General features: G+C 40.7%; 1 protein-coding gene and 1 long non-coding RNA gene across 6 annotated transcripts; one reads left to right on the forward strand and one right to left on the reverse strand.

Moving 5' to 3' along the window:
* Positions 1-16,596: 16,596 nt before the first annotated feature.
* On the reverse strand, positions 16,597-477,591 carry FER (FER tyrosine kinase). Of its 4 annotated transcripts, XM_027545474.1 has the most exons (20): positions 477,518-477,579; positions 459,531-459,678; positions 438,480-438,747; positions 396,614-396,787; positions 386,418-386,517; positions 363,289-363,472; positions 361,056-361,193; positions 360,314-360,433; positions 336,284-336,406; positions 325,632-325,821; positions 260,993-261,082; positions 249,184-249,387; positions 235,495-235,617; positions 167,898-167,954; positions 159,664-159,779; positions 157,098-157,192; positions 123,012-123,135; positions 32,324-32,478; positions 26,876-26,998; positions 16,597-25,547 (listed from the first exon to the last, which is right to left on the reverse strand). In XM_027545474.1, the coding sequence occupies exons 3-20, from the start codon at positions 438,684-438,686 to the stop codon at positions 25,405-25,407; spliced, it is 2,466 nt and encodes an 821-aa protein (XP_027401275.1). In that variant the 5' UTR covers positions 438,687-438,747; positions 459,531-459,678; positions 477,518-477,579; the 3' UTR covers positions 16,597-25,404. The 4 variants fall into 4 exon arrangements, with proteins under 4 accessions (XP_027401275.1, XP_027401274.1, XP_027401276.1 ...); XM_027545473.1 differs by lacking the exon at positions 459,531-459,678 and having other exon boundaries at positions 477,518-477,591; XM_027545475.1 differs by lacking the exons at positions 249,184-249,387; positions 459,531-459,678 and having other exon boundaries at positions 477,518-477,591.
* Positions 477,592-504,527: 26,936 nt separating this feature from the next.
* On the forward strand, positions 504,528-506,013 carry LOC113894951. 2 transcript variants are annotated; one of them, XR_003511711.1, is made up of 3 exons: positions 504,528-504,925; positions 505,316-505,379; positions 505,886-506,013. It is a non-coding gene; the product is annotated as an uncharacterized LOC113894951 (long non-coding RNA). The 2 variants fall into 2 exon arrangements; XR_003511710.1 differs by having other exon boundaries at positions 504,529-505,379.
* Positions 506,014-576,716: the final 70,703 nt, after the last annotated feature.

Below are 576,716 nucleotides of genomic sequence, written 5' to 3' on the forward strand. Positions count from 1 at the left end.
CCCCCTGGCTGAAGTCCTCTATTTCTCACCACATTGGTGGTGTAAGGGGTCACCCTCCCTGGGTGGGTCTTTCTCTACTGGCCAGTTGCCCGTGCAGAGAGGCTGCGGTGACGGCTCCACATTCTGGATGCGATTCAGCAGCATCGCTCTGCCTCCATGGCCACCCAGCTTCCCCCCAAAGGCGGATCGCCTCTCTCTTGTTCCCTGGGGCCATCATAGCAGACCTCGCCCTAGGACTGCTCTCCAGTCCCTACACTCCAGCTTCCAGCTGTCGCGTATTCCAGGGGACTTGTGTCCTTGTCCAGAGGACGTCGGGGGGTGGCAAGGATTACCTGTGTGGTTCTCATTCCTTTCAACCTGTCATATATCAGCTACTGTGCCCTCTGACAGCCTCAAATGCTTCCTCTCTGTCCCAAACCACTGCCCCATGTGGGGATCTGACCCCTGCTTCCGTCCCTCCCTCCCGGAGCAGGCCCAGTCCTGCTCACTCTCCTCTTCTTCCCCGCCTTCCTTCATCCTACCGGGTTTCGTGTGGGTCTATATACTCCTTCCCAGTGGTCAGGGACCAGAGCCTGCTCTCAGGTGGTCTTCTGTGAGACCTTCTGCCTCTGAAGATGTATTTCTGGTGCGTCCATGGAGAGATGCACTCCATGCACACCTGCTCCTCCACCATCTAGTCTCCTATTTCTAGTCTTTTATGTTGAATGCTTAGCACATGAAGTTTCAGCTATTTGGGGTTTTTTTGTGTGTTGATAAATTTAGTAAAGCGTGTTGTCTTGTTGTAATTGATGAATTTTAACAGTTTTTATTGGGCTCTAGTTGATTTACAGCGTTGTTAGTGTTAGTGGAAGAGAGCCTGGAGATCCCTCTTGCTGTGGCCTTGGTTCCTGGTAAGGATGCAAAGAAGAGTCTGAGGGCTTACCTGTTGCAAGAGAGCTTATTGAAGATAAAGAAAGAAAAGAGACAACACTTCAAGAGAGTGGTGGGCCAGGCCACGGAGGAAAACAGCCCTGGGGGCCAGGCTGTAGAGTTTTAAGACAAGTTTTTTTGCACACTGATTGATAGTCTTAATTGACAGTTGTAGGTTATATAATAAGAGGCTCTACTGAGCATGGCCTTCCCATAATTCAGTCTGTTATAATTAGATGTATATATTCATAGGATACTTATGAACATTCAATGAGCCCAGAATATTTTTGGGCTCCAAAATCACTGCAGATGGTGATCGTAGCCATGAAATTAAAAGATGCTTGCTCCTTGGAAGAAAAGTTATGACCAACCTAGATAGCATATTCAAAAGCAGAGACATTACTTTGCCAACAAAGGTCCATCTAGTCAAGGCTATGGTTTTTCCAATGGTCATGTATGGATGTGAGAGTTTGACTATAAAGAAAGCTGAGCACCAAAGAATCGATGCTTTTGAACTGTGGTGTTGGAGAAGACTCTTGAGAGTCCCTTGGACTGCAAGGTGATCCAGCCAGTCCATCCTAAAGGAGATCAGTCCTGGGTGCTCATTGGAAGGACTGATGCTGAAGCTGAAACTCCAATACTTTGGCCACCTCATGTGAAGAACCAACTCATTTGAAAAGACCCTGATGCTGGGAAAGATTGAAGGTCGGAGGAGAAGGGGACAACAGAGGATGAGATGGCTGGATGGCATCACTGACTCAATAGACATGAGTTTGGGTGAACTCCGGGAGTTGGTGATGGACAGGGAGGCCTGGTGTGCTGCAGTCCATGGGGTCGCGAAGAGTTGGACACGACTGAGCACCTGAACTGAACTGAACTGAAATGAGCCCAGAGGCCACCAAAGTTTATCTGAGGACATGTAGCCCAAGGTGTGTGCATCTGCCAGAATGGGATAAGTCCCCCCAGTCAGCCAGTGAGGGACTTTTCCAGTCCTTTGACCATTTTGGAGTACTGATGGGGTTGGCAAATAGCTTGGTGGGATTAGGCAGCTATTGATCATTCAGCTGACAGGGCTGCCTCTCATTGCTCATGGCTAACTTCCTGCCTAACATTTCCCCCTCAAGGGCATGGACCCCAGTTTGTGGGGGAGATGGGCCTTTCTTCTGACTGCTTCCTGCTGCCCTGGGGGAAAGAGGGGCCTTGAGTGTCCATTACTTGCTAACTGTCAGCGAGAGTGGCTGGAAGTTGCTGTTGATGTCTAAGGGGGAGCAGTATGAGGAGGCTGTCGCAGAGGCTAAAGGCTGGTATCTTTGTTGCATCAGGAGTTGGGCTTGGATCTTATTAACCTGGAAGGAAACAAACTGGGATAGTAAGTTGAGAAAGCAAAGCGTAAACAATGGAATTAAGAAAATACATATAAGGGGGTAATTATGAGCCAAGAACCGCTGCTGAAAGGTTTCTTTGACTGATTGGAGCCAGGACATCACTGTGGTTACCCTAGTTAAGATTTGATTTGTTTTGAGTATATTACTGGTGATTTTTCTCTGTCGATGTAGAAGCAGCATTCTTTTTCTAAGAAGGAACAGGAGCCACCTTTGACCTTGGTTTAAAGGTCAAATGCCTGCTGACTTTAGAGTGCCACACCTTCCAATGAGTTTATTTGGGTGTGAAGTTCTCACAGGATGGTGGACGCTTTGGACATGGCTGCGGTTAATTCAGTGAATATGCAATGAGGTGGGCCTCCCGGTGGCTGGGTGGTAAAGAATCCACCTGCCAATGCAAGAGATGCAGGTTTGATTTCTGGTTCAGGAAGATCCCCTGGAGAGGAGGAAAGAGCAACCCACTCCACTATTCTCGCCTGAAGAATTCCATGGACAGAGGAGCTTGGAGGGCTACAGTCCACAGGGTCACAAAAAGACAGATATGACTGGGCACGAACACATGAACTGATCCCCTCTGTTGCCATTTCGGTGATGCCTGTTAGGATAGCGGTGAGGGGAATGAGGTTAGGTGCCACTGATGTCCGCCGTGATCTAGTTTGGAGACGGACTCCTTTATGGGGCATTGGGGAGGGTCGTTGGCCCAGGTAACACTTGATATGATGTAACCGAACATTTTCCTTCCCACCTTGAGGGCAGGTGCATGGATGCTGAGGTCCCACGGATGAAAAAGAGGCCTTGAGACCAGGAAAAATTGGTTCCATGTGAGTAGGAGTAGAGTGTAGTTGGGGCATCCATGTTACTGCCATTGTGACTCCCAGCTGACCTCTGCAGGGAAACACAGTTGGAATTTGCTCGCGTGGATGCCGGAAGTGGGACAGAATTTTGAAAAGTGGGTTTGTTGCCTCCAGACCAGTAATTGTGTGTGAAGCGAGGGGTGACCAGAGGGATTTAGTGAGACCCATCCTAAGGAGACGAAAGGACTAACGGTGTCTGTGGTCAAGAGGGGCTTATTTGGCACCTGTACTGTGTCTTTTTTTTAAATTTATTTTCTAACTGGAGGAAAATCGCTTTATACTGTTTTGTTGGTTTCTGCCATACAACAATGCGGATCAGTCATAATCAAATATATATATATATATATATATATATATATATATCTCCCCCGCCCTTCCCCTCGCCCCCCGAGGCGTGACAGGGCGCCGGGCCGAGCCCCGTGCCGCACGGCGCCTTCCCGCTAGTGGTCTGTCTCCCACAGGAGGGTCTTGGGCCAGTGCTCCCCTCTCCATCTGTCCCCACTCCTTCCCCCACCGCGTCCGCAGCTCTGCTCTCTGCATCCCCATCTCCATTCCTTCCCTGCACGGAGGTTCACCAGCACCACTTTTCTGAATTCCATATATATGAGCTTCCCCGAGAGCTCAGTTGGTAAAGGATCCGCCTGCAATGCAGGTGACCCTGGTTTGATTTCTGGGTCTGGAAGATCCTCTGGAGAAGGGATAGGCTACCCACTCCAGTGTTCTTGGGCTTCCCTGGAGAGGGGAAAGGCTACCCACACCAGTATTCTAGTCTGGAGAATTCCATGGACTGTATAGTCTATGGGCTCACAAAGAGTCAAACACGACTGAGCAGCTTTCACTTTCACTTTATATATGTTAATATATAGTATTTGTTTTTCTCTTTCTGACTTCACTCTAAGTTCATTCACCTCATTATCACTGACTCAAATCTCTTCCTTTTCATGGCTGAGTAATATTCCATTGTATATATGTACCATATCTTCTTTATCCATTCATCTGTCGATGGACTTCTAGGCTGCTTCCGTGTCCTGGCTATTGTAAATAGTGCTACAATGAACACTGGGATAACATGTCTTTTAGAACTGTGTTTTTCTCAGGGTATATGCCCAGTAGTGGGATTGCTGGGTTGTATGATAGATTTATTTCTAGTTTTTTTTTTTTTAAGGACTCTCCACACTGTTCTCCATAGTGGCTCTATAAATTTACATTCCCACCAACAGTGCGGGAGGGTTCCCTTTTCTCCACATCCTCTCAAGCATTTATTGTTTGTAGATTTTTGATGATGGCCATTCTGACTGGTTATAAAGTGACACCTTATTGTAATTTTGATTTGCATTTCTCTAATAATGAGCAGGGGAGGCCTAGCATGCTGCAGTCAGTGGGGTCACAAACAGTCTGACTCAGTGACTGAACACCAACAATGAACGATGTTGAGCGTCGCTTCATGTGCTGATTGGCCATCTGTATGGCTTCTTTGGAGAAATGTCTATTTAGGTCTTCTGCCCATTTTTTAATTGGGTTGTTTGTTTTTCTGATATTGAGCTGTATCAGCTGCTTATATATTTTTGGGATTAATCCTTTGTCAATTACTTCATTTGCAATTATCTTCTCCCATTTTGAGGGTTGTCTTTTCATCTTGTTTATAGTTTCCTTTGCTGTGCAAAAGCTTTTAAGTTTAATTAGGTTCCATTTGTTTTTGTTTTTATTTCCATTACTGTAGGAGGTAGGGCTTCCCTGGTGGCTCAGACAGTAAAGAGTCCGCCCGCAAATGCCGGAGACCTGGGTTTGACCCCTGGGTTGGGAAGATCCCCTTGGAGAAGGGAGTGGCAACCCACTCCAGTATTCCGGCCTGGAGAATTCCATGGACAGAAGAGCCTGGCAGTTTACAGTCCATGGGGTCACAAAGAGTCAGACACGACTGAGTGGCTTTCGCACAGGAGGTAGGTGATAGGGAATCTTGCTGTGACTTGTGCCTAAGAATGTTAAGAATGTGCTGTGTATGTCTTCCTCTAAGAGCTTTATCGTTTCTGGCCTTACACTTAGGTCTTTATCACGTTTTGAGTTTATTTTTGTGGCACCTGTATTTTAGAGACCAAAGAGCTGTGGTATTCAGAAAGGCTTGTAGTTTTTATATGTTGTTCATCTGCTCCTCGGGTAGTTTGGTTGTGTTTGATGCTGTTCACTTATCGAGGGAGAGTCAGGATGAAAGTGTGGCTGCACTGTGTGGAGAGGTTACCGACAGGGAACCCCTGTGGGTGCCTCCTTTGAAAGCAGAGAGGGTATATGAGAGCCTCGGTTAGGTGTTAGGACACGTCTGGGTTGTGGTGTTGGTAGATTGATAGGAATAAGGTTTAGGTGTTCTCATAGGACTTGAAGAAAGATATAGTCTATATGATCTGACCTAAAGCTTGTGGTTCTGGGATCGGGTTGAGCATCTGCATAAGCTGAGACATTGGGCCAAGTTTCTATTGGCAAAGGTAACACTGTCTGAAGGCTAGAGCCGGAGATGCACAGCCATCAGGAGGATAGGCCGTGGGCGGTAGCTGGAGTCGTTAAATGGTCCTCTGCGTCTAAGAGATGTTGAGAGAGTGTAGGTTGGATGATGGGCCAGGGGAGGGGTAAGATGAGTGTGTGAGTGAGTTTGGTGACCCGGAGTCGAGACTGATGCCTGGTGTAGGCCTCGGAAGGAAGGACAGCCCAGTTTGGGCACCAGAGCATGCAGTAGGATCACCCACGGGAGGACACAGGTTCAGGAGAGGAAAGGACAACGGGAGAGCAGGGCTATCACGTGGGGAGTTGGCCACGTGTTTAAAGCGTTGTCACTGAGATGGCTGGATGGCATCCCCGCCTCAAGGGACGTGAGTCTGAGCAAACTCCGGGAGACAGTGGAGGACAGAGGATCCTAGCACGCTGAAGTCCATGGGGCCTCAGAGTCGACACGACTTAGCATCTGAACCACAACAGCAACCACACTGTTTCTTAACTTTGGTCATTTTGAAAAGGAAACCAGGGTCTTCAAGTGCCTCATGGGTGTGGGATATTGGGGTGCCTGAGTATTCAGAGGGCAGTTTCCAAGGCTTCACCCTGGAATGGTGAATCCAGCTGGAGAGTCTTGGAACCTTGATGGCTGTCGGTGAGGAAAGGAGGTCTGAAAGAGGCCCCTTCCAAATAGGGTCCAGCTGGGACTTGGAGACCCATCAGTCCAGGTTCTACAAAGGACTTTTCCCCAGGTTGATACAGTATAGGTGACTGAGGGCTAGGAGGGTGAGGTTTTAGGCCAAATTCCCTACAGGTCTGTTGGAATACTGAGTTTGTTTCCATGAGATTGTATCGCTAGCATTTCCCTTCCAGAAGGAGGTCGGTGTTATGAAAGGACATCTGTATAAACCTTCATATGGACTCAGTCCGGGGGGATCCTTTGGAGTTATTCTGCTGTGGAGGATGGCAATGGGTCAGAGGGTTACTCAGAGAAGTTTCCTGAGTTAATTTTCTCAGGATGTTTTTAAGGAATTGATTGGCTCTTTCTGCCTTTTCTGAGGATTGGGCGTCCAGGAGCAATGTAGAGCAAGCCAGCCTTATGCTGAAGGCTTTGGCAATGGGTTGGGTTATCGTGGAAATAATGAGGATCCAATATCACTCTGATGGGAGCAAGGAAGGCCAAGCCAGGCAGTGACTTCTTATAGAAGTTTATTGTTAACTTCCAGGGCTTTTTCTCTAGCCCTATAGGCCTCTAGCCATCCTGTGCATGTGTCTACAAAGACAGTAAATATCTGTAGTCCGGGGAAAGAGGCGCTGGGGTGACCACCTTCCAGTCTTCCCCAGGGTAAGTCCCGTGTCACTGGACGGGCTGGACCAAGGAGGGACATTTATTTCCCTGGGGGTTATTGTAGGAACAGTCGGAAAAGAGCTGGATACCTGCTGGATTACGTAAGTCCTTTGTCTTTTAGGGCTCTAGATACTGAGACAGAGAGGGCACCTCTTCCCAGACGTGTGAATTCATGGTGGGTCTTAGAGAGTTTCCACTGGGGGCTTCAGGGACAAGAAGAGTCCCTCAGAGCTGGACCATCCGGATGAGTCCAGAGGGAAACGCTTCTGGGCTGCCATGCGCTTTCTTCCTCCATAGAAATAGGTAGAGGAAGTGACGTGGGGAGGGGTGAGAGCCCCTGTCTTGGGGCTTTAGAGGCAGCCTGCTTAGCTTGGTCCACCAACTGGCTCCCCTCTGTAATGCCAGGCGAGCCTCACCGATGGCCTTTGCATCAAGCAATGGCTACCTCTGTACGCAGGTGGATGGCCCAGAGGAGGTGGCCAACCTGAGGGCCATATTTAACGGGCTTGTTTTCTGGAGGCTGGATATCCTCTCTTTCCAGACGCCTGCATGGGGATGTAGGGTCAAGGAGCAGATTTAGAACCACTGTAAACCGTGAGCCTTTTTCCTTTAGCCAATTCCAATTCTCGGCGCAGTGAGTTCAGTCAGTCATTTGGATGACCCTGAGGCTGAGCTCAGGTAGCATCAGTGATCCTGTGGGGAACACGATGGTGTATCCATCTGTGTTTTTCCCTCTGCTGTATTTTCCCTCTGCTGTATAACTGCTTTCATTGGCAAACTGACCCTTGTCAGCGTTGGCCAGAGTTTGCTCCCAGAGTTCTGGGGCCAGCAGTTAAGGAAATTGTCAAGACCTCGGAACAACTATGGCTAGCACTTTTCTCCTCTGGTATGGGCAACAGATTTGCTGGATTTAGAGTCTTGCAAACACCCAAGGATTTGATATCTGAGGATCCTGTTGTCTAAAAGCCAGGCCGAGGCCTGGTTGCTAAGTAAATCTGGTCCCTGATGGGCAGTTAGAACCAGAGTGGGTGCTCTCAGGGTGGACTTAAGCCCCTCCTCAGCTGGGAGGAATAGTGTCCCCTGGGCCCTAAGTCAGGGCCAGCCCTTAGCAGTGGAATTGAGCTGTTTGGAAAGATAGGCTACTGGCCGTGGAATTTCTCCTAGCTTTTGGGTGAGGACCCTTACCTCAACAGCCTCTTTTTTGTGGGTATAAATTTGGAATGGCTAGCTCTAAAGCTGGGAGCTCTGCAAAGGAGATTTTTTTAATGTTTCTATGACGCTTACTTCTTGGAAGGAAACTTATGACCAACCTAGATAGCATATTCAAAAGCAGAGACATTACTTTGCCAACAAAGGTCTGTCTAGTCAAGGCTATGGTTTTTCCAGTAGTCATGTATGGATGTGAGAGTTGGACTGTGAAGAAAGCTGAGCGCTGAAGAATTGATGCTTTTGAACTGTGGTGTTGGAGAAGACTCTTGAGAGTCCCTTGGATTGCAAGGAGATCCAACCAGTCCATTCTAAAGGAGATCAGCCCTGGGATTTCTTTGGAAGGAATGATGCTAAAGCTGAAACTCCAATGCTTTGGCCACCTCATGTGAAGAGTTGACTCATTGGAAAAGACTCTGATGCTGGGAGGGATTGGGGGCAGGAGGAGAAGGGAGCGACAGAAGATGAGATGGCTGGATGGCATCACCGACTCGATGGATGTCAGTGTGAGTGAACTCCAGGAGTTGGTGATGGACAGGGAGGCCTGGTGTGCTTCGATCCATGGGGTCACAAAGAGTCGGACACGACTGAGCGACTGAACTGATTGACTGACTGATGACCTTCTGTAGCCCCAACTCAAGGGGTGTTTAATCACCTTGTAGGGCTTCATATAGAAGCTGTGAAATGAGACTGTAGTTGAGTGTCTAAATCCTGCAGTACTGGGTTAGGCCCAGGAGTGCATGTAGCTGGGAGTTTGTGGGTTGGATACAGTCTTTATGTGGTCTGCTGAAAGGCTACTCCTGCCAGGGACCTTATTTTCCTAGTTAGGAAACTTGTTTTATACTAGCTGAGCCTTAGATTTGGACACCCTGTAACCCCATCTGGCCAGGAAATTTGATGACCTGAGTGGCATGTTGAATATGTTGGTGTTGAGTGGAGGAGCAAATCAAGAGGTCATCTGCATACTGTATGAACATTCCCCCTTTAAGTGTTAAATCTTATAAATCTTGGGCTAGCCCCTATCCAAAAAGGTGGGGGGTATCCCTAAATCCCAAGGGTAGAATAGTTCATGTCTGTTGTTAAAGGGCCTGTAGTGCAGATTCCCATTCAAACGTGAACAAGAATTGTGATTCTGGAGCCAGTGGGATGCAGAAGAAAGCATCTTTTAAATCTAGAACTGAGAACCAGCTGCTATCTGGGGGTACTTTTCACAAAAGTATGCACGGATCGGGGACCATCGGGTGTAGGGGAATTATTGCCTCGTTAATGATTTGTAAGTTCTGGCTGAGACAGCAAGCGTCGTCATTTTTCTTGACTGCTAGTACTGGGGCATTGCAAGCTGCATTTGTGGGAATCCGCAGTTGGCAGGACAGAAGAGACAGGTACGATGCAGGCCTGCTGAATGGCTTGTCTGAGGCCCCCACGCTGGTACACGTCTGTTTGGAGAAGGGTTCGGAGAAGGAAGTCAAGATGGAATGTGTAGTGTCACGCAGTAAGAAGACAGACGACTCACCCACCGCGTCCGTTTGTGACGGGTATCCAGCCCAATGATGTCAATCTGTTGGCTGAGGGCCGACTGGATGGGGCCTCAGTCTTCAGTCATCTGTAGTGGCCCTCGGTCCTCGGTCCCTCTGGATTTTGGGGCAAAGGGCCGCCCAGCATCTTGATTGATGGCCTTTGTTGCAAGCAGTCTTAGGAGGTTTATCCTGGTTGGGGCACTTCTGTGCCCAATAGATGTGACATCTGTCTTTTTTGGACTGTGAATCAGGGTACTGGGGGGCACTTGCATTGGACAGCACCCATCATTTGGGCACGGCGGAATTCCTTCCTTCTTCCCTCCTCCAGGGCCTTGGCCTCAGCCTTTTGGTGATAGAAGACCCAGGAGGCTATTCATCTAGGGCGACATTAGGTTCTTGAATTAGTTTTGTAATTTGTGTCCTCACTGGGTCCTCATTTGTGCCAGGGGCTGACTGAGTTAAAGATGTATCTTTAATTTATCACTCGCCCCTCGTAAGCATCCGGATCCAGATTGGTGTATCTAATAATGCTTTCCTCATCCTGCTAAGGAAAGCTCTTGGAATTCCCCAGCCTCCTGGCTGATTGCTGCGACTTGGGAGCCGTTGTTGCTTTATGTTGGGCTGTCTTAAGGCCACTTTTGATACAGATGATGAAATGAGTTCTTTCCCATTGATATTCTTTCTGATTGTAGTCCCACCTAGGATTGGTACTGGGGAATGCCGTTTCCCTGGTGGGGTTATTTAGTATCAGAAAGGTGGAGTCCATCAGCAATTTTATTTTTTGATTGTCTTTTAACTCTGTGTCAGTATCAGAGAGGGTCTGGTTTTGAGCTTTGGTGATATCTCTCTAGGTCATTTCATAAGCCATACAAAAATATTGGAATCCCTTGATATATTTAGTGAGATTATCTGAAAAGCTACCTTTGATCTGTTTTAGTTCTACTAATGAGAAGGGCTTATGGACTTAACTGTGGCCCAAATTCACCTCCTAGCACTTCCACCAAGGGACGACTTGCACCGATGTGGGTAGTGGAGGTCCCATGTAAGGTGGTGGGGCAGAGCTAGATGGTGATGTGGCTGGTGAAATCGAGGGATTTTCCTTAGGTAGCAGGGTGGAAATGGTGGGACGTTGAGAGGTTGTGAGAAAGTCCCAGCTGTCCCACAGGAGGAAGGGAAGTTGTACATGAGATATCAGACCATTTGCCCTGCAGTTTGCAAAAGAGGTCTAACTGCAGACTGGTGTTATAATTAACAGTCCCATTTAGGGGCCAGGATTCTCCATCCACGGGGTCGCAGAGAGTCGGACATGACTAAGCGACTGAACTGAACTGAACTCCCCATCCAAAAGGCGCTATTGGGGCCAGACTGTATTACAAAAGAAGTGAGTCTCCTCCTTGGTGGCTCGGTGGGCTTGAATCTTGACCAGTTTTGGAGGATGTATCTCAAGGGTGTCCCCTCGTTGACAGACGGTTGGTTTCCCATCTGGAGAAGAAGTCAAAGAGCCTGGTGTCTCCGGGGCATAACTGGCATCTGGCCTGTGGGCTGGGACTCCCTGGGACCTGGGGAGGACGTCTCCTGCTTGGACCCAACTAAGAATGTCTGGGACACCTGGTGGCCAGTCTGGGCCTGGGCTGTCCCTCATCCTGGTAGGAGAGAGGGGGCTTGTCTCAGGCTCTGACGCTGGTCCCAAGAGGCAGGCTGCGGTGTGGACAGTGGTCAGATGGGCTGGGGTGTGGGAACAGGAGTCTGTTCTGACCGACAGAGAATTGAAAGAGAAAAGAGGAGTTGAGAACCGAGTAGTCTTTTGCGCCTGCACACTGAGAGAGAATGTCTCTTTCTTACAAAGATCTGAGTCATGGCACCAGAACGTTAGGGGTATAGAGTATGGAGACCCCTCCTGTGGAACTTGGTTCCTGGTGAGGAGGCAAAGAAGAAACTGAGGGCTTACCCATTGCGAGAGAGTTTATCGAAGACAAGGAAAAAGTGAACAGAGAGAAGACCTCAAGAGAGAGGTGGGCCAGACCAAGGAAGGCAATGGCCCCGGAAGGCTGGGGTGTAGAATTTCTAAGGCAAAGTGTTTTGCATAATCCAGGAGGTCTTTGATTGACAGTCTTCATTGACAGCTGTAGGTTATATAAGGAGAGGCTCTACTGTGCATGTCCTTCCCATAATTCAGTGTTATAATTATACATCTGCATTCATAGAATATTTACGAACATTTAATGAGCCAGTGGCCGCCAAAGGTTATCTAAGGACATGGTAGATAGGGGGGCTCATGTGCCAGAGTGGGGAAAATCCTGCCGTTCAGCCAGAGGGGATTTGTCCAGTCCCCTGACCATTCTGGTGGAGAAGGCAGTGGCACCCCACTCCAGTAGTCTTGCTGGAAAATCCCATGGACAGAGGAGCCTGGTGGGCTGCAGTCCATGGGGTTGCTAAGAGTCGGATACAACTGAGTGACTTCACTTTCACTTTTCACTTTCATGCATTGCAGAAGGAAATAGAAACCCACTCCAGTGTTCTTGACTGGAGAATCCCAGGGATGGGGGAGCCTGATGGGCTGCCGTCTATGGGGTTGCACAGAGTCGGACACGACTGAAGTGACTTAGTAGCAGCAGCAGCAGCCAAACTCCCCTCCCATCCAGGCTGCCACGTAACACTGAGCAGAGTTCCCTGTGCTCTACAGGAGGTCCTTGTTGGTTGCCCATTTTAAATGTAGCAGTGTGTACCTGTCTATCCCAAACTCCCCAACTACCCCTTCCCTCCGTCAGCTGTAAGTGCGTTTTCAAAGTCTGTGAGTCTCTGTTTTGTAAGTAAGTTCATCTGTATCATTTCTTTGTAGACTCCACATATAAGGGATGCCGTAAGATATTTCTCCTCCTCTGAGTATGACCATCTCTAGGTCCGTCCACATTGCTGCGAATGGAGTTATTCTTTTTAATGGCTGAGTGATAGTCCATTATATATATATACCTGCATCACACCTTCTTTATCCACTCCTCTATAGATGGATGTTCAGGCTGCTCCCGTGTCTTGGCTATTGTGAACAGTGCTGCAATGAACACTGGGATGCCTGTACCCATTTGGATCACGTTTTTCTCCAGATATACCCAGGAGTGGGATTGCAGTGCCATTTGGTAGCTCTATTTCTGGTTTTCTAAGGAACCTACATACCACATACATATAGTGTGTGTGTGTGTTTACGTGTGTGTATAGTTTTTTAAGGAACCTATGTATAGACTGAAAAAGATATTGCTGAGATTTATGTCAGAGAGTGTTCTGCCTAGGTTTTCCTCTAGTGGAAAGTTTTATAGTGTCTGGTCTCACAGTTAGGTCTTAATCCATTTTGAGCTTATTTTTGTGTACAGTGTTAACAGATGATCTAATTTCATTATTCCACATGTAGCTGTTCTGTTTTCCCAGCACCATTTGTTGAAGAGACTCTCCTTCCAAGACTGTGTGCCCTGGCCCCTTGTCGTGGATCAGTCGGCCGTACGTGCGTGGGTCTGTTTCTGCCCCACTGATCTGCGCTTCTTTCTCTGTGCTGGTGCTGCACTGTTTCGCTCACTGTGCTGACATCAGACTGCCTCACTACAGCTTCGATTCGCATTTCTCTGCGCGACGTTGAGCGTCTTTTCATGTGCTGTGTGGCCGTCTCTTATGTCTGTTTTGGATAAATGTCTATCTAGATTTTCTGCCCATTAAAAAAAAATTATTGGCGTATAGTTGATTTGCAGGGTTGTTAGATTCTCTGCCAGTTTTTGATTGGGCTGTTGCTTGTTTGACAACAGCTGCATGAGCTGTTTGTGTATTTTGGAGATTAAGTCCTTGTCGGTTTCTTCTATTAATGAATCTAGATATTTGCCTTCCTTTCTTTCTCTGCTCTTCATAATTGGACTTTTTAAATTTATAATTTTCCTTTTTTATGTTTAACCTTGTAGAGGACTCTGGTCTTCCCTAGTTAGTACTTGAGGAATATACTTTAATATACACCAATGATTGTTTTCCTGGAATGTCTGCTTTGGGGTAAACCGTGAGGGTATCTGATGCAGGACGGATTTCAAACCAAGCGGAAGGATGGGCAGGAGGGGGGAAAGCAGGAAGTCTGGGAGAGAGGTGAAGTGGAAGAGGGTGGATGCTTTTGTGAATTTGCTGGTCTCGCATTTCTAAGCTTCCATACGCATGAGGGCAATATAGGAGAGAGACTGGGATTTGATATAAAGAGAAATTTAGGAGTGAACCTGGCTGGGCAGATGGCTGCCTATCCCCTGATTTGATCGAGGTTAAGAGGCAGTAATTCAGACACAGCCAGTGAGACGCTCTGGTCTCTGATCGGTGTTCCCTGGAAGACTCGCGTGCAGTTCTGGGAGTGAGAACACCTGGATTCTGGGATGCAGCCGCTGCACCAGGTGCTCCAGTGAGGGGCGTGTGGGCAAACCCTCTGCCCTCTCCCACTCTTGCCCTTTTCCAAGGCACACTCACCCTCGCGGTGTTCCTTCGAGTCCCACTGTGCCATTCACTGTCATACTTTCCCCTGAGGTTTGGCAGGGGACGAGATGGGGACTGCAGACGGGGGAAGGCTTGCAGGGGCTGCCTGGAAAGTTGGGGTTAAAGACCCAACAGGCTTCAATTACTCATTCACTTCCCAGGTCTACAGGGAAGTGTGTGGGGCCTGGATGTGTTTTCAGGAGGGGAAAGACCCTCTGCACCCTGAACAAGACCCAGCCCGAGTGGAAGGTGGGACGAGGCCACGGGAGAATAGCCTCTAAGGTGGTCAGTATCTCAGTTCCTGGTGACATTTATTTTTCTATTAATTCCAGGCATTAATATTGCTGTGATGGATCAATTAGCCTCTCACAACGTTCTAGTCCATTGACCTTATCACTTAACTATCCTATGGTGCCTCTGTCACCGCAGGGAGACTGCAAAAGAAACATTTATAATTTTGAATTACCTATGTCCAGGGCTGGGGAGACGTTAAAAGGCTCAGTTTGCATAATCAGCGCGTTGGATGGCTGAACCTTCAGGGACTCTTCCTTCCTCTCATCACTTCTGGACTCTGACAGCCACTCTATAAAAGCAAGAGAGCAGACTCGGCCTGGGACTCCACAGTGACCCCGTGAGGACTTGGGAGATCACAGGCTCTCAAAGCCAGAAGGGGCGTCCCTGTAGAGGTTCATTCTATCAGCCTGGATCTGGGGCTGCAGGCCACAGAGGTGCCCTCTGGGGAGCTTAGTGAGAGGAATGAGCTAGAAGGCCATCCGGAGGCCCCAAGGTGAACAGGAGGGTAGAGAATGAGCTTGGGAATGGGAGGAAACCGGGGCGCTCTGGGGCGCGTTTCCTAGAAGCAAGGTTTTCCCAGGAGCAGTGCCCTGCGGCAGCGCCTCCTGTCCTTCAAGACGCAGTCTGGGAGAAAGGCTCCAGCTGGGTTAATAGAGAAGGATTACGGATCAGCCCTGGGGATTCCATAGTGGAGCCACCAGAGACTGAAGAGGGAATCAGGATGCCTTCAGAGAAGCCAAATTAAAAAAAACAAAGTTTAATATTAGGTAATAATTTAGTCCTACCTGTTTTATAAGTGAGACTGTCGCCTACACAGTGATGCGGTTTGTTCAAGTTCGCAGACTAGTGAGAGCCCAGCCAGGGATGAGAACAGGCTTCCCAGGCCCCCTGGTGTCCGCTTTGACTCTAGAAGCCTCTGCAGGAGCAGCAGCAGCCTGGCTGATGTGTATTCGAGTTGGGCCTGAGTGTGTTGGTCAGTCCAATCGCAGAAGATATGGGGAATTAAAAAACACACTTTATGGAGACTCAGCTTCTCACGGAAGGAACCATCACCGATACTTTTAATTAACAGAAACGAATTCTTCCATCCATGTTTTTTCACACATTACCACCATCTGAAGAAATCGTTATCCAGAGAGGGAGGTACGGTGAAGGGTAGGGTGTTAAGAAGTGCAGGGAATTTCAGAGACGCTGTCCATCTGAACTGGGAGAGGGGCTCCCGTCCTACAGCCGACATCCCCTGGTGACGGATGCACCTGGTCCTATTCAACTGAAGTCTAACAGCACAGGATTGTTGGGTGTTGCGTCAGAAGTCAAACCTGCCGGAGACGAGAATGCCATCGCAGACAGACGGTCAGGAGCTGCGGTGAAAGGATTCACCAGGGCCACAAACACGCAGAGTGCGGCGGGCGCAGACGGCTCGGAGCGGGCCGCGGGGCCTCTGTCGGCCCAAGAGGCTGCGGCGGCTGCACACCCCCACCTCCCCATCCCTGAGGGAAACATGGGTTTCTGAGAGGGCTGTGCTTGCCCTTCCCAATACAAGAGGAGGGGGCAGGGCCTGGTGTAACGCAGGGGAACCCGTGTAAATACCACAGCCTGCGTTTTAGAAAGATATCGATTTGCTGACTGAAGGGGAAACAGAAGTCCAGAATATTGGCTCCGTGACCCGCTCAGCCCCGAATGCGAGCCGTCAAAGGTGCATCCGGGTAACCGCCATGCAGCAGCGGCGTGCACAGTCTCTTTCCAAACATCGCTCTCAGCCACCTTTCTCCCCTGAATCCTCGTTATGTCTAAACAAATCCTGCTACGACGCAACAGCTGCAGAAACCCTGGCAAACAGCCAGTCCGCACAGAGAAATGGGACCTGAACTTCAGTTTCGACTTCTAAACAGAGGAAGCAGTGATCAGACTGGAAGCAACACACGCCCATTGTCATCGGATCGCATAGTCTTCATTTCAGAGAAACTGAAAGCTAATAATTTCTTGAGCACTATTCGTCCCTAGGAGGCCAGTTACCATGGAAACCTCCCCTCCCTTTTCTTCTGCTTAGAGAATATTTATATGGAATAGGAAGAGGAACATAAACACGATGGAAAGATTAAACAAGACAAGGCACAGTTTGCTACAAATATTTTACATTTATTATAAGGATACAGTTTAAAAAAAGTCCCACCGATCTATGAGCGGTAATTGGTCTATTGGAAAGGAAAAAGGGGCTATTCAAAAATGATCTACGTGTACAAAAACGATGAAATTATGTTTTAAAAAAGTAGAAAACAATTTAAAAACATCTTACAATGTTAGCCAAAGTGTATTTCTTCTGAATGTAAAACTAACAAATAAATAAGTGTTAAATACAGATCCGCATTAAACACGGTAAAAAACAAGACAGCTACCCACCCAGATATCCATCTTTCACTTTCAGACTTGTTTTACAAAGACAGACAAACTCACCAAAGGCCTTGCTTGTGTGTCTTACACTTGAGCTTTTAATGAGAGGCACCCTATTTCCAGTGTTTCTTTAATCTGCTTCACAAATATATTATTTTAAAATAACAACAGAAGATTACAGGTGCTTTAACTTGACAACATTGGCACTGAAAGGAAGCCGTAGCCCAGAGCACCCAGCTCAAAACGAGGCTTCCCGGCGGGAGGCCCATCCCGTGGGGGGCCGAGGGCAGGCCCGTCCCCACCGCACCACCCCACCCTCGTCTTCTAACACAAGGGAGCGGAAGCAACCCAGAAAGGCACGTTTCTGCTGCACTTGCTGCGGCCTGCGCCAGGGGCTGTCCAGCTTGGGCCAGAGTGCCACCGCCCAACGGCCCAGAAAACATCTATACATTTTGTCTTTGCTTCCTGTGTGCTTGTGCTCCCTGAAGAAGTCAGGGCTGTTCCCGGGACTGTGACAACTCGACCTGATTCTCCTGTATTTATATGGCTTTTCCTAAACCTATGTGGTTGTATGGCTATGACTTCAGAGAGGTCCGATCTTCCAGGGCACCCACCAGACCAAACCAAGAGAAAACACCAAGAAACCATACTGTAAAGTCAACAGAACTCACACCACCACCAAGCCCTGCTGGATTCATGTTACTTAAGCAGGCTGTCTGCTTTAGTATATTTAGCATAAAGTAAACATAAAATCTATACGCCTCTGACTAGTGAAGCTGTTTCAGTAGGAAACCTCAATGCAGAAGGAAAACGGCCAGTGGTCCATGGTGAGAGTCTGGTTCTGTCGCAGGACGGCATGGGGTAACTGACACTTCATATGGTGAAATGGTCATCAAGCAAGAGGGAGTTTCATGTTTTCTGGCCACTTTGGTCATGAATCTGAAATAACCAAAACCCCTGTCTAGCAGTTCCCCTTTATCTTTGATTTTGATTTGATGCTCAAAACCTATAGCTGGGATTGGATTTAGAATCACAGGGGATTATAAAACATACTTGTTATGGGGAATCAGGTGAGCCTTCTGGAACCAATCTCTTTGACAGGAAAGTCAAAGACAGTGAATTCCATTAAAACATGTATATTTTCTGTGCATTTCAAGCGTGAAAGGCCTAGGATCAAAGGAGAAATCATGGCAAGTAAGTTCATTTCTGTTGGAATTGGTCTTCCACAAAGCAATCAGACCAGCAGGGAATGGGCCGCCATAGCATCTTGTCATCTAAATATAATACCTACTATGCTTTGGATTAGGGGAAAACATTCACAGTAGTAGTAAGCGTGGCTGTGGGCACCATGCCCTCTGCACTTATTTACAATAGTTGGGCATTTCTTAATAGCAGGCAAGGAAGTTTATTTCTACCAAGTCAAACTATTTGCCGAAGGAAAATTTCTAGGTAATAGTATTTTGCCCCCCACCCCCCACCCCACTGTCTTCATGTTTGAAAAAACAAAAACATGGATTAAACCAGGATGGTCCTCTTGCCTGGGATCTCAGTAATAACATTCCAGATTCCCTCTTAGCCCTTAAGTTTCTGAATCCAGGGCACTTAGAAATTTAAGTTCCTATCAGGGGTTGGAGGGAGGGGATTTAATTTTTTGCTTCACAAATATCTTTCAGGTAACCCAAAAGATAACCCCCACCAAGGTTGTACAATTTGATGTGAAGAAAATTAGTAAGTTTAGAAACAATTTCATTTTTCATCCTCAGATTTTTGCTGTTTTAATGTGGGAATTGGGATTTAGGGTTTTTAACGGCCATCTTATACTCATCCTGTGTTGCTCAGAACACTGCTATTTCCCACTGACATCCGTCCTATTCTTTCAAAATAAGACACTAACTGCTGCTAAGATGAACTGCCTGGATGGTTCCAGTTTTCTCATGGGTGTTTTAACTGAGTACAGAGAGATGAAAATAGTGTTTCTGTTATCACTTTAATTGTTGAAATCTTGTTTCTTAGTGTGTCATTTTAGAATCTGCTTTGGATAGATTCTGGAAGGTGCTCATTCTAAGATGTTGTCGACAGCCAGGACAGTGATGTTTGGCTTTGGAGAAGAGTACTGCTCTGGGAGAACCTGGAAGGCAGAGCTTGGTTGCAACACTATGGCGCTTTGGGGTCTGAGTCTCTAGGTGGATGCCTTATTTTAAACTGGAGTCTTCATACTTGCTACCCTCTTTCCTGAAGTGATGAAAAAACTTTGATATTGTACAACCGAAATACTTTCAGACATTTACTGACAAGAGAGAGTGAAAGAAACAATGAAACTTCCTGGCAGAGAAGAGTGGAGTGGGGAGACTGAAAATCCCAGAGGTTGAAAACAGCCACTAGTGTTTTGACATTTCTCTGGAGGTGTTAGGTCACCTAACGAGCTTCCTCGGCCAAGTCAGCAGGCTGCTTCCCAGGGCGCGTCTGCCTGGGCAAGGTGGTCCTTCTGTCCTGGGACCATCTCCCAAGAGCTGACAGTGGTCACGCACACACCACCCAGTCGTCCTGTGTCCTCCAGAGACCATGACATGGCCTCTCAGTGTTCCCAGCTGCATCTGCCCCAGGGCCTCTCGCAGAGCGTGTGCAGTCGGCCTGGTGGGTGGATGCCTGGGAGCTCCCTGGGAGGCACCCTGAGCACCAGAGCTCTTCGGTCTAAGCCGATGAAGACACTGTCTGATAAAAGCTGATGAGAGAAGGCTCTTCTGTTTCGTTAAAAAGATTAAGAAACTGAGTATGAGAGAAAAAAATCAGTACCAACCAGAAAGAAAAAAAGAAAAGAAAGAAAACAGACAAACTAGCACCCAGCAGGGTTCCTTGAACCTGACGTGGCAGATACTGAGAAAAAGCTCCCGAATGGGTAAGGCTGCTACCTTATTACAAATTACAAATTGCTGCTGCTGGGGTCATTGCCATTACTGAGAACATTTCATTCCCCCGTAGAACACTCATATCTTCTGACTTCAGCGGTGACGTTTGGGAAGGTAATGTCTGAATTCAAGATGTGAATCTTTTTAGTGACTCCTAAACGTTCTTCTTTGGAAGCTCCTACAAGCCTGCTGGCAAGGAGGGAAGTGGAAATCTGTTTACATTGCAAGCAGGAGCCCCTCAGGAGGGATCTTTTCTTGCATAAAATACAACGTGGGCGCTCTTCTCCAGTGCTGACCCCCTCAGCCACACGTGTACCACCTTCAGCTCCTCGCTGCTTAAGAGGTGGGCTGAACCTCTCGTGTCTGCCGTCTTCCAGAAGAACCATGCAGCGGTTGCTTCCTCTTGAGTACAGGGAACGCAGAGAAAATCAGATCAACGGCTGACTCTGTCCTTTAAGAAATGTCACAGGGAGTTGAGACCTACATGAGTTTAGTAACATACAGCGGGAAGCAGCTCAAAACTCCCCTTGAGGGCTGCCCTCCCTCACTGACGCTGCATGTATTTGCTGGCGGGTGAGCCCCTGAGTCACCGCGCTGGTTCTCTGTGATGGCTTTCTGCCCTTCGGTCTTCCTTCCCGGTGTCTCTGCTCTGCCTTCCGTGTCTGACCTTGGCTGGCCAGGCTCTGCAGAGATGGGCTTTAGGACGGTGCCCCAATTGCTTTCCCTCCCATGCCACCAGTGTAAAGACAAGGACCACTGCTATTCAGTGGTCATTTTCCTCCTGCACTGCTGGACCGCACGCTTTCCCAGAGCAGAGCTCATCCCCAGAAGGTGTCTCTGGGGTGCCTCTCGGAGCCCACGAGTTAACATCCGCCACAAGGTGAAGCAGCGTTGATCTCAGCATGCTCTCCCTTCTATGTGACCGGCCCCGCTGCAACCAGATTTCTAGTAAGGTGTTAATAATCAGAGATTGAGTTTACGAAACAAGATAACTAACACACAGAGAGACTTTGATGAGTCTGAACACACGTGGCCAAATCTGCGAGCCGGCCAGACCGTGAGCGTGTGTCAGCCAGCACGGCATAGGCTCGCAGCGAGGGACGGGAGACCGCTCCGGTGGACGGGAGAGGGGCTGGCTCGCCAGCACGAAGGCCCCATGCTGGCGGGTGACCTCTTTGCTTCTGCTAAACTTTGCGTAGGGAAGGCGCTGACCTGCTGGCCCTGCCCTCCTCAGGCCCCCCGGCGACACCGTCAGTCTTGGTTCCGCTTTAACTAACCGACAATCTCCGTAGGGGCTGCATCTTCCTGCTGCGGAAGAATCTTTCTCTTCCTCCTTTGCACACGCTCGCCTTGGCGCCTAATTAGCAGAGGCGCTGAAGCCTATGCTCATCACTTCTCCACAATTTAAAGTGATCAGGAATTTAGTACAGTAGGGTTTTCCTCCCACCTAAGAATCTCAGTCCTTACTAGGCAGCTAAGTGAGTTTTAATGTCTACACTTAACAATTCAGAAGGTAACCTTTGAATCAGCATGAGGCAGTAGGATGGTTTCAAAGGGGTAATAAATATTTCCTTAAATCGAATTATGACTGAGACATATAGTTTACACACCTTCTGTATTATAGCATCACCTTCTAAAGGAGAATTTTATGGGACTCTGCAACTGTACCAGTATCTCCTTCAAGTAGGTAATCATGGTACGTGAAATCCTGACTTTTAAATCAGTGTATTTTCTTTGGCAGAAATTAAGATGTGGTTTTGGATCCTCCCAAATAATACAGTATTCAGACTTGATATGAAACTCAAAAGAGAGAAAATAAATAAAACTAAAATATTTAATAAAAATTTTTCTGGTATTTATAAGCAAATCAGAGTTAGTAATAAAAGAGGTAACACTTTATTTTAATGGTAAACTTTCATGCTAACTTAATAGTATAATGGAAGTGTAATATAAACTCATTTTCATATAAAATCTTTTTCCTTTAATTAACATATGAACACATAAAGAAACCGTGTCTTTTGCAGTTATCTGCCCCTTTGTTGTCTTTTGTATTTTACATTTATTCTGTTTGAGTGAGGGCTGTGACCTTCTAAATACAAAAATTAGTCTCCATGTGACTCAGAACAGTGTTTACAGACAGTCAATTCTGTTGATAAGAAACATCTAAAATACCAATCTTGTGATGGGGGAGTACGCATATGTAAAAGGAAGGTTAAGGCAAATAACTTAACCTTAAGTTAAGGGCACACTCAGGAAGGCTCTCAGGCCGCCCCGACTCACGGGAATAAACTAGGGGGCGGTGTGACCGAGGAGACTGAAGGACGGCCTCGACGGGACCTTCTGCGCTGCCGTTTCTGTTTACCCCACTGTAAGGTCCTCAGTGTGCGGCATGTAACTAAAACACTTCCTTCGTGACACGCGTCACACCGGAGTTGTGAAGCTATAGCTATGTTGGTGGTATCGGCCAAGCTTTATGTGAGACCATATGGCACGACTGAAACACGAGTTACAGATACGCAAGAAAACCGTACTGTGGTTTAAAGGAAATGAAGACTGTTTCAATGACCAAACACTTCCTTTTCTTTGAAAAACGACCCTCAAATGAAAAAAGTTGTGAAATATGAAAACTGGCTGAAACAATCAGACTCATGTTCTACACTGATAATGCTAGTGAGAGGCTTCAATAGAGTATTTGTGATAGAATGGTGGATTATGGATGAAGAACTATATTGACTATTAAATTTGGGAGATAAAAGAGAAATGTTTACATGAGACCTGTCACTGGAGACCCAGTGACAGAATGGACTGAAATGAAACCTCCGGTTTGAGCATCTAAACTAAGCCTATTCACACCCTTTATTATTATTTCCTAGAAGAGAAAGAGAATATCGGCTTTGGGAAGTAACCTTAGGTTACGTGGAACACAAAATAAGTTTAGGTTTCTTGTGTTGATAATAAATGCCTACCCGACAATAAAAGGTTTCTTTCCTTGAAAAATGATGACCTACCTGTCTATTTCTCATACAGGTTCCTTGGTGACTCAAGACAGAAAAATGCAGGGGAGGATCCAGCTGCCCGGGCTCACCTGCCCCCTACTCTGTAGTCATAAATTTAAGGAATGACGACAGAAACGGAACAGGAGAAGAGATGCCACACTTTAAAAACCCATTCACAACACAAAGATTTGTGACCTGGCTGGATTACATTCAGACCAGTGGCAGTTTTGGTTACCACTGTTTTCTTACTAAACAAATCTATTTTGTATATTTCTGAAGCTTCTTTCCCTACATCAACTTGCAAATTCAGAGGAGTATTTGCATGTGAGCTTTCTGGGTATGGATTAGCCTCCTAAAGTACATAATTCCAATAATTATCAGTGACAGAAGGGATGAATAAATTATGCTTCAAGCACAACAAAATTAATGGTAAAAAAAAATGGTTTGCATAAGTTTTTCTTAATGCATGTGCCTATATTAAACTGAATAGTCTATACAACTGATATGACCCTGAAAGAAGTTATTAATCCTGAACTACACCACAGCCTGCTTTGGGACACAGAATAAGATAGAATTTAAATGCTGCAGATGTCATTATGTTAGGAAAAGCTTCTTTAATTTAAGCATAGAGTTATGACGTGAATTGTAAATTCTAACGGCCTGGATGAGTGAAATATCAAAGCCGTGTTCGTTCTTTCCACCAGAATGCAAAGATTAAGCTTCAGGTCTTGTTCACAAAATTAAAGCCCAAACCTTCATTCTCTTTGCTGAGAGCTAAGCTTTGGGGCTGCTAAGTGATGGGAGGCTGTTTTGTTTTGTTTTAATAAAGAATGCTACAGAAGTGCACTTGGAAGCATTGGCAAAGGGCAGAAAGGTCCCTATTTTATTCTTGCTTTTGAAAGCTGGCAAGTGAGTGTAGAGCAGAGCTCTTAATCTTGAGTCTGTGCTGTGATCTACCGCAGTTTATGCCATCAAAAGAAGGTTTCACTTACTCGTCATATTTGACAGAAGGGAAACAAAGCTGCTTTTAAAAGAAGTTGCCTAGTATACTGCATTATTTTTGAGGGCAAGTTTATTATGCTTTCATTTTAGTCCGGATGTGGTAATCATGAAACATGTATGAAACTCGCACACACAGCCCCTTTTCTCTTCACCATTATTCCGTGTGCAGTGATATTCCCAGGCAGCAAGCGGGTGGATGGGGCAGGAGGCATTTCCATCCCATAAGCGCCTGCACTGAACGCAGACCAAATGATTACTGCTGTGCATCTGGACACAGGCTGGAGCACGCACTAAAAGCTCCCAGGCACATTTACCCCTGAGCGTGACTGTCTCTCACACACACGTGTTTCCTGAGGCAACTATATACAGAACATGGGATGGGGTAAGTTCCCTGGATGCGGCTAAGAGTCAGCTGAAGAGAATCCTAGTTTGAACTCGGCAGCGTTTCCCCGTGACGCATCTCCACCGCGCTCACAGCTGTCAGCTAACGGTAAGAGTTCCCAGGTAGCCGTGTGAGAGTAAATGAACAGAGAGCGGACAAAGCAGGGCCGCCTCTACAGCGTCCTCCTTGATAATGCTCATTGGACTTCAGAGCTGTTCGCTCCAAATTCACACCTGCCTGACTTCCTGGTATCATCTGTGTGTGTGTTGGGGGGGTGAGTGTGCACACGTGCCCACGGGTGCACACATAGGAATGTGTTTATGAACTAGGACCATTCAGTTCGGACAGCCCTGGAAAGTGGCGTGGATGAAAGGAACTGCATTCCGAGATGTCTCCTCTCAAATCAAGGCGCTTCAAAGGCGCTGTGACTTTTGTGGACTTGTGCTTTGGAGCTTCCCTAAACAATTTCTGGTTGCCGAGAGGGCTGTATCTAAGAGCTCCTGAAAGCATTTCTCAGAACCTTGCTCATGAATTCAGATCATAACGTGTGCATGTCTGTGTGTGTGTGTGAGTGTCTGTGTGTGTGTGGAGGCACGACTCTGCCACAGGTCACAGCCGTCCAAAACGGCCTCTAAAAGCCGCGGCCTCAACTGCCAGCTCTGTGAGGGGACTCCAGCCACCATCCCCGACAAAACAGGAGGGAAACCACAGCCTTACTCGGAGGAAGAAACGGGAGGGTTCTTATGCTTATTTCTGGCGAGAAAGGAGAGAAGACCCCGGGGAGGTCTGAACAGTTCTGTGTGAAGTGATATTTACCATCATGCTCCTGCCCTGGCGGCGCAGAAAGCTGACTTTGGTCGGGACGTGCCTCGCGGACACGGCGTGCCGGGTGGCGCACGCACGGACGGAGCGGGGTCCGCAGCCGGGGCGGCAGCGGGGAGCCGGGCCTGGAGGAAAGCGGCCCTGCGGAGCACCGTAGCGCCCGGTGAGGGCAGGACGGGCGGGCTCCGGCACGCTGGAGCCCGAGCCTGTCCACTCCCGCGGGGCTGAGCTAGGAGCGCCCATGCAAGGACTGCGCTTCAATGCCTTTGCCTTTTTTTTTTTTTTTCCTTAAACAGTACATATTTAAAAAAACAGTTAATAAAAAAAGTAACCTTAGAAGACGGTTGCACACAACACGGTATACACTCATGGTTAACAAGGAGAACAGTATTACTCTGCGGGAGGAGAGGCCGCGTCCACGCTGCTCCGTCACTACGTGATCTTCTTCTTGATGACCGCGAGCTCTTTCTGAAGTTCACTGAACTTGGGGCGGTTTTCAGGTTTATAATCCCAACACTTCATCATGATTTTAAATATTTCCTCTGGACAGTGCTGAGGGGCTGACATCCGGTATCCTGAAGACACGAGAGAAGGACAGAGAATTTAGGACGGGGATAACCAGACACCACTGTTCACACAGGGCATCGCACAGTTTGCAGTACCGTATGTTGTCGGTTAACAGAAACAAAAATGCCATTTTAGGGCAGGCTGATTTTTTTTCCTGTAAGTAACGCCGGTTTTAATAGCACAGAGCAACATCATTACCTTCTAGTGCCACGAACCCATTTTGTGTTTGTGCCAAATGAACAAAGCCTGATGTGAGAAACTTACATACAAGTGCATGTTTTAGCTGCTCTAAGTGTTAGCTTATAGATGCTGTGGGCGGTTTTTTTTTTTTAATCACCTTTCAGCTCAGGTTTCTGAAGGTGAAGAGAGGATGAGGATTTAGAAACATTACCTCAAAAGTGAAACAAGCATGAATACAAGTCATATTGCTTTACAGCTGAGAAGAATCTTTAATTCAGCGTCACCAGGCAGTGTCCCAGCAGGGTGCTGGGTGGGATGTGTGTGCCTGTGCGCATGTCCTCAGCGTTATGAAGGGCGCTGGCAAATCAGCCTCCTGCCCCCAACCCTACGACCATGCCCCCGCGGGGGGCCTGAAGCTAGGGCGCTGGCATTTGTCGAAAGCCGTGGACACACAGGTCCACGCGAGGGTGTCAGCATCACATGCTCAGGCCTGCCTTTGGTCTGAGAATACCACGGGGTTCCTTTAGAACTGTTACACGACTGTCAACTTCTTCCTGAAATCTAACTACCTTTCAATTAGTAGGGACATTAACAGTGTTTATTTGGCATAGAACAGGTACTGTTTCTGAGCCTCTTAACTGTTTCCCTGGAAGAGAGTGAATGGCACAGCCTTGCAGAGGTTGTGCTAGGCAAAGGCAGTGGAAGAAGAGCCTAGAGCCTTCTATTTCCAAGGCGCTGGATGTTTCAAAGGCTTTGTGGTTGGTTTTTGTTGTGTAAGATCCGCACCATCCTTCAGGTTCAAAAGTAGATGTACCAACACCTTTTCGATTGGGCTTTGCTGATAGCTCATGATAAAGAATCCACCTGCCAAGCAGGAGACCTGGCTTCGATGCCTGGATTGGGAAGATCCCCTGGAGAAGGAAACAGCAACCCAACCAGTATTCTTGCCTTTGAAATCCCATGCACAGAGGAGCCTGGTGGGCTACAGTCCATGGGGTCGCAGAGTCGGACACGTCTGAGTGACTAAACACACACACACACTTGTGTCTATCACGCACCCAAACAGCACCACCTTCCTCTGCCCGGGAAATGCAGACGCAGCCTCAGCCTGCCCCAGTGTCGGCGTGAACACTGCCACCCTGTGTCTTGAGCTCACCTCTTTCCACCTGTTCCCGGGCCTGCTGGTTTGTCATTCCGGGATAGGGGCAGACCCCCAGGCTGAAGGTCTCCCAGAGCAGGATGCCGAAGCTCCACACGTCACTCTCAGAACTGTATCTCCCTGGAGGGTGGACAAATCACAGCCAGCACACTGGGTAAGCAGGTGACAATTTCTGATTGTGTATGTCTGTATCAGTCACAGGTTTAAACTTATCAGGGACTCAACAATTAGTGATATTATTCTGTTGGCTAGTTTTGCTTTCCAGGAGGAGTAATACACCAATTAAATGAACAGTCTTCAGGTTGTTAGTTTAACCAAACCACCTTCCAAATCACACTTCCCCCACCAAGAGCACATTCTCACTCAGTATGCACGTTTACTCTCTCTGTGACCTCTAAATGAGCTGGATGGTTTATCTAAAAAAGATATAAATTTGTATACATCAATGCCTAGGAGATTAAATAAGCTGGGAGTTATGTAATTGTTTTCTGCCTGCATTCAATTTCTTTCTACTGAAATTACAAAGTTAGAGCAACAAGGAAAGTTTCTTAACATCAGTTTTTTTACTCATCACTGTTTACAGATATTCTTACATGCCTAAAGGTCTCATTTTCTCCACTGACAGTTTCATTTATGAAAAATTCATTTTTCTGTGTTTTGAATAGAGTAGAAATTAACATAGCTCGCTGATAAAAACAACTTCTTTAAATTACATGGTACCTTGTTTTGTCAAAATATCTTGGTGCACCTGTTTTACTGCATTACATAAGCTAAGCTCTTGGTTTTGTTTTCTCCCCTTGGTAATATTCTAGACAAACACAGAGATAAAAGCCAAACAAAGATACTTTCTGGAATGAATGTGACATCAAGGAGCGGAAGCAAAAAGGCTATGAATTTCCAAGATTTTCCAAAGTCCTTCTGCCATTCCCGGATTTATAAATGCCTGGCCTCTAAAAAGGTCTTGTTAATTTGAGTAGGATGGCCTTTTCTCTTTCTTGCAAACAGTACAAGGAAATAGCACAATATTGCTATGCTAACTGCTCTGACGTCAGAGACTGGAGTGTTCTGGAGGATCATCGTCTCCAGCTGTGTGAATTAGTTTCCTTCTTACTAGACAGTAATTATGGACATTCACTATGCGAGTCAGTACCAAGATTAGTTGCCTTGTCTGTACATCAACTGTTTTCATGCCTGACATCCAATGAATTAAAGCTTTTTATGAAAATCATTCAATGGCCACAAGTTTAGACTAATTAGCTCTTCAAGGACATGTACAGCCCAGAGAACCCAATGCCCTTTTGTGAGATGATACCTGGGAAGAGGTCAAGAATGGCCACTTGTTCTGTAAACCAAGATCACACTCTGGAAGTGAAAGCTTATAACCTAACTCTGTGACCTGACTTTTGAATCTGGTTTTAACTGGATTATTTTAAGGAATTACTTAGTATTTCTTATTGAGGTATAATTGACATATAACATTATATGAGTTTCAGTTGTGAAGCATGATGATTCACTATTTGTATATATTACAGAATAATCACAGTAAGTCTAGTCAACACTATCATCCACTGTCACAAAAATTCTTTTTCTTGTGATGAGAACTCTAAGGATCTACTCTTCTAGCAACTTTCAGATATACAATATAGTATTAATTATAGCAGCCATGCTTTAAATTACATCTCCATGTAGAACAACAAGTAAGACTTTCGTAAGATATATTTTCTCTTGTTAAAAAATGCTAGGATTTAGAGCCAATTTTCAGTAATTTTATTCTGGGAGAACTAAAATGTTTCTCAGGTTTGCCGAGACATGCGCACACACTCAGGAACTCCCTCACTGGATTGGGTAATAAATACTCCTGACTTCCTTCTCATCCTGTTAGACATCTCTCCCTCACCTAAACTGTTCTGCATTTAAAATTTTTTTATCAATATTTTTATTGAGGTATAGTTGACTTACAGTATTAATTTCTGCTGTACAGCAAGATGATTCAGTTACACATGTACATACATTTTAAAAAAATGTTCTTTTCCCTTATGGTTGATCATTGGACATTGAATATTCTCTGTGTATAAACATATAAAGTGGGGCCCTGCTTCCCCATTCTGTGCATAAAAGCTCACAGCTGCTACCCCAGCCCTCCTGCCTGGCCACTGCCAGCTGCTCCCTACGTCTGCGCTGTTTGACAGACAGGTTCATGTGTGCCACGTTTCAGGTTCCGCATGTGAGGGCATCATACGGTGCCTGCCTGTCTTTCTCTTTCTTACTTCACTTGGCACGACAGTCTCCAGTCGCACCCATGTCATGAAAACAGCGTCATTCCATTCTCTCCCAGCCCACTGTGTGCGTGGGCCGCGTCTTCCGTGTCCACCCGCCTGGGATGGGCTTAGGCGTCTTCCCTGTCCTGGCTGCTGTGATCACTGCTGCTGTGAGTGCAGGGGTGCGTGCGTCTTTCTGAGTTAGAGTGTTGTCTGGGTGTGTGCCCAGGAGTCGGCTGGCTAGATCACGTGGTGATGCTGCGCTTGGTCTTCTGAGCGGCCCCCGTCTTGTTTTCCACGGTGGCTGCACCCAGCCACGTTCCCACCAACAGTGGCCTCCCCTGTCTCCACACCCTCTCCCACATTTACTTGTAGACTTCTTAATGATGGCCATTCTGACTGCTGTGAGGTGGTACCTCACTGCAGTTTTGATTTGCATTTCTCTGATAATTAGTGATGCTGAGCATCTTTTCATGTGCCTGTTGGTCATTTGTTTTTCTTCTTTGGAGAAGAAGGAAAGGGTTCTTTCCTTTGGGGGAAGAAGGAAGGAAGAAAAAGGTCTATTGGGTTGTTCATTTGTTGTTGAGTTGTATGAACCGCTTGCATACTTTGAAATGAAGCCTTTGTTAGTCGCATCACTTCTGAACATCCCCGCCATTCTGTAGGTTGTGTTCTCATGTCGTTTTTAGTTTCCTTCCCTGTGCAAAAGCCTGGAAGTTTGATTAGGTTTGTTTTTATTTCTATTGCTTTGGGAGACTGGCCTTAGAAAACACTGGTATGCCTTATGTCAGAGAATGTTTTTCCTATGATCTTTTCTAGGAGTTGTATGTTGTCTTAAAGACTTAGGTTTATGTCTTTAAGCCATTTCAGTTTGTGATGAGAGGGTGTGCTGTTCAGTATTTTATAAAAGTAACATGAACAAGCAGTCTGTCACTGCCCAGCAAAGACCTTCACGTGTGCTGCGCCTGGTTGCTCGGCCACGTCTGCCTCTCTGTGACCCTGTGGACTGCAGCCCACCAGGCTCCTCTGTCCATGGGGTTCTCCAGGCAAGAACACTCGAGTGGGTTGCCACACCCTCCTCCAGGGGATCTTCCTGACCCAGGCATCAAATCCAGGTCTCCAGCATCACACACAGATCTTTACCATCTGAGCCACCAGGGAAACGTGTCTTTATTCTATGACATGCTAAATTTAGGTTTGGCTCTTACAGATATTGGAATTAGAATTCTGAATTAAAGTATTTGGTAAATACTTTAGTCAGCTTGAAATTCAACTAAAATACGCCCTGATTAAAAGGCTGAATTTTACTGGCATAATTGCTTAGCAGTAAGAGAGATTTTAAAGGCAATGTAATATAGAGAATCCGGCAGACAGGATTAAGAACACATTGTAGAGAGTGGATTTTACTGATAAGTATTTACGGCTCCCTAGTCCAGCACTGGCTCCCTTATAGGGCTGCTGTAAGAATCAACAAGAAGGTGCTTAGCAGTTTTCATTATCTAAGAAAATGTCTCCATTAAAAAAAAGATTACAGTCCTTTCTTTCGTCTTGTGATTGCTGTCATTAGGGATATAGCCTCAGAATAATGACCACCCCAGAGAAGAATCACTGTGGGAAACAGCAGGGCTGCCGTGTTCTGTGGATTCTGAGGAGTGGTGGGATTCCTCAAAGCTCACCAGCACTTCTCTCGCCAGCACACGGGAAGACAGACTAAGGGTGAGGCTTAGTATCCCTGACATGTTAGGTTAAAAAACTGCATTGCTGGAAACTAGAACAGCTTAGTCAACTTCTTACAATGACAGCTGCCTGCACATGTCTGTTCCATAGCATTGCTGACGTGCAAAATGCAAAGCTGGTTGTGGTGTCTGGATCCATCCCAACTGACTTCCAAAACAATCATATTCCAAAGCTTGATCTGGAAAACATTCAGTGGTTCCTCAAACACTTAAGCACAGAATTACCAGATTCCCTAGTGTGTACTCAGAATTAGTTGAAAACAGGTACACAAATAAACCCCAGTACACAGGTGTTTAGAGCAGCACTATTCACAACTGCCAAAAGGCAAACACCGCTCAAATACACATCAGTGGGTGAACGGATAAATAAACTGTGGCAGATACATACAACAGAATATTATTGAGCTACAAAAAGGAGTAAAATAATGATATATGCTATAACATGGTTGAACCTTGAAAACCTTACGCTAGATGAAAGAAGTCACATGCCAATGGTCACATATTATATGATTCCATTTATATGAAATAGGCAGAATAGGCATATACATAGCAACCAAAAGCAGGTCTGAGCCTCCAGCGGTTGGGGGAGTGACTTCTTAATACGGGTGTAAGGCTTTATTCTGGAGTGAGGAAGATGCTTTAGAACCAGAGAGAGGCAGGATTTGTGCAGCGCTGTGAAGGTACTAAACGCCCCTAAACTGGTCACTTTACAACGGTCAGTTTTATGTCACATGAATTTTACCTCAAAGCTTTTTCTAAATTACCTGTCTTTAATTTAGGCATTAAGACTTTTGTAAATACTTTATATTAATTTTTCATGATGAAGTACTTTTCACTTTAACAAAGAATAATTTTATGATATGTTTTAAATTTTATTTTTATTTTACATTGGAGGGTAGTTGAGTCGAAATGTCCTCGCAAAGTGATTTAGATATGTACACACACATATTCCATCTCTCTCTTCCCAAAAGATTTATACAAGTTCCAGAGACTGAGATGCTAAGAAACCATGTCAGTTTTTCAGAGAGAAACTACAGACTCAGTATTTCAGGGACCTAACATCAGATGAGGTTATTGGACCAAATATAAGGCATTCAAAGGAAATGGTCCAGAGCCACACAACACTTTGACTCTGGGTCTAATCTGACTATTAAAATAGAAATAATCTTTTTCTGGGATCACGATAGAAACTTTCAGATGCACACTCACACTTACCAGTGCTTGTAACTCTATCCATCTTTTAAATCTAGCAATCTCACACAGAAATCTGATCAATAAAATCGCTGAATTAAGTCTGTCCTCAAGTGTGCAAAGTCTGAACACACACACCCCGTTTGCTGCCCCTCAGCTGATTCTCGCTTGTACTCTGCTCTGCTCCGGGACTCTGCCCGTGACTGTTTCATGCTGACGGAGTCCGCTTTGACCACCAGAAAGGAAGGGTCCCTTCTTACCATAATTAAGCGCTTCTGGTGCCGTCCACTTAATGGGGATCTGCTTCAGGCCAGAAGATGAATACACACCACCGTCCTCTTGACGAGACATTCCAAAGTCACTGATTTTCAGCACGTTATTCTCACCTACCAGGCAGTTTCTTGCAGCAAGATCCCTAGGTCACAATAAGACACAGAAAACACCGTTCACATGGATGGCTTCCACACTTTGCATTTTCACATCTGCAGTGTGCTCGTAATGAGGTTAAGAATGCATGTGAGTTTCCAGTCTTTCTCTCTGTCACAGGTAAAAATTACCACGATAACACGTGTACATGTGATGGGCCACATGCTAATCCAGGCACCACAGGCATCATTTCCACTGAAACAGAAAGCACTGATTCTAGGGTTAAGAGAGAAGCCACAGGAGAGACTAAGCAGGCTCCGTATTACTCCTCTCTTGACTGGCTATCCCAGAGCTGCACTAACAGAACTTTCTGGGACAAGGGTGTATGCGACCCCGCGGGCCCTGTGTGTGCTGGCTGGTAGGCAGCACAGACCACGTGACTACTCAACACATGCAATGTGACGGGTGCGATGCGGAAACTGAACGTTTAAATTTTCTTTACTTTCAGTTACTTAAATAGCTGCGTGTGCCTTTGGCAGTGTATCCCTGGAATTTCCCAAAGGCTGGAGAATGGCTGAGATGCCAAAGAGGCTGGTGCCTTTCTCTCTCTTTTCCCTTTTTGCATCTGGGATACGCAAAACCCTCCCTGGTGAGCTGCCCTGCCTCTCTCACCTTGTTCTGCGTGTGTACTAAATTGACTAAGTTGTTTCATTCGTGTCTGATTCCTTGCGACCCCATGGACTTTAGCCCGCCAGGCTCCTCTGTCCATGGAATTTCCCAGGCAAGAGTACTGGAGTGGGTTGCCATGCCCTCATCCAGGGGATCTTCCTGACCCAGGGATCGAACCTGAGTCTCTTTTGTCTCCTGCATTGGCAGGGGGTTCTTTACCACCAGCCCCACCTGGGAAGCCTCTATCGTGTTCCGGTATCTCCATAATTGCTTATTCCAGCCACACTCAACTTTGTTTTGTCCCCAAACATAGGACAAACCCTTTCTACATGACAAGCTTATTTCCACAGTAGGGCTTTGCACTTCGCTATTCCCTTTGCCTGGAGTGCTCGCCTTCTAGACTTTTGCATAGCTCACTCCTCTTCATTCATTCTTAGCTCAACTGAGACTTCTGTGAGACTTGCCAACCTCCCCTGCAGCTAGCTCCACACATAATCTAAATACTGGCCAATGAGATATAAGCAGAACTCTTTAGTTTCTTTAAAAGAAAAGGGAAGTACCCATTACATTTCTCTGTCAGAGAACTCTATCTTGACCTCCCTTAACTAATAGAAAGATGGTGGTTAACAAAACAGACCACGTCTGCACTCTAGTTCTAGTGGGAAGATGCTCAATAATCAGATTCATATATGTAATATAGATGTTTATATATAGACATATAAATAAAGCATATGAGCATGCACACACACAGAATAGCAGAAGAAAGGTCAGACAGTGTTGAGTGCTAAGAGGAAAAAGAGCTATATAAAGGGAAAAAGATTTCCAAGAGGGAATCCTATTTTAGATAGGCTGTTAGGAAAGATCTCTTTGATAATGTGATATTTGATCAAAGATCTGAAAGAAGCTAAGGAGCAAGCCATGGGATCTCTAGGTGAAGAGCATTCAGGGTGGAAGGAATAGTATTTATAGATACAAAGGCCCTAAAATTGGCCCATACTTGGTATATTCAAGGAACATCAAGGAAGCCAGCAGAGCTGGAGTGGAATGAGTAAGCGAGAAGACAGATTTAATCAGAGTGAGCCAGGACCAAATGACGCATGGCCCTTTAATACTAAGCCCCTTGGATTTTATCAGCTAGGAGGTAGGCGGGGTTCTGCACACAGGACTGACACAGTGTGACTTAGGTTTTGAAGGATGATATGCTACTGTGTGGAGAGTGGACTGGCAGAACCAGAGAGCCCAGTAAGCAGCTTATCTGCGAAGTCCAGAAGAGGCGATGACAGCCTGCACTAAGATGCAAGTGAGGAGGTGGTCAGAGCTATCAGATTCAGGATCTATTCTGAAAGCACAATCAGGAGGATCTGCTGGTGGATTGGATGTAGACTGGGAGAGAAAAAGAGCCATGGCTGACCCAAGGCATTTGGCCTAAGCAACTGGGAGAATGTGGCTGACAAGGGAACGGGGAACTGGGGGCGAACCAGATTCAGAGCATGGCAGACACAGCTAGCTGCTCCCTACTGTCCATTTAATACTCTTTTTCACCTTCCCCCCTGCCCACCGCCCCCCCCCCCCATTTTTAGCTGAATATATTCTCATTGAGCTAAAAAATGCTATTCATCCCAACCTCCCCTGCAGCGAGATCTGGCCATGATATAAGTTCTGGCCAATGAGCTGCAAGCAGAAGAGTTGTCTAGGATTTCTAGTAAGTTTCTTTTAGAGGGGAAGGACCATTACATTTCTCTCTCCCACCAACGAAAAGAGGAAGCACACTAAAGCTGGAGAAGTAACGAGACAAGGGGCCCAGGTCCCTAATGACAAGTGTGCCTGCCATGCACGATCTGGACTTTGGATGTCTAGATTCTTTCTTTTAAATGTGTGAGAGGAATTCCTATGTCATTTAAGCAATTTTTGTTTCTTAGATTTTTCTTTTTTTTGGATATATGTGTGTTTGTGTTCAGTTCAGTTCAGTCACTCAGTTGTGTCCAACTCTTTGCAATCCCATGAATCGCAGCACGCCAGCCCTCCCTGTCCATCACCAACTCCTGGAGTTCACTCAGACTCACGTCCATGAGTCAGTGATGCCATCCAGCCATCCCATCCTCTGTCGTCCCCTTCTCCTCCTGCCCCCAATCCCTCCCAGCATCAGAGTCTTTTCCAATGAGTCAACTCTTCGCATGAGGTGGCCAAAGTACTGGAGTTTCAGCTTCAGCATCATTCCCTCCAAAGAAATCCCAGGGCTGATCTCCTTCAGAATGGACTGGTTGGATCTCCTTGCAGTCCAAGGGACTCTTAAGGGTCTTCTCCAACACACAGTTCAAAAGCATCAATTCTTCGGCGCTCAGCTTTCTCCACAGTCCAACTCTCACATCCATACATGACCACTGGATAAACCATAGCCTTGACTAGACGGACCCATGCACTCAAAACGCACTCAGTACTGTAGGTGGGGAGTCTGGTTTTGGACATACTGAGTCTGAGACGTTGGGTAGGCAGTTGGGTGTGTGAGTCTGGAGGTCAGAAGAGAGGGGATTCAAGGACTGCGCTCCAGAAACTCTGTGACTTAGAGAAGGACTGAAGAAAGAAGGCTGAGGAGGAGCAAGTGAGGCAGGGAGGGAACCAACAGAGGAGCTGGTGTCCTGGAAGCCAAGTGAGGAAGGCTTTTCGAGGAGCAATGAGACAGTAACTGTCAGCTACTACTAAGAGGACAAGCAAGATGAGGACGATGAGCTGGCCATTAGATTCAGCAATGTGGGATTTAATGAGACTGACAAGTGTAGTCTCAGGAGCGGTGGGTACGATGGTATGACTGGCGCATGTTCAAAGAGAATGAAAGAAAGAAGTGGAGACAGGGAGGTTTAGCCACTCTTGAGTCAGTTTTCTATAAAGGCGTATGGAGAAATGAGGAGGCGACTAGAGAGCCTTTCAGGTCAAAGGGTTTTTCCCTCTAACTTGTGCAGACAGTAATACTAGTGTAGAGAGGGTAAACTAATGCGGGAAGGGGGAGGTGGGCATTGCTGGGGTGAAGCCTTTGTGAAGAGGTGGTGTGCTGTTCTGAGCTATACCCCAGTGCCCAGAATAGCACCGGGCAATAGCAGGTGCTCAGCAGGAGCTTGCTGAATGCACACACACAGTTTTATTCTAGGAGTGATCCCTGCTGAAGGTGGGTTGTCTGTTCTGTGCTTTGCTTTGTAATTCTTTTCTCTTGAGGAACTATCAACAACCTGCTTGTCTTTCAGCTGAGATGGTTTTATATATTTATCTTTGGAATGCACTTCTACATATCCAACATGAGTCAAGACTTCTGAAAAACTGTAGTCTAATTTATACAGTTGGTCTTGTAACACAGGAAGTACCCTGAGCACTGACTTTAGCAATAGCTGACTGGCAATATGGCATTTCCTCGGGGAGCTAAATCAGCCTTGTACATCTTTGTAGTAAACTTGGCCAACAGCAGCTAAAGACATCCAGAAAGGAAAGTGACATCCTCTGCCTCACTAACCTGGTAAGACTAGCTTTATTCGTTAGGTCTAGTTTCACATGGAGAAGCTTAGAAGCCCAAGGTTAGAATTAAACCACCGACTGGCTTCCCAGCTCTGCGGAAGAGTGAGGGAGTCTGGTTTGCTGTTAGAGTGAGTGGTGGTGAAGTACTGGCTCATTCTAATGTGTAGGGAGGAACTTTTCTATAAAGGTGCATTCTGTGTGCTCAGGAATGCCACGTCCTACCTGTGGCCTAGATGGCCGGAATGAGTAACAGCTCTGTGACTTATTTGAGTGTCCTTGGGAAAAGAATCTAAAAAAGAGTAGATACATGTATATGTGTAACTGAACCACTTTGCTGTAAACCTGAAACTCACACAACATTATAAATCAACTATACTACAGTACATTTTTAAAAAAAAACTGGATCTGGAATTGCAAAGTTCTAGAATAATCCAAGCAATTTTAAGAAGCATAAAGTTGAAGGACTCACCTAACCTGATTCTAAATATCACTAGAAAGATATCATCATCAATACAGTTAAGTAGAACAGATATATTACAGATCACTGGAGCAGAATAGCAGGTCCTGAAATGTATCACTGACGTGTGGTCACCTGACTGGACAGAGGTACGGTGGACCGCAGGGCGCACCTCCCAGTCCTGGCCAGGGGGCCGGGTGATGCCCCTCAGGCCAAACGCCACTTCTCTTGGTCAGAGTGAGTGTTATTCAGTGTAGCTGTTTAGGCACTGACAGAATTTTGGTGTCAGACCTTTCCTCAGAGTAAGGCCTGTGCTGTGCAACGACTTACACCATCTTCACTGCAGCACCGGTGGGGTTTGTCCTCTGAAATGAGGATTTCAGTTCTATGAGGGATGAAGCTAAAACTAATTTAGAGATACCTTCAACTCAGTGTTGTGGGTTGCATGAAGTTCAAGTGCATGGAAATGGCATCTTTGGGCATACTCTATGAATTAAAATAAAACCTCAGGCCTTCAGGCAATAAGCATGCACTGCATACTCACCCTTTGCCTAATAGTCTAAAACGTATTAAAGGAGATAGGAACCACAGATGCGGTCTCTGGGCTGAGAAGCTGACAATCTAATTTGGGAGATAAGGCAGACACACACCTCTGTCCCTTCTCCCCTCTCTGTTCATTTATTTAGCTCCCAGCTGCCTCGCCCCAAGTAAGTCACGGCAAGAGACTAATGCTCCCTGCCTCTCCCCACATGAAACTGCCAGAGAACAAGTCAACGTGAGCCAGTGTGCTACCGACTGCAAAGCCTACAGGACTTCAGAGATGGGGAATCTCCTAACAGGCTGGCATGGTGTCACAGAAGGTAACTGTGATGCTGGGAAGACTGAAGGTGGGAGGAGAAGGAGACGACAGAGGATGAGATGGCTGGATGGCATCACTGACTCAATGGACATGAGTCTGAGTGAACTCTGGGAGTTGGTGATGGACAGGGAGGCCTGGCGTGCTGCAGTCCATGGGGTCACAAAGAGTCCGACACGACTGAGTGACTGAACTGAACTGATGGGAGATAACTTGATCTTACCAGGTGCAGAGGAACAGCGCAGTGAATGCTGCTGGCTGCCAAAAGGACATGGAGATGCTCCACTTAGGTCTGCTTCGTAATCTTATTTGAAGATTCAAACTTTTAACTGTATACCAAGGGTCTCTTACAAGTTGTACACAGTATGAGACAGGCTAATTAAGGATGAAACGAGCACAGAGAATATTTACGGGAAATCCAATGCCAGCAGGCACTGGAGACAGCACATTTTCTTTGCTCTCTCTGGAAATTACAACAGCGAGCAGCTTGCTCTGGAGCGATGCTGCCTCTCAGAGCAAATACTGTGATGAACCAGGGACAACCAGGAGGCTGGGCCAGTGTTCTCCTTTGCCGGTTGCTTTATCCCAAATGCCATTCACTGCTTGCAGCCAAGATTAATCCCTCAGTAGGAAAGGAGTTAAGAAATATTTGCTTCTTTTCCCACTGGGTCTGGATAATTGTTACTGTTTAGTCGCTAAGTCGTGTCCAGCTCTTTGCGACCGCAGGGACTACAGCCTGCCAGGCTCCTCTGTCCACAGGATTTCCCAGGCAAGAATATTGGAGTAGGTTGCCATTTCCTTCTCCAGAGGATCTTCCTGACCCAGGGACTGAACCCACGTCTCTTGCATTGGCCGGTAGATTCTTTACCACTGAGCCACCAGGGAAGGCCCCAGTCTGGATAAAACTGAGGCACAAATAACTCTCAGCACTTAGGAGAATACCTGAGAGCTCCTCATTCTAACACATGGAAGAAAGCCAATAACCCAGGGGTTGGGGATAAATGAAGCCGACTTCATTTGCCTTATTATGCTCTGCTAAAGAACAGAATTCTATCTTATTACTGCACAGCATATGTGTCAGTGATGGCTGCAAGCACACTCGGGGAGCATCACAGAGGAGTAGTTGAAAGCAGCAATTCTGAAACACTGCATCGATGATTCACTAGCTCTTGGACCTTTAGAAATTTACTTAGGCTTGGCCTCAGTTTTCTCATCTGTAAAGTAGGAAGTACCTGTTAAAGACTGTTGTGACAATTATGTAAACTGTTTAGCACAGCAATTGGAAAACAGCAGTAAAACTTGAATTTTAGTTACAGAAACTGTGTATTGGAGAATAACTGCCTTCTCCTCCCTTCTAATTGGAATAACTGCTTGACCACCTTTCTATTTATATAAACACAGAAGCCATTCAATTTAGTTCTCCTAACAGCAACAATTTATGTGGCATTTGCTAAATGTCAGGGATTATATTAAGCTCCTTTCATGAAAGCCACTTAATTCTTCTAGTTACGGTACTGATGACCTCCATCTTTATACAGGAGATGAACCTGAAGGCCGGAGGGTGAAGTGACCGGCCTAGAGCTGCATGGTCAGTGGAGGGTACTGAGGTCCGGCCTCAGAGCCTGCCATGCTGGCCCCCTGCCATCATGCCTCTCAACACACCTCGCGCTTCTCTTCCAGAATGCAATCCCATTACACACCCCGTAATCCGCAGCCAGTGGCTACAACTTCCGAATTTTAAACAACCGGAGAGTTAAAAGTTGATTACCTTTAAGAAAGGAAGTGACACTCTACTCTCACCTCTGAAAAGTGGGGGGGACCTGAAAAAACTTTTTTTGGAAGAAGCTGAATGTCAGCAAATGGTTTGAAGTGACACATGCGTGTCCACTGGGAGAGGGAGGCGGGCAGCATGGAGCGGCCCCTCGGGGACCATGTCACGACCGCCACTACTGAGCCAACAGAGATGGGACCAGAGATGAGGCAAAAAAGAAGTGACCGGCCACACCCTCTGCAGACCCCACGGTGCGTCCTTCCACCTCTTAATCACCTTCTCTTCCTTTGAATAAAACCTGTGTGAAGGTGCAGATCTCTCTCCGCCTCACTTTCAGGCGCACCTGTGACTTCACTCCCGGGTCTCCACTCCCCACCTCGTTCCTCAGCCTCCCTTCCCCTCACAGCTTCCTGCACCACACTTCCCACTCTGCCTCGGTGAGCTCTGTGCCCCCACCACTAACCGGGCACTTAGTTCTAAAAGAAGAGGCCCCAAAGGAAGGCCCAGCTGCAGAACTGTGGACATTAGGCCCATTATTAAACTGTGCTTTTTCTGTTCCTTTGAGAAACTGTCGTGTGCCACACGCTTTGGGAGGCGGGCAGGAAGGCGCCGGTCCCGTGCGTGCAGACAGGTGAGAGGGAGAGGGTGTGCTGTGTGTCTCTGCTGAGGCCTGCCCCAGTGCCTGGCGGGCTGGTGCGTTGAGAGCCACGGGGCTCCTGAAACCCCTGGCCTGCTGCCCGTGGGACACTTCGAGGCCTAGGGATCTGAGGCGCTTCATTTGCTTAAAGCTGCTGCAGTAATGCAAACATGCTACCTGAGGGGAGGGAGGCACATGAGACTTTTTAATCACATTTTGGCATAAATTACTCCAGTAGATAATCGAACAGACGTCACACAGAATCTGTGTGGACAGAGGAGACTGGCAGGTGCGGTCCACGGGGGCACAGAGTCGGACAGGCCTGAGCACTTGGTGGCACGGCAAACAGAACCTCACGATGACGGCGCAGACCTGCTCCAACAGTGGCACAGGCTGAGCACCTAGAGCGGGCCATGGGGAGGGCGGGCCACGGGGAGAGCCGGCCACGCGGAGGGCGGGACACGGGGAGAGCGGGCCACGGAGGGAGCCGGCCACGGATAGGGCAGGCCACGGAGAGAGGCGGCCACGGGGAGAGCCGGCCACGCGGAGGGCGGGCCACGGGGAGAGGGCAGGCCACGGGGAGGGCGGGCCACAGAGAGAGCAGGCCACGGAGAGCCGGCCCAGCCCGGGTGCGGTGGGCTCCCGGGGGCGGGCAGGCCTGGTGCTGCTGAGTATGAGTGTGTGGCAAACGTCAGCCTGCTGCTGCTGAGCCGCTCAGTCGTGTCCAACACTGTGCAACCCGTGGACCATAGCCCGCCAGGCTCCTCTGTCCACGGGATTCTCCAGCAGGAGCACTGGAGTGGGTGGCCAGGCCTCCTCCAGGGGACCTTCCCCCCCTGGGGGATGGAGCCCGCGTCTCTTACGTCTCCCGCACTGGCAGGCGGGTTCTTTACATGCACCCCTGGGAGTACAGGCACAGCTTCTAAAAAGCTGTCCAGGGCTTGCCCTAGGGAGTTTCTTCTAAACCAGGTGACCTTCTCTCAACAGCACAGCAGGGTCAGCCCTGAAGGCTGAGTTGCCTCCATCCAAGAGTCTGCGTGTGCTGGAGAAATGCGGCCCTGGGCTGTCTGTGGAGAGACAGAGGCTCTGTTGACTCCCCTAACGAGGCCACTGCGGGTGAGCTGGGCCCTGAAACTGCTCCCTGAGAGCTGGCTGCAGGAGAGCCACTCACGCTCACGGAGGCCCCAGAAGCCACCTGCCGTCACCAAAATGGACGTGGGGGGCGCACATACCCGCGCTTACTCTGGCTCTTTGATCTCCTTTCCGTCAGCAACTTCCCTGTAAGAGAATCCTAGCTGGATATACGCAAGTATGGACTAGGCATATTCTTTCACTTAGCTTATAGATAGTTCCTAGATAATTAGAAAGGGAACTCATACCACAAATATGGATATTGAAAAAAACCCAGAACCACAAACACGCAGTGATAACACCTGCTTTAGTCCTCAATTTACCGGACAAACCCAAAGGGGACTTCCTTTGTCTTTAAGTACTGTGACTAATCTGGATGGTGTATCGTTATGAACCTCTGTCTATACAGTCAGAACTAAGCATCTCTTATTCACAACTTTCTACTATCACTTGAGGGCCACATGATGATGTTAGATATCAAATCTGTAGAGACTACTACAAATTATAAATCAATACTGATCTAAAGGTGAACCTATTAATAAAGAAAGAGTCTGGTCAAGAAGAACTGGGGCATGGTGGGTAGTGGGGAAGACAAATGAAAAAACATTGATGGAAAGTAAATACTGAAATCTCTTTAGTTCACAGAAACATACCAAATCCCAGTGGGGAATTTAATAACAAAACAGAGCAGTCCTAAGCACGAGATACCTGCCCTCCACACTTAGTCTCAGTACTAATGGCAAGAGCCTCTGCTCCTAAGACTTCTGGAAGGGAGATTTTAAAAACACCCACCCACTCCTGTTCTGACAGTGGGAGAAAGAAGCCAGTTGCTTGAGTGACTGATGATAAACCTACAATGCTACACTTGGATGCAGCTAATTCCTCTGAGCAACAGACAGAAGAAAGTGACAGAATCACTCCTTACTGAACAGTCATCAAGACAACAGCAACCATATGTTGACTGTTTTATATTTGTCAGGTACTGTTTTAAATCTTTTTCAAACAATTCATTTCCTGTCAATACTCAGCTTCATGAGTACTGATCTGAACACGAAATACACTTCAGATTTTTCCAGGAGCAACAGTGGAACACCCCCTCTGCCCGGGGTTCTGGACCAGGAGTTGGAGACCTGGGTTATCACCAGGGTTTTCCTTAACAAGCCGAGTAAACGAGTACCCCACGCGTCATTTTCCTGGGCCTCGGGATGAGAGCACCAGTTCTTGACTGTCTTGAGCATAAGGTTTTCCACATAATATGCAACCATGTCATGGCTTGTTTGTACCACATTTACCCTGATGTGAGAGTTGTATTTTTACAATGGCTGACAAAGAAGATACAATATAATGAAAAAGCTCCTAAGGATTCAACAATGTTTTGAAACAAATTTGTATTCCATTAATCACAACAGTAAAATAGTACTGCATATGGACATATACAGATACATTATTCTGTCTCAAAGGAAGCTTGATGCGCCCTTGGACACTTGCAGTAGCTTGGAGGAGCCGGTGGTCCATGGTCCAGCATGCGGTAGCCAGCATATGACCCTTTCCACTCTAACATTCTGTAAGCTCTGGTTAAAGGCATTGTCCTCCTGTAACCGGCTGGATGAACTTGCCACACAGGGATGCTCGATGGTCCTGGTGAAGGGTTTCCTACCTTTCCATCACAAGCGTGAACACCAACATTGATGAATGGAAGTAAAGCTGGGAGGGCTAGTTACAAGTTACATGCTTGAATCAAGAAAACACACTTCCTGACCCAGTAAGAATAATGAGTGACCACTTATTTAATACCTAGTATGTGACAGGCATGATACAAGGAGCTTAACCTATTATCCCTAACTGCTATTTAAATGTAGGTAGTTCAGTCAGTTCCAGAGAGGTCAATGGCACCCCACTCCAGTACTCTTGCCTGGAAAATCCCATGGATGGAGGAGCCTGGTAGGCTGCAGTTCATGGGGTCGCTACGAGTCGGACATGACTGAGCAACTTCACTTTCACTTTTCACTTTCATGCGTTGGAGAAGGAAATGGCAAGCCACTCCAGTGTTCTTGCCCAGAGAGTCCCAGGGACGGGGGAGCCTGGTGGGCTGCCGTCTGTGGGGTTGCACAGAGTCGGACACGACTGAAGTGACTTAGCAGCAGTTCAGTTCAGTTGCTCAGTCATGTCCGACTCTTTGCAATCCCATGAACCGCAGCACGCCAGGCCTCCCTGTCCATCACCAATTCCCAGAGTCCACACAAACCCATGTCCATTGAGTTGGTGATGCCATCCAACCATCTCATCCTCTGTCATCCCCTTTTCCTCTTGCCCTCAATCTTTCCCAGCATCAGGGTCTTATCAAATGAGTCAGCTCTCCGCATCAGGTGGCCAAAGTATTGGAGTTTCAGCTTCTGCATCAGTCCCTCCAATGAACACCCAGGACTGATCTCCTTTAGGATGGGCTGGTGGGATCTCCTTGTAGGTATCTCTGTCTTAAATGTAGGCATCACCAGGACTTCCTGGTGGCTCAGGTGGTAAAGAATCCCCCTGCAATGTGGCAGACCTGAGTTCGATCCCTGAGCTGGGAAGATCCCCTGGAGAAGGGCATGGCAACCCACTCCAGTGTTCTTGCCTGGAGAAGCCCATGGACAGAGGAGCCTTGTGGGCTGCAGTCCATGGGGTCGCACAGAGTCGGACACGACTGACACTATTGTACTGATAAAGAAACCGAGGTACAGAGATTAAATAACTTGCTCAAGGAGATACAGCAGACAAGTAGCTGAGTGTGGAATCTGTCTTGCTCCAAAGCTTGTGCGCTTCCAGTATTCTACAATGCTGAGCATCCTTTTGGTTCCTTTGAACGACTGTTTTTATAAGCTCAGTGGCCCCTGAGTAGACAGACTTCTGCCACCTTGCTCCTGAGACTTGATGAAATCGAGTCCTGCTCAGGGCTTGAGCTGCGGAATACCGACTATGTTGGGAGGACTAAACATGCGCTACCTTGGCTGCTGTATTCTTCTGTCCTGTTTAGAGGCACGTGACGATCATAAAGGCACAGGAGATTCCTCCCAAACCATTTGTCGTCGTTCACACTTTCACTGTGTGACACACGGACTCACACTGGCACCCAAATTCAGACACCAAAGGCATGCAAAGAAGGAGAGCAACTGTCAAGGCCATTTGAATTTTTACAGTCTGCAAAATGTCCAGATACTAATGAACTCGCACACACGAATCACGGTGGAACGCACCTCGATGCAGATACCGAACCATCCGCAGATGGTTAACGCTTTGCAGGACTATCTTCTCCGTGCAGGGAAGGCCACAGGCTTTGCACTTGGCCGAGACAGTCCATATGGACTGTGTCCCCCCAGTGCCCTGTCCCCACTTCTTCCACCAGACACAGCTGTCAGTCAGACCGCACAGCTGCTGAGGTCCGGTGACGTGTGGGAGCCTCTCAGGCCGCACTCTTGGTCGAGCAGGAGGCCGGCCGCACCTGGCATAGGAACACGGAGAGTCGCCCAACCACAGCCTGAGCCCGTGTGCAGAGGGGAAAGATCCCATCCCGTTCGCTGTGGCACCAGCCCCTTTAACGGAGAACACTTTTCAGTATTTATAGGAACTCAACAGAAGTAATGACTTCCTTTCATGTGTCTCAACAATTCTTTCCTTGCCTCCCATTTACATTCCTTTCAAATGCCGTTTTCATTATTCCCATTTCAATTTCTAATGTTGTTTTCTAGGTTTATGAAGTGATATCCCTGGTGACTTTTATTATAAACTTTCCTTCAGTCCTATCATTGCTTTCAGTATATGAAATCCAAATAAGGAGAGCCAAACTTATGAATAAGGTCTACTTTATAATAATTCATTTTTATCTTGAAACAAAGATCTGAAATTCAATTTCTTTTCTGTCTCTCTGTATTTTCTTTTCATAGTCAGGAGAGCTTGCTTTATCTTCACTCATTTTTAATCCTCTATTATGTGTGATAAGACTTCATTTTTATGGTATTATATTAAGACTTGTTTCATATATGTAACTATTTTTCTCGTATACTTCTACAAGGTAAAAGGTTTTTCAAATAGTCACAAAAATGTCCTCCTATGATTAATTATTATTCGTTCCATGATTCTTTGCAGTAATCCACACAAAATCTGCGTTTTGCATTCATGAAGGATTACTTGTCTGAGCAAATATTAGCGTTGCATACACACGCGTGCTTTTGGTCTCTTAATGAAATCTGCATTTACCAACTTGCACACCGCAGTTAAGCAAAAGTGTCTGAAAGACCCAAAGTGGACAAAATAATAATGTATATACGTGTAAAGCCTGTCACGCCTAAAGGAGGCCACATGTTTTTACAAATTACAGTCCTCCCCAGGCTCTGAGAGGGAAATGTGACAGCTGCTTTGACAACATTCAGGACGGTGCGCAGAAAGGGGGCAAGTCAGGGCGGCTCTTGTTGAATCTTGGTGAAATTACGTGGAAAACAGTCACCTATGAGGCAACTGAACTGGGACACAGGACTTATAAATTCCATGAGATACCAAATTGTTCTTTTAGTGCCATCAGTCAAATCTTAGCTGACATTAAGTAATAGTTGAGCCTTTTAGATTATTTAAAGTATTTCTAAAGCAAAGGAATTAGAGGCTGCATTTGCAAACAGACTGCCTTATTAAGATCTTGCTACTTTGGCACAAATGTTCACTAATCTGACACTAAATGCATGCCACAAGACTAATATATATTTTAAGACTATGACGCCCAACCTTTGTGATAACGATGGTACAGAAAAGAGAAGAAATGATCTCTGGTTATTTGATCTGGGAACTGATTAAGGAAACACTACTGAGTCTCTGTTACAGAGATGAGTTTCTAGGTTCTAACAACCCAGGATTCTATAGTTACTGCTTGATACGTACAAAAACTTCTTCTGCTCTATATCAAAAAGACACACTTCTACTTTACTTTGTACTTTTAAAATTACTATTCCACTTATCTTAGAATCTAGCTATAAAATGTACACAAAAGAGAGTATTCACCCATGCACTGTATGTACCTATCAACTAATGAGCTCACCAATGGTTCAGCTTCTCTTTGTTAAGGCATTAATAATTGCCAACATCCACTGGATCATGGAAAAAGCAAGAGAGTTCCAGAAAAACATCTATTTCTGCTTTACAGACTATGCCAAAGCCTTTGACTGTGTGGATCACAATAAACTGTGGAAAATTCTGAAAGACATGGGAATACCGGACCACCTGACCTGCCTCTTGAGAAACCTGTATGCAGGTCAGGAAGCAACAGTTAGAACTGGACATGGAACAACAGACTGGTTCCAAATAGGAAAAGGAGTTTGTTAAGGCTGTATATTGTCACCCTGCTTATTTAACTTATATGCAGAGTACGTCATGAGAAACGCTGGGCTGGAAGAAGCACAAGCTGGAATCAAACAACCTCAGATATGCAGATGACACACCCTTATGGCAGAAGGTGAAGAAGAACTAAAGAGCCTCTTGATGAAAGTGAAAGAGGAGAGTGAAAATGTTGGCTTAAAGCTCAACATTCAGAAAACTAAGATCATGGCATCTGGTCCCATCACTTCATGGAAAATAGATGGGCAAACAGTGGCTGACTTTATTTTTCTGGGCTCCAAAATCACTGCAGATGGTGACTGCAGCTAAGAAATTAAAAGACGCTTACTCCTTGGAAGGAAAGTTATGACCAACCTATACAGCATATTAAAATGCAGAGATATTACTTTGCCAACAAAGGTTCATCTAGTCAAGGCTATGGTTTTTCCAGTGGTCATGTATGGATGTGAGAGTTGGACTATAAAGAAAGCTGAATGCTGAAGAATTGATGCTTTTGAACTGTGGTGTTGGAGAAGACTCTTAAGAGTCCCTTGGACTGCAAGGAGATCCAACCAGTCCACCCTAAAGGAGATCAGTCCTGGGTGTTCATTGGAAGGACTCATGTTGAAGCTGAAACTCCAATACTTTGGCCACCTGATGCGAAGAGCTAACTCACTGGAAAAGACCCTGATGCTGGGAAAGATTGAGGGCAGGAAGAGAAGGGGACGACAGAGGATGAGATGGTTGGATGGCATCATTGACTCGATGGACATGGGTTTGGGTGGACTCTGGGAGTTGGTGATGGACAGGGAGGCCTGGCGTGTTTCGGTTCATGGGGTTGCAAAGAGTCGGACACGACTGAGCGACTGAATTGAACTAAACTGAATAGGTACTGGGTCTTCTGCTGTGTGCTGCAGGTATAGATAGCCCAATCCCTTCTCTCAGGAAACTCAATATTACAAGAAATAGCTATGCAAGTACACACATTACAATATTGGAGGTGACAAGTCTGAAAATTAGGAGTGGGCTCTCAGATGTATGAAATCATGGCCATAATATTTTGTTCTCCTCCATCCCTTGTATCTAGGCTAACTTGTGACTGTGACGAGCAGAACGTGCAGAAGTAGTAGTATGAAGTTCTGGAGTGTAAGCCTTAAGAGGCCTTGCAGCTGCCACTCTAGTTTTCCTGGAACACTCCAGACACTGTGGAAAAAAGCCTGGGCAGACGCCATCTAAAGAGAGAGGGGCACAGCCTCCAGTGGGCAAAGGGGCCCAGGCCGTGTGAGTGGGGCTGTGTTAACCCCCCAGTCCCAAACTGTTAGATGTCTGAGGCCACATGAGTGACCCCAGGGGAGAAACGCAGAAAGTCATTCGGCTGAGCCAGCCCAGACTACTGACCCGAACTGGTGAGACAAAAAAGTAAGAAATGCTGTTTTAAGCCACTGTGTTGGGATGGTATTTGATGAAGCATTAGACAATGGGAACAGCAGATTTATTAAGCATTTATTAGCACTGAGAATGAGGAGAGCTCAACAGCAAGGGAAGAGGGGAGGGCAGGGGACCGGAGAACAAGGCTCGCTGTTGAGGGAAGGCCTGCGGCCGCTCCTGCGGCTCCTCATCCACACCTAAAGGAGCACTGCAGGCATCTTCTTACTGGGGCAGCTGTTTCTCCGGGCTTGGCTCCTGATCCTCTGCTTTCAACTTGTTTTCTCATCTAGCTTTTTATGGGCCACAGAGCTTTTATGGGCTGAATTTTTCCCTTTCAAGCTTTCTCTTTACGCTTATGATCACCAGGCTCTTTGATGAACGTCTCTTCCAGACGCGGCTGCTCTGTGTCCAGAAAATGACACTGCCAGAGGGCTCCACCTGGTCCCATCTCTTTACGACCAGTGACTTCCAACCGGGTATAACAGGAAAAAAATAGAGTATCTGGCAGGTGGAAGCTAGTTCACTTAGAGACACACTTCCCTGAGACACTTTCAGGGAGTTCTGCTCTCAGAATAGAACAAATCACAATGAGTGATATAGGTAATGATGCCCCTGAGTTATCAATAAAGGTGATAACTATGGGGAAAACTTGGTATCAGAAGGTAGGAAAATATGACAGGCACTTTCTAACTATTTCCATGAAAGATTTAAAATTGACAAGGAGAAGGCCAAGTGATAAAATAAATTGACTTGTTTCCCTGAAAAAGTATGTAATTTGCACTTCCTATTTGCTGAGCACTCTTCTAGGCAAAACAGTGACAAGACACACAAATTTATGTTCTTATGACACTTAGGTTCCTTTGGCACAAACTAGATAAATGATGCATTATCAAATAGGATACATCTAAAAGGATTACTCAAGGACATATTTGACATAATGTAAAAAAGGGATCCATAAAAGAGGAAGATGCAGTGTGCAAAAAACAGCAGAAGCAAAGACATGAGTGATACAATTATGTCAATATAACTGTTGATCCATTCTGTTAAAAAAGGGTCCTAGACCTCTTCACCATTCTAAGTGGAAGGGAGGAGGTGGGGGTGGCACTGGCCTGCTCCCACGAGAGAAGGGGACTACGGTGAAAAACGCTCAGGGGTAAGAAGTGCAGGTGAACGTGAACTGAAGCGACAGTTGCTCAGTCGCGTCCGACTCTTTACGACCCCACAGACTATGCAGTCCACGGAATTCTCCAGGCCAGAATCCTGGAGCGGGTAACCTTTCCCCTCTCCAGGGGACCTTCCCAACCCAGGGATCAAACCAGGGTCTCCTGCATTGCAGGCGGATTCTTTACCAGCTGAGCCACAGGCAGTTGTGGCAGCACCGCCACCAGAAAGCAGAAAAAGAGCCTCAATAAGAATAAAAAGAACTGCATTTCTAAAAGAGTAGACTTCACCAAAATGACACATTACTGATCCTACAGGGGAAATGCATCAAAGAGTGAAAACAACAGGAAACCCACACGTGTTACGAGCAAAGGTACAAAACAAAAGCAGCACAATTCCACAGGAACGCAGACCTGGCCTAGAGGGGGCGGCGTCTAAGGCCTGCGGCAGGTGGAATGCCCTCGGAATCAGCAGAGAGGAGGAAGGGAGACGCGATCAGAGGCAGCTACCAGACAGCGAGCGGCGGACCTGCTTCCCAGGCAAACAAACAGCCGCTGAAACACGGGCAGAGGAAATGGAGGCCACCTCTGAGTACTTTAATAATTCTCTCACTAATGGGAGAGGGGGTATTTGGATTCAGTCCATGCGGGAACAATCAGAGTAATTACGGAATCCCACAATGTACCAGCGTGTGGTCTGACTATTAACCGGGAGTGATGTCATTCTGTGGAGAAGCTGGGTCTGGCTCACTCTCAGCCTACTGAAGCCGGCTGATCAGGGCCTCTGGGGGCACCTTATCAGGAACAAGTCTGTCTCTGAGAAAGAACCGGCAAACCTTCATGAGGCTTTTACAGCTGGAATCTCAGAACCAATTATCATGATTATTGTCAAAGCTATAATAAATAGCTTAGGTTTTCTGCAGTTTAGTTCCTTTGGTGACTGCTTCTATTAATATAATAACAGGCAAATCTTAACTATTATGCAGACAGTTTTATTTTCTTAATGTTTCTGTAATCCATTGCATTAGCTGTAAAATAGACACGTAAATTTCATTAAATTGCCATGTGCTAAACAATAAAATGATTATCTAAAATCATACCAGGCAACCAAGCTATTCTATAAAGGTTTTATTACCCATATTCTTGATTATATTTATGTCAGATTATCAAAGAATATACTAAGTGGCAGCTATGTTTTCAAAAGAATATTTTCTTTAAAACTGAATTTTATATACTAAAAATAATTTTGTTCTTTTTTCTCATGGAAGAGTAGATGTTTATTTTTATACCAATATCCCAAAATTTTTTTCTGCAAAATTTGCCATACCAAAGTTCTCTCCAGCAATAACAAAAAGAATTCCTCTCATGCTGAACTTGGAGAAGGCACTGGCAACCCACTGCAGCACTCTTGCCTGGAGAGTCCCATGGATGGAGGACCCTGGTAGGCTGCAGTCCATGGGGTCGCTAAGAGTTGGGCACGACTGAGCGACTTCACTTTCACTTTTCACTTTCATGCATTGGAGAAGGAAATGGCAACCCACTCCAGTGTTCTTGCCTGGAGAATCCCAGGGATGGGGGAGCCTGATGGGCTGCCGTCTATGGGGTTGCACAAAGTCTGACATGACTGAAGTGAGTTGGCAGCAGCAGCAGCAGCAGCATGCTGAACTAATAATGGTTCAGGAAGATGATTCAAAGATAAAGTCTTCCTGGTCCAAAGGATATGTGGCATAAAGATAAAGGCCACACTCAAAGAAAGGACATTATTTACTAAAAACTCAGAAGTATCTATGTGGTTTAATAAAATGCCAATGGTGTACCAGAGAGTGCCAGTCAGTGGGTAAACATTTTAGTTGACTGTGTTATTGAGAAAACTAAGACAAGACTGGAGAAAGTGGGTCCAAATTATTTAACAGATGAAATAGCAGAATTTCTGTGCATAGGGATTTTTAGGATGTTAGCATAAAGGGAGATGATACGATTTGTTATCTTGGAATGTTAAAGGGGCAGATGACTAATGCAGCAAGCATTTCCTGGCACCAAATATGTGGCAAGTTCTGTGCAGCATCAGGAAGAAATAGGTTCTGTCCTCAAGGAGCTTATCAGTAACAAGCCATGCTGTCAGAGAGACAGCAGAGGGCTAGAGGGCAGGGTGGGTGCAGACAAGAAGACGGGGCACCCTGAAACGCTGTAGCCTTGAAGAGAGCCTCGCTAAGGGACTCCAGACTTGCCAGGGCAATTATCCAGACACAAAAACTATGTGTGACGTAAGCTGGGAAAGAACATCTCTCAATCTTATCCTCACACACAGGGTCAACTGAATCAGTCTCTCAGTGCTATCAAATCAGCATAATCGGGTTTTCTGAACTTCGCACTGAGTTCTAGTCAAGTTAAAATATTTGCTCACTGAAAACTTTAAAGGGTTATTTCAAGCCCTATGTACATCTGAACCTTTGCATTTCACCAGGCAAATAAAAATGTTTTGAGATTTTTTCCTAAAAGATGGCTTGAAAGAGCTATGTATAGGACACCTAAGGAAATATTGTTGGTACTGAAAAGTCACAGGAACGGGAAAAGGCAGACAATTAAAAAGGGATTTCTGTTGTATTTTGACCTCCAGGAAGGGATAGGACTGGAACTGGGAGTCCCCAGAAGATGACAGGATATGTTCTGACCAGAAGGTGTGCAGAGCTAGAAACAGGCAGGTAAGCAGGTAAAGAACCCAAGGAGGAGGGTGAGAAAGGGTGAGAAAGCACAGACAAGAGGCAGGAATCGTGTGCGTCTCAGATCTGAAAACAAGAATTAAACCGCAAAATTTTTAAAAAGAAAAACATAGGAGAAAACCTTCACAACTCTGGTTACAAAGGAGTTCTTAGATATGCCACCATAAGCGTGATCCATAAAAGCAGAAATTGATGGACTAGATTTCATTAAAATTAGAAACATCTCTTGAAAAGAAAACCAAGCAAAGAGCAGGCCACACACTGAGAGAAAAAAAATTGTAAAATTTCTATCTGATAAAGGAATTTCTTTCCAAAAAATAACAAACGCTTGTAACTTAAAGACAAAAGCTTGATTAAAGAAAAATGGGCAAAAGATTTGAACAGCCGCTTCATAGAAGACATATGAATGGCAAATAAGCACAAGAAAAGAGACTCAGTATCATTAGTCCTTAGGAAAGTAAAACAAAAATTAAACTCATAATGAGATAGCACTGCATTCCTACCAGAAAAATGATAAAAAGACTAATGGTAACCAGTGCTACTTGCTGTAGGGGTAAAGTGCAGCTGCCTTGCATAGTTGGTGAGCATGCAAAAGTAGAACGGAACTTGGAACAGTTTGACAGTTTCTCAGAATTTTTTCCATGCAACCCAGTCATTTAATTTCTAGATATTTACCCAAGAAAAGCAAAAACGTATTCACACAAAGACGTATATGAATATTCATAGCACCTTTGTTTATAACAGCCCCCAAGTGGAAATAATCCATATATCATCAAACTGGAAACTGGAAAAACAAACTGTAACATAAAATGGAATGCTGCTGCTGCTGCTGCTGCTGAGTCGCTTCAGTCGTGTCCGACTCTGTGTGACCCCATAGACGGCAGCCCACCAGGCTCCCCCGTCCCTGGGATTCTCCAGGCAAGAACACTGGAGTGGGTTGCCATCTCCTTCTCCAATGCATGAAAGTGAAAACTGAAAGTGAAGTCGCTCAGTCGTGTCTGACACTTCGCAACCCCATGGACTGTAGCCTACCAGGCTCCTCCATCCATGGGATTTTCCAGGCAAGAGTAACCAAAAGGTCTTTATAATTTGGCAGCAACTGAAAGCTACTACAGGTTTTAGAGAGTAGTTTTTTAAAAGTTGAGAAAATAGAGGCAGGGGTCTCTTGAATAATCTGGATGCAGAATCACTGGAACTATGAAGGTGTGTAAAGATGTGAGGCCCGATTTCAAAAGCAGTAAATCTTGACAACAGGAGGAGGGTTGAAGGAGCTGGATTAACATAAGTTTAAGGTTATTAGCCTTTGGAGGAGCCATATGAAGACAGCAGCTGTCAAGCAAAGGGGAAATTGAGTCAAACTGAGGAGTTTTTGTGAAAATAATGACTTCTGAGAAACTAATTCGAAAAAATTACAACAGGGCTGGTAAGAAGGAACAGATAAGGGGACCAAAATGAATGTGCATATTTGGAGATGCATTGGTAAAAATATATGCCAGAACTCCTAGGTGGTGTGTACTATGAAGAAGGAACAGGCCATGGGCAACAGGGGAGGAGGCTTCACTGGTGAGAGATGACTCAAGACCATTATCAAGGTTAACACGGATGAGTCCTTAACATGGAAGCCAGAAAGGACGGTATTCCGATGGGCGTCCCCCTGACTGTCAGTCATGGTTCCTCTGAGCTCACCCTGAATCCTCCCAGACTCAAGAGTTACCAAAGGCAGAAAAGATGTGTTCCTCCCATGAGTCCAGCTTTGAACCAATGTCTTCAGAGAGAGGAGAAAAGGTTTCAAAATTCTGACCCTGGGAGCTAGAGTCAGATATGTAAATAGTCTCATTTACCTGAAGCTCTAGGAAAGGATGAGCTACAGAGAGAGACAGGATGAGCAGCTGTCAGGCTGGGGTGGGAGGAGGGGGCTGAGCCCAAGGGGCACAGCAGACCTCAGGGTGATGGGCTTGCTCTGCTGGCAGCCGGTCTGCACACACTGGGGGAGACTCGCCAAACTGTACCCTCAAAACTGGTGCTTTTTCTTGTCTTCACATCACCATAAAGATAATTAAAAATATGTAGGGCATCTTAAGATACTTACAGGCTATTTCATCATTTTAAAGTTAATGGCATTATTTTTAATAAAGAACTTGGGATAGCATGTTACTTTGGGATGTCTTTATATGAGATTTCAAAATAATTAAGGGACCATACAGTCAAATAATTTATTTTTAAGTTAAACCAAGCAAATAAATGTATTAAAACATTGTCTCTCCTTAATCTGTGAAAATGCTTCTGAGGGTTAAGTGTTCTGCTTTCTTGACTATCTTGGTGAGATTTTGTTCAGTCACTTTCACAGGAACAGCATCAGTGTTTGCCCAGTATTTGTTAGTAAGGAGTAAGGCTTGGAGGAGAGTTTTGTGGCTCTTAAATGACTTTTCCTAATGCTGAGCAGCTAACTGGTCTTTATGTCACTTACAGTTTCTTTTATAAGAAGAAGTTTTCTTACAGGTCTTTTTTTTGGTAAAATAGTCAAATGAAAATTCAATAAACTATCTCTGTATTACTTTAAGGATTGTTGTTTAGTCGCTAAGTCATGTCTGACTGTTTTGCAACCCAATGGACTATAGCCTACCAGGCTCCTCTGTCCCTGGGATTTTTCAGGCAAAATCCTGGAGTGCGTTGCCATTTCCTCTTCCAGGGGATCTTTCCAACCCGGGGACCAAACCTGCATCTCCTGTATTGTGTCTCCTTTACTGTTGAGCAACCGGGGTAGCCTGTTTTAAGGATATTATCTCATAAAAATGGTGTCTACATTAATACCCAAATGAAAACCCTTTATTTTCCTTTAAGAGCTTAAAATGCCAAATTCTTACCAAAGAAGCTAAAAACTAGAACTCTTATAGCTTAGATATTGCTATGCTGCTAAGTCACTTCAGTCATGTCCGACTCTGTGCGACCCCATAGATGGCAGCCCACCAGGCTCCCCTGTCCCTGGGATTCTCCAGGCAAGAACACTGGAGTGGGTTGCCATTTCCTTCTCCAATGCATGAAAGTGAAAAGTGAAAGTGACGTCGCTCAGTCGTGTCCGACTCTTAGCAACCCCATGGACTGCAGCTTACTAGGATCCTCCATCCATGGGATTTTCCAGGCAAGAGTACTGGAGTGGGGTGCCATTGCCTTCTCCAGATATTGCTATACTACTAGGTATAACATAACTCATCATTTATATATTTTTTATTACTTCATATTTTTCAAAAGATACTAACAGTACAAAAACAACTTGAGAGCAAGGCATTTCTGAAAAAGTACAGACTTTTTTTAGACCATTGAAAATATTTAATAAATTCTTTTAATATTGTTATGGCCTCAAAATTAAAAAGTTTTAAAAAAGCATCCTAGAGAAAGTATTAGTAAATGATAATTAAACAAATAATGAACATTTTGCAAACACTGAAGCTGAAAGAGGAGTACATTCACCACATCAGTGTCATACTTTACATTAAGCAATTAGTCCTATTTTTAATCTTTTGCATTTACTTTGCTCCTGACTTCTGCACTTGATGTTTATGTATGATAGTCCCCCGAAAGCCTTTAGTGTACGCTGAAGAGAAAGAATTTGAAAAAGGTAATCATGCCAAGAGTGGGGGAAAACAAAATAATACATCAAGGTGTGGTTTCCCCCCAAATTCCCATATGCTGCATCCATCAGCCTATGAGACTCCCAAGAGAGTTAAGGTGCTGAGGTCTACTTTTAGCTTAAATTCAGAATCTAGATAGAAACATTCTCACAGTGTTTTTATCGAGTCACACAACTGGTCTGGTCCCGAAGGTTTGTCTCTCCCTTCATCTGTGAGCCAAAGAGTCGACATCCTGCTTCCAAAAGGAGACACAGAAAAGCGCGTGGGATGCTGTCAAGGGCTGCCAAGCCGAGCCTACTCTTCATTTTAAAATGAGACAAAATAAAGGCGACAGAGATGAAAACAAAATACCAAGACAGGGAAGAGGAGGCGCTGCGAAATAGGATTCTGGTGAATTAATTTGCTTAGGACAGGGAACTGAAGTCTAACAGCTCTCGGTTATGAAGCAAGGAAGAAGATGTATATGATGGACTAGTGTCTTGCACAGCCAGTTATGACTGGAAGCTTCCACAATAGGACTTTCTTTCTCATGCACCATTTACAAAGACTCTTTGCAGTTATGTCTGTAATATTCCTTCTAGGGAAGTTATTAGAACACCAACGCGGAGAGGAGATGAGGGAAGACTGACTGAACCAGCTCTGCATTCGGAAAGCAGCAGGGCTACCGGGAGGCCAGCATTCTCAGCCCTGTCATCTGATTCTTCGCCACCTCCTCCCATGTGGTCTGCAGACAGAACCATCAGGATCTCGGAGTCTGGTTTCTGACTGAATCCCTAAGAGACACCCGTCCAGCTCCACAGGCTAACTTTTAACTGTAGGGGGAGAAAGCTATATGAGATGCCGTATTTCTTACTGTATGATATCTGAAAATAGTAAGCATGAATAGCATTACAACGTATCATCAAATATTTGAGACAGAAAGATGCCTTGAGTTCATTTTCTTTCCTCTTCAGCAGATGCTCTTATAAGATTCAAGTTGGGACCAAAAAAAAAGAAAAAAAGATGCAGTCCTTTCCTTTGTCACTTTAATAACCATTGCTAGCAAAATAGAATTTCAATAGGCAGGTAAATTAAAACTAGTCAATGGCCTGTTATCAGTGCAGATGATCTGCTTTGTAGATTACTGCAGTCACATTCTATTTTTGCTGGGAGCCAGTAGGACAGGCTTGGGGAGGGTGGGCTGGGGCTCTTTACAGACTCCAGTCCGTGACTCTGCATTCATATTTTGACCTTCAAATGTCACCGAAGCATGTTTCCAAATAAAAGTGCTTTCTCCTGGCACCTATCTCAGCTATAATCCCTGAATCTCATTTTGGCAAACAGGATTCTTTTGACACCTTATAAAAATCCCTCCATCACTGACTCCATCCCACATTCCACATTATATGCTTCTTGACAATTATTGCCCTTAGTGTCTTATAAACTAACTTATATTTTTCTTGACTATGTGTATCATCTCCCCAGTAAGATTTCATGTTCTGTATAGAAATTAATGGTCGTTGTTTGAATTCCCACAACCATTCGTTCATTCATTCAGCAAGTAGTCATCTCTGCTCATAATGCCAGTTGGTTACTATGGGACCTGCAGCACATAATTAAAACATAATATAGAATATGGTTTGTTATTATGTAAGAAGGTCAAAATGGTAGTAGAGAGAAAGTAAATATTATTTCTGATTGGTGGACCACAGAAGAATCTAAGATGGAAATAATAAGTTGAAACTCTTGAGGAAAGAGTAGGGTTTAAAAAACACTATTAAAAAAGCTGAAAATACCATCTATCACTTTCTTCCCTACTGTAAAAGCACCACCTATACTCTTATGAAAAAAATGGAAAATACAGACTGGACTGAAAAGGGGGAAAAAGCAGTCATTATCCAACAAGCCAGAGGCAGTGACTGTTCCCATCATGTTGATACACTGAAGTCCCCTGTTTTGCATGTTCATTTCTTAAAACTGTGATGAAACATACTGCAGTGTATCCTGTTTGTTTTATCCATTAATATATTAAATAACCTTTTCATACTATTCGTCCCACAGGATTATTTTTAATGACTTTATACTGCATGGATGTATCATTTTTTGAGATATTTTAACTTTCTAGGATGAAAAGGCTTCTGAAGGGAATGGACAGGGAAGGAAACGAAGGTTATTCTGAGCAGAAGGAACAATCTAAACAAGGACGCAGCCGTGGGAGAGCTCAGTGGCTACAGGGGGCGGCAAGCCGTGGGAGAGCGCAGTGGCTGCAGGGGGCAGCGAGCCGTAGGAGAGCGCAGTGGCTGCAGGGGGCGGCGAGCCGTGGAAGAGCGCAGTGGCCGCAGGGGCGGCGAGCACTGGGGCTTCTGAAGAGGATCAGGGGGCCCAAAGCCCATGAAGACTAGTTCTCAACTGTGAACGTGATCCAAAGGCAGCGTTGAGACGCTAAAGATTTCCTCAAGGTATCATGGGCAGAGCTGGATTTTATGAGAATACTGAAGCAAGACTAGATGGAGGACTGAAGGAGAGAAGAGAGGCCATACCTCTAGGAGGAGATTAATTCTGAAGTGAAGCCTTCTCCCTGCCACCATTTTCCACTTCATTTATTTCGCAGACTCAGATTCTTTCCACAAAATAGAGTACTTTTTAAAACAAGATTTTTTTCTTCCCTACTTGCTTCATCTAGCTAAATCCCACTCATTCTTCAAAACGTAATCAAGGACCGTTACCTTTGAAAAGTCTTTGCTGATTGTGCATCGCAGCCCAGTTCACCGTGTGTCTCACTGAACGCTAACCACAGGTTTACTTGTCTGACTCTGCCGTAACGTCAGCTCTGTGCAGAGCCTCTGATGAGACCCTGGCACCTCCACACCCAGGTACATGCCACAGAGTCATCCTTGATGCGTGTCTGCTGAACTGATGCATGAAGATTCCCAAATCCCCAGGATTCAGATGGTACTTAAATTCGGAAGCTAAATTTAAACTAGTGGTAGGCAAACTAAAATCTACAACTTTACAAATGACGAACTTTCACAAAAATGGGGAATCACTAAAGAAAGTAAGTTGATTATTTTTGGAGCTTATCCTCATAACAGGAAGTCTATCAAAGATAACAGCACTGGAGTGCAGAGGCTGTCTCCCTAGGGAACCGCTTTTAATGCTCAGTATCAGAAAAAAATGTCAGAACTCGTTGCCAGTAATCAAATAAGACCACTAGCAGTGTATACTCCTGCAGAAGAGTCCAACAAGAAGATAAATGGTTTAAAAAATATATAGTCCAGGCTTGAGAGATGGAGGGGAACAGAATTTAGAACAGTGGAGATTTCACAGCCTTCCCCTGTGGCTGATGACAGCAGTAAACTGCATTTTAAAGCGTTTTCACAGAAAAGTCACTCAGAAAATCGGTTATAACACTGAACCGCCGGCAGACTTAAAAACACAACAGTGTCTCTCGGAAGATAATGAAGACTTGATTCAATCTAATTGTGTATATATTTTCAATTCACTGAAAAATATTAAGTCCACAGGCTCCAGTGGCTTGTAGAGGGAGTAAACAGCTACACCTGGCTTCCAAACAATGTAACCAGCATGAAATCCAGGTAACTTAGCAGTTTTCAACAGACAACATGATATTTTGGGTTAAATGGCCTCTGAGAAATAAGTGGCTGGGTCTGTTTAGTACACTGACATATTACTAGTCTGCCCTGCCTCCTCCTGACTCTTTCCATTAGCACCTGGATGGAGAGCCGTGCCCCCGCCCCTCAGCCCACTGCAGTCCCCCTGTCCCCATGACCTCACCCCTCCCTGGGCCCGTGATGACCTGCGTTCGCCCTGTCGCCTTACTGCACACGCGCGAGCCCCGAGCCCTCAGCCCACCGCAGTCACCCCCCACCCCGCCCTGCCCCGTCTCCACCACGTCACCCCTCTCTGGGCCCTCAAACCCTTCCACATCACTGTCCCCAGTGTGGTCCCAGGAGCTTCCCTTCTAGTCCAGAGGCTGCCTCTGGACGGTCTCTACTGTTCCACCTCTGATCACCACCTCCAGACTTGTGACTCCTAAACCTGGGTCTCCACCCCGGAGCCTCCTCTGTTCCAGAGCTTCCCCACAGGCCTGCAGACATCCCCATTTTACTACCCTTCAGAAACCTAAGGTTCATCAGGACGCAAGTGCGTCCCTCCTGTGTCCCTCTGACAAAGAGTAGCGCCCACATCCACGCCACTTCAGTCACACTCGAGACCGCCACGTTCATGTTTCGCTGTGTTTCTGCCCTTACATTCTACTAATGAAAAACCCTGCCCATCCTGCCAACTTAAGGCCTTTAAACTCATCAACTGCTCACTCTCTAATTCCCTTAGTTCAGCCCAGCCCTCTGCCTTCTGCTCCTCTCTAGTATTAGCTCCTTTCAGCCTGTTCTCTACACTGCAGACACTGATACTTATTAGTTCCTTTCAGCCTGTTCTCTACACTGCAGACACTGATACTTATTAGTTCCTTTCAGCCTGTTCTCTACACTGCAGACACTGATACTTCCGTGAGGCAAACCTTACTTCCTGAACCCAAACTGCCCTCAGGAAAGGTCTGAATCCCTTAAAATAGCTTATAAGGATTTTCATGATTTAGCTCTAGTTTATTTCTTTGGATTACTATTATTATTATTTTTACTTTCTCCTGTTACTTACTTGTTACAAATCTTAACTACATGATCAGTGAGAACTCTTCCTTATCTGCTCCACAGGAATATCATGAGGAACTTTGTCAGACATCTTGATGAGATCCACTTACAATCACAGTGCCCTTAGTCTACTGGCATATGGATACTCTCAAAAAATGAACAAAAAGACACGTTCTTGACGAGTTCATGCTGTTCCTCTTACCATCACTCTCCCTTCTGTGGTCTCACAATCTATTTAAGGGTCCATTTGAGGATTTCAAGAGGGCATCATTGAGCTTACTGGTACAAAATTCAATTTAAGTTTTCATTCATGTGAATAATCAAGACAGTCTTTGCAGATTGTATAGTGTTTCAGCTCATTATCTGTTCTCTGTGAGTTTTTATATCACCACCAACAGTTTCAGTTCAGTTCAGTCGCTCAGTTGTGTCCGACTCTTTGTGACCCCATGAACCACAGCACGCCAGGCCTCCCTGTCCATCACCATCTCCCAGAGTTTACTCAAACCCATGTCCATTGAGTCGGTGATGCCATCCAACCATGTCATCCTCTGTTGTTCCCTTTTCCTCCTGCCTTCAACCTTTCCCAGCATCAGGGTCTTTTCAAATGAGTCAGTTCTTCACATCCGGTGGCCAAAGTATTGGAGTTTCAGCTTCACCATCAGTCCTTCCAATTTAGTTATCTTATCGTTGGGTTTTCTTTGTACCCTGGGCTGCGATTCGCCTCAGCCAGAAAACTCATTCTAAGCAGTTATGTTGGTACTTTCTTATCACTGCTGAACTGGGAGGACCTCTTAACAATGTTGGTCCCTTTTCTGTTCTCTCCTAACTTGCCCTGTCACTTGCTAAAACGATCACATCTTACCCAAGAAGAACTGGCTCTATTCTCCCTGGTCTGAGCATTACTCTCCACCAGAAATCCAGGTTTTTATTTTGATTATGTTTCATATTTTCAATAGCTTCATCTCATTTTAATTTTTAACCTGCTGATGCTGTTTTTACAGAGTTTCTCACTAGAAAGTATCTTAGGCAGTAACATATCAGTTACTTAAGATATTAACACATCAGTATCTGGTTCTTTCATTCCGAACATGGGGAAGACTGCCTTCTTCACCACATGACAAAGGAATGTGTGGCACGCGTCACCTTTGGGCTCAGGGGGTAAAAAGCTCCCCTCCAGCCACCCAGCTCTCCTCTCGCCCTGGTGACCACGGCACACCCTGCAATGGCGGAGGCATAAGCTGAAACCGCCCTGATCCCCAGGTCACTGCTGGGAAGGGAGCTGCTCTACAGGTACGGGACTTATGACAGATGTCCCATTAGCAAGAAATACTCTTTTAGGCAGTAAGCCCTTGAGATGTAGTATTTCTGTATTACTGCAGCACAGTTTAACTTTTCCTAGCTAATACAGCATTTTTCATTTTTATTTCCAAATTTTAGTTTTGAAGGGCTCCTGATCCAATTGAGTCATTTTTTTCCCTTTAGGATTTTAAGATGCTAAAATAGGTTGAATAATTTAGTCATCTCTTATTCTCAAAGATATCCTTGTCCTAAACCCTGAAACCTGTGAATATGTTACCTTTCGTGGCAAAGGGATTTGAGATTTTGAGCTGGGGACGTAATCCCAGATTATCTGGTCAGGCTCAGTGTAATCGCAGCCTTATGAGAAGGAGGCAGTAAGGCCATTCAGAAAAAGGGAATATGATAAAACACTACAAGCAGAGTTGGAGTGATGCACTTTGAAGACTGAGAGAGGGGCCCTGAACTATTAATGCAGCGGCCTCAGGAGTCTGGCAAAGGCAAGGAGACAGACTCTCCCCTGGAACACCCCAGCAGGAGTGCAGCCCCGCTAACACCTTGCCTGCAGCCCTGCGAGACCCACTTTGAACTTCTAACCTTCAGAACTCTAAGAGAATACATTTGTGTTGCATTACATCAATAAGTTTGTGGTGATGTTATAACAGCAACCGGAAAGTAATTCAGATGTTGAATAGTACTTTTCCTTTCTCTGAAAATTGTGGAAATGACTTTCTAAAGTCTGACGTAAACATGTCTAAGTAAGAATGACGTCTTAAACTACTCTTCTTCCCTTTCTTTTCCAAATATGAACAGTGTGTGTGTCAGTTGCTCAGTCATGTCCGACTCTTTCGACCCCATGGACTGTAGCCCACCAGGTTCCTCTGTCTGTGGGGATGATACAGGCAAGAATACTGGAGTGGGTTGCCATTTCCTCCTCCAGGGGAATCTTCCTGACCCAGAGATCGAACCTGGATCTCCTGCATTGCAGGCAGATTCTTTACTGTCTGAGCTATCAGGGAACCCCTAAATACGAATAGTAGGTGCTACTGGATATAAGTTTCTACTCCCTGTATTCTTAAACCTACCGATTTTACCATTTTCATCTTATGGACATGGGTTTTGCTTATTTTTTATTTACTATAAAAAGATTTCTCTCCTCCTTTTATTTTTGAATTATTTATTCTATCTTCCCCAGTCATATGGAACACAGAAATCAGTTCACAAGTGCTCACCTTATATACTGTAAAGATCACCTTGCGTGTAATAGTCCCCTCCAGCATGCAAGCATGATGATGCCCTCCAGCAGCAAAACAAATATGGTACAATCTTTGGAGGCTTTTTCCTATTCCTTCAGTTTTCATACCTCTGGTAAACGTTCAGAAATGTTATATAGACATCCCTGACACCTGATGAGAAGATGTATGATGACCAAACATCTGTTACACCTGTTTTCTGATTCCAAGTGGCAGACTTCTAAGAACTAAACTCTTAAGCAGGCTGGACCTACCTAACTTTCCAAGAGTCTGTGATTTTGCCACTTTCCACAAATATAAGTGTCAGTACCCTTGCTAGTTTCTGGAAACCTAGAGACCCTTAAATATAAACCAATGACTAGAGGAAACATCTGTTGACGTCAGCAAGGAAGATCACTGAGAAGAGACTCATTCACTGCTCCTCTGCTAGCTGATGCTTTCTGCTGCTCCCAGTCAAACTGTACACAATACTTTGGGGCTGAGACCTTAATTTTTGAGGTTCTAATAGCTGAAGAGACTTTTCTAAGGTGAAAGATAGCACATTGGAACTAAACTCATGTGTTTAGCCCCTAGGATAAATGATCTTGACCATCTTCAACTATGGTTACTGCAAAATTTCAGAAAAGCTGTACAAACTGACAATCCTTATATTGATTTTCCCTCAGAACAGGAGATATCACAGTAAACCATACATTGGAAGATACTTTATAAGGAGCTAAAATAATGCAATCATTTGCTTTCTGATTTTAGAAATCAACTTGGGATGAGACCTGGAAAATGTTTCTGAATGTCTGTAAAACATGTCCATAGGACTGTCTCTGAAACATCAGAAATATGAACTCTGTTTTGAGATGATGTCAGATTATGCATTGACCACAGTTATTGTAACTTTTCTGACAGAAGATGACAGCTGTTAAAGTAATGACAACATGAATTTATAAAGGTTTCTTTGCTGGAGAAATTTCTTCCGGGGTCAAGTTCACTAATTTTGGCTACTGAAATGCCTTAATCCATCAATGAAGGAAAGTGTCTCCTATTAGTGAAAGCAAAACAGAAATTACACACCCTTGACATGTTTTATAACTTTGCATATTTTTTCATCTTTTACCTGGGTAAGTGTGTGTCTGTAGCTCTGGCATTCTTGCCTCAAGAACCCCATGAACAGTGTGAAAGGCAAAACAACATGACAATAGAAGACGAGGCCCCAGGTCAGTAGGTGTCCAATGTGCTATGGGGAAGAGCAGAGAAATGGGTCTAGAGAGAATGGAGAGGCTGGGACAGAGTGGAAACCATGCCCCGTTGTGGATATGTCTGGTGGTGGAAGTAAAGCCCGATGCTGTGAAGAACAGGATTGCACAGGAACCTAGAATGTCAGGTCCATGAATCAAGGTAAACTGGATGTGGTCAAGCAGGAGATGGCAAGAGTGAACATCAACACCTTAGGAATCGGTGAACTAAAATGAACACGAATGGGTCAATTTAATTCAGATGACCATTACACCTACTACTGTGGGCAAGAATTCCTTAGAAGAAATGGAGTAGCCCTCATAGTCAACAAAAGAGTCCGAAATTCAGTACTTGGGTGCAATCTCAAAAACGACAGAATGATCTCGGTTTGTTTCCAAGGTAAACCGTTCAACATCACAGTGATCCAAGTCTACACCCCCTCACCAGTAATGCTGAAGAAGCTGAAACTGACCGGTTCTGTGAAGACTTACAAGACCTTCTAGAACTAAAACCAAAAAGAGATGTCCTTTTCACCATAGGGAATTGGAATACAATAGACAAGGGACATCCAGAGTAAAAGTAAAGTTTGGCCTTGAAGTACAAAATAAAGCAGGGCAAAGGTTAAGAGAGTTTTGCCAAGAAAACGCACTGGTCATAGCAAACACCCTCTTCCAACAACACAAGAGACGACTCTACACATGGACATCACCTGATGGTCAGTACTAAAATCAGATTGATTATATTATTTGCAGCCAAAGATGGAGAAGCTCTATACAGTCAGCAAAAACAGGACCGGGAGCCAACTGTGGCTCAGATCATGAGCTCCATATGGCAAAATTCAGGCTTAAATTGAAAAAAGTAGGGAAAAGCACTACACCATTCAGGTGTGACCTAAATGAAATCCCTTATGATTAAACAGGTGTGACCTAAATGAAGTCCCTTACGATTAAACAGCGCAGTTGACAGACCAGGTAGACAAAGTGCCTGAAGAGCTGTAGACGGACGTTCGTAACACTGTACAGGTGACCAAAGCCATCCCAAAGGAAAAAAACACAAGAAGGCAAAATGGCTGTCTGAGGAGGCCTTACAAATAGCTGAGAAAGGAAGAGAAGTCAAAGGCAACGGAGAAAGGGAAAAATACCCAACTGAATGCAGAGTTCCAGAGAATAGCAAGGAGAGATAAGAAAGCCTTCTTCAGTGATCAGTGTAAAGAAATAGAGGAAAACAATGGAATGGGAACAACCAGAGATCTCTTCAAGAAAACTGGAGATAACAAGGGAACATTTCATACCATGATGGGCACAATAAAGGACAGAAACAGCAAGGATCTAACAGAAGCAGAACAGATTAAAAAGAGGTGGCAAGGATACACAGAAGAACTATACAAATAAGATCTTCAGGACCCAGATAATCATGATGTTGTAATCGCTCACCTACAGCCAGACATCCTGGAGTGGGAAGTCAAGTGGGCCTTAGGAAGCATTACTATGAACAAAGCTAGTGGAGGTGACGGAATTCCAGCTGAGCTATTTCAAATCCTAAAAGATGATGCTATGAAAGTGCTGCACTCAATATGCCAGCAAATTTGGAAAACTCAGCAGTGACCACAGGACTGGAAAAGGTCATTTTTTTAATCCAATCTCAAAGAAAGGCAGTGTCAGATAATGTTCACACTACCATGCAGTTGCACTTATTTCACATGCTAGCAAGGTAATGTTCCAAATCCTTCAACCTAAGCTTCAACCATACATGAAGCAAGAGATTCCAGATGTACAAGCTGGGTTCAGAAAAGGCAGGGGGACCAGAGATCAGACTGCAAACACTCACTGGATCATGGAGAAAGCAAGGGAACTCCAGAAGAACATCTACTTCTGCTTCATTCACACAAGAAAGCCTTTGACTGTATGGATCACAACAAACTGTGGAAAATTCTTAAAGAGACGGGAATACCAGACCACCTGACCTACCTCCTGAGAAACCTGTATGCAGGTCAAGAAGCAATAGTTAGAACTGGACATGGAACAATGGACTGGTTCAAAATTGAGAAAGGAGTATGTCAAAGCTGTATATTGTCACTCTGTTTGTTTAACTTCTACACAGAGTATATCATGAAACATGCCGGGCTGGATGAATCATGAGCTGGAATCAAGGTTACGGGAGAAGTATCAGCAACCTCAGTCATGCTGATGATACTTCTCTAATGGCAGAAAACAAAGAGGCCCTAAAGAGCCTCTTCATGAAGGTGAAAGAGGAGAGTGCAAAAGCTGGCTTAAAACTGAACATTCAAAAAACTAAGATCATGGCATCCAGTCCCATCACTTCATGGCAAATAGATGGGGAAAAATGAAAACCATGACAGATTTTATCTTCTTGGGCTCCAAAATCACTGTGGATTTGACTGCAGCCATGAAATTAAAAGATGCTTTCCTTAGAAGAAAAGCTATGAGGAACCTAGACAGTGTGTTGAAAAGCAGAGACATCTCTTTGCCAAAAAAGGTCCATATAGTCAAAGCTATGATTTTTCCAATAGTCATGTATGGATGTGAGAGTTGGACCATAAAGAAGGTTGAGTGCCAAAGAATTGATGCTTTCAAACTGTGGTGTTGGAGAAGACTCTTGAGAGTCCACTGGACTGCAAGGAGATCAAACCAATCAATTCTAAAGGAAATAAACCCTGAATATTCATTGAAATATTCATTGGAACTCTCTCTCTCCTGCATGCATAGGTTCTTTCTCTCTCGCTTTCTCTCTCTACCCACCGCCGCCCCCCATCCCCACCACGCACACAAGCTGGCACGTTCCTCCACTCTCTTCTCTTCTTCGGGGATGGATTCTCCCGCTATCTTCTAAATAAAATAGAGCTGTAACACTGATTTGTCTAAGAGCTATGACACGGTTTGTTCAAGACCCAAGAGCTGTGATGCACCGAGGGCTTTAATGTCCGTTGCTCCAAACCGTCGTTGTGACGAGACAAGAACCGAAAACCATACACTCGCCTGACATCTCTGGTGCCCTGACTCGGATTTAACCTGACTGAAACAACCTCCGCACAGCCCCTGCAAGGAGGAAGCCAAGAACAGCAGGAGCCCAACTCAGCGCAGAATGCAAAGAAAACCCAGTGCAAGGGAACTGACAAGAGGCCTATCGTGCTGGACACCAGGACAGCGAAAAATGAGCTCAGCAGAAAGCTCACGCAGCTCTGACCTCCAGTTAAGGTCAACAAGCTACAAGATGTGGTCCCAGTTCAACAAAGATACAGAACTACAGCCTACCATGGAAAATACCACTCACCCTTAAATGGACACCGCTATGAGGACTCTGAGGCCTGAGACTAGCAAAAGGGGGAGGCCCAATACCCCTCGCCATCCCAGTTCAGCAGGAAGTAGTCAGAAAGACCTCAACGCCCCTATTCGCAAAGAATTGGGCCTCCCATCTCTTGAGGGGCGAATGTTAGGTAGTTAGAATAGGGCAACGGAGTTCAAAATGGCAGTGGCTAAAAGATAAGGATGGAGAAGGCAATGGTGCCCCACTCCAGTACTCTTGCCTGGAAAATCCCATGGATGGAGGAGTCTGGTAGGCTGCAGTCCACGGGGTCGCTAAGAGCTGGGCACGACTGAGCGACTTCACTTTCACTTTTCACTTTCATGCATTGGAGAAGGAAATGGCAACCCACTCCAGTGTTCTTGCCTGGAGAATCCCAGGGACAGAGGAGCCTAGTGGGCTGCCGTCTATGGGGTCGCACAGAATCGGACACGACTGAAGTGACTTAGCAGCAGCATTCATTGGAAGGACTGATGCTGAAGCTCCAACACTTTGACCACCTGATGTAGAGAGCCAACTCACTGGAAAAGACCCTGATGATGTGAAAGGCTGAAGGCAGGAGGAGAAGGGGACGACAGAGGATGAGATGGTTATATAGCATCAGTGGCTCAATGGACATGAGTTTGACTCCAGGAAATAGTGGAGGACAGAGGAGCCTGGCGTGCTGCAGCCCATGGGGTTGTAGAGTCAGACACGACTTGGTGACTGAAAACAACAGATAGCTTTTGTACCAGTTTGTAAATTTACCAATCCACATTTTTTTCTTCTGTTAAACAAGAGTCCTTATTATGGTCTTTGAAGTGATAATTCAGTATATTCTATGTAAAACAGACAACCTAATTTTAAAGTTGAACTTAGAAGTCTTACCATATATTCAGTTTGACCGAATTGAAATGTGCAATTCTAGTTCTTATGTCTCAATGTGGTCTTTGAAAAAAATATGACCACTAACGCTGAGATGCTCAGTTGTGTCCCTAAGGACTGCAGCCCACCAGGCTCCTCCCTCTGTCCATGGATCTACTAACATGCAAAAATAGAAAAAACAAATATAGACAATGTTCTTTAAAAATTTTTTGAAACCTCATCAAAAATGTATAGCATAGCAGGAAAGTATCATTCAATGAATTATAACAATTTTCTGTCCAGCAGGGACATTTTAGACTAGTTTTCCATTTTCAAAGGGAAAAAAAAATAGTTGAAGATACAAGCTTTCCAAATACTTGTCTATAATTCATTATTTTATAGAGTCCATCACTTATTTCCAGTATAATAGCCACTTTGTAAAATGTCATTTTGATTATCTTGAACTATTTTAAACACCCTGTTAGATGATTCAGAGATAAGTATGAGAAATTCGCAGTGGGCTCTACTTCAAGGTGTAATGATTACGATGTCACAAATAGATTACAGATTGTTCTAATAATAACAAAAGAGCAAAGACACCCGAAACATCATTTTTACTAGCTTCTAGGTAAATTTATATGCATGGAGAGTACTAATGATAGTGATTAAAACAAGGATCACTTTAAAGATATATATAAGATATATTGCTGAAAGTAACACAACTATACTCCAACATAAAATACATATATTTTTTAAACTGTTAAAAAGTAAGAAGGTTTCTTCTCACTTGCTATCTGCTGCTTTGAGAATATTGATTCCTTCTTGTTCTGTCTTGTCTGTTTTCTCAAAGTACCTGTTTCTTCTCTTCCTGGTCTACACTCTTGCCATGGTCTTTTCTAATTTGCTAATTCAACTTTGTGAGAACTTGAAAAACAAACTTAAGAGGCTTATGTTTGAGGTTAAAAATAAAGATGCTCCAAAGGAAAACTCCCATTTCAAAAGTGTGGGAGTTTCTATGCTGGGGATTTTATGCAATTTATTTAGACTTCAGAGTTCTTTCATGGAGTATTTCCCATTCTTAACTGTGCTGTGGATAGCTGGAGTTGCTGATTAATCGCATGTTAGGTAAATGAGCTATTACAGATTCCGGCACTCAAGTGTATGTAAGAGGTGCCTCTACTCTGCTTAACCATATAAATGTGTATGACATCAAAAAAGTCTAATGTCAGCATTTGTGTTCCACTAATGAGCGCCGAAGAACTGATGCTTTTGAACTGTGGTGTTGGAGAAGACTCTTGAGAGTCCCTTGGACTGCAAGGAGATCCAACCAGTCCATTCTAAAGGAGATCAGCCCTGGGATTTCTTTGGAGGGAATGATGCTGAAGCTGAAACTCCAGTACTTTGGCCACCTCATGCGAAGAGTTGACTCATTGGAAAAGACTCTGATGCTGGGAGGGATTGGGGGCAAGAGGAGAAGGGGATGACGAAGGATGAGATGGCTGGATGGCATCACTGACTTGATGGACGTGAGTCTGAGTGAACTCCGGGAGTTGGTGATGGACAGGGAGGCCTGGCGTGCTGTGATTCATGGGGTTGCAAAGAGTCAGACACGACTGAACGACTGATCTGATCTGATCTGATCTGAATGGGCATAATTTGTAACTAACACTAAATCATTGGGCATTTTGGTTTATTTTCCCAGATCTTTCCATTCCTTGTTGGGCTATCATGAATAAGGCTGCAAGGAACGTGTGGTCACACACATCCTCTTGCTCTTCTGTAGCTGGTTTCACAGAGTATATTAATGGAAGTGGAATATCTGGGATGAAGCAAACAAACCTGCATGACTTCAGGGACATATTCTAAAGTTATGGCCCAAAGAGGCTGTGCAATTGCACTCCCACCAGGGCCGTATGCATGTCTGTACATGGATTCACAGCATGCTTTTCAATTCTTTCCAATGTGCAAGAGAAAAATGATATTAATTTTTAACTTGCATTTTTTATGACTATGGGACTTTAACATTTTTTCAAATATGTTACAACTTTAAATATATTCATGTGTTAAATTCTCCTATTTTGGAGGGGCATTTGCATCATCATTTTTCTGTGAATAACCTTTTCATCATTTTTCAATTGCCTTTTCATTGCTTTACCAATGTTTCCACCGAGTTGTTTACTTTTTATTCATTTATAAATAGTCCTTATGAGTAAAAGATATCATCTGTTTCATATATATTTTCCCAACACTTTGGTCTCAATTATATTCTCACTGTTTAAAACAAAACATCAATTGTCTCTTAATTGCTCCTTTATCACATTACTGAATCCTTTGATACATTTTCAAAGACTTCTCTCTGCTTTTTAAAACAGTCTCCTTTGCACTTCTTCCCAGCCCATCAGTTCTGAGATAATGACGCATGCAACATGGAGAGCTGAGCTGTGCCAATCAATGCCATACTCGCCATATGGAGCATCCTTTAAACGCTGCCGTTCACTCTGTCACTACTTCATCTGTGACATGTGGGTTGGGAAGGACTTTGTGTCTTTTTGAAGCACACATAATTATATATGATGCCTTACAAATCATAGGTACTTTGAACAGGTTGAATGCATGGATGAATGTCACAAAAACATAGTTTAGAAATTCTAACATATAAGTAAATGTTACCGCAGGTAGAAAGGTAAAAAAAAAAAAAAGCCAGGTAAAACAATTATGAAAATGAAAGAAGAGATATAGATAGATATGCTATAAGCATGAACAGATTAGTAGTCAATAATAGTACTCATGTCAGCAGCCTTGGAATACAGATATTTAATCTCTCTACTGACAGGTGGATTACATCAGGAGTCTTCTACTTTTGTTTCTGAGATGGGAAGGGGCTGGACCTAAGTCTCTACTTCATGGCTGAAAAATATTTTAAAACTCCTAGAAAAGTGCTGAAAACTAAAGATATTTTGGCTGAAAATATAAACCAGACTCCCTCTTTTGTTGTTTATTGTCATATAATTATGATGAAAAAGTGTTCTTAATTTTCCTGAGGAACATACCATATAGTTTGTCATTGCTTTCCTGGTATGTTACCTGTACATATATTAAAAAGTAAACACTGAGATGTAAATCACCTAAGTTTCTCTATCTCTCTGTTATTTATACAAAGTTCTGAGAGACTATTATTGTTTTTCTAAACATAATAATATACAGTTTATAAACTGTAAGGTCTGTTTTGCAGGCAGCCAAATAACTTCAGCCCATTTACTCAAGGCCTTAAAAAAAAGCAGGCAGAAACACATTAACATACATTTCCTGAGAAATGCAGTATCAATGCGACAATAATAAAGTTCCAGTAACAACAGTTTCTATGTATACAGCCTCTCTCGTCTACAAATCTCAAAAAAAACCCAAAAACCCAACCTCAGAATAATCTCAGAAAATGTTCTACCTCACTTGAATAAAGGTCCCCTGGAAAGCACTATTTTGCTTCTGAATGTTAGATGTTGCCAGCCCTCAGGATGGCCCCTGGGTCTGCCTCCATGGAAAGATACCAAGCACTGGCTGATGCCATGTATTGCAAAGCATAAATGAGTGATTTAAGGAGGGGTGAGGACCATCCTCATGGAAAAGAAATGCAAAAAAGCAAAATGGCTGTCTGGGAAGCCTTACAAATAGCTGTGAAAAGAAGAGAAGCAAAAAGCAAAGGAGAAAAGCAAAGATATAAACATCTGAATGCAGAGTTACAAAGAATAGTGAGAAGAGATAAGAAAGCCTTCTTCAGCGATCAATGCAAAGAAATAGAGGAAAACAACAGAATGGGAAAGACTAGAGATCTCTTCAAGAAAATCAGAGATACCAAGGGAACATTTCATGCAAAGATGGGCTCGATAAAGGACAGAAATGGTATGAACCTAACAGAAGCAGAAGATATTAAGAAGAGATGGCAAGAATACACAGAAGAACTGTACAAAAAAGATCTTCACGACCCAGATAATCACGATGGTGTGATCACTGACCTAGAGCCTGACATCCTGGAATATGAAGTCAAGTGGGCCTTAGAAAGCATCACTATGAATAAAGCTAGTGTAGGTGATGGAATTCCAGTTGAGCTATTCCAAATCCTGAAAGAGGATGCTGTGAAAGTGCTGCACTCAATATGCCAGCAAATTTGGAAAACTCAGCAGTGGCCACAGGACTGGAAAAGGTCAGTTTTCATTCCAATCCCAAAGAAAGGCAATGTCAAAGAATGCTCAAACTACCGCACAATTGCACTCATCTCACACGCTAGTAAGGCAATGCTCAAAATTCTCCAAGCCAGGCTTCAGCAATATGTGAACCATGAACTTCCAGATGTTCAAGCTGGTTTTAGAAAAGGCAGAGGAACCAGAGATCAAATTGCCAACATCTGCTGGATCATGGAAAAAGCAAGAGAGTTCCAGAAAAGCATCTATTTCTGCTTTATTGACTATGCCAAAGCCTTTGACTGTGTGGATCACAATAAACTGTGGAAAATTCTTCAGGAGATGGGAATACCAGACCACCTGATCTGCCTCTTGAGAAATCTGTATGCAGGTGAGGAAGCAACAGTTAGAACTGGACATGGAACAACAGACTGGTTCCAAATAGGAAAAGCAGTTCATCAAGGCTGTATATTGTCACCCTGTTTATTTAACTTATATGCAGAGTACATCATGAGAAACACTGGACTGGAAGAAACACAAGCTGGAATCAAGATTGCTGGGAGAAATCTCAATAACCCCAGATATGCAGATGACACCACTCTTATGGCAGAAAGTGAAGAGGAACTCAAAAGCCTCTTGATGAAACTCAAAGTGGAGAGTGAAAAAGTTGGCTTAAAGCTCAACATTCAGAAAACGAAGATCATGGCATCTGGTCCCATCACTTCATGGGAAATAGATGGGGAAACAGTGGAAACAGTGTCAGACTTTATTTTTCTGGGCTCCAAAATCACTGCAAATGGTGACTGCAGCCATGAAATTAAAAGACACTTACTCCTTGGAAGGAAAGTTATGACCAACCTAGATAGCAATATTCAAAAGCAGAGACATTACTTTGCCAACAAAGGTCCATCTAGTCAAGGCTACGGTTTTTCCTGTGGTCATGTATGGATGTGAGAGTTGGACTGTGAAGAAGGCTGAGTGCCGAAGAATTGATGCTTTTGAACTGTGGTGTTGGAGAAGGCTCTTGAGAGTCCCCTGGACTGCAAGGAGATCCAACCAGTCAATTCTGAAGGAGATCAGCCCTGGGATTTCTTTGGAAGGAATGATGCTAAAGCTGAAACTCCAGTACTTTGGCCACCTCATGCAAAGAGTTGACTCACTGGAAAAGAGTCTGATGCTGGGAGGGATTGCAGGCAGGAGGAGAAGGGGACGACAGAGGATGAGATGGCTGGATGGGATCACGGACTCGATGGACGTAAGTCTGGGTGAACTCCGGGAGTTGGTGATGGACAGGGAGGCCTGGCGTGCTGCGATTCATGGGGTCGCAAAGAGTCGGACACGACTGAGTGACTGATCTGATCTGATCTGAGGAGAATGCTTAGAACTCAAGCAAGAACATATTTGTAAAGCAAACATAAAGCACTGAAGCACATTATTTGAAGGTAAACTTAGCTTCATAAAATCATATGAAAAATAATTTTACACATCTTGTTTCCTTATCAGGATGTTAAAAAAATTTTTTTTTCATATAGTGACTCAGATAGTAAAAAAATCTTTCCTGCAGTGTGGGAGACATGGGTTCAATCCCTGGGTCGGGAAGATCCCCTGGAGAAGGGAATGGCAACCCACTCCAGTATTCTTGCCTGAAAAATTCCATGGACAGAGGAGTCTGGCGAGCTAAGGTCCATGGGAATGCAGAGCTGGACACGACTGAGCAACACTTTCACTTTTCCTTCTCTATGTCACTGCAGTAAAGCTCTATAAGGAGATGTCTGCTGGAGATTTCAAAGAGAACAATTCCTTTGGGGAGACAGTCCAGTTCCTCTTTTGACTGCGCAGGCTCGTGTGAGGGTCACCTTGTCTCGCTGGGTAGTTAGTGGTATGCGCATGTGCAACCCTGGAGCTATGAGAACGTTTACACTGCAGGGAGAAACCGCCTTTGGCCAGGCAGAGCTTTCTGTAGCTGCTCGCTGCACACTATGAACACAAACGTGCACTCCTGTCTATAAGAAACATGACAACAGAAGTTCAGTTAGCTTTTCAATCAATAAACAATCCTCCTCAGATTATCTGAGCTTCCTGAAAAAATAAACCAGGAAAAGGAGATCTGATGAATAAAAACAACAGACTTGTCTCTCCACAACTTGAAGATTACTCACGGAAGAATTAGAGAGATACTGTTACAAACTCAATATATTTATTCTCCTATTCTCCAGTTTTCTTAATGTGGAATTAGAATGAATACAAAAGGTATTCACATTTGTTTCCGTATTCGTTATACTTCCTCTCTTGATCTCCGGATGCAGTAAGCTCTTGAAACACTGTGTCCTTGTCGGGCCCAAACTACATTTAGCAGCAGCTCTCTGGCCTTTGTGATTCCAGGAATGCAGGGAAATGGACCAGGTCCTTAAAAGGCTTTCCTGGGAAATTCCCTGACAGCCCAGCAGTTAGGACTTGGCACCTACCCTGCTGGGGCCTGGGTTTGAGCCCTGGAAACCAAGATCTTTTAAGCCATGCAGTACCCGTCCCTCCAAAAAAACCCCACCGATAAACAACCTTCCTGTTCTGGCTAGATCAGCAGGAAAAACAAACCAAACTAAAACAAAGCCCCCAAATAATAAACAAATCTCATTTCTCAGATATTCCCACTTTTAGGGATATAACTGAGGTGAGAAAAGATCACCCAGATGGAGGTGATCACATACGATGCTACAGGGCGGAAGGCCCTGAAGAATTCCGTCCGGGTTCCTCACTGCACACAGAAGGCGCGAGTCTCTGACGAGGCCCACGGCTAGTCAGAGGCCCCACCGGCAGAGAAGGAATATTTGCCCATTTTTACAAAGGACCCCCCACAATCTCTGAGACACGGGGAACTATTCTGATGTTTAATTCTAAAATTAGCAATATTTTAATACTACTTACTCTCATAAAAACAATTATCAGTAAAAAATGGTAGAAGGAAAAGTATCGGGGGAAAAAAAAAGGGCAGAGAAGAGACTCAAGGCTTAGACAGCTCTCTACTTCATCTATATGAATCGCCTTCCCCAAGAAAACTATGTTTTCCTGTATCAGGCACTTATGGTGAGTAATGGCTTTGAAAATTCAACAAATATTTATTGAGATACAACAGTAAATAGGATGTATTCCTTTCCTCATGGAGCTTACAGATTAGTTTGACACACGGACAGTAAGCAAGTAATTAAGTAATACAGTTGCTGACAGCTGTGTCTGTTACTAGGGAAAAGGAGCTGGTAGGAATACAGAGTGTAAGGGGAGAGGAGGAGGTGATTTTAACAGGGTTGACAGGAAGGCCTCCAAGGAGGTGATGGCTGAGAAGGCGAGGAGATCTGGGAATTTTGAAGTGTAAGTGGCAGTCAGGCTGGTAGAAGGGTCTGAGATGAGAAATAAGTTAAAGGAAAGGGAAGTTGAAGGAAAGTTAAATAAAATAAGTTAAAGGGAAGTTAAATAAAATATGGTAAAGGAAAATTTATTCACACTGGACCTTAGCTAGGGCTCTGATTTTCCCCAAAGGTTTTTGCTGATTCTTTCTTTCATTCAATACTCGGAAGACTGATGAGGCAATCTGTCTTTCAGGTTGGCAAGAAGACAACTTACAGTCAAGCATGTTATCGCACAGAACAAGCTCTTTGCTCTGCACCCCCCGTGGACGTGGTCCGAGCGGGGCGGTTCTCTGATACAGCCCTTCCCGACGTGCCCAGGAGTGCTGCAAATGCGGACGTGAACCGTCCGAGATACTAACCGGATGACAGAGCTGCTGCTGCTTCTCACCAACCCTGAACTCCTTCCTAATGGAACAGGAGCAGGTCACTCAGCGTAGCTGGGCCCTTGCCTAAATCAGAGAGGCCCGAAGTGATGCCTAGGTGCTGCTCTGTCCTCAAGTAACCACAGCCCACCTTTAGTGACAGAACAGCAACAACAACAAACTCCACTTTGGTTCTGTCTGCCCATCAGTCTCTCTAACACTGAAGAGGCAGAACAGCCTGGCTTCCTTAGTACTCACTGCTGGAACACATTCTGCAATTCTAATACGCTATGCTTCCCACATTTTCATACAAAACTCTAGATTTCACAGAAGAGGCCAAAATGAAGTGCAAAAGGTGCTCAGAGCTAATATATACTGAACAGTCTCTTAGAAGTCTGCTCTTAATTTCTCTGTATTCTCTAGTCCATCTTCAGCTGACAACTTTTATTAGCTGAATTTGCCTTCTGAAGCCTTTGAATAATCTCCCTCCCCAGATCCCCCATTGATACCGTATGCTCGGAAAGGCTTTGAATGCCTTTCATGGGAAGATCATTTCTCACTCTTCTTTGGATCCCCGACACCTTGCACAGTCTGTACTATAGCACTTATTTAATAAATGCTTCACGAAGCCATGCCATTTTTTTTATTTCCCTTAAGTATAGTTCTTGTCATTTAAAAACTCCAAACCACTTTGTAGTCCCTAAAGATCTACCTCTTTTATGAAAACGTCCCGGACTGAAGCCTCCTTGTTTGTCTAATTCCCACACCTGCTCAGTGACTCACCATTAAACAAGATACCCACACTTGCCATGCATATAATCTAAATAATTAAAACGACTGAGAAGGGAGTTGGGGTCAGATTATTACAAGTCGAGCAAACAAAGAAGTGGAACTGAATTTTCAAATGCTCTACTGCGGTTCACTGACAACGCATTTAACGTTTTCAAAAACGCAGGTAAAAAGCTGTTCCTAGTGAGAAAGCCCATTAAGTCCCTAACAGAAAGGAAACAGGTTCCTAGAGTAGCCTCTTGTGCCCTCCTTCTATTTTCAGTCTCCTGTCAGAGATGCTTGTTACTGCTTTTATTCCCTCGGCCTAAAGCTACTATGTGAAATCCATGGTCGAAGAGATACTTTTCATGGAAATTTCACTGGTGCTAACAAATTAGGACCAAAATAACCTTGGAATCCATGCTCTAGTAGCCATACTGGAGCGAGCATTCCATGAAGTCCAAGGCCTCGTCCACTTGATGTGTGTCTAGACGCCTAAGCTGGTGGCTTTTAAAACCACAATAAACCAAGCAAACTTTTCAGGCACCTACACTCCACTGGCACAGCAGGCAGAACCGCCAGTGCGCTTGCTGTGCTACTGTGCACGAATACACAGTGTTCCTCCCAGCAGGAGGGTTATACACGCCCACCACGTGGAGCTCACGCACTGCCCTGTGACTTGATGTAGTCAGTACACGTGAGAAGTGAAGACGGTTACGTCTAGGAACAACTTGAAGAGCCAGTCCACGACTTCGCAAGTTCCCTGCCCCTGCGACGGTAGAACCAGAGGCTCTGTTTCTGGGTGACGACTGTGAGCAGAGCTCCTTTTCTGATCCGTGATGGACTGCATGAGAAATACATTCAGCTGCTTTAAGTTCCTAAGAGTCTCATGCTATTTGTTACTGCAGCATAACCGAGCTTGCCCTAACTGATACAGGAGGTAAAACTTTCCTGTCCTTTGTGATGACTGGAGTATGGCTGATATTTGCAGTCAATCTGCAGGACCTCTGATGGCTTTCCGGCTTAGTGAAGCTTCTATCAAGTCCAATGCAGAGGAAAAAAATGTTATCTTTATCCGCAATTATGTTATGACCTGAAACTTCCGTGAATTTTTCTTATTTCTAATAAATACTTTAGATACTCATGATGAAACAGGATATCATCAACATGGCTTGTGCGAAAATGGAGAAAGGAAGTTTAATTTATACTTTCAAAATATGAGAAGTTCTCTTTTCTTTTTAATACTCATGAAATAGGTCCTCTCCAGTGCCACGGAGAACTCATATGCTGGGAACACAAGACAGGAGAGGCCCCTGTGCCCCCTGGGCTGCTGGCCCAGTGAGGCCTCCGTGCAGTCTTAGACTTCGGTGCAGGCCATTACAGGGACCACAGGGAGGCAGCTGCCAGCTCCTACAGACTTCTCCAAGTCTCTAAACACAACATGCTCAAGAGACGTGGAAGAGGAGGAGCTGTCACGGAGCACAGGGCCAGCGGATTCTGACGTGAGCCGAAGCGCAGAAACGAGCTATGAGAACGCTGTGCTCTCAAGTTCTCCACCTGGATGATAAGAAGGTCTATCTCCACCACGTAACACTCCTTTCCCCCCAGTCCATCCCTAGGATCAGATGACTCAGATGATGAAAGGTGCTTTCTATGTATTCTTAATGTTTCTAGTTATAAGATAGAAGGCTTTAATCTTTTTCTAACATTAACAGGGGTGTTAAAGGAAAATGCATTTGAGGTATGAAACTTTCATAAGGGGCAGCATCAAACACCAAAATAATTTCAGTGGGTTTAGCATTTAGTCATTTTTCTCCCCTGCTCTCTCAAAAAAAAATCATCAATAGCTTTCTGATGATAATTTTTAAAAAGATGTATTTTCTAGTTCATAACAGTTTTTCAATATTTCTGTGCCCCAATACCACTGATGATATGCATCTTACAAATGACAGCCAAACTCTTTCCCATGGGATTTATGTGAAAAATTTGGCCAATATGAGCATGAAATGAACCAACCTTATGATTAATGTGTGGTAAGCTGCCAGTTCAAGAAGCCTTTAATATTGCTTCAGAAAGGATATGTTTTGCACTATTTCTTCATTTGTGTCTGTGTAATTATCCAATATAGTGGAAAGGGAAATATAATTTTCTTATAGGTATAATTCTGCTCTACTTTAACCCATTTGTTTTCTATTTAAGGGTTTATATGAATCACTATTAAAAGCCACTAAAATAATGCCTTCCTTTTTTATGTAACGTGAATACAGTTTTTGTATTCACAGGATAAAAATAGTCTTAATCTGCTAACAGAAAAAAAAAAAAAAAAAGAAAACCTAAGCGCTTTCATTGTCTACAGCAATACTTCACATTACATAAGGCAGCACTGCTTTGCTTACTAGGCACTAAAGGTATTTGCAATTTGAGCTTTTTCGGGGAGTCAGAGAAAAAAGTTTTGTCCTTTATTTCTGCTACGATTCAATAACATACTCGAAAGTCAGCTTGGTAACGGATGGCAGTGTTCTCTCTGTGATTCATGCTTTTACTGCGATCCATCTAGCTCTGTGTAGACCCTGTCAGCTACCTGGCTGCCCATCCTTCTAACTGATACTTACCTCGCCACTGTAAAAGTGAGAAGTTTTCCATCAATTCTTGTTCCCGGGTCCATTTATCAAAATACCAAGCTTCAGAACATGTCAGCAAAATGTGTGTTCCCATATCTACACATCCTAGCCAGAAAAAAATGAAGGGAGGAGGGCTTGCTTTCATACCCAGGGCATATGTTACCAGGGCAATTTTTATATTGATTTAACCAGAAAACCTCTAAATCTTACTGGGAAGAAATGGGGAAAAAAGAAAAAAAAAAAACACTTCTGACATCTGAAGGGATGGTCAAACTTTGTTTCCTTAAAAATGCTCTCTTGGTAAAGCAGCGTTCAATAGGAACGTTCGGTTGTTCAATAGGAACAATTTTCCTGTCCTTTACTAGGTTCCCTAAGTTATGAGAAGACAGCGGCCCTGTCCTTTTGGGTACAGGGTGGGAGAGGGAATCTTTGGCATTGTTGGCAGCAAGACAGAGATTCAAGAAGGTGGCTGTGGGAGATGAGGAAGCTGCTGATTATTACAGAGAAGACCCAAGGCCCATCTATACCTCCCTTGACCCATCCGGGCCCCTTGTACTCTTCTGGAGTCTTTCAATGGCTCCTCTTCCTATGCTCAAACGTGGCTCTGGCCCAGACCTGTCTCTCTTCTCTCCCCCTGGGCTATCATATTCTCCTTCGCGGCTCTGTGTGATTGTATGATTCCTATTCTCTTTCGTGGCCTTAATGATCACATAGCGGCATTAGTGGAGGCTGATGCCAGCATCCCAGTTTCATATTTCCCACTCCACTACTTCAGCAGAACTCTTTGAGATTCCTCTTCCTGGGTGGCTACAGATATTTCAATCTCAAAAAACATCAGTCTTGACCACCCTCCCCCCAATCTTGGTTGATGGATTGCCATGGGCCCCCTACTCACATTAGAAACACATACTTGAAATCTTCTTTGACACTTCCCTTTCCTTCACTCTACACATCAATAATTTATCATTACTCTACATCTGGAAAAAACTCTCGAATTCAACCCGCCCTTGGCAATCACACTACATGTCATAGGACATGCCCTAATCGCTTGCTGAGACAACCAGCATAGTCTCCTAACTGTTCAGAGATGGGAAGTGACTTCACAGCCCCCGGTCTGTGAAACATCAGATGGAAACTCAGGGAGAGCTAAGTGTATCCTAAAAGACTGGGAGGAATCAGAGAAACGAGGAATTTTTGAGGTAGCGGCACTGCTTCAAACAAGAAAAACCGAAGTTCTGGAGACAGTAGCTACGTCTAGTAAGGCTTTTAGTTAACATGGTCTCACAGAATCTCTCTTCCATTTACTGTCTCTACAAGAAATGCCCAACTACAGGAAACATGCAAGAAAATTCATCATGAATAGTATGAGTGATGAAACCTCCTGAGGACCTGCAAGTATCCCGTGGGCAATTTAGGGAGACGAAGTATTTCCCTCTTTCCTTAAACCAAGAGCAGGTGCTCTTTTCCCCACCCTCCTTTTCCTGAATATCCTTTGCCCCAGCTCTACACGTGACATCCTCTCCTACACTCCCAAGGCAGAAGTCCCTCCGGTTTCAGTGTGAAAGGGAACCTCCTGGCCTGAGGTGGACTGCAGGGACCAGGAGAGGACATCGGTGCCTTGGTCCAGGGCTGGGCTGGGCGGAAGGCCTGTGATGTCTTCAGGATGACATTGCAGGAGGGCAGGACGTCCATCCCAAGTTACATAGGTGGGGGCCGAGTTCCCGAGGAGAAGTGGAGGATTGGGCCTGACGGAAACTTTAGGCCCTAAGGACTGGAGTGGAATCGAAAATTGGTTTTGGTGTCCTTATTTGCTTCTTTGCTCACAGGGCTGAAGCCACTAGGGCGCTATAAAGAGCACCTTTCACCAAGCTCAGCCTCTTACCACCTCTGATTTTCCTATCCCTGTCTATGGCTCCTTGCCATCAGGGGTTAGCACTTCTGTTTATAGTACCTCTGGGTGAAAGTCTTGTTAGATCAGTGTGTGACTAACGAGATGGATTTTTGTTGAGATCCATTTAGAGACTAATCAGATGGAACACTGTCTTGGGTTCCCCCACGGCTCTGTTCCCTATCGCTGGAAGCTAGCCTTACCCTCCTCTTCTATTTCCCTGAATTCCTATAGGACAGACCAAGGTTAACGACTTCACAGAGGCTCCAGAGACACTTGAGCAGAGAAACAGAGGCCCGGCATGAGAGCCGGCCAGGTACAAGCATGGCGGAACTACCCAGGCTCGGCTCACCCTCGGGGGTCAGCGACGGTGTGGAGCAGGCAACCCCTGACTGGCCACTGTCAAGGAGAGCTGGGGCCTCTGATGCCACCCCCCACTCTCCTCCCCTGGAAGCCATGAGCAGAGCTCTGAAGCCCTCAGGACTGGCTCTAGGTTGGAGGCTTCCTTCTCTATGCCCCCCTCTCTCACAGAGCCGACTGAACAGACCAGGTAGTTTATAAAAGCTACTGTTTCAGTTCAGTTCAGTCACTCAGTCGTGTCCAACTCTTTGTGACCCCATGGACTGCAGCACGCCAGGCCTCCCTGTCCATTACCAACTCCCGGAGTCCACCCAAACCCATGTCCACTGAGTCGGTGATGCCATCCAACCATCTCATCCTCTGTCGTCCCCTTCTCCTCCTGCCCTCAATCTTTCCCAGCATCAGGGTCTTTTCCAATGAGTCAGCTCTTTGCATCAGGTGGCTAGGAGCTTCACCATCAGTCCTTCCAATGAACACCCAGGACTGATCTACTTTAGGATGGACTGGTTGAATCTCCTTGCAGTCCAAGGGACTCTCAAGAGTCTTCTCCAATACCACAGCTCAAAAGCATCAATTCTTCAGCACTCAGCTTTCTTATAGTCCAACTCTCACATCCATACATGACCACTGGAAAGACCATAGCCTTGACTAGACAGACCTTTGTTGACAAATGTCTCTGCTTTATAATATGCAGTCTAGGTTGGTCATAACTTTTCTTCCAAGGAGTAAGCGTCTTTTAATTTCATGGCTGCAATCACCATCTGCAGTGATTTTGGAGCCCAGAAAAACCATTTCAATTAAGACACAATTCAAAAATGCTTCCTCTCAAGGAAACCAACAGACTTTGGAAATTTTAAGCTACAGCATGAGATTGTACAGATAAATTGCAAAGCCTGTATTACCTGACTGGTATGTAAGGATGAAGCTTCTTCACTTCATATAGACAACATCAAAATTACTTTTATGACCATAAAAATACTACAGGTTGTCTTAGTAATAATCAGAGTTGAGAGGCTGTTTGCTTTATACAAACACAATAAAAGTAAGTTAACGTTCAGACTGGAGACTCAAGAGTTTGAACTATTATTCAGTTTTAATAAAACATTCTTTTGATGTATTAAATTTATCGATGTAAACAGATTTTGCAATGCAGGGATAAAAGGACGGACATGAAGGTTAGGAATCCTAGATGGAAGCTCTGAAAGCATACGAGTCCTCATTAAACCTCTGTTCTTTCACCTATAAAATGGTGATAATTACCTCCCTTGGTTTCTAAGAGGATCAAATGAGACTGTTTATAAGAGTAATTTGGAAGCTATAACAATCTAAATAAATGTAATTGCTATCATTACTCTCAAGATTGTCTTTCAAAAGAGTATGACTTAGAGAATAACTATGAGAAACATTTCAAAATTATTTTGTATGTGGTATGCACGTGCTATTCACACTTGCATGCTCAGTCGCTAAGTCATGTCTGACTCTCTGTGACCCCATGGACTGTGGCCCACCAGGCTCCTCTGTCCATGGGATTCAGGCAAGAATACTGGAGTGGGTTGCCATACACTCCTCCAGGCGATCTTCCTGACCTAGGGATCGAACTCAGGACTCCTCCATCTCCTGAACTGGCAGGCCGATTCTTTACCACTGAGCCACCTCGGAAGCCCATTGATACTTGAGGACACTTCAAAAACACAGAACAGGTCTTCCCTCGTGGGAGAGTGGATAAGAAGCCACCTGCCAATGCAGGGGACATGGGTTCGACCCCTGGCCCAGGAGGATTCCACAGGCTGCGGGGCAGCCACGTCCAGGCTCCACAACTACTGAGCCCGTGTGCTGTGGCTCCTAAAGCCCACATGCCTGCAGCCTGTGCTCCGCAACAAGAGAACCACTGCAGCAAGAAGCCGGTGCGCTGCCGTGAAGAGCAGCACCCGCTCGCTGCAAATGCAGAAAGCCCTCACCAACAGGGAAGACCCAGAGCAATCAAACAAAAATTTACAACAACAGAAAACACAAAGCCAAAAGACAGCCAGTGAAAACACCCTTCTAATATATGTATTCATTTTTCATCCCTATGCTTCTTGAGCTAGCTCATACCCAGTCTTGTATCAACATGCTTCATAAGTAAATGTGGGATGGCCCAGGCCAAAAGAAAGAAAGCACGGCTGTGAAGGAGAGCTTTACTGTAGTCTCTTTGCTTTCTTCTCTACTTTGGAGTGTTGGTTATTAGAACTCCAGCCTGCATGGGCAGAAGTCATCAGAAGCAGCAAGGTGTCAGCAAAAGTCCAGGGGACAGTGAAGGCCCAAAGGGGAGGGATCAGCCCATTTACAAACAGATGGGGGTGAGTCAGGGCTGGAAAGAGCAGGCTGTGGGTAATTCTGGAGAATACTTCTGTTGTGTCCTACCTATAAATGTATGATGAACCAGAGTCTGTAGTTCAGTGTCCCCAATAAATTTCATCTTATTTCCCTGCTAAAAGCCCCTCAAACATTCCATCTATAATTACAATATCCGAATTCTTCTGCATGACAGGTTAGCCATTTGAAATCATGTTTCAATTTCCCAAGAAGACAACTACAGTAAACCTTTATTTTCCAAATGAGAGAAATGAGATACTCACAAGCTAATACACTTCCTTAAAAATAGAAAAGTTATTTATTTACCATAACAACTTAGGAAGGGAAAAATTACTTCTGATGTCTTAGTCTAATCTTTTAGCTATCATTATTAATTAAGGGTTAGCAAACACCCTCTTCTAACAACACAAAAGAAGACTCTACACATGGACATCACCAGATGGTCAATACCGAAATCAGATTGATTATATTCTTTGCAGCCAAATATGGAGAAGCTCTATACAATCAACAAAAATAAGACCAGGAGCTGACTGTGGCTCAGACCATGAACTCCTTATTAACAAATTCAGACTTAAATTGAAGAAAGTAGGGAAAACCACTAGACCATTCAGGTATGACCTAAATCAAACCTCTTATGATTATACAGTGGAAGTGAGAAATAGATTTAAGGGCCTAGATCTGATAGATAGAGCGCCTGATGAACTATGTAATAAGGTTCGTGACATTGTACAGGAGACATGGATCAAGACCATCCCCATGGAAAAGAAATGCAAAAAAGCAAAATGGCTGTCTAGGGAGGCCTTACAAATAGCTGTGAAAAGAAGAGAAGTGAAAAGCAAAGGAGAAAAGGAAAGATATAAGCATCTGAATGCAGAGTTCCAAAGAATAGCAAGAAGAGATAAGAAAGCCTTCTTCAGCGATCAATGCAAAGAAATAGAGGAAAACAACAGAATGGGAAAGACTAGAGATCTTTTCAAGAAAATTAGAGATACCAAGGGAACATTTCATGCAAAGATGGGCTCGATAAAGGACAGAAATGGTCTGGACCTAACAGAAGCAGAAGATATTAAGAAGAGATGGCAAGAATACACAGAAGAAATATATAAAAAAAGATTTTCACGACCCAGATAATCACGATGGTGTGATCACTCACCTAGAGCCAGACATTCTGGAATGTGAAGTCAAGTGGGCCTTAGAAAGCATCACTACGAACAAAGCTAGTGGAGGTGATGGAATTCCAGTTGAGCTGTTTCAAATCCTGAAAGATGATGCTGTGAAAGTGCTGCACTCAATATGCCAGCAAATTTGGAAAAAACTCAGCAGTGGCCACAGGACTGGAAAAGGTCAGTTTTCATTCCAATCCCAAAGAAAGGCAATGCCAAAGAATGCTCAAACCACCGCACAATTGCACTCATCTCACACGCTAGTAAGGTAATGCTCAAAATTCTCCAAGCCAGGCTTCAGCAATATGTGAACTGTGAACTTCCAGATGTTCAAGCTGGTTTTAGAAAAGGCAGAGGAACCAGAGATCAAATTGCCAACACCCACTGGATCATGGAAAAAGCAAGAGAGTTCCAGAAAAACATCTATTTCTGCTTTATTGACTTGCCAAAGCCTTTGACTGTGTGGATCACAATAAACTGTGGAAAATTCTGAAAGAGATGGGAATACCAGACCACCTGACCTGCCTCTTGAGAAATCTGTATGCAGGTGAGGAAGCAACAGTTAGAACTGGACATGGAACAACAGACTGGTTCCAAATAGGAAAAGGAGTTTGGCAAGGCTGTATATTGTCACCCTGCTTCTTTAACTTATATGCAGAGTACATCATGAGAAACACTGGACTGGAAGAAACACAAGCTGGAATCAAGATTGCTGGGAGAAATCTCAATAACCTCAGATATGCAGATGACACCACCCTTATGGCAGAAAGTGAAGAGGAACTCAAAAGCCTCTTGATGAAACTGAAAGTGGAGAGTGAAAAAGTTGGCTTAAAGCTCAACATTCAGAAAACGAAGATCATGGCATCTGGTCCCATCACTTCACGGGAAACAGTGGAAACAGTGTCAGACTTTATTTTTCTGGGCTCCAAAATCACTACAGATGGTGACTGCAGCCATGAAATTAAAAGATGCTTACTCCTTGGAAGGAAAGTTATGACCAACCTAGATAGCAATATTCAAAAGCAGAGACATTACTTTGCCAACAAAGGTTCATCTAGTCTAGGCTACGGTTTTTCCTGTGGTCATGTATGGATGTGAGAGTTGGACTGTGAAGAAGGCTGAGTGCCGAAGAATTGATGCTTTTGAACTGTGGTGTTGGAGAAGACTCTTGAGAGTCCCCTGGACTGCAAGGAGATCCAACCAGTCCATTCTGAAGATCAGCCCTGGGATTTCTTTGGAAGGAATGATGCTGAAGTTGAAACTCCAGGACTTTGGCCACCTCATGCGAAGAGTTGACTCATTGGAAAAGACTCTGATGCTGGGAGGGATTGGGGGCAGGAGGAGAAGGGGACGACAGAGGATGAGATGGCTGGATGGCATCACTGACTCGATGGACTTGAGTCTCAGTGAACTCCGGGAGTTGGTGATGGACAGGGAGGCCTGGCGTGCTGTGATTCATGGGGTCGCAAAGAGTCGGACACGACTGAGCAAGTGATCTGATGTGATCTGGGCAACCCTTCCCCTCAAAACACACTGATCTTTTCTTTTTAATAAAACTTAAATTTCCAGTATGAATGATTTCCAACTCATATCCTGTAAACATCTTCTGCAATGACTCATACATCATTTAGCAACCGCACAGGAGCAAACACGCTCTGGTGGCAGCAGCAAGCTTCTCTGCACACAGGCCTCCACTCTGCTCTCCCGGCCCTTCCGGCAGCTGCCGCAGTCAGGCTCCACCTGCTTGTGTTTTCATTTCCGCTAGCTACTCAGAGGAGCCTGGGGTCGATCTGACTTCTGCCAGCTGCGGCTCGGGCCCCAGCAGTCCACCCCTCACACCAGGAGCTGTCCTCTGGGCTTGCCTCTGAGCCGTGAGCGCTCTTTTCCAGGAAGGACAGCCCAGCCCCTCTCCACCTCCCCACTTGCACTGGATTCTCCACAGCCTGGTGCTCCTCATAGACCCACAGGGCTCTCGGGTACCAATTTCAACCTGAACTGGACTTCAGGGCACTAGGGTCCTCAGACACAGGTTCTGGAGTTTGGCCTGATGCCTTTTGTCTTGGGACACTGTAAGAGGCGACCTCCTTTCCTGGGCCACCCTCTTTCCAGCTTTACTCTTCTCTCAATGTGGCCTTATAGCAGAGTCTGTTAGGGTTAAGATTAAAGTATGAACTTCACTGGAAGCACTGGAAGGTGGGCATGTTTGTTTGGTTCTCTGACACTTCCCAAGCTCCTAGAATGGTGCCTGAGACATAATAAAGCACTCAATAGACTAAATGAATGAACAAATGAATGCCTTCCCGAGGTAGCAGTTTATCTGCATAGTACTTATTTTAGTTCTTTCAGGAATTTCCTTAGCTTGTTGCATCTTTTATATGAGGACAGACTGAGAGGTCAAAGTCCATATTCCAAATGTGCCATCTGGCTTAAAATCAGTTGCATATTTTGGTTTTATCTTCAGGTTATTGGTACTTTTTAAGTTTCTAAAGATAAACAGCATTTGTTTTTGAATATTGACAACAGCATGTTTTGTTGATTTCTTCAAAGAAAACTTAATAACAATATTAGTGATAATTATAATAGCAATTGATTATTTTATGTTGATGCTGACATGGCTCCACAATGATTCCCAGGCTCCTACCTAAAATAAAACAATTAGCTAAGAGCATGTCATAAAAAAAATTTAAATTTTTGTCTTGCACTTAGCAACTAACACGACACTGGCATTTGATGGCTGCTCAGTTATTATTACTGACAAAGTAGAAGTATTCACTAGTGTCACTGTAATGTTAATTATGAGGGGAACGTCTCACAGACCCAATAAATAAACATATTATAATCTCATCTTTTATATTAGAGAAATATGCCTTAAAAATTCTATGATGTAAACTTCTAAAAATCAGTGTTTGATAACTGGGAAAAAGCTGAAGGAAAATACAATAAGTAATATTACTAGCGTGAAAGCTCACTATATGGTTAATCTGAGCAACTGCTGTCCATCTCCACTTAGGATCACAGGAGGAAGTCTTATGTTACTGCAAGAGATTATCAGGATTGACAGGGCAGCACCCTGCAGCTATAAAATTTAGTCAAATACAGGACAGAGCTATATCAAGGAAGGTTACTGAAGCTCTAACCGATAGGGATCTTAAAAAAGAAAATCAGCAATCAGCCGTTTTGGTGGCTTAATCATCTAAAGACCCAACAAATGAACAGTTGAGGTTGTTCAGTTTCTAGTGCTAAGTGCTTGGGTTTCCCTGGTGGCTCAGATGGTAGAGAATCCCCCTGCAATGCAGGAGACCTGGGTTCAATCCCTGGCTCAGGAAGATCCCCTGGAGAAGGGAATGGCAACACACTAGTAACAACACAGTACAACAGCAGCCTGGAGAATTCCATGGACAGAGGAGCCTGGCAGGTTGCAGTCCACGGGGCCACAAAGAGTTGGACGCGACTGAGCGCCCTCCACTTTACTTTCAGTGCTAAGTGCTATGTAATTCTATCTGACCTTGTGAGATTTAACATATATTTCAAGAGAGTGAATTACTAGGTCTGAGCCACCAGGGAAGCCCCACCACAGAGGCAGGAATAGCAAAAAAAAAAAACCAAAAAAATACCCCCAAAAAACTCTGCAGAAGCTAGTTCAAATATTAAAAGTGCTTACTAAGTTCTAGACAGTTATTAGGCACTGGAGATACAATAATAAGAGAGACACTTGGTCCTCGGAGAGCCTGACAGTCTAATGAACAGTCTAATGCTGTGCTGGTCAGTAAGGCGGCTGCTAGCCACACGTGACATCTAAAACAGTCCAAACAGAGATGTGCTTTCACCGTAAAATACACACGGGATTCTGAAACTCTGCACAGCAGAAGAATGCAAAATAACTCAATGACAAGTTTCACATTAATTACATGTTAAAATGAAATGTTTTAATATGAGAAGTTAGTAAGCTATACTACTGAAAGCACCTTTTTCTTTTTAAATTTTTAGTGTTGCTACTAGAATATTTTAAATAACATTTTTTTTTAAGTCGCTCAGTAGTGTCTGACTCTTTGCAACCCCATGGACTGTATAGTCCATGGAATTCTCCAGCCCAGAATACTGGAGTGGGTAGCCTTTTCCTTCTCCAGGGGATCTTCCCTACCCAGGAATTAAACTGGGTTCTCCTGCATTGCAGGCAGATTCTTTACCAACTGAGCTATGAGGGAAGCCCTTTAAATAACACAGTGGTTGATATTATGTATTTATTGGACATGCTTAATAGAAGAAACAGATAAGTTAACAGAGGACTAACCAGTCCATTCTGAAGGAGATCAGCCCTGGGATTTCTTTGGAAGGAATGATGCTGAAGCTGAAACTCCAGTACTTTGGCCACCTCATGCGAAGAGTTGACTCATTGGAAAAGACTCTGATGCTGGGAGGGATTGGGGGCAGGAGGAGAAGGGGACAACAGAGGATGAGATGGCTGGATGGCATCACTGACTCGATGGACGTGAGTCTGAGTGAACTCCGGGAGTTGGTGATGGACAGGGAGGCCTGGCATGCTGCAATTCAAGGGGTCGCAAAGAGTCGGACACAACTGAGTGACTGATCTGATCTGATCTGATAGGTTGTCATCTTTGGTAAGTGCTAGGATAGTTCAGTAAAGAGAGGAAGGAGTATAAGAAAGCCTTCTCAGGAGAAAACTGATCTCTCTTAAGCAACAAAGTGTGAAAAAAACAAAACAAAAACAATTAAAGATCACCAAATATATGTTCATATTAAATATCACATTTTTAAATGAGCAAATATATTTTAACTGTGTTATTTACTAAGGTATAAAGTCTTTAGTCATCTGCTTTATCATCTTTAAAATATGAAGATGGCTTCTTTTCTTTTGCTGTAAAGTATGTCCACTCAGTCACTTTGAAAGCAGAGATAAACCGTAAAAAAGAAAGGCTATCCAGAATCATTAATACATTGCTACACGTCCTAAAGTACTTGTATGTGAATGTGTGTGTGTTGGCATGAGTCCTCAGTCATTTCTGACTCTCTGTGACCCCAAGGATTGTAGCCTGCCAGGCTCCTCTGTCCATGGAATTTTCCAGGCAAGGATATGCAAAAATATGGAAATAAAAATTTATTTTTATAAAATTAAATCATACTTTATTTAGTATTGTGACTGTCTATTAGTAGTAAAAGAAGGGTCCCATTTATGTTGAGATTTAGAATGTTTGCTAAAATTTGCTGTTACATGCAATGACATAATAGCCAACCCAAAACATTATAGTTTTCAAAACTTTTTAAATGTCTTCTTTGATTACTGCTTTGAGGTAAATTCTTAAGAAATAAAAAGCTGTGTCAAAGGGTATGCATTTTTACAGATGTTTACTACATTTTAATAATTTGAATCTAAAAAACTTGCACAAATGTATACCTCTTCCATATGAGGATGTGTTTTTCTCTACTAATTTATAGTAGGAATGAAAGATTTAAAAAATCGTTACTAACTCGATAGCAGAAATGGTATTTCATTGTTTTAAATTTACATTTCATTTTCAAATGTTTATTAGAAATTAATGAACTTGTTCGTATTCTAAATTAACTGCCTGTTCATGCCCTCTCCTCAGTTCTCTATTTGCTTCTTTATTACTTTTTAAGATCTCTTTATACATTATGTAATATTCAGATTTAGTTTACCACACCTATTTCAACCCTTGTCTTCCAGGTTTCCATGTAACAGTGATTGGTTGATTGCTATGTGGAAGTACATAACAGAGGAATGAAGGGCAGAGAGTCTTGAAATTCAAGGAGGTCTTGATAAAATTACTAAATAATACAGGAATTTAATATATCCTTTTTTAGCATTAAACAGAACAAGCAAAAAATAAACAAGTTAGTATATATAGTTATGCACGTATGGATATGCATGTACGGATGTGAGAGTTGGACTGTGAAGAAAGCTGAGCGCTGAAGAATTGATGCTTTGGAACTGTGGTGTTGGAGAGGACTCTTGCGAGTCCCCGCAAGGAGATTCAACCAGTCCATTCTAAAGGAGATCAGTCCTGGGTGTTCTTTGGAAGGAATGATGCTGAAGCTGAAACTCCAATACTTTGGCCACCTGATGTGAAGAGTTGACTCATTGGAAAAGACTCTGATGCTGGGAGGGATTGGGGGCAGGAGGAGAAGGGGACGACAGAGGATGAGATGGCTGGATGGCATCACCGACTCAGTGGACGTGAATTTGAGTGAACTCTGGGAGTTGGTGATGGACAGGGAGGCCTGGCGTGCTGTGATTCATGGAGTCGCAAAGAGTCGGACACAACTGAGAGACTGAACTGAACCGAACTGAATGAGAATGTTAAGGTACATATTTGGAGCATTAAATGTTTAAGTTACAAATTTTCTGTATTTCCAATTATAATTATTTAACCTTAGCAGAGTGTTCAGATTCTCCATCTGGAGCTGATTTTGTAATAAAATAAAGTGTAAGTATTCAACCTTAATCCTCATCCTCCGCTGTCATCATAGCCCTATCACTGATGGTTAGCTAATTGGTCCAGGACCATTGATTCAAATAAATGTTTTTCTACTAATTTACAATATCTCTTTTATTGTACTCTAAATCTCTATAGTTTATATTATAGTCTAATTCTTGACATTATATTCTATTTTCACCAATATTTTATATATACTTATGCCCACACTTACTGTTTTAATTATTATAGGTTTATAAAATATTTTAACATACAACTGGGAAACTTCTTCATCCTTTTTGCTTTTACAATGCTTTCTTCATTAATTTTGCATATTTATCTTTCTATATATACTTTAGAGTCATTTTATATAAAGTTTTCAAACCAAAACACTCAATTTTAATATGAAGTACATTAAATGCAAGTTCCAGCTATGAAGATAAAAATTGCAACCCATTTTACTTGCACAATATGTGAATTTATTATTTTAACAGTTTGTTACCCGCATACTTCAGGCCTGTATGCCTGATCCACCTCGGGCACTGCTAGTGCAGTGTGGGCGTCACGGTCCCTGCGGTCAGCACTCTGCGCTGCTCCACTGTGGACCCCACACAGGATGCAGTGTGCACTGTTCAGCAGCGACACCCAGGTGATGGCCCACCACCCTAAACGCACCTGCCTGCTTTTCATCAAGGAACCCCCAAACATGAACTAGAAACATCATCAAATGATCAACTAGGCCAAAGAGAACAGTCCAAAAGCGCCTGCTGATACTAAACGTGCTTTCTGTGAATGCTTTATTAATATGAAGACCTTTATTTTATGCCCACAAAACTGACCACTCAAAGTGGTCACAGATGTTTACAATGTCATAGACATGCCAAAGTTCATAATTACATGTAAAAAAATGAACCTTGAGGATCTAGGAACTGAAAATATGCTACTTCATAATTAAGAAATAGTTTTTATTTCTCTCATGAAAAAACTTGTATATTTCAAAAAAGGTATGACAAGGATGTGTATGCTCAATAATTGGGTAGAGAAGGAGGGGCTGAGGAAATATATGTCCTGTGTCCATGCTAGAACAAACTTCACCTTCAACACTGCTACCTGCAGCTGGCAAGCCCACTTTTATATTTTAAATATCAATTTAAATGCTAAATCAGAGGCTTATGTAATTTCTGATTTACAGCTTTCAATAAAACTGGCAAAAGCTAAAACCAAACATGGATGAAGCGGTATAGAAAAAAAAGATGAAATGCCTGGTATGCATAAGAACTGTTATTTCTTCCTGCTGGCAATGACCCTTCATAACATAGTGACATATAAGTGATAAAGTGATTAAAAATTTATGACAACAGTCAATGCATGAACAATCTGCTTGTTTTGCAGTTACCTAATGTGAGTATATATATTCAGTGTACTCAAGGAAGTAACCCCAATACATTGGTATCATGCATGAATTATTTCAGTACCCAGCTGTTCCTCTGGCATGTAGCACAGCTCCTTGTACACAGTAGAGACTTATTTATTCAATGAATAATGAACGACTAACATGACATTTAATAGTTTCTGTATACTATAGGTAAAGAGCAAACGTTGAAAATGAGAGGAGGAGAAAAAAATTATCAAGAACTGAAATTAGCATTTTAATACTATTATGAAATAATAATTGTTAGAGAATATATGTATTGATTTCAGGGGCCTACTTCTGAAAGTACTTGCTGATTCTGGGTCCCTAGTGAAATGTAAAAATTAACTTTGAACATAAAAACATGAAGGATATTTTCACTTTTATGACTTCCAATATAGTTAATTAGGAATATCTTTCTTAAAACAGCAATCTTTACAAACAAAAACTTTAGCTTTCATTTTTAACAGCATACTTTGTATGGATTAATATTAATACTTTTTGTATTAATAATTTATTATTATTTTAGGTACAATGAACACACATTATATACACAACTTTTCAAAATGTATTGTAATAAAGTAGTATCAGAGATAATCCCCAAAGGCAGATAATCTTAAAATGAAATTTTGTACTGGTATTCAATACAGATGTATGACAGAGCCTTCCTTATTTCCCCAAAGTGACTATATTGAAAGATAAATCAAGATTAGATGGAACCGCATATAATACATGCCAACAAATATTTAAAACATGGTAAAAAATAATCTTGGGATTTTGCCTGTTAACAGGTTCCTATGTGTTGGAAGTATGTGCAAGGGTTAGAGGCTACTGCAGTCTTTTCTGCGTGCTGGTGGACCCCCTAGTGACCTTCCAAGACAGAGCCTGGGAGCCGGTTCCCTGAGTCTTCACACTGCTAACTCCTTCGGTTTTCACCAGAGTGAAGAATTCTCAGTAGTCTTTCCCGATTTCCCATGTGAGAGGATTTTCCCATCCCACTTCTTACAATTCATTCTCATCATTGCCTCCTGTTTGCTTCCATCACAGCTTCTGTCACAACTAGTGAATACCTAATTAAGTGTTTACCTTTTTACTGCCATCCCTACCTGATTATAAAAAGGAGTTATACAGCTGGTACCTAATACAATGCTTTGCACACAATGAATAGTCCAGTAAGTGTCTGCAAAATGAAAGAAAGTAGAGATTAGGCCCGAGGAGGTTTGCTCTAGTCGCTGTAAGTTCGTAGCTATGAATAGGCAATAAATTCTTATTCATTAATCAATCTTTTTATTGAAAATGAAAATTATCCAATTATGTTGACTTAGAAAATTTTCCTGGACCATGCTTGGGTTTTGATGGGTACACTGTTGAAATTAAGATCTCCACCTCTTTTTTTCAAGCACCTTCTGTGTAGTGGCTCCATATATAAGGAATAGGTAAGTAAGCAGAGGATGAAAGCAAGGGGCACCACTGCTGTCGCCCTTCCGAGAGGAACAGAGGCGAGGCCTCCTCAGGATCCACCCAGTGGGGACCTGCATGGCTCTGACCTCAGAGCGCACATGGAGGGGGCCCAGACGACCAGATAACTGGGTGAAGGCAGGGGGACAGCGAGTCCCCTCTGGACTTAATCAGCTATCCGAGGCCACACAGTGAATGTTTAGAGGCATTTTTCTGTGTTTTAAAGGTAACAACAGCAATTATTTCCAGGCACGTAACTGTAGTTGTCCATAGAGAATTCAATAAAGGTCAGGGAGTCTCTCAGACTGAAAGTATGGTTTCTGGAACTGAGTAAATTACTGGCTGCATCAGGATAAAAACAACAGCTGCAGATATGAGTCTTTGAGCACTAAGCAATGAATGAGCCCCCAGGGAGGTAGCAGTCTGAGCCCTCACTGTCTCGTCCTTTCCGGCAAGCCAGAAGAACAAGGAGTCCTGTAGATGCTGCCTAAAAAGAATTTCCAGTTTAGGAACAAGTATATTAAGGACAATGTGTGGGTGCTGCTCCCTAAAACTCCTACCTCTCAAGTGACAAAGCCTCCTAAGAGACAATTTATAATACAAAACAAATGAGAATATCAGATTTTTAGAAGTAGCACATCAAGAGGTAAAAGCAAAATACAGTTCTTCCGGTCTGCTACTGTAACATTTCAAAACTAATACTGTGACTACTAGCACTAACTCACATTGATGGAGTGATTAGAATATTCTAGGTACTGTGCTAAACATAAGTTTCACCCAAATCTTTTAAGTACTACGATCACCCCAATTTTACAGACTATATACAAGTTAAGTACTACGATCACCCCAATTTTACAGACTATATACAAGTTTGGAGCAGGGTGTGTTATGCTATTTAAAAGATATGTCTGTGGTAGGAGGAGATAATGAACTTAATTGCAGATTTTTTACAATCTTTGAATATAATTCACCTCTAAGAAAAACTTGGTAAAGTGCTTCCATAAAATAATTTATATAACTTATGTTTAAATCCCTATTTTCACAGTGACTATTACTTTATGGTTATATATTTATCCAAACAGTGGTTCACAAATCATTTGAATCCACTGTATTATATATATGCTTCTAATGTTTATAAGGGGAAGCACAGTCAATAATTCTAAATATTTATCTCCTGAATTAGCAGGATCTTGAGGACAGTAAGTTTACTGAAAGAAAAACAAATTGCTTTAAGACCTTCCCTAGTGAGTGGTAGTCAACTTGTCTTAAAAGGAAAACTCACATTTCTTGTCTTATATTTTCTTTCTATTAAGTGCTTTTCTCTCACAAGTCACAGTTTGGAGATGTCAGTTGAAGGCTGCTGTCCATCAAGGAAGGTAGTAAAGAAAAACTACTAACAAAAATGTCTGTAAGAAAGGACAGACCAAATCTTACAGCTGACAGGTGTTATACTTCTCAGGACAAATGAGGCCTTTCTGAATACAGAGGAAAGGGAGAAGAATCCAGCACAGTGATTTCTCGGAACTTACACAGGCTTCTAATGAAAAACGTCTTCCATTTCACCAGAGCACAGAGCGCTCACACTCTGTATGAATTACTGGTCTTTGTACAAGCCACTGGGTGGAAAAATACTGCTAATAATTTCCCCCTGCATTTTGTTTCTCAAAGCTTTCAAACTGGTTATTGTAACAAGGATAAAGGAAACCGCCAAGCACCTAGTTTTCTGTTCCTTTGAAATGTTTCTGGCCAGTATCACTGCTAACATAAGCTCGTAAGAGTATTTCATAGACTTAAAGTGATACTGACTGAGATAGTCTGAGATGACTGGAAAATTAAAATATTCTGCAGCTAAAAGAAGCAATGATAAAAATGTAAATTAACCTTCTTCTGCCTAGCATTCACTGACCCAAGTTTTAAAACTTCAATTTTTACATATGCTACAAAATGATTACTCAGCTTTTAATTTAAAAAGTAAATGTGAATTCAATGTTATTAAGCAAAGAAAATGAGAAAATATTTAAAAGATATTTCTCATGGGTTTAAGAACTATGTCAGGTATACTTGGGTATATATACTACACAAGGAGTACATAATACTTTTTTTTTTTTTCCAACAAAATAGCTTCTAGGTCTGATCCTATGTAATAAAAATAATAATGTTACCTATTTGTATAGTTTACCATCTACAAATAACTTTTATTTACATGATCACATTATCATTCAGTCAGTAAACATTTGGTGACTGCGACTTGATGCAAAGTCCCCTGCTAAATGACTGGGGGGCAGAACCATCATTACATTTCACTACTGAGGAAGGACATCAGAAAAATTCGTAGCTAATTACCACAAGAATTCAGGCGTCCTACGCCCGGGAACCCCATCTTCATATGGTTTACCATCACTGACATTTTAAATTCACAAAATGATCAACGTAAAGTTACCCCTACCTGAGTATGTAATATCCATATGATTTATAAGAGCTTGATATTCACTGCTTGGTGTGAACTTATGGCATTATAAGGTATACATTAAAAGCATGCAGAATTTCATACAGTGATCTCACCTGTGTACAGAGAAACGAGCTTAGCATTTAATGGATGACCTTTACCATTCTAGAAGTTATCCTGGAGCGAAAAACTTCTCTGTACTTGTAACATGATAAGCATAATGGAGTTAACACATTACACCTGAGAAAGAATCAATACTATCAACAAAGTTCCTTAAAATAAAAGTAAAATCCCAGATGGTAGATGAAATGGAAACCTAAACGCTTGGACAAACTGTCTCACAGTAGGTTCTCATCCAAGAGTTCTGACATATACTGGCAAAAGGTAGCTAAATCTTTTATTATAAACCTGAACATTCCATTCATCTTCTGTTATGACATTTTTAAATGCACGACCACATACAGATGTATTTTTTCATTATTTACATCACTAAGCTCTTCCTCTAAACTGCTAGATAATTTTCATTCATAGAAGAGGAAGACGTGGAACATGATATTATGCTTAAAATGCCATTTATCTTCACTCAAACTATGCGTTTGTCTTTCTTACAGAGTGACATCCCAAAGACAAAATGCAATGCAGATGTTCTGTGTCAGTGAAGACCGGCTGCATCAGAAATAACCATCAGGAAACGCGGTGGCAGCCTACAGTCAAGGACACCAGCACAAGGAGAGCGTGGATATCCGTTTGTTTCTCAGAATAAGGCAGAGCTGCAACATTTTAAACAAGTAACTTGGTCCAGATTTTATCTAATTCATCGGATATCCCATAGAACTGGAAGAGTGATTTAATGTCTTCCCATTTTACCCAAACGAACTGTCAAATTGTACCTGCAAACAGAAATAAAGTCATTTGTTGTTGACACTGTTGTTTTGTTTCTGATCATCTGACAGAGCATTCTCCTCGCAAATGGAAAAGAGAAAACCTACAAAGGAATGGGGCTCCCCTGGTGGCTCAGCTGGTAAAGAATCTGCCTGCAGGGAGGGAGACCTGGGTTGGATCCCTGGGTTGGGAGATCTCCTGGAGAAGGGAAAGGCTACTCACTCCAGTATTCTGGCCTGGAGAATTCCATGAACTGTAAAGTCAATGGGGTTGCAAAGGGCTGGACACGACTGAGCAACTTTTACAGCAGTGAGGAAACGGGAGCAGTCAGTGCTTCTACCAAAGCTAAAAGTACAGTTCCACTAGAGCCGATATCTATAGTCGGCAGTATTACACTGTTTGTCAACATCTACCAGCAAAGAAAACTGGGTAAAAACCCGTATTTCATGGGTATCCATCTCTCTAAGTGTAGGTCAAGCATTTTTGGGAGTGTGGTGACCCACTTCGGGACATCAGTACCATCAGTCTGAGACCAGTAACACACAGGGCCCGCACACATTCTCTCCTGCTCAATCATCTGACCTAACGAAAGTCACATTTCTCCAATTCAGAGTCCTTATCTGACTTTTGTAGCTCATCATTTTCCATGTCATTGTCTGGTTGTGTATGTATGTCTTTTGTGTTCTTTAATGTGAAAAACTCCTTCTAAGAGAGTTTCTTCCTCATTTGAGAATCCCCAACAGAACCAGCAGAGTATGATGTGTGCAGAGTACACCAACAGGGCTTGAAAAAGGGAGGAGAAGAAAGAAAAGGAGAAGAATTGATAGTCATATTTTACATGGTATAGTCTTAGCATTTTGAGGTACAAAGAAAAAGCCTCTAACTACAAAACCTAATAAAAATATCACAAAGTGCAAGAAGTCAGCAGAAGCTGAAAATACTAATCGTTCCAAAAGAACAGTGGAGTCTTTCTTGGCAAAAGCCCCTATAAAATCTGTCTGGTGGAGTACTAACAAGCCTTATTTACTGAGGGGTCTAAAAATAACTTGGAGTGTTTTCATAATCTTAGGTGAAAAACCTGAAGATAAGAAAACCATTATTATAAGTGAATCTCACAAAACTCCAAGTTGTAGAGATAGTGAAGTGAAAGTCGCTCAGTTGTGTCCGACTCTTTGCGACCCCATGGACTATAGTCCATGGAATTCTCCAGGCCAGAATATTGGAGTGGGCAGCCTTTCCCTTCTCCAGGGGATCTTCCCAACCCAGGGGTCAAACCCAGGTGTCCCCCACTGCAGGCGGATTCTTTACTGGCTGAGCTACAAGATGTGGAGATGCTGTGCCACTTATTCTCTATGCGTGTGTAAGCCGTTTTCCACTCATGACTGCCCAGGTTAGTTAGTATCATGATAGTATTATTTGGAAAACATATGTATTCAATTTGGGAATGAGATCATTGACTCCTGTCAATAAATCATAAATCGTGTTTAATTTTTCATTTTTTCCGTATCTACTACAGTACAAAAGTGAAAGTGTTACTCGCTCAGTCGTGTCTGACTCTTTGAGACCCCACAGACTATAGCCTGCCTGGTTCCTCTGTCCATGGAATTTTCCAGGCAAGAATACTGGAGTGGGTTGCTATTCCCTTCTGCAGGGGATCTTCCCAACCCAGGGATTGAACCCGGGTCTCCTGCATTGCAGGTGGATTCTTTACCATCTGACCCACCAGGGAGGCCCCAGCAGTTTGGGCCTTTCTAATATTTTGACTAATTAGTCTCCCTAGTCTTATATGTTAAGAGCATAATTTATTGAATCTGTTAGAGAAAAATGTAAGATCTTCATTAGCAACAAACAAGCACCGAGTGGTTATTAGGGCCTGAGACATTAAAATAAAATAATTACTTCTGCAGTGTCTTTTATAATGATAGCTCCGAGTTAAACTCACTTTTCACAACAAATATCTACTGGCTCATCGATTAAGAACTGAAGCGGCAGAAGGAGAAAGGATGGCAAGAAGGGAAGGAGTCAAGAAGGAATGAAGGGAACAACCAAATAGCTAACAATGTAGCTGGAGAGGCAAGACGCTCCTTTTGGAAGACAACAGCATACAGAATAGCCGCCAGGGACACAGAGAAGCAGGAGAAGCTGACGGGGGAGGAGGGTTTGAGCCTGGTCTCCGAGGGAACAAACAGAAAGGCTGGGAAGAGTGACGAAGCCCTTTTTAAATGTTTCATCCACAAGCCAAAGTTTTACTGAAATCGTCACACCGGTTTGTCTATGTATTTTCCGTAGCTGCTTTTGCGCTCTCACAGCAGAGCTGAGCAGCTGGGGTGGAGATGACCCAGAAAGACTAGAGTACGATCCGGCCTAAAGAAACAGTTCCAGAGCGAGGATTCATACAAGCCTGTCTAATGCTTTTATTATTCCCCAAAATTTCAAGTTACAATCCTGTGCACAGTACTACAGACACTTTTATAGGCAATGAGGTCTGGATATCAGCATATATAAAACAAGGAAGGTTAGACCAGTCACAGAAAATCACTTTCACAAAGCTTAGCTTATTTCTGTGGGCTTCCCTGGTGGCTCAGCTGGTAAAGAATCTGCCTGCAATGCAGGAGCCCTGGGTCTCATCCTTGGGTTGGGAACATCCCTTAGTGGAGGGCATGGCCACCCACCCCAGTATTCTTGCCTGGAGAATCCCATGGACACAGGAGCCTGGTGGGCTACAGTCCATGGGGTCGTAAAGAGTAGGACGTGACTAAGCGATGTTAAGCACAGTGTTGTACAACTTGAAAGTGGCAAATGAAAAATTAGTAATTGACTGTTATTGGGAACCTTAAAAGAAATTGGTGATATTGAACTTAGTCCTGGGTGAGCCATGGTCACCATCTGTATTCACGGTAAGTTACGAAAGGCATGGCTTATGGAATCTATCCTATCTCAAGGCCTTGTCCTACGAGGGAGGAACATGAAAGCAGTGAGAGGGAGGTGAGCACTCAGCACCACCTCTAAACGCCTGTGTGCACAGTCTTTCATTTGAAGAGTGTCCTTCAGCACGAAATATCACCACCACAGGCACTGAGCGCACGCAAGGGCAACACTGCCTTAGTCGCGCCATTCTTACGACTCTGACTATATCCTTTTCTAAGCAGATGTCTCGCTTTACCCCTTATTTATTTCCCATGGCTTTTCTCTTGCATATTAAATAATTAGCATAGATAACATTTTGAGTATACTTTGAGGGAAATTTACTTTTTTATCATTATAAAATAGTATTTTAAAAAATTGAATAATTTTGTGGTGCAAAAAATTTAAGATTCTTGGCTAATAAGCTACATTAGATTCTTTAATACACACAGTACTCAGCTGTCCTGCGTGCCCGGCACTGTGCTCCTGTTGGGAGTCAGGCCTTAACATGAATGGAGCCCGGCTTCATCCTCAGGACAGTCACAGTCCGCTGTGCATGTGCCTAAGTTTAAAGCAACCATATTTAAACAACTTTGGATGAAGAACTGAGTAATTCCAAGAGAAGAGCTTCAAAATAAAAAATTTAAGTGAACTTCTGATGCCCAATAAGTAAAAAGAGATTTCCTGCGACAGATACTGTTTGAAAGCAGTGGTTCTCAAACCCTCTCATCTTGTAATAGAAGAAGTTTCCTGGGACTTCCCTGGTGGCTCAGTGGTAAAGAATCCACCTGCCAATGCAGGAGTGAAGTCAAAGTCGCTCAGTCGTGTCTGACTCTTTGCGACCCCATGGACTGTAGCCTGCCAGGCTCCTCTGTCCATAGAACTCTCCAGGCCAGTATACTGGAGTGGGTAGAGCCTTTTGCTTCTCCAGGGGATCGTCCTAACCCAGGGATCAAACCCAGGTCTCCTTTCGTTTATCCTGTTTGGGACTCCCTGGGTTTCTTGGACTTGAGTGATTATTTCCTTCCCCATTTTAGGGAAGTTTTCAACTATTATCTCCTCAAGTATTTTCTCATGGTCTTTCTTTTTGTCTTCTTCTTCTGGGACCCCTATGATTCAAATGTTGTAGCGTTTAATATTGTCCTGGAGGTCTCTGAGATTGTCCTCATTTCTTTTAATTCGTTTTTCTTTTATCCTCTCTGATTCATTTATTTCTACCATTCTATCTTCTAATTCACTAATCCTATCTTCTGCCTCTGTTATTCTATTATTTGTTGCCTCCAGAGTGTTTTTAATTTCATTTATTGCATTATTCATTTTATATTGACTCTCTTTTATTTCTTCTAGGTCCTTGTTAAACCTTTCTTGCATCTTCTCAATCTTTGTCTCCAAGCTATTTATCTGTGATTCCATTTTGATTTCAAGATTTTGGATCAATTTCACTATCATTATTCGGAATTCTTTATCAGGTAGATTCCCTATCTCTTCCTCTTTTGTTTGGTTTGGTGGGCATTTATCCTGTTCCTTTATCTGCTGGGTATTCCTCTGTCTCTTCATCTTGTTTAAATTGCTGAGTTTGGGGTGTCCTTTCTGTATTCTGGCAGTTTGTGGAGTTCTCTTTATTGTGGCGTTTCCTCGCTCTGTGTGGGTTTGTACAGGTGGCTTGTCAAGGTTTCTTGGTTAGGGAAGCTTGTGTCGGTGTTCTAGTGGGTGGAGCTGTATTTCTTCTCTCTGGAGTGCAATAAAATGTCCAGTAATGAGTTATGGGATGTCTATGGTTTTGGGGTGACTTTGGGCTGCCTGTATCTTGGAGCTCAGGGCTAAAACACTCTCCGACATACATCACAGCAGGATCCTCTATGACCCACCTCCCAGAATATTGGAAATAAAAGCAAAAATAAACAAATGGGACCTAATTAAACTTAAAAGCTTCTGCACAACAAAGGAAACTATTAGCAAGGTGAAAAGGCAGCCTTCAGAATGGGAGAAAATAATAGCAAATGAAGCAACTGACAAATAACTAATCTCAAAAATATACAAGCAACTCCTACAGCTCAACTCCAGAAAAATAAATGACCCAACCAAAAAATGGGCCAAAGAACTAAATAGACATTTCTCCAAAGAAGACATACAGATGGCTAACAAACACATGAAAAGATGCTCAACATCACTCATTATCAGAGAAATGCAAATCAAAACCACTATGAGGTACCATTTCACGCCAGTCAGAATGGCTGTGATCCATAAGTCTACAAGCAATAAATGCTGGAGACGGTGTGGAGAAAAGGGAACCCTCTTACACTGTTGGTGGGAATGCAAACTAGTACAGCCACTATGGAGAACAGTGTGGAGATTCCTTAAAAAACTGGAAATAGAACTGACTTATGATCCAGCAATCCCACTGCTGGGCATACACACTGAGGAAACCAGAAGGGAAAGAGACACGTGTACCCCAATGTTCATCACAGCACTGTTTATAATAGCCAGGACATGGAAGCAACCTAGATGCCCATCAGCAGATGAATGGATAAGAAAGCTGTGGTACATATACACAATGGAGTATTACTCAGCCATTAAAAAGAATACATTTGAATCAGTTCTAATGAGATGGATGAAACTGGAACCTATTATACAGAGTGAAGTAAGCCAGAAAGAAAAACACCAATACAGTATACTAACGCATATATATGGAATTTAGAAAGATGGAAACAATAACCCTGTATACGAGACAGCAAAAGAGACACTGATGTATAGAACAGTCTTATGGACTCTGTGGGAGAGGGAGAGGGTGGGAAGATTTGGGAGAATGGCATTGAAACATGTATAATATCATGTATGAAATGAGTCGCCAGTCCAGATTCGATGCACGATACTGGATGCTTGGGGCTGGTGCATTGGAATGACCCAGAGGGATGGTATGGGGAGGGAGGAGGGAGGAGGGTTCAGGATGGGGAACGCGGGTATACCTGTGGCGGATTCATTTCGATATTTGGCAAAACTAATACAATATTGTAAAGTTTAAAAATAAAATAAAATTAAAAAACAAAAAAAACCCAGGTCTCCTGCATTGCAGGCGGATTCTTTACCATCTGATATACCAGGGAAGCCCAAGAATACTGGAATGGGTAGGCTTTCCCTTTTCTAGGGATGCCCAAGAATACTGGAGAGGGTAGCCTATCCCTTCTCCAGCAGATCTTCCAGACTCAGGAATCCAACCAGGATCTCCTGCATTGCAGGCAGATTCTTCACCAGCTGAACTACCAGGGAAGCCCCCTGGGGAAGTCAATGCAGGAGACAGGCGTTCAATCCCTGGTCCAGGAAGATCCCACATGCCTTGAAGCAACTAAACCCCCACACCACACTTACTGAGCCAGTGCTCTAGAGCCTGGGACTGCAGTTACCGAGGGCCTTGCGCCCTAGGGCCTGCGCTCTCCAGCTAGAGAAGGCACTGCAGTGGGAAGCCTACACACCACATCTAGAGCAGCACTCGCTCTCAGCAGCTGGAAAAAGGGTCTGCGCTTTTCCTCTTCAACAATGAAGACCCAGAACGGCTAAAAATAACTAGCTAAATAAAAATTACGTTAGAAGTCTTTAAAAGAAAGCTTCCTGAAATTTCCTGTTTCATGAGAAAAAGATGTAAAATACATTTTTGGGTGGGGCGGGGAGGGGGAGTTCCCTTTCCTCCTGCAGTTGAGGACTTCTGGTACTGGTACGTCTAAGTCAGAGGTACACAGGCAGAAGAAGCTAGATCAGACCGAGCTCCGGCAGCAAGAGTAAACCACTTTTTCGTCCGGCAATGACAATAAAAGGCCCCGCCCCCGCCCCAGGATTAATCCTGCAACTGTGAACAAGGATCCCGGGAGACGCAATGCGCTCCAGTGCTGCCGGGTTGGCTTTCGGTTCAGCAGCAACAGAAATCTGTTCTTATTTCTTTTCAAAATCTAGGGGATTCTAGAGCACGACCACGTTTTCTGGCACTGGAAAAGACAGTTGGACAGGCAGATGGATCGGGAAAGAAAGGCAGATGAATGAAATGGGCACAGATCTCTGCGAAAATGTGCAGGTTTCACGCTGTGGAGGGGAAGCAGCGTATCTGAGACGTCGGATAGGAGAGCTGCCTGTCGCTCCCCCGGCCGGGCACAGACGGTGCGGTGACGGACAGGAGGAGCGCGCGCCGGGCCCTGCTGCAGGGACGGTCCTTTTTAAGCAATACCCATATACTGGATATTAGGATTGGAATGGCTTCAATTCAGCTCTAGAACAGGGAGCTATGAAACGTAACGGGGGAAAAGCTAGTTCCTCTCTTTTGTAATGAAAACTAACAGCTATCACATAAAACCTTTTTTTTCCCCCTGTTTTAGTATTTTTCTTCTAAATAAATAAAGCCTTGAAAAAAGTAAATATGAAAATCTGCAGTCAAACACCTCTGAGCAGTGACCTCGCTCAGCAGTCAGTTTGGAGCGGCCCATGGGAGACCCACCGAGGAGGCCACTGCCAACAGGAAACTTGACCTCTGAGCACCATGGCTGAGGACTGCATCTTGGTCCTTGACTGCGGCTACACGGAGACCACGCTCCAAACGCAGAATAGGGTCACCGTCTGCTTTCACCTCGCTCAAACCTTTCTGCTGACAATTTTAACCCATCTATTTTGTTCACCCATCTTTGTTTTCTTTCATTTTCTAAAGAGACTTTGTGAACAACTCAGTCTTCCTCTGGAACTGGACAGTCATTTTCCACTATGTATCATTTGAATTGTCACTTAGTTTACTCAAAGGCTTTCTTATCTCTTAATTTAACCTTATGGTGCTGACTGTGAAGTAGGTATTAACCCTCCCTTAACAGAGGGAGGAAATCTAGATATAATACACCTTTTTCAGAAGATAATTTCTCTTTAAATTTATTATTATTTTTTTTAGTCATAGAAAAACTAGGGAAATGTCTTTATTTTAGGTAAACCAATATACATGCCTTCAGATGTGAAAATAACAAGAGACAGTTTCTGTGTTGCCATTGTTAAGTCCCAGTCATTTAAGAATAGTACAAAGCTTCCCTGGTGGCTCAGCTGGTAAAGAATCTGCCTGCAATGCGGGAGACCTGGGTTCGATCCCTGAGTTGGGAAGATCCCCTGGAGAAGGGAAAGGCTGCCCACTCCAGTATTCTGGCCTGGAGAATCCCATGGACTGTAGAGTCCATGGGGTCACAAAGAGTCGGACACGACTGACCGACTTTCACTTTCACAAAGCTGTAATCTGTGTTCACATTGCTCACTGTTGCATTATTTCAAACGTTACAGCGAGCTCTACTGGCCAGATAGCTGGACTCCCAAGAAGCAAAGTCAGTTATGCTCCTGGTTTTCTTCCCAGAGGAAAAAACTCTCCAAAGGAAATAGGTTTCTTTCTATGAACGGTGCTTTTATAAAAATCTTTTGACTGATAGTTCGTTTGTATAGCATTAGGGACATTTCTGAACACAATGAAACTATGTTTCCCACTTCACATTTTCCAGTTGTCACTGTTATTTGTGGTACTATGAAGTTATCCAAGATGAAATAAATGCATATTAAGATTTTTAAAGGAAACACTTAACTCTCAAAGTGAATCTTTAAGTAAGCAAATAAGCTAAATAAAGAAACATTATTCTAGAGTTATTTTTATTGTCAAACTAGATTAATAGTACTAGAAATGACAAACATTGGATACTACCATCAAAAGTCAAAAGTAATATTGAAATTGCCTCCTCATTTAATAATAAAAAAGCTAGGGGGACTTTCCTGTCGGTACAATGGATAAGAATCCTCCTGCCAATCCACGTCCCCCCGGGGGACGTGGCTTTGATCCCTGATCGGGGAAGCTTCCACGTGCTGTGGAGCAGCTGAGCACATTCGCCACTGCTAGCGCAGCCCAGAGCCCGCGGCCCACAGTATGAGAGGCCGCCACGGCATCGGAGGGGGGCCCACTCACTGCAACCAGACAGCCCCTGCACAGCAACAAGGACCGCACATGGCCAAAATAAATAAAATTATCACTGAACTTAAAAAACCTACAGGCAAAATGACCTGATAGCTTATATATATATATTACAAATATATAGTTTAAAAAGTCAGATATATTCTTATACGCAAATATTTCTTTCACTCATTCATGAGTAACTCAAAGTTTCACTGATTCTCATATCCATTTAATTCATTCATTTTGCTTTCATCATTTCCGCATTGTTAGCTCCACATCAGACCTTTCTCTTCAGTTCTACTTTTAAACACTCACCTGCCTTTTCAGCGGCTTCACAAATACCTCACAGGCACACACATTCCTCAAAATAAACTCCCTTTGTCATCCACAATCCCGGCCCTTCCCTCCTCCCCCAAACCCCCAACCAAGCAAACCAAAAAACCCTGCTCATCTTCCAGGATTTTGAGAAGAGAGACCTGTCATCCACCCGGACAAGCAAGAAACATGGAAGACACCCTGATGCTGGCTTCCTTGAAAGCGTCCCTTCCCTCCACTGACTCTCCACACCACAGCCAGAGCACCCTGCGTGGAACATGCGTGGGGTCCCTCCCACTGAACACCCCACGGTGGCTTCCCCTGCTCTCAGACTCTGCACAAGCCTCCCTGTGAGGAGCCGCCTCCCAGGGTCAGCCCCTGCCACCGCTCCAGTCTTATCTCAACCTGGAGTTTCACCTACTCACAGTCTGGCTGCCTCTCACTGCCCCGAAAGGCCTTTTTGCTTCCAGCCTCCAAGCCACTCTCCCCCAGTTGCCTATTTCTTCTCTTCTCCCCATCTTCCTTTAGTTATTCACCTTTCAGGCCAAACGTCATTTCTTCCAAGATGCCTTCCTTGGCCCCAGGATAGGATCATATCCCACTTTAAAATGCATTCTTACATGACTATCTGTTAATGCATTCTTACATGACTATCTGCATTGTTACATGACTATCTACTCATTCATTAGATTTTAAGCTCCTGGAGGACAAAGACCCTATCTGATTGGCTCAACTTATGTATTCCAAACACCAACAATGTGCTTACACATAGAAAGTACTTAAGTAAACATGTGATGACTTCAGTTGAACTAACATTGTGGAACACTTGCCCCATGCCTGCTTTTCAATACCCAGATACTTACAAAGTAAGTGGATAAAGTATTCTTCAATTAATTTGGGTAGGGGGGAGTGAAACATTTCTAAGTTCTGCTAAATATGGTCAAAATTCAGTTTGCAAATCTCTTTGGAATTAAGCTAATTTTTAATACACCTGGTCACATAAAAGAAATTCAATAATTTACCCCAATATTTATTGGGTGGCTCTTGCAATTTAGACCTCTATATGCTATTTTCTAAATCCTACTACAAAAGGTCTTTAGAAATCCTATTATTGTGTCTTGTCCACTCCCTTCCCCCAATGCACTTTTTCAAATTATCAACTATCTTTAATTTTCTCATTTTCCTTCAGAGTAGGGAGCATGATTAAACAGAAAACTTATACAAAGAAGGTATTCAATACAGGGTTTTTGATTAATTTAGTGTGTGGATATAGAGAGGCTTTAGAAATTATGAATAAATTGAGGAATTTCACCAGGCATGTTTACATGATATCATAAAGCAAAAATATAGGAACCCCAATAATTGTTTCTACTAGGACACACATTTAAGTATAAATAGGATATGAAAATTATAATTTTCTTTCCTTTAGATAATATATATTTGAAAAAACAGTCTTAAATATTTATAATATGACACAACATAATAAAAAATAAAATTTTAAATTACATACCAATTATGCTTTCATTTGGTTACAAAGAGGTTTACAGATTCTTTGTGTATCATGCCATATGTTTATGTCCTGCCTTGGGTTTTAAAACATCTCAAATAGCAGACATAATTATTTCAATTTATTCCGTCATTACTTTATGTGTAAACAGACTCCTAATTTTAAAGCAGCATAATGGGAATTTTAAGGATGAAGGGAGAAATACTGCTACCTGAGAATTAAAGTTACTCATTATAAACAGGCTTAAACGGCAAGGAACTACCTGCTCAGCACTATTCTGGCTGCCCCGTTCCCATTCTCCAGTGATTTACACAGTGAATGGGCAGAGAGCGCCTAAGGGAGAGAGGCTGAAAGGAACACAGGCCTGACGACCCTCACACATAACAGCACATCTGATGTTTGCTGCCCTATTATTCTGAAGCACATTGTTAAAAATTAATACTTTCCAGCATGTTATAAACTACTGCTGCTTTCTTAAGTCCTGATCATTGTCTGCAACAGGACAGAATCAATATAACAAATAATTACTGTTAAGAGGAAAATGGATTGAAACAGGATAGTAGTCACCTTCTGTGCCTCTTGGAGGATGACAATATCCAGAAAAGAGCACTGACACCGTCTCACTAAATTTCTGAGACAGTCACATTCACACAATTCAAGAAAACGCTCTCAGCATCCTAAAACCTTCATTCTGACTTCACAGCAGAAAAGGAATTTTGGTCTGTTTGCATGACACATACTGGTTCGTATCACAATAATTACTTCTTCATTTATGCCATTTAAAGAAATCAATCAGTGGAAAATAAAAATAGAAGATTAACATTTAAGGGTGAAACAATTCAGGATTATTTTCCCAGAAAATCCTTAGTCATCTAATGGCATTTGATCAGTACTTTGTACAGTTGATTAGAGGCCTATTTCATTTATTCATTAATTTATCCACATATTCATTCATTCATACAGCAGATATTTATCACACTTCTACCATTTGAAAAGCACCCTGTGAAAAATGTGCACAGAAAATTTGCACTATTTCCTTCCCTACAAAAAAAGGAAATCAAACTATGCAATAAAAAATGTCCAGTATTAAAGAGTCAGTTTGAGAACACAGAATAGGCACATGTTTCTTTTCTATAGTAATAAGAATATCTATTCACATAAAGTATAAGTAAGTGTATGAGTGTGTCTGTTAAGTCACTTCAGTTCAGTTCAGTTCAGTTCAGTCACTCAGTCGTGTCCAACTTTGCGACCCCATGAATTGCAGCATGCCAGGCCTCCCTGTCCATCACCAACTCCTGGAGTTCACTCACACTGACATCCATCGAGTCGGTGATGCCATCCAGCCATCTCATCTTCTGTCGTTCCCTTCTCCTCCTGTCCCCAATCCCTCCCAGCATCAGAGTCTTTTCCAATGAGTCAACTCTTCGCATGAGGTGGCCAAAGTACTGGAGTTTCAGCTTTAGCATTATTCCTTCCAAAGAACACCCAGGACTGATCTCCTTTAGAATGGACTGGTTGGATCTCCTTGCAGTCCAAAGGAGTCTCAAGATTGTCTTCTCCAACACCACAGTTCAAAAGCATCTAAGTCACTTCAGTCATGTCCAATTCTTTGTGACCCTATGGACTGTAGCCTGCCGGGCTTCTCTGTCCATAGGCCACAAATAGATACTACTGTCTCTAAGCTATTTCATGAAAACGTAATATTAATTCCAATAGAAGTCACAACCTTGCATTAGAAGGAATGACCTCTGTTTACTAAAGAAATAGCAAGTGAATGACACCTTTGCCCCATGTCACTGCAGTTCTACAGATGACAACAGACCTCCAAGAATCAGACACAAACCACTGTCATCATTAATGAGCAACATTACCTAGTTATTAGGTTCGGTAAATAACAATTATTTTCATTTACAAGTCATAAAATCAGAAACCTGGGTGAAAATGTAACCCTGTATAAAGTTTGCATACATTTAATTTTAATTATCTCCAAATCAGTGGGTCTGTGACATAGGATACTATCTGACGTAGGATACCCTTCTTAAAGATCTGCATCTTATTTGGAAAACATACATCCAATTAAATGGAAAAACTGCAGATGAGCTCTTGAGGCTACATTCCTCTATTTTCTTTCATCAGAAGAAATATAAAGTCAGTGTGGGAAAGTGAGGATGCCAGGAGTGGCGCTCTGCATCCTCGGCTCTGTCACTGGCACAGCTCTCAGTATTTAGGAAGCTCCCAGTAGAGAAAAACTACAAACTGTGTGTTTATTTGGCTCATTATAGTTTGAAAGATTCATATTTGAATTTCTGGAATTACAGGAAATAAAGCATTGGAGAGTGTCTTACAGGCACCTGAATTTATGAGGAAGATAATACAGGTGGATCACCGTTTGATGTCTGTAAAAACATGAAGTCATCTGTCACTCTGTTTCACTTACATGTAATGTCTAATATATGCTGTGTGCTTAGTCGTGTCCGACTCTTTGTGACCCCATGGAGTGTCACATGACAGCTCCTCTGTCCACGGGATTCTCCCGGCAAGAATACTGGAGTGGGTTACCATGCCCTCCTCCAGGGGATCTCCCCCACCCAGGGATCGAACCCAGGTCTCCCACTTTGCAGGCAGACTCTTTACTGTCTGAACCACCAGGAAAGGCCAAGCAAACTGGAGTGGGTAGCCTATCCCCTATTCAGGGGATCTTCCCAACCTAGGAACTGAACTGGGTCTCCTGCATCGCAGACAAGTTCTTTCCCAGCTGAGCTACCAGGGAAGCCGATGTCTAATACAACAAGTAGCAGATCCTGCCGGCTCTGCCTTCACCATTCCCCCAGAAGGGGCCACGCCTCTTGCTCTCCACCACTACCTTCCCCAGTGTCTCTAATTTCCATTACTGCAACAGCTCTCTCATGTGTCTTCTCGTTTCTGCACTTGTTCCCCGAGAGTTTATTTCTGAAACAGAATTCTAACTAATCCTTCCAAAACCTGAGACAGACCAAGTCAGTCCTCAACGGCCCCCATCTCATGCAGACTAAAGGCAAAGCGTTTCAGTGATTTACAAGAGCTGCCTGATGGGGCTGCAGGGCCCTCTCACCTCACTTCCTGTCTCCCTCGTTGGACTTCTTTGGACGCACCTGTGCACGCCTGTCTCAGGGCCGTTTGTACCTGCTTCACCCACAGCTAGGGAAGTTCTCCTCACTGATATTCACAGGGCTCACCCCTCTCTCTCTTCTGGGTCTTCTCTTACAGACTGTGAAACAGTGCCTGCCCCACCTTCCCATTCCCTTTTATCCTATTTTATGACTCCCTATAACATTTATCAGCTTGTGGAATATTGTGTATTCACTTGCTTATTCTTTTTCAAATGCGTTTATTACCTGCTTCCCCTCACTTTTGTGAGCTCCATAAACGGAGCGTTTTGTTTATTCACCACTGAAGGGAGCAAAATTTGCCACCCCAAAATATGCCTTTTACACTGTAAGATTATTTTGAGCTGATTATTTGAGCAGACACAGAAGAAGCTCTGAAAACTACGTAGTTACCATTTTGTAAGAGGCATTTACATTTAGAAGGAAATTTCCATTTGTAAGGGTTCCTCTCAGTTTTCCTGGTGGCTCACCTGACAAAGAATCTGCCTGCAATGTGGGAGACCTGGGTTTGATCCCTGGGTTGGGAAGATCCCCTGCAGAAGGGAACAGCTACCCACTGCAGTATTCTGGCCTGGAGAATTCCATGGACTGTATAGTTCACGGGGTTGCAAAGAGTCGGACACGACCAAGGAAAGTTCACTTCACTTCACTTCTCCCTGTCTGTACCAGGAAGAAAGGAAGAACTAAATCTCTGAAAACTCTTACCAATGGAGAAGACGGATTTTAAAAAGTCTGCATAGCTGCCTTACCCTTGTTGACTGTGCTTTCCCTGGTTACTTTACGTAACTGGTCTCCCTTCATTCCAATATCTTCCTTTTGTCTTTAGCTGGTGATGGTATTTAAGGTGGTGGCTTGGGCTATTTGGGGGAGTTACTCAGTTTTCCTGTGTATCTCCCACACATACAGGAGGTGGACTTGTTATTAAACTTCAGTTATTCTCCTGTTAATGTGTCTTCCATTACAGGGAGCTCTCAGTCAAGAATCTAGGAGGGGAGAGGGAAAATTATCATCCTCGGCTATACTGCACTAGCCATAGCATCTAGACAAGTGTCTGGCACAAACACATCCAGGTTGGAAACACATAGCTAACAGGTAATGAGAGCAAGGCAGCAAATTGTGGAGAAAAGGGCTGGAGACAGAGGCACCTGACTGGAGATACCCAGGCTTTCATTTCGTTTTTTCCTCAGGGTGAGGATGTAGCCTGTTACAAGAAGAAGAACCAATGGAGCCCAATGTTTAAAACATCACATTAAGCAAAATCACACAGATGTATAAGTACTCCGTGAATGGTGTCATAAGCTCCACACCACGGCATTAGCAAGATGAGCTGCTCAGATTCAGTAAGGCCCTATCCTGTGCAGGCTGTGTCATCATTAGAGACTCTGGAAACCACGGTGAGGTGAACTGAGATATTCTGCATTTGCTTTGCTTTACATGGCCACCCTTTTCCAAAGTTTCTGTACCCTTGGCTAAATAGACAACCGAGTCTGATCAGTATGTCCATCCAATGGTATAGATGTGGTGGTCTCTTTCTGCTAAGTTGTGACCTCTGGAAAGTCTGGGGGGATGTTTCTTATTGGAGGTCCTAGAGAGACCCCTTTCCTACTCAAGTAGGCTTGCCCTAACACTACTCAGTATGTCATGTAGAATATTATTGTCTTCATTTTATATCAGAAGAGACAGAAGTACAGTAACTTTAATCGTCATCCATTCAACAAACTTTTACTGAACACCAAAACTAGATGCTGGTAACTATTCTCTGGATCAAGGAATGAACAAGGCAACAGCCTCTATCCTCATGGAGCTTACACTCTAGTTGAGGTAGAAAATAAAAATAAACCCGTATTCACTTGATTCATATATGTCTATGTGGGCTTCCCTGTGGCTCAGTGGTAAAGAATCCACTTGCCAATGCAGGAGACTCAGGAGACATGGGTTGGATCCCTGGGTCCTGAAGATCCCCTGGAGAAGGAAATGGCCACCCACTCCAGTATTCCTGCCTGGGAAATTGCGTGGACAGGGGAGCCTGGCAGGCTACATGGGATCACAAAGAGTTGGACATGACTGAGAGACTGAGCATGCACAGACACATACACCTATAGCACCACTGTGATACTTCCTCATATATTTATATACCTGTAGGTGCATATGTAGACACAGACAAATGTCAGGTCATATAAGAACTGATGAAAAATAAAGCAGGGTAAAGGTTACAGGGAATGCGAGGGTGGGGCAGGATAGAGCTCCAAAGTCGCACAGCTGATGTGCCATAGAGCCAGGATTCAAATTCTGAGCATTCCAGCACCAAACCTGTGGTCTTAACCACTGTGCTGAAGCTTTAAATGGCTCTGAAAGCTTGCAGACTAGTTGGCAATGCAGGAGACAATCAGACTGGCACAGTGACACTTAAAGAGGAAATCTTGGAGTGAAAAGGGCCTCTCATTGTGCTTCTATATTTTACCAAATTAAAAAAATTAAGGATAATAATTGGACAAAGTGAAAGGGAAATGGTTCAGTTGTGTCTGACTCTTTGCCACCCTTTGGACTATAGCCCACCAGGCTTCTCCATCCATGGGATTTTCCAGGCAAGAATACTTGTGAGTGGGTTGCCATTTCCTTCTCCAGGAGATTTTCCCAACCCAGGGATTGAACCCGGGTCTCCCACACTGTAGGCAGACGCTTCACCATCTAAGCCACCAGGGAAGTATACTGGATAAAGTCCCTAGTAATTCTCAGTGAGGTGAGTCATGCCCAGTGAGTGGCTCAGGCTTGAGTTCTCCAGTTCCATATGTTGATTGCTCTGATCCTTTCTTGGAGGCCAGAGAACAGGAAACAAACCCAAAATACCCCCGAAAACAACAAGAACAAAAAAGCGAGCAAGAAGGTTAAGCTTGTTTCTATGTCGTCTGTGTTCTAATGGACTCCTCAAAGGCCAGAATTTCTACTTGACCAGAATAATTTTAGGAAAAGCTAGCTGCTGTAGTGTAAACAAGGTTTTACTTCGGAACATTAATTCGACCAATGGTTACCCAAATTCCTGGGGTAATCATGAACCCAATTGCATAGTTCTGGGCTTAATCTCCTGTCTGTTGTATGGATGTATTGTGAGCTAGGATTCAAGGAGACTGCATGGACCTTCTGCAGGAAGGAGTGAACCCACCAGCCCTGCACCATGGAACGTGTGGGGATGAACCATTCCAGGAAAAGACGGAGCGAAGACTTATAAAGGAGTCTCTCATCCCTATAGCGAGGCTTTCTCTAAATCCCGTTTATTAAATGGTTTCCTTGTGAGAGGTGCCCGCATGGCTGATCATATTCACAACAGGGAAGAAACAGGAAATCACAGCTAGCACGGGGCTGAAGTGTTCTGCTTAGTTTCCCAGGCTTTGTCACCTACTTGATCCAGACTCAGACCTTCCACTCATCAGGTGTACGACATTGGACAACATACTTATTATACTTTGATGCCTCAATTTTTTCTACTCTAAAGTAGAGATAAATGGCCATAGAAGTATGAGGACTAAATAAGATAATGAATGTACTTGCCAAATAGGAAGCACTCAATGAATGCATGGCAGCCATTCTTTTTGGAAGCCTGCTTAGTCCAAGCTCCATCCTCTGAGTATTATACCATCCTAAGTGGCTCAGACGGTAAAGAATCTGCCTGCAATGTGGGAGAACCAGGTTCACTTTCTGGGCTGGGAAGATCCCCAGGAGAAGGAAACAGCTACCCACTCCAGAATTCTTGCCTGGAAAATTCCATGGACAGAGAACAACACAGTAATCAGCTCCTGTAAATCTATGTAAACATCATCCTGCCTACTTTTCTCTGTCTAGCCATGTTATTGATTAAAAACAGGATAAACACTAAATATAGGCTTCCCTGGTGGCTCAGGTGGTAATGAATCCACCTGCAATGTGGGAGACCTGGGTTTGATCCCTGGGTGGGAGAGATCCCCTGGAGGAGGGCATGGCAACCCACTCCAGTGTCCTTGCCTGGAGAATCCCCATGGACATAGGAGCCTGGTGGGCTACAGTCCATGGGGTCGGGAAGAGTCGGACACGACTGAGCGACTAAGCACAGCACAAACACTTAACATAAGCTGGGTCAGTCAATTCTTACTGCCAAGAATCTGAAACCAGACCTCAAAGACTAATTCAGTATCCACAGATGTGGGGCTTGGAAGGTGGTAACCTGGATGTCACCAGAACGACCTCTGAAGATAGGACAGAGGAACATAGTCTTCAGAGCAAGAGGGAAATGAAGCAGCAACACAGCAAGGGCAAACACCGGAAGACCGAGTGAACAGAGAGAGTAGCAGAGAGAGAATGTGCTCCGGCTCCTGACCGCTTCCCAGGTCCTAACTGCAGTGACGCCCAGAGCTGGCTGAATTCCTGTCGTTTCCGTTTCATGGGATAACTATTTTCTTCAAATACACTTCCTATTGTTTAGCTTCAGCAGTTTCTGTTCTTCATAATCAGAAAGGCCATAAGAGAAAATGGTGACCCACCTATTTGCATTTGTTTAAAGTAAAGGACCCTGATGCTGGGAAAGATGAAGGCAGGAGGAGAAGGGGATGACAGAGGACGAGATGGATGGATGGCATCACTGACTCAATGGACACGAGTCTGAGTGAACTCCAGGAGTTGGTGATGGACAGGGAGGCCTGGTGTGCTGCAGTCCATGGGGTCACAAAGAGTCGGACACGACTGAGCGACTGAACTGAAAGTAAAAGATCACTTTAGACATTCTGAACCAGGAATGTACTTAATGCAATTAAGTGAATAAAAATCAGAAATAACAGAGAATGAGGTATAGGCCAATTTCCTTCTACCATTTCTATGTAACACAAGACAAGACTAGCCCTCACTAAACCAGGAAACCACTCACGTACTCCTCTGCTTCCTCTCGAGGACTTTTATTCTGTTTATTGGATTGAGCAGAAATTCCTGAATAGTATCCTACATATGGTACATCTTTCCTACTAGTAACCATAAATCAAAACTCATTTTTCCTGTGACCTGCTATCTCAAATCCCCCATTTCTGTTTTTCCAGAAGGCAGATGGATACTCTTGAGTATCCATGAGTACATTAACTCAAGCCAATTTGTTAATTGATTCCAGTATAATAGAAGGTCTTTTTCATTCCTGGAAACATACATGTGACTTAAGGTAAAAAAATCCCTTAATGAAAATGAATGAAACTAGCAATAGGAAATTCTGACACTGAATAAAGTAGCAGGATAAGTAATTTTTAGAAAGGTGTTCTTGTGAATACCAAGCCACACTAGATTAAAAAAAAAGGTTAAAGTAGAGAGGACTATATATTTTTGAGACATTTAAAATTACTGAGCATTCCTTTTTGTACTGTAGCAAAATGGTTTTAGAAGCTAAAAATAAAAGTACAGCTTAATATATTCAAAATTGTAATCAGATGTTAGAACAAGAAAATCAGTCATAAATGCTTAGTCAACTGAGATGATCACATTTCTATGCTAATCTTGTGTTTTTAATTAACAGATAAAGCAGAAGGGGGTATCTAAACAATAGTGTATAAAAATGAAAAAAACAAATTTTCAAGCTCTAATTAAATGGAGAAGCAATAACAAAATACTGCTGCATTTCAGCAACTGTTCATTAAAAAAACAACAGAAAAATCTTGTTATCTCTTTCTAAAATTACGTTTCACAGGCTTCAGCATCCTCTTCTGTTTTTACTTGTGATCATAAAGAAACCAGATGTTGATCATAAGCTGAGCCATCACACCAAACACCATCTTCTGCCCTGAATTTCCTGATTGGTCAGAAGACGCATGGCTTGTGCAGAGCAGGTGAGTCTAGGGTAGATTCAGAGTTGGGGCTCTCAAACCCGATTCCCAGGGTCCACATCCTGGATCCACCATGTTCTTCTCATATGATCTTAGGCAAGATACTCAACCTTCCCAACCATAATTCTCCTCATGTTACAACGGGCCCAACACAGTACCTACTGTTGCCTTGAGGACTCCCTCATTCTCCTTTAAGTGCCAAGCACTGTTCTAGCCTTTTGGAATCCAAGAGCAAATAATATAACTGAAAATTACTGCCCTCCTGAAGTTTATGTTCTATATATTGCATCTAAAGCACCTGATTAGCATAATACCTAGTATTCAGTAATCAGTAAACGTCAGTTGTTAGGATCGTGAATAGCTGATTGAGCAGAACACTGGAATAGCAATGTGTCAGGATGCGGTCACACATTTGCTTCATCTTTCTGAGCCTCAATTACTTAATCTGAAAAGTGATCTTAAGATTGTTCCTATTAAATATATGGCAGATCATGAGACATAGAAGAGATTAAAGAAAATATGAAGATGAATTATACACAAGAATGCTTTTCCAGTACCTTAAAACCTTAGAAAAAACTCAGATTTTAGGTATTCAGTCGCATTTTTTAAAAATAAAGAAAAACTCTCAAGAAAGGGAAAAACATAAATGATCACTATCATACCAAATCTTCATAAAACATGAAATCACAAAACCCAAAAATAAGTGACATCTTACATTTATCTTAAAAAGTATACATGGCTACCCTATCAGAAATCATTAGATGAAATAATCTCCTTCTAGAACATACAAGAGAAATGTAATATGTTCCTTTCTAGCAATCTTAGCTTTCCTTATTTTGTTTTTCCATTGAAACTTAAAAATAAAATTGGTCTCATACCCACACCTTTTCACAAGATTATATGTTTTTCAAGGTTTTGTAAGTTCTTTTGAAATTACTTTCCTTTTTCAGTTAAAAACCGTAGACTTTTAACCGTCTTAAAATTATCTGAACACAGGGCTAGACATTCCCAGGTTTAGCCAAATTAAATGGCATCACATGGCCCTGGGTAAGAAAGGCCCTGTTTATCTGGCCCAGCACAATGCTCCCTGGACGTCCCATTTTGATAGTATTGAACTCTCTGTACTTCAGGATTAAATCACGCCTTCTCATGAAATACAAAACTTTGTTTTCAACTTTCCTTCAGCGAGAACATTCTTTCCCCTTGTATCCAGTGATAAACCCATCCATCAAGTATCACTCAACAATAACCCCCACAAAACTTTCCACTTGCTCCCCACCACAGCTCCCACAACGACACATCATATTAGACCTTCTTGATATTATTCCTATGGTGCTTTGTACATGTTGTCACTAAACTGAGTACCTCTTTGCACTATTTTCTGTTACATCCATCTGAAGGCAGGGACCATAATTCTCATGTTGTTATCACCCTGGTACAGAATAGGCTACTGTCCATGTTTATGAAGTACCGGAAACATCACTGTTCTCAATGGACAAGCAAAACCTTTACTAAACAATAAAATATTTTTGTCTTATATACTTTAATTTGTAGAGTTGTTAATCTTACTTCATAACAAAAAAGCATCATTGTGGTAGAGTAATCGAAAATGAAGAGGAATAAGTGTTAAGACTTAAAATAGAAAAAGAAATCACATTCTACAGTAGTCTCCCAAAACACCTTTTCTGGCGTTGACAATGACATACAATACAATGACATACAGGAAATTAAGAAATGCTTCCAACACTTCCAACAGAGTATGGTCTTTTACTCAAATACATGGCATTCAAGAGTTTATCCTCCTTTACTTTTCATTGACAAAGAACACAGCTCAAAACCAGTTCTTAAAAATAAACCCAAATAAAAATAAATCTTGCAGTAGAACTCATCAGCAATAAAACCATAAATGCCATTACCATTTAAATCTACTATAAAGTCAACCCTCAACCCACTTAACATTCAGAATACTCAGGTTTAATACTTTTTAGGGTGATACCTAGCAATCTAATGCCATTGTAAGTAACATCCCCTCTCAAAGTTTGTCAGTGTACTTCAAACATTTATATGAAAAAGGAGAAAGAAAAAATTCACATTGGCTTACTGAATAATTATAAAGTAAATGGGGTTGATTTCACATAAACTGAAACACAAAATATCCAACACTCTAAGCAGAAATGGTTTCAATTAGAAACTTAGTGTATCAAGAGAGCGCTTCTGGAAGTGAAATGGAAATTACAAGAACATTTTCCAAAAGCAGGCCATTTCTTTATGCAATTACTTGTTTCCAGTTTATAGGTCACACGTTTTTATCTATAATGAAACACTGCTCTGCTTTTCTCATGGTAATCAAAACAAAACAAAGCTAAAGTAAAGAAATGCATCCCCCACCAAAGTGAAGATACTTTTTTGGGGAAACACAATTAAAAATATTTTGAGGTTCTGAATTCCAGTGACCTCTAATCAGTGAACAGTTATAAATTTATAACTTCATATAAAATTTAAAGCATATTTAATATTTTGCTTTGATTTGTAGGACAAACACTTTAGAATTCATGGACATGTATTATATATTTTTTGGGATGTCAAGATTGGAGCTTGGTGTCTTTCTTCATTTCTTCAAAAACCGAAAGGAAACTTTCAATTACACTTTAGAAATTTTAATTGAATTTTGAAATACCTCACTAAAATTTCTCCAATGAGGAAAAATACTCTTCACTGTAGTATATACTATATATGTTATTTTTATATATTTATGCTATATTTATACTACATAAATATATATATATATTATTTCTTAGAACAAAATGCATGTCTTGAGTATGTCTATTCAATGTAAATCAATTGAAACTCCACTGCAATTACTACCGCTACCACAGAATTAGACATAGAGGAACACAGTTCCATAGCACAAGTCACTTCCATGAAAAATTCAGCAGAAAGAATGAGTTACTTTCTCAATATAGCGTCATGTATTGGTGAGATACTAAAATGAACAAAAAAATACTGAATTCATCCAAAAGATCATTTACGTAAGTGTGAAGAGAAACAAAAGACCACTGGCTAGAGATACCATAAAATTTATCCAGTAATCATGATTAATGAGAAAAAAACAGTAGATAGTTTAGAAGGTTATCAGTGAAAGTGAGTACAGAAAAATACTACATGTTGCTATAATACAGCTAGTAAAATATCATATCCAAAATGTATTTATGAAACTAAAGACAAAGACATTCTATGTGACAGGTGACAAATCTGGGGGTTTTATGTTAATGCTGGTGAGCACCCTCACAGATGTGACCCATCAATCACGGGCTCTGTCACTGGCCCTGGAATCCTTCTCTATGCGCCATGCAGACAGCCGCGACCAGTCGCCGAGGCCTGTCAAACCTGCTCTCAGCACCGCCGCTCAAGACGTGCAGTCAGGAGCCTTCCTCACAGGCAAGTGGCACAGGACTAGGGACAGTCTTCTAAGCTAGGTGTTCAAGCGTGGGCTGACTTTCAAAAATTTGTAAATGCATGAACATTTTTAAGCAAAAGGAGAAAATAAAAATTATAGCACATAATGGTGTGATTTTGTAAGTGGGATACATTTTTAAAAGTTAACTGCCATCAGCAACTTGGAATGGTTTCAATTCTGATGATAGAAGCACTTAAAGAAAATACAGTCATCCATCTGCAAGAAAAGCCATCACTAAAAAGCAGCAAGAAATTGAATCAGCAGTTCCCTCAACCACAACACACCAGCAATTAAAGAGTGTTATTGGTAACTGACAATGCAACAGTTTCAAGAATGGGTATTTATTATGGTTTAAAGTCATTGATAGTCTACCAGTTTTAAAAAAATCTGAGACAGAATAAAAAACTACAGTAGAGCATTTGATACCCAAAGTAACTTTAACACCTGAACAATCAAAATTACAGGTTTTCTCTAAGTAAAGGGCAATCCTTTCCTGTTACTTTTAACATAAAGTAACAAAGTCATTACACAATTCCTGTCCAAAACCAATTTTTTAGAGTCTTTTCAAATATCTATTACATTGTAATTCAATCTACATTTATCGAAAGTAAATACAGTCACTATTGATAGAAAGTAAAACAGGAATATGGTAGTGACTTAGTTTTCATTGTCTTAATTTCCAGAAATATAATATCCCTATGAGATGGTTGGATGGCATCACTGACTCAATAGACATGAATTTGAGTAAACTCCGGGAGTTGGTTGGTGATGGATGAGGTCTGGCGTGCTGCAGTCCATGGGGTCGCAAAGAGTGGGACATGACTGAGTGACTGAACTGAATATCCCTACTGAAATGTATTTTAAAACACATGTGATTGTTGACTCATATTTGAAACATAAGCTATAATTTTAGTTTCAGAATAAAACTGAATATTAAGCAAAACTGGGGGGGGGGCATTAAGCAAAAAATGTTCATTGAGATCAAATAAATGTATATTTCAGGTGAATATAACTTTGTTCTGCTGCAACTCTACATTGTACAACCTCACCAGAATATTAGGTCAAAGGCTACATAGTGAAACACATGAGGAAAAAATGTATCTCAATAACCAACCAGCTTAAAGTACATAATGGTTTCATCTAACAATGAACCCTCCCCACATTAAACAGTATCATGTGCTGCTTCCAGCAGATAAAAACTGTATCAAATCCTAAACCTTATTTCATGTATATACACAGCCATATTTAGGCTCTGACATGAATCCTACAAGAGATCTTAATTTTTATTCACATTTAGCAAAAAAAAAAAAAAAAAAAATACTTTCAGCTATGAGCAACTAAAACCACAGTCTATAAGGCAGTAAGACCAAGTTGCTGGTCTTAATATAATTAGAGCAAGTTTGCTAAAATCTCCTTTGAAATAACTAGTATGCTAAAATCTTTTTACCCTTGGCCACATACACAGTCATGAATTATTTTACTATTAAGATTTCCCATAACTTTATAAGTAATTTCTTTAAAAAGGGGGAAGAACACATGAAACAATATTATTCAGTTATAAGATTATAGCTGCTTATATGATTAGCTTGAGGCACATCTTATCACTATGCTATTCATGATTATAATAAATTTTTAATTAGTAAATAATTGTCTAATAAGGAGTTACCTCAGGAAGACAGACAACAAGTGTTTCTATAAAATGTCAAAGAATGCTTTCACATAAAATATGAAAACCAATAAGAAATACATGTTGTGAAAGAAAATTCATTGCTTTATGATAGCAAATACATCAGTTTTCTAATATCCTATTAACAGAACTGGAAAATGTCTTAAAAATATTCTCCTTACCTGTGTATACAGTTTTTACTCTCGAGATAGGCCATACCAGAAGCAACATCTAATGAAAATTTCACTAATTGTTTGAGTTTTATATCGTCCTTCCTCTTTCTCAGAAACGTGAGGAAATCACCTCCTAGAAGAATCAACAACAAGAGAAGATCACGATGAAAGTCATATTTATCACCTATTAGATACACCTTCAAGAACAAAAAGCATTACACATTTAACCTTACTTTCTGCTCATTTAAGAGGAGGATAAAAGAAAACATGAAAAGAACACATCCTATTAGAAAGCAGACACTATGAATTCTCTTAGATGCAGTGTAAGTACTTCAAGGGCTTCACACTGTATATTACTCAACACATAACAATATTCAGTCATACTTTTTCCTCGGTCATAATTTCTCACCAATCTGCCTGCTAAAATTTTCTATGAAATCCTTTTGTCTCTAATACCAGATAAAAGATTATAATTATTATGAGTTAAATAAAAAAGTAAATTATATTGAATTAGTTACCAGATTCAGTGACTGCTTAAAAAACTGAGATTACTAACACCATGATAAATAGAGTAACACCATGAAAAAAAAAAGGCTATGAGTTTGATAAGATTTAGCTGCTGAGCCAGATTGCATTTTCATACATCAAATGGATTTCAGTGATATCTGAGAGAAACTCCTCAAACCAGCATGTTCCAAAAGAAGTGTAATGCAAGCCACTTAGAAATTTCAAATATACTGGTAGCCACATTTTTAAAAGTAACAACAATGAAAAGGTGAAAGTGACTGAAGTAATACATTTTTCTTTAGTTCCATTATGTATAAAATATTATTAAATCAACATGCACTATTATAAAATTATGGTGCAAATATTTTACATTTCATCATCTTAACTCTTTAAAACATGTTGTGCATTTTACATTTATGGAACATCTCAATTTAGATGCAAATTTCCATCAGAAATATTTGATCTGTATTTAGATTTCATCAAATTCATGGTTAAAAAACATACCTAGGTTGTTCCAAAAATATTATACTTAAATTTTTCCAATAACTGAATCATAGTACTGGAAATGAAATTTTTAAATTTAAATCATATAAAATTGAGTGAAACTCACACTTCATCTTTTAGAAGCACACATGTCAAAACTCAAGAGCTCAGGAGCTACATATGGCCAGTGACTACCAGACTAAACAGGACAGCCTTAGGCCACAGGCACTAACAGCATGGCGTTAACGGTTAAAGCTCGGTCACTTCTCCTTGCTAACGCACATTATAATGCACTGCATTAGTCAACAAAGTAAAACAAAACCTAGTCAAAATATATTGAATGAACGTTCTCTAAAAACAGTCATTCCTACTTTTTCTATTAGAACCTCAGACATTAAGCCAGAGTTTTGCAAGAGGGATTAGCATTTTAATTGTCATTTCCTGATGTTTTTGATACTCTTCACCAGGGATCCAGCCTCCTTAAATAGAACAACTCTAGAGGTGAAGATTAAATGGCTTTTTCTTTAATGAGAGTCTCAAGAAAACAAACACCAGCCTAACTCTCCTTAGAAAGTTCTTTTTCTAATCTCTTTCCCCTATTCATAAATCAAGCATTATACAAATTTAGGTGGACTATTTACGAAATCAATAAGCTATATGCTTCAAAAGTAATCTTAATGGTGTCTGATTATTTACTTTTTTCTGTTCTTCCAAAGAGAATATCAAACTTATTGCTAAGAACATTACTGAAATAGCTTCTATCAAGCTTGACTTAATTTTCTTTAAAAAAAAAAAAAAAACAAACCTAAATGCAACAGTAAACAGCAAAATTAACCACTAATTTTTCAACTTTAATAGGCAAAAAATGTCTATTAAAATGGACTTGAAATCAATATTTAGTTCAAGTTATTTCCTGGGCCAATATTCCCATATACTGTTAGATACATTTATTGATACACTGGCCTAGTTTAGAAGAAGTGCACCCTTCTAATTTTGAAACCATACAGCATTTTGGGAATAACTTTCAAATCAAAGAAATCTTTCCTGGAATTTGACTAAAGCAGCATATGACATAACCTCAGTGTTCTGTGGAATCCTAATATTTCTTCTTTCCAAAATTAGCTCACATTCAGCACTTTTCCTCTGCCTCCTGCTCTGTTTAAATTTAGACTTTCACCTACTCCTCCTCAACCCCCAGCCCAGCCTGTAAACCAGTGAGGAGAACTGCACCTCTAGTCAGTAGGCTAATTTCAGCAACCACCACAGGATGTCTAGAATGTCATAATACTTCAATAAGCATTCTTGGATGAATGAGTAAATAATGTAAAAAACAATCTCTTCCATGTAGCTTATAAGCTACCCATGAAGACATCTACATATGAAATTTTTTATTAATTTTAGTCATTTCTTCCTTAGCTCCTCTCCAATGGTTGGAACTATGCTTTTCAAGTACTTGCTCAAAATTAATGTTTAGAAAAGGATAACACTGCATCACTGGCACCTGACAGAGGCCATAAAAGTCTTTAGATTCCAAAATAAAACTTAGTACACTTAAAACTCTGAGCTCACCTTGATAAGATGCTTCTGTAACACCGCTGCCTTACAAACTGCATCACTTTAAAAACTAATTTGCAAAGGAGCAATTCTTAATAGACAAGACCGTAGGCCAACAGAGGCTTCCCAGGTGGTGCCAGTGGTGAGGAACCGCCTGCCAGTGCAAGAGCATACGAGGTGCAGGTTTGATCCCCGGGTTGGGAAGCTTCCTTGGCGGGGAGCATGGCAACCCGCTCCAGTATTCCTGTCTGGAGAATCTTTTGTCATTTTCACTGTGCCACTTTAAAGAACCTCTTTGAACGTGTGATCTATCTAATAATCATATATGCAGCACATGTGCATACATGTTTGCATATGTATGTATGCATGTAGCCTAGAGTACCCCACCTGACCACTGCAGTAAGATGGTGGTACTCAAAAATGTGTAAAACGAGATAATAACGCCTCGTTTGTAACTCTGTCTCACCAAGGCTTATTTCTGTATGGATATACTGCATACTAAGCCAAGACAGGATGGATTACTTTCTAGATTTCTTCAGTGATGAATTTCTAAGACAATTCTTAGAATGTTTTTATAAACAACTTCTACTTTACTAATGATACAGCATCACATGGTAAAAAGAGTATGGATAGTTAGGCCTCAGCAATCTAGGTCTGATCAGCGGTAAACTGTTCAATCTCTCTAACCTTCCCTACAACATAAGGATTAGTGCCTTTTATTTCTCAAGGCGGTTTTGAAGACCAAAACGTATCTAAACCACAAAGCAAATGTCTACCTAGCATGTGGTGCACCCAATAAACAGTAGTGTAACTTACTATTTCTGTTGAAGTTATTTTGCATATAAAACCAGGAACAGCTGCAGCAAGGACTGGTTGTCACACAACAGTAGTTTTTCCTCACTCACCTCACTGCCTTTTTCCCACTTTGGAGAGTATTTACCTCGTCTCAGCACTAAAGGCAATCCTAGGTTTGCTTAACCCACTTATCAATGGAGTCGCCTTTTCAAGTGATGGATTCAGGGATGTGCGCTCGGTCGCTCAGTCATGTCCGAAGCTGGGACCTCAAGGACTGTAGGCGGCCAGGCTCCTCTGTCCATGGGATTCTCCAGGCAAGAATACCAGAGTGGGTTGCCATGCCCTTCTCCAGGGGATCTTCCCAACCCAGGGATCGAACTCAGGTCTCCCACACTGCAGGCAGATTCTTTACCATCTGAGCCACCAGGGAAGCCAGACTCAGGGGTAGGTACACTGTTTAATTCAGGCCACTGAGATACAGGAGATAACTTTTAAAGGATGAATGAAAGAAACTTTTTAAGACAAGTACCAGGAAAGGAGCTTCTCTGCAAGTGGAAGTATGCAGGGCAGCATGTGCTCCACAAAGACTGGCAGCCTTGGGATGAAGCTGTCGCCATGGAGAGGCTTCACCAGGAAGAGTGAAGGAAAGAATAGTTTTTGGTGGCATCTCTGAGACACTGGATCAAACGCTGCCTCAAGAATGACTTTCTTCTAGATTTTTGAGTTGAATGAACAAATAAAAGCTCTATAATTTTTTTTATATAACTCCCATACTAGCCACTCAAAGATTCTTTATGGATAAAATAAAAACTGTATTAGAAGATACTGAGAATTAAAAAGATACTATATATTGATATATTAAATGTCTAGAACAAGTAGGAAATAATAAATAGAAATGCTTTATTCTGTTTACAGCCAACATTTAGTAAGAGAATAGAAGACTGTTTTATTCTTAACAGCTCTTTCTCAAAGGTTTCTTACTCTGTGCTATGAAAATCTGATCCTATCTGTTCTTTCTGTATTAACGGGACTCCGAGGAACTGATCATATTAAACAAACTCGTAGAGATTATTATGTAAACAAGAACACGAATTTATCAATTTGTCATTAGGGAAAAGGGATCATCAAGGCTATACCACTAATGACTTTCTGTCACTGAATCATGTAGAGATCTTAATTTATCTTCAAATAAATTTAAAGGTTATTAAATTAAGAGATACCAGTCCCTAGTGATATATAAAATGCATAATTCATTACCCTTGTTTTTTAGGATATCAATTTACTCCAGAGAAGTTTGGTTTAGTTGTGTTCATGTACACATTTAAAATAGGCTCATAATCAAAGCAAGTATTAAATTATAGAGAGCTATTATAGAGGACCCATTTATGTCACTGTTCAGAGTTGTTACTAAAAAATAAAACTTTTCATCTTTTCTTCTCTTTTATTAGACTTCTGGCTGTGGACCAGCCCATCAAAACTCAGGCGGGTACACATTTATATGACAATCATAACGAGTGCTGACTTAATTTGTGCTCTGTGAGACACAGAATAGATTTTGTGTAATAGAAGGTAAGTTAAAACACGTTCCAGAAGAAAAGGATCGATGCAGACACTGAGGTACCAACACTGACTGCTACACACAGGGCACACGTAGGAAAGGCAGCTTTCACGGAAAGGGAGATTGGACAGGAGAATGCGCTGGCTGTTAACCAAGGTGATGAGGGCTTCTTCCAAGAACCATCACACACACTCACACACACACACACACACACACACAGACCACAGCACTAGATCTGAAAGACTCGGTAATGAGCTGGACATGGGTCAGTCTGTGAGGAAAGATGAGAAACATGCAACACAGAAAAGCCGAAAATGACTCCAAGGACACACTGGCTTTTCTGATGCCACGCTCTTCTTTCTAAAGCAGTGCGTGCTGAAGAGCTTGCTCCCTGTGCAGTTCAGCTGAGCCAAAGGCAGCGCTGAGAGGATGGTTTTCCCAGTTTAGATTAATGCACGACATTCGTCTTTTCAGATGAGGCTCCTTAATGACCACGCTCTGCCAGCACTGCACGGTACCGGGGCCTTTGGCATTTCTCCTGTGCAGATGATCTCTAACAACGTAACTCTCTAATGGTCGTAAAACCAGTTCTCTGCAATAAAAGAGTGCCTTTCACAGTACTTTTTAACTTGCCGGTTCAAGGGGCAGCAGCTATAATCTTGCTAGACATTATGTGACCTGCCAGGACAGATGCAGAGTCAGGTTTCACAGACCTTCAGAACACTGGCTTCCAGAAAGCACTCTGGAGATAATCCGCTTTATTACACGGTGGAGGAGAGAGCTGAACTCACCTGATTTTTACTTTTAAGGTGGTAATTTTGGTGATACAACTGAAATTCTAAGGCATATGCCTGCAAACTATGGCCTGAAGAGGCCAAAATCAGCCCCATGCCTGCTTTTGTAAATAAAGTTTTACTGGAAACTTTAAACTCATTCCTTTACATGCTGTTTACAGATGCTTTCGAGCTATGATGGTGGAGCTGAGGATGGCCAGAGACTGGACAGCCCTCAGCACCTAACCATCTTACTACCTGGTCCTTTACAGAAAAAGCTCACTGCCTCTTGCTTTGAGGTATTACTCAGTATTTCATACCGCTACAGTCCCTCTATTTAAAGGTTCTCATGATCGCCTTGGTTACTTTCAACCAAGATCTTACTGTTCACTGTGCTTTCTTTTTTGCGTGAGGGCTCAATAGTGCCATTTTTTTAATGTTCAAGGAGGAAGCTAGAAAGGTAAATTCACCAATTAATTTTAAATCCTAAGGCTGACAAACATATTCACACAGAAAAAAACATATGAAGAGTGAGATCATAAACCCCTGGTATCCTCCCCATCCACAACCCACCATCTGCCACCAAGACAAAGAAATTTCACTGTCTCTCCCTGCTCTCATGCCAAACAACCTACTTTTCTATTTTGTGGCCTGTTATGCCCCTGAAAGCTGCCTTTGATATAAAGATAAGAATGGACAGGACGATCAGATGTATAAAGAGGTTCGTTCCTGGAATACCCTTTAAATACTTAGATGCTACAAAGACATTTTTTTCTAAATAAAAAATTCAAAAGAATGCTTATTTTGATGTATCTATCTACTACAGGAAAACCTGCAGAGAAAAAAGAAAGAGGCATCAATTCAAGTTTCCTTAGATTTTTTAAAGAGATGTGGGATCAAAAGACCAACTCAAAAGTACATTTAAATTTCATAAGAGAAAAAATGTTTATAAAAGCTAACAATATTTTTAGAAATTGAATTTATCATAGGCTACATATTTTAGAGACATTAAGTCCCTGAAAGCAATAAAATCAGTGACTACTTTATAAAAACTATTATATAATCTTATTCTCTAAAGTAATTAGAAACATATTTATATCTTCATGTTTACCCATTTCTGTTGGATATGGTCAGAATTTAATTTATGCAAAGGTTTTAATCATAAACACATTTACAAACTATGAAACTTTCTATCAAAATTAATTAAAAAGTATTACTTTATAATTTTAAAGAACACAGTGCAGAAAGAGCTTGGAATGTCAGTATTGAGAAAAAAAAAAAAAAACAGGAGCATGTTTTTTCACTTTTTAAAAAGTTGTGGTAAAAACACTTATAAATTTTTCCTCTTAATTTTAAGTGTAATACTGTTAATTATATTGACAATGTTGTACAAATGATCCAGGTGAGCCACAGAATTGACTTTTTAACTTAGAAACCATTTTCGTTATGGTAAAAAAAAAAGCATAGATTTTAGCATCTTTACTACTTTTAAGTATATAGTTCAATAGTGTCTCCCTCTGAGATAAAGGTTTGATTCCATTTATACAAAGTCCAAAACCAGCCCAAACGAATCTATTTTATAAGTCCAGAAAATGGTAACCACGGGTGTGTATACTTTTTGATAATCCTGGAGAATCCCAGGGACAGGGGAGCCTGGTGGGCTGCCGTCTGTGGGGTCGCACAGAGTCGGTCACGACTGAAGTGGCGCAGCAGCAGCAGCAGCAAACTTATAATTAGTGTACTCTTCTGTATGTGCTATATTTTGTTTGATCTAGTATTTCACCCTATATATAAACTAATAAGTTAAATTATTTTTTCATGGGTCAGAGATAAATAACTTCAGTAGTCACAGCACAGCAGGGGGCTGTCGTGGGTTAAGCATATACGGATCCTTGAACACAAAGTAGGATGTGTTTTGGGAGAGGAATGATGAGTTTCAAAAAGCTGCTGTTTTTTAGCAGGCAGTAAGCAAGCCAACAGAGTGCATCATGGGAAATGCCAGGCTGGATGAATCACCAGCTGGAACCAAGATTGCCTGGAGAAATATCAACCATCTCAGATATGAACATGATGCCACCCTAATGGCAGAAACCAAAGAGGAACTAAGAGCCTCTTGATGAGGGTGAAAGAGGAGAGTGCAAAAGATGGCTTAAAACTCAACATTCAGAAAACTAAGATCATGGCATCTGGTTCCATCACTTCAAGGCAAACAGATGAGGAAACAATGGAAACAGCAACAGATCTTCTTTTCTTGGGCTCCAAAAAATGACTGTGGATGGTGACTGCAGCCATGCAATTAAAAGATGCTTGTTCTTTGGAAGAAAAGCTATGCAAACCTAGATAGCATATTAAAAAGAAGAGACATTACTTTGCCGACAAAGGTCCATCTAGTCAAAGCTATGGTTTTCCCAGTAGTCATGTATGGATGTGAGAGTTGGACTATAAAGAAAGCTGAGCACAGAAGAATTGATGCTCTTGAACTGTGGTGTTGGAGGACTTTCGAGAGTCCTTTGGACAGCAAGGAGATCAAACCAGTCAATTCCAATGGAAATCAACTCTGATTATTCATTGAAAGGACTGATGCTGATGCTGAAGCTCCAGTACTCTGACCACCAGATGCAAACAGTCAACTCATTGGCAAAGACCCTGTGGCTGGGAAAGACCAGGGGCAGGAGGAAAACGGGGCAGTAGAGGTGAGATGGTTGGATGGCATCACCGACTCAATGGACATGAGCTTGAGCAAACTCAGAGATAGTGAAGGACAGGGAAGCCTGGCGTGCTGCAGTTCAAGGGCTCAGAGACAGTCAGACATGACTCAGTGACTGAACAACAACAAATGGTGTTTGGTGGTTCACAGGTGGTCCAAGTGGTAAAGAACCTGCGTGCCAATGCAGGTGACGTAAGAGAGGCAGGTTTGATCCTTGGGTCAGGAGAAACCCCTGAAGTAGGAAATGGCAACTCATTCATCCTTGCCTGGAGAATCCCAAGGACACAGGAGACGGGCAAGCTACAGGCCAAGCGGTCACAGAGTCAGACACAACTGAAATGACTTAGCATGTGCACAGATGGTAAAATGTCAAAGGTGGGAGGAGAAGGGGACAACGGAGGATGAGACAGCTAACAGCATCGCCGATTCAACAGACACGAATTTAAGCAAACTCCGGGAGATAATGAAGGACAGAGGAGCCTGATGTGCTGCAGTCCATGGGGTCATAGAGAGTCGGACATGACTTAGTGATTGAACAGTAACAATAACAAAGCAAGACTGCTCTTTGTCTGAAAGGGAGACATTACCTTGTCCCTAGAAGCTGTTCATTACAAACATACCCCAGAGAAATGGCCCAGATAAAGATCAGTCAGGGCCTTGTATTCTTGGCATACCCAGTAAGGTGAGTAGGAATGCAAGAAATCAATGCAAGAGTATCTTGTAACATACCTTAATAATAAGCTTACTAGATTTCTAATACTATAAAAAAGTAGATCAGAGGAAAGTCATAAACATAATGCAACAATATTTCTGCAAGCCATTTGCATCAAAAAAGTGAAGTGAAAGTCAGTCAGTCGTGTCCGACTCTTTGTGACCCGAGGTGACATCAAAGCTGATTTCAAATATATAAAGAGCTTTTTTTTAAAAAAAAAAAAATGAAATAAGAACTTTATTTCTCATTTAACTTCAGGTTTCAAGTAAGGGTGATATTTTGTGTGCCAGGATATCCTGTCTAAATTATTTCTTCAAAAATAGTAAGAGAAATGCTTGTGTGTGAGCTAACATTGTCTTTTCCACCTTCAAATATCTGCATCAGGAAAATTTATCTCCCTTTTTGCTTAGAACAGAAAAGCTATGTTGCTTACCATTTAGGATTAAAAAAAAATACAAAGTGAGTAACTGTGATGAGTGTGACATACTTCTACAATGATGAGTAGTCAATGATAAAAAAAGATGATTACTCATATTGGACAAGAGATTTTAGAGGTATCAAAATTTCCTAGGATGGATGACTTTCTAGCAGATTAAGTTGGCTTAACTTGATCTGTCTTAGGTAAACATATAGAATAAGACTGTTGACATTCTAACGTTGTTGTTCAGTAGCTAAGTTGTGTCCGACTCTCTGCAACCCTATGGACTGCAGCACACCAGGCTCCTTGGTCCTCCACTATCTCCCAGAGTTTGCTCAAACTCACGTCCACTGAGATGGTGATGCCATCCAACCATCTCATCCTCTGTCACCCCATTTTTCCTCCTGCCTTCAATTTTTCCAGCATCAGGGTCTTTTCCAGTGAGTTGGCTCTTCGAAGTAGGTGGCCAAAGTATTGGAGCTTCAGCATTAGTCCTTCTAATGCATATTCATGGTTGAGCTCCTTTAGGTTGGACTGGTTGGATCTCCTTGCTGTCCGTCTTCCACAGGTGAAGGGGCAGCAGGGGCTTCCTGGTGGGCCGCACAGGGTACCGCCTCTCAGGACACAGACAAAGACTCGTGCAGCTGCCCCACAGAAGGTCTCCTGACACATCAGGAAAGGACACAGGGGACAGCAGGATTCAAAGAACTTTAAGGCCTACTAAAGATTAATGGATACTCCTTCTTACAGCCGTTCTCAATCTAATAAGGAAGACAAAAAAATTAGGGGAAAAAAAACTATATTAAAAGACACAGTTGGGACTTCTCTGGTGGTCCAGTGGCTAAGACTCTGTGTTCTCAATACAGGGGGCCTGCGTTTTCTCCCTGGTCTGGGAGCTAGATTCCACATGCCACCATTACCAACCAAGAGTTATCATTCCACAACCAGATCCTGCAGGCAAGGAAGATTTAAGATCCTGAGTGTGGCAACTAAGACCCGGAGCAGACCAAGAGGGAAAATAAAAGACAAGGTGAAATAGCAGTTAAATACATACACAAGTAATATGTAGTGATGGTTCAGAAATGCACAGTGAGATCTGACTTCTGGGACCAGAGAAAGATTCAGAAAGTGAGTAACACTGTGAAAGATGCAGCGGGGTTCCAAGGAGGGGAAAACACAGAAGAACCAGTTGAACTTATGTTAGAAAGGAAAAACAGAAATTGAAACGCAGGGCTCACGAGAAGTAAACAGCCACAGAACCAAGACTCCCATTTCTGTATGAGTTCATTCTATTTTTGTTGCTGAATATTTTGCACTAAACTGGCACGACTGATGATGAATAATTGAAGCTTTCTCCTGGGTAACTGCTGAGGGGGAAAAACTAAATTGGATTCACTCTAATGTCAAAAATATTGATCATCTTTTTTCTTTAAGTTTGATTTTGGATATAAAAATAAACATTAATTCCTTCTTTGGAGTTTTTCTAGTAGAATGTTACTCTGTGCTAGAAATAATTATCATTTTCTAGAAGCACAAGGATGTTTGGCCATAAACCGATATTCCTCCTAATTCAGATCATCATGAAATGGGTTCTCAATTACACTGAATGTTCTCAAATCTAAGTGGGTAAAAAAAAGATATATTAAGGTTATTTGACTTAAATATTTCTCTTACGATAAGTACTTTCAGGAAGGAGAGAAGAACCATGCATGCAGTAAAATTCTAGTCATCTAACGAAAAAGGAAAACAGTTGTTATACATCTTTAAGATTAACTTTAATAGAGTTTTACTCCATAAGTTTGCAGACTGTCTTCTCATTCCAACTTTGTAATTAGTTGTAGGAACTTAGGCAAGCTGCTTGATTTTTTTTGGTTCCATCTATTACATAAAGGGCTTTGGGTTAGATGGACCTCAAAATTCCAATCTAGACCCCGAAGTTCAGTGGAATAGAAAGCGGGGATATGCAGGCACCACCTCTGGGTTCCCTGTCTTAAGCCGCCCTGCTCTGGACACGCTGCCTGCAGTCCTATCTTCCTTGCACGGCAGCCGTCCACTCTCCCCGCTGGGCCAGGGCTGGGGCCCTGTCATCTGTGTGCGTGGCCTTCCGACGAGGTTGGAGCTCTCCAGACGCCCTCCCACTCCTGACACTCCCCATCCCAGGCATCACTGCCATCACTTCTCCGGAATCTGGTCCAAGCATCCAAGAATAACTGCTTCCTTGCCCGCATACTTCACTCAGCACACCCAGTGTATAATCCACTTCCGCACCTCTATCATTTAACCTCTAGTGTTAGTGCTTTACACAAGCACTTAGCTGTTCACTTTGGAATTAGTGAGAACTTTGGTTTTTTTGATATCGAATTCTGGCAAGGAAATGGAATCATCCTGCCTTATTCTTTCCCAGCTAATTCGCTCACATGATTCAGATGTAAAATCCTTAAGCATCTTCCTTATTCAACAAAAGTTGACCTTTACCAGTGTCACTAGTTTAAAATGAATAACACAGCCTCTATTCCTTCGTAATCCATATAACTTCACTTTTACAAACAGCAAATATTTCATTAATTTTAAATAGATCTTTTGTTAAGTTATTATCTATGTGACCTTTTCGCAACTACTCACATGAAGTTTTCCAGGGCTTTTATCATCAACTCCCAGAAGGCACATCCCAGTAGGTAACTCACTTAGTACAACATGGTGTGCAAATAGGCAATTAAAACTATTTTCATGAAAGTGATAGGTTAAATGTCACAGAGAAACCAACAAAAGATTTAGACACATGAGTATTTTCTTCCAGTTACTGCTCGTCATTTCTTATTGGATATTATTTTCATTTATGACATGAATAAAAGCTCAGTGAGCAACATGGCAGAGGGAAAATGCCATGTACAACTTGGGGGTTCTTTTTCACTTTGGTTTATGCTCTTAAAATGTATTTGGGAATAAAAAACAATGGCTATTTATCAAAAAAGACAGGTTTATTAAACTACCAAATGCATAACCATAAACATGACCACAGTGAGATCATAATCCAAACAATGTAGATACACCAACAAAAGGAAACGAGCTCCTTTAAGTTAATTCCCACATTGCCAGAAACGGCTTCAAGAGCACAGGCTGGCATTGAGTCCAGGAATGGGGTCAAGAGGACAGAGGGGGCTGTCCAGCTGCCACTGGCTGAGCTATTGTACAGGAGGCCATGATCACAGCCATCCCAAGAAAAAGAAATGCAAAAAAAGCAAAATGGTTGTCTGAGGAGGCCTTAAATAGCTGAAAAAAGAAGAGAAGTGAAAAGCAAAGGAGAAAAGGAAAGATATATGCATCTGAATGCAGAGTTCGAAAGAATAGCAAGGAGAGATAAGAAAGCCTCCTTCAGTGATCAGTGCAAAGAAACAGAGGAAAACAATAGAATGGGAAAGACTAGAGATCTCTTCAAAAAAATTAGAGATACCAAGGGAACTTTTCATGCAAAGATGGGCACAATAAAGGACAGATATGGTACGGACCTAACAGAAGCAGAAGATATTAAGAAGAAGTGGCAAGAATACAAAGAAAGGAGATCAGCCCTGGGATTTCTTTGGAAGGAATGATGCTAAAGCTGAAACTCCAGTACTTTGGCCACCTCATGCGAAGAGTTGACTCATTGGAAAAGACTCTGATGCTGGGAGGGACTGGGGGCAGGAGAAGAAGGGGACAACAGAGGATGAAATGGCTGGATGGCATCATTGACTCAATGGACGTGAGTGTGAGTGAACTCTGGGAGTTGGTGATGGACAGGGAGGCCTGGTGTGCTGTGATTCATGGGGTTGCAAAGAGTCGGACATGACTGAGTGACTGAACTGAACTGAAATGATACCAAAAAGATCTTCATGACCCAGATAACCACGATGGTGTGATCACTCACCTAGAGCCAGACATCCTGGAACGCTAAGTCAAGCGGGCTTTACAAAGTATCACTACGAACAAAGCTAGTGGAGGTGATGGAATTCCAGTGGAGCTATTTCAAATCCTAAAAGATGATGTTGTGAAAGTGCTGCACTCAATATGCCAGCAAATTTTTGAAAACTCAGTAGTGGCCACAGGACTGGAAAAAGTCGCTTTTCATTTCAATCCCAAAGAAAGGCAATGCCAAGGCTAATTCATGTCAATGTATGGCAAAAACCACCACATTATTGTAAAGTAATTAGGTTCCAATTAAAATAAATAAAATGATTCAAAAAAGAAAATAAAGGTAATGCCTAAGAACACTCAAACTACTGCACAATTGCACTCATCTCACACACTAGCAAAGTAACACTCAAAATTCTCTAAGCTAGGCTTCAACAGTACATGAACTGAGAATTTTCAGATGTTCAAGTTGGATTTAGAACAGACAGAGGAACCAGAGATCAAATTGCCGTCATATACTGGATCATAGAAAAGGGAAGGGAAAGAATCTGCTTTCAATGTGGGAGACCTGGGTTCAATCCCTGGGTCAGGAAGATCCCCTGGAGAAGGAAAAGGCTACCCACTCCAGTATTAATGCGTGGAAAATTCCATGGAGAGAGGAGCCTGGAAGGCTACAGTCCATGGGATCGCACAGAGTCAGACACGACTGAGCACGCACGCACAGCATTTCATTTAATCTGTCATGTAATAGGTCTGAAAAATAGTTTGTCAATGAGTGCAATTGACACTCAACAGGAAAGCACACAAACCCCAAGGTTTATTAATATTTATTGTCAATTTTACTGTAAAAAGTTTTGGAAGCATATTCTTGGACTTGTTCAATAGTATATACCTGCCTATGGATTATATAAAATAACTTCAATGTTAATTCAACAATGAAAATTTTAGTTGCCTAAAAAATGAAGTAAAATAGGTCAAATATTTAATTCTTCACAGTAAAAACTTTTTATTTCCTTAGCAACCTAGATTGTTATTCAAATAGAAAAACCCATATGGCTTATCTTTATGAGATGGGTATCACGCATATCTCAACACTGCTTTGGAAATCCAAGAACATTTTGAAAGATCCTTGACACCAATATCATCTTTCCTTTTGGCAAAAACCTTGTCATTTTCCCTGGGATACTGCCAGAACATATCCTAACTTGGACTTAAAGAAACTACTCTTCATAGCTTGATCATTTCCCACCTCAACTATTAAAATTACACTCTTCATAAATCTGTCTTCAGTACACTCAGGGGGTGCAGACAGCTCAGCCAAATTGTCTCATCATCTAACCTTGTCTTATATACTCTGGTCTTCTATACATCCAGCACGTCTGAGAAACTGTTATTCTGTTCACTGCTCCCCACCTCTGACAGGTTTTGAGCTCTCCAAAGGTTACTTGTCCTCCAAGCCACCTCCTGCGTCTCCACTAGTCTTCCAACCCGGATGAGTCTATCTCTCGTTATGAATTTCTGAGTTTGTGAACTGTGACTCTGCTTGAACCGCACTTAAAACTCTTTCCTATGACAAATGCTTCATATTTTATCTCAGAATTCATATTTCCTTCTTTATTTATGGGTGACTTTAGACAAAATGTGTGGTCTACTGCTATTTGAAATTCTGTTTGCATGTTTTCCAAAAATCTAAAGGTTTTATGTGTTAAAAATCAAGAGAGAACTTACTGACCTACACACTGAGAGCACTCTTTTCTATTAAACTAGAACTCAGTTGTCACCCCATCCTGTTCCTGTTTCCAGACCGTCCACATCACAACCAGGAGGTGGTGGTGGTTCAGTCGTTCAGTCACGTCCTACTCTGTGTGACCTCAGGGACTGCAGCCCACCAGGCTCCTCCGTCCATGGGGTTTCCCAGGCAAGAGTACTGGAGCGGGTCGCCCTTCCCTTCTCCAGGGGATCTTCCCAACCAAAGGATTGAATCCATGTCTCCTGCACTGCAGGCAGATTCTTTACTGCTAAGCCGCCAGGGAACACTTTAGTAGGAAGACAAAGAAACACATGCCTCAGATTAATTTTTAATTAATTAACATTTTGATTGAACAATCTAGGCCAAAATAGATAACTACTCATGCTTTAAAACTACTGACGGTTTTCTAAGGCTGGATATTTTTATTTTGAGTGGCGGGGCCTGATAGTAATCTGATAGCTCACTGAACTGAAAATCTAATCTACACTTCATGTTGCTCCTCAGCTCAGATTACTTTAGTAGCAACTAATATTTATTAGCTTGGACTCCTTGGACTGCAAGGAGATCAAACCAGTCAATCCTAAAGGAAGTCAGTCCTGAATATTCATTGGAAGGACTGATGCTGAAGCTGAAACTCCAATACTTTGGGCACCTGATGTGAAGAACTGACTTGCTAGAAAAAGACCCTGACACTGGGAAAGACTGAAGGCGGGAGGAGAAGGGGATGAAAGAGGACGAGATGCTTGGATGGTATCACCAACTCAATGAACTTGAGTTTGAGTAAACTCCAGGAGTTGGTGATGGGCAGGGAGGCCTGGTGTGTTGCAGTCCATGGGGTCGCAGAGTTAGACATGACTGAGCAACTGCAGTGAACTGAATATTTATTAAACACTCAGAATGTGTTAAGAACGGTACCATGTTCTTTTTTAAAATTAACTTTTATTATAGTTGCTTTACGATGTTGCATTCGTTTCTTCTGTGCAGCAAAGTGAATCAGTGATACACACACACACACACACACCTCTTGTGTGGATTTCCTTCCCATTTAGCTCATCACAGAGCACTGAGTTGACTCCCCTGAGCCGTGCAACAGGCTCTCATTACTCGTCTATGTCATACACAGCAGTGAAATAGACTCTTCCGATTCACTCCATCCTCCTTCCCCTCCTGCTATACGTATGTTTGTTCTCTACGTCTGTGTCATTCATCTGCATTATTTTTCTAGATTCCACATGTAAGAATTCCAAAGGGAAAGGGGAGTCAGGGACAGAAAAATGGTTTTTTATTGCATTTCCTATGTACTTTTTGAAAGTAAAACTTTTTTTAAAAGTCAGATGCCTGAATCATAATTATGTTGGAAATAAAAGCTGATCCCCCTGACCACGAGACCCTTCGTCACTTCGTCTCTCCTGTCTTTCCAACCTCACCTTAGCCCCTCTCCCGGGCTACATGCCCAGGTCACAGCGTGCTTCTTCCCCTTCCTCAGACACAGAAGCCCCGCCCACACACAGCTCTGCATTGGCAGTTCTCTGTGCTTTTATTTTAGCCCTTGGCTAAAGGGAGATGAGTTTCAATCTTTCATCTAGACACAAAAGCCACCTTCCGGAAATGTTTCCTAAGACTCTAAAATAAGTTAGGTGCTACCTGTGACTCTCTCTCTGAGCAACACTCTTAATAGTAAAGTTTGCAATAATAAATTTATTTGAGATTCCTGTTTAAACATATGTCTCTCCCACTACACTGAATTTCATGACAGAAGAGATCATAGTTATATTTTCCACCAATGTATATGGTATATGGAACGCAACTGATGCTAAGTATTAATCAAATAAAGTAATTAACCCAAATCTCACAACAATAAGTTTAAAAAGAATGCAAAGAAAGAAATATACCTCTTTTAAAAAGGGGTGTATTTCTAAGTTTTGAAGTCACTTAAGAACAGGGTGATATGTGCTTCAAAAAAAATAGTTATTTCTGTATTTATTTTTTATCAAAATTGGTTATAATATTTTTGACAGAAAATAAAACTCCTTCAAATTATAGCTTCATTAGCTTATAAATTCAACTCTAAAAAGAACTGAATAATATAAATATGACTCTTAGAAGTAATATCAATTCTTCAACACTTACAAATTTTTAATATATGATTACCTATCCTTTATTTTTAAAAAGCACTTTTAAAAAAATGTTTAAAAAAAACGCAAAGATAGATATCCAAGACTTTTATTTTATTCAACAAATGACAGATGTTAAACATAGAAAAGAGTTTTTCCTTAATTTTAGTAGCCAAGATGGGAAATAATGAATACCACCTGCTGGTAGCAAGTAATATCTTAGAAGATAAATTCATTTGAAAGTCTTATCAAAGATCTTCAATATACTAATCTGAATACTAATCCACAGACTAACATATAAGAGAAAGAAAAAAAAGACAAAAACATATCTTAAAAAACAGAAAATATGGAATACATGTACTCCTGTAAGAAACAAAATTATTAAAGATGCTATAAAGTCACTTTCTAAATCTCTCCCGGGTTGCTATATAAAGCCTTTCATTTTGAATGCAGATAATGTCAAATGTGATACTGTTTTGTCAAGTTTGACACAGAATTTAGGCAAATTTTTTTTTTCTATTAAGTGCTCAGTCTGAGGCACAGCTGTATCAGGTACTAAATAATATTCTTTCTAGAATTGAAATTCATGCCCATAAACAGGCACCAATGACAATCAACTTCAGTTTTACAGAAAAGGACAAATGAAGCCAAGTGAAGAGCCAAGAAGTCCCATACACACAAAACCTGATTATAATGACAGCTCCTAATATTACTTTCACATTTTAAATGACAAGAAGCTATGCAACACTTAATATAACGTGCAATCCCTCCAGACGTATCTGTGAAAAAGAGTTATGTTATACAGCAACTGAAAATCTAAAAACAGAAAAAAGAGTGTCTAAGTGAAAAGAGAGACATTAAATATGACCAGCAGACTAGTGAAGAAATGAAATAATTTTTAAATGCATAACAGATTTTCATAAGTAATTAACATGGCTGGTCATAAAATCAGCATTTAGCAAGTATAAGATTGATTTAAATCCTCAAAAATTTACTCAAATTTATGAAGGAAATGTGAGGAAAAGGCAAAAAGATAATACATTCCTGTCCACTGGAGACAACATCACCCAGACTCTTGGGTCTTGAGAGCCTAAAAGACACTCAGTGTCTCCCAAGGAACTGGCTGTAAAGACGAAGCTCTCTCTAGGGTATTTACCTTGAAAGCTGGGAAGGACAGCAAGAGCACAGAGCATGTCTAGGTGAGGGCAATCGCTGCCAGGTGGCTCCTTAGGATGAAATAATTCATTCTTCTCATCTACGAGGCCCTGCACATCTTGAACTCCATCCCTTCCCTGACCTCATCTCCTGACACCCCCTCGCCCTGACTTCATCCACCCTGCTCTTTCTGCATCTCCATGAAGCCTGGAGGCTCATCTTCCAGGCGTCGACACAGCGTGTTCCCTCACTTCCACCAGGCACTTCACTCATCTTATTCTACTCCTGTTGAGGCTTTCCCTGGCCAAACACTCAACCTGTGCCCGTACCAACAGTTTTATCCCTCTTCCCTCTATGTTTTGTTTTTATATACCATTTAACACACTATATACACTTTACTCATATAACACATTTCTTCCCCCTCCAGAGCACAGGGTGCAGGAAAGCTGGAGGTTTTGTTTTTTGTGGGGTCTTTTGTATGTGGCACACATGGGAGGCACTCAGTAACTGTTTGAGCAAATGACTGAATAATCTAACAGAATATCTAGCCTTAAATACTTTTTAAGTAATATTCTACTTAAAATATACTGGTATGTCTGAGTAGCATGGCATACCTTCTCAAGTATTAATGGATAAAGTTTTCATTTCATCCACAAATTTAGGAAGAGTCCAGAGTTTGTGCATAATTTCTGAATACACATGTAATTTACAACTAAAGAGTCGGACACGACTGAGCGACTGATCTGATCTGATCTGAGAAAGGGGTAAACTTTATACATAAAAAAAGAAGTGAACATTACAGTATCTTTGGCTGATGTTGACAAGAGAAGTTTAGCTTTTACACAAAATAGCTTGAACATTTATGGCACTGCAATACAAATAGAAAAATTCCCACATGTTAAGTGTTCAACTTCCATCACAAGTAAAATAAGTATTTTTAAAGAACTTTGATTCAACTGATTTTCAGTTGTCTTTTAATCTTGGAAATATCCTGTGTTCCCCATTGTTTTAATATCTATTCTCCTAATAATTCTGATAATATGAAAATTCCAAGCTCATAGGCACTGTCAGAGTCATAAACCTGGGTAGAAAACTGAGGAAAACCTATTTATCAAAATCCAAAACATTATATGTAAAAATTTTTATTTCAGCTAAATTCACTACAGTTTAACTAGCCCTGTTCATACTTCTAAGATTTGCAACAAATACTGTAAGTTTTCAGCAAAAAAGAAAATTTTATCATGTATAATATTACTTTAAACTTTCTTAGCAAGTTTTTTAAGACTTTTCCATGTACAGTAACAAAAACTTAAAAACAATAACAAAACTAAAACTCATCAGTATTTTATACATGTGGAAGAATGCATATATATTCGTAACTCTTGTTTTCCTTTAATTCATTATGGAACTTCAATTATCATAAAGATGTTTTCAAAACAGGATCTAAAAGTGAAAATACGGTTCAGAACATGCTTTGTCCTGCTCACTAAGCTTTTTGCCTCCGTGCAGGAGATACTTTACAGGTATAAGTGCCTTCAGATACTCAGAACATAAAAAAAGTGAGTCATACTGCTCAGATATAGACAATGCATCAGTGGCTCAAATGCACCATGGAAACTTAGTATTTGTTAAAACGCACCAACCTTTGCTCATTGTAGAAAAGACAATCCCTATACACTACTTTACAACCACTCAAGAGGGGCCGCAGTAACAATTGTTATATTTTAGATTTCATTTCTCATAGCTTTCCTTTGGGTTAATGTTTCCAGCGTTCAGCTCAACCTCTGAGAAAGAATATGCACTGTTAGAAGGGCGTGGTCTACCCCCCAAAAAAAGCAAACAGAAAACTGCTAATATCACATATATGGAGTACCACTAGGTTATCCATTTAAGTTCTGCATAAATTAAATAAAGTAACTAACTTAAAAATATATTAGTGTCTTTAGTGTCTGGAGAAATGGCCAGTTTAAACTAGCCCATCTGCATTTGCTTTGGGATATTAGGCAGCAAATGAAACATTAGGGCAACCTAATATATCATTTGGCTGAGAAAGAAATATCAATTTAAAGAGGCTATCTTTTTGAAATGTTGTTTTGGAAATATTTTACATTATACCAAAAATATTATCTGTGATAGAAAATGTCAGTTAAATGCATTTATTTTGCTTTTCATTAATGCAAAGGACTTGAATTATAAAGACCAATATTTCAGTTTAGACATTATAATATTGGTTAACATAGAAAAGTTACCCATTCTTCAAAATGGAGACTTACAACATGCTAAATTATAATAACTCATTTAGAATCATACAAAATCTGTTTTAAAATGGTTTTCTATAAACATCTCCAAAAAACAAAGTGATAAAACCCATAAAGTTAGTAATTTATTGGCAACATAAAAGACAGCCACTGAGTTGACGTATCTTATCATCTTTAGCACAAAATATTAATCTGAGAATTATTGTTTGTCCTTTTCCTTGAACTCAAATTTACTGCTATGAAGTGATATTGTTATATAACCAGCAATGGATTGTATGATGGGGGATAGGTTAAATCTATGTAAGGTTAGGTGCCAGTTCAGATTTTGAGGGCTCTTTTATACTGCGTGGAAACAGTGGCTGACTTTATTTTGGGGGGCTCCAAAATCACTGCAGATGGTGATTGCAGCCATGAAATTAAAAGACGCTTACTCCTTGGAAGGAAAGTTATGACCAACCTAGATAGCATATTCAAAAGCAGAGACATTACTTTGTCAACAAAGGACCATCTAGTCAAGGCTGTGGTTTTTCCAGTGGTCATGTATGGATGTGAGAATTGGACTATAAAGAAAGCTGAGCGCCGAAGAATTGATGCTTTTGAACTGTGGTGTTGGAGAAGACTCTTGAGAGTCCCTTGGACTGCAAGGAGATCCAACCAGTCCATCCTAAAGGAAATCAGTCCTGGGTGTTCATTGGAAGGACTGATGCTGAAGCTGAAACTCCAGTACTTTGGCCACCTCATTCGAAGAGCTGACTCATTGGAAAAGACCTTGATGCTGGGAGGGATTGGGGCCAGGAGGAGAAGGGGACGACCAACGATGAGATGGTTGGATGGCATCACCAACTCAATGGACATGGGTTTGGGTAAACTCTGGGAGTTGGTGATGGACAGGGAGGCCTGGCATGCTGCGGTCCACGGGATCGCAAAGAGTCGGACACGACTGAGCGACTGAACTGAACTGAACTTACTGTGTGCCAGGAGCCATGTTCCTTAATTTTTTGTTGGCAGAATGTACCCGTTCTATATTTATAATGAGGGAAAGAAACAAATGTCAGACAAAGATCTAGAGCCAAAATATTGGGATTTGTTATCAAAGGAACTGTTGTTTCCAGTGACTACCATAATAACCTTCTATAGTCGTGATGTCATGTATCAAACTGATTCTGTTAGAATCACATAAAAATATTTATAAAACTTCAATACGAATTGGAAGGAAAAATAATTATTTTTTAAAAGAAGTTAACCTTCTGGCTAAAATTAGCAAACTTACCCTAGAAATTACAAATGAAATGAGTAATTAATAGAAAAAAATATGATAATGGAAAGATTTCCACTGAAAGGCTTAAAGACATTTATGAGAACAACGTAAATAATGATGTCCAAATTTCTAAGCTAGAATCTCTAGACAATATAAACTACATGAGCTCAATTTTTTTTCAAACTTGTTATAGAGGTGAGATATTTTGATGATGCATAAAACTCAGTAAAAATCCCTCAGTAACTCTAAAAACTCCAAGCCATAAATCATTTTAAAATACAGATAAGTCTGAGGACTACCAAAGGGCATGGATCTGTATGACCTGAGGAATGGACCAGAAAATATAACATTCAATTAGTCCAGGAACTTCTCAACTCAGAATATCCCGAAAGAAGGAGAAGTTAGCAAGGTCTAGTACAAGCCTGGAGACTGATGCTCAGTTCCGTCCAGTCCAGTCGCTAGTCTTGCTGAAATTAACTACCTCCACCTGGGATATGGACCTAACACTGTAATTAGAGGTTAAGGTGTTTGGTTTCTTATTCATCAAGGTATCTTACAGCAGCCCTAATATAACTACAGATGTGAAAAGAAATGACAGCTGCCTAGACCACAAACATTCCTTAAGTTACGCCTTGTCATTAAAAAAAAAAGTCCTCTCATCCTTTTCTTCACTTGGGGCACTAAGTAAAAAACAACTTGTTTGCAAAATAAAGTCGGATCATCTTTTAGCACATTAGTTTGTTTTGTTTTCAGTATTTCCCAGCATCATTTAGAATTGTCTTTTGTTTGATTTTATTTACCCAGCAACCTATAAGCAAGCAAGAAATATTGTGTTTGTAATTCAAGAGATGATTCAAATGAAGACAGGATAATCTTGGAGTATTCACTCTAAACCTGAATTTTCAAATGCTTATAATCTCCTCAAACATTACTTTGGTTGCAATGTATTTCAGATTTATGTTTCCAAAGGGCTCAGTTATCTGACGAGAACAGGAGCATATTAAATCTCTGCATAATACATTTCTGAAATGGCTTGTATCTAAGACACCAAGCAGTTATTAAATCTTGCTTTTAACCCACCAGTCCTCTAAATCTTCTCTCCACAGCTTGATTCCCAGTAGAGAAAAAAGTAACTCAAACAAAAATCTTCCTGTTTACTGTAATAAGCTATTTACTTATCTGTGCACAAGGTTGAGAAATTATGGAATAGGGATTCATGTATTTGCCCAGAGAGTATCTTGCATAGACATTTTGTTTAAATTTTCATTTATATTTTCAATTCATAAAAGGATTATATACTTTGACCCACTTATAAGGAGAGAAAATAGAGCACTATGTTCCCACTTGCTATTTACTGAGGTTGACAAGTCACTCTAAGCCCTCTGAACCTCATTTAGTTTATTTGTAAATGGAGATAACAATACTGCCTGGTAGAGCAAATGATATGATGTTAATTAAAGTGCTTTGACAACTATAAATATTATGTAAATATAAAATACTGTGTATTGTTATACTACTTTAATAAGAATGAAAACTAGTTGGTTATTTCCCCATCATGCCTTTTGTAAAATAAGGACAGGACAGAAAGACACTATTTTGAATAATCTAATTGTTATGAGAAGTCTCAAATAAAAAATTTCTTAATTAAAATATTATAGATCAGAGCTAAAATTTAGAAGCCATTTAACCCAGCAACTTTAGTTTTAGATGTAAGGAAAGAAAGACCCATGAAGGTAAATACTAAAAACATACACACTTACGTTGGGGTGGAAAGTCACGGTGGTGGAAAGGGGAGAATTAAACACAAACGTTACGTTTCCCAATTTGCTGTCATGTCACACTTGACTGAAGAAATCTAGGGTTAGGGTTAGAGGGCAGGGCAGGGCAAGTTCCAAGGCTGTGTTAAAGTTCTGCCAGATTATAGGAGTCATTTTAATTGGTCACTTTATTTTATTGGCCAATTATAAAATAGTAACAATAAAAATTATAACATGATGATGAGAATACACAGAGTAGTTATAATGGTTAAGCAACTCACTCCAATATTCTTGCCAGGAAAATCCCATGGACAGAGGAGCCTGGTGGAGTCCATGGAGTCACAAAGAGTCGGATACGACTGAGCAACTAACACAACCATTCTAAGACTATATAGAGGCAGCGTGAGTTGCTCGGTCGTGTCTGACTCTCTGCAACTCCACAGACTGTAGTCCCCCAGGCTCCCCTGCCCATGGGTTGCCATGGGCTTTTCTAGGGGATCTACCCAATCCAGGGATCAAACCCACATCTCCCACATTGCAGTCAGAGTCTTCGCTGTTTGAGCCGCCAGGGAGCCCTGAACCATGTAGTAATGTCTCAAGATCATATATATAAATATAAATTATGTGTATATATGTATGTATATAAGGGCTTCCTAAGTGGCACAAGTGGTCAAGAATCTGCCTACCAGTGCAGCAGATGCAGCCAGGAGACGCAGGTTTAATCCTTGCGTTGGGAAGATACCCTGGAGGAGGAAACGACTACCCACTCCAGTGTTTTTGCCTGGAGAATCCCACAGACAGAGGAACCTGGTGGGCTACAGTTTGTGGGGTTGCAAAGAGTTGGACACGACTGAGTGACTAAGCAAAGTCACTTAATTTCAGCAAATGTTTCTGGAAAAGGAGTACATCAAGGCTGTATACTGTCACCCTACTTATTTAACTTATAGGTAGAGTACATCATGAGAAATGCTGGGCTGGAGGAAGCACAAGCTGGAATCAAGATTGCCAGGATAAATATCAATAACCTCAGATATGCAGATAACACAACCTTTCCGGCAGTAAGCAAAGAAGAACTAAAGAGCCTCTTAATGAAAGTGAAAGAGGAGAGTGAAAAAGTTGGCTTAAAGCTCAACATTCAGAAAACGAAGATCATGGCATCCGGTCCCACCACTTCATGGCAAATAGATGAGGAAACTGTGGAAACAGTGACAGACTTTATTTTGGGGGGCTTCGAAATCATTGCAGATGGTGATTACAACCATGAAAATAAAAGACGCTTACTCCTTGGAAGAAAATCTATGACCAACCGAGACAGCATATTAAAAAGCAGAGACATTAATTTGCCAAGAAAGATCCACCTAGTCAAAGCTTTGGTTTTTCCAGTGGTCATGTATGGATGTGAGAGTTGGACCATAAAGAAAGCTGAGCACCAAAGAATTGATGCTTTTGAACTGTGGTGTTGGAGAAGACTCTTGAGAGTCCCTTGGACTGCAAGGGGATCCAACCAGTGCCTCCTAAAGGAAATCAGTCCTGGATATTCACTGGAAGGACTGATGTTGAAGCTCAAACTCCAATACTTTGGCCACCTGATGTGAGGAACTGACTCATCTGAAAAGACCCTGATGCTGGGAAAGATTGAAGGCAGGAGGAGAAGGGGACGACAGAGGATGAGATGGTTGGATGGCATCACCAACTCAATGGACGTGAGTTTGAGTAAATTCCGTGAGTTGGTGATGGACAGGAAGGCCTGGTGTGCTGCATTCCGCAGGGTCACAAAGAGTTGGACTGACTGAGTGACTGAACTGAACAAGAGAGCGCCTCCTGTATTATCAAATCCCTTGCTATAATTTGTTACAACTGATGAACCTATACTGACATCATTATCACCCAAAGTCCATAATTTACATCAGGATTCATTCTTGGTAATGTATGTTCTTTCTGTTTGGAGAAATATAAAATGACATGTATCTACTATTATGTCATAGGTGGTAGCGTAAATAGTCTACAAAAATCCTCAGTGCTATGCCTGTTCATACCTCTCTCTTCTGCAATCCTCAGCTGAAATTTGTTTAAACACTCTCCATAGTTTTCCCTTTCCCAAAACACCACAGAGTTGGAATCATAAAGTATATAGCCTTTTCAGACTGGCTTCCTTTATGTAGTAATGTAAGTTCCCTCTAGGAATTTTCATGGCTTGCTATTTCTTTCATGCTCTGATTTATATTCCATTGTTCGGATGTACCCTAGGTTACCCACTCACCTAGTGCAGAGCATCTTGGCTGCTTCCAAGATTTGACATTATGAATGAAACTACTATAAACATCTTTGTGCATGTTTTTGTGTGGATATAAGTTTTAAACTCCTTTATGTAAATTCTAAAGAATGTGATTGATGGACTGCATGGTAAAAGTATGTTTACTTTTATAAGAAACCACCAAACTGTCTTCTGCAAACAAAGTTTTATTTCTTCCTTCCCCATCGGTATAACTTTCGTTTCCTTTTGTCTTTTTTTCTTTTACTGAAGGATAACTGTTTTACAGAAGTTTGCTGTTTTCTGTCAAACCTCAACATGAATCAGCCATAGGTACACATATATCCCCTCCCTTTTGAACCCCCCTCCCATCTCCCCTCCCCATCCCTCCCCTCTAGGTTGATACAGAGCCCGTTGAGTCCTTTTGTCTTATATTAGCCAGGAGTTTGAGTAAGATGTTGGAAAGGAATGGTCAGAGAGGCATCCATGGGAGAGCTTCAAGTCTCTCACCATTAAGTATAATGTTAGCTGTAGGGCTTTTATAGATTAAAAAAAAAAAAAAAACTGAGCAAGATCCTTGAGTTTACTGACTTTTAAAAATCTTTATCATAAATGAGTGTTAAATTTTGTTAAAAGCTTTGTCTGCATCTATCTATATATATGATCACTTGATTTTTCTTCTAGCCTACTGTGATGAATTACTTTAATGAATTCTCAAATGTTGAAACTAGCTTGCATACCTGGGACAAATCTTTCCTAAGCTTTTTATAACCATGTATTTATCAGCTTTTCATCTTATAGTGGAAATATTTTTTACAAGGAATTTTATGGTATTTGCCTTTATATTCTGTATGTAAACGTGTTCACTGATGAGAAAGGAAAAGATGCCTAAAAGACTTAAACAAAATCTATAGAGACAATGCGAAGTTTCTTACCAAGCCTTAACTTGAAGCCTGAAAATGTCAAAATTATGAGCTTATTGTTTTGAACTTGCTATTCTGGCCCAAGTTTCATGACATTATAATGTTAGATTATAACTGGCTCAATACAGAGATTTCAAAGCAGTGTCTAAAGAGAAAAACCACTAAGATGATTTATATTACTTTTAAAATGTTTAAAATAAAAAAAATCATTTATTTTTAAGTGCTGTAGTGGGAGAAGGCAATGGCACCCCACTCCAGTACTCTTGCCTGGAAAATCCCATGGATGGAGGAGCCTGGTAGGCTGCAGTCCATGGGGTCGCTAAGAGTCAGACACGACTGAGTGACTTCACTTTCACTTTCATGCATTGGAGAAGGAAATGGCAACTCACTCCAGTGTTCTTGCCTGGAGAATCCCATGGACAGAGAAGCCTGGTGGGCTGCTGTCTATGGGGTCACAGAGTCGGACACGACTGAAGCGACTTAGCAGTAGCAGCAGTGGTTTTACCATAGAATTCTATAATGTCTTTTATATTAGCATAGTAGGCAGCATTTTAATTTCAAGCACTGACAAAGAAATACTGTGGCAGAGGTGAAAAATACCATAAACATATTAAAAGATGATTTTTACTTTTTTTGCTTTATTTTTTGCTGTATTGTCCTGGAAGCTAGAATACTGAGAATACAATGTTTAAGTGGTAAATGTAGGCAAATCTGTCTTATTTCTGATATAAATGAGCAAAGCATTCAGATATTTGCCATTAAGGACAATGTTATCTGTAGGACTTTCTCAGGAGTCACTCATGGTGAAGACATTCTCTTTTATTCCTCATTTTCAGACAATTCTTATCAGGAATGAACGATGGATTTTCTCAAGTGATTTTTCTTCATTTACTGATTGTATAATTTTAAATGATATTAATCTGAATTATACTGATTGCTATTTGAAGGTTAAATCAGCTGCTAGTCCTAGGATAAACTCCACTTGATCATGATGTATTTGTCTATGGCTTAATTTGCTTCATTAAAATTGTGCTCAGAATATAAAATATGTAATAATGACATATAGTCCGTGGTTTTCTTTTCCTGTAATATTTTTGTCTAGTTATAGAATCAGGTAGCAATGACCTCAATGAGTTGAGAAGTAGTTCTCTCCTTTTCATTTCTAAGAATTTGTGTAGACCTGGTGCTTCTTCTTACAACTTTGGTATAATTCACCAGTGACATGATACAGGCCTGGAGTTTTCTTAGAAGGATGGTTTCTTAGTGACCAATTCTATAAAAGATAAGGGGTTATGAAGGTTGAATAAAATTTGGCAGTTTTTGTCTCTCAGAAAATTTTTCCATTTCATCTAAGCCGTTGAATTTCTTTATACAGTGATTAAGAAATTATTATGGATATCTTTTAAATTATGTAGAACCTGTAATGAGGTCACCTCTCTCATTCTTGATATTGATAATTTGTGTCTTTTTTCTGAAGAGTTTATGTAGAGGTTTTATTAATTTTATTAATCTCAAGGGGTTCTACTGATTCCTTTTCCTGTTATATTTTTCCTTCCTTTTATATAAACATTTTGAGTTAGTTTGAATGTAAGGTAGAGGTCATGATGATAACTCTGAGTTCTCCCTTCTTTTCTAGTCCATGTATTCAGTGCTAGATGTACGTCCCCAAGCACTGTCTAATGGGCACCATATACATCATATACATATTGAGGTATTTTTCTCACTTAGTTCAAAGTACTTTCTAAGCTCCCCTCTGACTCACTGGCCACTCAGCTATGCATTGCTTACTTTCCAGATATTTAGACATTTTTCAGAAATTGTTCTGTCCTTGAGTTCCACTTTATTTCTGTTGTGTTCATAGAACTTGTGTGTGTGTGTGTTAGTTGCTCAGTGGTGTCCGACTCTGCACCCCCAGGGACTGTGGCTCACTAGACTCCTCTGTCCATGGAATTCTCTCCAGGAGATACTGGAGTGGGTTGCCCTTCCCTTCTCCAAGGGATCTTCCCAGCCCAGGCATCAAGCCTGCATCTCTTATGTCTCCCACACTGGCAGGTGGGCAACACTAGCACCACCTGGGAAGCCAACAGAGCTTAAACTCATGTAAATTTACTGAGCTTTGTTTCATGGCCCAGGATACGGTCTATCTTGGTAAACATTCTCTATATAGTTGAAAAGAATGTATATCTTGGTGATGTTGTGTAGAGTGTCCTATAAAGGTCAATACATCAAACTGACAGTGTTATTCACATATATATTATGACTTCCATAGTGGATTTATTTATTTTTTAAAAAATCATTTACAATAGCATCTCAGAAAACCAAATACTCAGAAGTCTGACAAAAGAAGATCTATCTTACTAGAAAGATATACCATGTAGAAGAGTCAGAAGACTCAATATTGTTAAGAGGCCTATTCACCCCAAACTGATCTATAGATTCAATTTAACCCTAAACTAAATCTTAGCAACCCTTTATATAGAAACTGAAAAACTAACCATAAAATTGATAGTGAAATGCAAAGGACCTCTAACAGCCAAAACAATTCTAAAAAAGAACAAAGCTAGACAACTAACATCACCTGTGATATTGGCATTGCAACAAACAGAAGGACTGACAGAAATTAGAGTCCAGAAATATGCGTGCATGTTAGTCGCTCAGTCCTATGTCTGACTCTTTGGGATCCCAGGGACTGTAGCCCGCCCAGCTCCTCTGTCCATGGAATTCTCCAGGCAAGAATACTGAAGTGGGCTTGCATTCCCTTCTCCAAGGGATCTTCCTGCCCCAGGGACTAAACCCGTGCTTCCTGCACTGCAGGCAGCTTCTTCACCATCTGAGCCACCAGGGAAGCCCAGAATCCAGAAATATAATTCCACATAAATGTGTTTTAAAAGGAAGGTAAAAAATCAGGAGAGAAAGAAGAATCACGATGCTGGGACAACTGGATATCTATATGCCAAAAATACGAACTTCAAACCATTCCTCATGACCATATGAAACAAACCATAGACTGAACTATACGTTCTAAATTCTAAAACTATGAAAACTGTATAAGTAAACATAGGAGAAAAAGTTTGTAATCTGGGATTCAAAGATTTCTTAGATTTACCATTAAAAACATGACCTGTAAAGAAAAAAAATAATTTAAACTTTGCAATTAAAAAAAAAATCTGCTTTTTAAAAGACACAGTTAAGAGAATGAAGAGACAAGTCAGACTGAAAGGAAATATTTGATAATTATACATCTGACAAAGGACTTGCATCCAGAAGATATAAAGGACCAAGACTCAACAGCAATGTGCTTGTGTGCTGATGGCGTCCGTGTGCTAAACCTGCCCACTCGTGTCTGACTCTCTGCTGCCACTGTTTAGTCGCTAAGCTGTGCCCCACTCTTTTGTGACCCCACAGACTATAGCTCGCCAGGCTCCTCTGTCCTTGGGGATTCTCCAGGCAGGAATACTGGAGTAGGTTGCCACGCCCTCCTCCAGGGGATCTTCCCCACCCAGGGATTGAACCTGCAGCTCCTGTGATGGCAGACAGGTTCTTTACCACTATCGCCACCTGGGAGGCCCCTGTTACAACAACCCATTTTTTTTAAAGTGGGCAAATTATTTAAATAGATACTTCAAAGAAGATTATAAATGGCAAATTAGCACATGACAAGATGCTCATATCATTAGTCAGTTGGGAAAGCAAATTAAAAACACAGTAAGGCACTTCAACATAAAATTATAATGTCTAAAGATTGAGCGTACAAAGTGTTGATGAAAATGTAGAGAAACTGCAGTTAGGAATGTCAACTAGTATAAAGACTTTAGAAAGCAATTTAACAACTTCTTAAAATTTTAAAGTTGTACACTCTAATTCACTTATTCCATTCCTAGGTAGATTTTCAGCAGAAAAATGAAAAATGAAGGCGCGTGTCAGTACAAAAAAAGACTTGTACGTAAGTGTTCATAGCAGCTTACTTTGCAGTAGCCCTAAACAGGAAACAATCCAAAAGTCTGTCAATAATTGATAACAAATGTGACATATTCATATAATGCAGTTCTACTCAGCAATAAAAAGGTGAACTTCTGAAAACCATTACAACATGGACAGATCTCAAAATTATGCTGAATGAAACAAACTAGACCCAAACAAGAAAAGAGAAGTACAGACTGTGGTTCCATTTATATTAAATTTTATGAAGTGCCAACTAACATACAGTCACAGAAAGTAAATCAGTGCTGGACTGGGACAGGAGGTGAGAGCGGGAGGAGGAAGGGATGAAAAAGGCATGAGAAAGATCTGAGGATGAGAGGTGTGTTCATTACTTTGTGGTAACTGTTTCACAAGTGTATACATATGTCAGTATTTTATATATACATATATATAGTATACGGCAATTACATGTCAATAAATATGTTTTCAAAAAGATTGAAAAATTATGGCTATTAAATATTAGACATTTGACATTCTCTCAAGACTGAGTGAAGTCTGAGACTTCAAGGCAAAAAAACGGACAGTTTTTGCTGCCAGGGACAACATTCCAGTTTTCCAATGCAAATTAAAATTTTGGAAAACACATACTTGCTGTCAAGAGATTGACACTTCCTATTATTTTTCCAGTGAGATTAGGGATGGCATTAATGAATGTGATCTTTTGATAGTGCATAATGAATTATGTCACTGTTTGGTCACTTGATATTTTCCAAATAAGAAATGACAAAGCATGATGCTACAAAAATCACGCATTCATCTTACAAGATCAACCAACTGAATTAATGTGACAGAGTATGAAAAGTTCAGTGTGGTTTCACATCCCACACGGCAATGAACCTTCAAGAAAATTTAGCTAAGTCTACTGTGGTAGGCAGAATGTGAAGATGGCATCCCAGTCATGTCCCACCCTAATCCCTGGAACATGTTTAGATGTGTGAACATGGTTAGAGGCCACTCCCACGATTATATTTTGTCATGTAGCACAGCTGCCCTAAAGGCAGGCAGCTTGGCCAGGTGAGCCTGTTCTAATCACAGAACCTTTCAAAACAGCAGAGTATTCTCTCAGCTTTTTTGAAAAACAAAATAGAATGAACCAAAAACCTAAGAGCAAGTTAGAGAAATTCAGAGCATCTGAAAGATGTGACACACCAGGTCTGAAGATCAAAGAGTGTGGAAACCTGTGAAGAGCTGGGAGATGCCCTTGGCTCACAGCAAGAAAAGAAAGAGAACCTCGGGCCACTTCTCACCTGCAAGAGATGAGATTCTGCCACCACCCAGGAGGAGTTTGGTAGTGATTCTTCCCCAGTGCCTCCAGACAAGAACTCAGATATACTGATTTTTGGCTTTGTGAGACCCTGAGCAGAGAACTCAGTCAAGCCTGCCTGGACTTCTACCCTACACAACTGCGAGGTGATAAACGGATGTTATGGAAAGCTGCTAAGTTATGATCATTTGTTGTGCATAAGCAGAAAGCGAATACACTTTCCATAAATCAAAATGCACATAAACTCAGACCCATGTTGAACATTGTTTAAAAAAGAAAAAAAAAGGAATAAAATTGGAAACAACCAAAGTGTCCATAAACAGAAGGCCAAATTAAATTATATAAAACCAAATAATGGAACATTCTGCAGCCAGTATAAAGAAAAGGTAGAACTATATGGATGAATAGGAAACAATGAAACCATGTTATATTAGAGAAAAAAGAAGGTTTTATGATTTTAAATAATTAAAAGATTTGCATAAAATCATGGTATTCTATATTAAATATTTTCTTGGGAGGGGGGAACCACAAAAAACTAAATAGTTCACTTTGGATTAAGATTAGATTGTTGAGTAGGAGGTTTTTATTTTTAATTTTCCGCCTTCATTACAGTTTGAATTTTCTAATGAAATTTATTATTCTTAATCATTAAAAAAATATCAATAAAGGTTACTATTTAATGTCTAGATAAACACTTCCCTGGCTCTCTTTCAAAGCTATCTTTTGTTTTATTCAATTTGGACCTCCATCAGGAATTTGTTATCATGCTCCTTTAGTCAGTTACAGTAACACCAAATTACTTTTCCTCATCAAGTCTGCCCCACCTCTCAAATCTAACTTTTTCAGTGACATCCCTTATTATCTGGGGGCATCATCTGGATTATGTAAATGTTTTATGTATTCATAATACCTAAACATACTATTTTAGGTAAAATCAGAGGCTATTCAACTGTTTTTAAAATTTTAGACTATAGTCTATTTTTCATAACTGTATGAAAGCTACTTTGAGATTTAATCACAAGTAGTGTAAATCATGCAAATATATATTGCCATCTTGAGAATGAAAATGATTATAATCTAGGAATTTTGCAGTTACATGGTAATAAAGAAATATTCCAATAGCAATCAAACCAGCATGGTAAAATTGGACCAACTGTCCTTAAATTATGAAAGGATTATGTGAAAAGTTTTCAGTGGGCAATCAGCAATACCAGGTTTATGTGATATATATTCAAAGTTAGAAATATTTTTCATATTCCTTTAAGTTTCTTCTTTTAAAATGAGTAAACAGTTAAGGTAACAAAGCAAATGCTTATCAGTTATTAAATATTGTACTTGTAAATCTTATAAAGATCATATTTTGCCTCTGATTACATTTTCTGCAACAGAAAGACACATCAATATAATAAAAATAAAGATATACGCTATCAGTTTGATGTTATCCTTGTTTGTTGGCAAAAGTAGTTAACCAAAATATCTGGCAGTTTTAAAAGTCACCAGAAAAAAATACAAGGATAAATTCCAAGAGAGATTACCTTTTTTTTGTCCATATATTAAAGAAGTTCGAAGCATCTGTGACCCAAAGCATTATGGTCTTATTATGTACAACTAACGAGAGGAGGTGAGGTAATGTACTTGTAAAAGGACATGAATGAACTAAATTCTTAGTACTACCATTACTATAAAGTCCAACTAGGCAGACAACTTTTCTAAATAGTTTTTCTCACAGAAACATTATATATAACTAAATTCCATGTGTAACTGCAATGTAATAATATATTTCCTTTTAAAAAGGTTGGTTGACATTTTCTAGAAAACAGCAAGTATTAGAGACTATAAAAACAATGAGTACATGTACAAGCTCTTCATCATGACGAAAATGTTAAAGAAGTCACTGGAAACTTCACAAGGAGAAATCAAAGAGACAATATATAAAAGCAATAGAAAGACATTAAAATGCCATCGAGGAAACTGCTAAAACGGTATTACCTGGAACCAGTTCCATAATGATGTAGATAGGCTGTCTCTGTGTGCAGACTCCTATAAGTTTGACAATATTGGGGTGATCATACTGCTTGAGAATTCTGGATGAGAGAAATATAAGAATAGTCACCATTTAAGTAGTAAGCATTGATTTATGATCATGTGTAGTGTGCACAAGTAGAATACACAATTTTTAAAACGTAAGTACGAACATAAATTATGATAAATGGGATGCATGTAAGTTTTGATAAATCTTGGAAAAATAAATGAGTCAGCTTTTAATTAAATATTCATATAAAAATTAGTATCCACTCTGAATAACTAACAACCATGCTAAATCTGAATAACTTACTCAGTCCAAAATATGTGGAACTCTTTTCAAAGCATCTGCTTTTCGATGCCCTCACAAAAGCTGAAGAGTATTAGTGGACCAAAAACTGTAAGCTGTTAGGGCAGCATCTTTTTGTTTAGTTTTGTTTTATGTACACAATTCATTTAAAATTTAGAACAATTCATATTGGTAAATGCTATAGAGTAATCACTTCATATTTAGATTTCATAATACCTACTTGACAATCATGGTCAATTTCAAATAGTATAAACTCAAAAGTTTTGAGAAGCCTGGCAGAAAGTTTAAACAATAAGTAATATTAGATTTAAGTCAAAGCAAGGAAGTTTTGGTTTGGATAAAGGCAGAATTTCAGAGGGCTATAAAAGTAGCAAAGACTCATCTAGAGGACTCCAAGCATGAGTTAAAAATAGATTAGATGCCCTCACAGGTCTGTTTGCCCTGATGATTCCTGTTATCAAATGATATTCCACATTATCCTGTTGACACAGTTATAAACTCACTCATATTTGAAAAAACACAGGTTCCTTCCTAGGAGAATGAAAAAAATAACTTCATTTGGAGAAAGATGAAATAGTTTATATATGTGCTGTACATGTACAACTAAAGCAGAGATAGCTCTAAGAAAAATGTCATAAATTGAAAATGTTCAATGTTTATTAACAAATGAAGACAGACTAGGAAGAATTCTAGAGATAAAAAAAAATACTGTTAATAACAGAGTTTGCAGTTTCTATGATTAATTAGAAAGGGAGTTCTAGAATGATTGACTTTAATCCAAAATGTCATTTCTTAGGTTGAAAACTACTTAATAAAGAAATTCTACAAAACAGCCAGGATGAACCCAAATAACATTAAATATTTAAATATATAGATCTATCTTCTAATTAAAAGATACTTGAGAGCTTGCAAGGATATAACTGTAATTTTTAACAGAAAATTTCATAGTTTCACATTAGAAGAAGAAATTAAACTCTTATTTTTCAATAAACATTCACAAATTAGAAAGCAAGATACTTTAAGATATCTATGAATAACTAAAATGATGAGCCCATGAATTTCAGTTCCAATAGGATGCTTTTAAATTCATTATAGAGTATTTTTTCTGATTTGCTGGTGATATATATGAAAAATGCTTGCAATTTTATTCCATAGATATTTAATAAATGTACCCAACTAGCTTAATACATTGCTATAAATATCTATTGTTTACATGGAGAAATGACATCAAGATGCTCCACTCCACAGGATTTAGTTCTCTCATTGCATGTCCTCTGTTATTCCAGGGCACTTTACGGAGCTTTGTTTTCATATACAATGCCGTGAAGGAGGTAACACGCCCCCCACCCCGCTGCCCACACACACACACACATTTTAGGAAAGCTTTGCTTTTATATACAATGCCATGTAGCAGGTAACAGGCCCTCACACACACCTCTTTTCCTTCTTCCCTTTACACCAATCTATGATCTCTACACCCTTCTTCTCTCCCTCCCAACCATCCAACCACTCATCTGTACAGCTCCCATTCATATGTCCATTCTCTATCCAAAGCCCCTTTCCATTTGTTTTGTGTTTTGTTGTATATACTAGATTTTACCACTAACTACGTGCAATATAGAGCTGGGGAGTTGCAACATTAAATTTTAGCTAAAACATATAAGGGAAGACAATCATTCTAGGAGATCAATTAGAAAACAAACAATGCAAATTTTGGAACAATGTCAGACCCTGAGCCGAAGAGGAACTCTGAGATTCTCAGAAAAGAACAGTGACAGCTGGGAACAAACAATCAAGCCATAACATCTAAGGAGAGTAAAGAAAATGTCATTAAATTCTCAAGGTATATTTACAGTAAGTATTTTATTTGGGGAATACAGACTATTTTTATTATAAGGTCAATCACAACACTACATATATACATATGTGTATATGCATGTGATAGAAGCAAGAAATACTACAATGTTTTTTTTAATGACTTGAAGAATATTCACTGTTCTTAGCATCTGGCTCTTTTGACTGTAACTGCTAATTGACCTAGAGTCTCACTTCAAAAGAGAATCTTTCTGTTTTCAGACTGCCTACTTTTGAAGTGTCTACTTTTGAAGACTCTGAAAGTACCTATTTCTAATTCATCAAATCATAATTTAAGATATCTTCAAACTTACATTTTAATGAATCACTTTTAAGTAGTACATATTAACATTATTTTAAAGAACTCACTTGGCTTCTTGTAAGAATTTTATTTTCAGTTCCTGAGGAAGATCTTCTTTACACGTTTTAACAGCAACAGCAGTTTTATCCTTTAATACGCCCTTAAATACTTCACCAAAATTTCCCTGAAAATACAAACATATTTATCATTTGGTGTGTAAGACAGTCACATAAGTCTTTGCAAAATTCCAGGCAAGCATGTAATGATGAGTTTTGAGTTAGAGTACTCTGTTGGCTTTATTCAATTTCAAGTATAGATAAAGACTTGGCATGCTGCTCTTTCCAATTCTCCAACTTTAAATATACTATTCAACACTCCAGCCATTCGGGAGACTGAGGCTTGAGGGGAATGGGAAAGGAAATGGGAAAAAACTGTAGTAGTGTAAAAGGAAAGACTAACACTGTCAGAAGTACCTAAATTTCACTCCGCCTAGTCTTTACCTTCAAGCTCTACATTTTGGTATCAGTGTATTAAAAAAGTCCCCATTAACGCTTACAGGTAAAGCCACGGTGCTGTAAGGTGATTAGGGGCACTGATGCACACGGCCAGTACTGAGTGGAGAAGAGTGAGAGAGGCAGAGCCGTCAGCGGTCTCTGGAAGGCGCCAGGGAAGGGGGGGCTTGCCCAAACGCAAGCACCACGGTGAGTTCATCTCTGCCAGATGTCTGAGCTCCGAGCCTTACTATATGGCTTGAACATACTCTGATTTAAAATGCCTTATTTCTAGTTTGAAGTTGCTTTTATGATAAGTACGAAAAAAATGAGAAGATCTGGAAAGCCAACATGACAGCTGTCTTTAGGTGTTCTAAGTCCTCCGTACGCATGTGCACTCTTAGCTGTAACTGTAATAAGCAACATCATAAATAGCTTTAACGCTACCACTGTTGAGCAAGAAGTAACTCAACGAGGGGTCTGAAAATCCATGAGTATGAGTTCTAAGATCAACATAATTCTTAACAGTCCACGATATATAAATTTTAACTGTTCTTAATAATTGAAAATTACTAAAATGTTGATTTTAATAAACTCATTATTTATTAGCTAATTGCTCTTTGCTTAAAATAACATTGATTTTACTTATATTAAGCATACTTTGGTATTTAAGTAATGAATAGTATTACTATTAAATCTAATATTCAACTCAAATATTTATTGAAAACGATGACTGATTACATGAAAAGTAAACATTCAATAAATTCAACAGAGTACACATTCATCATTAGCTAGAAACAGAAAAAGTTGAGCTTTATATCCTTCCGTGTTATTCAAGGGTTTTTTCCTTCCCACAATCATCACATCATTTATTATATCAGAAATAGACCCAGTAAAGGTGTTAGTATACATGATTACTGCTAGACCGTTATTTACCTGAATGATTCTGAAGCATTGATTCTTCAATAATGATTTAATTATTTTAATTTTTTTTAATTTAATTATTTTAATTTTAATAATGATTCTTAAAATTCATTAACATTTAACTCATTGGAAGACACTTGCTGACTAAATTAGCAGGACCATTGTTCTCTCTGCAAGCGTTCAGATCCCCCTCTAGAAACTGCTGTCTTCCTCTTCACATCTCAGACAGCTGCTCTCATTTTTCTCACCTCAGCTGATCTCACCATCAGTTCTTCAGGCCTTCAACCCACACACCACAGCACTGCCAGATTAACTGCTGCAAGAAACACTCCTGCCTTCTTCAACATCTAGCCTTCCACAGCCATTACTCTCTCAGCCTCTGTCTAGCTCCCTCTTGCTACATGTATCCTAAATTCAGACAGGGATTTCAAAATATGTGCTCTGCCTTCTACATACTTCCCCTCTACTTCCAATCAAAGAACAAGCTGACTACTCCGGAAGTGCATTTCTGCCCCTCCTGTATGAAGAGATTCCTGATCTTCCCCAGATTATTTCTGTCCTTCCTGAACACTTGTCATCCCATTGGCCCCTTGGTTCATTTTTACTGGTCTCTGCCCTATACGGACCTATAGGTCCTGGCTCATAGGAAGCATTTTAAAACTTTAAACATTTATTTAACAGTCTTCACTCAGAAGACGTCAACTCTATTAACAGTGATCAAGGGAGGAATCTGAAACACGGAGAAAAAGACTCTGCTTCACAGACCACCTCTTCTTCATCCAAACAGGTCAGGAAAAAGGATAGGCCACCCACTGCTCCCTACCACCTAGCAGGCACAGCTTCATCTCCACTGCTGGCTCCACATCCATGAGGCTAAGCTTAATGGTGTCTCTTGTCTTGTTTATGTCTGTCCCCACAGAAGGTCCTGGCGGTCCATCCCCACTCTTGGTTCTGATCAGGCAGGGTGGACTCCTGCTGTCTCCAACTATTTCTCTTCTATCCCCAGCCTCCACTGTGTCTTTGGGAACTTCCGGTCTATCATTAAAATTTTATCTTGATCTATTCTTTGGTCATGCTCTTCACCTTCTTGCTCTAATAGAAACCTCACTCTCACTTGAGAACACTCAAATGGTGGGTGAGTTTCTTTTGGCTTCTAAAATTGTGATTTCCTTTCAGTCCCCTATACACATACACCAGGCCTTCTCCCAGTGCCCTGGAGACAGAATAAAGGATTCCACTAGCTGTCTGTCACTGCTTTTAAAATGTTCTCTCTACTGCCTTCCTAAAAACCCCTAGCTTTGAAACTTTATCATTTGATTACATACCCAATACCCTGCCTAGCAGCTACTGCATTTGAAAATATTTTCCCTCATTTGTTGACTATTTGAGCTCCTGAATCACTGCACCAGGTGTTACTCCTGTCTTATACTTGGAAATTTCAAGAGACAATTAAGGATCCTTCCAACACTTCAAACTGTTTTGTGATCATCTCTCCTCCAATGATCTGCATTCCAAGTTATTTTCTAGGTTCAGATCTTAAACTCTGCCATCACCAATAATGCCACTCCTCGATAACATCTATTTCATTTATCTCATCTTCTGGCTGGCTTTCATTTTTCTAGCTTACTTCCTCTAGTACCCAGACTGAAAATTCCTTGACCCTATAAGTTCAGTTCAGTTTAGTCACTCAGTCGTGTCCGACTCTTTGTGACCCCATGAACCACAGCATGCCAGGCCTTTCTGTCCATCACCAACTCCTGGAGTTTATTCAAACTCATGTCCATTGAGTCGATGATGCCATCCAACCATCTCATCCTCTCTCGTCCCCTTCTCCTCCTGCCCTCAATCTTTCCCAGCATCAGGGTCTTTTCGAATGAGTCAGCTCTTCGCATCAGGTGGCCAAAGTATTGGAGTTTGAGCTTTAACATCAGTCCTTCCAGTGAATATTCAGGACTGATTTCCTTTAGGATGGACTGGTTGGATCTCCTTGATGTCCAAGAGACTCTCAAGAGTCTTCTCCAACACCACAGTTCAAAAGCATCAATTCTTTGGTGCCCAGCTTTCTTCAGAGTCCAACTCTCACATCCATACACGACCACTGGAAAAACCATAGCCTTGCCTAGACAGACCTTTGTTGACAAAGTAATGTCTTTGCTTTTTAATATACTGTCTAGGTTGGTCATAACTTTCCTTCCAAGGAGTTCAGTTCAGTTCAGTCGCTCAGTCGTGTCCGACTCTTTGCGACCCCATGAATCGCAGCACGGGGCTGTGATTCATCATCACCAGGCCTCCCTGTCCATCACCAACTCCTGGAGTTCACTCAGATTCACACCCATCGAGTCAGTGATGCCATCCAGCCATCTCATCCTCTGTCGTCCCCTTCTCCTCCTGCCCCCAATCCCTCCCAGCATCAGAGTCTTTTCCAATGAGTCAACTCTTCGCATGAGGTGGCCAAAGTACTGGAGTTTCAGCTTTAGCATCATTCTTTCCAAAGAAATCCCAGGACTGATCTCCTTTAGAATGGGTAAGTGTCTTTTAATTTCATGGCTGCAGTCACCATCTGCAGTGATTCTGGAGCCCAGAAAAATAAAGTCAGCCACTGTTTCCACTGTTTCCCCATCTATTTCCCATGAAGTGATGGGACCAGATGCCATGATGTTAGTTTTCTGAATGTTGAGCTTTAAGCCAACTTTTTTACTCTCCTCTTTCACTTTCATCAAGAGGCTCTTTAGTTCTTCTTCACTTTCTGCCAGAAGGGTGGTGTCATCTGTGTATCTGAGGTTATTGATATTTCTCCCAGCAATCTTGATTCCAGCTTGTGCTTCCTCCAGCCCTGTGCTTCTCATGATATAAACCTCCAAATCTTTAAATCCTATTACTTTTTATTGTCCATTACACCCTTAACAGCCTTGGTTTCTTCCTTATTCAGCTTAAACTCCATGGCTCGTAATTACTGTCTACCAAACACGCCCAGCTTCTTTATTCCTCTTAATTTACAGAACCCCCTTGTCAAATCCACAACCCAGACCAAATGCAGCATGGCCTTCTGGGCTGATACAGTTCAGTGTGGATGGAGAAAGTCCACACCAGTGTTGACTAGTTTCACTTTAAGAACACACACCTCTAGGGGGTCCTTAATACTGTTCAGTAATTATTATACAATTCCCTAGAACATGAACACTCTCATTCTAATTAACTTTTCCTCACCCTTCAGCTCCCTTCTTAAAGATCCCGTACCTCCCCTACAACCTCATTCTCAGCTAATAATCTTGCTTCCTGATTTACTGAGAAAACTGAAGCAATTTCCGACTCTCAGGTCCACACTGACCCTCCTACCAATCTTCCTTGCTGTTACAAGATGAACTGTGCTTCTATTAAAGTCAATCCTCCATTGTAAACTAAATTCCATTCCCTCTTGTCTACTCAATGATATTATTTCAGCAATTCTCATCTCCTTTAAAAATCATGAGTTTTCACGACATCATTCCCAGCTTCAAACCAGCATGCTGTTTTTCTCGGGTTAACCAACAGCACACAAATCATTTCTTCTGAAACCGCCACCGTCTGTGCTTCCTTTCACAGCAAAGCTTCAGAGTTGCATCCTTGCCATGCCTATTTCCTCTCCTCCCATTCTCCCTAATATATATTCCAGCTTGGTTTTCACATAAAACATGCTAAAGAAAGTGCTCAGTCAAGTCACCAGGAGTCTCTCCATTGCTAAATTCAGTGATTCTCCGTCATCGTCTCATTTGACCTCTCATCAGTGGATGCCACCACCGATCACTCCTCCTTCAAATACTTTTTTCTCTTGGCATCTAAGGCATCCTGTCTCCCAGTTTTCTGCCTTTCTGGAGATTTCTCTTTCTCAGCCTCAATCTTCTTGCTTCTCTTCTCTGCAGCCTCTTGATTTTGAAGTGATCAGAGCTCAAGCTCTCTCTCCTCTTACCTAGACTCACTCTATTGTTGAACTCATCGAAGGAAACCATCAAGTAAGCGACAACTACCGAATCTGTAATTTGATCCACGCCTCTTTTCTAAACTTCAGACTTAATACCCAACTGTTTTCTCAGCATCTCCACTGGGAAGTCTAGCAGAGAAACCTTAATATTTACATGCAAAACCCCTAATCTCAGTCCCCAAAACCTGGTATACCTAAGCCGACCTCCTCCATGTCTCACGCCCCAGTTGGGTCAACCATAACAACAAATGCAGAACCCACCACATTCCCCCATCTCCACTGCCACTTCTGTGATCTGACCAGCAACCATCATCATTAGTTAGGTAAAGACAAGAGCTTCCGAACCTTCCCAGCCTATTCTCAACACGGGAGCCCGAGTGAACTCTGTAGAGGGTATGATCATCTCACTCCTCCAGGCAAAGTCACCCCCCAGCTTACCCTTTCACACATATTCAAAGCCAAAGTAACTACATTGACCAGCATGGCTTGACATGATCTGTGCCACCTCAGCCACTTGTTGTCTGAGTGTGTTCCTTCTTGCCTACTCAACTACAACAAACTGCCTCTCCAGCTCATCAAATGTGATTTGCATTGATACTCCCTCTGCCTAAAATCCTTTTCCTCATTTGACCACGTGGCTAAATCCCTTCTTGCCAGGTTTTTATTGGAAAGTAACAATTTTGATAAGGCTTACCTGGATTCCCCTATTAAAAATCACAACTCCAACCAACAGCACTCTAAATTCCTCATGTTTTCACAGGATTAGCACCTTTAACATTATGAAGCTTACCTATTTATTGTTTATTGTTTGTCTGTCTTTCCCTGCTAGATAGAATACGAGCTTTACAAGGGCGAGGACATTTGTCTACTTTGGTCATGGATGTATTCCGAGTTCCTTGGGGAGTGCCTGGCATACAGGAGGCATTCAATAAATATTTGAGGAATTAATATTTTTGATTACCAGCTATCAAGCACAGTATGAAGAAATATGGTGCTCAGTAAAAGTTACAGTTACCACATCAACTTTATGTTACTACTAAATCCCAAAGTATGTAAGTATAGGTTAATCCTCTTTTTTTCTCATGCATTTTCAGGCAGTATATGATAAACACTCAGAACAGGTAATGAAAATATTAAATGACAATTTTCAACTCAGAAATATTTGCTGAAACTAAGCTATGTGCTTAGTCACTCAGTCGTGTCCAACTCTTTGCAACCCCACAAACTGCAGCCCACCAGGCTCCTCTGTCCATGGGGATTCTCCAGGCAATACTGAGGTGGGTTGCCCTATCCTCCTTCAGAGGATCTTCCCAAACCAGGAATCGAACCCAGGTCTCCAGCATTGCTGGCAGATTCTTTGCCGTCTGAGCTACCAGGAAGCCTGAAATTAAGCCATACATGTCTCTAAAGTTGAAGTGTTTGTTTTATTAAAATGATTAAATTTATTAAAACGGGTATATGCTACTGCCTTGTCATTGAAAATAATTATTCTTTCAAATAACCTTACCAAGTAAGGACCTAATGGATAAAATTCCTAATATGTGAAGTATCGTGTATCACATATTAAACTAAACATAAAAATAACTGAAATATCTCTCTTTAACTGAAAACTTTTTTTTCCTTAGTACTGAAAAATCTGCCCTTCTCAACACACTTTTTCAGTAACTGGTTTAATCTTATAACTTTATATTTAATTGTATTTTCATAGAAATTACTTTATTTCTTTGTAATAATTTTTAGCCCAATAACTGATACCGAGTTACTTAAAGTAATGAAAAACTATAATATTTCCTTAAGAATTATGGTTACAATAGAGGAAATAAACATAATAGCTACTGTAGCTTGAAATTCTTTAGAATTTACTTACTAAATAAGTATTAGCAATCAATAGAAACTGTTTTCTAATAGCAATTTAATGCTTCTATTTGGAAAAATATTTTTAAAATAATAAGGATTCTGCAAAATAGATTGTTTTCAACAGGGATTCACTTTCTTAACACATAGCGAGGCTAAAAAATAGGGGAAATCTGTCAATTCATCAAGTTTACATTTGAATCAAGATAAGTAATGGATAATCATTTATTTCTTTACTTGAAATGCTGAGCCTTAAATTCTAGTACTGATCACTCAGAAGTATACGAGTAACAGTTTTCCCTACCTGGATTTTACACTATTTCTTCCCTTGTATTATGAACCCCAACTCAATTCAAACTTCACTAATTAAGCCATCGATAAAGACGTTAATGCTTATCTATTGGAACTCAATTATAAATCAACATGTCCAAATAACCCATTTGATTATAGATATAATATACTTTCATATTGCCTATGAGTTGGAAATTTCCAACCAGTTTGAAGGAAAGTGACTTTACCATATATAGCTACTTCCTGTGGCCACGAGCAGAGCCAGCTACAGAATGGGTGCATTGAGACATGTGTCCTGCCCACATCGCTTTCAGATTGAAATAACACGGCCCATGTTGCCACAGACTGTGATTCTATGCACGTCCTGAGATCCCTGAGAGCAGGCCTGCATGTTTTCTGACCATGTGAACCAGACACACATGGACTAAGCCCACTGGTGTACACATTCTTATTACCTCACAGCTCCTCTCCAAATCTCAGCTCACTAGTTTTGGTTTTACTACAATGTAATAAAAATTTTTGTGGCTTTTAATCCTTTCAGAGGAAAATTTACATTATTTTTTTAAAAGTCAAGGTAATCCTTAAACTTTTAAAAGATTTTCACACTTCTTTTACCACGAACTCCACAGTTTGTAACAGATACGGCACCGTGTTCTTCTAGGTTCACGTGTGAATGTACCCTGCTGTGTGCAGGAATATTAGAAAGGCTTTGAAGAAACAAAGAATCACAGAGTTCAAAATCACTATCAAGACTTCTGGTCATTCAGCTCAGTGGATTACATACCTTGCCCAGTAATTCTCCTAATGTGACATCTTCGTGATTGAGAATCCACTTCTTATCCTATGGCAAAAAGAAAGAATGGTTTTTTAGCTTAGGTGAGAAACGCAATTGCTCTAAGATGCATTTGAGGCCGTGGCAAATAGACCTAAGGGATATTTCATTCACACCATTCAATCAACAGCACACGAAGAAGCTGTAACCTCAAGAGGTTATAAAACAGATTTAAGAAGTGTTACTACACAACAGAACTTTAAGATCTACATTATAGCAAACTTTTATCAGAGTTCTCAGACTTCAAAATGATGGTATCCCTATAACTAGAACACAGCATACACTTTCCTCCCACCATAAAGCTTAGGCTACGCTGTTATTTGTCATTTCAGAATGTTGTGTCATCAGTACATGAGGAAATTTCATTTTGCAATGTTAAATTTCCAGTCCTCATTTCATCATACAGAATTATTTTTCTACCCAAACCACTTTCCTAAGATCTAATTTTTCCACAACTGGTCATGAGTTATGGCTGCCTATTAGAGTGAATATAGACCCACATCTTTCCCAAGTAATTTCCTATAGCATAATAAAGCAACAAACATCAATTACAGTATCATCAAGGCACACACAACCAACGATGCAAACATGCATTATAAAAGAACACTCCATTATCTGACCTCAGGAACTAATCACTACTTAGGGAATATTTTATCATCTAAAAAGTCTCAGCTATGAGAGTACACAATGCTGTAACAGCAGAAAGACATATAAATTAAAGAAGGAAGAAACGAGGTAGGAGACAGACCGGAGAAAGGAGGGGAGGGAAAATGAGGCGAAGAAAGAAAAATCCTGGAGTGGTATGTTTTATTCTTTATGTAAAAGAATTTGCATTAAAGCATAGTATTCCCCCATTACATAGACTGAAATATAACTGTGATCTGTCGGACCAATTGCGACACATAGTCAAACATCTTGAAGTAAAAACTCACCCCAACCACAGCTTTAAAATGTCCTGGACAGCCATTTTGAATTAGTTTACCTTCTGAAACACTCTGTACCCAGCCACCACCCTCTGATAGGTCAACAAAAGGAACAACAATGATTGTTTTGAAAGAACACTTTACATGTATGATCTGCAGGGGTTCCTAACAGGCCTCCTCAAACGTGCTACGTTGGCATTTGGATTACTCGGGACTAAAGGCAATGGAGACCCTGCGGACTCAAGGGAAATTTTTACCTCCCTCTTAAGAATTGAAATATGGTGATCTGCCCACAGTAACAGTCATTACCAGAAATAACTTTTCATGACCTATCTGAATGACAGGGCAAACATCCAATTACTAACACCTGCTCTTCTTTTCTGAGAATTACCCTCCTCTCTGAAGCCTCTGGCTCCTATACATCCCTTAGCTCAGGATGGCATATATATCTTTTAGATTCCTAACTCTAAACTTCTCATGTCTATGTACATGTACAAAATTAGATTTGATTTTTTTCTCCTGTTAATCTGTCTTGTGTCAATTTAAATGTTAGACTAGTCAGAGAATCTAGAAGGACAGAGGAAAGTTTTCTGCCTCCATGACAAGTCTTTCAACCCAAGTATAAAAGAAGAACTATAAAGGTCCTGGAAGAAAACACAGGAGAATATCTTCATGACCAAGCGTGTAAGCAAAAATTTCTTAGGAGACAAAAAGCACACACACACACACACACACACACACACACACACACCTGGAATTCATCAAATTAAAAACATGCGTTTCCCCAAAATCTCATTAAAAAAAAACGAAAAGTCCAACTACTATCTGGAAGAATATTTTTGAAACATATATAAATGACAAATCATTTCTATGTAACACAGAGAACACACACCTCAAAAACAAGATGACAAACAACTCAATTTTAAGAATTAGGTAGAATACTTAACAAAAGAGGATGGACAAATAGACAATAAGCACATCGAAACATGTTTAACATCATCAGTCAGTAACATACAAAAACAAACCACAATAAGATGCCACTTCATATCATCAGAATGAAGCGCCTTCTGTTTACAATAGCCAAGACACAGAGACAACCCACACGCCATGGGCAGGTGAATGGATAGAGGTGATGTGGTATGTGTACACACACACACACACTCATACACACACACAGACTCACACACACAACACACACTCATACACACATTCACACAGACACACACACTCATACTCAATGGGTTATCACTCAGCCATAAGAAAAAATGAAATAAAGCCATTTGCTGCAACACAGATAAGCCTAGAAATTATCATATGAAGTGAAGTCAGAGAAAGACAAATATATGATATCACCTATATGTGGAATCTTAAAAAATGATACAAATGAACTCATTTACAAAACAGAAACAGATTCACAGATATAGAAAACAAACTTATGGTTATCAAAGAGGTAGGGAGGGATGAATTAATTAGGAGTATGGAATCAGTAAATATAAATTATTATACACCCAAAACCAACACAACATTGTAAATTTACTATACATCAATCAGAAAAAAGAAATGCCTTGAAGAGCCTCTGTCTGGGAAAGGGTCCCTAAGTCTGAAATTTAAATAATGGCTATGGTGGCTCAGATGGTAAAGAGAAGGAAATGGCAACCCACTCCAGTAATTTTGCCTGGAAAACCCCATGGATGGAAGAGCCAGGCAGGTACAGGCCATGGAGTCACAGAGTTGGACATGACTGAGTGACTTCACTTTCACTTTCATGGTGTTACCTGGGGTTAAAGATGAGGGTGCTACTGTCGTCTCTAGGGCTGTAACAGCAGAAAGGGGATCTAGAACGCTTATTATCGCCAGAATGGCTGTTATCTAGAGGGTCACTCCTGGTTTGAAGTCATGAAAATCACCTTTCTACTGATGGGCAGAAAAGCACATTAGTTGGGAAGAAGACTAACTGGATAAGCAAATCACTGCAATTGAGGAGGAGTCCGTTAAGAGTAAGATTGCTCTTAATCTGTTTTAGCTAAAAAGGAAGGTCAGAAGGAAGGAGCCTAGAGCCTCAGAATTTAGATTTGTGAGTCTGTCTGTAAGAGGAAGGGACAAAATACCCAAAGGGTATCCAGTGACAATTTGATAGCTGCAATTTAGCAGAAATATGGACAGAGGGGCAAACTCCAATCTGTCAAACTGGAAAAAGGCAGCAGCACTTGACACATCCCTGAAGAGGGGAACGATCCAACTCCTCCCTTACAAAATAAATGAAATACTCCTACCGGGGCTGCTGGTTGAGAAAGGCAAGCAACTTGAGACACACGATGACACTAAAGCTTCACTGAACACTACGCCTCTGACCCAGGTCATGATGAATATGGTAACAAAGGAGGTTTCCTATAACTTTATCCTTGGGGAAAACAGAAAGTAAATAGGCAGAAACTCCTCAGAAGAAAATTCCAAGGTAAGGCAGGGAACAGAGACACTGAGTCACATGGAGTCTGGAGAATGGAGCGCTGCTGAAGGAGACTGGATCCTTGACTTGCCCATCATCTTTACTGACCTCTCTTCTCCCCTTAGCACACAGGAAAGAAAAGCCACACTCAGAAGGACTGCCAGAAACAGCTGCAGCTCACTCATCAACAACTGTCCCAGGCCTGGTATGTTCTACAGAGATTACAGGGCTTCCCTGGTGGTTGAGAGGCAAAGAATCCGCCTGCAATGCGGGGATGTGGGTTTGATCCCTGGGCTGGGATGATTTCCTGGAGAAAGGCATGGCACCCACTCCAGTCTTCTTTCTGGAAAAAGCCATGGACAGAGGAGCCTGGTGGGCTGCAGTCTACGGGATCATAAAGAGCCAGATGCGACTGAGCACACATGGAGATTATACCTAATATTCTTATCTTTATCTTTGCTCTGCTCTCTATAGAGGGGAAGTAGACTTGTGCAACCTTCTTGAATGTGGAGAAGAATCAAGAGGAATGGATGCAGACTGCCTGCAAGAAACATGAGTAGCAGTGTCTTCCCTAGTTTCGCAGATTTACTAGTACTGCATGAAAACGAAAGCTGCACCAACGTATAAGTCAATAGAAATAAAAGACATAAAACTATGAATCAAAATTGTAATGAAGAGAGTTAACAGTTTTGTTTCATCTGCTTGCTAGTGATTTATCACCATTATATCTACAAACGGAGAAGGCAATGGCACATCACTCCAGTACTCTTGCCTGGAAAATCCCACGGACAGAGGAGCCTGGTAGGCTGCAGTCCATGGGGTCGATGGGAGTCGGACATGACTGAGTGACTTCACTTTCACTTTCATGCATTGGAGAAGGAAATGGCAACCCACTCCAGTGTTCTTGCCTGGAGAATCCCAGGGACGGGGGAGCCTGGTGGGCTGCCGTCTATGGGGTCGCACAGAGTCGGACACAACTGAAGTGACTTAGCCGCAGCAGCAGCAGCATATCTACAAACCTACATTCAAAACTAATGATTAAATTTCCCTGATGCAAAAGCTATAAAATACTTGATTTAGACTATTCAAATATTCTTGACCTTAGGGTTTTATGATTTAATTCATAAGTATTAACATTTCATTACTATGATGAAAGAAACTTATACTTTTTCCATTTATCAGTTACCTGTGAAAATGAAAAAAAAATTTTTTGAAACGTCAAATTATTTGGTCTAAATTGGACAACTCATTTTGAAAGGGGGGAATGGAAGGAAACTCTAAGACCTGAATACATTTTCTAAACTATGAATTTCTGGGGAATTCCCTGGTGATCTAGTGGGTAGGACTCGGTGATTTCACTGTCAAGGTCCCAGCTTTGATCCCCTGTCAGAAACTAAGATCCCACAAGCCTTGTGGCACGCCCCCGCCCCCAAAAAAGAATTTCTGGGTTTTGTCAACTGATCAGAATATTCTTTAAAACTGCCTAAGAGCAGACTTAGAGCCAGCCCACAGTACAGGCAAGGGGGCTTCCCAGGTGGCACCAGTGGTGAAGAGCCCACCTACCAAAAAGAGACACAGGATCCCTGGGTCAGGAAGATTCCCCTGGAAGAGGAAATAGCAACTCACTCCAGTGTTTCTGCCTGGAGAACCCCGTGGACAGAGGAGCCTGGCAGGCTACAGTCCACGGGGTTGCATAGAGTCACACACGACTGAGCAACTGAGCACGCAGTCACACACAGTACAAGCAAAGCCAAGTAAGTATTACCGCTTGTCTGAAAACCAAACTTTTATCAAGAAAAGCTAGGGACACATTTTTAACATGTTCCCAGACACGCTTGCTTGCTGAATCTCAGAAGAACCTCCATTAAATTGAATGTATCATCTCCACTTCACATTGAAAACCGAAGCCTTGAGAAGATAAAATTCTGACTGTGTACACAGGTACTAAGTTTGAGAGTTAAGAACTTCAGTCTTCTGTCTTTTGGCCTACTGTTCCAACATATTCTATTTTGATTTCACTAGTCTCTTCAGTGTGGTAAAGAACATTACATTAAAATAAAACTCAGTAGTATAATACTTATCTGACTCTAAATAATACATATATCATATCATGTAATTAAAAAGAGTCAAATGAAGAACATACTATCTATAACACGAATCAGTTCAGCTCAGTCGCTCAGTCGTGTCCGACTCTCTGCGACCCCATGAATCGCAGCACGCCAGGCCTCCCTGTCCATCACCAACTCCCGGAGTTCACTCAAACTCACGTCCATCGAGTCGGTGATACCATCCAGCCATCTCATCCTCTGCCGTCCCCTTTTCCTCCTGCCCCCAATCCCTCCCAGCATCAGAGTCTTTTCCAATGAGTCAACTCTTCGCATGAGGTGGCCAAAGTGTGCCATTAATTTTTAAAATCTTAAATATTTATCTACTGTATATGATAAATGAATGTTATGTTATCAAAGAGCCAATTCATGCCACATTGTGGAACTACCCTAGAGGTAAAAATTTTCAGAAAGTCTCACTGAGACCTTTAACGGTTATATTTAATATAATCAATTCCAAAAAGTTTTTCATTTGATTTGTAGAACAGGAAGGTCAATGAAGCAGTTTTGACAACTGAATCACTGAGGCAACTGAGCTAAGAGATATGAGAATTCTCCCTAAAGCACACCTTGCATAAAATTTACACACCTCCTCTATGGCAATAAGATTGATTCCAGCTCCCAGAATTTCAACCTAATTTCTAGTTCAATTATAAGTTGTTGTCCAAGTGCCAAATTAGAAGTCTACATTGAGAGTGTAACTCATCATTTATTTTCATGGGTAAACTTAAGTACAGTTTTAAAAGATGATTGTCATAGCAACATTTCTCAAAGTTTTAGGATGTGTCAAGATTATTTGTATTCTGTCCCTTAAATCTTGTGGTCCCCAAAACCGTGTTAGCAAATAATGCCAAGTTCCAATTTACAACTATTTCTTAATGATAAAAAAAAAAAAAAAAAACCACGGGTAAACTTCATGAACGCAGTTTATCATTATAAAGAGCTTACTCCAGTGTTCTTGCCTGGAGAATCCCAGGCACGGGGGAGCCTGGTGGGCTGCCGTCTACGGGGGGCGCACAGAGTCGGACACGACTGAAGTGACTTAGCAGCAGCAGGACTATTAATATTAAGCATGCGTTGCATAATTATTACTCTAACGATATATCAGTGCTTTGGTGGCATATTAAAAAAAAATCAGTAAATCATTGCATTACAAGTAGATACAAGACTAGAATGTAAGAAATAAAAGTGTAGAATAATTTTTTCTATCGGTTGCTTATCTTTTAATTATTATTTTCATTTTTGTAGTATCAAATATTTATATCGAAATTCCTCTCTGACACAGGAGAGCAAACATGCTCCTAAACTATACCGGTAAATGAGCCTAGCACTGGATTTTTTTATTGAAATATAGTTATTTACAATACTGTGTTAGTTGCAGGTATACAGCACAGTGCAGATTATACAGAGAAACACTGGGTATACTCCCTAGTGCTACACAGTAAAGCCTTGCTGCTTATCTGTTAATGCATCCCCTTCCGGCCCCCAAACTTTGGTAATGTAAACTCACTGTCTGTCTGGGAGTCAGTTTCCGTTTTGTGTTCACGTTCATTTGTGTACTTTTTCTAGGTTTCACATGTAAGTGATAGCATGTGATATTTATCTTTCTCTGAGCTATTTCACTAAGCATAATATTCTGTGTTCACCAACACTGCAGCAAAGGATAATATTTCTGTCTTTTTATGACTAATATCCTGTTGTGTATATAAACCACTTCTTATGCCAATCATCTGTTGATGAGCACCTGAATTGTCTGCATGTCCTGGCTATTGTAAACAGTGCTGTTATGAACACTGAGGTGCATGTATTTTCTTTGAATTAGAGTTTTTGTTTTTTCAGGATATATGCTTAGGAGTGGAACTTCTGGATCATATGGTAACTCTTAAGTTTTTAAGGTCTTTCATACTGTTGTCCATAATGGCAGCACCAATTTACATTCCAACCAACAATGTACAAGGGTTCCTGTTTTCCACATCGTCTCCAGCATTTGTTATTTGTAGACTTTTTGACAACAGCCATTCTAACTGGGGTGAGATGCCACCTCATTGCTGTTTTGATTTGTATTTTGCTCATAACTGGAGAAGTCAAGGATCTTTTCATGTGCCCATGTCTTCATTGGAAAAAAAAAGTCTATTTAGCTCTTCTGCCCATTTTCTGATTGGCCTGCTTGCATTTTTGATAGTGAGTTTATGAGTGGTCTATATTAACCCTCTGTGGGTGGAATTATTTACAAATAATGTCTCCCATTCCATTGGCTGTCTTTTGGATTTGTTAATGATTTCCTTTGTTGAGCAAAAGCTTTTAAGTTCCATTAGGGTCCATTTATTTGGTTTTGCTTTTATTTCTTTTGCCTTGACAGAATGAACTAAATATTCCTACAATTTGTGTCAAAGAGTATTTGGTCCATGTTCTCTTCTGTGAACAGGAGTTCTGTGGTGCCACGTCTTACCTTTAGGTCTTTACTTTTGTGAGTGAATGGTCTAATTTCATTGTTTTGTACGTAACTGTCCAGCTTTCCCAGCACTACATACTGGGATTTTAATATTTCACGAGCTCCCCAGTTTTCATACCCTTGAACAGAAGGCGCCCAAGAGAAAAAGTCCTGCAGTGGATTTCAAGGCTCCATGAACAAGGTTCGCACGAGACAAGCCCTGCACTTCAGCACCACATCACCACGTGTCCTACTCTTCCCAGAGGCTCCCATCCTAAAGGACGCCTCTCCTCCAGAGCCTCCTGCCCTCCTATCCGCGCCAAATCCAGCTTTAACAGAGTACAGAGCTGTTACTCTGTCTTTAAATCTCCCCCACATATATATTTGTTCACAAAGTCTAAACTACTCACTGAATGTAAAAACACATTTGTTTACATTTCAAAAGGTAACACCAGTTATACCTACTGCCGGGAGCCGGCATATTGCATATTGAGTGCATATTGCATATTGAGTGCAGCACTTTTCAGGATCTGGAATAGCTCAACTGGAATTCTATCACTGCCGGTAGCCAGCGTGAGGAACTCCGCCCATGACAAAGGTCATGAGGAAGGAGGCTCGGCATACGCAAAGGCGGGATCAAGCCTCAGGAGTCTCCCTGGAAATTCTCGAGCAATCTACCCCCAAAACCAGAGTCTGCCTACTTTCTGCTTTGTGCTGTCACCTACACCTCTGACTTTACGGGGGGCTGTCCCCCACTACCTCTCTCTGAAAAAAGAGTTAGCTTACAGCTCCAGTTAATAATTCTTGGGTGTGACAGTGTTTCAACCTACAAACTCCTTTGGAAGTCCTCTAGCCTGCCTGAATAGGTTTTTTCCGGCAACATGTGATTGTTCAGAGCCTCCCAACTGTGAGAGGCAGGAGATGTTCTAAACTGTCTAAACACAGATTCCTTTGAGTAGTTAAAAGATTGATTAGAAATTGTATTGGTGAAGGGTTTTTCACTTGTTGGGCCAATGTTTGCTGCTAAGTCTCCATATCCCTTACCTACTGTGTCCTTGGCGGTGTATTGATTGATATAATGGGTGTATAGAAATGTAAGCAGTCGCCTCAATGTTTGTAATCTTGGACCCTTGAGTTAATTCTTTTCTTGATTGAGCCCACCTCACCTTTGCCCTATAGGAATGCAACTTTCTCCAATGCTTTTTGGAGGCTGGCGCCTGACTTTAAAATAATCACCTTTAGAGAAAAATAAGTTTCTTAAAATGTTAACAGGCTTCCTGGCCAGAAGATGATGTAAATCACCTAAACTTTTGCATATGATAAGTTTGAAAGCCTGACTTCGATAAGGATCAGGAACTGCTGTCTTTGCATGCCTCTACCCCTTCCCCCATTATCCTCTATGCACAACTTAAGGTATAAAACTGCTTTGGAAAATAAAGTATCTCCTTTTGTTCACCGGAATTTGGTGTCCCCATGTCGTTCTTTCTTTCACCTTCTAGCTGAATTTTTCCTCTGAGGCAGGGAAGCTTGTCAAGCCTACTAATTTTGCCTGGGCTTCTAAGATCCGACCGGGGAGGCCTTAGTGTCTCCTCTCCTTCGGGAGAACGGGAGGACGCCTGCGGCCTTCGTAGGTGACATTAATTCCCTGCTTTGGAATTTTATTCAGTCTCTTTTCTTTACTGAATTTTACTGAGCTATCCTCATTCTATTACTTTTTATATCCTTAATTAACATTTAATTAAGCAATTGTTTCCTGATCTTCGCCTACGCCGTCTCTCCTTCGAATACCCTGGATCAGCCGGGGCTGGTCCCCGGCAACCTACTTTATTAAAGACAAAAAAGAAATGGGCAATTCTAAGTTAACAGCTAAGCTAAACAACTAGATGACTGAGGTAAGCTAGACAAATATTCAATATAGTTAACAGGTTATTAACATTGGGGTTTTACCTTAATACTTAGTTATTACATTAATATAATACTCAGTGCCTTTTTAGTGACCTCATTTTGAACCTTTTTGTAACACAGTACACACCTGTGACTCCAAGGTCTCCACTAGGAGACTTCTGACACTAGGAGGTCTTTCCCTGGAGATTTATGACACAACAAGCATCCGGAATTCACCCTCATTACCAAGAGAGGAGGCGTTTCATCACTTGGGAGAAGAAAACATTCCAATGGGCTCTGGCAGTAATACCCGTAGTCTTCATATTGTTTAAGATAGTATAATCAGCATATAATGAATCCCCCCCCCCAAAACCCATTGGAATGCACCTAATACTTCTATATTTCTAAATAGATAATTTAAGTCTATTGCTTCCCTGGTGGCTCAGACAGTAAAGCGTCTGCCTGCAGTGCGGGAGACCTGGGTTCAATCCCTGGGTTGGAAAGATCCCCTGGAGAAGGAAATGGCAACCCACTCCAGTACTCTTGCCTGGAAAATTCCATGGATGGAGGAGCCTGGTGGGCTAGTCCATGGGGTCGCAAAGAGTCAGACACGACTGAGCGACTTCACTTTTTACTTTAAGTCTTATCAAAGAGACATAGTAATTACAATGACAAATATTGCTAGAAAACACTACTGATATCTAAAAAAAATCTTCCAAGAATAATTTTTAACACTGAATTGTTTAAATACTTAGGACACTTAAAGTTGTCTAAAAATAAACTGAAATTTGAAAAACTATATATTCTAATGTCATATTCTTAGGAATGATGTATCTTGAGGCCAAATTTCTTATCTGTGAATGTGATCAATCCTTGTAAATCACATGCTTCTAGGGAAAATGGTAATTCTGTAAGAAAATGTGAATAATTCATATGTAAAAATCAGTTGTAAGAAATGAATTTAACTAACCAGGCTTATTGTCCATGTTTTACACAGTATTTCAAAGTAAATATAAGAATAAAATTTAAGTAAAGCAACAGAGATTAAAAGGTCCATTAAGAGTTAATCCAATTTTAGCACCATATTCTAAAAGCAGAATACCATGACCATTCTATTTGGTAACTCAAACCTTATTTCTTATTTCTCGTAAAACCTTTGGCTTTCAGAAATAAATTAGTCAATACAGATAAAAGTAGAAGCAGATGCTGAAACATAAAATAGCAATATTGATTAAAACGCTTCACAGAGTGAATTAAAGGTAAATGTTTTCTCTGAAACAAGGTTAAAATTCATAGCTAAGCCATCAGGTAATTTCTAAATTTATTCCTTATATTAGAGTGAATTTTTATATGTCAATCTTTCTTACAATGAAACATTTCACAATAAATACCAGAGAAAGCATTTACATCACAGAAATTCGTATAAAAGGAATGTGGAAGTTTATTCAATAGATTCTTTATAGACTAACTTCTACCTTTATCCATTCTAGTCCCAGAATTGCAAAAAGAAAATTAATTGTCTTGAGATTCATTTTTTTTTTTTTTTTTGCTTTCCTTTCCTGAAAGGAATGCAAATAAATGAGGCACAGAAGAGTGAAGAGTAGAACGCACCTGCCACTACCATGGTAAAATAACAACAAAAGGTAATTATACTCTTTTGGAAGAAAGCAGGACTTCTAAATTAGGCAGTCAAAAGGTCTGGTCTATTTCATATAATACATATGAATGGACTCCATACAGTCAAAGAGACTACTAGGAAAGATTTTTCCAGGACTCACTTTGAGATACAATATAATACACAAGAAGATACAGAACAGTCTGGAATACACCAGGCTATGGCAGGTTACTAAAACAAAGCCAAACAGTGAAACAGCATGTTGGGGAAACAATGGAAGCCGAGATACAACTCAGCCTGGCTCTGAATCCATCCTGATTTTATATTTATACACACACACACAAACACACACTGAGTTGCACTAGAAATTCCAAGATACGTGGATTCAAAGGTAAGTTAAACACAGTTCCTGTTCTCAAAGGCTTTAATACAAGCATATGAGAATAGAGAGTCAGAAGAGCTAGAACACTGAGATACATATGGTCTATATAAAGACGCATAAAAAGGCTTCTCAGAAGAGGTAGAAAGGTTTCTCAGATTTCTCAGAGTAACTTTTTGTTAACCTCCCACAAGCTACTAAACTATGAAAACCATAAAGTTCCTGCTTTAGGTGTTCAGAAGTTGCTTACAGTGCTTGCTACTCCCTACGATCCTTAAAAAGATAAAGGTTAAATGGAAGCTATTTGGGGTGAAAAAGAAAAGCACAAGAGGTATGCGTACCTTTGCAGGAGTGAAACACAGGGGTTGGTCAGGGATCCCAAAGTTTCTTTATCTGTAGCTGATGATTGTCATCATTCCACTGATACTAACTTCCTTCTTCTAGAAACTAGATGGTCTGTTTTCTAATTCCATTCCCCAAAAAATTTCTCCTAGTAGACCAGGCAGTAGTCTCTGATATAAGCCATAAAAGTCATCACTTCATGGAACTCAATGTTACAACTACACTGGAGGGGAAAAGATGAAACGCTAGGGAAATACACAGTTCTGGAATTTCAAGACAGACTCAAAACATAAGGGTATATTCTATTAGACACTTATGACAAAGTGGTTACAACCCAAACATTAAATACATGAGCAATAAATTTAAGAATCCAAATGTAATTGCAAGCACTGCCTCTCTAAGAAAGTTCATCTCCAAAGAATAAACTTTTAGAGTGCACTCTGTTCAAAATGTTAAAGCCTAACATGAGTGATAGATGTTAAAAGTCAGAAAAAGTAATCCATATTGTATTTGAGAACTTAGGAAAAAAAATTCATGAAAGAAGTAAAAAAGAAAACTCTTGAACAGGGTTATAATTCTGATACACTAAAAGGAGAAAATAACTTCAGTAAATACACAGGAAAAAGTACAGATTGTCTAAAAAGAGTGAATACACCAATCTTGTGTTGTTTAGTCACTAAGTCATGTCCAACCCTTTTGAGACCCCCTGGACTATAGCCCACCAGGCTCCTCTGTCCACGGTATCTTCCAGGAAAGAGTACTGGAATGGGTTGCCATTTCCTCCTCCAGGGAATCTTCCCAACTCGTGCGTCCTGCATTGGCAGGCTGATTCTTTACCACTGAACCACCAGGGAAGCCCTCACACCAATATTGTAGACCCCTAAGTTTTTAAAGGCAGTAGTATTGGGTATGGCAAATAGATGGGCAAACAGTGGAAACAGTGAGAGACTTTACTTTTTTGAGCTCCAAAATCACTGCAGATGCTGACTGCAGCCATGAAATTAAAAGATGCTTACTCCTTGGAAGGAAAATTATGACTAGCCTAGACAGCATATTACAAAGCAGAGACATTACTTTGCCGACAAAGGTCCATCTAGTCAAGGCTATGGTTTTTCCAGTAGTCATGTATGGATGTGAGAGTTGGACCATAAAGAAAGCTGAGCGCCGAAGAATTGATGCTTTTGAACTGTGGTGTTGGAGAAGACTCTTGAGAGTCCCTTGGACTGCAAGGAGACCAAACCAGTCCATTCTAAAGGAAATCAGTCCTGGGTGTTCACTGGAAGGACTGATGTTGAAGTTGAAACTCCAATACTTTGGCCACCTGATGCAAAGAGCTGACTTACTTGAAAAGACCTTGATGCTGGGAAAGATTGAAGGTGGGAGGAAAAGGGGACAGAGGATGAGATGGTTGGATGGCATCACCAACTCAGTGGGAATGGGTTTGGGTGGACTCTGGAAGTTGGTGATGGACAGGGAGGCCTGGCGTGCTGTAGTTCATGGGGTCACAAAGAGTCGGACATGACTGAGCGTCTGAACTGAACGGATAGAAAAACTAGAGATATACTTTCTGACCAAAACAATGGAGAGCTTTAAGTACCAAGCAATCTAGTATTCACTGAATCTTATACCCAACTGTCTCTAAACTTTTATCACTCATTTTTTTTTAATGTGATGTAGTCCCTGGGCAAATGGTGTAAATACATTTGTCCCTGCTGCTTTTCATTAAGCACAACTATAAACCAGGAAATGATAAAGAGACGATGAAAGAACTCTGAATGGAGATAAGAGGAAGGTGAGCTGCGTGGGACCGCAGGGATGGGGACACGGTTGCAGCAGGATGTCCCCCAAATGACAAAGGAGGCTTAACTCTCAGAGTGGCAACAGAAGACAGCCCGGGGGGCCCATTCCCCTCCAGGATCATACGTCTGTCCTGCCCAGCATCAGATAAACCCAGCACCACCTGCAAGGGGCCAGCGGGGAGCTCGGCAGATACAAGCAGTCAGGGCCAACCTGCTCTTTCCCACCGGGGCTGAGACTCCCTGCCCTGCCAAGAAGTATGGAGGCAGCTCCGAAAACAAGGGCAGGAGGGATCCCAGAACAACAGTGGCCAAGACTGGGAAGTCTTTGGTCCCAGAGACCTGATATTCCTCTTCCAGACCAAGAATTACCAAAGTAGTTAGGCTGCTGGTGAGGGAAATGCTGCCAGACAAAAACAGACTCGCCTGGGAAGCCTCTGTCCCCACAGAGCTAAGACTCCTATCTCCTTCCCAGACAGGGGCAGCTGGCGCTGGAAGGGAACTGACAGAACCCGACCACAGGCAGCCAGCCCGTGAAGGGCTCTCTGTTCTTACGGGCAGCAGAGTTCAGCCAAATAAGCACCAGGCAGCCTACATGCCTGACACATGCCTGACACTGTGGCCCACCACAGGGAGAGGAGCAGGTGGAAACCAGGTAAACCAGCAAAGCAGAGTCACACCACAAAGGCTCCAAAAAGCAAATGGTCGCTTAAACCACAACCTGCAAAAGCAAGCCAGGTCTTACAAGCCAAACCTAAACCAGGTGACCGCCTGTAAAAACAGAAGATTTAAATAGGACCCAGAGTCTCCCAACAAAATAAAATGTTCAGAGTACAGCACAGAATCATCCATCAAACCCACAGCCAAGGAAATCACAACCTGAATGAGAAAAGACAGTCAACTGACATGAAAACTGGGACAGATCAGATGTCGGGATCATCTTGCAAGAATTTCAAAGCAGCTACAAGAATACTTCTACAATCAAACTCTCTCGAAATAAAAACAGATTAACTCAGCAATGGAAACAGAAGTTATAAACCAGAAAAGTGAAAATCATAATACTAAAAAAATTCAGTAACAAAAATAAATTGACGGAATGAGGAATTCAGTAAAATGAAGATGACAGAAGATAGAATCACTGGACTTGGCCACAGACCAATAGAATTTACTCACTTTAAACAAAGAAAAAAGTTTTTAAAAAGGAACAGAGCCTTGGCGACGCATGGGACAATAGAAAAGGCCCAACCTTTGTATAAGTCTCAGGAGGGGAAAGACAGAGTGTGTGTAATGCTGCAAAAGCACTGAAACAAGTAACGGTTGAAAATTTTCCAAATTTGCTCAAAGACACAAATCTACAAATTCAAGAAGCTGAAACAAATTTACATAGGATAAACCCAAAAAAATCAGTTCAACTGAGACATAAAATTACGCTCTGAAAATTAAGGACAAAGAAAAAGTCTGGATTCAAAGGCAGATTTCTCCCTCTGAAGCTATGGAGTTCAGAAGGAGGTAGCACAGTTTTTCAAATGTTGAAAGAAAAGAACTGTCCATTACCACTACAGGTGACAAAACTATCTTTTAAGAGTAAAGAAAAAAAAGACATTCTTGGATGAAGGAAAACTAAAAGGATGTGATCAAGAATAAATATAAACAGAGTTGTAATATTTTCTCTCTACTCCTCGATGAATAGTTTTGTGTACCCCAGATACTACAGACAGCAGAATGTTAGTTAGGATAGGCGAGACATAGAAAAAATAACTCATGGGACAATTCCCCTTCAAATTTCATTTAATTCCATGTGAGGAAAGAGTTAACATGCATGTTAACTTTAGCATGTTAGTTTTAGCATGTCAGTTTCACCTGGCTCCTGCTTATCTAGATAGCATACTCTTAAAGCTGAGAACTTCTGCAATGTTCAGATGTTACTGAGTAATGTTAGTCTACATGCCTGAAACGGCGGGTCAAGACAAACACGCTGTTGGCTTGTTTAAAATAAACCTGGAGTCGCTCTGTGCATCTGGTGTGGCTTGAGGTCCTCACCATGGCTGGTCATGAAGCAGGTATGTGGTCCATTCCCTTGGAGAATTCTGGACTTCAAGACTCAGAGTATATCTCTGAGTATGTCTCTTCCTGAGTATATCTCTGCAGTTTGTAGGTGGAAAGACATGCCCATAAATAGAGCAAGAAATCCTGAGCTTGACCGCTCCTTTGCCATTCCTGCCGTCTCACTTGTACACTCTGCTATAATAAATCTTGGCCTTGAGTATAACTCCCTATTAAGTCATGTAAGACTTTCCAGTGAAAGCGTGAACTCGCGGGTGGTAGCCGAGCTATCAAGACACCCTGGGGGCTTGCAGGTTCTGAGAGCTAGATTCCTCAGGTAGCAAGTGGCAGAAACACTGTTTGAACCCACAACTTTCTGACTCTGCAGGCTATGTCCTTTCTAACAAACCATGCTGCCATCCAAGATAGAGTAATATATTGAAAGCAATGCAAAGACTCTTTAAACTTCAGAGATTGACTATCATGCAATGTAAGTCACTCAGTTGTGTTCGACTCTTTGTGACCCCATGAACTAACTAGTCCATGGAATTCTCCAGGCCAGAATATTGGAATGGGTAGCTGTTCCCTTCTCCAGGGCATCTTCCCAACCCAGGAATCGAAACCAGGTCTCCCTGAAGGCAGATTCTTTACCAGCTGAGCTACCAGGGAAGCCCATCATGCAATTATCAGTTTTAATTAACTGAAACACAATGGGTTGTACGTTCTATTTCAAATTCTAGTTCTAAAAGATTTCTGACTTACGTTTCATATACTTGTTTTCAGCAAACAATGCCTATGTAATCCAATCATAGATTGCTCTTCATTCATTGAACTGACTACATTATATCTAATTTAAAGCCTTACATTTTGCACATTCACAGTTTGGGGATCAAAAAATAAGGCCACTATAAAAATTTTAAGTTGCAATTAAGTAAAACGACACCACATAGCTGACAAAATTATGAATCAATTTTGTAAAATTTTTGTATAACCTATAATAATGACTTCAGTCTTCAGACCACTTATTCCGACTAGATGAGATATGACAAAAGTTCCATTTTCTCATGGTAACTCTATCAATTTTTCTATAACGTTTAAAGAAATAAAAAACAAGAAAAAATTAAGTCATACCAATAATATTTTCCACTTTCAGGAAAACTCTAGGCTTTTGTAATCCTTCATCTTTGCACATGAATAGGTATAATAGAAGGCATAAGCTATAAAAATAGCTGCAAATAAGAAACAATGACAGCTTGAAAACGTTAAAACCCGAATTGGAGAGAATTACTGTGGCTTCACAAAGTAGCTATTTTAAATGACCTGAGCAAGGTAGTGAATAAGCAACTTCCCCTTTGCTCTCCTGTGGAGGATCACCAGCCGCCGCCTGCCTGGGCCACAGGGGCCTAATTGGGCTTCCTGGTGGCCTGCCACAGGCTGCAGATGGTCCTTACTTGCTATGCCAATTAATCCCCGCCAAACTGCTCTGTGATGGCTGTACATCTCTTCCTACAGTTATCCTTTTAAAGAGCTTTACAGGGATACAGGGACCTATCTGAAATTAGATTAAGCAGATAACTCAGTGATTAAGAGCATGCTTTAAATGAATAGTCAGTTCTCCAGGACGAAAACCCACCTAAAATATAACCAAGGATACCACAAACAATCTTAGCTATTACCATATCCTTCCCATATTCAAAATTCAATAAAAGGAGTTCTTCCATAGGGTGGAGAAGAGATAAATTTTAAAGCTATATTTTCACTTTTATTTTTTTTTAGTAATGACTTCTACCTTAACCAATTACAGGACAACTCACTAATACAGTAATACAACCTATTCCCAAGCAAGAGCCAAGTAATACAGGTCCAACTTAAGAAGTTAGTTACCCAAAACAGTGAAAACATAAGCTTTATCCATCCATGGTCAAGTGGATGGAAATAACCATCCAGGATAATGGATTGTTTTTTAAGGCAAAAAACACAGACTTTAAGAAGAAAACTAACTACAATTTAGATTCACAATTTACAATTTACTGAACACCTAAAGCAGATAAATTTCTGAACATATTGACAACATGAGCTTTTATTTTGAAGCCACAAGCCCAACTATGATCTTTAGGAGGAATAATTAACAGAATGCCACAATACAGGACATAAAATGATTGTCAGAGTCTGTAGTTTTTCTGCTGTTCATACTGAGAAGTAATTGTTCTCTCTACTTTTCTCTTCGACACAGCTTTTCAGTCCGTCTGCTTCATTACCTGCTCGGCCTGCTTAGCACATTTGTTCCACTCAAGGTCACAGCCACGGCGTATTTTTAGAGTCCAAGGATTACTCAGAATTTGATCAGCTTTGTCATTAAAGTTATCAGGGTTGCTTTAGAATAAAAATCCTCATTGACAAGTATGCAAAGAAGTCTGCCACTATGGACTCCGCTTGAATAGCTTTTAGTAATTGAATACCTGTTAAATACTCTACAAATTAATGCTAAATAATTCAAAAGTTCTTTGCTCCCAATGGTTATTTGGGAAAGACTTCTATTTGTCACCTTAGCAAATATTTCATTATTATATCTGCAGGTTTCATAAAATACTTTCGTGTATGGTATACTTTTGTCTTTCAAAGGGAAACTTAATTCTTACTTTTAATTCATGTCTACTCAAATCCCCTACTTATAAACTTCTGTTCCTATTAGTATACTATTAATTGAAAAAAGGTTGTATAACTTTCTGTAGACATTAATATCTTCCAATTCATTTTTCATCTGAACCTTAGAACATCTCATTTTTCTTGACGAAAACTCACAGCTAAGTCACCTTCCAAAGGGATACATGCAGCTGGAACAAGTAAAGAAACATGCTGATACAGACCCTTTTCACGTTCTGGAAACTAAACGACCAAAAATAGCCAGCTAGAACAATATGCAGGTTCAACGTGGTCTATCAAATTCCTGCAAGACACACCTTGTTCTTCATCCATTCATACCACCATTATGTCATGGATAATTATCCCTTTTGCTGACGGAACTGAGTTTAGCAAACACACTGTGAAAGGGCAGGGGTGCATTAAAACGACAGCAGAGTATAGATTCTGCTCTTGGAGCTTGTAATCCAGTGAGAACAGGAGAAACAGACTGTGTGGTACCTTTATCCCTAGAGAACGAGAGAGAAAACTTCTAGCTTTTTCTGTCTAGTCTTAGCCCCTACCCGTGCTTCTCCCTACCCCACACCCTGGCCACTGAGCTGAGTCCCTCTCAGGAGAGTTTGGCTCTCTCCCCAGTGCCCCCTGAGCAGGAAGAGGCGTGTCTGAGAGGAGTGGGTTGGAGCCTGCCCTCTGGGCCCCGTGTCCAGTCTGCATGGAGGGCGGCAGCCTCACAGGCAAGACATGCAAGGGGTGCCTCTCGCCCTCTTCTCAGGGTGATGGGGACGGGGGTCAGTGGAGTGACTTCTGATCCAGATACTGGTGAAGGGGGACTCAGTGGGGCTGAGGACAATTCCATGGGATTGATCAGAACGTTCCTCAATGGGTCCAAAGGCTCCAGAAATGCGGTGATCTAAGTCACTGCAGCACGAGCCCCCTGTGCTCTGCAGCGGTGGAGCCAAACTGCGTGGGCTTTACCCAAGGCTGTGCAGTACTACACCAGCGACCTCCCCTCTCGAAGCCCCATCTCCTACCTTACAGTGAAGGCAAGAACAGCAGCTACCGTACAGAGTGGCTCCAAATACTAATGAGATTTTTAAAGAGCTCAGCACAGTGCTTGACACACAGGAAGCGTTTACCGAACACTAAGCATTCTCCTTGCTCAGAATCCCTCAAACATCTGGGAAAAGGGCAGTCTGTCATCTCTCACACTCATCTACCTCCAGCGCCTCGACTCCCCTCTGAAGCAAACCATGATCCTGTTTGGACCTTCCTTCCCTCAACGAGCATTTATCAAGTATCTGTTGAGTGACCATCACTGTGCTGGGCATTGGCTAAAGAAGGTGACAGAAGCCAGCCCCTCTTCTTGAGAGCAGGACGAAGTGAAACACGTTTGCAAATTACTAAGTAAATTAAAAAGCGCCAACAATACTGAGATAATGAATAAAGTGGAGATAGCTATTTAAATAGACTGGCATTTAAACTGAGTCTGGGACCGGGCAGAGACAAGGAAACGATATTCCAGACAGAAGGCACAGCTGGAACAAAGGCTCTAAGTCATGGGGAGAGCGTGGTATGTCCAAGAAACAGAGTCCATGTTGACCCTTTGGGTTCTCCACGTGGACATACAATTATATATTTGACATCTGTATCTGAACGTGTGATCCTATCTCAAACTAACCATGTTCATAGCAGAACTCTACTCTTCTCTCCAAAAACTGTGTTCTCACAGTGTTCCCCATCTCAGTGTTGATGAGCTAACCAGTTCTTCAAACCAAAAATCTTAAGAGTTGTTCTGGACTCTATTCTCTGCCTCGTCTCCCATAGACAACCCACCAGGACATGTTGAGTCTACTTCCAAAAGGTAACACATCTACCTTCTGTCCGTCTCGAGTCCCACCACTGAAGACCAAGTAAACATCATTTCTCCCCGAGAGCACTGTAAGAGTCCTTCAGCCTGATTTCTTGCTTCTATCCTTACCTCATAAATATTCTGAATGCAGGAGAGAGTTGCAAATAATCTTTTAAAAAATGTAATTAAGAACTGCCTTCCCTTTTATTAAAAATCTCCAATAACATTGCACTGGTCTTAGAATGAAATGCAGACTCTGTCCCACAGCACAGCAGGACAAGACCTGGGTCCCACAGTTCTTACACTGATCTTATCCCACTCCCCGTTTTGAGGGCTTTCTTACATTCTTTATACAGACTACGTCTCTGGTTATTGTTGATTTTGAACTCTGTACTGTGAAGTCACTCTACCCAGAACTTACTCATCAATGTAACTTTAACCATAGTTAATGCATTTCATGTTCCAGGTCTTTGAGTCAAACTGTATCTTTTCAAAGAAACTGTATCTGACCATCCAATCTAAAATGGACTCCAAATGACAGTATACTATTTCTCTATTATGTCATTGACATTTTGAGGACCCAGTATCACTTATCCAAACATGTAAAAGTTATTTATTTATTCTATTAACAGACTGTTACATAAAACACGTTCTATTATATTCCACTGACAAATGTGCCTCCCCCAATATGTGGAGCGTGGTAAAAAGATGCCCATTAAAAAGGCTTACTCGAAGAAGAAAACATTCGATGCTGTAAGAATGTTTTACAGTCTTATTCTCTAAGTTTGCTGCGTCTGTTCCCACTAGTGATCCCACTGCACTTCTCAAGGACCTGGCATGTACACACCTGTGGACACCCCCTTCTGAGCATCCAAGCTGCTCCTGCGTGTGCTGTCAACAGGCACCTGTCGGTCACTCTTCAGACGGTCTATCCTTCAGAGCGTGGGCCTGGATGGGCCATGGAGGCTGGTTCAGGGGCAGTGGGGTTGGGTATCTGAAGCCCTCCAGGCCCTGAAAGGGAATCGACCAACTCTGTGTGGTCCCACAGTCCGCATTCCGGGGACTACGAGTGCCTCGACTACAGGCAGAGCACAACTGGCGGAGTGCCAGCGCAGAGCCACAGAAGGAGCTGTGTAAAGTCTTCCTGGGTCTAAGGATCTCACCAGTTCACCTGTTTCCTTTTTAGCAACATTAAGCTATAATTCTTTTAACTCATCTGTTTACTTTTATGTATGCATGTGTGCATGCGTGCTAAGTCATTTCAGTCCCTCTTTGCGACCCCATGGACTGCAGCCCACCAGGCCTCTCTATTCGAGAGATTCTCCAGGCAGGAAGACTGGAGTGGGCTGCCATGACCTTCTCCAGGGGATCATTCCAACCCAGGGATAGCACTCACGACGTCTCCTGTGTCTCCTGCACTGGCGCCACCTTGGGAAGCCTACTTTTCTGTATCTCCTCCCTCTAAAAGGTTAGCTGCCTGCTTATAGGAGCTTTGTCTGGCTGGTAATGTCTGACACATACATCACTGCTATTTCATAACTATTTGCTGGATTATAGTTCTTACAATGATAACAGGAAAATGCAACAACTTTTAGAAAAAATGTTTCAAAAGGTCATGTTTGCAAATAAATACTGACCAAATCTGGACTTCCCTGGTGGCTCAGGGGTAGAGAATCTGCCTGCCAATTCAAGAAATGTGGGTTTGATCCCTGGGCTGGGAAGAAGGAAATAGTAATCCACTCCAGGATTCTTGCTGGGAATCCCATGGACAGAGGAGCCTGTGGGCTACAGTCCATGGGGTTGCAGAGAGTCACACGTAAATTGGTGACTAAACAATGACAAACAACTTACCGAATCTAAGAAAAGCAAGCGCTGCCTTTCAACTAATCTTAACTGTGTAAGATTCACAGTTTAGTAAAAGTTATCTATTACTGTTTTATAAGATGGCATATATGTTATCCTAAAGCCTTAGGAATTTTATAAAAAATTGAGATAAATACCAAGAAATCTCTCATTATAAACTAAAGACTAATGGAAAGGTGGACGACAGAGGATGAGATGGTTGAATGGCATCACCAACTCAACGAACGTAAGTCTGAGCAGACTCTGGGAGATTATGAAGGACAGGGAAGCCTGGCATGTTGCAGTTCATGGGGTCGCAAAGCATCGAACATGCTTTAGCAACTGAACAACATCAATAGGTAGGAAGAAACTGGCCAATAAAAAAGTTTACTTTAATATTCTATTTTACCCTCAGCATATGCAGAATCGTTCTTCCAGTAAATCATTAGAAACTAAAAATGAAAAGCAATTTCTGCTTGTGAGTCAAATTTTCCTTAAATGACTTGTTAACTACTTAAACATACCACTATACTATGCATTTTGTATTAAATTGTATATCTTCACAGAAACTAAGTTACTTGATTTCAAGATGAAATATTCAAGAAAATTCCACAACAGAGAATCCAATATTAAAGCCCCTGATATTACTGTTATTCACATCAAAGAAAACTTTAAAAAGGCAGATGGTTTGCCAAAATTTAATTTTACAGTGCTCCTGCATACCAGCTAAAAACCTAAGTTTGTTAATTATAATGGTAATAAACAGCACTGGGTAGAACAAAAAGTCATTTGTTTCTTTGAATCTAATCATGAGGTGGGTGTGAAATATTTTGGCATGTATGCCACAGACATATTAAAGTAGCTACACTACAATCATTTTACTCAATATGTGAAGCAAAATACTGAAAATAATTCGAATTGAAAAAAACACAACAGATTGAAAGGAAAGAAGCTAATCAATAGAAGCTATCTCTAGGGTTTGAGTAGTAATAATTTTCTTCTTTAAATTTCACTTTGACTATAGACTGCCCATATTATCAGAAAAATCAAATGATTTCTTATGAAAGAAATAGAGTGAATGAAACTGGTAGTTGGAATTAATGCAGTTCAAATTATGTTAATTTCTTTGAGTAAACTGAATAAATTTATGGTAAAGAAAAAAAGGAAAATAAAGGTAGAATATTCCAGGCTACAGGTATACTGAGACCACGACAGTCTGTATGTTATGAAGGTACTAAAAATGCCATTTGACTCAAGAGTATTCCTACACTGTGGCAGAGACCAGAGACACGACCAAATATGCACTCTATTATTTATGACTGTAAAGCAATATCACTGATTCTAAAAACACAGTTTCTAAGTAAACCTACTCCAAAAATACTGCTCTTGGTAAAAACAACTCTGGCAATCCATTTTAAAACTGCCTTCAGAACTTAAGAATGTATCCAATGTTAGCAGATACCAACCTATGGAAATGGAATTTGTAAAGACAGTAATTAAGAGCCAAATCTGGTGGATGTGGTAGGTGGTAGGTAGGCCAAACCTGCTAAAAAACAACTTGACTGCCAAGTAGTGAGACCCATTTTGTATTGGTCGAAACGTTACCTTTAAGTCAAACCCCAAAGAAATAATTTTTTAAAATATTTATTTATTTGGCTGTGCTGAGTCTTAGTTGCAGCATACAGAATCTATTCCCCGACCAGGGATAGAACCCAGGTCCTCTGCGTTGGGAGCACAGAGTCGTAACCACTGGACCACCAGGGAAGTCCCCAAAATAAACAAACTTTAAAGCATTTTTAGGAAAGCAGCACAGCGGTTAGAATTTTTTGTTCTCCAAAATTATCTTGATGAAAAGTGTAAATCATTATCAGAATTCTTTACATTGGTCTTAGAAATTTACAGAAGCAGCTTTATAGCTGTATTTATATGTATAGGTATAAGCTAACAGTGGAAACAGTGTCAGACTTTATTTTTCTGGGCTCCAAAATCACTGCAGATGGTGACTGCAGCCATGAAATTAAGACGCTTACTCCTTGGAAGGAAAGTTATGACCAACCTAGATAGCATATTCAAAAGCAGAGACATTACTTTGCCAACAAAGGTCCGTCTAGTCAAGGCTATGGTTTTTCCTGTGGTCATGTATGGATGTGAGGGTTGGACTGTGAAGAAGGCTGAGCACCGAAGAATTGATGCTTTTGAACTGTGGTGTTGGAGAAGACTCTTGAGAGTCCCTTGGACTGCAAGGAGATCCAACCAGTCCATTCTGAAGGAGATCAGCCCTGGGATTTCTTTGGAAGGAATGATGCTAAAGCTGAAACTCCAGTACTTTGGCCACCTCGTGCGAAGAGTTGACTCATTGGAAAAGACTCTGATGCTGGGAGGGATTGGGGGCAGGAGGAGAAGGGAACAACAGAGGATGAGATGGCTGTACGGCATCACTGACTCGATGGACGTGAGTCTGACTGAACTCCGGGAGTTGGTGATGGACAGGGAGGCCTGGTGTGCTGCAATTCATGGGGTCGCAAAGAGCTGGACACGACTGAGCGACTGATCTGATCTGATCTGAAGCTTGGGAAGGAAAGAGTTATCAGCTTTGTGACTCACATCTTTCCTGGCACTACAGGAAGAATGCCAGGAGGCATGAATGACCTCCACCAGACATCCTGGTAAAGTTATGGACAGATTGGTCTTCAAACCTCAGCCTGCATCAGAATCATGTGGAGGACTTGGTAAGATTGACAGGTCTCACCCCCAGACTCTCTCGTCAGTAGATCTGGTGAAGGACCCAAGAATTTGTATATCTACTAAGTTTCCAGGTAGATTTGATGCTGCTGGTCTATTATATTATTATATAATAATAATATTATTATTAATAATAATACTTTGGTATAAACCCAGGACGACAGAGGATGAGATGGTTGAACGGCGTCACCGACGCAATGGACACGAGTTTGAGTAAACTCCGGGAGTTGGTGATGGACAGGGAGGCCTTGTGTGCTGCGGTCCATGGGGTCACAAAGAGTGGGACACGACTGAGTAAGTGAACTGAACTAAAAGGATAAACCTAGGAGAAAGTTACCAGGGCGGGCTTACCTATAAAGTTAAGGTCTTTACCTGGTCTTCTAGATACATTTATCTACAATAACCAATAATTCTGAGTACATGACTAGAGAATAGGAAAATGGCAATCCACTCCAGGACTATTGCCTGGAAAATCCCATGGACAGAGGAGCCTGGTAGGCTACAGCCCATGGGGTCACAAAGAGTCGGACACAACTGAGTGACTTCAGTTTCATGTAAGAATTTTTGTGTGTGGAATTAATGGACTGAAAGAACAGAATCCCCAAACCATACACTGCTTGAAACTTTTGATTCTGTTAATCAAAAACTTACCCTCCTGTGATGAAAGGGAAGCTTTTGAAAGCTATACATCACGGACACAAGCCCCAAGGGGAGAAAGAACACTACTTTTGTGCCTGATTTTTGCTTTGGGCTTTCGTGGTGGCTCAGATGGTAAAGAACTCACCTGCAATGCAGGAGACCTGGATTTGATCCCTGTGTTGGGAAGATCCTCTGGAGAAGGGAATGGATACCTACTCTAGTATTCTTGCCTGCAACATTTCGTGGACGGAGGAGCCTGACAGGCTACAGTCCATGGGGTTACAAAAGAGTTTGACATGACCGAGTGTCTAACACTTATCTTTTGAATTATTATACTTCGGTGTTGGAAGACAGCTGTGATTTGCATAAACCAGGGATGCCATTTCAGCCTTTTGTGTTAAGACAAGCAGTTTCTCAAAGTCCCATGGTTTAAAGTACGTGCCTGTTAAGTTGCTTCAGTCATGTCCGACCCACTCCGACAGTATATACTGTAGCCCTCCAGGCTCCTCTGTCCATGGGATTCTTCAGGCGAGAACACTGGAGTGGGCTGCCATGCCCTCGTCCAGGGGATCTCCGTACCCAGGGACTGGACCCTCATCTCTTAGTCTCCTGGCACTGGCAGGCAGGTTCTTTGCCACTAGCACCACCTGGGAAGCCCATGATTTAACGGTGGTATTACCCAACTGGTTATCAAACTTTCACATTTTTGTTTTGCATTTTTCCTTACAGTTTATCCAATCAAGGGGTTGGTAAAGATGATCGGAAAACAGTGTGACAGAAACGCAGCTCTGCAACTTGAGCCCTTCGAAGGGCTTGCATTTTGCTAGGAGAACATAGTGAGTCCTTTAAAATGCTGTGGGAATTAGCTGACATTTTAAAAGATTACTTTATGCCAGACACTGTAATTTTTACATGTATATGATTTATATGATAATACACATATGGCATCTATTTAAATCTGTAAAACCTAACAAGCAGTCATAAATTCCGTTTATAGATGAGGAAACTTAAGCTTTCATTGATAAATTGACCCATCCTGCATATCTGAAACATTAGGATTCAGGTATTGGATACTCACGTCTATATTCTTCACTGCTGAACTATACTGAAAATTGTAAAAGGGCAAAAAGATAACGGGGAAAGGGGGTATAAAAACCTTGGTTATCTAGAGTTCTCTGTATGTATAATTCCAATGATATGGTATTATTTTAACTGTATCATCATAAAAAACTGATTATCTGGATATAGGTATATGTATGGCCGAGTCCCTTTTCTCTTTACCTGAAACTAGCACAACATTGTTAATAGGCTCAACCCCAAAACAAAATAAAAAGTTAAAACTGATTATCAGTCCTAAATCTTTAGATGCTCAATGTGAAGACAAGTATGCTTTTAAATGGGCAGGATAAAGCAGAAGTATTACCTTTAATGATTCTTACTGCCGCTTTCTAGTCAGTACAAATAACTCCTGTGGGTCCTCTGAGTTTTTGGATAAGACAACCAAAAGCAAAGGTAGTAAAAGCCAAAACAACAAGTGGGACTACATCAAACTAACATTTTCTCCACAACAAAATAAATTTAAGAAAATAAAAAGGCAACCTGTGAAATGGGGAAAAAAATTGCAGACCATATATTAGATAAGGGGTTTAATATCCAAAATATATAAAGAATTACTAAAACTCAGTCACAAAAAACCCAAAGAATTTCAATTTTAAAAAATGGGCAGAGGAGCTAAGAGGACTTTTTTCCAAAGAAGATATCCATGCAGCCCACAGGTGAAACGGATCCTCTGCATCTCACCAAGGAAATGCAAACAAAACCACAACAGATATCCCTTCACACCCATTAGAATGACCATCATAAAGAAGACAAGACGCAACAAGTGTTGGTAGGATGCGGAGACAAGGAAACCCTTATATATTGTTAGTAGAAATGTAAAATGATTCAGTCACTAAGGAGAACAGAATGGAGGTTCCTTAAATTAAAAACAGAATATGATACAACCCAGCAATCCTACTTCTGGGTATAATATCTGCGTGAAGGAAATAAAATCACTATCTCGAGAAGGTACAAGTGACCCACTATTGACAGCAGCATTGTTTACAATGGACAACTCACTAGAACAACTCAGGTGGCCACTGAGGGTGAGGGGAAGAAGCTGTCCAGTCATAAGAAGGGAGGAGATCTTCCCGTTTCCCAACAAGATAAGTGGACTCTGCGGGCATTATACTGAGACAAGTTAGAGAACGACAAACACTAAACAATGACAAATACTGTTTGTTGTCATTTATATGTGAAATCTGAAAAAGCCAAACTCAAAAAGACAGAGAAGGCCAGTGGGTGCCTTGTTTAAGGGTAAATATTGGAACCAGCAGATCAGTCAGTCCTGGGGGCTATGCACAGAACAGTGACTATAGTCAACAATACTCTTTCATACAAACGCCAAAGCTGCTAAGAAACCAGACCTTAATTGTTCCCCCACAAGAAAAGGGAGTTACAATTACGTGATGTGATAGGCATCCACTGCTACAGTGGTGATCATACTGCAATATATAAACGCATCAAAGCAACACACTGCACACCCAAAACTCACACAATGTTATATGTCACTACATTTCAATTAAAAGATCTATTCACTGCAAAAAGGACATATTTTAACTTAGATAAAATACCCATAGAAAAGTTAAGGTTAGTAACATAATATATTCCTCCAGAATTAGTCAACAGAATAAAAGATAAATGAATTTTTTTTGGACCAAGCTAAAAGAATTAAAATGAATATTGTATGGAGATAAGTTTTGTATTTTCATGTGAATTGCTATTGCAGAGGATCCAGAAATGAGTAATATTATGTGTGAATATATAACATTTATTAATACAGCATGAAAATCTTACTATGTCCTTTGTCTCAGCAGTCACAGGAAACTGATTCAGCCCAGTTTTAAAAGGCTTGAATAGCAAAAACTTTAAATGGAAATGATGATTCCACTGTGATGACTGCAAAAGGGGCCAGCAGATGTTGCTTTGATAAAAACGCTGCCTTGCTCTGTGTTAGAAACAGGGAGCTTATGAAATCACACACACACACACACACACACACGAGTCAAAATTCATGCAACTGTCAAACGCAAGAACAACTTTTTCTGATAACTAGATTGAGTCTGACATTATTTCTGGAAACATAAATATCATACTTTCACGTTAACGCCTACAGAGACATTTAGAACAAAATGTTCTCTAAAAATCAACATTTAGAAAGATTACTTTAAAAACAAGGATAACACTAAAGTCAGAAAATGCACCTAGGACTCCCCGTTTCTAGTAGCAGGTAATCCCACTCTGCACGCCCAGCGACGCGAGCAGTCAGTGAGCTAAGCGCCCAAGGAGCGTCTATCGCTGCTGTCCTTCGCTTTCATCACCTCACACCTGAAACAAGAGTCGGGCGGTTTTCACTTTTCATTATTTATCATATTCTCCTAGACTTTAGAACATTTGCCTTTATTTTTTCCCTCTCCATTCTGACAAAAGCAAGGGAAGAAAATAACCCATAATTTAAAGGAAATTGTTGCATTTATTATTATCCACACATTTACATTTAATGTCCCATGAGACATAAATGTATCTCTTTGAACAAATCTTTCCAATTTCAAGCTCTATACAAACTGATAATATGCCATCATAGTAACATCACACAGAAACACCACACAGGTCTCAAAGAAGGCAAATTTTGGAATCCCTTTCTGGAAATCACACTACATGAAGCAAAGTTATTGCTTTAAAAAAAAAAGCTCTTTGAAAGAAATGGAAAAAAGAAAAAGGGTACAAAACTGGAACTAGCAGATAAATCAGTCCTGGGGAGCTAGAACAGTGACTATAGTCAACAATACTGTTTCATATAAATGCCAAAGTTGCTAAGAAACTAGACCTTAATCGTTCCCAGGAGTTACAATTATGTGATAGGCATCCAGTGCTACAGTGGTAATCATACTGCAATATATAAATGCATCAAATCCACCTGCCAAGGCAGGAGACTCAGGAGACAAGGCTTGATCTCTGGGTTGAGAAGATCTCCTGGAGAAGGAAATAGCAACCTTTTCCGGTATTCTTGCCTGGGAAATCCCATGGACAGGGAAGCCTGGTGGGCTACAGTTCACAGGGTCACAGTCAGGCACGACTTAGCAACTGAACAGCAACATAACGTGACAGGCATATATCAACATACGGTCTCCACGTTCGAGCAGCTCACCATCACAGACATCATCACGATACTAAAGTCAAGAAAGTGTAATATTGACATTACGAACCAAGTGTCAAGGACGTAAGAAAAAGAGAAGTTTCGCATGTCCATCTCTCTCATTTTTCAAAATAAATTCATTTCATTTGTGCCAAAACCCAAATGTTCAAAACTCCAAAACATTGTAAAAATAATAGTCAAGTAAAAGGAATACTTTATATCCTCTTGATACATGAATCTTAATAGCTTGTTGTAAGTAATCAGCTGTTTAAACTTACAGTCAGCAGAACTACATGAGCAGCTCTGTTTGGGAGATAAGGGGAGACAATCCCCAAACCTAGAAAGCTTATCTGCACAGATGGTAACTCTATGGGTCACGGTGACAACATAAAATCAGGAAAAGAGACAAAAGCATAGGATCAAGAGTGAAAATAATGAATTCTCTTTTGTACCGTTTTAATCTGGAACACCCAAATTCAGGTGTTCCTCCTTGGAGACAATTCTAACTACTGGTCAAAAGTTCACGAGACTTGTAAGAGAGTAGAAGCACAGAACATCTCAAGAGGAAAAGAAAAGGACAGTTAAAGAGAAAACAGCAAGTTTCAAAAGTCAAGAACTGTAGAAGACTGCTTCATAACCACACACATGTATATATATGCCATTTTGAAGAGTGAGTACTTTTCTTCCCCTCCAGACATGGAGTTTCTTCCTCACCTTGAATCCTGGCCTGCTTTATTACTTACTTAGAACAACAGATTGTGACAGAAGTGGTTCTGGGCAAATTACAATGTCTAGACCTCAAGAAGCCTTAAAGCTTTTGTGTTTACTATCTTCAAACAGTATGCCAAGATCGTGATGATATTATAGGAAGAAGCCTGGCATTAAAGACCAGTCACTGAAGCTGTCAGCTGGGCCCAGCCCTTACCTTGTCAGCCGAGCGCAAACCAACGAGTGCACCCAGCTTAAACCAGCAAAACTGTCCAGAATCATGAGAAATAACAAAACATGATTTAAGATACTAAGTTTTGGGATAGTGTTTTATATAATTAACTGAAATTGAGAACCAACAGAGAGCTGCATCCAGAAAGAAGCAAAAAGCAAAGGCAGAAGACAGTTTCTACTAAAAGAATTTTCACGAAGTAGCAGAGATTTTTAAACAGGCTGGGGGCTAAGAGGAGGTCACTGAAGCAAGTGAAGAGAACTCATCCCAGATACTTGAGAGTTCAGTGTCAGTCAGGTGGAAGGGGTAGAAGGTTTTCTCAGAAGATTCCAAATGAGCAGCTGAGGAGCAAGACTGACGGAAAATTGGATTACTCTTGTAAGTTACTTTATAAGAAAGACAGGAACTATTTTATAAGACTGAAGAGCAAGACTGGTTGAATGGAAGCTGGTGTTCACAATGGTTTAAGATAAGGATGCAGCTGCAAAAGAAATGAAAAATACTTTGTTTTTTGTTTTCTTTTTTAAATAGAGAAAACCAATGTATCAAAGGCCCAAGGGAGGTGCAAAGACTCGGGACGAAGGTGAGCAGTATCTTAGTTCAGGCTGCTCTAACAATATACCGCAGACTAGGTGGTTTAAACAGCAAACAGCTATTTCTTTCTCACCATTTTTGGAGGCTAAGAAGTTGGAAGATCGAGGCACCAGCAGGTACAGAACACCCCCCCTGGTTTGCAGACAAACCTCTTCTCCCAGCTCCTCTCTTTACCAAGACACTGATCCCATGGCAGAGGCTCCACCCTCGTGACTTCATCTAACCCTGCCTCCTCCACAGACACCCTCACCTCTTAATATCCTCCACATGGGGTGACAGGTTTCAATGTGTGAATTGCGGGAGGGGAGGCACGAACATGCAGTCCAGAACAATTGAGTTAACCAGAGGAAAGTGAAAAGAAAAAAAGCTAGGTGAACTGATAACAGCTGGGATAAGACAGCAAGCCAGGTTAGGATGGCTGAAAATAATCCTTGGTAGAGTGTGCAGGATTTTCTTACCCAGGCTCTTAGGAAAAAAGAAGAAAGCAAGATCACTTGCTAAGACTGAAGGAGCAGAAACTGTTTCAAGAGCATGAGAAAAACAGTCAAGTTTGGAAACAGCCATGGGGAATGGGGAGAAGAAACAATTCAACAGGGGAACTATTATGTCAAGTAACAGCTGACATCCTGACAAGCAAGGCGGCAGCCAGCATCTGTGAGGACAGCTGTGGTTAGGAAGAAGAATTACTATGTTGCTATTTAAATAAATAATAAGATAGTATTTTTACTCAATCCCATGTATGAATAAACACAGTAATACAATGTTAAAGAGGAGCACACTTTATTTCCTCCACGAGTGCAGGATTATCATTTTAATACAAGGGTTTCTGTATTACATGGTTGTCAATTCCCACCAAAGAAGATACATGGATCACAGATAAGCACTTGAAATTACACTTGACATCATTATCATTGTTGTTGTTTAGTTGCTAAGTCACGTCCAACTCTGTGTGACCCCATGGGCTGTATGTAGCCTACCAGGCTCCTCTGTCCCTGAGATTCTCCAGACAAGAATATTGGAATAGGTTGCCATGCCCTCCTCCAGGGGATCTTCCTGATCCAGGGACAGAACCAAAGTCTCCTGCATTGCAGGCAGATTCATTACCACTGAGCCAGTTAAGGAAATGCAAATTAACAACACAATAAGATAACTATATACCTATGAGATTGACCAAAAATAATACTTAATTTTTTTTAAGTGATAAAACCAAGTACTGACAAGAAGGTAGAGTGACCAAAATTCTCCAGGATCATTAGTGGGAATGCAAAATGGCACAGTCACTTTGGAAAACAGTTTGGCAGTTTCTTATAAACATACATTTATCAGAAAAACCACCACTCCCATTCACAGGCATACACTCGAGAAATGAAACCTTACGTTCATACAAAAACCTGAATATGAATGCTTACAGCAATTAGGTTAATAATAGTCAAAATACTGGAAATACCTTTCAACTGAAGAATGGAAAAACAGACTGTGGTATGGCCATAGAACAGACTGCTGCTCACTTACAAACAGGAGAACACGTCTGGTCTGTGTGACAATGTGGAGGAAACGCATTCGCCCTCTGCTCAGTGAAGATCAAACTTAGAGGATATATATTGTATGATTCCTTTCATATGATATTCTTAGTAAATTTTAAAGGGCTAGGTTGACTAGAAAAGAAGACAGGAGAATTCTGGAGGGTGTTGGAATTTGATTGTGGGTGAAGTTATATAACTACACACTTGTCTAAATCATTAGAATGCATACTGCTGCTGCTGCATTGCTTCAGTCGTGTCCGACTCTGTGCGACCCCATAGACGGCAGCCCACCAGGCTCCCCCGTCCCTGGGATTCTCCAGGCATGAACACTGGAGTGGGTTGCCATTTCCTTCTCCAGTGCATGAAAGTGGAAAGTGAAAGTGAAGTCGCTCAGTCGTGTCCAACTCTTAGTGACCCCATGGACTGCAGCCAACCAGGCTCCTCCATCCATGGGATTTTCCAGGCAAGAGTACTGGAGTGGGGTGCCATTGCCTTCTCCGAGAATGCATACTAAAAAGGATTAATTTCTCTGTTTATAAAGTATCTCTCCATAGGAATGATTAAAACAATGTAAAGGGCCTTTGCAAGATGAAATGACACTGCAAAGACTGCCGACTCTTACTATTTTGAATGAAAACACAACAGGATTACTATACTAATATAATGTCAATAACAGCTCAAGCATTTTAGAATGTCAAGTGTTACTTTACAACTCCATTGAACGAATATCAGTAGACCATGTAATTAAAACCACCTTTTAAATGCTAAATAAAGAGAAATTAAATATCATTTCTCAATTTTCCAAATAACCTATTATAGAAAACAAAACTGTTAACTATACCTTTTCCAATAATAATGACATCTGCTAAGCACATCAGAATATACAAAGGATAGATTCCATAGTACTTTAATTTTATGCAGTACCTAAGTTAAGTAAACTTTTAAAACAAATAACTGAAAAAAAATTTTACCAAAGTTTTTTATGTACAAAGTGACTCTCAGAATTAATACACTGCTTTAATAATCTTAATAACTAAGGTGAGGTAGATAAGATTTTGCCACCATATAAAACATAACAATCACTTTCTTTAGGCTATATAATTATTAGAAAATAATATAAAAGTAGATTTATTCAAGAACACAATAGAGTATTACTCAGCCATTAAAAAGAATACATTTGAATCAATTCTAATGAGGTGGATGAAACTGGAGCCTATTACACAGAGTGAAGTAAGCCAGAAAGAAAAACACCAATACAGTATACTAACGCATATATATGGAATTTAGAAAGATGGTAACGATAACCCTGTAAGCAAGACAGCGAAAGAGACACAGATGTATAGAACAGTCTTTTGCACACTGTGGGAGAAGGCGAGGGTGGGATGATTTGGGAGAATGGCATTGAAACATATAATATCATATGTGAAACGAATCGCCAGTTCAGGTTCGATGCATGATACAGGATGCTCAAGGCTGGTGCACTGGGATGACCCAGAGGGATGGTACGGGGAGGGAAGTGGGAGGTGGGTCCAGGATGGGGAACACATGTACACCTGTGGCGATTTCATGTTGATGTATGGCAAAACCAATACAATATTGTAAAGTAATTAGCCTCCAATTAAAATAAATAAATTTATATTTTAAAAAATAGAAAAAAAAGAAGAAACTTAAAATTATAATTTTTTACTCATCTTTACAAAGATGTATCACCTACACATATACAGTGTGATACTTAAACATAAATATACCAACTAACACTAAACTTCACATGAAACTAACCACCTAAAATGACTACAATTACCAACTGCTTCATAAGGCTCAAAACCAGACATATCCCAAACCAACGTACTTTTGATTTTTGAAGTTTTGTAATGATGAAAGTAATACATGAGTGGGCTTGTGTGTCAGATAGAAAATATTACCAAAAATTTGCAACACTACCATGGACTTCCCTGCTGGCTCAGACGGTAAAGTGTCTTGCTTACAATGTGGGAGACCTGGGTTCGACCCCTGGGGTGGGAAGATCATCTGGAGAAGGAAATGGCAACCCACTCCAGTACTCTTGCCTGGAAAATCCCATGGACAGAGGAGCGTGGTGGGCTACAGTCCACGGGGTTGCAAAGAGTCAGACACGACTAAGCGACTTCACTTTCACTTTCACCATGATATTGCTATAAACAATGTCTGTTGCCTATTTGTTCAGTTAACAATATATTACGAGCACATTTCCATGACATTTAACAAATGCAAAAACACAGTTCAACAGGCTTTATAATATCCTCATACATGGATTTATAATCATTTAACTGTTCCTTTTTGCAGACATTTGAATTATTTCCAAAATTTTACTACTGTTTTTCAGTGCTTTGATGATGATCCTTAAACTTCCAATAGTTCTTTAGACTACATCCCTAAAAGTAGGAGTAGGGCTATGGGGGTAAAAGGATGGGAATATTTTGAAAGTTATGGTAAGTGACATCCAATAAAACATCCTGTGATTATGGAGACTCTGTGTCTGCTGTGTGCAGTATGAAGCCACTTGATGTCTGGGCTTCCCTGGTGGCTCACTGGTAAAGAAGCCGCCTGCCAAGGTAGCTGACACCGGTCAATCCTGGTTCAGGAAGATCCTCTGGAGAAGGAAATGGTACCCACTCCAGTATTCTTGTCTGGGAAAGCCTATGGACAGGGAAGTCTGGTGGATGACAGTCCATGGGGTTGCAAGACTTGGACATGACTTATCGACTAAACAACAGTTAAGTTGTAAGTCTATTAAGCACTTGAAATGTGGTGAGTTATACTGAAGAAATAAACATTTGACTTAAACAGCCAACGTGGCTACTGGCTGTGTAGTACTGTGCAGCACAGCATTAGATACAGAATGTCCAAATGTCACCTAGAAAAAGCACAATTTACATTTTCATCAGCAGAGAATGAGTGTTCATTTCCTCATACATTCATTAGCTATGACATCTTTTATTTTCTATTATTTGTCAATTTCCTAGGCAATAGAGGGAATTGTTTCTTAATATATATTTCTTTAAATGCATGGGTTAAACATTTTTTCATGTTTTCTTGTGTGAGTGTCTGTGAACTATTCTTTTCCTTTGTCAATTTTTCTAGTAGAGGGAGTATTTGCTTTTCTTAGAATAAATGGTCTCTATATATTAAATGAATTCTTGCTCATATCTGTTTCAAATAATTTTCCAATTCTATTATGCTTTTGGATACACAGAAGATTATATTTTAATTTACATTTATTGATCTTAGGCTTGTGTTTTCATCTCAAGCCAATTTAGAGAAAATGTCAACTTATACAGTTTATTCACCACTTTTATGAAAATAAAAAGGGTCAAGATGAAACAGTGAATTCATACTTTAAAACATGACCCCTGCCTTAACACACACAAATGACAGGTAAAATGTAAAAACAGTCAAAAAGGCTGTGCTGGACTCAGAAACAAAATAAATACTTTCAACTTACACAGACACAAAGCAGTAAGTGGGGTTAATGCTGCACCTGCTGCACTTCTGTGTTTTGTGTCTGGAATTAGTTATACTAAAGTAACTTTCTTCTCCTTAGTGAAAAGAACTAAGAATAGATCCAGGCTCTCAGCTTGAAACAGCAAATGTACAATTCACAAAAGTGGAAACCAGAACAGACAATACACACAGAAAAAGATTTTCAACCTCTCTAGTGATGGTGGGATATAATTGAGATTATATCTATCAGAATCAGTTCAGTCGCTCAGTCATGTCTGACTCTTTGCAACCCCATGGACTGCAGCAAGCCAGCCTTCCTGGTCCATCACCAACTCCCGGAGAACAGCAAAATATATATATCAGAATATATCTATCAGAATACCAAAAAATAATAAGCGTGGCAGAGATGCGGGGAAATGAAAACACATTTACTCTACTGATAGGAGTATAAATTGGTACAAACACATCAGGAAGCAATTCAGCAACATAAAACAAAATTAGAGACGTGCATACCCTTTCATCTTGCTACTTCACTTTTTAGGTATAAATAATAAGAGAAGAAAAATAGATGCTTTTGAACTGTGGTGTTGGAGAAGACTCTTGAGAGTCCCTTGGACTGCAAGGAGATCCAACCAGTCCATCCTAAAGGAGATCAGTCTTGAATATTCATTGGAAGGACTGATGCTGAAGCTGAAACTCCAATACTTTGGCCACCTCATGCAAAGAACAGACTTATCTGAAAAGATCCTGATGCTGGGAAATATTGAAGGCAGGAGGAGAAGGGGACGACAGAGGATGAGATGGTTGGATGGCATCACTGGCTCAATGGACATGAGTCTGGGTAAACTCCAGGAGTTGGTGATGAACAGGGAGGGAGGCCTGGTGTGCTGCGGTTCATGGGGTCGCAAAGAGTCAGACACGACTGAGCAACTGAACTAAACTGAACTGAATAAGAGAAACTCACACACATACCTCACGTCTACATAAAGGATGTTCTTTATTCATTATTTGTGTCAGTAATAACTAAAAACAAATTTTAAAAAATAGAATATTTATTAACAAGAAAATACATGAATTGCATTATATCCCTAAAATTTTGAACTGATTAAAAAATTAAAACCAGTTAAAATAAATAAACCTGAGCTAAACTATTAATGGGCTTCCCAGGTGGTTTAGAGGTAAAGAACCCACCTGCCAATGCAGGAAACGTGGATTAGATCCCTGGGTTGGGAAAATCACTTGGAGAAGGAAATGGCAACCCACTTCAGTATTCCTGCCTGCAAAATCTCACGAACAGAGAGCCTGGCACACTACAGCGCATGGGGTCACAAAAGAGTTGGACGTGGCTTAGTGACTAAACAATAACAGTATTAATATGGCAAATATAACGTTTTAAAATGTTTAGTATAGAAAGCAAGTTGCAGAATGATACAGCTTTATAAATTTTGAAAAACATGCAACAAATGCAAAACAAAAAAAAATATAAGGAAGGATGGATTAAGTAGGGAGCAAGGAGACTAAAAAGTAGCAGAATTAAGGAGGGCTTCACATTTATCCATGTTGTTTCAATTCTTAAAAATTAAGTATGGTAAAATGTCAGAAAAAATTGTAAATGAGTTTGGATATGGGTACATACTATTTTATTCTCTGTAGTTTTTCATGTTTGAAATAATGCATATTACCAAACTAATAAAAAAAAACCTACAAAGAATTCTCTAGAATCTTTTTCAAAAATAAAATGTATATAAATCAATTAAAAAGCAATCTGAGTAGAGACTTCCAATAACAAATAAGATGACGCAATCTCACTCCCATCTATTTCTTCCACCGCTTACAACAAAAACTCTGGACCAAATACGTAAACCAATTATCTGAGGACTGAAAAGTTACCAATGGCAGGCAGACTGGGAAGAGATGCAAAACATAAAAATTCATAGCGAGGATGCATTTCCTGGTTAATTCTGTGTGTGTGTGCCCTGACTTGGACCCACAAGGGAATTCACAGAGAAAATGTGTTAATAGGAAAAGGTATAAAAAAAAAGAGAAAGAGAGAGAAACCCTGCCTTTATGGCCAGGGGACCTTTCACTAACTCTGTTGCTTTTTATTTACAGAGACCAGATTCTACTTCTTAAGGATTCTGGTATCTGTTGCAGATCTGTAAGCCTCTTTCTGGGTATAGCTTTACCTCAATTCATCTTATTCATCTTATTTGTTATCACTATTGATCAACATTCATCAAGCATCCCCAGCATGCAGGCGGCACAGAATGATGATTAAATGTTAAATACAAGCTCAAAGTTCCTATCCTTTCATTCACCTTCAAAACTGGTCTCAAGTTTGACATTAAGCTTTCAATACAAAGACAGATAAGGATGAACTGGTGGGACAATATATATCATTCAACTATTCAATATCAGAAGAACATCCTCATCTCGAATTTGAGATCTATGGCGGGGAAAAAGAACTAGACGAGCCAAAGGAAGAGAAAACTTTGAGATGATTTAATGTATTTCTGTGGCTGAGCCATATAGCTTGAGGGCTTGAAACTGCTTAAAGAGAGCTTTTCCTCAGTAAAATAGCAAGTGCTAAAAAAAAGAGAAATCAGCACTTAATAAAAATATTGAATAAAAATGAGTAAAGGAGGAGATCTCGAGGTACAAAAAAATTGTTCATCTGTTTGAATGGCAAATTTTGCAAAAATGTGGTATAAATGACAATCCTAAGAACCATATATATCTCTTAAAAAATAAGATATCAAAGTTGGTCCATCTATTTGAAAAGTGTTTTATTTCGATTAAATCTGTATCTTTTCATTAAATTTTATAGTCATATATAGATAACAAAATCAATAATTTTTCAAGTTTTTTGTTTTGTAGGAAACATGATAACTCATTATTTATAATCATTGAGGATTAAAAAATATGCCTATACTTTTTTCATTTAACCTTGCTAGTAACTAGAACAATTAAACTATGTAATAATCCAATCAGCTCTTTCAATGATAAACTAGAATCCAGGTGAAATACAGGTGAGTGTGTATGTGTGTGTACACGGGCATGCAACCTGGGTGCTGAGTGTCAACACTGACATTTTCACCAGTACACTGTATTGCTGATAGCATTCCTTCTGTCTCATTATAAATAAGAGTACCACTGTACAAGATATAGCTTTTTGTATATATGTATATACCTATGCATGTGTGAAAGTAAAGGAAATGGAACCTTCTCCAGTGTTCTTGCCTGGAGAATCCCAGGGACGGGGGAGCCTGGTGGGCTGCCGTCTATGGGGTCGCACAGAGTCGGACACGACTGAAGTGACTTAGCAGCAGCATGCATGTGTGAATACATTTTCAAACAGCTTTATTTCATGCCACATAAGTTCGGTACTTATTTGGTACATATTTTAATGTTAAGTGTAGCGTACTGAGACTATTTCAGTAGTTATCAGTATGACAAATCATGAATGTCTGTCTAAAATGTCTGCAGTATACTTGGTAAAGGGTTTCTGTATTGCCCGGTTTTATTTAAGCTTTATTTCACAGACGCTAAAGAAAATGACTCAGCTCTCGACTTCACTGAGTAATACCTCTCATCATTTCTCCCTTATTTCCAGCCTTATAAAGATGCATTCTCCATGGCTCTGCTGACTCTAGTACCCACGATGCCTCTTTCAAACACCAAAAATATTGACACCTCTAAAACACTCATAAAGTATTGACTTACTTTCTCTTATCCTCGCCTCCATTTCTTTCATTCTCTCTTTATTTGCAATATTTTTTCAAATCTCCATCCTTTTTTGTTTGTTTCTCTAACTGTAAGTGGACAGGCAGGATGCAGGTACCTATATGTACATACACGCGTACCCTAACACTGTAACAAGCATCACCATGATTTTCTAAGTTGAAATACATTACTATGTATAAATCAAGATGCCATTTAGAACACTTTTTACAGAATTTAATTCTGGCATTTTGAAACTTCATCAAAACATTTATCAACCATGCTTTTTACATTGTGATTATAATATTTATCTATACAAGTGGAATATAAATGAGAAGTACCAGGTTAAAGTAGGCTAGTAAAATCATAAGCTTTTCTTCTAATATTGCTTGACGTGACTAACCACAAAAAGAATCTTATAAGTATTAGTGTGGTTTCAGATTCAGCAATGTTTTATTTCATGACTTAGCTAATTTTTTTAAAAAATATATTTTTTGGCATTTACTGACATAGATTACTGTTAAGCAGCAGCTTACTTTGTATGTTTTCAGTAGAAAAAAATTAAGTGGATTGTATCTGTGGTGTGGCCCAAATTACCTAATGAATTCTTAAAAGAAACATGTATTGAGCCCTTAGCAAGTACAAGGCACTTTAAGAATACAAAATCATTCCGATATACATCTTGTCCAAGACTGACTACAAAGACAATATGAGTGTTTGCAAATAACTGAAACAAACACTGGCGAATAGAGTACAAATCTTCTTATTCAAACGAACAGAAACGTATTAAATGTCTACCTGTTGCGTGCATGCTAAGTCGCTTCAGTCGTGTGTGACTCTGCAACCCCAGGGACTGCAGCCCACCAGGCTCCGCCGTCCATGGGATTCTCCAGGCAGGAATACTGGAGTGGGTTGCCATTCCCTTCTCCAGGGGATCTTCCTGACCCAGGGATCAAACCCGCTTCTTTTGTGTCTTCTGCATTGGCAGGCACTGCTAGTGCCACCATAGAAGCCCAAATGTCTCCCTATATCATGTTAAACTCCTTCGTATTAATAGTTTTATATTCCCATTCTTATCCCACATACAATTCAATAATGGAAATACTACTGATATAATAATTATATTTACATAATTTTTTCTTGAACATTCTTCAAAGGCTTATACTATTCATCACAGTGAAAGAAACAGTCTTATACAAGAATGAAAAAAAAATGTAAAAATCCTAATCTGATCAAGTAAAGAAAAATACACACATGCAGCTTAGTTAAGTTTGTGATTTGTTCTTCTATCTGACACTTTTTTTCTTTTAAAATTTAAGATTAGTTTATTGTTAGATAATCAAAATTGGTCACATTATCCTTTTAATTTTCTATACATTTTCTAATCTTTGAAGGTTTCATCTCCATCTCTAGAAGTTTATAAATATTAAATTCTATTTTCTCTTTTATTATGATTTAATTTTTATATGTAATTCTGCCTGCACGTGCATGCTCAGTCTTGTCTGACTCTTTGTGACCCCATGGACAGTAGCCCACCAGGCTCGTCTGTCCACGGAATTTCCCAGGCTAGAATACTGGAGTGGATTGCCAGTTCCTTCTCCGGACGATCTTCCCAAGGCAGGAACTGAACCTGTGTCTCTGTGTCTCCTGTATTGGCAGGCAGGTTCTTTACCACTGGCACTACCTGGGAATGCCTATAGGTAATTCTAACTAATTCTAAATATACAATATTGTAACAAGCAGTGTCTAACTTGTTGCTTTAGTAAACTAACTAGTCTATCACACTACCATTGATTGAGAGAAAATCCCCTTTCCAACTGATTTTAGACACATTCTTTATCATATTTTCCCATATACTTTTATATAAAGAGTAACTGGTTACATCTGTATAAGAAAAGACATGAGCATTATACTCAATGAAATCTAACTATGAAGAATGTAGAGAAATAACTACTGACTGGCATTTATTCACTGCACAGCATAATGTCTTCATTTAAGAACAATTTCAACTTCCAGATTTTTTTTCTATATTTTCAAATATGCTTAGTTAATCCTTCATTTTATACTTTTACACTTTTTTTTATACTTTTTAAGACACTGATGAAAGAAACTGAAGGACTGATGGAAAGATATACCATGTTCTTGGATTGGAACTTTTAATATTGCTATAATGACCAAAGGCAATTTACAGATTCAAATGCAATCCTTATCTCTGGAATCTTTAAGTAGTATTTTTCACAGAACTAGAACAAATAATTTAAAAATGTGTCTGAAAACTCAAAAAACCCAACTGCCAAAACAATCTTGAAAGAAAAGGAACAGAGCTGGAAGGCTCATGCTCCTTGGCTTCAGAATACTACAAACCTTCAGTCTTCAAAACAATACAGGGCCGCCAAAATAATAGAGTGCCGCGAAAACAACAGAGGGCCATCAAAACAATACAGTGCTGTCAAAACAACACAGGACTGGCACAAAACACACCCACAGATCAATGAAACAGAACAGAGAGCCCAGAAATAAACCAATACACTTCAAGTCAATTAATCTATGACAAAGGAGGGAATAATATACAACAGAGAAAATTCAGTTTCTTCAATAAGTGGTGCTGGGAAAACTGGATAGCTACAGGGAGAAGAATGAAATTAGAACATTGTCTAATACCATATATAAAAATTAACTCAAAATAGATTAAATACCTATATGTAATAAGACTGGAAAACATAAAACTCCTAGATGAAAGCATAGGTAGAACACTCTTTGACATAAATCACAGCAATATTTTTTGAACTGTACCCTAGAGCAAAGAAAATAAAAGCAAGACAAACAAACACATTTAATCAAACTTAAAAGCTTTTGCATACAAACAAAAACCATCAGCAAAATGAAAAGACAACCTACTGTCTATGATAGAAAATGTTTGCAAAAGATATGACTGACAACGGGTTAATATCCAAAATATATAAACAGCTCATATAAAAAAAAAACAATAAAAAATTGGGCAGAAAACCTGAGTAGATAATTTTCCCAAGAGGACATTCAGATGGCAAACAGGCACTTGAAAATGTGTTCAACATCACTAATCATCAGGGAAACACAAGTCAAAGCCCTGATGAGATAACACTTCACACCTGTCATCGTGTCTGTTATCAAAAGGAACACAAATAACTATGTTGGCAAGGACGTGGGGAAAAGGAAGCCCTGGAGCACTACTGATGGGAATGTCAGCTGGTGCACCCTTTGTGGAAAAGAAAAAGCAGGTTTCCCCAAAACTGAAAACTAAAGGCAGGGACTCTGCTGGTGGTGCAGTGGCTAAGACTCTGAACTCCCAATGCAGGGGGCCTGGGTTCAGTCGCTGGTCAGGGACTATACCCCACACACCTCAGCTAGAGATCCCACTTGCTGCAACCAAGATCTGGTGCAGACAAACGAACAGAGAGCAGAATGACCACATGACCCCGCAATTCCACTCCTGAGTATACATATATATGAAAGAAAAACAGTAATTCGAAAAGACACATGCACTCTGATGTTCACAGCAGCATGATTTACAGTTCTCAAGATATGGAAGCAACCTAAGTGTCCATTTGCACATAAACAGACAAAGAAGACGTGTGTACACACACAAGGCAACACCACTCAGTCACACACACAAAAAAGAAATTCCACCATTTGCAACAACATGGGTGGGCTTGGAGGGTATTATACTGTGAAATAAATCAAACAGAGAAAAACGATGCTGTAAGATATCACTCCAACGTGGACCCTAAAAGGTACAACAAACTAAAAGAACATAACAAAAAAGAAAGAAACATACAGATATTAAGAACAAACTTGTGGTTATCAGTAAGGAGCAGCAAGGGAGAAGGGGCGATATACAGGAGGGGTACTAAGAGGTACAAACTGTTAGAAAAGTAAGTACCAAGGTACATAGTCCAACAGTGAATACAGCCAATGTTTTATAGTAACTATAAATGGAGTGTAATGTTTTAAAAGTTGAGTCATACTGAATACCTGTAAGTATTGTATTAAGCAAGTATACCTCAATAAAAATTTTATTTTGACTTTTAATTTTTATTGAAGGATAGTTAATATGCAATGTTGCATTAGTGTTCAGCTACAGCAAAATGGATCGGTTATACATACACCTACTCGTTAAGATTCATTTCGCATCCAGGTCATTACTGAGTATTGAGGAGTAGATCCCTGTGTCATACGGCAGGTCCCTCTTACTTCCCTGGTTTACATGTAGCAGTGTACATATGTCAGTCCCAACCTCCCAGTTTGTCCCACCCTCCCTGGTGATCATAAGTTTGTTTTCTACGTTGTGATTCTGTTTCTGCTTCGTAAGTTAGCTCGTTTATACCATTTTCTTCACATACAAGGGGTATCATATGGCATTTGTCTTTCTCTGACTTACTCACTCAGTATGACCGTCTCTAGGTCCATCCACAGTGTTGCAAATGGCATGATAACATTCTTTTACTCTGGAGGATTAATATTCCACTATACATGTGTACACCACATCTTCCTTATCCGTTTCTCTGTCAATGAACACCTAATATTTTTCAGTTTTAAACCCTAAAGATACACCTGTGTATATCATTAGCTGGTTTGGGTGGGACATTTTATTCAATTTTTTTATTTCTACGCGTTTGAGCAAATTCCAGGAAAAGGTGAAGGACAGGGAAGCCTGGCATGCTGCAGCCATGGGGATGCGGAGTCAAGACTCGACTTAGCAAGTGAACAACAACAACCAAGTTATTTTTAACTCGACTAAGTGAGTAGTTTCTGGAAACCTGGTGAGTATATTCCCAATCCCTTTTCTCACATGCCTCTAGATCTTTGCCTTCATTAACTTTAATTCTCCACAAAGAGAAGTTTAAGACATAAGAAAGGTAAGATGCAGAGTTCTAGGAAGTCTTTCAGGAGTTTTTCACTCCTGCAACAGTATTCAGAAAGGAAGGCAAGCAACGGAGAAGACAGAAAAGTGCCAGTAGGATTAGGTGGTTAAGGGGATCTTCTTGAGCAATCATGTAACAGACAGCACACACTTCAAGAGAGCAGGCACCACGTCTCTCGCGTTCTCCACTGCAATGCCAGCACCAGCTGCACAGAGGGTGCTCAGTGAATAATGCTGATCGCGTGAAAGAGACGGAGAGAGCAGAGAGAGGAGGAGAAGAGGCGACAGAGAGAGGGATGAAAGAGACCGAGAGAGCAGAGAGAGGAGGAGAAGAGGCGACAGAGAAAGGGGGAGCACACGTGAGTGTGTGTGTGTGCCTGGCTAGCAAGCCTGAGCAGGATTCTCGAACTGTCTCACAATTCTCTCCTTTCTTGGAAGAAGGACCAGGGTGAGACACTCTACCTGATCTAGGACTTGTAATTTTTTAAAGCACCATTTATCTTCTGACTGTTCTTAAATTCTGCTGATTCTTTTGCTCCTCTGTGACCTCGATGCTACAAATAAAATTCTGAAGTGCCTAAAATCAAATTTTATGGACAGTCTCCTGATGAGTAACACCACTGTTTCCTCTGCTCTGATGGCTTAGAAACACCATTCATCTGCCCCATGTGCCGATAAAACTGCTAACATGACTGCCCTGTCAGAAATTTCACTGTCATGAGAGGCCAAAAGTTAATTTACTACTTTGCATATGTTTCATATTTATGAATAAAGTAGATATGATAAGAATATGATGAAAATATCAAGAATACTATGAATTGGCTGTCCAGATTTCTTCCAAAAACCAACTCAATTTCAAAACATCATTAGATTTCAACTTGGTTTAGACTGAAAGCATCAAGATATTTTAAGCAAGCAGAGAATAAAGTAAGAGAGTAGGGGTTTTGAGGAAGCAGAAAAGCAGTAAGACAGGGAGAATGTGCTATGTCATTGCCTACCTATAAGTCTTGGTTAGAGATGCTATCAGTCTTAAAATTTTGTGCCCATGACTCCTTCACCAGAAATGCTAAGCACGAGGCTCAGCGACCTCTGAAACTGTTACTGGTGATGTACGTCGCCTCACGCTGCCACGGCCTCTCATAGAGTCAGAGTCACTCAGTCCATCAACCCACTCAACGAACACTTGATAATTAAAAAGTGCTACAGGACACAGTGGCACATGCCCTCGTGGGGCTTACTGGGTGGTAGTACTACTATACTAGTAGTATTAAACAAATGACTATGAAACAACTACACGTTTTCCAAGCATGTTATCTCATTTGAGATAATAGAACCAGTAAGGTAAGAATATTACCATTTTATGGGTAAGGGAATGAGGCTTAAACAGGGTCACCCTAGTAAATGCATAATTACAAAAAACGGAAAATGTTGAGGAGGAAATTTAAAATGTGTAGCAGGGTATCTGATTTTCCTAGAGGTCAAAGTACATTGCTCTGAAAAAATAATTGTTACAGTTTAGCTTTATTCACCACATTACAATTAACAAAACACAGGGTTAAAAATTATAATTTAAGTAGATGAACTTTATCATTTTCTGTCTTAGAATCACTTCAGAATTACAGTGAATATATAGCTCATAAAAAGAAGACCAAAAAAATACAGTGTTCATGCAGAATATCATTTTAGATATCTTTCTTGTGAATTCTGATGAGACTGTGAAAACCAATTTTGGAACATCAACTTCTCCAAAAAGTCATAAAATAGGCATTTCTGCTTCACTGACTCTTGATCACTAGGATATTTTAAGATGATTAAAGTTTAAAGAGGTCATTGCTTATACCTCAAATAATTATCAGCCTATTACTTGATTAATGTGATTTCTTCTCTTATTTCCAAAGGCAGAACACACATATCATTATTTCAAATTCCTCCCATATTCTCCCTAAGTTACAGACATAAGGTAATTAAGAGAACTTCCCGGTTCAGGATAGCTCTTTTTTACTCATCTAAATCAACGGTGCTTATACTTTGGGGAGCATCAGAATCACCTAAAGTGAAAGTGAAAGTGTTGGTTGCTCAGTCATGTCTGACTCTTTGCGACCCCACGGACTGTAGCTCCTCTGTCCATGGGATTCTCCAGGCAAGAATACTGGAGTGGGTTGCCATTCTCTTTGCCAGGGGATCTTCCTGACCCAGAGATCAAATCCAAGTCTCCTGCACTGCAGGCAGATTTTTTACCATCTGAGCAACCAAAGCAGAGCCTGGTCCCACTCCAGACTTCTTGAGTCCGTAGGTCTGGGATGACACCAGGAAATTTGCATTTCTAACAAGTTCCCAGGGAATGTTGATGCTACTGACCCAGAGAATGCACTTTCAAAACCACAGGTCTAGGGGGTAAACTTCAGGGAGCTCTACAACTAAGAGTGGAAAGTCCTGACATTTCTTAAAGTAACTCAGTTTCACTGGTCCGTAATTAGCATCACTGACAGCTGTAATGAGAACAATCACACAAGTCAGTATACTCACTACAAAGATGGCATTACAGGTACTGTCCTCTGCATGCTCTTGGAAAGGCAGTACAGCATAGTGTTTAAGAGCAAATGCTGGGAGGGCAAACTGCTTGCGTTGGAATCCAGGATCTATTTTCCTCTTAACACCTAAGCATGCTTGAGAAAATTACCTAACTTCTCAGGGCTTCACTTCCCTCATCTACAGAAGTGGGAAAATAATAATACCGCCTCAGAGGGGTTTTCTGATATTTAAATAAAGAAAGCACTTAGACCAACACCGGAGTTAGAGTATACCTAAGTATTAATACAAAGTATATATCAGTATGAAGAGCTAACTCGTTGGAAGAGACCCCGCTGCTGGGAGAGACTGAGGGCAGGAGAAGGGGGAGGCGGAGGGTGAGATGGTGAGACAGCATCTGACACAATGGACATGAGTGTGAGCAGATTCTGGGAGTTGGTGAAGGACAGAGGAGCCTGGCGTGCTGCAGGCCATGGGGTCACAAAGAGTTGGACACAACCGAGCGACTGGACAACAGCACTTCCTCAGTGAAGACTTTCCAGGGGCTTTTTCTCAGATTTCAGAACTATGGGTTTTTGTTCTTATGAGTAGCTTCCTTTTTTCCTACTTTTATTTATTAACTCACAAAGTCTCATAAACATTGCTATATAACAATTATTTCCTGATTAAACATGTTAATTATGCTTTTTTCTCTTCACTCTAGTGTCATCATCAGCTAATTATTAGTCTGTTGTATTAACCGTATATTTGCAAGAGTCTCCAAATGAAGTATGCTATGCATAAATAAGCCAATAAATATTATAGCTCTTTTTAATGTTTACCATAATTATTAAACAATGAAAGTAAACTAAAACAAATTAAGCTTCATGAACAAAAAAAACTACTTCAGCTACTCTTTAGTGCCTTTGACAAAATGATGAAGTATAACAGGCTATTTTATCCATCTACTTCAAATCATGACCTAAATCCCTTCTAGAAAAACTTCTCTAAAAACCCTACCCAATAGAAACAAATATCCAGTTTTCACTAAAGTGTGAACAAATGGCAAGAGACTTTATTAGGGTACATGTTTCTGCAACAAAATGTGAGGCCAGCATTCACTGGTTTCTTTGCCTCTTCATATCATTCAGGAGGACCCACTGTGGGTATTGAACCTGAGGACTAAGGGAATCTGATGACAATAATAAGTATGCTCAACTTGGGTGTTTGGAAATTCACATTTTCTTATTAGTCCAAACCCTCAGGCACAGCTTTTTCACTGGACTTCTAGGTATATCCTATGTTCTTGCCAAAATGCCTAAATAATCAACCAATTTGAAAACAACTTCAAATACATTAGTTCTTGACACAGGAATCTGGGATGGAGTTGCACACTTTTATATATTTCAGGTGGAAAAGCATCAGAGAAATAGCATTACAAGTATTTCAGCTTGAATGGCTTCTATCAGACAGAGGAACTGGAACACAGATGTTATCAAAACAGGATATAATAGTTTTCAAGGCCACTTAGTTGACATAGCAAAATTAGCCTGTGGTATGAATTATTTTTTAAAAGTAACAGAGGGAAGTAATATTGCATAATATCCAGTATTAAGAGAATTAGGATTTTTACACCACAGTTAGTGATATATTTAGATAAGAAAGGGATATTACAACATAGATTACTTTTAAAAATAATTTTTAAAAATTATGTCCTCTTCACTCAAGGTAATATTATATAACATTTCTTGACTCTTCAATATTTGACAATATATAGTATTTGACTAAATACATATGTGAAATATACCTTAATACATAAATATGAAATATTCCACCTATAAATTAAACACAGTCTTTATAAATTCATTTTCGAATTATTGTTCCACCTTTCCATTTTAATAACTTTGAATTTCATGTGTTTCTTCACTATTGTCTTTTAGGTTATTAAATGAGAGACCTCCCCATTGAAATATACCTAGTTACCTTTCTCTTTTCAGAATGCATTCAGTATAACTCATTACTTCAATCTATTACCCACACAATAATAGTCTTTCCTGTCTTTTGTCCCAGATTGCAAGGATATCTGTTTAGTATCTAGGTCAAACTTACATTGTAATAGGAACCTAATGAATATTAAGGAAGTGTACATTATAATGAAAATGATTACCAGTAGCCAGATATCCTGATTTTTTAAAAGCTCTGAAAGCTTAAAGGATAGTACATTTTCCCAAGTCTATGGATACTAAACCTTCCAACCTAGCTAGCCATAGTTTCATTGCGTACTATATGAAATGTGGCTTTTAAAGAACCTGAGAACTCACAAAGAGCTCTCACCACTGTGTCTTTACAGCGGCACTGCGCAGCAGGCACAGAACACAGACTGGGCCTCAAAGAGATCAAGTGTGCTGTCTCAACCGTTTGAAGAAAAAGAATCAGTGAACATACATTTGATGGAACAGGTGTCAACCTGAATCAGCCTCTGAACAGCCTTTCTTGCCTAATCAGCTCCAGGAAATAATCAGGAAAAATCTTAAAGGGACGAGTACTGCTTTATTGCCTCTAACTCCAAACTAGAATTTTTGAGGGGTTAATAAGAAAATACAACTTGCCATCAATTAAATCAGTGGTGTGGGCTTCTGCAAAATATCTAAGAAAATATTTTGATTCACATGACCTGTGGTAGTTGGGAATAATTTGCACACTCTTTGAACAGCCTAGAAATTTACTCCATTATCCATAAATATGTCCTGAGAGGATGATACACGTAAGAAACCACTGAAACACTTAACAGTAACTCTTTCCTTAATTATTGGTAGTTGTGTAACACTTCCACCATTGTAGTAATGCCTACAATTCTCCCAGTCTGGGCCCTTTCTAGTTTCATTGCCTCTTTCTTGGAGGTGGCTACTAGTATTATAGTCTAAGTCATCTAGGTACTACTACAGACAATGACAAGGGCCAGACTATCACCCGGTTTATTCATTGTAACACTCCTATTAATACCTAGATATTTTTGGACATCTTGTATACAACAGCATCTATAAGTTCATGCTATCCTATATTCTTTATTCTTTCAATTCATATTTATTTAGGGTCTTTTATACGCCACCATTAAACAAGGCTCAAGGAAGACAAAAAGGAATCAGTATAGTCCGTGACTTCATAGATCCACTACTTGAAGTATGTAAAAATTAAAATAATTGAAATACTACAAAATAAGTGTTATTATCATGGCTTGTGCAGAATTCTGTGGAAGCACAAGGAAAGGAGAACCTAATTTGAACTGGTCGGGTGAAGAAAGGCTTCAAAAGAAAATGACACTCAAAATGTGTGCCAGGTACAAAGATGGAAAGGTGGGGAGCAGCAAATCCCATTCTGAGAAGTGACGGGGATTCCAGACCCATGAAGGACTGGCACCCTTCTCTGTCTGTCTCTGACTCACCTGCTCCCTCTCTCCCTTAGAAGAATCTGTGATTACATCAGGCCCACCTGGATAAAACACAATAATTTCTTCATCTCCAGATGCTGGACATCATCATATCTGCAAAGTCCCTTCTGCTACGTGACAGAACACACCCACAGGTTCTGAGGACCAGGACACAGACACACGTGGGAGGCATTACTTTGCCTACCATATTTATTCTGCCCTCCTCCCTGACTGCTGGGACACTCTCCATTCCAGGTGTATAAAGTGGAGTTCTTGTATCTTCAGCTATTGCACAGAATCTCTCACTCCAAGATCAGCTGCTTTGTTTCAAACACTATGATCTGCAGGCTCCTCACAGCACACTCTGTCATCCTGCACAACTCTTGGAAGCATTCCCTGGACTGTCAAGGTAAGAGGCCCTTCTTATGTCCTCTAAAAAGACTGTAAATTTCCTCTAGAATAAGGTTTAGCACCTCAAGCATAATTCTTACTTACTTGTCTGTCTTCCCAACCAGACTCTAATTTCTTTGGGGATAAACCAGTAGCGAATATAATTTCTATTTTAATATAGATATAATACACATTTACTGAATGCTAATTAAAGAGACATGCTTAAAACCTACGAATTCCTAGAAAAGTTTGACCTATTTACTTTAGATGAACATTGATGACCTTCCAGAAACCCTACTTTCAAGATGGCAAGAGGAATAGAGGAGGTTTTTTTTAGAAGTTATTTCTAGAGAAGACTTTTAAAACTCTATTGACTCTCTCACAGTCCAGTGTTATAGACATTAAAAAATTACTCTTTTAGTCACCATCTGAAATTATTCTAGGGGCAAAAAAAGACACACATTTATTATTTAAAAGAGAACATAGCATTACTAGAAAGCATTAGTAAAATCATACCTCTTGAATTCACCATTACAAAATATTTCTAATAATAAAACAATGAGGTCCATGAATTGAACATGATGGTCTTTTATTAAAAAGAGAGATAGATATTATCACTGATCTTTGTTATAACTTATAAAAGTTATAACTGATCTTTGTATTATATTTTGTATATACTTGTAATATTATATGTATTATATGATCTTATAAGTTATAACTTATAAATTATAACTGATCTTTGTTGATCTTAAGTCTATTTCTCATGAAATAGTTATCAGTCAAGATTCAAGGATGTCCACTAGATTATTATTTCCAAGCATGGGTATTTCTTTTATAAGACCTTAATTTTTGGTATAGTTTTAATGTATGCCAGTTGTTAATATAAGTAACAGAAAGAAAACCTTACAGTTTCATTTTCTCTAAGGCTTATATATGAACAATCATTTAAAAAAATCACTTGAAGACATCTTTTTAACGTCCTTGTCTTTCTAATTTAAATCCTATTATTTTGAAGTCATTAAGATTCTTGGCATGCATACTTAGTCACTGCAAAGTAGGGCGTGGGGCAAGTCTTTTGTGGCGCAGTTAAATTGTTCCCCTCAAGGACAACGCAGCAGAAGGGAGCACTAATTTAGCTAATATGGTAAAGAATGATAAGTGGTTCTTTAAAAAAGTGAAAATAAGCAATGTCAATTCTTGTATTTCATCTCCACTTCTGAAATGGGTTAATACAGGACAATAATTTGCAAGCAAGAAATATTAAATATTATACAAGACTGCTTCACTATTTTAAAGTTAATATCAGAGAGAAATCTCATTAAGATGTCAAATGGATTTTATGGAACCAATCATATACAGTTTACAGTAGTATAAAATACATATAAGCTAAATAAGAGAACATTAAAAATACTTCCTATCTGTACTTAAAAGTACTTATGAAATTTACGAGAAAAATAACTACCTAAAAAAGCAACTTCTAATATAAAGCAATATAAGAAGGAAATGAAAAATATAATGAAAAAGCTATTATACAAAAAGAACTGAAATGAAGTGTGTCAATTCCAAAGGAATCTCATTTATAAATCTACTAAACCTATTATACAGAGTGAAGTAAGCCAGAAGGAAAAACATAAATACAGTATACTAACGCATATATATGGAATTTAGAAAGATGGTAACAATAACCCGGTGTACGAGACAGCAAAAGAGACACTGATGTATAGAACAGTCTAATGGACTCTGTGGGAGAGGGAGAGGGTGGGAAGATTTGGGAGAATGACATTGAAACATGTAAAATATCATGTAAGAAACGAGTTGCCAGTCCAGGTTCGATACACGATACTGGATGCTTGGGGCTAGTGCACTGGGACGACCCAGAGGGATGGTATGGGGAGGGAGGAGGGAGGAGGGTTCAGGATGGGGAACACATGTATACCTGTGGCGGATTCATTTTGATATTTGGCAAAACTAATACAGTTATGTAAAGTTTAAAAATAAAATAAAATTAAAAAAAACAAAAAACAAAAAAAATAAATCTAAACCATGCTAACATTTTTATATTTACTATAAAAAGAGAATATTATACATGTTTCAGTGCCGTTCCCCCAAATCACCCTCTCCCACAGAGTCATGTATAATATCATATAAGAAACGAATTGCCAGTCCAGGTTCGATACAGGATGCTTGGGGCTGGTGCACTGGGATGACCCGGAGGGATGGTACGGGGAAGGTGGTGGGAGGGGGGTTCAGGATGGGGAACACACGTATGCCCGTGGCGGATTCATGTTGATGTGTGGCAGAACCAATATTGTAAAGTAAAAATAAATAAATAAAAATTAAAAAAAAATAAAAAGAGTATTAATATCTTTAAGTTATAAGATTTTTTCAAATATTTATCAAGCATTTATTAACTTGATAATAAATTATCAAGTCCAGAATAAATAATAAATAATAATAAATAATAAATGTTTGTTATTTCTCAAAAATAACAACAAATATTTAGTGAATGATGTATCAGGTGGTGTAAGATACATAAAGAACAAGTAAAACCATCCTCCTTGCTCTCATGGAGCTTATTATCGCGTGGGGACATCAGACTACAGATGCGCAGTAACAGCAGAAGGTACGTAAACATCATGACTACTGCACAGCGAGGGGCGAGCCCGGAGGAGGAGGAGGAGGACATGTTCATGGACCCGTGAAGGGAAGGGAGAGTCCCTCAGGCGTGTCCGACTCTTTGCGACCCCATGGCCTATCCAGTGCATAGGATTCTCCAGGCCAGAGGACTGGAGTGGGGAGCCCTTCCCTTCTCCAGGGGGATCTTCCTAACCCAGGGATTGAACCCAGGTCTCCCGCATTGCAGGCGGATTCTTTACCAGCTGAGCCACCAAGGATGCCCTCATTTTACTTATAAAGGAGCAGTTATGGATGGAATAGTAAATACATATATTAACTAAAACTGACTAACAGTAAAATGAAAATGACACACCATCATCAGAGGTTTTCTCTCTCAGAAGTTTCTGTGGGCTACAGGCTCCAGAGGCACAGGGCAGAGAGTGTTTATAGGGAAAAGGGAGTATGTGACTCAAGAGACTAATCCGGCTCAGAGGCAGAGTGGGCCCCGCCTGTTCTCTCTGCCACAGTCTCCTTACCAGCTCACCTCCCTCACTCCTGACCACCTCATCCGTCCCACCTACCCTGCTGACAAGTCCCAACGTTAAGAACAGTCTGCATCGAGACACAGATGTAAAGAACAGACTTTTGGACTCAGTGGGAGAAGGCGAGGGTGGGATGGTTTGAGAGAATAGAGCTGAAACATGTATATTACCATATATGAAAGAGACAGCCAGTGCAAGTCCCATGCAAGAAGCAGGGCACCCAAAGCTGGTGCTGGGACAACCCAGCGGGGTGGGGTGCGGAGGGAGGTGGGAAGGGGACAGTGTACACCGGTGGCCGATTCATGCTGACCCATGGCAAAGACCATCACAATACTGCAGAGTAACTGTCCTCCAATTAAAATAAAACTGCATCAGAATGCCTTTGTCTTCTTCTTGGTACAGACCTACCTTGCTTTCCAGATCTCACTAACTTAAATCCATTGTATTCTGAGATTTCAGAACAGTTAAATATATTCTCAGTGTCTAAGTTCAAGATTTGAAAAGTAAGACAGTAGAAGACATAATAATATCCATTAAATTATCCAGAAAAGATAATTTACAAAAATTTGAATGATCAATTATTGACAACATAATCAGGGCTTTTTTTTTTTTTTTCCCCATTAAGGGCAAAGTATGAATGAAAACAACACTTCAACAATACCTCATTCCATGTTAAGATATTTTGCACTCAGTCTGTGGATCTTCTACCAACTTGGCTAAATTTAAATTGTTCAGGTATATAATTAAGAGATTTATAAATATCATACGTGTGATCTTCTGGTATTCTGGTACTTGTTTAAATTTCTACTGTATTTAATGATAAGGTTATTACTATTTTGACTATAAATCTGGATCCTAGAATTCTATTATTCTATTCAGCAAAAATTGGAAACAGACGAAAAATTTCAACACAGAATGTGTTTCATTACATTGTATTAAAAAAACAACTTAATATTATGCCCTTGGCTATTATGAAAGGACATGAAAAGCAACAATCTATGAAATCTGCCCTTAAACTTTTGCAGAAGCGTTTTTAAGGACACTGCTATATCCAAAATCCCAAGCGAGAAATTTCCTTTAGAACTTACTGGTAGTAAAACTTTGCTTTAAATAAATTAATATCCTTCCTCCTCTCTAACCATGACACTAGTTAACTTTTTCTACAATGACTTACAGCTAAATTTCAAGCTCAACACGGAAATTATTATAGGTCTTTAAGAAACTACATTTTGCTTGTTAGTTAAAAACCATATATTTTATTAAAATACCTAAAATATCCTCTTTTCTTAATTCAAGTTATTTTATCTCAAGCATCAACAACTATAACAATTTAAGATTAAACTTCTAGTCAGACAAAACCACATTCAAATCACCTATTATTTACTAGATATTTGATTTGAGCAAGTAGCATAACACATGTAAATCTTAACTATTTTAAACAAATATAGACAATTAATTGTTGGTATTTTCTAAAATGAAGTTAAAATTTTATTGTACGGTTTAGGTGATATGCTCTGTGTACAATAAAACAGATCAATAAATATGAAGTTAATTCCTTTCATCCTTTCATGTAATAATTTGTGAACAAGTAATTTTCTTCCTCGACTGACCATCCTATTAATAATTTCATTAATCATGTCTGTTTCAAATATTTGTTCTTCCAGAGACTATAACTGTTGTTTTGCTTATGTATTCTAATTTTGAAAATTTAAATTTGTGGTTACATATGCCAGCTTTCTGTGAGCTGGATACAAGCTAAACTATATGTTCTTTCAAATAAAATGTACAATGATGAGACCAACAACATGCAATTTAATAAGAAATATATTTTTACTGAAAGGAACCTGGAAATCTGACTTTAATGTTTAGTTATTCTGTGACTTTGAGCATGAGCCTCTTGCCTTAGAGATTATTACCTCATTTGTAAAGTAACAGGGAATGAACCGTCTAATCTTGAAATTTCACCTAGTTCTTTTATTCTTTGATTTTAGCGAACTACTCTAACAAGAGTCTCTGGGTTTTTATATTTAATAACAAAACAAAACTGCATTTTGTATTTTATTTACTGCTGTTAAATTTCCACTATTTATTTTTTCCTGGTATTGATATTTTTTCTATATATATTTTGACATTATTCACTGAAATATAATTTGGATATGGCTATACAAGTTCTTTGTGAAGCATAGTAAAATCAAAATTGATTTGTTTTATAAATGTGCCAATAAATAATTTAAAAGGCTGGATGAGTGATAGTTACTCAGACATGCCTGACTGTTCACGATCCCATGGACTATAGCCCACCAGGCTCCTCTGTTCATAGAATTCTCCAGGCAAGAATACTGGAGTGGGTTGCCATTTCCTTCTCCAAAAGGGTGGTCAGGCTTCAGTATTTTCGTAAGGTATCACTAGCTACACTTTAGATGTGTTTAGTTCACATCCCACCCTTGCTTATAAACCTGCAATGGAATGGCATTTCCACAGAGAAATCCTAATTGTGGTATTCAAAGCTCTCAAAACTGAACTTTCAGATTACTCATTTTTTAAAATCATCTGCTTCTGTCAAGGCAACTGATCTTGCCTTCCTTAAAACAAGTCTAGGAATTTCCCATGTTTTACAGACTTCCCTTACCGTGAGTGCATGTGTGCGTGCGTGCTCGGTTGCTTCAGTCGTGTCTGACTCTGTGCGACCCCATGGACCATGGCCCACCAGGCTCCTCTTTCCACGGGGTGCTCCAGACAGGAATCCTGGAATGGGCTGCCACATCCTCCTCCAGTCCCTTACCATAACCCCAAACAACTTCCCTAGTCTTTTGGCCTATCCTTGAGACCTACTTCAAGTCCACGTTTCTCTGTGAATTATTCCTAGGCCGTATGTTCTTCTTCTAAATTCACACACTGTTACTTTAAAAATCCTTTATAAAATATTTTTCAAACTGAGATTCATAAAATCAACTTTTTGGATGTCGAGTTTTTGGATGCATTCTTAATAGAACACATCACATTAAGAAATATAAAAAGTTCCATAAAATCTCTCTCAATTATGAAGACATATCCACACCAACATTTCCAATTCGGTATGTCCTGCGACTCGATATAATATGCAATTTCTATGCATTATGGGAAAAAAGAGTTTTAGAAACACTGCTTCTGTATCTTGGAACTCTCTCCAACCAGAACATAGATGCTTTCTCATTCACGGTATTACACTGGATGGGGTACAATAATTTAACCAGACTCCTATTAAAGAACATTTGAGTTATTTCAATTTCCTGATATTATAAATGCTGCAGTGAATAACCTTATACTGAGATCATTTCATACATACACATATAATTAAAGGATAAGTTGCAGAAGTCATATTGCTAAGTCACAGTAAACGTATCTACATTTTGTCATTTTTATAGATGGTGCCACATTGCCTTCTACAATGTGTGCGCTGAGTCGTGTCCAACTCTTTGGGACCCCGTGGACTGTAGCCCACCAGGCTCCTCTGTCCAAGAGGGTTCTCCAGGCCAGAGTACTGGAGTGGGGAGCCTTTCCCTTCTCCAGGGGATCTTCCCGACCCAGGGATCAAACCCAGGTCTCCCGCATTGCAGGCAGATTCTTTACCAGCTGAGCCACTAGGGAAGCCCAACAGAGGTTTTTCTAATTTATATCCCCAGCACCAAATTGTCCAAGGGTTTTTATCTGTACATCTTTGCCAAGAAAGTAAATTATCAAACTGAGTTTATGGCAATCTGCTAGGTAAAAACATGATATCTCATCCTAGTTTTAATACTCCTTTATTCTGAGTGATATAATCATCTGACATATTTTAAAAGCCATTTGTATTTTCATTTTTTGTACTATCCATTCATCCCCATTGCTAATTTTCCTTTATGATTGTCTTTATCTGACAGACTGCAGCCCACCAGGCTTCTCTGTCCATGGAATTCTCCAGACAAGAATACTAGAGTGGGTTGCCATTTCCTTTTCCAGGGGATCTTCCCAATCCAGGAATCAAACCCAGGTCTCCTGCACTGCAGGCAGATTCTTTTCCGTCTGAGCAACCAGGGCAGCATTAATTTCTAGAGATTCTTTATATATTAGATATTAGCCCCGTGTGGTATGTGTTTTCTTGAATAAATTAGCGAGTATTTTAATTTTCTTTTGATCTTATAAAAAGCAGTTATTATATATATATTTTGTTTTTTATTTTTTATATTTTAAGTTATTCCTTTTACTTTTTTTGAAAGGATTAAAATATTTTATTAAATTTTCATACAAGTTAAATTTGATTTTAAGGAAATAAAACATAAAAGCTAATTGCTGTTTTATAGTATATTGATTAAATGTATGCTGGTGTTTAGCAAGCTTCATAGCTCATTTTCAAAATTCAAATCATAGAAATTTCAAGAAACCTTAGACTAGTTTTTTCTTCTTCAGTCACGATGTGCACCTGAATCACTTGGGGATCTTATTAAAAAGTAGATGTCATATCCTTCAATTGAAAATAAACACATTTTTTAAAAAGTAGGATAGCTAATTTAGTGAGTCTGAGGCAGGTCCATGACTGCATTTCAACAACCTCCCAGAAAATATCTTTCTAACAGGCTGCCAAGCACTGCATTTTTAAAGAAGCATTGCTGCTGCTGCTGCTAAGTCACTTCTGTCGTGCCTGACTCTTGGCGACCCCATGGACTGCAGCCTACCAGGCTCCTCCACCCATGGGATTTTCCAGGCAAGAGTACTGGAGTGGGATGCCATTGCCTTCTCCAGTCCTTTTATCTTTCTTAATTTCTTTCTTTTGCTTTCCTTTTAATTGTGGTGTTTTTTCCTCTTAATTTTTTGAATTAGATGTTTAACGCATTCATTTCATTCTTTTTGTTTAATCAATGTTAAGTTTTTAAGGTACTGAATTTTCCTCCAAGTGCAGTTTTGTCTGTATCACTTAGCTATATGAAAATTTTTATTTTCCCCACACATGTCTTGCATTCTTTGATGCAAGCAAAGAATACAGAAATTTAGAGTTCTTTCCTTTCAACATGTATTTTTGCTAGAGGTTAATAAGACCTAGAGCAACTTGGTTCTTTGATCACCTCTTCTCTTTGTGCTACACAACTTTTGCCAAAGCAAAGGAGCTTTTGGCTACCTAAACATGTACTTTTTAAGTCTGTGGATAATATATAGCTCCTAGTTTCGTGAAAAATGAAGTTTATACTTTTTTATTTTGTTGTTATTATTCTATGGTTTCCACAGGTAACAGGGACAAACTGTTGTTACGTAACCATGTTCATACTAGAAATCCTTTTATACATTTTCTGTGTACATTTCTATGTGCTTCTTGGGCTTCTCTAGTGGTTCAGACAATCAAGAATCCATCTGCAATGCAGGAGCCCTGGGGTTGATCTCTGGATCAGGAAGAACCCCTGGAGAAAGGAATGGCTACCCATTCCAGTACTCTTGCCTGGACAATTCCATGGATAAAGGAGTCTGGCGTGCTACAGTCCACAGGGTCACACAGTCAGACATGACTGAGCAACTAACACTTTCCCTTTCCCAGGGTCCATATGCACAGATTTTGTAAATATTTTAAAATGATGAAATGATACACTCCGGGCAACGTTTGTGCTGTAAATACCAAATCTTATCCTTTAATCTACATTAAAAAAACTTTAATGATATTTCTTTTCACCTTTCAGCCCCCATCTGACTATTTTATCACCCTTCCATCTATTTATATGGTAGATAAAAAGAATACTCTTATCTATCAAAAAACCTTGCTCCTCAGACTAAAAATATGATATTTAAGACAGTCTAAGGCAGACATATACATGAAATTCCTTTGAGACATCACATAAGAAATCATTAGTGGCCTCCAAGGTCTATTAATTTTTGAGTCCAACGTTGCTCTTCCTCACAATACCTGCTGGTAAACTTTAAGACAGAAAGCTGAAAGTCAGTCTATGTGTTATATGTTCGATGACTATGTTATGTTATTTCATTAAATGGAACAAACCTAAAATCCAAACTTAATTTGACTTTACAAACTATGCAAAATGAAGGGTAAACATTCAGATATTATCTGTATTTCCCTGAATACAACATGTTATTATAGTTCTTGTTAGATTAATTTTCATATGAGATGGGACTGTAACTGTCAAGTTCACTGGTACATACTACTGGTAGAATACTGAACTACGGAAAGAATTTCTTCTTTAACTATTGACATTACAAAGACTATACATTATAATTTATGCTAGCTAGGGTTGTACTAAAAAATGATGAATAGAACAGAATCATTTTCATGTTACCACTCTGAAATTTATGAGAAATGTGGTTTTAGATATTTCTGAGTTTCCTCATCTAATAATGGGGATAATACTAACACTCAGTTCACAGTTGTTGAAAATATTTAATAAAATAATAGAACTGGAGTGTTATCAACAGACTATCAGATCAGATTAGATCAGTCGCTCAGTCGTGTCCAGCTCTTTGCGACCCCATGAATCACAGCACTCCAGGCCTCCCTGTCCATCACCAGCTCCCGGAGTTCACTGAGACTCACATCCATCGAGTCAGTGATGCCATCCAGCCATCTCATCCCCTGTCATCCCCTTCTCCTCCTGCCCCCAATCCCTCCCAGCATCAGAGTCTTTTCCAATGAGTCAACTCTTCGCACGAGGTGGCCAAAGTACTGGAGTTTCAGCTTTAGCATCATTCCCTCCAAAGAAATCCCAGGGCTGATCTCCTTCAGAATGGACTGGTTGGATCTCCTTGCAGTCCAAGGGACTCTCAAGAGTCTTCTCCAACACCACAGTTCAAAAGCATCAATTCTTCGGCGCTCAGCCTTCTTCACAGTCCAACTCTCACATCCATACATGACCACAGGAAAAACCATAGCTTGACTAAACGAACCTTTGTTGGTAAAGTAATGTCTCTGCTTTTGAATATGCTATCTAGGTTGGTCATAACTTTCCTTCCAAGGAGGAAGCGTCTTTTAATTTCATGGCTGCAGTCACCATCTGCAGTGATTTTGGAGCCCAGAAAAATAAAGTCTGACACTGTTTCCACTGTTTCCCCATCTATTTCCCATGAAGTGGTGGGACCAGATGCCATGATCTTTGTTTTCTGAATGTTGAGCTGTAAGCCAACTTTTTCACTCTTCACTTTCACTTTCATCAAGAGGCTTTTGAGTTCCTCTTCACTTTCTGCCATAAGGGTGGTGTCATCTGCATATCTGAGGTTATTGATATTTCTCCTGGCAATCTTGATTCCAGCTTGTGTTTCTTCCAGTCCAGCGTTTCTCATGATGTACTCTGCATATAAGTTAAATAAACAGGGTGACAATATACAGCCTTGACGAACTCCTTTTCCTATTTGCAACCAGTTTGTTGTTCCATGTCCAGTTCTAACTCTTGCTTCCTGACCTGCATAAAAACTTCTCAAGAGGCAGATCAGGTGGTCTGGTATTCCCATCTCTTGAAGAATTTTCCACAGTTTATTGTGATCCACATAGTCAAAGGCTTTGGCATAGTCAATAAAGCAGAAATAGATGTTTTTCTGGAACTCTTTTGCTTTTTCTATGATCCAGCGGATGTTGGCAATTTGATCTCTGGTTCCTCTGCCTTTTCTAAAACCAGCTTGAACATCTGGAAGTTCACGGTTCACATATTGCCAAAGCCTGGCTTGGAGAATTTTGAGCATTACTTTACTAGCGTGTGAGATGAGTGCAATTGTGCAGTAGTTTGAGCATTTTTGGCATTGCCTTTCTTTGGGATTGGAATGAAAACTGACCTTTTCCAGTCCTGTGGCCACTGCTGAGTTTTCCAAATTTGCTGGCATATTGAGTGCAGCACTTTCACAGCATCATCTTTCAGGATTTGGAGTAGCTCAACTGGAATTCCATCACCTCCACTAGCTTTGTTCGTAGTGATGCTTTCTAAGGCCCACTTGACTTCATATTCCAGGATGTCTGGCTCTAGGTGAGTGATCACACCATCGTGATTATCTGGGTCGTGAAGCTCTTTTGTACAGTTCTTCCGTGTATTCTTGCCATCTCTTCTTAATATCTTCTGCTTCTGTTAGGTCCATACCATTTCTGTCCTTTATCGAGCTCATCTTTGCATGAAATGTTCCTTTGGTATCTCTGATTTTCTTGAAGAGATCCCTAGTCTTTCCCAATCTGTTGTTTTCTTCTATTTCTTTGCACTGATCGCTGAAGAAGGCTTTCTTATCTCTTCTTGCTATTCTTTGGAACTCTGCATTCAGATGTTTATATCTTTCCTTTTCTCCTTTGCTTTTCGCTTCTCTTCTTTTCACAGCTATTTGTAAGGCCTCCCAGACAGCCATTTTGCTTTTTTGCATTTCTTTTCCATGGGGATGGTCTTGATCCCTGTTTCCTGTACAATGTCACGAACCTCATTCCATAGTTCATCAGGAACTCTATCTATCAGATCTAGGCCCTTAAATCTATTTCTCACTTCCACTGTATAATCATAAGGGATTTGATTTAGGTCATACCTGAATGGTCTAGTGGTTTTCCCTACTTTCTTCAATTTAAGTCTGAATTTGGCAATAAGGAGTTCATGGTCTGAGCCACAGTCAGCTCCTGGTCTTGTTTTTGCTGACTGTAGAGCTTCTCCATCTTTGGCTGCAAAGAATATAATCAATCTGATTTCGGTGTTGATCATCTGGTGATGTCCATGTATAGGGTCTTCTCTTGTGTTGTTGGAAAAGGGTGTTTGTTATGACCAGTGCGTTTTCTACAGACTATACACTCTATGAATACATTTTTTCCTTCACAATTTAAAATCTTCCAAATTTTCCTTCTGTTCTATTTGTCCTGTTAAAGAAAGTTTTTGAACAGGAAAGTATATATATTTTATAGTTTTCAAAATCTACAGAGAAAAATTGACTTTTCTTGAGTTGTGTCTTTTTATAATAAATAAGGTATCTGGTAAGTAGTGACTATGTGACTCAAGTATAAGGTAAAGTGAACAGTCTTCAGTGGTCTGAAGCCTCACAGTATGAACAGAGCACCTCAATGAAAAGCAACGCTCTCCTCTCTGCCCTTCGTGTGCATGTGTCTGTCGAAGAAGCTGTCACCGGAAATTGGCCACCTCAGGACATGTTAATTTCAGCCACAGGTTTACTCTCTCCACAAAAATCTGCTTCTAATATTCTGGCATACTATACAAATTCTGATTAAAAAGCCAGAATTACTCGATTTAAGCTGGCAGGCAAGTCATTTACCTAAAGGTTCAACTTAATGGCTCACTGCCTAACTTTCCTGAATTTAAATCATGAACTTTAACTTCCATTCAGAAAGAAAAAAAATTTTTAAGAGCTAAATCTAAAGAAATATTAAGCTTCACAAGCCAGACTTTCAAATGTTAAAGGTGAACTAGATGTCTTCCTTACCTACATCTTACAACATCCTCTACTATACCTTAAATTACAACTCTGTCACCCAATATTACAGTCTAATATTTTTCCTTCTATAGAGACCTATAGTTTTTGCTATGGTAAAGATTTTCTCCATTTACTGTTTTGTGCAATCAAAGGTACTTCCTTTCCATTAAACTCATACACATGTCCCATAAAATAAACATTTTATTCCCTACAGCCTCTAAAATTTAGACTCTACAGTCTAGACAGATAGCAGTTAAGAACATGGGTTGAATATCTCAACTCTGCCAACAGCTGTGTTGTTTTGTGAAAGTAATTTACCACTGTAAACTTCAGTTCCAGGTTCATAATTGTATGGGGTTAGTAACAATATTTATTTCATGGCAATATATACAGTTAAGGCATGTAAGAAGCTTGGAAGTACCTGGCTTCTAGCAATTGCCCAGTGAATTCAATTCTTCAACAGATATTTACTGAACACCTACTAGCTAGCTGGAGGAAGAAATGGCAACCCACTCCAGTACTCCTGCCTGGAGAATCCCATGGACAGAGAAGCTGGGTGGCCTACAGTCCACAGGGTCGTAAAGAGTCGGACACGACTGAAGCAACTGAGCACACAGTAGCTAGCACTGTTTTAGGTACTGGCTGGACTGATTATTAAATGCAATGCTGGCCCTTATAGAACTTACATTTCTCTTGCGGGAGATAGACAACCAAAAATACATCCTATAGTATGATGTCAGGTAAACAGAACTGTAACAAATAGAAATTGAGGACAAGAGAGAGATATAAGGGGGTAAGGTGTTATTTCACAGGCAGCAGTCAGAAAAGACCTCCCCGATGAAGTGACATTGGAACAGAGTCTGAGCTGAGGAAAGAACAGGCCCTGTGCATCCCACCGTGCTGCTAGGATGATGAAGATCATGATCAGTAACCTGTGTGGGACACCTCTCTCATTCCCATACCTTCCCACAGGCTCTGGGAGGCAGAGGAGGAAACGTCAGCCAGGGCAGAGGGAGGGATGGGTGGGTGGAACATCAGTTCGCTTCATCATCATGAGAAAGTCAATTTCTCTAACTCAGGCTGTCTAGTTTCATGTGCCTCTGGGAATAAGAGAGAAATTACCCTGGTCGCCACGTCCTCTACTCTGACATATGATGTACACGTATATTCTCATGAGTAAGAGGGAAACAAATGCAGAGAGGCGTGAGGTACTATAAACAGAAATTATACTGAGACCAAAATAGCATTCTTTATGTAGGCTAAAAATGAAGTCTGGCAAGATGGAAATTAGATGTTTTATAGCACATTATATGGTCAAAGACATTAACTTCCTACACAAATTAAATCAGGAAAGAGATTCCATTTATAAGACGACAAATAACTTTCCAAGAGAAGATACGTAACAGATAAAACTAGCATAAGAAAATTGTTCCCCACTCATGATTGAAAATTACCTCCTCTCATAACCCTGTTTTGTGATTTTCTTTTAAAAGAGTGATATGATTCTTTAAATCAAGTGCATAATAATATTTACCATAAATTGAGATAATAACTTGCATATTTCAAATATCAGTACTTTAGATCAAGTTAACAGTCAACTAGATTAACTTCAAATTTCTACCTCATAAAACAATCATACGTAGCCACTTAATCTTTTATAGCTTTCAGTGTAGTTATTTTCATAACTAAGGCTATAAAATGCTGGGATAATCGGCTCCACAGCCAGAGTTGGGGGTTTGAGAGGAAAAGAATAACTGGCCATGTTAAAAGTCCAGGGCATCTACTCCATTTCTCTATGATCATTTCATGGAATATTTCATATTATGAGGGATATAGCTTTACTTATATATTCATATCCAAGGCCAGACAAGCACTTTTTTGTGCCTCTTTTAGGGCTCTGATCTCTCAACTTAGACTTGGCTAAGCAAGTAGACAACGCAAACACTAGGTTGGCTTGTGAAATGAGTCAAAATCATTTGACAGTATCAGTATCTCTGAAAATCCAAGCATCTCTCATTAACCTAACATGGTCAAACTGTGGTACTTTCACCGCATTGAACTTTACTTCATATTGGGATATACTAGAATTGAGTTCATACTTTCACATGTACAACTGAGTATACAAAACTCCTGGCACTTGAAGTGCTTAGGCAGGGCAGTGGTAAAGAGCTGTCAAAGGACCCCTAGATTTATAGTTTGAGCAGCTGGGTATTTGGTGATACCATTTACTATAAAGGAAGAACAAATTTTGTAGTTAAATGTGATTAATTCAGTATTAGGTGAAAAGTAGAAAATTTTTAGATTTGGGAAAGATATATATCTGAGCTGGAAATATAAATTTGCAAGTCACTGATGTTTTAATAGTAAATAAAGTAAACAGAACAGATAGCAGTTATTCCTCGATGAAAGAAGAAACATTAATAGACCTTTTTTTAACTAGAGAAAAAAAAATGACAACCTGTTCCAGACTAAAGGAGAATTTTTATAGGGTTTTCTGCAATTAAAATATAAAACAAAAGTGAATGGAAAAACACTAACAAAGAATGAGCCAAACTCATAATTCTAGAAAATTATGCAAAAAGGACAATTCTTTAGCCACCGAATTAATGTTTAGTAACTGACTGCTGAAATCTTCTGTGGGTGGAATGTAAAAATAAAGAGTGAGTAATAAATACATAATACAAGTACAAACACAGACACCATGCTCCAGGCTAACAAAGGGAAATACAACAACTGCTTTCTAAATTTTTAAAATTTCAGATGAATTTAGATTATATACTAGCATTCTTGGGAATAATACTTGCTTCATATTATAAGTCATCCCTGGATATGTAAACCTCCAATCAGCAAATATTAACCTCCCAGGTTTTATGACTTCCCTGTTTCTACACTGTTCCTCATGTGAGATGGCGCCCTAAGGAAAGGGGCTCCTGTTGACCCCCACTCAATTCCGGGACCATTAGAAGTGCCCAGAAGCTAGGCAGGCTCCACTGTTCCCCCTAGTCCAGGTGCCACAGGTTTCACCTTAAAAACACAAGCCTTCCTCAACCCACTTACTACCTCACAGACCACTTAAAGCACATAAATGCAGTCTGCGCTGTGATAGATCTTAGAGGTAACACTGACCTAGAACAATCTCTCACCCAGCTGGCTGACTCTACAGTGAAGCTATCATTTACTGCCCTTGAGAAGAGTAGTGCAGTTTTTTAAAATTCCAGTATCTTACAATACATCATACACTTAACACCAAAAAGTAAAATTCTAATGAACTCTTAATTGCTGGACATTTTCTTGAACATCTACATCTCAGAATCTTTTATAAACTAAACCTTTTAAAATCTGAACCTTACAGTGCGAAGGAAAGCCTCAAGTCTTTCAAAACTTGACAGGAAAAAGAAAAACAACAGGCCATTTGTAACCTAGCAAACACTGAATAAAAAGACAACTCATCTGCCATCTAAGTAAAACCAAGGAAATTTCATGCTTTAACTATATTTGTTTCCAAAATTATAAATTACCTAAGGACTTTATTTAGTGTGTGACATAACTCACGAAGCAGTCCTTTCTTTTTCCTTTTGTTAAAAAAAAGTAAACGTAAGCACGTACCTTAGGAATAGGATTCAGCAGAATTACACCTGACTTCTTCGTGATGACCTGTTTTGTTGTATAGTGATGATCTATAAGTTGAGGAATATTTGAAAACCCAGTGCCTTCAAAACGATACATATTCTGGAGAAAGAACAATAAAGTAGAATAATCATGAAAACATTGCTTAAGCAACACTTCATCCATCAATAAAGTTCCATTTAAGAAAATCTATTGTTGTACAACCATGTGAAGATACTTAACACTACTGAATTATAATATACTTAAAAACGGTTAAGACGGTAAAAATAAAGATAAATGATATTGCAACAAGCTAAAAAATAATCTTTGCATCAAGAAACTAATTTTCATAAATGACTAAAAGTAATTCAGATAGTAAAAAGAAAAAAAAACCCAGAAGAAAAGAATAATTTACAGACCTGGAATGCACTTTGCTAAAATAATAACCAAAGGAAATAAAATACAGGATACATTTAAGCAACAGAAATATGTATACATACGTTACGATATGTGTTTCATTTGAAAAAGCTTTCAAGATCAAAAATAATGTCAAAAGTCTGCAGAAGTATATCCAATATAATAATATTTTAAGAATACCTCTGATGACCATATATTCCCTTTCATCAATACAGTATGAATTGATTTTTCTGTACTTGGGTTCAGTTCAGTTCAGTTTAGTTGCTCAGTCGTGTCCGACTCTTTGCGACCCCATGAATCGCAGCACGCCAGGCCTCCCTGTCCATCACCATCTCCTGGAGTTCACTCAAACTCACATCCATTGAGTCGGTGATGCCATCCAGCCATCTCATCCTCTGTCGTCCCCTTCTCCTCCTGCCCTCAATCCCTCCCAGCATCAGAGTCTTTTCCAACGAGTCAACTCTTCACATGAGGTGGCCAAAGTACTGGAGTTTCAGCTTCAGCATCATTGTTATTCATGTATTATTCTCTCATCAAACCACACAGTCAAAAAAACAAAACAAAACTATACAGTCATTCACATACACTTGATAGAGAAAATGCAGCAGAGACAAATCTGTGCACATCAGCACAGTCACACCTTCACACTTGTGATTCCAACACATGAAGTTAGTAACATGTTCCCAAACTCTGTCAAAACCACTTTCCTCTGACTTCAAAAAGGCACATCCGTTGGTAATCTTATGAAAGAACCAATGGCAATAAATTTAGCAATGAAAAACATCTTATTGAGGCTATTTTCAATGAAAGGAGCATTACGGTACAGTGTTGTGTAACAAAGGCTCCCATCTGATTATTCACAAATAGCTCCATGTACATGTGTATGAATACAGATACAAATGTGTTCCGTTTTTAAGAAAATCCTATGGTAAGAAACCAGAGAAGGCAATGGCAACCCACTCCAGTACTCTTGCCTGGAGAATCCCAGGGATAGGGGAGCCTGGTGGGCTGCTGTCTATGGGGTCGCAGAGTCGACACGACTGAGCGACTTAGCAGCAGCAGCAGCAGCATGGTAAGAAACAAGAAATTTCCGAACTCTCCAAATTTGGATATTACTTACATTACTGGAAGATATTTTCCCAGATAAAGGATAAAAAAACTCAAACTCTATTTGTGCAATATAAAATTCAGGCAGTTCAGTTGCTGAGTCATGTCCAACTCTGCGACCCCATGAACCGCAGCAAGCCAGGCCTCCCTGTCCATCACCAACTCCTGGACTTTACTCAAACTCATGTCCATTGAGTTGGTGATGCCATCCAACCATCTCATCCTCTGTTGTCTCCTTCTACTCCCACTTTCAATCTTTCCCAGCATCAGGGTTTTTTCCAACAAGTCAGTTCTTCGCATCAGGTGACCAAAGAATTGGAGTTTCAGCTCCAGCATCAGTCCTTCCAAAGAATATTCAGGACTGATTTCCTTTAGGATGGATTGGTTGAATCTCCTTGCAGTCCAAGGGAGTCTCAAGAGTCTTCTCCAACACCACAGTTCAAAGGCATCAATTCTTGGGCGCTCAGCTTTCTTTATACTCCAACTCTCACATCCATACATGACTACTGGAAAAACCATAGCCTTGACTAGATGGACCTTTGTTGGCAAAGTAATATCTCAGCTTTTTAATATGCTGTCCAAGTTGGTCATAACACTTCTACAAAGGCTCAAGCATCTGTCAATTTCATGGCTGCAGTCACCATCTGCAGTGATTTTAGAGCCCCCAGAATAAAGTCTGACACTGTTTTCCCATCTATCTGCCATGAAGTGATGGGACCAGATGCCATGATCTTAATTTTCTGGATGTTGAGCTTTAAGCCAACTATTTCACTCTCCTCTTTACTTTCATCACGAGGATCTTTAGTTCTTTGCTTTCTGCCATAAACGTGGTGTCAACTACATATCTGAGTATTGATATTTTTCCGGGAAATCTTGATTCCAGCTTATGCTTCATCCAGCCCAGCATTTCTCAAGATGTACTTTGCATATAAGTTACATAAGCAGGGTGACAATACACACAGCCTTGACATACTCTTTTTCCTATTTGGAACCAGTCTGTTGTTCCATGTCCAGTTCTAACTGTTGCTTCCTGACCCGCATACAGGTTTCTCAAGAAGCAGGTCAGGTGGTCTGGTATTCCCATCTCTTTCAGAATTTTCCACAGTTTATTGTGATACACACAGTCAAAGGTTTTGGCATAGTCAATAAAGCAGAAGTAAATGTTTTCCTGGAACTCTCTTGCTTTTTCAATGATCCAACAGATGATGGCAATTTGATCTCTGGTCAATTTGATCTCTGGTCCCTCTGCCTTTTCTAAAACCAGCTTGAACATCAGGAAGTTCACAGTTCACGATTTGCTGAGGCCTGGCTTGGAGAATTTTGAGTATTACTTTGCTAGCGTGTGTGATGAGTGCAATTATGCAGCAGTTTAAGCATTGTTTGGCATTGCCTTTCTTTGGGATTGGAATGAAAACTGACCTTTTCCAGTCCATTGGCCACTGCTGAGTTTTCCAAATTTGCTGGCATATTGAGCCCAGCATTTTCACAGCATCATCTTTTAGGATTTGAAATAGCTCAATTGGAATTCCATCACCTCCACTAGCTTTGTTCGTAGTGATGCTTCCTGAGGCCTACTTGACTTTGCATTCCAGGATGTCTGGCTCTAGGTGAGTGATCAATCACACCATAGTGATTATCTGAGTCATGAAGATCTTTCTTGTTCAGTTCTTCTGTGTATTCTTGCCACCCCTTCTTAATATCTTCTGCTTCTGTTAGGTTCATACCATTTCTATCCTTTATTGAGCCCATCTTTGCATGAAATGTTCCCTTGGTATCTCTAATTTTCTTGAAGAGATCTCTAGTCTTTCCCATTCTATTGTTTTCCTCTATTTCTTTGCACTGATCACTGAGGAAGGCTTTCTTATCTCTCCTTGCTGTTCTTTGAAACTCTGCACTCAAATGGGTATATCTTTCCTTTCCCCCTTTGCCTTTCACTTCTCTTCTTTTCACAGCTATTTGTAAGGCCTCCTCAGACAACCATTTTGCTTTTTGCATTTCTTTTTTTTGAGGATGGTCTTGATCACTGACTCTTGTACAATGTCATGAATCTCCGTCCATAGTTCATCATGTACTCTATCTACCAGATCTAATCCATTGAATCTATTTGTCACTTCCACTGTATAACAGTAAAGGATTTGATTTACGTCATACCTGAATGGTCTACTGGTTTTCCTCACTTTCTTCAATTTAAGTCTGAATTTGGCAATAAGGAGTTCATGATCTGAGCCACAGTTAGGTCCCAGTCTTGTTTTTGCTGACTGTCTCGAGTTTCTCCATCTTTGGCTGCAAAGAATATAATCAATCTGATTCCAGTGTTGACCATCTGGTGATGTCCATGTGTAGAGTCTTCTCTTGTGTTTTGGAAGAGGGTGTTTGCTATGACCACCAGTGCATTTTCTTGGCAGACCTCTATTAGCCTTTGCCCTGCTTCATTCTGTACTCCAAGGCCAAATTTGCCTGTTCCTCCAGGTGTTTCTTGACTTCCAACTTTTGCATTCCAGTCTCCTATAATGAAAAGGACATCTTTTTTTGGGTGTTAGTTCTATAAGGTCTTGTAGGTCTTAGAATCGTTCAGCATCTTCAGCATTACTGGTCGGGGCATAGACTTGAATTACTGTGAGACCGAATGGTTTGCCTTGGAAATGAACAGAGATCATTTTGTCATTTTTGAGACTGCATTCAAGTACTGCATTTTGAACTCTTTTGTTGACTATTAGGGCTACTCCATTTCTTCTAAGGGATTCTTGCCCACAGTAGTAGATATAATGGTCATCTGAGTTAAATTCACTCATTCCAGTCCATCTTAGTTTGCTGATTCCTAACATGTTGACATACACTCTTGCCATCTCCTGTTTGACCACTTCCACTTTGCCTTGATTCATGGATCTAACATTCCAGGTCATGGTGGAGAGTTCGGACAAAACATGGTCCACTGGAGAAAGGAATGGCAAACCACTTCACCATTTTTGCCTTGAGAACCCCATGAACAGTATGGCAAAAAGACAGGACACTGAAAGATGAACTCCCTAGGCTGGTAGGTGCCCAGTATGCTACTGGAGATCAATGGAGAAATAACTCCAGAAAGAATGAAGAGATGCAGCTAAAGCAAAAACAACACCCAGTTGTGGATGTGACTGGTGAGAGAAGCGAAGTCCAATCCGGTAAAGAGCAATATTGCATAAGAACCTGGAATGTTAGGTCCCTGAATCAAGGCAAATTGGTTTGTGAATGTTAAGGTTTAAGTCAGCTTTTCACTTTTCTCTTTCACCCTCATCAAGAGGCTCTTTAGTTCCTCTTCACTATCTGCCATTAGAATGGTATCAACTACGTATCTGAAGTTGTTGATATTTTCCCAGCAATCTTGATTCCAATTTCTGATTCATCGAGTCTGGCATTTCTCATCATGTGCTCTGCACAGAAGTTAAATAAGCAGGGTGACAATATACAGCCTTGAGGTACTCTGTTCCCAGTGGAATCAGTCTGTTGTTCCATGTTCAGTTCTAATTGTTGCTTCTTGACCTGCAAACAGGTTTCGCAGGAGGCAGGTAACGGGGTCTGGTATTCCCATCTCTTTAAGAATTTTCCACAGTTTGTTGTGATCCACATAGTCAAAGGCTTTCTTGTAGTGAATGAAGCAAAATAGATGTTTTTCTGGAATTCCTTTGTTTTCTATATGATCCAATGAATTTTAGCAATTTGATCTCTGGTTCCTCTGCCTTTTGTAAATGCAGCTTCTACATCTGAAAGTTCTTGGTTCATGCACTAGTGAAGCCTATCTTGAAGGATCTGGTGCATAACCTTAATATAATGTGAAATGAGCACAATTATATGGTAGTCTGAGCATTCTTTGGCATTCCCCTTCTTTGGGATAGGAATGAAAATTGACTGCTTCCAGGGCTGTGGTCATTGCTAAGCTTTCCAAATTTGATAACATATTAGGTGCAGTACTTTAACATCATCATCTTTTAGGATTTTAAGTCACTCAACCTGAATTCCATCACCTCCACTAGCTTTGTTCATACTAGTGCTTCCTAAGGCCACTTGACTTCATACTCCAGGATGTCTGGCTCTAGGTGAGTGACCACACCATCTTGGTTATCTGGGTCATTAAAGACCTTTCTTCGATAGTTCTTCTGTGTATTTTTGCCACATCTTCTTAATCTCTTCTGCTTCTGTTAGATCCTTACCATTTTTGTTCTTTATCATGTCCATCCTTGCATGAAATGTTCCCTTGATATCTCCAATTTTCTTGAAGAGATGTCCAATCTTTTCCATTCTGTTGTTCTCCTTTACTTCTTTACACTGTTCATTTAAAAGGTCTTCTTCTTTTTCCTTGCTATCTCTGGAACTCTGCATTCAAATGGGTATATCTTTCCCTTTCTCCCTTGCCTTTCGCTTCTCTCTTCTCAGCTATTTGTAAGGCCTGCTCAGACAACCACTTTGCCCTCTTGCATTTCTTTTTTCTTGGGGATAGTTTTGATCACCGCCTCCTGTACAATGTTATGAACTTCCATTCATAGTTCTTCAGGCACTCTGTCAATCAGATCTAACCCCTTGAATCTATTTGTCACTTCCACTGTATAACCATAAGGGATTAGATTTAGTAATACCTGAATGGCCTATGGTTTCCATACTTTCTTCAATTTAAGTCTGATTGTACAATAAAGAGATCATGATCACAGCCACACTCAGCTCCAGATCTTGTTTTTCCTGCTGTATGGAGCTTCTCCATCTTCGACTGCAAAGAATATAATCATCCTGATTTCCGTATTGACCATCTGGTGATGTCCACGTGTAGAGTTGTCTCTAGTGTTTTTGGAGGAGGGTCTTTGCTATGACCAGTGTGTTCTCCTGGCAAAACTCTGTTAACTTTTGCCCTGCTTAATTTTGTTATCCAAGGCCAAACTTGCCTGTTACTCCAGGTGTCTCTTGACTTCCTACTTTTGCATTCCAGTCCCCTATGATGAAAAGGACATCTATTTTTTTTGGCTAGTTCTAGAAGGTCTGTAGGTCTTCTAGGAACCGGTCAACTTCAGCCTCTTCAGCATCAGTGGTCGGGGCCTATGACTACTGTGATGTTGGATGGTTTGCCTTGGAAGCGAACTGAGATCATTCTGTGGTTTCTGAGCCTGCACCTAGACACTGCATGTTGGCCTCCCATTTACTGTGAAGGCTACTCCATTTCTTCTAAGGAACTGTTGCCCACAGTGGCCATCTGAATTAAATTGGCTCATTCCCATCCATTTTAGTTCACTGATTCCTAAGACATCAATGTTCAGTAAAGATGTGACACTAGAAGATGAGCCCCAAGTCGGAAGGTGTCCAATATGCTGCGGAAGAGCAGAGGGCAATGACTAATAGCTCCAGAAAGAACCAAGTGACTGGGCCAGAGCAGAAACGACGCTCAGTTGTGGACATATCTGGTGGTGAAAGTAAAGTCCAGTGCGGTAAAGAACAATATTTCACAGAAACCTAGAATGTTAGGTCCATGAATCAAGGTGAACTAGATGTAGTCAAACAGGAGAGTGTTTAATAAAATGTAATAATGAGATGAAGCTGACAGAGAAAATGAAATTTCAAATTAGCCACTAGTGTCCTAAGATCTTGTATAAATTTCTAATGTATCTCTTCTAACTAGAGAAATTGTGAATAAAATAATGGGAATTTTCAGTTTCCAATTCTAACGAACATATCTAGTTTTTAATCTGAAGGTGGCTTTCTGCCACTGACACAGCAATCATGATGGAGTAATACAGAGAGTAACACAAACAGCGGTACCCCCTTCATGGGCTGAAAGGAGAAACTGACTTCTGGCAATTACTTGTTTAAAGCAATCCTTCTGACATCAGGGACATCCTGAGTCCTAACACAGTGCAAAACCCATCAACTCCCTTTCTTAAAGATGAAGATAAAGAATCTAAAAATAATGCCAAGGCCGGTTGCTCATAAAGTTCATCTAAACAACTACGGTGAAGAACAGCACATTCACAGAACCCTCATGTGCTGTCAGTGGGACTGTAAATTGGTGCAGTCACTACAGAAAACAGTATAACACTTCCTCAAAAGACTGAAACTCGAACTGCAATATGTGTGTGCTCAGGAATGTCTGACTTTGTGCAACCCCATGGACTGCAGCCCGCCAGGCTCCTCTGTCTATGAGATTCTCCAGGCAAGAATACTGGAGTGGGTTGCCATGCCCTCCTCCAGGGGATCTTCCCGACCCAGGGATCAAACCCTTGTCTGTCTCCTGCATTGGTAGGCGCGTTCCTTACCACTAGTGCCACCTAGGAAGAAGTATAATATGATCCAGCAATTCCTCAATGTGGTATTTTTCCAAAGAAAATAAAAACTACTTAGAAAAGATATATGCATCCCTATGTTTATTACAGCATCATTTACAATAGCCAAGATATCAAATCAACCTAATTATCCATCAATAGATGAATGGAAAGGAAATAAGATATATACACACACACACACATTGGAACATTAATTGGACATAAAGAAGAATGAAACCTTACCATCTGTGACAACATGGATGGACCTAGAAGATTCCATGCTAAGTGAAATAAGTCAGAGAAAGACAAATATTACGTATGGAATCTAAAAAACAAAACTAACAAAATAGAAGCAGACTCATAGATACAGAGCACAAAGTGGTCTTTGCTAGAGGGGAAGAGGGTAGAGGGATGAAAGAAACAGGTAGGGGAGATTAAGAGGTACAAACTTCTAGCTATACAACACAGAAGTCATGGGACATACTGCATAGCACAGGGAACACAGTCAACAGAGGGTAATGACGCTATAGTGACAGATCATCACTAGACTATCACAGTGATCATTGTGCACTGCGTAAAAATATCAAATCACTATGATGTACACCTGAAACAAACGCAACATTGGAAGACGATTTATACTTCTATTTAAAAAAACTAAAAAGTACATTCAAAAAACGTTGAAGACTTGTTTCTTGATACACTCAAAATTCCAAATATTACATTTGACCTTGTACAAATCTGTGCAAATGTATTATAATTCAGCTAAGAGGTTGGGTTCACATATAGATAGGCTCTTTTAAAGTTTCTCTACTTTAATAATAATGTGACTATTAATGTGGCTTTAATGATAATGTGACTGAGAGAATTCATATTCATTTTAAATAAGAGATTTCTTTTTGGAGCTACTAATGATTTCTATGTGAATTTCAAAAGAAGCAATAAAAACAGTAGTAGACAATAAATTTCCACAAATTCTGACAAAATTGTGTTGACTGTCATTTGTATTACATTTTTAAAAATCAAGTAACATATTAAAAAATAAGTATAAATAAAAATATGCTAGGGCTCAATTTTATAAAATAAGAATTACATAGATACATACTATTAGATATTTTTTAAATCTCAAAGAATATTCCCTGAGTCTATAAGGGGGTGTTACTGTGAAGCACACATTCTGTGATACATATTTCTGAATTTTCACTAAGAGTATGCATTACTTTTGTTTTTAAAACATTCACAATATCCAGAATTCATTCCTGATTTATCACTGTGCAACTTAAGAATCAATCATGCATACTGATGAAAAACACATAAAAAGCAGAATCAGATTTTGTTGCTACACATATTTCCAGAAGACTATTATTATGCAAGAAAGTCAGACAGAACAGCATAAGCACATAAAAATGAGAAGGGGATTCAATGAATGTTAATTTGAAATATTATGCCTGAGGAGATCTGAAAAAAAAAGAAATTGAGGATAAGCATGCTTCAGAAAAAAATAAAAAGGAAAAAAGGAAAATCATTTCTGAAAGAGGCCAAGATGAATAAGCTGAATAAAAGCAAAATGCTAAAACACTCCTTTCTGGGGTAATACCCAAATCTAAAAATGTAAAACATAAATTTTAGCTTTCTCAAATAAAAACAGCACATTGACTAGTTGTAACATATTACCAGTTAAACCAGTAAACAGAAAAGGTTGTTGGGGAACCTGAGGAATAATATTAAAATGATCCTGGCATGGCATCTCCTAGTTAACTTTTATTCATTCCTCAGATGTTGTCTCAAACATTAACTTCCTTAAGTTTTCCAGTTAAAAGCTTTCAGAGCACTGTGTATCTTTATAGCATTTACTATGGTTTATAAATTCATATATTGTATGCGATTTATAAATGACCACGAATTCTCCCCACCATGTAAGCTCCATCGTGATATGTCTGGGCCTCAAAAGCACTCACTCAATTAGTATTTCCTGGAAATTAATTAATCAGGGTTTGGAATGGATTTGTTTTATTGTTAAGAAGGAAGTCTCCTAAGTCCCTGTTTATGTGCCTGGGGCACAGAAAATGATATCTCATGATGGTTTCATTTTGACTTCAAGGTATATATACTGCCTTCTCTTGAATCCTTGAATGGCTGGGTAGTGAAACAGTTAAAAGAATCTTTAGCATACAAGGACAAGGCTACAAACTTGGAATTGACTGTCATACAAACAAACTGTGGATCTGTATATACTTTCACTCAGTCTGTCTGAAGACCCATAGTATGGATTTAAAAGGTAGTTCAAAGAGCCTAGAGACTGTGGCAACAAAACAAAGCAAACCTGTCTGGTACATTCAGAGATTAATCCATCAGCTCAAAGCGGAACTTAGCACATGACAGACATCCAGTAAGTACCTGCTGAATGAACTGATGATACAACATGCTGAGATACCTAATTTCACATACTACTCATGGCCTCCACTTTTGTGTTATTTTTGATTGGCCCACATCCCAGGGTCCTACAGAATACTTGCTCAACTAGTACTTCTTAATTGAAATGAATGAAGAAATAAAAAATGATGATATGCAATTATACAGAGGACTTTCCCCCAAGTTTTATTTTAAAATATTTACTATGTTGCTATTTTTCAATTCATTATCAGATGTTAATTCAAATGTTTGGTTCAGTCATCTCTAATTCTGCATCTTTAATGTTTCTCTGTTCATAAATTCTACTAATGTCTCACCTACCAGGTATTAAGCTCACCAAGCAGTAGGCCATGCATTTTTAATTTCACCTTCCTACCTTGCCAACATGGATACTTCCTACCCTCCCAACATGAATAAAATGATACTTTACCAAAATGTGTTTTTAGCAAATGTGTCAGATAAATAAATCAGAGAAATATGAATTGGTACTTTCCTATTAATAACAGCATAAAAGTTTCCTCTGAAATACTTTATCACATATTTTTGTTTATCTTATACAAAAGCAAGGATTTGATTATACATTAACATATGAAATCTAACGATGCTATTTGAATCTATGAAAATCTACCAATATTTATGACACAAGATAAATAGTTTTAGGTACAAACTCTAACTGTGACTTTACAATATGCACCATAAACAGGTTAATAACTATGGAATAGTCAGTAACACTAGAATTACACTGAGATTCAGATACTTAGATATGCTTAATACATTAACATCCAATAAAAAGTACAGTTGTCCCTGCTTGAACTAGCTAAAACAACAGACATTCTCTGCTAGCATAGTAAGAAAGGTGAAAACTGAAAGTATCTGCATCCATGCAGGTCAGCCATAATGTTCACAGCACGTGGCCTCATACCATGTTGTAAAATAACTGATAGGCACACAAAAATAAAGCTTCAAACTAGCTGCCAAACTAGACTCTAGCTGGCAGAGACAACGTTACTAAAAACAACATTATTTGTGATCAATGAATGCCTCAAACTTAAATACATGATTTTCAAAATAACATTTCTACCATTATTTAAATTTCACAAATAAATCTCAACAGGAACCAGAAAGAATTTTTAAATTCTCCAATTACATTGATATTCCATACAAAGTAAATTTGTATGTTTTCTCAAATAAAGTGTTCAAACAATGGTAAAAATGCCTAATGATCTGCACAGCACTTAATAAGAATATATTCACTCTCCGACTCTCACAAGCACTGTATTGGCTATTACCCCCATTACATCCCAAACCACAGAGCTTATCAAGTACATATCTGAGCTTGAAACCCAAGTTTCCATTGGTCTACTACTTGACATTTTTTCCATTTTCTAAAATCCTATATGTCTTTATATCTTCCTCTCTGAGGACACCCGTCCCCTCACTTATGTACAGCTTTTATAATCTAGTAATGGATTAAAAAGTCATTGATCGGAATAAAATTTCAATAGGCAATATAATAAATATCTGGTAATGACTTCCCCATTTATAAAACCCTTCCAGACAACAGGTATATGACGAAGGAAATGGAATAATTTTAGACCAAGTAAGAATCACCTACATAAAAAGAAAAAGAATTAAAATTTTTCCCAGTAGTCTATTTCACCTCAAAACTCTTATGATTGAAGAACTCAACATTATATAAGGAGGGCAAATTAAATAAAATTAGGCAGTGGAAAACTGGAGGCATTTACAGAAACATAGGCACTCTCAAAGATCTCTGCAAAATTTCAATGTCAGAGGAAGCCAAATAAAATCTTTAAATGTGAACTTGTAACAATGTCTCATTTTTTGAATATATAATGCTGTTCACTTTAGTTACTTAAAACAAAATGGAAATATAAAGACAGGTGATAATTTCCAAGTGGACCCTTTCCATTTTGTTTCTAAAAAAACTAATTTAAATTCCTGAGGTTACATTTTAAACTATAATAGGTAATAAAAGAAATATTTCAGTCTTACTGTATGAAACATTTCAAAATAGTAACTTTTAGAGCTTAGAAAATAGAAGGAAACATTCATATAAGTTGTAGTTAGTTCATACTTTACCTACCCTCTTTCCTTCTAAATTCTCACACCATTTTACAAATATTGCCAACATGGTTACAGGTTGTAATAAGGAAGGGTATCTATCAATACACCCATAATTTAAAGATAGATGCAAATTATAAAACAGTTTGCCAAGGAAATAAGGAATGATATACTATTAGAAACAGTAAGTTTGATGTATGAGAGTAAACAATTATAATCATCAAGTTGAGATCTGAATACTATACAAAATTAACATAATATACACTTTAAACGGCTTATCTTAACCCATCTGATCAGCATCTATTTTCCTTTAAATATAATTCTTAGATGTGACTACACTAAATGCCACTTTTAAATGGTTATTTTTATGATATGTGAATTTCAGCTCAGAACTATATCTATGTAACACATAGATAAAATGTAATGTATTATCATTAGATGAATTTATATGTTATATGAACTATGTATGAACTGGAACATATATGTTCCTAAAACCTTCTGAAATTCATCTAATGATAATGGTTCAATCTTCTTGTAAGTACTTAGTGTCGCTATAGTGCCTGGACATTTACTGAAATCCTATAGGCAGCCAGCTTGAAAATGCATGCTGTTTGAAATGATGAGGTTAAAAAATGACAAACAGAAGCATTAATTCCTTCCTATGCCAAAAAGTTTAAAATTTCTCAGTGGATAAAATTAAAGAATTTTGAAACACTCTTCATCTGTTTAGTGGTTAATAAAGAATGCAACACAAAAGGAAACAGCTTACAATACTTAAACTTCAATAAATAAATCAGTATAACAAGCAATGTGACTTGATCACTTTTAAAATTCTTCCTAAATTCCTATTTACTGTTCATTAACACCAACAAATAAAAGCTTATACTTAAATGGAAAAAAACCCATTAATCCTCAGTGAATCATAAAACCAATTCAACTATCACCATCTCATTCATTAAGGTACTTCATTATTATTATTTAATAAAATACTTCTTAAAAATCTTGTGGCAACATTTTTGTGCAATTTCAAGGTCCAATTTTAAGAGCATAAAAATCATAGTTAAGTTTCTCTAGAAAAAAATTGTAATAATCACATATTTCATTTTTAGTTTAAAGGATCATAAACAAAGTTAACTTAAAATATTAAATATTAATGCATTTAAATTTAATGCAAATTGTAACTATTTTTAACTTAATATTTTAAAATGCATATTTCCTTTAAAAGATGAAAATTTCAGTGCATTTTGGAGCACTAAAGTTAAGGAATTTAAAAAAACATTAAGTGCTAAAGTTACTGTTATAGGCATTTACCACAAATCATTCATCATTTTATTACAAGTATACCTCAAATAACTACATCAAAATATACATATAAACTAAAGTGGAAACGTACATCAACATATTGTATGATAAAGTGTCTCCTTTGTCCATCAGAAAATACAGAAAGGACATATTCACCAGGTTTCCCATGACTCTCTCGCACCAAGAAGTCTCCTTGTTGTTTTAACAGGTCTTGCGCTTCTATTCTGGGAATTGCACCATGGTACCAGTCCTGTTCTGCCAGAGGTTTCTCAAGTACAGGGATCGTATCACAGAACTTAAGCAAATATTGAAAAAAAACACATTAAGTTAGAGAAGATAGCAATTTTTTTCTGGTAGGACTAATAGCAATTATAAATACTTCTTACCTATGTTCCTCCCTTTAATTGACCAATTAAACGTTATCTGAAAAATCTGAAATGTTCATAATCTTTTAATACCTCCTGGAGCACTGATGCTGAAGTGTAATACATACCCTTAAATACTGCAAGATTATTTGTTTTTTCTATCAGACATAGGTACACACAATATTAGCATTTAGAGTTAGCACTGTAGTCTGAGTCACCATATTATAAAATACATATATTTAAAAATCTTCAATCAGAGGATTATGATGAAATGAGAGTATTATCAGGGACACTTTTCATAAACAACTTCATTTTCAAAGAAGTAAAAGTTGAATTATATGTTTTTTTGGCATTAACTCTTGATCACATGGCTGCCCCCGTCATGGGTTCCAGAAGCACTATGGCTTCCTCTTGCTGCGCCTGCTCATCCTTGCTCCTCCGACTTCCTTAACCATTACCTCTGCCACAGGGCTGGTCCTGATCCTACACAGCAACAACAGACAAAGGCTCAGCTGAAACAGCATCCCTGAAACCACCAAGGTGCAATGGCAAACATGCGACAAAAACAAGGCGGGGGGGATACAAGCCATGAGCGCAGCAGGAAGCAAGTCATCCGTTATTTTAGGAGGCCAAATGCTAACAACAAATAGAGGTAACTCAGAGCTGGTTATGTTTCTTTGAAATGTTTCTAATTAATATGTTGATGTATGGCAAAACCAATATAATATTATAAAGTAATTAGCCTCCAATTAAAATAAATAAATTTATATTAAAAAAATAATAGATGAAAGCATACATCTTATGGTTACAAGTAAAAAGTTGTTTGTTTGTTTCTGTTTATCACCCACAGAAACTGAACTGCCCCAGGTCATAGGAACTCTTCATAGGTAAGGCACAGGCACCTTTCTGGTAAATGAGAACTAGCTTGAAGAGAGCCTGCACTGTTTCTGTCACTTAGTGGTTTACTCGCCAAGTCGTGTCTGACTCTTGCAACCCCACGGACTGTAGCCCACCAGGCTCCTTTGTCCATGGGATTTTCCAGGCAAGAATCAGTTCAGTTAAGTTCAGTCGCTCAGTCGTATCCAACTCTTTGCAACCCCATGAATCGCAGCACGCCAGGCCTCCCTGTCCATCACCAACTCCCGGAGTTCACTCAGACTCATGTCCATTGAGTCGGTGATGCCATCCAGCCATCTCATCCTCTGTCATCCCCTTCTCCTCCCACCTTCAATCTTTCCCAGCATCAGGGTCTTTTCAAATGAGCCAGCTCTTCACATCAGGTGGCCGAAGTACTGGAGTGGACTGCCATTTCCTTCTCCAGGGGATCTTCCCAATCCAGGAATCGAACTCAGGTCTCCTGCATTGCACGCAGATTCCTTACTGACTGAGCTATGAGGGAAGCCCTCAAGTTTTATCACTTGAAGAGGCCTAAAATTTACTGGTCAAAGTTCCATTTTATATTAGCCAAAGCCCATCCTACTGACTTAAAAAACTGAGAAATCCCAAACAGAATTCAAAGAAGAGTACACAGTTTGGTTTCTACTTCTACCACCATGTGAGTGCGAATGCTAGTCACTCAGTCGTGTCCAACTCTTTGTGACCTCATGGACAGCAGCCCACTAGGCTCCTCTGTCCATGGGGTTCTCCAGGCAAGAATACTGGAGTGGGTTGCTATTTCCTTTTCCAGGGGATCTTCCCAACCCAGGGAATGAACCCAGGTCTTCCGCATCGCGGGCAGAGTCTTTACCATCCAAGCCACCAAGGAAGCCCTGCCACTGTGAGATTAATTCTTTAAATACATATATGATGCATCTGTACATGGAAATTGTTTATAAGCTGAATAAGCCTTTTCTTTTGTTAGAATTATGACAAATACTTTACTTTCAAAACAATTTAAATTGTATTCCCAAAATGGGTTTACAATTGAATTATATAAAGAACTAGCCACAACTATGAGAAAAAAAAAATAATTATTTTTTTAAAACAAATGCATAATCCATATGAAATTAATTTTTGTGTATACTGATACTAACAGTTTATAAAGTAGGTGGTCAGAATGATTAAATATTTCTTCTTTAAAATTTTGTCACAATGGATTTCAATATAGAAAACACTAAAACTTTTACTGTTATAGAAATATTTTCAAGTCTCGCCAATGGCGAGTGTTTTATTGATTTTTTCCTCTGAGAAGAATCAATATAGAAAGAAATTCAGTGTCACTTTTAGGCAAAAAAAACTTTTTATTATTATCTCTTTTTTAAAAGGTCTACATAATAGAAAAGCATCACAAACAAGGATATCATGTGCTTGATTTCCTCTCCTATCAGCCTATCCTCCAAAAGGTTGATTTATTTAGAAGTGGGACAACAAGGACCCTGGGGAATTCATTAAGTCAGAAGGGCATTGGAAATACAAAAGCTCAGCTAACACAGAAATTCATTTAAGCATCTGAAGGTGAGGAATACATTTTGGGGGAAAAAATCATTCTGAAACATCTAAGTTTGTTTGTTTGTTTTATTTTATTTTTTTTTATTGCTATAAATATTTTACATTTATTTAAAAATATATCAGGTATTAAAATTTCTACTGAAAAGGTTTATAACTTGCAAAGTTTGATACATGTCTGTTCATATTTTACAACAGCATCCCGATATTTTCAGATTGCTTGAAATTTTTTTTAATTTTTTGTTTGTTTTAAAAAGAGAAATAAACGGGAAGGAACTTACAATGGTATTTCATAGGGATTATACTTCTGTTTTTTTGTTTCATAAGGTCTTTTGGGTAGGAAGGAAAACTTCGCCATCTGCCGTTCCTGGCCCTAGACAAATACCGTCATGGAACGCAGGCTGAAGTCACTATGGGTATACGTGTGTGTACATGTGAGACATGCATACACAGGAAAAGGCTGTACAGAGCCCCTGACTGCATCTACCAAGGTCTTTCAGGAATTTCCCTGGAAACACTGGAAAAAAACATTTTATTAATGTGCTTTCAACTAAATTCTAATACAGCTTTGCAAGCCTGACAGTAACAGAATGAAGGTCGTGCCAGCAATGGAATCCAGCATTCCAAAGGCTTTCATAATGACATCAAAAATGAAAGGAAGCTTTTTACTTCAAACATCACAACTTTCTCAGCCTAAGTGGGGAAAGATTTTTCCTTGTTATCTAAAATTTTTGTCAAAGACACGGGGAAGATGAAGTTTCCATTTTCATATGTGCAGTAACATAACATAATTAACAAGTTACACAATAATAAGACAAGCTTTCCTGATTGACTAGACTAGCTATCTACCTTTTTCCCCAGACCTTACTCTTAAAGAATATTTCAGAAAAAACATACTGAACTTAGTTTGATAAAAAGATGGTTTAAATGAAGAGGCAATGAGGAATCAGCCCAAGAAAATGAAAATTTTTTTCCAGACTTAAGAATGAGGTTATTTTTTTGTCTTAGTCTAATTAAGACTAATTACCAAGAATTTAATGAATATTTGTATGCTTTTATCTCAAACATTTGAGCACAAGATTAGCTCCTTATGAGAAGCAAAGATAACAATGTTTTTTAAAAAAATCAATGTCTGGATTTTACTCAAATTAAGCACCCAAATAAGGAACCATTAAAAAAAAAAAAACTAAAATATAACAGCATCGAAAATATGCAAGTAAACCTCTCAGTGAGTTTGAAACAAGCTAAATAAAATTTCAACACTAACATATGAGTTTTTATGAATTTTTAATAAACATAAAAGTGAACATAATTCTCTTCTAAATCCTTATATAAATTTAGTTATTAGTTTAACAATTGAAGTAAAGAATTATTTCAAACCGAGTGTAATAATATACTATGGTGTCTACAAGTAACTCATAGGATTTTAAACATTTCTAAAAAATTCCATAATGACCCCTTTAATTTTAAAGCTATATATCACTGAGAGATTTTAGGGGCGATTAAGAATCAAATGTCATACAAACAGAAGAAAATCACCAAACACTTGCAAAAGGTGGGAAATACTGGCCTACTGAGTAGGAATCTGAGTTACGCAGTAAAGGCGACTTTCTATGAAAGGGCCATGTAAACACTCTGGATATTTCACCTTCATGACTGTTTGCATTCCTGCTGGACAAACAGGATGTAAAGCAGTGCTTCCATCTTCAACAGGCACAAAGGCCTATCTGTAAATTGACAAATCCTATTTTTTTAGCAATAAAGTAGAATTGATCTTTTTTTCATGCATTGATATCTTATTTTTATCAAAAGCATACTTTACCTAATGTTCACTTTATACTATGAAACTAGAAGCAAAACTCTTATTAACAAATTCCTTAATTAACAATTTTTGTACTTTTTGAGACTTTGAGCTTGTTCAGTCGTTAGGTAATAATACAACTATGATTACCATAATGATTAGGCAGAATTACATGCTGATCAGATTCACATTCTTATACAATTCTTCCCCAAACAATATTAATGTCACTCTTCCCCAAAGATATACAACTTAATCAAACTTGAACATCACCTTACTTCTATGACTTTCCACTTCCTTGACTGCCTGTTTGTGTACCTTCCAGGATGTCTAATAAGAGACCCTATCTCTAGCAAAATATATTTTTTAAAGGTCATTCATTTTTGGTCTCATACTTCTCCAATACCTTCTGATTTCTCCTGACTTTGCTTTCTTCCCTGCTTCTTTAGTTCCTTTACTCAACTTCTTTTTATGAGTAATCGTTCTTTTTTCTCATTATTTTTATCCATTTACTTTTTCCAGTTGTGCCTGTGACTCTCATTCATTCTCTTTCATCTCATCACATTGCTGCCATTTTTTCTACAGCTTTATTTTTTCCAAATCAAACATCCTGACCTGAAGCTCATACAATGTTGCAGAGAAAATGTACCACTGCATCAATAATAACATTTTAGTCCATTAACTGTCTTCAGTGCAAGTGCTATACTACACATCTCAACTAAAACTATTACCAGATCATTCTGATGAATCAGTATGAAATCACAGCTCGGTAAATTTGAAAATTTATCATCAAGTTGGGATTGCCTGTACAGAACACAGTGTCATTCTGACATGATCTGGGTCAAATGCTGTAAGCATCTGAGCAAACACATAAAAGAAGAGGCTTACTCTCTGTGTGGCTTCCTAAGTGGCACTAGCGGTGAAGAATCCACCTGCCGGTACAAGCGACAGAAGAGACTTGGGTTCCATCCCTAGTTCAGGAAGCTCCCCTGCAGGAGGGTATGGCAACCCACTCCAGTGTTCTGGCCTGGAGAATCCCATGGACAGAGGAGCCTCGTGGGCTACAGTCCATAGGATCGCAAAGAGTGGGACATGACTGAAGTGACTTAGCACACACACTCTATGTACTGAAATAATAGAAAATAAAGCTTGATAAGAGAGTGAAAAAGTTGGCTTAAAGCTCAACATTCAGAAAACTAAGATCATGATATCTGTTCCCATCACTTCATGGGAAATAGATGGGGAAACAGTGTCAGACTTTATTTTTTGGGGCTCCAATATCACTGCAGATGGTGACTGCAGCCATGAAATTAAAAGATGCTTACTCCTTCGAAGGAAAGTTATGACCAACCTAGATAGCATATTCAAAAGCAGACATTACTTTGCCAACAAAGGTTCGTCTAGTCAAGGCTATGGTTTTTCCAGCGGTCGTGTATGGATGTGAGAGTTGGACTGTGAAGAAAGCTGAGCGCCGAAGAATTGATGCTTTTGAACTGTGGTGTTGGAGAAGAGTCTTGAGAGTCCCTTGGACTGCAAGGAGATCCAACCAGTCCATTTTGAAGGAGATCAGCCCTGGGATTTCTTTGGAAGGAATGATGCTAAAGCTGAAACTCCAGTACTTTGGCCACCTCAAGTTAAGAGTTGACTCACTGGAAAAGACCCTGATGCTGGGAGGGATGGGAGGCAGGAGGAGAAGGGGACGACAGAGGATGAGATGGCTGGATGGCATCACTGACTCGGTGGATGTGAGTCTGAGTGAACTCCAGGAGTTGGTGATGGACAGGGAGGCCTGGCGTGCTGCGATTCATGGGGTCGCAAAGAGTCGGACACGACTGAGTGACTGAACTGACTGAACTGAAAGCTTGATAAGCTCTTCTTAAAAATTATGTATAATACTAGGGATTCAAAACATGTAATTCTGAGAATATTATTTAGTTTTCTTAGACATGACTAGCTACATGGAGAATTCAATCTATTTATGGCAGTGATATGATGTAAGAAGTTTAATTTTTATCTTTCCTATTTCTCATTTTTCTACATGTTACTGTCTGGGATAAATAAATAAATATTAAGTCCTTAAGGATAAAGGAAGACAACCAAGTTTTAAAATACATAATATCTAAGTGGAACTTAACAACATCCCTTGTCAGAGGAAGTACAAGGTTGTTCTGTTGGACTTAAAGAAAGACACTAAAAAACATGAGCAGTTTTTTATGTTATGAATGAAAATAACTATATTCCCTTATGCCAAAGGTGAAAGCCCAGCATTATAATACCAACATGATAACCAATGTACAACAAACACAACTGAACCATAATTTGCTTATTTTCTAAACAGAAGCAAACAAGCAAATCTTACTTAGTATATAATTATTTATTATGGATGCACATCATTATTTTTGAATATTTTTATTTTCAATCAAGTTCAAAGTAATTCAAAAATTTTTAAAAACCTAGATCCAGAAAAATGTTAATTTTAAGGCAACAGAAGAATAATTTAATAATTCTTCTGACATCTAAAGAACAGTTATCTGGACCAAAGTGTGCTTTATTTTTATTTTAAATAACGTTTTTCAAAGAGTGCTACTATTATAAATGTGTTCTGTACTCCACTCATCAGTGAACAACTAGTACTCAGAAGGGGCTGTAAGACAGAAGAGATTGTTCAGCCACTTATAACAAAAATTCTGCAGTAAAAAAATGGCTCTGGAGAAAGGGCAGTATTCTTGATATGACTAGAACAGATCTCATCAAATATAATGTGGTTTGAAAGACTTTCAATGGAAATGGACCCTCATGATCGCCTGTAGGCTTTCAGATTATACAACGAACCCTGTCTAACACCCCTGGCCTTGATTTCAGAAGCAGTCTATGAGAAATAGTCCTCAATGCAAATTCATAACCGCCTGAAGCACGAAAGATGCAGGATATGAAGCAGACCTCAGCGCCTGGAGGGACTCAGAATAGGCTATTTAACTCCTTTAGTGCAGTAGAAAAAAAGAAACACCTGCTTGGAGCTGATACAGCGTATTAAAATACTAATCTCACCATAACAGTAAATATTAAACATCTATCATCAGATATTATAGTCTGTTAAAGTCAAATTCACCTATGAGCTAATTATCTGACATTCTTCCTTCCAGCAACATTTCTGATTAAAGTGCTCCATCAGACTGTCTTTACAGAGAGATCTACATTTTAGCCACAGTGTAAAAAATGGCAAAATAAGTAGCTATGAGAAGTTCAATGGGAATACTATCATGATTAATCCATTTCCTTTTGTATAATGCAATTAACAGTTTTATCTAAAATTATGCTCTAAGCTCCCAATTTTATATGTTTGAGTAAAAAACCAGCGATTTCATAGTTGTTGCTTTTAGATTTTAAATATGCTTCCACACTTTAAAAAATAATTTGAATATATACCTCATACCATATGCAAATATTAACTTGCAGTGGATCAAAGACCTATATGTAAAACTACAGAACTCTAGAAGGAAACACAGGTGAGGGTTTGCATGACTTTGCACTAGACAATTTTTTTAGATACAGCACCAAAAGTATGTGCAATGAAAGAAAATTAGATAAATGGACTTTCTCAAAATTAAAAACTTTTGTGTGTCAAGACAATTCCAAGAATGACGGAAAAAAATTTTTTAATTATGTATCTGATAAGGGGCTTGTATTCAGAATATATAAAGAACTCATAACTCAACAATGAAGGAAAATCACCAATTAAAACATATACAGTGGATATGAATAGTCATATCTCCAAAGAATACATACAAGTGACAACAAATCACATTAAAAGATACTTAACATCATCAATTGTCAGGAAAATGCAAATAAAACTACAATAAGATATCATTTCATACCCACTGGGATGCCCATAATTTTAAAAAAATGGAAAAATAAAAAGTGTTGAGATTGTAGAGAACTGGAACACTCAAATAATATGCTTTGCTGGTGCAAATGCAAAATGCTGCAAACACTGTGGAAAACAGTTTGGTAGTTCCTCAGAAATTAAACACAGAATTACCACATGACCCAGCAATTCCCTGGTATATAACTGAAAGAACTGAAAACATACATTCACATAAAAACTTGTATTTGAATGTTCCCTGCAGCTTTATTCATAATAGCCCAAAAGTAGAACCTAAATGTCAGCTGATGGATAGGTAAACAATGTCAGATAAACCCACACAAGGAAACACTATTCTCTCATAGAGAGCAATGAAGTTCCAATAAATGCTACACCATGGATGAATCAAGAAGACATTACACGAAGTGAAAGAAACCAGGCAGGAGAAGGCCACATAGCCTGTGACTCCATTTATGGGAAATGTCCAGAAAAGGCAAATCCATAGGATCAGGAATAGATGAGTGATTACCAGAAAATTGAAAAGGGGGGAAATTAAGACCAATTGCTAACAGGAGTTTCTAATTAGGGAGACTGAAAGGCTCTGTATGTATATGATGGTGATGGTTCCACAACAATGAATATGCTAAAACCACTGCGTGTATATGCTGAAATGGTGCGTTTCGCATTGTGTGACGTATATCACAAAAAAATAAATTAATTGGCTTAAGTTTGCCATTTTGGCAGGGTTCTTAAAAAGTTTTAAAGAAAAACTCGTTTAGAGTAATTAAAAATTTTCCTTCTTTTACACTACCTTTACCAGACTAGAATACTCAAAAATACTAAACTATGTCAGAAAAAAAATTGTAATTATAATTAAATAGCCTCTAAAGTTTATCTTAGACTATCATACTACCTGAAACCTTCACATTCACAGTAAGACAGTAAGACTCAAGACCTCAGTTACCTGTGTAGTTGAGGGGAAAATCTTCTTCAAGTAAACAGGATATTTAACACCTTACAGAAGTAGTTCTGGACCTTTACTCACAGTGTACCAGTGTCATAAAGTGCAGACTATCTCAGTCTTCTTAGTTCATAAGATTTCTGAATAAACCAGGGAATGTCAAAGGGCTCTTAAGTGATGGATATAATGACTGCCTTAATCATGAAGATAAAAACGTGATCAAATGCAAGACAACGTACAGATTCACTAGAATTCTTGATTACAAAGGGAAATTTTCTTAAATGAAACGGGCATTTCATAGCTTCAAGGATGTTGATAAGGTTATTTAAATGTATATATGAATGAGGTACATGCTTTGTGGGAAAGGCACTTCATTTCAGATAAAAGCAGTCAGTAAACACCAAATTTAACCTATATCAATCACTGCCAATTTAGTAATTTTACTTAAGAATAAGGTAAATACCACTTTTAAGTGGAGACAAAACATGTAAATATCTTAAGGCATTTAAAAAGCTATGATTTATATCAACTAATTATGAAGATTGTGTACAGTATATCTGACGTACTTTTGGAGTGCTAACCCCATACAACTTCATCTTAATGAACAAACAGGATTTCTCCTTTGTTTCTAGATGTAAATCAATGTGTCTTAAAGGAAAAGAAAAACCTCTTTCATCCTCTGTTTAAAAAATACTTTAAATATTTCCTTGTAAGAACTGTTTCTTTTTCTTCTAATGTGCTGTGCTTAGTCGCTCAGTCATGCCCGACTCTCTGTGACCCCATGGACTGTAGCCCACCAGGCTCCTTTATCCATGGGGTTCTCCAGGCAAGAATCCTGGAGTGGGTTGCCATGCCCTCTTCCAGAGGATCTTCCCAACCCACGGATAGAATCGAGGTCTCCTGCATTACAAGCAGATTCTTTATCATCTGAGCCACCAGGGAAGCCCTTTTCTTCTAATAAAAATTATCAAAAAAACTCTCCTCATAGAGTCTCTGAAACTTCTCATGAATTCTTAATCAAGTCTCCTATGCCTTACTTTGACTGTCAAATCATAATAAACCAAGTCTTATAAACTACTATTTATCTGTAGAGTTGTAAATTTATGAAAATAAGAGCAGGAGATAAGGCCTGAAAGAGAAGTACTCTGTCATGTGGCTCCTGCACACAATTTTAATTTTCATTTGCTACTTAATGCCACATGAGACGGTCTGCATTAGTTTTCTCCTGTGGATACTTCTGAACGCTGCAAGTGACAATGGCAGCATCAAAGGTTAAAAGATAAGTTGAAAATCTTTTATGCAAAATATATTTTTCTTTCTTTATTTTTTAATTAAAATACCTGATGCCTTGCCACAGTTGTGTATAAAAGATTGTTGCTTGAGTGGAATAAATATGGGAATATGTCTAACATATTAAAAAGCGTGCATGCTCAATCGTTAGATCATGTCCAACTCTTTGCGGCCCCGTGGAATTCAGCCCACCAGGCTCCTCTGTCCATGGGATTTCCCAGGCAGAAATACTGGAGTGGGTTGTCATTTCCTCCTCCAGGGGATCTTCCCAACCCAGGGATCAAACCTGTGTCTCCTGCTTGGCAGATGGATTCTTCACCACTGAGGCACCAGGAAAGCCACATATTGAAAAGGAACTATAGCAAATATATCCAAAATCAACAGTGAACTAATCTAAGGTTAGGAAGCACTTTTTTTTTAAATATATGAGTAGGTCACATTGTTTTAGCTAAACTTTTAAAGAACAAGAAATAATGTTAAGATATTATGTTGTAGAAACTTGGCAAGATGGGGGGGAAAGCATGTAATTAGTTTGTACTGAATATTGTTTCAACCATCATTCAATAAAATACTATAAAGCTCTATACTGAGTGAGGCATGGCTAGAATAAAAAGCTTGATGACTTAGTATTATAGGTAATGAAGCAAAAAAATACTTTATACTTTTATATATAAATGGAATATTTTTTTTATCTTGCTTGGCTATAGCTGCTATTACTAGGAGTAGTGAATATTCTATACATTACCATGTGCCACGCACAAATTTCAAATGGACTTTAATTTTCCAATTAAAACATTCTTAAAAATATGAACACATATAAAATGATACATTTTTAAAATACATATATAATAATCCCTATTATAAAAATGTTTCACTGTAAAATAATTATATTTATAGTTTTCCTCAATGTTACAAAGTACATAAAATACTGTAAGTACTTATACGCAGTACAGAAAGTCTACAAATCAAATTTATTTCTTTCTTCCTTATTTCACTGTTACATGGGTCTTACTATACACATATCATTAATATACACACAGATTCACATGCACACATAAAGTTAAATTGTCTACTTACCTTTCCATTGATAAATACAAATTTACATGACATTCACTGATACATCAGAAGAAAGCTAGACAATGACTATTTTCAGTAATGTATAGAGTTCATCGTACTTACTGAAGAGCCCAGTGCAGATTTTGGAGATCTAATGATTCCAGCAATTGAGTGACGAATAGACTCAAATCTGGACAGCCTCTCCTTCCTTTCCTGGAGAGATGCAGAAAGAAGCTGTTAGCAGTAGTAAACTGTCGGGTACATACACAGCTACGCTAGGCAATCAGGCATTTATCCGCAGCTTAAGTCCATTCACTCTGTCTTGCAAGTAAATAAAATGCAAGTTTCCTAACATTCCAAGTGATAAGTAATCAAATGCACATGAACTCTGCAGCATTTTATTTGCCTGTTTGCTCAATAAATATCATGATTTGGGAAAAAATAAGAAATAGAAATTCATGAGATAAGAGAAAACAAGAAATGCAAAGAAAACCCACAGAAACATAAGCATTAGCACAAGGCGGGGCAGGGGAGACACAAACTAGAAGGAATCAGTCTAACAGAAAATTTCTGACGGTTGTGAGGGATTTTCAAGGAAAAAACGGGAGTAGAAGGGGCAGGAGGAGAATTGTACGGAATGTATTTCTAAACAGCGAATTTCACTTGAGCAGCGTGGAGGTTTCCCAGAGACTGACGTGATGATGAGAACGATGGCAACGGAAAGGACAAGGCAAACCAAGCAGGCAGGGGCCGCAGCTCTGCCACTAAGGGAGCGCGTCCAGGCTACTATTTGCTACGGGATGCATTTCTGCAGGTCACATACCACAACGGAAGGAAACTCTTCCTTAAAATTTCAAATCCTTAGATCCGTTCTACAGACACAGGTGATGGGAGAAGTAAGAGAGGTTAGGAAAGAAGAGCAGGAAGGAAAGCAACGCTGAGAGCCTGGAGGTGAGAACGACAGCAAAGCGCGTGTGAGGGTAGTAAAAGCACTGACTAATGGTCCCATAGCGACTCCAGTTCCACTGCTGGCAGCAGACAAAGAACAAGGCATCACAGCCAAGCTCTGTACTTCCATGTCTCCCAACAGCAGTGATACTCGACTCGACTCGTTGTGGAAAAATAACCAGAGCAGGCCACAAACAGCATCTTCCGTTTCCTCTCATAGGTAAACACTGTTTCCTGCCACGTCAGTAAACACAGGATGTCACGGCATCACACCATCAGCCTCTGCGGCTGCCTCAGCTGTCCACCCTGAGAGGATGGAGAAGAAAGTGGACACTGGCCCTCGATACCAGAGGTGCACGTCAAAGGGACGACTTCAGTGAGCCAGGCTCCTGCACCTTCCCACACGCAGAAAAGGACTACACTTATTAACATGAGACGTCCACCTTACTTTAATCAGCAGTAATGTACTGATGTTCCAACTACCTGGCTGGTTGCAAAAATTCCTGTCTGTTATGACTCCTCCCTCACCTCTTCAGTGCAATCTCTCGAGACCTATCTGAGGGGCTGTGTCCTGGGCTTAAGTCCTCAACAAGCCCATCGATAAAACCTAATTCCCAAGCTTTAGGTTGTGTGTTTTTGTTTTTCAATTGACACTGTGTCTCCAATACCTATAGTATGTCTCTTTATATAGTAAATATTTTTCGTCACATGCTACCTGGTAAACATCATGTTTCCTGGAATTTAACCTTTGTCTCTCCACTTGCTTATTGCCAGGTTATTTGCTGTTATTCTACGAGTTGTGGTACTGTTAGTTTTTATTATTCTACAAACATATGCCTACTAATACTTTAAAATAATCTTAGGAGATCAATTGAGTCAATGCTCTTAAAATATTAAAGAGAGTAGAATCCCTATGTAGGAGTAGTATGAGAACAGAACCGAAAATTACAGGGAGGTTATGCAGAAAACTAGAATATTCAATGGAGAGATTTAAGTGTTAGAATGTATTTTACTTGCATATATTTACAGCAATATTCACTGTAATGGTAAAAATAACTCTCCTCAAGCTACATCTTGGGCATCGAACCCTACGAAAGTAAAGAGAACAATTTCTCCCCAAGCCTCTTACTAATGCTAAAGAGAAACATTTTCTTAAAAAGCTATTACTAGAACTGATTCAAATGTATTCTTTTTAATGGCTGGGTAACACTCCATTGTGTATATGTACCACAGCTTTCTTATCCATTCATCTGCTGATGGGCATCTAGGTTGCTTCCATGTCCTGGCTATTATAAACAGTGCTGCGATGAACAGTGGGGTACATGTGTCTCTTTCAATTCTGGTTTCCTCAGTGTGTATGCCCAGCAGTGGGATTGCTGGGTCATAAGGTAGTTCTAATGAGGTGGATGAAACTGGAGCCTATTATACAGAGTGAAGTAAGCCAGAAAGAAAAGCACCAATACAGTATACTAACGCATATATATGGAATTTAGAAAGATGGTAACAATAACCCCGTATATGAGACAGCAAAAGAGACACTGATGTATAGAACAGTCTTTTGGACTCTATGGGAGAGGGAGAGGGTGGGATGATTTGGGAGAATGGCATTGAAATATGTATAATATCACATATGAAATGAGTCGCCAGTCCAGGTTCGATGCATGATACTGGATGCTTGGGGCTGGTGCACTGGGATGACCCAGAGGGACGGTATGGGGAGGGAGGAGGGCAGAGGGTTCAGGATGGGGAACACGTGTATACCTGTGGCAGATTCATTTTGATATATGGCAAAACCAATACATTAGTGTAAAGTTAAATAAAATAAAATTAAAAAAAAAGCTATTACCAACTAGGTAAGACTAGTAGATAGGTCTAGGTGTGGAATAAAAAAATTGCTTCCCTTATATTAAGTTACACAGCATAATATTGTCTGTATTCAAAGGAATATGATCAGTGAAAGAACCTTTCATTTAAAGACACTCTTCAAATAATGTGATCTTAAAAAAATGTATTATTAGAAGCAATAAATAGACTAAGTTTTATAAGGAATAATCAAACACGATTCAGTTCAGACGCTCAGTCATGTCTGACTCTTTGTGACCCCATGAATCGCAGCACGCCAGGCCTCCCTGTCCATTACCAACTCCCGGAGTTCACTCAGACTCACATCCATCGAGTCAGTGATGCCATCCAGCCATCTCGCCCTCTGTCGTCCCCTTCTCCTCCTGCCCCCAATCCCCTCCCAGCATCAGGGTCTTTTCCAATGAGTCAACTCTTCGCATGAGGTGGCCAAATTATTGGAGTTTCAGCTTTAGCATCATTCCTTCCAAAGAACACCCAGGGCTGATCTCCTTTAGAATGGACTGGTTGGATCTCCTTGCAGTCCAAGGGACTCTCAAGAGTCTTCTCCAACACCACAGTTCAAAAGCATCAATTCTTCGGCACTCAAATTTCTTCACAGTCCAACTCTCACATCCATACATGACCACAGGAAAAACCATAGCCTTGACTAGAAGGACCTTTGTTGGCAAAGTAATGTCTCTGCTTTTGAATATGCTATCTAGGTTGGTCATAACTTTTCTTCCAAGGAGTAAGCGTCTTTTAATTTCATGGCTGCAGTCACCATTTGCAGTGATTTTGGAGCTCAGAAAAATAAAGTGTGACACTGTTTCCACTGTTTCCTCATCTATTTCCCATGAAGTGATGGGACTGGATGCCATGATCTTCGTTTTCAAAATGTTGAGCTTTAAGTCAACTTTTTCACTCTCCACTTTCACTTTCATCAAGAGGCTTTAGTTCCTCTTCACTTTCTGCCATAAGGGTGGTGTCATCTGCATATCTGAGGTTATTGAGATTTCTCCCGGCAATCCTGATTCTAGCTTGTGCTTCATCCAGCCCAGCGTTTCTCATGATGTACTCTGCATAGAAGTTAAATAAGCAGGGTGACAATATACAGCCTTTACGTACTCCTTTTCCTATTTGGAACTAGTCTGTTGTTCCATGTCCAGTTCTAACTGTCGCTTCCTGACCTGCATATAGGTTTCTCAAGAGGCAGATCAGGTAGTCTGGTATTCCCATCTCTTTAAGAATTTTCCACAGTTTATTGTGATCCACATAGTCAAAGGCTTTGGCATAGTCAATAAAGCAGAAATAGATGTTTTTCTGGAACTCTCTTGCTTTTTCCATGATCCAGTGGATGTTGGCAATTTGATCTCTGGTTCCTCTGCCTTTTCTAAAACCAGCTTGAACATCAGCAAGTTCAGGGTTCACATATTGCTGAAGCCTGGCTTGGAGAATTCTGAGTATTACTTTACTAGCGTGTGAGATAAGTGCAATTGTGCGGTAGTTTGAGCATTCTTTAGCATTGCTTTTCTTTGGGATTGGAATGAAAACTGATCTTTTCCAGTCCTGTGGCTTAGAGTTTATAAAACATTTTAACCAGTGTCAGCTCACTTGGTGCCCAGATTTCCACAAATTAACGTGAAATTATTTTACCAAAAGAATTTCTGGTCAGTGTAGCATTACATATCAAGTTTAAATAATCCACCTAACAATACATCAAATTATGCTGATTATTGTATCAATGAATTAAATGGCTACTTTAACAATTAAAATTAAAAAGCTTCTCTTCAGTTACCACGGACAAAGCGTCTAATTTTGCCTGGAGGCCTGCTAAGGCTGGTGATGATTTAACAAGGTAAAGAGATTTCTCCAGATAAACAGGGATCAGTTCTAGCTAAAAGTCCCTCAAAGTGGAGACAGCTGTGGGCCAGTGAAGGAGGGAAAGGAGAGGCAATGTGATGAAGTAATATATGATGTTACCAAATAATATTATGATGAGTAGCCTATAAAAATTCCATAAAGGTATCTAGAAAGAACAGATGCAGTATCAGTTTCACATCTCATTTAAGAACAGCTTTTCATTCCATTAAAATTAAAGCAGAGCTTCTCAATATCCCTCTCAATATATATATACATATATATATAATAACTAAGAGACTTCCATAATAATTAAAAGCCTATCTATGATAACTCTTTCAAAATATTCTGAAAGAAATAATATCTTAATTACAGTTCAAGTAAAACCAAACCTATCCAGTTTCCAAATCACTCTTCACTGAAATTCTCAAATTATAGTAAAATAGGCTCTCAAGTTACCTTCATCTCCTGTCCAAAGGCGAAGATATAAAAGGCAAGTATTGAGGTTTTGCTAAAAATGAACCCCTCTTCCAAATGACAGTCTATATAGATGCCGAAGTAAATTACAAACTAACGACTTGAACCAAAAAGCACGTGCTGCTGCTGCTAAGTCACTTCAGTCGTGTCCGACTCTGTGTGATCCCACAGACGGCAGCTACCAGGCTCCCCTGTCCCTGGGATTCTCCAGGCAAGAACACTGGAGTGGGTTGCCATTTCCTTCTCCAATGCATGAAAGTGAAAAGTGAAAGGGAAGTCTCTCAGTCGTGTCCGACTCTTAGCAACCTCATGGACTGCAGCCTACCAGGCTCCTCCGTCCATGGGATTTTCCAGGCAAGAGTACTGGAGTGGGGTGCCATTGCCTTCTCCGAAAAAGCACGTAACAGGTCTCAAAGCAAGGCTCTTAAAGGAGGCACGATTGGGGGTAGGAGGAGAAGGGAACAACAGAGGATGAGATGGCTGGATGGCATCACCGACTCGATGGACATGAGTTTGAGTGAACTCCGGGAGTTGGTGATGGACAGGGAGGCCTGGCGTGCTGCAACTTATGGGGTTGCAAAGAGTTGGACACTAATGAGCGACTGAACTGAACTGAAGGAAGAAGGAATAAGATTCTTGATGTCAGAAGAGAAATTTGGGCAAACCACTTAACTACTCTGGCTCTTAGGTTTCCATATCAGCAAATAGAAGAACACTGGACTAGACAAAAATATTCATCTTGAAAATTCTGTGACCATTGCTCGACTCCCCAGTCATCTGTACCGAGCTGATCACTAAGGACGCTCTCACGGAAGAGTTGCACTGGATCAGGCTGGCAATCAGAGTTACTCCCCCTGGGGGACTCAGTCACACCGGACAGACGGTGCCCCCAGAACTTGTCCTCAGGAAGGGGGAAAGAACTATGGAGAGAGGTGACACCAGAACACTCTTTGGTTAATAACTGCGCATTCATTGAGGCAGTAACCATGTATTGTTTCTCATAGACGTCTGTAAATAAACTCAATCAAATAACATTCTTAGAAGGAACAATGAAAGGGATTATTCATCCCTGCAGGAACAGTCAGATGTTTATTCAAATCAGCAGGCGGTAAGATTCAAGAAAAAGATAATATTCACAATATTCACTCTCAACCTCCAGGCTGTGTGCCAAATATCTTTGGGACTTCTTATGCAAAGCAGCCATGAAATTTGGAGTGATTTTGTGAGGAATAGCTGCAGGGAAATTACAATGCTAGAGAAGATTGTCTCTCAAAAAAAAATTCTAAACAGTTGATAACTCCATAATGTAAATGAAACACTGCAAATATCAATAAGTCCTTCATAAAAGGAATGGATTTATAAATAAACAAATACCTTAGTCTTTTGCAGATGTTGATCTGCTGGAGAGAATGAAGGACACACAGTTTCTACTCCCATCACAGTACAGAATTTAAGCATTAAAACAGTTTCTAAATGATTTATTCTAGCAATTGGGTTCTTACTGAAGACAAATCATTTTAGAAGTATTTACTGCCTGGGAAACTTGTTCGTCATATTGTTTTTCTTGGATGCTTGCATATTAAGAATATTTATTAAAGTAAAGACAGCAATAGTGAAATTTGCTCAGTTATGTCCGACTCTTTGCGACCTCGTGGACTATACAGTCCATGGAATTCTCCAGACCAGATTACTGGAGTGGGTAGTCTTTCCCTTCTCCAAGGGATCTTCCCAACCCAGGGATCAAACCCAGGACTCCCGTATTGCAGGCGGATTCTTTATCAGCTGAGCCATCAGGAAGGCCCAAGAATACTGGAGTGGGTAGTCTTTCCCTTCTCCAGGGGATCTTCCCAACCCAGGGATCCAACTTAGGTCTCCCGCATTGCAGGTGGATTCCTTACCAGCTGAACCACGGTTCAGTTCAGTTCAGTTCAGTCGCTCAGTCATGTCCGACTCTGCGACCCCATGAATCGCAGCACGCCAGGCCTCCCTGTCCATCACCAACTCCCAGAGTTCACTCAAACTCACGTCCATCGAGTCGGTGATGCCATCCAGCCATCTCATCCTCTGTCGTCCCCTTCTCCTCCTGCCCCCAATCCCTCCAAGTATCAGGGTCTTTTCCAATGAGTTAACTCTTCACATGAGATGACCAAAGTACTGGAGTTTCAGTCTCAGCATCAGTCCTTCCAGTGAACACCCAGGACTGATCTCCTTTAGAATGGACTGGTTGGATCTCCTTGCAGTCCAAGGGACTCGAAAGAGTCTTCTCCAGCACCACAGTTCAAAAGCATCAATTCTTTGGCACTCAACTTTCTTCACAGTCCAACTCTCACATCCATACATGACCACTGGAAAAACCATAGCCTTGACTAGACGAACCTTGTTGGCAAAGTAATGTCTTTGCTTTTGAATATGCTATCTAGGTTGGTCATAACTTTCCTTCCAAGGAGTAAGAGTCTTTTAATTTCATGGCTGCAGTCACCATCTGCAGTGATTTTGGAGCCCAAAAAAATAAAGTCTGATATGTTTCCACTGTTTCCCCATTTATTTCCCTTGAAGTGATGGGACCAGATGCCATGATCTTTGTTTTCTGACTGTTGAGCTTTAAGCCAACTTTTTCACTCTCCACTTTCACTTTCATCAAGAGGGTTTTTAGTTCCTCTTCACTTTCTGCCATAAGGGTGGTGTCATCTGTGTATCTGAGGTTACTGATATTTCTCCAGGCAATCTACAAGGGAAGCCCAAAAAAAGAGAAAGACAACCCCCTTGCTAAGTGAAGCATTTTCACTTTTTGAAATAATGAAATAGGAAACTAAATGCACAAAAGGAATGCTTGAATGATTAAGATTTTGTCTTAAAATAACAATGCTGAAGAAATCTATGGTATAATAGAATGGGGTTCAGCGAAACCCAGGCTGTAAAGCTCCCCAGCATACTGTCTGCTTTCCTGACTCTGTATCCTCTTAAATAAGGTGATTTCTCCTCTAGGGAAACAAATCCCAAGCGTCAGGCTGTAATCAGCTCCCTTCCTGTTCAATATCTAAACATAATTTGTGTTCCATGGAGCTTTCCTCAAGTGTAGGAACAAATATCCATTGTAGTTTTTTTATAAAGTACCCAGAAGTGCAAGATGCACACCAACCAGTTTCCTTTTGAGGACCTCACTGACTCAATTTACATACAGATAGATTTTGCTCAGTAAGCAACTGTGCATTTCAGTAACTTAAAAAAGTACACTATTATGAATTAAATTATTAAGACATCTTAACTGAAATTCTGCTATTAAAATAAATAAGGGACATAATAATAAGATCATACATTTATTCCCTTTGCTTAAACTAACAAATTATGAAACATATATGTTATAATGTATAGACTATATAGAGAATGAAAGTGTTACTTCATTTGAGGTCCCTATGTCTAGTAATCAAGGCACTTTACCAACTTCAGCCTCACCCTCACCAACTCCCAAGCTCATTATTATATTTAACAAACTGCTTTGATCAGGCCAAAACCATCCCTTTGTCACTAACTGTGTAAGCGGCACGTGCCTCTCCCAGCGACTTCCTTCTCTCTCTTCCTCTACCCTCTCTGTCTCCCGTTTCCCTTCTTTCCTCCCATCTGTCTCCCAGGTCACAGTGAGAGCTTATAAACTTTAGCCATCATTATTTGGGTTTTACTAATACTAACAAGGACATGTGGGCAGTTCCCATCTTTTGGCTGTTGTGAATAGTGCTGTAATGAACATTCATACAAACATACTTGAGTATCTGTTTTCAACTCTTTTAGGGATTTATATAGGAATGGAATTGCTGGGTCATATGGCAGATCCAACCAGTCAATCCTAAAGGAGATCAGTCCTGAATATTCATTGGTCGCTGAAGTCACGTGATGTGAAGAACTGGCTCATTTGAAAAGACCCTGATGCTGGGAAAGATTGAAGGTGGGAGGAGAAGGGGACGACAGAGGATGAGATGGGTGGATGGCATCACCCACTCAATGGCATGAGTTTGAGTGAACTCCAGGAGTTAGTGGTGGACAGGGAGGCCTGGCGTGCTGCGATTCATGGGGTCGCAAAGAGTCAGACACAACTGAACAACTGAACTGACTGAAGTGAATCTGCCTGCAGTGCAGGAGACCTGGGTTCAATCCCTGGGTTAGGAAGATCCCCTGGAGGAAGGAAAGGTTACCCACTCCAGTATTCTGGCCTAGAGAATTCCAAGGATGGTATAGTCCATGGGATCGCAGAGTCGTACATGACTGAGTGACTTTCACTTCCATGTCCTATGCATTGTTCTATCTGTGGAAGTTACAATGGCTAATGGAGCTTATATTTTAATGCTTTTGAGTTGAGAACGTTTACACGTAATATCATCACTACTATAGCCATTCTAAAAACAGATATGCTTATTTTTCTTGAGTAAACTCAAGAAATTTACTCCGTTAATTTTACTCAGTCAACAAAAATTGTAATGTCATTTTGGCCTTTCAGAACACATACTCCTGATTTTAGGTTGGTCATAGGAAAAAATAAAGGGAGACAGCCTGGTGGCAATTCTATATTTTAACTTTCAGAGGAACTGCCAAACTGGTTGACCCATTTTACACTCCCACCAACAATGTATGAGGCTTCTAAATTTTTCACATCCTCGCCAACACTTGTTATTTCTGTTTTTCTGATTATAAACATCCCAGTGATTGTAAAGTGCTGCTTGCCTTCATTTTTTTTAAGGATACTTTCACTGAAGATAGAAGTCAAAGTTGAGGCTTTTTTTTTCTTTTGTTCCAGCGCTTTGCGTTCTGGTCTCCATTGTTCCTCGTATGAAGTCAGCAAGAATTCATGTCATTATTCCCCTGTACATAATGCTTATTTTTATCTGATTGCGTTGTAATCAACTAGGATATAAGTACATGTAAATTTTTCTTTTAACTATTCTTTTTGGGGTCTGTTAAATATCCTGGACTTCTGGATTGAAAGTGTTAGAAAACACAACCATGTCTGTTCAAATACGTTTCTACTCCCATCTCTCTCTCCTTTCTTAAATTCTAATTATTAAACATGTATGTTAGTCCTTTTGATATTACCCCATGATCTCAAATACTCAGTTGTCTATTTTTATCTTTTTGCTTCATTCTAAATGCTCTCTATCACCTGTCTTCACAGCTCACTGTAATTGTCCTGTGTCTAGTCTACTGACAAGTCCAGCTAATGAATTTCTCAGTTCTGATAAATTTTTCATTCTAGAATTTTCATGTTTATAGCATCCACACTGCTGCTGAACTGCTCCATACACACTGTATATCTTTTCACACACATTGTATATCTTTTCTTAGACCCCTAAGCATTTTCATAAGCTATCCTAAAAGACACTGACAATACAGTGCCATCCCTAAGTCTGCTTATTTTCTGAGCTGTAGGTCACATTTCTTACTTTTTAGTGGCCATACAATGTTTAACAGATGGTTTCTACTAAAAAAAAAAAAAAAAAAAAGCAGAATCTGAATTCTATATGTTTACCTCAAGAAAGAGGCACACATACTCTTTTTTCCTTTCAGGATGCTAGAATTGGGGCTGTAGTTAATAAGCTGGGCTTGTCCTCTGCTACTGCTTTGGTTTGAATTAATCCATCACCAGCTTCAAATATTTGGGGCTAGATCAAGTTTTTCTTCCAGAGAAGGCAATGGCACCCCACTCTAGTACTCTTGCCTGGAAACTCCCATGGACGGAGGAGCCTGGTAGGCTGCAGTCCATGGGGTCGCGAAGAGTCGGACACGACTGAGTGACTTCACTTTCACTTTTCACTTCCATACATTGGAGAAGGAAACGGCAACCCACTCTAGTGTTCTTGCCTGGAGAATCCCAAGGACAGGGGAGCCTGGTGGGCTGCCGTCTATGGGGTCACACAGAGTCGGGCGTGACTGAAGTGACTTAGCAGGAGCAGCAGCAAGTTTTTCTTCAGCTACGGATGGAATCTGAACTGTGGCCAGATTCCAGCAGGCTCTTTGGCAGGGGTGAGGGGGGCAGAAGGCAGGCTCTGGGGAGCTCTCTTTCCTCCCCAGGCTCACCCGCTACATTATATCTAAGATAACTTTCTACCTTCTCTAGCCTTTAGAAGGCCACTGCTCCCAACTCTGTGAAGACCCACAAGTCCCTGCAGAGAATCCATCTGAGAGAGGGTTCCAACATTCTTTTGTCAGTAAAAACCCAGAGGGCTCAGTCCTCCTGCCTCTAACCTCAAACAGCCACCCCACGCCCCCCAGACAATACTGCAACACTTTTTACATGTGAGGAGGATGTCACTCGGGATATCTTTCTCAAGCGTTCATCTCTGATTCCCTGCTGAACTCAGCGAAGACGTGAGCAGATCAGAAGCGGCCTCATTCTGTGGGGAGGGCTCCCCCAGATTCTAATCTGTCCCGCAAGCCTACACTGCTATCACCAGTTTGGTTAAAGCTTGTTCAGTTGATTTCTCCTTATTCCTTTCAGTGGAACTTTCTTCTTATCACACAGCTCCACCCAGGATGGAGGAAATCATAGGTCTTTTTTTTTTCCCCCCTAAAAAAGCTTGTCACTTTCTGGATTTTGGTTCATTAAGGTTTCTTTCTGTCCTCAGATCTCTGATGAGTCTTTTTTTTTTAACTATTCTTTTGTACCGTATTCTCTGATAAGTAACCTACTAGTCATCATTTATCTTTATTCACAAATCAAGAAAATAAAAAGACATACTTTAAGGGTCTTCAGTAAGAAGTCATTAATTTATCAAAAGTTACAGACTTGAATTTAACTACTATTTTCTAAAGCAGTCAATTATCACAGAAGGCCTTTAAAGATTACATTTCTCAGAAAACTATTTAAAGGGTTAACGTCCAGACTTCTCAGAAATTTTGATTGCTATTCTGTTTTGGTTTTCTTTTGTTGATTGCTTTTGGGAGGTAAGGGAGATGAAGTTTATTGGCCTTGTATTTGCTGTAGACCTCACAAGGATACTATAAAGACTACTGTGCAACATATTTCATTTCTTGTAAAAGGCTTTAAGTTTCCAACTTTATCTGAGAAGTTTCATGAATGGAAACATACTGTTTGATAGTCTCATACTGCACATGTATCAATAATCCTCTTATCTGTTCAGAGCTCCTTTTGTAACTAGAACTGAGAACATTTCAAGTTTCAAGGCCTCAGTCAAGACTTTATTAGAATGGAATCAGAAACAGCAGGACTCAAAAGAGAATCCTGACTTAAAAAAGAGAAAATCATAAATTTTAAAGAAAGGAAATGTGGTATGTATAATGTTACCCTTGCATTATCAGCAAATAAAATACAACCAGGAAACCTGTTTTAGAAGGAAGCAAACTAGGTTCTAAGCGTCTGTCTCAGCCTCAGCCCTCCTGAGATAATACCACACTGCAGCATCGTGGCACCACCACGGGGAGTGAAGTCGATACGATAACAGGCACAACTGAGAAACCAGGGCACATGCCTGACGACACGATTCGGAATCTCTGGACATATCCAGAAATCTGAGGGGAAAAATGCTCTATTTTGCCTTAACTAATCTGCCATAGTTGACTGCTATTATGGAATGAATACAGTAGGCTTTCTTAGAATATCCATGAATAATTAAAGATTACTAATCAATAATTACAACTATCACAAATGTCACTAACAAAATAACGCACTAACATTTTTAACGTTTTGGACATATGTTAACTTCTAACAGGAAAATGAATATTTTAGTATTGAAATGCATCAACATAAATGTCAAAATTCTTTGCAAAATAAACATTTACTATGTTGTGGTGCTCCTTCTTACTGATTCCCATTAGTTGAACAGTTTCAGCACATGACACACGAAACACCTGCCCAATGTGTTGGTGAAAACCCCAGTGTAGATGGTTATTAATAGATATTATATTGCAAAAGGTTTAGTAACTGCACAGATTTTAGAACTGCTCAGTTAAACAAATATTTAAGCAGATTTCTTAATGCAACATGTCTCAGAGCCTCAGTAATGTACTTTTTTGGGGGAAAATATTATTCAACAAAATTCACCTCAAGAAATGATGTCATGAGGATTTCATTAAAGGTAGTAGGAGAGAAAACATTCTCTTCCACTTTACATTAGTCACGGCTTTTCCTGGACATGATCCTCACATGTAACAGGTCCAAATTAACGAATTTCAGTTTGTCTCTTTCTGGCCACAAGCACCTACCCCACTGGTGTGCTTTTAACTAGATCCACTAAAACCATGTTTCAACTTCACTGAAGCCCTAAGGCTTTGAGTCTCCGAATTTCTTCCACTCCATCACCTTCTCTTTTGTTCTCTTCCTCACTGAGATGACCATGACGCCTCACTCCACTGACACTCACCATATTCTCAATTCCCTTGCTCTCCAGTCTCTTAGTTGTCCCCACACAGCAAACCCCAACCATGGACAAATCCAACTTTCTGCTCTCTCTGAGCTAACATTTGGCAACCCACCACTGTTGAGAGAGTCACATGATGATTGCTTCAAATGGGCCCTAAATATCTGACATACGATGGCATTTCGCTGGTCAACTCACTTAACACTCCCACTTCCACTGTCCACCCTTTCCTACTTTCTGTGTCTAAACCACCTTGATCTACCCTCCCCTGCCTCTTTAGAAAGAAACTACAAGGCAGAAACCCCTTCAGCATCCCTTTTCACGCCCACAAACGTATTCCTCCCTCCCATTCTAATCCCGTCCCCATGTGGACACATGGAGCTGTCTCTCTCCCACCAAGGATGACCATTCTACTTGTACTTCCTGCCTTTCTGCCCTCCCAAGGACTTTACACCTTTAAACACCTAACAGACGTCTCTGTGATGCACTGTCCCACTGACTTTCATATTTAAGTTGCTCTCATAGGGAAACAAGAAGAGTTAGGAGGGGAGAAAGGAGGAAGAGAGCAATGGAGAGAGGAGACGATGAACCTTCCCCTTAACCACATACTCTGCTCCATTTATTGTGTGCTCTTCACAAAAGGGAAAAAAAAAATCCCTAGAAGAGTTACCTATGTCAGCTAGAAATCTTGGGACCAAGTCTCTGTTTCTAAGTAACAGGTATTAATCTGTTTAAATTAATAAAGCACTCATTATATTTACTGGTATTTTCAGAAATTCATTCACTGTTTCACCACCCAGCAACAGGCAGAGAAGAATCAATAAGAAAAAAGAGACACCAAACTACTAGCCTAGAATACTCAATGTGCAGCTCCAAATATCATACTTGTAAATCAGGAAGCACTCTGATTAGGTATCACCATACAAGCCACAGTTCTCATTTGAAAAATAAGAGTGGGTATGCACTAACTAACCGTACCAATGGTCTCACAAAGTTATTAAAGTATAATGGTATATGTGAACACAATGTACATAATGGTATAATAATTCTAAATAATTAAAATTATATTTTTATTAAGCAAAATTATTACATTGGAGAAAAAGTTTAGAGATACGAGAATCTGAACATCCCGTAATCCCCTTATTCCTACTGAGTTCTCCATGGATTTTATAATTAGCATTGTCTATTTCTGTCTTTATAGAGGATACCTTAATTTATACCTATTGGAAATGCTCATAGACAAGATTATGACAAAGAAAGTATAGTCCAGAACTGCTAGCAGCTTGAGGAAAAAACACTATACCGCTGAATACAGAGTTGACTAAGCCCTTAAATAAAAAAGCCTCTCCAAGAAGGTTTCCTGTAGTTACCTCATGCAGAGCAAAACTTCATGAAGATTCTAATAAAAGCACCTGAAAAGTTATGGTCTTTAAATTTTTATTCCTGATGACAACATTCCCCACAGCATTCTTTTGGCTGTGATTACATTCTACCTATCTCAATATACAACTAGAGGCAAAAAGTGATTGGTTCAATTGGAAGTGGCGGCCCTAAAAGTTGAGAGGCTGTATTTTTTTAAATCATAGCCAAAGTGAACATCAACTGTCTTGACTAAACTTCCCTAGGTTTGCATGACCTACATATCTTAGAAAGCACGGCTTTTAAAGGCACCTTGATTGTTCTACACTATCTTCATTTCTTAGTCAAACTGGCATTCCTATTTCAAGATATATATTCAAACCATTTTCTCCTTGCCAAGCATTAACTTCCTACCTTATAAGTAGCTTCAGTGTGTTTTATCTGAGATTCAAAATAGTTTATAGAGAAGAAAATTTTCCTATAAAATGGGAGGAAAGCTGATACAAATACATATAAAGACTGGTAGTACTTAGATGAATTCACAACTTCTCAGGATGGGTAAGAAAAAGAGGAAGTGGTTTACAGTCTATCTAGGTCTAATTTAACATGAATAGCTATGCTCAAAGGCACATACCAAGCTCAGCAGAAATATATATATATGTATGCTGCTACTGCTGCTAAGGCAAGAGTACTGGGGTGGGTTGCCGTTTCCTTCTCCAACGCATGAAAGTGAAAAGTCAAAGTGAAGTCGCTCAGTCGTGTCCAACTCTTATCGACCCCATGGACAGTAGCCCACCAGGCTCCTCCGCCCATGGGATTTTCCAGGCAAGAGTACTGGAGTGGGGTGCCACTGCCTTCTATGTATGTGTGTGTGTGTGTGTATATATATATATGTATGTGTGTGTATATACACTCAAGAGAACAAGAATAATACTGTATAGATGTGTTTAATTCTAATCACATTTTCATGGCCTTAGACACAGCAAAAATTTTTCCAGAGCCTCAAAATGCCATTTAGCCATATTCAAATAAGCTTCTCAGAAGACAAAATTTATCCCTCAGAAAGCATTTTAAACCCGCTTAGTTCATGATAAGCTCACAATTCACATTTAAAATTCAAAGAGCATAAAGAACTTTATCTCTAACAGATATGAACCTGAAAGAAGACAGGTACTGCTTTTTCTAATCTTCAATATAAGATTAAAATATCAATGATTTCCTTGGCCATAGAAGTAACTGAAACTGCACATTAATTTGCATTATTTCTAATTCAGAATACTTTTGCATAGCTATACTTTATTCCAATCAAAAACCCAATTTTTATCAGTACTACTCAATAATATCTATAGAACTGACTGACAGAAACATAATATTTTCATTTGAAATAATACCAAGAAAAATAACTCAATAAAGGATGAATCTTAATTAAACAATAATCCTCTTTATCAAAGGATAAAGAAAAAAGATTATCTTACTAAAAAGTTTTTTTTTTAATTCTAAAATGGAGTTTGGAATTTTCCTCTCATTAAAAAATAAAATACAAGCAATGAAATAACCGACCAGAAGCCATATGAAAGCATTATGAAAAGTACCCTAGCCTATGTTCTTTTTGCTTCATGTGATAAAACAGATGAGTTAATGGAGGAAAATTGTATAAGGACAGCAGATAATCAGGAAGCACTCTGTCAATGGAGGAAAGACCAGAAACACCCACAATGATCAACCTCAACACTGGGATAGCGGTACAACTAAAACACTCTTATTCTCCACAGATCACCATGCTATGTTTTCCTTCCCTCTGAAACTTAGCCACCTGAGAGTTGGATAGAAAAAGGGAAAAAGTCAACCACGTGCCCATGTGCCCCTGTCCCTTGTTGTCTACTTGCCCGCAAGTCACTGACCTTTGACCCGCCCCCACACGACCTCAGCGCTGCTAGACTTGCGGGCACTGCGGCGCTCCCTTCTGACGATGCCCGTCTCTCCCTGCTTCAGTGACATCGTCGCCTCTTGATTTTCTCCATCTGTCAGCCTGATGCACCTCATTCGTGTGTGTGTCTGTGTGTGTGTCTGTCTGACATGTGCTCAGTCACGTCTGACTCCCTGCGACCCCACGGACTGTATAGCCTACCAGGTTACTCTGTCTGGTTGATCCACCTCATTCCTGTGTGTGTGTGTGTGTGTGCATGTCTGTGTGTGTCTGTGTGTCTGTCTGTGTGCGTGCTCAATCAACGTCTGACTCCTTGCGACCCCACGGACTGTAGCCTGCCAGGTTACTCTGTCTGGTTGATCCACCTCATTCCTGTGTGTGTGTGTGTGCACGTCTGTGTGTGTCTGTGTGTGTGTGTCTCTGTGTCGTGTGTGTGCTCAGTCACGTCTGACTCCCTGTGACCCACGGACTGTGCCAGGTTACTCTGTCTGGTTGATCCACCTCATTCCCGTGTGTGTGTGTCTGTGTGTGCTCAGTCACGTCTGACTCCTTGAGACCCCATGGATGGTAGCCCGCCAGGCTCCTGGGTTCATGCAGTGTCCCAGGCAGGTACCCTGGAGTGGCTCGCCGTCCCCTACACAGGGGATCTTTCCAGCCCTCCCTGATGTGTCTCCTGCACGGCAGGCAGCTTCTTCCCCAGTGCGCCACCCGGAAAGCCCTTATTACGCATCCCTTGTCTCCGCCTGGCCCTCAACACCAGTCACTCAACATTCCCCTCTGTGGCCCTCCTCTCCTGCCCCACAGTCAAACACAGTTATCTCCATCACTTCACTTATAAACTGCGTGCTGAGGATTCCCAACAGCCACATTTGCAGCCTGACCTCCAACTAGCACTCGCCATCCTTCACCCAGTCCAATCTGTTGTCCTTCTGTTCCGACGACCCTCACGTTTTGCGGCGAGCACCACCAATGACAGAACTCCCAAGGCAGAACTCTGGAGGGCAATCTTGGTACTGCTGCTCCCTCATATCCATCTCCCATCAGTTACCAAATTCCAAAGTCTGTATCTATAAAATACCTCCAAAACTGGCCCCAGGGACTCCCTGGCAGTCCAGGGGTTACAATTCCACGCCTCCACTGCAGGGGACACAGGTTCAATCCCCTGGTCGAGGAACTAAGATCCTGCACACGGCGCAGCACAGACAAAAAACAAAGACAGATTTAAACATCAGCCCCTTTCTTTCGGTACTCCCTGATTCGATTTAGTTCAGCACCAGCCTTCCTGGCCTGGATAGTTCTTTGCTCCTGTTCGCTACGAAACCCCGGAGTCCTCTTTGTGAAAAGGTAAGCCAGATCGATTCACTCTGCAGCTTACTGTCTTGAATGGCTCCTGCACTGTGGTCACCATAAAACCCCAGTTCACACACAAAGGTTTTTCCATAGTTTAAGCTCCGACATAATATCCAATATCATTTCTCTCCACTTAACTTTTCATACCCATAATGTGGTCATATATAAATACTGAAGATTTAGAACACACCATATTTTCTCTTACCCGAGTAATACATGATGCCTCTCCCTTTTCCTGAAAAACTATTCCAATTTTCTGTCTTCTGGCCTGTCCAGCCCCGTGTCTTCTTCAGACACAAAGCAGACCTTCACCTGGAGGACTGAAGCTCTAAATCTAGGACATCGTCTTATGTTCTCTGATGGGACCCAGGCTTAACCCTCATCAAACTCCCCATACTCTTGTCATAATGATCTGCTAACCTGTCTTTTGCTCAACTCTGAGCTCCTTGCAGACAAAGACTTAACCTCACTCAGCTTTGTATTCAAAGGTGAGACAGTGCGTGTGGCATATGAACTTCCCCAAATGGCCTCAATAGTACCTCCATCACACGCACCCTTCTTACCATAAAGACTCTGACTCCACTTTCTTGGGAAGTGGGGCATATGTCCTCTCCTCGAGATTCTGGGTGAGTACGTGACTATGGTGAAGGGACATGACGTGACGGCTGAGCCCAGGTCCCACAACCAGCTTCCTTCTGGTTTTCTCAGAACACATACTCTGGAACTTAGCCACCTCAAGCTGTAACAAAACTCAAGCAACCCACAGACAGACCCACAGGAGATAAACAGAGCTCAGTTGAGCCTGGAGCCAGCAGTACCCAAACTGTAAATCATGGGACTGAACCACTTAGGAGGTGGAGCTGAAGGCGTCTAGTCCAAGTGTTCCAGTTATGGCACATGGAAGAGAGATAAGCCTTCTGCACTGAATTCTTCCCAAACAGAGATTCATGAACAAATAAAATGACTGGGTGTTTCAAGCCTTTAAGCTTTGCAGTGATCTGTTACATAGGAACAGAAAATCAGAATAGTGCCTGCCAGAGTACACACACACACACACACACATGAGTTTACACATGAACAGCACATAGTCACACACATACATAAAATCTGGTGAATCAGTAAATATGTTCTCTATCAATTTTACTACGTAAGTTAGATTTGGTGGATAGAGGAGAGAATTTCCAAGTATTTTAATTGGACAATTAAACTATCTCAGCTTTTTTTACCATTAAAAAACTGACAATCAAACACAAGGAATATATATGCCCTTGTAACCATCCCCCAAGTCAAGAAATAGAGCCCTGCTAAATACTGCAGGCGGCTTCCATTCGACGCGCCCCAGGCGCAACCACCACCCGCATGCCTCCCTCCGAGGTTACCACTATCCTGCTGTCCATAACAAATCACTCACCTGCATGATTGTTAGTCTTTGGTGTGCATCCCTAGAAAAGATAGTTTTGGTTTGGGGCATTTTTTAAATTTTATTTAAGGTACCTTTAAGCACCTTTTATTCGATAGGTTCCCTCTCTGTCCCTATATTTTACTTACAATTTAGCTGTTTAAAGACCCAGCCATAGGATTCAGGGTTCACAGCATGGGATTGCATGATTCCACACTCCAGGGGCAGTCTGGCATGTCCTCTGTCCTCTTTTCTACAAATTAGCAGCTGGGATCAGAGGCTAAATCAGACTTGGGTTTAACATCTTCAGTGAAAGCATGGTGGTATGTACCAGGAAATAATGTCTGGTTCTCTCTTGCTGTGATGTCAGCAGGGACTGATGCTCAGCGTTTACGTTTACCAGTTCACAGGGTGGTAAATGGTGGTGTTCAAATCCTATCATTCATTTCCCATTTATTAGTTGGAATACGTCTATAAAAAGATGCATCCCCTCATCAAACATTTGGTTAACCATTATTATTATGTGATAACAGTTCATACTTACTTACTCCTTGGAAAGAAAGTTATGACCAACCTAGACAGCATAATAAAAAGCAGAGACATTACTTTGCCAACAAAGGCCCGTCTAGCCAAGGCTACGGTTTTTCCTGTGGTCATGTATGGATGTGAGAGTTGGACTGTGAAGAAGGCTGAGCGCCGAAGAATTGATGCTTTTAACTGTGGTGTTGGAGAAGACTCTTGAGAGTCCCTTGGACTGCAATGAGATCCAACCAGTCCATCCTAAAGGAAATCAGTCCTGGGTGTTCATTGGAGGGACTGATGTTGAAGCTGAAACTCCAATACTTTGGCCACCTGATACGAAGAACCGACTCACTGGAAAAGACCCTGATGCTAGGAAAGATTGAAGGTAGGAGGAGGAGGGGACGACAGAGTATGAGATGGCTGGATGGCATCACCGACTCAATGGACATGAGTTTGAGTAAACTCAGGGAGTTTGTGATGGACAGGGAGGCCTGGTGTGCTGCAGTCCATGGGGTTGCCAAGAGTCAGACACGACTGAGAGACTGAACTAAACTGAACTGAATAACTATACTATTATAAAGATAAACTATAATGATTATTTTGTAAAGGTTAACATGAGAAATTGTCTCTAAAATCTTTCATGGAAATATGTTTTCTAATGGTCTTCTGAGATAGAAAATTCCAAAGCTATTACATAAAGTAATAATCCCTGTACCAGAAGAAGGTGTTTTAACTCGGTCCCTACAATTTAATGTACACAGATACTCGTTCTACCATTTACTTATGTTTACTTGTAAAAATTATTCTTCAGAAGTCCATTCCTTTGAATTACAAAAATACAATAGTCTGAAAAAGCTTTTAAAGAATAATCAAAATACATAAATTCAAGACTGGCTGGCACATTATACATATTTCTCATTATTTTAAAGCTTTTACACAAGAGTGAACAAGTAGAAAGTATAATAAAAACTACATCAGCCAATGAACACAATACAACCAGCAAAGTACTCAAGCACACTGAATCATCTTAAGGGAATAGATTCTTAAAAAACTAAATTTAAATAAAACTGTATTTTGAAAGATTCAAATCTGCTATAAATAACTTTGATTATAGAGTTTATCCTGAAATTCTTATGACTTTAACAAAAAGCAATACTACTCAGATAATATTAGGTGTAAAAAATCAACAAGAACTCATGATTTTGAAATGCATGATGAAGAGAGATTAATGAAACAAAATGGGTTACACAGATGTAACTCTAATCATTTGGCCTAATACTAACCAGAATACTTAAGAGTGTAAAGACAATTCTTTCTTAACCAGTTTTGCTTTTATATAAATAATGCTTATATAAATGCTTATATAAAACTGTTGTTTTATATAAACAATGCTTATATAATCCATGTACAAGTACATGGATTAAATCTCATGTGGCGATCTGGATGACAACTATTACAATTCCATACTTCTGCCTTCAACAGGCAGGTACCAGCTCATGAGGAATCATCTAATAGATACAAACAAGAATGTAATTTCACCAGAATTGCAACATATAGTTCTCTTAAATAAGACATTTGGTGTAGATTTAAATAGAAATCTGTATGGGATACCTACTCTTGATGAGCTAACTGGACTATTCAAGTACATTTATTACATTTAAGCAAATAGAAGTTTCACTTGAGATTTAAACACTATTTTCACTTTCTTCATACTAAGCATAAACTAGGTATACCAGTGAAGAATGTGAATCTTCTCAAACTCCTGGAGTGAGTTGCCATTCCCTTTTCCAGAGGATCTTCTTGATGCAGGGATCAAACCCAGGTCTCCTGCATTGCAGGCAGATTATTTTCCATCTAAGCCACCAGGGAAGCCCTCTGTGCTAGAGGGGAAGTGCTTCTCAAATATAAATAATTAAATACAAATCATGAAAATAAGAAGGGATATTCTACAACATGCAATTACCTCAGGTATAAAAATATTTACTATAATTTTAGACATTGCATTATGAAGTGGACATAATATTCTATGATGATTTACAAACTATTAGTAATAAGCCTACAAATATATTTTTACATACAATTCCCAATTATATGATTTCCTAAATATTAATTGGGGCTTCCCAGGTGGTGCAAGTGCTAAAGAACCTGCCTGCTAATTCAAGAGACCTAAGAGATGTGGGTTCCATCCCTGGGTCAGCAAGATCCCCTGGAGGAGGACATGGCAATCCACTTCAGTATTCTTGCCTGGAGAAGCCCATGGACAAAGGGGCCTGGCAGGCTACAGTCCATACACCTGCGCAGAGACTTGACTGAGGCAACTTAGCATGCAAATATTCACTACCATTGCCCCACTACTGATGAATATTTATTATGGCACATAATATTAAAAATAAATGTCAAAAATCTAAAACTTTACTTAGAAACTGCCTTTTTGAAAAAGAAACCTAAATAGAAGTTCTTAATATTTTTGCCATAAAAGCAATAAAAGGGCAAAAATAATAATTATCAGAGATACCACATTGGCTGGCACGTTTTTCTGTAAAGGGCTAGACAGGAGATATTTTAGGTTCCTGGCCCATATGTATCGGTCATCACTACCCAACAAGGCCAATGTTTGTAGCGCTGTATTATGAAAGCTGCTACAGACAATATGCCAAAAAAATTTAGCAAGCCTGTGTTCAATTAAAACTTTATTTATAGACACTGATACCTGATTTCATATAAATTTTACATATCATGAAGTAGTCCTTCTTTTGAAATTTTTTCAATCATTTTGGAGGAGAAGAGGGAGAAGGTGAGAGGAATGGAGAGAGTGGCATGGAAGCATATACACTAACATACGTTAACAAGCAGCCAAGGAGGGTGTGCTGTGAGACCAGTAGACTCAAACTCAAACTCTGGAATAACCCAGAGGGGTGGGAATGGGCAGGGGGTGGGAAGGGACATACGTACACCTATGGTTCATTTATGCTGATGTATGACAGAAACCAAACCAATACTGTAAACCAACCATCAATCAATGAAAAATAAATAAAAATATAAAAACAAGGCTTAGCTCACAAGCCACCCAAACAGACATAGCAGGCCAGATATGACCCCATGGGCCATAATGTGCAACTCCTATTACATCACTTAAATTACAGAAGCTACACAACAGAGGTGATATAAGCAGATGTTAAGAGGACAGGTTCCACAGTCTTGAATGGGGTTGACATGTGACCTCCCTACTCCCAATCTACAGGACTTTGGACGAGTTGCCTAACTCTTCATCAGTTTCCTTCTCTATAAGCTAAGAATAATAATAGTACTGCCTATTAGGAATAATAGGAGCTATCCCACATTGAAGGTCGGGGAGGGCAGCAGTGAGGAGATACCCCTCGTTGAAGGTAAGGAGCAATGGCTGCGCTTTGCTGGAGCAGACCTGAAGAGATAACCCACGCCCAAGGTAAGAGAAACCCAAGTAAGACGGTAGGTGTTGCATGAGGGCATCAGAGGGCAAACACACTGAAACCATACTCACAGAAAACTAGTCAATCTAATCACACTAGGACCACAGCCTTGTCTAACTCAATGAAACTAAGCCATGCCCATGGGGCAACCCAAGACGGGCGGGTCATGGTGGAGAGATTTGACAGAATATGGTTCACTGGAGAAGGGAATGGCAAACCACTTCAGTATTCTTGCCTTGAGAACCCCATGAACACTATGAAAAGGCAAAATGATAGGATACTGAAAGAGGAACTCCCCAGGTCAGTAGGTGCCCAATATGCTACTGGAGATCAGTGGAGAAATAACTCCAGAAAGAATGAAGGGATGGAGCCAAAACAAAAAGAATACCCAGCTGTGTATGTGACTGGTGATAGAAGCAAGGTCAGATGCTGTAAAGAGCAATATTGCATAGGAACCTGGAATGTCAGGTCCATGAATCAAGGCAAATTGGAAGTGGTCAAACAAGACATGGCAAGAGTGAATGTCGACATTCTAGCAATCAGCGAACTGAAATGGACTGGAATGGGTGAATTTAACTCTGATGACCATTATATCTACTACTGCGAGCAGGAATTCCTCAGAAGAAATGGAGTGGCCATCATGGTCAACAAAAGAGTCCGAAATGCAGCACTTGGACGCAATCTCAAAAACGACAGAATGATCTCTGTTGGTTTCCAAGGAAAACCATTCAATATCACAGTAATACAAGTCTATGCCCCAACCAGTAATGCTGAAGAAGCTGAAGTTGAATGGTTCTATGAAGACCTACAAGACCTTTTAGAACTAACACCCAAAAAAGATGTCCTTTTCATTATAGGGGACTAGAATGCAAAAGTAGGAAGTCAAGAAACACCTGAAGTAACAGGCAAATTTGGCCTTGGAATACGGAATGAAGCAGGGCAAAGACTAATAGAGTTTTGCCAAGAAAACGCACTGGTCATAACAAACACGCTCTTCCAAAAACACAAGAGAAGATTCTATACATGGACATCACCAGATGGTCAACACTGAAATCAGATTGATTATATTCTTTGCAGCCAAAGATGGAGAAGCTCTATACAGTCAGCAAAAACAAGACCAGGAGCTGACTGTGGCTCAGACCATGAACTCCTTATTGCCAAATTCAGACTGAAATTGAAGAAAGTAGAGAAAACCACTAGACCATTCAGGTATGACCTAAATCAAATCCCTTATGATTATACAGTGGAAGTGAGAAATAGATTTAAGGGCCTAGATCTGATAGATAACGTGCCTGATGAAATATGGAATGAGGTTTGTGACACTATACAGGAGACAGGGATCAAGACCATTCCCATAGAAAAGAAATGCAAAAAAGCAAAATGGCTGTCTGGGGAGGCCTTACAAATAGCTGTGAAAAGAAGAGAAGCGAAAAGCAAAGAAGAAAAGGAAAGATATAAACATCTGAATGTAGAGTTCCAAAGAATAGCAAGAAGAGATAAGAAAGACTTCCTCAGTGATCAATGCAAAGAAATAGAGGAAAACAACAGAATGGGAAGACTAGGGATCTCTTCAAGAAAATCAGAGATACCAAAGGAACATTTCATGCACAGATGAGCTCGATAAAGGACAGAAACGGTATGGACCTAACAGAAGCAGAAGATATTAAGAAGAGATGGCAAGAATATACAGAAGAACTGCACAAAAAAGATCTTCACGACCCAGATAATCACGATGGTGTGATCACTGACCTAGAGCCAGACATCCTGGAATGTGAAGTCAAGTGGGCCATAGAAAGCATCACTAAGAACAAAGCTAGTGGAGGTGATGAAATTCCAGTTGAGCTATTCCAAATCCTGATAGATGATGCTGTGAAAGTGCTGCACTCAATATGCCAGCAAATTTGAAAACTCAGCAGTGGCCACAGGACTGGAAAAGGTCAGTTTTAATTCCAATCCCAAAGAAAGGCAATGCCAAAGAATGCTCAAACTACCGCACAATTGCACTCATCTCACACGCTAGTAAAGTAATGCTCAAAATTCTCCAAGCCAGGCTTTGGCAATATGTGAATCGTGAACTTCCTGATTTTCAAGCTGGTTTTAGAAAAGGCAGAGGAACCAGAGATCAAATTGCCAACATCTGCTGGATCATGGAAAAAGCAAGAGAGTTCCAGAAAAACATCTATTTCTGCTTTATTGACTATGCCAAAGCCCTTGACTGTGTGGGTCACAATAAACTGTGGAAAATTCTGAAAGAGATGGGAATACCAGACCACCTTGATCTGCCTCTTGAGAAATCTGTATGCAGGTCAGGAAGCAACAGTTAGAACTGGACATGGAACAACAGACTGGTTCCAAATAGGAAAAGGAGTTCGTCAAGGCTGTATTTTGTCACCCCATTTATTTAACTTCTATGCAGAGTACATCATGAGAAACGCTGTACTGGAAGAAACACAAGCTAGAATAAAGATTGCCGGGAGAAATATCAATAACCTCAGATATGCAGATGACACCACCCTTATGGCAGAAAGTGAAGAGGAACTCAAAAGCCTCTTGATGAAAGTGAAAGAGGAGAGTGAAAAAGCTGGCTTAAAGCTCAACATTCAGAAAACGAAGATCATGGCATCCGGTCCCACCACTTCATGGGAAATAGATGGGGAAACAGTGGAAACAGTGTCAGACTTTATTTTTCTGGGCTCCAAAATCACTACAGATGGTGACTGCAGCCATGAAATTAAAAGATGCTTCCTCCTTGGGAGGAAAGTTATGACCAATCTAGATAGCATATTCAAAAGCAGAGACATTACTTTGCCAACAAACATCCGTCTAGTCAAGGCTATGGTTTTTCCAGTAGTCATGTATGGATGTGAGAGTTGGACTGTGAAGAAGGCTGAGTGCTGAAGAATTGATGCTTTTGAACTGTGGTGTTGGAGAAGACTCTTGAGAGTCCCTTGGACTGCAAGGAGATCCAACCAGTCCATTCTGAAGGAGATCAGCCCTGGGATTTCTTTGGAAGGAATGATGCTAAAGCTGAAACTCCAGTACTTTGGCCACCTCATGTGAAGAGTTGACTCATTGGAAAAGACCCTGATGCTGGGAGGGATTGGGGGCAGGAGGAGAAGGGGATGACAGAGGACGAGATGGCTGGATGGCATCCTTGACTCGATGGACATGAGTCTCAGTGAACTCCGGGAGTTGGTGATGGACAGGGGGGCCTGGTGTGCTACGATTCATGGGGTCGCAAAGAGTCGGATACGACTGAGTGACTGATCTGATCTGATCTGATTAGGAATAATAATAGTTCATGTAACAGCATTACTTTCACAGCATCATCTTTCAGGATTTGGAATAGCTCAACTGGAATTCCATCACCTCCACTAGCTTTGTTCGTAGTGATGTGTTCTAAGACCCACTTGACTTCACATTCCAGGATGTCTGGCTCTAGGTGAGTGATCACACCATCGTGATTATCTGGGTCATGAAGCTCTTTTTTGTACAGTTCTCCTGTGTATTCTTGCCACCTGTTCTTAACATCTTCTGCTTCTGTTAGGTCCATACCATTTCTGTCCTTTATGGAGCTCATCTTTGCATGCAATGTTTTCTTGGTATCTCTAATTTTCTTGAAGAGATCTCTAGTCTTTCCCATTCTGTTGTTTTCCTCTACTTCTTTGCATTGATCTCTGAGGAAAGCTTTCTTATCTCTTCTTGCTATTCTTTGGAACTCTGCATTCAGATGCTTATATCTTTCCTTTTCTCCTTTGCTTTTCGCTTCTCTTCCTTTCACAGCTATTTGTAAGGCCTCCTGAGACAGCCATTTTGCTTTTTTGCATTTCTTTTCCATGGAGATGGTCTTGATCCCTTTCTGTACAGTGTCACGAACCTCCATCCATAGTTCATCAGGCACTCTGTCTATCAGATCCAGTCCCTTAAATATATTTCTCATTTCCACTGCATAATCATAAGGGATTTGATTTAGGTCATACCTGAATGGGCTAGTGGTTTTCCCTACTTTCTTCAATTTAAGTCTGAATTTGGCGATAAGGAGTTCATGATCTGAGCCACAGTCAGCTCCTAGTCTTGTTTTTGCTGACTATATAGAGCTTCTCCATCTTTGGCTGTGAAGAATATAATCAATCTTATTTTGGTGTTGACCACCTGGTGATGTCCTTGTGTAGAGTGTTCTCTTGTGTTGTTGGAAGAGGGTGTCTGCTATGACCAGTGTGTTCTCTTGGCAACACTCTATTAGCCTTTGCCCTGCTTCATTCTGTACTCCAAGGCCAAATTTGCCTGCTACTCCAGGTGTTTTCTGACTTCCTACATTTGCATTCCAGTCCCCTATAATGAAAAGGACATGTTTTTTGGGTATTAGTTCTAAAAGGTCTTGTAGGTCTTCATAGAACGGTTCAGCTTCTTCAGTATTACTGATTGGGGCATAGGCTTAGATTATTGTGATATTGAATGGTTTTCCTTGGAAACGAACACAGATGATGCTGTGAAAGTGCTGCACTCAATATGCCAGCAAATTTGAAAACTCAGCAGTAGCCACAGGACTGGAAAAGGTCAGTTTTCATTCTAATCCCAAAGAAAGGCAATGCCAAAAAATGCTCAAACTACCGCACAATTGCACTCATCTTACACGCTAGTAAAGTAATGCTCAAAATTCTCCAAGCCAGGCTTCAGCAATATGTGAACCGTGAACTTCCTGATGTTCAAGCTGGTTTTAGAAAAAGCAGAGGAACCAGAGATCAAATTGCCAACATCCACTGGATCATGGAAAAAGCAAGAGTGCCAGAAAAACATCTATTTCTGCTTTATTGACTATGCCAAAGCCTTTGACTGTGTGGATCACAAGAAACTGTGGAAAATTCTTTAAGAGATGGGAATACCAGACCACCTGATCTGCCTCTTGAGAAATCTGTATGCAGGTCAGGAAGCAACAGTTAGAACTGGACATGGAACAACAGACTGGCTCCAAATAGAAAAAGGAGTACATCAAGGCTGTATATTACCAATCTGCTTGTTTAACTTATACACAGAGTACATCATGAGGAATGCTGGGCTGGAAGAAGTACAAGCTGGAATCAAGATTGCCGGGAGAAATATCAATAACCTCAGATATGCAGACGACACCACCCTTATGGCAGAACGTGAAGAGGAACTAAAGAGCCTCTTGATGAAAATGAAAGAGGAGAGTGACAAAGCTGGCTTAAAGCGCAACACTCAGAAAACGAAGATTATGGCATCTGGTCCCATCACTTCATGGCAAATAGATGGGGAAACAGTGGAAACAGTGTCACACTTTATTTTTGGGGCCTCCAAAGTCACTGCAGATGGTGACTGCAGCCATGAAATAAAAGACGCTTACTCCTTGGAAGGAAAGTTATGACCAATCTAGATAGCATATTCAAAAGCAGAGACACTACTTTGCCAACAAAGGTCCATCTAGTCAAGGCTATGGTTTTTCCAATGGTCATGTATGGAGGTGAGAGTTGGACTGTGAAGAAGGCTGAGCGCTGAAGAATTGATGCTTTTGAACTGTGGTGTTGGAGAAGACTCTTGAGAGTCCCTTGGACTGAAAGGAGATCCAACCGGTCCACTCTAAAGGAAATCAGTCCTGGGTGTTCATTGGAAGGACTGATGCTAAAGCTGAAACTCCAGTACTTTGGCCACCTCATGTGAAGAGTTGACTCATTGGAAAAGACTCTGATCCTGGGAGGGATGGGGGCAGGAAAAGAAGGGGACGACAGAGGATGAGATGGTTGGATGGCATCACCGATTCGATGGACATGAGTTTGAGTGAATTCAGAGAGTTGGTAATGGACAGGGAGGCCTAGTGTGCTGCGATTCATGGGGTCACAAAGAGTCAGACACGACTGAGCGACTGGACTGAACTGAACTGAACAGGGCTACTATAAGGATGAAATGTGGCACAGAAGCGACTAAGCAAAGTTCCTAGCATCCAATAATGAGTCAAATAAATATGCTGTTGCTGCCATAATCAAAACACAGGAAAAGTTCTATCTCATAATAATACACATTCTGATATGCAAAGGTATTCTACTTTCGAATGTCTACACGCATAATTAGAGAAAAATCTTTTTAAAAACAGCCATAACATTTCTCAACTGGGAGATACCATAAAAGTAATTTTGTTTCACCAGAAGCTCAAGGATGTTTCTGGTTCAAGTCTAAGTTAAAGTCAAAACCAGAACTAGAATCAAGTGTCTTCATCTGTATTTTCAGGCCAGAAAATCCTCTGTTTATTCTATCTTTGTAGCAATTTAGTAGACATTTATTGACCAAAATTTAGACAACATTCCTTTTTCAGGGATTTGGAAAAGAGTTCTTGGGAAGCATGAGGTCAGAGGCTGGCAAAGACTACTCCACACAGACATAACAGCACAGTGATTAAGAGCAAAAAATCAGTATCAAAGCGGGATTAACATTTCAGCTACTCGACCACATGACCTGGGGTAATTTATTTAATATTTCTGGGGCTCACAGAATAGGTACTCAAAAAATATTTGAATAAAAGGTCAAAAGAACCAGGTTCTCTCAAAGTTAAAGGTCTTGCTCACAACCAAAGTTTCAACTTTTGAAAAATTTGACAATTAAAGAGAAAACATACACAGCTATAATGGGCTGGATGTGAGCCCCCGCCAAAGGTATATCCACCCAGAACCTATAAATGGGACCCTTCTTGGAAAAGGAGTTTATAATTAAGGAGTTTATAATCAAGGATCTCAAAACGAAATCGACCTGGATTGTCCGTGCGGGTCCTGAATCCAAAGATAAGCTTCCATACAAGAAGACAAACAGGAGAGGAAAACACACAGAAGAAAAGGTGGTGTGAAGAAAGGGGACATAGGCTGGCATGACGTGCCCACAGGTCAAGAAATGCCAGGGTTTGCCAGCAGCTACCTGCCAGAAGCTTGGAGGGAGGCTTTCTCACTCAGAAGGAACCAACTCTGGGGGCACCTTGATTTTTAACTTCTGGCCTCTAGAACTACGAGAGAATAAATCTATGTTGTTTTTAAGCCACCAGGTTTGTGGTCATTTGTGACAGCAGTCCTAGGAAACTGATGCACAGCTGACAAAGAGTCGCTGAATATTTACCTCGTAATGTGATCATCAGCTGCCCTAAGCGTCAAAAACAAAACAAAAAAAACCAAGCTTACGTGAGTTCTATTAATCAGGAAAACTGGTCCAAAAATTGCATTATTCTCATAAATTGTATACAGTGAGATTAAAATGTACATACATGCATTTTTATTGTTCACTCTTACCACTCCAGGTTTTAGACACTTATCTCAGGCCAAAACAACACCGTGCCCTCAAATGCACTATCAGAAGTATAGCTGCAGTCTCAAAGACAGTTTTTCCCAACAGGAACCCTGATTACTCCAGAAACTATACAGCAATACGCACAGCTCAGCAGCAGCAAGGTCACAGGACCTTTTTATTCATTTACAGTGCAGCAACTGGAACAGTAGCTAACTTTTTATTTGCTTTGCTAGCATCTATTTTCACACTAATTAGCACACGTGGTTTTCACATTTTTGGATACAGTATTGTTTCCAATTATAAGGCGCCAGCAAAGAAAAGAGGAATTTCAAAGGCAATCAACCACTAATCAAAAACATAAGTTGATATAAGTTTATACATATAGAGCATGTAGTAAAAAGATTAACACTGGAAGTAAGTATAAAATTACTGGGCCATAGTCTTTATTCTATCAGATCTTTTTCATGGTTTATATAGAAATGGTATTAGAAGGACTTTTCCAAGCTAGCTATTTTTCTACTTCAAACTTTTCACTTCACGTAGTTGAGAAAAATGGAGATCAGCAGTGAGATGACTCAACTCATGACACAAGTATGATGACAAAGCCAACTCCCTTTTCTACTGTAACCCCTGGCTTAGATTACATCCACAAAGTCAACCAATGCTGGGCATTGGTCACTCATTCAGAAATTTAGTGTGAGGAGAGGAGAAAATGCTCTAATGACATTAAAGTAGAAATGTTACATAGAAACAATGACTGCATTCAAATTTAGAACACTTAGTGTAAAAGCTGTTGTTCATTTACACCCCCAAAAGATGCACTATTTTGAATACCATATCTCAAAAATGTAATAAAAACATAAAAAGACCAGTAAAAATTTTAAATAATTATAAGACTAAAGAATGCTGCTAATAAGAACATACACTCAAGCACACATACACACACACACACACACAGAGGCACTGGGGACTGGAATGGCAAAATGTTAGACATGACTGAAAACTACGAAACATCAGACAGATAAAATTATTTTTTTCTATTAAAGATAAAAACTAAGATAGGGGAGAGCCCTTTGAATACAGATCCAGGAAAGGCTGGATCCACATGTCAGAAATGCTTCATTCAGTACCTATAAATTCCATTACATTTCAAAGTAGTTCAGTGAGAAGCCAAATGATTTTAAGTACTGTCAAATACTTAAATAAAACTGAGAATAACATCACTACTACTAAAACTTTAGAGGCTCTGTTAAAGAGGACAGCCACAATACACTGCTTGAGGTCACTGTGGAGAAAATACAGACATGCTCTGAAAACGGCTCTGACAGTAGCTGACATTTGCTGAGCACGAACTATGTGCCAAGCACCATGCAGCCTGTCCACGCAGTCTTCTGCACATCTAGTCATCTCTAACACTACGTAGCAGGCCCTCTTAGCCTCACCTCATATATTAAAAAGCTGAAGTTTGCAGTGGTTAGGTAACTTTTGCAAGGGCAATAGTAAGTTCTCATCCAGAGTACTAATTCTTACATTCAATCTTGTAATCGCAATCACATCACTTGATCTCTTCCCTACAATGATTGGGTAGGAACAAGATAATCTACAGAACCAAAAGATTAATGTCTAGAATGTTTAAAAAACCAGCTTCAGGGCTCTAAGAATCATACAAAGTTTCAAAAGATTATCCACAAATTGTCTTAAGTCTTAAAAGGTACAAAATAAAATCAAACAGCGAATTACGGTATCTTTAAACTTCAGTAGAAATTAAGAATTTTTAAAAGAATAACTTACTTTAGAACTAAATGGCACTAATGAGATGCCTCATTAGACCATATTTTGAAAAAAAGACTATCTTCACAAAACAAATTTATATTTCTGTGTTACTATCAATAATACATGGTTCAAAATGAACATAATCTTACTTTGCTAAGTCAAAACTACAAGGTAACTGTTTCAGATTTTCTTCCATCTGAATTTCAGGCCTTTCCCTGCCCTCCAGATGCCTCCAGTAATGTTAAAATACGGGTCATCACTTCTTGCCACTGACAATGCCCGATTCTGCTCCTCCCCCAGTCCCTTGCCACTCCACGCCTGCACTCGGTATATTTACCGTTTGCTGTTTCTAATCTACAATACTTTGCGAAATCATGAAAATAACTTCTTTACAACTGCTTCTAAACAAGAGTAGAAAGAACATTTGATCTTTATTATGTGAACTTACATTCATCTGTGAAATCCAAATAGAATATTTTTTCTCCTACTTCTTGTTTCAGAGTAGAAGTCACAGAGACAATGATCCACGGAGAAACTGGATGTTTTCCTACTTGCTTTTAAGCGTGAAACTATGTCTGTTAAGTCGCTTCAGTCATGTCTGATTCTGTGACCCTACGGACTGCAGCCAGCCAGGCTCCTCTGTCCATGGGATTCTCTAGGCAAGAATGCTGGAGTGGGCTGCCATTTTCTCCTCCACAGGATCCTCCTGACCGAGGGATCAAACCCGCGTCTTTATGTCTCCAGCACTGACTAGCAGGTTCTTTACCACTAGTGCCACCACCTGGATGCCTTACTTGCATGCCTTAAATTAGGATAGTCTTTCCAGGTTTTCACTACCGTCCTGGAAAAAGGTATTGCCATATCTCCTGTTCTCTCTTCAGCTTTCATTTTACTTGAGCCCTGGGGAAGGCAGATTTCTCAAACGGTCTCTACAGTTCCCACCCCTTGGTGTGTTCATCCCGCATGATCACTGGGACAGTGAACGTGGTGGAGTTTCTTCTACGATTAGGTTATGTGCATGTGACACAGTTGATTTTTAAATAGGGAGAATATTCTGAATGTGCCTGACCCAATCAGGTGAGCCCTTGAAAGAGACTGGCGTCTCCCTGAAGGCAGAGATTTAAAGCTTAACAGAGATTCAGTGTGAAGAACGTCCTCCACTGCCGGAGGGGATCATACAGCAAAGTATCCTGGTGACCTCCAGGTGAAAGCCAGCATGCAAATGAGGGCCTCAATCCTCAAATGCAAGGAACTGACTTTTGCCACAACTTCAGGAGCTTGAGGCAGACCCGAAAGCTGCACGTGAGAAGACAGCCAGCAAACAACCTGACTTTAATTGGGATCCTGAGCAAGGAGTCGGGCCAGGCCTGGACTTCTGACCCACAGGAGCTAAATCCAGGGCTTTTTTTGAAGCCGGTAAAAAAAAATGGTGGTTGGCAACATAGCACAGAAAAGGAAAGTAAGATCGCTCAGCCTCTGCATCTCACTGATGGCTCCTTTCTTGAAATGCTTCTTTGGGTGACTCTCGTTTCCTCTTGTCATTCCTGTCTCCACTGTGAGCCTTATTTTCCCCATCCTCCTCAGGTTCCCCAAGCTTCTGGTCTGAGCCTTTTCCTCAAACTCTACCATCTTCCTGTGTGATTTCTCTCCTTTTTTAGATAATGTTTGTTGACCAACTACAACGTTCCAGATAGTAATGCAAGCTCTAGGGAGCTATCAGTGAGGTGAGGGGGGAAAAAAAAAAAAAAAAAACAACTTCTGCTCCTGTGGAAGGTTCACTGGTTCTGTTGTAATCAAGGCAAAACTGTCTCCTGTGTTCCAGATTCAAATCGCCAACCTTTTTTAGGAAACTCAGACTCAGGGAGGTAAAGTGGAAGTCGCTCAGTCATGTCCAACTCTCTGCAACCCCATGGACTGTGGCCTGCCAGACTGCTTTGTCCATAGGATTCTCCACACAAGAACACTGGAGTGGGTTGCCATTTGCCTCTCCAGGGGAATCTTCTCAACCCAGGGATCAAACCCAGGTCTCCAGCACTGCAGGTGGATTCTTTACTGTCTGAGCAACCAGGGAAGCCCAAGTAAGTGTCTAAAGTCCCTCAGTCTGAATCCAATCTGGAATACATCTTATCCTTCAATATTCTGAAACCATTTGCTCAGCTGAAACCCCACTTCTTCACCCATTCACTCCTGTGTTATTGCAACCCGACCTTCTCCCTGCGCACTCCACAGCACGTATGTTCCCTCTGAGCTCACTGAGAACCTCTAAAGCTGCCAAAGCCACAGAAAGCTTTTCAGCCTTGTCTGTCTCTCCACTGAACTGTCTACTCCTTTGTTCTTCTATCTTTCAAATTACCCTACTTTCTTCATTTTTTTTTTCTCTTCCTCTTTAATTACACTGGCCACTTCCAAGTCTTCATCGCCAGCTTCAGAAGGACATCCTAAACTGTGGCTACTCATCTCAACAAGAAGTTCAGGACACCTCAGGCTGTGAATATCCCACACTGAACTCAGTCCTCCCACGGCCTGGTGGTCCCCCTGCTCGGGGCACTAGGTGGATGGAGCCAGTACGACCCCCGTCACCAGTGGCCATCCTCCACCCCACCTTTATCTCTCCCTGTCACTCATGCCACAGAGCTGGTCAGTCATCTTCCTGCCCACTGATGCTACTGCTACTGCTGCTAAGTCACTTCAGTCGTGTCCAACTCTGTGCAACCCCATAGACAGCAGCCCACCAGGCTCCCCCGTCCCTAGGATTCTCCAGGCAAGAGTGCTGGAGTGGGCTGCCACTGCCTTCTCCGTCCTGCCCACTGAGCACCCCCTAAAAATCATACTTGCTTCTCTGCCTTAGACAGAAAAGTCTGTAATAATTGATAAAATATAAACATTAACATCTATTTAAAATCTGTTAGATGTTAATGCTTACATGAACAGTCAACTAAGTGTGGAGTTCAAAATTTTTATGTTTATAATAAGCATTCTATGTTTATTTCAAAGACGAATAATAGCAGAGATTTGTGATTAAGTAGCAAATCATAATTTTAAAATAAGTAGTAGTTTTCCTACCACTTTCTACTGCTATTCTTTACTCTATTGCTGTTCCCCCATTGATAGAGAGCCAGTAATAAGCAAGTCATAAGAGTCTTCATTTCTCTCTGGCCAGCCATTCTTGGTGACCTTCCCTTTAGTTTAAAAAAAAAAAAAGCAGCTACAATTCTTTACAAGCTCAATTCCATAAGATGCCTGTGTATCTTATTTCTGTTAATATAAATGAAACACAAAAGCTAAACTTCCATTGGTGAATAATGCAATAGATAAACCACATAACCAAGGATTTCTGGAATTCCAGTAAATAGTAGTTCAAATGATATCTAGATTCTACCTAGAAACTTCTGGTTATGACAAGAATTGACTTCTAAGACTTTAGCTTTATTTGATGAAATATGTTCTCTTGGTCCCATCAGCACTTAGATTGATCAGTGCAACATATCCTAGAACAGAGCAATCTACTTCTGTGTGCTTTCTTAATTCAAGATTTGGGCGGGGGGAGTACAGGGAGAGGAAGAGGCTTTAAGGTAGCCAATGCTTTCTTGCTACCACAAACAAAACAACAGATGTGGACTTTACTAATTACTGAAGGATATATACCTTTATAAAATTAGAAATGTAGAAATACTTTACCTGCTGTGATTGAGTAAAAGAAGCTAAAAAACATCTCATGCCATTTCTCTTTCATCTGTAACCTCTGGGTTCCTAGAGTACTTTGGGATGAATTTTCAACATATATCCAATGTTCTCAGATATCTATAGGTATGCTTCTTAATCAGAATAAAGTTTTATACAAATAATGTTTTTAGTACATAGAAAAGCACTGTAAAGAGTAAACTATAAAGATTCTAGGGATTATCTGGCTGAATGACTGGCTACAGAGTCTAGAGTATTCGTCTATCATTCTTCCTTTTGGCTTATTTTAGTTTTGACCATACCTGCTACCACTGCCACCCTCTCTCATCCTCTTAAGAAACAAGCAAAACTAGTCTTAGTAGATGTATACTTTCAAGGCAGATGCCATAAAAATCACATCATTCATACATGGAATAAATCTTATTCAGAAATTAATTAGAAATTGAGAATATAAAGCAATAACCTAAAACTATAAAATAAGCAAGGACAATCTGAAATACGTACAATGACCCTGTTTTCCCTTAATATATGGAAAAGCCCATAAACTCGTTCAATCTTTGCTTTTGTCCTCATGAAAAAGATTAAGTCCTACAATAAATCTCAAGAACTCACCAAATTAACTACTTTCATTCATATTATCTTATCACCAAACACTGAAATACGTATATAACTTTAAAACAGCATGTAATATGCTGTAAAGCTACAGAGGCAATTAAGTCTCCCTAATAATTCAACCAAAAACTAGGGAGGTGGGAGCGAGGTAGATTACCATGCTTTCAAAATAGAGGTATTTATGAAAACAAAACGTGATAGCCAGATTCTTTAATATTAGAATCAATAACACCTATTGATGCATTGAAATTCTTCCACTTTAATAATCTCAGTGCCACAAAAGCTCCCGTGGAAGCTAGCACCTTCTCAAACATACAAATATATAAACAAATAATAACAATAAAAATAGCAGCTTTGTGCTGTGCTACATTTTCTATTTTCACTAAAACTTTACTTAATCTTCCACTCGGAACTGCATTCAAAAACACATCTAAACCTAACCAAATCAGGTTTTGTGTTTCTTATAAAACAAGAAGTCTATAAAGTAAGCAGCCCAGAGTTGATGCCAGAAACTCAAGAGGAACAAGGGTCAAGGAGTCCTCTTCCATCTTTAAGAAAAAGACTCTTGACCTAAACTTGCTTACCAGCTATCAGACCTCAATCAGTACTATTTTTAGATTGATGAATATAGAAACTACAATTTTGGATGGAACTTACACATGAATGCTAAAGTCATTCCAAATGGCTAGAGGTAGAAAAAGAGACAATGAACCACAGAACACTTATTCTTTGATAAATGAACAGGAATAACCAGAAACATAAAAGAACTCATGAAAAAATGAAAAAATTACTTCAGAGAAGAAGTAAATATATAGTACAACCAAACCCCAAAAGCCTTGACAGCACAGAGGCTTTCACATAAAGTGAAAGAATAAAAAAGGTAGTACTTGTGAACATTTCTTAACACTGAGTTATACTGATATGAAAGGATGAATCTCTTGAGAAGGAAGCGCACTTAGCAGAATGAAATTCCAGGGGGCACAGTAAAGAAGTGTCAGAAAGTGCAGAGCTGTCTGGGGATGCTTTCGGGAAGTGAAACTAAGGTAAAGAATGAACGTGCCATATATAACACAGAATGAATATCACACACTAACTGACAGAGGAAGAAGATGGCTAGAGAAAGCAGCATGGCCGCAAAGCTCAGCAAAAGAAGACGAAGCAGGCTTGCATCTGTCACCAGAGCCCGAGCTTCCAGTAAAAAGAATGGCCCCGGCCTAAAATTAGCCCTCATTACTCAGTATATATCTTATGGTGATAAGGATTCACCGAAAACATCATAAAATAATAACAGAGAGTAAAAATGAAAGAGGTCAGAACATCCCTATGAAATGAGGATAAACAGTGACTCCATGGGCCTCCTGGTAGCTCAGCTGGTAAAGATCTACCTGCAATGCAAGAGACCCTGGTTCGATTCCTGGGTTGGAAAGATCCCCTGAATAACAGGCTACCCACTCCAGTTTACTTGGCCCTTCCTGTTGGTTCAGACGGTGAAGAATCCACCTGCAATGTGGGAAACCTGGGTTCTATCCCTGGGTAGGGAAGATCCCCTGGAGGAGGGCATGGCAACCCACTCCAGTATTCTTGCCTGGCGGACAAGGACATGGACAGAGGAGCCTGGCGGGCTACAGTCCATGGGGTCAAAAAGAGTCAGACATGACCGAGTGACTAAGCACACAGTGACTTCATAAGAATACAGAACCCTCCTTTGATCAATTCAGGTATGGATCATCACATAAGCTAATATAAATGAATCTGAATATGTGTGTTTCTGAGTGGATGTAGTAACATCCGACTAAACAAGACTGACAATAAATGTTTAAGCGCTTAAAAGTATATTTACAGATTTATCATAAGCTAAAAAGTCCCATTATATTTAGGCCAGCATTGGCTAATAACCAAAAACAAATAATCATAGTTATAGACGGACATTCACAGGTATGAGAGTTCAATAAATATCTATTTGAAGATAGTGTGCATATCTATACATAATATCTACCTGAGGATGGTGCCTGATAGCCATCAAGACAAAAACTCTTATTCTATGTGCCTTAAGATAATGTAGGAGTAATGCAGAATGATGTAGAAATTTATATAATAGCTAATAGTAAAACTTTAATCTTTTCCATTTTATTTTGAAAACATGAAGCAGAGTTGACACAAAAGAAAAAGATAAAAATTAAGAGGATTAAACACAATTTCAAGAACAAATTCAGAGCATGTCTGTTTTGCAAAAACAGTAATGAGATACACAAAAAGTAGAAGTACAGAAAAACATCAAATAAGGATCATAAAATATATCAGGAAGAGAAAAGTGAAAAGGAAGCGAGACTTTATTTTAAAGCTACAGAAAATTACAGTTGTACAAGTCACTAGCTAGCTACATGAGTCACTAATTATCTCGGTCTTCAGAGACATTGTTATATATAAAATGACAGATTAGACAGGATGACACCAATAGATTCTACATCCTCTAACATTTTTATGACTCCTTAAATCAAGGTAACATAAAACTTACAAATGTAAGAAATGATTCTTATAAATGGTACTTACCCAATGACTCTAAGACACTAGTATTTAGAACACCATAACTACGAATTTTGTAACATTAAAACAGAAATTATGTCTATTAAATTCTCTTCAAATATAAAAGAAAAAATATATGAAGCTACAAAATCATTGAATGTTCCTTTTGGACATTTTCCATTCTTATCTGAAGGCCAGAATTTACTTTTCTTAATGTAGCGAATCTGGAAGAATGACAGCCTAAAATACAGGGTCATTAACTGAGCAACTTACGGGAGGCAGGCAATTAAATTTAAACTGCAAAAGAGCATGTAAACATATGCGTTAACTAACAAACTTAAGATGGAACCCCATTCTTACATAGAAATGACAGGCACTAAAATCCTAAAATACTACTGTGTTCCAGATAACTGAATTAAAACACAAGAACTGATGGTAAAAGTAGTACTGAACTATACAGTTACACATCACAGTGAAAAGCTTCACCAGGCATCATTACTGATTACTTAATACCATCCGAGAAAAATATTATTTCCCTTTGCTGACAGAAATTGAAACTAAGAGGGTCAAACTGGGCTCACCAGCCAATAAAGAAACTGAAATCTGTAGATAAAGAAACCATAACCCCGCCACAGAGGTTAAACCGGCACTGCTTCTCCTCAGACGGCGGCAGGGCGGCCCTCCCCTTCCCAGGACGCCTGCCTCTGCCCACCGGGCAGTGATTCTCCTCAGACATGATTCTCCTCAGACGGCGGCAGGGCGGCCCTCCCCTTCCCAGGGCGCCTGCCTCTGCCCACCGGGCAGTGATTCTCCTCAGACATGATTCTCCTCAGACGGCGGCAGGGCGGCCCTCCCCTTCCCAGGGCGCCTGCCTCTGCCCTCCCCTCAGTGACTCTCCTCAGACGGCTGCAGAGCGGCCCTCTCCCTCCCAGGGCGCCCGCCTCTGCCCTCCGCGCGGTGATTCTCCTCAGACGTGATTCTCAGACGGCCAGAGCGGCCCTCCCCTTCCCCAGGGCGCCTGCCTCTCCGTCCGCACCCCCGGGGTGGGAGGACGCCCCGGGCCGCCTTACCTGCTCCCTCCTGACCTCCGAGGTGGACGGGCAGGAGGCCTCGGAGCTGTCCCCGGGCCCGTAGGACTCAGAGGGCTGTGGGTCACAGGCAGCCTCCGGCGCGCCCTCACCCTGAGAGCCCCGATGGCTCCTCTCCATGGCGGGCCTCCGCCGAGGGCCGGGCGAGGGCTCGCAGGAGGCACCTTCTCTCGGCCTCCCTGGAGCCGGCAGCCAGGGCAGGAACACGGGCTCTGCCGCTGGGCACTGTCTCCCCCTGTCGGCACGAAGTCTGACACTCAGCTCCCGGAGGAGAAGGACTCACACACGCCACGAAGGGAACGGATGTACTGGGCCACAGACTGTGAAGACCCACTATTTCAGAAACAAACCCACGCTGCAACTGACCTTTTTAAATAAAAATACCTTGTCTCCTCTCTATACAACCGGTAGAAGTCATCTGCTTTAGAAACTTGGATCTTGAGATCTCCAAGAACAGACCAAACTTTCAAGCACTCCTTGAAACAAAAATCTTGTAAAAAGCCTTCTTAAAAAGCCTTTCTCAACCCAGTATATTTTAATTGATTTCAAGAAGGGATAATTCTCCAATGCTTTATAATTCATCTGATTCAAAGAGAAAGAATCTAAATTATACACAAAAATAATCTTTAAGGTCTAAATAAAAACTAAAGATATCTGTACAGAAATGTGTTGAGCTTAACAATGTACAATGAGGGGAAAGAGCTGGAGAAGCAGTATCATGCTCAGGATACTTAAAATCACAAATGTTTAATTTGAAAATAAGGCTCCTGTTTTGTTACTCTGTTTTATACTAATTTGTTCACTGCTACATAAACCCTTGTTCTATTCATTCATTTCTTTAGAAGAAGGCACTGTGCTTCTACTAGATGCCAGATACCATATTCAGATACTGTGCTGAACATTCTTTAAAACAGGCCAAACTCCAAGAAACTTTTTTTTTAAAACAAGTAAGAAAAAAAAGGAGAAAAGCAAGAGAAACCAATTACACAAAAGTCTTACTCAATAAAACTTTCCTAGCTCACAATTTTGACATAAAGTCTCTTTCTTTAAATCCTTTGCTTCCTTTTTCAATTCCATGCACTTAAAAAAAAAAAAAGAGGTATCTCCTGTATAATTTCCTCTACTTCTCAGTCTAAACACATACACATTTTGATTTTGCTGTTACAACAATCATTCATTTTTATATCATGTCCATTAGGGAAAAGCCTCATTTTATATTTTGAGAATAACTTAATAAAATGTTAGAATTAATGAATAATAATAATAGACAACATAGGATGGGGAGCCTTTTATGAGCCAGACCTTCTTTAAAACATCTAGGTAGATTATCTCAGCACAAGCTGGAATCAAGATTGCCAGGAGAAATATCAATAACCTCAGATACACAGATGACACCACCCTTATGGCAGAAAGCAAAGAGGAACTGAAGAGCATCTTGATGTGAGTAAAACAGGAAGAATGAAAATGCTGGCTTTAATCTCAATATTCAAAAAACTAAGATCATGGCATCCGGTCCCATCACTTCATGGTAAATAGATGGGAAACAGTGGAAAAAGTGACCAAATTTATTTTCTTGGGCTCCAAAATCACTGCAGATGGTGACTGCAGCCAGGAACTTAAAAGACGCTTGCTCCTTGGAAGAAAAGCTATGACTAACCTAGACAGCATATTAAAAAGCAGAGACATTGCTTTGCCAACAAAGGTCCATCTAGTCAGTTCAGTTCAGTCGCTCAGTCATGTCTGATTCTTTGCGACTCCATGAACCGCAGCACGCCAGGCCTTCCTGCGTATTACCACCTCCCAGAGTTCACCTAAACTCATGTCCATCAAGTCAGTGATACCATCCAGCCATCTCATCCTCTGTCCTCCCCTTCTCCTCCTGCCCCCAATCCCTCCCAGCATCAGGGTCTTTTCCAATGAGTCAACTCTTCGCATGAGGTGGCCAGAGTACTAGAGTTTCAGCTTTAGCATCATTCCTTCCAAAGAAATCCCAGGACTGATCTCCTTTAGAATGGACTGGTTGGATCTCCTTGCAGTCCAAGGGATTCTCAGGAGTCTTCTCCAACACCACAGTTCAAAAGCATCAATTCTTTGGTGCTCAGCTTTCTTCACAGTCCAACTCTCACATACATACATTACCACAGGAAAAACCATAGCCTTGACTAGACGGACCTTTGTTGGTAAAGTAGTGTCTCTGCTTTTGAATATGCTATCTAGGTTGGTCATAACTTTCCTTCCAAGGAGTAAGCGTCTTTTAATTTCATGGCTGCAATCACCATCTGCAGTGATTTTGGAGCCCCAAAAAAGTCTGACACTGTTTCCACTGTTTCCCCATCTATTTCCCATGAAGTGATGGGACCAGATGCCATGATCTTCGTTTTCTGAATGTTGAGCTTTAAGCCAACTTTTTCACTCTCCTCTTTCACTTTCATCAAGAGGCTTTTTAGTTCCTCTTCACTTTCTGCCATAAGGGTGGTGTCATCTGCATATCTGAGGTTATTGATATTTCTCCCAGCAATCTTGATTCCCAGTTTGTGCTTCTTCCAGCCCAGCATTTCTCATGATGTACTCTGCATATAACTTAAATAAACAGGGTGACAATATACAGCCTTGACATACTCCTTTTCCTAGTATGGTTTTTCCAGTAGTCATGTACGGATGTGAGAGTTAGATTATAAAGAAAGTTGAGTGCCGAAGAATTGACGCCTTTGAACTGTGGTGTTGGAGTAGACTCTTGAGAGTACCTTGGACTGCAAAGATATCTAATCAGTCCATCCTAAAGGAGATCGGTCCTGGGTGGTCATTGGAAGGACTGATGCTGAAGCTGAAACTCCAATACTTTGGCCACCTGATACGAAGAACTGACTCATTTGAAAAGACCCTGATGCTGGGAAAGATTGAGGGCAGGAAGAGAAGGGGACAACAGAGGATGAGATGGTTGGATGGCATCACAGACTCGATGGACATGAGTTTGGATGGACTCCGGGAGCTGGTGATGGACAGGGAGGCCTGGCGTGCTGTGATTCATGGGGTCGCAAAGAGTCAGACACAACTGAGTGACTGAACTAAACGGAAAGCTCACTTAATACCCCACGATAACGTTATGAGACAGGTTCTATCACAAACTTTAGGTTATATAAGAGAAAACTGAGGCATAGAAGTCATACAGCCTATATGGCTTGCCCTAAGTCATACAGCCAATATGCGGGTAACTCAGAATTCAAGTCCAAGCAACTCTACTTCAAAAATCTATAGAATTAACTTATACTCCACTTCTCAGGTTAAATCTCTACTCCAGCTCACTGAAAGTATTCTGTTGCCAAAACAGAGCCTCAAAGGATGTATTAGCAATTTATTAATTTTTTTTCTATATGCTGACACACTCAAGAAACAATGAATTTTGATTCTCAATTTTCTTTCCTTTGCCTCACGTTTTCCCTAGACCATTTTAAAAATATAATTTGTAGTTTTACACCTACAAAGATTTACTTGTATTTTCCTACCTTTCTTTATTTCCTGTAGGTTTTATTTATTGTTTCAATATTCACGGAGCATTTACAAGACGCTTGGCATATAAATTCACAGGCTCATAAAATCACAAAATTTTAAATCTTAAAACAATCTTGGAGATAAAATAAATCAAAATTAATGTTCACAGTCAAGGAATATAAAGTCTAGAGAAGCTAGATTTCTTGCCTCTTGGTCTAGCACAGAAAAAAAGCTAATTCAGTTATTTCTCCTGTGATCATCTGTACCCATTACTTTTCATCTTCACAATTAGAAAAATTTTATGTCATCTAGATACTTCACTGGGCATCCCTGGTAGCTCAGCAGTAAAGAATCCCGCCTATCAATGCAGGAGACACAGGAGATGTGGGTTCAACCCCTGGGTCACGAAGATCCCCTGGAGAAGGAAAAGGCAACCCACTCCAGTACTCTTGCCTGGGAAATCCCATGGACAGAGGAGCCTGGAGGGCTACAGTCCATGGGGTCTCAAAAGAGTCAGACACGACTTAGCTGCCTAAACAACCACAACAAGAAACCTCACTAGGTAGTCCTTCAGGTCACTTCTAAAGATAACAAGCACAACGGATGCTGTATCAGTGTCCGAGGTCTGCTGTTAACAAAGCACTGCACACTGGGCGGCTTAAAGGGAAAGAAATCTACTTCCTCACAATTCTAGAGTCTGTAAGTCTGAAATCAAGGTTCTGACAAGATCATGCTCCGCAAAACCTCCAAGGAAGTAGCCTTCCTTGCTCTTGCAATCTTCTGCTTGTAGCAGCGTAACTCCTACGTCTGCCCCCATCTTCACGTGACTACATGTCCTGTATGTCAGTCTATCTGCTCTCAAGGGCACCAGTCATACTGAATCAGAGCCTACTCCAATAACCTCATCTTAACTTGAGTACATCTACAGACACTATCGGAGAAGGCAATGGCACCCCACTCCAGTATTCTTGCTTGGAAAATCCCATGGACGGAGGAGCCCGGTAGAATGCAGTCCATGGGGTCGCTAAGAGTCAGACACGACTGAGCAACTTCACTTTCACCTTTCACTTTCATGCATTGGAGAAGGAAATGGCAACCCTCTCCCGTGTTCTTGCCTGGAGAATCCCATGGATGGCTGAGCCTGGGGGGCTGCCGTCTATGGGGTCGCACAGAGTCGGACACGACTGAAGCGACTTAGCAGCAGCAGCAACAGACACTATTTCCAGTTAAAGCCATATTCACAAGAACCGGGTGTTGGGATTTCAACGTATCTTTTTGAGGAAACAATTCAACCTGTAACAGGTAGGATTCTTAATAGCTATGTACGTTGATACCATTCTAATGGCAGAAAGTGAAGAGGAACTAAAGAGCTTCCTGATGAGGGTGAAAGATGAGAGTGAGAAAGCTGGCTTAAAACTCAACATTCAAAAAACTAAGATCATGACAGCCAGTCCTGGAAGCAATGATAGATTTTATTTCCCTTGGCTCCAAAATCACTGCAGATGGTGACTTCAGCCAGGAAATTATAAGACACTTGCTCCTTGGAAGAAAATCTATGACAAACCTCGACAGCATATTTAAAAAACAGAGATATCACTTTGCCGACAAAGGTCTGTATGGTCAAAGTCACAGTTTTTCCAGTGGTCATGTATGGATGTGAGAGTTAGACCATAATTCTTCAGTTGAAGCTGGAGAATTCATGCTTTTGAACTGTGGTGCTGGAGAAGATTCTTGACAGTCCCTTGGACTGCAAGGAGATCCAACCAGTTAATCTTGACAGAAATCAACCCTGAATATTCACTGGAAGCCTTGATGCTAAAGCTGAAGCTCTAATGCTTTTGGCTAACTGATGCAAAGAGCTGACTCATTGGAAAAAGACTCTGACACTGAGAAAGACTGAGGGCAGGAGGAAAAGGGGGTGGCAGAGGATGAGATGGTTAAACAGCATCACCAACTAAATGGACATGAATTTGAGCAAACCCTGGGAGATAGTGAGGGACACGGAAGCCTGGCATGCTGCAGTCCATAGCGTCACAGAGTTGGACATGACTGAACAACTGAACAACAACACCTTGATTTTTACATTTTCCAGTTAAAGAAATACCTATTTATTCCTACCTTCTGATTTCTGAGTTTAAACCTTTTGTTGGGCCAATGCTAAAAGTATATTTCCTACCCAGTGGTGACTTAATATGTAGTAATCTTTAGTAAAGAACATTGCCAAGTCTTTCCTAAAACCTAAGTAGATGATTTTCTGTTCTCTATTACTTTCATAAAAAAGAACTCTAAGAATTATCAGTTAGGCATGATTCCTTCCTTAGAAACTATTCCCTTTCCCCTAGAATATTTTTTTACTTAAATATTTGATGATTCTATTTATTATTATGAATTCTAACAACCTGCCCAATATTCAAAAAATATTTACTAAGTCTCCTCTATTTGCCAAGTACTGCTCAAGGCCATGGAATTCACAGTAACAAATTCAGTAACAATTCACAGTAAACAAAATGAAAGTGCCTATCTTTGTGGAGCTACAGTTTGGGGGTCTAGCAGGGACTATAGGGAAGACAATAGACACCGAAATCAGAGATTCGTATATAATGAAATTCCATAGCTAAATGAATTAGCTATTTAACATATAAATACACATTTTAAAGTATTTAATGCATAGAAAGGCAAAGAAGAAACCTATGCATGCATGCTAAGTCACTTCAGTCATGCCTGACTCTTTGCGTTACAGCCCACCAGGCTCCTCTGTCCATGGGATTCTCCAGGCAAGAATACTGGAGTGGATCACCATGCCCTCCTCCAGGGGATCTTCCTGACCCAGGAATCAAACCTGACTCTCTTATGTCTCCTGCACTGGCAGGCGGTCTCTTTACCACTAGTGCCATCTGGGGGCTTCCCTGGTGGCTCAGCTGGTAAAGAATCCGCCTGCAAGGCGGGAGACCTGGGTTCGATCCCTGGGATGCAAAGATCCCCTGGAGAAGGGAAAGGCAACCCATTCCAGCATTCTGACTGGAGGATCCCATGGACTGTAGAGTCCATGGTGTCCCAAAGAGTTGGACACAACTGAATGTCACCTGGAAAGCCCTAGAAAAAACCTACCATATAGTAAACATTAGCCAAGAGAATAGTAGTAGCAGCAGCAAAGATACTAGAAGTGCCACGTAAGAAATGGAAAAGCATGACAAGATAATCACGGCAAGGTGCAGCGAGGCCGTCAAAGAGCCTATTACACCTAGAGTAGTCAGAGCGCTGTCTCAGAATGACATTTGAGTTGAAATGATGAAAAGAGTTCTTCCTCTAAAGAGGGAGGAAACAGAAAGACCCTGAGATGGGAGGCAGCGTGACCTGATCAAAGGACAAATAAAATCGGGAAGGCCAGACAGCAGGGGGTGAGAAGGGGTGGGCAGCTCTGCTCAGCGGAGGTAGGCAGGGACGTGCTCGTGCAGTTTCAGCTGTGCTGAGAAGCCTCGTTCTAATTACACTAGGGTGCCCCTGAAGCATATACGCAGGAGAGACACAAGACCACAAGGAGGGTGCTCAGCCACACCACGGGAAACAGAAGCGTGGGAGGCAAGGACACAGGAGCAGGCCAGGCTGCAACTTACAGAGGGCTTTCTCAGGGTGACCGCAGGGAAGGAGCTGACGAGACGTCAGATCTGGGGGGTATTTTGGAGGCAACACCATGAGAACTTACAGACGGAATGGATATGAGATTTCTGAAAGTGTGAACACAAGGGTGACGCCCACGATTTTCTGCTTTAGCAGCTGATTAAAGGTGACACCATTTACTAAGAAGTGGAATACTGTGAGAGTGGCAGGTTTGAGGGTTTTGACCAATAAAATATGACATTGTCAGTCCAAATATGAATGAAATGATCAAATTCTAAGTCAGTCTCTTAAACAAAGTTCACTTTAAGTACGTCTTCTTTAGGCAAATAACTGTCACCCATTATATAATACCAGAAATAACAAAGAATTTTAAATGATATGAATAACCAAAGCACTATTTTCACATATTCAAGAACCAGCTGGCAGGGTGATGACTTTTGGTAGGCATGCTAAAAATAGAAAACCTTCACATATAAATTTCAAAACCGTATGCATTTATATTATTTTTAAAACGTAAGGTTAAAAAATAGCTCAATTTCAGAAATTTGGTTTCTCTGACACTGAGCTCCACCTGCTGGTAACTTATCTTTAGGTATTACACTACAAAAAAAATTTTTTTTAAGTTTATGTAGAATATAGCTTCCAACATGAATAAACTGAAAAATCACATTTAGAATACATCAGTTCAGTTCAGTCGCTCAGTCGTGTCCGACTCTACGACCCTGTGAATCGCAGCACGCCAGGCCTCCCTGTCCATCACCAACTCCTGGAGTTCACTCAGACTCATGTACATGGAGTCAGTGATGCCATCCAGCCATCTCACCCTCTGTCATCCCCTTTTTCTCCTGCCCCCAATCCCTCCCAGCATCAGGGTCTTTTCCAATGAGTCAACTCTTCGCATGAGGTGGCCAAAGTACTGGAGTTTCAGCTTTAGCATCATTCCTTCCAAAGAAATCCCAGGGCTGATCTCCTTCAGAATGGACTGGTTGGATCTCCTTGCAGTCCAAGGGACTCTCAAGAGTCTTCTCCAACACCACAGTTCAAAAGCATCAATTCTTCGGCGCTCAGCCTTCTTCACAGTCCAACTCTCACATCCATACGTGACCACTGGAAAAACCATAGCCTTGACTAGACAGATGTTTGTTGGCAAAGTAATGTCTCTGCTTTTGAATATGCTATCTAGGTTGTTCATAACTTTCCTTCCAAGGAGTAAGCGTCTTTTAATTTCATGGCTGCAGTCACCATCTGCAGTGATTTTGGAGCCCCAAAAAATAAAGTCTGACACTGTTTCCACTGTTTCCCCATCTATTTCCCTTAGAATACATCATGGTAACTTTTTCTCTCTTTATAGCTACCTTTTATTAGCTATATGCCAGGTACTGTGCTAAGCATTTTTTAAAACATTACCTCATTAATTTTCAAAACAATCCTATGAGATTTCTATGACTTGGTACATTTTACAAGTAAGAATATTTACCTCAGAAAGGCTGTGTGACTTCGCATATGGTCATATCTTTAACAGCATAGACAGGATCTGAACTAAACTCTCTCTGACTACAAGTCTGCTGGCTTTGTAAACCGGCGACAACGCTGAGAATTTAGACAGAAAATTCTGAGCTTGAATCTGCCACTTTGATTCTGATCAAATTCCTTAATCTCTCCAAGTTACAATGTTCTCATCTGTAAGGCAGGAATCACTGCTTCCTTGGAGGTTGCTTGCCAGTGACAATATTTTATGTCTAGCATGCAGTTTCTTTTGGTAATTCTACTGAATGAACATATTAGAGCAACCTAACGTACGAGGCTTTAATTGGCCAAATGTCAATGAGTCAAATCCACTGTCTCTAAAAGAATAATCTTTTAGGAAATTTTAAATTTTGAATTGTAATAGACAGTGAAAAAATCTGTCCAGAAAAATCCTCCAAGATGGAACATTTTAAATAACAGCAAGATTTTCAGAATTCTTTACTTATCTTTAAAATCTATAGAGTGATTATACATAAAGCCAATAAAAAAAATCTACCAAGTTAAATTAAGAATGATCACCTTGTAAACAGTGAGATAAACAGTGAGACATCAATTTATCTTGAACATTGCAAGTAAAAATTGAAGTTTAATGTTGACAATTTCCTTTTAAATCATTAGTAATAGTTTCTAGCCCTTGAAGGACAAGCTTTAGATAATTTTATGGGAGCTTTGTTTTCACAAACATATCAAAATTATTTTAAACATATAAAATGTTTCCAATAACTTTCAAAGAATATATAGGTCTTCAACAATTTTTAAACATAAGCTAATTTACTAGTAAATCCTTCTAACCTTGCAGATCTACCTGCAAACAAGTATAGGATACCTGCAGTTGAAAACTTTTTCCAGGGAAAATAATCACTCACTGCATAAGCTAACTGCAGCTGAGAAAAATGGTACTAAGAATCATCAGAAGTACATACAGCTCATGAATTATTCTAAACCGAGATTATATTCCTGGATAGACTCAATTTACAGACAGCTGTATTTTTAAACATCCATGGACTGTTTCTGATGTTATGGCCTCTACTTCCATGAGGGATTCTAGATTCTGAAAGAGATGGCCTTATGAATCTCTTTCCAGTGTGAGCTGCAGTGATATCGTCAAGGGCACTGTCACGGCAGAAGTCAATGTTAAAGCCTCCAGAAGAAATTCTATTACAGCTAAATACAGCAAAAAGCTCTGCTTCTCTTGCAATGTGACATGCTTTCTTTTATGTAACAGTAACTACCAACTTTATCTTCTTTTCCATTTTGGCCTTTGGGAAGCTTAGAGACAAAATAATGGCTCTACTGTAGTGACCAAGCATGTTATAAGCTACATAGTGTTTCCTCCCGTCTTCATACCGCTGTTACAGCCTCCCTTTTTTCTGGTTCTGGTTTTATTTTTTATTTATATTTTTCTGAGTATCATTATCACTAGCTACCTCCGATACTCTGAGGACTAGGCAGGAAGTAAGTGAGAGGTGACACAAGTGTATAAACGAGTAAATCTGAAATGTAGACGAAAAGCCTGGAATGTGAAGATTATAAATTCCCAAAGCTCACAGTCTTTTCGGTAAACAACTTAAAACAAAACCTGGTTATCTAATGTTGGTGACATCACTGTCTCTGCAATTTTCAGACCCCTAGACACAGCCATTCTACCAGGCTGCCGTTTTTAGAAGTGACACAGCTGAAGCTTCCAGCAACGGCTCTTTTTCACTTCCTGTCAATCGGCTGAGGAACTCTGCGGAAACAGGAGAGGACACAGGAAGACTTCCTCGTGTTCTTTGCTTTTCAGCATTCTAATCCCCAGTCACACTGTACAGCCACCGAGCAAGAAGTCAAGCTGTCTCTGACTCTGACGCTGCGAGACAGGAAAGAGGCAACATCCCTAAAAACCATCCAAGAAGTTCTACAAGGAATGGCAAACAAAAGCTAAATTAGGCTTTCAAATTCCTATGGAAAACAACAGACCAGCGTTCTCTTCACAGCATGGCTAGGCCATGCTTGTTTTACTCCTCACATACCAAGTATCTTAAGTATCTACACAAATTATTTCATCACTTTAAAAGCACGGTCTGTATTTCAAAATAGATATAATTTAATTCCTCAGCACAATTTTCAAATTATAACATGCAACCACTAAATTGAGACCTCTAAATTGGATGCTGTCGTGAAACGCTAGAAAGTACAAAGGCACTTTGCCTTGGTGAGTTAAACAGTGGAGACAAGAATCAACGTGCTCGTACCGACAGCATATCTACATCTCTAGGTACATCAGTAAAAAACAAGAAACCTCAAGGGTCTTCATTATTACCAAAAGAGCCTGGCAAAGAACCCTTCTGATTAAATACATTTTTAATATATTAAGACAATTATACAAATAAAAGGTGATATAAAATACTCACGGCATCATATCAGAAAACACTGCCTGATCAACATGTAGGGTCCCATGATCAATTTGTTTTTATTAGTTGTAAACTCAGGAATTAAATTATTGAAAGCATGATCAAATGTGATATAAACTATGGCTACAGAAAAAGTCTATGCATTTTCTATTATGCACAAATGGAGGACAACAAAGGATCTCAGTGAGAATTCTCACATTGATTTGAATTTCCTCTTATGTCATCCAACCATGAGTGAACATAAAGACTTATCCCACAGTCTTCTTTGCTAATAATTTACCTGCATTGGAGACTAATACACGCAAAGACTATAACTATTTTATAAATAACAAAAATGAAAAAGGCTCACAATATCAAAAGTATAGGTATCTGTAACAACTACACACTATTAACATAAGCTATCTCAAATACCCATGATATAAGAAATAGCAAATCAAAGCAGCCATAGGTATAATGGAACTCTATTCTCACTCATACCCTGTACCAATAAATTACATATTTCTCTATGGGGGAACTAATTATTTGGAACTAAATTATTTCTGTTTGTGGGTAAACATTAAAATTTTCCATTTTATTTTTTCTTATTAAATACCATCCAATAAAAACCTTTGGGAATCACTCATTATAATTTGGCTCTTGACATAAAACTTGAAAATATAAGAATGAATATTGGAACCACAAATTGTATCCATATATTAGATATTTCTGAACTACAAAGTAAAAATTTTGACACCCTTAGCTTGGTTCAATAAATATTTTTGTTTTATTTTCAATTAGTGCACGGTCCTCTGCCATCTCCTTTTTCTGAGTCCCCTTCTAGTCTTTCCTTTAGTTACCTCTTATTTCTGTATTGTTTCCCTCCTGTTCTTTACCTGCCATCTTCTTTGCCCTTCTTGTCTTCCTTCCCTCACCAACCTGATCCTGTTTGACCAACCCTGCTCTTAGTCCTTCGCTCACTGGCCTCTGAACCCGCCGCCGCTCGCCTTTCTGGCCCACCTACCCCACATGCTCCTTGCTCTCGCTAAGCCCATGTGTTTCCACCTGCAGCCCTCTACCATTTCTGGTTATATCACAGAAAAAGAGGTCAGTTCTCCTTTCCAAAATTTTAAGACCTTTTCCTTTAGCTTTCTCCTCTATCCTAATTTTTTCCCCACCTTTCTCAACCTAAATTACTTCTGAAAAAGGAAAGGGACAGGCCTAAGGACAAAATTATGAAAGAAACTAAATTCATCTCCAGCAATTTCTGAGTTTCCTTTCTAACACCAACACCCACTCTCTAGCTTAGCTATCTATATTAGGACTTCATTCAAAGGGTCTTTTTCCATGCTAGCACTGCCCACATTCAGGGTGACTGCCACTCTGTTTAGTCCCCCAAGCCTTGATTTGAGGTACATTTTATTATCTCACAATGCTTAATATGCTACTTTCACAAGGGGCATTCAGAACTTTAAAAGAGCTCTATATGGACTCTGTGGGAGAGGGAGAGGGTGGGAAGATCTGGGAGAATGGCATTGAAACATGTAAAATATCATGTATGAAACGAGATGCCAGTCCAGGTTCGATGCATGATACTGGATGCTTGGGGCTAGTGCACTGGGACGACCCAGAGGGATGGTATGGGGAGGGAGGAGGGAGGAGGGTTCAGGATGGGGAACACATGTATACCTGTGGTGGATTCATTTTGATATTTGGCAAAACTAATACAATTATGTAAAGCTTAAAAATAAAATAAAATTTAAAAAATTTAAAAAAAGAGCTCTATAAGACAAAATTCTTTGCCCAATAGTCCTCAAACTTTTTTCAACCCCAAAACACTCTGAAGGATGCAACACTCTCACAGCAAGCACTACAGTTAATTATGGCTTGTTTGCAAAAGAGAAAGGAAGGGAGAAATGTTGTCCATGAAAGAAACACTCAAGTTTCAAAATGAAGGCAGATGAAAGGATCTGAATTTGTTTATCTTCTCCTGTAGCCCCTGTAACATCTGCTGCTGCTGCTAAGTCGCTTCAGTCATGTCCAACTCTGTGCGACCCCATAGACAGCAGCCCACCAGGCTCCCCCATCCCTGGGATTCTCCAGGCAAGAACACTGGAGTGGGTTGCCATTTCCTTCTCCAACGCATGAAAGTGAAAAGTGAAAGTGAAGTTGCTCAGTCGTGTCTGACTCTGTGCGACCCCATGGACTGCAGCCCACCAGGCTCCTCCACCCATGGGATTTTCCAGGCAAGAGTACTGGAGTCGGGTGCCGTTGCCTTCTCCGCCTCTAACATTTACCACACAGTAAATACACAGCAGGAGTATAATTGATTTCTTTCTGATAGAGTTATCTCTCCTTCCAAGGATTAAATGATTTTTAAGCAATTCTGAGAATGTATCTGCAAGAATTAGACTCTACTCTAAAAGATCTCTAGATATATTCTGACAGAGAAAATCTTCCTTAGTTCAAGATTTTATCATTTGCCTGGAATTTGCAATAAAACAATGATTTTAAAAATGAACACTTGAATCTTAATCTTTTAAATATTAATACTAAGAAATAATTTTCTACAGAATACTATAACAAAAGAGAAAATTTATTAGGATTTAAAATTCTATCATTAGGTACCAAATGAAGCAATCAATCATAATATTCACATGTCGTCTTTATTAAACCTTTCAATTAAATTAAAGAAATTAATATGTCATAAAATAATTTTCAAAATTTAAGATGTAAGGCTTTGGAGATAAAAATATATGAATTCCTTACCACATGCAAGGTCAACTGTCTGCCTATAATTCAAATCAAAAGATGATATATTCTCAGATGAATTTCAAGACGAATACTATTCAACTTAATACAGGAATTAGCAAATAAGTTGTAGAGACGGAAATAACTTTTTTCAGGTTGAGGAAATTAGATAATTTTTAAAATTTAAAAGAATGTCCTAAACATGACATGTAAAAGTTCATATGCCAAGTAGTTGCTTTGACTGACCTATTTTTAATGGGTGCAAAAAAACACAAGACCATTAATGTATTATGGAAAAAATACATAATGTATTATGTATTCATATCAATAGAAACTATTAGCAATTTTATTATTCACAATTATTATAACAAATTAGTCATGTACTTAAAAGTCTTTTTTGTTCTTCATATGATGAGATCTCTCCTCTGTCTTTACAATTAATGTATCTGTATTAAACTACCATAAGATAGTTTAGTTTTTTTTAATTTTAAATAATAGAGAATGTCAGTTAACACTACTTCTATAAGTAAACAGTCCAAAAAATACACAAAAATGAAATCTAATTAGTGTATGAATAATGAAATTGTCAATAAATTAAAATCTGTATTAATTTAAACTTTTTGTGTGAATCTGCATATTGCACTTAACTTCTCTGCTTTTATTTTTTATCTTTGTCTTGAGTAATATTTCAGTATTCCTAATTTCCTTGGACAAGTAGATATGGGGGTCATAAGTTAACGTTTAAATCACGACAGAAGGGAAAAAAACCCACAGATAACATAACTACAAAGAACAGAAGGCCTTGGGGTAAAGGCAAAAATCTGAGGAATATTAACGACCAGTTTCATCATAGCCCTTAACTCTGATGTTTTCTTGTTAATCAATTGTTCATTACAACTTTCTGCCTGCTGAATGTAGATTTTTCAGTACGGAGACTTTGTTTTACTTTAGGATGTCTCCATCCATGGCACACAATAAATACTCATGCAAGTTGTTTGACTGTGTTTACTAAGAAGGCAAAGGCAGGAAGAGGAGAAACAGGGACAAAAGTGCAAGACACAGAAGAAAAGAGGAAAACGAGAAAGGGAGGGAAGAAGGAAAAGAAAGGGGACAAAAACCGACTGTGCGCTGAACACCTTCCTTCCTAACTCCATCCAGAGCTCTATAAAGTGCCTTTGCCGACAATCCTATGAAGGGCATGTTACTAACCGCATTTTACAGATGAAATTGACCTAAGGTGGGGGGAGGCAGAAATCTACTTAAACACAATGAAAATCATGCCAGTTTGACTCAAGTTTCCACATCTTTCTCTGCCCTTTGTGCTACATGGAAAGTCGCTCAGTCGTGCCCGACTCTGTGCAACCCCATGGACTGCAGCCCGCCAGGCTCCTCCGTCCAGGGGATTTTCCAGGCAAGGATCCTGGAGTGGGGTGCCATGCCCTTCTCCAGGGGATCTTCCCGACCCAGGGACTGAGCCTCTGTCTCCTGCAGCAGCAGGCGGATTCTATACCACTCGTGCCAGCTGGGAAGCTGCTGGGAACATGGGGTGCAGGCTACCTTTCCAAGTTAGTGTTTTCATGTCCTTTGATTCCGAATAAATACACAGAAATGGAATTACTGAATTATGTGGCAGTTCTATTTTTAATTTTTTGAGGAACCTCCATACCGTTATCCACAGGGGCTGAACCAATTAATATTCCCACCCACAGTGCCAAAGCATTCCTGCCCATTCACATCCTTGCCAAACACTGTTATCTATTGTTCTTTTGATAAGGGCCATTCTGATCAGAGTAAGGTAATATATCACTGTAGTTTTGATTGGTGGTTCCCCTGTGGTTAGAATATTCGTTAAGGAATCTTGACCTGAATCATTTGGAAAAATCAACAAATTTTTTATAATGTAATCATTATCACCTCCTAACATCTTTGTTTTATAAATTAAAAATCTGTCCATCAATTACATAAAGCATGTATCTCTAAATACTCTTTAAGTATCAGATCCACTGGAGAATCTAATAATTTAATAAACTAGAGAGCTACTAAAAGATGAGCATTATAAAAATCTATGCCAAAGGGAAGCTGAAAGCAAGAATGTATTCATCTATAAGACTGAAACACTAATGTCAATATTAATATAGTAATTAATATCCATAACTTACATTGTTCTCAGATTAAGAAACTTTTAAATTATTTTAAAGTAAAATCTAAACCTATATAAACTGCACAAAACCCTCTAAAATGGATCTTACATATAATCTCCATTTATATACATAGAAAAAGTATAGGATTTCACCAAAACTGTCTTAATAACAAAATATTATAAACCATGTACACATGTCATTCTTTGCTCAGAATCTTATGTCCCTGAGTCAGCATCACAGTGCTCACCATGGTCTGTGCGGCTGTGTGATCTGAACACTGGCCGTTTCCCCGACCCTCCCCTGCTTCATCCGGCTCCAAGCTCATGGCCGTCCTGGGTGCTCCACCAACACAAGAAGCAAACTCCTGCCCCAGAGCCTTCCCGCGGCTTTTCCCACCGCCTGAAATATCCTCACCCCAGGCAATCCCACCGTTTGCTCCTTCGTCATTTCAGATCTCTGTGTAAACACCTTGATCAGTGAAGCCATATTCGACCACCATCCATATAAAACACCTCCCAGCACCCTCTTCTTCCTTCCCGCTTCATTTTTCTCCAAAGAACTTACCACCACCTGACACTATATACATGTATATAAATTTACTGTCTGTCTCCTTCATACCCTCTTCTTCCATTGTTTTATTTTCTCCAAAGAACTTACCACCACCTGACTACATGTGTGCGTGTGTGTGTGTGTGTGTGTGTATACACACACATATAGAAATATAAATTTACTGTCTGTCTGCTTCAGTTAAGAGTGCAAGGTCCATGAGAACAAAAAAAAGTTTATTTTGTTCACTACTGCATCCTCAGAACTTAGAGTGGTACCTGATAGCTGACATGAAATAAATACTTATTTGTTGAACAAATAAATGAAAAAAAGAAGTATATATTCACTGTTGTAAATGATACTTAAAATATATTGAGCAGAAAAGTAAACAGTATTGTTATATGCTTTACCATTTATGTCAAAAGAGCAGAAAACATGTGGTATAAATTCATGTTTATATCTGCATACAATGCTTCTGGAAAGTTACCTCTGAGGTAGGGAACTGAGGACTCACAAAAGGACACTTAGACCCCTGTGCGCACATATGTTCTACATATTCAGAGAAATTAATTACAATGTTTGCCTTCATAAATAAGAAATACAAACGATAATCCAACAGAAATATCTATAATTCATAATTAAGAACTCAGTAAGTATCTAACAAATTAATTTAAATGTGAACTAAGGTACATTATTAGAAAAAGAAATGAAGTAGAAACGTGTTTTAACACTATTTCATAAAACATAAAATACATAATCTCATTTCAGTGTCACAGAAATCCTGGCAGACAAGTTGGGTACACATTTGCTCCTTCTATGGGAAGAAAAACCAACTCAGAAAGGTTAAGTAGCCTCCCAAGAGCCCCACAACCGAGGCAAAGCTCAGCTCAGGTCTCCTGGTCTCAGTCTGGCACTTTGCTCAGCACATTTGACAGTAAAGCTTGGAATTAACATTTAACTTCTATGTTTAACGAAAGAAAATGTACCTGATGATGAAAACAGATAAAGCTGCAATAATGTTGTCAATATGAAATCTCAATTGACAGCATTCCAATTCAGGGACTAACTATAAAAACTGGAAATACATTGAACACTGTGCTAAAACAAATTATCACTGAATTGTAACGGCAGATAATATTTAGTCAACAAACAAGATATTTTGTTGGTTGAAACGTAACAAAACAGGATTTTACTGACAGTGCTGTTCAATTAAGCATAAATCAATAAAATACATAGAGAAGATAAATTTATATTGTGCATTACGCTAGTAAAAGGGCTTAAAGTGTACAACTTCAGAAACATCAAAGTAAAGGCAATTATCTTACAGTATAGCTAAAAACATTTTAAAAGAACTCATTCCATGGTGCCATCCATTCTAGCTATATTTGACATATAAAGGAGATTGAACAAAAATCATTATATTTGGCCTAATGTACACACTGCTATAAAGTAAGATAATTAGATTACTCTGGAATAAAAAGGAAGTGCAATTCCTCAATTCAACAGACACTGGTTGAAAATTTATCATGTTTTACAACTAGAGAGCTAAAAACAATCATGTAATACTTTTTAACAGATTGAGAGAGAAAGCAAGAGAGTCAAGTCAGGCAATGTTTAGTCAGGGACTAGAAATCTTGGTATTGCCATCATTATCCAAGGGCAGCCAACAAAGAGTTTACCCTTATACTCTGCCCCAAAAGGCAGATTCTTCTGCCTGCAGAGCTAAAATTGAAGAATAAGATAAAATAATCCTTGGGTCCATAGAGCACTGAAACAACACAAAATGCCTTTAGCATTAACAGCACATTTAATCAGTCAATAACTCAATTAGATAAGAAAGGATTTGTCTTCTAATTCACTTCTCAAAGTACAGTTTCCATTGCACAGTGGTCCCTTCAGGACACTCTGAAAAAGGATTGAGAAAGGATGGGAGCAGTATTTCCAGAGAGAGAGCATTCTGTGCTATAGTTCTCTTGGCCATTTGATACAGAAAGTTCAGCAAAGTCCTGCAGTCAAATCAGGAAGTGCCCTAACCTGGCAGGTCCAAAACCACAGAACTCGTTTCTCCTTGGAGCGTGTTTCGAGGACACCGAACTCTCGACTTTCTGCCCCCTCACTGGGCACTCCTCCTCAGTTTATGCCGACTCCTCCTTGTCCGGACCTAACTTGCAGCGCCCCAGAGAGCAGCCCTTGCTTCCCTTTTCTTCTCTGCCTCCTTCACTTGGTGACCTTCTATGGTCAAATAGTTTTAAACACCATTTGATGCCTGCAACTCTCAAATGTATATCTCCAGTCCAAAACATGCTCTGGAACTACCAAATTTCCACACTGATGGGGTGTTTCTTTTATTTTTCTCTCTTTTCTTGGAAAGACAAACAGAACCCTTGCTCTTCCTCATCAAGGCCACTCTGTGCAGTCCTACCCCACACTTGAAACAAACACTGTTCCTCTAGAGCTCCTCCTCAAATCTGAAAACTGTTCTTGAATCTTCTCTCTCATACCCCGGACTAAACCCACAGGAAATCTCATGGGCTTCCCTGGTGGCTCAGCTGGTAAAACTGTCTGCTTGCAATGCAGGAGGCCCGGGTTTGATCCCTGGGTCGGGAAGATCCCCTGGAGAAATGGCAACCCACTCCAGTATTCTTGCTTGGGAAATTCCATGGACAGAGGAGTCTGGTGGGCTATAATATAGTCCATGGGGTCGCAAAGAGTCAGACACGAGTGAGCAACTTCACTTTCACTTTCAGTCATCAAACCACACTCAGAAACGAATCACCTCTCACGGCCTCCCATGACGCCACCCTCAGTGTGTCATCATCTATCTCCCGGGTGTGGCAAAAGCCCTGTTCTTCCAACCTTATCACCTTTAAGTATATTATCGACACAGCGATCACTGAAATCACAAGTCACAGTATGTCCATCTTCTGTTATAACCTCCTCATCCAGCGGCTTCCCTTTCATTCAGAGAAAACGCATGACCCTTCATTATGCTGGAGAAGGCAATGGCACCCACTCCAGTGCTCTTGCCTAGAGAATCCCAGGGATAGGGGAGCCTGGTGGGCTGCCATCCATGGGGTCGCACAGAGTCGGACACGACTGAGCGACTTAGCAGCAGCAGCATCTTCATTATGCTCCCGGGACCTGAGACCTGCTCTCATCGCTTCTCACTCTCATTCCCTCTCCTCTTACCTTGCCCCTGCTCAGAGCTCCTCACTATACCCTGGACAGTCCAGATAGGTCCCTGCCTTTGTCTTTGACATAAACACATCCTCTGACTAGAATGTTCTTCTCCTGGAAATTAAGCAGTTTAGTCTAGATAGGTCCCTGCCTTTGTCTTTGACATAAACACATCCTCTGACTAGAATGTTCTTCTCCTGGAAATTAAGCAGTTTACTAGCTTCCCAGTTCAAGGTTTGGTTCAAATGTCACTTTCTTGTGTAAAAAATTGATCACTGGATGCCTTTGAACGCTAAGCAGGACTATGAGGTATTTTATTTTATCTACTATTTTTATTTTATGCAGTAGGAATATATTGTATTTATTTAATAACACTCACACATTTGTAGTTATTAAAGCAGCATATGTTGTTTTCAGAAATCTTGAAAATTAAGAAAAATAATAGAAAAAAATTTCCACCAAGCAGAGATTCTGTGATGACTATTTACCTATTATTTCATTTTTTTCATTAAAAAGAACATTGTTAATATTAAAATGTCACTTTCTCAAAGGTGCTTATCTTTATTTCCATTTAAAATTGTATCCCAAAAAACAAAATTGTATCTCAACCTCTGAGCCACTGGGCCCCCGACCCCCCACCCTGCTTTGTCTTTATGCCCTGGCATTTAGCATCTTCCAATATGATATATAGACTTCTCCGGTGGCTCAGATGGTAAAGCGTGTGTCTACAATTCGGAAGACTCGGGTTTAATCCCTGGATAGGGAAGATCCCCTGGAGAAGGAAATGGCAACCCACTCCAGTACTATTGCCTGGAAAATCCCATGGACGGAGGAGCCTGGTACTCCATGGGGTCACAAAGAGTCGGACACGACTGAGCATTCATTCAATTACAATTACAATATAATATACAGTTTATTTATTAAGTGCCACTCACCACAGAATGTAACTCCTAAGAGTCTTCATTAGTTTTATGCACTGATATATTACAAGCATATAAAAATATCTTTGACACATAGTAGGTGATCAATAAATACTGCTTTAAATGTATAAATGAAACACACGTGTCCACAAATAATAGGTAATTACTGTGCAGTGTTGTTTTTGTTGTCTGTTAGTTGCTCAGTCGTGTAGATTCTTTGTGACTCCATGGACTGCAGCCTGCAAGTCTCCTCTGTCCACGAAATTCTCTAGGCAAGAATACTGTAGTGGGTAGCTATTTCTTTTTCCAGGAATAGAACTCATGTCTCCTGCTTTGCAGGCAGAGTCTCTACTGTCTGAGCTACTAAAGAAGCCCTTACTTTTCAATACTTAATATTTATCATTTCCTCCTTGGTATTTTGGCCAAAATTAGACTTAGGTGAAAAAGACAACATTAGAGGATCAGCTTCCCTGGTGACTCAGACGGCAAAGAATCTGCCCGCAATGAAGGGGAATCGGGTTCAACCCCTGGCTCGGGAAGATCCCCTAGAAGAGGGAATGGCTACCCACTCCAGTGTTCTTGCCTGGAAAATTACATGCACAGAGGAGCGGGGTCACGAAGAGGTAGACACAACTGAGCGACTTTCATTCTTGCTATCCTGGCAAAGATGTTTATATTACTTGCCTACACAATTCTTTAGATCTGTTTATTCTCATAAAATTACAAAGTTGAAATAAATGTCAATACATCTAACAGCCTAACGAGACTTCTAACCATGATTATCTGAATCACCTTGGAATTTTTTAAGAATATACAATCCATGGCCCATCTCAGCAGTACAGTTCCTTAAGGACGCTCTTTCACAGAAGCAATCACCACTGAGGAGTCTGTATTTTGGTTAACATTGCCATTAATTAGGAAATGTAGAATAGTTAATAGTTTATTAGCTCAGCTAATAAAGAATCCACCTGCAATGTAGGAGACCCCGGTTCAATTCCTGGGTTGGGAAGATCCTCTGGAGAAGGGACAGGCTATTCACTCCAATATTCTTGGGCTTCCCTGGTGACTCAGATGGTAAAGAATCAACCTGCAATGCGGGAGACCTGGGTTTGATCCCTGGGTTGAGAAGATTCCCTGGAGGAGGGCATGGCAACCCACTCTGGTTTTCTTGTCTGCAGAATCCCATTGACAGAGGAGCCTGGCAGGTTACAGTCCATGGGGTCACAAACAGTCAGACACAACTGAGAGACTAAGTACAGCACAGAATAGTTAATAACTTGCTCTTAAATAATATTTAGGCCAAGCTTTACTATTTTTCACTATATTACGGTTTAATTTTTAGTTCTTCCAATTCTTCCAATACTCAACTAAATTTCCCTTATTGAAATACAAAGATATCATTTGTAAAGATAGAATTTATAAACAGGAAAAACCAATGGGCCTGCTTACCTGAATTTCAAGCATTTTGGTAAAATTACTCATAATGCTTAAACAGACATTTGGGGAAAAACGATTTATAGTTTTAATATTTTGGCTTTTTGAATAAAATGAAAAGTTATATTCTAATTATTACTGAAAGGCTGAATTATGCAAAGATTTCATTGGTATATGTGGGAATATTACTTAGTTGTAAGAACTACTAACTGAAAATAGTTTTTACTTGTTTATAAAACATACTGTAGAATCTCATCAATTGGCATCAATTGGTGGAATGTCCTGTTTGATATATAAAATGTTACTTTATTACCTTAAACTACACACAGCATTTCTTTGTAAATTCCTTAAAGACTTACTAAAGGCATTACTTCAGTGAATAGATAAGATGTATAGAAACACACAGCATTTCAGCTATTTAAAATAAATTGAATAAAATGAGACACCTGATATCACTTTCTAAACGTTCATAAGATATTATCATCATTTAATAAATGGGTACAGGAGAAGGTCTGAAAGTACCAGAAAGCAGTTTAGTCTCTTAAACTGTACTATGTTGTATTTCAGTTGGGTCCAATTCTTTGCGACCCTATGGACCATTGCCAGTCAGGCTCCTCTGTCCAAGGGATTCTCCAGGCAAGGACACTGGAGTGGGTTTCCATGCCCCCTTCTAGGGGACCTTCCCAACCCAGGGATCAAACCAGATCTCTTGTTTCTCCTGTACTGGCAGGAGGGTTTTTACCACTAATGCCACTTGGGATCACAGTATTATATATACTCTTTAAAACACTATTTATTCATTTATTGAAAAACCTCTTCTTCAATGATTATCAAAGATAAAACTCTAAAGGATTATGAGTTCTTAATGAAATACTTAATGAACTATTATATTTTAAATTGCAAACTCTATATTCTAGTTGTAGTTATAAAATGGGGATACGTTACCATTTAGTGACAATCTACCACTAAATCAGGCTATGAAGGAACTACTTCCACAGCCACATGGGGACAAGGAAATATTATAAACCATACTCAGAGAATAAAAGCTTTACTAAGGTTTGAAAGCCAAGCAAAAGAATGACCTTCAGAAGTTTCTCTGGAAAAAAAAAAAAAGACATATACCAGATAGTTACCAAAAATCATGAAATAAGAAAATTAACCTAGTAGGGGCCTTGGTCTATATAATAAGATCCTTATTATCTGGCAGGACAATAAGGAGAGCAAAGAATTATACTTCACAATGTATTGCATAGATCACTATGGCTCAATTAATTTAAAAATTGCAATAATCACAATAACTTAAACACTTCATATTCATATCCAGATTTATCTGGAATTGGAAATTTCAAATGCAATCTTTTTTCCTATGGAGACATTTCCTATGAATTCATTTAACAGCTAAATGGTACTATTTAGAATAACATGAACTAAAAATTATTCAAATACTTCTATAGCATCATTAACTGTAACAGTTCTACTCATGGACTGCATCCAGTTACTCAGTTACTCACAGAGAAAACCAAGGACACAGCTCAGTCCTTTTCAGCCCTGGCACTGTTAATATGTGAGGCTGAGTATTTTTTTGTTGGGAATAAGAAGAGAGGGGCTGTGATGGGCATTGTGTGATATTTAGCAGCATCACTGGCCTCTATCAACTAGATACCAAAAGCATCCACCAGCTGGGAAAATCAAACATGTCTGAAGATATTTCCAAATGACCGGTGGGTGTCAAAATTGTCCGTTGATAGAAACAATCAACGTAAGAGGAAAGAAGGAGGAAAGGAAGGGGAAGAGAGAAAAAGTACTTACACTAAGCATTCTTAAACAGTTAATAAATCTATATAAAATAAAGTTGAATTACTAGTTGCTAGATTTAAATGTGTTTATTGTAGTTAAAAGATATTTATAAGAAAAAATCTTTATAAGCAAAATCAATGTTTTGTATTGTGAAAACAGCAAAAACATCATCAATCTCAGATAAACTTCTACTGTTCTTAATAAGAAAAAATCAATAAATATCTTTTTCTTATTTCTACCTTAAGAATAACACCCTACCTTCCTGCTGTATCCCAGGAATAAAAACAATTGCAGTCTTTGTTTTCAGATTTAAAGGCAAGAGAAGAGCTTTTTCCTCTGACTCTACAGGTGGTTTCTGAAAGTGTTCTCCAGGTGACCTGAGGTGACCGACAAGTTTATTTTGCATTTACACACAAGTTTAATAGGACCTGCATATTAACAAGAGTAATAACTTGTTATAGCAACCAAAAATAATTTTTGTATTCACTTATTACCTGTATACAACTCTTTCAACTTTCTCATCTGTTTACGCTTTGGCTTACCATAGATGTAACGGATCGTGCGTCTTCTTCATAATTGACTACTGGAGGTGGCTCTTTCCCATCATTTTCTTGCACTTTTTGCTCCAGCAATTCTTTCTGTGCTGTAAACTTTGCCTCGGTGCATCTCAGCTGCTGGACTGACTGTTTCAGCTCTTCAAGTGTCTGTTTTTGGCTTAGCAGAAGTACAATACTAAAAGAGAACACATTTAATATAAATTATTTCAACTACTCTAAGAAATAAAGACTGTGAAGGAAATCATATCCTGTATATGTGTAGATTATGTTCCTTTCTTCATTTTCCTCTTTATAAGAGTCTTTCAGAACTATAAGAATTAGGAAACTAAACGGATTTTGAGTCATCACAGTAGTTGTTAAACATTAGCATTTACAAAATTAAAGGAAGTTTTTGGAAGCAAAAACCAAATTCAAAATGCTTTCAAATTATTACGATCCATGGCACTCATTTTATTTTACAGTAAACTGTCCACCTCACAAAGTACAGATATGTCGGTCCAGAAATGCAGAGCCTAAAATGAATTAACATGACTGAAGCAGAATCTTAATTTATTTTAAATCTCAAACGGAATATAGCTAAAATCAGATCTCTGCCTAGAGAATAAATCAAATCAAGGTGACAGCTGGAAGCAAGCTGTGTGCCTATTGTGAGGATCGTGTGCTTAGAGCTAGGGCAAGTTTTCTGACAAGGACTACCGAATACGTGTAAGCCCTCAAATCTTCCAATATACACCAGTAGAAAGATAGTAGACCTCTTCATTCCTCCTTTAGAGTTTTACCCTTCAAGGCTGTCCCTAATAGGAATTTCAAATTAATTTGCCCATCTTAAAGCCACAAGAAAACAGGTAGCAGCGGTGAGAAACATCTTGAAGATGCTGTCATATTTAGTATATTAGTATCTGAAAGAACTGTGCCACGCACTGTTGAAAGCAAGTTAATAATAGATTACAGACAGTTTGGAAAAAGACAGTCTCTTTAGCAAATGCTTCTGGGAAAGCTGGACAGTGCATGTAAATCGATGAAGTTACAACACGCTCACCACACACAAAATAAACTTAAAATGGCCTAAAGACTTAAATGTAAAACCACATGCTTAAAAATCATAGAAGCGATCATAGGCAACGTGGTCCTACTGCATAACATAGAGAACTATATTCAGTACTCTGACAAACCACCATGGTTTGTCAGAAGAGAGCATTTTTTTAAAGTATATTTGTGTATAACTAAAGCACTTTGCTGTATAGGAGAAGTTAATACAACACTGTAAATCAATTATACATCAATTTAAAAAAATTGATCAAATACATGAGAAGATAAGCCACAGACTAGGAGAAAAGATATACAAATGACATATCTGATAAAGGACTGTTATCCAACATATACGAAGATCTCTTAAATATCAGTAATAAGAAAATAAGCAAACTTCTTTAAAAATGAGCCAAAGACCTTAACAGATACCTTACAGATATACAGATGACAAATAAGCATGTGAGAAAGTGCTTCACATTCTATACTATCAGGAAAATGGAAGCTGAAACAACAATGAGACAGTATTAGACGTTTACGAGGAAGGCCAAACCCCAGAACACTGCCACCGCCACCTGTTGGCGAGGCTGTGGCCTGGAATTACTGACGGGCACGCACAATGGGCAGCCACTCTGGAAGACAGGCTGGCAGTTCCCTGCAAACTAAGCATACTTTTACCATGGGATCCAGCAATCCTATTCCTTGGTATTTACCCAAAGGAGTTGAAAACTTACGCTCACATAAAAGCCCACACATGGATATTTACAGCAGCTTTATTCATAACTGTCAAAACTGGGAAGCAACCAATATGTCAGTCAGCAGAAGAAAGGATAACTGTACAAGAGAATACGTTTCAGAACTCAAAACAAGCCACTAGACCACTGAAGACATGGAGGACTCTTAAAAGTACATCATTAATCGAGAGAAGCCAGTCTGAAGGGCTGCATAACGCACGATTCCAACCACGTGACACTCTGTACCAGGCAAAACTATATAAAGAGACAGTAAAAGGACCACGGCCACCAACAGCTGGGGCTGGGGGATGCACTAATGTGTGGAGCACAGAATATCTTAGTAAAAAATGCCATATATGATGCCATAATGATGGGCATAGGTCATTATACACTAATTCAAACCCACAGAATGCACACCACCAAGAGTGAAGCCCAATGCAGACTACGGACTTAGAATGATACTGATGGGTCATTCCAGATTCGTCAGTTGTAACAAATCTGATGCTCTGGTGGGCAGTGCTGATAATGTGGGAGACTATGTATTGTGGGAGAAGTATATCGGAAATCTCTGTAACTTCCCCTCAGTTTTGCTGTGAAATTTAAACTCCTCAAAAAAAGTCTTAAATTTTAAAAATGATGTATCTGTACAGATTTAATAGAATGGCTCGGATAAAAAGTAATGACAAGATCAAATGCTGGTGAAGATGAGGCGAGATTATCACTAATACATTGCTAGTGGTAATGGCATGTGCATGCATGCTAAGCCGCTAAGCCGATTCAGTCGCATCTGACTCTTTGTGACCCTAGGGACTGTAGCCTGCCAGACTCCTCTGGCCATGGGGTTCTCCAGGCAAGAATACTGGAGTGGGTTGCTCCTTCAGGGGACCTTCCCGACCCATGGATCAAAGCTGTGTCTCTTATGTCTCCTGCATTGGCCTAGGGTTTAATGGGATCTTTCTGCATTAATTCTTCCAACTACATGAGTGACAGTTGCTCAGTCATATCCGACTTTCTGCAAACCTATGGACTATAGCCCACCAGGCTTCTCTGTCCGTGGGATTCTCTAGGCAAGAATACTGGAGTAGGTTGCCATTTCCTTCTCCAATGGTAATTATCTCCATTAAAAACTAATTTAAAAATATGTATCGCTGGGAGCTCCCTGCAAGTCTAGTGGTCAGGATTCAGCACTTTCACCGCGGCAGCCCAGGTTCAATCCCTGGCTGGAGAATTGACATGCCACAAGCTACACGATGCGAGCAAACAGAGAAAAGGAAGTTTCACTACTACTGGTGCTTCCTGTTGTACTGTGAGGATTTTATTATCTCATATACCTTGGGTTCTTAAGTAATCTCTTTTAAAACAGGCCTTTGAAAATTTTTTTTCAGGAGTTCTAAATATCTATTGCGTCATATAAGAAATCACTTTTGAACATTTTGAGACACTATCCTAACGCCAAGAATAGGAAATACATAAAATGGAATACTACGCAGCATGAAAAGAATGAAATGCTGCCATTTGCAGCAACACAGTCGGACCTAACGAGGATCATACTAAGGGAAACGAGTCAGAATGTAGACAGATACCACACGATGTCACCTACATATAGAATCTAAACAAGTCAGAATGTAGACAGATACCACACGATGTCACCTACATATAGAATCTAAACAAGTCAGAATGTAGACAGATACCACACGATGTCACCTACATACAGAATCTAAACAAGTCAGAATGTAGACAGATACCACACAATGTCACCTACATACAGAATCTAAACAAGTCAGAATGTAGACAGATACCACACGATGTCACCTACATACAGAATCTAAAAAAGAAATGATAGAAACTAACTTATTTACAAAACAGAAAACGACTCACAGATGTAGAAAACAAACTTAATGATCACCAAAGAAAGGTGGCAGAGAGGGATAAATTAGGAGTTTGGGATTCAAATATATACACACTACTATAAATAAATTACATAATCAGCAAGGACCTACTGTATGGCACAGGGAACTCTACTCAATATTCTGTAATAACATACATAAGAAAATAATATGAAACGGAATGGATATATATACACAGATAAATGAATCATTTTGCTGTACACCTGAGATTAACACATTATAAATCAACTATATTTCAATATAAAATAAAAATTTAATAAATAAGTAAATAGATAAGCATCCTGGCTTTTAATTTAGTTGTTTTTAAGAACAATGAGATTTGGGGGAGGTAGATGCCCTATTATATAGCTCTAGTCCAAATGTTTTCTAGTTAATACATCTGATCAGCAAATTAAGGAGCAATATTACCTTCATCCAATTAAGTTCACTGAGCTCTACGTATAATGACCATTTCAAATACATTATCATCTTATTATTGTTTAATAATTACTTTTTAAAAAATATTGCTGTAATCACTATATAATTATTTTGCATGCTTACAATACCATTCAGCAAACGAGCTATACATATTTCAATAAGAAGTTAATTATAATAAATGCATGATTGTATAAAACAAGATGCACAGGAAGCTATAAGTAAATCTGAAACATGCAAGGGATCAGGATTTATGCATGTGCTATTTCCTCCCTATTTCTGACTACTCTTTCTACGAACTCTTCACCTGGTGAAGACTGATAGTGTTAGATGCTCAGTGGTGTCCAACTCTTCAGGATCCCATGGACTGTAGCCCACAAGGCTCCGCTGTCCATGGGATTGTCCAGGCAAGAATACTGGAGTGGGTAGCCATTTCCTTCTCCAGGGGATATTCCTGAGCCAGAAATCAAACCTAGGTCTCCCACAATGTGGGCAGATTCTTTACCATCTGAGCCACCAGGGAAGCCCTTCTGCCCTTAGGTCTCAGCAAAAATGTCATTTCCTAGAAGACCCCTGATGACCCACATTAAGCGAGTGCTCCTCCGTCATTCTTCTACCTGACCTTGTTCCATAGCCACTATCACACCTGTTACTATCTCATTTTGTGTTGGCCAACTCCACAAAAGCACAAACTTCATGAGCCACGTGCCCACGTGTGTCTTACGTTTCACTGCAGTCATAGCACCTAGTAGATATAACCGAAACATTGAGACAAAAATAAAAAACAGATACCTGAATTTGCAAACCAGAACAATACTCCAGATGGTTCAAGCATCACCTTCACTATAAGCTGGATGTGAATCTTCTCAAGTCTCTGAAAATTTCTGGCCCTCAGATACCACATAATTTGCAAGATTAGATGATCAAATTGATTTCTCTAGATTCCACATGGCTCTAAAAGTTATGCTTTTATAATGTGTAAAGTATTTTTAAGTACCAGGTGATAATGGTACATAACTATAGAAAACTGAATTATCATTCACTCTCTGGAGTCAAATCAAGCATTAAAATGAGTAGCAACATTACCAGTTCTTTATGCCAATGAGTCATAAGTGACATATGCCTGGTATATTTTCCCATAAACTATTTTCTAATACAGCAGTCAAGGATCATAAATCAGGAAAAAATGGATACTACTTCCAGTTGAATAAGCATGTTTTGAAGTAATAAGTAACGATATGTATAACAGAGTGACACTTTGTGTTGTGTTAAATTATACCACTTCAAAAAGTTGGTTTTATTTCTTTCACCTTATTTCTTAAAATAAAAATTTGCAATAGCTATATTTCAACTAAGACCTGCATTATTTATATAAGCCAAAAATCTGTGCTTCTTGGTGTGAATTTCATGTCACATAAAAACCATTCTTTAAGTTCATTTTTCATTTTATATAATTCATTTATAAGAATCAAAGGTATCAGATGATTTTTCATGTAGTTTTATTTTTTCACTGTATTATGTTTTGGAGAAACCTAAGCCAAATCTAAATTCAAAGGTTTTAACATTAGTCTCTCATACGTTATACTTTTCATAAGAACATGAGTGCTATTTATAATAAGTAAAAATTCACATAATTTCATTAATTTAGAGATCATTTAAGAAAGGCAAATATATAGGATATTTTTATTTTATTTATTTTTTTTAAACGACGCCTCGACCTGGAGACCCGCTGCTGCTACTGCCGTCTCAACCACCGATCCGCTACCCGGCGGCCAGGCGCCTAGAACCGCCGCCGCCTCCGAACACGCCACTATAGGATATTTTTAGTCTTGGGGGAAATGTAGTTTTGTTTCATTGTTTTATTACTTTTAACTAACATGATATTTGAAGCTAAAAAAGTTCTGGAGTAAAAATAAATCTTTGAAATTAGATGAAAATTGCTTTTAATCATATATTTAAATAAGTATCTGTAGACATATATACAGGGCTTTCCTGGTGGCTCAGTGGTAAAGAATCCGACTGCAATGCAGGAGAGGCAGGTTTGAGCCTTGGGTCTAAAAGATCCCCTGGAGAAGGAAATGGCAATCCACTCCAGTATTCTTGCCTGGAAATTTCCATGGATAGAGGAACCTGGCAGGTACAGTCCATGGGGGTCACAAAAGAGTCGGACACGACTTAGTGGCTAAACGGCAACAGATTTTTTATATATATATATATATATATATACACACACATACATATATATGTGTGTATATAGAGAGAGATGTTTAAGAAATATTCAGAAGATGAAATGCAAACATTTACCCTAGAATTCATTTCAGACTGTTTGTTTTGCAAATTATTTTAACATATAGTTCAAAGACAAACTTAAACCTACCAATGTCTAAATTAATGAGATTTCACAATGACTACTTAGTTATATAAATATACTTAACATTTTCAAAATTATGCCCTGAAGTTAACAATAAAAACTCCATGATAACAGAGTGCAAACAGAATTTGGGTTAAACCGGACTCATTTGCTGAATTGCCAGACACACTTATCCCTTCTAACTTACTCTCCTAAGAACACTACTAAAATCATGAGATCAAGCAATTGCTGTGATCAGACAGAAACTTCGGAGTCAAGAACTCATGAGTTTTCTATCCCTTCCTAGGTGTGATTTTAAGTTATCTAAATTCTCTAAGTCTTAAAGGTAAAATGCTCATAATTACACAGAGAGCATAGTAAAGATAACATTAAAGTGAATTAATATATATAAAATATCCAGCATAATATGTGGAAATGAGTAAGAACTCAAGAGGTGTTGATTCCCATATATCCATCATGCTTTAAGCCTCCTCTCCTCTCATCCCATTCTTATCTCCTGATAAATATAAACAGGTGGAGAAATGTGGATCACCCTGATTATGCAGATGAAGCGAGAACTGAAGATATAAGTCAAGAAAACATACCAAAAAAATCAAAGAACTTACAAATTCTAGGTTAAGATAACCCTTAAAGACTGTCTCCTTCAACAATATATAACCAGACATGCTGGTGAGAGGGTCCTACTGTATTTCTTTATATCTAACAAATTTTAAAACAAAAGTCATTTACAATGTGTACATTTACAAAACTATAAAAAGTAGAACTACTTAGTCATCTGTAGACATGTGCAGAGATTTAGTTGCAAATAAAGAAAAACAAAAGATAATTATATTTTTACTTTTATATGTGCATTGGTTGATAAAATTTATCTTTATAATCCAAAGAAAATCTAATCCTGATTCAATACTGAAAATTTTCAGATTTATTAAAGGAATATCCAGAGTAACTCATATTTTCCTGTTCTCACCTTTAAAAGGCTCAGCAATTTCAATATGACATATAATACCAAGTTGTAATAAGAGCCATAGTATTAAGTGGGAGTGGAGAAGGAAATGGCAACCCACTCTGGTACTCTTGCCTGGAAAATCCCATGGACAGAGGAGCCTGGTGGGCTACAGTCCACGGCATTGCAAAGAGTCAGACACAACTGAGCAACTTCACTTTCACTTTCCTTAAGTGGGAGAGGTAGGCTCCTACTAACCTGAGTTGCATACGAGAATAGGTGGTGCTGCCATTCACTGAAACTGAGAGGAAAAAAAAAACTAAAAGTGAACTAGGTTGGGCTGGTTGGATTGTATTTAGGGGGTTTTTAATTCAGTCTTAGATGTGAGAAATGCAGGGTACTACTAAGACATCCAAAGAGGCATGTCAAGTAAGCAATCGACTACATGGGCATGGAGTTCCCAGAGGACATCTGAGCTAGAGTAATAAGCATGAGTCATCTTCAGGGGGTCACCCAGGGACAGAGTGCAGGAAGGAGACTGCACAGCCTAGGACCATGCCATGGGTAACTCCAAAATACACTGGCCAAGTGGGGAAGAATGAGTTTACAAAGAAGGAGTGGTCAGAAAGGGAGAAGCAAGATCTGGTATCTTGGTTCGCAAAGGCCAAGGGAAAGGAAGTCAACAAAGATACTTTGAGGAGGTCAAATAAGATAGTTGCAAAATTTAGAAACATATATATTGTCATTGAGTATTGTGTTCTTGCCTGGAGAATCCCAGGAATGGGGGAGCCTGGTGGGCTGCCATCTACGGGGTCGCACAGAGCCGGACATGACTGAAGCGACTTAGCAGCAGCAGCAGCAGCTTTTACCTTGTACACTGGAAAGGCTGTATATAGTCACCCTGCTTATTTAACTTCTATGCAGAGTACATCGTGAGAACGCTGGGCTGGAGCAAGCACAAGCTAGAGTCAAGACTGCTGGGAGAAATACCAATACCCTTAGATATGCAGATGACACCATGCTTATGGCCAAAAGAGTAGAGGAACTATGCTTTCCTCTAAAAGAGGACGCTGAAAAAGCTGGCTTAAAAAACAGCATTCAAAAAATAAAGATCATGCCATCTGGTCCCATCACTTCATGGGAAATAGGTGGGGAAACAATGGAAACAGTGACAGACTTTATTTTCTTGGGCTACAAAATCACTGTAGATGGTGTCTGCAGTCATGAAATTAAAAGAGGCTTGCTCCTTGGAAGAAAAGCTATAACCAACCTGGACAGCATTACTTTGGCAACAAAGGTCCGTCTAGTCAAAGCTATGGTTTTTCCAGTAGTGCTGTATGGATGCAAGAGCTGGACCACACAGAGGGCTGGGTTTGGAAGGACTGATGCTTTTGAACCATGGTGCTAGAAAAGACTCTTGAGAGTCCCTTGGACAGCAAGGAGACCAAACCAGTCAATTCTAAAGGAAATCAGTCCTGAATATTCATTGGAAACACTGATACTGAACCTGAAACTCTAATACTTTGGCCACCTGATGCGAAGAACTGACTCACTAGAAAAGACTCTGATGCTAGGAAAGATTGAGGGCAGGAGGAGAAGGGGACGACAGATGAGATGGTTGGATGGCATTTCCGACTCAGTGGGCATGAGTTTGAGCAAGCTCTGGAAGTTGGTGATGGACAGGGAAGCCTGGCATGCTGCAGTCCATGGGATCGCAAAGAGTTGGACATCACTGAATGACTAAACAACAAAAAAGTCCTTGAGAATCTTACAGATACCTACTTCAGTAATGCTGGGGCAGAAACTAGGGATTCGTGGGTTAAGTACTAAGTAAGAGTCAAGGTACTGAGTGCACATTAGCACTCTCAGAACAAGTCTGACTAAGAAAACAGAAGGCAAAGCCAGTAACTGAGAGAGAATACTGAGATTAAAGAAGGGTTATCTAGGGTGGGCAGAGAGGTAGAGGTTACTTTTAGGAGTCGGGACTTACAAATGTTTAAAAAGTGAGCACAGGACACAGTTGAGAAGAAAAGGTAACCATAACATATAAAACAATGTAAAGTTTCAGGGAAAGTAAGAAATGATGAGATATAAAGCAGGGACAAGAAACAGGACAAGGAACCGACCCTTTATGAAAGTAAGGAAAGAGAATGAGTACAAATGTGGCGAATTTAGACATGTAATGGCAAAAAATGAGGCATTTGCCACCTGGTGATTTTCATTTTTTCTGTAATGTAGGAGACATCCGTTTGTCGACTCTGATTAGGCATATAACACGATCAGAGATTTGAGAGACTTGGAAAATATCTGAAAAGTTGCACAGAAAGTACGAGCAAGTAGTAGAGACCAGAGAAATGTCACACATACAATTTCCTTGGAAGTCTTGACAAATCAAGCCAATTGTAAAAGTACCAGAGCAAGAAATATATATGTTCTAGTCAGGGGTTAGAGAAACCACAGAAAAGTAATCCTCGTTGAAGATGCAAACAGTGACCAAAGTCAGACCAGAAATTTTAAATTTCAGATCAAAATGTAAACCTGAAAACAAGAGAAAACGTAAGTACTGAAATCAGTGAACACAAGAGCACAGCAAAACGGGTCAGAGGACCCATGAGCGTGCTTGCTGATTCAGACACCAAGACGGAAGGCAGTCGTACGACGACAGCACGGCGAATCTCAGGATGCGTGAGGCAGACCACTCCGTTTTCATGTTCACTTGCTTCCTCCTGACACAGCAGAGGCCAGTTTCCTGATTACACTGGTCTAACACTCTTTTAGGGGCTTCCCTGGTGGCCCAAATGGTAAAAGACAAGGAATTCACAGAGAATATGCTGGACTTTGATTTGTGCTGTGCCAAGGCGCTTCAGTCATATCTGACTCTTTGTGACCCTATGGACAGGAGCCAGCCAGGTTGCTCTGTCCATGGGATTCTCCAGCCCAGAATACTGGAATGGGTCACCATTTAAGGCAGAGTAAAGACAGGTTTTAATGGGGCTTTTCAGAAAATAATTCAAACCACTAAAACACTGAGACAAATGATAGGTAACATTACACGGATAAAAACACAAAATCATTCCTCTATAGTCCTCGAAAGTAACTCAACCATACACAGTTTCATACTTTTATACATGAAATTTCAACTTTTGGAAATTTTATGTCTCTAATTCCATGTAAAATGAAGTATTTCTGTAAAATTACATCAATTAAACTTTCTTTCCTCAAATAACCGCTTTGGTACTCACTCAGACTTCTTTTCACAGGTCTTGGCAGCCTCCTCGATCCTCTTCTCTAGCTCCAGGACGGCTTCTTCCTTGTTCACAAGCATCTGCTGTGTCTGCATTAGTTCCTCTGCCAAAGTCCGCAACCTAGGAGGAGGTTTCCTCATTGTCAGTCAGCACACGAATCACGCTCACTTTACACAGACCAAAAAAGAACCACACACCTAAGGCCGCAAAGGCCAACACAGGAGCCACAGCACTTTAACTCAAATTAAATACGAGTAAAATTTCAACTCCTCAGTTGCATCAGCCACGTTTCAAGCTGAGCAGACACACACGGCTAACGGCTACCACTCTGGACAGAGAAAAGAACATTTCAATAATCACAGTGAGTTCTCTGGGCAGTCTGTTTTAAAGGGTTTTATTCATCAAACAGCAAAAGAGAAAAAGAAACAGGAAATGGAGAAAGAGAAAAGAACCAAAGAACCTGTGGTGGATTCATTTCGATATTTGGCAAAACTAATACGATATTGTAAAGTTTAAAAATAAAATAAAAGTTAAAAAAAATCATAAAATCAAAAAAAAAAAAAATTAAAAAAAAGAAAAAAGTACCTGTAGTTCTCCCAGGAAGAGTGTATGGTGAAATAACCATGATTTTTGTTTCAGACTAACATGTATGTATATTCTAGCTTTACCATTTTTTATCTGAGATCCTATGAAACTTGCTTCAGCTCACTGACTCTATTTTCCTACTCATATTTTGGATACTGTAACACCTGCTTCAGTGCATTGTTTTGAAGATGAAATACACTTATGTGTAAATAATGAATGGTACTTGATAGGCATTTGAGTAAATAACATCTAGTATTATCTGCATATGTTATCTCATTTAATTCTCACAACAAGCTATGAGATATATATTGTTATCCTCAAAGACAGTAAGGCTCAGTCACACGGTAATTTAAATTAATATAAGCTATTTCTGTTTTCACATGTTGCAGTAATGTTTTGGAGGTACAGTCTATATAGATTTGAAATTAGTATGTATAAAATTAGTCTGTACCCATAGATCAGACATTTTTTGATTACATAAAATGCATCCAGCCCTGAATAGAAATATTTCTATCACAAAAACACACAACTAGAATCTAAAAAATAATACAAATGAACTTATTTTTCAATACAGAAACAGAGTGACAAGACACAGAAAAGGAATTTATGCTTATCAAATGTGACAGAGAGGGAGAAACAAATTAGGAGAATAGCATTAACAGATACACATCACTGTATGTAAAACAGATAAACAACAAGGATTTCCTGTATGGCACAGACAATTGTATTTAATATCCTATAATAATATACATTGGAAACAAATCTGAAAAAGGATAAATACATATGTCTAACTGAATCACTTTGCTATATACCTGAAACTAACACAGTATCTTGAATCAACTGTAGCTTAATTAAAAAAAAACAAAAAATAAAATTGCTATAATCATAAAATATACACACACACACCTATCATATCACATTAAAATTTTTATTCTGTTTCAGCCTTTTAAAGCAAGACAGGAAATCCAAACTATACAAAATACTAAATAACCCAAGTATATGAAAATTTAAATTTAACTTAAAGAGATGATAAAATCAAAAGTCAAAAGTCAAACCTTGAAGAAATATTTGCAATGGAAGTTACAAGCAAAAGCTCATGTAGAAAAACTCTTAGAAAAAAGTCAATCTACAATGAAAATGAACAAAAAACACAACTGGAAGTCCAAGAAAACTTCAAATGATCAATAAGCACATGGAGATATTTACAACCTGAACCACAATTTAAAATCTTCAGATTAAATAATCAGTAAATTATTTTTCACCTACTAAAATTGACAAGCATGAAAACAAGTGATAATACACAGTATTCTCAAAACTGTAGCAAGAATGAGAGGGGAAGGAAGGAAGGAAGGAGAGAGGAAACTTGGAACTGTCTCTCAAACCTCAAATTAGAATCTCCTTTGACCATCTAAAAATCTGTCTTATCAATATACTTTACACATGCTCACAATCAGTCCATATGGAGATGTTTGTACTACAGTGTTTATAAAACTAGAAAGTATTTAATTGTTCATCAACAGGGGAATAGCTGAATAAATTTTGGTCCGATTTGAGAGAGTAACGATGACATATACACACTGCTATCTGTAAAACAGCCAGCCAGTGAGAATTTGCCGCATGACACAGAGAAGCCCAGGCTGGGGCTCCGTGACAGCCTAAGAGGGGTGGCTGGAAGGGAGGGGCAGGTGGGAGGGAGGGGCCTGTGTACACTCCAGGCTGATTCGTGCTGACGTCCGGCAGGAATCATCACGACACTGCAATTATCCTCCAATTAAAAGAAAAATAAAAAATTTAAAGAAACAGAATAGTCATTAAAAAGAATGAGGTTCTTCCAAAGCATGGTTCTTCCAACACATAAAAGGTTCTTACAAGGCATTTACTTAAAAGGCATGAGGCAGAGAAGTACATATAGCCTGGCTCCATTTATAGTGAAATCAATGTATATGTATACACATACTACTGACTGAACTGTATTCCCTCAAAATTCATATCTTGAAATTCTAACCCCCAAAGTGATGATATTTGGAGAGGGGGACTTTGAGAAGTAACTAGGGTTAGATGAGCTCGTGAAGGTAGAACCTCATGATGGGATTAAGGTCCTCAGAGGAGATACCGAGAGTTTTGCTCTCTCTCCCCAGGCCTAGATGAAGCAGAGGTCATGTGAGTACATGAGAAGGCAGCAGTCTACAAGCAGGAAAAGACTCTCGCCAGGACCCAAACTGGCCGTCACCTTGATATGGAACTTGTAACACCCCAAACAATGAGAAATAAATTGCTATTGTTTAATCCACTCATTCATGGTATTTTATCATAGCAGCCATAGCAGAGTAATACACTATTATATATTTATGTGTGGAGAAGAACCAGATTACTAAAAACCAAACTTTCATCATCACTCTGACAGGTATGGGATTAGAGTAGGGGTGATTTAAGGACAAAAGGGTTTCCCTAGTAGCTCAGTTGGTAAAGAATCCGCCTGCAATGCAGGAGACCCCAGTGTAACTCCTGGGTTGAGTAGATCCGCTGGGGAAGGGATAGGTTACCCACTCCAATTTTCTTGGGCTTCGCTGGTGGCTCAGCTGACAAAGAATCAGCCTGCAATGCAGGAGATCTAGGTTCGATCCCTAGATTGGGAAGATCCCCTGGAGAAGGGAAAGGCTACGCATTCCTGTATTCTGGCCTGGAGAATTCCATGGACTATATAACCATGGGGTCACAGAGAGTCGGACATGACTGAGTGACTTTCACTTTTGGCCAAAAATTCTCTCATATTTTATTCTGTATTAATCTATATTATATTTAAATCTTATAACAAAAATGAATTTGAATTTAAGATATTAAATAATAGGTAATGGAGACAGAAAAGGCAGAAAAACCATGAAACATGATAAAACTCAAAATATAGTAATCCAGGTTTTCTCATCCATGTTTAGAGTTAAGCAATATAATAAACCTCAACAGGTTTCTGAGGGCATTATTATACAAAACATAATCAATGATGCTTCCAATAATGATCCAGAATTGTAAAAGAAAAATTAAAGTATTTTTCATTAAGAATATACATATATTTATGAGACATACATCAAATCTAGTAAAATTATTTTGTTGAACTCGATAGCAAAACAATGTTGGGTTAAATGCACTTCTATGGAATAGTTCATACCCAGACTACTAGACACACAAAGTTACTATATTAAAACCTGAGGTCATTCTCAAGAAATCTACACTTCAACTTCTGGCTTCAAGTTACTTATTACCAACTACAAATGATATAAATTAGTAACATGCATAATGCTTCACTCGTTGTAAAACTCTGCCGTATATGTGATCTCATCTCACCCTCATGGCAGTCTGGAACACTTGTCCTACCTCTGTGCCTGTCCCACCCCAGCCTGGGGGCATAAGGACCAGCTTCTCCCACGCTGCCCTGGCCATGCTGCACCAGAGATGAACTGGAAAGAAAGCTCCCGTCTCTGAGCACTCCCCTCCTCTCTGGTCGTTTACTTCGCTCTCCTACGCCTTTCCCAAAGCTCTTCCTGCTCAGTTTTCCACTCACCCCTCTTTTCAGTTCCTCGCTCATTCATTTAAACCAGGTGTTCACTAAGGCCATTCCCTGTGACAGGCACACTGTTAGACACTCGGGATAAACAGTAAACAAGCTTGGCTTCAGGAAACGTAGATGCTAGCATAAGAAACGGCGTCCGCCTTTTCCCTCCGACCCTCCCTTTTCTTCTCCTCCTTTCCTCTCTCCGTGATGCTTTCTGTCCCAGTTTCTTCTCAGTTCTCGCTGCACCGCATTCTGCTCCACCCTGAAATAAACACATAACCCCACCGACCTGTAAGACGCAGGCAGCACGGCCTCCGCTTCACTGCTCAGCCCTCACACCTAGCTCTGTGTCTTTCGCACGGTAGATGCCCAACTCGGTTCTGCATGTCCTGTTTGTCTCAAAAGAATCTCACACATTAAGCTTTTTCTGCAATTTCCTAATAACTCCCAAGGCTCTCCTGATTCCTATAGTTCTGAATTATCTAGAAAGAGAAACCAAAGAGCTACCTCAATATGGGAACGGCACAGTTTACGACTTCCCCCCACCACGACAGCTAAACTGATACATGAACCACACCCCAGTGAAGGAAGCTTTAGTTCTCTACACAGACGTCATTAATACAGGACTGATGCTTTTCAAGTAAACATTTTGACATCAAGCTAATCACCTTACCTTCCACCTCAGAGTAAGAAAATTATTAGTGTTTGCAACTCTACGCGTCTCTGCTGCATTTTGTACAGCTCCTTACCCTGGTGAAAGAAACCAGGTCTAGAAGCAGACACCTTAGGGTTCAATGTTTACTTGGCTTTTCTAGATTCCATTTTCTCCTCTAACAAAATGGAAATTAATTTAATATCTAACTTAAAGGGTTCATGTAACTATGATACATATTTTTAAAGCTTCTAGAGTACATCATGAGAAATGCTGGGCTGGAAGAAGCACAAGCTGGAATGAAGATTGCCGGGAGAAATATCAATAACCTCAGATATGCAGATGACACCACCCTTATGGCAGAAAGTGAAGAGGAACTAAAAAGCCTCTTGATGAAGGTGAAAGAGGAGAGTGAAAAAGTTGGCTTAAAGCTCAACATTCAGAAAATAAAGATCATGGCATCTGGTCCTATCACTTCACGGGAATTAGATGGGGAAACAGTGGAAACAGTGTCAGACTTTTTGGGGGGGGGGCTCCAAAATCACTGCAGATGGTGACTGCAGCCATGAAATTAAAAGATGCTTTCTCCTTGGAAGAAAATGACCAAGGTTATAACCAACCTAGACAGCATATTGAAAACATATTGAAAAGCAGAGACATTACTTTGCCAACAAATTAGAGGAGAAAACTAGTCAAGGCTATGGTTTTCTCAGTAGTCATGTATGGATGTGAGAGTTGGACTGTGAGCACCAAAGAATTGATGCTTTTGCACTGTGGTGTTGGAGAAGACTCTTGAGAGTCCCTTGGATTGCAAGGAGATCCAACCAGTCCATTCTAAAGGAGATCAGTACTGGGATTTCTTTGGAAGGGATGATGCTAAAGCTGAAACTCCAGTACTTTGGCCATCTCATGCGAAGAGTTGACTCATTGGAAAAGACTCTGATGCTGGGAGGGATTGGGGGCAGGAGGAGAAGGGGACGACAGAGGATGAGATGGCTAGATGGCATCACTGACTCGATGGACATGAGTCTGAGTGAACTCCGGGAGATGGTGATGGACAGGGAGGCCTGGCGTGCTGCGATTCATGGGGTCGCAAAGAGTCGGACACGACTGAGCGACTGAACTGAACTGAACTGAGTATGGATTTTTAAGCATAGAATATTCCCTATAAATGTAACTATATATTATTAACCAATTTTACTACTGATATCAAGAAACATTTTTCTGAAAATTAACTAAATTTTGATTTCTACCTTTTTTAAAGAGTGTTTTATTAACACTGGATGCAAAAATAAACACTGCCCCCACGGCAGGGTCGGCCTGAAGGTATTTTAAATAAAACTTAAAAATGGGTTATACTATTTATACATTTTCCCCAGTTAAGGACAAGTAAAGAAATATTGTAAGAATTTTGTATTAAAAGTATATGAGTTACTCATAATTCAAAGTTGTTTTTCCCTTTACAACAATGTCATTTCCAAGAACATTCACGTTTTAGAAATGTGGAAAATTTCAGTTCAAGAGAAATTAATGTAAGCCTGCGTGTCATTGCTATCCTTGACACAAAATAATAAAAAATCTCTACACACACGCATACGTCCTGATTTGATGTGACATAATGGTAACAATATCACAACAAGTCAAAAACTGAGGAGATTTGCTACTGATTTCTTCACATATATGATTGAGAAAAATTCAGGGGAAGACATCTGATTGTGTTGGATATCATGTTTACCCTAGTTAATCGGAGTACAGCCCTCTTTTTACTTTGAAACAGGGTAAGAAGGGAGGAATGAGGTGAAAGCCAGAGAGTCCTGATCCACTGTTTAAGCCACCTGATACATCCTAATTCTATTTATCAGAGCTCAATGGGACATGTGAATTCTAACAAAGGATATTAAAATCCCATACTTTCACTTCCTTTAGCAAGCATTCAGCCTTCTGAAAAATATCCCTTAGGCTTTCAGTGAGGAATTAGATTTGAAGTTTTGTATATGCTCAACTTTTGGAGTACATGTGTACGCTCATTTGTGAGAACAATGAGGTGGTACTCACGATTATTTCTCTTTCAAACATCTGATCTGTGCTAAAACTTTAACCCAGAAAGAAAAAGAAAACTGCTGTTGCTGTTGTTGTTCAGTCGCCAAGTCTTTGCAACCCCATGGACTGCAGCATGCCAACCTCCCTGTCCCTCACTATCTCCCAGACTCTGCCCAAGTTCATGTCCATTGAGTCAGTGATGCCATCCAACCATCTCATCCTCTGTCATCCCCTTCTCCTCGTGCCCTCAATCCTTCCCAGCATCAGGGTCTTTTCAAATGAGTCAGCTCTTCGCATCAGGTGGCCAAGTATTGGAGTTTCAGCTTCAGCATCAGTCCTTCCAATGAATATTCAGGACTGATTTCCTTTAGGATGGACTGATTTGAACTCCCTGCTGTCCAAGGGACTCTCAAGAGTCTTCTCCAGCACCACAGTTCGAAAGAGTCCTACCACCAGTGTATTAGATTCTCTAAGGAGTTGGAAACTCTAGAAGTTAAACAAAGGCCTAGAAGAGCTAACAACACTTCTGTTCTCTGGCAGATCTGTTGTGTTACCTACAATTTACTACCTGTTTTGCTAAGCAATGAAGGTTGGAAAAAGAAAGGAGATAAGAATAAGAAAAGGGAGATCAGAGGAAAAGGAATGATAATATTAGCTAACTTTCCTTTTTCTAGCTCTTGATCATATAAAGAAAATAGTGGCGCTTCTTGAGGCCTTAATCTTTTACAGCCTTGGCACGAACAAAACATGCCCAAGCTTTATGCAAAATCGTCTTTAAAAAAAGAATCGAGCAAAGATAACCCTTTGTGTCAAAACTTCTTAATATTTCTCAGTCTCTATAGATCCATGGCTGTAAATCCAAAGTAGAAAAGACAAATGATTTAGAAGAACAGAATTATATAGGGAAAGGGTTTTGCCTTTTTCCCACTTGCAGTAGAATGGATTAAGAGAAAAACATTCTAGTATATACAGGTTATATATAGATGATTTTTAAAGATTTAGTTGTATTTAAAGATTGTTGTTCAGTCGTTAAGTCCTATCTGACTCTTTCAATCCCATGGACTGCAGCACGCCAGGCCTCCCTGTCCATCACCAACTCCCGGAGTTCACCCAAACCCATGTCCATCGAGTCGGTGATGCCATCCAACCATCTCATCCTCTGTCGTCCCCTTCTCCTCCTGCCCTCAATCTTTCCCAGCATCAGGGTCTTTTCAAATGAGTCAGCTCTTCGCATCAGGTGGCCAAAGTATTGGAGCTTCAGCTTCAGCATCAGTCCTTCCAATGAACACCCAGGACTGATTTCCTTTAGGATTGACTGGTTTGATCTCCTTGTTGTCCAAGGGACTCTGAAGAGTCTTCTCCAGCACCACAACTCAAAAGCATCAATTCCTCAGTGCTCAGCCTTTTTTATGATCCAACTCTCACACGATTACCAGAAAAATCATAGCATTGACTATACGGACCTTTGTCCACAAAGTGGTATCTCTGCTTTACAATATGCACTCTAGGTTTGTCACAGCTTTCCTTCCAAGGAGCAAGAATCTTTTCATTTCATGGCTGCAGTCACTGTCCTCAGTGATTTTGGAAACCAAGAAAATAAAATCTGCCACTGTTTCCACTTTTTACCCATCTATTTGCCATGAAGTATTGGGACTGGATGTCATTATCCCCATTTTTTGAATGCTGAGCTTTAAGCCAGCTTTTTCACTCTCTGCTTTCACCCTCATCAAGAGGTTCTTTGGTTCCTTTCCACTTTCTGCCATGAGAGTGGTATTATCTGCATATCTGAGGTTGTTGATATTTCTCCCTGCAATTTTGATTCCAGCTTGCAACTCATCCAGCCTGGCACTTCACACAGTGTATTCTACATAGAAGTTAAATAAGCAGGGTGACAATATACAGCCTTGACAAACTCCTTCCCAATTTTGAACTAGTCTGTTGTTCCATGTCTGATTCTAAATGTTGCTTCTTCACCTGCATACAGGTTTCTCAGGACACAGGTAAAGTCTCATCTCTTTAAGAATTTTCAACAGTTTGTTGTGATCCACACAGTCAAGGCTTTAGTGTAATCAATGAAACAGAAGTAGATGTTTTCTGGAATTCCTTGCTTGTTCTGTGATCCAGTGGAGGCTGGCAATTTGATCTCAGGTTCCTCTGTCTTTTCTAAACCCAGCCTGTACTTCTGGAAGTTCTTGGGCACGCACTGTTGAAGCTAGCTTAAAGCATTTTGAGCATTATCTTGCTAGCATGTGAAATGAGTGCAATTGTACGGTAGTTTGAACATCCTTTCCTTGCAATTAGAATGAAAATTGACCTTCTCCAGGCCTATGGCCACTACTGAGTTTTCCAAATTTTGGAATTTTGCTGACATATTGAGTGTAGCACTTTCACAGCATCATCTTTTAGGATTTGAAATAGCTCAGCTGGAATTCCATCACCTTCACTGGCTTTGTTCTTAGTGATGCTTCCTAAGGCCCACTTGACTTTACACCCCAGGATGTCTGGCTCTAGGTGAATGACCACACCATCGTGGTTGTCCTGGTCATTGAGATCTTTTTTGTATAGTTCTTATGTGTATTCTTGCCACGCTAAGTCGCTTCAGTCATGTCTGACACTTTGCAACCCTTTGGACAGTAGCCCGCCAGACTCCTCTGTCCATGGGGTTCTCCAGGCAAGAATATTGGAGCAGATTGCCATTTCCTCCTCCAGGGGATCTTTCCTGGTGGCTCAGATGGTATTCTTCCCACCTCTTCTTAATCTCTTCTGCTTCTGTTAGGTCCTTGCCTTTTCTGTCCTTATTGAGTTCATCTTTGCATGAATATTCCGTTGGTGTCTCCATTTTTCTTGAGGAGATCTCTAGTTTTTCCCATTCTTGTTTTCCTCTATTTCTTTGCACTGTTGACTTAAGAAGGCTTTCTTATATCTCCTTGCTATTCTATGGAACTCTGCATTCAGTTGGGCATATCTTTCCCTTTCTCCTTGCCTTTCACTTCTCTTCTTTTCTTAGCTATTTGTCAGGCCTCCTCATACAACTACTATGTATATTTAAAGATACAAAAGCCTAAAGCAACTATTGTGGATGATAACAAATTTTCAGTACTCATGACAAGACTTTTTATATTCTCAAACCATTTTCTACCATTATTTAAATCTCTGAGCACTTCTAAAGAGATCCAACTTCCTAAAAAAATATAAATTAAAAATTCCTAATACTGTCTCATTAATTGTGACATTTGGGTTAATAAAAACCCAAATGCAAAAAAGGTTACAGTTGCCTGATATAACTTTTTTGAGAGTCCTTATTCGCTATTCTTGTTCAGTTGCCCAGTCATGTCCAATTCTTTGTGACCCCATGGACTGCAGCACACCAGGCCTTCCTGTCCCTCACCATCTCCCAAAGTCTGCCCAAGTTCATGTCCACTGTATCGGTGATGCCATCAGCCATCACATCCTCTCATACCCTCTTCTCCTTCTGCCCTCAATCTTCCCAGCATCAGGGTCTTATCCAATGAGTCACTGTTTGCATCAAGTGACCAAAACACTGGGGCTTCAGCATCAGTCCTTCCAATGAGTTTTCAGGGTTGACTTCCCTTAAGATTGACTGGATTGATCTCCTTGCTGTCCAAGGGATTCTCAGGAGTCTTCTCCAACACTACAGTTTGAAGGCTTCAGTTTTTTAGTGCTCTGCCTTGTTAACCATCCAGCTTTCACAACCGTGCGTGACCACTGGGAAGACCACAGCCTTGACTACACGGACCTCTGCTGGCAGAGCAACATCTCTGCTTCTCAACACGCTGTCTAGGTTTGTCGTTTGGTTTGTGGGAAGCAACTGTCTTCAGACTTCATGGCCGCAGTCACCATCCGCATCGATTTCAGAGCCCAAGACGAGGAAATCTGTCGCTACTTCTCCCGTTTCCCCTTCTATTTGCCATGAAGAAATGGGGCCAAATGCCATGATCTCCATTTTTTAAATTCGGTTTAAGCCAGCTCTTTCACTCTCCTCCTTCACCCTCAGCAAGAGGATCTTTAGTTCCACGTCACTTCCTGCCGTTAGAGTGGTATCATCCACATATCCACATGTCGATGTTTCTCCAGACTGTCTTGATTCCTGCTTGTAAGTCATCCAGCCCGGCATTTCTCATGATGTGCTCAGGGCACAGGTTAAATAAGCAGGGTGACAGCAGACCGCCGGGTCGAACTTCTTTCTCAATCCTGAACCCATCAGTTTTTCCGTTCAGGGTTCTAACTGCTGCTTCTTGACCCGCATACAGGTCTTTGTTCAACTAAACCTCTTTTGATCCACGTATGTTCTTAACACCATCAGTTGTAATACAGCGTAACAGATTCCACTTCAGTCTGTACTGGGTTAGTCTTTTCTCAGCTTCATTGAAAATACTAATTGTAGGTGACCCACACACAACATTCACTGAAAGTAATTCTTCAATTGCTTCAAACCTGGTTTGACTTCTCAAGTAAACAACTGAGTAGTTTGGATCATATCTGCTGACTCGTCAAGAGCCAGGGAAAACCACTTTGAATAATTTGTCATGTTTTTTATTAATTAACTAATGACGCAGCTCCCAAAGCTCTCAACCCCTCAAGCAAATGTCCTTCCTGACAATGTAGTGGTCATAAACAAACTTACTTCCTCTGAACATATTTCCTCAGTTATTCTTTAAAACACTATTTAATTAAATTACCACTGATAAATGGGCTTTGCCTGCTTGGCTAACAAATAAGTCACCCAGAAACTTATTTTCATTTGGTTTTATCCTCATTCATATTTTATTTTTCTGAAAAAAGTCTGCTGTGATGAAGCATTTCAGTTTAACTTTAATAATTTTTCTTGACTCTTGCTGCCCTGTGTGTCAGTAACACTGAGAAGAGTGTTGAATCTGGTAATGTCAACAGACATTATTTTAGCACAGCTACAGTGCCCATGCATGACGAACACAATGCTGTGCCATCTAACTCAACAACAAAATAATCTGCATCTACTGTGTCTTAAAGTGTGACAACCAAAAGCCATTTTCTCTTCTCTTCTTGACATGACATGCATGCACTGATAATAAAAAGGAAGTAAATGCTGTAGTCCAGTGATGTGTATGGCATTCAAAACAGTGCTGAGTTACAACCATGGCGCTGCGGTCTGTAGTGCACCAAGCAGCAGTGTGAAGTGATGGGAATGCCACACGTGGTCTCTGCCTCAACGGCTCGCTCTGCCCTGCAGCAGGAACCCACCCACAGACAGCAGGTGAAGGGCGAGCACGGCTGCGTTCCAATGTAACTCATGTCCTCTGACGTTTACACTGCATGTAACTTTCATATTCACAAAATATACTTCTGCTTTTGACTTTTTTAACCGTTAGAAAATGTAAAAAGCAGTGTTAGCTCATAGACTGCACGAGATAAGGTGGCTAGCAGGATGTGACCTATAAGCTATAGATTGCTCATTCACAGCTCAAAAATCCAAAACAATCACTTTCCCATGTAGAGAATTATCATTCTTCAATTAAGAGATCTTATTTATATTTCACTGTAAAGCTAAACACATTTTGACCCTAAATTTTGTTAAATGATCTGGGAAACATGAGACCTGAGATTGGGTTTTACTTTAGAATATACAACTAGACATTTAACACAGTCTTCTGGAACTCAAATCTATTTCCTACTGCTAGGCAGAAACAACTCATTATTAAGAGACCTCACCTGAAACTGGAAAACTGATCCCACAAAAAGACGGAGGCCCTTTGCTCTCCACCATTCCAGTAAAATTAATAAAAATTCCTCTTTTGGCAGACATGTTACTGTTCATATTTTGGAACAACTTGCTATCTGTAACCTGCCTGGCTTAAACTATGGATTCATAACTCCATTTACTCTGCTTTATGTTTGCACCGGATCACAAATCAATGCCTCATCGATCCAAAATGCAAAAGTCCACACAACAGATACTTAAATATGTTCTTCTAATGTTCAACAGACTTGACTTTTTCAAGTTATTTTGATAAACTAAACCAATCCCAAATTCGTCAATTAAATAGTGATTGGATGAGAGGAAATATTTACATATATAATCTTAAACAAAAAGTTTAGTATTCTCTTTCAGTCTTTGGCCAAGAAAGGAGATCCAAAAATGAGGTAGATGTGAAAGTGGTGATGGAAGGGAAGCAAAGAGGCTGCAGACGACAGAGACAAAGGGATCAGTCTCAGACTCAAGCCTCAAGGTGATGCAACCTGAACACACGTGTGGAGGCGTGTGCGTGATCAGGCGCCAGAATTTATCAGAGGCTGAGAAACAGCTCTTTCCCACACCATAATCTACCATTCAAAAACATTTCCAATATACAAGAGATAAACAAACAATTTACAAATAGCTGACATGAATTCCTCTCTCTGCATATATGCTGGGGTGGGGCGGGCAGCGGTGATATTATACTCAGTCAAATCCAACTCTTCACAACCCTATGTTCTGTGGCCCACCAGGCTCCTCTGTCCATGGGATTTTCCTGACAAGAATACGGCAGTGGTATGACCTTTATAATTATGGTTAATAGACAAATAATGAGAGTACGATAAAAATGTTTTGTGGCACATATTTACATGGATAAATGCAGTAACTTTGTCATTTAGTATTATATCATTAGATTTCTATCAGATCTGAAAAGAGGCAAGGAGTAACATTGTATAATCTTGTTCTGGATGTAAATAGTAATTGTGTAATAATCTCAGAATCCCATACATTTATTTGAGAAACCTCTACATGATACACCAAAGAGCAACCTAAACTATTAAGTTTATGAGTGTGGTTAATGAAAACAACAATTTTCAGGTTATATTTAGGAATCCAAAATAAGAAAACTTAACGGGTGTCTTTTTATGACTAGCAAAGTGAAAAAGATAACCTCAGGAAAAGAGGATCTCTTTAAATTTCAAATACTTTACCAGTCAAGACTAGACCAGAAGTATGGCAGATCAAAAGAAGAAAAAGAGTCAAAAAGAAATTCCCTGAGTCACATTGTTGTATGAAAGACACCAACACAACACTGTAAAGCTATTATCCTATTAAACTTTTAAAATTCCAGTTAGACCACTATAAAAAATGCTAATTTTTGCCAATACTACTATAAATTTGAGAAATATAGCTTCACTAGAAAAGTTTAACAAAAAAGACACCTTTACATATGACAGATATTCAAGTAGAGCAGTCCTCAGGCATTTTGGGTTGAGAAACCCTCTGAAAACCTGCACACAGCCTCCCCACAGAAAGTAAAACATGTATTTCTACAAACACTTTTAGTGGGCTTATGGCAGATTTTCAATCCTTTCTACACACTAAAGTCATCTGGGAAGTTTACAAAAAATTCCAATGCCTGGATAAAACCCTCAGAAAATCTGATTTAACTGGTTTGGGTCCGATTCCAGACATCAGCATTTTTTGAAGGCTCCCTCAGTGATCCTAATATGAAGCCACAGACAAGACCCACTACTGAGAAACTCCCCGAAATCTCCATAAAATATCTCCATTCACTCACTCATTCAACAAAGATGTTCATAAATCATCTGCAACATCTGACATCTAGCCAAGAATTCTGAAAAATCCAAAAGAAACGCAGCCCAATTTTTTCTTTGTTTCATAGTCAAGACTAACCAGCAGTCTGACAGATTGCCAGTATGATCCCTATTTATAGAAAAACTCCAGAAGTCAAAAATTAATGATTCTCACTTCCAAACGAATATAACCTTTCACAAAGGATAGGGTCACAGATCGTTTAAACATAAAGGAATGCAAAACAAAAGGAAAAATATTTCTGAAGTCTTCTTTAATACCATCCCTTAGTAACGCGTTAAAAGTTCACATGGGACGAGAAAAAAGCAGAACACAAGGAAACACAGGCTATTGGACATTAGCACTTTCTTTCTTTCCAGTGTTACAGCTCCATTTTATTTAGAAGATAGCAGCAGAGAGAGAGGGTGAGAGAGAGAGAGAGAGAGGAAGAAAAGAGCGCACGCACGCGGGAGAGAGGCCGAGAGAAAGCGCTTTGGCTCCTCCTTTTATGTTTTTTCCTCCACCTGGGCCTGCCCTATGCAAATTGGGCTTAGCCAGGAGTGCTGTTTGTTCTGCCTGAAGTCTGCACCCTGGTCCTCGGACCTTCCTTTGACCTTCCTTGTCTTTTAAAAGAGCTTTGAGAGTGCTCTATTATAAAACTATATAAAGCAATGTTGCGTTGTTATTTAGTCACTAAATCATGTCACGCCCTGTGGACTGTAGCCCACCAGCCTTCTCTGTCCATGGGATTTTCTGGGCAAGAATACTGGAGTGAGTTGCCATTTCCTTCTTCAGGGGGATCCTCCCAAACCAGGGATCAAACCCACATCTCCTGCTTGGCAGGTGGATTATCTACCACTGAGCCTCCAGGGAAGCCCTAAAGCAATCTTACTAATGAACAAATGCTTAGTGAAAGGATAAGAACTGACATAATAGGAAGGAAAATATTTAGCTTATATTCTGGAGAACTAACATAAGCTTTCAAATAATACTGCAAAAAGATGTGAAATAATACTGTATTTATTTTAAGTTATTATGAATATGGGCCCCAACATGCTTCCTTATAAAACCCATCAATTCATCTCCATTCCAAAATAGTTTCTATGTATATACAAACCTATATGGATTTTATTTATTAATAGACTCATTACATAAATATTATTCTATAGCTTATCTTTGCTCTCTATCATATTCTCTGGTGATCTTTCCATACAAGCATATATAAAAGCCTATCTTATTCTATTTAAAGCCTGAATAATATGGAAAAATTGTGGGATTAGTATAGACCTACTATAATTCATTTAACCAATTCCTTATTGATGAATATTTATGGTATTCCCAGTATTTTGCCAAAATGAAAGGACTACTTAGAGACCTTTACAATACTTGGCCTCTATCCAAAGTGTGTGTGTGTGTATGTATACACACCATCATTTATACACATATATTAAAAAGTGAGAAAGTTTAACCTATAAATTGTTTGAAATGTTTTGGTGTATACCAAATTTAATAATTAATGACAGTGATATTATGCTTTACAACAGTTTTCTTTTCATATTTTGGAACAAACAAAAATTTTTCAGATGTCAAGTATTTCCAAAAGTCCCTGAAAAACCTAAGAATTGTGCTCAGAGTGCTTATCATTCCAAGCATTAAAAACTAAAAGAAAAACCAATACAGATAAACATATAAGAGCCCCAAATAGACTTAAAAAAAAAAACAGAGCTGGAGGAATCAAGCCTTCTGACCTTAGACTACCCTACAAAGCTACAGCAATGAAAACAGAATGGTACTGTTCCAAAAATAGACTCATACATCAATGGAAAGGAACAGACAGCCTAGAAATAAAGCCACACACCTAGGGTCAGTTAATTTGTGACAAAGATGCAAGAATACACATGGTGAAAAGACAAACTGTTCAACTGGTACTGAGTAAACACCAATTTTTTGTGTATAGCCTCTTGATGAAAGTGAAAGAGGACAGTGAAAAAGTGGGCTTAAAATTCAACATTCAGAAAACTAAGATCATGGCATCTGGTCCCATCACTTCATGGCAAATAGATGGGGAAACATTGGAAACAGTGGCTGACTTTATTTTTTGGGGCTCCAAAATCACTGCAGGTGGTGACTGTAGCCATGAAATTAAAAGACGCTTACCCTTGGAAGGAAAGTTATGACCAACCTAGATAGCATATTCAAAAGCAGAGATATTGCTTTGCCAACAAAGGTCCATCTACTCAACGCTATGGCTTTTCCAGTAGTCATGTATGGATATGAGAGTTGGACTGTGAAGAAAGCTGAGCACTGAAGAATTGATGCTTTTGCGGTGCCAGAGAAGACTCTTGCAAGTCCCTTGGACTGCAAGGAGATCCAACCAGTCCATCCTAAACGAGATCAGTCCTGGGTGTTCATTGGAAGGACTGATGCTGAAGCTGAAACTCCAATACTTAGGCCACCTCATGCAAAGAGTTGACTCATTGGAAAAGACCCTGATGCTGGGAGGGTTTGGGGGCAGGAGGAGAAAGGGACGACAGAGGATGAGATGGCTGGATGGCATCACTGACTTGATGGACATGAGTTGAGTGAACTCCAGGAGTTGGTGATGGACAGGGAGGCCTGGTGTGCTGTTATTTATGGGGTCTCAAGGAGTTGGACCTGACTGAGCAACTGAACTGAACTAAGATGAGTTCAATTGTATAGTTGTTTGAATATTCTTTGGCACTGCCTTTCTTTGGGACTGAAATGAAAACTGACCTTTTCCAGTCCTGTGGCCATTGCTGAGTTTTCCAAATTTGCTGGCATATTGAGTGTAGCACTTTCACAGCATCATCTTTTAAGATTTGAAATAGCTCAACTGAAATTCCATCAAGTCCATTCGCTTTGTTCGTAGTGATGCTTCCTAAGGCCCACTTGACTTCACACTCCAGGATGTCTGGCTCTAGGTGAGTGATCACACCATCATGGCTATCTGGGTCATGATGATCTTTTTTGTACACTTCTTCTGCATATTCTTGCCACCTCTTCTTAGTATCTTCTGCTTTTGGTAGGTCCCTGGTGGACTTCCCTGGTGGCTCTGATGGTAAAGCATCTGCCTACAGTGTAGGAGACCTGGGTTCAATCCCTGGTTCAGGAAGATCTCCTGGAGAAGGAAATGGAAACCACTCCAGTATTCTTGCCTGGAAAATCCCACGGAGAGAGGAGCCTGGTGGGCAACAGTCCACGGGGTCACAAAGACTCGGACACGACTGAGCGACTTCCTTTTACTTTTACTTTTCTGTTAGGTCCATACCATTTCTGTCTTTTATCGAGCCCATCTTTGCATGAAATGTTCCCTTGGTATCTCTAACTTTCATGAAGAGATCTCTAGTCTTTCCCATTCTATTGTTTTCCTCTAATTCTTTGCATTGATCACTGAGGAAGGCTTTCTTATCTCTCCTTGCTATTCTTTGGAACTCTGCATTTAGATGCTTCTATCTTTCCTTTCTCCTTTGCTTTTTGCTTTTCTTCTTTTCACAGCTATTTGTAAGGCCTCCTCAGACAGCCATTTTGCTTTTTTGCATTTCTTTTTCTTGGGGATGGTCTTGATCCCTGCCTCCTGTACAATGTCATGAACTTCCATCCACAGTTCAGCAGGCACTCTGTCTATCAGATCTAGTCCCTTAAATCTACTTCTCACTTCCACTGTATAATCGTTAGGAATTTGATTTAGGTCATACCTGAATGGTCTAGTGGTTTTCCCTACTTTCTTCAATTTAAGTCTGAATTTGGCAGTAAGGAATTCATGATCTGAGCCACAGTCAACTCCCGGTTTTGTTTTTGCTGACTGTATAGAGTTCTCCATCTTTGGCTGCAAAGAATATAATCAATCTGATTTCAGTGTTGACTGTCTGGTGATGTCTATGTGTAGAGTCTTCTCTTGTGTGGTTATAAGAGGATGTTTGCTATGACTAGTGTATTCTCTTGGCAAAACTCTATTAGCCTTTGCCCTGCTTCATTCCGTACTCCAAGGTCAAATTTTCCTGTTACTCCAAATGATTCTTGACTTCCTACTTTTGCATTTCAGTCCCCTATAATGAACAGGACATCTTTTTTGAGTGTTAGTTCTAGAAGGTCTTGTCCGTCTTCAGAGAATCGTTCAACTTCAGCTTATTCAGTATTTCTGTTTAGGGCACAGACTTGGATTACCATGATAGTGAATGGCTTGCCTTGGAAACAAACAGAGATCCTTCTGTCATTTTTGAGATTGCATCCAAGTACTGCATTTCGGACTCTTTTGTTGACCATGATGGCTACTCCATTCCTCCTAAGGGATTCTTGCCCACAGTAGTAGATATAAATGGTCATCTGAGTTAAATTCACCCATTCCAGTCCATTTTAGTTCGCTGAGTCCTAGAGTGTTGATGTTCACTCTTACCAGCTCCTGTTTGACCACTTCCAATTTGCCTTGATTCATGCACCTAACATCCCAGGTTCCTATGCAATACTGCTTTACAGCACTGGACGTTACTCCCATCACCAGTCACATCCACAGCTGGGTGTTGTTTTTGCTTTGGCTCTGTCTCTTCATTCTGTCTGGAGTTATTTCTCCACTGATCTCCAGTAGCAACCGACCTGGCATGCTCATCTTTCAGTGTCCTATCTTTTTGCCTTTTCATACTGTTCATGGGGTTCTCAAGGTAAGAATACTGAAGTAGCTTGCCAGTCCCTTCTCCAGTGGACCACATTTTGTCAGAACTCTCCACACGACCCATCTGTCATGGGTGGCCCTACACGGCATGGTCATAGTTTCATTGAGCTAGACAAGGCTGTGGTCAATGTGAATAGATTGGTTAGTTTTTTGTGGTTGTGGTTTTCAGTCTGTCTGCCCTCTGATGAAGAAGGATAAGAGGCTTATGGAAGCTTCCTGATGGGAGAGACTGACTGAGGGGGAAACTGGGTCTTGTTCCAATTGGCAGGGCCATGCTCAGTAAATCCTTAATAATTCTTTCATCTTGTATTACATTACAATATATACATATATACACACATATACATTCATATATATTTTTTAATGGAATTGAATTATTTTAACAGTGCCTAGAGATACACTGAATAACTCATTCTTGGAATAAACTTCTTGAGGATAGTCTAATCCTAAGCTCATAACCTGAATTTAGACACTGTTTATTGAAATGTAGCTAAAGCTTTACCTCAGTAAGATGTAAGCAATTAAATCTTCCATCACATTATCAAAGACTTATTATCTCTAATTTATTGAATTTTTATTCACTGCTTCATCACCATAATTAAGAAATAATGCTTTATGAGTATAACTAGCTTTAGCTCTAATTATACCCTAAAAAGCAATATAACAAATTCTTCTTTGGCCACAAAATCTCTTACCTTATATATGCTTATAACAGTTAGCAATTTTTAGTTTTACCACATAACACTCCAATGTCTATATGCTCATCCTTTCTTGGTGTATTAAAATAAATTGATCAATTATAGCCTAAACTCCTTGAGAGTATTAAACCTTGCAACCTTAGACACACAGTAAATATATCTTGATGGGGCAATATTATGGTTTAAAAAAACAAGAGTAATTTATATCATGTTCCTTCACCAAGCAGCTCAGGAATTAAGGCATGGAATTTATTACTGCACAAGAATTGAGAAACTCTACCATCCATTTCATGACATGCAGTCAACTCTATTGTCACAAGCACAGTTCCTCAACCTCAGCATTACTGACATTTTTGCCAGAAAACTCCTTGCTGCAGGAGGCTGTCCTGTGAACTGTAGGATGATTAGCAGCATGCATGGTCTCTACCTTACCATCTGATAAATGAAAATGTCTCAGACATTGTCAAATGTCCCTTGAGAAGAACTGCCCAGGTGAGAACCGCTGATTTAGAGATAGCTGGCACCGTAACACAAAGTCAAAGTGAGTCTCCTGTGAAGGGTATCAAACCTGGAAGAACAGATTCTTCAAGAATCATATCACGCCTTCTTGGAAAGACCCACTAGTGCAGGATACACCCAATGCACCATTCCTCTCGTCGATGGTCAGTCCACCGTAACTGTTAAGCCTTCAGCTTGAACAAGGTAACTCAACAAGTACTTGGTAGTTTCTTCAACCCCGTCTGAGCAACTTGAAAGACGTTAACCCTTACCTAGAGCTAGTCCCAGGACACTACCACATAGTTAATTATTTGTAAATGCTACATTACTCAACAGTAGAAGAGAGACTCTTTGATTATATTACATAGGGGTTTTTTGCTGAATCTTTTGAGATAAAATTTCATTAAGTCAGATGATATAACATGTGCAAAACTGAAGAGAAACGGAGAAAACGTCCAGCTGTATTTTTCACACAGGGATAGGTACATACAACACTTACCAACAAATTTTAGTTTCTTTCTGTCATTCCTGAAAAAAACCAGGAGACAGCTTCAATATCTTTGTTGTTGCTGTTGTTCAGTCACCAAGTCATGTCTGACTCTTCACAACCCCATGGACTAAAGCCTGCCAGGCTTCTTTGTCCATGGGATTTTCCAGGCAAGAATAAAGGAGTAGACTGCCATTTCCTTTTCAACGGGATCTTTCTGACCCAGTAATTGAACCCATGTCTCCTGCATTGGCAGGCAGATTCTTTACAAGAAGCCACCAGGGAAGTCCTAAATTTACTTTAAAAGAAGAATGCCTTAATTATGTTTTCTAATGTTTGAAAACAAAAAAAATTAAGATTTCTCAAAACCCTTTTAAAATTTTATGCAGTAGTAACAAAAAGTGGAAAAGAAACTGATATAATAGTCTGTAAGTTCAGTTCAGTCACTCAGTCACGTCTAACTCTTTGCGACTTTAACCCGATGGATTGCGGCACACCAGGCCTCCCTGTCCATCACCAACTCCCGGAGCCTACTCAAACTCAAGTCCACTGAGTCAGTGATGCCATCCAACCATCTCATCCACTGTCATCCCCTTTTCTTCCCGCCTTCAATCCTTCCCAGCATCAGGGTCTTTTCCAATGAGTCAGCTCTTCACATCAGGTGGCCAAAGTACTAAAGGTTCAGCTTCAACATGAGTCCCTCCAATGAACACCCAGGACTGATCTCCTTTAGGATGGACTGGTTGGATCTCCTTGCAGTCCAAGGGACTCTCAAGAGTCTTCTCCAACACCACAGTTCAAAAGCATCAATTCTTCAGCACTCAGCTTTCTTCACAGTCCAACTCTCACATCCATACATGACCACAGGAAAAACCATAGCCTTGACTAGACGGACACAGTAATGTCCCTGCTTTTAATATGCTGTCTAGGTTGGTCATAACTTTTCTTCCAAGGAGCAAGCATCTATTAATTTCATGGCTGCAGTCACCATCTGCAGTAATTTTGGAGCCCAGAAAAATAAAGTCTGACACTGTTTCCATTGTTTCCCCATCTATTTGCCATGAAGTGATGGGACCAGATGCCATGTTCTTAGTTTTCAAAATGTTGAGTTTTAAGCCAACGTTTTCACTCTCCTCTTTCACTTTCATCAAGAGGCTCTTTAGTTCCTCTTCACTTTCTGCCATAAGGGTGGTGTCATCTGCATATCTGAGGTTATTGATATTTCTCCCAGCAATCTTGATTCCAGCTTGTGCTTCATCCAGCCCAGTGTTTCTCATGATGCACTCTGCATAAAAGTTAAATAAGCAGGTTGACAACATACAGCCTTTACGTACTCCTTTCCCAAATTGGAACCAGTCTGTTGTTCCATGTCCAGTTCTAATTGTTGCTTCCTGACCTGCATACAGGTTTCTTAAGAGGCAGGTCAGGTGGTCTGGTATTCCCATCTCTTTCAGAATTTTCCACAATTTATTGTGATCCACACAGTCAAAGGCTTTGGCGTAGTCAATAAAGCAGAAATAGATGTTTTTCTGGAACTCTCTTGCTTTTTCCATGACCCAGCAGATGTTGGCAATTTGATCTCTGGTTCCTCTGCCTTTTCTAAAACCAGCTTGAACATCAGGAAGTTCACAGTTCACATATTGCTAAAGCCTGGCTTGGAGAATTTTGAGCATTACTTTACTATTGTGTGAGATGAGTGCAATTGTGCGGTAGTTTGAGCATTCTTTGGCATTGCCTTTCTTTGGGATCGGAATGAAAACTGACCTTTTCCAGTCCTGTGGCCACTGCTGAGTTTTCCAAATTTGCTGGCATATTGAGTGCAGCACTTTCACAGCATCATCTTTCAGGATTTGGAATAGCTCAACTGGGATTCCATCACCTCCACTAGCTTTGTTCATCATGATGCTTCCTAAGGCCGACTTGACTTTACATTCCAGGATGTCTGGCTCTAGGTCAGTGATCACATCATTGTGATTATTTGGATCATGAAGATCTTTTTTGTACAGTTCTTCTGTGTATTATTGCCACCTCTTCTTAATATCTTCTGCTTCTGTTAGGTCCATACCATTTCTTTCGTTTATTGAGCCCATCTTTGCATGAAATGTTCCCTTGGTATCTCTAATTTTCTTGAAGAGATCTCTTGACTTACCCATTCTATTGTTTTCCTCTATTTCTCTGCACTGGGCACTGAGGAAGGCTTTTTTATCTCTTCTTGCTATTCTTTGGAACTCTGCATTCAAATGGATATATCTTTCCCTTCTGCTTTGCCTTTAGCTTCTCTTCTTTTCACAGCTATTTGTAAGGCCTCCTCAGACAACTATTTTGCCTTTTTGCATTTCTTTTTCTTGGAGATGGTCTTGATCCCTGGCTCCTGTACAAGGTCACGAATCCCCGTCCATAGTTATTCATGCACTCTATCAGATCTAATCCGCTGAATCTATTTGTCACTTCCACTGTTAAATCGCAAGGGATTTGACTTAGGTTATACCTGAATGGTCTCATGGTTTTCCCTACTTTCTTCAATTTAAGTCTGAATTTGGCAATACAGAATTCATGATCTGAGCCACAGTCAGCTTCCAGTCTTGTTTTTGCTGACTGTATAGTTTCTCCATCTTTAGCTGCAAAGGATATAATCAATCTGATTTCGGTGACCATCGGGTAATGTCCATGTATAGAGTCTTCTCTCGTGTTGTTGGAAGAGGGTGTTTACTATGACCAGTGCGTTCTCTTGGCAAAAGTCTTATTAGCCTTTGCCCCACTTCATTCTGTACTCCAAGGCCAAATGATAGTCTATAACAGTTATAATAGTCTATAAGTGTTATAACAATCTATAACAGAAGACATTTCTGCTTAAAGAGAAAACTGAAAAGTCAAATTTTTATAATAAACGCTTTTGACATCTGTAAGTCTCTTTTTATCTCTAATACTCATTGTCCTCATTTCCAAATATCTCTGCCATTTAAAGCATGAAATGGGGTTAAAAAAATTATATAAATTTTGGAAAAAATAAAACGTTATTCTAATATTCTTATGTCATTAATAATTGGGCTAATGAATGTAACATCACACAGAATTTTTATTCTCAGAATTACCAAAATTAGTGATGATAATAGGTAAAGTTAACATATTTCTCACAACATTTTACTTTGACCAAACAAAAAGCAGTTCATTTTTAATTACTTTTCATTACTTTCAAGAAAACAAAAATTGGAATTTTAATCTGATAAAGTTAAACTATAAATAGTAACACTAATATTTAAGCTTCAGATTTTATAAATACTTACATTACTTGCAAACTTTCTGCTGTTAAATTATTCCACATAATCTCATTTGCCTGTAGATTTTCATTTTCTTCTAGTAAGGACGTATCAAACTCAATTTCTTGCTCCTTAGCAGCCGTTGTTCTAGTAAAGCATGCCAAACAATTTTGATCAATACGAATATCCTATCATAATATGTCTTAGTATACACTAAAGGCAGAATATTTGTTCTTATTTAAAATTATGTTAAGAAAGTAGAGCAAAAATAAATAGTATAAATCAAACTAAACCTTAGGCCTCAAAGATCTAGTCAAGTAATTTCAGCTTAGTTTCCTCATTTGTAGAATACAGATATTAATCTGCTTTATTTCTTCTTTGATGATAATTAATTTAAAATAAGATGATGCATACATGAAAACATAATAAATGTAGTATCACTGTAAAATTTAACACAAACAGAAAACAATAGGTTTATTATTATTACATAATTGTTAAAAAGAAAATATTACTTCATGAATTAAATATGGGTTTAAGCAATGATGTAGTAACAACTGAAAAACTTTTAAAGATCATTATATAAATTAAATATCAAAAGTTATAATCACTGAGAAAGGACTTTGAAAATAATTAAAAACAGACTAATATGAAACAGCCTATGTCCTAACAAAGTTCGTCAATATTTCTTATTTTAATTCATTAAATAACACATGGCAAAAAATAATACTGTCAAAAATACTGAAAGAAGAATGAAAGTATCTATACATACCTATGAACATCTATGAAATTGTTGTATTCTGTGCTAGGGTCTATCTGTTCAACCGACATTTGAATCTCTTTATGAACGTTCACTATTTCCTCTGTAACAAGACTAGTTATCTGGCTGTATTCATCAAATATACCTTTTCTGAAAAGAAGAAGAAAGTTTTACAACATTTTAAAGTTTTATCAGGGAAACACAGGCCCAAAAAGGATTTAGAACGATAGAACAATAAAAAGAGAACGATAAAAAAGAAATGTAATGCCAGTTTTTACAGACGGTGGCTCCATGCACCACCTTATTTCCTTTACCTGGATAGTGAAGTAAACGGAGTATAAAAATGTATGCATTAACAATTTACATTTGATAGAACAGAATAATTGCAAATGATCTACAACATTACATTTTTCAACATCTATCTAACATACAAAAATGTAAGCCTGAACTGATCACTTTCTACTTGTAAACAGTACCACAGACAGGCTGATCCCGTCACATGACCTGTGGGTCAGATCCTGTGTCCAGAATGTTACTTTCACTGTGTGCGGCTTCCTCACAAGCCCTACCTCCTGGGTCTTCTCTTGCTCCTCAGTCTCTGTTCTTTTCCATATTATACTCAGAGTTTATCTGGCTTATATCTCCAGTGACTTTTCAATCTCTTCTGACCACCAGTCAGTAGCAAAAATGATCGTAACAGTTATTACCCTAATGTAATAAGTGCAAAAAGAAAACTATTCTGTTGCAAAGACCCTAATCCTCAACTTGATAATGCTATGCTATAAAAATACACAACTGTTCATTTAGTAGCCTTAAAAAGTGTGGACAGACATGTTTATCCTGCATGTACCCAAATAAATATAAGACTCTGATTTTCTTTTCCAAAATCTTCAGTCACAAAAAGGAATCCTTACAAAATCTCTCTTATTTTGAAGAATTCTTTTACTTTATTTTGAATAGTGAAATACTATTTGGGTAAAAAAACAAAAAAATTAAATTCAAACTGCTTCAGGCAATGCTAATTTTGAATGATTACAGAAATCACCCGATAGATACAATTGAAAGAAAAGAGCTAGGTAGAAAAATTTAATTCAGATTTAGTAAATATCCTTGGAGCCTCACAGCTGGACGTACTGGATGATATGAATGCAAAAGAGCCTCTCTAGATAATTCTTATAAAGCAATACAGTAAGTGGTTATTATGCTAACACTCATCTTTAAGACAAATTGGGGGAAAAAAGAAGTCTCCTAATGTTATATGAATGAGTGTGACAAAGGATTTAATTTTAGTGATATTATATTTTTAAATGCTAGATCTAAAAAAATTTACTAGACAGTAAAGATAATACACTTGTGAAATTATTAAATGTCTCTAAAGGATGTTCTCATGATGGTAAAGATACTGTTACTGAACATTCATATGGGGAGTTTGAGAAAACATTGATTCATAAAATGAAAGTAGGAAAGGAAATATAAATTTGTAAGTCAATAATATGTAATTTAAAGAAGACGTAACTAATTAAATATTTTAAGTAGGCATCTCACTATCTTATCAATACCCTTAAACGCTGACATATTCAAGTTGACTAAAATCACTTTATCCTTTACTGGAAAAATGGGGACTCACCAGCATTAATAATGAGATGAAGTCTACCAGAGGGTGGTGTACGGAATTGATATGTATGGTAAACATGTATGCATGTGAATTACTAACCAACACTGTTAGTTCCCTGAAGGCAAAAACTGTGCCCTACTCATCTCTACATCCCCAAGCACCAGTGTGCTTTGCATACAGACAATTCCAATAAACATGTGTTCACTGTAATCTCATACAACTAGAAGCAGGCAAATAAATGAATAAATAAATAATTTCCTTTGGGCTTATCAGATGCTTGAAACTTAAACATTCAGTGGTCTACAGATAGATATGCCATTTCCTTCTCCATCCACTTCTTAATGCTTATCAAAACAATGATTTTTTTTTTTTCATTTAAATTTCCAGCTAACTGGAGCAAAACAAAAATATACAAAAAGAAGAGTGAGTGAGCATAAGATGAAGGGATACCAGACAGGAAAATCAAGAAGGACCAAGGGAGAAAAGGTTTGAAACACCCTCTGAGCTAGTCCAGTGACACAGCTTACAAAACAAAGACAAATTTTATACAAAACTTTTAACTAGGAGGAAAAAGCAATGCTACAATCACTTCAGGAAGGACGTTTATATCAAATGGGAAATGCAGCTTACAGTGCTTTTATCATTTCTTCTTGCATCTTTTGTAAGGAATCGAGAAGCAGAGGAAGCGTAGTGTCATAATACTGATTCTGATGAAGCTGTGCCCCCTTCAGTGCCAAAACATACTGATTATGCAACATATGGAGTTTCATTGTGGCTTTGTCGTAACGTTCCTTAGCCTTTTCAGTTTCTTTCCCTGAAAAAAAAAAAAAGTTGAATAAAGTTAAGAGATAATTTAAAAGTTCTATCTTCACTATATGCAAACTGAGTTACCACTAATTCATGTTATCTCACACATTTTATGAATAATCAAAAGGCTACTGAACACATGTTTATTTGTCAGTACTTTGTACAAAGGATGCTCTGAAGCCAGTGTACCCTGCAGGAGCTGTTTGATGAATAAAGGTCAATATACAATTTTTTTTGAAAAACTGTACAGATGTACGCTCCTTCTCATCTTCAAGGAGCTTACACCAAATGGAATGACAGTGCACGTGAAACACATAGCCAAGAGAACAAGAAAGTTTGTAAAAATGTTAAATTTGAAGGTCTACTTTTGAGATGTAAGTCAAGACCAGGGAAGTCAGAGGAGACTGTGGAGAAAACAGACCTTAAAAGATAAGGCAAGTCTGGAAAGGTAAAAGAAAGACAGGAGAGACAATAATAGTTCCTTCACCTCACTCTCTTTCTCCATTTCTTCCTTCGTTTCATTCAATAAATATCATTAGCTGCTCATCCCCAGGAACTGTGCTAGACATTGGGAATTCAGCATTTGGCAAAACAGAGTCTTTGACAATAGCCCATGGTCTGGTGATTTGGAATATTGAGTGAAAACATGGAGAGAATAAGCAATGTTACATAGGCAAGCAAATCAATAGCTCAAAGATAGCAAGTTTTGAGGAAACGAAGGAAATAAGCTGCATAGCTCAGATAGTTTTAGGTTGTGAATGACTTGAAGATCAAGCAGAGAAATTTAGACTTGATACAGAACAAGTCTAGAAGATGACAAAGTAATAAGAAATTTCTATGATTCCCTTACTAAAATCATTCAGAAAATATTTACAGGTTGACAATATAAATGAATGATGATACAAACAAATAAAAATTTTAAGCAGATCTTCAATTTTTGAAGCAAACGGAAAAAATATTTCTTGTCAATTATCTAGACTTCATAAAAAGTTTTTGCCCTCTATCCAAGGAGAGCTCACCAAATGAATCCTTCCCCCAAAATAAATCTTATGTTGAGAATTCTTGATGCAAGAGGTTTTTCTCTGCTTCCACTCTGTTTAGACTCAGCACCCATTTGGGTATTCCCTATAGACAGGAGTCTGAAAAGCATCTCCTGTTGGAGACAGCAATCCTACTGCTGGGCATACACACCGAGGAAACCAGAACTGAAAGAGACACGTGTACCCCAATGTTCATCGCAGCACTGTTTATAATAGCCAGGACATGGAAGCAACCTAGATGTCCATCAGCAGATGAATGGATAAGAAAGCTGTGGCACATATACACATTGGAGTATTACTCAGCCATTAAAAAGAATACATTTGAATCAGTTCTAATGAGGTAGATGAAACTGGAGCCGATTATACAGAGTGAAGTAAGCCAGAAAGAAAAACACCAATACAGTATACTAATGCGTATATAGGGAATTTAGAAAAATGGTAACGATAATCCTATATGCGAGACAGCAAAAGAGACACAGATGTATAGAACAGTCTTTTGGACTCTGTGGGAGAGGGAGAGGGTGGGATGATTTGGGAGAATGGCATTGAAACATGTATAATATCATGTAAGAAACGAGTCACCAGTCCAGGTTCGATGCAGGATACAGGATCCTTGGGGCTGGTGCACTTGGATGACCCAGAGGGATGGTATGGAGAGGAAGGTGGGAGGTGGGTTCAGGATGGGGAACACGTGTATACCCATGACGGATTCATGTTTATGTATGGCAAAACCAATCTAATATTGTAAAGTAATTAGCCTCCAGTTAAAATAAATAAATTTATATATTAAAAAAATATTTTCAAGTGAAAATTAAAAAAAAAAAAGTCCCCAGCCCAGGGCCAAAAACAGAGAACAACCCAGAGTTTTTGCAAAGAGAGGAGGCATCAGACTTCCTCAGGCAGACCAACAGAATTGGAACAATTTTGTCTTTCTCATCACTCTGCTAATTCTGAAGAAAAGGAACCACATTCAGCTGGTGAAAAAGTGAACAAATCCTTCCAGCAAACTGGCATGTCTCTATTACCAACAAATTCTAGTGTTTCCAAACACTAGAACCACCACTGACTCCTCCAGGGAAGCTGCAGTGCGGCTTGACTTCTCCAGTTACAGACATTAGCTTGTTCGTGCACATGAGGATATTTTAATAATTATCCAAACTATTCATAAAATATTGCCCTGGATAACCTATTTCACTTTATAACATAAAGAACTCATTGATGAGAAAATAATTTAATCACTAGAGTGTCTTTCCTAAGCCCTTTCATAGCTGACTGGAAAGAGGTCCTAATACTACAGTAGGAGCAAATATATTAATTCAGTTCTGATCTGAAGGGATCAGAAAAAGGTAACACTAGCTATCAAAGAAGTAGGTTTTCTCACTTTCTGATTGCAACACACACAGTCCTGGAGTGGACTGCCATTCCCTTCTCCAGGGGATCTTCCCCACCCAGGGATCGAACCCAGGTCTCCCGCGTTGTAGACAGACGCTTTACCGTCTAAGCCACCAGGGAAGTCCATATTATTATATGCCACGAACTAGTAAATAATCATATAAAATTTTAAATATATAACTGAAATAAGAAATTCATTTAAAACTTCTTATCCTTATTAAGAGAAGGATGCTGTGATTTTTTTTTAAAAATTCTATCATCTGAATTTTTAATTTTTAAAAATGTTCATTCAGAAACCAATATATTTTTGTGCTCTGTTAATATAAATTCCTAAAGTGGTTGTAACTTACTTTGCATGACATGAAGGCTAATTTTTTAACTTAGCAATTAATTAGACACTTCAATAATAATAATCACAAATGATTTTAAACATTCTTAGGAACACATCTGCTTACAGGTTCAGTTACTTTAATCATTTCTTCATCGAATACTCTGTAAAAATAATTTGCCCATAAACATTGCTACTTAACATCCTTCTTGCAGAAATACATTTCCAAAAAAGTCTCCAAAAGGCAGTACAATTGATACATCTATGATCAGTCCCGCAGCCTTCCTCTAAAAGAACAATCCCCTTTTCTACCAACCCACACAACTCAGGCAGAGACTCCCATATGAAGCTGTCACCTGAGATCCAAACTGTATACCCAATCAAACAGGAACAAATCTTTCAGCTGGGAGCTAAGTCACACTAATGCCTGAACACCTGCTGCAGTGAAAGTCCATGAAAATTTGCTGCAGAAATTGCCAGAGCAGCCCTTTCTAAGGTCCTTTTCTTAGAGTTGGTTCTGTTTGGGTTTGGTTTGGTTTCATCATTTTTAAGCAGATTTATGGTGCTCTTGCTTGATATTCAACAAATTCTGACAACAGATATGTCAAAATTTCACGTACAATTAGGCAGTTAAATCAACTCCAAGTAATAAAGAAGTCTTTTAGAGTCCACATGGCCATAATCAGAAAACAAGGCAGCACTCTTTGGGGACTGTATTCTAACTGCATTCTAACTGCATTCTAATTGTTTATTTTTATTGTAAGCTTCAAATTATAACTAGCAAATTCAATGAATTCCACATTTTTCCCCCTCCTTAAAAAATATTGCTTTCTTTGTATAAACTCTATTACTCCCAATTAATTACTTAGATATTTTTAGTATAATTTCAGGAGTTAAGCTTTTCACACAAACATTTTCATGGAGACATTTAAACCATTTAAACCACCCATCTGTCTTCCTATTTGCACAGATTTCTAAGCTGTACACGACCCATCTGTCTTTCTAGCTGGTATAGAAATGACTCACGAAATATGCCACACTTGGCTAAGATTTTATAATCCAAAATAATATTAGAAAACTTAAGAACCTCCCAGCTAATTCTTTTTTTTTATCAGATATCCCTGGAGAAGGAAATGGCAACCCACTCCAGTACTCTTGCCTGGAAAATCCCATGGACGGAGGAGCCTGGTGGACTACAGTCCATGCGGTCATAAAGAGTCGGACACGACTGGGTGACGACACGGTTTATCAGATACAGTGTACGACCAACAATGTGAAGAAGGCTGTCATAGCAAAGTCTATGAACAGCTTACCAGTAGTCGTCTGCAAATGTAGAAAACAGTTAAAAGCCTTTGAAAACATCCAAGGCAGAATCCATTATATTAAAATAATAATAATAATACATAAGATGAAAATTTCTTTTAAAATAGCTCTGGGTCTAACACTGAAACACACCAGGGGAACGTCTTGTGCAGCTTGCTGTCCCCCAGGCTCACAGACACCATGCACTTGGCTACACGTGTGCATGCGCCTGGTACGTCCTCCCTTGGAGACATTCACAAATGTTTCAAAAGCATCAAAAACATGCCGTCATTTGAAAAGAGAGTCTAGTGTACTTTTACTTGACTTGTTTTTAAAAATATTTAGGGTTCCAAAGAGACTATTTAAGTAAATTCAAGAAATAGTAATACTGTGTGAAAACCAGTTATAACTAAATTTTTTAAAATTCTATTCACTTAACAAAATATATTACAAAAAAACTATGTACCATGATTCCTGCTGCACAGCATTTTAGTTCAGGGTATCTCAGATCAACATTATACTTTCCTAACTTTTAAATAACCATACCTTAGCTTAAAATTAATGTGGACTACACACAGTAAATAAATTCTCATGACAGACACAGAATCACACCTCTGGTGATGTATGCTTTTATTTTTTTTAACGACAACCAGCACTGAAGCAGGGCATGGACTCATTCTACGTGTCAATTACCAGGGAGAAAAACATCCAATTTTTCCTCTTCCACATAACAAAATTCACAAACAGACTAAATCACAATTCTTTTTCCTCCACTTGTGGACAAATCCATTTAATGTTTGTAATAACAGAGTGTGTAGACAACATGTCATGCCACAAACAATATTATGAAGCTAGCAAAACTCAATTATGGATGTTTGACATTTACAGGAGACAGGCTAGACTAGTCATTAAGTTAGTCTAGAAAGTCAAGTATTTTTTATTAAAAACCTCTGAAGCATTTACCATTTGTTAAATATTATGGTGAAAAGCCTCTGGGTAACAAATGAGAAGTGATTATTTTCCAAAAGTAAAGTGCCCGCAAGTAGTCTCTGCTTTGATGTGGATAAATAAATGTTTTATCACCTTACATTTTTCCTTTCTTTCAAAACATTCCTCAACTATACAATACTCATTACTCTGAGTAAGAGGAACATGAACAAGAATTCATCTTAACTTACAAGTCACTCGGCCCAAACGTCTGCACGTGTTTTTTTCTCATGGAAGCTAAAGTGGGAACAAGTATCTATGTGGGAACCATGAATAAGCTATCTATTTTACTCAGTGATGTTCTGACAACAACAAAGTTAAGAAGTCACTTTTCATCTCGGTTTCTCCTTTGATTAGCTGTACAATCCAAGCATGTCATTTAATATAAATTTCAGCTTCTAATTTTTAATCCTGGGAGTTAAATTGTCTGCCCTTCTCAATCCACTGGGTTGTGATGGAAATTAAATGGCAGAAAACTGTCAAACGCACAGTTAATAACAAAGAAGACAGAATTCGGACAGCGGAAAACAACCTTTTTGATTATATGTTCCTGTAAGGTATTAAAAAATATGAGATGCATCCATACTAGTATAACAAAACTTTATGTATCAATCAAGAAATATTTATTGAAACGCATTACAGGTTTTAGACTGTTCAAAGAACTAAAATAGTGATATTTTAAAATTCAATATAAAATAGCTTTAAAAAGCAAGCTCCCTAGCTCTGTGCAATGTCATTTCCTTGTACAGAGTGACTGCTAGATTCAATTGACCCTCAGTCTTTTAATAACCTACAAACTGAATGATATTTCATGGTCAAATCTATATTCCTAATAACAACGCTATGAATGGGGGATTCTGAGCAGCTACAATAGGGGCAGCTGCATAATTCTGAATCTCCCACATATTATCTAAGAATATAACAAAGAACAAAGAGAAAAACAAATGAAACCTGCACCCTCAGTACAACAGAGAATGTTCAAAGTTTAAATCTGCAGCGACTAGAAAAATAAACATCAAATCTTTGAAAATGATCTTGCATCCTCCCACTGCAAGCCTTCATGGGCACCAAAGACTGTTCTGGGGGGAAAAAAGGGAAAAGAAAAATGCACAGAAGAGAAAAGAGAGACATACAAGAGCTAGCAGTATGCCTAAGACTCATCTAAAACCACCATCAGAATATGGAGGTCTACCCTACATGTGAAAATACTGAAAAAGCGTAATGGCTGATCACAGAACTGACCTCGAGACAGGGACTTTAAAATGCACGTGAAAGACAAGAGATGTAGTCTTAGAAAGGTGATTCTTTAGAGGGAGGAATGGTAACACGAAGGAACTGTGAAAAGGGAGAAAGGAAAAAATCCTACAGAAAAGCAAACAAAAATGTAAGGAAGCATATTTCTGTCACAAAAGTGAAAGGCATGAGACTGTACCCTACTCAGCAAGCTAAAAAGTTGGGTTGCCTCAATTTCATGGATGCGGGCAAAAGACACAAGACTCGGGACAGAGACAAAGAATAGTTTACTTCTCAGTTTATTTATGAGTAGCTAGAATATCACTGGGAGAAGGCAATGGCACCCCATCCAGTACTCTTGCCTGGAAAATCCCATGGATGGAGGAGCCTGGTAGGCTGCAGTCCATGCGGTCGCTAAGAGTCGGACACGACTGAGCAACTTCACTTTCACTTTTCACTTTCATGCACTGGAGGAGGAAATGGCAACCCACTCCAGTGTTCTTGCCTGGAGAATCCCAGGGAATCCCAGAGAATCCCCGTCTATGGGGTCGCACAGAGTCAGACACGACTGAAGTGACTTAGCAGCAGCAGCAGCAGAATATCATCATTTGTGGAAAAAAAGACTATAAACAAAGTCAAACAACAACCAACAGACTCACAGAAAATTTGTGTCCCATGTATAACAGAAAAGGGACTATTCACTGTAATATATCTTTAAATTCTTTAAATTATAGGGAAAAAAATTGAACTTCAATTTTAAAAAATGGGCAAAAGAATTCACTAAAAATTACTTTTAAATGGCCTTTAAAGATATGAAAAGATGTTCAACCTCACTCATAGTAGAAGAAATGTAAATTAAAATTACCTACCAAATTAACAAACACTGTTCTGACAATGATGTGGAGAAATCAATACTCTTATACATAGTTGGTGGGAATGTAAATTGGTATAATTTTTATAGAAGGAAATCTGGCAATATCTAACAAAACTACACACACATTTATATTGTTACCCTACATTCACACTTTTAGAAATTTATACTTAAGGTACTGCTTCATAAATAAAGATATTGCTTCAACAATTAAAGAAAAAACTTTACGTACAAGTTTACTCATGGTAGTAGTGTAAATAATTAAAAAAACTGAAACATGCCCATGCATAAAAAAGTGCTTGAATAACTTATAATAAAGTGCTACACAGCAGTTAAAAAGAATAACAAAGAAATCTACAAACTGAAATATTGTGATCTTTCGGGACACAATGTCAGGTGGGAAAACAAAATGAAAAAGCATATCATAATATTACGATTTTTATATAAGAAATAAAGAGAAATGATGGAGATATTCTCTAAGAATATAGTTCTATACAGTTCTGACTTTTGGAACCATTAATGTCTAACCATGGAACAACAGACTGGTCCCAAATAGGAAGAGAAGTATGTCAAGGCTGTATATTGTCACCCTGCTGATTTTACTTATATGCAGAGTACATCATGAGAAATGCTGGGCTGGATGAAGCACACGCTGGAATCAAGATTGGAGGGGAGAAATATCAATAAACTCAGATATGCAGATGACACCACCCGTATGTATGGCAGAAAGTGAAGAAAAACTAAAGAGCCTCTTGAGGAAAGTGAAAGGGGAAAGTGAAAAAGTTGGCTTAAAGCTCAACATTCAGAAAATGAAGATCATGGCATCTGGTCCCATCACTTCATGGCAAATAGATGGGGAAACAGTGGCTGACTTTTTTTTTTTTTTTGGCTTCAAAATCACTGCAGATGGTGACTGCAGCCATGAAATTTAAAAGACACTTAGTCCTTGGTAGGAAAGTTATGACCAACCTAGACAGCATATTAAAAAGCAGAGACATTACTTTGCCAACAAGGGTCTGTCTAGTCAAGGCTATGTTTTTCCTGTAGTCATGTACGGATGTGAGAGTTGGACTATAAAGAAAGCTGAGCGCCGAACTGTGGTGTTGGAGAAGACTCTTGAGAGTCCCTTGGACTTCAAGGAGATCCAACCAGTCCACCCTAAAGGAAATCAGTTCTGAATATTCATTTGAAGGACTGATGCTGAAGCTGAAACTCCAGTACTTTGGCCACCTGATGCGAAGAAATGACTCATTTGAAAAAACCCTGATGTTGGGAAAGATTGAGGGCAGGAGGAGAAGGAGACAACAAAGTATGAGATGGTTGGATGGCATCACCAACTCAATGGACATGAGTTTGACTAAACTCTGGGAGTTGGTGATGGACAGGGAAGCCTGGCATGCTGCAGTTCATGGGGTTGCAAAAAGTTGGACACGACTGAGCAACTGAACTGAACTGAACTGAATGTTTAATCATTAACAAAATAAATTAAGTCAACTAGGGTAAGAGAGGAAATGCAACTTAAAATGGGATACAACAGAAACAAAAGTGGTGCCAGAGAAGACTCCTGAGAGTCCCTTGGCTTGCAAGATCAAACCAATCAATCCTAAAGGAGATCAACCCTGAGTATTCTTTGGAGGGACAGATCCTGACGCCCTAATACTTCAGCCACCTGATGTGAAGGGCAAACTCATTAGAAAAAGACCCTGATGCTGAGAAAGATTGAGGGCAGGAGGAAAAGGGAGAAGGGGAAGACAGAGTTTTCCCCTAACTGTTTTCCCCAGTTTGTAATGTAAATAGTGGGGGGAAAAAATTAATCCAAGTAATCTGGCAAACAATATCTGACCACAGTGGAAGTCAAAAGGCAAAAAGCTCTAAACAAATACTGAACTACAGTAGGCAGATTTCTTTTTTTCAGAGGCATAAGTTAGCAATTCTGAAATCACCTTTTAGGACTGAACAGGTAAGTAGACTGTAAATAATAGCAGCCAGGTTTCTCACTGTCAAAGAAGGAGATTACAAATATGTAAATAGGAAAAGACAGAATGAACTGTTTGGTGTTTGAGTAGAATTAGAAGTATCAATGTGAATACTTCAGTTTCAATATAGACAGAGCAACAGACACAGACACAGGCACAGAGGTATGCGTGTGTGTGTGTGCACTTGCTGATTTCCTATCTCCGTCTACTGAAAGGACTGAGAACAAAGACATCCCAGCAGCGATGAGCACACCCAGTGCCAAATACTGGTTTTTAACTATCATCTTCCACTAAGTGAAAGCTACAGATCCTTAGAGTAATGAAGCAAAACCCAGGACAGGAAAAGTATAACATGAGCCAGAAAATAAGTGTTCAATAAATAACAGGAACATGCCAAAAAGACAGAGGAACCACTTTTCAGCTTCCTTCTCATGTACAGAGAAAACGATAAAGTTGCTAAAACATTAATATTTGTAGAATATGGCTGAAGTATATATGAGAATTCTTTGTATTAATCTTCCAAAATTTCTGTTGTTCCAAAATAATGTCAAAATTAAAAATAGAAAGTTGTAAAAACTCATTAAAGCTCATAAGTATCTAAATGTTCATTATATCTAAAAATTCAGTTATTTAGCCTAGAGATAAAAAGTCTCAATGACAGGAAAAAAACTTGGTTTTAATATGTATGTTTCACAGCAGGTATACTTACACAATAAGAAAAATTAATAAAGATGGCAGAAACATTTTTTTATGATCCTTTTGTTGGTAGTTCTGCTGTTTAAAGCGATCCCCAGCGCTGTGCCGAAGTGCCGCCTGGTGCTTTTGTGCTCAAGAAGCCTGTGATGTCTTATGGAGCAAATGTGTGTCAGACAGCTCTGCTGAGTCATGAATTACAACACTGCTAGCTGTGAGTTTAATATCAATGAGTAAACAATATACATTGAAGAAGGGGTCTTTAAACAGAAGCACACAAAAAATGAAGTGGTGTATTGATCAATTGTCAAAAATGCTGGGACCCTGCTTGCTGTTGCTGCTAAGTCGCTTCAGTCGTGTCCGACTCTGTGTGACCCCATGGACTGCAGCCCACCAGGCTCCCCCGTCCCTGGGATTCTCCAGGTAAGAACAACAGAGTGGGTTGCCATTTCCTTCTCCAATGCATGAAAGTGAAAAGTGAAGGTGAAGTCGCTCAGTCGTGTCGGACTCTTCGTGACCCCAAGGACTGCAGCCTACCAGGCTCCTCCATCCATGGGATTTTCCAGGCAAGAACACTGGAGTGGGGTGCCAGTGACCCTTCTCCAGTGACCCTGCTTAAAGAGATCCAATTTCTTATGTTATCCTCACCCAAGGCAATGATTCAGTAATCAGCTAATGCTAATTTAGTATTCACATTGATTTCATAGAATGTAACTACCACAAATAACAAGAATCAATGGTGTATATATACCCAGAATTTGACCACTTCTCATCACCTCTGCTGCTGCCAGCCAGGTCCAAGAAAGCACTGAGCCCTTTCCTGGATCACTCCAGTAGCCTAGAAGTAATCGTACCTCCATCCCTCCCCAACCACTCATATTATTCTCAACAAAGCTGCCAGAATTCTACTCCTAAAACTTAAGTTCATGTCGTTCCTTTGCTCAAACCCTCCAATGGCTTTCCACTAGCAAAGTGAAAGTCCCTCAGTCGTGTCCGACTCTTTGTGACCCCACGGACTATACAGTCCATGGAATTCTCCAGGCCAGAATACTGGAATGGGTAGCCTTTCCCTTCTCCAGGGGATCTTCCCAACCCAGGTCTCCCACATTACAGGTGGATTCTTTACCAGTTGAGCCACCAGGGAAGCCCAAGAACATTGGAGTGGAAGCCTATCCCTTCTCCAGTGGATCTTCCTGACCCAGGAATCGAACCGGGGTCTCCTGCATTGCAGGCAGATTCTTTACCAACTGAGCTACAGGGAAGCCCCAGCAAGACCCCCCACATAACCTGTGCCTCCCTTCCACCCACCACCGTTCCTCCTCTCCATTCTCATCTCGTACCTCCACACCTTTCCTTTACCAACCCCTCAGTTCCAGCCACACAGGCATCTATGCTACTCCTCAGAGGCTCCAGACACGATCCCATCTCAGGGACTTTGCTTCCACTTGTCTCTCTGGAGTACAGATAAGCACATGTTCACTCCCTCACTTGCACCCTTCATTTAAATGTTTTTCTTTGTGACACCTAAGTTGATCATCCTCTACATCCTATCTACCTACCAGGTTTCCTCCATCACATCTTTCATCACCTGACACACTGTATGTTTCCTTTCCTTATTTTCTCATTAGCTAGCTTCTGCTCTAAAACACAAGCTCCAAGAGGCAGGGATTTCCTGTGCTCTGTTATCTACAATATCACTTATACAAATAACAGTGCCTGGTAAATAACAAGAAAATGTACAAATTGATATAGTTGTTATTTTTTTTTAAGTAAACTTAAATAATTTTTTAAATTAAAAGTTATAGAAAGATTACAGTTTTACCTTCTGCATCTGTTTATATCATCTTTCTAGTAATCAAGTCCAAAACTAATATTGTTAAGGAGCTCACCTACAAAATATAGAGGAAAATCAGCAAAAGAATATAACTTCTCTTAATCTTGTTGTATATGAAACTTAGCTTTATTTACTTAATAAAACTAAGCAAAGTAGGGACAAATCAAATTATTGTTCTTTCATATTATTTTTAGGAAGTTATCTGCAGAATATAAATGAATCACGTAGCATATCCTATCCCACATAATATTTCAGCATCTGATGCAAATATTATAACTGTCATTCCAATTTATACAGCTTTAACCCAATGTAAATTAGATTAATAATTAAGAGTGCCATAATTCCTTATGACTTTGTAAAAGTCCTATCATATTAAGTTCCATACACTGAAAAACATTCATGCCATAAGTTAGCTGTTGATATATATAAATAAGTAGATCCAAAAAAAGAGAAAAACCACCCACTTTCAGTTCATTTCAATAGACCAATAACCAACAAAGATAGCCTGAACTCTATTTTGGTCTTTAGTAAATTCTGTATTCAAAACACATTTCTTCCATATGTTGAACTGAGAGGTAATTTGAATTTCAGAGTATTTTCCTAGAGGACCTCCATACATCATTCATACATGATTCTGAATTTTTTAAATCCCCAATATTTAGAGGTTATCAAATAAGAAAGCCAATTGCCATTCTTAGTAGACTCAAGGAAATCAACTAAAAGAGCTTTTCCTAAGTTTCATTCATTTTTAAGATTTAGATTTGTTTAAACACAAATTCAACCATCTGTCTCAAGTCTGGGCTCATTTCAAACTGGTTTTCATAATTAAAGTACTCCAGAGAGACAACTCAATGGATCTAATCACTTTTAATTGGCTATAATATATCACAGAACCATTCGTAATGCATGAAGAGGCAATTTAAGAAAATCTACTTTCCCATTACAGAAAATTTTACTTTTGAATGAGACTTACAAGTAATCCCCCACAGCTCAAGCAATAGACAGGCTCGTACTCTGTCTGCTTTGGGTAAGTGAGGGCTTGTTGATAATCAGGCATTTTACCAATGCTTTAGTTTTCCTCTCTGTTTCTCATAGAGAAGAAAATAATTTGAAAAAGAGTTTGTTTCCTCTCTCTTGTTATAAAAGCTGATGAAGCATGTTCCTCACAAGCTTCTCCAGACTGACTGGTAAGGGCATGTATAGTGTGGAAGAGTTCATCCTGTCTTTTCTGAATATGATATGCACAAAGCAGACACACTGAGACTCCCACCCATGTACGAGAAGCCCCACAAATGTCTTTGTGGGTATTCTGAGGCTTAGTAAATATAAAACCATTAGTGTAATTCTAGCTATAAGAATACACAGCTGTGAAGCAGTTGTTCTGAATATCTTTTCCGATATTTCAATATATCTTTGAGCAAACTATAGAACTTCAAAGGAGAATCATATTTAAATTCACTTAATTCAATACTATATAGCATTCCTTATATTTTATAAAACTAGCATGCGTTTACTCTTTAGAAGTATTTTTTAACTTTGAAAAAGGTACTAACATGGCGTACAAACAAGGCTGTGCATGTAAGTATGCAGATAAAGATGACGCATATTTTCTACAATATTAACAAGATGACAGTGAAACAAACAAAATCTGGGAATGAAGAAACTCATTCAACTTTACCAACATATGAGACAGAATGATAAAGTCCACTAAGACTCTAAAACTTAGGTGAATGTGCCAAGTAGATATACGGAAGATTGAAGAAAAGACCCAAATCATAATTATTCAGGCAAATCTCTAATACCTGAGATGAAAAATACAGTGCATGAAGTTAAAAGCAGGTTAGACACTGCAGAAGACAAGATTAGTAGAACTGTAGACATAACCATACAAGCTAACCAACATGAAAGAGAAATAATACAGAACAAGGGGGAAAGTAAACAGACCATCAGAAGGCTGTAAGCAAATACAAACTGCATAATGCACACGTACTGCAGTCGCTGAAGGAAACGAGACAGAAACGTAGACAGAAAATATACATGAAGAAATAATGGCTGAAAGTGTCCCAAAGTTGATAAAAATTATAAACTTTCAGATATAAGAAGCTCAAAACCCATAAATACAAAAAAATCACATAAAGGAATATCAGAATAAAATTCCTCAAAATCAATAATAAATAAAAGGAAATCCTAAAAGCTGCCAAAGAAATACAAACCATGTACAGCCACAAAGAAAATGATTAGAATAGATTTCTCCTTCAGAGCAACAAAGGGCAACATCCTTAAAGACCTAACAAGAAAAAAAAAAAACCTGCCAAGAAAAACTCTATACCCAACAAAATATATTTCCAAAAAAAAAGGTGAAATGAAATCTTTTTTAGATGTACAAAAGCTGAATTTACCACTTGTAGACTTTGTTGTTGTTCAGTTGCTAAGTAGTATCCGACTCTCTGCAACCCTATGAACTGCAGCACACCAGGCTTTTCTGTCCTTCACTATCTCCCAGAGTCTGGCTCAGCTCATGCTCATTGAGTCGGTGATGCCATCCAACCACCTCATCCTCTCTCGCCCCCTTCTCCTTCTGTCCTCAATCTTTCCCAACAACAAGGTCTTTTCCAGTGAGTTGGCACTTTGCATCAGGTGGCCAAAGTATCAAAGTTTCAGCTTCACTATCAGTCCTTCCAATGAATATTCACTGTTGATTTCCTTTAGAATGGACTGGTTTGATCTTGCTGCTGTCCAAGGGACTCTCAAAAGTCTTCTCCAACACCACAGTTCAAAAGCATCACTTCTTTGGTGCTCAGCTTTCTTTATGGTCCAACTATCACATCCATACATGACTACTAAAAAACCATAGCTTTGACTATACGGATCTTTGTTGGCAAAGTGTTATCTCTGCTTTTTAATACATTGTCTAGGTTGGTCATAGTTTTTCTGCCAAGACGGAAGTGTCATAATTTCATAAGATCCATATAGTCAAAGCTATGGTTTTTCCAGTAGTCATATATAGATGTGAGAGTTGGACCATAAAGCAAGCTAAGCACCAAATAAGTGATGCTTTTGAACTGTAGTGTTGGAGAAGACCCTTGAGAGTCCTTTGGACAGCAAGAAGATCAAACCATAATTTCAAGGCTTCGGTCACCAACCACAGTGATTTTGGAGCCCAAGAAAATAAAATCTGCCACCGTTTCTACTTTTTCCCCATCTATTTGCCACAAAGTGATGGGACTGGTTGCCATGATCTTCAGCTTTTGAATGTTGAGTTTTAAGCCAGCTTTGTCACTTTCCTCTTTCACCTTCATCAAGAGGCTCTTTAGTTACTCTTTGCTTTCTGCCAATATAGTGGTCTCATCTGCATATCTGAGGTTGACAGTTCTCCCAGTAGTCTTGATTCCAGCTGTGCTTCATCCAGCCCGGCACTTCACATGCTGTACTCTGTGTAGAAGTTAAATGGGCAAGGTGACAATATACAGCCTCGACATACTCTTTTCCCATTTGGAACCAGTCAACTGTTCTAAAACCAGTCAACCAGTTCTAACTGTTGCTTCTTGACCCACATACAGGTTTCTCAAGAGACAGGGAAGATGGTCTGGTACTCCCATCTTTTTAAGAATCTTCCACAGTTTGTCATGATCCACACGGTCAAAAGCTTTAGTGTAGTCAATCAAGCAGATGTTTTTCTGGAATTCCCTTGCTCTCTCTATGATCCAATGAATGTTTGCAATTTGATCTCAGCTTGTACATCTGGAAGTTCTCGGTTCACATACTGCTGAAGCCTAGCTTGAAGGATTTTGAGCATTACCTTGCTAGCATGTGAAAAGAGCGCAGTTTGTGGTAGTTTGAGCATTCTTTGGCATTGTCTTTCTTTGAAACTGTAATGAAAACTGACCTTTTCCAACCCTGTGGCCACTGCTGAGTTTTCCAAATGTGATGACATGTTGAGTGTAGCACTTTAACAGCATCATCATTTAGGATTTGAAATAGCTCAGCTGGAATTTTATCACCTCCACTAGCTTTGTTGGTAGTAATGCTTCCTAAGGCCGACTTGACTTCATGTTCTAGGATGTCTGGCTCTAGGTGAGTGACCACACCATCGTGGTTGCCTCAGTCAGTAAGACCTTTTTTGTATAGTTCCGCATAGTCTTGCTACCTCCTCTTAATCTCTCCAGCTTCTGTTAGGTCCTTGCTGTTTCTGTCCTTCCTCATGTCCATCTTTCCATGAAATGTTCCCTTGGTATCTCCAATTTTCTTGAAGGGATCTCTAGTCTTTCCCATTCTACTGTTTTCCTCTACTTCTTTGCAATGTTCATTTAAGAAGGCCTTCTCATCTCTCCTTGCTGTTCTCTGGAGCTCTGCATTCAGTTGGGTATAATCAATTGATTATATATTCTTTGCAGCCGAAGATGGAGAAGCTCTATACAGTCAGCAAAAACAAGACCAGGAGCTGACTGTGGCCCAGATCATGAACTCCTTATTGCCAAATTCAGGCCAAATTGAAGTAGAGAAAACCACTAGCCCATTCAGGCATGACCTGAGTCAAATCTCTTATGATTATAGAAGGGAGGTGATGAATAGATTTAAGGGTTTAGATCTGGTAGACAGACTGTCTGGCAAACTATGGACAGAGATTCGTAACACTGCAGAGGAAGCAATAACCAAAACTATCGCGAAGAAAACAAAATGCAAGAAGGAAAACGGGTTTATCTGAGAAGGCTTTACAAATAGCTGAGAAAAGAAGAGAAGTAAAAGGCAAGGGAGTAAGGGAAAGATATACTCAACTGAATGTAGAGTTCCAGAGAAAAGCAAGGAGAGAAAAGAAGGCCTTCTTAAATGAACAAGTAAAATGATACCAGATGGAATAAAGAATTCTATGAAAGATGACTACATGGATAAATATATAAGATGCTTTAATATAATTTTAAAGATATCTGACTAAACAAAAACAGAAATATTAACAATATAGTATAAAGTTAAAAACATATGCAAAAGTAAAGTACATCACAACAATAGCTCAAACACAGGAATCATACCAGTGTCAGGATTCCTTGTTGTACAAGGTGATACACTGCCACTTGAAGGTATACTATGGTAAAATAAACATAAAATACCGAAACGGTTATAGCTAATGAGACAACACAGGAGATACGACAACAAAGAGAATCTTAGGACATTTTTCAATTAATTCAGAAGAAGGAAGAAAGAAGGAAAAGTACAAGGAAGAACAATGGAACAAGGGGAAAGAAATTGCAAGATGACAAATTTAAACCTAACACTGTCAAAATCAATCCCATTGTAGTCTAACCATCCCAATTAAAAGGTAGAGACTATCAAGATAAAATAGCAAGACCTCATTATATGTGCTTATCAGCAACGTAGGTCAACTATAAAGACTAAAAAATGCTGAAGTGAAAGGATTAAAAAAATACCATGTAAACATTAATCAAAATATCTAATATTAATATCAGAACAAATAACACAGTAAAGAATAATACCAGGGATAATAAAGGTCATTTCATATGAGAGAAAGGTCAGAGCATTAGGAGGGAACAACAATCATGACGGCTGCTTACACTCAATAGCAAGTTTCAAAACTCATTAAGCAAAAAACTGACAAAACTTCGAGAAGAGACAAACACAACCACACTGGGAGATTTCAGTCGCCCTCTCTCAGTAATCGAGAGAGCAGGTAAACGAGTATCAGTGAGAACATAGCTTTTAATAATACTGTCAACCACCTGGCCCACGCCAACAGTATAGACCACTGCAAGCAGCAACAGCAGAATACACGTTCTTATAAAGTGCACACGAAGCATTTACCAAGATAAACCAACTGTGGACCTTATAAAATATATTCATAAGTGTAAAAGGAATAAAATCATAAAAAAATTCTCAGAACAAGTGAAATTAAATTATTAATCAAAAATAGAGACTTTTTTAAATGTCAAAACTTAGGAAACAGTACATTTCTAAATAACCTGTGGATGAAAGGGAAAAAAAACAAAAACAAAAGAAATATTTGAAGTATTTTGAACTAAACAAAAATGACGGCATAATACATACAAATTTATGGAATGTTGTTAAAACACTACTTAGGGAAATTCATAGCACTAAATGCCTATATTAGAAAAGAAGACAATTCTCAAATCAATGATCTTTGTTTCCACATTAAAAAAAAAAAACAGACAAACTGGTGCAAACAAAGCCTAAAGCAAGCACAAGGAAGGAAAGAAACAAAGATCAGAGTATAAATCAATTAAAAAGAAAGCAGAAAAACAGAAACAAAACAAAGCCTAAAGCCGACCTGTGAGAAGATTAATGAAGCCAATAAACCTCTAGCCAGAATGATTAGGTAAAAAAGACAAGACAGAAAGTGTCAATAACAAAAATGAGAAAGAAAATATCACTGCAGATTCTGTAAAAGGGTGAAAAAGGAAGTATTCTGAACAACTTAGTACCAATAAACTTAACAAACGAACAATTCCTTGAAAGATACAACCTACTAAAACTCAAAGAAAAAGATAAACAAATAGCTGGTATCACCTAAAGAAACTGAATTTATCGTTTAAAAATTTTAGCTGAAAAGAAAAAAATAAAGCAAGCAGACCCACATGGCTTCACAAGTGAATTCTACCAATATTTAAGAAATACTATGAATTGAACACAAGGATCTCTACAAAATTAAAGAGGGGGAAAATCAAGCAGAGGAAAAGTGTTAAAATTATACCAAAATGAGACTAGCTATTAAAAGAAACAAAGACAAATATGAAAATTCATAAAAACTTAGCCAATCATATCAAATAACATCAAAAATAATAATACATCATAGCCAAGAGGAGTTTATCCCCCGGATGTGAGGTTGGTATAATATTTGAAAAATGTGAAAATCAATCAGAACAACTTACTGTATCAAACTAAAAGAAGAAGAAATACACATCTCCACAGATACAGAAAAATCATTTGACAAAACCTAATTTCCATTACTAAGCAGGAATAAAAGTGGACTTACTCAAGCCAACAGAAAGAAAAATCTTTGAGAAACTATAGTTAACTTCATCCTTACGATGAAAGTCTTCCCCGCTAAGATCAGCAGCAAGGCAAACATGCTTGCTCTTTCTTCTTCTATTCAAGACTATATTGGAGATACTAGCTAGGGAAGTTAGGCGAGGAAAAAGAAAAAAAAAAAAACCCTCTAGACTAAAAAGGAAAACTGTCTTTATCCGCAGCTAATACGATCCTGTGGGAGTCCTCCTGAGTAGTTACTGACTCTCTATAAGGAAGATGTGACCACCTGAAAATATCATTACATAGTTAACTGGCTCTACTCCAATATAAAAAAGAAATTCAAAATATTAAAAAAGATTAATATAAAAAATATTTTAAAAAGAGAGGATACAACAGCAAATTTTTCCACTTAACAACCATTATGTCAGAACCTTAATTTGGATACAAGCTTTATGGACTCACAAAATTGTTTTATGGCAAACCTAACCACGTATTTAATCAACTAAAAGTATTCAGAATAATATGCAATAGGAAAGGAAAACCTGTGTATTTTGCATTCAAGAACTTACTATTCCATGCTATCAAGAAACATTCTAAATTATTAACTTCAGTTCATAATTTGGTTGTTCTCAGCATACATGTTATAAGTAAAAACCAACAGACTACTGTCCAAATTAGTCCAAGTTAATTTAAGACAAATATTTGTTCCTGCAACACAGACGAGAACAAAATGAGTTTGATATTTAGGATATATTGCAAAATAAAAAAAGTTTAACTAAAATGAAAGTGAAAGGCGCTCAGTCATGTCCGACTCTTTGCAACTCCATGGCCAGAATACTGGAATTCTCTAGGCCAGAATACTGGAGTGGATCCTTTCTCCAGGGGATCTTCCCAACCCAGGGATCAAACCCAGGTCTCCCACATTGCAGGTGGATTCTTTACCAACTGAGCTATCAGGGAAGCCCAGCAAAAATGATGCTCTACTAATATTACAAATGGATGCTATCCTTTACATTCGATAACATAAATCAGTGTTTCTTTGATATCAATTCTAACATTGAAAACTGAAAGTAAATCAGTGTTTCTTTGATATAAATTCTAACATTGAAAACTGAAAGTATTTTGTGTAATCCATACAGCAGGGGTCAGGAGTCTGGAATGTCAGTATGAACCCAGGCTGCCTATTGATCTACTACTGTGGCTGAACCTCCAGTTGCAGTCACTGAACCTGGATTCTAAGCCAGTTCTCCATCAAATCCAGAATTTAACTCTGACTCACTACAGGAACTGCTGCCAGGTGCTATATCCTCCAGAGCCTTGTCTTCTCAGGGTGGATCCCATGTGTTGGACTGAGTTTTCAAATAGCTTTCCCAAGACCTCCCAATTCCTAAAGTAAAGACTCTAAACACCAGACCCGTGGTTTGGCTCTCCACCGCCAGTGCCCCAGCAGCTCCTAGAGCCCATTCCAGAAATGGCCTGGTGGGGCCTCCCCAGATAAACTACGGTTCTGACATAAAACCTGTAAATGCTGCAAGAATCTGCCCACACATCATGCTTATAAAGAGTAAACAACTTCACACACACACAAACAACCCCTATTTCCATGATAAATGTAGAAGCAGTTTGAAAACCAGGTTTTCAGAAGTACAGGTTTATACTTTTTCATATAAACAGGAGTATAAGGATAGCTATGATTATAAAAGGGAAATTTCCGTGTGTCTCATGCATTTACATAGTTACATAAGAACTTATTTTACAAGTACATCCTCTACACATTATAAATTGATTTAATGAGAGGAATTAAATTCTTGAAAACAGGAACACACTATCACTAACACCTTTAGAAAGGAAATGCATTAATAAATAAGCTCACATATTTTAACAGGAGACTCAGTCAAATAATATGGTTCTTAAGATCAATTAAAGCTATAGTCTTCAGATTTTCTAGTTTCCTTCTTATTAGTAACACAGCAATAAATGGTGTTTTATCTCTGCTGCTGCTGCTAAGTCACTTCAGTCGTGTCCGACTCTCTACAACCCCAGAGATGGCAGCCCAACAGGCTCCCTCATCCCTGGGATTCTCCAGACAAGAACACTGGAGTGGGTTGCCATTTCCTTCTCCAATGCATGAAAGTGAAAAGTGAAAGTGAAGTCACTCAGTCCTGTCCGACTCCTAGCGACCCCATGGACTGCAGCCCACCAGGCTCCTCTGTCCATGGGATTTGCCAGGCAAGAGTACTGGAGTGGGGTGCCATTGCCTTCTCCAGTTTTATCTCTACCAAAAGTAATAAAGAACAATTATTACCTGTGAATAATCTTTGATAATATAAACATTAGGTACAAGAACTATTTAAAATTTATGATACCAGAATTAGATTTCATGTTTTAATCAAAAATAAACTATCATTAAAAGTAGGTATCAAAGACTTGGGAGTAATAGTGTATTTCTTTTCCTAACTAATCATTCTCCAACAGATGTAGACCTACTGTGAAATACTTCACATAGATGGATTACAATATAAATGAATTAAGTCATCACTTGCTCTGGGTGAATTCAAATATGGATATTTATACTACAGGAAATTTGAGAATGCTAGCCAAGCATTAGGTAATGAACTTTATAAAACTTACTCTTTGACAGACTGAGTAGTAATGCTCAATGTACAAAACTGTTTTTAAATTACTCTTGATGGCTTAGCAAAGGCTAAATTTTGAAACAGGAGACTTGAAGTTCCCAAGTTAGAACATCAACTAGCAATGGGTAAGCTCCTTGAATGTTTGAACCTCAACAACTTAAAGATAGCAAATAATACTCAGTAAATATTTCTTGATTATATAAAGCACTCTTTAAGACAAAAAAGGAATAATACTTAGGTATATGAAATTTGAAAATTACGAAATAATCATACAACATTGGAACTTACATCCAAGACTGACTCCAAAGTCTGACTTTGCACTTTTATTCTTTTCTTCACTTAAATAACTTACATAACTTAACTACAAAGGCATTTTAAAAGATAAATTTGCATTAAAAAGAGATCAGGGTCTCAAAATGTTGGTTGAGGCACAAGAAAAAATAAGTAAAAATAAGCAAACTGTGAATATTAATTCATCTTCCCTAAAAAAGCAGCAGAAACCCTGCAAGAAACAGAAACAGGAATAACAATGTGGGAGGGGTAGAGACAGGGTGAGAGAGAGACGCCAAGGACAGGCTTTAGGGAGTCCTGGGAGGGAGATCCGGGGCAGAAGGGAGGGAGGCAGGGGAGGGCGGGGAGGGAAGCAGGGGAGGGGCGGGGAGGGAGCAGAGGGGAAGGCTGGAAAGGGCAGCAGGAGGAGGCAGGGAAGCGGGGCAGAAAGGCCGGGCGGAGAAGAGAGAGCGGAACACAGCTTCCAAATCCCTCTCTCTTCTAGTCTACTGGGACTAACAAGAACACCACGTGTTTGGATATGTTGTGCAAAACATATCCAAACACGGGAGCTGTTTATCTACCTCAACAACACAACAGAAGAATATGCAACCAGAAGACAAAGAGAGAATACAGTAATAAAAGAGGAAGGTAAGTTAAATGATACAACTTTTTCAGAGCTGCTCGTTGTTGAGCAGCTCGTTGCACGTGACTGGAGCACACAAGGACTGGGGCCCCAGGCTCCTCAGTCCACAGAATCGTCCAGGCAAGAATGCGGGAGTTGGTTCCATTTCCATCCCCAACAGAGCTGCTAATAATGTTTATATATGACCAAGAAAAAAAAAACTTTTATAATTAACAAAATCTAAATATGAAGACTATTTAGTCACATTTACAACTATAACCAGAAATCTCTGTTAAAAACATAATGTTTCTCTTTCCATTTATTTCCAAAGCGTATTATGAAAATTTTAGGACAATAAAATTGAGCTATAAAAGCAAAACTAAGCTATAAAATGACTTGTGATTTTAATGGTACTTAAATACAGGTAAAAAGAGGATCAATAAAGACTTCTAAACAAATATGACTTTATTTTTCTTATTTAATATTAATTCAATAAGTAAATCTGAAGGCTGAGGGAAAATTTTAAAAATTCTTTGCACCCTATCACAAGTACTACATAATTCTATTTAGTGTGAACTACTCAAAAATAGTTTCTACCTCAAAAAGAAAAAATTATTCCGTTTGATAATTTGTCTATTTAGGCTTATTTTAATAAACCTATATGTTAATCAGTCTAAGTGGATTCACTCCACCACTTATAAAGATAACTTTAAAATGATAAAAATAAAAGTCACTACAATAAACATTATTCCTAATTGTGCCATACCTTTAGCTACAGCTTCTTTATATTTCTCTTTGGCGGAATTCATTTCTTTTATTAATTGTCTATAGCTGGTTTTTAATTTCTCTAATTCTGTCTTTGTAACCTGTCAAAAAAAAGAAATGCAAAAAGATTTTTAAAAGCTTAAATTTACATCTGGCAAGAACTTAAATTTCAAAGCATTAACTGATGCATCTTTTACTGCTTATGAGTCAGAAGTGCTCTTTAATATATAATTATAAACAATAAACTAAAATTAGCTTAGAAACTGGTGATAAATTCAAAGCATATGAAAAAAAGAAAAACATTTCTTAAAAAGAAGAGCAAATCATAAACTAGTGCTGTCATTACCTAAAATTGAAAGGCCAATAATTTATTGCTATTTACAGAAATATTTTCTCTAATAAAAAAACTAATTTAAAATTCTTATTTTAATCATACAGAATAACTCTGAGTGGTCATAATTCACCATTTCTAATATGAATTTTTTTTTTTACACTGTAACATCTCTGAAAAGATGCATCCAATTAATGTTGACCAGGCAGCATTCATGACAGTGGTCACAGCATGCACACATTAACTTGGTTATTATTTCTGCACAAAGGCTTGACAAATCCAAGTCCTTGACTCTGTAGTCAGCCATAAAAAGCGTTCAAGAAAAAACTGAGAATCTTAGATGGTATCTGAAAAACATCTACTAAGACTTCTGAGAAGAGTTAAGAAATCAGCACCATTAAAAACTTGCTAAAGGGACATAAGCAACTTGGAAGCAAGTCCCAGAGCCTACTTTAAACAAATTCTGCATCACCAAGGCTCTTGACAGCATGGAAGACAGCACTGTGTAAGTGAACAAAAATGTCAACAACTATGATAGATATGTGCTAAGTCGCTTCAGTCGTGTCCACATCCTTGCAACTCTATGAATTGTAGCCCACCAGGCGCCTCTGTCCATGGAATTCTCCAGGCAACAATATTACAGTGGGTTGCCATGCCTCTTCCAGGGGATCTTCGCAACCCAGGGGTCGAACCCACATCTCTTATATCTCCTGCATTGCAGGGAGGTTCTTTACCACTAGCGCCACCTGGGAAGCCCCATGATATATAGATACCGTTCATCATTTAGTCAATAAGTCATGTCCGACTCTTGCAACCCCATGGACTGCAGCACACGCGGTTTCTCTGGCCATGGGATTCTCCAGGCAAGAATACTGTAGTGGGTCACCATTTCCTTCTCCAGGGGATCTTCCCGACCCAGGGATCGAACCTGCATCTTCTGCATTGCAGGCAGATTCTTTACAGACTGAGCCACCAGGGAAGCCCATGATACAGATATAGATAGAAATGACTTCAAATCATTTCCTTTTAAAAGAAAACCTCAGTGGTTAACATGTTTTAACGGACTTTACCTTTTAGAGCAGTTTTAGTATCACAGCAAAACTGAGCACAAAGTACAGAGATTTCCCATTTGTCCCTCATCCCACTCGTGCACGGCCTCACTGATCAACATGCTCCACTCGAGTTTGTCTGTACGTTTGTTACAACTGATGAACCTATAAGAACATATCATTCTCGCACAAGTACACAGGTTACATTAAGTTCCACTCGTGGGGTGTATTTTATGGTTTTGAACAAATATACCGTGACATGTATCCCACCACTACAGGACCACACACAGATGTTTCACCGTCTAAGACCCTCCGTGCTCCACTTGTTCACAAACCCCTAGCAACCGATGATCTTTTTACTACCTTCACAGCTCTGACTTCTCGAGAATACCATATAGGTAGAATCATATATATTTTTCAGATTGGCTTCTTTCACTTAGTGGGCCTCCCTGGTGGCTCAGATGGTAAACAATTTGCCTACGTAGTGGGAGGCCTGGGTTCAATCCCTGGGTCGGGAAGATCCCCTGGAGAAGGGAATGGCAATGCACTCCAGCATTCCTGCCTGGAGAATCCCATGGACAGAGGAGCCTGGCGGGCACCAGTCAGTCAGACACAACTGAGCAACGAACACTTTCCCTTCCTTTCACTTGGTAATATACATTTAAGGGTCCTGCATATCTTTCTTGGTAGCTCATTTCCTTTGAGCACTGAATAATATTCCATTGTCTGGATGCACCACAGTTTATCCATTCATTACTAAAAGACATCTTGGTGGCGTCTACGTTTTGACAATTATGAATAAAGCTGTTATAAACTGCTATGTGTGGGCTTTAGTGTAGACATATGTTCTCAACTTCTTTGGATAAATACCAAGGAGCTCAATTTTTGGAACCTACGGTGAAACTATTTTTATTTTTGTAAAACACAACCAAACTGTCTTCAAAGTGGCTGAATTATTATGTAATCCCACCAGCAATGAATGAGAGTTCCTGTTGCTCCATAACCTCACCAGTATTTGATGTCGTCAGTGTTCTGGATTTGGGACATTCTAATGTGGGGCAGTGGTATCTCATTGTTCCTTTAGTTTGCATTTCCCTGATGGCATAAAATTTGAGCAAATTTTTATCTGCTTATTTGCCATCTGTGTATCTTCTTTGGTGACGTGTTTATTTTTTCATAAGGTTGCTTCTTGTCTTAACGGACTTAGAGTTCTTTCTGTGTTTTAGATAACAGTCTTTTATCAAATGTCCTTACAAACTTTTTCTCCCAGTTTACAGTTCATCTTCTCATTCCTATGATATTGTATTTTGTAGAAGTGTGGTTTTTGGTTTTTGGTTTTTTTGAGGAGACTGTGTGTGTGTATGTGTGTGTATAAATATATATTTGCAGTAGGCAAGAAATATGGACACTTCCATCTGCATGACTGCCCATCACAGTTTACTGCTCTGGTCTCAGGGAACTGAACATTTTTCAATTGGGCACACCTTTAAACTGATGTATCCCATTCATGTCTGTTGTTGAAACCTGTCTGAAAATTTTCCCAATCTGATTCATTTTATCTTGTGTATCAGGCTGCTTTCAGCTCACTGTTCTTTTAAATTTGTGAAGTCATTATATAGCTTATACTTGCTTACAGACGACCCAGAGTGTGCTTGAGACTCTACTGCGTCTGACTTTCAACGCTCTTCAGTTCAGTTCAGTTCAGTTGCTCAGTTGTGTTTGACTCTTTGTGGACTGCAGCACGCCCGGCCTCCCTGCCCATCACCAACTCCCAGAGTTTACTCAAACTCATGTCCAGTGAGTCGGTGATGCCACCCAACCATCTCATCCTCTGTCATCCCCTTCTCCTGCCTTCAATCTTTCCCAGCATGAGGGTCTTTTCTAATAAATCAGTTCTTCACATCAGGTGGCCAAAGGATTGGAGTTTCAGCTTCAGCATCAGTCTTTGCAATGAACACTCAGGACGGATTTCCTTTAGGATGGACTGGTTGGATCTCCTTGCAGTCCAAGGGACTCACAAGAGTCTTCTCCAACACCACAGTTCAAAAGCATCAATTCTTCGGTGCTCAGCTTTCTTCACAGTCCAACTCTCACATCCATACATGACCACTGGAAAAACCATAGCCTTGACTAGATGAACCTTTGTTGACAAAGTAATGTCTCTGCTTTTGAATATGCTATCTAGGTTGGTCATAACTTCCCTTCCAAGGAGTAAGCGTCTTTTAATTTCATTGCTGCAGTCACCTGCAATGATTCTGGACCCCAAAGAAATAAAGTCTGCCACCATTTCCCCATCTATTTGCCATGAATCTGATGGGACCAGATGCCATGATCTTCGTTTTCTGCATGTTGAGCTTTAAGCCAGCTTTTTCACTCTCCTCTTTCACTTTCATCAAGAGGCTCTTTAGTTCCTCTTCACTTTCTGCCATAAGGGTGGTGTCATCTGCATATCTGAGGTTATTGATATTTCTCCCAGCAATCTTGATTCCAGCTTGTGCTTCTTCCAGCCCAGGGTTTCTCATGATGTACTCTGCATAGAAGTTAAATAAGCAGGGTGACAATATACAGCCTTGATGTACTCCTTTTCCTATTTGGAACCAGTCTGTTGTTCCATGTCCAGTTCTAACTGTTGCTTCTTGACCCGTATACAGGTTTCTCGAGAGGCAGGTCAGGTGGTCTGGTATTCCCATCTCTTGAAGAATTTTCCACAGTTTGTTGTGATCCACACAGTCAATTCCCTTACCTTCCTCTAAATTCTGTAATAAAGATGCCACACCCTTGGAGACTAGAGTCACAGCTTTGTACTTTGACTCACATCCAACGTAAGTAAAATTTCTCGGAATGAAAACTCACGATGTCCTTTGCTGTATGCCACACATGTCACACACATTTCTGCAGAGCTATAATTTTTTAAAAAAGAGAGAAAGGAGGGAATCCCCTGGCAGTCCTGTGGTTAGGACTCTGTGCTTTCACTGCTGAGGGTCTGGGTTCAATCCCTGGTCGGGGAACTAACATTCTACAAGCCGTATGGTACAGCCAAAAATGAACTTTTTTTAAAAGAAAGAGAGACAAAAAGGAAGGGCAGAAAAGAGAACAGAAGTCTTACATTTTTATGAATTCCAGCTTATCAATGATTTCTCCATGGATCATTTTGGTGTTCTATCTAAAAAATCATCTCCATATCTAAGGTTATCTAGGTTTTCTATTTATCTTCTAGGTGTTTTACAGTTTTGAATTTTACATTTCAGTCTGTGATCCATTTTGAGTTAATTTTTGTGACTGGTGTAAAATCTGTGTAAGGATTCATTATTTGCACATTTTTTTTGTCCCTGTTCCAGTGCCATTTGTTGAAAATATTAACTGTTCTCCCCTGTGCTGACTTTGCCCCTTTCTTCCAAAGATCAGTCAACTATATTTATATGAATCTACTTCTGGACTGTATATTCCGTTTCACTGATCTATTTGTTTATCTGTTTATTTTCTTTCACAAACGCCAAACTCTCTTGATCAGTGTCTTTATAATAAATCTGAAAGTCACATAATGTTGGTCTTCCAATTTTGTTCTCCAATGTTCTGTCGCCTACTCTGGGTCTTTTGCTACTCCACATGAATTTTAGAATCAGTTCGGCATTTGCTGGGATTGTGATTGGGATCTGTATTAAATCTATAGTGCAAAATGGGAAAAACTGATATCTTGACAATATTGAGGACACAGGATAACAATTATTTCTCCACTGATTTCTCTCATCAGTTCAGCATCAGTTCAGTTCAGTTCAGTTCAGTTGCTCAGTCGTATCCAACTCTTTGCGACCCCATGAACCGCAGCACGCCAGGCCTCCCTGTCCATCACCAACTCCCGAAGTTTACTCAAACCCATGTCCATTGAGTCAGTGATGCCATCCAGCCATCTCATCCTATGTCATCCCCTTTTCCTCCTGCCCCCAATCCCTCCCAGCATCAGAGTCTTTTCAAATGAGTCAGCTCTTTGCATCAGGTGGCCAAAGTATTGGAGCCTCAGCCTCACCATCAGCCCTTCCAATCAACACCCAGGACTGATTTCCTTTAGGATGAACTGTTTGGATCTCCTTGCAGTCCAAGGGACTCTCAAGAGTCTTCTCCAACACCACAGTTCAAAAGCATCAATTCTTCGGCGCTCAGCTTTCTTCACAGTCCAATTCTCACATCCATACATGACCACTGGAAAAACCATAGCCTTGACTAGATGGACCTTTGTTGGCAAAGTAATGTCTCTGCTTTTGAATATGCTATCTAGGTTGGTCATAACTTCCCTTCCAAGGAGTAAGCGTCTTTTAATTTCATGGCTGCAGTCACCATCTGCAGTGATTTTAGAGCCCACAAAAATAAAGTCAGCCACTGTTTCCACTGTTTCCCCATCTATTTCCCATGAAGTGATGGGACCGGATGCCATGATCTTAGTTTTCTGAATGTTGAGCTTTAAGCCAACTTTTTTACTCTCCTCTTTCACTTTCATCAAGAGGCTCTTTAGTTCTTCTTCATTCTGTCATTGTTCTCCTATAGATCTTGAACATACACTTTGTTAGATTTATACCTAAGTATTTCATTTTTTGAGGTTCTAATGTAGATGGTATTGTGCTTTTAATTTCATATTCTACCTGTTCATTGTTAATACATAGGGAAGTGATTGATTTTTGTATGCTAACACTGTATCCTGCAAAGTGAAATCAGTCAGTTGTGTCTGACTCTTTGCAACCTCATGGACTGTGGCCCTCCTGGCTCTGTCCAAGGGATTTTCCAGGCATGAATACTGGAGTGGGTTGCCATTTCCTGCAAACTTGCTATAACTGATTGTTTGTTTCAAGAGTTTTTGGTTTATTCTCTCAGATTATCTACATAAACAACCATGTCATTTGTAAATAATGACATTCCCAATCTGTATACATTTTATTTCTTGTCCTGGTCTTGTTTCATTAGTTAAGATTGACAGAATTTTTTTAACAAGCAGTGGCAAGCGGGGGACATCCATGTCTTGCTCTGATCTTAATGGGAAAGTTACATGTTTCTCACATTTATGTATGATGTTAGCTGGAAGTTTTTTGCAGATATTCTTTATCAAGTTGAGGAAGTTCACCTTTATTCCTAGTTTACTGAGAGTTTTTAATCACGAATTGGTGGTAGATTTTGTCAGATGCTTTCTCTCCATCTATTCATATGCTCATGTAATTTTTCTTTTTAGTTTGTTGATATAATGGACTCCATTAATTGATTTTCAAATATTGAACCAAACTTTCACAACTGAAATAAATTCCACTTGTCAAGGTGCATAAATTCTTTTTCTACACTGTTGGATTTTATTTCTCAATAGTTCAAAGACGTTTGCATCTATGTTCATGAGAGACATTGGTTTATAGCTTCCTAATATCTTTGTCTGCTTTTGGTGTTTGATAATACTAGCATCCTAGAATGGGATTGGTAAGCTTCTCTCTGTTTCTTTTTCTGAGGTAAGTCTGTAGAAAAGTGGTGCAATTTCTTCCTTGAATGTTTGATAGAATTCACCAGTGAAGGCATCTGAGCTTGAAGCCTTCTGAGCCTGGTGCCTTCTATTTTGGAAGGTTATTAATGATCGATTCAATTACTTTAATAGATACCTGCCTGTTCAGACTGTCCATGTCATTTTATGTGAGTTTCAGCAGATTGTGTCATTCAAGGCATGCTCCCATTTCTCCCAGCTTATCAAATTTATGGACACAGGGTTGATTAAAGAGTATTCCTTCATTATCCTTTTAATAGCCATGGGATACATAGTCATGTCTCCTCTTTCACTTCTGATATTAGTCATTTGTACCCACACTGGTTTTTTTGTTAGCCTGGCTAGAGACTTGTTGATTTCATTTACCTTCTCGAAAATCAGATTTTGGTTTTGCTGACTTTTCTTAATTAGTTTCCTGTTTTCCTTTTCACTGAGTTCTACTCTAATTTTCATTAGTTCTTTTCTTCTGTGTACTTTGGATTCAATCTGTTCTTCTTTTTCTACCGTTTCTTCTAAGGTAGAAGCAGAGATGATTGATTTTAGATCTTTCTTTCTTTCTAACAAATGCAGTCCATGCTATAAATTTCCCTCTAAGCACTGCTTTTGCTATATCCCACACATTTTGATAAGTTTTCTTTTCAGTTTCATTTAGTTCAACATATCTTTATATTTTTCTTGAGATTTCTTCCTTGGTCCATGGGTTATTTAGAAGTGTGTTGTTTAATCTCCAAGTATTTGGGGATTTTCTAGCTATCATACTGTATCAATTCCACTCTTTTAAATATATTTTGATGTAGCTTATAACCTGAATGTGGAACATCTTGCTGAATTGTGCAATATAAGCTTGAGAAGAATGTGTATTCCCCTGTTTGTGCATGAAGTAGTCAATAGTGTCCATCACATCTGGCTGACTAATGACATTATTGAGTTCACTCTGTCCTTACTCACTTTCTGTCTGCTGCATCTGTCCATTTCAGATGGGGGTGGGGGAAAGGTACCGAAATCTCCAACTGTAATGGAGGTCCACTCATTTCTCCCTACAATTTTAACAGTTTCACAGTCCTACCAATATTTTGATGCTATGCTGTTAAGCACATGTACATTAAGGATTGTACTGTCTTCCTGGAGAACGGACCCCTTCAACATTCTGTAACTCTCCTCTTTATCCCTGATAAACGTCCTTGCTTTGAAGTCTGTCTTATCTGAAATTAATATAGCTACTCCCACTTTCTTTGTATTAGGGTCAGTACATCTTTCTCCATCCATTTACTATTAATCTGTATGTGTCTTTATGTATAAAGTGGGTTTCTTATAGACAACATATGGTTGTTGCCCTTTCCTCAGATCAGCCAGGCTCCAGCTCAACAGCTTCTTCTGAGGATATACCTTGGTAGGAACAGAATGCTCTAACCTATGTCAGAATGGTTCCCTTTCTCTTCCACTGCCAAGATCATGAGTTTTTTTTTTTTTCCCCCTATATTCACTGTGAGTACCTCACAGAGATTCAGGAGGTAAAAGTCACAAGTGTGAAGACCCCTCAATGAGTGGGTCCTCCTGGAGTTTTCAACCATCAGAGCGTCCAGAATTTGTCAGTTATAGTTCGGGTTTTTCTACACCTAACACTTGTTCTTTCTTATCTCTCCTTGCTATTCTTTGGAACTCTGCATTCAGATGCTTATATCTTTCCTTTTCTCCTTTGCTTTTCGCTTCTTTTCACAGATGGCTGGATGGCATCACTGACTCTATGGACATGAGTTTGGGTGAATTCCGGGAGTTGGTGATGGACACGGAGGCCTGGCGTGCTGGATTCATGGGGTTGCAAAGAGTCGGACACGACTGAGCGACTGAACTGAGCTGAACACTTGTTCTCAAGTCTGATGCTGGTCTGGTTAGTTGTGATTCTCTATTTTCACTTGTCCAGTTTGGGGGACAGTCATTTTGCTCTGTGACCTATCTTCTCTAATGGATCTAAGAAGAGTTGCTGATTTTTCAATTTGTTCCAATTTTTATTTGCTGTTAGGATGGAGTGACAATTCCAAGCTTCTTACATGCTGGATTGGAAAATGGAAGTCTTAACTTCTGAAGTTGCTAAAGAACCAATTCACTGTTCGTAAACTGGCAAATTAATGTCTAAAAGCAAGTATTTGTCTTACCTTTCTTGCATGATCTATACCTCATGGCAACCAAATAGCTGATACAGGAAAAACTTTTACTGAAAATTCCAGCTAACAATTGCATCAGGAATGACAGAAGTAAAATATTGTCGTTTTACAACCTCCACTGAACTAATGGATCTGAGCAGTGGACATCAAGTGCTTCATTAGGTGAAAGGCTGAAGAGAAAATTTTTAATAGATTGACAAGGCTGGCAGCACTGGTACCTGTTAGCAGATAATATATACCTCTTGTTATGAAACAACAGGAAATCTATACCAGCCCGAAATAAACAGCAAGAGTATTGTCAAGCCTCTAGATCTAACTTCCAGTTTGCTGGAAAACTGAAGGATAAAGGAATACATGAAACTGCATTACAAGATACTAACAGCAAAATCCAAAATGAAAGAATTCAATTCTATTGAGTAAGTTACCCAGTTTCTTTAAATGCACAGCATTTTAAAAGTGGGGTGGCAAGGAGAGCCTACAGATTAAAAGAGATTATTAAAAGGCAATGTATAAGCCAGGTTTGGATCATGATTCAAATGAACCAACTGCAAAAATAACATTTAACAATTATTTGAGCACAATCAGGATAATTAATAATATTAAGGAATTATCTTTATTTTTAGGTGAGTTCATAACATAGTTTTCTTAAAGAGTAATTAGCAATAAATAATATTTACAAATAAAAGTAAAAAACTGGAATTTTCTATAAAATTATCCAATGTAGAAGAAAGGTAGGTGAGAGTACAGATGTAAAAAACAAACCAAAATATTGACTAGGCGGATGGACAGGTCAATGGGAGTTCATTTAATTATTCTCTCTTCTTCTGTACACTTGAAAATTTTCACAATTAAAACCACTGTAAAAAGTTAGGCAGAAGGGACAGACACCAGTTGTGAAGAAAATGTGGAAGTATCCCAACTAATTTATTTTGGCAGCATTTCTTTCGTGTGAATAAATAATCACATATCTTATAATCAATCATGTTTTATATTCAATAAAAATAAGATACTACTTATTAGAGACATTGAAATCTATTTCTTACCAGAAAATAGTGACTAAACACTTTTTAAAGTTAAACAGGATATAGCATCTCAGTGAATCTAAAACTCACACTAAAGACAGAATCCCAGAGTGGGAAGACAAACCTTGATCATCTCTGCCTCGATCTGCTGATGGACACCTATGTAACTCTTCTTCACCTGCTGCTTATCTTTGATCATCATGGTGAGCCTGTGTAAGGGCCCGGAATTCAGGTCCTCCGCATGTGTCTTCATGATCCTGCTGAGCTGTTCCGTCTGCTGAATCATAAGTAGCCAAGACTTTTTAAAAAATAAGAAACAAAATTAGCATTTGTATTAGAGGCTTCCATTTCACTGTGTTCAGGAACCTTAAACATTTAGTTTTACACAAATTATTACACTAATATAAAAATAACAGGTTTCTGGCAATTATGCAATAAGCTATATGAATGTTTTGTATACAACATCTTTAAATTCAAGCACAAACGCTTCAAAATTCAGTAAGCAGAGAGTGTGCATCACAGCAGGACAGGACTGAGGGGCTCATGGAGAGCCCACTCTTGCAGTCTTCACTGTACCACTTCTTGTCTGTCTTCCAACACTGATGGATTGCTTCTGCCCACACTCTTCCATTGTCTCAGTAAGGAAACCACTTCCCAACAGTCACATGCAACAGAAGCTTACCCATCTTCACTGTAACCTGTCTCTCTGCGGCATCTGATCCCACCGACTCACACTTCCTGAAACTCTCGTTGCTGGTTTCTACGGCCTCTTTTCTTCCAACATACTGACCTGCCTTCCTCCCTTTCTACAAATTCCTTCTCAATCTTAATACCTGCTCTCCTTTTGCTGCCTATGTCTTAAATACTTGAATTCTCTAGATTTCTATCTTTTCTCTTCTCTTAATAAATTAGTTAGAAACCATTCGTTGTTCTAGCTTAACATGTTGCTTCAACAGCAGACACACATCATGCTGGGTTTGGGACAAGTGGGCACATAGATACAGCTGAATCCTATTCAGAAACAAGTTTAGTTTGGTCAGAGAGGATCCATATTAAAGATATACACACAAAAAATAGACAAGGCATGTTTGGATATTTCTCAAAACTAATTTTTCTACACTATTACTTTTGATCTGTGAATGAACAGAATTAATTTCATTACTGTTAGTATTCCAAGGTAATCCTAAAACAAAATTTAGTAAGTATCTAAATCATAGGCTAGCCTAAAGGAAGCAAAAAATTTGTGGTCACAGTCAGAACTCTCCAGGGTCTAACTGGGTATTCTTGTGTTTGATACACTGCAGTATATGTTCTTTTTAAAAAAGTAATCTTTGAGGATATTTCTTTAGGGAAAAAGGTCATTTTAGTTGTAAAATTTCAGTTGCTTTTAAAAACACAAGACAGGTAGCCTACGAACTCATCATATTTACTTTCAAATTCAAAACCCTGAGTACTAAGATGCTCTTGATACCATAAAGCCATTTAAAACTGACGTAGCTCTTCCATTAAAATATAAAATTTAAGGAAGATGAAAACAAAAAACTATATAAATGTGGATTTAAAATATAATCTAGACTGCCCTAGTAACTGCCGTAGCTCTGCCTTTTTCATGATATTTTCACTCTAAGAAATAGAGGGTTAGGAAAACATTCTATATAGCATGTGCAGAATGTTAAGGCTACCAAAAATAAAGTGAGAAGAATCAATTTCTTTCTCAAAAAATAAATATCCTCTATCTTCAAAAAACAAATATTCTCTAAGTGCTTTGTAGCAAAAATTTTTTGTGTTTCTATGTAGGAGTCCTTGCAGCCTAGGGAGAAGTCTTCTTAGAAGCTAAGGTTAAAGGTCATACAAGTAGGTCAGATTACCCTCCACCTCGCAGGACAGCACATCTCATCCTGTCTAATAGCCCTGTTCACTGTAGTTACTGTGGAAAAGTCAAAACCTCCCGAGGAATATATTATCACCACGACTGTCGAAGCCAGAGTGACCTCAATATTTCCCATTTTGACCCAGGGCACAATCTATAGAATCCTGTACTGTCAAAAACTCCTGCTCTGTGATTAGAAAACTCCTTATGCTTTTTATCAGAACTTTCCATTTATCTTTAACAAAAATCTGCTCGATCCCACTTCACTCAGTCATGTCCGACTCTTTTCGACCCCATGGACACCAGGCTCCTCTGTCCGTGGGATTTTCTAGGCAAGAGTACTGGAGTGGGTTGCCATTTCCTTCTCCAGGGAACTTCCTGATCCAGGGATCGAACCCAGGTCTCCCACATTGTAGACAGACGCTTTACTGTCTAAGCCACCAGGGAAGTCCTACTAACAACCTAATAAGGCTAATAAATACTCCTTCTCTTCTGAAGCTGAAGCAACCTTTGAACATGAACAATCCATCAGCAAGTCCTTCTGATTCTCCCTCCAAAGGCTACCACAGATCTACCCACTTCTCTTCATAGTCACCGCCACCCCTTTTGGAAGTTTTAATTGTCTCTGATTTAGACCTAATTGGTGTCCTCTCTTCTGCTGATGCTCCTTTCCACACCATTCCCCTTAACGTAGCAAAAGAAACTGCCATCCTCCTGCAAAAAACCATATACAGGCTTTCCTTTACATTTAAAGGAAAATCCAAACTTCCTTCTAAGACCTAAAGTGTCTCAAATTACGTATCCGCTATAAAAGGCCTCTTGATGAAAATGAAAGTGGAGAGTGAAAAAGTTGGCTTAAAGCTCAACATTCAGAAAACTAAGATCATGGCATCCGGTCCCATCACTTCATGGGAAATAGATGGGGAAACAGTGGAAACAGTGTCAGACTTTATTTTTCTGGGCTCCAAAGTCACTACAGATGGTGACTGCAGCCATGAAATTAAAAAACACTTGCTCCTTGGAAGAAAAGTTATGACCAACCTAGACAGCATATTCAAAAGCAGAGACATTACTTTGCCAACAAAGGTCCGTCTAGTCAAGGCTATGGTTTTTCCTGTGGTCATGTATGGATGTGAGAGTTGGACTGTGAAGAAGGCTGAGCGCCAAAGAATTGATGCTTTTGAACTGTGGTGTTGGAGAAGACTCTTGAGAGTCCCTTTGACTACAAGGAGATCCAACCAGTCCATTCTAAAGGAGATCAGCCCTGGGATTTCTTTGGAAGGAATGATGCTAAAGCTGAAACTCCAGTACTTTGGCCACCTCATGCGAAGAGCTGACTCCTTGGAAAAGACCCTGACGCTGGGAGGGATTGGGGGCAGGAGGAAAAGGGGATGACACAGGATGAGATGGCTGGATGGCATCACCAACTCGATGGACAAGAGTTTGAGTGAACTCTGGGAGTTGGTGATGGACAGGGAGGCCTGGCGTGCTGCGATTCATGGGGTTGCAAAGAGTCAGACACGACTGAGCGACTGATCTGAGCTGATCTATCCATTCAGTTTCTGTTTTGCCATCTTCTACCCAGCTGAATAAATTCCAGGAGTGCTGGTCTTTAGTTTCCTGAACATTCTCTCTTCCTGGGGGCTTATCCTCTCTTTCACATGGCAAGATCCATCTCTTCCATTAGGAACCAGCTAAATCTCATGCAGGTCTCATCCTTGCTATTCTCTATCTGAGCACTTAAAATAATTATTTATTTGTGTGTATATCTGGCTTGTTTTTTTTTTAAGATCTCCCCAACTACAATGGAAGCTCCATGAGGGTTAGTACTGTGTCTCCTTGTTCACTATTTTATGTATTAATGGTGATATAAAACCATGAAGTGAAAATATGCCACTAAAAGATTTTTTTAAATTGTTTCAAACTGGAACTAGACAGCATGAGTGAGTGAGTGAAAGTCGCTCAATCGTGTCCTACTCTGAGACTCCATGGATTATATGGTCCATGGAACTCTCTAGGCCAGAATGCTGGAGTGGGGTGGGAGACCTGGGTCTGATCCCTGGGTTAGACAGCATGAGCAGTGCCAATTACGATGGGGAAGGAAAACTTAACGGGTCTATCTTCAACTGATAAAACAAGCGAGGGATCAGAGCAGCACATAATGCAGTAAGAAGTACTGGCCTAAAAGGAATGAGTTAGTGGGCAAGAAAGTGTTCGGGTGGTGTGTAATGAGAATTAGACACGTGGCTGGAACGTCTGTTATATAGAGATATGAGTAAAATGGTAACAGATGCTTGATAAAGAAACAAACAAAAAAGGATGCGTTTCAACATTTATAGTAAAACTGATACAGCACTTTGCAGATATGGCTCTTTAGTTCTGGCACAGCACTGGTCAAAGCATAAAATATTTGTTGATTACAGTAATTTCTGGAAGATAATTCCTTATAACCTAATAAACAAAATAATCATCTCATCTGCAGGCCATCTGCAGACATTCAAATTGCTTTATTATACAGAATCCTGTTTAAATGATTAATAATGTTCCTCATAATGGAATTTTACCAGCAGTCAGAGTCACTGATGCTGAAAGCCACAGATAGAGTAAGAAATAAAAAAAAAAAAAGTAAAAATAACTGGTTTAATTTTACAAAAATCTAATCACAGGCAAAGAATAATAGAACTTGAAAATAAAACCACTGTGGTTAAGTTTACAGAATAGAATATAAGTATATTAACTTTTCAGAGAAGAGCTACAAAATATGAAAGTAGGAATAACTTAACTATAATAAACTAGACAGAAATCCCAAAGGATACTGACAAAAATCAAGGGTGAGAGACTGATAAGAAGTATATTCATTCCTTAACCTCCATACATAAGTCAATAGGCAGCATTACCTAGAATATTCATTTCTTAACCTCCATACATAAGTCAATAGGCAGCATTGACTAGAAAGTTTATAAATAAAGAGATACAGATTTAAGCTTATAATTCTTAAGCTTCAAAAATTAAACAAGTGAATGTTTAAAAAGGCAGACTTTGCAGGCTTCCTCTGTCACAAAAATAATTTTTAAAGAAAGATAACATTGTCCACTAAAAAAGGAAAGAAAATTTTAAAATGTTAAATGATTCAAAATAAAAATAAGCTGCAAAATAAAAATAACAACATCTGTTAAGCAGTACATAAAAATATTACCTGTTAAACATCTACAAGAAGGAAAATTATTATCAAATCAGGGGGGAAAGACTTCATTGTACACTATAAATAACAAATATCAGTAAAATAAAAAAACATGTAACATCAACAAAAAATGGTAGGGGACATCACTCCAGAAAAACATGAACAATAAAATTCAACAGTCATTATACGCAAATGACCTAAAACTGAATGTTAGACACAAAATATAAAACAAGGAAGGGCAAAGTATGATGCCAAAGAGTATCACTCACAGTAACATATAACCGTTGTGATTCTTCTCATCCTAGAAATCAATGCATCCAAACAAAAAGCAAAAATGAGGGAACGCGATGGTAAATCAAAAGTGGTGAGAGAATTAAATATACTCGTCTCTACCTATGATAGACTAAATCAAAAAAATTCATAATACAGAGTATCTGAACAAGAAATTTAGTAATTAATATGTTTGATCTATCATCATATATAAGACTCTATATACTATAGATCTAGAAAATATCTATTTTTATAAGAATATTGTTAAAAATTAGATAATAGTGGGCTATAAAAATTTGTATAAATTTTCTGAAAAATAGAAATAGGGCATACTAATTCCAGTATCTAGCTTCTTTCAGTTAAAAAAAAAAAATCAGAATTTTTTAAAGGAAAAAATCAAATCATTTCTACAAAATGCACAGGCCAAAACAAATTTTTAATCTAAAAGAATTCCTGGAAATAACAGTCAGTTAAATACTATCAAGATCCATGATACATAGCTCAATTTGCTCAAAGATTTACTTCTATTTCTAAGTAAAAAAAAGTTTAAAAATGTTTATTAAAATTCAAGTTTAGAAGTTAGAAAACAGAGAACAATGTAAAACTAAGGAAAGTACACAGGAGAAACTGAAAAGAAAAAATTTAAAATATTTATGAATTAGATAAATTAAAAATAGAAAAAATAATGTTGATAGCATTAAAAAGGAGAGCTTAGCAATGACAAAGGAAATAATAAAAGAAATAAAGTACATAAGATCTATAATTAGAAAAGAGAAATCACCATAAGTTAAGATGAAACTGATCTGAAAATAAATGAAGTGGCTCCTTTATTTCTTTTAAAGATAAACTCAAATTAGTAAAACTGACATTTCAATAGATAGCACATAGATCATCCCACTTTCTGCTCACAGGCACATTCTCAGTCCTTTACCAGCTAGAACCTGATCTCTGCAAACTGTATTTCCCAGGCGTCCTCCTGCTAACTGGCTTTTGGTTTTGTTGTGCAACTGGAGGTCCTGGCACAAGACAGAGAGGCGGGAAGAAGGGAGAAACCTGGATGTATACCTCTCTCCGCTCAGATTTCTTCCTCTGTCTGTCTCTCTTGCTGACTGTAATGAGCCTTCCTCAGCCCTTTGGGGCTTCCAGACGGCAGAGGCTCCATGGAGTTACTAATCTCTGAATTGCCTCACCTTCCTCTGTTCGCTCCTAGACCTTCAAAAACCTTTGAACATATTTCCCCCAATTAAACCCTATTTATTGAAGTACCTGGTATAAGTTTTGTTTTCCTGACTGAATCCTAACCTTTACAGATAGAAAATTCAAAGAGGCCAATAACCATGTAATACATGGTTATTATTAGCCAATTATCAATAAAATACCTCTAAAAAAGTATGGGGCTTCCCTCATAGCTCAGCTGGTAAAAAATCCACCTGCAATTTAGGAGACCCTGGTTCGATTCCTGGGTCAGGAAGATCTGCTGGAGAAGGGATAGGCTACCAACTCCAGTATTCTCAGGCTTCCCTTGTGGCTCAGCTGGTAAAGAATCTGCCTGCAATGTGGGAGGCCTGGGTTCAATCCCTGAGTTGGAAAGATCCCCTGGAGAAGGGAAAGGCTATCCACTCCAATATTCTGGCCGTGCTCATTTAACTTCTATGCAGAGTACATCATGCGAAATGCTGGGCTGGATGAATTATGAGTTGGAATCAAGATGGCCAAGAGAAATATCAATAACCTCAGAGATACAGAGATACCACTCTAATGGCAGAAAGAAAAGAGGAACTAAAGAGACTCTTGATGAGGGTGAAAGAGGAGAGTGAAAGAGCTAGTTTAAAATTCAACATTCAAAAAGTAAGATCATGGCATCTGGTCCCATCACTCCATGGCAAATAGAAGGGGAAAAAGAGGAAGCGGTGACAGATTTTATTTTCTCGGGCTCCAAAAACACGGGCGATGGTGGCTGCAGCCATGAGATTAAAAGATGCTCGCTTCCTGGAAGGAAAGCTATGACAAACCTAGACGGCGTTATAAAAAGCAGACACATCACTTTGCTGACAAAGGTCCGTCTAGTCAAAGCTATGGTTTTACCAGTAGTCATATATGGATGTGAGAAAGAAGAAAGACAGCGCTAAGTCGTGTCCAGCTCTTTGCGATCCCATGGCTCCTCTGTACATGGGATTCTCTGGGCAAGAATCCTGGAGCGGGTTGCCATTTCCTTCCCCTGGGGATCTTCCCAACCCAGGAATTGAACCCGGGTCTCTCGCATTACAGGCGTATGCTTTACCGACTGACCTACAAAGGAAGCCCCAAAGAAAGCTGAGCATTGAAGAATTGATGCTTTTGAACTGTGGTGTTAGAGAAGACTCTCAACAGTCCCTTGGACTGCAAGGAGATCAAACCAGTCAATCCTAAAGGAAATCAGTACTAAATATTCATTGGAAGGACTGATGCTGAAGATGAAGCTCCAATACTTTGGCCACTGATACGAAGAGCTGACTCATTGGAAGACCCTGATGCTGGGAAAGATTGAAGGCGGGAGGAGAAGGCGACAAGAGAGGATGAGATGGTTGGATAGCATCATCGACTCAATGGACATGAGTTTTAGCAAGCTCCAGGTGTTGGTGATGGACAGGGAGGCCTGATGTGCTGTAGTTCATGCAGTCACAGAGTCGGACACGACTGAGCAACTGAACTGACTGATCTTATAATCAGTTTTGGAAATTTCAAAAATGAGTATTTAATAGTGAAATATAGAAGTATTCCCACATAAGTCAAATGCAAACCAGGCTGTTTAATATCAACAATGCTATTTAACACTGTTTCTCAGTTCAGTTCAGTTCAGTCGCTCAGTTGTGTCCGACTCTTTGTGACCCCATGAATCGCAGCACTCCAGGCCTCCCTGTCCATCACCAACTCCCAGAGGTTACTCAAACTCACGTCCATCGAGTCAGTGATACCATCCAGCCATCTCATCCTCTGTCGTCCCCTTCTCCTCCTGCCCCCAATCCCTCCCAGCATCAGGGTCTTTTCCAATGAGTCAAGTCTTCACATGAGGTGGCCAAAGTATTAGAGTTTCAGCGTTAGCATCAGTCCTTCCAAAGAACACCCATGACCGATCTCCTTTAGGATGGACTGGTTGGATCTCCTTGTAGTCCAAGGGACTCTCAAGAGTCTTCTCCAACACCACAGTTCAAAAGCATCAATTCTTCGGCACTCAGCCTTCTTCACAGTCCAACTCTCACATCCATACATGACCACTGGAAAAAACATAGCCTTAACTAGACAAACCTTTGTTGGCAAAGTAACGTCTCTACTTTTTAATATGCTATCTAGGTTGGTCATAACTTTTCTTCCAAGGAGTAAGTGTCTTTTAATTTCATGGCTGCAATCACCATCTGCAGTGATTTTGGAGCCCAAAAAAATAAAGTCTGACACTGTTTCCACTGTTTCCCCATCTATTTCCCATGAAGTGATGAGACCAGATGCCATGATCTTAGTTTTCTGAATGTTGAGCTTTAAGCCAACTTTTTCACTCTCCTCTTTTACTTTCATCAAGAGGCTTTTTAGTTCCTCTTCACTTTGTTACAAGGCCTTAAATGAAGCACTGAACAGCGCTAAGCATTTACCTAATGTTAGATGTTAAAATACTAACAACTTTCACCTACAGAATATGTTAAAAAAAATTTTTTTTAAACGGATAACCCAACCAGAAGCTGACTGTGACTCATATCATGAGCAACTTATTGCAAAATCCAGGCTCAAATTGAAAAAAGTAGCGAAAACCACTGGCCATTCAGGTATGACCTAAATCAAATCCCTTATGATGATAAAGTGGATGTGACAAATGGATTCAACGGATTAGATCAGGTAGACAGTGCCTGAAGAACTATGGACAGAGGTTCACAACATTGCACAGGGGGCCGTGATCAAAACTCCAAAAGAAAAATAAATGCAAGAAGACAAAGTGGTTGTCTGAGGAGGCCTTACAAATAGCTGAGAAAAGAAGAAACGGGAAAGAGAAACATATATGCAACTGGACACAGAGTTCCAGAGAACAGCAAGGAGAGACGAGAAAGTGTACTTAAGCGAACAACGCAAAGAAAGAGGAATGCAACAGAATGGGAAAGACTAGGGATCGCTTCAAGAAAACTGGGGATACCAAGGACTATCTCATGCAAAGATGGGCACAATAAAGGGCAGAAATGGCAAAGACCTAAGAGAAGCTGAAGATATCAGGAAGAGGTGGCAAGACTACAAAGAAGAACTATACAAAAAAGGACTTAATGCCCCAGATAACGATGATGGTGTACTCACTCACCTGGAGCCATATATCCTGGAATGTGAAGTCAAGTGGGCCTTAGAAAGCATCACTACAAACAAAGCTAGTGTAGCTGATGGAATTCCAGTTGAGCTATTTCAAATCCTGAAAGATGATGCTGTGAAAGTGCTGCACTCAATATGCCAGCAAATTTGAAAAACTCAGCAGTGGCCACAGGACTGGAAAGGTCAGTTTGCACTCCATCCCAAAGAAAGGCAACGCCAAAGAATGTTCAAACTACAGTACAATTGCATTCATTTCACATGCTAGCAAGATTATGCTCAAAATCCTTCAAGCTAGGCTTTAACAGTATGTGAACTGAGAACTAAGCTAGGTGGAGAAAGGTAGAGGAACTGGATATCAAATTGCCAACACCCACTGGATCACAGAAAAAGCAAGGGAATTCCAAAAACATCTACTTCTGCTTAATTAACTACGCTAAAGTCTTTGACTCTGTGGATCAAAATAAACTGTGGAAAATTCTTAAAGAGATGGGAATACCAGGCCACCTTACCTGTCTCCTGAGAAACCTGTATGCAGGTCATGAAGCACCAGTTAGAACTGGACATGGAACAATGGACTGGTTCAAAATAGGGAAAGGAGTACATCAAGGCTGTATATTGTCACCCTGCTGATTTAATTTATATGCAGAGTACATCATGTGAAATGCCAGGCTGGATGAAGCACAAACTGGAATCAAGATTGCCGGGAGAAATATCAACAACCTCAGATATGCAGATGATACCACTCTGATGACAGAAAGTGAAGAGGAATTAAAACGTCTTGATGAGGGTAAAAGAGGAGCATGAAAAGGCTGGCATAAAACATAGCATTGAAAAAACCAAGATCAAGGCAGCCCGTCCCATTATTTCATGGCAAACAGATGGGGAAACAATGGAAACCATGACAGATTTTATTTTCTTGGGCTCAAAAATCACTGCGGACAGTGACTGCAGCGTTGGAATTAAAATATGCTTGCTCCTTGAAGGAAAGCTATGACAAACCTACACAGTGTATTAAAAAGCAGAAACATCACTTTTCCAACAAAGGTCCATATAGTCAAAGCGGGAGGAGAAGGGGACGACAGAGGATGAGATGGTTGGATGGCATCACCAACTCAGTGGACATGAGTTTGGGTGAACTCCGGGAGTTGGTGATGGACAGGGAGGCCTTGTGTGCTGCAGTCCATGGAGTCACAAAGGGTTGGACACGACTGAGCAACTGAACTGAACTGAACTAAACTGATGGTGTTTCCAGTAGTCATGTATGGATGTGAGAATAAGACTGTAAAGAAGGCTAAGCACTGAAGAATTGATGCTTTTGAACTGTGGTGTTGGAGAAGATCCTTGTGAGTCCCCTGGCCAGCAAGGAGATCCAATCAGTCCATCATAAAGGAAATCAACCTTGAATATTCACTGGAAGGACTTATGCTGGAGCTGAAACTCCAATACTTTGGCCACCTGATTTGAAGAACTGACTCACTGGAAAAGACCCTGATGCTGGGAAAGACTGAGGGCAGGAGGAGAAGGAGACGACAGAGGATGAGATGTTTGCATGGTATCACCGACTCAATGGACCTGAGTTTGAGCAAACGGCAGGAGATAGTGAAGGACCCTGTCCAGCCCCGTGTGCTGCAGTCCTTGGGTCACAAAGAATCAAACACAACTTAGTGTAGGAACAACAACAATCAGAACCATATCGGAGTCAGCAGTCTTGGGACATTCAAACGTTTTATAATGACTGCAATAATTTTCATAAACTGATTACACATATGAAACCATCAACTGTGTAATTTATTTTGATGAGTTTCTGGATATCTTTTTTTCTTACAGCATTTAAAGTTTCTTTCCCTGTAAACAGAGCAGGTATTGACTAGTCTCCTTCTCTTCATGGTTTATATCCCAGTATCCAGAAATGTCTACAGATATGATCTCATCTGATGGATATTTTTAAAGAACCAAAGGACTGAGTTTACTTAATGAGTCAGCAAGAAATGGGTCATCTGAGTTAAATACATCCTTTAACATCAGGGGAATTTCAGCTTCTCTCTTTAATAGGTGGTGGTTTAGTCACTAAGTCATGTTCAACTCTTGAGACCCCATGGACTGTAGCCTGCCAGGTTTCTCTCTCCATGGGACTCTCCAGGAAAGAATCCTGGAGTGGGTTACCGTTTCCTTCTCCAGGGGATCTTCCTGACCCAGGGATTGAACCTGGGTCTCCTGCATTGCAGGCAGATTCTTTACTGACTGAGCTACAAAGGGAACCCCACCTTTATAACAACGGAAGGGCTGAAACTTTGAAGACCCTGTTACTCAAGTAGTATAAATTCTAAGATTATCAAACACTTAACATAATAAAAACAAATCCTGAATAAAAACACTAGGTAGGCAAAACAATTATCAAACACTTTAAAACAAAATAGAATCAAAATAATCAACACAATCAAAGTCAGTATCTGGGTTCTAAAGACTGGTCCCAAATATGCTGACCCACGTCAGCTCACTCGTCTCCGCAGTAAGGAAACCACAGCACTACTAGAATACTGCTACTACCACTGAAAAAGAGCAAGTCTAGACATCTAAGCAGGGGCTACCTGAGTCCAGTGATCACGACTCTGAGCTCCCATCGCAGAGGGCAGGGTTCAGGGAACTAGGAACTGACGGAACCGCCTGCCACTGGCACAGCTTTAAAAAAGTGTCTAAGCACAGATGCAGGCTACAAAGGACACCGCATTACCTTTTCTTTCTAATACTTCGTCCAGTTTCTAGACTCAGCGCCCCTCAATTGCTTTTGTTCTTCTTGGACTTAAAGGTCACTCTCGTTGTTCTTCTGAGGAACAGAGATAACTAGCTGGCCAGAGTCACCTTGTCCTTCAGAAGCAAATTGCATCAGCTCAGCAGTCTGTCCTACCAAAAGTTAGGGGCTGGATTCCAGATCCCCGCAGTCCCTTCCAGCTCCAACACCCAGGGACCCTTCTCTGCTCAGCTACCTCCCTCGTCAACCTTACAAACTCCCTGCGGCTCACACCCACAGGACTCCTTTGCTGACCCAGCTCTAGCGGGTCCTTGTTAACACAGGGATGGCCTGTTGGGAAATTTTAGAGAAAGCAGTAAGTTACAGTACGGAGATGCGTGCCTGCGCCCCTGCAGTTTCTGTGTTAACATTCCTGTCCTCCGCCCTGCTGCACCCCACGCCCATTCCCCGTTCCCCGGCCATGTCCCAGGGGTAGTTCTGTCCTTCCCTAGTTCCTGCATCCTCAAAGTTTCCTCGAATGGCTTTCAGTTCAAAATATTTTATGAAAACAACTCTTTACTTCCTCAGTCCAACCAGTTCTTCCAGCTACTGCTCAATCTAATCTTGTTTAAAACCCCTGAAATAGAGGGGTTAAAGAAAAAATTAAAGCTCTGCATTAGTTCCCAGGTGGCATGAATCAGGCTGTATACTTAGGATACTCCCTTTCTCCGAAGCTCTATCGAATAAATGCTGTTTTCTTTTCTTGCATTCTCTGTAATAAAGACCCAAGCGGTGAGTTTTATGTTCTCCATTACTTCTCCCCAACTCCACCCCTATTAAAGCTGACCTTACTTGTCTAGACAGCCTTTTCCTCCTCCTCTTTAACATTATCTACCTGTAATATATCCATAGATTGTCTCTTACTTACCCCTTGTATCAATAATCTGAAACACATATCTTCATCTTATAAGTGGTATCAGAGAGATTAAGTAATCTTAATTACTTAAGATCATACAGCTAACGAATGGAGGAGTTCAACTTCAACCCAAACCCACCTCTTAGTGAGCTGGACCTAACACAACCTCAGATGTCTGGAGGACACAGAAGGGTTGGACTCTAACGACTCTGGCATCAAAGTAATAAAAATTACTTTGAGAATAACTACCTATGATAAACTGATGAGAGGACCTTACAAACTGGTTACATATTACATTAATCTGTATTTAGCACTTTATCATGAAATTACAAGCTTAAGAGCCAGAGGGAAAAGCCATCGACTCCCTGCAGACCACCTGCCTTGCAGCATGAGTCACAAACAGCTAAAGTGAAGACGTCCTCACAGGCCAAGATCAGTGAGTCATTCTTGGTGTGACACACTCTGTTAGAAGAAACGAAGATGGAAACAGAAGAGGACTCTCACTGCATTTAAGTTTCCAACGAACCTATTTAAGAGTAACGAGCCACACTTCAAATCTCCCTAAGCAAAATCATTAAGAAATCATTATTTTACCTAACCAACCCCAGTACCACACTGAATAATTAGAAAAGCACCAGTTTAAGATGGACACACTCGTAGTATACATTTCTTTATGCTCCAGGAAAACAAAATGACTGGTTTGGGACTTTCAATTTCTAGAACATTTTTCAGAATATCGATTCATATATTAAAGAACACTAATATTATCTCATAAAATACTGTTTTTTACATGCATGCATGCTAAGTTGCTTCAGTCGTGTCCAACTTTTTGTGACTCTATCGATCACAGCTCACCGGGCTCCTCTGTCCATGGGATTCTCCAGGCAAGAATCCTGGGGTGGGTTGCTATGCCCTCCTCCAGGGGATCTTCCCAACCCAGGGATTGAACCAGAGTCATAATAGACTATTATGTCTCCTGCACTGACAGGCAGGTTCTTTACCACTAGCACCACTTGGGAAATGCATTATTTCAAAAGATTTTCTGAATTTCTAAATGTTATTATTTTGTATTTATATTTGGTCACATTGTTTTGTGATCAAAAATAATTCCTAGAAATATATGCATCTCTTATTTCACAGTAAAAAAGACAAATAATGATTCAATTTACACAAATTTTAATCTCTTGTACATCCCCTCCCCTCCCAAAAGGAGACCAGTTGCATACATTAGATATCATCCCAGCTTTCTAAATCAATGAGCATAACTCCTAAAATGTCCATTTCCCTCTTAGGAAGCCAACAGAGGTAAACTTTATTGGTGATACTAGAATGAACGCACAATATACAAAAGTAAACACTGTGCTCAATGTTTTGAAAACAGAAAACCACGTATAGGGAAATTTTTTCTGTCTGTTAGAAAAGCACCTTTAGAAAAGCATTGAACTAACAGATACGTGGTGAGATAAATGAGTATCTCAAACAGGTAGTAATTCAAGTGTTTTGAGTTCGTTATACCAAAAACACTTATTCTGGGACACTGAGTCAAAGAACAAACTACTACGAGACCTATAATTACAGCAAAGCATTGAAAATAATCAACAGTGACTCCAGCTTGAAAAATACCTAAATAACGGTTGTCGTAAATAGCTTTTCTCTACAAACTGTATCTTCCAACTACTTGCCTGCCTTCTTCTTGGTTGAACACTTTTAAATACAACATAAAAATACATAAAGAGGAAAGTACAGTTTCTGTGCACAATAATTCAAAACAAATGTTTCTCTGAAACAACACTTTTTGTTCAGAGTTTGCCCATTACAAAATAAGGATGTTTCTGAAATCTCTGAATTCTTGTGTGATACAGAAATTTAGAAGACAAGCCATTAAATTTCCCTAAAACTGAGCTTTTCAAAGACTGAACTGCAAGTGCAAGGGAAACCTTAGGCAGTTTCCATTCTGAAGAGCCTACTTTCTGCATTTTTTTTAAGTTTCCCAGTTTTCCCAGGCCAGTTCTACAATAAGCTCTACAGTAAGAATCATGCAGCAGCCTTTTAAAAATACCAATTCTTGAATCCCATGACCAGAGACTCTGATTTAATAGGTTTGGAATGGGGTCTCACTTCAGTATTTTAAAGCTCTCCAAGTAACTCTAATGTGTAAGTTCTGCTATAACAAAACATTTGTGTCTCTAAATCACTGTGACATGCAAAATCACACAGTAAAAACCAAAGACCTTATGGGAAACCAGTGTTAAAGGTACAATGCTCAAAAGCGTCTTCAGGGATATTAATTGACTATAACTTTTTTAAGATTAAAGAAAACAAAGATAGAACAATAAAAACTTTACATGATCTTGCTTGCACTAAATAAGTGAGATGTAAAGTCGGTACTCCATATGGCGGGTTCCACATCCCCAGATTCAATCAACCTCAGATCAAAAATACTCCAAAAAAAAATTCCACAAAGTCCCAAAAAGCAAAACTTCAATGTACTGTACACCAGCAATTGTTTAAACAGCATTTATATTACATTAGGTATTAGAAGTAATCTGGAGATGATTTAAAGTAAACAGGAGGATACACAGTAGGTTATATACAAACACTATACCATTTGATAAAAGAACTCGGGTATCCTTGGATTTTGGTCTCCTCAAGAGTGGCTGTGCTGTGTGCTTAGTCATGTCCCACTCTTTGTAACCCCATGGACTGTAGCCCACCAGGCTTCTCTGTCCACAGGAATTCTCCAGGCCAGAATACTGGAGTGGGTAGCTTATCCCTTCTCCAGGGGATCTTCCCAACCCAGGGATTGAACCCAGGTCTCCCACGTTACAGGCAGATTATTTACCATCTGAGCCACCAGGGAAGCCCAAGAACACTGCAGTGGGTAGCCTATCCCTTCTCCGGGGGATCTTCCCAATCCAGGAATCAAACTGGGGTCTCCAGCATTGCAGACGAATTCTTTACCAGCTGAGCTACCAGGGAAGCTCCAACGTCGAGGGTGATGTGACATTACCTTGAAAAGAAGCTTGTTCATCAAAGCAGGTGTCACAAGGGTTGCAGCTTGTCAGTTATCATAAAGTGATAGAAAGAGCTATCTGATTTGACAGAAAGTTGCAGAATCACATGTAAGTGGATATTCCTCATAACGCAAGGGGTAAACAAGGTAGCCTGTAGATGAGGGAAGCGAGTGTGTGTGTGTGCGTGCGCGCGCGCGTGCGTGCGTGTGCGCGCACGCACACGCGTGTGTTTTATATATTCCTAAGCAGATCAGTTCAGAGATGCAGTTTGCAGCAGTCTTCCAGGTTTGTACATAAGCAACTGTAAACCCATTATGCTCTAATTGCTCCCTGATATGTCCATTGTACAGGAACAAATTCATGTTCTTAAATCCAGTGTTACAGCAGAACTGACTCTACACTTAGGCTTAAGACTTACTGCCTTAAGATACAAAGGAAGTTGGAACTCTAGTTATGTAAGTTACTTGAATTCTTGAACAATTTGCAGGTTGACGGCACCAACCCACCACCTATTTCTACGCAGAAAACGTCCATGTAACTTTACAGTCGGCCCTCACCATGTGAGCTCCAAATCCTCAGATGTAACCGACCTTGGAGAGTGCAGCGCTGTAGCAGGCATCTGCTCCTAAGTGTGACTGTGAGTAATAAGGCTGGCTTATTACCAGCTCCTCGAAGAGCATCTTTAATTACTTCTAACGCCCACACAGTACATGGAACATTGTCAATATTTCAAGCCATTTCATGTTTAAAAGGTAAGCTTAATATCTCCCTTCAAATATGTTATGTTATTTGATAATTAATCTGTATCGCTATACTATTTTACAAGAAAGTTGACTATATTCTACAGATATACTTTGATTTTTACTTATTTTTTCAGCTTTATTGAGACATTAGTAACCTATACCATATGCAACTTTGAGGTAGAAAACATGATAATTAGTCACACACACATATTGTAAATTGATTACCACAATAAGGTCAGTTAAATACTTCTATCCTCTTACGTAATTACTTTTTTTCCTGCAGTGATAATTTAAGATCGACTCTTTTAACAACTTTCAAGCAATACAACACTGTTAACTACAGTCACCACGCTATACATATCCTAGAGCTGGAAGTTTACAGTCTTTGATCAACATCTGCTCATTTCTTCTATACCCACCCCAGCTCATCGCAACTACTATTCTGTTCTCTATTTCCATGGGTTTGGGTTTTAGTTTTCACATGTAACTGAGAACATGTATTATTTGTCTTTGACTTATTTCACCTAGTGTAATGACCTCAAGAAATACGTTGTCACAAAAGGCCGGATTTCCCTCTTTTCTGTGACTGAATAGTACTACATTGTGTACGTATGGGACATATACCGTATTCTCTTCACCCACTCGTCCACTGATGGAAGCTGAAGTTACTCCCGTATCTTGGCTGTCATAAACAGCGCAATGAGCCTGAGGGCACACGTATCTCTCCTAGACAGTGATTTCATTTCTCGCAGACATACACTCAGACGTGGAACTGCTGGATTATACGGTTCTATTTTAATTTTCTGAGGAACCTGCACACTATTCTCCAAAGTAACAGCACCACTTTATGACTTCTGTACGTCTTCTTTAGAAAAATGTTTATTCAAATCCTGTGCCCGTTTCTTAGATGGATTGTTTGATTATCTGCTCTTGAGTTTTAAGTTCCTTTTTTTTTTTTTTTTGCTGGTTTATAACATTATCTAAGTTTCATGTATACAATATTCTGGGCTTCCCTTGTGGCTCAGTTGGTAAAGAATCCGCCTGCAATGCAGGAGACCTGGGTTCGATTCCTGCGTTAGGAAGATCACCTGGAGAAGGGATGGGCTACCCACTGCAGTATTCTGGCCTGGAGAATTCATGGACTCTACAGTCCATGGGGTCGCAAGGGGTCGGACACAACTGAGCGACTTTCACTTTCACTTCATACCATATTCTATTTCTATATTCTCTGCAGTGTGCTCACCAACAAAGGTTTGCTTTCTGTCTATCATGATACAGTCACTGCCCTTCACCCAGGTCAACCTCACCCCAGCCCCTTCCCTCTGATAACCACTACTCTCTTCTCTGTATTTATGTGTTAGCTTTTGTTACATTTAGTTTCCTCATTTACTTGGGGTTTTTCTTTTTTTTTTTTTTTTAAGTATTCCATTTAAGAGTAAAATCATTTATTTTTCTTCAACTGACTTATTTCACTTGCTGTTGAGTTGTATGAGTACTTCATATATTTTGGATATTAGTCTCTCAACAGATACATGATTTGCAAACATCTTCTCCCAGTTGGTAGCCTCTCTTTTCATTTTGCTGATGGGGACAGAAGGTGTTTAATTTGATATAGTCTCATGTGGGTTTTGTTGTTGATTTGGTTTTTTGAAAGACGTTGCTATGACTGATAAAAAGGATACTATGTCTTCTACAAATTTTACAGTTTCAGGTCTTATATTCAAGTCTTTAATAGAGTTTGAGTTGATTCTTTTATACAACATAGGACAGTGACCTAGTTTCATTCTTTTGCATGTGACTATCCATTTTCCCAACACAATTTATTGAGAATATTCTTTCTGCATTGTATGTTCTTTGCTCTTCTGTCATAAATTAATTATATATACATATTTGTGTGGATTTCTGGGCTCACAATTCTTTTCACTGGTCTACGTGTCCAATTTTCTGCCAATACAATGCTGTTTTAATTATAATAGATTTGTGATACAACTCGAAGTCAGGGAGTGTGATGCCTCCAGTTTTGCCCTCTCTTCTCAGGATTATTCTAGTTATTCAGGGTGGTCTTTTTGGTTCCATACAAATTATAAGATTTTTGTTCTATTTCTGTGAAAAACATCCTTGGGATTTTGATTTGTTGTTGTTGTTTAGTTGCTAAGCCAAGTCCAACTCCCTTGTGACCCCATGGAGTGGAGCCCACCAGCCGCCTCTGTTTGTGGGATTTCCAGGCCAGAATCCTGGAGTAGATTGCCATTTCCTTCTCCAAGGGCTCTTCCCAGTCAGGGGTTGAGCCCACATCTCCTGCACCAGCAGGTAGGTTCTCTACCACTGAGCCACCAGGGAAGCCCCGGGATGTTCACAGGTATTACACTGAATCCACACATCATTTTATGTAATAGGAACGTTTTAACAGCCTTAATTTTTCCACTCCATGAGCACAGAATATCTTTCCATTTCTTTGTGTCATCTTTAATTTTTTCCCATAACATCTTACAGTTTTCAGTGTACATGTCTTTCACATCCCAGAATAAATTTACTCCTCAGTATTCTGTTTGTTTCAATTGTAAATGGGACTCTTAACTTCTTATCCTGCGAGTTAGTTGTTAGCATATAGGAACACACAAAAAAAATTTGTTTTACATTGACTTTGTACCCAGAAACTTTATTGTATTCATTAATTATTTCTAACAGGTTTTTCTAATGGAGTCTTTAGGGTTTTCTATACATAACACCACGGGATTCACAAATGGTGATGGATTTACTTCTTCCTTTCTAATTTGGATGCTTTTTATTTCTTGTTCTTGACTGATGGCTGTGGTTTGGACTTCCAATACTTTGTTGAATAAAAGTGTGAGAGTGGACATCATCATCTTGTTCCTGATCTTAGAGATCTTTTTCACCTTGGAGTATAAGCTGTGCATTTGTCATGAAAGTGAAAGTCACGCAGTCATGTCCAACTCTTTGCAACCCCATAGAATTCTCTAGGCCAGAATACTGGAGTAGGTAGCCTTTCCCATCTCTAGGGATGGAACCCAGGTCTCCCATAGTGCAGGCGGATTCTTTACCAGACTTTGTTTTTTGGAATGTTTTTATCACTGTCTCAATCTTCTTCCTGTTGATCTGTTCATGCAGATTTGCTTTTTCTCTGTGATTCACCCTTGGAAGGTTGTATGGTGTGACTGAAAAAACTGTGCACTGCTTCCAGGTGTCCAATCTGTTGGTGGATAGCAGTTCATAAAATCCTCTTACACTCCATTGTATTTCCGTGGCACCCACTGCCATTTCTCTTCTTTCAGTTCCAACTTTTACTACCAGAGTTTTCTCTTTTTTCCTACTGAGTCTAGCCAAAGAGTTGTCAATACTGAGTACTGCCATCCTTTGTTTTCTGGTTGTTCTGTATGTCCACTGTTTCTTTTTCCTTGTTTTTCTGTCTGCCATTTTACTTTGGTGATTTTCCATGAGATTTTTCTGTTTCCTTTTTAAAATAAAAAAAATTCTTTTTCTCATGTCTCTGCTCTAAATTTGTTTTGTGTTTACCACGAGGTTTGCATGAAATATCTCACAGATAAAATAGTCCTTTTTTCTGCTGGACAGTTTTCATTTGCTTACATGGGTTGCTTCCTTTCCTTCTTCCACTTTTGTATTTGATTGTCTCAAATTATCTGTTTTATATTGTGTTTATCACCAAGTTGAAGTAGCCATAGTTTTATTTTGTTTTATTTCTTACTGTTTCCCCCCGCCAACCTTTATCCAATAATTAAATGTTTAACAACTTATTTTCATAGGGTTGCAATTTCCTGATTCTTTTCTATCACCTTAGTCATACTTTTGTGCATTCTGCCTTTTTGTTTTAGGAGAAGAGCTCCTTTCAACATTTCTTATAAAGCACGTTTAGTGGCAATGAACTCTAGGAAAGACTTTTTTTCTCCTTCATATCTGAAGAATAACTCTGCTGAATGTAGTATTATTGGCTGACACTTTTCATATTTCAGTATTTTGAGTATGTCACCCCGTTTTCTCCAGGCACGTAGAGTTTCTGCTGAGAAACCTGCTGATGGTCGAATGTGGGCTCTTTTGAAGGTTACCATCCTTTTTTTCCCTGGATGCCTTTAACATTGTTGGTGGTGGTGTGGTGTTTTTGTTTTTTGTTTGTTTGTTTGTTTTGCATTTACTTTGGAGAATTTTAATATAATGGGTCTTCCGTTCAGTTCAGTCGTGTCTGACTCTTTGCTACCCCATGGACTGCAGCACGCCAGGCCTCCCTGTCCATCACCAACTCCGGGGGTCTACTCAAACTCATGTCCATTGAGTCGGTGATGCCATCCAACCATCTCATCCTCTGTCGTTCCCATCACCTCCTGCCCCCAACCCCTCCCAGCATCAGGTCTTTTCCAATGAGTCAGTTCTTTGCATGAAGTGACCAAAGTATTGGAATTTCAGTTTCAGCATCAGTCCTTCCAATGAATATTCAGGACTGATTTCCTTTAGGATGGACTGGTTGGATCTCCGTGCAGTCCAAGGGACTCTCAAGAGTCTTCTCCAACACCACAGTTCAAAAGCATCAATAACGTGTCTTGGAGAAGGTCATTTTGCATTGAGGTTATAAGAAGTTCTCTTAGCGTCGTGTAACCAGTTCTTTCCCCAGGTCTGGGGAGTTCTCAGTTGTTATTTCTTTATTTAAAGTCTCTGCTCCCATTCCCCTCTCGTCTCCATGCAGGATATCCACTATTCTAATGTTAACCTTTCTAATAGAAATGGGTATTTCTCACAGAATTTCTTTTAAGATCTTAATGCTTTCTCTTCTAACTGTACCATTTCTAGATTTCTGTCTTTGGACTAGCTAGCTCTCTCTTCCATACAGTCTGCTCAACTTCCAATTCTTTCGAGAGAATTCTTCATCTCCTTTATTGATGTAACTTCAGAATTTGTTTGGTTCTTTTTGAGAGTTTCAATCTCTCTGGTAAAGTATTGCCTCTGTTCTTTCATTTTATTCCTGAGCTCACAGAACTGCCTCTCTGAGTTTCCTTGTAGCTCCCCGCCTTTCTTCATGACAGCTGTTTTACAGTAGGGGGCACAAGAGCACAAGTTTCTGGCTTGTCCCACCTGAGCTGCCTCTGGTGAATTTGAGAGTTGACACTTTCACTTGCCACCACCCACTGACAGGTACCACCCAGTCCCCTCGATGTCACTGTGCCTGCAGGGTTACTGATGCCTTACTACTGCTGGAGTCAACAGGGTCATCCCCTGGGAAACCAGGATGTCAGGTGCCTCTGGCACTTTCAGAGTCTCCCGGGTGGCAGGGTCTGCTGCCATTGGTGGGGGTGGGAGTGTGTGGAGGAGGTCAGGGTCACGGGTGTCTCTACTGTGACCGGGCTGTAAGGTGCCCAGGTCCTGCCACTGTGGGCACAGGGCGGAGTGCTGGGCACTTTTGAAGCTGCACAGATACAGCTGCGGGCTCCACGGTCCCTGCTGCTGTCGCTGGGAGCTGGGGACAGCTCTGCGGCCAGGGAGCTGCTGCTGCCTCTGCCGAGCCTGATGCCACCAGGCTCTCTGGGGCTGCAGCTCAGATGGCGGCCAGGGCTCTGGGGTCGCAGCACTGCCTACCGCATTCTCTAGCAGCCTCCTCTGTGTGTTCCCAGACGCCCACCTTCAGATGGACAGACACGAGCGATTCTCCAGCATTGAAGTGCTTTGCACAGAGGCACGTCTGCTGAGTTACAGATTTTACAACTTGTAGATTAAAAGGGAGAGACAAAGGGAGTATCTCATGTGGACATGATGATTTTTTAACTGGATGACTTGATTTTTGCTCTTGAGTAAAATGAGTTCCTTATATATTAACTCCTTACCAAATAGACGTTTTGTAAATATTTTCTCCCATTCGGTGGGCAGCCTGTTCATTCTGCTGTTAATTTCTTGCTACACAGAAGCTTTTCATAAATGCTTTTGTTGCTGATTTATTTTTTGCTTTTTGCTGCTTGAGTTTTTGTGTCTTTTTCAAAAACCACTGTAAAGAACAATATCAAGGAGTTTTTTTTTAATTCCTATGTTTTCTTCTAGCAGCTTTACAGTTTCACGTCTTACATTTAAGCTTTTTGTCCATTCCAGTTAAATTTTTATGAGTGGTGTGAGTCATGCTTCATCCTTTTGCAAAAGGCCATTCTTGGCTTCCTTGTCAAGTTTTAGTTGACCATATCATGGGTTTATTTCTGGGCTATCAGTTCTGCTCCATTGACCTAGGCCTCTGGTTCTAGGCCAGGACCATGCTGTTTTGATGATCGCACCTTTGCAAACATGCTAAAATGAGGGAGTGTGACGCATCTAGATTTAGTCCACTTTCTCAGAATTGTTTTGGCCATTTGGGAGTCTTCGTGATTCCATATGAATTTTAGGACTGTTTTTCTGTGTCTGTGAAAATGCCATTGTAATTTTGATAGAAATTGCATTAAATTAATAGATGGCTTTTGGCAGTAAGGACATGTTAAAAATGCTAACTATCCCATTTCATTAGCACAGAATGTCTTTCCATTTTTGTGTCTTCCTGAGTTCCTCTCATTAGTCTTATAATTTTCAGTGTACAGGGCTTTCCCTTTTTGGTCACATTTGTTATTAAGGATTTTAACTTTTATGATATTGTACATAGGATTACTGTCTTTCTTTTTCAAATAGTTCATCATCAGTGTATAGAAACAAAATATGTTTTACTGAATTTGCCTATTAGTTCTATTAGTTTCTTGGTACTACTTTTATTATTCTCTCTATATAATATCATATCCTCCACAAACAGAGGCAACTTGACTTTCTCCTTCCCCATTTGGATGCCTTTTATTTCTGGCAGGTGTAATTTTACGTAAATAAAGAAACACAAAGTAAAATTCACATTAGCATAGAATAAAACATATATTCAAACTAAAACAGCTGTCAAAATAACAAGAGATGTTCACTTTCATGCATAATTAGAGAAATAAAAATTTAAGCTATACTAGCTATCATTTCTACCTACCAGATTAATAAAAATTCATAAGTTTGACAACATAATCTCTTGCCTAGATCAAGTAGAAGCTGGCAGTTTCATGTATTCCTGCTAGATACACAAAATGGTGCAATGGCCACAAAGGAAATTTATATTTATAGAGACAATATAGCAACACTACAAAGACATTTACACTTTGACCTAGAAATGACCTAGAAATTTCCAGGAATGTGGGCAGTACCAAAGAATATGCTAACCATCAGACAATTGGACTCATCTCCCATTCTAGTTTACTTCAGTTCAGTTCAGTCACTCAGTCATGTCCGACTCTTTGCCAACCCATGGACTGCAGCACACCAGGCCTCCCTGCCCATCACCAACTCCCAGAGTTTACTCAAACTCATGTCAACTGAGTCAGTGATGCCATTCAACCATCTCATCCTCGGTTCTCCCTTCTCCTCCTGCCCTCAATCTTTCCCAGCATCAGGGTCTTTTCCAGTGAGTCAGTTCTTCACATGAGGTGGCCAAAGTACTGGAGTTTCAGCTTTAGCATCCAATGAATATTCAGGACTGATATTCTTTACGATGGACTGGTTTGATCTCCTTGCTATACAAGGGACTCTCAAGAGTCTTCTCCAACACCAAAAGCTATGGTTTCTTCTAGCAGTCAGATAAGGATGTGAAAGTTGGACCATAAAGAAGGCTGAGTGCTGAAGAATTGATGCTTTTGAATTATGGTGCTGGAGAAGATTCCTGGGAGTCTTTTGGACTTCAAGGAGACCAAACCAGTGAATCTCAAAGGAAATCAATGCTTTGGAAGGACTGATGCTGAAGCTGAAGCTCCAATACTTCTGCCACCTGATGGGAAGAGTCAATTCATTGGAAAAGACCCTGATTCTGGGCAAGATGAAGGCAGGAGGAGAAGCAGGCAGCAGGAGATAAGATGGTTAGATAGCACCATCGACTCAGTGGACATGAATCTGTGCAAACTCCAGGAGATAGTGAAGGACAGGGGAGTCTGGTGTGCTACAGTACAGGGGGTCACAAAAGAGTTGGACACAACTTACTGACTGAATAACAACAACAAAATAAATAAATTTTTTTTAAAAAAAGGAATCAGGATCCCTTGGGGAAAGGGTTTACTGAAGGACTGAAAAAGGAACATTCAAAAGATGAGCCTGGAACATTTTAGTATGCCAGGAAATAGAGAGTACTCAAAGAATCTAGGAAAACACTCCAGGTAACTGAAAGAAAACATGCCTACCTAGGCTCCTATCACCCAATATTTTTCCAAAAGCAATACAATGAAAACATAAAAATTAAAAAAAAAAAAACAACACAAAACCATGCCCTCAGGATTAAAGACAGAATGTACACACTTCAAAATAAATTTAAGAAAAAGCACCAAAGCACAGAGTGTGACTTCTCACCGACATGTTCCAGATTACAGGAACTGAGGAACCTAACAACTAAATGCAATGAGTGATTCCCAATTAGATACTGAACCAGGATAAAAAAGAATTCTCTAACAAAAGCAGACCGTATTGGAAAAGCTGACAGAAGCTAGATATGCAATATAATTTTGATGATAGCATGGTAATAATGCTATACTTCCCAAATCCCAAATCATTACACTGTGAATATGCTCTTAGAAAAAAACACATTTAAGTATTTAAAAATAAAGAGGCATGATGTCTTCAACCAACCTGCCAATCATTCAGAAAAATGTACATATATATATATATATATATAAAACACAAATTATATACAGAGAGAAAGGGAACTGCAGAGCAAATATGGCAAAATGCTAGCAATTAATAAACAGAGTAGAGTTCATAGGGGAATCTTTGTTCTGTTCTTGAAACGTTGTTGCACATTTTAATGTTTTCAAGTAAAGACATAAAAATTACCACCTACAAGATTTCTGCTTCTGTCAAGATAGGGGAACAAGCAAGGGGAACAAGAGGAACTTATCCTCTTGGATAAAACAACTAAAAGTTGGACAAAAGTATAAGAAATAGCATTCAAGTCACTGGACGTCAAGCAAGTAAGGGCAGTGAACTCCGAGAGACTATAAATAAATGAACTGAACTGTAAGGTTATCCTAGTTTACTGAACGCTGAGAATGTCCAGGATACAGCTCGAGGAAGAAGAGCCGAGTAGAACTTAGCAATCTCCGCGACTTAGATGGTTCCGAGCACAGAGAGGCCAATGCAGTCAGCGTACTGGTGAAGAGACAAGGACAGAGATGAGAGAAAAGAGAGCGGTAGGAAGAGAAAACTCAGATCTGCAGAGACTCACCCGTGATTTGTTTTAGCTAAGTAGTGATCAGGTCAGGGCATTAGGAAACGACTCTATGCCAAGGAAATAATCCACCCGCAAGGATTATGACAGGAAATGCTACGCAGGGCTCACGTGGAATGGTACCAGGTCCCAACAGCCAGAATTTAAAACCTCATAATATAGGGAGCATCCTTTGCATATTAAGAATGATCCTGCCTCAGTAGAGGAGATAAACCCACCCAAGACTATACACACACTGCTGGTCCACCACACAAATGTAAAAAGCAAGAGCCAAAAACATCACGCTGAGCCCAAGTAACTTCATCATATCTCAAAGCTCAAGAATATTTAAAGGTAAAACTATTCAGTACCTAAAAAGGTAAAATTGATAATGCCCCATATCAAGGGAATGCAGATGCAGGAAAATACAACCCAAAATGAGGAGAGAAATCAGTCAATCAGCTGCTCCAGAAATAACAGCAAACAACAGAAGACAGGGAAAATAAGAGTCACTATGATGGCGTTCCACAGGCTCCTAAAATTAAAAGAAAGAACACATACGTTAAGTAGAGACATGGAAATTTTAAAGGATTCAAACTGAACTAGTACAGATGATTCATGAATGACTTGCTCATTTTCAACATGCAAATCACTCAAGCACTTCCTTTCTCTTTTCTTCTCTCCAAATCTTCCATCTTAAACACAGGTGTGGGGTAAAAGCACGATGTGAGTTTCGAAAGGTATGAAAAGATGAAGGATTGGCATACAGGGGCATATTTAAATTGAAATACTGGTGAGACAAGAAGTGGCACTGCCAGAGGAAGAAGGAAAGAGGCAATGATATTGTTGGAACAGAAGAGGTCTAGGAGGGTGATTTAACTCACTGATACAATAATTACAGAGCTAGAGGGGGAGGCCGGTCCAAAACAGTGGCACAGGAAGACCCTGAACATACCTCCCCGCTTGATATTTCAAATCTACAACCACACATGTGATCCGTTCAGTTCAGTCACTCACTCGTGTCCAGCTCCTTGCAACCCCATGGACTGCAGCACGCCAGGCCTTACTGTCCATCACCAACTCCCAGAGTCTACTCATACTCATGTCCATTGAGTCGGTGATGCCATCCAGCCATCTCATCCTCTCTTGTCACCTTCTCCTCCTGCCCCCAATCTCTCCCAGCATCAGGGTCTTTTCCAAGGAGTCAGTTCTTCACATCAGGTGGCCAAAGGATTGGAGTTTCAGTTTCAGCATCAGTCCTTCCAATGAGTATTCAGGACGGATTTCCTTTAGGATGGACTGTTTGGATCTCCTTGCAGTCCAAGGGACTCTCAAGAGTCTTCTCCAACACCACAGTTCAAAAGCATCAATTCTTCAGCACTCAGCCTTCTTTATAGTCCAACTCTCACATCCATACATGACCACTGGAAAAACCATAGCTTTGACTAAATGGAACTTTGTTGGCAAAGTAATGTCTCTGCTCTTTAAGACGCTGTCTAGGTTGGTTATAACTTTTCTTCCAAGGAGCAGGCATCTTTTAATTTCACGGCTGCAGTCACCATCTGCAGTGATTTTGAAGCCCCAAAAAATAACGTCTGACACTGTTTCCACTGTTTTCCCATCTATTTGCCATGAAGTGATGGGACCAGATGCCATGATCTTACTTTTCCCAATGTTGAGTTTTAGGCCAACGTTTTCACTCTCCTCTTTCACTTTCATCAAGAGGCTCTTTAGTTCCTCTTCACTTTCTGCCATAAGGGTGGTGTCATCTGCATATCTGAGGTTATTGATATTGCTCCTAGCAATCTTGATTCCAGCTTGTGCTTCATCCAGCCCAGCATTTCTCATGATGTACTCTGCATATAAGTTAAATAAGCAGGGTGACAATATACAGCCTTGACGTATTCCTTTCCCGATTTGGAACCAGTCTGTTCTTCCAAGTCCAATTCTAACTGTTATTTCTTGACCTGTATACAGATTTCTCAGGAGGCAAGTCAGGTGGTCTGGTATTCCCATCTCTAAGAATTCTCCACAGTTTGTGGTGATCCACACAGTCAAAGGCTTTGGCATAGTCAATAAAGAGAAGTAGATGCTTTTGTGGAACTCTCGTACTTTTTCAATGATCCAACGAAGTTGGCAATTAGATCTCCAATTCCTCTGCCTTTCCTAAATCCAGTTTGAACATCTGGAAGTTCACGGTTCATGTACTGTTGAAGACTGGGTTGGAAGATTTTGAGCATTACTTTGCTAGCATGTGAGATGAGTGCAATTGTGTAGTAGTTTGAGCATTCTTTGGCATTGCCTTTCTTTGGGATTGGAATGAAAACCGACCTTTTCCAGTCCTGTGGCCACTGCTGAGTTTTCCAAATTTGCTGGCATATTGAGTGCACTTTCACAACATCATCTTTTAGGATCTCAAATAGCTCAACTGGAATTCCATCACCTCCACTAACTTTGTTCATAGTGATGTTTCCTAAGGCCCACTTGACTTCATATTCCAGGATGTCTGGCTCTAGGTGAGTGATCACACCATCGTGATTATCTGGGTCATGAAGATCTATTCTGTATAGTTCTTCTGTGTATTCTCGTCACTTCTTCTTAATATCTTCTGCTTCTCTTAGGTCCATACCATTTCTGTCCTTTACTGTGCCCATCTTTGCATGAAATGTTCCCTTGGTATCTCTATTTTTCCTGAAGAGATTTCTAGTCTTTCCCATTCTATTCTTTTCCTCTATTTCTTTGCACTGATCACTGAGGAAGGCTTTCTTATCTCTCCTTGCTATTCTTTGGAACTCTGCATTCAGATGCTTATATCTTTCCTTTTCTCCTTTGCCTTTCACTTGTCTTCTTTACACAGCTATTTGTAAGGCCTCCTCAGACAACCTTTTTGTATTTCTTTTTCTTGGGGATGGTCTTGATCACTGCCTTCTGTACAATGTCACAAATCTACATCCATAGTTCATCAGGCATTCTGTCTACCATATCTAGTCTCTTGAATCTATTTGTCGCTTCCACTGTATAATCATAAGGGGTTTGATTTTGGTCATGCCTGAGTTGTCTAGTGGTTTTCCCTACTGTCTTCAATTTAAGTCTTAATTTGGCAACATATAACACACGTAATTGTAGCCATGAAATTAAAAGACGCTTACTCCCTAGAAGGAAAGTTATGACCAACGTAGATAGCATATTAAAAAGCAGAGATATTACTTTGCCAACAAAGGTCTGTCTAGTCAAGGCTATGACTTTTCCAGTGGTCGTGTATGGATATGAGAGTTGGACTATAAAAAAAGCTGAGCACCAAAGAATTGATGCTTTTGAACTGTGGTGTTGGAGAAGACTCTTGAGAGTCCCTTGGACTGCAAGGAGATCCAACCAGTCCATCCTAAAGGAGATCAGTCCTGTGTGTTCATTGGAAGGAGTGATGCTGAGACTGAAACTGCAATACTTTGACCACCTCATGCGATGAGTTGACTCATTGGAAAAGACCCTGATGCTGGGAGGGATTGGGGGCAGGAGGAGAAGGGGACGACAGAGGATGAGATGGCTGGATGGCATCACTGACTCGATGGACATGAGTTTGGGTGAACTCCGGGAGTTGGTGATGGACAGGGAGGTCTGGCGTGCTGCGGTTCACGGGTCGCAGAGTCGGACACGACTGAGTGACTGAACTGAACTGAACTGAACACATGTAATAGTTCCAGGTAAACAAGAACTGTAGACTAGTTGATCGGGCTGCTCCACAATAAGGGATAAAGAGACCCCAGCAAGATGCGCGGTGACTCTGAAACCTGTCCCCCAGTGTAGTGGCACACAGCTGGGAGGCATCTCATGAGCCCAGAGTCTGTCTTTAAGGATCAAAGGGTCTGTGCCCCACGTTGGGCACCCCAACCCTTGGGACCTGTGCCAGAGAGACAAGGCCCGCAGATATCTGGCTTTAGAAACCAACGGGGCTTACAGCCAGGGTGGGCTGTGTGGACCTGAGATCCTCCTATGAAGGGGTTCAGGTGCGGACTCACTGGTTCCAGGAACCAGCACAGAGGCCAGTTTGGAAAGTAATTGGATTGTACCTGAAGGAGATGTGGCTGCTTGTCTGCTGGAGGGACAGATTACCTGGGATTTTTCCTCCTGGGTTTCTGCACTCTGACCCCACCTTGCTGTTGCAAGGGGGAGAGCACACCATCCATCTAGAGCCAAGAGCCTGCCCCACCCACAGTGCTCACCACAGGCATGCCCCATTCCCACCACTCCACCCCCATGATGGGGAACACCACAGGTGTGCCCCTCCCCAGCACTCTCTCTTTCCCCGCGTCCCTAAATCAGGGGCAAGCCCCGTCCCAGCACTCCCCCCAACACCCCCCCCATTATGGGGAACACCGCAGGTGTGCCCCTCCCCAGCACTCTCTGCTTCCCGCCTCCCTAAATCAGGGGCGAGCCCCATCCCAGCAGTCTCACACAGCCACACTAACGCTTTTGAAGAACAGCCTACACAAGGAGCCCTCCTGACTGCCCGGTTCTGGGGGCCAGAGGAGCTTTCGCTCCTGGCCCCACGGGACTCGAACAGTCAGAAAGACGGTTCTGGGCAGAATACCACACCCAGGACACTACATAAAGAGCAAAGGGAAACACCCCTGGTCTGCATATGAAAAAGGCCCCATTAATCGTCCCGGACTTCAACCTGAACAGGAGTTTTCATGTCTGCAATACACCTAAAGGCTATAAGGCTTCTCTTTGGGAGCATAAGCAAGGAAACACCATCTGCACACCATCTGCGCACCATCGCATCCTCGTGACAGAACGCTGGTACCTCCCAGAAAGAAGCACGTGCACTCATCTGAAGCCCCAATTCTTCCAACAGCTACCAAGGGGCCACCTCTGGAACTTGACCTGGATGTCAGCAGGGTATACAGTCCTTGTGCTGTAAGACTTCATGTATCTATCCAATTATTTCAACAGTTATTGTCTGAGAAGCAGGCTTCCAATCAGCCTGAACCTGGGTGCTGACTGAGATCACTCCCTTTAGAACACTCCCTTTAGGACTCGGCACACCCTGGACAAGTGAGAGCTATCAAGAGTAAATCAGACTACTTAGAGCACATAGGACCCAGAGACAGTCAAGAGCTAAGCACAGCTGAATGAGCACAGCCCTCTCTTACATAAGGCCTGGTTCTTCAAGACTGGGAGAGGGAGCTTTTTTATCAAATACGTAGAAACAATTACACGGAGTCAAGCAAAGAAAAAAAAAAAAAACAAGAATATATTCCAACCAAAAAAGTAAGATGAAACCTCAGAGAAAGACCTTAATATAACAGATATAAGTAAAATGCATGACACAGAGGTAAAGAGATGCTTACTGAACTCCAAAGAAGAATGGATGAATACTGTGAGAGCTATAATGGATGGACAGAAAGTATTTTAAAACATTACATGGATGCCACAGAACCAAAGAACACAACAACTGAACTGAAAACTATACTAGAGGGTTCAAGAGCTGACCAGATAAACTAGAGTAACCAAGCAGCAACCTGGAAGGGCAGCTGGACTCACCCAGACAAGCAGCGAAAAGAAGCAAGAGTTGTCAAATGGGAAGATAACGAGGCCTATGAGACTACATCAAGCAGAGCAACATTCACATTATAGGGCCCAGAAGGAGAAGAGAGAAGGGGGGCAGAAAAAACGGTGACCGTAAACTCCCACAACCTGGGGAAGAAACCATTCAGATCCAGGAAGCAAAGAAAGTGCCAAGTAAGATGAACACAATAAATCAAAACATCAAAAAAGGTAAAGATAAAGAGAGAATCTTAAAAGCTGCAAGAGAAAAACAACTTGTTGTATAAACAGGAACTCCCACAAGACCATCTGCTGATTTTCCAGGAGAAATTCTGCAAGTCAAAAGGGAATAACACAACATACTTAAAGTGACGACGGGGAAAACCCACAACCAAGAGCACTCTATCATTCAGAACCGAAGGGGAGATTTAAAAAAAAGGCTTCTAAATAAGCAAAAGCTAAAGTAGTTCATCAAGCTTCCCCTGTGGGTCAGTGGTAAAGAACGCATCGCCAATGCAGGAGATGCAGGTTCAAAAAGAGTCAGGAAGATCCCCTGAAGGAGGAAATGGAAACCCACTCCAGTATTCTTGCCAGGGAAATCCCATTGACAGAGGAGCCTGACGGGCTGCAGTCCACAGGGCTGCAGAAGAGTCGGACACGACTTAGTGACTAAACAACAATGAAAAAGAGTTCATCACCACTTAACAACACTCACAGGAAATGTTAATGGGTCTTCTCTAAGCTGAAAGGAACCGGCACTAACCAATGAAAAACATATGAGAGCAAAAACCTCACGGGTAAGAGCAAATATACGGTAAAGGTAGTAGATTAACCACAACTACTGGTAAGAAGGGTAAAAGATAAAGTAGCAAAATTAATTAAAACTACATAATTAGTTACAGGATTAGTTACCTTTAACTACATAATTAGTTAAAGGATACACAAAAAGATGTAAAATATGTCATCAAGAACATAAAACATGACTGAGGGGAATAAAAATGCAAGTTTTCAGAATGTGTTCAAATTTAAGTTGCTACCAACTTAACTAGACTGCTATATATATAGATCATTATATGTAAACCTCATGGTAACCACAAAAAAATATATATATACAGTAGATACACAAAAGATGAGAATGGAATCTAAACATAACACTAAAGAAATTCATCAAACCACAAGAGAAACAAGCAAGAGATGAAGAAAGGAACAGACAGAAATTACAAAAAGAGCCAGAAAACAAGCAACAGAATGACATAAGTACACACCTATTAATATTTATTTTCAATGTAATTGGACCAAATTATCTGGTTAAAAGATACAGGTTGGCTGAATGGATAAATTTTTTAAAATTAAAAAATAAAAGACTAACTTATATGTTGCCGAGAAGAGACTTAATTCAGGTTTAAGGACACAAAGACTGAAAGCAGAGGGATGGAAAAACATATTCCATGCAAAGAGAAATGGAAAGAGAGCTGGTGTAGCTATACTTAACATTAGACACAACAGACTTTAAAACAAAGACCATAATAGAAGACAAGGAAAAGCATTATATAATGTAAAGGGGTCAATTCAACAAGAGGATGTAACATTTATAAATCTCTACACACCTAACATCAGATCAGATCAGTCGCTCAGTCGTGTCCGACTCTTTGCAACCCCATGAATCGCAGCATGCCAGGCCTCCCTGTCCATCACCAACTCCCAGAGTTCACTTAGACTCACATCCATCGAGTCAGTGATGCCATCATCCATCTCATCCTCTGTCGTCCCCTTCTCCTCCTGCCCCCAATCCCTCCCAGCATCAGGGTCTTTTCCAATGAGTCAACTCTTCGCATGACATAGGGACACTTAAATATATAAGGCAACTATCAACAGATCTAAATGGAAAATTTGACAGCAATACAGTAATTGTTGGAGACTACCCCATTTACATCAATGGATAAATATCCACACAGAAAATCAACAGGGAAATAACAGCTTGAAATGAATCATTAGACCTGACTGGTTTGAGAGAAATACACAGAATATTCTACCGCAAAGCAGCAGAACACACATTCTCTTCAAGGGCATGTGGAGCATTCTCAAGATTCGGCCACATGCTGGACCACAAAACAAGTCTCAATAAATTGCCTGAAATAATATCACACAATTTCTATCAAAATTCTAATGGCATTTTGCACAGACTAGAGTAACTCTAAAATCTGTATGGTATCAAAGTCCCCAAATAGCTAAAGCAACCTTGAGGAAGAAAAGAAGGGGGGAATGAACAAAGCTGTGGGCATCATGCTCCCTGATTCCAGACCATGCTGATGGAAACAGGGCGATGCTGGCATGAGACACACAGATCAATGGAACAGAAGAGAGAGCTGGGAAACAAACCCACAGGCAAATGGACAACTGATTTATGACAAGATTGCCAGGAAAAACATCAATAGCCTCAGAGATGCAGATGACACCACTCTTATGGGAGAAAGTGAAGAGGAATTAAAGAGCCTCTTGATGAAAGTGAAAGAGAGTGAAAAAGTTGGCTTAAAGCTCAACATTCAGAAAACTAAAATCATGGCATCTAGTCCCATCACTGGAAATAAATGGGGAAACAGAGGAAAGAGTGACAGACTATTTTTCTGGGCTCCAAAATCACTGCAGCCATGAAATTAAAAGACGCTTACTCCTCGGAAGGAAAGTAATGACCAAACTAGACAGCATATTAAAAAGCAGAGACATTATTTTGCCAACAAAGGTCCATTTAGTCAAAGCTATGGTTTTTCCAGTGGTCATGTATGCATGTGAGAGTTGGACTGTGAAGAAAGCTGAGCACTAAAGAATTGATGCTTTTGAACTGTGGTGCTGAAGAAGGCTCTTGAGAGTCCCTTGGACTGCAAGGAGATCCAACCAGTCCATCCTAAAGGAAATCAGTCCTGAATGTTAATTGGAAGGACTGAAGCTGAAGATGAAACTCCAATACTTTGGCCACCTGATGCGAAAAACTGCCTCATTAGAAAAGACCCTGATGCTGGGAAAGATTGAAGGCAGGAGGAGAAGGGGATTGGCAGAGGATGAGATGGTTGGATGGCATCACCAACTCGATGGACATGAGTTTGAGTAAGCTCCAGGAGTTGGCAATGGACAGGGAGGCGATGGATAGGGAGGGTTGCAAAGAGTCAGACACAACTGAGCGACTGAACTAAACTGAATTTACAACAAAGGAGGCAAGAATATGCAATGTGAAAGGGCAATCTCTTTGATAAATAGTACTGGGAAAACCGAACAGTCACATGCAAGAGAATAAAACTGGATTACTATCTTACACCATACACAAAAATCCACTCAAAATGGATTGAAAACTTGAATGTAAGATCAGAAACCATAAAACTCCTAGAGGAACACACAGTCACCATGCTCCTTTTCATCACTCAGAGATAGTGTTGGGTCTGATTCAAAGGTAACGGCAAGGAAAGCAAAAATAAACAAGGCTACATCAAAGAGCTTCGGTACAGCAAAGGAAACCATCAACCAAACCAAAAGTCAACCTCCAGAATAGAAGATACTGGCGAACCATACAGCCAATAAAGCACGAATATCTAGATCATATAAAGAATTCATACAACTAAACAAGAGCAACAAAACCCAACTCTAAAGTAGGCAGAGGTGCATAAAAAGCTGCTCATCACCACCAACTATCAGGGAAACGCAAATCAAACCACAATGAGATATCATCACTTACGTGTCAGAATGGCTTTTACCAAAAGGACAAGTACTGGAAATTTTTAAGAGAAAAAGGAACCCTTACATACTGTGAGTGAGAATGTAATTTAGTGCAGCCACTGTATAAAACAATATGACAGTTCCTCCAATGATTAATAACATACCTCATACGGTACTAGAACTGTATGATCTAGTTATTCCACTTCTGCATATTTATCTACAGTAAACAAAAACACCAACTGAAGGAGATAGATGCCTCCTTATGTTCACTGTAACACTGTTTAAAACAGTCAGACATGGAAATCACCTAAGTGTCCATCAGGGGACGAAGAGATAAAGAAGATGTGTACATATACACGACAGAGTACTTCTCAGTCAGAGGAAAGAAGGAAATGCTGCCGTTTATGACAGCATGGATGGGCTGTGGGGCTACTATGCAAAGTGAAGTCAGTCAGAGAAAGACCAACAGCGTACGATTTCACTTAAATGCAGAATCTAAAAAACAAAACAAATGAACAAAGAAAACAAAACCCGCAGGAACAGACTGGTGGTTGTCAAAGGGAAAGCAGGCTCGGGCGTTAGTGAAAGGGTGAAGGGGCCAATTATATGCTGACAGATGATAACGAGACGCTGTAATGAGCACTCTACAGTGTACACCAGTTTTACTGGAAGTAAAACAAACAAACCAAAAAACTATCCTAACAAGAAAAAGAGGTAGGAAGGAAGGAAGGGAAAAAGGTTAATTCATTTGTCAAAAAGGGAGAACAAGTCTAAATAACTATGTACTTTGTAACAGAGATTCAAAAGATATGAAATAAAAAATGACCAAACTTCAGGGAGAAACAGACAGAGTCACAATTATAATTGGAGGTTTCAACACCCCTCCCAATGACTGATTGCTAGGGAGACAGAAACGAGTAAAGACACTACTATCGACCGTCGTGACCCGTCCTGTACAGCAATGCAAACAACAAGCGCAGAGCATAGCGTGCACGTGAAGAGCCACCCAGACGGAGCACACGCTGCATCATGAGACGAGCACCCATGAATTTAAGAGGCTTCAAGTCACGTAAGATTAGATCCTGGAAGACAATGGCACTAAATTTGAAATCAATATCAAAAATATCTCTTAAAAGAAAAAACTTCTTGGAAACTAAATAATAGACTTTAAAAGACTACATGGGTCAAGGGAGAAATCAAAAGTGAAACTAAAATGTATTCTGAACTGAAAAAAATGAAAATAAGCATCAGAGAGTTTTTTGAAATGCAGCAAAAACATTACTCGGAGAAAACTGAGAACACTACAGAAGAAGATGGTCTTAATCTCAATTTCTACTTTATTAATTCAGAGAAGAAAAAGAGTAAGTGAAGCCCAGGTTAAATGGGAAAAAATTAACTGATTGCAGAGCAGAAGTCAATGCAACAGAAAACAGAATATCAATAGAGACAGTGAATGAAATAAAAGACTGGTTCCCAGATAACATCAGTAAAGCTGAGAAATCTCTAGCCAGTCTGATCAGGGGAAAAAAAAGACATAAATTACCAATGTCAGGCATGAAAGAGATAAGACCACTACAGATTCTCCAAATAGGAAAAAGACAATAAGGCAAAATAATAAACAACACTAAAAATTAATGGACAACTTAGAAAAAAATGAACAAATTCCCAAAAGGCACCAAAGTTCACTCAAGAAGAAAAAGATAATCTGAATAGCTCTCTATTTTAAAAATTAAATTTATAACTAAAAACCTTCTCCCAAAGAAAACTCTAGACCAAGATTATTTCACTGGTGAATTCTATCAAACATCTAAATCTAAGCAAGAAATAAAACCAATTCTACATAAACTTCTTCAGAAAATTGAAGAAGAGAAAATACTTCCCAACTTGTATAATGAAGCCAGCATAACTCTGATACCAAAACCAGACAATATTAAAACAAAAGGGACTCTAGATCAAAATCCTCCAGCAACACTGATAAAAAAAATTCTCCAAAAACTAATTTTTAGCAAATTGAATCCAGTGATATAAAAAAGGGATAATACAAAAAAAGATGAAGTGGGATTTAATGCAGGAATACAAGTCGCATTTTGTTGTTCTTTTTTTTTTTTTTTTTTAGCAATCATCAAATGTTTCAAACACCTGAAAATCAATGAGCACATTTCAACATATTATTAAACTGAGAAGAAAAACAACATAATCATCTAAGCAGAAGAAGATAGACCAGTTGACAAAATCCAATGTTAATGAACAAAGTCTTAGCTAGGCAGGAATAGAAGGGAATTTTCACAAGCGTATAGAAGACATCTACCAAAGTTAACATCATAACAAATACTGAAAGACAATGCTTTTCCCCTAAAATCAGGAACAAGACATAGATGTCTGCTGTCAATACTTTTATTGAATTTTGCACTGGGGGTTTTAGCTATTGTTAGAAGGCAAGAAAAATAAATAAAAGGCATCCAAATTGGAAAAGAAGAACTAAAATTCTCTTTGTTTACAGATAATATAATCATCTGTGTAGAAAAGTCAATGAAATCTACAAGGAAAGGGCAAATAAGTATGTTTTGCCAAGTTTACGTTATGAGATTGACATATATAATAACAATGAACAGTGGAAAACGGAAAATTAGGAAAAATGCTACTTATAAGAACATCCAAAAATATGAAATACACATAAATCTGAAAGGTCTATACACTGACAACTGTAAGATTATTCAGAAAAAGAAGATACACCATGTTTATGGTGTATATATAAAGTTCCAATATAATATGGTGTATTGTAAAGCTCCAATACTGTTAAAATATACATTTTCCTGAAATTTACCTATATATATATATATATATATTTAATGCATTCCAATAAAAATTCAGTAACCTCTTTTAAAAAAATTGATGAGTTGTTCTAAAATACATATGGAAATGCACAGGAATTAAAATAGTCAAAACAATTTTGGGGAAAAAGAGCACAAAGAGAAATTACACTATATAACTTTGAGATTACTAGAAAGTCACAGTAATCAAAATAGTGTTACTGGTGTCACGGTAGATAAAGAAATGAATGGAACAGATCAAGTGTGTAGAAACAGACTTACTCATTATGGTCAACTGATTTTCAACAAAATGAAACAGTAATTCAATACAGAAAGCTTAATCCTTTCTAAAAATGTTGATGGAATAAATGGATATCCATTAACAACAACAACAAAAAAAACTGACTTTAATCTATAACTTGTCCCATATACAAAAATTAACTAAAAATGGGTCATAGACATAAATATAAAAGTATAAAACTTCCAGATGCAAACACAGGTGAAAACACCTTTGGATCAGGCAGATTTTTTTTTAGATATAACGTGAAAAACCTAATGAGCTAAAGAAAAAATTGATATATTGAACTTTACTTTTAGGTAGAATAAATGATGCATTTTCAGCATTAAGAGGAAAAGCTGACATACTCCTTGTTTTTCTTTGGGTTTCCTACCATTGTTCAACCGTTATCTCTCAAGCATTCCTCTTTGAAAAGCAACACTACCCACTTAGACCACTTCCTCTCAATCTATCACCCTTCCCTAGCCCCCTTTTCCATGCCCCACATTCTACTGCCTTTTTTAATCATCTTAGCATTTGTCTCCATCTATGGACTCTGGGAGTTGGTGATGGACAGGGAGCCCTGGCGTGCTGCGGTTCATGGGTCACAAAGAGTCGGACACAACTGAGTGACTGAACTGAGCTGATTCCTCACCTTAATACCTGACACTTCAATGCACACGTTGATGATTCCTCCTTTGTCCTGACCTCACAAATCCTGTATCTTCTTACCCATTAATCCTATCTCTTGTTCCTTCCAGTACCTTACTTTCCTAAGGAGTATAATTCCAGTTAAACATAGTCAATAAAACAGATGGCTATTTTTCCACTCCTTTCCAAAATCCCACTGAAATACAAGATCAAGTATAAATTTACAATCACAAAGAAGATAGAAAAGGCAACAATCACAGATAAGACATGCCAATAAAAATGTTAGAAAATATTATAAAAGCAGGAAGGGGTAACTGAGTAGCATCAGGAAAAGCTGAAACACAAGTGTTCTACAAAGTCGAGGTCAAGAAGAGAAGGCCTTGTGACAGGAGGGGGAACTGGAGGAAAACACGTGAAGAGGCCAAGCTTCCAGTAATAGGACAAGTAAGCGCCAGGAATGGCACAGCACGGTGGCCGTGGGTCACACTGACGTATGAGATGGGACAGCTGTTAAGTGAGTCCATTCTGAGAGTTCTTATCCAAAGGAGAAACTTTTTCTACCATTTTTAATGGGGCTTTCCTCGTGGCTCAGCAGGTAAAGAATCTGCCTGCAATGTGGGAGACCTGGGTTCCATCCCTGGCTTGGGAAGATCCCCTGGAGAAGAGGAAGGCTCCCCGCTCCAGTATTCTGGCCTGGGAAATTCTCCATGGAGTTGTATTAGTTCATGGGGTTGCAAAGAGTTACAATCTATTGCAGTAATCATTTCACAACAGACATAAACCATCACGCTATATACCTTAAATCTATACAGCGATGTATGTCAATGATATCTCAATAAGACTCTGGGGGGCAGGGAGAAGAAAAGACCCACCTACAGGGCCAGATAACTCCAGGAAAGCCCGGGAACTGGAGAAAGCTAAATGAAGGAAAAGGAGAGGGCGCTGAAACAGGAGGATCGGTTCAGGCTGCATAAGGAACAGCCAGAATTCTAGGGCCTATTGCTCAGCCCACAGACAGGCAACTATTCCTCCCCCAGAGCAGACAGAAACAAGCAGAAAAAATTAACCAGAGAGCCTCTGGATGCAGACACACCAGGCAGCTTACCAAACCAGGAGGATTAACTAAAACATGACTCTCTGAACACCCAATCTACTTTCTCTACATATTCCCGTAACAGAGTAGTCTAACAAAATACAGGACACCAGGTAAATTTGAATAGCGGACAAAAAATAGTCTTTAGTGTATGCATCCCTGGAGGAGGAAATGGCAGCCCACTCCAGTATTCATGCCCGGAGAATCCCACGGACAGAGGAGCCTGGCGGGCTACAGTCCACGGGGTCACAAACAGTGGGACACGACTGAGCGACTGAGCACTCCGAGGCTATGCATTTCTCATTGTTGCCTGCAGATTTAACTGGTGATCTATATTTTAATTTGCTACATCCAGCAACCCTACCTTCAGACTAGAACCTAGAGAAATGTTCTTCAGGGAACCTCACTGGCCCAGGAAAGGAAGTTAAAGATATTCACATTAGGAGTTCTCAGCGAAATCAAAGGTCCTTCCCAGATCACACACCCCACACACAATCCCCATAAGAAACAGAGCTTCCTCTACAATCTACTCAAATCTTAAGACCCGTGAGTGCAAGAAACACACTAATTCTAACTTTCTGAAGTAAAATAAAATTTTCTTAACTTTGAATACATACAGTGAAATGTGAAGACAATGGAAACAGCAAAAATCCAAGACTATTAAGGTGTGTAATATTTCATCTTTTATGCCTTCAAAGGATAATGAGCAGTACAATATGGACCTTTATTTTTATAGCCCTTAATTTTTAATTTTATATATTTTATAAAATGAATAATAATAATATAATCTTTAAGTTAAAAAACCATATTGTTTATTCAAAGAATTTTACGTGTCATTAAATCATCAGTATATTAGCATTTTAGTAATGAAATGGTAGCAAAAAACACCTACACATTACAATATTCCATGGGACTATACTAATGACTCACAGAAGAATTCAAGGAAGGTGCGTTATAAAGAAAGTTTGTGCCAAAAGGATAAAACAGCAGGGCGCAAGGGACCCAAGGAAGTAGGGTACTTAGGAAAATAAAATTTTAAGAAGGGTTCTCAAAGCTGACTAATCATTAGAATAATCTGGACACCTATTGGGGGAAAAAAAGATTTCAAAGCTCAAAAATTTCAGACCTAATGACCCAGAATATTGGGAGATGGACCCAAATCTCACAGTTTCTGAAACTTTCCCCATGTGATTCTGATGGTCAGCAGGAGTTTAGAACCACTGCTTTAGAATGCTGACTTAGGTGTGCTTATTCAATAGTATGGCACCCCACTCCAGTACTCTTGTCTGGAGAATCCCATGGATGGAGGAGCCTGGTAGGCTGCAGTCCATTTGGGTCGCTAAGAGTCGGACACGACTCAGTGACTTCACTTTCACTTTTCACTTTCATGCTTTGGAGAAGGAAATGGCAACCCACTCCAGTATTCTTGCCTGGAGAATCCCAGGGATGGGAGAACCTGTTGGGCTGCCGTCTATGGGGTCGCACAGAGTCAGACACAACTGAAGCAACTTAGCAGCAGCAGTAGCAGCAGGAGCTTTCAATAGTATTATCTATTTGCTTTAAGGACAATTACGAAGCTACAGACGAAAAATGATGAAATTATTCTTCTTACCTTGGATACATTGCTGACATAATTCATTTGGATAGTACTTTCCTTATCAACTTGATTACAAAGGTTCTGTAAAGTAGATGCATATTCTTTATCACTTTTTATTCTCAGGGCCATGAATTTCTTCACTGTTTCCAGTAACCGTAATTCCCAGTCTTGCAATTTTAACACAGCTTCGTGTGAATTCTTCAGGTCACTCCCAAACCCCATCTTTGTAAGGCACTGTCTTATCCTCCACACTGCACAACTGAGCCTTCTAATCAGCACATATCTGTGTATGTAAACAAAAGGAAAAGAATCTTAAATCAAAAGCAAATTAATCTTCAAAGCAAAGTTATGGCCCATTTTTTTAGAGTGAAAAAAAAATCACTATAACTGAATGTTTTCCCCCAAAGATCAGGAACAAGATGAGGATGTCCAGTCTCAGCACTTCAACTCAACCTGTTCTAGTCAGTACAATGAAGGAAATGAAACAATTTCCATTGAAACTGGGAAGGAAGAAATGAAACTATATTTATTTACAGATGATATGACACTGTATCTAGAAAATCCTAAGTACAATTTTACGAGTATTAGAACTAATAAATGAGCTCGGTAACATTACAGGGTACAAGATCAATATACAAATAGCAACTGTATTTCTATATTCTAGCAATGACCAATCTGAAAATAAAATTTAAAAACAATTCCATTTACAACAGCATCAAAAAGAATAAAATATTTAGGAATAAATTTTGCAAAATAAACACAAAACTTTACTCTTAAAATTATAAAACACTGTTGAAAAATGCAAAGAAAACCTAAATAAATGGAAAGACTCATGTTAATGGATCCAAAAGACTTAATATTGTTAAACAGGCAATCCTGTTCAATTTGATCTACCAGTTTAACTCAATCCACAATAAAATCTAAGCTAGCTTTTTTCTTTTTTTTTTTTTTTTTGCAGAAACTGATAAACTAATCTTAAAATTTACTTAGATATGCAAGGGAGCCAGAACAGTCGACCAAACAAAAAACCAAAACACCATGAAGAAAAAGAACAGAGTTGAAGGACTCAGAATTCAGTGCCATGTCTATTCAACAGAGGGAAAAAAGTCTTTACTACAGACGCTGGGACGATTGAATTCCACGTGCAAAAGACTGTGGAATGCAGTCTGCCTTAGACCATATACAAAAAAATTAACTCGAAAGAAATCACAGATTCAAATAGAGCTAAAACTGTAAAACTCTCAGAAGAAAATAAAGCAGTAAATCCATGACCTTGGCTCAGACAATGGCTTCTAGATATGACACCAAAAGTACAAGAAACAAAATAAAAATATATAAATTTGGTTTCATCAAAATTAAAAACTTCTGTACTTCAAAGGCCAACATCAAGTAAGTGATAATGCCACAGAACGGGAGAAAGTATTTACAAATTATGTATCTGATAAGCAGCATCTACCTGGATTATACAAAGATTTCTTAACATCAGTAACAACATAACAAACTAATTAACATGGGCAAAAGACAGATATGACTAGATATTTCTCCAAATAAAATTTATAGATGCCCACTGCTGCTGCTGCTGCTACATCGATTCAGTTGTGTCCGACTCTGTACGACCCCAGATGGCAGCCCAGCAGGCTTGCCCGTCCCTGGGACTCTCTAGGCAGGAACACTGGCGTGGGTGCCATTTCCTCCTCCCACATGAAAAGATGTTCAGTCTCACTGGCCATTAGGAAAATGCCGACCAAAACCACAGTGAGACATCATTCCGTATCACTAAGATGTCTATAACAAAAGGATAGATAATAGCAAATGTTGGAGACTGTGAAGAAATCAGAACCATCATATGTTGCTGGTATAAATTTAAAATAGGCAGTTCCTCAAAAATTAAACACAGAGTTATCATATATGACCAAGAAATTTCACTCTTAGGCATATACTCAAGAGAAATAAAAACATATGCCCACACAAAAACTTGTATATGAATATCTGCCAAATAGGCATCAACTGATGAATGCGTAAATGAAATATAACGATACAAGGAAACATGATTTGACAATGAAAAGGGATTGATGCAAGGTACGGCATGGATAAACCTCACAAACATTCTACGTGAAGACGTCGAACACAGAAGACTGACACGCTGTCCTGTCTTCTTACATGAAATGTCCGAAATCTACCTTCAGAGACATAAAGCAGACTAGTATTTGACTAAAGCTGGCAAATGCGGGAAGAAATGAAGGGCGACTGCTAACGGGTAATGGATTTCCTTTTGCGGTGAGGAGAGTGCTCCGAAATTGATTGTGGCAATGGCTGCACAACTCTGTGAACAATAAAAGCCACTAAATTGTACAATTTAAATGGGTGAATTATTCAGCATGTGAGTTATATCTCAAAGTTGTTTAAAAAATCACTAGAGCATAACTTATAATCATCTGAAGGTCAGTGGGGCTTCCCTGATGGCTTAAGGACTCTCCTTAAGGACGCTCTTCCACAGAAGCAATCACCACTGAGGAGTCTGTGTCTTGGTTAACACCACCATTAATTAGGAAATGTAGAATAGTTAATGGGCTTCCCTGGTGGCTCAGCTAGTAAAGAATCCGCCTGCAATGCAGGAGACCCTGGTTCAATTCCCGGGTCAGGAAGATCCCCTGGAGAAAAGATAGGCTACCCACTCCATTTTCTTGGGCTTCCCTGGTGTCCAGATGGCAAAGAATCCGCCTGCAAGTGGGAAGCTTGGGTTCAATCCCTGGGTTGGGAAGATCCCCTGGAGGAGGGCATGGCAACCCACTCCAGTATTCTTGCCTGGAGAATCTCATGGACAGAGCAGCCTGGCGGGCTACAGTCCGTGGGGTCACAAAGAGTCGGACATGACTGAGCGACTAAGCACAGCACAGGATAATTCCAGTCTTTTCACTTTGTACGCAGTGGCTTAAAAAATGTACTTTGATAAACTGTATCAAAAAATTTTTTTGATAAAAAAGAAAAATTTTCCATTATTTTACGTATAGCTCAACTAAATCTCAGTGAAGACATAGTCTATCTCATACCACATTTTCCATGGAAGAATAAGAAACATTTTTTCCAGACAAAGAAAGGTGAAACATTTTGCTTTTTAAGAAACTATTTCTGAGACTGTGGTTCATTTTATTCTGTAACTTAGAATAAATATCACTTCTGCTTCTAAATGCATCTAGCTGTGGTCTAAGCTTTGACAATAATTTTTTTCTCTCATTATTAGGAATTTCAAAAGAAAGATGAAGAGCTTAGATGAATAAAAATGGAAACAGAATCTGGCAGCTGAGACACACTCCAGCCCACACTGAGGGCTTGCTTATCTACACCAACATTCTAGGTCAGGGCAAATATAAAAGGATTCAAAGTACGGTACCATTCCTTGAAGAATGACAAGTAAAGAATTTTTTAAACAACTCCATAATTAACTGATTATGTCTAATTATTAAATTAGTAGAGATGATAAACGGTTTAGGAATTAAAGGAAATGGTATCCGACACATAATTATTCCATAGATGTCAAACAATGTATGTAAGACTATTCAGTTCAGTAGTGTTTAGAATTTTTTTAAAAACTGTAAATATTCATTAAAAGGAATTGACTACGTAAATTACAATCAAAGCTACTACATTTGACTATAACTGAGAAACCGTTTGAAGGGAGTACCATTCAAATCTAGTCTATGTGAGTTTGCTCAGGACTCAGTCTTCACAATGTACGTGGTGGACGTGATCGTGGCACATGAGCCCAGTGGAGTGCCATTCAGCCCTAACACAAAAACGAGAAAATCCGCGAGTGGATCTGGAGCCATCATCAAGAGCTATTACCAGAAAAAAGTAAGATACAGAACTAGGTTTGTTTACATTGTACAAAAAGAAAGCAGAAAAATAGAAATTAAATGTACTTGTAAGTGCACAAAATATTTCTAGAAGAACACACAGCGGCTGGGACACAGGAATGAGAGGAGACTTTCATCATATGCCCTTCTGAACGTTTGAAGTTTGTTTTAAGTGAACATACTGATACACAAAGATTAATGAATTAAAGAATTTTTGCAAGAATCCTTCAAGCTAGGTGTTAACAGTACAAGAACCAAGAACTTCCAAATGTACAAGGTAGGTTTAGAAAAGGCAAGGGAAACAGAGATCAAACTGCCAACATCCAGTAGATCATAGAAAAGGCAAGGGAATTCCAAAAAACTTCTGTTTCATTGACTACACTAAAGCCTTTGACAGCGTAGATCACAACAAACTGAAAAATTCATAAAAGTGACGGGATTACCAGACCACCTTACATGCCTCCTGAGAAACCTGTATGCAGGTCAAGAAGCAACAGTTAGAACCGGACATACAACAATGGATTGGTTCCAAATTGGGATAGGAGTATGTCAAGGCTGTATACTGTCACCCTGCTTATTTAACTTATATGCAGAGTACATCATGAGAAATGCTGGGCTAGATGAAGTACAAGCTGGAATCAAGATTGCTGTGAGAAATATCAATAACCTCAAATATGCAGATAACACTACCCTAATGACAGAAAGTGAAGAGGAATTAAAGAGTATCTTGACAAGGGTGAAAGAGGAGAGTGAAAAAGTTGGCTTAAAACTCAACATTCAAAAAACTAAGATCATGGAAGTGGTCCCATCACTTCATGGCAAAGATGGGGAAAAAATAAAAACAGTGACAGACTTCATATGTTGGGCTCCAAAATCACTACAGACGGTGACCAGCCACGAAATTAAAAGACGCTTGCTCCTTGGATAAAAAACTATGACAAACCTACACAGCATATTACAAAGCAGAGACATCACTTTGTCAACAAATTTCCATACAATTAAAGCTATGCTTTTTGCAGTAGTCGTGTACAGATGTGAGAATTGGATCATAAAGAAGGCTGAGCACTGAAGAATTGATGCTTTTGAACTGTGGTGTTGGAGAAGACTCTTGAGAGTCCCTTTGACTGCAAGGAGATCCAACCAGTCCATCCTAAAGGAAATCAACCCTGAATAGTCATTGCAAGGACTGATGCCGAAGCTGAAACTCCAATACTTTGGCCACCTGATGCGAAGAACTGACTAATTTGAAAAGACCCTGATGCTGGGAAAGATTGAAGGCGGGAGGAGAGGGGGATGACAGAGGATGAGATGGTTGGGTGGCGTCACCGACTCGATGGACATGGGTTTGAGCTTAATGCGGGAGACAGTAGAGGACAGGGAGGCCTGGTGTGCTGCAGCCATGGGGTGGCAAAGAGCAGGACACAACTGAGCGACTGAACAACAACCCAAAAAGGTTTGATGAGAAAGAGAAAAAAACTAATGAAAGCTGGAGTAACCCAGGAAAGTTTCCTAGAAATGGCAAGATATGAGCTAAGATTTGAATAATCATGATTTAGATTATAAAAGATCAAAAAGGAAATGTATTTCAGGAAGCAATATAGAGAAAATAAGTGAATAAGGGGTAAAGTAAGAAAGAAATGTCTCCAAAATCGAGCTGAATGTTGCAAACAGTGGCATGCCGATTGATCTCTTGCTCTTCTAAAGTTAAGGAGACTAATAAGGCTCCAACCCCTTAGTCACTGGTGTTAAGGCCAAACGACAAAGTCATGAACGTGAGTATTAAATGATTACCTTGCTGGTGCTAGTTATACAAGTGTGTTCGGTTTGAAAAATTTCCTAAAGCTCAGCATCCGTGATTTGTGTACTTTTCTATATGTATGTTACAGTTAATTAAAAGAGAGAAATATAGATTTTAATATGGAAGCTAGGTATAAAATAGGTTGATGAGAGCAAAAATATAAAAAAAGACATAAGAAGGAAAATTAATAAGTCATTATAGCTATACAGCTTGAGAAATGAGGATCTATCATTGACAATGTCAGTGAGAGGTAAAAAGGTACCAGGCTTGACCTGATGAGTGGATTTAAGGAAGAGACAGATGATACAGGACAAGTTTAAGACTTTTATAAGAAATGAAGATAATATCAAAAGAAATGGAAGAATGACAATATGGAGCTACTTTAAAGAAAATACCTTCATTTCAGCAGGAAATAAATGCTTAGGTAAAGCATCAAGGCTAGAAGATACAAATCTGAGAGTCAAGTGCTTAAAAGTGATCAAACTAAGACTGAATGTTGACAGAAAAGCAGATCATTAAGGACAAAGCCCATGAGAATCTGTCAGTGGAGGAACTGGAGGAAAAAAGCCAAAGGATAGAAATTAGGTAGGCAGAAGAATAAAAGAGGTTTGACAGTTACAGACACTGAGATTTAAAAAAAGAAGTTGTTAGCAATGTCAAATGTCAGAGAGAGATACGAAAACTGCAGAAAGTCATTATTAGAATTTTCAGGTAAAGCCATCATAGTAAAAGAAGTACTTCAGAAGCTCCTACTGCCAATAACAAACAAAAAGAACAAAAGATCGTTAAGGAAAAAAACAAAAATTTAAACAAACCATCAGCAAGTAAAGGAGTACAACTTCACGCCACAAGCTTCACTACATGGTTTCAAAGGGAAAAAAAGGGAAAGTCCTGGCACTCTAGGCAGCATGCAAATGTGCCCCAAAACTACCCAACTTCTAGAAGAAATCCTGAGGAGTCACACTGGATACCCCAACATGAAAAGAGGCCGCAGAGACCAAATAGGCCCACCAAGGGAAAAATCAAGAGAACAAAGAAGCAAGCTTCTCTGGACCAAGATAGGACCTCAGAAAAAATGCGAGGGCAGCCTTGCCTTGCCATTTTCCAGGGCCCTGTGAAGAACTGGTGGATGAGGTGAAACCCAGGAGCGCAGGATGGTTAGTGGACTCTCAGGAGACAGAGAGTCTCTCAGGGCTCCAGACAAGGCCAAACTCAGTCCCAGCCCATACCACCCCAGCCCTCGATCACCAGGCTTATATCACAAATAAGCCAAAGTCAAAAGTAAGACCTTTTCATCTCATGGACAGAGGAGTATAGTGCGCTCCAGACCACGGGCTGCAAAGAGCTGAACACAACTGAGCGACTGAGCACGCAAAAGGAAAGCCTGGCTTCTGATCCAGGTAACGTGGCAGAGGCCATCTTTCCCAGGTCCGCCCCACCGAACACAGCTGTCAACACTGGGAATAGCAAAAGGGACAACCAAAGAAGAACCTGAAAAGTCGGGGGAAAGGAGGTAGAGTCCTTTGGCCCCAGGCCTGGGAGAACGACAGAGGCAGAGGCAGGGTATCCTGGGCTCCCTCACCCAACAGGAGAAGGTGGTCTGTCCCTGGCTGCCCACCTGCTCTTCTGGGAACAAAAGGCCGTCGGTGAAGGCCAGCTCCCCGGGGATGCTACGGGGGTCCCTCTGGCAACATGGGGCCAGCCAGCACCAGCAAGACAGACAGACGGCGAGCCTCCTCAAAAATGAACAGCCAAGAGAGGCAGTCTCCTTCCCATCAGGGCCCAAGAATCCCCCTTTCGGCCAAGAGAAAGGGAACACGGCAGGAAGAACCAGTGATGGGGACCCGGCCACAGCAAGAGCCCACAGCAGTCCTCTCCGCCCCACAGGCCCCAGGTTCTCCTGCCCCCAGAAACTCCGGAGCTGGTGCACGGAACTGGCCAGAGGGCTGAGCTGCAGTAGGAGGTCCCGTCCAGGAAGCCCCTGCTCCCTGCGAGGCTAGGGTGCTCCTCTCCTGCCCAGAGGTGGCAGGGCAGCAAGGGGCACAGGGAGGAAACCTGATCTCATTCCTTCCCTAACCAACCAACAGCCAGCAGCTCAGCCCAAGAAGAACGTCCTCTACTCCCTCAAGCAGCACCAGCAAGGACCAGCGGGAGCCCTCGTGACACCAGATCAAGCAAACAGAAGTAACAGCATGAAGACCCTGAAAACGAGCTGTCGCTGGAACCACAGCCCACGAGAACAGGCCAACGACTGCACGCTAAATCTAAACACCGATGGACTGCCTGTAAAAATAAAAGATTGAAATAGGCCCCAGAGTCTCCTAACCTAACAGACAAAACATTGAGGCTTCAGTTGAAACTCACGTGTCATATCAAGAACCAAGAAAAAAAATTACAGTTGAAACAAGATAAACAACTAATACCAACATCAAGATGAATCAGATGTCAGAATTATCAGAAGAGGATTTTTAAATCCAACACCATAAGAAACTCTTCCACAATCAGTTATAAATTCTCTTAAAACAAATGCAAAACAATAGTTATAAATTCCCTTAAAACAACTGTAAAAATAGGAAATCTAAGCAAAAAAATAGAAGAATTTTTTTCAATATATGGACATTATAGAAATTAAAAATGCAATAATGGGAATAAAAAACCTCACTAGATGGGCTCAGGAGTAGACAACAGAGGATACAGTGAATGTAAGAATACAGGAATAGAATTCAATCAATCCAAACAGAAAGAGAAAACAAACAGAAAATAAGAATAATAATAAAGCCTTGGGGACCTGTGGTACAATAACAAAGACCCAACATTTGGGGACCTTCCCTGGCAGTGACGTGGCTAAGACTCCACACTTCCACCATAGGGGGTGAGGGTTCAATTTCTGGTGGGAGAATAAGATCCCATATGCCATGCAGCCAAAAAATAAATAGTATTCTAAAGTCTTAAAAAAATGACCCAACATTTGTATCATCTTGAGTTCCAAAAGAAGAGGAGGCAGTAGGGCTGAAAGAGTATTCAGAAAAATATGTGATTCTTCACAAGTCAGAAATCAAGACAGTGTTTTATCAGTAGAGGACAGACAACAGATCAAGAGGAGAGAGGAGAGAACCCACAAACCGACCCACACAAACATGTTCAACTGTTCTTAGACAAAGGCCCAGAAGCAAGTCAGCAAAAGAAAACAAGCCTTTTTAATAATGACACTGAAGCAACGAGGTAACTATAGGCTAAATAAAAGGGAACAAAATGAACCCTGACCTAACACCATACACAAAAATTAATTCAAAAGAATCATAAACTTAAAACATAAAACTGCAAAACTTTCAGAAAAAAGAAAACAGAAGCAAAATCTTCAGGATCTTAACCTAGGCAGAGTTCTTAGACTTCAAACAAAATACACAATCCAAAAAAGGAAAAAATTGATAAACTGGGCTCATCAAAAGTAAAAAGGTTGCCCTGTGAAAGTACATGTGAAGATGAGAAAAAGACAAGCCATAGACTGGGAGAAAATTGTGCAAACCACGTATCTGACAGAGAACTAGTACCTAGAATTCATAATCTCTCTCAAAATTCAACATTTAAAAACAACAATCCAACTAGAAAATGAGAAGATGACAGACATTTCACAGAAGAGGGTATAAAAATGGCAAATGAACACATGAAAGGGTGTTCAACATAAGCCAGCCCCTGGGGAAACACAGTCAAACCACAGTGGGATACACTTCACACCTATCAGAATGGCTAAATAAAACATGGCAAGACCAAATGCCTGTATGGATATGGAAAAACTGGGTCGCTGATTTGCGACTGGTCAGCAGACAAGAAGTGGTACAGCCACTCCAGTTTCTGATCAAACTTTAATTCAACACTGTATGACCCAGCCATTGCACTCTTGGGCATTTATGCATAGAAATGAAAACACATCCACAAAAAACCTGTACCCAAATGTTCACAGCAGCTCCATCTGGAAAAGCCAAAAGCTGGAATCGGCACAGAGACCCTTCAACTGGTGAATGCATACAGTGGAATACTACCCACGTTAAAGGGGAGCAATCTCTTGACACAGACAGCAACTTGGATGAATCTCTAGGAATCCTGGTAAACAAAAAAGTCAACCCGACAGTTATATACTCTATGATTCCATTTATATATAACATTCTTGAAGTAAAAAATCTTCGGAAAACAACAGATTAGGGGTTTAGAGTTTATGCCATGGTTTAGGGTTTAGAGTAAGCGTGGTTATAGAAGGAGAATACCAAGGATACCAGAAGTAGTGCTGGAACTGTTCAGTATCTTGGTGGTAGTGCCGGATAGGTCAATCTAGACTGGTAATAAAACACTATAGAGCTTAACAGACACACAGCAAAGGAGTGCAATTACAACTGGAGAAATATATGAATAAGGTCAGTGGATTATGTCAATGTTAATACGCTGGTTGTCATAGTTTTACTAAATTTTACTAAGAGGGGAAATGGGACCAAATATAAAAGGATTATTATTTCATATGATTGCATATTAATCTACAATTACCTTCAAAGTTTTTAAAAAAGTAATGCCGGACCTCAAACTATCGGTTGGGGGAAGAATAATAACGTGGAGAGCATGTCACAAACTTAGGTACTTTCTTCCACAAGTCACAGGGCAGAGATGCCTATGTCAACCACAAAGAAGGCGAAAAAAGAAAAATATAAGGAAATTATACAGTCATGTTGCAGACAAAAATTACGAAGAAAGACACAGCGCAGGTGGGGGTATAATACAGACTTCTTTGTAATCTAAGTTCCGACTGGGCAAGGAATAACTCTGCTCTCTTCCCTCACTAAGCTCTTCAGTGCTTGAAACTGTGCCTTGCATGCTGCTGCTGCTAAGTCACTTCAGTCGTGTCCAACTCTGTGTGACCCCACAGACGGCAGCCCACCAGGCTCCCTCGTCCCTGGGATTCTCCAGGCAAGAACACTGGAGTGGGTTGCCATTTCCTTCTCCAATGCATGAAAGGGAAAAGTGAAAGTGAAGTCGCTCAGTCGTGTCCGACTCTTAGCGGCCCCGTGGACTGCAGCCCACCAGGCTCCTCCGTCCATGGGATTTTCCAGGCAAGAGTGCTGGAGTGGGGTGCCAATGCCTTGCATAGTACACAATAAAAATCTGGTACATGAACTAACTGGTTGCGTCTCCCCTGCCTTATACACACATCTCCACATGCCCTACAATCCACACTTAGCCCTCTTAATTCTTTAGGATACTCAATGATTCTAGATATTAATTCTATCATTACTTGTAATACTAAGTATTACGTTTACAACCCTGATCTATACTATAGGTTAGAATTCAAATCCCTTTGCCTGGTAATCCAAGATGGTCTCAGATCGCCTTCCACCCTCAAAAGCAGCACCACAACTTACTACCTATGGTCTCTGAGTGTCTCACAATCATACCTCTCTGCCTTTGGAGATGTTCTTCCTTCAGTCTAAATGTTTTTGTCCCTTGTCCACCTGGAGAATTACCAACAACTAAATTGTAAAGCCATTTTTCTCTATGAAACCTTCTCTGACCATCCTTACAACCATCACTACCCAGGACAATTTAGGTGTTCCTTTTTCTCAGCTCTCAGGGATCATGTATGCACATGTGATTAATATAACACTTCTCACAGTATAATTATTTATTCAGGTGTATCTCTCCCATCATACTATGATCTACATGAAAATAAGAATATTACATATTTTCATCTTTCTATCACGGGGGCTAATATTACTACTCATATGCAATAGGCATTCAATTTATCAAATAATTGCAAGAGCGAATTCATTTTTTAAAAAGATTTATAAATGAGATTTTAAAACAAAAATTCCTATAATTTAGTGGATACTAAGCACAAATCGGGGCTTCCCTGGTAGTTAAGTCATGAAAGAATCTACCTGCAAAGCAGAAGACTCAAGTTTGATACCTGAGTTGGGAAGATCCCATGAAGAAGGAAATGGCAACCCACTCCAGTATTCATGCCTGGAGAATCCCATGGACAGAGGAGCCTGGTGGGCTGCAGGCAGGGTGTCACAAGAGTTGGACATGACTTACCAACTACACCACCACCAACAAGTCAGGCAGAAATAGAGTAATATACAAAAGGACATGCATGTTATTAGCAAAGATGTTCATTTTAAAATACCATCTTTTTAAAAGGTAAAACTAATAAAAATCCTAAAAAACTACTGACTTTTAGACTTATTTAAATCTTTCTTATTTAATGGTATTCAGTTTGGTATTTAGGATAGAGTAAGTTATCTCGAATTTTCAATTCACCATAAATAGTGATTAAAGACTTTAAAAGAACCATTAAAAGTTGCCATATTTTCAAAAATTAGAATTTCATTCTGTATAAAATACATCTATAAATATATACTGCTTAGACAAAAACTGACATTATTAAACAGCAAACTATGAAATACCTAGTTTCTTTGGGAGGACAATGGAATTCCAATGGCATATTTTATAAGGATGTGTGTAAGTATCTAAAATGCCTCCTGATTTTCAACTTTTGGCTTCACAACTGGCAATGTGTTTTTTTTACATCCTCTAAATACACAGATGAAAATAATGTTTTTATATAGCATAAGGAAATTTTAATCTGTATTTAATACTTCCTTTGAAGTAAGGGGAATTTATTTTAACACAGATGGTATATTGTAGTCAAAAATATTTCCTTAAATATTTCCTTCTTAACACTGAAAAAAAATCAAATATACCATGGAAGATATGCTTATTTAGAAAAATCAAAAGATAAGTGAATAAAAGCTGTGTAAAGAATCAGGAAGCCTTTCATCCTTCACCCAAGACAGATGTTCACAAGCTAGAAGAAATTTAACAGAGTTTGAATCTATAATCCTTAATTAATAAAACCCATCAAATCAGTTTATGATTCAAGTTACTTTATCAGAATATGTTTGCTCATTGATAAAGACTATAAAACCATTAACCAAAGAACAAAAATAATTACTTAACGGTATTTCTTACCTTTCATATGCTTCAATACTGACAGAAGTCAGACTATCTGAGCAGAATTTTAAGCTGCTTGCAGTAAGACAGAAAAAAAGTCACAAAAAGCCACCGAGTGTGCAAGTAAGAACCACAGTCACAAACCAAAAGCTGACCTCACGTGAATACAGAACAGGGTGCTTCTTCAGAAGCAGTTAAGCAGGCAGAAATGAATGATCACCAGAGTTTAACTACAAAGACAACATCATTCATTACCAGTTAATATATACTGACCTTGACTGCCTTTCAGATATGGATCCTAAAACTTCTCCTACACTTTCCTTATTTCAAAGTGTCCCTTTAGATTAATTCAAAATAAACGGTGCTTTTTTCTTGCTGGCTTTTAAACTTGTATACCTGTGATGGATTCATTTTGATATTTGGCAAAACTAATACAATTATGTCAAGTTTAAAAATAAAATAAAATTAATTAAAAAAAAATAAAAATAAAATAAAATTTAATTGTTTCCTGGTTTTTTAATTGCAGTATAACTGCTTTACAATGTTGTTAGTTTTTGCTGTACAAGGTGAATCAGCTATGTACAGCCCCTCCCTCTGAGCCTCCTCCCACTCCACCCAACCCTTAGGTCACCACAGAGCAGGCGCTGAGCTCCCCGTGTTACACAGCAGCTTTCCACTAGCCATCTATTTTACACACCGTACTGTACACATGTCAGTGCATCCAACTGAAACTGCAGGAGATTAGCAGACCGCCTGCTGGAACAGCATTAACAGACAAGGATGTTTCATTGAGAGAGAATACTGAATAAATTTCTGTTTATTGATTATGCCAAAGCCTTTGACTGTGTAGATCACAATAAACTGTGGAAAATTCTGAAAGAGATGGGAATACCAGACCACCTGACCTGCCTCTTGAGAAACCTATATGCAGGTCAGGAAGCAACAGTTAGAACTGGACATGGAACAACAGACTGGTTCCAAGTAGGAAAAGGAGTACGTCAAGGCTGTACATTGTCACCATGCTTATTTAATTTATATGCAGAGTACATCATGAGAAACGCTGGGCTGGAAGCAGCACAAGCTAGAATCAAGATTGCCGGGAGAAATATCAATAACCTCAGATATGCAGATGACGCCACCCTTATGGCAGAAAGTAAAGAGGAACAAAAGAGCCTCTTGATGAAAACGAAAGAGGAAAGTGAAAAGGTTGGCTTAAAGCTCAATATTCAGAAAACGAAGATCATGGCATCAGGTCCCATCACTTCATGGGAAATAGATGGGGAAACAGTGGGAACAGTGTCAGACTTTATTTTTCTGGGCTCCAAAATCACTGCAGATGGTGACTGCAGCCATGAAATTAAAAGACGCCTACTCCTTGGAAGGAAAGTTATGACCAACCTAGACAGCATATTCAAAAGCAGAGACATTACTTTGCCAACAAAGGTCTGTCTAGTCAAGGCTATGGTTTTTCCAGTGGTCATGTATGGATGTGAGAGCTGGACTGTGAAGAAAGCTGAGAGCCGAAGAATTGATGCTTTTGAACTGTGGTGTTGGAGAAGACTCTTGAGAGTCCCTTGGACTGCAAGAAGATCCAACCAGTCCATTCTAAAGGAGACCGGTCCTGGGTGTTCTTTGGAAGGAATGATGCTAAAGCTGAAACTCCAGTACTTTGGCCACCTCATGCAAAGAGTTGACTCACTGGAAAAGACTCTGATGCTGGGAGGGATAGGGGGCAGGAAGAGAAGGGGACGACAGAGGATGAGATGGTTGGACGGCATCACTGACTCGATAGACATGAGTTTGGGTAAACTCTGGGAGTTGGTGATGGACAGGGAGGCCTGGTGTGGTGCGATTCATGGAATCTCAAAGAGTTGGACACGACTGAGCAACTGAACTGAACTGAATAAATTCTGTGTGAGGTTATAAACAAATGAACAAAATGTTCGCTTTGAAATTAACTTTTTTTTTTCATTTTAAAAATGTATTTGAAATACTGATATTTAAAATTATTTGGGCAGAGCAGGATTATTAACAGATTTTTTTGTGTGTTTTAAGCTAAACCAACAAGTATTTATTGAGTAATCATAGGAGTGATATTGTTAGGGATGCAAAGATAAATAAAATCCTGGATTACTGGCCTTCAAACAAGTTACGATGTATTAAGAACAAATGCAAGGAAGCCTGGCTCTGTGGTAAAGAATCCACCCTCCAGGCAGGATGCAGGTTCAATCCCTGGGTTGGGAAGATCCCCTGGAGAAGGAAATGGAAACCCACGCCAGTATTCTTGCCTGGAAAATCCCATGGACAGAGGAGGCTGGAGGGCTACAGTCCAAGGGGTTGAAAAAGAGCTGAACCTATTTGCCAGCATATTCCTCAGTGCCGGGAATACCAAAATGCATAAAATTACAGCCCCTAGTCTCAAGAAGCTCACCACCTACTAGGCATAACAAACAGGGAAACAAACAAATGCCATACAGGATTAAACCGGTTCACAAACACAGGTCGGTTATAAGCTCAGTGGGGATACATCCAGAGACCATCAGCGAAGCCTTCACAGAATATGAAAGCCTGAGGTACAGCTGAGAAGAGCACTCAAAAAAAAACATCATTTCACAATCATAGGTGTGTCATGCTGTACACCTTAAACTCATACAATGCTGCATATCAATTATATCTCATTAAAGCTAGAAAAACTATCGTTAATTTAAAAAAAGAAAATCAAAAAAAAATAAAAAAAGAAAATCCCTGGCAAGCCTTGAGGAATAGTCATGAAAGGAGCGCAAGTACACGCACGTCTCTCTGCAAAGGTGTGCGCAGGAGGAGGCTTTGGAAACACTCCTGGGTTGAAATCCTAACTTAACACGTCATAGCTGAGTAACTGTGCATTTTAATTAACCTCCTAAAAGATCTTATCTTTAAAATAGGGACAGTAATACTGAGTTTGCAGGGTTGTTGTGAAGATCAGAAGAGATGTATTTAATATGCAAGGCTTTGGAGAGATATTAAGAAGCAGTCATTGCTAAGAAATCATGAGAGACAAAGCTATACAAAGAACATGGAAGAGCAGGTGATGGAAGAGGGCTCCTTTCTAAACACAAGTCTGAACACAAGCAAAGACAGCAGGTGGGAAAGTGGAGACCACGTGTGTGAACCACGGCTACTCTGAAGGAAAACGGGAACAAAAGGTTAAAAGGATCAAGTATGGCCCCACGGCATACAAATCAGTATGTCCCAACTTATGAAAATATAAGTTATCTAGGTTCAGTTCAGTTCAGTCGCCCAGTCGTGTCCGACTCTTTGTGACCCCATGGACCGCAGCACGCCAGGCCTCCTTGTCCATCACCAACTCCCAGAGTTCACTCACACCCATGTCCATTGAGTTGGTGATGCCATCCAACCATCTCATCCTCTGTCGTCCCCTTCTCCTCCTGCCCTCAATCTTTCCCAGCATCAGGGTCTTTTCAAACGTCAGTTCTTCTCATCAGGTGGCTAAAGTATTGGAGTTTCAGCTTCAGCATCAGTCCTTCCAGTGAATATCCAGGACTGATTTGCTTTAGGATGGACTGGCTGGATCTCCTTGCAGTCCAGGGGACTCTCAAGAGTCTTCTCCAACACCACAGTTCAAAAGCATCAATTCTTCGGCACTCAGCTTTCTTTATGGTCCAACTCTCACATCCATACATGACTACTGGAAAAACCATAGCCTTGACTAGTTATCTAGGTACCTCTTGACTTTTAACTCTTCCTATATGATCAATTATTATAAAAGAGTTCAATTTTCAAATTAAGGCCAATTTTTTTTTTCCTTTCAAAGAGAGTTACAATGTAGGGAGAAATAAAAAATAATTTCTCTCACAGAACGTTTCCGGTTTCCACTGAACAATTTAATCCCTGTTCCATATCCCAGACTCTTGAACCAAAAGTCTCAACCTTCTCTGGTCCCTTATTTTTTTCAGGTTTTATCTGAACCAATTCTAGCTCTAATTTCAACACCTCAACAATACACTGGTCTAAACTGCAGGTCGAATCATTACCGTGGTTGCCTAGGGAAGGTATCTGTCTTTTTGCTCAGGGTCTCAATGAAAGACTTTCATCCATTCATTTATTTATCCAATAAGTACTTCTAAAAAATCTACAATACGCCAGACACTGAGTGAGGTCCTGAGCACCGAGATAAGAAAAGTTCTGGCCACAGCCTCGGGAAGTTTACAAGAAGAAAGGAAGAGCTCTAACATCAAACAGTGACTGCTCTAAGGAATCCCTGTACCAAGTGCAATAAAAACACAGACGCACAACAGAGTCCTGGCTGAAGTAAAAGGAAGGAAAAGCCTTCACAGACAGCCCCAGGACATTCAGAGCAGTGCTTTCCTCATTGCCACTTTCTTCCTTTCCTCCAACCAAAATATGACTCTCCCCACCTGGAAAATATTGCTAAAATCTTACCTCCTACTTTCTCCCCGCAAATCTCCACTTGTTCCTAAATGCCGTGTAATGCTTAAAGAAAACCAACCAAATCTGTGAAATGCAAAAGCCAGCAAGGAAGGAAGGAAGACAACAGCGACTGCAGGCCAGTCCTACGCAAGCACCAGAGGGAGCAGGTACCGAGGTCTCTTCTCGTGCTTAGCTCTGCTGGCCTCTACGCACTTGCTTATGTGTCACCAGCATTTCAGTCTACTTCCCCCTTGAAACTGTGCATTTTTCAAAGATGAAAACATAGGCTGCTACAGCCTTATAATGCCCACAGCAATTACATACACCTTCCTAAGGAAAAACAACTGGTTATGAGCTGGGAGTGGGCCATGGTGGATGGGGGAGTAATTCCTGCAGATTTCTGTTGTTTTAAGCAAACTTTAATTGCCAGCTGGTGCCTACCTGCCAATGCAGGAGATGTAAGAGACACAGGTTTGATCCCTGGGTCCAGAAGATCCCCTGGAGGAGGGCATGGCAACCCACTCCAGTATTCTTGTCTGGGAAATCACACAGACAAAGGAGCCTGCCGAGCTACAGTCAGTGGGGCCACCATGAGTCAGACACGACTGAAGCTACTTAGCACACACACACGTACACCAGTGGGTTGAATACAGCATAAATCTCCTAGCTCTTTTTTTTTTTATCTTTAACTTAATGCAACCAAATGTAAAAACTTCAGCAAATGTGTACTTAAAGCTGGAATGATTAAAAAAATAAAAACTCAGAATAAACAATTTTATCTCCAACAACTTTAGAGAACTGAAAGGAAAAAGTAAATTGCAAATAAACTTTGAATGAATAATGTTCCATGAAACCAGGGAAGTCTCAAGAAAGGTATTAAACATACATAAACTACATATTATAAAAGAAAATATAGATAAATCATGAAAAACAAAAAAGGTGGGGACTGTTCAAGATTAAGAGAATAAAGATTTAAGACTCAAATGCAATGTATGAAACCCAATTGAATCTTGAATCCAAAAAACTAAAAAAAAAAAAATGTTCAGGGACAACTCGGGATATACGTATATGAAACATTACATTAGACATATTCTTAAACTAATGTTAATTTTCTTAAATACTGACATCACAATCATGCAAAAAATTATCCATATTCTTAGGAAATACATGCTTAATTTTATATACTGTAATATAATGTAAGAGATATATGTAATATATTTTCAAGTGGTTTTTAGAATATATAAATGCATAAAGAGAGAACATGTAGCAGCATGCTGGGGTGAGCAGACGCAGATGAATGCAGTGTGGGTGCTCACCGCCCTGCACGGTCACTTTCCTCCGCAGCACTGAGCACTTTCAGAATGAAATCCTGAGGGGGTGACAGCACGCGGGGCTGCCGGCTGAACACACGCGCCAGAGGTAAAGGCAGCGCTAGTATCCGCCAACGGTAAACCCGGCGCGGTGATCCTGGGCAGCTCAGGGGCCCACCGTAGGTCTCAGCTAAGCTAGAAGGGGAGGAAGTGGATGACCTCTAAGGTAACCTTCCAGCTAAAAGCCCCATCACTCCACTACTTCTTCTCAGGTCTAAAATTCAAAAGATAACCAGATATGAAGACACAGGACTGTCAAAAAAAACATTTAAAACAGCTAGCCAAATGCCTGGCACATAGAACACAGACAATAAGTATTAACTCCTCTCTTTTGAAAATATTGTAAAACTTCTTCAGCAAAAAAAAAAAAAGATATGACTAATTAACTTATAAAATAAGTAACACAAAATTCGAACGATCTACTTTAATATCTATTCAATTTCTACTGAATTAAAAACTGTCAATGTGAGCCACAAATAAAGCAAAACAGAGTATTAACTAGTACATGTAACAAATTTGTCAGATGCTTTTATTTCCAGCACTAATGCTATTTGTAGCATTATAATTACTTTCCCTTTTGGAAAAACAACCAATCCTTGAGGTAAGGGGAAAGATAATAAACTAAAAAGATTCTGTACCTGATGCTAGCATCCACACAGTTGCTCAAAACCCAAAAATCATCCTTGAGTGTGTTGTCTCTTTCCACACCAAAAATACCCATAGATTTTTTTTTAAAAGGAATCTCAAATTCATCCATCTCCCTCTTGTTGCCAGCATCTTAACAGGGCACCACTCTCTCTCACCTTAGCTCCTAAAATTGTCAGCTTTTACCTTCAGCCCACTCAGTCCATTCCTCACATAGTAGCTAGAATGATGATTTCGTTTAAGGACACAACGAACGACATGCCAAACCCTTCAAAACTCTGAATATTTCTGTAACCTCTTCCTACCTATCTTGGTCTCTCCCACTATGTCAGCCACACTGAAGTTTTTTCTGTTCCTCAAATTCACCAAGCTCTTTCCTCCAAAGTTTGTGTACCCTCTATTTCTTTTTTTTCTTTTTTTCCACTCAGCTTTATTGAAATATTATTGGCATCCAACATACGTAAGTGTGACTTCTACACTGTGACGATTAGATGCACGCGTACACTGTGAGGACTGTCACAAGGCCGGTTAACACAGAGATACCTTCACATAATAACAGCTGTGTTTGTGTAGCGGGGGTCATATTTCAAAACTACTCTCTTGAAAATTTTCAAGCATACAACATTTTTAATTAAAGTCGCCATGTTCTACATGAGATCTTACTCATACAGAACAATACAGAACTTACTCATCTTATACCTAGCAGTCTGTACTCTGACCAGCATCTCCCTATTTCCCCTACTTCTCAGCCTCTGGCAACTACAATTCCACTCTATTTCTACGCGTCTGGCGTTTTAAAATTCCGCAGAAAAAAGCAAGCGCACACAGCATCGCTCTGTCTGACTTACTTCACCCTTCTACTCCTTCTAATGAGAACGCTTCCACCACCAAAACCATCACCACCGCCGCCCTCCCACACAGCCTCCGGGAAACAGCTCCTTCTCATACACAGGTTTCCCCTTCAATACCAACTCCTCAGAGGAGCTTTTTGTGACTCTGCTATCTGAAGTGGCTCCTGAGACCATATCTCCAAGTCATTTGCTTCCCTTCAAAAAATATTTACTGCAATTCATAATTATTTTGCCAGTTTATTTTTTTTACCTGTCCCAATTTCTAGAATACGGGCTTCCCTGGTGTCTCAGCAGCAAAGAATCTGCCTACAATGCAGGAGACCTGGGTTTGATCCCTGGGTTGGGAGGATCCCCTGGAGGAGGGCATGGCAACCCATTCCAGTATCCTTGCCTGGAGAATCCCATGGACAGAAGAGCCCGGCGGGCTGCAGCACATGGGGTCACAAGAGTCTGACATGACTTAGTGACTAAACCACCACCACCACCAACAATAACCTCAAGAATATAAGCTATAAAGACAGGATATCCAATTTATCCATCATTATATCCCCAGAATCAAGAAATTCTCTGATCCTTAAACAGAAGTCTATTACTGTACATTAAATGAATAAATAAAACAGTAAATGAATATAGGACTATGTTAAAATAATGGACTACTAATGCTATTAGTAGAAATACAAAAACCAGAAGGAGAAATAAGTGTATGAGAAGAAAAATAAAATACATGGAGTTTGGTGCCACAGAGTTGAAAATAAGGGACAGATGAGCACCCAGGTCAGGGAAGAGATACAGACTGGGCTTCTGCTGATTGTGTTAGCTGAAAAAAAAAGAGTAATTACATCACAGATATTAATAGAATTCAGGATAAATGCCAAGCAAAAAAATTAGTAACACAAATATAAAATGATCACAGCTTGCCTAGGCAGGAGAACAATCTAACATAAAGAACACTATGAAATTAAGACAAGCCAAAACTGCTTCAGTTTGAGAGAGAAAAAAAAAATATATATATATATACATATATACACACACACATACATGTGTACACATGTATGTGTGTATATATATGTATATATATATATATATTTAGTAATTTACTAAGAAGAGTACAGTAATCCTACCTTACTACTATTCGTTGCTGGTCATATCTTAGCTAAAGTAGCAGATCCATGTTGAAGGACAATGCATTAGGGGTGAGGAAGACACTTGAGAAAACGAGCAGTGAAGTCTCAACGGGGAACGACCATAGGTCTATGCAGAAAACATGAGCTGCAAGAAGAGATTCAACGAGTCAGAACTGTTCCCTACGGACAGAAAGCTAAAAAATGGACACAAGGAGTATGGTGGGCTCCTACAGTTCACCAGGCTCACCACATTGAAAACCAGGATCTTCTGCTTACCTAGCTTGTCCATTCTCTGCTTCCTCTCTTCCCTTTCTTTCCACAACCTTCCCCGTGAGTAAAGCATTTTATCTTCTCCCCAACCTGTATCTTCAGTTTTGAAAAGGTAATTCATGTTTTTCCTCCATTTTCACAGCATGAAACCAATTTCAAGTTTGAAACATATTAGAAGAAGCAAAATTTTAAATATTTATATGTAATATGCTAAGAGATTACAGCCTAAGAAATAACTATGTAAGAAAAACTTAGTCAAAGGCTGAGAAGGTTTGGGAAGGATGCTCCTGGCAGACACCTACTTTCCCTGTCTAACATGAGCTCCAGCATGGCTGTTCTCTCAATCCTTGAAGCTAGGAGAACCTCTAAGATGTTCCTTGGCCGTTGACTCTCTTCTCTGTCGCTGATGTTGAAATCTGAGGTTTACACCCCCATCACAGTTTCTGACTTTTTGTCTCATGCCTCCGTATTTCTAACTTTGACTTCTTGGTTTATAACCAACTCTTTTCTTTCAAGCGTCTCTTTTTTGTTTGCCTATTCTATATATCCTGTCATCTCCCCTGCCCCCTTCACCTTCACATGAATCACGTGAAACATACAGATGTTACCAATAAACATCTCAACCTTGGCTCAGATGGTAAAGAGCCTGACTCAGTAGAGCAGACCCGGGTTCAATCCCTGGGTCGGGAAGATCCCCTGGAGAAGGGAATGGCAACCCACTGCAGAATCCTTGCCTGGAGAATCCCATGGACAGAGGAGCCTGGAAGGCTACAGTCCATGAGGTGGCAAAGAGTCAGACACAACTGATTGACTAACATACATACTTCAACCGATAAATAACATTACTCCTTTCTTCCTGGTCAAGAAACTAACCAAACACAGTACATCAGGAATATCTTCCAAGTCCCCTACTCATCTAAGCTCTTGACCCGTTTCCAAAAGCATCCCTTCTTTGCCCCTAGATAAGTATTTCACTCCCAGATGTGGCAAGGGTCTCAATGCTTGAATGGGTTGGACATCTACATACAATCAAAGTATTATTATAATTCCTCTTCTTCCACTAAACTGTGACAAAATTAAAGACAGGGATTATTATCAGCATCTCACACATACAGTCAGCATCCTACACACACAGACAGCATCCCACATATACAGTCAGCACCCTACACATACAGTCAGCATCCCACACATAAGTCAGCGTCCCATACAGTCAGCACCCTACACACAGACAGCATCCTACACATACAGTCAGCACCCTACACATACAGTCAGCACCCTACACACAGACAGCATCCCACACATACAGTCACCATCGCACACAGTCAGCATCCCACACATACAGTCAGCACCCTACACATACAGTCAGCACCCTACACACACAGACAGCATCCCACACAGTCAGCACCCTACACACACAGACAGCATCCCACACATACAGTCAGCACCCTACACACACAGACAGCATCCCACACATACAGTCAGCACCCTACACATACAGTCAGCACCCTACACACACAGACAGCATCCCACACATACAGCCAGCACCCTACACACACAGACAGCATCCCACACATACAGTCAGCACCCTACACATACAGTCAGCACCCTACACACACGACATCCCACACATACAGTCAGCACCCTACACACATAGACAACATCCCACACATACAGTCAGCACCCTACACATACAGTCAGCACTCTACACACACAGCATCCCACACATACAGTCAGCACCCTACACACACAGACAGCATCCCACACATACAGTCAGCACCCTACACACACAGTCAGCACCCTACACACACAGACAGCATCCCACATATACAGTCAGCACCCTACACACACAGACAGCATCCCACACATAAGTCAGCATCCCAAACATACAGTCAGCACCCTACACACACAGACAGCATCCCACACATACAGTCAGCACCCTACACACACAAACAGCATCCCACACATACAGTCAGCACCCTACACAAACAGCATCCTACACATACAGTCAGAATCGCACACATAGTCATCACCCTACACATACAGTCAGCATCCTACACACACAGTCAGTACCCTACACACACATTCAGCATCCTACACATACAGTCAGTACCCTACATATACAGTCAGCATCCTATACATACAGTCAGCACCCTACATACACAGACAGCATCCTACACATACAGTCAGCATCACACACATACAGTCAGTATCCCACACAAACAGACAGATTCCTACACATACAGTCAGCATCCTACAGACTATAGTCAGCATCCCATAGATACAGTCAGCATCCCACACATACAGTCAGCAAACTACACAGTCAGCACCCTACACATAGAATCAGCATCGCACACTTACAGTCAGCATTCTACACATACAGTCAGCACCCTACACATACAGCACCCTACAGAGTCAGCATCACACACTTACAGTCAGCATTCTACACATACAGTCAGCATTCTACACATACAGTCAGCAAACTACACATACAGTCAGCACCCTACATATACAGTCAGCATCCCACACATACAGTCAGCACCCTACACACACAGACAGCACCCTACACACACAGTCAGTACCCTACATATACAGTCAGCGTCCAACACATACAGTCAGCGTCGCACACATACAGTCAGCACCCTACACACACAGACAGCACCCTACACACACAGACAGCACCCTACACATACAGTCAGCATAGCACACATACAGTCACCATCCCACACATACAGTCAGCATCCCACACAATACCTATAACATTACAGCCACCAAACAAGTGACTACCGAATGGTTAAATTCCAAGGTGAATATGACTTCCTCTGATTTGTACACTTGGTGTAAAGTAAGGCTTTAACAAGATTTGTAACAGTAAATGATAAAATCAATACTTGGTATTGATTAAGATAGTATTTTAGTATGAAAATTTTAATCATGACTTCTCTCTTAAACTGCTTTCAATAGAGTATCTTCAGTCTAACCTTCAATATTATAGTAAACAGTATTACTTATGGATTTCCAAGAAACAAAACTATAGTGAATGTGTCCCTAAGTGTACACATTACATATATCATCTAATTCCACTCAAACACAGACTTCAAAATTACTGGACAATTCATTTAATTAAAAGTTTTTTCAGCTTCTTGATCAGCAAAGGAACTTGAGAACTGTCTAGAATTCCATATTCTAGTCTCTCACTTTGACAAAGAAACATGACTTTCAAAGACCTAAGAACACAAAAGACAACTATTCAACTGGGACTTCATATCTGACATTGAGAAGTAGCAAACGTCTCACTTAAGGAAGTTAGTGAAAGTACCCATTTGTTACTTATGCGTCACTCTCTTAACTCAAGTCTTTTCTATAATCTTTACTGTTTAATAAAAATTCAATATTATTCCATGAAAAAGTCATATTTTCCACTTGAAATAGTTTGGGTTAAAAATAAGTAACAGCTTTCAGGGTAGTAGCTCTAAATGGAACATTTCCTTGTTCAAACAAACCCATGAGTAAAACTTACATTCCTTGTATTACTTCAAAGTTATTATTATCCTTACCAGAGCCCAGCAAAGGTTTCTACAGACAAGTGAAAATGTGTAATAATTACTTTCTAGTTCACCTTAATCATCCCCACCAACTTGGTCAACTGCACAGGCTACCATCTCTAACTCACACTCATAACCAAACACAGTTCCTATTCCCTGAAGGTGCTTCCCTTTGTGAGAGGACTAGGCTGACACGGGAGACAGACCCGGGGTGCAAAATAGAGACACACTCATTCTCAGGGCCACGGAAGTGTCTCCCTGCAGCTGCACGACCCTAAAAGTGAGCAGTGACGTAGGCTGTGTGTCCCGGTCTCTCTCTCGCCTCACCCTCGTCCTGGCCCTACTTCTCTTCTAAGCTTTACTTCTCCTGCTTCTCTAATCAGGGATGTCCCAATTCTGATAAACCAAAATCTAATTCTGACAAACTAAACATCTGAAATTAGGCAATGAATTCAGATTTCATTTTATATTCATTTAAAATCATGTTTTCAAAGAAAATTTCTTGTCCATGACGTCAGGTGAAAAATAGATTAGGTAGGAATAATCTATATACAATATATTATTATACAATATAATAATATACAATAAGGGCCTAAGTCTTAAAAAAAAAAAAAAAAAAAGGAAGTTGCAGGCTTCCCTGGTGGCTCAATGGTTAAGAATCCACCTGCCAATGCAGCAGACACAGGTTCAATCCTGGTCCAAGAAGATCCCATGTATCACGCAGCACCTGGCCCGGTGTTTCACAGCTACTGAGCCTGTGCTCCAGAGCCCAGGAGCTGAAGCCACCGGGCCTGTGTGCTGCGAATGCTGAGCCCGTGCACTCCAGGGCCCACGCTCAACAGGAGAAGCCACAGCAGTGAGGAGCCCAAGCGACGCAGTGAAGAGTAGTCCCACCGCCCAGTGAGAAAAGCCCCACGGCAACCAAGACCCCACGCAGCCAAGAGCAAATACATGTATTTCTTAAAAATGAAAACTGCATGTGTATGAGATTGACCTGTGTTGTCCTCGCTTCCAAGGAAATGGCAACCCACTCCAGTGTTCTTGCCTGGAGAATCCCAGGGACGGGGGAGCCATCTATGGGGTCGCACAGAGTCGGACACGACTGAAGCGACTTAGCAGCAGCACGGGGCTCGGTTGTGTCCAGCTCTTTGCAGCCCGCCAGGCTCCTCCATCCATGGAATTTCCCAGGGAAGAATACTGGAGCAGGCTGTGATCTCCAGGGGATCTTCCCGACCCAGGGGTTGAACCCGCGTCTCTTGCGTTTCCTGCGCTGGCAGGTGTATTCTTTACCACTAGCACCACCTAGGAAGCCCCCTTCCTTTGGGCAGCAGCGTTTCAGTTTCCTTCTGCTGAAGTACCCCTCTCGGTTGTCAATCTCTATAGTATGGGTGGCACCAATCATTTCCCACTCTTAAGTTCCTGGAAGAGGTGCAGGTAGACCAGGCATCCTGGTCTGGACCATCAGCATATTCCCTGCCCCAAGCAGTAGTTCAGGCATGAGCATGTGACCCAACTGGACCAATAAGACTCAATCGAAAAATTCTATAGGAACTAACCGGAAAGACAACTTTCAGCCGAGACTGCTCAACTAAAAGAACACAGTAAGTTCCTACTTGACAGTGAGCCAACCCAAAGAAGCACCAGGAGATGACAAGAAGAAAGAAAACTCTGAAAACATTCTGTGTCTAGCTTTAATCACACCTTTAGTTCAGGGCAGTTCAGATGCAGCTGCTAGAATTCGGAGTTACTGCAGGGAAACGATTCTCTCTGCATTTCTCAAGTCCTTGCCCAGTCAGAGTCTCCTAAGGAAAAGGTCTACAAGGATAGCTTTGTACCAGACAGACTCAGAAATGCAAAGAGTAACTCCCTGAAGACAGGGACCTCCAACGAGCTTCAGAGAAATAAAGTCCTTTCCTTCCCTTCCCGGGTAGACATTCACTTACATTCTTTTCTTAATACATTTCTTATGGTACATCATACTTTTTACTCATATTGACCAATATTCTAGGTTAATAAATCTAAAGACACTTTACCTTTCTCCCCTCAGATCCGCTCAGTGAGTAATCTCTCTCCCTCTGCAGGGTGTTCTCAGCCCCATTAGTGTTTTGCACTTAGTAACATGAGGCAATAAACTGCTTCTGGTGGCTCAGTCGCTAAGTCGTGTCTGACTCTTGCGACCCCATGGACAGAGGAGCCTGGCAGCCCAAGGTCCATGGGATTCTCCAGGCAAGAAAACTGGAATGGGTTGCCATTTCCTTCTCCTGCATTTTAGGCAGATTCTTTACCAACTGAGCTACAAGGCTTACTTATTATTTTATGCAACAAACATTTGCTGGGAGGCTCCTAAGCTGTGTGTCACGCGTTTTTCCACACACACAAAACAGAGAGGTACACTCTAATATAGGGTAAGAAGTGACTGATCCATAATCAGCAAAACATCTAGTAAACTCACAGCTCTTGAAAATCAGACTGCTTGCCTACTAAGAATGGAACAGGAGGACACTTAGTAAAAATGCCAGGATGTTGGTACATTGCCTACTATGCCACAGTCTTCAGTAAGGCCCTTCAAAAACGCGGCACACTTTGAGTCAAGTCTTAATAAATGGAAAACCTTTTCAGTCTTTTACCGCAAATCCAAGATGGCTGATAATCTTGCAAATTACAATGCTGAAAATCAAATATCCCTAAACTAAAATCCGGCTTTTAACCACACAAAATAAAAGGTCAATAAAACACAAGCATCCTAGAGAAAGATGTATCAACGCCCTCGGAGCAGGGACAGATGAGTGCGCGCTGTTACTTCCAAGAAGTTGCTCAGAATGGCCTAGAGATGGGGGCCAAGATGAAGGCTGAGAAGCCTAGGACTTGCTTGATTTCAGATCTCATTATTACTGACACACTGAACTGGGAAATTCTTTGTCGTGGGAGACTGTTCTTTGCATGGCAGGATATTTATCAGCACCCTGGGGCACTACCTCTCCACGCCAGCAGTACCTGCCTACTCACCCCTCAACCCCCTATTGTGACAATAATAATGTCTGCAGACATCACTAAAGGCCCCTGAAGGGTTAAAAAAAAAAAGCCGCCTGTTGGAGACCCACTCACTGGGTTAGGGTGGCAGAGTTGTTTAGAGACATACCAGGCAACAGTTTGATCCAAATACCAGGATTTGGGCTTTGGGAACCTGGGAGAAGTTAATCAAATACAAATAAATCAAAAACTTACTAAGTTCATAAGAAAGCTGTATTGCCAAAGAAACTCCCAACAAAGCTTTGTTACTGCCCAACCCTCAAAATATCTCCCTGGACTCCAACCTCTCATCAACAGTGAAGCGGCTCCTGAGGCCACGCAGCCCCCAGTAAGGGCATTCTTCTCAACACCCATCTTGGCCGTGACCAGGAGGAAACACGACAACGACCTTCTCAGGGGGAGAAAACGGACAGACGCATTGGCTAACCAAAAATCTGATTCCATTGCCAAGGCGAAGAGTTCGTGCCACCCCTGACCAATGAAATATGTACACAGTGCGAACTGGAAAATCTCCATGGATTTCTTCCCCTTTCTCTTTTCCGATTCAGAGTTTCTATTGTCCTTAGATTCTTCTTCTTCTATCACTGAGCGCTGGCTTTATTATAATCAGTTATATTTATGACTGAACCGTAAGATCCTTGACCCTAAGGCTGTCTTTTCAAACAGAATTGAGAGAAATCACCCAGTGATCCTAGACTTAGGCAGTAATTAAACAAGTCTCTGAGTTGTCTTCCTCTGTTGGGCTCAAGTGGTACATGCATTGGAAGCTGCATCTTGTTAGGGGAGGGCATTTTTTCAAGGGTTTCTATGTAAGGGAGGACACAGAGGCAAGCTGGGAAGATTGCGGTGAAAGCCTGTTCATCACGCTGGTCTAGCATCCACTCCCTCTCCCCACAGTCACAGGACCTTCCTCCTGCTTCAGTGAACTCCCACCTGGACTCTCTGTCTACCTGGCTCCCACCACGGGACTGACCACGCTTCCTACTCTCAGCTCCAGTAGTTCATACCTGATTCAGATCTGGGTTATCATCATATGCTAATTGCCCGGACCACAGGATCAAGGATGAAAACATGACCCAACTCCTTCAATGAAATGCAACCCCAGGGCCTTTGCTAAAATTACGAGTAGGAAAAGGGTTGTCTGGGCTGGGCTTGCTAACCTGAAACAGTGTTAGGCCAACAGGGAGCGCCACAGGAAAAATTCTACCTGAAAGCACATCTAACACGAGAGAGAGCCACCGAGGTTGCTGAGGTCGTCGTTTGAGCCCCTCAGTCCATCCACACCTGAAGAGAGTACACCCCTCTTGGTCCCATTGCCCTGAGACACTGTGAATGGGGTTTTGGTCTCATGCAACTGAAAGATATTGAAAAATCTAATATCAGTTACCAGTTATCAGACAAAAGCGGTGTTAGTTTTCAAACCAAAAATAAAACAAACAACCTGAAGCGATGTGAATTAAATTCAGTTCAGTTGCTCAGTTGTGTCCGACTCTGCGACCCCGTGGACTGCAGCACGCCAGGTCTCCCTGTCCATCACCAACTCCCGGAGTCCACCCAAACTCACATCCATTGAGTCAGTGATGCCATCCAATCATCTCATCCTCTGTTGTCCCCTTCTCCTCCTGCCTTCAATCTTTCCCAGCATCAGGGTCTTTTCAAATGAGTCAGCTCTTTGCATCAGGTGACCAAAGTACTGGAGTTTCAGCTTCAGCATCAGTCCTTCCAATGAAAATTCAGGACTAATTTCCTTTAAGATGGACTGGTTGGATCTCCTTGCTATCCAAGAATTAAAATTATTTGCTAAATTCATACACCTAATCGCTGGTAGCACAGATCCAACCCTAAGTGGGTCTAGTTCTAATGCTCTTTGCACAACATCTACTCTTCCTCAAGAAAACAGTGTGAAACTTCTCTGTGTTTTAAAATCCCCTGTAGCCAAAAAGTAAGACCTTACCTGAAGTGAATATAGCATTTGTTAAACAACCAAAAAAGGAAGAATCCCACAACTTCCTGCTTTCTGTCCCATTCCTGCAACAACTTGCCTCCTGAATAACACAGTACATTTCTGCCTTATTTTTATAATGTAAGCTACTGTAAAGACATGTAATAGCAAGTGTCTCTAAGCAAAGCCACTTCAATCTTAGGGTAAATCAGATCCAAAATAATAATAGAACATCAGAACCTTAGAAAAAGGCCATCACCACAGACTAGTGACTATTCTGTTATAATTAATTGTAAAACTCAGAAAAGGACACCCAAATCGTAAGTGAGAATGCTATTATTTATGTTAGTATTTTAAGATATTTGTCAGAATGACATTAACTTGTAAACAGGAGCAGCTACTTAGAGTGAAATCTCTTTCAATATTATTGTTAAGTGTGAGAGAGAAGGGAAATGGGTTAGAAATTATGAATATAAGACCACTGACATTTTCAAAAAATCTAAAAACTATGAGAATTTTTGACAGAGCTTGAACATAAAATAATGATGTTTCACAAGTCAACTTTTGTTTCCCTAGAAGTACACTGATTCACATCCAGATTCAGGCGACTCACCATTCCATTTTAAACATATTGAAAAATGTCTATCCTCTGGCTACGATCTACCACTTTCTTATGCCTCTACTTTTCCTTCACTTCTAGCAGTTGCGCTCCTTTTCAATAAATTTTTTTTTACAAAGCAGCAACATTTTATCACTTGACGAAAGTTATTATACAGGATAACTTCAAACTGAGAACATAGTCAAGGTGACATGTGGACACTGGGCAGCTGGGTGGGGTCATGAATATCTCAGGATCTCACTTCCAATAAGAGGAAATTATTTCAGTAACACTTCAGATATTTCAACATGAACTCTAAGTCACTCCCAAGTGGATGAAATTGATGTTAAATCCAGGACTTCTAATGGTTCACTATATTTTAACATTTATCATTTATATGAAAGACCTAAATTCAAATCCCAGGTATCACTTTATTGCAGAATCTCCTTGGATATGACCTAAGATTGGTTCCAGATCACAAAATGAAAATACAAGTTATCCAATCTACAAGGTTGTGATGAAAATCAAAACTAATGCATAGAAAAGTCTAACATTTTTAGCAAGTACTAAAGAAATGCCAATGCCCCTCACTCATAACAATATCTGAATCCATGCAATGTACTCAAAAACTTTTACAGACAGAAATTGCTTCTTACTTTGAGGTTAAAATGTTGAGGAGGGGATAAAGGGTTACGCATAAAAAGAATTATAATACAATATGTATGTGTGTGTGAGCGCATACTCGGTTGCTTCAGTCATGTCCAACTCTCTGTAAGCCTATGGACTGTAGCCCGCCAGGCAGGCTCCTCGGTCCATGGACAGGCAAGAATACTCCAGGCAAGAATAACCGAGTGGGCTGCCACTTCCTCCTCCAGGGGATCTTCCCGACCCAGAGCTCAAACTCATGTCTCCTGTATCTCCTGCATTGCAGGCAGATTCTTTACCCACTGAGCTACCCGGGAAGCCCATATATGTACATATACATACATACATACATGTACATAACTACTGGTAAGAGAAAGCAATCAGTCTCCTGCTTTGTAAAAAGCTATACTATATATAAGTCTAGATGAAAATTCTTATACTTTGTCCAACATAATCATTTATAAATAATCGGGATAATGATTTATCAAGTTATTTGTCGTTAAAAATTACCTGAGACGACAGCATTGTTCCGTTCCCTTTAATTCCTCTTCTACTGGCAATTTATTCAATATATAGAAAGCAAAGAGGCTTGACAAAGTGATGGTACTTAGTCAGAATATATGAATTTGGAACAAATTCAGGATGGATTAAAAAAAAATACAACAGTGACTGGATGAGAATCATTAGAAATTCCACCAGACACCACAAACTCTACACTAAAACAGACAAAAAGGTAGTGCTTACCATGTTTCTTTTGCTCCTACCAAAGCAAAATTTTCAATCCTCAATGAAAGTTAAAACGATGGCTAATCTGTATAAGAATGTATGTAGAAAGCATGTGATTCTGAAGCAAATATAATTCAAGAGAAAGTCCGAATACTGTATAAACATTCTCATGAAGTCATCGTGTGGCTGCTAGGTGGCTACCGATGCATCTGTTGCCAAAACTGAATATTGGTAGAAGAGTCAAATGCATTTTTGTTTGCAGAATGCGAAATTAACAAAAAGCCTGAACGACTGACGGGAAAAGCTTGGGAAACCCTCCCAAGCTGAAGACATCCAGAGAGCAGAAGGGACACAAACTCCTGAGAGTCCGACTGCTGTCAAATATCACCAAGAAACAGCAGCAAGCAGCAAGCACCGCAGTGACCAAGGACGAACTCTTCAACTTTGTGGCAGTGCAGCAAGCTTTGCGATCAAGCCAGAAACACTCTTCCAGTCCACAAACCCACAGACAAGAAAAGCCAAGTAGAAGAAACTTCGTATGTACACTAATAACGTAATGTAAAGTCATCCAGCCTTCATTTCAGAAGCAAAAAAAAAAAAAAAATTGTTTAACAACTTTGAGGACTGGAGTTCTGTTTACAGAATTATTAAGGGTCTGAAGGGATCACCTGAATTTTTCAATTAAATCTGACTGCATTTTATGAAGGTAATTATATCCTAGGTCTGCAAAGATTTCAAGAAATACCACTTGCTAATGCCAAGGGTATAATGAATATAATTTTTCTAAATCTTACTTCAACTTATATATTACATATATTACTTCTACATAGGATGAACTATTTAAGAGCAATTTCATCCACAAAATGTAATTTTAAAGAAATTTCTTCTGATTGAGAGAAGGTAAAGAACATCATTTATACTAAACACCTAGAATATAAATATTCTATTAAGAGTTTCCCCTTTTCCTAAAACCGTTTGTCCCACTCTGGAAATACATTTTCTGTAAGCAAAATAACTTATATTGGAAAACCAATTTCAATTTTTCTGTAGTAATATTATTTACTATAAAGACCATGGTGCTATTAGTCAAATATTTTTAAACATTCATCAGTTACTCTTAAAAATGTAAGGCTCTTCAGTGTCAATTACATAAAATTAGTAATCTCTTCTGTAGCATTACAAGACTGACATGGAAAAGTGAAGAGTACTCATTTCAGGAAAAGGCAGAAATAACTTGGGCCTCAATGACAGTACTACAAGGTGTGTCTCAAGGATTTGTTACTGATAACAGCTATTTGGCTTTTTTAATGACCCACTTTCCTCAATAAGAGTAAATTCAAGTTTATCCCTATTGCAGTGTCATTCTCCATCACAAGATGGAATTACAGAGGGCATACTAGCAAACTACGTGTTAGAATATGTCACACGTGTACATATCTTATACTGGGGTGGGGAGAAAACACTGAGAATCACTGACTTAAACCACAAAATCTTTGTTTTCCTGCTGATGAGACAGTAAGGACTATTTAGTTCAAATCTTATCTCAATTCAGAGTTTGTCACAACACCCAAAAACTACAGGATGGTCTGTGTATTTAATTATAATTGTATTATTTAAGAATCAAAATTCCACACTTTGAACACACATTTTGAAACAGGGATATATTGCTCCCTAAAAAATAATCCTATAGGAAATTGGAGGAGACATTTCTGTAGGAGACAGAAAACACTCAAGAGTTTTGTGTATAATAATACACAAAGTTTTAAACAAATTTTAAATTTTAAACAAAGTTTTAAACAGATTAAGTAAATGTAGTTTAAAGTGGTGGGGTGCATTAGTTAGAGATTTAAGAAGGTAACATTTTTCTGTACCACTTTTAGGCAAATATTTGTGGTTGAAAGGAATGTAGGGAAACCATCCAACAACAGATGATAATCTAATATGAAAGAAAAATAATTCAGGAATTCAGACAAACTGGACATATTTTGAGGTAAAAATCATTTAAGGTCAATTTCTGATTATCACTACTGAGATACAATAAGCCAAGAACTATTACAAAAAAAAAAAAAAAAAACAGCTAATCTGAGATACTTCTATTATTTGGTTAGTACAAATGTAAATGTCTTTCAATTTCAGTCCATTTAATGTACATTATTTTAATTTCCAAAGTCTAAAACTTACGGGCTTTTAGGATGGCAGAATAAACACAGTAACACCTGAAGAGGCAAAATGAAAACTACAGGGAAAGGGACTGAATGTAAGAGCTGCGTGCTCCCTAAATTTAAGCACTTTACCTCGACTGTCTCATTTCTTCTTCATAACAACCTTATGAGGCAATTTTATTAATATCATCCCCATTTTACAGATGAAGAAACTATGACTTACAACAAGGACTTTTGTATAGTACACGGAACTCTGTTCACTGTTATGCGGCAGCCTGGATGAAGGGGACTTTGGGGGAGAATGGATACATGTATATACATGACTGAGTTCCTTTAGGGTCACTGAACTCACAACATTGCTGATCAGCAATATCCCAATACAGAACCAAAAAGTTAAAAAAAAAAAAAAGAAACTATGGTTTAAAGAGGTTTTTAAAAACTTGCTCAAGATCCCACAAAAGAAAATCCTAATTTCTGACTGAAACCCAGATTATCTGGCTCCAAAATAAAAAGAATTTTCTTTTCACTATACCCTGCAATCTCACAAGAAACACATACATTGAACTTTACAGTTTTTTAATCAAAACCTTCTGAAGGAGGAGGCAATATTAAGCTTATAGTGAGCAGTGGTAACTTATAAGGCTAAAAATTAGTCATAGTTTGTATAAATTAATATTTAGGAAATAAATTAATATTTAGGAAATAATTCCAAGTTATGCATGACATTAAATTTTTAAAAGCTGAACATGAAGTATCTCTCCAAAATAGAAAAAATCCAAAAATTTCTGTAGACAGGCAGCAAGTAAACGTCATCTTACTTGGACATTCTGAATCCCAAAGAAAAAACGTGAAAGGCTTCATACTTTGTCAGTTATACAGCAGTCTCATAAGGTTAACTAGGACTGTATTTATACTTAAGAAAAAAGAAAAAGTGGGTAATTGCTTGGGTCTGATTCTTTTGTTCTGACTCTATTCTGTTCTCTATTGATTCTTTTCCATTTTTCCTCCAGATCTTGGAGCCCTCTTCTAATTTAGGCTAACTGAGTCTCAAGTTCAGGAACTCCTCCAAGTTTAGATGTAAGTGCTGACATACTGCAATGAAGACCATAAAACTGCAAAGATTGCTAGAGTGTTACAGAAGAAACAAGAGCTTCAGTTCTTTTCCAAAACATTAACTATCGTGGAGTTACTTTTCTTCTGTAGTTTTCTGATTTGATTTTAAAGCACTTAACTTTCATAATAAAAAAAATGGGTGAAGGAGATGGAAGGGAAGACTTGGAGCTTTGATTAAAAAACATCTATTTTATTCTTTCCAAAGTTCCAGAACTATGCCCTGCTTGTTCCCTTTTATTTCCCAATGGCATGGTATGAAAAATTAACCATACATAAGCATGCCAACTGGTTCCAAATAGGAAAAGGAGGACGTCGAGGCTGTATATTGTCACCCTGCTTATTTAACTTATATGCAGAGTACATCATCAGAAACGCTGGGCTGGAAGAAGCACAAGCTGGAAATCAAGATTGCCAGGAGAAATATCAATAACCTCAGATATGCAGATGACACCACCCTTACGGCAGCAAGTGAAGAGGAACTTTAGCCTCTTGATGAAAGTAAAAGAGGAGAGTGAAAAAGTTGGCTTAAAGCTCAACATTCAGAAAATGAAGATCATGGCATCTGGTCCCATCACTTCATGGGAAATAGATGGGTAAACAGTGGAAACAGTGTCAGACTTTATTTTGGGGGGCTCCAAATCACTGCAGATGGTGACTGCAGCCATGAAATTAAAAGACACTTACTCCTTGGAAGCAAAGTTATGACCAACCTAGATAGCATATTCAAAAGCAGAGACATTACTTTGCCAACAAAGATGCGTCTAGTCAAGGCTATGGTTTTTCCAGTGGTCATGTATGGATGTGAGAGTTGGACTGTGAAGAAAGCTGAGTGCCGAAGAATTAAGCTTTTGAAGTGTGGTGTTGGAGAAGACTCTTGCGAGTCCCTTGGACTGCAAGGAGATCCAACCAGTCCATTCTAAAGGAGATCGGTCCTGGGTGTTCATTGGAAGAACTGATGCTAAAGCTGAAACTCCAATACTTTGGCCACCTCATGTGAAGAGCTGACTCATTGGAAAAGACCCTGGGAGGGATTGGGGGCAGGAGGAGAAGGGGAAGACAGAGGATGAGATGGCTGGATGGCATCACTGACTCGATGGACCTGAGTTGGGTGAACTCCAGGAGTTGGTGATGGACAGGGAGGCCTGGCGTGCTGCGATTCATGGGGTCACAAAGAGTCGGACATGACTGAGCCACTGAACTGAACTGAAGCATGCCAAAGTCAAATGAGATATGAAAAAATAATGAGGCAATCCAAAGATCTATACATTCTGAAGCACAGCTCAATTTCAATATTTAAGAATGAAATATTGTTAAGTATGAAAAACAGATTTTGGGCATACTAAAATTGAAATACTTTAGCCACGTGATGTGAACAACCGAGTCACTGGAAAAGACCCTGATGCTGGGAAAGACTGAAGGCAAAAGGAGAAGGTGGCAGAGGATGAGATGTCTGGTTAGCATCACAAATTCAATGATCACAAACTTCAGCAAACTCCAGGAGACAGTGAGGGACAAGGAAGCCTGGTGTGCTGCAGTCCATGGGGTTGCAAAGAGGGGTCAGGCACAACTTAGCAACTTAACAACAACAACAAAAAAAACTGAAAAGCAGGATTCACATACTTAAAGAAGGGCAGGAATTTCCTAAGTATGGGAAAATTATAAATATAATATACATGAATTTATACCCATTTCTTATTTTTTATCATAAATTGAAGTTTTGTATTAAAATATTCCTTTAGCATCACCATGAAATAACACGCAAGATAGCTTTGACTCCTACCAAAATTAACTTCAATCTCTCTAAATTCCATGGAAAAGTTATATTTAAAAAGTTCATGTTCGTAAGCTTTCTTTTTCCACTACAAAAACATTCTTATTCCAAAACAACATACATAAGGTTGATTCAATTTATTGTTACCAAAACAGTGCATAAATGATAGTCCCTTCGACTCATCTGCAAAACATACTCATTTAAAAATCAAGTACAAAAGTATAATCTATTAACACAAGTCCAATTTCAAAACAAAACTTTTATTTGTATAACAAGTTCATTAGATTTCCTTTTTTTTCTGATTACCAAAACACAATTAACTTAAGGCCCTGATTTACAATGATGACTGCTTTATAATAGTCTCACGGAATTCAATTACTATGGTTTTCATAAACACTATTTCCATCTACAAATGGAAAATAAGCACTTGACAATATTTTGGTATAATACATATTTATTCTGGTTTTCAAAGTTGATCATTTCAGTTCTTCTGTTCCTTAGTATATACCATGTAACAGCTGTTCCTATTATTGTTGTGTAGTTGGTGAGTATTCACCAGCAACTGAACTTGCCTGTATTGTTTGAAATTTTTCAACGTGAAATATTGGAGGGGGAAAAAGGCAAACGTGAAATGTTCACAGACCAGAGTTATAGCTACATTAATAGTTGAAGATGAAATGAAAAGGGCAGGTCTACCAAAAGCCTGACTTATTTCTTCAACTACTTACATCAAACTTTGAAATAGTGCAGAAGCTGCATTAACCCGACCCCAAATAATTTTACATGGTATATATTTAATGAAGAGAAACAGATCTTCTGCAAAGGTCTTTCATGGAAGAAACTGGAAAAAGGTTTCCAAGTATGCCTATGTACTCCCTTTGAAAACAGTTCTCTTGGCTCAAGAGAACTAGCAGAAACGAGGACCCAGATGACAAAGCACAGTCTTCCTTTGCGTTGACTAACAAAACGCTTGGCTCTTCACGTGTCTGTTTTCCTAAAGCCCACATAGGTGGATACAGCAGGACTGCAACACTGCTCAGTCCAAGAACTACACTTTGCAAAATTAAAGTCCCCATTCATTAAGTTGAAACATACTTTCTAGTCTTTAATCACTCAAACAGTTTTGGTCTATTCTTACTGATTTTTCTATTACACTTTTTACATCGCTGACTCCATTTGCCAATTTTGTGTTTTAAAACATCTGGAGAAAGAGAAAAAAAATAGCACCACACCTTTAGAGTAATTTATGTCAAACCGATAGTGGGGCCGCTACGAATATATATACAGTGGCTTCCGAATTTAAAAGATTTAGGATTTTTAACCCTAAGGCAAACGAAAACGAAAGTGCCAGCCTTATGAAATTAACACACGGTGGGCTGCACTGCACTGCCTATCAAAATCATAAATGCACAAAAGTAAAAAGCCACGGCTTCACAGTTAATTTGTGCAAAACGTAGCACCCTACCAACACCAACCCAGGTAGCGTGTTTCGGAAGGTGGAACCTGAATGTGGGAGACGAAGCATAGAGCTGGCCCCAGGTGCCTCCAGACACCTCCCCAGCCCTAACCGGCAAGGAGGGAGCGGACCCGGCGGAGCCAGCTTCGCACCTCGTCCGCCCCTCGAGGGTCACTGCGGGCCGCGGCGGGAGGGGCGCGGACGCTGGGGGTCAGGGGTGACAGGGGCGAGCTAGGGGCGGGCGGAGCGGCTCTGAGAAGCCGCGACGCCAGGACGGACCGAAGGTTCCGCGGAGACCAGGGGGTGCGGGCGCGATGGGCGGCGCCCGCGCTGCCCCGGCACCGCCCCGCACCGCGCAGCCCCCGCACCCGGCTAGCGGGCGGGGCCGCCGGGCCGCCTCACCCCGCCGCCTCAGCCCCGCGGCGCAGGCACGCGCCCCCTCAGCGTCCAGTCGCGGGCGGTGAGGAGCGCGGGCCTCGCCCAGTCAGGCGGGCGGCCGGCCCGAGCCCCGAGCAGGGGCGCGCCGCCGCGGGCGCGGGACGCCGCGGAGACCCCGCCGCCGGGAGCGGGAGGCGGCGGCGGCTGAGGGCGGGGACGGAGCCCCGGGCGCCCCTCGGCGGGCGCGGAGCGTGGCCCCGGCTCTCTGCCGGCCTCCCCCGCTCCCCACCCCACTTCCCCGCGTTGCCCTAGGCAACAGCGCCCGCCGCGGGCGGCGCGGAACTCACCTACCTAGAACCTGACAAGCGGGAGCCCCTCGGACGCGGGAGCCCGTCGCCACCCCGCGTCACGGGGCCGCCCCAGCCAATGGGCGCAGCCGTCACGGGCCCTCGCGGCCAATCCGGCGGCGCTCCGGTCTCCGGGCGCCCGCGAGCTGCCGGCCAATGGGCGCCGGCCGGGGGCGGGCGCTGCCGTCCGACCCCGGCCCTCCCCCACCAGCTCCCGGGGGGCGGGGCGCGGCCCGGGCTCCAGGCCCGCCAGGCGGGCTGCGGGCGGCGGCCGGCGGCCGGCGTCGTCACAGGAAGCTTGGGGAGGCTCGCCCGCCCGCGGCCGGGAAGCGGCCGGGCCGGGGTCGATAAGCCGGGGCCGCCTAGAAGGGCCTGCCCGACGGCTCGACGGCCGGGAGGGAATTCAGGGCGTGGGGGCGGGGGCGTGACTAAAACGCTAAGGGCGCCCGCGGGCGACGCCGGGCACTGAAGTCGGCTTTGGGGCGCGGACCCTCCACCCGGAGTGCGTGCGTGTCACTCCTTCTTCTCTTCGTGTATCTTACATGCAGCTGTTGTAGCCTTCATTCTCTTCAACTAGCTTTCGGCTGGAATTGCCATAAAGACGGGAGCTCCTTCTCATTCCTGTAATTCCCAGTACCTGAGACCCTCTTTTTAAAAGGGCAAGACACGAGGTGCTATAGTTGTGACCAGTTCAGTCAGTTCAGCTCAATTCAGTCGCTCAGTAGTGTCCGACTCTTTGCGACACCGTGGACCGCAGCACACCAGGCCGCCCTGTCCATCACCAACTCCCGGAGTTTACTCAAACTCATGTCCATCGAGTCAGTGATGCCATCCAACCATCTCATCCTCTGTCGTCCCCTTCTCCTCCTGCCCTCAATCTTTCCCAGCATCAGGGTCTTTTCAAATGAGTCAGCTCTTCACATCAGGCGGCTAAAGTATTGGAGTTTCAGCTTCAGCATCAGTCCTTCCAATGAACATTCAGGACTGATCTCCTTTAGGATGGACTGGTTGGATCTCCTTGCAGTCCAAGGGGTCTCAAGAGTCTTCTCCAACACCACAGTTCAAAAGCATCAATTCCCCGGTGCTCAGCTTTCTTGATAGTTCAACTCTCACATCCATACATGACCACTGAAAAAAACCACAGCCTTCATTAGATGGACCTTTGTTGGCAAAGTAATGTCTGCTTTTTAATATACTATCTAGGTTGGTCAAAGCTTTTCTTTCAAGGAGCAAGCATCTTTTAATTTCATGGCTGCAATCACCATCTGCAGTGATTTTGGAGCCAAAAAAAATAAAGTCAGCCACTGTTTCCCCATCTATTTCCCATGCAGTGATGGGACTAGATGCCATGATCTTAGTATTCTGAATGTTGAGCTTTAAGCCAACTTTTTCACTCTCCTCTTTTACTTTCATCAAGAAGCTGTTTAGTTCTTCACTTTGTGCCATAAGGGTGGTGTCATCTGCATATCTGAGATTATTGATATTTCTCCTGACAATCTTGATTCCAATTTGTGCTTCATCCAGCACATAATTTCACATGATAAACTCCACATAAAAGTTAAATAAGCAGGGTGAAAAAATACAGCCTTGACGTACTCCCTTCCCGATTTGGAACCAGTCTGCTGTTCCATGTCCAGTTCTAACTGTTGCTTCTTGACCTGCCTACAGATTTCTCAGGAGGCAGGTCAGGTGGTCTGGTATTCCCATCTCTTGAAGAATTTTCCACAGTTTGTTGTGATCCACACAGTCAAAGGCTTTAGCGTTGTCAATAAAGCAGAAGTAGATGTTTTTCTGGAACTCTCTTGCTTTTTGTAAATCCAGTGGATGTTGGCAGTTTGATCTCTGGTTCCTCTGCCTTTTCTAAATCCAGTTTGAACATCTGAAATTTCACTGTTCATGTACTGTTGAGGCCTGGCCTGGAGAATTTTGAGCATTACTTTGCTCATATGTGAGATGAGAGCAATTGTGCGGTAGTTTGAGCATTGTTTGGCATTGCCTTTCCTTGGGATTGGAATGAAAACTGACCTTTTCCAGTCCTGTGGCCAGGACTGAAAAATTTGCTGGCATATTGAGTGCAGCACTTTCACAGCATCATCTTTTAGGATTTGAAATACGTCAACTGGAATTCCATCACTTCCACTAACTTTGTTCGTAGTGATACTTCGTATAGCCCTCTTGACTTAGCATTCCAGGATGTCTGGCTCTAGGTGAGTGATCATACCATCGTGATTATCTGAGTTGTAAAGACCTTTTTTGTGTAGTTCTCCTGTGTATTCTTGCCACCTCTTCTTAATATTTTCTGCTTCTGTTAGGTCCATACCATTTCTGTCCTTTATTGAGCCCATATTTGCATGAAATGTTCCTTTGGTATCTCTAATTTTCTTGAAAAGATCTCTAATCTTCCCCCATTGTATTTTTTCCCTCTATTTCTTTGCATCGATCACTGAGAAAGGCTTTCTTATCTCTCCTTTCTATTCTTTGGAACTCTGCATTCAGTTGGGTATATCTTTCCTTCTCTCCTTTGCCTTTTGCTTCTCTTCTTTTCACAGCTATTTTTAAGGCCTCCTTGGAAGAACAGACTGGTTCCAAATAGGAAAAGGAGTTCGTCAAGGCTGTATATTGTCACCCTGCTTATTTAACTTATATGCAGAGTACATCATGAGAAACGCTGGGCTGGAAGAAACACAAGCTGGAATCAAGATTGCCAGGAGAAATATCAATAACTTCAGATATGCAGATGACACCACCCTTATGGCAGAAAGTGAAGAGGAACTAAAAAGCCTTTTGATGAAAGTGAAAGAAGAGAGTGAAAAAGTTGGCTTAAAGCTCAACATTCAGAAAAAGAAGATCACGGCATCCAGTCCCATCACTTCATGGGAAATAGATGGGGAAACAGTGGAAACAGTGTCAGACTTCATTTTTTTGGGCTCCAAAATCACTGCAGATGGTGACTGCAGCCATGAAATTAAGACACTTACTCCTTGGAAGCAAATTTATGACCAACCTAGATAGCATATTCAAAAGCAGAGACATTACTTTGCCAACAAAGGTCCGTCTAGTCAAGGCTATGGTTTTTCCAGTGGTCATGTATGGATGTGAGAGTTGGACTGTGAAGAAGGCTGAGCGCCGAAGAATTGATGCTTTTGAAGTGTGGTGTTGGAGAAGACTCTTGAGAGTCCCTTGGACTGCAAGGAGATCCAACCAGTCCATTCTGAAGGAGTTCAGCCCTGAGATTTCTTTGGAAGGAATGATGCTAAAGCTGAAACTCCAGTACTTTGGCCACCTCATGCGAAGAGTTGACTCATTGGAAAAGACTCTGATGCTGGGAGGGATTGAGGGCCAGAGGAGAAGGGGACAACAGAGGATGAGATGGCTGGATGGCATCAGTGACTCGATGGACATGAGTCTGAGTGAACTCTGGGAGTTGTTGATGGACAGGGAGGCCTGGCGTGCTGCGATTCATGGGGTCGCAAAGAGTCGGACATGACTGAGCGACTGATCTGATCTGATCTAGACAACCATTTTGCCTTTTTGCATTTCTTTTTCTTGGGGATGGTCTTGATCCCTGTCTCCTGTACAATGTACAATGTAACCTCCATCCATAGTTCATCAGGCACTCTGTCTATCAGATCTAGTCCTTTAAATCTATTTCTCACCTCCACTGTATAATCATAAGGGATTTGATTTAGGTCATACCTGAATAGTCTCATGGTTTTTGCTACTTTTTTCAATTTAAGTCTGAATTTGGCAATAAAAAGTTCATGAGTTGAACCACAGTCAGCTCCCGGTCTTGTTTTTGCTGACCGTAGAGAGCTTCTCCATCTTTGGCTGCAAAGAATATAATCAATCTGATTTCGGCATTGACCATCTGGTGATGTCTCTGTATACAGTCTTCTATTGTATTGTTAGAAGAGGGTGTTTGCTATGATCAGTGCATCCTCTTGACAAAACTCTATTAGCCTTTGCCCTGCTTCATTTTGTACTCCAAGGCCAAATTTGCCCATTGCTCCTGGTATTTCTTGACTTCCTACTTTTGCATTCCAGTCCCCTGTAATGAAAAGGACATCTTTTTTGGGTGTTAGATCTAGAAGATCTTCATAGAACCGTTCACCTTCAGCTTGTTCAGCACACTGGTCAGGGCATAGACTTGGATTTCTGTGAGCGTGAGTGTGATGGATGCTGTTAAAAAACATACAGCAGTTCTGTGAGTGGTTCCATGTTGTAAGTTCTCACCACTTCCAGAATCTGGAATGAGGGAAGAACTGAAGCTGGTTTGCTCCGCCTCTGAGGCACCCTTCCTCAAAAGAACTTAGTGGAAAATGAGTAATTGGAGCTGCAAAAAGACACCTGGGCGATCTGTAACTGTGTGACAGGTGTTATTAGTCACTGTTCCAGGGTGTGTTTCTGTGACCGACTCTTTAAAGCATTGTGTAGTAATACTGCATTGGCTGGACCACATTCTTTTTCTGGAGCAAATTTTAAGGTCAACCCAAACTCCATCTCCCCCTCCAAAATTTGTGTATTACATGGGAACCAGAGAACAGTGAATAATTAATTCATAGTTGATCACTTCTAAATAGTTCCTTATTTTACTGTAATGAACAGCCCTATACATAGAAAAACAAATTTTAGACTTAACATGTATACTCTGTTAAAAAACCACAATGTGCTGTGAAGACAAAAAAAAAATTTTTTTTCTATTGTCTTTTGGGAGTTTTGTTTATTTGTATTTTTTCAAGACTAAAAGAGCTTTTATTCTTAAATTTTTCTATATTTGAGAAAGGTTAAGCAAAATTACGAAGGTTAGACATAACCAATTAGAATGAAAATGTAAAGACAGAAACTTTTAAAAAGTTGTTTAATTCACCCTACTGAAGCTAGAAGGTATTTCCCTTTCTTAGAATATTTGCTTTAGAAAATTGGTAATTGTTGTATGCTTTTTCATTGCTTTGAAATGTATACAAATTATTTTGAAGACTGGATAGGTCTTAGTCATTTTTTTTGTTAGCTTTATATCCCAGAAATGTCTTTATTAAGGACCTGGGACCTCTCTCTTTGAAATGCAAATATCGAGAAAAATAGTGCCAATGAGCGGGTAAAGATGTTGTGGTTACATACATATACAGGGTAGAATATTATTCGGCCTAAAAAAAAATGAAATCTTACCATTTCAACAACATGGATAGACCTTGAGGGCATCATGCTTAGTGAAATAAAACAGAGAAGTACAAATGCCATGTAATCTCCCTTACACGCGGAGTTAAAAAGTAAAGAACTCATAGATCACAGATACAGAAAACAGAATGGGTGGTTGGCAGAGGCAAGGGGTGAGAGGTGGTTGAAATGTGTGAAAGTGGTCAAAAGGTACAAACTTCCAGATATAAAATGAATAATGGGGATGTAATAGACATCATGATAACTGCAGTTAATAATACTCTATTGTATATTTGAAAGTTGCTAAAAAAAAAAAGTAGATCTTAAAAAGTTCTCTTCATAAGAAAAAAATTGTGTAATACATAATGGATGTTAACTACACTTATTGTGGTGATCAGTTAAAAATATATACAAATAAGGAATTATGTTGTACATCTCAAGCTAGTGTAATAGTTATACCTCAATTAAACAGATGGGGGAGAGAGAGCTATGTCACCTCTCTCCCAGTTTCTGTGGGATGGTAGGAGCCAAAATTCTTGGGCAAATTTTCCCAAATTGCAAAACGACCTTCTGTCATAAAAATGAAATGTTTGTTTTTCCTGTGGATAATGCTTATTAGCTAACACTGATGGTCATCCCAATTATGAAATAAAGGTAAGATGAATTATATGTGCCTTGTTATCAAGGCCTAGTACTTGATGACTAGTTATTGTTTAACTCGGAAACGTAATAGGTTGTATCTGCTGGGCTGTGTAAAGGATGCCTGCTGTCTTTGCAGTCTCTTTGTGGATTGCCTGCATTGCCCATCACATTCTGGTCTAATGCTTATTCAATAAGAAAAGTGTTTTATTTCTCCACTACCTTTGTGAAGAGAATTTCTGGGTCAGGAGAACATTTTGTTTCTAATTATATTCTCCCCAAAATACCTATGCCCGAAATATTGAGACTATAAGTTAAAGAAAGTAATTACTTTCTAGTTTTTTATTTATTCTTGAAAATGATGTCACATTGGGTAATAACATCACCGAAACTAAAGATACATTTTAATACAGTCAGAAATAATCAAATTAATGTTTGGTGTGTATTTTGTGATGACTGTTCACAAACTAAAGATAGGTGAATAAACCTCTTAAAATCGAAAATTTTCTGTGAATATTAAATTCTGTGGTATGTGTCAAATCAATATGAAAGAAATTGATGAATGTTTATGCGTGAAATGGTTAGACAAAGGCAAAATGCAACTTTGGGGATTGCTTCACCAAGGCACATCTTCTCCAAGCAACTTAGAATGCCTCTATCCTTATACAAAGAAAAATCTAAACCTGGAAAGATATGTTTGTTGAATTTGTGATTACGTATTTGCAGAGAGTAGCTTTAAGTAAAAGTCTGGTGTGAAAAATAGAACTATTTGCTATACACTGTGTCTTTGTGTGTGTGTGTGTGTGTGTGTGTGTGTGTTTTAAGGAACTCAGATCTCTGAAAAGATTAACAATCTTCCTAGTTCTTCAACAGTTCTCTCAGTTCTCACCTGTTCACGCCAACCTAAAAACTGCCTGCCATATGCCAAGCACTGTGCCAAGAAATGCAGTTTTGAGTGAATGTACTTGAAATAAATGAATGTGGCAAAAATCTATGCTATATTTTTGAAACTCAAAAAAACAATTATAGGAAATCCATTTAAAATGTTCCTTCTGTTATAATTATCACTGTGCATTGCAACACAATTAGCAAACACTTTGTTTCACTTGATTGCTGTGCAAATTTCCTTACATCTTGTAAATGTAGGGAGATTACAGAGGAAAAAAGGAAAATAATTTCCTGTCTTGATGATCTATGGGATCCATAAAATACTAGACACCCACAAAGGGCCTGAAGGGATATGTGTCTCAGTTGAAGTTGTTAGCGTAAGACTTTAAAGATGCATCTTCTGTCATTAAAATTTAGATCTATACCAGGCACTACAATGACTGTAGAAACGCCACAGTCTTTGCTAGCTATAGATGAGTTTTTGCTGTATAGTCCATTTTCCCAAGTACCAACTTTTTACTGTTCTAGTGACATTACTTACCTGAACAAATGAATACGATAACATTGATGTTGAACCTTAGGTAGTAAAAAATGATTTAAAATTTTTTTCCTTACCCTGTGTCGCCACTCCCCCACTCCCATTTACCTGTGTAATTGTTTCTCACAATAGTCTTTAAGAGAAATTTTGGCCATGTGTCATCTTCGTTCAGTGGCCTCCACATCTATCCTTCCCTCTTTTCCCTAAATTTATATCTCTTTTCCTCCTGCTCACCAACTCCTTTGCTTTGTACTTTCTCTAGTCCACAATTCATACCTAACAGCTTACACATATCACTCCTTAAATGAAGAGACTTGAGGCAAGGAATATGGAAATCATACCTACCTTTATGCCATACACACTTCAGTTTCTGTTTTCAGTGCGTACAAATGTCTTTGATTTTTAAATTGCTCTCTTGCATGAATCCTATCACTAGAGGTCATGTCTGTGTGGAACTTTATTTTGATATTTTTTTGTTTTTGTTTTTCCTTTCTAAATTTCAGTTTCTTTTAAAATGGCTACGTGGTTTTGTTTTACAAATCTACCGCAAAAACCCCATGATCAGTATGAAAAGGCAAAAAGATATGACACCAGAAGATTAGCATCCTAGGTCAGAAGGTGTCCAATATGCTACTGGCGAAGAGCAGAGGGCGATTACTAATAGCTCCAGAAAGAATGAAGTGACCGGGCCAAAGCAGAAACAACACTCTGCTGTGGATGTGTCTGGTGGTAAAAGAAAAGTCCAATGCTATAAAAACATTGTATATGAACCTGGAATGTTAGGTCTATGAACCAAGGTAAATTGGATGTGGAGAGCAGATGGAAGAATCTTCCAGGAGATGGAAAAATTGAACATCAACAACTTAAGGATCAGTAAAATAAAATGGATGGGAATGGGAGAATTTAATTCAAATAACCATTATATCTACTACTGTGGGCAAGAATCCCTTAGAAGAAATGGAGTAGCCTATATAGTCAACAGAACAGTCCAAAATGCAGTAATTGGGTGCAACCTCAAAAATAACAGAAAGATCTGAGTTTATTTCCAAGGCAAACCATTTAACCTCAGAGTAATCCAAGTCTATATCCCAACCACTAGGCTGAAGAAGCTGAAGTTGACCGGTTCTGTGAAGACCTAAACACATTCTCGAACTAACACCAAAAAAAGATGTCCTCTTCCTCATAAAGGATTGGAATGTAAAAGTAGGAAGTCAAGAGATATAACAGGCTTAAATTGAAGAAAGTAGGGAAAACCAGTGGAGAAGGCAATGGCACCCCACTCCAGTACTCTTGCCTGGAAAATCCCATGGACGGAGGAGCCTGGTAGGCTGCAGTCCATGGGGTCGCTGGGAGTCAGACACGACTGAGCGACTTCACTTTCACTTTTTGCTTTCATGCTTTGGAGAAGGAAATGGCAACCCACTCCAGTTTCTTGCCTGGAGAATCCCAGGGACGGGGGAGCCTGGTGGGCTGCCGTCTATGGGGTTACACAGAGTCGGACACGACTGAAGCGACTTAGCAGCAGCAGCAGCAGCAGCAGCAGCAGGGAAAACCAGTAGGCCATTCAGGTATGGCCTAAATCAAATCCCCTATATATTGGAGGTAAGGAATAAATTCAAGGGATTAGCTCTGGTAGACAGAGTGCCTGAAGAGCTATGGACGGAAGTTTGTGACATTGCACACAAGGCAGTGACCAAAATTATCCCAAACAGAAAGAAATGAAAGAAGGCAAAGTGGTTGTCTGAGGAGGTTTTACAAGATAGCTGAGAAAAGAAGAGAAGTGAAAGGCAAGGGAGAAAGGCAAGATATACCCAACTGAAAGCAGAGTTCCAGAGAGCAGGAAAGAGAGAAAGAAGGCTTTCCTCATGAACAGTGCAGAGAAATAGAGGAAAACAATAGAATGGGAAAAACTAGAGATCTCTTCAGGAAATTTGAGGTATCAAGGGAAGATTTCATGCAAAGATGAGCAAGGACCTAACAGAAGCAGGAGAGGTGGCAAGAACACACAGAAGAACTACACAAAAAAGGTCTGAATGACCCAGATAATAACCATGGTGTGGTCACTCACCTACAGCCAGACAGTCTGGAGTGTGAAGTCAAGCGGGCCTTAGGAAGCATCACTACAAAGCTAGTGGAACTGACAGAATTCCAGTTGAGCTATTTAAAATCCAAAAAGATGATTTTGTTAAAGTGCTACACTCAATATGTCAGCAAAGTCAGAAAACTCAGCAGTGGCCACAGGACTGGAACAGGTGTTTTCATTTCAATCCCAATGAAGGACAATACCAAAGAATGTTCTAACTGCCATACAATTGTGTTCATTTCATGTACTAGGAGGGTAATGCTCAAAATCCTTCAAGCAGAGTTCAGCAATATGTCAACTGAGAACTTCTAGATATACAAGCTGGGTTTCAAAGAGGCAGAGGAAGCAGAGATCAAATTGTCAATATTTGTTGGATCATGGAGAAAGTAAGAGAGTTTCAGAAAAACATCTACTTCGCTTCATTGACTATGCTAAAGCCTTTGACTGGGTAGATCACAAGAAACTGGAAAATTCTAAAGGGGATGGAAATACCAGACTACTTGACCTGCCTCCTGAGAAACCTGTATGCAGGTCAAGAAGCAACAGCTAGAACCAGACGGACTGGTTCAATGGACTGGTTCAAAATCAGGAAAGGAGTATGTCAAGGCTGTATATTACCACCTTGTTTATTTAGCTTATATGCAGAGTACATCATGTGAAATGCCACGCTGGATGAATCACAAGCTGGAATCTAGATTGCCAGGAGAAATATCAATAACCTCAGATATGCAGGTGACACCATCCTAATGGCAGAAAGTGAAGAAGAACTAAAGAGCCTCTTGATGAGGGTGAAAGAGGAGAATGCAAAAGCTGGCTTGAAACTCAACAGCAAAAAAAAAAAAAAAATCCTGGTATCTGGTCCCATCACTTCATGACAAATAAAAGGGGAAAAAGTGGAAGCAGTGAGATTTTTTCCCCCTTGTGCTCAAAAATCACTCTGGATGGTGACTGCAGCCATGAAATTAAAAGATGCTTGCTCCTTGGAAGGAAAGCTATGACAAACCTAGATGGCATATTAAAAAGCAGAGACATCATTTTGTTGACAAAGGTCCATATAGTCAAAAGCTAGGGTTTTTCCAGCAGTCATGTATGCTGTGAGAACTGGACCATGAAGAAGTTTGAGCGCCGAAGAATTGATGCTTTTCAATTGCGGTGCTGGAGAAGACTCTTCCGAGTCCCTTGGACTGCCAGGAGATCAAATCAGTCAATCCCAAGGGAAATCAACACTGGATATTCATTGGAAGGACTGATGCTGAAGCTGAAGCTCCAATACTTTGACCATCTGATGGAAAGAGCCAACTCTTTGCATTGGAAAAAAACTCTGATGCTGGGAAAGATTGAAGGCAAAAGGAGAAGCAGGCAGCAGAGACTGAGATGGTTGGATAGCATCACCGACTCAATGGACATTAATTTGAGCAAAGTCTGGGAGATAGTGAAGGAGCGGGAAGCCTGGCATGCTGCAGTCCATGGGGTTGCAAGAGTCAAAAGTGACTGAGTGATTGAGCACTCATTCACTATTCCCAAATAGGTGCTTCCTAGGTGGAGAAGGCACTGGCATCCCACTCCAGTACTCTTGCCTGGAAAATCCCATGGACGGAGGAGCCGGGTAGGCTGCAGTCCATGGGGTCCTTAAGAGTCGGACACAACTGAACGACTTCACTTTGACTTTTCACTTTCATGCATTGGAGAAGGAAATGGCAACCCACTCCAGTATTCTTGCCTAGAGAATCCCAGGGATGGGGGAGCCTGGTGGGCTGCCGTCTATGGGGTCGCACAGAGTCTTAGCAGCAGCAGCAGCAGCAGCAGGTGGCTCGGTGGTAAGGAATCTGCCTGCAAGCAGGAGACTCAGGTTAAATCTCTGGGTTGGGAAGATGCCCTAGAGAAGGGAATGGCAACCCAGTACAGTATTTTTGCCTGGGAAATCCCATGAACAGAGGAGCCTTCTCAGAGGGCTAGAGTCCATGGGATTACAGGAGTCCAACATGAGTTAGCAGCTAAACCACCACCACAACAATTCGTAAATAAACTTATTTTGCTGGTAATATAGCTGGTTGTTTTGTTTTTTAAGTCAACACTTTCTATGGAAACTGACTTGTCCATGGAAAAATACTTTTACAGATACTCTAGGGAGGGGAGAATCTTCCAACATTCAGATTCATTGCCTTATCACATCAGAAGTGAAGTCTGTCAATCCACAAGTTCAAGGAATGCAATTAACTTCTCTCATTCTTAAATTTGAGAAGACGTTGGGAATTACCACACTTTTGAGGAAACCACAGTCATGAAAATCAGACACTAAAACAAAAAAAATTACCAGAAGAGGTGAGAAAGATCCGAACAAAACCAAAGGTAAGAGCAGAAGAAAGTTTCAGAACTATGAGCGATACCATTAAAGAAAGAAAGTCCATGACTAAAAAGAGGATGCCTTTCAAAAAAAGAAATATTCAGAGGAAGGCAATGAACTTTTGGAAATTAAAAAAATGAAAAGTCGTAACTTGGTAGTAAATGATAAAATGAAGTTGAGAAGTTTCAAGAGAAAAGCAAAAAGCCATTAGGAAAATATGAGATAAAAGAAAATTCAGGATCAATCCAGGAAGCTGTACAGGTAAACTAAGCACTTACAAAGGGAGAAGGGGAGCAGGATGCAGGATGTGTGGAATTATCAAAGAAAGGCATTTCCCCAGAACTAAAAGAAGTATGTTTCCAAATTGAAGTGGATCTAGTGACTGCCTGAAAAATAAATGAAAAAGATTCACAGAAAGGCACTTAATCCTAAAATATCAGAACAGCAGAGATAAAGAGAATTCCCTAAATGCTTCAAAGAGAATAACAAACAGATTGCAGACAAAAGATCAGACATGATAACAGAGGATGACATTGGGCTTTTCAACAATAAAACTGGAAGCTAGAAGAAAACAGAGCAATCTCTTCAGATTCCAAAGGGCTATTACTTACAATTTACAATTTCCTATAAACTCAACCATCAATCAAGTCTAAGAACATAATAAGGGCATCCTCAGATATGCAAGATCTCAGAAAGTTTTCTTGGAAAGGAACGTTTTATTAGGAGGACACTTGAAAATGTTTTCCACCAAAAAGAAGGACTGAAAAAGAGAGATGAAGAAATGAATCAATACTGCTACTGCTAAGTCACTTCAGTCGTGTCTGACTCTGTGCGACCCCATAGACGGCAGCCCACCAAGCACCGCCGTCCCTGGGATTCTCCAGGCAAGAACACTGGAGTGGGTTGCCATTTCCTTCTCCAATGCATGAAAGTGAAAAGTGAAAGTGAAATCGCTCAGTCGTGTCCAACTCTTAGGGACCCCATGGACTGCAGCCCACCAGGCTCCTCCATCCATGGGATTTTCCAGGCAAGAGTACTGGAGTGGGGTGCCATTGCCTTCTCCGTGAATCAATACTGGAAAAAGAAAATTCCCAGAATGATGATGAAAGAAATTTCCAGGATAATAACTATATGAGAGACCTAAAAAGCAGCCAGTACAGACTGAGGAAAGACAATGGAAGTCTGAGAACTGATGTCTCCAAATAATGAAAACAATCAGTAGGTAACTTGATGTATTTCACTACCAAAAAAGATGCATTAGCATCATGACACAATTTGGAGATGACTTAAAGAGTAGGCATATAAGATATGAAGCAAATGAAAAATGACAGTTATGAGCCACAGGAATGTAACTTTATTAAAAAAAAACTTTACATTAAAAAATGTAACCATAGTGTACATGTGACTCAGCCTAAAAAGATAATTACACAGTCATCCTACTCTAAACACTGAATGCTGATTCAACAAAAAATTACAATATTGTAATTCTTGTAATACTGTAGGAATACAGTGAAGGAAACTCTTGAGTGGAAATAATTTGAGAGAACTAAATCTTCCTCTTTAATAGTAGGAAGCCAGCATATATTTGCTAATTCTGAAAAATCAAGACAGGGTATTGAAAGTCTGCCTCACGCTTGCAAGGATAAAGTCCAGTGTTTGGAAGTAGAGTTCAAGCATGGGGAGGAAGATGGGAGCTGCAGAGTAACAGGGGTTAGGGACAGAGGCTCCCTTATGTCATGAATCTTGGGCCATCGTTTCACTTGCATTGCTTTGCTAAACATAAACATTAAGAAGAATATGTTGGTGAATCTGTTGCACAGCCAGATTTAAGAACTGGCACCCCACTCCAGTACTCTTGCCTGGAAAACCCCATGGACGGAGGAGCCTGGTGGGCTGCAGTGCATGGGGTCACGAAGAGTTGGACACAACAGAGCGACTTTACTTTGACTTTTCACTTTCATGTATTGGAGAAGTAAATGGCAACCCACTCCAGTGTTCTTGCCTGGAGAATCCCAGGGATGGGGGAGCCTGGTGAGCTGCCATCTATGGGGTCACACAGAGTCGGACACAACTGAAGTGACTTAGCAGCAGCAGCAGAATGAAGAACTGGTGGCTCAGATGGTGAAGAATCTGCCTGTAACTCGGGAGACTCGGGTTCGATCCCTGGGTCGGGAAGATCCCCTGGAGATCAGATCAGTCCCTCAGTCGTGTCCGACTCCTTGCGACCCCATGAATCGCAGCACGCCAGGCCTCCCTGTCCATCACCAACTCCTGGAGTTCACTGAGACTCATGTCCATCAAGTCAGTGATGCCATCCAGCCATCTCATCCTCTGGCGTCCCCTTCTCCTCCTGCCTCCAATCCCTCCCAGCATCAGAGTCTTTTCCAATGAGTCAACTCTTCACATGAGGTGGCCTAAGTACTGGAGTTTCAGCTTTAGCATCATTCCTTCCAAAGAAATCCCAGGGCTGATCTCCTTCAGAATGGACTGGTTGGATCTCCTGGAGAAGGGAATGGCAACTCACTCCAGTATTCTGGCCTGGAGAATCCCATGAACAGAGGAGCCTTGTGGGCTACAGTCTTTGGGGTCACAAAGAGTCAGACACAACTGAGGGAGAAACACTTTCAGGGTAAAGAACAGGACAAGGAGCACCTGTCTCTGTCACTGCACATAGCACACACGGTTAAAAGAATCGTGCCAGACGTAATCTGCTTTCTAACTTGGATGGCTATTCTCTCAGATATTTCCTGAGCACCTATCTCATGTCAAACACCGTGAGCAGCTCGGAGGATATGACAGGAGACTGCAGGGCAAGCCTCTTCATCTGAATGCAAGTCAGAGATGCAGACAATAAGCCAGAAACCTGCGGACCATCGAAAGAGATCAGGCTAGGAAGGAAATGAATAAAATGGGAGAAGACAAAGAGAACTGGAAAGAATCAAACAGCTGAGACTCGGGTCTTGGCTTCGGATCTCTACTTCACAGTATACTATGAACGCAAACAAAACCCTTAGCCATTCTGAGCCTCCATTTCTATGCCTATTAATTGCACATAGTAATTCTATCTTCACTGATTCTTATGATAATCGAGATAGAGTAAATGAATGAATTTTCAATAAATAAATTCCTATTTAGATGTAAGTTTTTTTTACCCTTGGAGAGCTCTTATCAGTTCTTAATTGCTTTCTTGGTCTGCTTCCCTAGTGTTCTACAGTACACATTGTCAACAGATTAAGCCACCTAACCATCCTTTTCACTTTGATGTTTCCAGATTCAAATGCTTTAGCTTGCACGCAAATCTAGTCTCCTAACCTCGACTTCAGCCTTGGCAAATGTACAAGCAATCTGACTATCCACACTTCTCTCCACCTCACTGTTGCCTCTCCCCATTCACCTTCACCGACAGAATACGTTATGCCTCCACATGTAGTTTAATTTATTTTTAATTTCTATAGTTATTAAACTATAATAACTATAGACAGTGTTATAGACACTGTTTTGGTGTACAGTTCCATGAGTTTTGAGCATGGCGTAGCCATGGAACCACTACCCTGATCAAGATGCAGAGCAGCTCCGAGCCTCTCCTGCCCTCGCACGGCCCCCCAACACAGAGTCTCTTTACGTTACCCCTCTGAAGTCGATGCTGCCTCACACAGCCCCTCATCTGTTCTCCCTCCATCTGTTCTCATAGTTTCACCTTTTCCGAAATGTCATTTAAATGCAGCCTAAGAGTATGCAGCATTTGAGTCTGACACCTTCGCTTAGAATAATGCGTTTGAGAATCGTCTATGTTTCAGCATGCCTTAGTAGTTTTTTCCATTTTATTGTAGCGGAGTATGTCATTGTTCAGCAGTTTCCCAGTTGAGGGACATTTGGGTTTTGTTTTGCAGTTGTCAGGTATTATGAAAAATGTTGCCATAAACATTCACATAGAGGTTTCACGGTGGGAACACAAAGACTTATTTCACTTGGGAGAATATGAAAGAGTGAGATCGCTGTGCCCTGTGCTCAGGGCGGATTTGCAGGAAACTGCCAAACTTCCTCCAGTCCTGCCACACGGATTTACACTCCCACCAGTAATGCACGACAGTTCCACTTTTGCCTCATTTCCACCCACACTTGGTGTTGTCAAGTGTTTTTTTGAGGAGGGGGATGAGGATTAGTGGTTTGTTTTCTCATTCTGATAGGTGTATAGTGGTATCTTGTTATGGATTTAATTTACATTTCCCTATGGACTAATAGTGTTGAGTATCTTTTCATGTGCTTATTTTCTATCCACATATCTTCTTCGGTGAAGTATCTGTTCAAAGCTTTCGCCAATTTGAAAAACTAGATTGTTGTTTTGAAAAGAAAGAACAAAGTCAAAGGGCTATCACGATCTGATTTTAAGACTTATTATAAACAACAGAGTGAGGTATCAGTGAAAACATAGATATACAGATCAATGGAGTGCATAAAGAAACCAAAAATATCCCCATGTAAATACGGTTAGTTGACCACTGGCAAACATGCAAAGATGACTCAGCAGAGAGAGGAACTGCTTTTCAGCAAGTGACGCTGTAACTCTTGCACACTCACCTGCAAGGTTTTCTGGCGGCTTGTTTTTTTACCCTTATCTCTCACCTTACACAAAAAACTAACTCAAAATGAACCAAAGACCTAAATATAAAATGAAAAACAAAAAAAAAGCAGGAGAAAATCTTTGTGATCTTCAGTTAACAAAACAGTACTTCGATAAAACGCCAAAAGCACGACACGTGGAAGGAAAAACTTGGTAAGTTGGCCTTGATTAAAATTAGGGAAAAATTGATCTATGAACCTATGGGCAGGAGAATGACAAACCACAGAAAATATTTTCAAATCACACATCTGATGAAGGGCATGTAGGCAGCATATAACTCTCTGATTTTAAAGAAATGCTTTTCATTCTTTCAAGCTGAACTCAAATTTCATCTCTGTGAAAAATTCAAAGACCAGATGAACTGGAATTCATATGTCTAGACCACTAGTGGATGAATGAATGAACATTTCTCAGCCATTATTACTTTTCTGTAAAACAGTATACACTAGTAAATATACTCTTATATTCTGGTCTCTTTTTAAACTGAAAACTTAAATGTATTTCCAGACACTTGATATACTGCAATATGTTCCCATGGAATGAAATGAAACTTTATTGACTGAAATAACAAGTACTATGGATGGATGGCATCATCTTACAGATTTCAAATTGGTCACATTATGTATTAGCCTTAGGGAGGTTATATCTAAGGAGCGCAGGTCTTGCAAGTATATTCTGAAGGTATATATAGTCTTATATGGATTCGTGAATATGTATTTGTCTAAGTATATAGTTACAGAAAGTTAAGAAAACGGAAAAACTCTGTTATATATTTTACCTATTTTGTTGAAATAGCAATTCCCTTCAGTTTTGATTTTTGCCAAATATACTTTTGTATTATTATTTTCTTTGAAAATCAGAAGCTTTGGTCTCTTCTAGTGGCCATTTAGCCTAACTGCATTTGTCAAAAGGTCATGATTTGCTAAATTTAAATGCAGCCTCTTTGCTAGGCCTAGAATTAGTGCTAAGAACCAAACAAGGAGCCCATAACAAATTAGTATCCCAGGCAGCACTATCCTAGGAATCAGGAAAAGTAGTAGGATTGATATTTCCCCCAGATATTTTAAGACCAGAGGCTTATGGTAAACAGGGCTTTCTAAGGGAAGAGTGGGCCCAGCCAGCAGAGTGAGCACAGGTGAATGCTGGCACAGGTGCCCCCGGCTCAGGAGACCCTGTCCTTCATTGAATGCTCCCCTTGGCAGGCTTGGGATGCTTCGTAACTGTATCTTTGACCCTGTGCCTTGGACTTTGAGTCGGAAGGAACGATGGAATGTGCTGTGCACAGAGAAGATGCGCTCGGTGCGGGTTTGCCCTGTTCCTTGCCGCTGGGCTCAGCAGTGCGCCCTGCGCCCCGGCGTCCCGCCCCCTGGGGACCCACGTGCTGAGGGCTCGGCCATCCACAGGTGCACAAGGCCAGCGCGTCACGCCTATGACGGAGTCACCAGGGACACCGACAACCCTAAAGGCTAGGCTTTCCGTCCAAGTCAGAACTCGCTTCAAATGCAGGAAGAAGGCAATGGCATCCTTCGAAACGTGAACCAATAGGAATCCTATCCTATTCTTTCTTATTTGTGTTCCTGCCTGTATTGGCCAACTACTCATATTACCAGACCACCTGACCTGCCTCTTGAGAAATCTGTATGCAGGTCAGGAAGTAACAGTTAGAACTGGACATGGAACAACAGACTGGTTCCAAACAGGAAAAGGAGTTTTTCAAGGCTGTATATTGTCACCCTGTTTATTTAACTTATATGCAGAGTACATCATGAGAAACGCTGGGCTGGAAGAAACACAAGCTGGAATCAAGATTGCCAGGAGAAATATCAATAACTTCAGATATGCAGATGACACCACCCTTATGGCAGAAAGTGAAGAGGAACTAAAAAACCTCTTGATGAAAGTGAAAGAAGAGAGTGAAAAAGTTGGCTTAAAGCTCAACATTCAGAAAATGAAGATCATGGTACCTGGTCCCATCACTTCATGGGAAATAGATGGGGAAACAGTGGAAACAGTGTCAGACTTTATTTTTTGGGTTCCAAAATCACTGCAGATGGTGACTGCAGCCATGAAATTAAAAGACGCTTACTCCTTGGAAGGAAAGTTATGACCAACCTAGATAGCATATTGAAAAGCAGAGACATTACTTTGCCAACAAAGGTCCATCTAGTCAAGGCTATGGTTTTTCCAGTGGTCATGTATGGATGTGAGAGTTGGACTGTGAAGAAGGCTGAGCGCCGAAGAATTGATGCTTTTGAACTGTGGTGTTGGAGGAGAGTCTTGAGAGTCCCTTGGACTGCAAGGAGATCCAACCAGTCCATTCTGAAGGAGATCAGCCCTGAGATTTCTTTGGAAGGAATGATGCTAAAGCTGAAACTCCAGTACTTTGGCCACCTCATGCGAAGAGTTGACTCATTGGAAAAGACTCTGATGCTGGGAGGGATTGAGGGCCAGAGGAGAAGGGGACGACAGAGGATGAGATGGCTGGATGGCATCAGTGACTCGATGGACATGAGTCTGAGTGAACTCTGGGAGTTGTTGATGGACAGGGAGGCCTGTCGTGCTGTGATTCATGGGGTCACAAAGAGTCGGACACGACTGAGCGACTGAACTGAACTGAACTCATATTAAAATGATGGCACATGAAGACACACCATACATGAGAACAGATGACATAAAGTGAGGACAGATTTCCTTTTTTGTCCTTTCTTACTCATTAGTAAGCTAAAGCTAGAGGGAGTTGATAGATGTGCAAACATCAAAAAGTGAACTTTTAAAACCTGAATTAAAAAAAAAACTGAGTTAGTTTTGTGTAGTTTACACTGTTCTGGTAAGAATGAAATACATACTCATATATGAACTATGTAATATGAATTCTGTAGTTTTTGGTGACTATACAAGTTAAATATTCTTATATAGGCACTTAAAATTGCTAACACATCATAGAAAGATGAATAGTAAAATAATTTAAAATTAAAGATTCTATCTAGTGGCAAATAAAAAACCTATCTCAATAGAGCCAGAGAAAGAAAAAGAGGCTGCAGAAGAAAGGTGGGGAAAAGCCTTCGATTTTAGCAGCTTTAACATTTTTTTCCCTGCTTTAATGAGCACAGTTTGATTGATATAAAAAGGCATTCTTTAAAAAATCCTTTCCTTGCAGAGTGAGCCTGGGATTTTGTTGCCTATTTAATGATATTAATAATGTCCAAATTTAGTAAGAACTCTTTAATACTCAGTCCATTACCAGTGGCATAAACTACACAGGAATTGTTTTTCTTGTAGCAGTTATAGATTGCATTTACTCACTGATAAATTTATATTTCATCTCCTCTTCCCCAGGCCTGAGTGAACTACTCACAAGCCCAAAGGGGCCTAAAGGTAAAGGTTTTACTGTCTTCTTCTTCAACTGGGCCTCTGAGTATCAAATGTTGTTGTTCAATCACTCAATCCAACACTTTGCAACCCCATGGACTGCAGCATGCCAGGGTTCCCTGTCTACTATTTCCCAGAGTTGGCTCAAACTCATGTCCATTGAGTCGGTGATGCCATACAATCATCTTGTTCTCTGTTGTCCCCTTCTCCTCCTGCCTTCAATCTTTCCAGCATCAGGGTCTTTTCCAATGAATCAGCTCTTCGCATCATGTGTGCAAAGTATTGGAGCATCAGCTTCAGCATCAGTCCTTCCAATGAATATTCAGGGTTGACTCCTTTAGGATTGACAGCTTTGATTTCCTTGCAGTCCAAGGGACTCTCAAGAGTCTTCTCCAACACCACAGTTCAAATGCATCAGTTCTTCACTGCTCAGCCTTTTTTACTGTCCAGCTCTCACATCCATACACGACTACTGGAAAAAGCATAGCTTTCACTAGATGGACCTTTGTCAGCAAAGTAATGTCTCTGCTTTTTAATACACTGTCTGAGTTTGTCATAGCTTTCCTTCCAAAGACCAAGTGTCTTTTAATTTCATGGCTGCAGTCACCATCTGCAGTGATTTTGGAGCCAAAAAAAATAAAGTCTGACACTGTTTCCCTTCTTTCCCCATCTATTTCCCATGAAGTGATGGGACCAGATGCCATGATCTTAGTTTTCTGAATGTTGAGCTTTAAGCCAACTTTTTCACTCTCCTCATTTACTTTCATCAAGAGGCTTTTTGCCTCTTTCTGCCAAAGGGTGGTGTCATCTGCATATCTGAGTTATTTATATTTTCCCCGGCAATCTTGATTCCAGCTTGTGCTTCATCCAGCCCAGCATTTTGCATGATGTACTCTGCATATAAGTTAAATAAGCAGGGGGGCAATATACAGCCTTGATGTACTCCTTTCCCGATTTGGAACCAGTCTGTTGCTCCATGTCCAGTTCTAACTGTTGCTTCTTGACCTGCATACAGGTTTCTCAAGAGGCAGGTAAGGTGGTCTGGTATTCCCCTCTCTTTCAGAATTTTCCAGTTTGTTGTGATCCACACAAAGGCTTTAGTGAAGTCAATCAAGCAGATGTAGATGTTTTTCTGGAAATCTCTTGCTTTTTCAGTGATCCAACGAATGTTGGCAATTTGATCTCTGGTTTCTCTGCCTTTTCTAAATCCAGCTTGAACATCTGGAAGTTCTCATACTGCTGTTCTCATACTGCTGTTCTCATACTGCTGAAGCCTAATTTGAAGGATTTTGAGCATTACCTTGCTAGCATGTGAAATGAGTGCAATTGTACAGGACTATGAACCACATTGGTATTGTCCTTCTTTGAGATTGGAATGATTTTTTTTTTTTAAGTCACTCAGTCGTGTCTGACTCTTTGTGACCCCATGGACTATACAGTCTGGAATTCTCTAGGCCAGAATACTGGAGTGGGTAGCCTTTCCCTTCTCCAGGGGATCTTCCCAACCCAGGAACTGAACCCAGGTCTCCCGCATTGCAGGTGGATTCTTTACTAGCTGAGTCACCAGGGAAGTCCTGAGATTGGAATGAAAACTGAGCTTTTCCAGTCCTGTGGCCACTGCTGAGTTTTCCAAGTTTGCTGGCATATTGAGTGCAGCGCTTTCACAGCATCATCTTTTAGGATTTCAAATAGCTGAGCTGCAATTCTATCACCCCCACTAGCTCTGTTCCTAGTGATGCTTCCTAAGGCCCACTTGACTTCAAATTCCAGGATGTCTGGCTCTAGGTGAGTGATCAAACCATCATGGCTATCCAGGTACTGAAGACCTTTTTTTGTATAGTTCTTCTGTGTATTCTTGCCACCTCTTCTTAATCTCTTCTGCTTCTGTTAGGTCCATACAGTTTCTGTCCTTTATTGAGCCCATCTTTGGATGAAACGTTCCCTTGGTATCTCTAATTTTCTTGAAGAGATCTCTAGTCTTTCTCATTCTGTTAGTTTAATCTACATCTTTGCATTGTTCACTTAAAAAGGCTTTCTTATCTCTCCTTGCTATTCCTTGGAACTCTGCATTCAGATGGGTGTATTTTTCCTTTTCTCCTTTGCTTTTCACTTCTCTTATTTTCTCAGCCATTTGTAAGACCCCCTCAGACAACCATTTTGCATTTCTTTTTCTTGGGTATGGTTTGATCACTGCCTCCTATATAATGTTATGAACCTCCGTCCATAGTTCTTCAGGCACTCTGTCTATGAGATCTAATGCCTTGAATCTATTTGTCACTTCCACTGTATAATCATAAGGTTAGAGAATGTTTTTATATGCAGTATTGGGTTCCAATAAAAATAACACACAGAGTATTTGTTATACACTTAGATATGTACCAAGTGCTTTTATACTCACTGTATCATTTTAAGTCTTATAAAAAACCCTATGGGATAGGCACTAATATTATCCCAATTTGCAGAGGCTAAAACAAGAAGAAGAAAAGAGAGTTAAATATATGATTTGTAGTCTCACAACTTGTTAGTATAGATACTGTGATTTGAATCCAGAAGACCTAATGCAAGAGCCATTTAACTGTTCTCTACGCTGCTTTGCCAGTCAAGTCTATTTATTCAGAAGCAGGGGAGTGATTTTGAGAGGAAAGAAGGATGATCAACATCCAAGCAAAGTGACAAAATGGTAGGGGAATCAGATTTTTAAATAGCATGCTATTTTTTTAATAGCACAGCTAATATGAAAATCTCTTTAAATAAAATATCTAGGAATAAACCTACTTAAGGAGACAAAAGACCCGTACTCTGAAAACTATAAGATGCTGATGAAAGAAATCGAAGAAGGCATAAACAGGTAGAAAAATATACCATGTTCATAGACTGGAAGAATCAGTATTGTCAGAATAACTATACTACTAACTATAAGGTAGTCTACAAATTCAATGCAATCTCTATCAAATTACCAATGGCATTTTTCACAGAACTAAAACAAAAAGTTCTCAAAATTTGTATGGAGACACAAAAGACCCTGAATAGCCAAAGCAATCTTGATAAAGAAAAAATGGAGCTGGAGAAATCAGGTTTCCTGACTTCAGACTATACTACAAAGCTACAGTGATCAAAAGAGTATGGTACTGGCGCAAAAATAGAAATACTGACCAATGGAACAGGATAGAAAACCAAGAAATAAGCCCATGCACCCATGGTAAATTAATCTATGACAAAGGAGGCAAGATTACACAGTGTTAAAAAGACAGTCTCTTTAATAAGTGATGTTGGAAAAACTGGGCAGATACAAGTAAAAAAAATGAAATTAGATCATTCTTTCACTCCATACACAAAAATAAGCTCAAAGTGGATTAAAGAGCTAAATGTGAGACTGAACACTATAAAACTCCTTGAGGAAAACATGTGTGTGTGTGTTAGTTGCTCAGTCATATCTGACTCTTTGTGACCCCATGGGCTGTAGAGCACCAGTGTCCTCTGTCCATGGGATTCTCCGGGCAAGAATAATGGAGTGGGTTGCCAGTCCCTTCCCTAAGGGATCTTCCCAACTAAGGGATCAAACCTGGGTCTCCTGCATTGCAGGTGGATTCTTTACCAACTGAACCACCAGGGAAGCCCAAGAATACTGGAATGGGTAGCCTATTCCTTCTCCAGGGGATCTTCCCAACCCAGGAATCGAACTGGGGTCTCCTGCATTGCAGGCAGACTCTTTACCAGCTGAGCTACTAGGGAAGCCCAATAAGGGATTAGTCTCCAAAACTTACAAATGGCTCATGACATTTAACAGCATCAAAACAAATGACCCACACTAAAAAAATGGGCAGAAGACCTAAATAGACAATTCTCCAAAAAGACATATGGATGGCAAGTAGGAACATGAAGAGATGTTTAACATCACTAATTATTAGGGAAATGCAAATCAAAGCTACAATAAATTATCACCTTACACCAGCCAGAATGGCTATCATCACAAGCAATAAATGCTGGAGAAGGTGTTGAGAGAAGCAAACCCTCCTACACTGTTGGTAGGAATGTAAATCGGTACAGCCACTATGGAGAACAGTATGGAAGTTCCTTAAAAATCTAAAAGTAGGGCTACCATATGACCCTGCAATCTCACTTCTGGGCATGAAAAGTAAATTAGTCCCTCAGTCATGTCTGACTCTTTGAGACCCCTAGCCTGGCAGGCTTCTCTGTCTACGGGATTCTGCAGGCAAGAATAGTGGAGTAGGTAGCCATTCCCTTTTCCAGGGAATCCTCTCAACCCACAGATTGAACCTGGGTGTCCTGCATTGCAGGTAGATTCTGGACATCTGAGCCATCAGGGAAGCCATATTCCTGGGCATATATCTGGAGAAAACATGATCTGTAAAGATACATACATTGCAATGTTCATAGTAGCACTGTTTACAATAGCCATGACATGGAAGCAATCTAAATGTCCATCAATAGGGTCATGGATAAAGAAGAAGTGGTACACATATACAACAGAATATTACTCAGCCATGAAAAAGAATGAAATAATGCCATTTTCAGCAATATGGATAGACCTAGACAGTGTCATATTGAGTGAAGTAAGTCAGAGAAGGAGAAATATCTTATGACACCCCTTACATGTGGAGTCTAAAAAGAAATTAACAAACAGAAAGAGATTCACAGACTTCAAGAACAAGCTTATGGTTGCTGGTGGGGGGTGGGGCTAGTTTGGGGGAAAGGAATAGTCAGAGAGTTTGAGATGGACATGTACATACTGCCTTATTTAAAATGGATAACCAACAATGACTTTCTGTATGCACGTGGAACTCTGCTCCACATTATGTGGCAGCCTGGATGGGAGGAGAGTGTGGGGGGAGAATGGATACATGTATATGTAGAGCTGAGTCCCTTCACTGTTCACTTGAAACCATCACAACATTGTTTGTTAATCAGCTATAACCCAACACAAAATAAAATTTTTTTAAAGATCTCTTTATTGCTCTAAAAGCACAATAAACCTAGGCTTGAGAACCTGCTCCATGATTTCCCAGCTTTGTGCCTTAGGTAAATTATTTACCTAAAGCTTAATGCTCTCGCTTGTCAAAATGAGGACAGCAGTAGTGGCAACTTCACAGCATTGTTGTGAGGATTAAATGGCATTACGCACAGAAAATGCTTATCATGAGGATCAAATGGCATTATGCACAGAAAATGCTTATCATGAGGATCAAATGGCATTAAGCACATAAAATGCTTATCATGAGGATCAAATGGCATTACGCACAGAAAATGCTTATCATGGTGCCTGGTAACTGCTTTACAAGTGTTAGCTACTGGTACTGTTATTTTTAGTATTTTACTTACTTGAGTTTCTTATCTTCAAACACCCCTTTTCCTTCTGTCTTTGTAGTCTGAGTCATTCTTCCTACAATTTAAGCAGGAGTTGACCCCTACCCATTAAATCTGCAGGCAATCAGAATCTTCACTTTCTTCTTGCAATTTTATTTGCCACCCACTAGGTCTCAACTGATTTAGTTCCAGATTATAGATTTTCATCCACACATTTTAATGCAGAACCTTCCTTTTTCTCTGGCTTTGAAGCATATTGTGTTAAATTCCCAAATGGTACCTTCAGAGTTCATGGCAAAGTCCTTATCATAACTCTCAGAAAACTTAAAGTTGTTCTCAGGGGAACAATCATTGCTTTGCGTTTCATTATTGAATAAAAAATCTGGAAGGACAATATCAACTTTTAAATGAAATTATACACCTGGAAGGGGAGTACAAATGTAAAAAAAGAGATCACCTCATTATCACTCTTTCAAGCTGCTAGAGTGAAACTTGAGTCATTGTATATTCCAACTTCAAAAACTCTCTGGGATATACTAAAGAACATCATTATGCACACAGCAATAAAATGAGGTTATCAGAGGGAGCCACTAAAAATAAAAGATTGCCAAGACAGTTTCTTAAAATGGATACTACAATAAGCTCATTAATAAGTATTCTGAAATAGCTCTAAGATTTTCCAAATGAAACTGAATTCCTTAGAGTTCTTAACTAGTCAAAGGAATCAAATTTATTGTTATTTTTTTCTGTTTAGTTAAATCATCTATACCTTTTTGCTGATCCAGGCAAGAATGTATCTACCTGTATCTATCTAAACACGAAGAAACATTTGACTTGGGGATTGGTATTTATTAGAGTGCTGCTGCTGCTAAGTCGCTTCAGTCGTGTCTGACTCTGTGCGACCCCATAGACGGCAGCCCACCAGGCTCCCCCGTCCCTGGGATGCTCCAGGCAAGAACACTGGAGTGGGTTGCCATTTCCTTCTCTAATGCATGAAAGTGAAAAGTGAAAGTGAAGTCGTCCAGTCGTGTCCGACTCTTAGCGACCCCAGGGACTGTAGCCTATCAGGCTCCTCCGTCCATGGAATTCTCCAGGCAAGAGTACCGGAGTGGGTCACCATTGCCTTCTCCTATTTATTAGAGTACTCATGTGAAAATGAGTGGAATTAGGCTTATTTTTAAAGACCTGGGTTACTGACAAAAGCCTTTTGAATGAAGAATTAGGGTATGAAAGGAGTCACTCCTCACCATCTTGCTAAAGTCCTCTAAACTGCCTTCATAAGGTAGAAAGTCTTCTAATTGCAGAATATCTAGAAATTAGTGCATGTTTCTTCAACAAACCGGCATAAAAGACTTATTTTTGATTGATAAGCCTACATTTATAGATACATATACCAAGCACTTCATTTCTCCCTTTTCCTTTTATCTCATACAGAATAAGCCAAGTTTCAAACGGGATCTAAGGCACGCTTTCAGTACTTTCGGCTCTGTGAACTTCTCATCTTTAATGTTTGAGGTTCTATTAAAATCATTTTCCCCCCTTTCCTTGGTACTTATAACAAAGAACGTTGTTAGTTCTATATGGGGTACGGGGCGGGGCGGGGCGGGGGGAGTCCTGATCCCATTCTCTGCCCAATGCTTAGGCTATCGCTCTGAGGGGCTCCTTTCATCCGCATCCTCCACATGGAGCTGCTTTAGCAGAATTAGAAACAAAGAAATGCACAAGAAGTCGTTTGAAAATAATAAAGACAAACTAAGAAACACTAGGATTTTTTTCCCCCCACGCAGCAAAGAGAGGTGGAATTGTGGGCTAAAATTGACCACGGTTGTTCTCTGAGATTTTTAGAAATCAGAGATCTTCCAGAGAAAGCCAGCCCGCCCGTGGAAGCAGAGCACCGGCCAGAGCATCCCGCTCTTCCAACCTTCCTACAATTCCTGGCCCCGCGCGCTCTCAGGAGCATTAGCCCCGGGCCTGTGTCTCGCGCACGAGCCGGGTCGACACACGCCCGAAAGTGGGCGGTCCCGGCGGGGGTCGGCCCGGCCCCAACCACAGAGCGGCGGTGCCTCCGGCGTCCTAGAGCGGCCGCGGGCAGCCGGCGCTGGGCCGGGGTCCTGGGGCTAGTCTCGCGGGTCCTGAGCTCCGCCGCCCGCTTCCGGTCCTGGAAGATGCCGGCGGTCTTTCGCTTGGGGGGCGCTGGCCCCGAGTCCTCTCGTCAGGTGGCGACGCCCAGGCGGGGCGGCTCCCTCTGAGGAGTCGGGTTCCGCCTGTTAGGCCCCCGCGGCCTCCGCCTCGAGCCTCCTCCAGCCGCGGAGACGAGCTTGTCTGCGGCGGGCCGGCGGGCGGAGGGCGCGCCTGTGGGCCGCCGCGTGGGTAACGAGGCCCCGCGCCCAGGAGGGCCGGCTCCCGGGCCGGGCGCGCTCCGTCTCGTGTCGCCTGACTTCGGGCGGCCTGGTGAGCCTTCCCGAGTTTTCTGAACGTGAACGTGAAGTCGCTCAGTCGTGTCCGACTCTTTGCGACCCCATGGACTGTAGCCTATCAGGCTCCTCTGTCCATGGGATTTTCCAGGCAAGAGTACTGGAGTGGGTTGCCATTGCCTTCCCCAAGGGATCTTCCCAACCCAGGGATCGAACTCGGGTCTCCCGCATCGTAGACAAACGCTTTACTGTCTGAGCCGCCAGGGAAGTTTTCTAGACCCCTCAATACCGGCTTCCATACGTAGCGGGCTTTGTGAGAAAGAACTGAGAAAATAGGTGTGGACGTGAGTCAGTGCTGTTTACTTCTTGACCGCTTCCTGTGGGCCTGGTATTATTAACCGCTAAACACGGAAACACTTCTTTTCAGTAAATGCTTGGAGATTGCGTGCTGTGCGGCAATCAACACTGCAAGGCGCCTGCAATGCTGCGAGGTGAGAACACTCACCCCTTGGTGAGGAAAACTGTCAGGGCCCGCCCTTCTGAAGCTTATTTGAAGATGAGCGGGTGGTTGGCATATGAAAGACGAAGTGTGTTAGTCACTCAGTCGTGTCCGGACTCTTTGCGACCCTGTGGACTGTAGCCCACAAGGCTCTTCTGCCCATGGAGTGCTCCAGGCAAGAATACTGGAGTGGGTCGCCATGCCCTTCTCCATATGAAAGAGGAAACGGCAACAGATTCTAAATAATTAAGCCCCAAAACACATAATTTTAATTATGGCGTTGAGGATTTATAGCAGGGAGATTCCTATGGGAAGGAGGTGGAGATGGGGAAGAGACCTGAAAGGTGAGGAAGCATCAGCCAGATTCTGCTAGTATTGCACGCCTAGGGATGAGTAACTGTGAGGATTGACGCTGGAAGGATTTGCAAAGCACCAACAGTGGGCTTTACTCCTGTTTTCTCTTCCTCTTTTATGTCTTTCCCCTCTCCATGGTAAAAGGCGATGAAGCGGGCAGCTGATTTTGGTCCTGATCGGTTTTTACTTATACTAAAGCACCACGCAGTTTCTGTCTCCTGTTGGATCAAAACAAGATGTTTTTGAAAAGCCAAATAAAACAGTATCCTATCTCTGTGGTTTCTCATTGCCTTCAAATGCCATCAGCCAACGTGCCCACCTAGTTCTCAGTTAACCCTATTCAGTTCCAGCTTTTGCTCTGCTGCATCTTCCACTGTTTTCTTCAGTTGATGTTGGCTTCTTTTGGAGTCGAGTCTTCATCTCAAATTTTTCTAATCTAAAAGCTGTTCAAAGCATTACACATTATGAAGCAGTTGTGTTCTTATTGGGACACTGATTCCTGGTATCTGAAATATTTAACTCTAGAAAATGTTTATCCTTTAACCACTGTTTGCTAGCACAATAGAACAATACTATTTTATATAGTTGCAATTATTGATATAGGCACACTTTATGTGTAAGAATTCTATCCAAGTCCAACATATAAATTGTTTACTGTGCCTGGATTCCTTTTTTCCCCACTCCGGAACTTTTCACCTCGGAGTCCTCCACCCCAGAGGCCAGCCAAGAGTTCCAGAACCATTTGAGACTTCCAGGATGGAGGCTGGCTCACCTCATGCCACCATCTACTTTCCTGCCTGACTGGATGTTGTGTATATATCTTATTCTTTAATTTCCTTTGTTTATTGCAGCTCACAGTACCATAATTCTACTTTAGGCATCTTCTCTATGGTCATAAGTTTTATTTGTGAACTAAAAGAGATCTGATTGTAAGATAGCATAGTCACAATACTGTAGGATGTTAATACTAGGTGGTTTCAGCTAGCGTAGCCAACTGTTCCTCCTCTCTGCTTCCACAGTATCCAGTGAATATGTCCAAGACCGGATTACCACATTATAACTAGTTTTTTGCATTATTCTCCACTCACTAAACTTCCCTACTGACAGACTGAGTCTTTCTTTGGTAGAAACCAAAATTTGTATTTTTCTTACTGTTCAAGTAATATAATGACCAATAGAAAAAATTAGAAATTCCAGGTAAGCAAAGCAAAACAAAGCAGAAGGAAATAAAATTCACCCATGATTTCATCATTCAGGGCCGACAGTTTTATGCATTATGTAAATATACTGCACACACATTACATACAGAGACAATCACACTTTTTCTTAATAAAAATGGAATCACACAAGTTTAGCCCTTTGTAATCTTCTTTTTTGCTTAACAATATGTGATAACTTTTTTCTCTTGATTCACTTTTTCAAGAGTTTTTTTCAGCCTCAGAGTTATTGATAGTTGGGCCAGATAATTCTTTGGGGAGAGAAGGGAAGGCAGGGCTTCTCTATTTTAAGGTGTTGAGCAGCATCACTTTTACCCACTAGATATTCCTCACTTTGGCGTGACTAGCAAAAATGTCTCCAGACATCACCAAATATCCCTGCTGTTGCTAAGTCGCTTCAGTCGTGTCAGACTTTGTGCGACCCCACAGACGGCAGCCCACCAGGCTCCGCCATCTCTGGGATCCTCCAGGCAAGAACACTGGAGTGGGTTGCCATTTCCTTCTCCAATGCATGAAAGTGAAAAGTGAAAGGGAAGTCACTCAGTCGTGTCCGACCCCTAGCGACCCCATGGACTGCAGCTACCAGGCTCCTCTGTATCCCTAGGGGGACAAAATCAGTTAATTTATATAATCATATGTTATAGCATATAATGTTAATCATTTTTCATGACACCTGTCTACCAACTATTAGAAATCAATAGTAAATGCTTTTCAATTTTTTTTGTTGTTGTTGTCTGCACCTTATGGCTTTCGGGGATCTTAGTTCCCTGCCCAGGGATTGAACCCAGGCTCCGGCAGTGAAAGCCCTGAGTCCTAACCACTGGACCACCAGGAAATTCCTGTAAATGCTTTTCTTTTGCTTTTCACAGTTTGCTTTAGAAATAGTTAGCATCAAATGAATACTAGAAATTTTTAAAACATTAGATGTTTTAAATTCTTTATTAAACTGCAGTAATGCCACCAGACTCATGAATTTTTTCTCATCTTAAAATGTGCCTTCTTTTTAACTCTCGAGTTTGTTATTGTTCAAAATTTAAAAGGTGACTTTGAATGACTAAAGCCGAAGTTATCTCAAAGCAAAGCTATCGTAGCATTGTGAGAAAAGCATTAGAACTTCATAGCCTTTGAGAGGAGTGAATTGCCAAATGAGTGATCTTGATAAAGTTTTCATGCACAGATATAATGCATTTGATGATTATTGTCATTGTAACCTCTTCTAGATTTTTCCTTTTCAAAAGATTTTTAAAAGCATTCTTAAACTAAAAATTTATTAACATCTCTCAAAGGCTATTTTAAAAATTCAAGGGAAGTTTTGGAATCTGTTACATAGTTTAAAAGTTTGTTATTGTTAAGGATATATAGAACATGCACATTGCATAAAATATAAACATGCAGTTTAATGAATGACTACAATTTGAACATCGTGTAATCAATTCAGGTAAAGAGGCAGATCACTGGCGAAACTCAAAGAGCACCCTACTTCCAGGCCCATTCCCAACCAGCTCTTCTTAAGTGTAGTCCACTCCTGGCATCTATGGGAGCATCACGGGGTTACTTCTTGTCACTCTTACTCTGTAAGTATCAATCTGTTTGCATTAGAGTTTAGCTCTGCTTGTTTTTGAAGTTACATAAATGGAATCACACAGTAATCCTTCAGAGTGTAGTCTTTTTAGATTGGCGTTATGTTCATGAGATATCTCTGTGTCATTGCTTACACTATAATGTATTTATTTGCATTGTTGCATTGTTTTACATGCTGTAAATTTATCATTACCCTTGACAGACATTTAATTGTTTCTGGGTTTTGGCCGATGAGCACTCTTATACATGTCTGCTGGAACGTGTATGTCCACATTCCTAATGAGTATATATCTAGAAATTGAATGGCTGCTTCATGGAGAACACATTCTTCAACCTAATGGCGTAACAAGTTGTCTTCCAGAGTGGTTCTATCGTTTGTACCCCCACCGGCAGTGTATGAGACTTCCCAATTCTTTATCCTCACTGACACTTGGGGTTTTTTAGTCTTTCTAATATTTAGCCATTCCAGTGGGTTTGTAGCAGTATTAATTTCTTTTTTTTTTACTTGAAGACTATCACACTGCTTGAAGTAAGTCAGACAAAGCCAAATATCACAAATATCATTTACATGTGGATTCTTTGAAAAATGATACAAATAAACTTATTTATAAAACAGACACAGTAAATAAACTTATGGTTAGAAAAACAGAAAGGTGAGGGAGGGATAAATTAGGACCTTGAGATTAACAGATACACACTGCTATATACAAAATGGATTAACAGCAAGGACCTACCATGCAGCACAGCGAACTCTATCCTGTCTTCTAACAACCCGCTGCCGCCTCCCTGGAGCGGCTTTAATCCCTGAGCCGCAGTGAGGTAGAGCACCATTCCACATGTTCATGAGAAACGTGATCTTTAACAATCTGCTCAAGCTTCTGGCCTGCTCGTCCATTGTTTTCCTTCGGTCTTCTTTTTAATATTTTATAGAAGTATTTTCTCCATCTTATTTATGTTTCATTCTGTGACTTGCTTCTGTACTTTTTAATGCTTAATATTTTAAAATAGTTTGTATTAGGAATATATCTTATATATAGCATTTAATTCGATTTTGTTTTACAATCCTTTTGAGAGTCATTTTGTTTTCATAGGTAAATTTATTGATATGATAGATATTCCTTCTGTTTTCTAGCTTTTATTTTTTTTAATAAATATGCACCATATACTTTTATATTTGTATTTTGTATTTTGTACATGTGTTTCTCCTGAATATGTGAAAAAAATTAGTAATCTCAGTTGCTTTAAGCTCAAAGTTACCATAACTTTATATAACATACTTTATTCTCTATTTCTTTAAAAAAAAGATATTAGTATACATAATAAAAAAATTTTTATATATATATTTATATCACCACCATGAATAGTATCCAGTTTCTGCTTCCTACCCTCTAAAACCTAATTTCAATTAACTGCATTATTTTTCTATTTTTTCTAATGTTTGCTTTTATATCTTGAAATGTGGTTTTACAATGATGACTTGATCTGTCAGCTTTAAAACATACCTTTACAACTTCATCTGTAACACAGCAAATCAACAGCTTACACACATCCCATCTTTACACCTGCTTCTCCTTTCCTCTTTTTTAATTATATTATGTCTACATTGTCACAATTCATAAACTTTACATTATATTCCATAACCATAATTTTCATGGTGGTTTTCATCTTAAATTAAATGGATTCACTGCTTTCCTCCAGCACTGTTGGAAATATTACTAGCTCCACAGTGTTGTTAAGAAGATCAAGTGAAAATACTGAGTCAACATCCACTAAACTTAACTGAGGGTTTGCATGCCCTGTGCCAAGTGCCTGAAAATATAGAGGGCAACGCTGTTTCCTCTGCCTTTAGGGCACTCCATGTCTATGGAATACACAAACCATTTCAATGCAGTGTGATGAGAGCTATGTCAGACATGAGAATGATGTGCTCCAGACATGGGGATGGGGCAGAGAGAGGATTCCTGGAAGAGTGGTAACTGGGTTGCATCATGGAGGATGAATACGATAGGGCCTCCTGAGGACAGGGTGAAAAGCATTCCTGGCTTGCTGCTGCTGCTGCTGCTGCTAAGTCACTTCAGTCGTGTCTGACTCTGTGCGACCCTGCAGACGGCAGCCCATGAGGCTCCCCTGTCCCTGGGATTCTCCAAGCAAGAACACTGGAGTGGGTTGCCATTTCCTTCTCCAATGCAGGAAAGTGAAAAGTAAAAGTGAAGTGGCTCAGTCGTGTCTGACTCTAAGCGACCCCATAGACTGCAGCCCACCAAGCTCCTCCATCCATGGGATTTTCCAGGCAAGAGTACTGGAGTGGGGTGCCATTGCTTTCTCCGATTCCTGGCCTAGGAAACAGCAAAGGCAGAGGCCTGAGAAAGAATCCAAGGTCAGGGATTTGTAGGAACTCTGAATGTCCGAATGTGAGCTCAGCGATTAGGTGAGGACAGGAGAAGGGATGGGGCTGCAGAGATAAGCAGAGGGAGTGCCGAGGCCTGCGTGGGGTCACTATGGCGTCTTAAGACGTGACCAGATCTGCCTTTCTGAGGAACACAGGCAGCAGGGAAGGAGGTAATTCGATAAGACTGGGCCAGAAGAAGGAGATTAGTTGGAAAGTCATCTTGGTCATAACCAGGTGATTCTTGGTGAGACTGATTTTGAGGTTTTAAATGTTTCATAAGACTGAAAATAAACTAGAATAAGGTTGGTGCAGCCAAACAGCTTCGCTGGGTTGCTGACGGCCCATGAGAGATTATTTTAAGAGTGAGTTATCCAGGCTCTGACAAATCGACTGAAATTGGCAGGATTCTGATAGTATTATTTGGGGACTGGGTCATATCCTTCCATGTAAGGGGTGTGGTGAAGTTTTGTCTACAAGGAATTTAAATGCAAATGAGGGGAAAACTACCCTTTTTCTGGTAGCAGAGTCAGTTCGGAATGGACTGACTGAATTGAATTGAATTGAAAGCAATTCTGGCCCTGCTGCTGCTGCTAAGTCACTTCAGTCGTGTCTGACTCAGTGCAACCCCTGAGCAAGTTGTAACTACCTCATTGTATATCCTTTTTTAAAATCCCTAAGTATGCATAAAAATTTGTTAAAACTGACAGTCTGGACTCTACACCATGGGGGGACTCAGGAAATGCTCTTCCTGTGCTGCAGAAAGAGACCCAAAGGGGTTTGCAGTATACCTTCTCCTTGAGACCAGTCTGCAGTAAGCCATGCCCAGCCAAGTCATCAGTGTGATCTTAAAGAAGACACAGCAGCATTCAAACCTTAGCAAGGGCGAGAACCCTGTGGACCTGCTCAGGAGACCACAGGGCAGAATCCTGGGAGGTCTCAGAAGCAGCTCGAAGATAATTTGACAAGATGATTTCTGGGGGTTAGTCAGAATTGAGACTATTATAGTTTGTGTACTAAGAAAAAGGTGTTTCCTTCTTGTATAGCCGCAGGGTGGTGTGATCTTGGACAATGAGGTCACATGGTAATCCGGGAAACAAGGATAAGGCCAAACTAAGGCAGTGTGGTATGAGGGCAGCGAGAGTGACAGGAAATAGTGAGGACAGAAAGTCAAGATGCGGTAACATTGCAGCCTGGGCTAGAGATAAATATTTGAAACTCATAATTATAGAGATGAAAGTTGAGGCTGTGGGCATAGATAATATTGCCATGGAGAGACTGTTGAGAAAGAATTTTGTAAATGGTAAATCATTGTTGAAATGTTAGCGATTAATTTCACACGCTATCAGAGTGGTTTCATTACTTTAAAGCATGTGTCACATATGTATATTCAGTATAAGTTATATCCATGTATATGTTTTAAAAGAACATTTTACCTTTCTTCATATACTAAACTAATAGGGACAAAAGTCTTCAGTGAGTTCATCAGAGCTGTTGGTACCTTTAGTTTCCACTAGAGCAGTATCTCAGCCCTGGTGCGGTTAATCACTTGCTCTGGGGTCAGGTAATTCTTTACTCTGGGGGATGGGTCGGTGCACTACAGGCTGTCTAGAGGCAGCCTTGACCTCTCTAACCACTAAACACGCTCACTGCTAGTAGCAGCCACCCTCGTCCACCCGTGTGGCAAATAAACATGCCCCAGATATTGCCAAATGGCCCTTGTGGGCGAAAGCAGGCCTGTTTGGGCACAACCCTGGGAATGTATATATCCAACGAACTTCATGAGTGAGAAATAGGAGAGTGAGGTTTTGTAAAATAACAGATTCTTTAATGTGGTCCTTCATTCATTCTAGCTGTCAGTTCATTCAGTCATTTCAGTCGCTCAGTCATGTCCAACTCTTTGCGACCCCATGAATTGCAGAACGCCAGGCCTCCCTGAACATCACCAACTCCTGGAGTTCACCAAAACTCATGTGCATCAAGTCGGTGATGCCATCCAGCCATCTCATCCTCTGTTGTCCCCTTCTACTCCTGCCCCCAATCCCTCCTAGCATCAGAGTCTTTTCCAATGAGTCAACTCTTCGCATGAGTTGGCCAGAGTACTGGAGTTTCAGCTTTAGCATCATTCCTTCCAAAGAAATCCCAGGGCTGATCTCCTTCATAATGGACTGGTTGGACTCCTTGCAGTCCAAGGGACTCTCAAGAGTCTTCTCCAACACCACAGTTCAAAAGCATCAATTCTTTGGCACTCAGCCTTCTTCACAGTCCAACTCTCACATCTGTACTTTTTTCTAATTGCATATGTTCTGTGTACAAGGCTCAGGCATTCATAAAATCAAAGCTGTGTTTCCCACAGAACATATCAAAGACAGCCTCAGTAGAACAATTAATTTGCATCAAACCAATTTGGAAACTTGTCAGTATCCATATGAAATGTACGTGGAAGTACAGACTAGACACACTGCATCCATGGCTCCCCGTGGTTTCAGGCTCTCTTAGTCAATAAGGGCCCAGCAGGAGATCACGGAGAAGGAGGACAGTGCGAGCAGGGTAATATCAACTACTCTAGCTACTACAAGGCTGTCTTGGGTTGGTTGAGGGTTACTTCTTTTCTGAAAGTGGTACACTCCCTTTACAAGTCACTCCCTGCATCCCTTTGGGTAAAGACTGATAATAGCTTCTTACAGAATAAAGAAGAACACTACAAGGAATAAAACATTAAGGACTGTATAAGGTTTGTGTGTATAAGGATTCAAAAGTGCTCCGACTTCGACGGACCGCGCAGAAGCCTGGTGGAGAAGAGCTACCCCTCGCCCAAGGTCAGGGGTTGCGACGGCACAGGAGCGGCCTAGAGGAGCTACCCCACGCGCGAGGTGAGGGGTGGCGGCTGAGACGAGATACCACACGCCAGAGGTCAGGGCAGTGGCCAAGAGGAGCAACCCCACGTCCAACAAACAGTGGCTCTGCGGGCACAGGAGGGACTAGAGGAGCTACTCCATGTTCAAGGTCAGGAGGGGCAGCCATGAAGAGATAGCCCACGTCCAAGGTAAGAGAAACCCAAGTAAGATGGTAGGTGTTGCAAGAGAGCATCAGAGGGCAGACACACTGAAACCATACTCACAGAAAACTAGTCAATCTAATCACACGGACCACAGCCTTGTCTAACTCAATGAAACTAAGTCATGCCATGTGGGGCCACCCAAAATGGGAGGGTCATGGTGGAGAGGTCTGACAGAATGTGGTCCACTGGAGAAGGGGATGGCAAACCACTTCAGTATTCTTGCCTTGAGAACCCCATGAACAGTATGAAAAGGCAAAATGATAGGATACTGAAAGAGGAATTCCCCAGGTCAGTACGTGCCCAATGTGCTACTGGAGATCAGTGGAGAAATAACTCCAGAAAGAATGAAGGGATGGAGCCAAAGCAAAAACAATACCCAGCTGTGGATGTGACTGGTGATAGAAGCAAGGTCCGATGCTGTAAAGAGCAATATTGCATAGGAACCTGGAATGTCAGGTCCATGAATCAAGGCAAATTGGAAGTGGTCAAACAAGAGATAGCAAGAGTGAATGTTGACATTCTAGGAATCAGTGAACTGAAATGGACTGGAATGGGTGAATTTAACTCAGATGACCATTATATCTACTACTGTGGGCAGGAATCCCTGAGAAGAAATGGAGTAGCCATCATGGTCAACAAAGAGTCTGAAATGCAGTACTTGGATGCAATCTCAAAAATGACAGAATGACCTCTGTTCATTTCCAAGGCAAACCATTCAATATCACAGTAATCCAAGTCTATGCCCCAACCAGTAATGCTGAAGAAGCTGAAGTTGAACAGTTCTATGAAGACTACAAGATCTTTTAGAACTAACACCCAAAAAAGATGCCCTTTTCATTATAGGGGACTGGAATGCAAAAGTAGGAAGTCAAGAAACACCTGGAGTAACAGGCAAATTTGGCCTTGGAATATGGAATGTAGCAGGGCAAAAGCTAATAGAGTATTGCCAAGAAAATGCACTGGTCATAGCAAACACCCTCTTCCAACAACACAAGAGAAGACTCTACACGTGGACATCACCAGATGGTCAACACCGAAATCACATTGATTATATTCTTTGCAGCCAAAGATAGAGAAGCTCTATACAGTCAGCAAAAACAAGACCAGGAGCTGACTGTGGCTCAGACCATGAACTCCTTATTGCCAAATTCAGACTTAAATTGAAGAAAGTAGGGAAAACCACTAGACCATTCAGGTGTGACCTAAATCAAACCCCTTATGATTATGCAGTGGAAGTGAGAAATAGATTTAAGGGACTAGATCTGATAGACAGAGTGCCTGATGAACTATGGACTGAGGTTCGTGACACTGTACAGGAGACAGGGATCAAGACCATCCCCATGGAAAAGAAATGCAAAAAAGCAAAATGGCTGTCTGAGGAGGCCTTACAAATAGCTGTGAAAAGAAGAGACATGAAAAGCAGAGGAGAAAAGGAAAGATATAAGCATCTGAATGCAGAGTTCCAAAGAATAGCAAGGAGAGATAAGAAAGCCTTCCTCAGCGATCAATGCAAAGAAATAGAGGAAAACAACAGAATGGGAAAGACTAGAGATCTCTTCAAGAAAATTAGAGATACCAAGGGAACATTTCATGCAAAGATGTGCTCAATAAAGGACAGAAATGGTGTGGACCTAACAAAATCAAAAGATACAAAGAAGAGGTGGCAAGAATACACAGAAGAACTATACAAAAAAGATCTTCATGATCCAGATAATCACGATGGTGTGATCACTGACCTAGAGCCGGACATCCTGGAATGTGAAGTCAAGTGGGCCTTAGAAAGCATCACTACGAACAAAGCTAGTGGAGGTGATGGAATTCCAGTTGAGCTATTTCAAGTCCTAAAAGATGATGCTGTGAAAGTGCTGCACTCAATATGCCAGCAAATTTGGAAAACTCAGCAGTGGCCACAGGACTGGAAAAGGTCAGTTTTCATTCCAATCCCAAAGAAAGGCAATACCAAAGAATGCTCAAACTACCGCACAATTGCACTCATCTCACATGCTAGTAAAGTAATGCTGAAAATTTTCTAAGCCAGGCTTCAGCAGTACGTGAACCATGAACTTCCAGATTTTCAAGCTGGTTTTAGAAAAGGCAGAGGAACCAGAGATCAAATTGCCAACATCCGCTGGATCATGGAAAAATCAAGAGAGTTCCAGAAAAACATCTATTTCTGCTATATTGACTATGCCAAAGCCTTTGACTGTGTGGATCACAATCAACTGTGGAAAATTCTGAAAGAGATGGGAATACCAGACCACCTGACCTGCCTCTTGAGAAACCTATATGCAGGTCAGGAAGCAACAGTTAGAACTGGACATGGAGCAACAGGCTGGTTCCATATAGGAAAAGGAGTACATCAAGGTGTATATTGTCACCCTGCTTATTTAACTTATACTCAGAGTACATCATGTGAAATGCTGGGCTGGAAGAAGCACAAACTGGAATCAAGATTGCTGGGAGAAATATCAATAACCTCAGATATGCAGATGATACCACCCTTATGCAGAAAGTGAAGAGGAACTAAAGAGCCTCTTGATGAAAGTGAAAGAGGAGAGTGAAAAAGTTGGCTTAAAGTTCAACATTCAGAAAACGAAGATCATGGCATCTGGTCCCATCACTTCATGGCAGATATTTCGGGAAACAGTGGAAACAGTGTCAGACTTATTTTGGGGACTCCAGAATCACTGCAGATGGTGATTGCAGCCATGAAATTAAAAGACACTTACTCCTTGGAAGGAAAGTTATGACCAATCTAGATACCATGTTCAAAAGCAGAGACATTACTTTGCCAACAAAGGTCTGTCTAGTCAAGGCTATGGTTTTTCCAGTGGTCATGTATGGATGTGAGAGTTGGACTGTGAAGAAGGCTGAGCGCCAAAGAATTGATGCTTTTGAACTGTGGTGTTGGAGAAGACTCTTAAGAGTCCCTTGGACTGCAAGGAGATCCAACCAGTCCATCCTAAAGGAGATCAGTCCTGGGTGTTCATTGGAAGGACTGATGCTAAAGCTGAAACTCCAATCCTTTGGCCACCTCATGAGAAGAGTTGACTCATTTGAAAAGACTCTGATGCTGGGAGGGATTGGGAGCAGGAAGAGAAGGGGACAACAGAGGATGAGATGGCTGGATGGCATCACCGACTCGATGGACATGAGTTTATAGTGAGCTCCAGGAGTTGGTGATGGACAGGGAGACCTGGCGTGCTGCAATTCATGGGGTTGCAAAGAGTCGGACACAACTGAGCAACTGAACTGAACTGAAGGTTTGTGCCCTAGAAGAAGAAAGAAAACATTTTTAGTATGTAGAATAACCATGATGGTGTGATCACTCACCTAAATCAGACATCCTGGAGTGTTAAGTCAAGTGGGCCTGAGGAAGCATGACTACATGCAAAGCTAATGGAGGTGATGGAACTCCAGCTGTGCTATTTTAAATCCTGAAAAATGATGCTGTGAAAGTGCTGCTCTCAATATGACAGTGAATCTGGAAACTCAGCAATGGCCACGGCACAGGAAAAGGTCAGTTTTCATTCCAGTCCCAAAGAAAGGCAATGACAAAGAATGTTCAAACTACCACACAATTGCACTCATCTAACATGCTAGCAAAGTAATGCTCAAAATCCTTCAAGCTAGTCTTCAGCAGTATGAGAACTTCTAGATGTACAAACTGGATTTAGAAAAGGCAGAGGAACCAGAGAACAAATTGCCAACATCTATTGGATCATAGATAAAGCAAGAGAATTCCAGAAAGACATCTGCTTCATTGACTATGCTAAAGCTTTTGACTGTGGATCACAGCAAAGTTAGAACTGGACATGGAACAACAGACTGGTTCCAAATTGGGAAAAGAGTACGTCAAGGCTTATATTGTCACCCTGTTTATTTAATTTATATGCTGAGTACATCATGCGAAATGCAGGGATGGATGAAGCACAAGCTGGAATCAAGATTGGCGGGAGAAATATCAATAGCCTCAGATATGCAGATGACACCACCCTTATGGCAGAAAATGAAGAAGAACTAAAGAGCCTCTTGATGAAAGTGAAAGAGGAGAGTGAAAAAGTTGGCTTAAAGCTCAACATTCAGAAAACTAAGATCATGGTATCTGGTCCCATCACTTCATGGCAAATAGAAGGGGAAAAAGCAGAAACAGTGACAGATTTTATCTTCTTGGGCTCCAAAATCACTGCAGAGAATGACTGCAGCCATGAAATTAAAAAAAAAAAAAAAAAAAAAGCTTGCTCCTTGCAAGAAAAGCTATGACAAGCCTACAAAGCATATTAAAAAGCAAGACATTACTTTGCCAACAAAGGTCCATATAGTCAAAGCTCTGGTTTTTCCAGTAGTTATGTATGGATGTGAGAGCTGGACAATAAAAAAGGCTGAGCACCAAAGAATTGATGCTTTTGAACTGTGGTGTTGGAGAAGACTCTTGAGAGTCCCTTGGACTGCAAGGAGATCCAACCAGTCCATCCTAAAGGAAACCCTGAATATTCATTGAAAGGACCGATGCTGAAGCTAAATACTTTGGCCACCTGATTTGAAGAGCTGACTCATGGGAAAAGACTCTGAAGCTGGGAAAGATTGAAGGTGGGAGGAGAACGGGATGACAGAGGATGAGATGGGTGTTTCTCATCACTGATTCAACAGACATGAGTTTTAGCAAACTCTGGGAGATAGGGAAGGACAGGGAAGCCTGACATGCTATAGTTCATGGGGTCACAAAGGGTCAGACTTGACTTAGTGACTGAACAACAGCAAATAGAAATGTCAGGTGAAATAAAGAGTGTAAAAAGCCTTTTAAAAATAATCATGAGGGTGTTGAGTGTCACTTCTGTGTTTTGCCTGTAATAGGTTCTTTAGACATTTTCTCTCAATCCTTGTGGTAATCTTATGAGATGAATTTATTATCCTGATTTCTCAGAGAAGGTTCTAAAAAATTCTTCTTCAAAGTCACAGACCTAGTTACTATGTAATGGAATCAGAATTTTGACCCAGGTTTTCTGACTTCAAAGCTCATCCTACTAACTGCCATGCTATTCCGTCTACATATTAACAATCGGGGAAATACATTATCTTAGAATGTAGTCTACATGGCTTCCCTGGTGGTCCAGATGGTAAAGAATCTTCCCACAACGCAGGTAGACCTGGGTTCAATCCCTGTTTTGGGAAGATCCCCTAGAGAAGGGAACTGCAACCCACTCCAATGTTCTTGCCTGGAGAATCTCATGAACAGAGGAGCCTGGTGGGCTACAGTCCATGGGGTCGCAAAGACCTGGACATGACTGAGCAACTAACACTCATTTCAAAGCTCATTGTACTAACTCCCTTGCTGTTCTGTCAATATTTTACCATTAACAATCAGGAGATTATGTTCTCTTAGAATGTAGTTTCAGTTAAGTGATCAGAATGTATCATAGTTTCAGAGGAGTGATGAAGCTCGACCCGATCATCGATGAAGATCATCCGATCTCGAGAGGTTAAGGAATGAAATGTCAAGGATATAAACATGGCAGTGGCATACCAGCTATTTCATAAGTCTAGTAGTAACAGCTTGGAGATGAGTAGTATTGATTGCTAAAATGTTTTGTTTTATTTTTTTCCTAAAAATTCTGTGTCACACAAAGTCTGACCTTTCTCATTCTGAGATATGTCCACTACATTATTCCAATAATGATGCCTCAATTCCAGAGGTCTTTCCTATCCTCATAGGAAAAAAGAATCTCGGACAAGTTCCTCGAGGCAGAGCGTCTCATTTGTTTCTGCATTCCAACCACAAAGCCTGGTGCGCTTTGAACCAGACATTGTGATCTGGGTTCCACAGTCTGAGTCTTCCTGTAGGGCGTGTTTATCCTCATTAACAAGCCTGTGACTGTCTTCTAGGTCACCTTGTCCCCGCAGCACAGAAAAAGATATTTATGTCTGCTATCCTCCTAGCTTTTCTTCCTAATAGCTTTGCTACCTATTATTTAAGCACAGACAGGTGCCATTTAATAAAACATTTGTAAGAAGATTGAGGGAATGTAAAGTTTAACCTTGGATCAGCAACTCTCCAAAGACAGGGACCATTGCAATCACTGGAAACAAAAGAATTTCTCTGAGGATAGTAGTAAAAATGTAGAATGAAAACTAATGCCCAGATTCCTGGTGAATAGGTAATGGAATAGGTAACTAAAAGCCATTTTTCCTCCCCATCATAAGCAAAAATCAAGAAGATTTATCTCAGGTCTCATAAGAAAGATGTGGAATTTCCTAAACAGAAGAGCACCGTTCAGCTAACTTAAACTTTGCTTCTTTTCATATGTCTTTCATATTGCATTTTTACTTCCTTCAACTCGCATATTTTATGCGATTAAAATGTGTTTCTTAAAAAACCCTTTACCATAAAAGTCACCATTATTAAATCATAGAACACAATAAATGCTCTTCAAATAATTAGGTCAATAAATGCGGGAAAGAAGGGTGGTAAAGGCTACAGCATAATCCTCTTAGTCAAAGATCAAATACATCTAACTAGCCTGGAGGGGAGGGCGTCAGCAGAACACAAGCTGTCCTTACAAAAGACTAACAATAGTAATAATAATGACGATAATTACAGTAAAGCTCCAATTTGAAAATTTAATTAAATTGGAAGCCAAGGAAAATTGCTAAGTATAGAGCAAATACCTACTATTTCTGGTTTAAACTTTAGAGAGCGAGTTAAAAAGGTATAAAAAGAGTGCTTTACCACAGGACCACAGGGTGACTTCCCTGGCGGCTCAGACGGTAAAGCGTCTGCCTACAGTGCGGGAGAGCCGGGTTCAATCCCTGGGTGGGGAAGATCTCCTGGAGAAGGCAATGGCATCCCACTCCAGTACTCTTGCCTGGAAAATCCCATGGGCGGAGGAGCCTGGTGGGCTACAGTCCATGGGGTCGCGAAGAGTTGGACACAACTGAGCGGCTTCACGTTCGCTTTACTACAGTACAGATGAGGAAAAGCGACGCTTTGAACAAGAGTTCCAGGGGGCCTTCCTGACCCAGGGATCAAACCCAGGTCTGCACTGCAGGCAGCTTCTTCACTGTCTGAGCCACCAGGGAAGCTGTAGATTTACTCTTAAGTGTACACAACGTGATTGTGCCTCACTCAAAGAACCTTCGCTTTTACAATGGGGTGGGGGTGGGGCGTGGAGGGGGAAGAGAATATACGCCACCAAGTGGAAATATTTCAGCAAGCATTTGACTGCTTTTCATTGTTGATGCAAAATAACATTTGCATTAAGGCAGCACAGGGCACCTCTAATGACGCTCAGTGGCATCAAGTTATACACAAGGTCCTTGGTTGCCCTCTCACCAGCTTGTTCTTTGAAGGTGAATCTGCTGTCTAAAATAATTTGGCTGTGCGATATTTTTAAAAAATATGCCATCTCTAATCTGTACAATGGAGAAGGCAATGGCACCCCACTCCAGTACTCTTGCCTGGAAAATCCCATGGACAGAGGAGCCTGGTAGGCTGCAGTCCATGGGGTCGCTAGGAGTCGGACATGACTGAGGGACTTCACTTTCACTTTTCACTTTCATGCATTGGAGAAGGAAATGGCAACCCACTCCAGTGTTCTTGCCTGGAGCATCCCAGGGACGGGGGAGCCTGGTGAGCTGCTGTCTATGGGGTCGCACAGAGTCGGACACGACTGAAGCGACTTAGCAGCAGCAGCAGCAGCAATCTGTACAAATGTATAAAGTGCAATTTATAATCTTTATTAAGAGACCTGGGTTTGATCCCTGGGTTGGGAAGATCCCCTGGAGGAGGGCATGGCAACCCACTCCAGTATTCTTGCCTGGAGAATCCCATGGACAGAGGAGCCTGGCGGGCTACAGTCCAGGGAGTCACTAAGATTCGGACATGACTGAGCGACTGAACTGAACTGAATTATCTAATATTTGACAATTATTAAAGTCTGATTTGTTCTTTTGAAGAAATACTCAGCAGCCATATTATGAATATTATGTAAACACAAAGGGAAAGTTTTAGAAGAAGAAGACAGCATGGCTTACTGATTAAAACAGTGGGCATCTGAATCAGATTGAGTACATTTTAAAAACATCTGCTTTTTAATAGCTAAATATCTTGATAACCTTTTGGATTCCCAGCTTTCTTAGTTCAGGAATAATGCTAAGTCACTTCAGTCATGTCCAACTCTGTGCGACCCCATAAACGGCAACCCATCAGGCTCCCAGTCCCTGGGATTCTCCAGGCAAGAACACTGGAGTGGGTTGCCATTTCCTTCTCCAGTGCATGAAAGTGAAAAGTGAAAGTGAAGTCGCTCAGTCATGTCCGACTCCTAGCGACCCCATGGACTGCAGCCTACCAGGCTCCTCCGTCCATGGGATTTTCCAGGCAAGAGTACTGGAGTGGGGTGCCATTGCCTTCTCAGTGAGGAATAATAGAATTGACTTAAAGCTTTTCTGAGACTCAAAAGGATAGTGTCTCATCTATTCTTTTTTTTTTTTAACTTTACAATATTGTATTAGTTTTGCCAAATATCGAAATGAATCCGCCACAGGTATACACGTGTTCCCCATTCTGAACCCTCCTCCCTCCTCCCTCCCCATACCATCCCTCTGGGTCATCCCAGTGCACCAGCCCCAAGCATCCAGTATCGTGCATCAAACCTGGACTGGCAACTCATTTCATACATGGTATTATACATGTTTCAATGCCATTCTCCCAAATCTTCCCACCCTCTCCCTCTCCCACAGAGTCCATAAGACTGTTCTATACATCAGTGTCTCTTTTGCTGTCTCGTACACTGGGTTATTGTTACCATCTTTCTAAATTCCATATATATGCGTTAATATACTGTATTGGTGTTTTTCTTTCTGGCTTACTTCACTCTGTATAGTAGGCTCCAGTTTCATCCACCTCATTAGAACTGATTCAAATTTATTCTTTTTAGTGGCTGAGTAATACTCCATTGTGTATATGTACCACAGCTTTCTTATCCATTCATCTGCTGATGGGCATCTAGGTTGCTTCCATGTCCTGGCTATTATAAACAGTGCTTCGATGAACATTGGGGTACACGTGTCTCTTTCCCTTCTGGTTTCCTCAGTGTGTATGCCCAGCAGTGGGATTGCTGGACATAAGGCAGTTCTATTTCCAGTTTTTTAAGGAATCTCCACACTGTTCTCCATAGTGGCTGTACTAGTTTGCATTCCCACCAACAGTGTAAGAGGGTTCCCTTTTCTCCACACCCTCTCCAGCATTTATTGCTTGTAGACTTTTGGATTGCAGCCATTCTGACTGGCGTGAAATGGTACCTCATAGTGGTTTTGATTTGCATTTCTCTGATAATGAGTGATGTTGAGCATCTTTTCATGTGTTTGTTAGCCATCTGGATGTCTTCTTTGGAGAAATGTCTATTTAGTTCTTTGGCCCATTTTTTGATTGGGTCATTTATTTTTCTGGAGTTGAGCTGTAGGAGTTGCTTGTATATTTTTGAGATTAGTTGTTTGTCAGTTGCTTCATTTGCTATTATTTTCTCCCATTCTGAAGGCTGCCTTTTCACCTTGCTAATAGTTTCCTTAGTTGTGCAGAGGCTTTTAATTTTAATTAGGTCCCCTTTGTTTATTTTTGCTTTTATTTCCAATATTCTGGGAGGTGGGTCATAGAGGATCCTGCTGTGATGTATGTCGGAGAGTGTTTTGCCTATGTTCTCCTCTAGGAGTTTTATAGTTTCTGGTCTTACGTTTAGATCTTTAATCCATTTTGAGTTTATTTTTGTGTATGATGTTAGAAAGTGTTCTAGTTTCATTCTTTTACAAGTGGTTGACCAGTTTTCCCAGCACCACTTGTTAAAGAGATTGTCTTTAATCCATTGTATATTCTTGCCTCCTTTGTCAAAGATAAGGTGTCCATATGTGCATGGATTTATCTCTGGGCTTTCTATTTTGTTCCATTGATCTATATTTATGTCTTTGTGCCAGTACCATACTGTCTTGATAACTGTGGCTTTGTAGTAGAGCCTGAAGTCAGGTAGGTTGATTCCTCCAGTTCCATTCTTCTTTCTCAAGATCGCTTTGGCTATTCGAGGTTTTTTGTATTTCCATACAAATTGTGAAATTATTTGTTCTAGCTCTGTGAAGAATACCGTTGGTAGCTTGATAGGGATTGCATTGAATCTATAAATTGCTTTGGGTAGTATACTCATTTTCACTATATTGATTCTTCCAATCCATGAACATGGTATATTTCTCCATCTATTAGTGTCCTCTTTGATTTCTTTCACCAGTGTTTTATAGTTTTCTATATATAGGTCTTTAGTTTCTTTAGGTAGATATATTCCTAAGTATTTGTCTCATCTATTCTAAGGAGAATATTTTTCACACATCTCTGATACTGGACTGTGACTTACCGTTGAAGGTGTCCTACAATCACAGAGTTGCTGTTGCTTACGCATGTAAACCAGGCCATCAGTGTTCATGTGATTGTCACAGCAGCTGAACTACATACATTGTAGTAGCACACAATTTGAATTTAATTGCCATTTTAAGTCCCTTATAGTCACACTATGATCAACATGGAAATCAAAGTTATTGTGTATGGAAAAGGCAGACTAACAGAGCAGGAGGACTTACCTGTGATTCTTGCAAACAAATATTTGTCCCTAAAGGAACTCAGTCCTGAATATTCACTGGAAGGACTGATGCTGAAGCTGAAACTCCAATACTTTGGCCACCTGATGCGAAGAGCTGACTCCTTGGAAAAGACCCTGATGCTGGGAAAGATTGAAGGCGGGAGGAGAAGAGGGTGACAGAGGATGAGATGGTTGGATGGCATCACCAATTCGATGGACAGGAGTTTGGGTAAACTCTGGGAGTTGGTGATGGACAGGGAGGCCTGGCATGCTGCAGTCCATGGGGTCACAAAGAGTCAGGCATGACTGAGCGACTGAAATGAAGTAAACTGAAAGGAAAGACTGCAGTTCCACATAGTCATGCAAAGCAGCCTTGAAGAGGAGGCTGTGTTATGTTTTGTTGCTGTGAGATGAGCTTGTCATATACCAACCAATGCCACAGAGGGCAAGAGAAACCATGAAATAGCTTGAAATTGATGAAAGCAATCTCGAAGGAATGAGAGGGTGGTCTGAGCAACTCATGCATTCTGTAGAGCCATCATCGGTGGTAGAGTCAGTGGGTCAGGAATGCCCTATTGCCTCTAGACAGAGGCTGCCTAACCTCTAGACACACCTGGCTCATTTGAAGGGGAAGGTCCATGTGTTGTCTGTGTAACAATTTAGCAGGCAGTTTTTTTAAGTTCTTTCTTAATTATACATAAGGTAGAGATTCATCTTAAGTCAATAACACTTTAATTCCCATGAAATATGATTTGAGGAAATTTATAATCATATGAAAAGTATTTATTTCCTGAGTTACATATAAGAAAAACAAAATCAAAGAAAAACCAAGCAAACAAAAATAAAACCAGACTATAAACTAGTGTGTGTGTATATTTTGCTGCAAGAATTTAATAAAGATGGATTTAGAGAAAATGTACACCAAAAAACCTATAATAATAGGTTGGCAGGTGTTAATTAGTATTTTTTTTTCTTTCTGTTTAAAAACTGTTACAAAACTTGCCACTTTCTTATAATTAAAAAATGTTTTTAATTGAAAAAAATGTATTTAATGAACCTAGCAAAAATTTTAAAAAGTCAACAGGTTAAGGGGTATATATGAAGCAAACATAAAGCTCTTTCCGATCCAAGACTCCACTTTTGTCTTCCCAGAAGCAATTACTGATTTCATTTTCTTATATGAACTTCTCAAATTTTCCTATGTATGAACAAACATATATGTATATGGTGTAAAATATTAATAAACAGAATGTGTAATAAACAGAAATTACATGAGTTGGAGACCAGAATGGGGAGCTCTGTCGACCTGTGAGGTAACAGAGTTCAAAAGGAAGCAGACGCTTCTTTGCTGGCAGGGACTCAACCAATGAAAAGCCTCGGCCTCTGTGTCCCTATAGCCTCCCAACTTCCTCTCCCGCTCTGTAAAAGGCTTCTTTTCCCCTGCCGGGTGGTGGCTTGCTGTAGTTGCAGACACCCAACTGTGATTCTCTCTGACCCCAAATAAACCCATCCTTGCTGGACAAATGTATGGCTACTTGTTTCAGGTCAACAATATAACTAAATATACACACGTGTAGTTTTTACACGAATGAAAATACACTTTACATACTATTCTCAACTTTTATTATTTAGTCTAATGCTATAACTTGAATATTGTTCTACAGCCCATAGAGATTTTAATTCTTCTTGACATCCATATCATATTTTTATCTGTCAGGATTCAGTGCATGAAACAGAAATCAATCCAAGAACTTCAGATAGGAAGGGATTTAAATATGGTACTTACACAGTTGTAGGCTGGTTCAAGGAGCAGAAGATGGCAATGTGCTACCAAATACCAATTTCAAGGGCAGGGGTCAGCCGACTGCTGCTGTTTTTTCACTGCTAGAGCTCACAGCGGCCTCGGAGCCCCCGAGGCTGGTGACCAGGCTCTGACTGCCGCATCTGGGCTGCAGCCTCTGGATAATGACAAGGCTGATAACTAGACTTTGGAATGTTGAGACTGGCTGCAAACACTAATGAGCTGGCGGCTCGTTACAAGGGAGGCCTTCCTCTAACTTCCAGCTTCCAAATCTCACACACACACACTGCCTGGTGGAAGCGAATTCTCATCGAGAACGCCAGCCGCAAGACAGTTTGAGAAAAATAATTTCTTCTTCTGGAAAAGAATGGATGCTAAATGCTGATTGACCGTAAGCCGCACAGTGTCCCACAGCAGGCACCCACTGCGGATCACTCAATCAGTCCTCCGCTGTGTGTGCTCCGTGTGTACGACGCGTAGGGCTCTCAGAGCATTCTGCTGTCACAAACAAGGCACCAACACACGTCGATCTAAATATGTCTTTGAGCACCTTTGAAATTCTAAGAATAAAGTTTAAGAATTTAATTCTAAATTCTGCAGTAAATTCTAAGAATTAAAATAGGAGGGGCTACCTTTGGTTTGTTGATTAAAAAAAAAACAAACTAATAATCAGTCAATCTAAGAAAGAAATTGAAATTTTCATTCACGACAAATTGAGGATTATGACCTGGGGACAGCCTCTCAGCTCTAAGAACTGTTCTGCTAAAGGTCAAAGCACACTTATACATGAGATTTTGAGACAGAAGGCTGTACACTAAATGACGTATTATCAACATTTGGCACAATCCTGATCTAAGTGTACGAAGCGAGTAGAGGGTCATGTGTTGCTGTGGACCCTTCCAAGATTAAGCAGAAAGGTTATCTCCTGAGGAATTACCTTGTTGACGCTAGGAGAATGTTGCTCTTAATGGCTGAGCAGCTATTTCCGTGGATGGCTTGGTTTGGTCAATAAATGATGAGGTCACACAACGTACCGTAGAAGGGAGAGAGGAGATCAAAGGGCAGGGGAAATTTTCTTGTTTAAATTTCCCTTGCCTTAGACGACAGACTTTTATTTCATCAATAAAAATTGATGAAAAAATTGTACACATCTCTACATGGTGAGATGGGAGAAAAACTTATTCCACACTGCCTGAAATACAAATGACATTAGTAGCTCAATTGTGACCCCAAAGATAGATTAAATTATTTTTAAAAACGCTAATCGTGTGACATTTTAATCATACAGAAGAACATCCCACACCTCCACTTGTTCTCCTAGCTCTGTGATAAGAATGAAACCCCGCCATCCCCCCGGCTTAAAACCTGCAGTGGAGCTGGGTTTCTAGGCTCAGGCTTCTCACCAAATCCCCAGCCCCAGTGAATTCACGGTGTTTACCAATCCTGCCCTGAGGTCAGCACAGGAATGGGTGTGGCTGACCAGCCGGCCACCGGGGAGGGAACCTAGAGTTCACTGGTGTCGCATTCTGACCACCTACGCCACGCCCAGGCAGAAGAACAGCGCCGGGCTGCCGTCTCTGGGGTCGCACAGAGGCAGACATGACTGAAGCAACTTAGCAGCAGCAGCAGCAGCAGCAGCATTCTTGGAGTGCTTGCCAGAGACCAGGTTCCCTTCTTTCAATTCCTAGGATGATCCTTAGAGGAGTAGAAGAACTTGCCCAAGGTCAGAGGCTGCCCTTGCACCCTCCTAGGGTGTGAATTTGTTCTGTGGTTCATGACTAAGCAGGAACTCCTGACATATGAGTCTGGCAGAGGCAAAGGAACTAATATTCGGTGTAGCCAAACAAGATGTAGAATCCCAGTCTCAGGAAAACCCACAGAGGGCTCTACAGCCGCAGACTCCACCTCATACCAGCGGTTCTTATTACGATGATGAGCAAGAAAGTGACTGCAAATTAAAATAAATCTACTACTGGAAAAGCAATGCATAGTGCATGTATATATTCATTTAGTCCATCAGCCAGGATACCTTCATTAACTGCTATTTACAGAATACTGGAGGTCTGTGGGGCCAAGAAAATAAGACAAGCCTTATGCTCTCAAGGAATTTACAATCACTTTCAGTCAGTTCAGTCGCTCAGTCGTGTACGACTCTTTGCAACCCCATGAATCGCAGCACGCCAGGCCTCCCTGTCCATCACCAACTCCCAGAGTTCACTCAGACTCATGTCCATCGAGTCGGTGATGCCATCCAACCATCTCATTCTCTGTCGTCCCCTTCTCCTCCTGCCCCTAATCCCTCCCAGCATCAGAGTCTTTTCCAATGAGTCAACTCTTTGCACGAGGTGGCCAAAGTACTGGAGTTTCAGCTTTAGCATCATTCCTTCCAAAGAAACCCCAGGGCTGATCTCTTTCAGAATGGACTGGTTGGATCTTTGGTGATTAGAATAGATAAATACACACCAAACATTGGAGTAACAAGTAGAGTTCAAGACAACATAGTATCTTTGTAGTGGCCTTAAGAAATTAAAAAAAATTTACACTTTAAGTTTCTATTTTAAATATAATTTGTTCCTATCATACAATCCTATCAAAATCACAACTGTAAACTTTATTAACCTACTACTGTGGGGTGTACGAAAGGGAAGCAAAACTCTTAAAGGGCTCTAACAGTGAACATGTTAAGGGCTTTCAGCACAGCTACAGGAACTTTAGTGCTCTATCATTATGTGCTCCATTCAGTTTTCAACTCCATGAAAATTACATGTCCTTTTGGAGGGGTGCTGGAAATTTTTATTTACTTATTTTGTTGAAGTATAGTTGATTTACAATATTGTGTTAATTTCAGGTGTACAGCAAACTGATTCAGTCATATATATATATATATATATATATATATATATATATACATTTGGGGGATTATTTTCCATTATATATTATTCCAAGATACTGAACACAGTTCCCTGTGTTATAAAGCCTTGTTGCTTATCTTATGTATAGTAGTTTGTATCTGCTAATCTCACACTCCTAATTTATTCCTGCACCCTCCCCTTTCCCTTCGGTAACTATAGATCTGTTTTCTGTGTCTGTGAGCCTGTTTCTGGTTTGTATATACATTTGTATTAATGTTTAGACTTCACATATAAGTGGTATTGTATTTGCCTTTGTCTGACGTAACTTAGTATGATAGTCTCTATGTCCATCGATGTTGCTGCAAATGGCAATGTCTTACCCCCCTTTTGTGGCCGAGTAATATCCCACTCTATACACATACCGCACCTTCTTTATCCACCCTCTATCAATGGCGTTTAGTTTGTTTCCATGTCTTGGCTACTGTGAATGGTGCTTCTGTGAACACTGTGGTGCAGGTATGTTTTCAAATTAGAGTTTTCTTCATCTTTTCCTGATAAATACCCAGAAGTGGGATTGCTGGACTATATGGTTAATTTCTAGTTTTTTAAGGAACCTTCATTCTGTTCTCCATAGTGACAGTACCAATTTCCATTCCTACCAACAGTGTAGGAGGGTTCACTTTTCTCCGCCCTCTCTGGCATTTATTATTTGTGGACTTTTTGGTGATGGCCATTCTGACTGGAGTAAGGTGGTAGATTCTTCACTGTGGTTTTGATTTGCATTTCTCTGCTTATTAGCAATGTTGAGAATCTTTTCATGTGCCTATTGGCTATCTGTACATCTTCTTAGGAGAAATGTCTATTGAGGTCTTCTGCCAATTCTTTGATTGGGTTGTTTTTTCTAAATTAAGTTGTATGAGCTGTTTATGTAGTTTGGATTGTTGTTGTTCAGTCACTCAGTGGTGTCTGACTCTTTGCTACCCCTTGAAGAGCAGCACACAGGCTTCAGGCTTCCCTGTCCTTCACCATCTCCTGGAGCTTGCTCAGACTCATGTCCATTGAGTCGGTGATGCCATCCGACCATCTCATCCTCTGTCGTCCCCTTCTCTTCCTGCCCTCAATCTTTCCCAGCATCAGGGTCTTTTCCAGTGAGTCAGCTTTTTGCATCAGGTGGCCAAAGTATTGGAGCTTCAGCTTTAGCATCAGTCCTTCCAATTTTGGATATTAACTCCTTATCAGTTGGACTGTTTACAAATATTCTCTTCCATTCTGCAGCTTGTCTTTGTGTGTTGTTTATGGTTTCCTTTGCTGTGCAAAATCTTCTAAGTTTAATCAGATCCCCTCGTTTAGTTCTTCTTTTCTTTCCTTGGGATACCGGTCCAAGAAAGTATTGCTATGATATATGTCAGAGAACATTTTGCCTATATTCTCTTCCAGGAGTGTTATGGGGTCCTGTCTTATATTTAGGACTTTAAACCATTTTGAGTTTATTTTTGTGTATGGTGTGGAGTGTTCTAACTTCAGTGATTTACATGTAGCTTTCCAGCGTTCCCAGCATCACTCGCTGGAGAGACTGGCGTTTCCCTGTGGCACTCTTGTCTCCTTGGTTGGAGAGAGTCTATTGACCGTAACCGTGCGGCTCAGCTTCAGGACTCTGTGCTGTCCCGGGAGCCACATGCTGCTTTCCTGCCAATAACACTCTGTTTTGATTGCTGCACCTCTTAGCGTTGTCTGGACTCTGGGAGGCTTATGCCTTCGAATTTGTTCTGTTTCCTCATGATTGCTTTGGCAATTCTGCATCTTTTGTGGTTCCATATACATTTTAGGATTATTTGATCTAGTTCTGTGAAAAAGATCATGAGTATTTTGATATGGATTGCATTAAATCTATAGATTGCTTTGGGTAGTATGGCCATTTGAATAGTATTAATTCTTCTAATCCAAGAGTAGGAAATTACATGTATTTTTAATCCTAGTTCTAATTTCTACCAAAGTCAATGATTTTGTTGAGATGTATTCGTAAAAACTTCCCATAGAAATCATTAAAAAAAAAAAAAAAAAGCCCTGTCTCCTGTGAATAAAACTGAAGTAGCAAATAGTCCCTCTCTCATCAGCTAAGGCACTTGGGGAGGGAAGGTGTGTGTATACACCAGCCTTGGCCAGCTGGATGTGCCTTTGTGGGGTGCGGGTCAGGGCATAGCCTGAGATGGGTTCTGCATGGCAGCCAGCACTTGTGCCATCCTGCTGGAGGGTGGAGCCTGGTGGGATGGCATGAGCGCCCGTCCAGTGGTCACAGACTAGTACTGGGATGTGATTTTGACTGTGGGTTGGCCCCGCTGGCTCCCGGCCCCTGTTTAGTTCACATTCTAGCTCAATGGACTGGCTACCCAATAGCCTGACAGTAAGTTCATGTTGTTTGTCTAAATTAGATGGAGTCGGTAGTTGCTTTTTGCCATCAGGAATACAGAGGAATAAGAGCCTGGGGAGCTTGGGGCCGGGGCTTGAGGGCACTGAGTGTGTACACGGGTGGTAGTGGGTGCTGCTGCAGAAAGAACACGCCGGGGCCTCTGTCATCGACACCAGTGGCAAGAATACGTCAGCCTGCTGCTTACTTAAAAAGCGAGAGGCAGCTTGGGCCCCTACTTTCGCCACCTGCTGTGTGGCCTTTTAAAGCCTATGTTTATCATTCACCCTTTACAGTGAGGAGGACAAAGAATCTGTAAGAGCCCTTCCTACATTAAGACTCTGGAAGGGTTGTCTCTGGTCGGTCTAGGCATCCAAGCTTCTGATTTTCAAAATGTATTTATTCTTTGTTCAATAAATACCTATAAGTTATATGTTTCCAGTAACAAAACAAGAAGTTATTAAACTGAGTAACCATAACTAACACTCACTGAGTATGTGTCAGGCACTGTATTACACTACATTATTAAATACTATACTGTATGCACAGTCTTCCCAGGTGGCTCACTGGCTAAAGAACCCACCCACCAGTGCAGGACTTGATCCCTGGATCAGGGAGATCCCCTGGAGATGAAAATGGCACCCCACTCCAGTATTCTTGCCTGGGAACCCCACGGACAGAGGAGCCTGGGGGCTAGAGCCCGTGGGGTCACAATGCGTCAGACACGACGGAGATGGAGAACGCGTGCATCGTGTGCGTGTGTGCCCATTTTATTGTGTTTCACTTTGCTGCACTTTGCAGACACTGCATCTTTTACAAATTGAAGGTTCTGGCAACACCGGTTTGAGGAAGTCCATATTTTCAGTAGTATTTGCTCAGTTTGCTTCTCTGGGTCCCATTTTGGTAATTCTCGCAATATTTCAAAGTTTTTCGTTATTATTATATTTGTTATGGGGGCTTGTGATCCGTGATCTTCGATGTCACTGTTGTGATCGCTCTGGGCACCACAAACCACAGCCATATCCAAGAGTAAACATAGATTTAAATGTTTGTTCTGACTTCTCCACTGATGGCCGTTTCCACATCTCTTACCTTCTCCTTGGGCCTCCCTATTCCTTAAGACACAATGAGTTGAAATTAGGCTAATTAAGAGGCCAACAGTGGCCTCCAAGTGTTCAAGTGAAAGAAAGAGTCCTGCATCTTCCACTTAAATCAAAACAGAGAAACGGTTAAGCTTGATGAGGAAAGTACGTCAAAGGGCAAGACAGGTCCAAAAGCAGGCCTCTGACACCAAGCAGTTAGCCAAGTTGTGAATGCAAAGGAAACTTCTTGAGAGACGTGAAAAGTGCTACTCCAGTAAACACAGGAATGATGTGGGGGAGGGGACAAAAAACAGCAAAACAGCCTTATTGTTGATGTGGAGCAAGTTTTAGTGGTCTGGGTGGAAGATCAAAACTGCCACCACGTTCCCGAAGCAAAACCTGGTCCAGAGCGAGGTCCTGAGTCTTCATTCCGGGAAGGCTGACGGGTGACGAGGCCACAGAAGGCAAGTTTGAAGGTGGCAGAAGCCGGCTCTTCAGAACATCTGCCCAAGGTAATGAATGAAAGTGTCTGCACTAAACAACAGGTTTTCCTTGTAGACAGAACAGCCTTTTCTTGGAGGAAGATGGCTTCTCGGGCTTTCATAGCTGGAGAGGAGAAGTTAATGCCGGATTTCAAACTTTTCAAGCATAGGCTGATTCTCTTATTAGGGGCAACAGCAGCTGATGACTTGCGGTTGAAGACAATGCTCGTTTTACATTCCCCAAGTTCTAGAGTCCTTAAGAATTACGAGAAAGCTACTCTGCCTGTGCTCCATAAAGAGGGGGAAATGCTGAATGACGGGACCTCTGCACACAACACGGTTTCCTGAATATTTCAACCCCACATTTGAGATCTACTGCTCAGAAAAAAAAATTCTTTTCAAAGTAGGACTGCCCGTGGACAATGGTCATCCAAGAGCTCTGATGGAGAGGTACAGTGAGGTTTTTGCTGTTTTCATGCCTGCTAATACAACTTCCATTCTGAGGCCCATGACTCAAGGAGTAATTCTGAACTCAAGTCTTATTATTTAAGAAATATGTTTTATAAGGGTACAGCTGCCATCAACAGTGATTCTTCTTATGGATCTAAGCAAATTAAACTGAAAACCTTCTAGAAAGAATTCACCATTTTATATGCCATGAAAAACATTTGTGATTCCTGGGAAGAGGTCAAAATATCAATATTAATAGGAGTTTGGAAGAAGTCAGTTCCAACCCTCTCGGATGACATTGAGGGGTTCAAGATTTCAGTGGAAGAAGTAACTTCAAATATGATAGAAATAGCATGAGAACTAGAATTAAAGTGGAACCTGAAGCTACAAATGAATCGCTGTAACCTTATGATAAAACTTTAATGAACGAGAGCTTCCTTCCTATGGAAGGAGTTTCTTGAGGTGCAATCTACTCCCGGTAAACATGCTGTGAAGCTTGTTGAAGTGGAAACAAAGGATTCTATTACGTAAACCTAGTTGATAAAACAGCAGCAGGGTTTGAGAGGATTGACTCCAAATGTGCAAGTTCTACTGTGGGTAAGATGCTATCAAACAGCATTTCATGCTTCAGAGAAACTGCTAACGGAAAATTGCCTAGATGAGGCTAACTTGGAGAAGGTGATGGCACCCCACTCCAGTACTCTTGCCTGGAAAACCCCATGGGCGGAGGAGCCTGGTAGGCTGCAGTCCATGGGGTTGCTAAGAGTTGGACACGACTGAGCGACTTCACTTTCACTTTTCACTTTCATGCATTGGAGAAGGAAATGGCAACCCACTCCAGTGTTCTTACCTGGAGAATCCCAGGGACGGGGGAGCCTGGTGGGCTGCCGTCTATGAAGTCGCACAGAGTCGGACATGACTGAAGCGACTTAGCAGCAGCAGCAGCAGCAGCAGAGGCTAACTTAATTGTTGTCTTATCTTAAGGAATTACTGCAACCACTCCAGCCTTCAGCAGCCAACCCCTGATCAGTTAGCAGCCATCAGCATCAAGGAGAGATCTTCTACCAGAGAAGATTACAGCTCACTGAAGGCTCAGGTGATGTTTAGCATTTTTTAGCCATAAAATATTTTTCAAATAAGGTAGGTACATTGTTTTCTAGGCCTAACGCTATTGTGTACTTAATCAGATCAGATCAGTCGCTCAGTTGTGTCCGACTCTTTGCGACCCCGTGAATCGCAGCACGCCAGGCCTCCCTGTCCATCACAAACTCCCGGAGTTCACTCAGACTCATGTCCATCAAGTCAGTGATGCCATCCAGCCATCTCATCCTCTGTCGTCCTCTTCCTCTCTTGCCCCTAATCCCTCCCAGCATCAGAGTCTTTTCCAATGAGTCAGCTCTTCGCATGAGGTGGCCAAAATACTGGAGTTTGAGCTTTAGTATCATTCCATCCAAAGAAATCCCAGGGTTGATCTCCTTCAGAATGGACTGGTTGGATCTCCTTGCAGTCCAAGGGACTCTCAAGAGTCTTCTCCAACACCATAGTTCAAAACTATCAATTCTTTGGCACTCAGCCTTCTTCACAGTCCAACTCTCACAGCCATACATGACCACAGGAAAAACCACAGCCTTGACTAGACAAACCTTTGTTGGCAAAGTAATGTCTCTGCTTTTCAATATGCTATCTAGGTTGGTCATAACTTTCCTTCCAAGGAGGAAGCGTCTGTTAATTTCATGGCTGCAGTCACCATCTGTAGTGATTTTGGAGCCCAGAAAAATAAAGTCTGACACTGTTTCCACTGTTTCCCCATCTATTTCCCATGAAGTGATGGGACTGGATGCCATGATCTTCGTTTTCTGAATGTTGAGCTTTAAGCCAACTTTTTCACTCTCCACTTTCACTTTCATCAAGAGGCTTTTGAGTTCCTCTGCACTTTCTGCCATAAGGGTGGTGTCATCTGCATATCTGAGGTTATTGATATTTCTCCCGGCAATCTTGATTCCAGCTTGTGTTTCTTCCAGTCCAGGGTTTCTCATGATGTACTCTGCATATAAATTAAATAAGCAGGGTGACAATATACAGCCTTGATGCACTCCTTTTCCTATTTGGAACCAGTCTGTTGTTCCATGTCCAGTTCTAACTGTTGCTTCCAGACCTGCATACAAATTTCTCAAGAGGCAGATCAGGTGGTCTGGTATTCCCATCTCTTTCAGAATTTTCCACAGTTTATTGTGATCCACACAGTCAAAGGCTTTGGCATAGTCAATAAAGCAGAAATAGATGCTTTTCTGGAACTCTCTTGCTTTTTCCATGATCCAGCAGATGTTGGCAATTTGATCTCTGGTTCCTCTGCCTTTTCTAAAACCAGCCTGAACATCAGGAAGTTCACGGTTCACATATTGCTGAAGCCTGGCTTGGAGAATTTTCAGCATTACTTTACTAGCGTGTGAGATGAGTGCAATTGTGCGGTAGTTTGAGCATTCTTTGACATTGCCTTTCTTTGGGATTGGAATGAAAACTGACCTTTTCCAGTCCTGTGGCCACTGCTGAGTTTTCCAAATTTGCTGGCATATTGAGTGCAGCACTTTCACAGCATCATCTATCAGGATTTGGAATAGCTCAACTGGAATTCCATCACCTCCACTAGCTTTTTTCGTAGTGATGCTTTCTAAGGCCCACTTGACTTCACATTCCAGGATGTCTGGCTCTAGGTAAGTGATCACACCATCATGATTATCTGGGTCATGAAGGTCTTTTTTGTACAGTTCTTCTGTGTATTCTTGTCATCTCTTCTTAATATCTTCTGCTTCTGTTAGGTCCATACCATTTCTGTCCTTTATTGAGCCCATCTTTGCATGAAATGTTCCTTTGGTATCTCTGATTTTCTTGAAGAGATCCCTAGTCTTTCCCATTCTGTTGTTTTCCTCTATTTCTTTGCATTGATCGCTGAAGAAGACTTTCTTATCTCTTCTTGCTATTCTTTGGAACTCTGCATTCAGATGTTTATATCTTTCCTTTTCTCCTTTGCTTTTTGCTTCTCTTCTTTTAACAGCTATTTGTAAGGCCTCCCCAGACAGCCATTTTGCTTTTTTGCATTTCTTTTCCATGGGGATGGTCTTGATCCCTGTCTCCTGTACAATGTCACGAACCTCAGTCCATAGTTCATCAGGCACTCTATCAGATCTAGGCCCTTAAATCTATTTCTCACTTCCACTGTATAATCATAAGGGATTTGATTTAGGTCATACCTGAATGGTCTAGTGGTTTTCCCTACTTTCTTCAATTTCAGTCTGAATTTGGCAATAAGGAGTTCATGGTCTGAGCCACAGCCAGCTCCTGGTCTTGTTTTTGCTGACTGTATAGAGCTTCTCCATCTTTGGCTGCAGAGAATATAATCAATCTGATTTCGGTGTTGACCATCTGGTGATGTCCATGTGTAGAGTCTTCTCTTGTGTTGTTGGAAGGGGGTGTACTATATAAACATAACTCTTATATGCTGGGAAGCCCCCCAATTCTTGTGACCTGTTTGATTACAATATCTGGATTATTGCGTTGGTCTAGAACCAAACCTGCAATGTCTCCAAGGTATGTCTACATTAGGCAGTGTAAGTATTACACTACAAAGGGAGTATTATTTCATTCCGTAGACATAAGGCACAATGCTTTAGAACAGGTGCTGGTAGTATTGATGCTCCTTAGATAACGGAGGGCTTCCCAGGTGGTGCCCGCCAATGCAGGAGACGCAAGAGAAGCAGGGTCGATCCCTGGGTGGGGAAAATCCCGAGAAGAGCATGGCAACCCACTCCAGTATTCTCAGCTGGAGAATCCCAAGCACAGAGAGCCTGGTGGGCTACAGTCCATGGGGTTGCAAAGAGTAGGACACAACTGAAGTGACTTAGCACGTGTAGATACAGAAGACTGGAGCTCACAAAAGTTAAGCAGCTTGTCCAAATTACCCAGATAATTAGAGGAGAAGTCAGGATTTAAATCTAGGCCTGCTTGTTGGAAAAGCATGTGATTTTAACCTCTTAATTAGATGTAAAAAAGAAACAAAATAGTGCCACCAAAATAAGGAACTACTAATTCTGTGAATTTATCTTAGCTTGGATTCCCCTCCGAGCGAATCTGAGACAAGGCTTTGAATGTATGTGAGGTCATCTGAGAGGGGATCTCGGGAGGCCCAGGGTGAGGAGGTCAGGCGGAGAAAGGAGGGGGGCTGATGAAGGATGCATTAACAAACACATTTCTGTGTGGGGTCGGTCCCCTTGGGAACTTTGAGACACTGTAGAACACAGCTCAAAACGGACTGACCAAGGAGAAAGGAGGCTGGCATATTTACTTGCCAATCCTCATCCTTTATTGACTGATTGAGGTTCCTAAAGGGATGAATTCCCAGGCATGTCTGGTCTGCAGCATACACGTGCTGAGCCAGAGGCGCAGATGTTTAAGCAAGGATGTCTTCAGTGTACGTGGGAACCACCAGTGAAACACAGGAGATCTTTGGGTTAGGCCCATGACATATGAGTGGGACACTGACAGCATCTGCTACAGGACTCGGATTAATTCAGAACAATCACCAGACATTTTACTAATTGTGTTAGAACAGCTTACTTCATAAATAAGTGAATTTCTGCTTTAGTCAAATTGTAACAAAATAAATTAACTTTCAGCTTTAATTCTCAGTTTAAGGAAGTTTTATAATATAAAAACAAAGTAAGTAAATGATGTTCATTTCCAAGACCATAGTACAACTGATTACAGGTGGAATTACATATTAAAAAACATTTGCAGCATTAACTGGGCCAACCCAGCATTGCTTTGGAGTATCACTAACCATTGTCAAATAAATAACTGCTGCTTTCACATGGAATATGTAAGTACGTGTGATCGAACTGCCCCTGCAAGTCTGAAAGTCTACAGGTGTTCTGGAGGATGTGGTCTTGTTTCATTGAGATGCCATCCTAATGACTTTTTAAAATAAATCTTGTGTATACCCTTTTGACCTAATTTTTATTTGCTTTTGTTACATCAAACCGCTCTAAACATACAAACTGGTGAAAATCTGTTCAGCTACTTTTTCATCCTATAGCAGTAAGCAAGCAAAGACTCCATTTTATTTAAGAAACCCCATTTTCTTTATATAGGTAACAAATTGCATTTCATAACTGAAATAGACACAGATAGTAAACAGTCAAATTGAAATTTCCCCAGAGTTCAGAACTGTTTTAAAAATTGTTTGCTTCCTTCTCATATAGTTTTTAATTGGTTCTAAATCATGAGTGTCAATAAATGCTTTTCCTATGCTTCTCGTAGTAGAGGAAGAGGAGCCCAAACACTTTACTTTTAACATTTTGATTGCTGTGTGTTGACTTTGTAATTGATGAGTTTGCTGCTGCTGCTGCTAAGTCACTTCAGTTGTGTCCGACTCTGTGTGACCCCATAGACGGCAGCCCACCAGGCTCCCCCGTCCCTGGGATTCTCCAGGCAAGAACACAGGAGTGGGTTGCCATTTCCTTCTCCAATGCATGAAAGTGAAGAGTGAAAGTGAAGTCGCTCAGTCGTTTCCGACTCTTAGCGACCCCGTGGACTGCAGCCTACCAGGCTCCTCCGTCCATGGGATTTTCCAGGCAAGAGTACTGGAGTGGAGTGCCATTGCCTTCTCCGTGATGAGTTTGCAGGAAGGTTAAAGACTGGTAGTTTAAAAATTAAGCATTTCTTATGGAGAAATGAGAAATTAATTACAGAATTTTTAGATTTACCCTCTGAATCTAACTTCTTCACTGACTCCCTAATGTGGAGGGAGTCAGTGAAGAAGTTCTTGAAGAAAAATGGAAAGGGGGAGAGAGATGCCAATTGAGTATAACAGTTAACTTGAGGGTGTACTCCTGGAAATACTCAATTATCATCAAATCCTAGGCTAAAAAACCCTCTAGCTTTTTAGCTTTGAGTTTATTTCCTATAAATACCTCAGCCACTGAGTTTATTTAGTGGAGGCTGCAGTTATTGCCTCATAGAAAGAAAGGACCCACAACGCATCTCTTTAAGGAGAGAGGGAGAGAGACTGATATAAATCCAGAGGCGGGTCAAAGAGGATTAAATATCCCCGGAGTTTGAAAAGCTGAAAACTTGTTGATGGGAAATCTTTAGTCATTCTAAAAAAATTTTTTTGGCCTTCTAATAAAGCATGGCAGAAAACTCCAAATGTGGCTTGGGATTATAATATTTATTTAATATATTTAATATGTGGCTATTACCATCAATATTTTCTTTAAATCTAGAAAAGTGTTTCAAAGGATAATTAGACTGAATAACAACTTAAAAATGAAATGATTTCCATCATAATCAAAGTCTTGTTTCTAATTTAACATTCAGTATTTGAACCCATCTAGGTGGCTAAGCTGGTAAAGAATCTGCCTGCAATGTGGGAGACCTGGGTTCGATCCCTAGGTTGGAAAGATCCCCTGGAGAAGGGAAAGGCTACTCACTGCAGTATTCTTGGGCTTCCCTTGTGGCTCAGATGATAAAAAATCTGCCTGTGATGCAGGAGACCTCGGTTCAATCCCTGGGTTGGGAAGATCCTTTGGAGAAGGGAAAGGCTAGGGTTAGGGTTAGGACCCTAACCCTAACCCTAACTCCAACATTCTGGCCTGGAGAATCCCATGGATTCCATCAAGTCACAAAGAATCGGACACAATTTAGTGACTTTCACAAGTGGCCAAACTTGGGAATTTGGAGAATTTTTTTTTTTTTTTACTACAGTTCAGCAGGCAAAAACTTAATCTAAAACTGCCAGACCTTGTACTCTATGAATACGAAGTTACCCTTGTAAAATTCTCTGCCTTTTTGCTTTGTCTGCAATGATTTCTCAGGTCTCAGTTGTAATTTACGTTGATAATTTGCTTGTGTTAGGACACGGGGAATACAGAACATGTATTACCTGTCCTTTCCAACTGTTATCACCAGTCTTACCATTAGAATTATTATATGGGATTATCTTGTTATTGATATCTGCTCACAGATATAGATAAATATTTGAGGTCAAAAAAAAAACTTGAAATGATAAAATATAACCACTTCTAAGACATGATATCTTATCACTGCAGATGGTGATTGCAGCCATGAAATTAAAAGATGATTACTCCTTGGAAGGAAAGTTATGACCAACCTGGATAGCATATTGAAAAGCAGAGACGTTACTTTGCCAACAAAGATCCATCTAATCAAGGCTATGGTTTTTTCCAGTGGTCATGTATGGATGTGAGAGTTGGACTATAAAAAAAGCTGAGCACCGAAGAATTGATGCTTTTGAACTGTGGTGTTGGAGAAGACTCTTGAGAGTGCCTTGGACTGCAAGGAGATCCAACCAGTCCATCCTAAAGGAGATCAGTCCTGGGTGTTCATTGGAAGGACTGATGTTGAAGCTGAAGGAGAAGGGGGACGACAGAGGATGAGATGGTTGGATGGCATCACCGACTCAATGGATGTGAGTTTGAGCAAGCTTCAGGAGTTGGTGATGGACAGGGAGGCCTGGAATGCTGTGGTTCACGGGGTCGCAGAGTCAGACACGACTGAGCAACTGAACCGAACTGAACTGAAGACATGATATAAAAATTTTAAATCCTACATATAAAGTAGTAAAAATAGCTGGTCTCAGATTTTCTTAATTGTTTTCAAAAATGAGAAAACAGAACCTGACTACCATGGACTGGATAGGAATGCAGGACTTCATTTCTTATCGTACTATGTCTATATTAATGGAAAAATAACCTCAGCATATAGACTTCTGGATATTACATTTTCATAAACACAAGCACAAATAAAGTCACACAATGCATGCCATGAGTGCCTATTTATAGATAACAAAATTACTGTATTCCTGTCTTCTGTTATCTTTCTTCATTTTCAATTTTAAGTACAAATATTTTTGTTGCTGTGTTTTAATCCATACATTCTCTTTGAATTAACCGTCTTCCTCTATCTTTAGCAGCATCTCTCTCTCTCTTCCAAGGATTTCCAAATGTTTATTAAATTCTGCACACTCCACTCTGTCATTAAGACAGTGGTTGCTAGGAGAACTGCTCGCTGCCTTGTAACCCAACTGGAATTGCACAACGCCACTTTCTGGAGGTTTACAGTTTGAAGATACTTAGTGCATAAATTAAATCAGATGACAAATTTAAAATGTTTCTGAATGTTCAGTTATCCTCTTGAAGGTCAAGACACACCAGCGCCATGAACCTCTTCCCGCATCTCTGAAGTGAAGTGGGCAGAACACAGTCTACAGGGTTTCTTCTAACTCTCACATCTGTACCACGGCTGTGGGATTGGAAGGCCCGGGTCTGAATCCTGGGATACTTCTTTACCGCCACAGGAAAATCACTTAAGCTATCAATTAATGAGGATAATAATACCTGCCTAAGAGGGATTACTATTACTAAGTCCACCAGGACTTCCCTGGTGGCTCAGACGGTAAAAGTGTCTGCCTGCAATGCAGGAGACCCGGGTTCAATCCCTGGGGCGGGGAAGATCCCCTGGAGAAGGAAATGGCAACCCACTCCAGTGTTCTTGCCTGGAGAATCCGATGGATGGAGGAGCCTGGTGGGCTACAATCCATGGGGTCACAAAGAGTCGGACAGGACTGAGTGACTTCACTTTCACTTTTCACTTTAATAGGGATTACTAGCAAATCAAAAAAGTTAATACATGTAAAGCACATTGGACAGTGCTTGGCATATAAGTATCCTTTAATAATTATTCAAGTTAATTTTATAATATCTTTATTTTATAAGTATTCATTTAACTCATGTATTTAACAATTATTTATTCAGTACCTTACTTCGTATAGGTACGGGGAAAGACATTATCACTAGCGTCTGGGATCCTAGGGTCTCATGGAGAAGAAAATCAAGTAAACCTATGATTACAGTTTGGTGCAGTAAGAGCCTTAATAGCAGAAAGAAGGCTGGGCCTGGGTGGGGTGGGCTGAGGGATGGCTTTGGGGCTGGATTAGATCATATCTCAGTTAAATTCCCACACTTAAACTAGAGTTAAGCAGAGTCAGCATGGGCAGAGGGCAGTAACCAGCGCAGGGGCCGAGGGACGAAAGGAGCAAGGAGGGCCATACAGGTGGAACGTCTTGGCTGAAGAGCCAGCCCAGAGCGTTCAGGATGGTAGCTGGTTCTGTGCATCTGGGGAGGAGGATGTATGCATGTGGCAGGCAAGCTAGTGAGGTAGAGAGGACCAGCATCTAAGAGGCAGAGAGACCTGGGGAGGAGACTGAGAAGGGTCAGTCGGAGGGGCAGGGGGAGAGTCAAGGGTAACTCAGTTACACGCACTCAGTTACACAAGCTGGAGCAGATGCATCGCTACTTTATTCCCCTTTGTCTGGCGTCCTTTGAATTAAGTATTTTTTCATGCTTCTGTTTTATCTGCACTATTGGTTTATTAGCTATACGCCTTTGTTTTGTTGGTTTTCCAGTGGTTATTCTGAAGCACGCTTGACAGATTTTACTCTCTAGGTCCAGAGAGTAAATCTTTTAGGCTCTGTGGACCACACAGATATGAAAATAAAGGGCTTGGCTGTGGTCCAATAAAACTTTATTTATAAGGCATGGCAGGTCAGATTTGGCTCACAGGCTACAGTTTGCTAACTCCTGCTCTAGGGTTTACAACATACGTCTGGAACTTACCACAATATGCCTGCAGATAGTATTGCACCCGTTCAAAGTATCTTTTAGAACGACGCTACAGTTCATTCCAGTTCTGCTCCTCTCTTCCTTTGTGCTGTGATTGTCGTACGTTAAATGTTTCCCGTGCGTTCTATAGCCTCCACAACACAGTTACTATTTTTGCTTAATGTCCATTATCTTTTTTTAAGGATTTTTTAAATGAGAAAAATTATTATTTTTCCTGCACATGTTTACCATTTCCACTGCTCTTTATTTCTTTACCTAGGCTCCAATTTCCATCCAGTATCCCTTTCTTCTGTCTCAGCCGAGATGGAGATGGTTGGAACAGTGAGGAGGCTGGTCAGACACTTGTCTCTTTCTCCGTGTGCCCCCTTCACTTGGCTAGCTTGGCTTCCTCACCGCATAGCAGTCACAGGGTAGTCAGAATTTTTATATGAAGTCTGGCCCTCCCAAGACTGGGTCGTTTCAGGGACCCAGAAAGAAGCTACCAGATATTCTATTGCCTAGGCTTAGAAGTTATGCAGTTCCATTTCTACTGCATCCCCCTGGTCAAAAAGTGAGTTACAGAGTCAGCCCAGATGAGAGGTATGCAGGTGTGTTGTTGTAGGGTCCTTGAGGGTGAGGGGAGTGAAATACCCTTAAAGACAAGGACTGGTAGCCCAATGCCTGTACACTGAGGAGCTGTCCCTTCTTCCTGCACACCGACATACACACAAGGCCAGACCCAGGGGAGACAGAGATTCTCCTTCTGACACAGCTCCTGGGCAAAGCAGGCCGCCTACTGGGCGACATTCTTCTTTCCGATCCGGGAAAAGTCATGGGAGGAGTTTGGCAGCGAGGACGTACGTATGGTTAATCACATCTCCCCTTTTCTCCCAGGAGAGCACCTAGCTAATGCTAGCCTATATAAAAGGGTGCCATTGAACACATCAGAGATGTAGACCGCATTACATTGTTTTCCAGGGATGCAGACACCTGGAAAACTGGCACTTTCAGAATAAAGATGGGCATGTGTTGGCTCTTCTGCCTTGAGTATGTATCATTATTAGAGCTCATTTTTTCTTCTACACACCCATGTTTCTCCCCAGCTGATCACAAATTTGCTAAACTCTGACAGAAAGCAGCTGCATGAGGAAAGTCATAGTGGGTTATTAGAAAGTAGAGGGAAACCTAAATATTGCTAAACAGGTCATAAATGAAGCTTTAAATGAGGAGTTAGATAGTCTGAGTACTGATTAGAGAAATTAAAAGGATTTAGTTCCATGTGACATGGGGTTAAAAAAATTAAACTATTTAATGAATTTAGCCACACCCCATAGATATGAACATGTTTTAAAGAAGAAATCCTTTTTGTGTCTCTAGTGAGTTTGAGGTTTTTTTTCATTTTATGAACTAACCAGCCAAAATCAGTTTCTTCCCTGTAATAATTGCCTTTCCACCCAAACTAGAATGATAATCAAACAAAAAGTATTTATAACTAATGTTTTAAAACAACTGCTTGTCCTCAAATTTCAATTAAGAAAACAGTAAGGAAAAGCAGCCACAGACAAGGTAGACAAGGTGCAGATGCTGAACACAAGTGACTAAAACTGCTTATGTGAAAATATGTTCAACCCTCTCAACAAAGACTCAAACTGATATCATAACGTGGTACTATTATTTTCCATCACAGCAATGAAAAGTTTCTAGAAGATGGTATTTGATAAGAGTAAGTGCTCAGTTGCTCAGTTGTGTCTGACTCTTTGTGGCCCTACGGACTGTAGCCTTCCAGGCTCCTCTGTCCAAGGGATTCCCAGGCAAGAACACTCGAGTGGGTTGCCATTTCCTTCTCCAGGGGATGCTATTAAAGGTACGTTGAAATAGTCACTCATACAGTGCTGATGGGAGTGTAAAATGATGCGGCCTTTCTCAGAATGAATTTGGCAATACATACGAAGAATAGTAAACATGTTCCTACCTTTTGACCTAAGATTTTCTCTTCAGAGAATCTACTCTAGGAAATAATCTGAGGGGTAGACAAAGATTATGCACCAAGTTTGTTGTAACGGCAAAATTTATAAAATACTTTTTGTCAGAATAATTTTAACTGCAAGTACCAGAAACCCTGATACGAGCTTACTTGAAGAAAAGAGAAATGTATCTCATATAAAAGGAAGGGGGGAGGAAGGTAGGTTTCAGGGTTGCGATTCAGTGGTTCATCAACGTCATTGGAAAACTAGGTTTCATTAACCTCTTCTGCAGCCTTCAGAGCTGGCAGAAAGTAAGATGGTTGTCCATCCACAATTCACAGTGGTCCCAAGAAGAAGAGAGTCTATTACTTCTTGTGACTCTGTCTTAGATGAGAGAAAACTTCCTCAAATCTCTCCATCAGAACTTCCCTTCACATCTTACTGGCTGGAAGCAGCCACATAGCATTTCTGAACCAATCACTGGGAAAGAAAGTTGTATTATTCTTAGACCAATCAGGTCTGGGAAAAAGTTCCAGGCACACCTTGGAATTGTTGAAAAATAATTTGGGGAGATTTCATATTGCTTTTTTTTCTTTTCTGTTTTCTTATCAGACTCTCTTTTGGAGTACTCCAAGCTGTTTCCGTTGCACCACCAAGTAATGAAATTTGTGTGTGTGCCACTTTGCAACCTCCAGTCAAAGGAAGCAGCGAGACTCAGGGGGCTGGGTGCAGTGGCAGCGTCAAAAAACCTTTAGGAGGCAAAGGGATAAGCGCTTTGCCCAGGGATTCTTGCAGGAACCCTTCCATTGGAAAATTTCTTTTTAAAAAAGTAAAGGTTTGATCATAATCAAATAAGGTCTGCAACCCAAATTCTCATTCAACTTTATTCTCACTTTTCATGTTCTTGAGATCTGTTGTCATGGCAACATCATGACCTGAGTAGTTCAACCTGGATGCTTGTCCATGTCTGCTATGCTATTTAAAACTGCAAGCTTTTCTAAAAATGGAAGTCTTCATATTTTATCTCTCAATCTCTTCGGAAATCTTTCTGTGGACTTATGATGTGTCTTCCTGACGTGAACACCAGATCCATGTTCAACACATAAACAGTCTCTAAGAATTGTATCACAGGCTTCATTCTCATGCGTAGAGATTATGTATAAAATGACATCTTATTTTTGCAGAATTATACAAATAGATGCATTCTGTGTTGTATGTTATACACTGTTCTATACTTTTTTCACTAAATGTGATTATCAGAAAGTTCAAAAAAAGAAGAAAAAAATCTTAAAATGTGAAAATCCTTATATAGCTAACAAAAGCACACAACCAAAAACTTTCAAAAATATGAGAGTGAAAAATACATTTAAAAACAAATGATTGGTATGTTTTCCAATACTGGGTGCTATTGAAAAAAATGTATATATTTAATATTTAAATTTACTGCTCCAATCTTGACAAGTTCTTTGAATGCTACAGAAACTACACTGAAAGCATGATTCAACTCCCTCTAAAGACTTTAGGCTAATGAGATGCATTTTCTTTGTTTTCTTAAATTAGCATGTGAAGGCACTACATTAGCATCTGAATGCTTTCGTGTACGTTGACTGAATCAGCCTATCTAGGATGTGCAGCAAGAAAGTATGTTTGAGAAATGAACCGTTATCTTTCTTTTCATTTCTTCTTCTGCCTTTCTCTCCATCAGGCTATGTATTATTTCAATCAGATGGGGAATGGGGCAGGGTGAACTATCCCGGCTATCAGGCAGACTGCTCACACGCCACTTCCGAGTGCAATTCTTGTGCTCCAAATGATGCCCAGGAACAGCAGAGAGCCGCTGGCCTTGCAGGAGCCGTGCTGACCAGCACAGTGGACCATAAACTGGGCTTGTGGGCAACTGACACTCCAAGAGCTGTCTGGAACCACAACCCAGCTGATGAGAGGCAGCCAGGGGTTGGAACAAATCCTAGAATTGGGATACAAAGCTCTCCAAAGAGACCATGTTTACATTTTTTGAAGGTAAGCAAAATGGGGGCTGACCAAGATGGCCTAAATATTTCCCTCAGCTTGACAAAGCTTTAGAGGAACTTGTTCTTGACCAAGGGCGTCCCAGGTGGCGCAGTGATAAAGAATCTACCTGCCAATGCAGGCAAGGCAGGAGACGTGAGGTTGGGAAGATCCCCCGGAGAAGGAAATGGCAACCCACTCCAGTCTTCTTGCCTGGAAAACCCCACGGACAGAGGAGCCTGGCGGGCTGCAGTCCACGGGTTCACAAAAAATCCTTGATAATAGGCTCCTGACCACCTCTTTCCTGGAGCACTTACTTTAGAAAACCTGCAGTTGTAAATTATTGTTCTCTTTGAAATGTAAATTTTATGCAACCCAGAAATGTTTTTCTCAGGGACAAAGGGAGCCATCCTTTTGAAATTTAATCATCAAGAAAGATAGAGGCCCTGTCTCCTAGACTCTGGCAGAAATTAGGAACCTAACTTTGGTAAGTGACAATTAGTAAATATGGATAGCCTAATCACATTGACAGACTGCTCCCCTAATTTTCCACTAGCTCATCTCAGCATTTAAAAATCTTCCCACTTTTCATGTCAATGGAACTGAATTCAATTTCTCTCCCCTATTGCAATCATCTTGAATAAAGTTTTCCCTGACTATTTTACTGGTCTGGCACAATATTCCTTTTATAGGACTCAGAAGTAAACAATTAAGCTGTCATATAAAAATTTAAAATTTTTATTTATTGTACAGTTCAGTTTGTGTCATAAGAGTTAAAAATAGAAACATTTCTGCTCTGTAGCTGGCTGAAAGCCTGGTTATTTTGTATATTGGAGTCAGATTAAAAAATGAACTGTTTCCTTATATACCTGCTTCCTTTTTGGAATGATGTTTGCCTATTCCTCTTACCACCAAAGATGGTTACTATTTCTTCCCCAACTTGATCATTTATATTCTTTTCTGGAACATAAAATTATTCTCAAGATTGAAAGTAGGGTCTGTAAACTAAATAGCCTTGTCCCTGATAGACATTCAGCCAATGCAAAGAGAGTTGTATCCTTTCATCAAAAGGCCAATACATACAGTGCATGTAAATTGCTTCAATTGTGTCCAACTCTTTGTGACCCTATGGACCATAGCCCGCCAGGCTCTTCTGTCCATCGGGTTCTCCGGGCAAGAACACTGGAGCGGGTTACCACGCCCTCCTTCAGGGGATATTTCCAATCCAAGGATCAAACCCATATCTCCTGTGTGTCCTGCACTGGCAGGCAGGGTCTTTACCACTGGTGCCACCTGGGAAGCCCCATACACAGAACAGTCCCTTAGTCAAGAAGGGAAAGTTCTAATCTCAAGATTTATTTTCACAGCTTGAGAAGCAGATATAATTCTTTTTTGAGCTATAAATAACAAAGGTTTTAAATCCCACACAACAAGAGGGAGCACTCTAATAGTTTTACTGCTGCTGTAAATAATGACCACAAACACAGTTCCATAGATTAGAAGTCTGCACACAGCCTCTCTCAACGGGTTCTGCTACTGAGGGCCTTCCCAAACTGAAATCAAGAAATCAAGGTATCAGCTGTGTTGGGCTCTTTTCTGGAGACTCTGGGGAAGATCCTGCTTTCTGTCTCATTCAGATTATTGGCAGAATTCAGTTCTCTGGGGCTTTGCAGGACTAAGCTTCCATTTCCTTGATATGGCCTCCTCCATCTTTAAGTCAATAGTGGTCAAATCCTTCTGATGCTTTGACTATCTGCCTTCATCTCCTGCTAACAGCTAGAGAAATCTCTCATCCTTAAAGAGCTCATGTGACTACATTGGGCCTGCCAGGATAATCCAGAGTATCCTTCCTATTCTAAAGTCATCTGATTAGTGACCTTAATTACACCTGCAAAGTCCATTCTGCCATGTAAAGTAACATATCCACAGGAGAGACATCACAAAGTAAAGATCAAGGGGACCAAAATTCTGCCTACCATGGATGAGTTTGGAATATATTTTGGAGGTGCAGGTGAAAAGATGTGTTTCAAAAAATATTTCATGTTTTATCTAATGAGACATTTACCCCTTCTTTAGAAACTTCTTACAGGTCCCCATCATTTCCTTGAGTACATGGCATGGATTAGTCTACAAATATCCTGCCTGAGGGCTTTCTATGTGCAAAAACAGGGGAAAGGCCACTCTCATTCAAGAAAAATTTGAATGTGATCATAAGAATTGTGGTTTGTGAGGCAAAGACAGGATGAAATTAAGAATTTATCAGTGTGGAAGTTACTTTCTCCACTGTTCTTCAATATGGGTATGGTGGTATAAACAACAGTAGAATAAATGAAGAGGAAGGTAATCTCAGCCTTGAGCTCACATACAACATGTGATGTGTTTGTCATAGTAAAGAAGGGAAAATGGGAAAAGACCCAGAAAGTCCTAAATAGGAAGAGGCCAGATAAAGGCAGAAACAGCAGTAGGTCCACGCATCACTGATTAGCTAACCACTTTGGAAGAAAAATGATCAAGTTTCGTACACTTTAAAAAGAAACCGTTTTCATGTAAGTCAAATCTCACTAGCTGAATTAATCTGGTCATTTCCTAATGATAATGCATTACTAATGAAATGCATCGAGATCCTTCACAAGTACATTATATATACATACACGCATACATATGTACATATTCTTTGATAGCAGGACTCCTGTTTTGGGGACAAAAAGTCCAAATGGAGATCAAGCAGACAGCTTCATGAACCTAAGATAGGAAAATATGGAGAACCTGTCGACATTCTAGGAATCAGCAAACTGAAATGGACTGGAATGGGTGAATTTAATTCAGATGACCATTATATTTACTACTACGGGCAGGAATCCCTCAGAAGAAATGGAGTGGTCATCATGGTCAACAAAAGAGTCTGATATGCAGTACTTGGATGCAATCTCAAAAATGACAGAACAATCTCTGTTCGTTTCCAAAGCAAACCATTCAATATCACAGTAATCCAAGTCTATGCCCCAACCAGTAACGCTGAAGAAGCTGAAGTTGAACGGTTCTATGAAGACCTACAAGACCTTTTAGAACTAACACCCAAAAAAGATGTCCTTTTCATTATAGGGGACTGGAATGCAAAAGTAGGAAGTCAAGAAACACCTGGAGTAACAGGCAAATTTGGCCTTGGAATACGGAATGAAGCAGGGCAAAGACTAATAGAGTTTTGCCAAGAAAATGCACTGGTCATAACAAACACCCTCTTCCAACAACACAAGAGAAGACTCTACACATGGACATCACCAGATAGTCAACACCGAAATCAGATTGATTATATTCTTTGCAGCCAAAGATGGAGAAGCTCTATACAGTCAGCAAAAACAAGACCAGGAGCTGGCTGTGGCTCAGACCATGAACTCCTTATTGCCAAATTCAGACTTAAATTGAAGAAAGTAGGGAAAACCACTAGACCATTCAGGTATGACCTAAATCAAATCCCTTATGATTATACAGTGGAAGTGAGAAATAGATTTAAGGGCCTAGATCTGATAGATAGAGTGCCTGATGAACTATGGACTGAGGTTCGTGACATTGTACAGGAGACAGGGATCAAGACCATCCTCATGGAAAAGAAATGCAAAAAAGCAAAATGGCTGTCTGGGGAGGCCTTACAAATAGCTGTGAAAAGAAGAGACACGAAAAGCAGAGGAGAAAAGGAAAGATATAAGCATCTGAATGCAGAGTTCCAAAGAATAGCAAGGAGAGATAAGAAAGCCTTCCTCAGCGATCAATGCAAAGAAATAGAGGAAAACAACAGAATGGGAAAGACTAGAGATCTCTTCAAGAAAATCAGAGATACCAAAGGAACATTTCATGCAAAGACGGGCTTGATAAAGGACAGAAATGATATGGGCCTAACAGAAGCAGAAGATATGAAGAAGAGGTGGCAAGAATACACAGAAGAACTGTACGAACAAGATCTTCACGACCCAGATAATCACGATGGTGTGATCACTCACCTAGAGCCAGACATCCTGGAATGTGAAGTCAAGTGGGCCTTAGAAAGCATCACTAAGAACAAACCTAGTGGAGGTGATAGAATTCCAGTTGAGCTATTCCAAATCCTGAAAGATGATGCTGTGAAAGTGCTGCACTCAATATGTCAGCAAATTTGGAAAACTCAGCAGTGGCCACAGGACTGGAAAAGGTCAGTTTTCATTCCAATCCCAAAGAAAGGCAATGCCAAATAATGCTCAAACTACCACACAATTGCACTCATCTCACACACTAGTAAAGTAATGTTCAAAATTCTCCAAGCCAGGCTTCAGCAATATGTGAACCGTGAACTTCCTGATGTTCAAGCTGGTTTTAGAAAAGGCAGAGGCACCAGAGATCAAATTGCCAACATCTGCTGGATCATGGAAAAAGCAAGAGAGTTCCAGAAAGGCATCTATTTCTGCTTTATTTACTATGCCAAAGCCTTTGACTGGTGGATCACAATAAACTGTGGAAAATTCTGAAAGAGATGGGAATACCAGACCACCTGATCTGCCTCTTGAGAAATTTGCATGCAGGTCAGGAAGCAACAGTTAGAACTGGACATGGAACAACAGACTGGTTCCAAATAGGAAAAGGAGTACGTCAAGGCTGTATATTGTCACCCTGCTTATTTAACTTATATGCACAGTACATCATGAGAAACGCTGGACTGGAAGAAACACAAGCTGGAATCAAGATTGCCAGGAGAAATATCAATAACCTCAGATATGCAGATGACACCACCCTTATGGCAGAAAGTGAAGAGGAACTAATAAAGCCTCTTGATGAAAGTGAAAGAGGAGAGTGAAAAAGTTGGCTTAAAGCTCAACATTCAGAAAACAAAGATCATGGCATCCGGTCCCATCACTTCATGGGAAATAGATGGGGAAACAGTGGAAACAGTGTCAGACTTTATTTTTCTGGGCTCCAAAATCACCACAGATGGTGACTGCAGCCATGAAATTAAAAGACGCTTCCTCCTTGGAAGGAAAGTTATGACCAACCTAGATAGCATATTCAAAAGCAGAGACATTACTTTGCCAACAAAGGTTCATCTAGTCAAGGCTGTGGTTTTTCCTGTGGTCATGTATGGATGTGAGAGTTGGACTGTGAAGAAGGCTGAACGCCGAAGAATTGATGCTTTTGAACTGTGGTGTTGGAGAAGACTCTTGAGAGTCCCTTGGACTGCAAGGAGATCCAAGCAGTCCATTCTGAAGGAGGTCAGCCCTGGGATTTCTTTGGAGGGAATGATGCTGAAGCTGAAACTCCAGTACTTTGGCCACCTCATGCGAAGAGTTGACTCATTGGAAAAGACTCTGATGCTGGGAGGGATTGGGGGCAGGAGGAGAAGGGTACGACAGAGGATGAGATGGCAGGATGGCATCACTGATTCGATGGACGTGAGTCTGAGTGAACTCCGGGAGTTTGTGATGGACAGGGAGGCCTGGTGTGCTGCGATTCATGGGGTCGCAAAGAGTCGGACACGACTGAGTGACTGATATGATCTGATCTGAAAGGGCCCCTTGGAGGGTGGTCCACTTTCTCTCACAAGCCCAAGGCCTCTGCAAGAAATGCCTACAACAACCATAGAAAATGCATGTTTTATTCTGCTGCTCCTTCTTGCAGATACTGACTTGGATTTTTAATGAAAAACAAGCCTGCACTCATGATCCAAAATTTAAAGCCTCTAGGTCCTTGTATGAGAATCAGATGAATAGATTTTGCTTTTCCTTGCTTTGGATCAGCTATAGCAATCATGCCCTCTAGCCTCTGAAATCTGTACTGCAACGGCCATTTTAACAGCAGTTTTTTCGGCTTTATCCTCCTCAGCTTTGGTTCTTGAACTCAAAAGTCAGTAAAAATGTGATTCAGATGCACAAAGACTCCTCCAGGTGAAAGTAAAGCAAGCAAGTAATCTCATCTGACTGCACAAATATGGCTGTTGAGCAGTTCATTTGCCTTCCTAGCTCTATTTTTTAAAAAAGAATTTTAAGTGGCATTTATGCTATATACTTTCATATTACAGGAAGAATACTCCCTAAAATATTGCCAAGTAGGAAGTTATCCATCAATTCCTAATAAAGGCACACAGCTAAACTCATAATGACAAATTATGAAAGTTGCCTGCCTGACCTTCATTAACCATCTGGCATTTAGAATGCTAATCTTTAAAAAGCCACCTTGGCATCTATAAAAAAAGACTTGCAGTTGATTTCTTTCTACTGCTTTGAGATCATCGAACAGGAGGTCTGGGCACACTTTCTGTTTGCTCACTGGTTCCTGTGACACCTTCACGCCCTGTCTGCATGCCAGGGCACACCTCCCCCGACAGAGCTCGGCAGAGGTTCTCAGGAGCAAGAGTGTCAGTCAGTGCCGTCATCTCGGGCCACCTTTAAGAGAACTTCATCCTTTTTCTCCTTGATTTAGAACAGGGCACACATGTGTACACACTGAAGCCATTCTGGCAATGGATTTGGAATTCAGATCGGTTGTCAGGCTTTTGAAAATGCCTTCCTACCTGAATTGGATCACGGCTAATTGCTCTGATCAAGTGTAATACATACTTAGGAGAAGAAAAAAGAATAATGAGAAGAGACTTCAGTCAATATAGTTTTCTTTCATGGACAGAGACAAATGACTGGTTTATTTGGGTGAGGAAATGTTAGAGTTGGACTGTGAAGAAAGCTGAGCACCGAAGAATTGATGCTTTTGAACTGTGGTGCTGGAGAAGACTCTTGAGAGTCCCCTGGACTGCAAGGAGATCCAACCAGTCCATTCTGAAGGAGATCAGCCCTGGGATTTCTTTGGAAGGAATGATGCTAAAGCTGAAACTCCAGTACTTTGGCCACCTCATGTGAAGAGTTGACTCATTGGCAAAGACCCTGATGCTGGGAGGGATTGGGGGCAGGAGGAAAAGGGGACAGAGGATGAGATGGCTGGATGGCATCACGGACTTGATGGACGTGGATTTGGGTGAACTCTGAGAGTTGGTGATGGACAGGGAGGCCTGGCGTGCTGCGATTCATAGGGTCGCAAAGAGTTGGACACGACTGAGCGACTGAACTGAACTGAAATGTTAAAGGTTAAATGCTTCCAGCAGTCGGTTTCTGGGTCTCCAAGCACAAATGACTGATCTCATTTGGTTATTTTAAAGGCTACTCAGAAATAAAATGAGAGTAGTTTGAGAGATCTTCCCTGGTATAGAGAGTATTTGATTCAAAGCAATAGCTATGTGTAGGGATTCCCTGGTAGCTCAGCTGGTAAAAAATCCGTCTGCCAATACAGGAGACACAGGAGACCTGGGTTCGATCCCTGGGTAGGGAAGATCCCCTGGAGAAGGGAAAGGCTACCCACTCCAGTATTCTGGCCTGGAGAATTCCATGGACTGTAGAGTCCAAGGGCTCACAAAGAGTTGGACGCGACTGAGCGACTTTCACTTCACATACTTCAGTGGCTCTGTGCACAGAGCATTTTCTATTACACTAACTTCTTTGTTTGACAGCTCCATCAGAGAGCAGAAATAAACAACCCAACATCACCTTGGAACTTTGAGAGCTGAAACCATCTTGGAACTTCAAAAGGTGTCACTTCAGAAATGGAGGAGTTGGGGGTGGTATGCTCAGGAGCTAGTGCAGCTGAACGGATCCCCCAAAGCCCAGGGCTTTTCCTCACATTTTCATTGTTTCACATTGCTTACAGTTCTCATTAGGAGGCCTTCGTCTCTGGTATGGGCTTCCATGGGGGCTCAGATGGTAAAGAATCTGCCTGCAGTGCAGGAGCCTTGGGTTCAATCTCTGGATTGAACCACTCCAGTATTCTTGTCTGGGAAATCCCACGGGCCAAGGAGCCTGGTAGCCTACGGTTCATGGGGTTGCAAAGAGTTGGACATGACTGAGCGATTGAGTCTCTCTGGTACTATGTAAGATCCCAGGTGGCCAGAATCCCCAGAATTCTGATGAGCCTGGTGCTGAGCTCATCTGAATTGAACTGAGACACTCAAGATTTGTGATTATGTGGTTTTCTGCTGATCCTTGTATCCACTGCCTCTGCACCAAGTCAGCCACTGGGCACAACTGTCAAGCCCACCACCTCTCCACTTCTTCTAGGTTCTAGAAGGCAACTGTATTCAATACTTAGAGCTGGGTTCTACCCCTCTTATTCAATTAACAGAGGCCTCACACACTATACAATCTTGCTGTTAAAAAATCAGTACTTTGAAAATAAAAAGTCATTAACCTTCCCCTGAGCAAGTAAGGCTCTAGACCTTCAGGATATTACTCTTTTGAGCACTTGTGCTCTTCATGGCCCTGCTCTGTAACTAAGAATTAGGTAGAATTTCTCTAAGCTTCTTCACTCATAGCTCAGTTGGCAAAGAATCCGCCTGCAATGCAGGAAACTCCGGTTTGATTCCTGGGTCAGGAAGATCCCCTGGAGAAGGGATAGGCTACCCACTCCAGTATTCTTGGGCTTCCCCTGTTGCTCAGCTGGTAAAAATCTGCCTGCAGTGTGGGAGACCTGGGTTTGACCCCTGGGTTGGGAAGGTCCCCTGGAGAAGGAATGGCTACCCACTCCAGTATTCTGGCCTGGAGAATTCCATGGAAGGTATAGTCCATGGGGTCACAAAGAGTCAATATGACTGAGCGCCTCCCACTCTCACTTTCTCTAAGCTTTGTGTCTTTCCTCTCAAATGCCACAGCCCCTCACAGGATGCAGAGCACAGACTGGCCCTGCCAGGGTAGACTAGCTCCATGTGGGCTACCTCTGGGCCTCCATTCTTTCATCATGAAATGAACAGCCTTGCCGGATCAGCTCTCCAAAGGACTGGGTATCTAAAGCTCCTTACCATGATGAGTCTGACCCATATTGGTTCTGTAGCAGTATTTTTTTTTTTTTTCTTTAGCAAGATGTCTCAAGCTCTGAACTACTCACTTATGAAAAATTAGAAACAAATCCATTGTAATCTGGGTATTACTTGCAATGAGCAAGGGTCTTAGCACATTAACATTGATTCAGAATCAACTTGTAGCACAAATTCGTTCTGGCACTCCTACTGACCTTTTTTTTTTTTCTTTTAAACAATTCATAAACTTCCCAAAGATCTGATTCATTTTGGATTTTTAAAATACTATTTTAGTAAAATTTCTCCTTAATGAAGTGGTTATACATTACACATAATTCAGTGCATTATCTCTTTCAGCTCCAGTAAGAAAACACCAGGAAAGTAATTTCGTTTCGTCTTCTGTATATAATGAATCTTTTCATGTTTCTTCTAGTTAATTCCTTAAAAAATTAAAACGAATGACAGCCTGAACCATTTTCTCCACATTCATCTGTGATGTTGTGTGGTTAATAGTCCAGTCTCATATTTGCGTGGGACCAGCTGTCAAAGATGGCACCGTGGGGAATGCACTATAATTTTAAGACCCGTTGCAGAGTCACATATGTCCATAAATCTGCATCACTAGAATGCTTATGGGAAGACAGTCATCACCAGATTTGAAAATAAATCCTTTATTGCTTTCATTTTGAACTTCACTCTTTACTTGACTCAAATTATCTTTATCAGATAATGGATGAGGGGCCCTCATAATGAGTGAACAAGTTTTTAGAAGCCATCTCATTTGCACAACTTCTTAACGTTCTTGCCAGAGCCCATTTTGAACACAGCCAGTGCAATTATCTCCATTCCCTTGGAGAGATATCTTCTTGACCTAGTCAAATCCACATCTTGGGTGAGTTTTTCAATACACAGAACTTTGAGGGAAAATATTGGGCATGTTCTACAAACCTCTCTGAGCCTCCAGGACTTCATCTGTGGGCAGAAAATACTTTCATGTGGGAAAATTAGACAAGATACAGGAAGAAAGGTGGTCAGTTTATTATCCCTTCAGCGTGAGTTCCTTCTCCAAGCGTGGCCGTGGTATCGCTGTTTAAAATCGGTCACCGGCAGCCTCCTCTCACTCGCTGGCTGCCGCCCCACGGCCCTCCTCAGAGGCTGCTTCCCCTCGCTGTGCCACCACAGCGGTCCACCGTCTCCAGTTCTCCACAGGCCCTCAGGGAGGCTGAAGACACCCCCGGGCTGGAGTTCCAGGCGCCTTGTGCTGGCCTCAGGACAGCCGCTCCTGTCAGCCTTCCGCCCGGCGCAGAGTGCTCTGTGGCCGTTCGCCGTGGGCTGGTTCCCGCATTCCCCTCACGGTCTCTGCCATCCCTCACCAGCCTTCCTCTCTCAGCAGACGGCCTTTCCTCCCACGACGCTAAAACCTAGAGACTCCAGGCAGCGCTCCCGTCTCAGCTGCTCCTGCGCGCTCACCCACCGGCACTCCGCGTCGGGGACCTGCAGTCTTGCGCTCCTCACTGACTTCTCCTCAGCACAGAAACGTGGCCACGCCCTTCCAGCTCCGGAAGAACTGTCTGTCGTGCCTTCTCCTTAGTTGCCTTCACCCCCCAGTCCTGCTAATATTTCTCGTTCGCTGCCAGTGTTTCTGAAAGCGTACCCGGCCTTATTGCCCTCTTTTCCATCCAGTCTGGGTGGCTCTCCTTCCGCGTTGTCGATGCCACCGTGGTTAAGGAGTGCCCTGACTGACTCAGTTCCTAGGAATGGTGCAGGGCACCGGGACATAGCAGCAAACAAGGCAGGTATGAGTCCCGCCTTCATGGAGCACAAAGTATGGTGGGTGCATCTTTCAGGACTTCTGAAAAAAAAGTCGCTGAAACAGGATTAGACACGCAAGAGATCCGTTGGGGGAAGTGCCCGTGCAGGGTCGGGAGCTGGTGTAGGCAGGGAGAGCTCCTGGACACCATCAAAGGAGAAGAGGACGGAAGGGTGGGATGGGAGAAGTCACAGGCTAGAGCGAAGCTCCAAGAAAGTCTCAGCTGCGCTGATGGGACCTGACCCAGCACAAGTTTCCTGTTGGAGAAGCCGTGGAGCAGGGCTGGGTGGCTCTCCAACTCCCGCTGTGCTCAGCCAGTGAGGGCAGGCGGCCTGAGGGAAGCGTGGCCTAGTGCTCCTCCGAGCAGCAGGAGGATAGCGTGCCTTTATTCCTGGCGGGAGGCTTGGAAGAGGGAGGTGTGAGGCATGAACTGTGCCTCCTGTGGCTACATTAGGTCTCACGGCCTCAGTGATAACCGTGCTTTCCCTCCTTCCACTCTCAGCCCTCCTCACTCCCAGACACCCTCTTTGCTGGCTTACCTGTGGGGTGACCCAAACCCTCCTACCCGAGGGGTCTGATACGTTGAAGATCACAGCCTTCTCAGGCCAGGGTTGCTGCCCACGTCCGTTCACAGTTACAGCTGGGTAACGAGTGCCAAGGAGCACCCAGCTGGGCCATCCTGCTGCCACACAGCTTCTTTCCTGCCCTCATCTTGTCGAAACAGCCCTTCCTTCCTTCTGTTGGTTGGGGTAAACGATCTCTGCCAAGATGCTGACTCCTCTTCTCACTTGCTGGTCCTTGGATTGGAGGGGTCTGAGTGGTTGGGCAGCAGTCCTAGCTTGTAGTTCAAGGGACTCTTGCCATCCTTCCACACAAGAGTGTGACCCCATTGGTGACCAGGCCCTCCAGCCCTGCAGAGTCCAGAACTGAAGGAAGAAGATGCCCAGAGTGCCCCAAGAGGTCCCTGAGAGTGGTGATAAGTGGGCTACTTCTGTGCCTACTCCTGGCTCCCAGGTGCTCGTATTCTTCCTGCATGCATGCATGCTAAGTCGCTTCAGTCGTGTAGACTTTTTGCGACCCCCATGGATTGTAGCCAAGCAGTCTCCTTTGTCCATGGGGTTCTCCAGGTGAGAATACTGGAGTGGGTTACCGTGCCCTCCTCCAGAGAATCTGATGCAGGGGGTTTGAACCCACATTTCTTACATCTCCTGCATCAGCATGCAGGTTCTTTACCATGAGTGCCACCTGGGAAACCCCATGTATTCTTCCTACTGAGACATTTAGAGGCCCTCTGATGCCAGCCCATTGCTGGTAGCCTGCTGGGCCTGAAGATGGTGCTTCAGATGTATCTTCATAGGTTGTTCCAGTATTCTGTGAGGCTGGCTGATTCTGGAGGGGGCAGTGGGTGATACGAACTGTGTTCTTGGCTGGGAAGTGGTCCCCTGATTGGATGCCATGTTACGTGGGTTCCGTCCTGCAGCTCGAGCATTCTGTAAGCCTCCAGACAGGGACACTGCCTGAGCATCTGTGAAGAGGAAAGGCAAATGCGTATCCAGAACAGGGATCGATTCCTCTGAGGGTGGGCTACCGGCCCTTCTAAAGTAGGAGGGGCTCAGTGTTGTTCGCCTGCCGCCACACAGACGGTTTGGTTTGCTCAGTGAGTAATGCCAGAGCATGGAATCACACCCGTTTGTGTCTGTGGTTCACAGGCTAACTATTCAGAGGCAGTGGCAGCTAGATCAGCCTTAGCAAACGGAAGTGCACGTCGTAGAGTCCCATGTAGCGGTCATCTCTGCTCCTGGCTCAGTATTCCCACCCTGCCGTGACAATAGTGAAAGCTGGCTTGTGCCAACTGTCATTTTCATTTACTTGATTGCTCACCATCTCTTCCACAGTAGAGGCTTTCTGCCGGGTGTCACCGTGGAAAATAAAAATTCTTCATACTCTGTGCACATAACAACTTGCCATCTATTTGCTTCTGTCCCAGAACTTCTTGTCCCTAGTCTTCCAGTGTTTTACCTTCTAGGTTCTGGGTTAATGGTCTGGGTAGGTCATCGGTCCCTGCCCAGGAATCTATATGTATATTCTTGCCTAGGGTCTCTTTTTATTACACACAAAAGTAATTATGAGACACATCACTTGCTCTTTGGGGAGCTTTCTGCTCTCCACTTGCCTGAAAACTCCCATGGATGGAGCAGCCTGGTGGGCTGCAGTCCACAGGGTCTCGAAGAGTCGGACACTGAGCGACTTCACTTTCACTTTTCACTTTCATGCATTGGAGAAGGAAATGGCAACCCACTCCAGCATTCTTGCCTGGAGAATCCCAGGGACGGGGGAGCCTGGTAGGCTGCCATCTATGGAGTCGCACAGAGTCAGACACGACTGAAGGGAATTAGCAGCAACTGTGTTACAAAGCCATTTCTGAATATAGCTATATACAATTACCATACACTTTTAGTTTCCACTCACATATTGACCTGATCCATAGGCACACCAAGCTTAGGCTTTTTTTCCCTCCTACAGCTGGTCATAAAAGGCCCCACAGATAGTCCTAGATGTGATCTGGGACAGAGGCTACCTGTTCATGAAGCTGATTCTTGCCCTCTGGTCTTGCTCCTGCTTGTAAACGTTAAGCAGCACTGGCCACTTTTGCCCATTGGGATACCATACTCTCTTAATTTTCTCTACAACTTCCTGGATCAAGCATCCTTGGCCACCACCCTGTCCTCACTGTTGTTATGATAACTGTGGCCTTCTGGCTGTTAGTGGCTGAGCTGCACCGACTAGCATCTCTTACTTCCCATCCTGAGTGCAGTTCTGTGAACTGCCTGGCCTGCAGACAAGGCCACCCCTGAACTCCTGCGTGTTATTGGTGCCCCTCTCACCAGCACATTCCCAGTGGCTTTGGAATCTTCTGGGCCCCTCATGGAACATACGATCCCTCAGTAGGCCTCCTAGCATCAATAATATATCTACTCCAGCATCCCAGTCTCTTTAGCTTTTTTATTCCCTGGCATTTCCACTTTGTCCAGCCTAGGACATTGTGTTTTCCAGGCTTCTAAGAGCCATCATAGCTGAAGGTTTGTCCCATCCCCTTGGGTCCTTGCCAGGGTAGTAAATCCCATATCCTGAGAAAGTTGTCTCAGGTTATGAATTTTTTCTCATCCAGTTTTATTTTGTAACTCCCTTGATCAAGTGCTGTGTCCCCAGAATTCAGTCCCAGAGGCACTCTCCAGCTCATGTCCTCATATAACACATGATGATTCTTGCAGCTTCTTCAGCGGAAATCCGTTTCCTTCCTTCTCAGGTACAGCAAGTCTTCAGTCAGGTAATGTGGGGTTAATCCTAGTAATTAGCTTGGCAGTCAGACATGTGGGTAGAATTAGTTCCTGACGGGTTATCTGGTGTTTTGTGGGAAAAGAACTCAGCAGAATCTTCCTTCTTGGAGCTGCTAGTTCTTTCTCCAGGGAGGCAGGCCGCTTCTCCAAGCTCTGGTGATTCAGGGGCTCCGCAAAGAAGCACCCAGCCAGATTTTCCCGTTTCCGTGCCCCAGGTTTTCCCAGTTCCAGCCCTTCACTTATCACACAGACCTCCTGTGGCTGAGTACTTAAGTATCACTGATGTTCAGATCTTGATGCTCTCCCTCTGCAGGAGATAAGGGCCTCTTTGTAAACTAGTTAAGCGCTCACCTTGAGCCTTGGTTTCTAATTATCCCTCTGTGAGGCTTCGGTATAACTTAGTAGTAACCAGCCAACATCACTGCAGGCTGTGTTCTCCGCATGGTCTTCATACGCCTGCATCATCTCATCAACCGTGAGGGCATTTCCCTCCCCTGGATGCCTCCCAGATCATCGCTTTCCCAACATCATTCCAAACTCCTTTTCCAGTCTCATCTCCCGCCACCCCTCTTCTCCCACCAGCATATTAGCCTCCTCGCCCTTCTCCAGGCATTTTTTTTTTTTTGGCCACACCGTGCCTACACTGCACTCCTTTGCCTGTGGTATTCCCTGTGCCTACAGTTGCCACGTTTCTGCACCTCTGTGACCCATTGGTCAAACCCAGCTCAAGCATCATCTGAGAAGGTCATGGAGTAGACATGCATTTGCTTTAAGGTCAAACAGACTTGGGTTGTAATTCCAGTTTTATCACTTCCTGCTGCAAGAATCCAGCAGCTTCCCTGGTACGTATCTCTTCTGTTGGTGCTCAGACAGCGGGGAGGATGGGTCTCCTGGTGCAGTGTGGAGTGCAGCTCCAGGCAATGGTGAGGGTGCAGTAACGTCTGCCCATGTGGGGTGGAAATGGAGCTGGGCTGGCATTTTTTAAATGCATCCAAGGATTTCTAAATGTCAAACCACCTCCGCAGGCCATGGGAACCCTATGCCAATTAGAAGAGTCAAGGTAGTGATTGCTGGAATGGGTGCTGAGAGGTGTGAGCTGACTTAGCAGTTAAGATACTGGAGCCAAACGGGTCTACACTCAAGCCCTAACTCTGGTGCTCAGTGGTGTGACTGTGGGCGATTTACCCAAGCTCTCTGGGCCTCAGTTCCCTGGGAAACCTGGAAACTGTAAGGGTATCTCATAGCATGGTCGTGTGGTTAACTGAGGGAATGCATAGAAAGCATCCGGTGTTCTGCTCAGAGCTCTACAGGCGTGGCTGGATGTAAAGGTGACACTGACTGGGACCCATTCCCATCCCAGGTGAGGGTCTCTCTAGGACAGAGAACCTGTCTCAGGTGGGGAAAGGCATCTTCTAGGCGGCCTATGGCCTGATGAGCTTGCTGGCCTCCTCTGGTCGTTAAGGCTCCTTGCCCCTCCTTCTCTCCTGGCTCTCTCCTTTGTTTTCGGGGCCCCATTTCTGCCCAGATTCCTGAGCCCCCTTCTTCCCAGGCTGTGCCTAGTGCTTTGAATCTCGTTTACTCCCTCACCGGCATCAACATTTACCTGTTCTGTCCTCGTTCGATTAGGGCCTTGCTGGGGAGCCACCTAATTAATCTGGTGAAGCAATTAAGGGCAGGGCATTAGTGGCTGGTAATGCTGCATTCCTCCTGGGGTGTCTGCCGTTCCCTTTAATAGGGGTCTCCTTAACTTGATGCAAAGGAATTACTGATGGGCTCATTTCAGGGCCCTTGCAAGGTCAGCATCACTGGAACGCCGGCTTTCACAAAATCTAGCCGGAGGGCTGAACAGGAGCGTGAGGCTGAGGGCAAGGCTCTCCTGCTCCTTGATGTCAGTTCTCGTCGCTGGGGGCACAGAGATGCTTCAGGGGGCATTTCTGAGCCCCTGCGTGGATCTGGGCCTTTCTTGCCAGGACTGGTGGAGAAGCACTGTCTCAGAGCTTCCTGCCTCCTTGAATAAGTCTCTCTCTAACCTTTTCCCAAAACACCAGTGAGGGACGTTAGACCATACCTTTCTAAGGGTGTCATCCTCTTGCTTAAAACCAGTTGCTGGGTCCCCATGACCTTCGGGTCAAGCCTGAACTCTTTGGTCTGACACCCCCTCCTGCTGGCACCTCTGCTTCCACCCCCAGGGTCAGTTCCTGCCACCCTCGTCACACCACCCACGTTCCAGGCCAACTGAACGACTTGCTGCTCCTCGAGTCCCGGGGACCTGGTGTTTGCAGTCCCCACACCCACGCCACAGCATTCCCACACCACCCCTGTCTCTCTCTCTTCCTCCCGTAGATGGCCCCATGAGTGCCTATTAATTTTTCACAACTCGTCTATTATTCAGTCAGTTCAGCCGCTCAGTCGTGTCTGACTCTTTGCGACCCCATGAATTGCAGCACGCCAGGCCTCCCTGTCCAACACCAACTCCCGGAGTTCACCCAGACTCACGTCCATCGAGTCAGTGATGCCATCCAGCCATCTCATCCTCTGTCGTCCCCTTCTCCTCCTGCCCCCAATCCCTCCCAGCATCAGAGTCTTTTCCAATGAGTCAACTCGTCACATGAGGTGGCCCAAGGATTGGAGTTTCAGCTTCAATATCAGTTCTTCCAATGAACACCCAGGGCTGATCTCCTTTAGGATGGACTGGTTGGATGTCCTTGCAGTCCAAGGGACTCTCAAGAGTCTTCTCCAACACCACAGCTCAAAAGCATCAATTCTTCGGTGCTCAGCTTTCTTCACAGTCCAACTCTCACATCCATACATGACCACTGGAAAAACCATAGCCTTGACTAGATGGACCTTTGTTGGCAAAGTAATGTCTCTGCTTTTTAATATGCTGTCTAGGTTGGTCATAGCTTTCCTTCTGGTAAAGTCTTCAATATCCCTTCACTATTCCACCTTGGCAGAATGAGCCATTTTCTCTTCTGTCCTACCAAGTGTGAGAAAAGTGAAAAGCGTTACTCACTCAGTCATGCCCAACTCTTTGTGATCCCGTGGACTGTAGCCCGCCAGGCTCCTCTGTGCATGGGATTCTCCAGGCAAGAAAACTGGAGTGGGTTGCCATGCCCTCCTCCAGGGGATCTTCCTGACCCAGGGATCCAACCTGGGTCTCCTACATTGCAGGCAGATTCTTTACGGTAGGAACCACTCAGGAAGCCTATCAAGTGTACCTCCATGATGATATTCCCACTTTCAAGAAGGTCCTTGTTTTATATGTATCATCCCACATTAAGTGAAGGCTCTTTGGGTATTTGAAGCATGTCCTGTTTGAATCCTCAGCCTCAGGGATTCCAGGTGATCAATAAATGTGTTCTGAATGAGATGAATATGGCTATGGATGAACAAAACTTAATTTGCATTCTGTATCTATCACACATTATCAAGCAATTTATTTAATCTCCGAGTGCTCCCGTTTCCTATTTTGGCAAATGGGAACAAAAGACTAACCTGTGGAGACAGAAAGGAGATTTTCTGTACATGAGAGCTCTGCACCATGCAGGGCACAGACCAGGCTGTCAAGTTGGGCTGCTCCTCTCTGCCTGACCCACCTGGGGACATATCTGAGTTGAGCTGAGTCACGGTACTTTTGAAGACACATGCCCAGATTCACAGGAGAGATCGAGATCCTTAGGGGAATCCAGTGTTTGCTGAGCACCTTTTGTGGGTCTAGCCTTGCGCTTGACATTTTGCATGCTTTTCCCAAAGCTCTTTCTTCGGGTGTCCAGCTTGCCGACTGCTTTGTACTTAGAGAGTAATGGTGGTTGCTCAGTGAACATTTTAATTTAAATAAATTGAACAGTCTTTTCTACATCGATTCAGAGTTTGAGGACCATTTTCTTCTGCTGCACCTTCTCGGTAATTAAGCTACAGATTTGCCTTGAACAACTACTATTATGCTGACAGATTTATATGCTGTTACTGCTGATGGCTTGAAAGAGACTAGTCCTTCAGAATGGAATAAACGTGTTTGGCTTGCAGTTTCTGCCCGATTCATGAGTAAAGAATTTGAAGAAATAAATCTCAACTGTAAATTGACATTTTGTCCACCAATAACATAAAGATAATGAGAGAGAGAGGGAGAGAAAGGGAGATTCCTATGTGTTTATAAACATGAGGAGATAAAGTTTCCTCCTTTGGTAGCTATTCAGAGCCTAGCCTGGAATTCTGGAATAGCTTACTTGTTAAATGCTGGGAGAATCAAATAATTGCAAGTTGTTCAGATTGCTATAGAACGTAATCTTTGAGATGTATTGTCTGTAAAGACTGACAAGAAAATCTTTCAGGAGCCAGAACCCGAAGACTTTCTAGATAAGAGGGAAAAAATCCTACAATGAGCTTTCGGTTACAAAACAGTTTCAGACAAAGGGAGGCGACAATGAAACATAATTTCCTGGGCTTTGCACAAACTGTCTGTCAGCGCCTGGGCGAGACTCTCAGCCCTTCCCTGTCAGAGACGGATCCTACTGCATGCTTACAGAGTATTGTCTCCTAAGAACTGTGTACCCAGAGGGGTACACAGGTAATGGTATTTTGCTGATGTCTGATGAGCATGTATTTATTTATGATGAAGCAGTTATTTATAGGATACCTCATAAATGCCAGATAGTTCTTTAGGCACTGGGAAAATGGCAAAGAGCAAAATAATGTCTGCTTTCACAGAGTTTAGCTTCTGAAGGCTGGGGCTGGGGGTAGGTGGAGAAAACATGGCTGCCAAATAAATTAATGAACAAGAAAAATATCAGCATGAAAAGTGATAAACATAGGGGAACATTAACGTCCCTACAGTGGGAATGGGGTTGGCATGCTGCAGGAACAAAAGGCAGGTCGCCGTGGGTGGAGAGAGGAGAGGGCAAGGTGGGAGCCGCGCTGGAGCAGCAGATGGAGGTCTAGGCGCTGGGTTTGGATCTTACTCAGCGCGGTGGGAAGCTGCCGGGGGATTTTAATCTGAGCAGTGACAGACTCCAAAGAATATCTAGAAATGTGGGCAGAGAAACAGATCCCAGCGCGCTGAGAGTGGATGCAAGGTTTCTAATGAGAAGGTGCAGTTCTGGCTCAGGAAAAACACGGTGGTGTCACAGACCAGGGAGACGCTAGTAAAGACGGGACGGGGAAAACAGCCTACGTACGATTTGCGTCCGGCTCCTGTTTATTAACTGCTCACGAAACTTTTCCAAATGAAATTTCAGGCAGGAAAACAAACTCCCATGAGAAACTAATGTAATTCTGTCAAAGAAGTGGCAAAGGAACTAGACTGTCTTAGCCTTTTTGACATTTAAGCACTAAATGTAAGCCAAGATCTTAGATCTTGAGGCTAAGAGACCCAAGCTCTCACAGCTAATAAACAGTATAGTTAACAAACAATACAATTTTTACATGGGCATATAGTTAACAAACAGTATAATTTGAAAAACAGGCATTTTTCCAAAGAAAACATTCAGATGGCCAATAGGCAAATGGAAAGATGTTCAGCATCACTAATTATCAGGGAACTGTAAATCAAAGCCACAATGATATCACCTCAGACCTGTCAGAATGGCTATCATCAAAAAACCAACAAACTGTAAGTGTTGGCGAGGATGTGGAGAAAAGGGGAGGCTTTGGGTAAAGCCTTTGGAATGTAAATTGGTGCAGCCACCATGGAAAACAGTATAGAGGTTTCCCTCCAAATTACAAATAGCACTATCGTACGGTCCAGCGATTCCATTCCTGGGTATTTATACAAGGAAAGTAGAAACACCAATTAGAAAATATATATGCACCTCAGTGTTTATAGCAGCATTGTTAACAGTAGCCTAGATACAAAAGAAATCGAAGTGTCTACCAACAGATAAAGAAAATATGCTGTACACACACACACTGAAATACCAGTCATAGAAAAGAATGAATCTTGCCATTTGTGACAACTTGAATGGACCTGAAAGTGAAATTTGCTCAGTCATGTCTGACTCTTTGAGACTCCATGGAGAATTCTCCAGGCTGGAATACTGGAGGGGGTAGCTTTTCCCTTCTCCAGGGGATCTTCCCAACCCAGGGATCGAACCAGGGTCTCCTGCATTGCAGGTGGATTCTTTACCAGCTGAGCCACCAGGGAAGCCCTAAGTCAGACAGAGAAAGACAAATATTGTATGCTTTCCCTTACACGTGGACTCTAAAAAGCAAACAAGTATAACACAACAGAAACAAGAGCTGCAGATACAGAGAACAAACTTGTGGTGATGAGAAGCGAGAAGGGTGCGGGCAGGGGTAAGATAAATGAAGGGGATTAAGAGGCACAAGTTCCCAGTTATCCAGTAAAGCTCACAGTGCTGCAACGTGCAGCTGCCGACCCTCTCCCTAGATGGCTGGATCCTGATAACAGTTCCAGCAGGGTGTTATTCCACCAAGGGGAGTTGTGTGTTATTCCTGCACCAAACAAGTCTGGAACAGTATCCTGGTTGCCCACCACACCCCTGACTATCTCACAAGCACTGAGTACAATCTCAACACACCCAGAAAAAATTTTGGCTTCAGAATCTGTACGAGCTGCTGTGAATGGATGTATCAGAGGACACCCAAAAAACATTAATGCCTCCCTGCACCAGGCGCAATGCTTCCTCCCAGCTGGCATTGTAGCGGTCCTGAAGACCACCCCAGACGGGTGCTTGCTGGAGTCCAGGCATTTCACCTCCGGGACCCCACTGAAATATAAAAAATGACATCGGTCACTTTCACTGAATGTCTATATGCACAGTTGGTGCAACAACTCGTGCCAGACCAGTTCGTGCCAGACCAGTGGAGTGGACACAAGCTGACTCCTCTGTCTCATCCCCAGTCCTGAGCCCATGAATTGAGCATGAAGTGGGCTCGTGGATCTGAGATCTTATGCTCCAAATGTAGCACACTTTTCTGACTCCAAGAAATGCTTTGTGACTGCCTCACCATTCTGGGCTGGCTTCCTTGAAAGTCTGAAAAAGAGTGATCACTTCAAGGGATTGATAGAAGGTTCTGCTTAGTGCCAGGAAAGGCTAGAGATGGCAAAGAGCTGCTTCCGGCTCTCTCTAAAGCGGCCAGAAAGTATACACGCAGAAAGAATCTGCCTGCCATTGCAGGAGATCCCTGGATCCGGAAGATCCCCTGGAGGAGGAGGAAATGGCAACCCACTCCAGTATTCTTGCCTGGGGAATCCCGTGGACAAAGGAACCTGGTGAGCTGCAGTTCATGAGGTCGCAAAGAGTCAGACAGGACAGAGCACCACCACCGCCGCCGCCAAGTAGGGAGTACAGTCAGTATTTTATAATAACCTTGTCCTGTGTTGTGGCTCAGCTGGTAAAGAATCTGCTTGCAATGCGGGAGACCTGGGTTCGATCCCTGGGTTAGGAAGATCCCTGGAGAAGGGAAAGGCTATGCACTCCAGTATTCTGGCCTGGAGAATCCCCTGGACTCTAAATTCCGTGGGGTCACAAAGAGTCGGAGACGACTCAGTGACTTTCACTTTCATCAAACTATACTTTTCAAGAATGAAATATATGTGATTTTCGGTAAACACGCAGGACATTTCTTCACTTTACCAAGGGCGCTCTCTGAAGCAACCACTGAATATCTATCAGGGTTAAGAGCACACGGCTTGAGTCTGCGGCTATGACTTTGGAACAAGATCTAAAGAGGGCCAAGGACTTGCCAGGTGGGTTGTACATTTCCTGTGAGGTTCTAACATAGGGGCACGTACCTCACCAAGCACTTATGGGACAGTCTTGACCAGCGGAGAGCTGCGCATGATGCAAGTTTATGTTCTAATTTCGAAACCCTGTTGATTCTACCTCAGTGCCTCCTAACACCGTAGCCCCTTTTCTATGGCCTCTTTCAGTATTTTCCTTAGGCCCTTATCTCCCGGTAGTTAATCAGAACAATATTACTTCTGACACATCTTTTCACATTATTACCTTGACTCTTATGGCATTGTGAGACAGATATTATATTTTGTCAGTTTCTTGATACATAAACCTTTTTTCACATTGTAACGTCTTTGAAATCGTATTAGGTTTTATTCTCAATGGCCACTTGCACTTGCTCTCCGTGTAGCAGCAGTGCCGTATTAACAGGAAGGTATCAGTAGCGGTGTATTTGTCATTGCCTAAGCTAGCTCTGTCTGACATATTTTTCCTGGTGAAATAAATGGAATTCATTGTTGTCAACTGCTAGCTCCTAACAGACTATTCAAGGAAGGAATATGAGTCTTGGTTATTGCCTTAAAATCTTCTATTGAACAAACTGGGATATTTTCCAGCAACAATACTTTCAGAATGAATGGGGCTTTAAAATCGCAGAAACAGTAGCGCAGCATTCTTTAAACGTGGCACGCCACCAGGGCATCCGTGGCACAGAGGGTGTTTCTAAGCAGATGAAACGTGGGTGCAGACTGCTGTGAAACTGAGAGGGACCTAGGAAATGTGCATTATGAATGTGAACAAACTTCAGGAATACCCAGAGATTCTCCAACTTTATTGGTTCATGACATTTCCAAGGTCTGAGTTCTTCTTCATAGCACATCTAGGCTAAAAGAAATATCCAACAGTTTCATTTTTAAAATCCTTTGATCCAACAACTTAATAGCCATTTGTAAAATTAACTTTTGGGGCTTCCCTGATGGCAATGCAGGGGACACCGGTTTGATCCCGAGTCTGAGAAGATTCCACATGCACAGAACGACTAAGCTACTGAATCAGTGCTCCAGGGCCCCCGAGCCCCAACCCCTGAGCCGAGCCTTTGAGCCGCGGCTGCGGAAGCCCGTGCAGCTACAGACTGTGCTCTGCCGCTGGAGAGGCACCGTGATGAGACGCCCGCGCCCCGGACGGAGGGGAGCTCCGCTCACGGCCAGAGAAGGCCCATGCCAGCAACAAGACCCAGGACAGCCAAAAACAGAAATAAACAAAGACAGAAGTAAGCTCGTAAAAACCCCTTTGAATTTCACGCTTAGATAGCTAGAATACTCACTACTGGAACGGGTGTGCCTTTGGGGCGCTACACACCTTTTCAAACCGTGGAATCAACTTGGACACTGGCACCTTCCCTTCCTGACCCACGTTGTTTTTTCAGTACTGGCTTTCTTTTATCACGGCAATTGCCAATAACCCAACTTGACAAAATACAGCGTCATCGAAGTGTAGTCTGATCCCACGTTGAATTTATGAATAACTTGGAGCTCATAGTTGGCACCATGTCTAACATACGTCAAACATTATTGTGTTTCCCCTGAAAATATAAACCATCCCATGGTACCCCCTTTAGTTCACTGGCTCCTTGAGGTGGCTTGGTGCATATTTTGGGAACCATGACCTTAACCAATTCATTTGGCTCATGGTTTATTTTTATGAATGCATAAGGGTAATACATAATAAAAAAGTTATGTCTAAGTAAGTATATGAGACCAATTCAATACATATAAAATAAACACTCCAAAGTGATAAATCATTTTGTCATAGTTGTAGTGACAGAAATTTTTCTTTCTTTGAGGAACATAAGTGCTTCTTATAACTGATGGCATCTTATGTTCTATGCTGCTGCTGCTAAGTCACGTCAGTCGTGTCCAACTCTGTGAGACCCCATAGACAGCAGCCCACCAGGTTCCACTGTCCCTGGGATTCTCCAGGCAAGAACACTGGAGTGGGTTGCCATTTCCTTCTCTAATGCAGGAAAGTGAAAAGTGAAAGTGAAGTTGCTCAGTCATGTCCGACTCACCCCATGGACTGAAGCCTACCAGGTTCCTCTGTCCATGGGATTTGCCAGGCAAGAGTACTGGAGTGGGGTGCCATTGCCTTTGATCAAGCTAATAAGGCATTAGATTCTGAATTGATCTCCAAGCCTCCAGCACTTAATGCTATGCTCTTTTGCCAGATTTGTTACACTAACTCAGAATTTTCAACTTTTCCTTATCAGAATATTCAAAATTTGCCTTTGCCTGTATGATAAAACCTAGGTTTCTCAATGTGACAAGCAATGCTTTCTGCAGCATATTCTAATCTACCTACCTCTGTTAGCCTTATTCGTTACCTTTCAGGGCCAAGAGATGCTCAGCTTGCATCTTCTAGTAACTGGTAAAGCACTTCTCCACTCCAGGCTTCAGTCTCGCCATCTATAAATTGAAAGGTTGGGTCACTTCTGCAGTTTAGCTTTTTTGAAAAAAAAAAAAAAAATGGAAACTGACATTGGGTTCCCAACGTTTTAGTCTATGATTAAATTTGGTGTTCATATAGTTGGCCTATTGTAATAGGACTGTGTTGCAAAAAAAGTGAACTATAACAACATAAATGAAAAAAGCTGAATGAAGTTAGCTATATAAAAACTCAGCAACTGGAGTTTGAAGAGCGTCTGGGTTGGGGTGTCGGGAGGGAGGCATACCTTTCAGGGTGTGGAAACTGCATCCCTTCTCCCACACCTTGCCCTGACAGCACCTGTTCCATCTGGCTCTTCCGAGTGGTGTCCTTTTATGGTGAACCAGCAATCTAGTAAATAGAAAAAGAAAAAAAGCCTCAGTCCATCATCTTTATTGTCTTCACCGAGCTCTGTGGATCTTACAGGCCACTGAGCTTTAGTTCTTAGACCAGCGTACGGGCTCATCTAGATTCTTACTACTCAGATTGAACTCAGACCAGGAGCATCACGTCACCTGGAAATTTGTCAGAAATGCCGGATCTCAGGACTGGTGGAATCAGTCTGCAGTTTGAACATGACCCCTGGGTGATTCACAGACACACTGAGTGTGAGAAGCCCTTGGACCCCGTGCTGTCGAGCAGGAGCACTCAGTATCTGTGGTTCCCGGGTACAGACTTGACCGGCTGCCAACCCCTGGCTTGCGGTCTGATTTGCATCTGACTATCTGCTCTTGTGTTTCTGCATTTCTTTCCCCGTGGCACCTCCATGCCCTCCTCCTACTGACTCTTCAGGTTCATCTTTGCTTCCCTGTCCTTTAGCTCTGCCAGACTTTAGTCAAGTTGGTTTTCCAGCCTAAGTCACCATTTCCTCAGCTATGAAATGGGAATGATAGTATCGATTTCGTTAGGTTGATGAGCTAAGATATGGAAACTTGGTGCCACAGGGCTTGCGTAGCTGCTAGTGTTGTTGTTCTGTCTGGAATGGTGACAGCAGTGTACGGCACACACAAAACCCCCTGCCTGGGGTGTGGGCGCTGCTACATCAGCGCCTGTTGGTGCTGGAGCCTCATCTTGACTTGCCAGGCAGCTCCTCACAGGCCCAGTGGGTCCCGGAGATTGTCAGAAAGCTGACCGTGAGATTTCTGTACGTGTGTGACATTGCATTTTTGCATCATACAGGTTTTTCTCGCACATCCAATGCCAAGCGCCTCGTTTCTGTGTTTGGGCCTCTGGCACTTGGCCCTTGCCAAGCAGGCGTGGAGGGTGGAAGGCTTTCCGGAAGCCTCCCTCTCAGAGCCTCTCCTGTCCTTCCCTGTGAAGTCTCTGTGGTGCAGGGTGTCGCAGCAGCCAGCCAGGGTGAAGGTGTCCTGGTTCCAATCAGACGCTCTCTCTGCATCACACTGCTTGTCTCAGCTGTTCAACGCGGACGTCTGCATTCCAGGCTCACTCTCTCACAGCTGTCTTGTCACAGATGCTGATGGCTTTAGGGAACACGTCTGTCTAGAAGGAAACAACGACAACCCACAGGCTGGTACTGGCGCTTCATCCACTGTAGTACAACAGACATCCTTTCTCCCTTACTTCCTGTAGTGTCAAACGCTATTGTAAAAATATCTTGAAAACTTTTGATCTAAATGTTAGAGCAATTTCAGGGAAATAGAGATCCGTCACATGGTTCCTTTGGGCCTTTTCCGCCCCCAGCTCTAACTGATGCTCATTCTTTTTTGGTTAAATCACCAAATTTATTTTGGCAAATCTAAAGTAAACACACTTCACCCTCTTTCTTACTACTCCCCTTTGCTAAGGTCAGGGCTGGTGTTTGTGTGAATCAGTTTCCTGAAACCAGGTCAACATGAGCAGAGAGGGCTTAGAAACCAAGGACCTCTGGCATTCACTGGAACAGCTTAAGATCACTTCTAAACTGAGGCCATCATCCTCACTGGGATTTCATCACCATTTTCCTGATCAGCTTCTCTTTCTATTACAAGCCCTAATAAAGCTGTATGTCTCACTGGAAACACCCAGGTTCTCTGCACCCTCAAACCTACCATTTAAATCCAAGATGCTCAGGGAGATCATTAATTCAGACATTCGACTGAACAGAGCCCTTTGCCCTTTTTTCCCCCCAAGTAGCAAGTTATGCTAAGTGCAGGAGAAGAAAACTCAATAACTCATGGAAAAGGCATTCATTTTACTTTTAAATTTCAATCACCAGAGTGAAGGGTCAGGAAAGGCCACGACAGAAATTCTTGCAGAAGAAAATCTCCCTGTTGCCCCACAGCCAGTCATCTTCCTGCTGCATAAATCATTGCATTCCATGCTGTCTCAGCTCCGTCTGTAATCCGAGTGCCAAAGAGAAGGGCTTTCTTCAGGGCTTCCGAATGTGATGGTTGTATTTATTTTGGGTCAGCCTGATGGATGAAGGGCCCTTTCAAAACAGCATGATTCATGAAAGGGTCGTTCCTACATATGCTCTTGGTGCTGGCCCAGTCCTGCTCTGGGAACGAGGGATCTGCAGTGCTATGTACGACCCCACCTGCAGCACACACAGGCCTCCTGTCCCTTCTGGGGCCACCTGCGCTGCTCTCCACATCCTCCTGCTTCACTCTTTCGGTTGGATACCAAAATACATAAAGATAGGGAAGGTGTATATTAAAAAACGGAGATGTTACTTTGTCAACAAAGGTCTATCTAGTCAAGGCTATGATTTCTCCAGTAGTCATGTATGGATGTGAGAGTTGGACTGTAAAGAAAGCTGAGCACCAAAGAATTGATGCTTTTGAACTACGGTGTTGGAGAAGACTCTTGAGAGTCCCTTGGACTGCAAGGAGATCCAACCAGTCCATCCTAAAGGAGATCAGTCCTGGGTGTTCATTGGAAGAACTGATGTTGAAGCTGAAACTCCAATACTTTGGCCACATGATGTGAAGAGCTGACTCACTGGAAAAGACCCTGATGGTGGGAAAGATTGAAGGCAGGAGGAGAAGGGGACGACAGAGGATGAGATGGTTGGATGGCATCACCAACTCAGTGGACATGAATTTGGGGAAACTCCTGGAGTTAGTGATGGACAAGGAAGCCTGGTGTGCTGCCATCCATGGGGTCACAAAGAGTCAGACACAACTGAGCTACTGAATTGAACTGAACTGATGTTCTTTTAAAAAATTATGTTATTTATTTTAAAATTGATTTTCCCTGTGCTGGGTCTTCACTGTTATACATGGGCTTTACCCTAGTGGCGGAGAGTGGGGGCCACTCTCTGCCTGCAGTGCCCAGGCTTCACGTTGCCGCGGCTTCTTGTTGGTGAACACGGCTCTAGGGCAGGTGGGCTCAGTACTTGCAGTTCCCGGGCTCTAGAGCTCAAGGGCTGTGGTACATGGGCTTCGTTGCTCCATGGGCGGTGGGATCTTCCTAGATCAGGGATCGAACCTGTGTCTCCTGCGTTACCACTGAGCCACCAGGGAAGTCCAGGCTCTTGACTCTAATCGGTAGCAAATGAACAAAGTAGAAAATCTGGCAAAGCTAGTTTTCTAAACTAGATATTCCTGGGCTTCTTAACCCTTCAGATTCTTCCCCACCCTCTGCACAGTAAGAGGTTGGAGGCTGGACTCGAGCACACAGAGAAGAGCACGATCCTTGGCTTTGGCAACCTTGCCTTGCCTGTTGGTCTCTCCCACATGGCACCGTTTCCTTCTCACCACCTGTCTTCTCAGCTCACCTGCCAGTCTGTGCTCGTAGCCCTGTCCTGCTCCTTTCCCCCTTACTGGATCATGCCAGCCTCTTGCCCACCATCTCTCGTGACAACGTACCTTCACCCCCCACTCACCCCTAAGCCCTCACTTGGGTTGGAACGAATGTTAGCGGTGTTCTGGTTTATTTGTGAAGGAGGAGACCGCAGCTCAGAGGCTTGGAAGCTGCCTCCGCCCTCCCCTGCCCCTGCACACCCAGGGCCGTGAGTGCCTCTGCCATGCCAGCAGCCTCACCGTGCTCTTGGCGAAGGTGAAGCCTTCCTCCATAGGTTCACCGTCCTTCACCATCCTCCGTAGGCTCTGTGACCTGTGCAGCTGAGGGCTGTCTGCGGGGGTCTCAGACTGAAATTGTCCATGTGCTTCCAGGAGGGGAGCACGAAGGAGGGTGCAGTGAGGAGTGGAGTAAAACAGTTCGAGAGCAGGACGATGGAGTTCTTATCCAGATTAAAACTCCTGCCTTGCAAATTACTTTTCACTAGGACATACAACTCGGTATGTTAAACACACCGTTATTGCTTCTGCACCACACGTATTTTACTTACCTTCACAGCAACCCTATAAAGTAGGTATGGTTACTATTTTTTTTCAGGTGAGGAAATGGAGGTTTCAGAAGATCAATACTTTGGCCACAGTCACACGGTGACTCTGCTCCAGAGCAAAGATCTTAGTCCTGCGCTGGAATGCTGCTTTCACAAGAGCTGTTGGAATGGATGTGACAGAGACGAGAGGAGCGGATGATCCACAGAGGAGTTATTTTGAGAGCAGTTAACTAGAGACTTGGGGGTAGAAAGATTGTGCGGACCTGCTAACAGCCTTGGAGAGTCAGAATATACATGAGGAATGAGAAGACAGTGGAAGGAAGAAATGAGAACTTTCAATTATTAGGGAAGAGACCAAGAAACAAATCAGCTGCTCACACCATCTGCTCTGTGAGCCTTCCTGGTGCCTATCACTGAGACCGCCTGGGCGAAACCCCAGACCTCCTGGGACGGTCACACAACCGATGGATGCAAACACAGAAGCCAGCTCGAATGGTCATCTGCCCCAGGATGACTCTTGCCCTGGGCCTCCGTTACTGTCTCCTGGGATGACCTTGACGTTTCCCCTTTACCTGTATGCACCTGGCTCTGCTTCTGGATTGTACTGACTTCCCTTTCCAGCTGCCTGATGAAAATCTCCACTGGGAGCATCACCTGTCCTCAAACTCAGCACTGCCAAGCTCAACTAATTTCACCCCCAAACTACTCCTCCTAACTCCCTGTTTCTCCAGTTGACCAGGTTTGCAAAAAAACAATCATCTTTGATGACTCATTTTCTTTCTCTTCCACAGAATTCAGCTGATAACCAAGTTGATGCAACTTCCATCTCTAATCCATCACCTTCACATTAGGACTACAATTCTGGTTTGGACCCTCATTTTCTTTTTCAGAAATGATTATTGATAAGATTATTGATAAAAGAGCCTCTTATCTCTC

The sequence above is a fragment of the Bos indicus x Bos taurus genome, chromosome 7 (assembly GCF_003369695.1).
Source record: "Bos indicus x Bos taurus breed Angus x Brahman F1 hybrid chromosome 7, Bos_hybrid_MaternalHap_v2.0, whole genome shotgun sequence".
NCBI classification, from domain to species: Eukaryota; Metazoa; Chordata; class Mammalia; order Artiodactyla; family Bovidae; genus Bos; species Bos indicus x Bos taurus.

What these genes read in the sequence shown, in the direction of transcription:
- FER (XM_027545473.1), bottom strand. Translation starts at nt 438,686, where the DNA reads ATGGGGTTTGGGAGTGACCTGAAGAATTCACACGAAGCTGTGTTAAAA. An exon ending in AAATTCTTACAAGAAGCCAA is followed by an intron (nt 157,193 to 159,663) that starts GTGAGTTCTTTA and finishes TCTCTCATCCAG; the next exon opens with AATTCTCAAGCAGTATGATC. An exon ending in CCGGGAACAGGTGGAAAGAG is followed by an intron (nt 25,548 to 26,875) that starts GTGAGCTCAAGA and finishes TCGTGTCTTCAG; the next exon opens with GATACCGGATGTCAGCCCCT.